Here is a 536,914-nt window from a genome sequence, read left to right as displayed (position 1 = left end):
GCCAGTGCAGCAAAACTCAGGATGATATACTGAATAGCTGATTTTACTAGAAACAAAACTGTCTTAATTTGCATTCCTTTGCTTTTGAATTTCATTCACAGGTTCTCTTACACTCATACAGAAGTACTGAGATGAATGTGTGCAAGTGGTGTTACTTGAGGTAACACCACAAACAGAACAGTGGGTGCTGAGTCCTCATCACATCTCTCAGCTCGTCACGAGTTGCTGGCCATGTGTTGCATTTTGCATACACCTTTCATACCCACCCTGAGGCTCTTGCTCCAGAGAGTGCCAGGGCTTCACCAAGCCTTGCCATGGCACAGATAGGACCCTGCAGCCAGCTCTAGGAACTGAGCAAACTAGAATATTTCAGTTGGAGGAGACCTACAACAACCATCTCATCCACCTGCCTGATCAGGGTTGACCAAAAGCTAAAGTTTGTTCTTAAGGCCATTGTCCCAGTGCCTCTTCAACACTGACAAGTTGGGACCATTGACTGCCTCTCAAGGAAGCCCATTCCAAAGGTTTGACCACTCTCTTCAAAAAGAAATGCTCCCTCATGTCCAGTCTGAACCTTCCCTGGAATGGCTTTGAACCATTTTCAGGAGTGCTGTTCCTGGATCCCAGCTCAGCACTTCACTCTCTATATCCCCTCCTCAGGAAGCTGCAGAGAACAACAGTATAATCCCTCAGCCTCCAAAGGAGACAAGACCAAAGCCCTTAACTGCTCCTCAAGGGCATGCCATCCAGCCCAACCAGCTTGGTTCCCCTCCTGTGGACTCATTCAAGGACCTTCACATTCTTTTTAAATTGTGGGCCCCAATTTATGGGATTGCATTTCCTTTCTATGGGGGGACAAAACAGGGATGCAGTTATTACAGCTATAGTAAATTGTTTCAGGATGTGCTATGCCAAGATTTATTTGCAGTGTGTGGCCCTTTGAAGGGGAGAGAAGATGGTCTTAAAATGTACTGGTTACCAACTTATTTCAAACGTAATTCAAAGCATAGGTTTCAGCTCATAAATCCTGTGTCATTCGCAATCCTGGCTGTTAAAGACTGGGAGAGCTCAAGAAAAAGAAATTTACCTCTATTGTGGTTTGACACTGGTTAAGACAACAGGCACCCATGAAAATCATAATGAAGGGCTCATAAACTAAGTATTGGAAGAAAACACTCTAAGGGCAAAACAGGCTCAAACTTAAAGGTATAAAGTAAATTTAATATTATTTAATATTAGAGGAGGATAATGAGGAGTAAAATAAGCCTTTCAGTTCATCACTTGAGATATTTCTACAGTTTGCTTAGGCAGAGGAGTCTTTTTCTTCTGCTATGCTGTGAGGTCTTTCCTGTGGGAGACAGGTCTCAGTGAATGTGGTTCAGTGTGTCTAATTTCACAAGTAGCAGTCCTGCCCAGCTTGCTATAACATGAGCCCCTCCCACAGGCAAAAGAGTCTTCCCAAAACAGCACGTCATGGGTCACTAGTCCATGGGATGTAGTCTTTTAAGGCTAGGCTTCTCTAGTTTGGAAGCATGGGCCGTTTCTCTTTGTTCAGGTCTCCCACTAGACCACAGCTGTTTTAGCATCCACCAGCTGCAGTGTGAGCACCTTTTCTCATGGGTTGTGAGTAGATCTCTTCATCCCCTGTTGACTTCATGCATTACAAGGGAGCAGTTTGTTTCACCACAGTTCTCACTACAGCTTGCAGAAAAATCTCGATTCCAACACTTGGAGCACTTCCTCCCCTTCTTTCTTTCCACTGACCTCGGTGCCATGATGCTGTCTTTTTCCACGTCTTCACTTCTTTCTCTTTCTCTGACTAGGAGGAAAAAACTGCTGCTCATAAGTACCACTGCCAACAAATCCCATGAATTCAAAGATTCCTGCAGGATCCCACAGTGCTGAGAAGCTGATCTCGTGTAGGTTCCACACTGGGGAATCACCCATCATGCTTCTGCTGCAGCCACGCGGCCCTGCTGCCATTGCTCAGGCAGTGGTGGCTGCCGCGGCGCTGCACCATTCAATGCCTCTCCTTGTGCAGGGCACCGGGAAGGGGAAGCTGCCACCACACCTGCCCTTCTGCCCGTGGCACAGCTGGCTGGGAGTGGCCAGGTGGGCTTGCTGCAGGCTGTGCCAAAATGATGGTGGCTGTGGTAGCTGTATGGCCATACCCAGTGCTGGGATCACCCCTGGCAACGGTGCCTTGCCACCCCTTGGAAAAAACTTCCCATGCATAATTTTGATTTCCTTCTCAAATATGTCACCACAGAGCATTACCAACCTCTCAAGTTGGGCCAGCAGCATGTCCATCTTCAGAGCCATCAGAGATTAGCTCTGTCAGACATGGTAAAGCTTCTGACAGCTTCTCAGAGAAGCTACTTATGTGGCCCTCCTCAAATACTAAAAACTAGGCTGTGCCAAATCAGCACAGTTTCTAGCCTCACAGTGCTGTTGGATGCCTGCTGATCTATCAGACCCATGTTTGGACATATGGAAGGATCTGTGTTGTGACCCTGAGCATGTGTCACAGCTAAATCCCAGCTGGCAACTAAATACCACACAGCTGCTCCTCACCCATCTCCATCCTGCCCCTGGTGGGAAGAATCAGAAAGAAAAGTTAAAGCTCATGGGCTGAGAGAAGAACAGTTTAACAATAAAAAACCCATAAAAGAACCCCACCAATAATAATAAACTTAATACTAATAATTGTTATGAAAAGGAGACAGGGATAAAAAGCAAGAGGAAAAAGTGCAGCCCAATACAGTTGCTCACCATCCACTGACCAATGCCCAGCCCATTCTTGAGCAGTAATCAGCCTATCCTGGGCAGCTCTCCCCTGTTTACTGTCCTAGGTTGACGTTATGGTGTTTGTATCCCCAGTCTGTGTTCTGTTTATGTTTGATATTCTGTTCTGTGCTTTCAGAACTGACTCTGAAAGTGAAGCTTTGTTTTGTCTTGTTAACAGCCGGCTCACCTCCCCCCATGGTCTGCTGTCTAGAAGAGGCTGGTGCTGCCTGGCTTTGCTTGCTTGATTTTTCTGGCTTTCTTTGCTTGCTTGCTCTTGCTCCTACTTCGCCTTTTGCCTTTGCTTTTGCTTGTTAGTTAGTTTAGCTAAGTAGTCCAATTCTTTCTGTTATGAACAAAACAGCCTGGCTGGGACACTTGGCTCGAACTAAGTACTGACATTGAAATGTTAATTACCTAATTGCTCCTGGGAGTCACCTACATCCCCACCCAAAATAGGACTGGGATGCAAAATAATCCAGTGGAATCATGAGAAGGGGTTTTGGGGATGAAAAACACCCCAAAATGAAAAAGAGGGGCACAGTGGAGGGGGCTGGATGGGTGTGCTGGTTGGGGAAAAGGGAACCCCATCCCTAGTCTGTGTTTGACCTGTCACCATATCCTGCAGAGGACCAGCCTGGACTGGGCTGTGGGAAGCAGGCACAAGGAAAACAGACACTCTTCCTGGTGTTACCAGGAGGGAAGGAGAGGGATAGCTGCTGCTGGACTTTGGCATCAGGCTCTGCACATCCCCCCACCCTTCGGCTACCAGTGTGCCAGGAGGAAAGGAGAGAGGACGGTCTGCTGGGACTTCAGATACAGACTGGACACCTCTTCACCTCCGGCTACCAGTGTGCCACGGAGACTCCAGGGACAGACTCTGCCGCCTTCTCACCCTTTGGCTTCCGGAAGAAGCTACAACACCCCCCCGCCGAGCTGACTTTTTAATAAAGAGCTGAACAACAATAAAGGCATAGACCCTGTTCATTTCAATTTGGGGGCTCATCCGGGATAGCCACACACGAAGAGGAACCCTGGACTGCTGAACAGCTCGACCACCGGCTTCGAGGGACCCTCGGGATTTGCTGGCTACTGGACCCTAGGATCAGCGTGAGACGAGCCACGCAGAGGAGCAACGCGGACGAGCCACGCAGAGGAGCAACGTGAAGGGACGACGGATTGGTGAGAAAAACTGGGAGACGAGTGAGTGAGTGAGTGAGTGAGTGAGTGAGTGAGTGAGTGAGCGAGTGAGACGGGGGCCAGCAGCTCGGACCCCCGAAGTGAGAGGGACCCGCTAGTACCGCGTTTCTGGACTCCTGCGAAGGGGCCGGCCGGGAATGGGGGGAAGTGAGTGGAATAGAGGAGTGACTGAGGTGTCTCCTTAGAGGTAAAGGCCCTCCTCTGGGCATGTGGAGATTCTATAGGGATAAAGTCCCTGGCAATCAGGGCGAGGGGGTTGTCCACAGCGGGGCAGGTAGGATGTCCCTGGCAAGTGGGGAAGGATGTCCTGGCAGACAGGGGGCATGTCCTGGCAGGCAGGAGGCATGTCCTGGGAAGAAGAGCGCTTGTCCTGGCAGGCAGGCAGAAGTCACATCTTTGCAGGCAGGGGTCGTGTCCTTGCAGTCAGGGGGCAGGTCCTGGCAGGCAAAAGGCATGTCCTGGCAGAAAGGGGCATGTCCTGGCAGATAGGGCATAGGTCCTGGAAAGAAGGGGGCATGTCCTGGCAGGCAGGGGGCATGACCTGGCAGGCAGGGGGCATGTCCTGGGAGAAAGAGCGCATGTCCTGGCAGGCAGGCAGGTCCTGGCAGGCAGGGGCATGTCCTGGCAGGCAGGGAGCAGGTCCTGGCAGGCCAGGTAGGTGTTATGGCAGGCAGGAGGGATGTCCTAGGAGGCAGAGTAAGCAAGCAAGTAAAGAGGCAAGTACAAAAGCAAGCAGGCTAAGCCTAGTAGGAGAGTCAGGTGAGGGGACTTGGCCGGAGTTCGAGCGTAAGGCTCGGCAGGACGTTCGACCTTACCTCGGCAGGGAGACCAAGCTTCCTAAGCCTAGTAAGGAGGTTGGGCAAAATGCCAAGTAAGAATTGGGGCGAAACCTCCCCAGGGTCCAAGCTTAGAAAGTCCATCAAGAAGTCCAAAAAGAACAGGAAAGCAGAAGACAATATATGTGAGTGTGATTAGTGGTTATCCTGAGCAATGGATAGAGACAAATGCCAAGAGTGGGAGGTTAGCTCGAAGAGATTAAATTCAGTCAAGAGATTTAAAATACTAAGTTGTGGGAAGGAGCCAAATGAACTATAGTTGCATATCTGTATATTCCATTTTAGAGGGGGGCACCATTTGAGGTATTTTTTTCTTTTCATTTTGAGGCCTGGAAATGGGAACAGGTTGTAGCAAAGGAGCAGATCCTTCAAAAGAGAAAGCAAAGAGAATTCTCCCTAACAGGCCATTAGGGCAATAGTTAGACCAAAGGGATTCTTGGGAGACCACAAAAGGTTTAGACAAGAGTACAGAAGTATGGCCAGAGTTAAAATTACAGGGAGAGTGGCCATGGTATGGAACCCAATATCAGTAGATGTATAATCAGCTAAACCAACACCTAGAAACCCTAAGAATATATTTAAGGAGGGAGGAAGAAAAGGCCAAAACCAAAGCCAGAATTATGGTTGCAGTTGCTCAAGAAAGTGTAAGAGTAGAGAAACCACCAGCACAGATGTCTAAGTCAAGCTGGAATAGATCAGGGCTATCAAAAGAGACCAACCAGCACCATCATATGAGACAAATAAGAACTTCAATGAGTTTAGGAAACCTGAAGCTTCACAAAGCAACGGGAGGTGCTATTACTGTAGTGGGATGTGTCTTATATTTCAGTTTGATAAAGCAATGCATAAGGAACAAGAAGTCTTAGAAAAGATTTCAAGGGGAGATGACTAGAGGTGTTAGGGGTTCTATAAGCAAAGAGATCCAATCAACCATCAAGAAGAGCCCTTGGTAAACCTTAAACTCCCCACTATAAAGATTCTGAGTTCTTAGTTAACATAGGGGCAGATAAATCCAGCACAAGTTACCAGTAATAGTCACCATTGGGAAGAAGGTCTGAGAGGTTTTAGAGGTGAAGGGAAGGCCATTTAAAGCATCTATAGCCAAAAATATAAAAATCAAGGAGAATTCTAGACAATTTTTGGCAGACTTTATCTACCTGCCAAATTTAAAAAGTAATCTCTTAAGAAGAGACTTGCAAGTCCAAAAAAGGGTAAGGATCATCCCACGAGATAAAAAGATAGGAGTTCAAGTTGTGAATTGACCTACTGGGGAATCCAAGGTTTGTACAACCACTTTTTATGGGAGAATTTATGTATTAGAGTGTATGACCTGGCAAAAGCAGTCACAAGAGGATGTGCAATTTGCCTGAAAAACTGACCAAAAGGTAATGAGAAAAACAGCACATGGGGGAGGAAAACTTGCTTTAAGACCTTTTCAGAACGTACAAGTAGATATCACTGAAATGCCCTCTGTGCAGAGGTACAAGCATTTACTGGTGATAATAGATCATCTCACTCACTGGGTGGAGGCTTTCTCAACCAAAAAGGAAACTACGCAAAAAGTTCCAAGAATAATCTTAGAAAATATCATACCTCGATACGGGCTAGTCAATAACATTAACTTAACTGAGGTCCACATTTTGTTGCTCAAACTTTGCATTATGTAACAAAAAGCCCTGGGGATAGGGTGGAGATTGCACACCCCATGGCATCCTCAGAGCTCGGGAAGGGTAGAAAGGATGAATAAAACTCTTAAAAATGTAATAACAAAATTAATTGAAGAGACAAAAATGAATTGGCTCAAGTGTTTACCTCTCGCTCTCTTGCGCATCAGAACAAGACCTCGGTCCAACATAGGGGTTTCTCCTTATGAAATGATGTTTGGACTCCCTTTTCTAATCACCCCTTTCAGTACTGCAGATTATTCAGAAGGGGAGGCAGCAACTCAAAAATATTTAAAAATCATAGGAAAATCCCTAGAAGGCCTCAGAAAGAAGGGGTATCTTCCCCAGACCTCCCCTCTGGATACCAATGCCCACAACATCAGTCCTAAAGATTAGGTGTTAATAAAATCCTGGAACACCACCACTCCACTAACCCCCTGTCTTGGTTAGACAAGACAGGAGTCTGTGAAAGAGGGCAAAGCCTCCTGTGCAATGGAGAACGGCAAACCCCCCTCCCTCTGAATTACGAGGATCTTTAAATTAAAGAGCTCTCAGGCAAAGATATGGGAGTGGGAGTAACAATTCTTTACTAGGAGAAAACTAGACAACAATTTAAAAAGGCAAATGCAATCGGTACAAACAAACCCAGTGAAAGAAAAAGTCTAGAACCTGAGGAATGCCAGTATCAGTTTTTCTGGGACAATTGCTTTCCCTTGCAATAGTTGATGAGTTGCAGCTGAAGTGGTGATCTTTAGAAGGGTATAATTTTCCTCTGAAGATCTGGTGGCAGTGGGGGCCGGTCTTCCTCTGCGCCGGGGTTGCCTCTGAGCTCCGCTGCCGTCGCCTCTGCGCGCCGGCTGCTTCGCTGCGAGTGCCGCCGAAGAGAGAGCGAGAGAGAGCTGCTTTTCTGGGAATCCCGCGAAAAGAGAGAGAGAGAGCTGCTTCTCTCGGAGTCCCGCGAAGAAGAGAGAGAGCTGCTTCCCCCCTCTGGGTGGGACCCCTCACGGTGTTACATTTTTTCAGTCTTTCATTGAATCAGTCAAAGGTGTATAAACAAACCATTGTCTCTGAGAGAGATAACAAAAACCTGTCCAACCGGTTTGCCTTCGACAGATGGCAAATGGAATACAAGCTTATCTTACAACCCAGGACATTATCCACCCCTTATTCTATTTCCATCTGCACACCATGAAATCTTACACCCAGTTCTCTCTTAAGACCAAGTTTCCCTGTGGTACACAGCGGGTCTCCCCATTTTCCTGCATTACCCACCAAGTGTAACCAGGTCCTTGAGCAAAGACAATCCCACGAATGGGTTGGTCTTTGCCTGAGGTGGGATTAATCCAAACAGTTTTCTCTAAAATACCTTTCATATGTACTACAGGGACCTTATCTCCATCTACTGCGTGTAAGGGTTCTGACTGAGCAGGGCCAGCTCGATTGACAGACCCCCGGGTGTTGACCATCCAGGTTGCTTTTGCCAGGTTAATTTCCCAGTTTCTAAATGTTCCCCCACCAAGTGCCTTCAGGGTAGTCTTAAGGAGTCCGTTGTACCGTTCAACTTTGCCGGCAGCTGGAGCATGATAGGGAATATGATATATCCATTCGATACCATGTTCTCTGGCCCAGGTGTTGATAAGGCTGTTCTTGAAATGGGTGCCGTTGTCAGACTCAATTCTCTCAGGGGTGCCGTGTCTCCACAGGACTTGTTTTTCCAAGCCTAAGATGGTGTTCCGGGCAGTGGCATGAGGTACAGGGAAAGTCTCCAGCCATCCAGTGGTGGCTTCCACCATGGTCAGCACGTAGCGCTTGCCTTGGCGTGTCTGGGGCAGTGTGATGTAGTCAATCTGCCAGGCCTCCCCATATTTGTACTTGGATCACCGCCCACCATACCATAGGGGCTTCACTCTCTTGGCCTGTTTGATGGCAGCACACGTCTCACAGTCATGGATAACCTGGGAAACACTGTCCATGGTTAGATCCACTCCTCGGTCTCGTGCCCACTTGTAGGTGGCATCTCTGCCCTGATGACCTGAGGCATCATGAGCCCATCGAGCCAGGAACAACTCCCCCTTATGGTGCCAATCTAAGTCTATCTTTGACACCTCTATTTTTGCTGCCTGATCTACCTGCTCGTTGTTCCGGTGCTCCTCATTAGCCCGACTTTTGGGGACATGGGCATCTACATGACGGACTTTCACCGTCAGCTTTTCCACCCGAGAGGCAATGTCTTTCCATATATCAGCAGCCCAGATTGGCTTTCCTCTACGTTGCCAGTTGGCCTTCCTCCACCTTCCCAGCCAGCCCCACAGAGCATTGGCTACTATCCATGAATCAGTATAAAGGTAGAGCTTTGGCCACTTCTGCCTTTCAGCAATGTCCAGAGCCAGCTGAATGGCCTTGAGTTCAGCGAGTTGGCTCGATCCACCTTCTCCTTCGGTAGCTTGTGCAACTTGGCGTGTGGGGCTCCATACGGCTGCTTTCCACTTCCGGTTCATCCCTACGATGCGACAGGAACCGTCAGTGAAAAGAGCGTAGCAGGTCTCTTCTGCTGGTAGTTGGTTGTATGGTGGAGCTTCTTCAGCCCTTGCCACTTGTACCTGCTCTTCATCATCAGTGAGACCAAAGTTTTCACCTTCTGGCCAGTTCGTAATTATCTCCAAAATCTCAGGGCGATTCAGGTTTCCAATACGGGCGCGTTGAGTGATGAGGGCAATCCATTTGCTCCATGTGGCGTCAGTGGCATGGTGGGTAGTAGGAACCTTTCCTTTAAACATCCACCCCAGCACCGGTAGTCGGGGTGCCAGGAGGAGTTGTGTTTCTGTGCCAATTACTTCCGAGGCGGCTTGAACTCCTTCAAAGGCAGCTAAGATTTCTTTCTCTGTGGGAGTGTAGTTGGCTTCAGACCCTCTGTAACTTCGGCTCCAGAATTCCAGTGGTCGGCCTCGAGTCTCCCCAGGCACTTTCTGCCAAAGGCTCCAAGACAACCCATGGTTCCCGGCTGCAGAGTAGAGCACATTCTTGACCTCTGGTCCCGTTCTGACTGGGCCAAGGGCTACAGCATGAGCGATCTCCTGCTTGATCTGGGTGAAGGCTTGTTGCTGCTCAGGGCCCCAGTGGAAATCATTCTTCTTTCGGGTAACCAGATAAAGAGGGCTCACAATCTGGCTATACTCAGGAATGTGCATTCTCCAGAAACCTATGGCACCCAGGAAAGCTTGTGTTTCCTTTTTGCTGGTTGGTGGGGACATAGCTGTGATCTTGTTGATGACCTCAGTGGGAATCTGGCGCCGTCCATCTTGCCATTTCACTCCCAGGAACTGGATCTCTCGGGCAGGTCCCTTGACTTTGCTCTTCTTGATGGCAAAGCCAGCTTCTAGTAGTATCTGGATGATCCTCTCACCTTTCTCAAACACTTCTGCCGCTGTGCTCCCCCACACAATGATGTCATCAATGTATTGCAGGTGTTCTGGAGCCTCACCCTTTTCTAGTGCAGCCTGGATCAGTCCATGGCAGATGGTGGGGCTGTGTTTCCACCCCTGGGGCAGTCGGTTCCAGGTGTACTGCACGCCCCTCCAGGTGAAAGCGAACTGAGGCTTGCATTCTGCTGCCAGAGGAATGGAGAAAAACGCATTAGCAATATCAATGGTGGCATACCACTTTGCTGCCTTGGACTCCAGCTCGTACTGGAGTTCCAGCATGTCCGGCACAGCAGCGCTCAGCGGTGGAGTCACTTCATTTAAGCCACGATAGTCCACAGTTAATCTCCATTCTTTGTCAGATTTGCGCACAGGCCAGATGGGGCTGTTGAAGGGTGAGTGGGTTTTGCTGACCACTCCTTGGCTCTCCAGCTCCCGAATCATTTTGTGGATGGGGATCACGGCATCTCGATCCGTCCGATACTGCCGGCGGTGCACTGTCGAGGTCGCAATTGGCACGCGTTGTTCTTCCACCCTTAGGAGTCCTACTGCAGAGGGGTTTTCTGACAGTCCAGGCAAGGTGTTCAATTGCTTAATGTCTTCTGCCTCTACAGTGGCTATTCCAAAAGCCCACCTGAGTCCCTTTGGGTCTTTGTAATAGCCGTTCCGGAGGAAGTCTATGCCTAGGATACACGGAGCATCTGGGCCAGTCACTATAGGGTGTTTCTTCCACTCCTTCCCAGTCAGGCTCACCTCAGCTTCCACCAGAGTCAATTGTTGTGATTCCCCTGTCACACCAGCAATGGAAACAGGCTCTGCCCCCACATGTCCCGATGGTATCAGAGTACACTGTGCACTAGTATCAACTAAAGCATCATATTTTTGTGGCTCTGATGTGCCAGGCCATCGGATCCACACTGTCCAGAAGATCCGGTTTTCCCGTGCCTCTCCCTGGCTAGAGACAGGGCCCCTCTAACACTGGTTATCATTCCTTCCCTGGGCATACATACTAGAGGTTCCTTCAAGGGGGTCTGACAGATCGTACCCATAAGCTTGGTCACGGGAGGTTGAGGCTACCTTCACTTTGGTGGAACTCCCCCGGTTAGAGTTTCCCTCCTTGAGTTGACGGACCCGTGCTGCCAGGACAGAAGTGGGTTTCCCATCCCACCTCCCCATGTCTTCCCCATGGTCACGCAGGAAGAACCACAGATTAGCCCTTGGGGTGTACCCTCTCTCTCTAGCTGGGGATTGTTGGGTGCTGATTCTGGGGCCTGTGACTCTCACGGGTGCTGTATTAACCTTCCTTATCTCCTCCCTCATCTCCTCTTTAAACTCCTTAATCACAGCTGAGATATGAGCCTGCATTGGGCCATTAATCATACTCTCATAATTCCTAAGTTTGTTGGCAACAGAACCTATTGTCTCCCGGTGGGTGTCAGCATTGATCGTTGCAATGAAGGTGGCGTATTGAGATGGCCCAAGATTTGCCAGACTCCACAGCATTTGTCCCGTACACCTGACCTTGTCAGGGTCATTATTGTGTCGTCCATCCCTCCCAAAGAGTACTTCCAATACTGCCACTTCCCTCAGCTGTTGGATCCCTTCCTCGAGGGTCTTCCAGCGCATTCTATGATGGTGCTCTTGCATTCTCTCTCTGTGGAGAAACCTCTCCCTGACACTCATTAAGAGCCGCTCCCAGAGAGAAAGGGACCCTGGTTCTCTTACAAAAACCTGATTTATACCTGAGTCCTGGGTCAAGGGTCCCAAGTTCCTTGCCTCACCACCGTCCAGCTGCACGCCTGTACCCATAAGATCCTAAACCCGGAGTAGCCAGGTAGCATAAGCCTCACGCCCTCGTCGCACAATGTCTTTATGCAGATTGCGAAGACTTTCGTACGTCAGGGACTCGGTGATGATAGCAATCTCTGGCTCCCCTGTGGGTTGTGAGGTTCCTCCATTCCTGTCCCTATCTGCAGGGTGCTCTGCTTTCACCTTAGACTTCCTTGTTTCTACCGGGGCCACTGCTGCTGACCGTGACTGCCCTTGTGGTTCAGCTGGAACCTGGACAGTTGTAACATTAGTGGGTTCCACAGCTGTACTATTAGACTGTCCCTCCTCAAGGCAAAGGGCCGGTTTCTCACCAGCTGGGGAAATGCACTCCTTCAGCATCTCTCGTATCTCCTTAACCAGAACCCTCACCCAATCTGGGCGGTTCATTTCTGAGGTGGGCTGTGGGGCAGGGTCAGGCTCTGGAGCAGCAGCATCTCGAGTCTGTGGTGTAGGTGTGAGGGTAGTTATCCAGGTTAATCTTCCCTTATCTCTGAATGCTAAATATAACAGGACTATCAGCAACACCACCCATTGTATGGTATCATTAGCACTTATAAAGGATCTTAACCCTTTGAGAACTGGTGGAGCAGACCCAAAAAGATGGTTAAAAGGTTGAGAGAAAGTTTGCCCAGGTGCTATTTCCTCGCAGTAGGTACCGTTATTAAAGTAACCCCAAAAACATATAGTTAACGTGTGATAGCTATGAATCCATGTACCTGCCTTCCAGAGGAAATTAAAGATCCATGAATTCCTCACCCAATTAACCCAGAAGCCAAACTTGATAACAGACACCGTAGCCTTAGTCATAGGACCCATTTTTAGATAAGGGTCTGCAAATGGGAAAAGTATAGCTACGATCACATGCCACCCAAACCAAGGTAAACTAGACCACATGGTGATGCTGAAGATGTTTTTACACACAACAAAACCAAATTATTTAAGAACTGTTAATCCTTTTTCCCTCTCAATGCCCTCGGGCCCCACGTTGGGCGCCAAATTCTGTCTTGGTTAGACAAGACAGGAGTCTGTGAAAGAGGGCAAAGCCTCCTGTGCAATGGAGAACGGCAAACCCCCCTCCCTCTGAATTACGAGGATCTTTAAATTAAAGAGCTCTCAGGCAAAGATATGGGAGTGGGAGTAACAATTCTTTACTAGGAGAAAACTAGACAACAATTTAAAAAGGCAAATGCAATCGGTACAAACAAACCCAGTGAAAGAAAAAGTCTAGAACCTGAGGAATGCCAGTATCAGTTTTTCTGGGACAATTGCTTTCCCTTGCAATAGTTGATGAGTTGCAGCTGAAGTGGTGATCTTTAGAAGGGTATAATTTTCCTCTGAAGATCTGGTGGCAGTGGGGGCCGGTCTTCCTCTGCGCCGGGGTTGCCTCTGAGCTCCGCTGCCGTCGCCTCTGCGCGCCGGCTGCTTCGCTGCGAGTGCCGCCGAAGAGAGAGCGAGAGAGAGCTGCTTTTCTGGGAATCCCGCGAAAAGAGAGAGAGAGAGCTGCTTCTCTCGGAGTCCCGCGAAGAAGAGAGAGAGCTGCTTCCCCCCTCTGGGTGGGACCCCTCACGGTGTTACATTTTTTCAGTCTTTCATTGAATCAGTCAAAGGTGTATAAACAAACCATTGTCTCTGAGAGAGATAACAAAAACCTGTCCAACCGGTTCGCCTTCGACAGATGGCAAATGGAATACAAGCTTATCTTACAACCCAGGACACCCCCAAATTCGAAGGACCTTTTCAGGTGTTACTCACCACACACACTGCAGTGTGAACCAAAGAAAAAGGCTGGATCCATATCCCCAGAGTAGAAGGACCAGTGCCACCCCCAGACGCCAGACCAGACCCAACAAGGTCACCCACCTCCTCTTGTGCATAGACAGTAATTAAGACTTAAAATTTACTTTAAAAAAGACTTGCTAGCTGATATACGGTAAGGTAGTAACCGCTTCTGAGTTAAGGTACCATGCTCAAAGTTTAAGTACTTTGTAACTATTTAATAAGAGTAAGTGTCCTTTAGAGGGTCACCCAACCCACCTCCTCTTGTGCATAGACAGTAATCAAAAAACCAAAATACTTAAAATTAGCTTTAAAGAAGGCTTGCTAGAAGCTGATGTACGGAATTAAGAGAATTACCCAAAGAAGCTAACCCTCAAAAGCCAGAGACTGTAAGTTGATGCGGGCTTAAGCCCGATCAAAGAAATAGAGGAGGAATTTGTTATGAACAAAACAGCCTGGCTGGGACACTTGGCTCGAACTAAGTACTGACATTGAAATGTTAATTACCTAATTGCTCCTGGGAATCACCTACATCCCCACCCAAAATAGGACTGGGATGCAAAATAATCCAGTGGAATCATGAGAAGGGGTTTTGGGGATGAAAAACACCCCAAAATGAAAAAGAGGGGCACAGTGGAGGGGGCTGGATGGGTGTGCTGGTTGGGGAAAAGGGAACCAGATCCCTGGTCTGTGTTTGACCTGTCACCATAACCTGCAGAGGACCAGACTGGACTGGGCTGTGGGAAGCAGGCACAAGGAAAACAGACACTCTTCCTGCTGTTACCAGGAGGGAAGGAGAGGGATAGCTGCTGCTGGATCTCCGTAACAGGCTCTGCACATCCCCCCACCCTTCGGCTACCAGTGTGCCAGGAGGAAAGGAGAGAGGACGGTCTGCTGGGACTTCAGATACAGACACCTCTTCACCTCCGGCTACCAGTGTGCCACGGAGACTCCAGGGACAGACTCTGCCGCCTTCTCACCCTTCAGCTGCCCGAAGAAGCTACAACACCCCCCTGCCGAGCTGACTTTTTAATAAAGAGCTGAACAACAATAAAGGCATAGACCCTGTTCATTTCACTTTCCCTGGACTGTTTCCTTTCCCTTTCCTGAATACCATTCAACCTGCTTCAGACTGGGACTGGGAAACACCAAGGAACACTGAGACCCTGCGCTCTGTGATCTGCAGCAGCCATCCCCAGTGCTGGAGAGCAATCCCCAGCACCCAGCGACCACTCCCAGGAGAGACTCTCTGGATTTGTTCATCTCTTCAGAGTGGTGAAAGAGTTTTGTTGTCATCTGTTGTTGTTCATTTTTTGGAGCTGGAAAGTGTTTTGTTTGTTAAATAAAAAGGTTCTTTTCCACTTCTCTCAGAGAAAATTCTTCCCAAACCAGGTTGGGAGAGAGGGGAGGGGAATGGCCATGGGGATTTTTTTTCTGGGGGCTACTTCCAGAGGTTTTCTCCCAAATTTGCCCTAAGCTAGGACATTTACACATTGGGATGTTCTGTGGTGTGGAATATCCCTCTGGACAGTTTGGGCCAGCTTTCCCAGCTGTGCTCCCCCTAGCTTCTTGTGCAGCTCCTCACTGGCAGAACAGGAGAGACTGAAAAGTCCTTGACTTGGGGTGAGCACAACTGAGAAACAACAAAATCAGTGTGTGGTCAATGTTATGGACAAATTCAATTGGGGAGGCCAATTATAGATAAATCAATTAACAAGAATTTATTAAGCAAGCGGTATTAAGCAAAAGAACAGCGCTGGGCAGCCGGGGAGTCTCCGCTCTACCATGGTGCGTCCTCCCCATTTGACCTTTTTGTTTTTATAGTCCTTTTTTTTCTTTCTTTTTTTTTTTCCCCCAGTTGATGTATTTTCTCTCAATGCACTCTGCGCCTGTGCTATTGGTTGCTAGGGGGTCTTTTTTTCTGCCCTTGGTGGTCATAGGGATGAAGACTCCTCATCTTCCTTGCAGATTGTCCTTGGCCGAAAAGTTAACTTGTATATAATTAGTTACACAGTCTTCTGTGCTAGTTGCATCTGCACAATTCTTAAGCAGGATACTTGCTGTTTTCCCCCCCTCCTTCTCCCACATCTTGAAATGTCATACTCAGTTCAAATTCTTATCTCCTTCAATGCTTGTTTTGATGAACAAAGACCTTTTTATTTATTACAATCAACATTATTCTCTTCATGAATCAAAAAACCACAACGATGTACCAGCCACTGGGAACAAAATTAACTCTGGGAGCCATTGTGCAGCTGGAAAACTGTAGCAGTGGGAAAAAAAGCGAGATGGACGCCCTTATGCATCCAAAGGAGATTGCTTTATTGTAGAAATCAGCCCCTTTTTACACCTTTAGTTTTAACCTGACATAACTGAAACCAACCAGATTTAACAGAATTTAACAGAAAGAAGGCACCCATTGGCTGGTTTAGCTGCCATGCTGCGGTCCACGTGTCCTACCATCCAATCAGCTTCCCGCTCATACTCTGTCATGCTTCCTCCAGCCAATCAGCTTCCCGCTCATGCCCTGTCCATATGTTCCTCCAGCCAATCAGCTTCCCGCTCATGCACTGTCCATATGTTCCTCCAGCCAATCAGCTTCCCGCTCATATGCTGTCATGCTTCCTCCAGCCAATCAGCTTCTCGCTCATGCGCTGTCCATATGTTCCTCCAGCCAATCAGCTTCCCGCTCATATGCTGTCATGCTTCCTCCAGCCAATCAGCTTCCCGCTCATGCCCTGTCCATATGTTCCTCCAGCCAATCAGCTTCTCGCTCATGCGCTGTCCATGTGTTCCTCCAGCCAATCAGCTTCCCGCTCATGCACTGTCCATGCTTCCTCCAGCCAATCAGCTTCCCGCTCATGCGCTGTCCATGTGTTCCTCCAGCCAATCCCAGCCTCACTGCAGCCGCCTCAGCCCTCAGCTGCTCCCTGCAGCGGTGCCTTTCCCGTGGGCCTGCTGTGAGCGCCGGCCTGAGCCGCTCCCGTGGTTACTGCCCCGTACCCCGCGGCACACAGCGACATCACCGCCCTCACCGACACCCGGCGGGATAACTCCGTGACTGGAGTGCTGCAGGGGGTGGCTGCAGATTCAGAAGGGACAGGCAAGGAAGTAACCAAGCTGGGGTAACCCTATGTGTGAATGCTTTGACTGGCTTGAGCTTAATGATGCCAATAATAAGGTTAAATGCATAGGTTTATGGTTAAGGATTGGGGGAGGAACACTGGCCATCACAGGCTGACCAACCAGGAAGAAGAGACAGACAATACATTCTATAAGCAGCTGGAAAAATCCCCACAATCACCGGTCCTTGTTCTTGTGTGGGACTTCAGTTTACCAGATGTCTGCTGGAGACACAACACAGTGGAGAGAAAACAAGTCTATGAGGTTCCTGGAGTGCATGGAAGAGAACTGCCTGCCACAGCTGGAAAGTGAGACAGCCAGGGAAGCTGCCCTGCTGGGCTGGTGGGGGATGTGACAGCTGGGGCCATCTGGACACAGCGATGATTAAGTGACAGAGTTTTTGATACTGGAGATATAAGGAAGGAGGACAGCAGAACTGCCACCCTGGACTTCTGCAGAGCAGACTTGGGTCTGTTTAGGAGACTGATTGAGAGTACCAGCCAGGTACAGGAGAGGAGGTCTTAGGGGACAAAGGACACCTGGCTGGTCCAAAGCTCCCCGGGTGTAGAGGGCATCTTTTGAATCTGCCCAATCACTCAATGCCCTTCTGGAATTCCAGGAGTGACAGACAGTGCTGGCAGGGGTCAGGGTGTGGAAAGGAGGAGTGATTGACACACCTGGGAGGGCACCTTCAGGGGAGAAACCAGGGTTCTGGCATAAACCATAAAATCACACCACAACATACGTGAATGGAAAGAACAAGATGCTTTCTGGGCAGGGGTACCAGAGAGCAAATTGTGTCAGTATTCAGGGAATCCATACACATACATGCTTGTGACTGTAGACTGTCATGTATGTACCTACAGTAGTGACCTCCTCTCTCTGCCAGTCCAGGACAAGGCACCAGGCAGAATTCCAGCAGCCAGGCAGATCTGTACTGTACTGAACTACAGCAGCACAGCAGGAGAGGTCCTGGGCTGGAGTGGCTGGAAGTTGTGGCTTGTCTTGACATCTGTCCACGCTCCAGGTCTCTGGGTTGCATGGGGGAAACTGAATCCTGCTTAACTCCCAGGGCTTCCAGCTGGAGATGACATGCTTGCACTGCTTCAGCTGAGTCCCTGCCCTGCACAAGATTCAGCCACCACATCCCTGTCATTGTCTGTGTGTCCTTCTTTTGTTATGGGTCGAGGATACCAGAGACCAGAGGGAAATATTTACACCTTTTGCAGACATCCATCTCTGGTAGGACAAACCTGCTTTCAGAATCAGTCTCTCCTCTCTTTAGATGATTGGTGATTATTTCAGTCAGTTAAAAGATGATTTATTGAGGGTGACTCTACTGCCTGTCAGGAGATGTCAGACCCGGAGCCCTGGGACATCGCCAGGGAGGCCAAAAGGGGTGAAGAATGTGGCATCTTGGGCTGGCAGGGTGTGAGTCTAGGTGTGTACCCAGGGGTGCCAAGGGCTGTCCTGAGCAGAGTCTGTGTGCCAGGGCAGAACCTCTGCTGTCTGCCAGGGTCAGCATTCAGCCAGGCCAGGGAGCTTCCCAGAGCGCTTTGGGGAGAAGCTGGGGGTGGGAGGAACCATGCTAGGAAGGACAGAATCCTGTTTCAGTTGAGAGGGTGCTATATGGGCCAGGGCAGTTCACAGCTCCCCATCATTCTCAGGACACTTCTGATGGCAGTTTAGAATAAGAATATCAAAGCAGGTGTTGAATGAAAGGGAAGGAGTCTGTGTGTTGTTTTTCTCTCCTCTTGGTTCCCTGAGTCAGCAGACTGCATTTTGGAGAAGGCACTGAGACCTCAACTCTCATTAAGACTTGGCTGCACGGCTCCTCAGGCCTGCACACACCTCTATTCCTTGGCAGTGTGCTGCTGCCAGGAGGTCTTTGCAGGGCAGTGCTGAGCACTCAGCAGGTGGGAAGGGGTCTGTGAACACTGACAGGAGGAGTCCTAGGAACCAGAAACAGCTCCTGGCAAAGACATCTCCAGGCAGCAGAGACATAGGCAGGGAAGGAGAGGAAAGTACCACCCAAAACGCCTTGGGAGAAGCAATTCAGGCTCTTCCCTGCCATCCCCTACAGTGCAGATGCCTTAGCCAGAGCAAGGTTACCTGACAGGAGAGATACCATGACCAGCCAGGGGGTATTCTCAGGGCGAGCCCCACATCCTACAGTAATTTTTCTTTGCCTAAAGAATTGAAAGGCATTGAGCACTGGCGCAGTGTAGCAGCGTGGGGTTTAGATAGTGGTTGCTGCTACCTATACCTATTCACCAATAAGGATCTCCTGTGGAAAAGCCACTTGGGTAAGCATTCAGGCAAAGCAGTCAAGTCCACACACACCACACTCACCACGGCCAGCTCAGTGAAGAGAGGCAGAAGGGCCTTTTGTATGGTCAGTTCCAGTGAGGCTTATTTGAGCAGGCCAAAGGGAAACCAGAGACAAAAGACAAGGCCATGTGCACTGCACAAGGTTTAAGTAGGGGAGGGTACAGGGGCAGTACCAAGGGCAGGGAAAATGGCATTGGCTTTCAGAGAAGATGGGGTTGGTCACCAGGGGTACCACAACCAAGCAGGAAACAGGGAAAGAAGAACCCAGGGGAGGCTGGGACATATGGGGGAAGGAACTGGGATGGGTCAGTGTTAAGCAAGAGTCTGTGAGGAAGTCCTTTCCATCTGCCCAGGTGGGTCAATTCTATGGTAAGTCTCTCCAAGGCAATGCTCTGGGGATTTCCCTGAGGGGGAAAGATTCAGAGGATTTCACAGCTGCAGGTTGCCCAGGGCAATGGCAAAGTCACCATCCCTGGAGGGATTTAAAAGATGTGTCGAAATGCCACTTGGGCATGTGGTTTAGTGGTGGTCTGGACAGTGTTGGGTTAACAGCAGGACTTTTGGCATTGGTACTTAAAGGTACTTCCTAATTTAAACAATTCTTTGCTTCTAAGCCCCTGGTCTGTTCTCCCACCCACCAAAGTCACTGTTGTTAAGGCTATTGGTACAAGGATGAGGTACCTCCTCAGCAGCCCAACCTCTGATGAGGAGATTCTCCCTTGTGCCCATATGTCTTCCCTGACCTGCATTCACTGGCAGGAGCATTGGGGTATTTATGTTTCCTTCTTTGTCACCATCTCATCTAGGGTCTCCTGGTGCTGCAAAAAGTGAGGCTTCAATGAGGTGAACCACCCTTCATAGAACCCAGAAGGTCCTTTGTAAGACTCCTTTCTCCAGGCTGAGGCCTTCAAGATTCCTCAGCTGCTTCTCATCAGACTTGTGCTCCAGACCCTTCCCCAGCTCTGGAATGCTCCAGCCTCTCAATGTTCTTCTTGTCATGAGGGGCCCAAAACTGACTCCAGGATTTGAAGTGAGGCCTTAGCAGTGCCCAGCACAGGGGGACAGTCACTGCCTGAGTCCTGCTGGCCATGATAACCAGTCCCTAAATGCTTACCCATAAAATGTTGCCTTGGTCTTAATCCATCCCCAGGCACAGCTTGATCCATTCTAGTTGCTCTCTCATGTAAAGAGCAGCTCCAGCCCTTCGCCTTGCTGACCCATCTTTCTTAGTGTGTAGCTGTCCACACCAGCATTGCAGTCATGCCAACTATCCCACCACATCTATTAATTGCAATGGGACAATGGCCCTGTCACCACACACAGCTCTCTAATCCTTCCCATTTTCCCCCATGCTGTATGCTTGGTCTACAGGCAGTTCAGATGTAATGGAGCAGGCAACCTTCCCAGGAGGGGTCCAAGATGATACACAACAGTCATACACACCCCTGAGGTGGTTGGTCTTCTGCACTCATCTTGGGAGGCCACAAAGAACATTTGCCACTGCTCTGGGGGTCCTAGCTTATTCCTTGAGTGATGGTCGAAGCGCCCCCAAGTCATTAGTTTAAAGCCCTGGCGTCCAAGGTGTCCAGCCTGCTGTCATGTTCCCTGGCCTCTTCTTGACATGTGGATCCCATCCTGCCCTAACAGGTTGTAGTCATTGAAGAACTTCCTGTTGTCATAAAAGTCAAACCCCCATGATAGCACCAGCCACAAAGCCAGAAATTTATTTGCATTATACATCTATTCCTGCCTATGCCCTTTCCTCTTATAGGTAAAATGAAGGAAAAGATTACTTGGGCACCAATATTTTTCACTTGGACCTCCAGGGCTTTGTAATCTTTCTTGATTTTGGCCAGGTTCTGGCTTGGGTGTAATTTGTGCCACATGGAAGAGCAGCAATGGAGAGCAGTCTGTGCTCTTGAGAGGTTGAAGCACCCTCTCAACAATATCTCAGACCTCAGCTGCCAGAAGGTAGGTTACCTCACATGGCTCTGTGCTGAAGGCCTCATGGTCCCCTTAACAGAGTCACCCACTGTGAGCACTCATCATTTCTTTTACAGTGTCCCCTCTGTGCTTCTAGTACAGTTTCTCCTTGCAGACCTTGCTCGTGGGTGTCTAGAGCTGCTAAAGTCCCACTTCTGGGTCTGGTGTGATGCTGGAGGGTGGAGACTGAAGCACAGCCCTACTTCTGTGGGTCAGCAGCTCTGAGGTGCCTCATTCTCAGTGCCTGCCAGAGGAACATCGTTCTGAAACCACCTGTCCACATCCATCTCAGCCCCTCTAATACTGCACAGCCTTTTAACTGTTTCCTGTTCCTGACATAACAGATCATCAAACCTGCACACACCTTATGAAGGTATTTACCTTTTCTCCAGGAGAAAGGCCTGGGCACTTGTTGCAACTCACCACCTGTACTGAAGTCTCCTTCCTTACCAGTTGTATCTGGGTGAAGCCTTCCCTTGGGAAGGTCCATGCCTGCTGGACACCAGTTGACTGGAGTATGTGATGTGAAATCATGTCTGAGAAAGAACACACTGCTGTCCTCCCTGTGCAGGGGGAACCTCCCCTACAGCAAAATAATCTGGAGTTACCCATCTCACAGTGTAGGGTATCGCCAGGTCACAGGGGAACTCATCCCCAGGGTTTGTGCTGCTGGCAGGTGTAGGCAGCCATAGACCTCTGTGATGTATGAAGGCGAGAGACACAAGCTAGGTGCAAGTGAATTTACTTCATTTGCAAAGCTCACCCATTTATATCCTTAGCCCAAAAGCTATTTTTAACTGCAAGCTTAAAACTAATCCCAGTTCCACAATAAATCTGTCCTCTTGACATTTTATATTATTCTTTCCAGAGTCGTGAGTCAGTAGAGCAGAAAAACAATTTTGTTTCAAATTTCTTCATGTTCTGGGTGAAGTGGTTCAGTGGTTTCTTGTTCATGGTGTAATTTGTTCAAACAGGATGTTGCTACCACTGTTCTTTCTGTAACCCTTTCCTTACCCCAATAGACCTGTCGTGCTGATGTGACTTCATTGGCTCCAGCAGGATGCAGTAAGCCATTTTCTCATAAGTGCCTGCAAATCCCACAGGCTTGAAAGGATCAGGAGACGTTGCTCAGAGACAATGATGCTGACACACATACAGACAAATGACACCAAAGTAATTTCATTGTGTACATTTAAAAAAATCCCTGTTCCTGGAACATCTTTTCAGTAGAAGTTGCATTCAACAGAACAAGGAGGAGAGTTGACAACATGAGTTGCAACTGGAGAAATTCTGACCAGAGAGAAAGGATTAGTTTAGACCTTTGAGAGAGATGCAGCATTGGACAGAGGTCCAGAGACATAACAAGATCTCTGTCCTCAGAAACCCGACACAACTCAGCTGAACAAGGTCCAAAGACACCAAAGACAGCCCTCAGGTAAACCCAGCTCTGAGCTGTGGTTTCTGCCACAGAAACCTCCACAGGTTCCTCCTAACCTCAATCCTTCTGTGAGTATGAACTACCAAGTTCTCCTAGAAAAGCCTCATCTCACTCTCTCCCATTTATCACAGTCATATTTTGAGAGGTCCCAGGACTCAGACAGAACCAAAAGTGGATTGTTTTTCTCTCAGACAATACCAGTGGAAATGTGAGGATGGAAGCACCCTCATCAACACTGAAAAATGCTACCCATCCCTCTTCATAATCCAGACAGATCCAGATCTGTTTGGGGGTACTGATTTCAGGAAGGAGAGTGCGATCAGGAGAGGTGAGAGCTAGGAAGTACCCTGCCAACAGCCTCACTGCCCATCTGCTTTTCTCTGGCTTAAATGCAATATCATCCTTCTTTTTGACATCTTCCGTAGAGACCCTCCATGGCCCATCCTCCTTTATCCATCACCTTGACCTCCCAATACTGTCTCACTGAAGGTGAAGCCATCAGAGCCTAGCACGCAGCAGCATGGGTTAAATCTCTCAGGGATGTCCTGTTGTGTCACCTCATTTCACACTTTTGCCATCATCAGACAGGACAAGGTCCCAGTGGGCTGTGTCTGGATCCAGAACCATGTTCACTGCAGATGAGGTGGAACCAACACATCAGGGCAGAGCTCACCTCAGGGGAGCTCTTGGCTGGGGCTGTCTAAGGAAGAAGCAGGGTGGGAGAGCTGGCAGACTGTGGCAGGGGAAGGTGCGCAAGTTCACAATGTCGGTGCAAGAAAAGGAAGCAGAGAGAGAAGAGGATTGTCAGCAAACCTTCAGGCTGAAGATCGTAGATATGTGAAATGTGAGGACACAGTTCACTGAGGACCAGGACTACCCAGGTTTGCCTGTATGAAACTGGGGCATGCACCAAATGAACAAGGAGTTTGCTGTTACGCTTCCTCTCCTTATGGGAGGGTTGACAGAACCACCCCAGGTCCCACCAGCAACACTGCAGTAGGGGAACAGCCAGGAAGGGAGAATAAAGCAGGGGAAATGATTCAGCACCCTGAAAGATCAAACTGTAATTACCTTCTTCTATAGGCACTGTGTATCTTCTCCGTGTTTAAAAACAAAACAAAACAAAACAAAACCACCCACAGCTGAGAGATAATCAAACACACTTGTACTGAATTAGCTCAGGGTAATGATATGCCAGTGTTGCTGCCCAACTTCTGAGTTGTTATCTCTGTCAAAATCATCCCACAGTGTGTTGCTTCAAAACTTCAGTGTGTGACTACGTGAAAGGGCTCCATCCATTTTCTACAAATACAACCGTGCTGCTGGTCCTGATTCAGATATAAGTTTATTGCCAGTTTGTACTTTGAAAACTGAAGGAATTTTCTTCTCAGCATAGAATAATTACAGGGAATAGCATAAAGCCACACAGAGACGAATGGAAAATAACTTTTCTGAAACAAGTACATCACTTCCTTACATTTTCTTCCTATTCCAAACCACAACAGTATCCAAACCATTTCCATCCCAAATGTCCCCCAGAAATAGAACCCATGAATGTTTCCATTTGAAGATTTCTCCAATTTCTAGAAAATTGAAAGTAAAACTTACCTATTTTTTTCTGATGCTTTCCCATGAAGAAAAAAAAGGAAATGCAAATAATTTAAAAAAAAATCCCTTCCAGCAAGCACTGATTAACCCCCAGCATGTTAGAATCATGCACATGGCAGAAGGTCTGCAGGGTCTGGATATGCCTCAAAGCATGTGCTGCTGCAGTGCATTTTGGTATATGCTTAGTCCAGTTCACCCTTGCATCTCTGCTCTGCTCTATTTCCAGCCCCATATCAATCATCCAGTGAAAAATAAGCTTTCCTGTGACACAAGGGAAAATAAAAAATACATTAAATATCTGCAGGTGCTAAAATGAGACATAAGGATTTCTTTCTCACACTAAACATGTAGGGACAGGATTTCACAGCAGGGGAGACTAAGGGCAAGGGTTAGTTTTCCCTTTTTCATTTAGTTCCAGTGTTTATTTCAGCCAGGTGTCTGTAGAAACTCTGCCACACTGAAGGCTGCTCCTTTTCCTCCCAACCTGCACTTCCCAGTGGAAGTGACTGATTTAGGAGCACATCTGCACGAACCCGATCAAAATCGCAGCTGTTTGCACGCCGAAATGGAAATAGGATGGAGCTGGCGTGTGCTGAGCAGCCGCTGGGCCGGCGCTCTGTGGACTCTGCTGAGCGCAGCTCCCCGGGCAGGGCGGCAGGGCGATGCCCTGGGCTCGGCTCACCTGGTACCGGTACTGAAGGGCTGACCCCTGCTCCCGTCCCACCTCTGCTGAGGATGATGCTGCTCTCCACTGCAGAGCCCCTTCTCATCCAGGGTAGTGTCTTCCCAGTGGGACGGGAGCTGCCACCCACAGAATCTTGCGACAGCACCGGGGACCGTGGGTACAGCTGGCTGAGCTGCAGGACACCCGGAACCCCCCAGCCTCGTGGCGCTCCAACGCGATGGACGGAGCAGAGCCACGGGCTGTGGGAACAGAGGAACGCCAGGTGAGCCTGCGGGGTGCTGGATATTGGAGGATGTGGTGGTTTGGCTGTTTCTCTTCCCGACAATGACAAACTTTGACACAGGCAAATCAAAGGGTTTTTTCAGACAAGTATCACCTGGAGTCAGGACATTTCTTGCAATCTCATTTGCATAACATAGAGATCTGCTCTGGAGGCCAGATGTGTGGCAAAATAATGCACAGGCCTGTATATTAAAACATAAATGCACAAACTACAACATTCTTCTTTTATTACCCAATGCCTATTTTTTTTCTTACACTTACTTATGTGAAGAAAACAATAGAAAGAACACTTCTGAAGGAGGAATCATATCTCCTTATGGCCACTTGGTGAGTAATTTCACCTCTCTGAGAAAATCTTGGTATTTTCAAACATGGGACTTAAGAAAACCCTACTTCCCAAGCAGCCATCTCAAACTGCTTCTGGGCAGGAGGACAGGGAAAAAATGCACTGGCTGCAAGCAAGTAAATTAGAGGTACCAGGGACATGAACTACAGACCTGTCACCTTGAACTCTACTGCAGCCTTCATGTAATCTAAGCCATGTTGAACAAAACAGGTGTAATCTCCCCAGTAGGAGAGTTGGACATGGAAAATTTTCAAGTGTGTGCTGCCCTGGGCAGTCCATCCTTCAGCAGCTCAGTGTGCCCTTAGTATTGAAGCATCTGCTCCCCATACTGGTCCTGTCTCCCCTTGTAGCGATACACAAAACCAGGTCACCTCCGTGTCCTGTGCATGCTGTTCTGGGGAGAAGCAGCTGGGCAGTATAATGTTCCTGCCCTTGGCCAGGTGATGGGGTTGGAGTGTCCCCTCATGTTGAGCAGAGCCTGGAGAAACACCTGGAGGAAGGAGAGAGAGCTGTGAGTTTGCCATGGCACCTGAGCTCAGGCACAGCAGGTGCTGCTCACCACTGTTTGTGTGCTGCTAGGCAAGGTGTTGGAGTCATTTTGTGATGGTACTTTATTCCCTAATCATCTGCTTTATGCCCAGAAATGTCTGTGGTATCTTTTAAATGAACCAGTGGGAAGGGCCAGAGCCTGGGAGCCGCAGGCATGGGCTCTGTTCAAGCTCTCTCTTTCTGGCATGGTCAGAAGCTACAGGAACTGTTGTTTCATTGCTTTTGCTGGATTAATTTTTGCCCATTTAGGCAAGAAGCTTCTGGGTGGGGTTTTTTGGTTTTGGTTTTGTTTTGGGGTTTGTTTGTTTTGTGTGTTTTTTTTTTTTCTTCCCCTGGCCTGGAGGCTTTTCACCAGAAAATCCTTTTGGAAGCTTTTTGTTTTTTTCTTTGGCCAGAGGAGCCTGCAGGCGCGGCCCTGGCCAGTCCAAACCCCAGAAAGACCAGCAAAAGAAGGGACAATAATGTCCACCAACTTCACCTGCTGTGAGGAGAAGACCCATGTCAGAAATCCAACAAGTTCCCAGGTTGCTTCACAAACTCTTTTCTCCCCCTTCCCAGAGAAAAATAAGAGCAACTGCTATCTTTACCTCTCAGCGAGGTGGGGATGGGGTGAAAGGTTCAATTTTCTTTCTTTTCCTGTGCTTTGTGGGTATTTGCTTTGTTAATAAACAGTTTTACATTTTTTTCATTTTCATCCCCTGATATCCATTTCTGTCATTGTCAGAAGAAAAAGGAGTTATTGAAGCCCTTTCCCTCTAGAGGACACACTCATTCCAGGGTGTTTCCTCCTGAAATTTGTCTCCAAAATTGAGATACTAGGTCATCATGCTGGCAGTGTCCCCATGCCAGGCACAAGAGGTACTGAGGGGAGCTGGGAGAGGGACCCTGCCCTGCAGCATGGGCTGGGGTCAGGCCACCACCCTTCCCTCTGCTCCCTTGTCCTGCGCTGCCAGAAGAGTTCTTCAAACCCCTGGTCCTCAAGGGCACAAGTGGTGCCCATGCAGCTCAGGGCAGGCAGAAAACAGGACAAGGAATGATGGAAGTGGCTGGAAGGTTTCTGGGAGATTGACTGGAGCAAGTGACAAGAGCCAGGGACCTCATTAAATCGGGGGAGCTGGCCGGACAGAATGCACAGCCAATCAATATGATTAATGCAACATTCTCCGTCTATTCGAGAGAAGATGGCAGTTTTTATACACTTCTACATAGTTTACAGGTTACAAAGGCCCTTTGATTGGCACACTAACATTGTTTACCTTTGCCTTAAGGTGGTCAGGCTTTTCACACTGCAGCTCTACTCTAATTCATGTTCGAATAGCTCATTACTTTCTAGTTACCATAACATAATTTCTAACTGCGCCACAACTGAATTCTCACTGCATCAAAGGCTTCGAGACCCCATCAGGGCCTAGTCTGAGTGGGTAGCTCAAGTCTCACTCCAGACATAAATCATGCTCTCTGTCACTCAGAAATTCTGTAACAAGTGACAACTTGGCTACAAATTAAATTCAAATATCCTTATCTCTTCTCATCCTTTACAAACATCTATTAAAAAAGTAGAAACATCTCAGGTACTCTCAGCATCTTTGAAAATTTAAAAGAAAAAGGCTCATAATAAACTGGCCACTCAGCTCACTGAGAAAGTGGTTCTGGTTGAAGGGAAACAAAAGCAAATTAACATTTTTGACAAGATCCCTTTTGAGTTAAGTGCTCTGCTGCATCCTTTGCCAGGGCTGCCTTGAAGAAGCTGCTTCAGGTCAGCAACATAAAAGAGCCCAGGCTAAATTTGTTGTTGATAGCTTTTTTCCTTTATTGATATGGTTTTCCCAAAGGTCCAACACAACCTGGACACTGTGCAATAAACGGGAACGTGCAGGAAACAGGAAAACCAGGGCAGCAAATTATAATCAATCCTTCAGCATCATCTAATTCTCACCCAGGTCCAGTGAGGTTGTACCAATGCCTGTGCTGCCATGGCCAGAGGGATGCACCAAGATCCAGAGGGCTGCTGGTGCTTCCAGAAGTGGAGAAGGTTTATGGAAAGCGCCTGACCCTGCTCTGAGCTTTACTGTTCACAGGGAGTTGCTGCACTGGCAGCCAGGAAGATACTCAGGCTGGAAGGGATGCCACAGAGATCAGCAGGATTCAGGGGATTCTTACCTAGTGCTGCTCATGAACTTGGAAAACCGTAAATGACAAAAGACAGCAGAAAGTAGAGGAGCTGGGAACAGAAGAACCACCTGGAGATGAGGAAGGAGAGGGAAAGGGCAAAAAGGAGGAAAACCAAGGGAAGACAAAAAAAAAAAACAAAGAAAGGCAAAATTCACTTCTAAAGGGATTCATTGCTGAATCCAGCTCCTTTTTGTAAAGCCTAGTGCAGAACCTCATATGCCAAAGGTTGAAATTGATTTTCCACCTTCAGCCTGACATTGGTTAGTGTTTTATACACAAAGTACCAGACTGGTATAAAAGGTTGTGGGGATTTCCCAGGGAAAAGCAAAAGACAGCCTGCTCTGCCTTTTTTGTTTCAGCATTAAGAGACAAACAGGTGCAGAATGAGAAGAAGAAGCCCTGACCAAACCAGATCTCATTCCATGCACCTCAAAGAGAGCAGGAAGTGGCCTTGGACCAGTGGAAGCAAAATACCCAAAACACAAATCCAAGGCCCAGCCAGGACAGGACCAGACCCTGCTCTGCTCTCCCACCCCCACTTTTTGCCCACTCACTTGGTTCCAGTTTGCTAACAAGAGGTAGAAACCATGGGCAGTTCTGGCAGATGCCAGAGGGCTCTTTCCATCCGCAGATTCTCCAAAAATGCCACATAGCTGGAGACCCTGAGCTCTCTCCTGCACTCTGAGCTGGAGGAGGAGATGCTCGCCCATCACTCAGCGCCTCGGAGAGGTCCCCTAGTCCCAGCTAAGTCTTTCTCTGCCTGAAAAGGAAACAAAAATGTCACCCTGACGCAGCTTGCTACCTGTTTTCTCCTGTGCTACTTCTGCTCCAATATAAAAGTTGCTGAGTAATTTGGAAGATTTTGCTAATGCTTTTGCTCTGGACATGCCCTTCTGGCAGCATGCACAGACACACTCCTGCTGCAGACACTCTCCAGGTCTGCATGTGACAGCCTCCTCCCACAGCACTGCCTGGACTGGCAGCAATTTGCAGATCCCTGGCATGAGCACAGAGGCAGTGGGAAGGAGGGAGGTGATGGAGCCAGGACTCACACCCAGAGGTAGTGCCAAGGTGGCAGCAAAGCCCAGCAGTAGCTTAAAAATTGCTTGAAAGCAATTCCCAGCTGAAAGGTGAGACCATCAAGGATGGTTCCTTTGGGGAAATTGGCTGCCCTGAGAGAGGCAAAGACAGTGCCCATGGAGCTCAGCCCACCTAGGTGCACCGTCCCAGCCCAGCCAAGCATGGGGCACGTGCTGGGGCAAAGGGTCCTGATGAGTGATCTGGCCAAAAGGGGTGACAAGGAAAAGAAAGAAGCAAAAATTAAATGGTATGGAGACGCAGACCTGGACAACTGTCCTGGTTGAAAGACAGGTGTCTGCCAGAGAAGATGAGAACCTCCCTTGGAATGGACAAATAATCATAACCTTGGAATCAAGGGGCTTTCAGGCAAAGAAATGGGGAAAGGAATAACAGTTCTTTACCAGCATATATATGTGTGTGTGTGTGTGTGTGTGTGTGTGTGTGTGTGTGTGTGTGTGTGTATGTGTGTGTAACAAGGCAAATAATTAATCATAACAGCAGCAACAACAAACAGAAGCGCAGAGCCGGCCCAGCCCCGGCCCGGAGCCCAGCCCCGGCCCGGAGCCCAGCCCCGGCCCGGAGCCCAGACCCGGCCCGGAGCCCAGCCCCGGCCCGGAGCCCAGCCCCGGCCCGGCCTCTCCCGGCCGCCCGCACTCTCCCCTTTGGCGCAGTTCCGGGCACAGCCGGCAGGGGCGCCGGTGGCTCCCGGCCGGGCCGGGCAGGTGCGATGATTCCCCCGCGGCTGCAGGGGGCGCTGTGGCGCGGGCTCAGCCGCCTCGCCCCACGGCAATGGCGGCGGGCTGGATGGCGCGAGTGGGCCGCAGCAGGAACCTCGAGCGGTGTCTGGAGCCGCAGGGACGAGCAGACTCCGGAGTAGCAAACAGAATGTAACAGGAACTCCGCAGCTGTAGCAGGAGCCGAGGGGTGTCCCGGCAGGCAGGGGCGCTGAGTTCCGGGGCAGTGAGAAGCCCGGAGCCGTGGCGGAGAAGCGGCGGGGCCGGGCGGTGGCCGCTCGGCTCCCGAACTCCGCTGGGAGGGGGAGGGGGCCTGGGGATCGCGGGGGTTCCCCTGAGGCACCCGAGTAGACGGAGAGGGTCCTTTCTGCTGAGGCAGGTGTCAGTAAGGTCCCAGAGACACGGCCGCTCTCACGAGCGGAGTTTCACTCACGGCAGGAGGAGGCGGATCCCGCACAGGTGCGAATTCTCCCCGCAGTGAGCGCAGCCCGTCTCCCCTCTGATGTCCAGAGCGAGAGAGAGCTGGAGCCCCTCCTGCCAGCCCAGGTCTGCCGGTATCTGCCCTTGCCAAGAGAATGCCCCTCAGCTGCCATAGTGCAGCCAGCTCCACTCCTCCCTTTTCTCCTTAGCTATATCTCGTTCTCTTAAGTGTCAGTCGCTATTGTCTCTTAGTAATAAATGAGAGAAAGTTCACTGAGAGAAAGAAACAAAAGGAAAAATCCTAACCCCCAACAACAACAAATGACAGCAAAGAAAGTGTAATAACCGAACCTCATAATTTAACGATGAAATCACAATTCCATGGGCATCACTCCAGGGAAATCCAGCCTGAACAGGTGTGCAAAGCTGGGGATCAAAGCTGCATGTCCCAGCATGTGCCAAAGGAAGGATGTGAGCACTAAAGCCATGTAGAAAGGATTTGGGGAGGACAAGGTGTCAGACATGCCAAAAGAGTGCAAAAGGAACTGGTCGTGGGTAAAGTGGAACCGGTCAGTGAGCTTGGCTAAGGCAGCCCAGCTCCAGGGAGGGGTTCAGGCAGGCAGAGGTTCACGCAGCTGTCTGCAAAGCCACCTGGCAGCAGCTGCCCTTGCATCCTGCTTTACTTGTGCTCAGCTGGTGCCTTCCAGAGTGATGTGACAAAGCAGAGTGGAATGCCTTGTGTTCCCTGTGACTGGGAATAAGGCCATCCTCCCTTGACACAGGAAGAGCTGCCTGAAGAAGAAAGAGGAGGGATGTGGAGCCCAGCACATGCTGTTCCCCATTTACCAGTTGTGGAATTGAGGTGGCACATGCTCTGCAAACATCTCCACCATGAACCTACACAGCAGTACAGAACTGGGCAAACAGCCAGGGCAGGAGCCAGACCCCCTTTTCCCAAAATGCAGCCTGGACACCCAGAGAATGGCCAGTGCTCTGCTGCTGGTGTCCCCAGGTGCCATCCCAAGGGGCTGGAGGTGTCTGTGGTGCCCAGGAAGGCTCTGGGCATCCTGCACAGGGAGATACAGACTCCTCCAGCACTCAGGGGCTCTTATCACCCACCTACAGCTGGGCTGAGGGAGGGGAGATGCAGCAGACCCTGTGATGTAAACAGCACTGGGCACTGCAGGAACAGGAGGAATTGCCAAATTCAAGTTTTAGATGAGGTCCCGCATGGGCTGGCAGCTTCAGGGCATGGGAGGTCATTGCCCAGAGGAGGAGAGGGGGAAGTTTGGTGGAGTGGTACCCAGACAGACTTCCAGGTCTGCTGTCCAGGCCATCCAACCCCTCTGGACTGTGCCCTGCTCACTCAAACAAGCTAGAAGTGCTGGGCAAGCTCATTCCAGCCATGAGCAGATGAGGGGATCATAGGAGTGGGAAGCAGACTAAAGACCTTCCAACCCATCTCAAACCTGCTTTCCTGGAGCCAGCCTGCTGGCTGTGCAGGTAAGTACTGGCTGTCTAAAAAGTGCTGAATGCTGTGACCTTTCCTTTACTCTTTCTCTGCATTATCATCTTCAGGCAGTCCTTGAGTCTTGTAATTCCCACTTTCAGCAGTGAATCTTGTATCCCTTCCTGTTGATATGCTGGCATCCAGGATGGAGACAGTAGAAAGTGAGACCCTGATTCATGAGGTGGCAGAGATGAGTGGAAGAGGTGAGTTTTCAGAGGGGAAGAGGAGGGGTAACTGTCCTCTATTGAGGAAAAAATGCATCCTGTTTCTGCTGTGGGACAGCTATTGAAGGTCAAAGCACTGGGGCTTGCCTCCAGACTAGGCTTTTCATGTGGTGGGACTTGGTGGCTGCAACACTCCCAGCTGAACTCTTGGTGCTCATCTGTAGACCCAGCTCCAGCACCAAAGGCTCCTGAACTGACATCCTTTGTCCCCTGCACTGCTTAGAGAAAGAGTTGTGAATTTGAGGCCATGGGTTATGGGTTGGGGTGACCTCTACTGTGGTTGGCCCTGGTTTGTGCCCTGACCTGCCTGTTCTCCTCTTGCAGCACCAGAGACACCCAGGCTCAGGTCCAGGCTCAGGTGCACTGCAGGTGTGCACCCACCCACTCAGGTGCCACCTCCTCCTCCAGGAAACTGAGGGCCCCTTGTCCAGGATGTGTGCAGGCCCCTGGGGTGGGGGCAGGGTTGGGGCAGCAGGGAGCCAGGGACAGTCCAGCTAGGGGGGGTTTCCCACTGCAGGGAAAAGGAATTCACCCTGTCCCTTCTCTTGCTGGGGTGGATGCAGCCCCAGGACTGCCTCTTCTGAGAAACTTTTCTTCCTCTGTCCCCAGCTGATGTGACTCTGGACCCAGACACCGCCAACCCCTTTCTCATTCTGGCCAGTGACCAGCGAGGGGTAGGACGCGGCGACGAGTGGACCTTGCTGCCCAACAACCCCGAGCGCTTTGACACGGAGCCGTGTGTGCTGGGCACCCAGGGCTTTGCTGAGGGGAGACACTGCTGGGAGGTGGAGGTGGCCAGGGCAGGAGACTGGTGGGCAGTGGGAGTGGCCCAGGAGTCTGTCAGGAGGAAGGGGGTCCTCAGTTTTACGCCCCAGGAAGGGATCTGGTCTGTGGGGCAGTGGTTTGGACAGTACCATGCTTTCAGTGATCCTGACTGGACCCCACTGCACCTTACCTGCCTCCCCAGGGCCATCCAAGTCTGCTTGGACTTTACAGACAAGCAGGTGACTTTTGCTGATGCTGAGAGTGAAGCCCCAATCTTTGCTTTCTGCCTGGCCTCGTGTGCTGGGGAGAGGCTGCGGCCATGGCTCTGGGTGGGGATGGACTCATGGCTCAAACTGTGCCCCTGACAGGGAGGGAACATGGGTGGGGCAGGGGAGAGACTGGAAAGATGAATGCCATCACCTTGGGTCTTGGTGCTAGGAACTGGGAGGGTCCTGCATCCTGCTGGCTTCTCCTCATGTGGATCCTCTGGCCACCAAGGGGAGGACTAGCAGGTCATGGAAGTAGAGGCCACAATAGACTCCTACATCCCCCCACCCCTCAGCTGGGACTGCAGGGACAACAGGGAGCACAGAGACTGGGTGCAGGGAGGAGCTTGGTGCCCGTGGTCCCATGGCAGGGACCATCACTGAGCCAGGGCACTGCAGAACTGCTCTGTATGGAAAATACATAGCCATGGAAAATATAGCAGGGTCCAGTTCCTCCAAGGGTGCTGGAGTAGTGCCTCTGGCTTTTTTCAAGTAAGTTAAAAAAACCCAAACACAGCTGGATACTCATGATAACACTTATCTTCCCCACACATCCAGAGACTGTCCTTGCTTGATGTGCACCAAGCACATTTCTTGCAGCAGAGCACTGGTATCAGTGCAAGGGCAGCAGTAGGGGCAGCCCAGGAAGGAAAGCACAATGCTGAGCTGTGTCTGAAATCCATAGGACAGGCAATTCCCACAGAATGTCCATTCTCTGACCTTGCCCCACCAAGGTCTCACCTCACAGGATCCTGCTAAATCCTGTCCTTAGGATAGAAGGTGGATGTAGGTGAAGGGGGACATTACCTGGGTCCACCCTAGATTTCATCTCCAAACACTTTTCTGGTTGGACCTTTAATGCCACCTCTGTTGTCATCGTTGTGGTGGTGTCTGGGCACAGGTAGCAGTATTGGTCTCCTGCTGTACTCCAGAAGCTGCAGAGCTGCAGCACTGGGTCAAGCCCAGTGGGTTTCATAGCACCAAGACTGGGGAAACTCAGAGATCTCTGCTCCCTGTGAGGCACTTCCTACTCTCCATGGGCAGTAGCCTCTGAGACTGTCCTGGTTTTGCTTGGGATAGAGTCAACTTTCTTCTCGGTGGCTGGCACAGTGCTGGGTTTGGGATGTAGGGTGAGAATAATATTGATAGCAACAACCAAATCATCAATCATGTGGTGTTTACCCTGCATTTTCAGTGTCTCATGCTCTGCCAGCAAGGAGCTGCACAAAAGTTGGGGAGGGAACACAGCCAGGACAGCTGACCTGAACTGACCAGAGGGATATTCCACACCATAAAACATCCTGCCCAGTGTGTAAACTGGGGGAACTGCTGGTGAGGGGCTGATGGCTTCTGGGAGGCAGGCTGGGCACAGATCAGTGGGTGCTGAGCACCTACACTGGGCATCACTTGTTCCACTTGAGGTTTATATTTTTTTTTCATTACAATTATCATTATTTAGTTTTACATATTACTTTATCTCAATTATTAAACTGCTTTTACCTCAAATCAAAAGGGTTTTTTCCCCCATCTCCCTTGGAGAGTGGTGTGTGACTGAGTGGCTATGTGGTGTTTAGTTGTCAGCTGGGGTTACACCATGACAGAGGTTCACAGCAGAAGGTTGATGTATGGAGATGGCAGATTGTTAGTTCTTGTTTTTAGTCCTTTGTCATGCAAAACACCCCAAAAGAGTGGTACTGTACATTTAAGGACACCTATCTTGATTCTTCTCAATCAGGAAGAAATTCCTTTCTGAAAGCCAGCTCCATCCCTCAGACTGGAGAACAGTTGGGTTTTTCAGCAGATTGGTGTCTGGGAATATCTTCACTGGAATTTTGTGGTTTGGAGGGAGTAAATATTCTGCTCTGTTTTCCTTTTTGATGTGCCCCCCAAAAATTAAATTTTAAAAAAATCAGCTGTCTGGGAGCTGAGTTTTGTAATTGCAGCATTTGTGTGAGAAATACACAATTTCATGTAAAATCACACCACAAAGACTCAGGGGAGCTTAAATTCAGCTCTCATGTGCTAGAGGTCTCGGCATGTCAGAGCCACAATGGGTAGGAAGGCTTAAGGAACACCGGGGTCCCTGAGCAAGGCTGGAGCCACATGGGCTCCGAGTGGTTCTGGGGAGACAACTGGGGCCAGGAGGTTTGTGCCACAGCCAGCGTGGGCACAGAGAGCACATCACAGCAGTGACCTGCTGCCTCCTTAACTCTGCCTGGACACGGAAGCCACAGGGCAACTCCCAGGCTCCCAAAGCCCTTGGTCCACAGCAGGATGTGATCAGACCCCTGGCACCCTCCTGCTGCCAGGAAAAAAGGCTGCAGCAGTGGACAGTGGAAACACCTCAACAAACATGCTCTTCTCTGCATTGGTCTGTCAGACATGCTCCAAACAAAGCCTGCCTGCATTTGGCGCATCAGCTGAGCAACTGTGGCTGAAGGTCCTTCCCATGAAACTGTTTCCTTTTTCCCAGTGAGCCCTTTGTCTGGGACTTCTGCTCCTTTTACATTGCTCCTGCTATTGCAGATGCCACTTTTCCTTCCCCCCACCCTGTCAGATTGTTGTGTGGCATCACATTAAAGGACTGGCTGAGTCAACCATGGCACTCTATTTTTTTAAACATTTTTTTATTTTAATATAAACAAGCCCAGAAAACCCTTGATTTGAGAGCTTGACCAGGAAACTCATTCAAGGTCTTGCCCAAGGCTAAAGCCTTGTCCAGGACCTCAGAAATGCATCCAACATTGGTGATGTAGTGCTTTGAGTGGCACTTTAAGCAGGCAGCTTCACAATTTCCAACCCCCTGCTGCAAGTGTGACGTGATCAGATTCGCAGCACAGGGGCCAAGGCTGCAGGGTCTCCTCACTGCCCCACAGAACAGGGAATGATGGCTGCTCGAGTCTCTGCCCTGAGGTTTCATGCCCTGCAGTCCCTGCCACAGGGCTGGCCCTGGATGCCTCTCAGAGCCAGCTGGTAGCAAGCACACAGAGCAAGGCTCCTGCCCTGCAGCCAGCAGGGCTGGACACTTGGGCACAGCTCAGACACAGCCTGGGCACAGCTCAGACACACACACAGCTCAGATACAGCCTGGGCACAGCACAAACACACACACAGCTCAGACACACACACAGCTCAGATACAGCCTGGGCACAGCACAAACACACACACAGCTCAGACACAGCCTGGGCACAGCTCAGACACAGCCTGGACACAGCTCGGACACAGCCTGGGCACAGCTCGGACACAGCCTGGGCACAGCTCAGACACACACACAGCTCAGACACAGCCCGGGCACAGCACAAACACACACACACAGTTCAGACACAGCCCGGGCACAGCTCAGACACAGCCCGGGCACAGCTCAGGGACAGCCCGGGCACAGCTCAGACACACACACAGCTCAGACACAGCCTGGGCACAGCACAAACACACACACAGCTCAGACACAGCCTGGGCACAGCTCAGACACAGCCTGGACACAGCACAAACACACACACACAGCTCAGACACAGCCTGGGCACAGCACAAACACACACACAGCTCAGACACAGCCTGGGCACAGCTCAGACACAGCCTGGACACAGCACAAACACACACACACAGCTCAGACACAGCCTGGGCACAGCACAAACACACACACAGCTCAGACACAGCCTGGGCACAGCTCAGACACAGCCTGGACACAGCACAAACACACACACACAGCTCAGACACAGCCCGGGCACAGCTCAGACACACACAGCTCAGACACACACACAGCTCAGACACAGCCTGGGCACAGCACAAACACACACACACAGCTCAGACACAGCCTGGGCACAGCTCAGACACACACACAGCTCAGACACAGCCCGGGCACAGCTCAGACACACACACAGCTCAGACACAGCTCTGAGTGGCTCGGACACACTCCAACACAGCTCTGACACATGGGGACACACCTCGGACACAGCTGGGCACAGCCCACCCTGCCCTCAGCAGGGCTCAGGCCACAGCGTGGGCTCGCAGAGGTGTCTGGTGTCCCCCCCAGCCCTGGAGCGAGGGGCTGGGCTGCGGGGCCGTGGGCAGGCTGGGTCAGGCAGCTCACAGGGCAGCACCAGGAGCCTCCGTGGAGCGGCATCACAGCAGCATCAGGGCTGCTCCATGCAGCCCCATACGCACCCCTGGCCCAGCCAGAGGCCAAAGGACTCTTGACTTGGCCCAGACATCATCACCTTGCTTGGTGCCCACGCTAGGCAGGCTTCTGTACACTGACAGAGAAACTGCCCAGAAATGAAAAAAGCCCTTGGTTTTGTCCAACTTTGAAACCTTCTACTGGGGTCCTGGGGGCAGGCCAGGGCAGCTGCTGCAGGCAGGGAGTACTGGGGTGCTCTCAGGGAGGCAGCCTGGGCTTTGCAGCCCTGGCCCCTCCAATAACAACACAACAGCCCAAAGTTTAACTCACTTTTATTTACATCATTGCACAGCCCGTTTCCCCAGAACGCATTGGAACGTGGTGGGTCAGACACCGATTGCCCACATCCAGGAGCTGAACATCTCTGGGAAGGAGGACAAGTCTCAAAGAGTCACTACTGGGTCTTGTGGGGGCACATGCAACAGCTCCAATTATTGGCAATGACAACAAAGCCAAGGATGCTGAGTGCAGCCACAGCCACACACAGACTGGGCCCCCAGTGCCCCAGCCAAGGGCTTCTGGCTTTCACAATTGCATATTTGGATTGACAGTGGGTTTCTTAACTGGAACACTGGCTTAATGAAGACCTTACCCTGGGGACATGCTATGGGAGACAGCATCCCTCATCACCTGCCAGAACTTGAAGCCTTGTGGGGCCAAGCTCCTGGGAGACAGCCAAGGCTGGGAAGGTTAAACTACCCCCTATTTTTCTTCACTGGTGATGTCCTGGTGACAAGGGGGTTGTTGGGAAGGGGATGAAGGAAGGGGCACCCAGGACAAGGCACAGAGCAGTGGAGCAGAGCCTGCTGCCATGGAAGGGGTGTGCAGGGCAGGGAGCGCCTGCATGGGAATGAGATGGGACTGGAGCAGGGACTGTGACTGGAGCTGAGCTGCAGCAGCCTCTCCACCAAGAGTACCAGAAACAGAGTAATCCCTGCATGAGTGCATGACTGGGAAAAGGGCAGACACCCACAGGTATGTGGAAGAAGGGAAGGGACAGTCAGGGGGCTGGCTGAGAGAGGGGAGCAGAGATGTGCAGCCTGGCTGTAGCAGAGGACATTGACCCCACAGTCACACCAACCCCTCACGCTTGGAAGAGAGACCAGTACAGAGCAGCCCTCAAGCCAGAGAGGCTGCTGCAAGATGTGTCGGGGCATCCCCAAGCTGCACCTGGGAGAGGGAACAGAGGAGAGCAGACACCAGGGTCAAGGGCTGGAGCAATCCTGTTGGGCAAGATGGCACACTGGTCCCTGCTGCTCACGCCACCAGCAACTTCCAGCTCAGGCTGAGGGAACACAAAAGGAAACACATCCTGTTTTGCATCTAGAGAGGAGGAGGAAGTGCATATGGTGCTTTGAATTCAGGAAATTACAGATCTCCATCTCACAGGGCATTGCGCTGACCCACTTGCTTTCAGCAAAGGGGCAGAGGGACATAGTGCATGACCACCACCACCCACTGCAAGGACACAGGTCCCTCAGAGCCTGCCTCTTGCCTGCTCTCTACCCTCGCCACCATGGAGCCAGAGCCCAGGCTCCAGCAAAGGAGCTGCACACACCTCTGGAGCACTTGGCAGGGCAGCATCACCACCAGCATCCTCACAGCCTGTGCCACTCGAGAGACTCAAGAAAGCTCAGCACCAGGCACTGTCTGGCAAGGTGAGAAGGGGCAGAAGCAAGGACCAAAGCCAAACCAGGAGGACTCTTGGCAGAGGGGGCACTCTGAGACAGAGGCCTTTGAGAGCTGCATGTGATGGAAACACAGGTGAAAGGAGGAGGAGAAGGAGGAACACCAGCCCCATAAGACAAGGGACCCAGAGCCTGTTCTCTGGGACCAGCAAACTGGGGGGGGTTTTACTAGAGGACACAACAGGCAGGCAGCGCTACCGGGGATGAACCCAATCCCAGCAGCTCCTTTGGAATGTGCAAATAAAGCGCAGAGACAGCCAAGAGCACCTGCGTCCTGCCAGCGCCGCAGGGCATGGCCTGTCCCCTAAGGTACGTGTGAAATTGATGCTACAGGAGGTCCAGCCTCAAGCTGGCAAAAGGACATCAGCAAACAGAGGCTCCAACTCCAACCTTCTGGGGTCAGGAAAGCTCCTTTCTCAATCTTTTCAAAGCAAAGGCAATGGTGGGTTTAGCTAGTACGGAGCCATCTCTTCCTACCCTCGGATCCTCCATCTACCTTTGCCAGACAGACCAAGGGCTGAGTGCATCTGAGTCCTGGGGATAAGCCAGGATCTCAAGGAAAGCATTTTGTGAGATCACGTCTGCACCGGAAAAGATTCTCTCATTCTGAAACTGATTTTGAAATTCTCAAAATTACAGTACTTTACAATACAAAATGTCTCCAGTATTACGACATTTTACTCCTTCTGGGATTATAATAATTATTAAAAACACTCAACCTTCTAGAAAGGACAGAACACCACAAAAGAGACGAAAGAGTAATGGGAAGGCTGCTGCAGTATATCAAAACCAATTTAGTGCAAAGGAGAAGGGGACTTTCAAGAATGGTTGATGAAAAGTGTTCCTCATATGCTCATTTGGAGAAAAGGCATTGATTTAACCTCGGAATGAGATCAGGTTGCCAGCTTCTATCCTGAAGCTTAGAACATCAACACAAAAGGATTGAAACACAATATGCATAGCCATTTAAAAATAATATTATATATAGATATATATAGAGAGAGAAAGAGGGAGATGTTTTCCATGTACGGTGTTTCGTTATAGGAAAGTGTCCCTGCAGACAGGCATGTTCTGCCATCAGGCTCTTCTGGGCCGTTTCACCCACAGATGTTGATTATGCGTCTCTTTGCCAAGATCTAAAGCACGTGCTGAGCGCAGAGTCCCTTTGGGTGGGATGATTGTTCTCCAGTGCCCCCACAGCTGCCACGGTCCCTGGGCCTGTGGGGACGCCCCACCCTTCCCCCTGGCCGGCCATGGGACGGCTCAGACTGTGGTCTCATCCGCGGCCTTCTTCATGAGCTTGGCGGAGAGGAGGGACTGGGGCACGGGGTGAGGGCTCCGCGAGGCTGGGAGCATCAGCCGCACTTTCTGGTTGGTCCTTCGCCACTCCGAGTACAGCTGGCAGTGGTAGCGGAATGAGACCTGGCGGGCGAGAACGCAGCACTGTCACCAAGCCCGCCCTCGCCCCGCAGCACACGCAGGGACAGCCCGATGCCCCTCTGCCCCTGGGCACCCCTTCTCCTGAGGCAAGGGACACAGCACTGACCCTGGTTTGGGGCACTCCTTGTCTCCAGACTGACAAGCAATCAATCCCCTCCTGGTGACACCAGGCTGAGTGGGGCACAGCCAAAGGGGCCTTCTGGGCATCACCAGCAAAGTGGGATGGAGTTTGCTCAGCTGGGTTTGGGTCCAGGCTGCTGAAATGTGGTGGGGATGAGCTGCAATTTTCCCCTTCATTCAGCCCCAGACTGCAGCCAGCACCTTCAGTAAGCAAAACAAGGTTCTGAACCCAACCAGCCTCCTCCCATCTCACAGATCCCAGGGGACCTTCATCCTGCACAAAAACCTTCCCTCCTTTGTCTGCACCAACAGGACAGCAGCTGGACTCATTTTTTCCTGACAACACCGTGGCCTGGGAAACTTGTCCGCCCGGAGAGAGGCAGGAAAGGATGCAAAGGCTGGAGGGACCCAGAGCAGCCCAGCAGAGGCAGGAGCTGGCCGTGCAGTTTCAGAGCAGCCCTGCGAGGGGAGCTTTGAGCTCAGCTCAAATACTGAATCCAGTCAGCCACTGACCTAAACCAGGCTTTCTTACAGGAAGCATCTAGCTGGCAACTAGGACGTACCAGGAAATGCATTTGGTACAGAAAATTCAGTAAAACTGTTACTTCTGGATGGGTCTGCAAGGCATCTTATGAGAAATGAAGCTGTGCCACTGTGGCACTGAGGTAATTGAGCTTACTGATCTCTGCACACCCCTCCTTCCTGTGGCAGAAAGACTGTGGCAATAAGACTGTTTGCTGACAAATTCATCTCCCGGTTTTCAGAGAATGGGGAGCTAATGGTGGGAACAAGGTGCTCCTGCCCCTTGTGAAGGAGCTGCAGCCTTGGCTACAGCCTCTCTCAACCCTCACACTGGTTACAGCCTTGAACCCGCTCCTACGTATTGACCCCTTGTACTGCACAGCCCAGGGTTGAAAGAACAGAACATGAATAAAGGTGCTTCACCTAATGTCCTCCTCTGCTCAAGGAAAATTGAAGCACAGTAGAATTAGAGCCATTTTAGTCAGGACTTGTTACTGCACAAACGTTTTTCCATTTCCTCCAGGTTTCCAGCTCCTCCCCACCAGTCCTGAGATAGAGAAGACAGAAGCACTTCCTCTTAAGGTTTCCAATTTTAGCTTGGCTTCCTATGGAAACAAGTTTCCTGCAGGAACATACAGCATGGAAACTTTCCTCCATGGCTCCCAAGCAAGGAGTACCTCCAGGCACTCCCACCCCTAGAGCAGGGGCTGCTGCAGCACCAGTTCATCCTGCCCTGCCTCCCAGGTCTGTGGGGGAAGAGTTGTAAGGAGTGTCCAGCCCCAGAGGAAGGGGTTACTCTGAGAAATTGAAACATGAGACAACAAGAAAATGGACTGAGGAATTTCTATTTCCCACAGGACTCCCAGCTTTTTGAGGTCCCACTGTTTCTCCTGCATTGAGTGCACTTCTTCCCTTCCCAAAATGATCCTTCCCTGCAAGCAGCTGGAAAAGGGCATTGACAGGTCATGAGCACACAAAGGGCTTTCTTGGAATAGGAGAGCCAAAATCAAGATCCAAACCCAGAAGTCACCCAGCAACACAAGACAAAATAAGTGAATGGGAAACAGAGGGAAGTCCCTGGCCAAGCAGCCCCTCGAGAAAGAGCGGCTCTGGGGTGGGGCCAGGCAGCCCCACTGAGACTCCACTTGTGCCACACTCAAACCTGCAGTCACTCACTCAGTCCTGCTCTTCTCAGCTCCCTGCAAAGATACAAGCTCCTTGCCCCCTAATTCAGCAGGTCCAGAAATGCCAAACGAGGCATGTGCAGGAAACTCTCTCCCAGGAGGGATCAATTCAACACCCAGACTGGCTCAAGTGGAGGTTCCCAGCAACCTCCAGTGCCCCCCATACAACAGTGGGCCAGGGCACGCTGGCTACCAAGCCTTGACTCGAGGCCGACCACACAACCCAGCATCAGAGAAGTCACAGGTTTCCCCAGGGCCAGAGAGTTCCTTCCACACTCCTTAAAAACACTGAGTAGGAGTTTGTTTAGCTGTGGCTAGAGACCTCCAAGGCCAGTCTGCACCCCAGCTGGGCACAGCCAGTCTGTGCTCAGCAGCAAAAGCACATGGTGGTAAATTATTTAGGTGTCAAATGTGTTCCGTATTTTACTTTTCCCCTGCACTGCCCAGGTACCAAGTTTGTGTTTCTTCTTGAACCACAGATGGGCCACTGCCTGACCCAGCCCCAAGCCCTTCCCACGCAGCCTCAGCCCCAGCCCCGTCCCAGCTCCACCACATTGTTGGGCTCTGACACTTGGGGAACACTGACAGTCTGGAAAGCAGATGACCAGGAGGTGATTTTCCATTCTCAGCAACAACTTTAGCAGCTTGCACATGAAGATAATTAAATGGACATTCAAGGGGAAGCGCCCAAGATGTTCTCACGTGGGGAGGCAGAAATAGCAGGTGGCACTGATGAGGTGTGAGGCAGTGCTCCCAGCTCCTGTTGGAGCAGGAGCAGGACCCTGGCAGCTGGCACTTACCAGTGTCCAGAGGACGTAGATGGTGAAAAGTGCTATAGTGAGGGCTATGAGTCCGATGGCCTCCAGCCGGCTGTTGAACTGCAAGTGGTCCTGGGCCCCGCGCAGACACAGCCAGCCCGAGATGGCCGCCAGCGGAGTGATGAACAGGAAACACACCATGTCACAGAACAGCGTCCTCTTCTCATTGCGGGGCCCAGGGTCCTTCAGCCACTGCGGGAAAGACGGAGAGGGGCATCAGCCTGTGCCAGCAGCGAGCACGGCGGCAGAGCTGGGAGCTCTCGCCTGCACTGTGCAGGCTGACTCACATCGACCTGCTCCTGCATGGAACCAGAGAGTGTCAAGTCTAGGTTTAAAACTAACAAGGGAAATGGAAGAAAGTTAATGAATGTGTACAGGGGAAGGCAGTCGTGAACACAGAAGCTCCTGGGCTCTCCTCTGGAGTAGTGAGGAGCAGGCACTGCAGGACATCACTTCAGTAAAGCCTGGCTTAATATGGATCTGACAGGTCTTGGACTAAATTTCAACAGACTCAGACCCAGGACTTTAACTGGTGAAGGGTCTGTGGGAAACAGGGGCACTGGGGTCAGCAGCAAGGCCAACCTATAAGAGAATCTGTCCCAGATCTAGCCCTCGGGTTCCTGTGGGAGAATCACAACATTTTAGAGTTTCACAGGCAGTCTATCTATGTTTCTTTCTTTTGGGAGTCCTGACTCGCTTCCAGTGTGGGTTCATTTTAGATACTTAACTTCAGGAAAAGCAATTGTTCTATTGTCCTAGGATTATGCTATTTTTAGTCTTTCCTTTCCTTTGCTAGAATAGCAAGAAGCTGTGGTTCCTACAGATACCAAGTTGTTACAGCACATCTTTTACTGGGATCTGTGTGTGCTGGCCTGTAGATTCTTCCTTCTCCTCAGAGATGACTGCCTCATTCACGATTTTTTAAATTTTATTTTTAAATAAAATTTGGAGACTATTATTGAAAAGGCACAGGCAGAACAGGGAAGAGACTATCAGGGTGTGGGCTGTCAGGCCAATCCTATATACAGTACCTGCTTTGGACCAGACAGCTTGGGAAGGGACTCATCTGAGAATTCCACACACAAAGCTCCTTTCCTACTCAGAAATCACCCTTTAAGGAGCAATACAGAAGTAGTGGTGACGGGTATGCAAGAAATTATGAGACCTCAGCAGAGGTAACCTGAGGACATGGCTGGCCAGGGGCATGCAGAGAGCACAGGCCCAGAGGGAAGCAAAGCATGGGTTGCAGAGGTGAGTGCAATTTTAACTGCAGCACAAATGTTCAGTGAGACAGAGCAAAAGAGCAAGAATGGAAGCACAGCAAACTTTTGTGGAAATGGGAAAGAGAAGGGGAAGCTGGCAAACCTGGGCACAGAATAGGGGGATAGCTGGGCTGGTTAGAGCCACAGGAACAGCAAGTTCTGCAGCACCTGGGATGGGACACTGAGCTAGCCATGAGCAGAGGAGAGGATGCTGCAGTGACAGGAATGAGCCTGGCCCAGAATTCCAGCTGAGAGGACTCATAATCATGGTATTTTAGGGATGTGACCTGAATCATCTGAACACTTCAGTGATTAAGAGCCAAGGAACATTCATTGATTCTAAAGCCATTTGGAGCACAACTTGATGGGCAAGCAGCCAAAAGAAAACTTCAAAGAATCACAGAATCACTAAGGCTGGAAAAGACTTCCAAGATCATCAAGTCCAACCATCAACCCAGAGCCACTTCCAAACCATATCCTCCAGTCATCCACATATTCTTTTAACACTTCAAGGGATGGTGGCTCCACCATTGTCCTGGCAGCCAGTTCCAATGCCTGGCAACCCTTTTCATGAAGAAATTTTCCCAATATCCAACCTAAATCTCTTCTGGCACATCTTGAGGCTGTCTACTCTCATCCTGTCCCTTCCTCCCTGGAAGCAGAGCTCAACACCCACATGACTGCATCTTCCTGTTATGGAGAGATAACAGAAGGTCTCCCCTGAGCTGTCTTTTCTCCAGGCTGAGCCCCCCCAGCTGCTCCTGGTGCTCCAGACCCTTCCCAAACTCTGTTGCCCTTCTCTGGACACACTCCAGTGCCTCAGTGTCTTTCCTGGACCATGTGGACACCCCAGGATTTGAGGTGGGCCCTCACCAGTGCCCAGCAAAGGAAGATGGTCACAGCCCTGGTCCTGCTGGCCACACTGGCTGGTACAGGCCAGGTGCCATCAGCCTTCTTGGCTATCTGGCTCACATTTAGCCACTGCTGACCAGCACCACCAGATCCTTATCCACTGGGCAGCTTTCAGAGCAGGCAGAACTGTCACTTGGAAAGGAGCTGGGAGAAGGGAGGCAGACCTGCAGGTCCCTCCTTGTACGGCTCTGCAGAGGAATCAGTGTGATGAGCTGCATGGGAACAATAAACACCACACATGCAGTCTGGGCAGTGCTGGGAGGAAGTGAGGGTGGACAGCAACTCACTGGCACAGGAAAGCTGCTCCCATACACAGTGCTCAAACCCAGCCTCATGCCAGGCTCTCCCCAGTCCAACCAGGACAGGGCTGCCTTGTGACACACTGCTCAGGTGAGAGCCAAATCACCTTGTCTGGACCAAGTTCCCTCTAGCAGCAAGCCCAGAGCACCCAGTTCTCCGCAACAGGACATGGTGGAGCACTTCTGACCCTTGTACAATAAGAAGCTCAGGCAAACAGGTATTTTACTGCATCTTAATTCTATTTATATTCCTTGTGACTTTTAAAACTCCTTCATCCTCCCCAAGATGGGAGACAAACATATAAAGGCAGGAAGCAAATTAATTTCATTTTGAAGTAATTGATTTACTTTACCAATATGTACTGACACAGTAACAAAATGGAAAACAGTAAGCCACTCTAAGGGTGCAGCTTTTTTGGCACACATTGGTGCATACAGGACTTTAAACAAACTTTGTGAACAATCCATAATGTGGTCAGGCAGATTAAACAATTTTTGTAGTAAAACGATCAAGTAAGCATGGGAAAGCAACAAAAGCACAACTTGGTCCTCTTCTAGCAGCTTCCACACTGCAATCATGTCTGAGACTTAGAGGCAAAGGTGGCTGCTTGCTGCCATTTGGGCTACGAGCTGAGTCCTAGATCCTACTTGAAACAACTTCTCTCTGCTTGTGGGACAGAATTCTGGGTACAACCAATTTCTTTGTCCCCCAGCATGATCCTGAGGCTTTTCCAGATACTGGGATCAGTAGGGTTGTGGAAGGGAGCTCATTTTTTAGGGCCACAGCTGGGCTGTGGGATGATGAGAAGCTGACCTTTGGGTGCTGCAGTGCCCACGAAGCTTAGGTGAGCCCAGGTGATGGGAGGCAGGGTGGGAGCAGGCAGTAAAAAGCACCAGGACATCATCAGCTCCTCTGGAAGCCAAGAGCAGAACTCAAAGCATATCAGAGCAGTCTCTCAGTGTGTCCATCCCAGCACCTGCTGGTTCATGTATCTCAAGGCTGAGCTGCATTCTGCCCCTTGGGACCAAGGGGAGTGGACAGAAGAGGGACTCTCCCAGCAGCACTCAGCACCTTGCAGTCTGTCTGGTGGCTTAAAAATGGGCGTTTTAAAAATGAGCTTTCATTGATTCTTACTGACTTCCCTCGTGTAGCTGAATGCCCCTGGCTGTTTCATTAACATATCCCATGCAGCACACCACTGGAGGGATCAGCACAAGCTCACACCTCTCCTTGCCTTGTGCCTGGACCCCTCACTCTGGTGGGCACGTGTCACCACCAGTGTGACCTGCCAGTCTCACCACCTGACCCTGCCAGAGTTCCCCATGTGCTTCACAGCTACAGCACGATGGCAAGCCACAGCACCACACAAGTATTTGGCTGCATTACAAAACATGCCACATGCTTTCTGCTCACCAGTTACCCTCCAGCTTCTCAGGTGCCTGCTGATTTACCTTCCACTGCTGGTGCTTGGCTATAAAAGCCAGAAAAAAAATCACATGAACTTGATCACAGCAGCACAATTAGCCCTGTCCCTGTACTGAGAAACATGTTGAATCAAAAAGTACAGCTTCAGATTCGGGGATCTCACATCCTTTCTCTGGGCCTGCACCAAAACCTTTCTGCAGGCCATCAAGCTCCATGAACAGCCCCAGCAGAATGGTCCTGTTCCTTCCCCAAGGTAGGAAGGGATGTTTTCTGACAGAGTACCCAGAATTCAGGAAACCAAGACCCAAAATGTCCCTAGTCCTGCAAGCAGAGCAGTTAAATGCTGGAGCACAAAGCTGCCCCTCCTCATCCTCCTTTCCCCAGCTACCTGCCAACAATGCTCCACAGACCAAGTCTCTCCTTGTACGGCATGAAAGCCTTCCCTACAACTCAGCTGCTGGGAAGCACAGGGCTCTGGGCTGACCCATGAGATTCAGGAGCACTAGAAATGGTGGACAGGAGAGGAAGAGACCCAAGCACTGCTGCAGGTCACTGGGACACTTTTCTCTAGAGCACGAGCTTCCATGGTTGGTGGCACCATGGCAAATGCCACACCACAACATGCACCAGTATGGAATCACAGCACTGCCAGCACCTGCACCTCAGAGAAAGCTCACTGGTCTTCTGGATCAGCACAGCACAGACAGGGCTGGACAAAGTGGTGAAGATGGACAGGTAAAAGGGAAGACTAGTGCTGGTGAGTATCAAGAGTGCAAGGGTATTTCCTGTTTTGGCCCCAGACAGGCCTTTGCTTTATGCAGAGCAGTGCCCAGGATTGCACAGAGAAGTGCCAAGAGGATCTCACGTTGGACCTGTGACCAGCATCTCCAGACAGCAAACTCAAGTAGAGAGAGAAAGGAAAAGATTGGAGGGGTGGAACTCAGCTGGAACCAAGAAGAAATTGTTTTTCCCCAGATCCAGGAGTGTAAAAGAGGAGTGCCTTGAGCAAGAAGAGAGGTGGGCTGGGGAAGGGTAGAGGAACACGGGTCGGACAACAGTGCCGTGAGTTCAGCAGAAGAGTTCGAGGAAAGCAAAGGGAAAAGTCTGTCTGCAAGGAAGATAAGACTGGAGGAAGGGTGGGGGAGAGCTTATATCACAGCTCAGCTCTCTGAACTGGAGCGGGGACAGCGAGTGCTGAGCCAGGCACTGCGGCCAGAGGCAAAACTTCTTTCCCTAATAACGTAAGCAGAAGTAACATCACAATTCCTGCCTGCCAACATCCCTTCTTCTGTTCCAGGGACATCTCTGCAGCACCTCCCACAGCCACAGAGGTGCAGGAGACTCAGGAGAGGAAGCAGAAGGACTGCACGTGGCAGACCCATGGGAGGTGTCCCCTACTCTAGCGTAACCAGCAGTCAAGCAACTCCTCAGAGAATTTCAAACACATTTTGTTGCGTGTGACATTGTGTTTGAAAACTGTACTTTCAAACGGCAAAAAAATAATCCACTGACCTACATGAAATACGCAGTTTAAGTGAACTAAAAATCTTAGCAGTCGTTGCAAAGTAATCATCTTTAATCAAAATTGCACCATAAACTCCAAGAAAAACAGCAGGAGCAAAAACTGTCAGGCTCCTGTATAGCACAGCACTCTTGGAAGGAGGAGCTGTTTTGAGGAGGCAAAGGAACACACCAGAATTACTAAAGCAGCCCATTTATAAATAAAGCTGTTAAAACACACATTGCTGGAAAACACCAGCTCTGAAGACATGGAAGCAGAATTTTCTTGGGACTCCCTGATGAGATTTGCTAGAAAGGACAGAAATAGGGAAACAAAAAGGGTAGCTGGACTGCTCCAACAGTGACTGGTTCACCAGAGCAATCTTTTTTGGAATTAGTGAGATGTCTTAAATAAGTTTTGCCTTGGCAAAGGAATTAAATGTTTGCAGAAGCATTATGATCAAGTCATGCAGTATATTTGTTAGCTTTCACCATGAGGGTATGTTGACTTTCAACTTCTCAGTAATTTTAGCAAAGCCAGAGTCTTTGCTAAAGGACATTCTCCACCAGCAGTTTGTGTCCACTCTCAGAGCACAGACTGAAACCTCCTGGCTCCTCTCCCTGGTATTTACATGATGTGTGAACAAAAACACACCCTTCCTGTGGAGTATGGAGTGATCTCTGCTGGGACTGAACAGCTGCTGCTCTGACACCTGCTTGACCTGCAAGCCCGGGACATTTCCTGAGAAACCTGGGCTGGCAGCGCAGACCTGACCTGATCCCTCCCCATGCCAGGACTGCAAACCAAAGCTGCTTTACAGCAGGGGCAGATGGCCCCGAAAAAGAAACTTTGGGATGCCGAAGTGGTGCTTCTCTTCAGCCCATTAAGAAACACTCAGAGGGGACAAAAAACTAACAATAGCTTGAAGCTTTAACACTTTACAAGCGGTTAATGAACTGAAGACAGAAATGAGAGAGGGCGGGTGCCACAGCAAAACACACAAAGCAAGGCTGCCATGGAAAGGAAATACTTTTGCTGGGAACCTGGGAAAGTAAAAATGGGCAGGAGTGGGCTCAGGTACACCAATACAGACCAACCCACACAGTCCCCCTGTGGGCAGTGGGCTGCAGCCAGGGAGAAGGCCAGGAGCTGTGCAGAAGGGCTTGTGGCTGTAGGAACACAGCCACACTGTCACCCTTGGGAATGCTTGCTGGAAATACACAGTGCATCATACAGTCCCAAATGCCTCCATCCACACAGCTCTGCCTGAAATCCCAAAGGACAAAGTATCTCCAGCGGGAAGACCACATTGTAAGAGAAAATAGGTTTGTGATGGATTTTGCCTCAGACCAAAGAGAAGAGTTTATGTGGAAGGGAGAACATTAGGGACAGAGGCAGGGGAGGCAATCTTTTGAGTCATACACAAGTTGCCTGGATCTCCTACGGCCAGGAAGAAGCAGGCTCCTCCAGACAAGTTGACACATCCTAACTTAGCCTTCTAAGGAGGCAGGAATTAAATGATCACAGGAGGTATTCCCTTCTCTCCCTACACTATATAGGACTTTAAAGAACAAGGTCTGGCTGAGGCACATTTAAGGCATGAAAGATCAGGACAAATAAACTCAATCCTGCCTAGAGAATTGTATGACCATCTGTGGCCTGGAAGAAAGAGCTGTCTAGGCTACAGCAATCCTTCAGGTCCAAAGGCCTGTGCTCCTCCTTCTACCATGCTCTGGAAGCAAAGGTACAGATATTCCCTGAGGAAGAATCCTGGGCAGTAACTGCGTATTTCTTGTGCATGATATTATTAGAACAAAGAGGAAAGTACTTCCTCCAGGAAAACTGTGTCTGCTGCAACTTATACTTCAAACACTTCATCTAAATACCAAATGATGAAATCTTCCAGGGAACATGCAAAGTATTTTGCCTTTTTTGACTATGCTAGCCACACTGGCTAGAGTGTCCTGGAGTCAGATCACTTTCCTGTAAACATATGGAGGTCCATTAAATAAACAATCATATAGGAAAACTATCCCTCTCTGAGGCTTGGCCATTTTGTTCTCTTCTGAGGACATGCTCCTCACTCAAGAACCTTGCTCCACAACTGTCTTGTGCTGGAGACCACTTCAGAGCTGAGCAGAAGTCCTTCTATCCTCTGACAGCACAGGCACCAGCATCCTGCACCTCTGGCTACAACTCTCCACCCAAGGCATCAGGTCAATTCTCCATCTCCACCTGCAGGTGTTCAAAACATGCCCCCACTCCACAGCCTGACAAGTTTCCAAAAGCTTTTTTTTTTTTTTTAAGCTTTCAACTAGCTTCTTAGTTAAAAAAAGCTCAACTAGGCTGAACTGCAGGAGGTATTTCCCCCACATCCATGGGCCAGCCTGTGGTTGCCAGAGCTTGCTCTGGGCTCGGATGAGTTCCCCACTCCAGGTTCAGAGATCAGGCACACTGGCAGTCAACACTGTAAGTGTTTTTACATCAACCAGACCGCAACATAAATCAATGGCTGCTTAAAGAAAACAAAAATATAATTCTATTAAGAAATTATCTTTAATCCATACTGGACAAAGTTGACAACTGTCCTCTGTAAAAGAGGCTGCAAAATTCAATTACTGTTTGTCAAGTGCTTGGATGTCACAGCAGTAAGTACCCCAGAGAGGCTTGTGAGAAAATTAATAGTTTGGTCTTGGTGAGCAGGGACACAGCAGGATTAACACAGCAGGATTAATACAGTTAGCTAGTGAGCATCTTTCATCCATGCATCCTTCTGGAAGACACAGCCTGTGACCATGAAGACCACACTGTAACACAGATAGACAAGAGGCCTGAAGTAAAAACTAAGGCAATTTTGGTCATGGTATTTCCTGACTTCTAAGAAATCAGGAAGTTTACACAAGAAGCATTTCAACTTGGCCATGTAGCTTCCCCCCAAAACACACCAAAATGTCTCCTGCAGCCCAAAATTAGCCTCAGACCCCCTCCTTCTGAAGGATCTCAAAACCACACAACAAAGCCAGTTCTTAATGAAGCTGATAGTCCCTTCCCAGAGATGAGCAATACTGACCCGTGACTGCTGCAGCCACTATGACCAGCTCTAAGTTTCCCCATGCTGGAAAGGCAGGACATGGCAGAACCAACAGCAAGAGCAGCTTTCTCTTCAGACGTGCAGCAGCAGCAGGTAGAATGTTACCAAATTCCCTTGTGGCCAGGTGACAGCAAAAGAGAGCTAGAATGCTTGGATAGCCTTTCACACATGGGACAGACCCTTCTGCCATGCAGCATGCTCCTGCATCATTCCTAGTCCTAGTCTCCAACCATTTATCCTCTGCTCTTAATTTCTATTTTGATTTCACATCTTTACTTGGTAAGCAGTGGATTTTTATCAGGGCTCCTCAACAGCACACTCACCACAAACATCACTTTCCCCAAAGTTTCAAAACACTCCCCACCCCTCCTCACAAACAACCAAGAGGCAGAGAACTTCCCAGATAAAGTGGCTGGGGGAACTGTGACATTTTTAAATGACTAAGCAGCCTCCTTCCCCAGCCCTCTTCTCAGAAACAGATGAACAGCTTGGAGATGACACTTCCCAAAAGTATTTGGTGAAGAGCTGCAGCCCGTTCTGGTATGGGGATGAGATTGCACTCACCCCTGCAGGCAGAGTATTAATGGAAAGCACCAGCCAGCTGGCCAAGGGGTTATCTGCTCCTTCCAAAGGGCTTGGCACTAAGGGCAGAGCCTCTGCTACCAGCGGAGCTTCCCAAAGTGGTCACTCCTGGTCAGTTGACCTCTAAGCCCCAGCAAACCCCATCAGATGAAGCACACTCACTGCCATTGCCTCTGCCCAGCAGACTGCAGTGGGCAGGAGCTCAGAGGGGCTGTAATAGCTCCCAGCGAAAATGAGAAACTGAACTCCAGGTCACTTTCCCCAGGCTCCAGGCAAGGATCAGAGGGTTCATAGCAGGGTGGAAGTAATGTAACAAAACCAGGTGTTCATTGCATCCAGGTGAGCCTCTAGCAGGAGCCCTCCAGCCATGGTGTGCCAAGGTCAGAGCACATGTGCTGATGAACTAACAGGGCTGTGCAGGGCCCCAGCACAGCACTCTGCTGGTAACCCACCCACCGAACTCCATCGCCTGGGGGCATGCTGTCAGCCCTGGAAGAGGGGCAAGAGCAGCCTGCTACCATGGCCTGTGTTAAATCAGGCTATATGCTGCTTTCCAAGCCAGGGAAAACCTTTCTGCCCCTGAGCTGCTGGCAAGGGAACTGCTCTGTTCCCAGGGGCTGTACCACGTTAGGCTCTGCTCTGCAGCAGGGATCACTCTCACCAGCTACCTGGTGACTTTTCATCAGGTGCTTACCAGCCTCCAGGCTCACAAGGCACTTTAGGCAAGCTGCTCCTCAGCAGACACAACAACAGAGTACATCATCCCCTTCATGGTGTTAACAGACAGTCCAAAAACACCAGAAGTAACAAATCACTGGAATCCCAAAGCCTTGCCAGCTGGCAGTAACGGCTCAAGAAGTCCATTCCTCTCTGAAAACAGTGGCAGTTCTCCTGTGTTTGAGTTCATTAAATGCTGCCCACCCATCACCTCTCAGCACTCACAGTTTGTTGATCACCATATCCTTATAGGCTCTAGTCCAGAGGGGCTTTTCACAAATTTCAACAGGAATTAAAATTGATTGTCCTGGAATGCTCATTCACCCACACTGAAGTACAGACAAGACTTTCCTGTTCCAGTCTCCCAGCAAGCTCCTCATGCCCGATAGAGGCACAGAATTGGTGTCACAGGAAAAACTCCTCCAATACACACTGGCCTTTGAGCTTTCATCTGAGTGTGCAGTTTTCCAAGCCTATGTTTGTTATGAGGAGACACAGCATTGTGAAAGATGGCTGAACGCACTCCCATGTGCTTGTTTCTGGCTGGGAATATTTACCAGCTCTTAAGCTAAAACATCTGAGACCTGCACTCACAACTTGGCCTGCATAAAGGGCTTAGTAAGATCACTGCCCCTGGGCTTGCCTGCACTGTGTTCTCAAAGCCAAGGTACAGCCCTTCCTAAATGTTTTAAAGCAGCGTTTTGCAACCTCTGAAACAACTGTTTGAGAGATACTGGCCAAAGCACAAACTTATATGTCTGAGCAGCTAGGAGAGAAGCAGTAAGACCCCAACAGCAGTAACCACTGAGGTAATGCTCATACAAATTACTGTGCTAGATACATGGTTTGGGTTAGCACTGTAGGCTAAAGCCTCCTGTCGGGGGCTGTCAAGTCCATGACAGTCAGTTGTAAGTTAAACAGTCATTAAAACTTAGTATCTACTTTGCAAACTGAAGCTTGACTGCTTCCCCAGTTGGTGGACTCTTTTCCACTCCAAGGTTCACCTAGGAGATGGGAGAAAGAGAAATAGAGCTGGGGACTCTGGAAAGGAAGAAGGGGCAGATATTGTTTCCAGAGGGAGGTGGGAAGAGAAAATAAGCAACCTCTGGAATCGATGGGAATGGAAACAGAAATGTGGAAAGCAACTTAAAATTCCAGTTATGACTCAGTTTTGATCTAACTAAGGGGGCAAGGGACACGAGAGAGTGGACAAGAGCAGTCACCACTACAAATCCAAAACAATTCTGCCTCCACACACACTCTGGTGGCAGGCAGCAACAAATCTCCAACAGCTGACAGGTAATAGGAGTCTGGTGCTAAGAATCAGCTCCCAGAGCTCCCACTGCTGATGACTGCAGGAACGTGGGACTCCCAAAATTGTTAAGTGCAAACGCCCAGCTGCAGAGTGATGTTTCTCTGCAGCTGCACAGCGTGTTGAAGGAACCGCCAAGCCAGCAGAGAACTCACTCAACTGCAGACATATTAAACCATCTTCTAAAACAAATCCTTAAGCCTTTTGTTATTGTACCTCACTGTTTACTTATTCCTCATTTGGGGATGTACACTTGAACCCTGAGGTCAGACAATGGCCTGGGCCACACTGCCTTTGTTCCCAAAACAAAAAAAAACCCAACCCACCAGCCAGAGCCCGTGTTGTATGTTCCAGTTCTGGGAGGCTGATGGACTGATCCCCTGTGGTCAACACAGAGAGGAACATAAGGACCAGCTGAACCCTGTCCTGTTTTCTCTTTCAACTGGGAGGAGCACAGAGCAGCAGGAAGGAGAAAGGCCTAAAGGAGCACACATCAATATTAGTCATGGGAAGACAGGTCTTTTACAAACAGTATCAGCACTCACCACATCTCACTTATCAGAACAGAACATGACAAGGAAGGCACATGCAAGAGAGCTGCACTAATCTAACACTGACATAATATTTAAAACCAGGAGCAAAAAAAAAAGAGAATTTATGAGAACTTCATATTTCAGTCAGTCATGTTGTGACACCAGCATTTTGATGCTCAGGCATTAAAGCCCAGCCAAAGCACAGTGCTTGCCACTGGCAGGTGGCACATGGGCAGGTCACAGGTAGGAGCTGCCCCAAACACCACTACTGTGTGTTCACAACTACATCACTTGGCCTGACAAGGGACTTGATCTCTCCAAACAGACTCTTTGTGAGTACAAAGGTACTGCAAGAAGGAGACACCAAGAACTACAAGAACAGTACGGCAATCAGTCATTTTCTCTCAAATTATATGGCAATAAAAATGCATCAAGAAGAAAATGGTACCTCTGTCAAGGGTCTTGGTCTTCTTTCTACAACGAATTCTGTGTGGCAGAGCTCACAGTAACTTGTGTTGGAGGAGGATAACCATTTTTCCAGGCAGCTCTTGTGCACGGTGCCCAGTGTTCCTGTGCAGTCACATGGGGAAAGCAGTCCCTCCCCATTTCCACCTTCATGACAGATTCGACAGATGGGACCATCACTAAAGAGGCAGAATGAGAGACAAACAGAATGAAATCAGAGTCAGAGCAGGCAGAACACTGCCACAGGGTCTGGTCCCACCAAGCCCCAGAAAGGCACATGAACAGCAGGCAGTGTGTGGCACAGCATGCCAGGAGCCTGCTGCAGCAAGAAACCAGTCTCAGGATACCATGGAGGTGCTCAGGACATTTTAGATAATTTAAAATCTGGAAGACCCATAACAACAAGAGAAGATGGCACATCAGCCTGGCCAGCTCAGCTGGCCCCAGAAGTGACTGCAGTGCATGTCCCATTGTCTTCAGCTCTACCCACAGTGGGCAGGGGCTGATACGAGATCCAACACCAAGCCTAAAGCACTCGTGCAAATCCACATGACCAAAGCAAAACCAAATGACCCACAGTAGTCACAGCATGCCCCAGACACTTGCCACTTCTCAAGAGGTTGGCAATCAGGTCACATTTACCAGATCACCTACCCACTTTCAGCCCAACTTGGTTTTGCAGCCTGGGCTGAGCAGGAGCTGCACAAGGAACAGCAATATCTTGAGACACAACTGAACTGACCCTGGAAGCTCACCTCCCCAAGAGTACAACATATTTCATAGCAAGCAGGCACCCAGAGCAAGGCCTCCAGCACACAAACCCTCTGCCCATCACTGCACAATAACTCCCCAGCATCCTGTGGGTACACCCTCCCCAGAGCAACAACTGCTCTGCAGTGTTCAGCACCTCGGTAGCTAAAGAAATGCTTTGGTGCTTCAGGAACAACACCTCCTTGGCCCCAAGTTCCAACTACAGAATCACACAGAACCCCACAGACCTCACAGAACCAGAGATATCTACCAAAGCAACTAACAAACATTTTCAGAGACACTTGCAACCTTCCCCGCAGGAGGCCTGAGCTGCCCATCACACTCAAACCACCCATCTGCTCCCAAGATATTCTTCACACCTTCAGCTGGCACCACTGACTGAACAACTAATGCTACACCTTTCACTAGACCAGTTGCTCCAAGTCTCAGCCAACCTGGCCTGGAGCACTTACAGAGATGGGGCATCCCAAGGCACACGTTTCTTAGCAGCCATATGTCAGCCCCTTGATCAGGATGTTTTGGGCTCCTTGGGAAGCCCCAGATGGCTCTAGACACCAAAGTTCGCTGTTTCCAGCAGTTCAGTTCATCTCTTCAGCATTCACCAATCACCGAGATCATTTAGGAACAAAATACTGGACAGCAGAGGCCCAGGGCAGGACTGCCTTCCCCAGACCACAGAAACCAGGCCCTCACTAGTATCTCATTTCACACCTTCCAAACAGGCATTTCTTTCACACAGTTTTCCTCTTACATCCCAAGCTGTCCAGATTTGGGGGTGCGAGAAAGGAAAAAGGTGAAAAAGGGAAATCTTTGTTTCAAAGACCCTACTGTAAGTCCGCTTGAAATCCAGTTGAGTGGTATCAGATATTACCTTTTTCTAGATACTGCTGACAGAACAAAAAAAGCCACACTGAGCCCATATCATAGTTCACACTCCACTGCTATACTGAATTCAAAAAACCCCACCTGACTGCAGAAGTCTGTGGGATTGCAACACAACCATCAAAGCAATCTTCAAAACCAGCAGGACCACCTCCATTAGTTTGCACAGAAAGCAAGAGTGAGGCATGGAAGCACAGTTCAAGGAAAAGGAGCACACTGGGGAAAAAGGTACAACAGGAGTCTGGGGATCAAAGATCCTGGAAACTACATCAGACAAGACTCTGAGCAGGCTTGCTCTAAAGGAAGCTGTGACAGATATCCTATGGAATTCCTTTCCAATTTGAATTATTTGACGATTGTGTAACATTTGTTGCCATAAAATGCTGTACCAGAACAGCCTGCACACAGAGCCCTAGTGACACAATCCCCTACAGCCTCCAGGGCTCTCATGCATGTGTCTTTTCCTAAGAAAAGCATCTGTAAGATATTTCACCCGTTCTCTTCCTCTTTGAGAACTTTCGTATTTCCAGAACATTACCATAACATTGGCTATCAACAAACAACCCAAAATGAAAAGATTTGCAGACAGTGTGTGAAAAGAATTCTTATCAGACTTCATTTTCCTTCCTTCCTTTCCCCTGACGGGTGGGGGCTCACTCACACTCCCACATAATACACACTCAGACAGTTTTCCAGCAAGCTGAAGACACCATAGCAGTAATTCAACTGAGTTGGATTCCAGTGCAGTCACGCTGCTCTTGGCTTTGCTGTGCTAAGTGCTGGGGACAAGGAAGACACTGAAACCCATCACCAAAAGAAACAAACTGGTGTCTGTGTAGAAACATAAGGAATCATTATGGGTTGACCCTAAACATTAAACCCTAAAAACATTAGGGTTTTTTATCCTGTTTCCAGGCAGTTTTCCCACACAATTATTACACCCTCACAAGTTCTAAAGGGTTAAACAACTTTTCACCTTGACCATCTACTGCCAGAGAACAAGCCCAGTTACTTTCACATTTTTACTGACCTGCTCCAGGTTTGCTGGATGCAGCAATTCTGTTTGCCTCTATCCTCATCCAGCTTCCCTGTATCCCTCCCCCGTGTCTGCAATCACTGCTTTCATATCACATAAATGTTTGACCAAACTCATTGAAACAAGTAACAGCTGTTCAGACAGATTTCTGAACACAAAATGTGACAGCTCTCAGTAGATGGACTGAACAATGCAGCCAAATGTCCTTTACTCTGGAAGCTGCCCAAAATAAATGAGAAGGAGTCACATCAGGAGTCTGAGCTAGTGAAGCTGCCACGTGTCCCCTCTAGCAATAGCTGGGTGCTGTAGCTGCTGCAACACAAACACCCTCCCCTCCCTGCGCCTGAAGAGCAACACCATGCCTCCATTCCATGGAGGTTCCTGGAACAAAGGCTGTGCTCCCTTCCAGCCCTTCAGCCATGAGCAGCACACTGCCCGGCCAGCACGGCCCCACTTCACCCCCGAGGCTCCCCGAGCGCGCCAGCCCCGGGCCAGCGGCGCAGGGCACCGGGCTCACGAGCAGTCAGGCTCGTGCCAGCGGCCCAGCAAACCCCTCCGCAAAACAGAGCTGCTGAGCCCCTGCAGCCGAGCTACCGAAGCAGGGCCAGAGCCCGGCTGCAGCTCCCTGCAGCAGCCTCACCTCTGGGCACCCAGCGCCTTGATGACGGTGGAGAGCAGCCGGCCGTCCTTGGCCGTCACCTGTGTGATGTACTGCGGGCGGCCCATGCCCGCCTCCTCCACCGACTTGGCGAGGGCAGCGCTTCCCGGGCAGTCGCAGAGGGAGCCGGGCAGGTGGCAGCAGTCGCCTGTGGTCATGGCAGCTCTGGGCCCCTCTGTCCCGGGCCCGACACCCGGGAGACCTGCAGGAACAGCACCACAGTCAGAACCAGAACCCTGCCATCCCCAGCCCCTCATGATCCTGCAGCCCCACTCGCGCTAGGAGCGCCCCAGGGCCCCAACACGCACACGTTTTGAGAGTCTTCTGTCCCCTTCAATAGGTTTTGTGAGGCTGCCTTACCATAAAACTAAGGCTCCAAGTGTTCTACTTACATAACTTACCATCAGAATTGCAAATCCGCCTTTCCCAGAGAGAATTCCTGGTAACCACCCTTTAACCTGATGAAGCCTTTCAAACTGAATGTGCTGATACAGAGATGGGGAAGGCAACCAGAATCCCCATGGACCTGTGCTGTTCTGGCTAGAGCCATCCTGAAAACTTATATTCATACTCTCCATAAATGCAGCAAAGTTTCACCTGAACAGGCCACCTAAACCAGTTTATGTGGCTGAATTCAGGAGGCCTTTCTCAGCTGCCCTCAGGAGCTTTCTGAGCACTTGAAAAGACTGTCCAAGCTGAAAAGGCTCTCCCATTCCATCATGATGTTCTTTCTCTTTATTTCATTAAAGAAATACACGTGCTCACATTTCTATATCCACTGGGGTACATCCCAACAGTCAATGTGTCAATATGAAAATCCCAAAAGCACCAAAAATCCTCCTTTCCTCCTTGGGAAAGGCAGCAGGCCAGCCTGACTCCTTTCCCTTTCAACTCTTCAAACCAATCATGACTTTTACAAGAGCCACTTTCAAATAGCAAAACACACCAGCACATTTTCAATAGTCACTCAGCAAAGAGAAGACAAGGAACAAACAGCAAATTCAAGAAATGGAGAGAAGATGCAGAGAAAAGCCCAACACAGCAAACCAGGAGCTGGCTCTGATGAGCCACGCATGGACAGGAGAACTCTCTGCCTTTGAGGTAAGGCAGCAGGTCACCCAAGCTGCCGAAAACAGCCGTGCTCCTCCCTGGCAGGGGGTATCTCATTCCCACAATCAGGTATGCTCTGCAGATTTAGAAAAATCCTGTTCTTGCCAATCGCCTTTAACCTGGTCCCCGAGAGGCAGCTGTGCAAAAATAAAGAGCTGAGGTTACAGTGAGTCACACTGAACACAATCCAACAACATTGTACTGCTGGTAAAACCAAAATCCCTGTGTCTGTAAACAGGACTGCCTTATGTAAGGCATGCACAGTAATCCCTGTGCGCCAGCACTGCTGGGATCAGAGCTGGAATGCTGCCTCATCCTGGTGGCTGGATTTCAAGATGAAATAAACCCATAAAAGAAGTTCAAATGAAAGCAATGAAATGAAAAAAGAGGGAGGAATAAAAGGAAATAAAGTAACTATAACCCCAAATAAGATCTATGAAAACAATTATGTTTTTTAAATTTTGGGGGAGTGGGGGGAATCTGCAATCTTTGCTCCCTGGAGGTAGGAGCAGGCAAATCCTCCATCCCATGCAAGGAAAGGTTTTTATCTGAGATCTCTGAGCACAACACGAGTAAAACATTCTCATGAAACTGCAGTCCTGTAAGGTTCAAGTAAGCCAAAATCTAACAAAAATAACTAAAGAAAATAAGGGCTTCTTCCTGGTTGGAGGCTTGGCCACAGTACAGAGGAAAAAAACCCTAAAGCCAGTACAAGAACATGATCCTTGAAGCCCTGAAAACACTGATTTGGGTAAGCAAAAATGCTTTCTTATGTCTTGGAAATTAAGCAACTCACACAACCAAGGGCTTCATCTGTCAGGACAGCTTCCTTCATGTACATGTGTTCAAGAGGGAGAGAGCCCTTCACTGGTGTCTCAGAACCAGATGCCAGCTTTGGTAGCATTCCTTCACTTTACAGAATAGTATCTAATTTCTAATAGAAGACTTTCTAATCTCTTTTTTAAAGCTGCTCTTGATAACTATCTGTAACCTTTCCTTCGCATCTGAGCAAGAATAAGCTTGAGCTTGTGGCCAGCTCAACCTTCTTCAAAATGAACGTGAATCTTTTCATCAACTTAAAAATTAACTTGATAGACTCAGCTTCTCTTGTCACCTGTGCAAAGAACACACAGAGTTAGAGCTACTTTTCTTATTTCCCCTCCTCAATAAAAAGGCTACAAATTCTGCAACTGCAAGGAGCAAAAAGTAAGATGATAAATGCTATTGGAATTACGTAAGTCAGCTGTTCCACAAGTTAAGGAGTTGTTTAAAATTAACAACCTCTTACTGAAACAAGCATGAGAAGATATATGCTTTTAGTAAAAAGGTCAGTTCCGCTTGTTTGGCCAAAATGTTGTTTATTTTAAAGTTCAGAGGAAAAAGTCCATTCTGCATACTGGAATAAAACTGCCCTCACTGACTCTCCTAGGAGTATTTATACTGAGGCTCCTTGTGCTCCACATCTGACAGACACAGGCAGTCCCATGGTGTTGCCCCAGGGCCCTGTTAAGGCTGGAAGGAAACGGCCACCCTGATATTCTTCAGGAAATGCACAGGTTTCTGTTACGAGTTATTTGGCGTTTCCTTGTCAGGGTCCAGCCCAGGGAGGAACATGAAGTCACTGCTTTAATATCTGACTCATGCCATTCAGCAAATACGAAAGAAAAGCAGCAAGACTTTCATGGTTAGTAAAGAAGTAACTGAAATCCAAAGACAACATCTGCAGTGCACTCGGGTCCAAGTTCCATAGCCAGTGGAATATGAACCATGGTGTGCAGGAGCATCATAACAATGATTTACAGCCAAGTCAGTCCCTTTCCTGATCCCTGAAGGATCAGCTCATCAACACACAGCCTTCTCTCACAACAGCTCATCCAACCCAAACCCAGTGTTCACAGAATCGTTCAGGTTGGAAACAGCCTTTGAAATCATCTAGTCCAACTGCTGCCCCAGCATTGCCAAGCCCACCCTGAACCCACGTCCCCAGGTGCCACAGTTTTTAAATCCCTGCAGGGATGGTGACTCCACCACCGACCTGGGCAGCCTGTGCCAGTGCCTGGCCACCCGTTCCATGAAGGAATTCTTTCAGCCTAAAGTTCCCCAGTACAATTTGAGGTTATTTCCTCTCTTCTTGTCACTCATTTCCTGGGAGAAGTGACTGACTCCCACCTGGCTGAACTCTCAGGGAGTTTTAGTGACCAAGAAGGTCCCCCCTGAACCTCCTTTTCTGAACAGCCAGCTCCCTCAGCCACTCATCATCAGATTTGTGCTCCAGCCCCTTTCCCAGCTCTGTTTACAGCAGAAACATCAAAATCCCAGGGTGAGAAACAAGACCCAAACAGCTGGTTTGAACCACGCACTGTTTTTTTTTTTTAAGCACCTGTGTTTTCTGAGCCCATTCCTTGGGGATACATTTCTTGTACACATTTAAAAAAAAAAGTCTCAAAGACACTAGGTTTATTATCAACATCCCCTCTGCTGCCATAGTTAGACATTAGCAAATAAATAGGAAGGTCCTTCTCAGCAACATTTTGCAGCCTCAGCTTCTGAGCAGATCCACAACATAAAGGGCTGAGTTGGTAGAAAATTACTCAAACTGAAAAACCCAAACCCTGTCTGTGGGAAGCTGTCTCAGAACAGCGAATTCTGTACTAGAATTCCAAAACTCAAACACGTGCAGCAAAATGACCCAGTTCCTTGATGAGCAGCTTGTGCTCTGTCACTGCTCCAAGGCAGAGACCAGGCTGCTGGTGTAGGATCCTGCTCCACGGCTTAAGTGAAACACTCTTCCAAGATACTCCCCCTTGTCAGTCCTCATGCACTGCAATGAGATATGTAATCCAGTTTTATCATCCAAAGGGCAGTGAGGTGGGCAAAACCTCCTCAAAAGACTGCAGAGATCAGGTTGGACCAGTGCTGTCCATGCAGGAGATGTGCCCAGCAGAAGTAAGCAGGAGTAAAGGAGCTAAAAGGTCCCCCAGCTCTGCTTTGAACTTTGAAGATGGACAAAACAGTTATTTCTCCCAGACAGAAAAACCACAGCATGCCAGATGAATTTCTGGATCAAAGCCACAAAGGGAAAAGCACAGTCAAGATGAGAACGACAAGAAAGGCTTCAGCCAAATGATGGCAGTAATGGAGACTGTCAGGTGCAGGTCGTGGCTCTGCCACACTGCTTGTGGCCTGTCCACTAATGAATATCCCAACCGGTCTAAAGCCTTGGAGCAAGCCTGTGGCTTTGATAGGATCCAGAGCAAACTGGAACCAGAACCAGCTCCACCTGCTTTGGCTGCAGTGCAGACACACCAGCTCCTGAGCAGACTGGCTTCCCTGAGACATCACCACCAAACAAAACCCAACATGTGAGGCTGCCAGCGGCTGGGTCTTTTCCTCTCACTGAGCAATCCACTTCCCTGATTACTGTAACCAAGACCTGGCCCCTCACCCATGGTATCACAGAGATAACCAAGCTGTGTAGACAACATAACCCACCCATCTGTACACAAGGACTTTTTTTATTTTTAGCAGGTAACCTATTCACTTTTGATGGCAAATCAGAGCTCTGATCCCTGCTCACATGAGCTGATGTTTAAGCCTGGGTGAAAAGCTTCCCAGCCTGCTTTCCAAAGCCCTTTTAGCCACTTGGGCACACAGACAGTGAGTTTTCTAATCATATGATCCTGCAAATGTCACCAGTGAACTGAAGGTTTTCAGTTGCTAAAGGACATTTCCTAACATCAATGCTTTTCTTTTTACCACTAAAACTGGATTTCCCAAATCCCAGGCCCTACAACCATCTTAACACCTCTCTCCATCTCGAGGGAGACCATACAAAGGTTTGCTTGCTGCACACATCTAAGCACCTGCTCTCAAACACCCCATCTCATACAGCTAATGCACATCTTCCCAAGGCCCAGGCTCAACCCCAGGCGTGCAGCACATCCTCCAGCACCAGCTCTGCCTACTGAGGCACCAGCCTCACCAGTGTAGCTGTAGCCTCTGCGCTGTGATAGTGGTGGAGTAGCCCCTTCTCTACATCTGGCCTCTACACCCTCACACCCAAGTGATCTCACACCTAAGACACTGCTGCCAGAGATACACACAGATGGGATGAATGGCCTGAAGTGCTCCCTGCTACTGTTAAAAGGTTGTATAAGTGGATTAATCTAAAGAAAAACAAAACAAACCAAACAAAAACAAACAAGCAACAACAAAATACCCCAAAAACCAACCAAAAAAACAAACCAACCCCCCCCCCCCTCCCCACCAAGAACCAGTCTCACACTGGGCTTTCTTATCAGTTTTGCTTGTTTAAACGTTCTTTCTGTGGAGGGTTGAAAACCACAATATTATTTTGTTCTTTATTAAAAATACACAATTTTATACATCAACTGTCTCCCCAAAGTTACCCTACAGGTCTGCTATGTAACACCTTAAAAGTACCCAAAAAGCCAGCTCAGGATCTGCCTCCAGCTGACCCATCAGCAACTCTTTCCAGCACTTAGGGCCTGGGAAGAAATCTCATTAGTCCTATGCTCAGAAGTCACCTGAAGACAGCAGCCCTAAAGTCAGAGTGCAAGGAGCCCTATCCAGTGAGAAAAGTGACACAGCATTTTATGGCATATCCCTCAACATTCAATAAAAGATCCGATGCCATGCAACAGATTCTAAAACATTTTAGAATTTAGTAAATAACACACAGGAAAGTATTTCACTCCCCAGGAGCATCTCTATTTCAGCCTGCCTGCAACATTTGGTTGGGCAGTTTCAACTAAAGGAGATGCTGTAAAAACTTCAGCCATAACTTGCTCTTCAGAGGATGCCAGTGGAGAAATGCTGTGAGTCAGAACCAGGGGACAGCCCTGACCCTGGGCTTAAAAAAAATCCCATAAAGCAAAGGAAAAAAATAAGCAAGGCACATCGTTCTGGCAGCTTGAGAACCTTCTGATAAAACTTCACACCACAAAACTCCTCCTACATCTTTAACAGCAAAAGCTTTGGGCTGACTCCAGAGGCTCACCTGCTTCATCCCTGGGGCAGAGTTTAAAACCAAATGCTCCCAGTTTAACCCTGTAACACTCAGGAGGAGGTCAGAAGCTTAGAGGACACAGCCTTTCTGGACTCCTGTGTTTGTCACATTTGTATGTGACCACTTGGCTGGGCTGCCTCACCATTATTCCAAACACACAGCTCAGCAGCAGTCAGTGATAACTCAAGGCTTTACTCACTGGCTGCTGCTGCTGGGGACAAACAATCAGAATTTCTCTATACCCAGAAACTATTTAGACATATTCTACAAGCTCTCTGAAGTCTTGATTATTTAGATTATGGTAAATGGGTTTGCAGAGACAGATGAAGAGACAATCTTCCATTTTTTCCAAGGAGACACATTGCCAGCATCTGAGTTCTGTTCCCCATTCGTAGCAAAATACTGCAGCAAGTCTTGGTGATCAATAATTGCTGTTTTCCAAAGGCAACTTCCACACACATCCCTCCTCTTCAAAACTTCAGTATATTGGATCAACATCTGCAGTAGTTTCATTTCATCTCCACGTCTTGAAGCAATGGAAAACTACTGGCTGGTGAAGATGAAGCTCCTGTGGGTCTTGGTGGGGCTCCCAGCAGGTGAGAACCCCAACTTTTAAACAAGGCCAAAGGCATGGGTCTCATGTGGACACAGCAGAACTGAGACACAGCTGAGCTCCCTGTATTTCAGGGTACCTGTCATATTGTTCACCTACTGTTTTTCAAACAAGTTTTCTTTATTGCCTAATAAAGTTACTCAACATTCAAGAAGAAGCAAAAGGTTCAAGCTTAGATGTTGAGAAAAAAAAAATCAGTATAAAAAGAAGAAGCCTAAAGGGTGATTTTTTTCTTACTGTGCTTGGGAATAATTAGGCTGTATGTTACAGCTGGAATGCCAAAATGAACAAAGTATCTCAGCTCTTTCGAGACTTGCTATCTGCCACAAGGCTGTATGAAAGGAAAGTTCACTGCACTTTAATTACCAACATCTGGAAAAACGAATTGCAACATTAGAAGAAAATTCTTTGCAGAGGGTGTCTCCAATCAAAATTCAGTCATTTTAATAACAAGTTTCATAAGCGAACAAGCAAAAATCAGCTGGGCCACGAGGAACACCTGTGACTCCTCTGTGGCTTCAAAAGACCTCAGCTTTTAAAGATGAACAGCAGCACAACTCACTACACAATGCAACTACAGAGTCTCTGCACCCACCTCCCTCTGAATTTTCACTCTTTCCAGGGAAAGAAAGATGCATTAGAAAGACTTGAAACTGAAAGTATGAACCAAGGTGGGAAAAAAAGTGTATTATCTTGCCTACAAACAATTCTTGCAGAGTGCTGTCCATCACTGGGGACAACAGCCAGCCCACCAGACACAAGCACAGCCATGCCCTACTGAAGGGACCACAGCTATGTGGCCTCTCACATCTCTCTGAATCCATGTGCTTTACAAAACACCAGCAGCAGACACTTCTGCTTCCCAGCTCTACTGCTTCAGTGAGCTCCTCTTTAAACAGAGGCAGCCTCTGCAGCAAGGTCAAAGCTCAAGTGCTCCCCAGTCCTGCACAGTCACTTGCCAGGCAGTTGCAGTTTGTTCAGAACAAAAGGATTTTCCAGCTGTGTGTAATGCCTCAGGAAACAGAATTTTAGTGTAGCAGGAACACATGCACCAGATCAAGACTGCAGCGCCCACACACCACAGAACTGGTCAGTCCCTCAAAGGACACAACTCAGGAGAATGCAACACGTTATCTCAGGATTAGGAAGCCCAGGTCAGAAAGAACTTGCATTCTCCCCAGTGTTTTCCTTCTTAGTTTATAAAGCACCATTTACACTGCTGTACAAATAACAACACTCTGCTTGGAGATGAACTGGAGCTAGAACAAACCACCATCAAAGCCCACAGCAGCCCTGCTTGCCCCAACTGCTCTGAGCAGCATGGCCAGTGGGCAACCACTGCACGAAACTCAGCAGCACACTTAACTCCCAGGAGACATTTGATCTGGAATTTTACTTCACTATTTGTATTTTTCAACCTAGGTGTATCACAAATCTCTTCAGAACATTCAGCTTTCAAAGAGCTTTCCAGCAAAGGCACCACCACAGACAGCCTGTGACTCACCACCTGCCCTGGAGAGCTCCAGAGCAGACACCAAGTGAGAGCATCCCCATGGTCAGCCAGAGAGGAGTCACTGAGCCCAGCCAACAGCACCAGTGCCTCCCTTCTGCCCACTCCTTACTGCTGCAGATTACCTCCTCAATCGAAACTTCTTAATTGGTATCTGTGCTGAAAAGCTCTCTCTGTTCAGTTTGCAATGTTTTGCTTAGGTTGCATTTCTAGTTCTTCTGGACACAGGCCTTGTCTGATTTGTCTGCAGGGAAGCACAAGAAAAGCTGGGAGGAAATAAATTGAAAACAGTTCAGAATTGAAGTTTACCCTTCCCCTCCCACCACTCTCAAACCTAACCCCAAAAAGCTTTCAGCTGAAACAGAACTAAAGCTCTCAAAGCTTCAAACAAAGAAATCCCTGTTCAAAACAGGACTACATGAGCTTGGTGCATTCTTCTTTTCACAGAAAAGTGCTTTAGAAGGTAAGTTTGATTTGTTTGTACTTTTATTTCCTGAGCCAGTGCTGCTCCCGGTCCCTTGTTTCCTCTTCTTAGGAACTGGAGGAGAATGTTTCCTTCAGCTTTGATCATTAATTTTGTGACAACTGATTAGAATTGCAACAGCAGTTACAGCACTTGAGGTTAACCACACACAATCATCCCAGGTTCTATCAGGAATTGAAAAGTTTAGTTAGAATTGCTACCTAAAATCTGGAATAAAACTTACAGATGCCTATTTATTTGAAATGGGGGAAAATGACAGATTCCAAACTGTAACACTTTGTTCTAGAGAGGCCTGGGACAGGAAAGGTATTTGCAAGGCAGATGGGTAGGAAGAGCTGCAGGTCAGTACAGCTCCTGCTGGGCTGCTCCCTTCACTGGAGGATGCACAGGGTTCAGTCCCTGCTTTCAGGATTTTGTCATTCTGCAATTTACCTTCAGCGCTTAGGGCTCTCACAGGCTGTAACTGCACAGCAGGAGAGGCACATTCCACCCCCAGGAAAGGTGCACAAGACCCTGAGACACTCAGTAATGACTGCCTTGCTTTCACCCAGCAAGATCAGCCACCAAAAGCTCTCCCAAACCAGCTGTAGTGGGGGACCCCCTCTCCCAGCTGAGCTGCATTGCTGCAGCAATGAGCTACAGCTGAGCTGGTCTACTTACAACAAAGATGGCACAAAGGTTCCAGGGAACAGCTGCTACAGTTGGAGCTGGAGAGAGAACAAGATCAGGACCGGAGAGGTGGGGATCCTGCTGTTTACGTGCATGACATGAACTGTGCTGATAAGCCATGAATTTGATAAGCCTCAGCAGAGATTAATGCGTCATTTTACCAGCCGAGAAAAGCGAACGTACACAGACTTCATGGAGACCCACTTGCCTGCCCTGCTTTGGTGCTGTGCTCATTTCCTTCAGGGCTTAGTTTACCTCATGGCTTGTGTGCCCAGGTGTCACTGAGACATGCCCAGAATGCTTCCAAGAGGACAAGAGTCAGTAACTGAGACATTCCTCTAAGAGCAGGCAGAAGCATAAACTAACCAGAGTAAATTAGACTAGGAGGGAGAAGAGACACACCAGCTCAAACTTCAGTCTGGAAGGGGAAAAAAAAAAATAGTTTGGAAAGAGAAACTCCAAATAGCCAAAGCTGAGTCAAAGTCAAGTAGAGAAAAAATAAACTCATCCCATAGTTTATAGTTCAGAATGCTGGATCCCTCCCTTCATTTTCTAAGAAAAGCTTCTGTGTTCTTAGTGTGAAAAACCAAAATATTTTAAACAATAGTGAAACAAGTCCCCAAATGTCCATTTTGTTTTATGTTTCTACCTGCAGAACTACTACAAAGTCCTATCCTTAGGATTTACAACAGTCCCTCAAACTCACGGAGTCCATACCGAGCCTCAGCTTGCCATGGATGCATTTTGACTTCATTATGGTCATGCTGTTTCAAGAAAACAGTGCTTACTTTTTCCCAGGGAAACATGGTGTGCTACATGTGCTTGATGCAGGCCAGCATCAATCACCTAGAAGAGGAAAGGCCCTCTCCCAGCATCCATGAAGGCAAGAACGCTGTTGGAAGCTGCTCACAGTCAGTACATTGTAGTTCTGCTCATCTGCATGGTCCCCTTGGCATCTAGCACAGTGTGACCTCACCCTGCAGCCTCTGTGCAATCCACAGCAAAAACGAGCAAACACATCCAAAACAAGGAACGTTAGTTCCAATGCCACTTTCTATTTTCGCTTAGGCAGTGGTGCTGATCAGCTAACCACAGACACTCAGCCCCAGCTATATAGCTGCTACAGTGTCCATGAACTACACAGTAGGCTCACACTTGGCTGCTCCCTGTGCCACCTGGTCTGCTCTTGGCAAAGTTTAGACTTCCCTACTGATGCAGGCTGCCTGCAACACTCTCCAGTGCGTGCTTGGGGGTAGTTAGACCTCCAGTCCTCAACCAGAATTATTAAATTCACTGTCACAGTGCATGTGACAAAGGGATTTTAGAGTCCCAGCTCCATTCCCTTTGAGCCTCTGTTTCTGATGGATGACACACCATCACAGCTTCAAACACACCTGAAAAACAAGGGCACTTCCAGCCTCCAAACACTCCCTGCATAATCCTTTGGAGATGCAGAAAAGTGTTCAAACATTTTAGCTTTGGAAAGCCAAGACTAACATGCAGCTGTTCAAAGGATTATACTGTGCATGTGTGAGTGGCAGCCAAGCAGGGTTTCATGTCCCCATGAGCAGGACCAGCCACAGCCAATACAGCTGGATGACCACAGTGACATCATGGGCATTCTCAACAAGAACCTGGAAAAAGGTCAAGACCTGAAGTGCTAGAAACTGCATCAGAAGGGAAAGGCACAGAGATAAATGCCTGTTGGAAGGAGAATCAATCTAGAGAATGAGAGTGCCAAGGAAAATGAAGGGCTGGTAACGGAGAGGGTTAAGAGAGGGACAGAAACAGTCTCATAGGGATGAGCAAATAAAGGGCACAGGGTGGGATGAGAATCACATCCCCACTGATAGATCTTCATCACACACATCATGGGAGAGACAGAACACTGAATACAAACAAGCAGGATAAAAAGCCAAAGCTGCTTTGGATAACACTGACACTTCCACCTCACCATCATCATCCCCAACATGCAACACCTCACTTGCCTGCCAGCAAAATTTGAACTCTGCACAGCTCCCTCCAAGACAACAACAGCCTAAATGCTCCTTGGTCCAGCAGCACCATGCAGTGCAGATGTATCACCCCACGCCTTGGTGGCACCATTTCTAAGGGCACTACATGCAAGCAACTGCACACTCCAGAAGCCTCCGAGGCCACTGCGCAGCATTTTGGTTTGTAATCTCAGTCCCCCCACCAGATCTAGAACATACAGCAGCAGCAAGTGTTTGAGACTGCAACAAAAACATCTCCCATGTCACAGTCACCTTCCTGTACATGAGCCACAGGCTTGTCCCTTGGATAAATCCCACAAACTAGCCTCTCACAGACAGTCGGCTCAAGAAACCTGAGTTTAAATGAGACAGAAAGTTAAGGACTGACAGTTTATGAAAAGTCCATCACAAACCCTATGCTTACACCACGGCAGAAAGCAGCTGCTGCTCCAGCACAGGACTGCAGCAACCTCTTCAGCTGTGCTGTGACACCGAGCTTATTCTCTTGGGAAATCTCTGCACACAAGGCAGAGCGCTCGGGAGGCAAAATAGGCACCAGAATGCTCCCAAACACGTGAAAAAACAGGTACGGGAGCCCAGTGGCGAAGGAAACTTTTCCTAATAACTGTTAGACGCAGGGAAGAAGAATCTAATGAACAAACACCGCTTCTCAAACCTCCGGCACTTCTGTCCCTGGTGATGTTTGTACGCGACAGGCCTGGCGCTCCCAGGGGTCAGTGCCTGCCCGGCCCGGCCCGGCCCACCCCAGCCCGGCCCGGCCCAGCCCAGCCCGGCCCGGCCCACCCCAGCCCGGCCGGGCCGCGGCTCGGGCGCAGGGGCCCCGCACAGCGAACACGGTGCAGTCCGTACCGGCGGCAGCGTCTCGCACGGGGCCCGTGCGGGCAGCGGGGCCGGCGGCAGCCGCTCCACGGGAGTGGCCCCGAGAGCTGCAGCGCGGCTCCGGCTTCCGAGCACGAGCGGCGCCGCACACCGGGGCCGCCAGGAGGACTGTCAGGGCTGCCGGGCGCGCCGGCCTCGGCCCGGCCTGGCCGGGACGCCCTCCCGCCGCCGCAGCCCCGCGCCGGAGCGCTGCCCGGGCCGGTGGGCGCGGGGCGGGGCCCGGCGGCCGCCCCGGTCCGGTACCTGCGCTCCGGCCCGCGGCCCCTCCGCGCGGCGCGCGCCGCCCCAGCGCCGGCTGCGGCGGCCGCCGGGCCCCGCCCCCAGCGCCCGCCCGCCAATCCCCGCCCGCACCGCGCTGACGCAGCTCCCGAGCGCCCAATGGGCTGCGGGTAACCCGCCAGCGTCGCAACGCGACCCCGCTGGCAACAGCCGGCGGCCAATAGCGGCCCTGCGGCCAAGCCCCGCCCCGTATCGGCCCCGCCCCGACGCTCGGGCCACGCCCCCAGGCCGGCCACGCCCCCAGCGCCGGGCGGGCTCGGCCCAGCGCCGGCCCAACAGCGGGACACGGGGATACCGGGACACGGGGATACGGGGATACCGGGACACGGGGATACCGGGACACCGGGACACGGGGATACGGGGATACCGGGACACGGGGATACCGGGACACCGGGATACCGGGACACGGGGATATCGGGACAGCGGGACACGGGGACACCGGGACACGGGGATACCGGGACACGGGGATACCGGGACACGGGGATATCGGGACAGCGGGACACGGGGATACCGGGACACCGGGACACGGGGATACGGGGATACCGGGACACGGGGACACGGGGATACCGGGACACCGGGACACCGGGACACGGGGATATCGGGACAGCGGGACACGGGGATACCGGGACACCGGGATACCGGGACACGGGGATACCGGGACACGGGGACACCGGGACACGGGGACACCGGGACAGCGGGACACGGGGACACCGGGACACGGGGATACCGGGGTACCGGGACACGGGGACACCGGGACACGGGGATACTGGGATACCGGGACACGGGGATACCGGGGTACCGGGACACGGGGATACCGGGACACCGGGACACGGGGATACCGGGACACGGGGATATCGGGACAGCGGGACACGGGGACACCGGGACACCGGGACACGGGGACACCGGGACACGGGGACACCGGGACACGGGGACACCGGGATACCGGGACACCGGGATACCCCCCGGCGCCGCACCCGGTGGCAGTGCAAAAGCCCCGGGCGCAGCGGGTGCCCTGTCCTGCTGCTCCCGGAGGCGCTGGCAGGGACACGCATCCCCGCCCCACCCCGTGCTCTGGCTCGGGAGCCCTCCCACCTTATTCTACAGTTGAGTCTGGAACAGAACCTTACACAGACGGTATGATTTGGCAATCTTTATATCCACAATACATCATAACCATGCACAAAAATAGAGTGATGGGTTATTTACAATTTGAATTGCACTTAACACAGGAACCAGGAATAAAAGTAAATTAAAGGAACCTCTCTTCTGGGTTGCATAAAGGCCCACTACTATTTATAGCCTACAAAGCCTGATAGTCAACACTACCATGCATTATCTGACCAGTGTAAAATAGGAAATGCTGTTACTTATTGAAACAGTGCAGCCCTGGAGATACTCATTGCATGGAAACATTCCATGAATCACCAACTAGATTTAAGAGTCTGCAAGTCAAGAGAATCTACCCTTCAGCCCCCACTTACTGTGCTTTACTTGAAGGCCAGTTAGTCTTAACCTCCAATTGTCTGATTTTCCATAGCCGAAATTCAGGCTCCTACCTTTAACACTATTCTAGTTTTTTATGGAGGAAAAAAATCTTCCCTAAGTGACCAAGCTGCTTCATTGGGATCTTCTTTTCTTCTACGGAGTCCAGAACTTCTAAGCGAGTTCTTCCTTCTGCTTGGAAGGGGAATGATCACCAAGCCTTGGTAAGACTCAACCAGAAACAGATCCCACTCCCACCTTCTGGAGCAGTACAGCATGCAGGGATCAAATATCAGGAGCTAAAATATCTCCTGTACAACTTTCCAACAGTTTTTGTTAAGTAACTGATTCAAATACAAGCTCAGCCCAAACCTTACCACGCCCAGCCAAAAGCTCTGTGTTCACACAAGAGGTCACCAGGGAGTCACAGAACAGCACCCAAATGGGGGCATCTCTGGCCCCACAGAGATGGCCTTCATAACACACAATGAAATATTTTTAACCAAGCAGTAAGCAGTAACCCATCAACTGGATTTTTACATTTATACAGATATGGAGCTTTAAAACTTTCCTAGGAACCAAAACTCCTTATTCTGTGCAGGCTTCAGTGAAAACCCCAGACTAACTCCCCTGCCTGTAAGCACTGACTCTTCAGGAAAAGAGACTGGACGGATCTGATCTGTCCAATAAATTTATTTTACCAATTCGCTGTTTGTGTGCTCAGGACCAAGTCACTTTTATGTATGCATTTTGGCCAACATCCTTCCCATCAGTAAGAGGAGAGGCAGCACAACAGACTCCTACCTAATTCTGCATTAAAGGAGCTGTTCAAGACATCAGCAGGAGGTTCTGATGGTTGCGTTACTGACACAGGTAACAGTAATCAGGGCTTTGTAGTGTTTTCAACAGTTAAAGGAAAGTCAGCCTCAACATCCAAGTAAAGCAAGCAAAGCACACATTTGTTCTTTCCACAGGCAGCTTTCCTGTTATCAGAAGTTTACAAAAGCCAAACTTAGCCCTCAAAACCCTTGGTGAAGATGGAAGAGAGCTGTAACCTTTTTTTTTTTTTTCTGACAGTAAAACTGAGAGACACACAGCCAGCAAAGCCATGGGATGAAGCAGTCAAGTTGAGGTTACATGCAGTCTGTAACTTCCACATCAGGAAAGCAGGCTTAAGGAGTCTGGGTTACTGGAGAGCTTTTCTGAATGTCAGACAGCTCTTCAGCATTTCCAGCTTCCTCAGGATTCCTCCAAGTCTTCCCCTAAGTAATTCCAGCACAGTAGTGGGTTGGGTTGTGGCTGCAGTTTCTAAGGAGTGCACAATGTTTCATCAGAACACCAGGAATCCCAGATCACAAGCCTTTTCCCCAGTCTGCATAGAGGAAGGTGGCCTAACCTGGCAGAACTGATCCACTGTCCTTTTTCTACTGTCACAAACAGCCCCGTGCTTAGTCTAGCACCTCAGACCCACAGAAGGGCTGTATCTTTGCCTGGAGAGCAGCACAGCAGCCTGGAAAAGAACCTTGTGTCATACTGAGGGACCACAGCAGATGAAAACCCCCACCCCGTTCCCAGTGCTCTCAGGAGCTACATGGGTGCGCATATGCACACACCAACTCCCCCTGCGTGCCCCAGCAAAGGGCAGGAGCCCTTCCCTGTCACACAACACTATAGAATGGTCCAAGGTCCACCAGTGCTGAGGGGCTTTGGACAATGCACTTGTTCAAGAGCTCTTCAATACCCATAAATTTAACTGCACTTAAGCCCTAGACACTGACCTCTCATTAGGACTCTGCAGCGAAGTTTCGAGCCTTCCACAAAGTCAAAGACTAAAGACAATCTTTGAAGAGACAAGCAAGTGACTAAACTGTTTCTTGGCTTCTTACACCAGGCCAGACTGATTCTAGAAACTTTGTGTTAAGAGCAGGACTTGCAGAGTAAGCATGTTAATACATCACCCTGAATTAATTAGTCTTAACAGGTACATGCTATCCAACTGATTTCTTTATATAATATTTGTTCAAAAATTAAGGAGCCCAGCTCCACTTGTGTCCACTTGTTTTCAAATGAAGCATTTTTAATACTTCAGAATTTTCCATTCTCTCATTGCCAGCTGTCTGAACACTGACTGCACATTATGTTCTGGTCTTGGACCACCAAAAAGGAAACATCCCAGTTCCTACCTTCTCTCAACAGAATGCTAGTGAAGCAAATACCAAGTGTTGAAAGTGTTTCCTGCAGTGGAACACCCTAAGGACAGAGCCCTGTGATGCCTACTGAGGGGTTCATAGCCTGATTCAATGGGATCAGGCTGCAAGCATGCACCCTTTCACCTTGAATGTAACCTCTAAACAAAGATGAAGAGTGAAAGTGCCAGGCACCACGCGCATCCTGCGCTGGGAGCTGGAGCCCTCTCAGCGCATACAGTACAAAATTAAAGGCATTGGTCTGAAAATCTTATAAAAGAAAAGCCATCAGAGTTAACTGCCCTTAATTTTATTACATAACCAGACAGAACAGTTGAGACTGGAATGTCAGACTTCCTCTTCAAGCACAATTCACAGTTTCATATTTGCTTTGTGTATCAGTGAAGAAAAATCAACTCACTAATATGCAGCTGGGATTCATCCAGTGAGGTACAGGCTCAGAATACAGAGCAAAAACTCACTGCAAATGGCTCCACAAGCCTTTGGAGAGCAGCAGATGGTCTCCAGCTCTTCCTTTAGATCATTTCACCCAGTATTTGCCATCTGAACATTCAGCAGATACCGGAGGGGATACAAGTATGCAAGAGCTAGTGAGTGATGAAAAGCCATCAGAGATTTGCACAAGCAAGCAAGAGACTGACTACACAAAGTTGTGGTAACATTCTTCCCATTCAGCACAACAAAGAATTAGAGTAGTTAGCCCTGCTGATGACAAATCTGTTACATCAGTGAAGTACAATCATTTAAGAATTACAGTCTGCAGTTCAGTAAAACAGTAAGAAGAAAACAACAGGTTAGTAGTTATTATGTGAAATCCTAATATTTTGCATTTTTAGTAGAGGTCAATAGTGAAATATCATGAAGAGAAAGTTCCAGATACTATGGATCTGCGGAAGTTTTACAAAATGTATAAAGTATTGTGTTTCTCTACAACAACCAAAACCCTTACAAGTGCAGGTATATATGTGACATGAAAATATTGCCTCACTCACTCAGACAGGGGCAGGAGAGATCTAGAGAAAAAGCAGCATGCAAAAAAAACCCCTTGAACTAGAGCAGATCCTGCTTTCAGACACTACCTACAGTACAAAAGAAGCCTACTTGTACAGGCTGCAAAAGGTTTCTGAAATCAATATGCTGGCACTTACTGTACAATAATGTGAATTGATTAACATAAGCCATGAATAAATATTATACCACTTCATAAAGCCTGCACAGGCATTCATGGTGGCAGAGAAAGCAATGCAGATATATTTCATTGTTCCCAAATAAAACAAGAATAGAGAAAGATTTCCCAAGCAGGAAACAGTAAACTACACAGCCAGACTAACTGTATTAGGGGTAATTACAGAATAAGTAATGTTATTTTCAACAACTTTCTTATGTGTGTGCAGCCACTAAAATCCTCACTGTGAAACTTCATCAGGACAGAAAACAGAGCATTTGGCAGGATAGCTAGTTTAATTTCTCCCCCATGTTTACAGAAACACAAGAAAAAGAGATATCTGACTATGGGAGGAAAAACCTTGTCACCTAAATATAGTTATTTCTTCAACTGGTAGAGTCAAGTCCCATTGTTCCCCTCCCAGAAAACAACAACAAAACCAAACTGAAAAAAAAACCTAGAAAACCAAAACAAGCCTATTTGTTAAGAGTGTTTCATGGGATAATATCCAGCAGCAGATGTTCCAACACAAACATGTCTATCAGATCAGTGACTACATTTCAAGCCCAGAAGTCACCACATGGAAGGGGTTTCAGAGGGAGGGGGATGTTAGCCCTACAATTAAAGCTCTACTATGAGAGGGGAGATTTGGGAATGGAATAAAGGAGGGAGGAGGGAGTCACTGAATCACGGGAGTTAGGAAGTGCACACAAGTTTCTAAATGAAGCACAGACAAAGTGAAGGGCACAAGAGTCATCTAGAGAAGGTCACAGGTTCTGACAGCACTGGAGTTTGTTGGATTTCTGTCCATCGGTGGTTGGCGGGACGCTGATATCAACGACGTTGTTGCCAGGAGACTCATCGTGCGCAGACCGGTCGGCGATTTGCTTCTGCGACACGATGCGGTAGATTTCTGCAAGGAGAGCACACGGTCAGAGCCCAGGGCCACGGCCTCCCACGGGCACGGGGCCAAGCAAACTGTCCAAGAACGTGCCAGAACCCAAGAAGGAGAAGATTTAATTACAGGGCTCTAAATGGGAATCTAGGCTAAACAGATGTGGCATGTAATATCTGGCTGGCATTCCAGTTCTGGAATGAATACACCAGCTCTGTCTGGAACAGTTATTAAGACAAGAGTCCTCACTGCCTTCCACAACAGCATTTCCTATCCTGTTCTTTTTCAATTACTCCATGAAAATGGGGATTATTAAAAGGGGTTTTTAATGGGAAAGGAGCAGGAATGGTCATTTCTAAAACACGGAATCATCGTCTTTGTGATTAAAAAGAGTGGCCAGCATACTCTAGTAGCACCAAGCACCAGGATGCCAGGAAACCTTCACAGCAGCAACAGGTTACATGATGCCTACCTCCAATCCCAGCAATCTGCTACCACCAAGTAACAGCAATGCTCCTCTCTGCAACACATCAGTTTTCCTAGCTATGACAGTAAAAGCTGCATGGGTCCATAAAGTGCCATGCTTCTCCAAATGAATTTATTTGACGCAAACTAACTTAATGCTTGAAAGCACACAGATCCACAAAGCTATAACTGGAGAGAGACTACCAAATTAAAAGCTTTCACAAACAAACTGTTTCAACTGCATACTTAGCAGAAGTCTTATAAGTGGAAAGGTTTTAAAGTTACTTATTTCACTGACTATAAGCCCTTGTTCCAACTTCCACCCATTGTGAAACAGGAAAAGGGCAAGTACTTCCCTGGAAGTCTGTGGTAAATATTACGATCACATTCATACAGCCACAACCCCAAAAGAGGAACACCCAAAGCCTTTAGTAAGGATTAAAAATCACAGAGGACTGTGTAGGGCTTGTTTATGGGGATTTTTTGTTAGGTTTTTTTGGTGGTTTTTTTCCTTTTTAAGAATCTGCACTTATTTATGTTGTTTAAAATGGAAACCTTTAACTCAAAGCCAATCTTGCTGCCACTTGCTACCTACAGATCTTTGCTGCAAGGGAGGAGGAAGGTTATTCAGAGGCTGTCACACCGTTTTCTTTCCTGCTCAGTACTGTATTTGAATTAGAGCTGTTCAGAGTGGTTGCCAAGCCCCCTTTTGACACCCTTTGCTTTGGGGCAGCAGCTCTTTGGGGTGTTTTGTGGGCTTTTTTTTCTTCCAGTTGTTAAGATTCCTCAAACACGTGGCCAGTAGGGAAGCCCCCGTCCTGCTGTTCCCACTCTCTTCCCTCCACCAAGTCCCTTGTGATGGGTCCCAACTCACTACTCTACACAGCACATTTTTCTCGGTTCCTTCTCATCTCTTAGAAAGATGATTCTCCCACAGGTGTAATCACTTTAGGAAAAGCCTTTTCAGGACTCCTCAGTCTTCTCATCCATGTGCTTATGCTACCTGACCAGACAATCTCAACACTTTTAGGAGCCCAGGGTGCTGTGAGAGAAAGGGGCTTGAGTTCAGTTTGCCTGGGCCTGACCTCAGCTTGAGTTGTTACAGCACTGTGGCTCTCCCAGAGTGGCCTCAGGCCAGCATTTCTAACCAGGGTCTGTCTCAGGACAACACTGCAAGGGAAGACAGGATGGATGGTGACCTACACTCAGAGCACTACAATAAAAAATACTGTCTCAAAGTGCCAGGGAAATTGCCTCAAATCCAGCCAAGTGTCTCAGATCAGCCACGAATCTGCTACACAGTGCGAGAGCGGCCCAGCTCCAGCTCTGGGCAGTCGGCTCTGCCTCACACTCCAGATACTACAGTAGTGGCTCTCTAGTAACACAGATCTGCTGGGCACCAAATACAACCCATTCCTCACCTGTCAGGCTTCTACCTAGAGAGATAGCTTCCTATCTGCCTCTTCTTGGACACCTTGGAGTCAGAATTGGGGTTGTTCAGTCTGGAGAAGAAAAGGCTCTGAGGAGGCTCTTAACACAGACTACCAACATCTACAGACTGCCAAGGGAGCTGGAGAGGGACTTTGGACAAGGGCCTGGAGGTACAGAACAAGTGGAAGGTTTTTCTACTGCCAGAGGAACAGGGTTAGATGGGATGGGATAGTGGGAAGAAATTCTTTGCTGTGAGGGTGGGGAGGCCCTGGCACAGGGTACCCAGAGTGGCTGTGGCTGCCCCTGGATTCCTGGAAGTGTCCAAGGCCAGGCTGGACAGGGCTTGGAGCAACCTTGGATAGTGGGAGGTGTCCCTGCCCACGGCTCACTGTCAACTTGATATCCATCAGAATCCCCAGGTCCTTTTCTGCAGAAGATGCTATTGGTGCAGGGCAGTCACCACCTTTGCTATCAGCTGAGAACAAGAGTTCAGTAGTCTGAAAAAGGTACCAGCCTGCTTTGGTGCAAGAGATGACACTGCAACATTTAACTTCCAGCATGGCAGAGGCTTCACTGCCAAGATTTTGCGCAGGCACAGAAGCACAGTTACTAATTCCTTTACAACAGTGCTATTGCAATAGCTTGAACTTATGGAACATCAGGAGATGGAGACCTCCAGGAGACAGAAACCCTCACCTGGGACAGAAAGGGATGTATGGGGTGGGAAGCAGAACACAAAGGTAAGATTAGAAAGCTTGCAAACTAACCATTGTTCCCAAAACTCATTCCTAAAACATTCCAGAAAACTCCAAAAGGTGCCCATGAAGAAGATCCACCACCTCAGCTGCTCCACTGAATCCATAACAAACCATACCTGTAAGGATGTTCTTGAAGGCTTCTTCTACATTTGTAGAGTCCAGAGCAGATGTTTCAATAAAAGATAAGTTATTTTTTTCTGTAATAAATAAGAAGTAGTTCAGTTAAAAAAATTAATAACACTTTATTTCATATTTACGTTGAGGTTTTTAACTTTTGTTTTAGGCCAAACCAGCCAGGGCACAGTAATATCTTTTTCTTTTCCTTGCTGCACAAGGAACACCTTGGCTCTGGAGTTCTGCAACATTTCCTTTGCCCAAAGTGCAAGAATATTTTCCTCACCGCAGCCCTTGCTCAGTCAAACACCACAAAATACCATTCTCTTCTGGCTACAGATCACACCCAGAGGTATCTTGAGCAAGAGCCCCAGCAAAAGCACATCAGCTGCTACAGAGACACAATTCTCCTCTGCAACCCCAAGAAGATCAACAGACCTATACTTTCCTAATCAGACCCCACTTTCAAGTAACAATGACCCCTGAAAAAGACAGTCTTTTTTTCTTCTTTCCTCTTACAATGCAGTTTTTAAATATTACTATTATTATTAAAAAAGAAAGTGATTAACACTCAAATATCATACCTAGAATGGTTCTGTATCACCTGCCCAGGAATAAGCAAATTTCAGTAATGGAGCTTAAACAGCAACAATTAGGCCACCACTAGCAATTTTTAAACAGACTTAGGAGGAAGTCCAGGGACAAAAAGGAAGAAGCTGAACGAAGTGACCAAAATAAGAGACTATCTGGGGCACCCACCAACTTGTTTTGCTTCTCTTAGATAAATGTCACTTCTCCTTAATCTGAAAATTTAAAGTGGCTTTATTACCCTCTGGGTACTTGCTTACCAGCAAACTTCAGAAAGTGTGTATAAGCAAGCCTTGGTAATATTTCTAGAGGTATTTTAGAAGTTGTACATTTACATTCCACCTCCAAGCTTGACAGCCACACAAAAGATAAATGTCTCCAGGTCTTTCAGAACAAAAGCATATCTGACCAGTGCTCTACCAGGTAAGGAAGTGAAAAGGAATGTAGTGGTAGCATCTTACATAACCCACTTGACTTCTCCTAACAAATGATAATTCTCAAGTCTGATGACCGCTACATTTAAGTGAGACTAGATGACACTACTACATGCATCAGTGCTCTAGAGCAGCAGCCACCCGATTAAAAGAAGGTTCAGCATTCATTTGTAGCTGTCCACATTGATATCTACACAGTAGAAGCAGGTCTCTAGGAAGGAAGGATGGACATTTTGTATTGCAATATTTTTTTATTTTTATTGTGATATTTTCTCTTCTAAATATTGCTTACTGTTTCTAGCCTTGTTAGAAGAAGCGTTTATTCTTCGGCTATCAGGCAGCTCAAGAACAGTGTTTCAAAAACATGTACCACCACTAGATATAAAAAACAACAGAAAACTGCAAACTAAAAATGGCAAAGAAAATTCTCCAAAAAAACCCAAACAATCCACACATGCTAGTTACTAAGTCAAGATATTTCAATATAAAAAAACCCTAAAACAACAAAACACCTTAAATGTCTTTTTTTAGGGCTCAAACTGAAACTTGAGGTGAGAGTTGAGCCAGTGTGATCACAGCAGGCACCATCCCCCAGCCCGGAGCCCCGGTCCAAACCTGCGAAGGCCCTGGCCTCGTCAGTGGGCACGGCGCGGAGGTGGCGCAGGTCGCTCTTGTTGCCCACCAGCATGATCACGATGTTGTTGTCAGCGTGGTCTCGCAGCTCCTTCAGCCAGCGCTCCACGTTCTCATAGGTGAGGTGTTTGGCAATGTCATAGACAAGCAGAGCCCCAACAGCACCACGGTAATATCTGAAACCATGAGGCACAGCCCTTCATCGAGAGCTCTGTCTCAGCCACACCAACAAACAGGCCATCTAGCGCTTCTTTAATGCTCTCCATTTGGAGAAAGTTGTGCTGATGCAGATACTGCTGTTGGAGTGGTTTTGAAGCCTAAAACCAAGTTCCAAATGCAGGGTTTTTTTCTAATAGCATTTCTAAGAAACTCCAGTGTGTGTAACAAAATGCTGGAGAGCCTCCAGAAACCAGGACTGAAAATGTCCTGTCTGCTCCAGCTGTGCATAGGAAAACTCATTGCAGAATCAGTACAGCTGGGAGGTTTTTGTGAAGTTACAACTTACCTTTCTACTAGGAAAATAGCCCTTAATAAAATGTCACTATTTGTTCCTGATCCTTCAACTATCTCCCGCCCCTCCTACAAATTAAAGAGGGGACTCTGGGCTATATTGTTACTGTCCACCAGGATAGTGGATATCCACAAGAACAGAGTTTGCCCCCTCAGTGCAGGTTTGGGCCCAGTTCAACACAAGCCAAGGGCTCAGCCCAGCACAAGCCACTCTGTATCAGCAATCCAGTAATATCCATATCTCTCTTCCACACAATCCTACCATTTCTCCTCAGTTCTGCCAGCACCTGTCTGACATGTTGTAGAACTGAGTCAGGGCACCAAGTCAGCAGAAAACATTCTCTTTTCCCTGATGTTTGGTGTTCTGCTGGCCGAGCAGGCTGAACTGGCTGAGTGATGTGTCAAGCAGCAGTTAGTGCCAAGCACAAAGGAGAGGCAGGATCACAGGACTGCAGCTGCACTAGCTCCCAGCAGCAAAACCTGTTGCTGTTGACCCAGACTAGACGAGCAGTTTTTACAGCAGCTTCTGCATCCCTTTCCCTATAGACTGCTGCCTTTGGGCTTCAGGGTCTCCTGGTTTTCTCCCATCCCCTTACCTTGAGTTTAATGGCTCAACCTGTGCATGACTCAGAAACATGTTTTTACCTTTATAAACTGATACACATCTGTAACATAACAAAAAATCAACTCACTGATCAAAAAATGCTCTGGAAAACCAGGCCTGACCAAAGGGTTTGCTCTTTATCCTCTGCAAGATACTTTTGCCAGCATAGAAACAGGTACACCTCAAGCCACTCTGTGGATTAACAAGGTGCCATAGGTGAAAAAGCTTCTCACCTCCAGGGATTATGCCTAATGCCTATGCCAGCACAATCATTGTTGCCTTCCTACTTCCAGCCTATTCAATGGCTGCACTCATTGACCTAATTTTCAGGGCTGTGACTAATTCAAAGTCATTGAGATTTCAAGGGACTTTGTGGCTGCAAGTTTTCCTAAAAATACCCTCAAATGTCAAGACTGAGGAGGCAACTGAGACCAGAAGCCATGGGTGTTACAGTAAGCCACCATACCTAGACCAAAACTTGATAGCAATAGTACCCAGCTTCCATCTGAAAAGATACTCACTCCACATAACAAACACAGCACATTCAGCACAGACAAAAACCAAATCCCAAAACTCAAACAGAATTTCCCACAGTTTTGATTTAAGCTGCCATTTGTTTCTATAACAGTAACATGAGAATCTAAAAAGTACTTCTATTATATTAATTCTAGGGAACACAAAAGAATTTGCTATCTTATAACTTGGATCCACACTGAAGTCTGTCACAATGACTTTATCATGTGTGCCAAGTATGTTTCACTTTCTACCCAAACATTTATCTGCAGCATCTCTGCTAGAATTCTGTTGAGCAAAGACAGAGTACTCACGCTGAGGTAATCGCACGGTATCGCTCCTGGCCTGCAGTATCCCAGATCTGGGCTTTTATCGTCTTCCCATCCACCTGTATGCTCCTGGTGGCAAATTCCACCCCAATGGTGCTCTTACTTTCCAGATTGAACTCATTGCGTGTGAAACGTGACAGAAGATTACTTTTCCCAACTCCAGAGTCTCCAATCAACACAACTGAAAGGAAAGACATTATTTTCACAATTAATTTCTCATACCAGCACTGACCCCAAGCTACAGTGCAGCCTGGTGAGCAGCATCCACCAGAAATGTACAGTCAGATAACACAGGAGAAACAACGTAAACAATACCACAGTCTTTACTACGCACAGCTTGCTTCTCCAACCCCAGAAGAGCCCCAAACTGTTTTGTGGTGAGTAGCTGCCCAGTCCTCAGAGGTGAAAATGAGAAATTGCTACAGCAACTGTTAAAGTCAAACAGTGCTTTGGAAGCCCCAGCCACTGCAGCAGGCAGAGGTAAGACATGCCCGTCACACACTCAACCTTTGGCACAGGAAGGCTACAACACACATTTTAAGAAACACTACAGCCAAGAACATGGCAACAGGCTACCTGTCTGCCCAACAAAAGCCTTTGTACAGGGTAAGTATACTCTATTTTTATTAAAAAAACCAAAAACTGGTAAGTAAACAATTATTTGCAGTCCCTGTTGAAATCATATAGGGTGTTTCATTTCAATAATTTAATTAATGAATATGTTCACTACAAAAGGGTGAAATCAGGAGACATTTGGTACTACAAAAAAAAGATACAAAGCAAAGCAGAACTTCATCCAGCAAAACAAGTTGTAGGAGACTGCATGAGAAGTAAGAGATGAGCTAGGAACCTCTGCCTCCACACATGGTGTTGCCATGATAACAGAAAAATGTAAGTGCAGAGAGCTCTTCAGCACACAAAGCCCAGCTTTCCTGAAAGGAATTGTGAAAACAAAGGTACATCTTGCAGCATTAGAGGTCCCCAGCATAGAGGTTCCCTCTACTTTTTGACTTGCAGAGGAGAGCAAGAAACAACTGAGAAAAACACAGTTGAAACAGCTGAGCCATGCTCTCTTCCTCTAGCAAACACTCTTATCACATACCCTTTGGAATTCAAGTGTCCTGGCTCAACCAAAAGGAAGAAAGGCAGCCAGCCTCTGTGAGCTTCTTTAACCTTGGGAATATTTCCTACTCCAGTTGTAAGTACAGATTTGCTGATCTTCCTCATTCATATGGTCTGCTCTTCCTACAGAAAAGCAGACATGGGCAAAAAACATTCCTGATCTCCTCCCAGCAACTACAGAAGAACCTTCTCATTGCACACTTCCAGAATGTGAGCTCACCAGTGTTTTCCTAGGGCCAAGGATCATACTTATCTTTTAGAGCTGCTACAGCTTTTCTCTGCTCAGGCCATTGTTTGAGGATGGAGCTCTGGCAGTGCCCTGCTCCAGCTCACTGCCACTCCACCCCTGGAGCACATTCCCAGGCTGCTGCTGGACCCTGGCTCTCTGCTGCAACAGCTCCCGAGCTGCACAGGGGCATTGTGCCGGAGAGCCCCTGTGCAGCTCCTGTGCCTGAGAGCACAGACAGACAATTGTGCTAGCACAGCTGAACAGGCAAAACACAACACAGGCAGGAATGGGCAGCCAGCACCACCACTACCCACCTGGGAGAACTTAAACCAGCTCCTCACAGTGCTCTGCCTTCCCTGGCAAACATCCTAAACAATTTTTTAGGGAATGAGAACAGATAGCAAAAAAAATATTTTATTACAAGTTCTAAATCTAGGATTTTGTCAGCTTTATTTTTCAGACAAACAGTTTTTCATCACTAATTCCATGGGACCTTCCAAGAACAGGCGGAGGTCACCCATCTTGCACAGGAATCTGCTGGCTGGAATAGGCTCTATCCTACAGCAATGCCCTGACCATACCAAAAGTAAGAATATCCACCACACAAGCTAGACCAGATTGGAAGACCTCTGAGGCTTCCACTGGTTTCCAAAGGAAGTTATCTTCCCATGATTTTGCGTCTGGAGAAAGCACAGCCTTTCCACGTTCTAGCCATCTCCCAGGCTCTGGCTCTCAGGTCATTAATTCCAACTCCATCTGTCACTGGAAGAAAATTCCAGGAGTCCTGCACTCCTTTGGCTGGTTATTCACAGGCTCCCTTCACCATGCTGCCCCACATTCCAGCAGAGCTTCTAGGAGAGCATTTTTCAGAAGTTAAAGGAAGGCAACCAGATCCCAATTCAATAAAGAGCATTCCTAGAGTTTCCATGTGCTTCTTATTAATACTCAATCTTGAGCACTAAAAGGGCATTTTCACTTTCAGGAGAAAGATGCCAAGACTGGGGGCCCCACATGCAGAGAGAAGCCACAAACTTATTTTCTACAGGAGCTGAGCAAGAAGAGACCTTCAACATCCTGGACTAAGTGATTAGATCTTGGGAAAGTTTCTAAATTTGGTAACAGGCCACCACAGAGTATTGCCTATTCAAATTCAGAAGTCATGACAGAGAAGGAAAAAAGTTCCAAATGACAGCTTAGGAATCTGAATACTCTCTAAACCCATCTCACCAGAACCGAGGAACTCGCTCTTGAAATGCCCCTAAGGGCCACACTGATGATGAAAAGATGCACTGGTTTGATCCTGGAAGTGACACAAGCCAGTAACCATAACCAGCACCAGCCACCTTCAGATGGCTCGAAGCACACAGACAAGCCTTGCATAGTGTCCTGTTTATATCCTGAATCCTGCTCCTTCAGCATTGTCTGATGTTTTCTCTCCTTCAGCACCCCCTGCCACTGTGTCGGTTATGTATCACCACCAAATTACCCACCCATCAACCCAGTCACCACCCTCACTCTGCTTCCTGTGTCTACAACATCCAGAAGTACAGCACAGGATTGTGCCACACAATCCCACCCCAAACATCTGCCCTGTATATTGAGATCCTTGCACAAAACAAGCTGAAGTCAGAATTAAAATTCCAGTGCCATACATCATTGGTAAGAAAGGGAAAATAAACAGATCAAGTTTAATGACAGAATTGTAAATACACTCATTTATTAATCTGGGAAAAAGAATATATACTTTTGAGTGATTAAGAAGATTAAGACTCCCTCTAGCAGAGACCATCTAACCAGAGTTTGTGATAAATATGAAGTACATAAGGTTGCCAGATATTGATGAATAATAGGATATGCATTTGTTTTTAGTAACCACAGCCTTAGTTATGTGGAAACTAATCAGAGCAGTCTAAATTCCCACAGAAGTAAAACAAAATTCTTTTTCCCTATGGCTGATTTTCCTTGCCCTTTCCATGAGCCAGCACACATTTGCACAAACGCAGATTTAATTTTTAAAATAAACACTGATAATAGCTAGTCTTCTCAAGAGCAAAATTATTGTGCAGATCACATTTAATAGGTACAAAGCTTCCAACATTTTTAACAGCTCTTCAAAGGTCACAAATTCAATTCCAAATCAATGCATCCAAAACACATCCTGAAAAGTCCCTGCTTTTTCACCATCCCTGCTACAAAACTAACTGGGAATAGAGGCCAGAACTGCTGGCTTCACTTGGGTCACATCGCTGAGCACAGCCACAAGCTCTTTGCAGCCTCACTAACCCACACAGCCCTGCACACACAAAGGCTGGCTCAGGCACTTTGGTAACAAGTAATATTTTGTTGTGATCAATAAAATAAGCAGTTCTGTTGGGATGCACACAGGAAAAAAAAGGGAAATTTGGAACAAAGATGCACTAAGTTCAGCAGAGCAAATCTGACTATAATCACTCACATTTCCAGAGCACTCCCAAACCTTAAGTTAGTCATTCCCTGCCACATACTGTCCTTTGGAAATAGGTCTTTGGAAATAGGTGGCAGGGGAAACAGTCAAGCGTTAAATTTAATAAAAATAAACCTTCCCAGACTAAGATCCTCTAACATCATTACTTCTACCTCTGACTAGTACACAGACTGACAGAACAGAGTTTAAAAGTCATCTATGTAGCTAAGAAGGGGCTAAACCACAAAGCAACCAAAGTCCTGGACATCATTACAGCAACTGTCCTTGATGTTTAATTCCACTATTGAAGGAGGCAAAAAGAAAAGGCAGGAGAGTTGGTCCCACAGCAGAGCCCTCATCACACTTGGTCCCATTTATATTATTTTTTGTCTAGTCCCAAAAAGCCTCAGAAGGAAAAGATAAATAATCAAACCTACAAAGAAATCCTTCTCTACTTTTTTTTTTTTTTTAAAGAAATCCACACAACGACCCCTCCCAAAAGATGCGCAGAAAAGGGCAATTCTCTCACCCACTTTTTACTAAGTGCTACAAAGTGTGAACCATCACAGTAAAGATCCTGACCAAATGATTTTAGGTTGAGTCTCATCCCAAATAATATTAAAAATGCATTTCAAAGCAAGTATTTTTAAAAGATGAATGCATTCTCCCTAGCTAACTGACTATTCAGAGGAAGAAAAAAATAAGTACAATTTTTAGGCTTTCAGATTCCTGGCTATTAAACCACCTGGGAAACAGACTTCAAAAGGAAACTACTTTAGACTCAGAGTGTTTAGTATATTTTCACATGCTGGTCATGTGCTTTACAGGCAGAGAAGAAATAAGGGCTTTGTTTCTCCATTATCTTCAAAATTCAACCCAATTCTGTAAAACAAATAAAGCAAATAAGCAAAAAAATCTATAAAGTATTTCCCACGGATGACTACCTGTTCTTTGGTCCACAAGTTCGGAATCACTGCTGCCCTTGTGAGTGTCCAGATACAAAGACATCGAATGCCTGGGAAATTGTCACAGCAGCAAGTGACCCCCAGAGCCCTCACAGACCATCAATGGCACCGTTAGCACTGCCCCTCCCAAGAGTGAACTCTTGGGATAAAAATCAGGTTTCAGCCACTCTACCAACAGTAGATCTGGTGCAAAACAGGCTGGGAAACCAAAAATGAAGGTGCTGCACCCACCTGCACTGCTCCTCGGGCCTCACAGGCAGAGCTGTGGGCTGCTCCGGGAAATCGGTCAGCTTGAGCCTCTGGCCAGGCGGGAGGCCGGCCTGGGGAAACATCCCACGGGACAGAAACCCCGAAGACATCCCGCGGGATGACATCCCCCGGCTCCCCCCGGAGCCAGCGCAAGAGGAGCAGCACCGAGCCCTCACAAGAGCCCCGGACACGCCACAGGAAAGGGCTGGGGCGGCGAGCACCCTCCAGCACAACCAGCTAACACCGCTGCGGTCCCAGGCTCCCAGTACCGGCGCTCAGGGGAGACCTGCGAAGGAGTCTCCATCGAAGCTTACGGGTTTGCAGCTCCGACTCGACACCGGGCGATCTCCGGACAACCAGCGGCACCGCCGGGCACAGCGCCGGCCGCTCCCCACCGCGGCGGCCCCCAGCTGCTGGCGCGCGGCCTACGCCGACCGGACCGGACCGGACCGGACCGGGGCGGGGCGGGGCGGGAAGGCCCTTGCGGCTCTCCCGGGGCTGCCCCGGCTCCAGACCAGGCCGGGGGCCCACAAGGCCGCGGCGGACGCCCTGGGCCCGCGCGGACCGCTGGTCCCGGCCGAGAGCGGCGCGGCGCGGCGGCCGCGGCCCTGCTGAGCACGTACCTTTGAACAGATAGTCGTACTCGTCGTCGCGGGTGCCCATGGCGATGGCGGCGCCGACCCTCTGCCTGCCCGGCACCGACCGCGGCCCAGCCGGGGAGGGGCGCTCCCGCACGGCCCAATCAGCGCCCGCTAGAGGCCGCAGGAGGCGGGCGGTGCACCAGAGCTACCGACAGCAGCCAATAAACGGCGGGAACTCCGCTGACTGTCGGGGAGCGCTGCCCAATCGAAGGGAGGCACCTGGGGGGGGCCGTGCTTGGGTGCCCGAGCTGGGACCCCGAGAGGCGGGGCGGGGCGGGGCGGGCGGGGCGGGGCGGGGCGGGCGGGGCGGGGCGGGCGGGGCGGGGCGGGGCGGGGCGGGGCGGGGTCAGGCCGGCGGGAGGGCCGGGGTTGGTGTTGAGGGCCGGGGTTACTGTGAGGGCCGGGGTTGGTGTGAGGGCCGGGGTTACTGTGAGGGCCGGGGTTGGTGTGAGGGCCGGGGTTACTGTGAGGGCCGGGGTTGGTGTTGAGGGCCGGGGTTGGCGTGAGGGCCGGGGTTAGTGTTGAGGGCCGGGGTTGGCGTGAGGGCCGGGGTTACTGTGAGGGCCGGGGTTAGTGTTGGGGGCCGGGGTTACTGTGAGGGCCGGGGTTACTGTGAGGGCCGGGGTTACTGTGAGGGCCGGGGTTGGCGTGAGGGCCGGGGTTGGCGTGAGGGCCGGAGTTACTGTGGGGGCCGGGGTTACTGTGGGGGCCGGGGTTAGTGTTGAGGGCCGGAGTTACTGTGGGGGCCGGGGTTACTGTGGGGGCCGGGGTTGGTGTTGAGGGCCGGGGTTGGTGTTGAGGGCCGGGGTTACTGTGAGGGCCGGGGTTAGTGTTGAGGGCCGGAGTTACTGTGGGGGCCGGGGTTACTGTGGGGGCCGGGGCGCGGCGGGACGCGGAGCTGGGGCAGTCTGTCCGGGGAGGAGTTATTACACCGGAGGGACGGTGGCCCTTGGGAGGATGGGGCTCTCCCGGTTGGAGCAGGATCGCTGGGAGAGAGGTTTCGCTCCTTTTGAGAGTGACCGCCGATCTCTGGGGCGTGATGTCAGCTCTGGGCGGGGGAGAGAACTGGCCCGGCCCGGCGGTCAGCGCAGCACCGGAGCCGGGGAACGCGGCGGGGGCCGCCTTCAGCAGCGCCCCAGGACAAGCGGCTGCCACCCGGAGCCCCCGCCCCAGCCCCCTTGCTTCCCCCTCGGGCTGCTCCCTGCTTCGCTCAGCGCTCTTGGCCCCACCTTCCTGATAAACACCAGCTGAAAAGGCTGTTCTGGCAAATACATGCCCTCACAGTGATGCAATTGCTCAAGAAAATAATTTCCTCCTTTTTTTCCTGGCACGGCTCTAGGCAGTTTCCTGAGCGGAGTGGTGACCAAAGCCAGAGGCTGCGGCCACTCGGGCAGTGACGGCGGGACACCCTTTGCCTCGGTTTTGTGGGACATCCTTCACCTTCCCGACGGCAGAGTTGCAGCAACTCCTCCTGGGAGCGCTGTCCAGGCTGCAGGACCAGCCTCACGGAGCCTCCCGGGAGCCCATGGGTGTCCCTGCTGCCCTGGTGGCCCCCTCCTCTTGACCCCGTACAACCTATGCACACTTGTGTCCCATTACTGGACTGACATCTTTTGTTGTTATTGGACAAACCCTGGCAGGGAAACTGGTGACTCCCTCTCTCTGTGATGTGCAAATAAGTGGCTCTGCTCATCACACATTTCTCTCCTGGGTTGTGCTCTTCACGATGGGTCTGCCCTACTTCCCTGGAGGAGTGTTTATCCAGCTAAAGGATTAGTGCATCTGCAGTATCACAGAGGGAGCAGCAACAAGACTGAGACATTGGTGAGGAAAAAGCTCTGGCTTTGGACTTATTTTCACTGGCCTTGGGATATGCTCAAAGTGGGAGCAATGTCAGGATAGGGACAGATTCAGGCTCTGTGGCACTGAGCTGCTCTCAGCCTCCCCCAGACATGTGAACACCTTGGACAGGTGGGACCATGGTATCCAAGGGGTCCCATTCCCAAAAAAATAAGTGCTAATGAATTAGTGGGGGCAGGCAAAGAGGCAGTATCCTCTGACAGCTTGGCTGGGTGACACCCAGGCTGTCAATGACCCAGGCTCTGAGAATGGGTGAGAACCAGCATGCTGCAAGCACACTGCAATCCCACTGCCAAGGTATCCAGGTATCCCTGTTGCTTATCAGATAATTGAAGCAGCAGGGAAGGAAAGCCAAAATTTCATAGAACCTGTGGTCTAGGAAAGACGCTGTCTAGAAATGGTTTGGGCCAGTTGTTCCTCTGTGACAGACAGCAATTGCTGAAGGAGTGGGGAGGGACTCTGACTTGGTGTTAGAAGAGGGGTGCTGTCTTGGGGCAGTGTAGGGTTAAGCATGAGCCGATAGTCCCCATGTTCTTCACATCCAGGAGTCCCCCCAGCTCGTGGTATGTTTTGCATTGGAGAATCAGTGTCATTTCACCGAAACCAGATGTGTGTCACTGATGGGGTAATACAATTGCAGAACCTTCCACATGTCCTCAAATTGAACACAGGCCATCAAGCTTCCTGAGGTCCCACCTGGGTCAGCAAACTGATAAGGAAACTCCCCTGTCAGACCATTCAGATCCTGCTCTGGGGGTCCCACTGGCACCCCAGACTGGCACTGCTGGGATCAAAGCCCCTTTGCAGCAGTGGCTCCAGTGACCCCACAGGTCCTGTGTGACTCCCCACACACCCCAGTCCCCCAGTCAGACCAGCTCCTCTCACCAGCTCAGCCCCAGGTTTCCCACAGCACAGTCCCTGACCCCAGTTCCTCTGTGGTGCAGTGACACAGAACAGCTCCAGCTGGTGCCCCTGGGGAGGGATCTCAGACAAAGCCCCTCTGGGCTGTGCCCATCCTGATGCTGATATTTAGCCTGGCTCCTATTCCTAGCTCCTGCAGAGCCCCAGGGTGACTGCCCACCCCTCATCTGGCTCCCTAGGGCCCCAAGCCCTTGGTCAGGCAAAGGATCAGTGCCAGGTCCCAGCCCCTTGCTGGGGACTGGCCATTCCCCCCACTCTGAGCACAACCTGCAGCTTGCTGCTGCTACCTGAGCTGGGCACTGGAGCATTCTACAACAGCCCTCCCTTTGTTTTAGTGGAGCACACCTGCTGGACCCTGAAAGGAAAAAGATTTTGAAAGGAAAAAAGATATTGAAAGGAAAGGAAAAAGATATTGAAAGGAAAAAGAAAAAAAACTTTCAAGACATTTGGGTACTGCCCTTATATACAATATTATTACAAGGAAAAAAACAACAGAATTAAGGCCAACAGGGTGAAGCACAGCATAGATTCCTGTGCATAAATACTTCACAAAATCACAAATTATTCTCAGAAGTCAGTTATTTATCAACCCATTGATAACAGAAATCATTAAGTTTGAAAAACACTTCTGAGACCACCAAGTCCAACCTATGATCGAGCACCACCAAATCCACTAGACCAGAGCACTGAGCGCCACATCCAGTCTTTTCTTAAACACCTTCAGGAACAGTGACTCCAACACCTCCCTGGACAGCCCATCTCAGTGTCTAATCACTTTTTCTGTGAAGAAATTCTTCCTAATGTGCAATGTATACTTCTCCTAGTGCAGCTTGCTCTTGTATCATAGCATGGGTCCCCACTGGGTAATAATTAGCATTGACTCCTGTCAAAATCCACTTGTGCGGGGTTGTCGTGATGGTTTGTTAACCAATCCCAAAAGTGCAAAAAGACAAACAGCAGTGGACTATCAGTTTAATCACAACAAATGCACCTTTATTTAGGTACCGACAGCAAATGCAATTGAGGGGACAGAAAAGAGAAATAAAGAATAGAGAGAAAAGAGGGGAAGGGGAATATAGCTATCACCACTGAGACGAGATCCTCAGTGGTCCAGCCATATAATTTTGCCATCATCCGTGGGGGTGCACTGAAGTCTTCCCAAAAAGTTACAGTTTATGTAGTCTTTAGCCAAAGTGAGTGGCAGCTGGCCAGAAAGTGGGCAAGATTGATGGGCCATTGTGAAGAGCCCGTTGGTCTGAGAAGCAGGTGCTGGCATGCAGGGACAAGCCACCGCTTGTCACAACCTGCTCAAATGCAGCGTTCTGTAGAAGCACAGTGAGCACACCTGCAAACAATCACTTGGCAAGTGTCCACATCCACCTCAGCAAGGCCAGAACTCCTGCCAGTGGTCTTCAGGTCCTTGTGATGGTTGTGAGGCACAAAAAAGGAAACTTTGGACCATCTCTCACAACTCCATGATTCCAGAAGGCTGATCAATCACTTTATTATACTATATTAGTATACTTATTATGAAACTCGCTGCCCTTACAGACAGTCCGATAAAGTTTGACCTACTTGGTCCTTGAAGTCCATCACTATTGGCCAATTAAGAAATCGCCCTTTGGTAAACAAGTCTCCATAACACATTCCACATGTTCACAACAGCAGGTGCAGCGAGTGACAATAAGAATTGTTTCTCATTCTTTTCTCTGATCTTCTCACAGCCTTCCCCAGGACAGTGCCTGGGAAAGTTATGCCTGCAGCTCCCTGTGGAGAGAGCTGCTGCCACACTCTTGTCCTCTTGCTGGCTGCCACGTAGAAAAGCCTAACCCACACCTGGATCCACCCTCTTGTCAGGAAGTTGTGAAGGCCAAGAAGGTCCCCTCTGAGCCTCCTTGTCTCCAGGCTGAGCCCACTCATCTCCCTCAGCTGCTCCTTATCAGACACCTGCTCCAGATCCTTCACCAGCTTCATTGCTCTTCTCTGGACTAATTCAGCACCAAAATGTCCTTCCTGAACTGAGTGGCCCAGAACTGCACACAGAACTCGAAGTGCTGCTTCCCTAGTGCTAAATTCAGCAGAACAATCACCTCCCTGGTCCTGCTGGCCACACCTTGGCTGTTGCAGGCTGTTGACCTTCTTGGCCTGAGCACTCCTGGCCTCATGTTCAGCCGCTGTTGACTGCTGCAGCACGCACCTTGCAGGGTGGCTGCGGCGGGGGCACGACTGTTCCCTGCGAGCTCTGCAATCCCAGTTATCAGCAGGGACAGACAGGGATGGCACCAGGCTTGGGGTGGGACAAGATGGATTTATTCCTGGGCCCCCAGACAAGACTGGGGCGGGGGTGAACAGAAGTATAAGGTGGGGCAAATACACAGTAACAAACGGGGTGTCAAGGGCAACAAAACAGACACAGAACTCTGGAGAGAGGGGTAGGGATAGGGAGGATTGACAACTTGCAGGGGAGGAGGTTAGGGAAGGGCTTGGGAAAATTGGCAACTGGGAAAGGGAGGGGATTAGGGAGGAGAACAGGGGGCAAACATGGATTCAAAGCAAAACACACCACAACATCTTCCCGTTTCTTTTTACAAAAGAGGAGAGTTCTGGGGTTCAAAACAAATTAATGAATCTATTATATAACATATCAAATACATAATCTATCATATAACAGATTTAAGTATATGACAAATTATTACAGCAACAGAAAACAATTCAAAAATTATCAGGAAAAAATGAACTACTCGTGACCATAACACATGGGGCAAGGATCTTCTTCACATAAGAAACTTAATATAAAATGTACAAAGTCATTATATACGGAATCAGGGTCTGGAGTAGGAATTGCAGCAGAATTATCTTGAAGTAAGACTTGGCTTGAAGCATGAATCACCAAGGAATCTGCAGGATCTGGCTTTCTGGGGTTTGAAAGTGATTTTGGAGGTCACTCCTCCTGTAGGATATGATCAGCAAATGGAGATGTAGTCTTGCTCATTTTATTTTATGTAACAGTGGGTATTAACTGGACAGAGTGACTCCTCTCTCTATAATATATAACTTAACAAGCAGATTATTTTATAGTATCAAGAATATAATAAACAATTTTTTAATCAAGAAATTTAGTTGAAAACATGGGAAGATGGTTAAACAAAAATCAACAAAGATCATGAAGTTTAAATAAGTTCTAAAGGTAAATTAATGAACTCATTTTCCAAAGTGTACTGTGAAAACTTTAAAATAATATGGACATTAAAAGGAACACTTAGTGGGGTATAATTAAGGGAATGGATGGGGAACTTGGGTAGTCACTCTTGAATAATTTTGGTTTTATATTCATTCAATTGTTTATTTTTATTTTTATTCAGATGATAGTTTTTTTGACTTTGGACAGTTTTTTCCTATGTGACCTTTTTACAGGTGAAACAAATTTTTGACTTTGATGGGCAAACACTTGCCTCATGTCTCTTTTTCCTATATTTAAAATATGTTTTAAATTGTTCTTTTTGGTTCATTTTTTCATTTATCTCAACTGTGGAAGCTTGTAGGTTAATGATCTGGAAGGGTTTCCGCAAAGGCTTCGAAGGGTCAAGGGCTCTGGGGAGATTCTTCCAAAAATTAATTGCTAGTTGAATTAGTAATTGATTCAGTTCATAAGAAGAAATCTGATTACTTTGGCGACTGCCACAAGTGTTATGGGCTATCGGTAAGGGGACGGACCTGGGCGCCGCCATCCTAGGGAGAGACAAAATGGAGGATTCCAGGTGTGGGTTTCAGCTCCACCTTCCTCCGAAGGAGGTCCCTCCATAAAAGAGGGTGATCTCCCAAGAAGGAGGGTCCCCTGGCGGGAGGCCCCATAGGCGATCCTCCCCACAGAGGAAGAGCCGCAATAAGGAATGGGGATGGTCCAACCCCACCTTCCAACAAAGGGCACTGGCCTCCGACACACAATTCGTGTAGGGGCCTCTGCGGAAGGGGTGGGGCTGGTGGAAACTTGGGGCTGGAGAAGAAGGGTCAAGGCAGGAAAGTGGGTTCCAAGCTGCGTGGCCAGCGTCACCTTGGAAAGGAGTGCCGGGTGCACTGCAGTTCCCTCGAGAGCTCTGAACAGTGTCTGGCGGGACGCTTGGGGTGCTGTGGCCAACACCATCCCCAAGGGAGGATAGGGTAGGGTTTTGGGAAGTCCGAGGGACAGAGGGTACAGGGAGCTTCACAGAAGCCACAGGGGAACTTACAGGGGAGGACCCTGACGCAGCTGGATTTCAACGAGGTGCATGGATGTCAGGGGCTTCTTGCATAACATTAGATTCTCCCCTACTCTTATAAATGTGCTGTCATTTGATGGAAAATTTCTGCCCTATTCTTGTATTTTGTACTCTCTCAACCCTAATGGGATACCCCAGCCTTGGGGGAGAGCCCAGCTTTGGGTAAGAGAGAGACTAGAAAAGCACCCTCCTGATAAGTGGAGGGTACCCTCAGGGGATGCCCCAACCTTTTGGGGAGGAGTGAGGATCCAAGGGAGTGACGGTGAAGATCCCCTCGGATCAGGAGGGTTCCCTGTGGTCTCTGCAAGTTTAGCCACCAGCTTGTGGAGACTAAACCCATTGTCCAGGAAAATGCCCTGCTTTGGCTCACTTACCCCCAGAGTGTGGGTGGAGGCATTTCTGGCCATTCGCCTTGGGGATCCAAGGGAGTGCCAGTGGTGATCCCCTCGGATCAGCTTCTTGTCAGGAGGCGCCGGCCCCGGAGTGGTTCTCCATAGCCGGTTCAGGAGCTGACTTCTGTGGTGGAATCACGATAAACTGGGGTCTTTATCTTCCTCAGCTGGTCACTTCCAGGGACCTGGGTGTTCCCCGTGCTTCCCGGTGCTTCGAGGCCCGGAGCCTTGGGCACAGCCACTGTCAGGCCCTGGTGCCCTGGTCCCAATGCAAAGCCCTGCCCTGCAGGGATCCTGATGTTACCTCGCCTCCTGTTCAGGGCCTTGCTCAGCCTAATGTGAGCCATTCAACAAGCCTCTCTCCTCCTCCTGGGATAAGTCCACCCCCTCAGGGCACCTGGTAGCCTGGGGTAGAGAGCACTGGCGAGGATGAGAGAGTCCTGGAGCCTCAAGTCTTCCGCTCGGCTCCTCTTGGAGTCCAAGGCAGAGCTCACTGATGTTCTTCGTCGTAGATGTTCTTTCCCCTTCTTCTCCTTCAGTGAGGCGGGTGCCCCCACAGATTGGCCCGTTTATTTTAAAAGACGAAGGAGGGAACCATCCTCTGCTCCCACCTGTAGCAGCACGCGCCATGCGGGGCGGCTGCGGCGGGGGCACGACTGTTCCCTGCGAGCTCTGCAATCCCAGCTATCAGCAGGGACAGACAGCAATGGCACGGGGCTTGGGGTGGGACAAGATGGATTTATTCCTGGGCCCCCAGACCGTGAGACCCCAAACACCAAGCTGGCGGGGGTGAACAGAAGTTTTATACAGTAATTTAGAAGGCACAGTCTAGGAAAGTGAACCAATGAGGATATGGTAAGGGAGGAGTATAAGGTGGAGCAAATAGCTCATGAGCCTATCAGGGAAAACAGGGCAGGGGAATAATACACAGTAACAAATGGGACCTCGAGGGCAACAAAACAGACACAGAACTCTGGAGAAAGGGCTAGGGATAGGGAGGATTGACAACTTGGAAGGGAGGAGGTTAAGGAAGGGCTTGGGAAAATTGGCAACTGGGAAAGGGAGGGGATTAGGGAGGAGAACAGGGGCAAACATGGATTCAAAGCAAAACACAACACAACACCCCTCCCTCCGAATTGTTATAAATTTGAAATTTAGGAGACTCTCAGATAAAGATATGGGAGCAGGAATAACATTTCGTTATCAGGGAAGAAAATAAAAATAAAATAATGCAGTAATACTAAACAACACTGACAGAGTCAGAATAAGACCTGACACCCTGTGGGTCAGGGTCTTGATAGCAGTCTAATTGAAATGGTGGCTCCAGTCCTCTTGGAGTGACAGATGTGGTTCTGTTGAAGCAGTGATCCTGTAGAAAGGTGTAGCTTTCCTCTGAAGATCCAGTGGTGGTGTAAATGGGCCTAGTGTTCCTCTGGGAATTCAGTAGAAAAGGCTGCTGGTCCTCTGGGAATCTAGTGGAAAAGGCTAACTGTGGTCTTCCAGATTTCTGATTATATCTAGTTTGCAATGCTTGGCTCCTCCCCCTGGGCAGAGCATCTCCCAATTGGGATGCTGTCATTTTTATCAGTCATGCAGTTACACTCAATAACCCATTAACAGCAGATGTCTCCCCAGAGGGAGGATGGGTTGTGGAAGAGATAAAAAAAACCTGCTCAATTAACAGAAGATAACTGCCCCATCAGATAGGAATAGAATATACGCACCATTTCCAACCCAAGAGAAACAGAAATAATATTAGTGTAAGAAGTTTTCCTGCTGCTTTGCACATACCACTAGTCCCAGCCACAGGTGATTCCCTCCCTTCATGATAGAACACAGCAGATCTTCAACAGTCCTCCTTATCCTCCTTATTTGAAGACTGAGGGAAGTCTTCAAATATTACTTGTATGTTTATGATCCTTTCACCTAATATAAATGTACATGGAGAAAAATGTGCTTTTATAAATCTTCTTTTAGAAATATACAAAAATACCAATGTTATAAGCAAGTGCATATCCACAGGGAATCTCATATACATACAAAAATAAAGTGGTGTGTGAGCTGACACACATCTGGAGAACATGTTCCATGGTATTTCCAGTTTGCACCCCAACAATCCATTCAAATAGTTACAACTAAATCTGAATTCACAAAAAATATAAGTTTTCCAGGAAAACTGACCCAAGCAGCACACATTTGGAAGCTGAGTTGCCTCTGGATGCAGATCTACCTGAATCTCCCTTTTTGAGGAGACTCCTGTGTGCACAGTGGCCCCGAGGGAGCAGCTCCCTCCGAGAATGTTTATACCCCAGAGACATGGCTCTCCTGGGAGCTGGAACAAAAGCTTTCCAGAAGCCCACATTTTTTTTTTTTAATCAAGTCTTAGATTAAAATGTCTCAAAGGATTCACCAAACCTAAATACCGTATAGGTACCCACTGTGTCTTTTAAAATGCTTCAAGCACTGTCCTTCAGTGTTTTTCCTCCGAGCCCAGCTCAGCCCGAGCCACCGAGCACCCTCAGTCCCCGCCGGGCAGAGCTGTCCCCCGGAGCCCGCTGCGCGCACCGCCGGCCCCGCCGCGCTGCGCGGATGCTCCGGGCTGCCCCGGGCACCGCTCCCGGCACAGCGGGCATTCTTCTGCGCTGTCTCGGCCAAGGCAGCTTCTTGTCCATGCTTCTTTCCTGCCTTTTCAAGCACTAAAAGGGACTCGAACCACCTTTTTACATGCTAAAAAGAATATACTTTACCGCCTTCTGTGTGCCTCCCGGGGGGCTCCAATCCCCGCCAGAGTGTCCCCAAATCTGAGCAAAATAATGCCCAACAGAGGGGCCCACGTCCACTCTTAGCATTTATATTGAATGTGCTCAGGGAATTTGAACAGCCACACTCAGGCTCCTCCCTGCTCCAAAGATGCAGGTGAACTCACCTGGTAGCAGCATTTGGGTGCTTGGAGAAGGAAGACTCCAAAGGTGGTGGCTTGTGAGTCCCACCTGGATCGACAAACTATTAAGGAAACTTTCCTTTCTGACCGGTCTAATGCCACTCTGGGCATCCCAGTGGCATTGCCCCAGACTTCCACTGTCAGGACCGAAGCCCCTTCACAGCAACAGCTCCAGTGACTCCAGAGGGTTCCCCTGGCCCGTGACTCTCCACACACCCCGAGCACACCCTGCAGCTCCCACTGCAGCTGCACACTGAGCCACCTGCACTGCCTGTGCTCCTCAACAGCCAGCGGGGGTCCTGCTAGCCCCAAATATTTTGTTAAACTCTTCTGGGGTCCACACTTTGAAGAGCTGTCATGTCTATGCCAATTGCTTCTTTTTCTAATGTGATAAAAATTTGCTCAAAATGGTCACCTGAGACACTGAAGCTCATCCTGAGAGCCTCAACCCTTGTAGTGTCCTAGAGACACAGCCACCTGTCTGGGATGCTTGAGCCAGGATTTCCCCTTCCCACCCTCTTAATGGAATCTGAACCCCTGGGATTTCGTGAGCACCCTCCAGGAGCCACCCCAGAACACTGCATGGGACATGTCTCTGGTAAAGGTGCAGGTGCAAAGTTCTGCCAGGCACGTCCACAGAAACTCAATTTGTGCTCAGTGCTGCTGAGCTCCAGCAGAAGAGCTGAAGCTTCTGGGAGAAATGGGAGACTCCTGGCAGCCTTGTGTCTGCCAGGCACCCCGAGGCACTGGGAGCCAGGGGATGACTTTGAAAGTGTGACCCTTGCTAGTGTTGGTGAGGCTGAGTGCTGGGCTGGGGGTGCCTGGAGACTGTTGGTGGGTGGGGAACTTTTCTCTTGCTTTCAGTTTGCTGTTCCTTGGCTGTGTTTCTGGTCTCAGTGGAGATTTGCTATTGTGATAAATGGATGTGATTTGTGCTGAGTAAGTTGTACTTATATCAATAATTTGTGAAAATAATTGGAAAAGTATATGTGATTAGTGTTACGAAGTAGATAGGTTTCTTCAAGAACACATGTGGAAAGCAGGATGTAGGAGTTGGATTTGGCCTTGGAAATGGAGGAAGTCAGGAAGTGACTCCCAAACCAAAATTGGCATCAATTGAATTTAAAAGACAACTCCCAGAACAGGATCAACCTTGAATATTAATAAAATTGGGACCATTCCAGATAGGGAACCTAAAATAATGGTCTTATCTATGAAATAATAAAGCTGAATTGGAAGAAAATGCATCAAGCTCAATCTGCATGTGCAACCTGCCAGGTCATTCAGAGGACAGCGAGGAAGACCTCTGGCCTTCCTCCAAGAAGACCCCTGAAGAGACCAGAAGACCCCAAAGCAACAATTGGAGCATGCATCATGCAGCAGAGTGACGTAGATTTCAAGAATCAAAAATGGGAGGAGATTTACCGGAACTATTGATGAATATGTATTAGCATACAGTAAAAGTTGTGTATGGATTCTTTTGCCCTTTGTATGGGTGGCAGGGTGGGGAGCCCTCCCTGTACCCCAATTGGTTTCACTTATGCTTTATCCAAACCATTGCTAAATTACTCTTTGTAACCATTTCATTATATTTGATTGTGTTATTATTATTTTATACCCCAGTTAAAATTGCTGTTAAATTTCAATCTTGTGATTTATGAAATTGGACATATGGGACCCCATTCAAAACACCAATTTTTGGTTTTTTTGTTTTATACCCCTGCTGTGGTGCTACACTGGTGATGGGGGGCTCAGGTGATGCCTCTGGCTTACTCACTCCAGCACCTTGGTGCCATAGATACAGGGGCTCAACCTGCCCATCCAAGCTGGTGCAGCTCTGTGTACACACAAACACCTTCAATTTTTGCCAAAGAACGATTTGGTTTCTACTGAAGAATGAAAAAGAGCTTGAGGCTCTGTTGTCATGTCTCTCAATGGCTGTTGTTACGGTTCAGAGGGAGCTCTGTGCAGCAGGCTGAGCCTATCCTCACTTTTTGGGGCCACAGACACTATTTTGAGATGTTGGTGCCTGATGCACAACTTCAGCTTGATCTAATGATGCTCTGCGAGAGTCCCAGGTCACTCTGCTCCTACTGATGGTTCCGAGCTCTGAGGGGCACGCCAGCTCCGTGCGAGCCACTGCAGCACAGCCCCAGCCTGCCCCACGGCGCTGCTGCCCCAAAACCCCACCCTGCCCAGACCCCGCAGCCTTTGGTCTTCCATCATCCCCACCTTCAGAAGCAGCTCTTAACCAGCCCTCGCTGGGGTTTTGCTGGGCGCTCTTGCAGGCCCAGGTGCCATCCCCTGCAGGAAGCACGGCCGGTTTTGGGAGCATTCCTGGAGGACGCCCGTGCTCCGGCAGCGCTGGAGGGAGCCCCGAGGCAGCCCCGAGCTGCTGCCACCAGCTGCAGCTGAAGTGCTTAGAAATGAAAAAGGTGAGGGATTTCAGATGAAAACAGCCCCAGAGCTTCTGCAGAGGGAGCTTGAACGGGCCCGAGGATGCCACGTGCTCCAGTGTGGCACCGAGGGCCCTGGGGCATCGGTGGCACTGATGCTGATGGACAGGCAAGACTGACACACACAGGAAAGCAAGCAGAAGTTGTGATCCCTAGGATAGGCAAGGTTTAGGGCATTTGGCATTTGTCAAACCCTGGATGGTGCCTGGTACTGGCTGGCATCATACACCAGGCACCTCCTGTAGATCAAATGCATCACAGGGGAGCAAACCCCAAGTCTGCAAAAAAACCCAAAACCTGGCATCGCAGAAGAGCTCATTCACTAGCTTCTATTTGATGCATAAATCCCACTTCAGTCGCATCACTTTAGCATCCAGACTAAAATATGCACTCCAGTATCTGTTGCTGCACTCAAGGATTAAGCAAATTTTGAATTAAGGAAAGAGAATATTAAAAATGCATTTCTGAGTGCAGGAGTGAGCACAGAGCTGCATATAATAGGTTGTTTGCACAGTTGTGCTTGGAGCTATCATTAACCCTGGAATTTCCCCCAGGGAAACAGGACAGATGTGGGAGCTGGGGCCAGATTTAGGTACATTAGGTATTTATAGAGCTGCCTGGGGGACTAGACCAGTCTCATCTCTTCTTCCTGCAACAAGCAGGTTTTCCTCTTCCTTCCTTGACCAGCCAGAGAAGCACCTATGATTTTTTCCAGCTCTAGTATATTGGAGCTGGAGAAAAAATACAGATGGGATTGGGAGCACTGCTGGAATTTACCCCCATCACCTTAAAGATCCCTACTCCATCCCCAGCTCATTTCATTCCTACATCTACAATCACCCCACAAAAGTTACAATAAATGCTTTTAAACATGACTGCACACATTTGTTATGAGCAGTTAAAAGGATGCTATTTAGTGGGCCTTGCCCTGATCAGCTGACTTTGTTGGGCCTGGATTACCCAGATTTTAGACTCTGCCCATTTTCAATGGGTTGGCACAGGCTTTTCCAGCCACCTCCAAGGAATATCCCCCCTTCATTCAAAGGTCTGCAATCAGGGAATTAGAAAACACAACACATCAGCACTTACAAAGTTGCTGTCCCACAGTCTAATTTCCAGGAAGAAAATAAATTTAGGAGCCCATAAACTTCAAGCAGATTAAAACCTGCTGCTGGGCCCTATAGCAGCAATTTATCTCAGAGGAGCTCCATAGGGCTACAGCAAGAAGGGAGCAGAGTGCTCAGGTCACAATTCCAACAAAGGAAATTTTCAAATGCAGAACCATCACAATGCTCCCAACACACCTGCCACGGATAAACCATCAGGAAAATAATCCAGGCAGGACACTTAAAGGCTTGTTTTTATTAAAAGACATCTTCAGAAAAGATATTTTAGTACAAAAAATGCTTAAAATACACAAACTACACTTGCTTTCCTTTCCAGCATCAACATTTATAAATTACACCACATTGTTATTAACATTACATTTAAATATGAAAACAAATTGAAACAGAATTCATCAATGAGTCCAACATCCTACAAACAACTATGTACAGTATTTAGCAGCTAGGAGCTCTAGCATAGTAGTCAATATGACTTCAATAGGGCAGGATGCTTGGGAAGCCCCAAGACTGCAGCTTGGCCTGTAAGTTTTCACGGCCTTGTTTTGGCCACCTCTCCCCAAACACCCACCCTAAAGGCAGAGGTGATGCCATACATCATGGTACACACCTGATGAAGTGTGGCTCTTGCAGAGAAACCCTGCTGTCCCCTGGCCTTGTAGTACTGGGACACACATGCAGGACAGGTCCAGTCACTCTGTGAAGCAGGAGGTGTCTGGTGGAAGAAGGCAGCCCCTACTTCTGGGGGGCTGACAGTGACAGCAAGGCTGGTCCCACCCAGGGACAGTAACTGCTCTGGATCTGTGCTGTCCCAGTGCTTGTCCTGCCCACCCCCAGCATCACTGGCATGCAGCAGGCAGAACTCCCCAGGACCTGGCCCCTCAGGCAACCAGCAGCAGGATCTCACCCAACAACCTTAGAGCTGGAAGCAGTTTTCCCTGCTCCCAGCAAATTCCAGCACAGCCAGAAATACAGGTCTTCAAAAGGAAGGCAAGTGAGCCTGAGGTCACCCTGAGCCTTCCCAGCAAGCCCTGTACCTCAGGGGGCAGGGGCTGCACAGATGGAGCTGCCTGAGGCTCACTGCCCCCAGCCCCACAGGAAGGAGGCTCCAGGGGCTCTCACAGGATGGTACCTGGGACATCATTTGGGAACAACAGTGAAAGACAGGACACAGCAAGACTCCATACCCAGTGCTGTGGTCCAGAGCAGTGAGACACTTCACATGCCCCACCTGCCCCAGGCCATCAACAGAGTACAGAAATGTTAAGACAGGACAGAAAGCACCAGACAGTTTGAACTGCCCACAGCAGCACATGGCAGGTGAGAAGACCGTTGTGCATGCTTTGGAGGTGGTTCTCCCTCCTGGGGCTCCTCTTCAGATTTGGGAGTTCCCATTCAGGGGTTTTGGCAACGTGGAGCTGTTTTACTTTTAGTGAGGAATAGTGTTGTGCCTCTAAAGGGCTTCTAACCAAGGAAGGGGAGGTTGATTTCTGTAAACACTGAGTGAGGGAGCTCAGGTCCATGCTCCATGGAGAAAGTCTCAAGTATGAACTTTAGGGCTCTGCTTCCAGTGCTGCAGGTTGGATTTTCATGATGGTTGACTTCAAGGGGTAGTACCTGCCCTTCCATGTCTTCCAGAAGATGCCCTGCTTGCGCTCGTGCCTCTGCCGGGGGATGGAGCGGAAGTACTTCCCATTGAGGTTGGCGTGGCCACAGGTGCTGAACCACCAACCACCTACAAGGGCAATGAAGGCACAATTTTAACTCATAGAAATTCCACCCAGAAAAACCTAGGTTCAATACAGCTGATGCCTCTATTTCCCCCACTTTCCCAGAGCTTCAGAACCTTACAAGACCACCTCATGTACAGCAAGGAGTTCCATGCACTGGGAAACCTTTCACAGATCAAACATGACTTCAGGCTGCATCTGCAAATCCAGGCTGCTGCTCCTTGTGTGAAAACCCCCCTCCAACCCTTCAGCAGCCAGGGCAAGGGAGGCTTCTGCTCTGCTTGAAAAGGTTCCAAAGCAAAGTGGCAGGCAGCAGAGCTGTTATGAGGACAGGTGCTTGGGCCAAGACCTGAATCATGAATCCTCCCTCCTCAGCTTCAGCTTCCCTCTTGGTTGCCTGCACAGTTCTTCCCAAAGAAGCAGCTGTCCCAGGGAAGTAGAGGACAAGACCAGCTCAACAGCAAAGGGGTCTAGTGCCACAGGGTCTGGGTCCCACTGGACCATCACCAGACTGAAAGGGCTGGAAACCTCGCGGGCTGAAAGGGAAGTGCACATACTGGGATGGAAGACCTCATACTGACCTGAGAGGTGTTTGGCACAGTTTGTGTCAGCTTTAAGGTCATGGTCACGATCCCGAGTGGAGAAGGGCAGCTGCCTGAATTCCCCAATGGCGTTTTCCAGCTCTCCAGACAGAGGCCCCAGCAGGTTGAGTGTGTAGGCTGTGCTCTCACCACCAAGACTGAAGACAAACTGAACCACCTGGGAATTCCCCTCCCAGTCTTCCAGCTCAACCAGGAGATTGTATTTTCCCTCTTGGACAAGGTGATGTATCTTCTCCAGGCCCAGCCAGAAGTCACCTGAAATAAGAATCATGACTTTGGCTGCAGGGACACAAACATGCCATGAAAAGCAGAGATGCATGCAAGCTCCAGAGACAAGCAGGGACAACCTAGGACACTGCAGCATTTGAACCACTGTGTGGCACCTGCTGGGCACATCAGGAAGATCTAGGACCCCTGCTCTGCAAGCAGTGTCCCACCCATCCCTTCAGCCCACATCTGTGCTCCAGCACAGAGAGCTCCAGAGGCCAGCAAGGGGAATAACTTTTGCTAAGCTTCTCTTATCACACAGTGAGAACATAGACACCATCATCCACCTACCACGAAGGTCTCCAAAGCCATTCTTGTAGGCATCCCACAGCTGGTCAAAGTCCACAGAGCCATCCATGCGCCTCTGGATCACTGTCCAGCCACCCTCTGTGGGAAGGGAAAACACAGTCCCTTGGGGTTATCATTTACCAGACCACCCTGCCAGATGCTGTGGGGCACTGCACGGCTTTACCTGCGGTCATGTCACAGTAGACTTTGAAGGGCTGAGATCCCATGGGCTGCACCTGGAAAATGCCGCTGCTTTGCTGCCCAGCCAGGAAGAGCTGGTGGCAACCCTCTGGGAGCTCTGCAGGGGAAGGAAACAGCAGCTGAGGAGATGGCCACAAGCCCCACGTCCTCAGCAGGCTGCTGCTACCACGGCCCCAGCACTGGCAGCCCTGGCACGAGCCCGCTCAGCTGCACACAGCAGTGGCTGCAGCTCTGGACACGTGCTGAGGACAACAGCCCCTGCCTCCAGCATCTTTAAACACTGTGACCCCACATCTTCCCTTTTATTCATACAGAGCTCATTGGGCTTTCATCCAAGGGAAAAGCCAGGCTTTGGGCCAGGCTGGAGTGAGCTCAGCTGGAGAGCAGGGCTCCCCATCAAGGAGGGACAGAGGAGGTCCCAGGTCCCTCTACACCTGCAGACAGGAGTGGCCCATTTGGGGTGGGGCAATGTCAGGGCCAAGCGTCCCCATCCCACACAAGGCTGAAGCAGCGTCAAGGGGCCTCAGAGGCAGAGAGAAAGACAAAGTCCTGACATCAGGAAGGTGGCTGAGCATCCAGCACATGACCTCTTTCTCCCAGCAGCTGTGGTGGTCCCTGCTGGGCAACCTGCCACCAACAGGCACAGCACCAGACCCTTTTTCCAAGATGCACTGACTGAGACAAGGAGTCAAGGAGTGGGGGGTGGACTCTGGGAGCCCCAGCTAATTGCAGGAGTGGATTGCCCAGGGTGAAGCCACACCCTGCTTCATCCCACTCCACCCCCAGGGATTCCCACTGCTCCTTCTGCCTCTGAGGGACTTTGCTCAGAGCTGCCAGCAAAACACCATTTCAACAGCTCTGATAAAAGTCCATCCAGGAACCACCACCCACAGCACTTGAGAGAGATGAAGCAGGGGGAACCTGTTACAACACTCGAGTCAAAAGGCCACAGGAGGATGTGCAGGGACTTCAGCTCCAGGGTGCTGCACAGTCAAGGGGCTCTTTGTTATCAGGGACAGGTGCCCCAGTCACCCCCAGACAAAGGGGCCCTGTTCTCCCCAGGCCAGGCGGATGGGTTGTAGCTTTGGCTACCCTGGCTCACAGCTGCTGCCAGCATGACCCTGAGACAACCTCAAGACAAGCCCTGGGCTGTGCTGGGGTGCTGGCCATGGGGGTCCCCTCACAGTAGTTGCCCCAGGGTCAGGGCTGACACCATGATTCAGAGCAGCAGCAAAGAGAAAAGCTTCCTCCAGCAGCCAGGGGCTTCCTGGGGGCAGACAGAGGGGGAAAAGAAGGTCCTCTGAGCTGCCAAGAATAAAATCAGCCCTTGCAGAACATCACCCTCTTCCACCCTCACTGAGTGCTGGGGAGTCTTGATGCTGCATTGGGGTGAAGAGCAGAGCCCCAGTTGGAGGAAAGGTCAGGGGGGTCCCAGGGGACAGAAATATGACATCTGCCATCACCTTTCACCCATTTCCAACATATTCCTCTCTTTACCTTCCCCTCCCCCTACAAAATTTCCCCTCCTCGGCAGGGGCAGCCCCTCTCCCACAGCCAGCACAGCTGGTGGTCACATTCCTCACACCCCCAGGGCAATTCCAGGGCAGGCTTGGTGCCACCATAGGACAAGCTGAGCCCCAGACCTACCCTGAAAGCCATGACAGAGGGATCGAGGGCATTGTGCATCAAGGATCAAATGCAGGGGCTGAGTGCATCCTGAATATCCCCACTTTCTGGGTAAATGCAGGCAGGGAAGCAAACCAGGCTCGGAGGAAGGATCGCTACAGCCAAGGCCCCTGCTCACATTGCCATGGCAGGGAGGTGCTGGGCTTGCCAAGCTCCTCACCTCCTCTCCAGCATCGGTGGGATGGTACCAGGCAGATGTTTAGTGGTCCCAGCATGCACAAGTCAACTCTATCCCTGTTTCTCATTTCTGGGCCCTGGCTGTACTTGGTCCCTGTTCCCCAGGTGCCACAGGGACTCTCCAGCAGCTGAAAATACGCAGCTGCTTGAACAGCCTCTGCTCAATCTTTTTGTTTGAGGAACATGCTTGTTAGTTCCAGTTCATGTTGCACATCCAAATGGCACCAGCAGAACAAGCCCTCCTGACTGCTCCTGTGTTTCCTTTTCCCTCCCCCTTTATTTAGCCAAGCAACACAACAAGGCTGTATCTGCCTTATTCACCCAACAGGATTTCCAGCCACGACACAGGGAAGGTCACTAACCTGGTATAAACACCCATCCTCAGGGATGGCAGGGCATGCCCAGAGCTGCCTGCATTGCCTCCCCCTCTCCCACCCCAACCCAGCCCCATTATTTTGGAGTCTCAGAGCCACAGGGAAAGCGTGAGCAGGGCTCTACCTTTCCCCTACTCGGCTGGCTGCCAGCAAGCACAGGCTCTGCCCAAAGACGTGATCCTCTTTCTGCAAGCTATTAAACCTCTCACTCTCCAGGCAGCTTTGAGCCTTCAACTTTCACATGCTTGGCCCCATGCCAGTCCTGCCCTGAAAAAACTTGTGTTCACTGGATGCAAATAAAAGGGTCTTTCTGCAAGGGCTGCTGCTGGAGCTCAGCGCCGCTCCCCAGGGCCGTGCTGGCACCAGGCTCTGCCTGACAATAGCCTGGGAGCTGCCGGCACAAGCCTCCCCAGCATTCCCCTGCTCCGAAAGCAGCCACAAGGCTCCCTGGGCAGAGGGCACAGGGCCAGCCTGCGTGCTTTAAGATTTGCCAGAGAACTCACTCGATAATGAAAGAAGCCAATTTGTTTTCTGTCAGTGATACCAACATCAGGGATTAGGCAAGAAAAGGGGAAGCTCACAGCTGGTGGGACAGAATTGGCATGTCCAGGGTCTTTCCATCAGGGACAGAGCAGCACTGGAAGGTCCTGAGCTGACACAGCATCTGTGGGGGCTGCAGCTCTTTTTGCCTTCCACTACCACAGACACTTCTGTAGTCAGCATCAGCCAGAACATCCTACATCTGCATCAGCAAGTAGCAAAGGTCCCAGCCCATCTCCAAGCATAACCCAAGGGCTATACTAGATAACCTCTAAAGGTCCCTTCCCACCCAAACTGTTCTATGACACACACTACTGCAGGCAAGTCACAAAGCAGAACTTGGAAAAAAACAGGAGAGGGAAGTTCTGAGAGAGTTTTCTGGCTCGTAAGTGCTGCTCTTAGTAAGGTTGACCCTGCACAGCCCCACTGAGCTGTGCCCCAGGAAGAGTTTGAAGCACCACGTTCCACCTCTCTTCTTGTCCCTGTGGACAAGCCCTTTTGTTCTGCCCACCCAGCTTTCAGACACACCAGTGACAGCCCCAGGCTCCACAGAAAAATTATCATGTGTTTTCCCATAACCATCCCTGCTAGGCCAGGCCCTGAGCAGGAATTCCTCATGCCTCCTCATCCTGCTGAAGATCCCTAGACAGCAGCACAGCAGAGACAGTACTATGATCTGGCTGACACAGCATGATGCTGGCTGCTCCTGGCCAGCAAACCCTGCAGGGACATCAGTTCAGTTCCTGTCTGGAGGGAGGCTGCAGGACATGGCACAGCTGGGGACACTCACTCTGCTGCCCTTTGCTCTGCAGGAGCCCCTCCAGTCCTGCTGCCAGGGGAGAGGATGCTCCAGGCAGAGCCAGGAGCTTGCAGATGGCAGCATCCACTTGCCTGCTGCAATGCACATTTCCCAGGGCTGTGAGCATCCACTTCAACTCAGCACCTTCAGCTAAGGACAGTGCATTTCACACACAAGATAAGCTCTGAATATGAGCCGAGGTAGAGAGATACACAAGACACAGCTCTGCTCTCAGGCCAGGGCTCCCTAACCCTACCCTCCTCCCACAGACAGCAAAGACACTTCACACCTGCCTGGTGAAGTGCGAGCAGGTGAACAAGAGTTAACTCAGAAGAGCTGAGACACCCTTCCCCCACGCCTGCCAGTCCTTTCTATAAAATACCTGTTCTCAGGCTCTGTCTACTCCCCACTGCATACCTAACAACAGGCAGCAAAAAGCCTCTTTAATCCTTAAATTCCTGCTGGACTGACACTGGCCCAGAAGGCAAGGATTCTGCCTGTGCTCCAGATCCCCTCACTCTGCCCATACTCCCAAGCTCCAGCTTTTCAAGCAAATCTCGCATCCTGACTCAAGGCAAATGAACATTTTGTTCCCAAAAGGTCGCAACTGCTACAGGTTTGCTCTGGCATGGACAAGCAGGGCAGCGGAAGCAGATACTCACTCTGAGTCTGTACGGGCTCCCCACTGCCATTCTGACTCTGGTTGGTGAGGTTGAGGCTCTTCTTCAGGTTTATCTTCCACTTTGGAGGCTGTGTTTTGTTGTGATGTAGGGGAATTAGTAGATTGACCTAAAAAAAAATGCACAAGTCAGAACGGTTTTATCTCCGCTTGTTTTCCACTCCATTACTCAGGGGAGCAGGTCAGCCACACACCAGCCACTCCCTGCGGCCAAAGCTGGGGCTGAACTTGCCTAGAAACCTCGAGGAACAGGAGATGCCCAGTCCTGGCAAAGCCAGGAACGATTGTGGTTTTTCACACCCATGCTAGCGAGTTTATTGTGCAGAGGAACGCAAAGGCAGAGCCCAGGGAGGCTGTTCCCACCCACCAGTTCCTCCTATTGCTCCATGCAAACTCTCTGGAAGCTTGCAGGTTGCTACCCTCACGTCCTGATGACACACTGCAGCATGGGGACCAGAGCTGTGGCTCCTTCGGCGCCCCCGAAGCCAGGGAGCACCAGCACGACCACCAGAGCAGGGACAGCAGGAGTGTCACGCCAGGGTATCCACAGTATGTAGGGCCAGGCTGGGGGCTGCAGCACAGGACAGGGGCTCACCTTGCTCTGCAGGCTTTTAATCTGCAGGTTCTGCTTGTCCAGCTTGTACTGCTGCTGCTTGATTTTCTGCAGAAGCTCCTCGATCCGCAGGTTCTGAGCATCCATCAGGGACTGCAGGGGAAGAGCCAGATGAGCTCCGGGGAGTTCTGGCTATGTAAGACTCCCGGGAGGGCGCTCCCGGTGCCCCCAGACCCCTCCGCTCTCCTGACGCCGATCCCTGCCAGCTGCTCCCGATGTCCCGGGGCAGTCGGGTCTTTCCCGCAGTCGTTCCCAGGGTCTGGGGTGTCCCCCCACCGCCGCTCCCCGCCTCGGTGCCAGCGGCAAGGGCCTGTCGGGTCCTCCCCATCCCGCTGCACCCCCTCGCTGCTGCGGCGGATGCCGGTGCCCGCCGCGCTCACCTGCAGCGCCCCCAGGTCCCGAGCGCTCTGGTTCCCGGCCGGCCGCGCCTGCAGCGCCACACGGACCCGGCCCTCCAGCCGCTCCAGCCGGCCCTGGATCGCGTCCTTGTCAGCCGCCACCTCCTCCAGCCGCTGCCGCAGCGCCTCGGAGAGGTTGAGCAGCTGCCGGCCGCGGCCCTCCAGCTCCCGCACGCTGCCCCGCAGCCGCTCGCCGCGCTCCTGCGCCTCCCGCGCCTGCCGCAGCAGCCGCCCCAGGGAGCTGTTGTGGGCGCTCAGCCGCCCGCCCAGCTCCCGCAGCTGGCCCTTGGTGCGCTCCACGTGCTCCTTCAGGCCGTGCCCCAGCTGCAGCAGCCCGTGGGCCAGCACGTTCACCTCGTCCCAGGAGGCGAACTGCAGCCGCCGCTCCCGCCCGGCCGCCGCCCGCCGCTCGGCGCCGGCTCCCGGTGCGGGCGCGGGGGCCGCGGCCAGCCCCGCCGCGCACAGCAGCAGCGCCGCGCCGCCGAGCCGCATCGCGCCGCTCCGCTGCCCGCGCCGCCGCCGCCCTGCTTTTATGGCCCCGCGGCGGGGAGGGCCCCGCACCGGCCCCTCCCCGCCCACCCGGCCCCGCCGCTTTGTTCGCCCTCTTCGTCGGCCGCGGCTCGGGCCCGTCTCCGCCGCCCGGCACCGTCCTGTCCGCCCCCCCGGGGCAGCTTTGGTCCCCGCCGCTGAGCCCTGCCTGCACCAGTACTCATCTCTGCCCCCATCCTTATCTCCGTCACCACTCCCATCTCTGTTCCCGTCCCCATTCCCCTCCTCATTCCATCCCCATTCCTGTCCCCATTCCCATCTGCTTTCCTATCCCTGGGGGTCCCCATCCCCGTTCCAGTCCCTACCCTATGCCTTTCCCCTTTCCTATCCCTGTTCCCATCTCCATCCCCATGCCCATATCCGTTCCCATCCCTGTCCCCGTGCCCATCCCTATCCCATCCCTGCTGACTGTCCTGCCCCTCATCCTGCACTGGGGACCCTGATCTGCACCAAACCATGATGCCTGGTCCCCCATTCCCGTGGATGCCGCCGTGTCGCCTTCCGAGGCCGGGAGGAGCCGGTGGCACAGAGTTCTGCTGGGGGGCCCTGGCCTGGCACAGGTGGGTGCTGCCAGCCCTGGGGAGGGGGCATACTTAGGGTCAGCTCTTCTGTACACCTGAGGGAAGCAGAATGTTCTCTCCTCTTAATGTTCCTGGTCTCCAAGAGCAACAAGGATGGATAGATCAATCTCTCACTACCCTCCCCCCACAGGTTTCAATCACCCCTCTGTGAAAAATGCGCATCTTATTTTGTCAATGTCTTGGACCCTGGTTTCTGGCTCTTCCTTCTTGTTCTGCCATTTTCTGCTGGCCTTCAGGGGTTTTCAGTTCTCTGTGTTTTGTCTCCATGAAGGAATTCGCACACCGCGATGGAGCTGCTGTTGGCTCTGCTCGGGTTGGAGCAGATGGAGCCCTTCTGCTCCCTCCCCACGGGGCGCTTCCTCCTGCTGCCCCAGCGCTCCATCCGGGCTCTGCACCGCGCAGCCTCGAGCAGGGAACTTCCTCCCACTCTGGAATTTGGAGCCAAATCTCTGCTTCCCACTGCTCCCGGGTCTGGCCGACATGAGCCCCCTGGGCCGGGGCTGCAGCCCCCTGGCTCCCGGGCCGAGCTCCTCAGCAGTTCTGCTCCATCCCACGCTGCTGCTCAGAGCCCTGCAGTTCAGGCATGGCCCCGGGAAAAGGCTTTTTTCATCTTGCCCGAAAATGTCTGGCAGGAGGATTTCTCTTTCCAGGAGTCCCCACGCATCTGCAAGTATTTCCCAGGCTGATGCTGTCCAAAGGGTGAGTGAGAGGCCTCAGAGAATGCACTCAGCTCAGGGTGGAGTTACAGAGGTTAAAGAGGAATTTCAGAAATTCCAGCAGGCACACACTCTGAGAGTCCCAAGCCCCCTCCACCAGCCACTGTTTTCACATTTATTTCATGGTCAGAAGGAATTTTTTAAGTGAGGAAAGAGGAAAAAAAAAACAGGTACAAAACATTGCAAGAGAAAAAGAAACAATAAAAATCTGAACTTCTTTTTCCAAATCTTCGTGCTTTGGGGCTGTCCCTCTGTGCTCTCCCTGGCACTGTTGCTAGAGAGGGGCTGGGGACACAGAGATGGTAGTGATGGGGAGGGGGTTCCATTGCCCCCCTCAACAGCCTTCTCTGCTGGGCTTGGGGTCCCTGCAAGGCTCTTTGGGGTGCCCCTGGCTGGCTGTACGCCCTTGCCCTCAGGTCATGGTCCCCCTGCCAAGGATAGATCTGCCACCATTCCACCACCCCCGAGTGCTGTAGGGGCTGCCAAAAATTCCCTGATAAAATCAGAAAAAATGAAAATTCTTCTTTTCAGCTTGTATTGCTGGTTTTTGGCATCCCAGGAGGGAGTGAGCTGGCAGGAGTCGTGCCCATGGAGCCCAGGGCTGGAGCACCTGGCATCCCAAGAGCCCTCTGGACTGGAAAACACCAACCCTTGAGTCACTGGGACAAACAGGGAAGCACAATTTCATGTGTTGGCTATTGCTGTTGGTTAATGACGTCAGGCAAAATGAATCCTGTGTGAGCTCTGCTCCCTCCCACCATTACCCAACAGTGGATCTTGTCCTGGGAAACCACGGGGTTACTCTGAGTGCTCAGCAGACATGTTACCACTGGTTCTTCTCTGCAGTGCCAGCAGAGAGGGAATGTGAGAAGCCAAGGCCTGTTGAGAAGCCACATGATTTATGTGTTTTCCTTTGGCTGTGTTTTCCTATCGGGGCTCTCAAATTTGCCCTGAGAAATACACATTTTTAAGGTACATAATGCAAAGCCCTCAGTGGCCATGAGCTGCCTCAGGCTAGGAATGACCACAGAGCCAGGTGCTCTCAAGTTTAAATGGAGCTTAAAATGTCGTGACCAGTATAGTGTGAGCTTCTGGGGCATTTCTCCATGCCTTGCTCTATCCTGTGTGGAAAAGGGCTATGGTCAAAATCTCTGTAGGGTCCCAACTGCCCAGCTTGGCTTGGGGCCAGGGATGGATTGAGGTTTGGTCTCAGGGGATGAAGGACTCTGCCCCTTGCGCAGGTCCTCAGGAGGGATCCTATGAGGACACTGCCCCAGCCCAGTGGCCTTGGGAGCCAGAGCAGCACAGGGACCAGCAGGGCACAGCAGTGGCTCTCAGGGCTCTCTCTGTGGGTGTCTGGGGTCAGCCCTTGGGCAGGGAACAGCAGACCCCGGAGGAAGTTATTTTCTGTAGAGGTTCACTCAGGAACCAAGGGATGCTCCAACCCCATCCTCCAATCTCTATTCTTATTCCTATCGCTATATCCATGCCTATCCCTTCTTCCATGCAGTCCCAGCAGCTCAGACACCCAGGAAAGGCAGTATCACCAGCACACTTCAAAAGTAGTTCCTTCAAACAGCCCCCACATGGTGGCACCCCCCCTCCCCATCCTCATCCCCATCCCCATTCCCTCCCGTGCACGTCAGGCTGTGAGTGGGTGGGTGTGGGGAGTGTCTTTGTTCCCTGCCTTTCTCCACAGTGCTCCTTCCCAGGCTGACCTGGCAGGTCACTGTGTGAAAGTTCAGCCCCATCTGAGCTTACACGAACTCCTGCAGCTGCTCAGGCCCAGAATCTCATCACCAGAAGGGATGACTGGATGATTTACAGGAAGGTTGCTCACAGTGTTGCTTTGTTGTTAGAAATTGCAAACGTAAGGGAGACTCCAGAGAGAGGGAATAGGATGTGTGAAATACATCATCACAGCTTCAAGGGTAAATTTAGCTTTTCCAGAGGAACATAATTCTGATTCAGCAGAGGACAGGAAATATCCAGCACAGATTCCCTACTGGCCCCACCCCGGGTGCAGCAGCACATCTCACCCAGACAGGCACTGGCAGCATTCCTGGGCAGAGGGGTTCCTCCATCTCCCTCAGTCTCTACTTACACCTGGTCCTGCAAGGATTCCTCCATTGCCACCCTGCTTGGGCACTGCAGCCAGGCAGCTTGCTAAACCCCCACCCCCGAGCTCTCCTACTCCCTCTCTTCCCAAGGAAGTTTGCTGATCAAACTTTGTCTCTCCCCATCTGGAGAAGGGCCACACGGCTCCTGTCACCTGCCCAGGCTGGTTGTACCCCAACCCTTGCTGTTCCGAGGGGACAGCAGGGTGGCACAGCCTGCCAGAGCATAGCCTCCTCTTTTCCCAGGGCTGGGAACACCCCCTCACCCTGTCAGAGGACACCCCAAATTTCTTGGCTGTTTCTTGGGCAGAGATTAATTTCCAAGCAGGGTCAGCCTGAAAGATGGAAAATTTGCCACAGCCACCCCACCACAGTGAGAAGCAGCTCCATAGGGAGCTCAGCCATGTCCTGGGCTCAGTCCCACCCTGTCTCCTCTGGCTTTCCCTGCCAGCACAGGGCAGCCCTGGGTAAACCACTGGCAGCCCAAGTGAGGCAAGATGTTGTTACCTGGGTTGCCGTATCTTCAGAGGTCTCCAGAGAATGGGTAAGGATTGCAGCCACCCTGGGGTCCCTCTCAGCTGGGGAAGGTCCTGGGGCTCGTTAGCCTGGAGCAGGGAGGCCCATTTTCACGTTTGAAAAGCTGACATAAAAGGCTAGCAATGCTCCCATTCCAAGCAGTCTCCTTATTTTCCTGGCGAGCCTGGATGAATATTATGCAAGTCTTCACTCCCCTTTATTCTTCCTGCCATCCCGGGCTCCGTGGGGAGCACTGGGGTTACTGTGCAGAAGGTCACACATGCCAGAAGGCAGGAGACCAGAGGGCTTGGGGTAACGTGGGAGGCTTTGCAGCCAGAGAAACCTGACTCTTCTTTTTTACAGTCATCTCTTGGTTTTACCAACATGCGTTTCACATTAGTGGCTCTGGCGGGCTGAGCTTGCAGCTGAGGGCTCGGGGAGCTCCAGGTTCCTGGGATGAGCCTGGCCCTTGGCATTCTCAGTCTGCTCATAGGCTCATGTGGGCAGGGCTGGACCACAGGGTCCAGGACTGGGCTCTGCTCTCCTTGTGAGACAGTGGCAGCTTCTACTTCATCAGCAGCCTTTGGCCAGTGACAGACAATGGATTGGGTAGAGCCATGTGGATGACAGGGGATTTCTCCAGCATTTTTTGAACATCCTTTCATTTCATTTGTAGTTTCTGAAAGGAGATGCCCAGAGCCACTGAAAGGAGAGAGCTGCTGTGGCAAGTACAAGCAAAACCCACAGAGTTTATCCATAGCCCTGTTGTCACTCCTGGCCACTCATCTCCTCCTCTGTGATGGGGACAGAGGCAGCCCTGGCAGTGCTTAGCATTTATCAGGCAGCATCTCATGGTGGCCATGACCCCTCTGTACTCTGGCACAGCCCCTCACAGGCTGCATCTCCTGACACAACACAAACGGCTTTTTTTGGCTGCGTTGTGTGAAAAGCCAGCAGGTCACTTCTGCTGCCCAGGAAAGGCTTTAGCTGTCCCAGGACATTCAGGATGGGTGTCCACAGGAAGCCCTGGGGATGTGCCTCCTGTCCAACACTGTGCTGGGATGGGTAAGAACTCTGCGGCCTCCTCACCTACAGCCAGCAGCAGCCACATCCACAAGAGCTCTGCTAGATCTCTGCTTGTCCCCATGAGGCCACAGCTGCTTTTTCTGCTGGGAAGAGACTTGCAGGAAAGTGCAGTAGAACTTTATACAGGAGAATGACAGGGGACACATTCCTCATGCAGTAGCAATGAGAGAAGCATGCAATTTTTGAGGCACCATCCTGAAAACCCCAGCTGGGGATCAAACCTCTTCTCACTCGTGTCCCTGCTTGGTTTGTGACTGTGACAAGGTGGTGCTCGGGTTCCTCGTCTGGCTGTGCTGGACAAAGCTCAGGGCGAGGCAGGGCTGTGCCTGCAGGGCAGCGGTGATGCCTCCCCACCCCCTCCAGCTGCATCCAGCTGCGTGCTCAGCTACCTAACAGCGAGTCCGGGAATGCCAGCCCCGGGCTGCGCCTGGGTATTTCCTGCTGTAAAAGTAAAGGGAAGGGTCTGCAGGTGGGGGCCAAAAAAAGTGATGAAAATGAGGCTTTGTCTGTTGAATGAATTTTCCAAACTGAAATATATCTTTATCTTTAGTCAAGATTTTCCTGCATCTTCATGCTCAGATTCTGGATTTTTCTAGATATTTACATCCCCCCCCCCCCCCCCCCAGCATATACAGTCACTAGGAGGGCAAAAAAAAAAAAACAAACCAAACCAAACCAAACCAGTGAAAACCTGAAAAGAAACAGATTAAAATGCCCCAAAGCATCAAGAACCCCAGCAGCCCCTTTCCCATCCCCCCTCACTGCTGAAACACCAACAGTGTCTGGGGATGCTCCAGTTCCCCAGCAGGGCTGGGAGAGAAGAGCTGGCCCCATTTCCAGCCGTGGCTCTTTACCTGCTCTGACAGGGACTGTGGCTGATTCTTGGTTCCCCAAACCGAGTATTTTGCTGCCCAAAGGATGGATCTGAGCTCCCCCCAGAGCAGCAGCAGTGTCCCCAAGTGGAACAGCACCAGGTACTCACAGGTACTTCCATGAGGCATCCCACACCCAGAATCCATCATCAGCACTGAGATACATCCCCTGGGGCATCCTACACCCAGGACCTACCACCCCAGCACGCAGCACCCACAGACACTTGCCTGGGGCATCCCACACTCAGGACCCAGCACTCACAAGCACCTCTGCAGGGGCATCCTGCCCCCAGCTTTCCTCATCCTCGGGTCAGAGAGGAGCAGTGGTTCTGCTGGGACAGCGCAGGGACAGGGCAGCATCTGTTCAGTTTGAGTTTCTTTCAAAAACAAAGGCTGTGTGGTTTCTACCTGGAAGACAGGTGTTTCCATTGGCAGGACTGCTTGGCACTGTAAGAAACCTGACAAAGGTCCAAGTCTGAGCTTCGAGCTTGGATGCTGCTGTTGAACCCCCTCGCTCAGCCAGAGCTGAGCACATGCTCTTGGGAGGTGCCCAGGTTTGATATCCTGTGATCCTCCACGCAAGGAAATTCAAATACCTTGAGAAAAATGTCCTGGTTGACAAGAATGCAGCTGCACACTCAGGGGGGCTGGAAATTGTTTCCCCATTGCAAAGTGCAGAGAAAAAGCAAATTCTGAGTCCAAGAAAACCCTCCCATCATAAAAAAGGAGTCCAAGATGGGGAGTTCCCTGTCACTAAGATTGGCCAAGGTTGCCATGATGATGAGCTGGCAGTGAGAGTATGGGCATCCTGGCTCCTCCATTCCAGCTGGAAAGTGGGATTTGCGTTGTGGATTGTCACTTTTAACGGTGGTTTTGTGGTTCCCTCTTGCTAAACATTTCCAAACCCGCTAGATCAGCGCCCTTGACTGGACAGAAACTCTCTAGGGAGAGAAAGGTCAGGCTGCAGAGGGCTGGTCCCAGCCTCCCCAGTGCCCTTGTCCATGAGGTGCAAGTGGCCCCAGGCAAGTCCCACTGGATGCCTTTCCATGCATTTCTGACTTTCATCAAAAGTCCCCCTGGACCAACCAGACAAAGCCCACCAGCAGTTTCTGGTACATGTTCCTTCTCCTGTGAGGCTACCCAGGAACATCCTGTCACCAGCCTCTCCCAGGACCCTGCAGAGAATGTGGATATCAACAGGAGTGTGCTATGGCAGCAGGGCTGGACCTTCCCGTGGCTCAGGGCTGCCTTCAGCACCATCGAGCTGGGGCGGTTTGTGGGTTGTGCCAGCAGCTGTGGCATCACCAGCAGCGGGCTCAGCCCTCACGGCTGCTCCCCCACCTCTGCTGGAGCTGGGCTGGAGGAGTCCCAGCCACAGCTGGGTGCAGATCCCAGGTTCTCCCAGCCTCTGGTGGCACATGGCAGCCTCTCAGGGCTGGGAGCCGCTGGCACTTGCTCCTCTCCATTCCTTGGGTCTCGCTGAGGTGCTGATGGCTTTCTGGGGAAGAGCCTCACCACAGCCTCAGGGCTTTGGTGAAACCCAGCTGTGCAGACAGTCCAGACCGTGCCTGTTTGCACAACCACATCTTGTAAAGGTTTGCAACCCCCACTCAGAGCTCCCTGGGATGATTCTGTGGGACTCAGCAGGACCAGGTAGGAGGGACACTGTCCTCCTGGCTTCTTCCCCAGGATGGTTTCCTCCTCTCTCCCAAACTTTTCTAACACCCTTAGGTGGTGTGAGGGATGGAGCTCTGCCTGGCTCTACATCTCCTTTATCCTTGGACTTCAGGACATTTAGCAAAAATAGCTGTCAGAAAGGGGAAAGTGACCTTTGCCATTTGCATAACTGTTTGTTGTGTCAGCACAGGCACAGAGTGTTTGGGGATTTTGTGCAAAGTTCCAGCAGGTCTGAGCCAGGGCCAGGAGATTTTTGCCTCTCTGTTTGGCAGCCGTGAATAACACCGGAACATGGCCTCCTAATCCCTGCTCAGGGAGACACCTGGGAGAGGAGGTGCCTTCCAGGGAATGTGTGTGCTGACCGTAGGATTCCCGGGGTGTCTCCATGCCAGAAATGCTCCCCTGACTTGTTGACCCATCATGGAATGGGAAGGGAGGGAAGGGAAAAGCTGCAGCAGTGGGATAGGATAGAATGGGATGGAAGGAATGGAAGGGGTATGCTTCAAGGATGGGATGGGGAAACAAAGGCTGCAGGCATGGAATGGGAAAGGCTGCAGGAATAGCAGGCTTAGGAATGCCCCAAAGTGTCTGGGACTTAGTACCAAATCCTCACCCCATGATAGTCTTCTGAACACACAAAGCCAAAAGCTGAAAACCTGTCCCACTGCCTTCTTGGTTCAGTCAAGGGGCTCAATCTCCTCTGCCATGAAGGCAACAAATAGGTCTCCTGGTGAGCTGAGAGCCTGTCTGGGGGCCCAGAGAGCTGGGGACAAGGCAGCTGGGCTGGATCCCCGGGCCTGGGGCCCTGGCTACCCTCCGAGTGCTGTGCCTGAGGGATCCAGAGCAGGGAGAGCCGAGGGCTGCCCGTGAGTGACCGGGCCCACACCTGCCCCTGTGGCCTTTCTGCCCGGCTTGGCAAACCTGGCCCAGGCAGTGAAATTAGAAGCAATTAAACATTAAGCTTGGCTCAGGCTCAAATCAAACTTTCTACCAATTTTAGATGCTTGTTGCTTTAGAGACAGCATGCACTGGAGTTCAGCTGGTGACGCAACGCAGAGGGGATTTCTGCTCGCGTGGGGCTCTGGGCCAGGAATAGACATGAGGGCTGCCAGTGGCTGGAGCAGAACAAGCTGAGGTTGGAACCAAAGTACAGAGAGGGCAGGACGTGCAGCACCTGATGTCTCATTTGAAAATTTGCATCTTTGTGCTTTTTGATTCATTCTTGCTCAATTAATTCTTATCCTTTTCCAGAGGTAAAAAGGAGCCTTAGAGCCAAGGAGAGAAACAAGACATTGATTACATCTTCCAGCAAAGACCCTCATGACCCTCCAGTGAAGGAGGAATGCCCAGGGTCCCCACAGAGCCTCTGATGCAGTGTGGGGGTGGGCTGGGGGCTGGTGTGGTGGGCTGGGTTTGATGGTCAGGGTGTCACCCTGACAATGGAGAGCTTCTACAGCCACCTTGGCCACCTCGAGCACTGACTGACGGGCAGCACAGCTTGGCCCAAAGCAAACAAGGCTGAGTTCAGGAGCAAGGACAGCGGATGGCAGCACTGCTGAGCGGTGGTACCACCCACCATCCGCCCCTGACAGGGTGATCCAGGGGCCACGGGCCCCCTGGCAGCACCAGGGGATGCCAGCTGGCAGCAGCCCTGCAGCAAACCCATCACCGCCTTTACCGTGTGTGGAAAAGAAGGAAACCACCCCTGTAAAGGCATTTCCCAGCTGTGGGGTGTAGGCAGGACGAGACCAAGTGATGTCACAGGGGCTCTCTCAACATCCTGAAAACTGTCCCCAACTGATCTCATTGTAACACAATCCTGGCAGCCTCAGAGAGACCTTGTCCCAGTGCTGTGCTGTGGCACTAAACCCTGCTGGGTGGACAGTAAATGACCAAGTGAGCCACCAGGCTATTTTTCACCTGAGGGATACCACAGCCAAAAATAAATTAAGGCCCCAGTTACCCACTACAGCAACACTTTAATGCAGAAAAGTGGGAGATTTCAGCTTCTGCAAAGCCCATGAACAGTGACACTGATTTCACTCTGATTTCACTTGGAAGGGACTTGGAGAAGCGAGATGCCATCATGATGGGCAGTTATCTAAGAGCCAGGGACAGCTGCTGGGCTTGGGGCAGATAGCTCAGCTGGGGCACAGCCACTCACCCCAAAGCACACCTTTGAGTGCCCATGTGGAGATGGACACCAGCAGCCACGGTGCCTTGGGCCAAATGTCTGTGTGGGACTGAGCCGTGTCCTTGCCCATGGCATCAACTGGGTCACCCTGATGTGCAGGGAGTGCCTCAGGTCTCAGACATGGCTCCAGCCCTTCAGACGGCTGCTGGAAAGGCAACTGCCAGCCCTCATTTATGTTACCCTGACAATATTCCCCATAACTGACTGAACAAATCATGCAGGGCTGTAAGAGCTCCCTAATTAACACAGCTATTATTAGCAATGTCAGGACAGGTTTGAAAAAGACAAGTTCAGAGTCCCTGTGCCTGACAGCAAATCCCACGTGACAGGGATGTCCTCTCTGTTACTTGGGAGTTCTGACTGAACCTGGGCTGTGGGAGCAAGGACACCCCTGGGTGCCCGATGGGTTGGATGGGCTACACAGGCACTGGGCCAGGCATGGGAGCTTTGCACAGGATGAGTGGGGTCATGCTGTTGCCAGTCTGTCCCCATGAGCCAAGAAATTGCTCTTGGCTCATACCCAGGCAAATCCCAAGGGAATCGGGACCTTCATTATTCAGGCCAAGACTCCTGGTGATGCCAACAGCTGGATGTGGAGGGGGAGCAAGGTGAGAGGGTTCTGCTGGATGCAGGGAAGTGTGCTGCCCATCCTGCAGTGCTGCCTCCTCCCCAGACCCAGACTGCCCTGGCTCCTGCCTGAGAGCTGGTGGCTCCGGGTGCTCTTTGCCATATGTAGGGCAGCCCCGGGGTGCCTGCAGCAGCTTGTTCACTGCCAGAGCTCCTGCCGCTCTTGCTCCCCATGGAGTGCTTGGAGAGGCGCCTAATTCATCCTTTCAGAGCAGAGATAAGATGGATTAAGGCCTGCTGAACGGTTGCCAAAAGAATTGCCATTAGGCCCTGGAGAGCTTAATCTCCACGAGACTAAAAGCAGACAGGCTGCACCCACAGCTAGTCCTGTCTGCCAGGGGATAAACACCCAGTGCAGGATTTCAGGGAAACCTTTGGAGGCTGTGAAACACAACCCAAAGGGTACTTGCTGTCCAGAGTGCTCAAGGCTGGGTCCTGGATCCCACACTTCCCCCAGCTCCCCGGGGAAGTCGCTGAGTGAAATGCACAGGACTGTGTTGGCCACTGGAGTCTTGGACACCTCTGTGCCTTGACTCTTCCTTTCCATTAGCTCATCCCCAAGGCTCCTCCATGCTGGCAGTGTTATCTCCTGCAGATTAGCTCCCCAAAGCTGTCCTTGCCCACGTACTCCTCAGCTGACTCACTTTTGTTGTTTCCTCTCCCTATCTCTGATTTCCTTTGCTGTCCTCACACTACCATTCCCCAAGGTCCAGCTCCTCTCCAGGTATCCCTGACCTCACTGCTGACACGTTTCCCAGCCTCCAGACTGATTTCAGGGTATAATAATGTCCCTTTCCATGGAGCCAGAGCATGGAGGGGACAGAGTTCCCTCTCTCCTCCCATGGTGACAGACAACCTGAATTTGCTCCCTCGCAGCCTGCCTGGGACACAACCACAGCTGTGTGTGCTCAGCATTGTGCCCAGCATGACCACCACAGCTTGGACAAGGCAGTTCCAGTCTGGTGTCTCATCCTTGCCTGGGAAGAAGTGGTGAGACTGGCCAGGGGTTTTGGACCTCTTTGAAAAGCCAGACCAATCAGGCCAGTGTTTGCATTTTAGTCAAATCTTGGTGGTAAGGACGTTGTGCCAGGTGCCAGCTACCACAAGGGATCTGACCCCACTGGCTTTACACCACAGCCAGCACCTCTCAGGGCTAGAGACAGGGAGAATGGGCCCCATCAGCCATGGGCGCCATCAACCCATCAACACCCTGCTCGAGATCTCTGGCTATCTGGCCATCCCACAAAGAGGGATCTTGAGTTCATTTTTCTGCCAGACCCTGGAAAGAGGCAAGGGACTGGCAGCATGCCAGGGTAGTGCTTGTGACAGCAGCTTTGGGGCTCATCGAACCTCTGCTCTGAAAAACGCTGACATCCCCAATGTCATTGTCTCGGGACTTTTGTTGACAGAAGAGATCTCACAGGCATCCCTCTCCCACCAGCATTGTGTGGGTAAGTCAGGCTGCATTAAAGCACAGCCCTAAAACCTCCAGCCCCAGCCTTGAGCCCTTCCCTCTTGTGCCTCTGGGCCCCCCTAACCCCCAGCTCCTTCCATACAGGTGAGAAACCCTCCAACTTCACTGCTGCCCTCCCACTGCCACCGCTCCCCTTCCTTGCCTGCCCCTCTCCTTGCAGTCCCCAGGATGGCACCTGCCTCCGCCCATGGAGCACTGGAGGCTGGGCACTGCTCTTCCCTGGGTCTGGTGCCAGCAGGGTCTCGGCCGCGTGTCACCGTGCCAGGGCTGGCAGGGGCAGCTCCTCTGCTGCAGACACCGTCCCTGCCCCCCTCGGGGATGCTTTTTGACTGGGCTGTGGCTGCCAAGACCAAGGAAGGACACAAGCGACCTTCATCCCGAGCTGTCTCCGTTCCTGAGGGTGGGATGAGCTCCGTTGGGCTCTGTGGTGTCCCTACATCCCTGCCTGTCTCTGCACCGGCTCTGCCCTGTCTCTCCTCTGCCCCCACGGCAGAGCAGAGCTGTTTGGGACATGAAGGGCGTCAGCTGGTCCCCCTGGGGCCTTTTGGTGCTGCCCCTAAACTCCCTGTGGGCACAGCAGGCACATGGGAAGGGCCTGAGGCCAATATGAAGCCATGGGATCCATGTGGCACCTGGCACTGGGACTCTCACAAGCCACGGGATGAGCCGAGGCACCAGCACGATTCAGAGCAGGAGCTGAGGGCTCAGCTGTCCCCAGAGGTGCTACAGGGACTGCACAGCTGGAGGCATCCTTGCAGCCCAGAGGGAGCAATGGCACAGCACGGGGAGCAGTGATGGGCAGATGTAGGTGAGGGTTGAGACATGCTGGGGACACTGAGCCTTCCCCACGCTCCCTTGATGTAATATTTGTGGGAGCAGTGTGTTCCAGCAGTGCCATAAACACAAAGCAATAAACTTGCCTTTATCTGCCTGTGGAGCCTTGGGACCATCTAAATTAGGAAACAAAGGAAGAAACAACAACTCCAACGGGCTTTTTGCTAGCTGAGCTGAAAATAGAGCAGAAGCCGGGAGGGGGAAGTTCAGCCCCAAACAGGGGCATGTGGGATCCAGGACAACTCAGCTGGCCCTGGTGCCACCCCACCCCTGGCCTGGAGCCAATCTCTGCCTGGGAACATTCACTCAGGCTGCTGTCCCGGGCACCGGGGGTGACAGCACCACTGGTCTTCCAAGAGTGGCAAAGGATGCTCAGCCAGGCTGCAGGGCTCTGGCATGGAAAGGGTGGTGCTGTCTGTATGACTGCCTGTACCTCTGCCCTGCCTTTTGGGCTGCCTGGAGCTGTATCTCCTCTCCTGGACCCCTCACAGCCCCTTCCTGTCCTGATCCTCCAGCAGACGAGTGCCACTGCTGCAGGAGCCACACTTGTGTTACAGTCCCATCTGTAAGTCCCTGACCTCACCCTAGCTTGGCTCAGTGTTTCTTCACAGGGGCAGAAGCTGATCCCCAATGCTCTGAACCTTGGCCCAGCACTTGGTATCTCCTGGGCATGGTCAGTGTCAGCTCATTCTGGGTCATCTTCCTCACAGAAAACAATGACATTGCACAAACTGAGGGTCTCACCCAGGGATGATTGTGAAGACAGGTTTGCACTCAGATTCACCCAGCCCTCCATCAGGCTATTACACATCTTCTCACCCCTATGGTCCCCAAACTGTAAAGTTTTATGATACTGTCACCAACCATCACCAGCCTGTTGTCATCCATGACCAACCCCTCACCGTCTGTTGCCACCCATCCCAAATCCATCCCCACCCACACCACCAACACATCACTACCCACCACTGACCCATTGCCACCCCTCACCAATGAGTCTCCACCTCTCACTAACCCATCACCAGCCAGCACCATCCAGCAAACCATCACTGGCCCATGGCCACCTATTCCAAATCAGTGCCACCCACCTCACTGGGCAGCAGACACAGCCCCTGTGGTGATGGCAAGGCGTGGCCTGACCCTGTGTGGCACTGCATGGGAGGCTGTGGGCACAGTGCCTGTCTCTGAAGGTGAAGCACTGGTATTAGTGAGCTGTGGGGTCAGCTCTGCCAGCCCCAGGGCTTTTGGGGCTCTCAGATCAGAGCTCATGTTATGAAAAGCATAAATTATTAATTGCAGCTAAGAAGAGGAAGGCTGTGAGCTGCTGCCTGCTCAGAGCTGCTGTTCATCTCTGGGCTCTGCCCGCTTAAAGCAGGTCTCACATTTATATTTCATGAGTGTGTCCCTCAGAAGCAGTTTTACAGTGAAATGAAGGAGCAATGCATGCTCTGCACAGAGCCCAGCAGCCTCCTCCACCCAGCCAGAGCCCCGTACTGCTGCACAGGAATACTCTCCCCAGGCACTGAATCCTGCTTTCTTATAAAAGTTAGGACAAACCATTAGGGCTTGTCCTGTGCTTTGGAGGCAGGCGTGCCCATAGGCTTGGTTGGCACAAGCCATCTCTGTTGAGGTGGGTGCTGAGTGCGCACAGAAAGCTCAGCTCCATGGAGGTTGTCTCAGCCTAGAAGGCTTGTCTGGTCCTGAGCCCAGCTGCTGGCCTGTCAGAACAAATTCACATCACAACCCATTAAAAATCTGGGGCTTAGTACAGGCACCCACCCCAGACATGCAGGAGAGGGGGGGTGAACCCACACAGCCCCAGCATTTGGGGGACATGCTGCAAAGACCTGGCCTGCCTGGCCTGGCTCAGTGTTTTGGGCACCTGCCAGGTCCTGGACTGACCTGGGACCTTTGTCTGCTTGCTGCCAGGTGGTCTGGGGTCTTGGGATGATGATGTGGGTACCTGCATTGGACGAGTTGGGTTTGTGCCACATCCAGCTTCAAGCAGGAATCTTCCCCCCTCAGCACCCCTGGACTGGCCATCTCCTGTGGGTGATTGTCAGCTCAGGTTCAGCTCTTACATCACCTGCTCTGAGGAGCCTGTCTGCTTGTTTGTTCTTGCCTGAACCCATTAATTAACCTGAATTAAAGCATCATTTGAGCTGACAGTGCTGGGCTTCCTTGCGGCAAGGATGTTCATTACAATTACCACCTGGGCAAGGAAATTACAGGAAAATTCCTGCACTGCCAAGGTCTGGGAATGATCCACCAGCAGGACCCACAAACCTGGGATAACAGCAAAGAGCCTATTCCCATGCAGCTTGCTGGAAACAGGAGCAGATGCAAAACCCCTTGAGCCTCTGGGAGCGAGGGGCTGTGCCAGGGGGATTTAACCCCCATCCAGCCTAGAGATGATGGGGAAAAACTTCTGTCTGTGATGCAGTAGCTGCTGCTCATGTGGTTTGGCTGGGACCCACCAAAAATCTCCTTCCCTGGAGGAGATACAGACCTCTGGGATGGGCTGCAGAGCCACAGGCTAGCTCCATCCCTGCCTGGGGTTTCCAAACCTGTTTGCACACTACCGTGGCCATCCTGACCTAGTGCTGGGGCTTGCCCTGTCTGACCAGCAGGGACATCCCATGGCCACTGGGCTCATGGGGCTGTGGTGGACCCTTCCCTCTCTCAGCACCCACTGTCTCCTGCCCAAGATGTGTTTTTTTCTTAAAGGTGAGTGGAAATATAGAGAAGTTCTTATGGTGGGAGAGGGGAGCATGGCCAGGTCAAGGAGCATTGCTTTGAGCCTTTTGCCTCTGTTAGTGACCAAATGGTGGAGGGTCCTGCATTATGCAGAGGTCCTGCAGCTCCATCCTCCTCCAAGCCAGAGTCCCTGAGGGCTCCCACACAGGAGCAGTGTGGGGGGTGCCAGTGGCAGTCCCTGTGCCCTGTGTCAGGGATTACCATTGGAGGTGGAAGGAGTGAAAGGCGAGGCATGAGCAGAATCCAGCCTGTGTGCCCCAGCACTCTGAGCCTGCAGTGGCTGCTCCTGTCCCCACAGCTGTGCAACACCTGCCTGTGGGCAGATGGAACACTGCTGCCAAAGGGCAGGAAATGCCAGGGAAAGGCCAGCTGAGAAAGATCTTAAAACTAAATTACACCTTGAATTTTTCAGCAGCTTAAGCACAAATGTGATCCCTGTCAGTGAGGCACAGCGGGTTAGGATATATTCATATTTGCACTTTTCCATGCCTCTCTGTAGCCCCTTTCCAATACTTTGTGTATCCAATGCAGTTTTGGTGCTGTATGTTCTCACTTGTCCAATGAATAATCAATTTAACTTCTGTATGCAGTGCTCATCGAGAAAGAAACTGCTTCTTGCTATAGGTGTGAAAGCAAGTTGTGTAAAATTAGCTTAGCCCTCAGATGGGAATTGACTTCAAAGCAATGGAACCTGCCCAAGCTTCCAGGAGCTGGACCATTTTCAAACCAGCTACTGTTTTGCAAAAGAGGGGAAATATTTTCCCAAAATATAGGAGGGAGGGTTGTGGGGACTCACTAATGGCTAGGTGTCAGAGGGAAGAGCAGTCAGCAGGATGAGCCCGAGCTGTGTTCCCATGCTCTGAAACAGCCAGGCAGGAAGAAAATGTCCCAACACCTGGAGGGAGCTGAGGGCAGCTGTGCCCAAACGGTGCCTGGCCAAGGGGGGCCTGGGGCTGTGGGTGACCCTGGCCAGCCCCGCTCCTGGGCTGCTGATCCTACGTACTACAGATGTGTTTCTTTTTGTTTTGAAGAAAAATGAATTTCTGGGGTGGGATTTGCCCCCACTCCAGGGATTTGGACATTAATTTGTAATGGGGATTAAGAGTTCAAATCCCTTAAGCGGCTTTTGCAGCCCCATCCCTCATTCTCCTCACTGCTGAGACCCCCGGCCAGCCCTGCTGGAGCATGGACAGTGTCTGTGAAACCCCCACGCCAGCAGGGCCCTGGGCACACTGGCACTGCCATCACATCATTAAGGACCCCCTTGCCCTGCAGGAGACAGGGACGTGGCCCTACCCAGCCCCTGGAGGGAAGGTCCCAGGCAGCCTGGCTGGAAGTTTCACTGCTGGCTCCATCCCACTCTGGGCTCAGAGTATCTGCTGGGGCTGTGGCAGGGCAGCATGAAGGGCTTTTACCACCCAAAACTGACACGAGTTTTGGTAAAGGCTCTGACATTCCCTTAAACATCTCAAGTTCAGTTCTGCCCCTGGAGTCTCTCTCCCTGAAACCACAGGGCTCAGCCTCTGCTCCAGTGTAGGAGGCCTGCTGGGAATTGGGGTTTAAGGCTAGTTCCCCCAGCATCAGACACTCCTCAGGGTTGAGGAGCAAGTGCAATGTTTCCACTTCAAGACTCTCCTATAAAGAGATTGACACCATTTCTCTGCTTAATTACCATGGACTTTAAGGCTATTTCCACTATATTTCAGTTTTGCATGTTGATTTCCTTATGACTCACCCCTGGAAATATCTGTCATGGTTTAAAGAGCAGAGCTTACTGGAAGGCAAGGGACAACTTCAAGAGCCAAACACACAGGGCAATAAACCCAAGGAGAAGGATTGTCCTCCTGGTTTCAATGGAGGGAAAGACTGAAGGAGTGCTGTTTCCAGCCAAAGACTGCTGGCAGTGCGGGGGATGCTAGGGCAGGTAGCAGAAACCTGCAGGAGGCAGCTGGCAGGGCTCCCTGTCTGGCAGGACACTCAGCCCCAGGGCTTGGCCTTGGCAGGGGGTTAAGGGAGAGCATGGCCCCAGTGTGGGGTGCTGGATCCCTGGGATCCTCACCCCTGCCTGGGAAAAGGGCTCCACACCTTAGATGTGTGTGGAGCCCTTCCTGGATTCCTCCACAAGGACCTGTCCCCAGCTGGGAGATCTGGGGGAGAAGACTGCAAATTTAGGGCTGTCCACATTGGCTGTGCCCAGTGATGTGGCAGTGCAAGGGTGCAATGCCCTCTGTCCCCTGGTGTGACACTCCTTGAGCCACTGGCACCACCCCCTCCCTTGCTGAGGGCACAGAGGCGAGGAGGATCCCAGTCTGCCTTCAGGGCACCCTTGGGCTCTGGGGACTCCTTCCACGGGCTTTGGGACATGGGGTGAGGCAGGGCAGCCCTGAGGCTGCTGCCAGGCACAGCATGGCCTCTCCACTGGCTCACAATGGGAGGAGGGTGCCCAGGTGCCTGGGAGCCCCATCAACACCTGAGCCCCATTAGTGCCCATCTCCACGGGGATGCTGCTCGGTCACGCCGTGGGCAGTCACAGGGGCTGGGGAAAGCCAGGGCTGTCCCCATGCCACATCCCTTCTCCTCTCTGGTATTACTAATCTCACTGCCCACTCCCAGGGTTGTGGTTGCTTTGCTGTCCCCTCCTCCTTCTTTTCACATTTCCAGTCACTCCCAGCGGGGATCTGCCTTTAGCCCAGAGTTTGCTGCTGGTCCCTGAAAAATACTGCAAGACCTTGGCAGCCTGGTGCTTCTCACATGCCCTTGTGTCATCCTGGGCCAGCAGCTCCCACTGCCCCAGCCTCTCCACCTCTCACAGCATTCCATCCCTCGCCGTGAGGGAGGTCACTGCTGCCCCGAGCCCCCCAAGAAGTAAAGCTTGCCTTGGGAAGGGAGAGGGGAGTGCTGACCCCACCCCATCGCCATTCCCACTGCCGAGTCCCTGCTGCACCAGCGCCCTGGGGCTCTGTGATGGCAGCAGCCACTGAATCACCTGTCAGGTCTTCCACCTGAACTGGGGTGGCCATGGCAGCAGGACGGCGTGGAGCAGAGCCTGCTGAGGGGGGGTGAATGTGCACCCACTGGGGAGATTTTCTGAGCCAGTGGCCACTATGAAATGTGCCAGACTTCACATTAACACAGTGATAGATGTCTGCAGGCACATCGAACCAACAAAAATTCTCCCTGGCCCACTGGGAAGCAAAGGTAGCAGCTGGTTTGGATTTCCTCTGAAATAACACAACTCCACACAAGGACACATTTACAAAACAAGCAGTTCCCAAGCAAAGGCTTTTATCAAAAAACCAAGGAATTATTAAGGTTGGAAAAGAACTCTAAGATCATTGAGTCCAACCATTAACCGAGGCCTGTGAGGTTCACCACTAAACCATGTCCCCAGATGCCACATTTGAGATTTAGGGCCAAAGATAAAGCAGTTAAAAGCATGCCCAGCCACCAGCCATCTGGAAAACAGCTCTCACTTTTGTCACACCCAGTGTGTGTCAATGCACTGTGAGGTGGGAACAGCTGTGATGCACTCCAATCTGACCCAGGGCCATGTGGAGGGGATGGTCAGCACAGAGAAAAGTAGCAACCCCAGCATCCATTTGGGTGCAGTATCCCATGGCAATGCTGGGAATGGAAATCTTTCAGGAACTAAGGCCTGGGCTCACCAGTGAGTTAGCAGCCAAACAAGCCAGGCACGTTAGGTTCTTCCATCTAAGAAATGTTCCAGATGTTCATATCTCTGCTTTGTGTTGTGCTCTGCCAAAACTCCCTGCCTGAGGAATGCACAGGGAGGAGAAATGCAGGGGAGAGCAGATCTTTGTGGCTTGCATAAGCTTCTACCCCTCTGTCTGGACAGGAAATCAGTGAATTTTGGGAGTTAGGTCAATGCTGCCCACAGAAATTCTGAGTTTGGTTTGGGGCAGTGAAAATCCGCAAAGCTGTCCTCAGCCGGGGTAGCAGCACTGGGCTGTGCTCCAGGAGCTTCCCACAACCTTCCAGGGAGCATCCCCAGCTCCTGCCCCAGCTCCCAGCAAAGAGTCAGCATCCTTCACCCTCCTTCCTTTTGCTGTTTGCTGATGAATGGCTCCAGGATCCTTAAGACACTTCCACGAGTCCCAGACTGAGGGCTGGAGTTTCTGCAGCACTTCCCCACAGCTGTATTTTGGGGCTGCACGGAGGAACAGTGCTCCCCACAGAGCGCAGGCAGGTCTGGCCAACAGGAGAGCAGGATGCTGCTGAGGGTTTTGAAAGCACAAGGCACCAGAGCAACCACCAACACCCAGGGCAAGCACCCCACAGGACCAATACCAAATGTCCACCCCTGGCACCAGGACTCAGGATTAATACCCAGTGCCACTCCCAGTGCCAGCCCTCAGTACAAGCCCCAGCACCCAATGCTGACTCCCAGCACAAAAGTGCTGATGTTCAGCACCATCCAGAGCACAAAGACCCAGCACCGCTGCATGAGGCACTGGTGTCCCAATTTTTGGTCCAATTAAAGCAGTTTAGGGTTTGACCCATTCATGCACAGACTCCCAGTTTCTCGTCCCTGGCCAAGGAGGAGGAATTCATTACATCCACAAGGAAGGGAAAGGGGCTGGGGGTGGACAGGAGTCCCGCAGTTGCCTGGGGCTGTGCAGGGCTGAGGCAGAGCTGCTCCCCCAGCAGAGCACATCCTCCCACCCGGCGCCGCTGCGCCCACGGCTCTCCAGAGGAGCCGAGCTCACGCTACAACCCCTCTTCCAGGCACTCGTCTGCTCCTTCAGAGCTTTATGAATATTGTAGCAAGGCTGTTCCTTTCATCTCTGCTTCTTTCCAGGGAGCCCCAAACCTTCTGCACATTCATTTCCACCTCACTATTCCTCTTAATTATTTAAACTCGCCTTCCCAAAAGTGGAGCCCTTCCATTATCACTCCTTCCTCTGAAGTGCATATGGAATTTGGGGACTTGCAAATCCACTCAACTTCTCCACATTGGTGCAGAGCAGAAGGTTTTCTCTGTCTCCCCTCCCTGCTCCCCTCCAGCCTGGCCCCAGGCCCATCCACAGAGGCCTCAGCCATGGAATCCTCAGAGCCAAGGCAGAGGATAGCAGCTTTTTACTGGGGTCCTGAACGCTGAGGATCTTCCCCACATGACTCTGATCATTTCCGTGGCTCTTCTTGGTGGTTCTGCCCCAGAGCTGCATGCAGGGCCAGATGTCCCTGCACTGCAGCTGTACTGACACAGCTCATGCTAGAAAAATCCCTTGTTGCTCCATGCCCAGCCTCAACAAAGCTGAAAGCACCTGCAAGACCTCCCTGCAGGGCAGATTCCCTCCCTGATGCTCTAATGAGATATACTCAATAAATTGCCTTTTAACATAGCACAAAGCCCAGCTCCCCAAATATCTAAAGTTAAAACCTAGTGGCTGAAATGCTGTTGGAGAAATGCAGTTTGCAATAAAATAGTTGCACATTAACACCTTCTCTGTCTATTTTTGAAAGGTGGCAGCTGCATTTGAGAACCATCAGGTGTCTCTTCCTGCTCCCCATGCTGCTGGGATCCAGCCACAGCTGAAGACGGAGGGTCTGGTGGAGCTTTGGGGGTGCTAGCATGACACAGGAGCCGGGGAAGGGGGTGACTCAGACAGCTTTGACACATCTTCATCTCCTGTCATGCCTGAACCTGCTGGGTGCCCAACAGCCAGGGCTTTGTGCCTGCAGCAGCCCTGCCCATGCTGGGCCATGCTTGGGTGGGAGCAGTGTGACCAGAACATTTGCTGGAGCAAGAGACCCCTGGGCACTGCTCTTTCTCCCCATCCTGCTATTGGTGTGCATTCTCTGGTTATCTCATACCCTAAGGCTCTCTTGGTTTGCCTCATCCTCCTTGAGGCCACTGTGGGAGGATTGGGGTTTTCTCACCCCACTGAAGGGGACAAGGGTGGTGAGGAGGTGCAGCAGGCCCTCATGGACACCTGGTCACCTCCACCAGCTGTGCACTGTTCCTGTCACTATTATTTGTGTACGCATTTATTGGTACCCAGCTGCAGACTGGAAATGGGGTGGGCTCCATGGGGACACTGTGTGAGGAGCTGCCGGAGCCCCGGCCTCCAGCAGCTCCAGCATCACCCGACCAGGGGCAGCCCGCTCTGAGCAGCTCCCAGCTTCACAACCCTCCAAAATACTCTAGCAGAGGTGCATGCAGCTCCTGCAGAGCTGTGTCAGTAATGTCCTGGGTGGACACTGTCGCTGCAGCATCGCTGACTGATGACCCTGTGGCACTGACCCTTAGGAGGCCCATCCCTTCCCGGCCCTGGCCTGGCTGGTGGCTGGTCCCCAGCAGTGGCACCCCCTGCCCGTTGTGGCCAGGCCAGCACTTGCCTCCATGCACCACTCCCTGAATTAATCATCAGCCTCACTCTGTGCTCAGCTCCTCACTTAAAGAGATTTTTACACATTAAAAATTCACAGCACTAAATGATTGATGGCTGAGGCCCCCTGCAGACCGAGGAAGAGCTCAGGCTGCTCCAGCTTCACTTCCCACCAGGACTCCAGCGTGTCCTTGTCCCCAGCCATCCCCAGTGCCACTCTGGGCATCATCTTGGGGGAAAAAACCAGCATGGCAGTGACCCCCCCGAAAAAGGCACCATTAGCTCTCTAGAGTTGCTGGTGATGTGCTGAAGGTGTTTGAGGTGCTGGAGCACCTCCAGGGCCCTGGGATGTGCCTGTTGTGGCCATCACCAGTGGGAACAAGATGCTCAGCTACTGTGTGGGGTCTTGAGAGGTTCTCTCAGGGAAGCTGTCTGCCAGCCTGAGCAGCACAGAGAAAGGCTACAGGCCTGAGTGAGAGCTGCCATGGAGGCCTTCTGTTCTCTCCTCCCATGACTCCATTTCTCATCCCAAGGTATGGCAGGTGTTTGGGAGCAGCCATTGAGGGCCTGCATAGGTTGGGAGGACGGGGGGAAGAAAAAACTTTTGTGCTCACCTGGGCCATGTGGGCTCTTGTCTGTCATGTCCCTGTCCCCAGCAGTAACAAGCTCTTGCCCCCACCTCCCCAGAGCCTTGCTGCTTCCTGCCCCCAGCTGATGCCCACACCTCAGGCACCTGCCCCTGACACCCTCCAGCACACACCCCCAGCACAGACCTCCTAAAGCCATCCCCTAAACGCATCTCCAGCACCCACCCCTTAAACCCATGTCCCAAACCCACCCCTAAACCCATCCCCAGCACCCTCCCCCTAGACAACATCCCATAAAGCCATCCCCTTAATCCATCTCCACAATTCATCCCCTAAACGCATTCCCTAAATTCACCTCCTAAATCCAGCCCCAGTACCCACCCCCTAAACTCAACCAATAAAACCACCCCATTTACCTATTTCCTAAACACATCCCCTAAACCCATTCCCTAAATTCATCCCCTAAACACATCCATAAAGCCATCCCAGAAACCCAGCCTGCAGACCCATCCCTGAACCCATAACCTAAACACATCCCTAAACCCATCCCTAAACCCATCCCTAAACCCATCCCTGAACCCATCCCTGAACCCATCCCTAAACCCATCCCTGAACCCATCCCTCAACCCATCCCTGAACCCATCCCTCAACCCATCCCTAAACCCATCCCTAAACCCATCCCTGAACCCATTCGTGAACCCATCCCTGAATCCATCCCTGAACCCATTCCTGAACCCATCCCTGAACCCATCTCTGAATCCATCCCCAAACCCATTCGTGAACCCATCCCTCAACCCATCCCTGAACCCATCCCTCAACCCATCCCTAAACCCATCCCTAAACCCATCCCTGAACCCATCCCTGAACCCATTCGTGAACCCATCCCTGAATCCATCCCTGAACCCATTCCTGAACCCATCCCTGAACCCATCCCCTAAACCCATCCCTGAACCCATCCCTGAACCCATCCCTGAACCCATCCCCTAAACCCATCCCTGAACCCATCCCTGAACCCATCCCTGAACCCATCCCTAAACCCATCCCTGAACCCATCCCTGAACCCATCCCTAAACCCATCCCCGAACCCATTCCCGAACCCATCCCTGAACCCATCCCCTAAACCCATCCCTGAACCCATCCCTGAACCCATCCCTAAACCCATCCCCGAACCCATTCGTGAACCCATCCCCAAACCCATTCGTGAACCCATCCCTGAACCCATCCCTGAACCCATCCCTGAGCCCATCCTGGGCCGTGTTCCCGGAGCTGCAGCGCCCCCTGCCGGTTACAGTAGGGAAGGCACGAGGGGACGCGGGGCTGGGTCGGGGCTGGGTCGGGGCTGGGACGGGGCTGGGTCGGGGCCGTGCCTGGATCTGGGCTGGGGCGGGGCTGGGAGGGGGCTTCGGGAGTGCAGCTTGGGCTCACGGCCATCCTGCCACCCCCTCATCCCATCACTCTGTCCCATCGCCCTGCCGGTACCTGACCTTGCCACCCCACCACGGCTGTTGTCAACCTGTCACCCCATCACGGCTGCTCCCAAAGTTCCCCTGGACCCAGCCCCAGAGGTTCATGCTGGGCAGGCCCTGACGTGCTGCCCACCTCACCAGCGAGCCCAGCACCTCTTCTGCTGTCCCCCAGCCCCAGTTCTGCTGTGGTGCTCTGCTCCCCACCCCAGCTACCACTGCCTCCACTCCCTTCTGCCTGGTGGGTCTTGGGGTCCTTTGGCCACCCTGTGGCATCATGCTCCTGTTCAGAGCTCAATGGGCTGCACCAGCCACCACCCAGGTGCTCGGCCAGGCTTTGGCTCAGCAGCTCCTGGAATCCTCATCTATCTGCAGGGACACTTCCTTTTGCACTCCCCCCTACACCCTGCTGGACCTCGACACCCAGGGCCTGTGTTGCACCCCTCAAACACACACTGAATTATAAACAATTATCCCTCATTTCAGGTGTCTGTCCTTCTCTCAGAGGAGACATGTCTGGAGCAGTGCTGGGGCAGCACTTCTGCCACCAGATGACTTGTGCCCCACATATCCCCAGGTGCCAGTAGTGCTGCAGGTGCTCCCTGCCACATGTCCACTGCCTGGGGGACCGAGTCACATTGTTCCTTCTTCAAATCACACTGTTCCTTTTTTTCTTCCTCAAGGAAGAAGGCACAGGTCTCACACACAGGGCTGCTGCCCATGAGGCTGTCCCTGTCCCTACAATGTAGGTGGGCTCAGACCAGCAAGTTCAGAGGTTCCACCTACACTGTGTAGCATCTGCAAGAAAAACTCCTGTAAATCAGACACTTTCCAGTTTCTCTCTGCTCACTGGCAAAGAAGGAACCAGCTGAAAGTTGGCACTGGGCCAGCCTGGACACGCTGGGGCTCCTGGACAGAGTCTGGGCAGGAGGGAGCTCCTGGAAGTGGTGGCGACGGATCTACACTGGGGGAGCGTGTTCCTGTCCTGCAGATGGAGCGGAAAGCTCCCAGCGGAGATCCGGGAGCAGAAAGCAACGGCAGAGGCGCTGCCCGGAGGAGGGTTCAGGCTCCGACCCGCCCCGGGGCGGGCAGCGGCAGCGCCGCTCCCTTGGCCCCGCTCCGCGGCTGCCAGCTCAAAGGGCCGATTGTCTGCCGGCGCCAGATGTGCTGCTCCGGGCGGCGGCACAGAGGGGCTTTTCTGCTCTTTTCAATGGCAGATCTGTGCCGTTCCCGTCGGGAAGGTCCCGCTGCGCCGTCTCGGCCCGTGCCAGATGCCGGGCAGCCGGGAGCCTGCGGGGCGCCGGCCCGAGAAGGGCGCTCGGTGTGCCGGACACGAGTGGCCTTCCCATCCGCTGGCAATGGCAAAAGGGAGCCGGACGCCGTCAGCCCGAGGGCTCTGCGGGGGCTGGGGCAGGGAGAGTGGAGACCTGAAAACAGCTGAAAATAACTCCCCAGGGAAAACCTGAGTCTGGCTGTGCAGGGCAGAGAGGCATCTGCTGGGTAGGAAATTCCCTCTTTGTCCTAAGGACTCAGCTGGCAACTGCTGGGTGCTAGGGGGCGGAGAGCACAGAAGGAGAAGGGATCTGGGGGCTAGTTTGTGCTCACGGTGTACAGCCAGCCCCATCCTGCTCTGCAGGGTGAAGGGTCGAGCTGGAAATCAGTGGGTGGAGCTGAGACTACATCACCCACCAGGTGATGGTGACATCCTTGTCCCCACGCAGGCCAGTGTCCCTGCCCATCACCAGGGGCTGGGGACGTCAGGGCTGCTGCCCCTGGGCATTTTCCACAGAGGACAGGGCTGCAGCTGGGACCCCACCCTCCTGTGGGTGAAGTCACAGGAATTCAAAGGGGCAGGTGTCCCCCTTTCTAGGAGTCACCCCTTTTGGGGACAATCAACTTGGGCACCAATATTCAAAACCCTTTTTACAGCCTCCTGGCTACAGGAACGACATGAGGGCCCAGAGCCCCTAAAGGAAAATGGCCATTTTGAAGGAGTGTAGTGTTTCAGCCAAGATTACAGTTCCTCAAGGCAACCCAGGCTGCAAATCCTCCATGCACAGCATGATTCCAGTACTGGAATGTCCCAGGCGCGGGTCTCACTGGCCGCTGGGGCGTGTTTAGGCCACACAAGAGCAGGACATGCCAGCCGCTGGGGCAGGTCCCCGGGCACTGCCGGCGGGGCTGGCCCGCGGCCAAAGCAAAGCCCAGCTGCGGAAAGCCCGCACGGCATTTCCCTCAGCACTGATAAGGCTGAGCTGCAATCACAGCCACAAAAAAGCTGTCCCGGCCTTCCCCGGGCTAGCCAAGTGCTGTGCCAAGCACATCAAGGATTGACGAGACAAAAGCCCACGCCTGCTGCGCTGCACGGGCACAGAAGTCACCTGCGGCCGGCGACAGCAGAGGGGACAGGAGACGAGGGCTCCGTGCACCTGGACTGGGGCTGGTCCTGCAGGGCCGTGCTGGGGACAAGAGGGTCACATACCTCAGTGGAAGGTAGCGGGAGGTGGCATGGAGCAGGAGGTCCCCAGGGAGAGGGTGTCACTGAGGGTGTCTGTGTTTGGTGCAGGTGTCTCAGGTTCAAGGGGGTCTCCAGGAGGTGACGGATGCTGGGAAATGGCAAGGCACGAGGCTTTAGGCAAGGAGTTTGTGTGGTGGTTGTCCTGCTGTCAGGCTTTGGCTTCCCCCAGTGGCTTCAGCCTTCACACAAGCCCTTTCCCTGCCAGCTCAGCTGGGTCTGAGCACCACATGTGCACCCACAGCTCCTCGGGGACCCTTCCCCAGATCCCACACTGCTGGGGAAGTGGCTCCAGCTCCACTCTTGTTTTGCTGCAGCATCTCAGGGAGGAAGGATCTGAGCAGAGAGGTGATGAGAGGAAATGAGCTTTCTGTTCAGTCCCAAACCTGCAGGCAGAAAACAAGGACATCCTGCTGGGGTGGCTGGGCAGGGACGCTGTGCCTGTGGGGAGGGCAGCATGCTGGGCTGGGATATTGCTGGCAATGACACCCTTTCCTACAGGGATTAGACCAGACAGAGCCTCACAGCTTTTGCCTCTGGTCCCATACCCTGCCCAGCCTGGCCAGCTTGTTCAGGGGGCCATGGAGGGGGTGGTGGAGCAAGGAGCCAAGCTTAGGCAGGCTTGGTGGAGCTGGAGCAAGCAGATGAACTCAGGCAGCCAGGAGATGGCTGGAATACATATGATCATCTGTTTCCCAGGTGCACCCTGAGCATGCACTGCTCCTCCCTTCTATGGGCCACCACTGGCCAGTCTGGACACCTAGGACTTCAGAGCCCACTGCCTCAGAAAGGACCAAGATGCTCCTGCTGCCCATGGGGGAGACCAGGGTGCCCAGGGGTCAGGATCCCAGTACCCAAGGAACAAACAGAGCTGCAGCGAGTGGAATGCCTCATGGTGCAGCACATGGGGCTGCAGACCTGTCCCACCAGCATCTACAGCAGCATTTCTCAGGGTCTCTCCATCCAGGAGCCATCTGAATGACACAGAAAGACAGCAAATGCCTGCTTGTAGCCTGCCAAAGCCTAGACAAGCTTTGTGTGTTTTTCCATGTGCCAACACCATGCAATGCCTGTGCTGTGTGCAGAGGGACAGAGATGCAACCTGTTCTGTCAGTTTGCAGTCACCTGCAGCTCCTGGGGCTCTGTTCCCAGCACACTGTGGAGAAGCACCCAGCTGTGCTGGTGTGAGTCACAACACATGCACACAGGCACACGCACATTTCCTACTGCTCTGATGGGAAAAGAGGCACAATCACATTCACAGTCCCAGCAGAGACTGACAGAGAGAAAAGGATTGGGATTCACAAGGAAAGTAACTTTTTGAGACCTTCTTCTGGACCAAAAAAAGCTTTTCAGTGTTACAGTGAGCTCATGGGCACTTCTATTTCCCCTTCCCCGGGACCCTGTGGCTCTGATCAGATAACCCTGGACCCCTCCTTCCTGCCCCAATGGGGTTGGGGGAGAGCCAGGGAAGCCCACCCTGTCCAAAGTCTGTATAGACCCCTGACATTTCCTGTTTGTTGTCTTTTGCCCCGCTCTCCCCTTGGACACCACAGAATAAAGAGAGCTGAACCAACATATCTGGGGTAAGAGCCTCTTTTGGAAATCTTTGCAATCTCCTGATATTCCTCCCCCCACAGCCTGCTTACCTCTGAGCTAGCCTAGGATATTTTGGGGGCTGTGCAAGGGGGTGGGAATGTCATTTCAGTAGATCTGATTCTATGAAAACTCATCCACTCCTGGAGCTTTTTGTTCAGATGGACACTTTTACAAGGGTCAGGGCAGATTTCAATGGTCATTGTAAAGAAACAGCTATGCCAGACCCAAAAATGATGCCATGAAAGTCAGCAGAGCCCCAGACAGCTGAATGACAGCACTCTACCACCAGGAAACGACCGAGGATTTTTTGGCAGAACTGCCCCTACAAGAGGAACAGAAGCCTGGCTAGCCCTCCCCACCCCTCCATGCAGGGTTATGGGAGAGATGCTGAATACAAGAGTTTAGTCCCATACTGTGGAAGCCCCTGGTCCTTACTTGTAGCCTTTCCCAGGCTGAGCATCTGTGCATCTTTCACCCACACAGGCACCAGTCCTAACACCCACAACCTCACAGCCACACTTTGGTTAACCCAGACCTTGGCACTGGTGTGGGTGCAGCTGCTGCTTTTTGCCTCCAAGCCTGGGCTCAGCTGCCCGTGCTGGGCCAGCAGGTGCCACAGCTCGGGCAGGTCCTGGCTCAGCGTCCCTGGTGTGGGGTGAAGACACCACCCTGGTGTCCAGCCAAGGCTGCAGAACCACTTTGTTCCATGTGATCTGCTCTTGGATGCAGATGGGATTTATACGGGGTGTGAACACCAACCAGCCCAGGTGAGTCCTCTGGCCATGGCCTCATATTTGAGTCCCACGTCGTTTCTGCAGAAAACAATGAATATTAGAAACAAGGGCTGTTCCTTTGGGTTTGATTCTTCTCAGTGACCAGAAGTCAAAGCCAGGGGAGTCTGATCCCTACAGGGAACAATGTCATCCCTCTTGTTCAAAGGCTGATGGTGGTGAATCTCAGCCTGGAAATATTTCTGAGCTGCCACAGATTTGTGATCTACCACCACATTCAGGGAGCCCCAGGGCTGTATTTCTTTGGTGGTGCTGGGTTGTTTTTAGTCTCCTCACTCTTCCCCAGCTCAGCCCCTGTGCTGGGGTGGCAGCAGTCATGTGGGGGTCTGGCACCCACAGAGCCACGGTGACATCACTTTCCCAAGCTCATGTTTCCTCAACTCCTCCTTTGTTGTTTTTTTTTCCCTTTGCAGGGAGGAAACTAGAATTGCTGCCTGGAGGTGGGTGACATTTTTGTCAGATGTCCAAGAGCAGAAGTGAGGGACCTGGATGTGAGCCCATCATGGAACTCTGAGCCAGGATGTGGGGCATGAGCATCACAGCCCAGCTGGGCACTGCTGGGACTTGGCTCATCGCCCCAGACTTCACCTTTCCTGACCTGGACAGAGAAGGTAAAGCCACACTGCAGGGGACCCGGCCATTTCTTCTCCAAGCACCCAGAGTATCGTCAAGTGCTATTCCAAACCTGCTTTGGAAACCGATTGAGGGCGTGAAATCACCAAGTTCATTACCACAGGATGCTGAGGAGGCCAAGTATGCAAATGAATTGGAGAGGGAAGAGGTCTGTCAGTGGAGGTAGATTCATTAGAGCTATTAAGGTACTTCCGTCCGGATGCAAACCCTTTCCCAGGAAGTCCCCAAACTGCCCGCCAGCAGCTGGGAGGGACGTCGGGAAGCACATCTTGTTTCTCCTGCTCTTCCCGTGAGTAGTGTTACAGAGAAGTGCCAGATATGGAAAAATACCCGTGAAGTTCGGAGGTGAAAAGGAAAGAAAAAGCAGCAAATTTTTTTGCTGAGGGTTTCAGCGCTGAAAAGGTCCCAGCAGTTAGTGAGGGCAAGCTGTAAGGGGGGGAATGGCCGGGGTCCTTACGGGGTGGGGGAGAGCCCAGAGCTCGCGGCTCAGCGAGCGGCACGGGAAGCAGGCGGGGAAGAAAGCTGGCAAGAAAAGGAGACAGACAGCCGCTGCTGGGACAGGGAGGGCTGCCAGGAACCCAGCGGGGCCAGGCCCGGGGAGCCCAGCCAGGCCCAGAGGCACACTGCTCCCGGCCGGGGGTGGGACGAGGGCGAGATGTGCGAGGGTGGCTGTGCTGGGGGAGCACGGCGGTGCAGCGAGCCGGACCCCAGCCACCCGCCGGGCCCCGGCCAGCAGCGGGGTTCAGCTCAGGGCAGAGGGTACCCCAGCGTCGGGGCGATGTGGGCAGGGGATCCCCCTTTCTGCAGGGTGACCGTCCCCGATGCGGACAGGTTAGCGAGAGCCCCGTCCCCAGGGTGACTGCAGTGGGCGCACCCCATCCCCGGGGTGGCCAGGACAGGGGACCGGGGGGTGACAAAGGGTAAGGGACCCCCTCCCCAGGTGGCAGAAACCGGGACAGCGATATCCCCTCCGCGGGCGGGGAGGAGCGGCGGGGATGCCGCGGGCGAGCGGCCGGGGGCGGTGCCCGTCCCGTCGGGCCCGGGCCGCTCCCGCCCGCCCCGCCCCGCCCCGGCCGCTCCCGCCCTCGGCCCGGGGCTGCGGCGGGCAGCGCTGCCCGGCGCCGCGGAGCGGCCCCGGAGTCCCGGCCCGGCCGTGCCCAGGCTGCAGCCCAGGAGCCCGGCGGCACGGTGAGGGACGGCGGGGGCCGAGCGGGACGGGCCGGGCCCGGCGGCGGCGGGGGGAGCTCGTCCCGGAGGCCGCCGCCGGCCGCGGCCCCGGGCGGGCCGCGCTGGAGCCCCGCGGCCGCGGCGGGATGGGGCGGCCCCGGCATGCGCCGCCCCGGGGGCGCCGCCCGAGCGGCCGGGAGCGGGAGGGGAGCGGGGCCGGGGCCGGGGCCGGGCCGGAGCTGGCGGCGGCGGGGCTCCCCGAGGTCCCGGGGCTGGGGACGGGCTGTCGCCTCGACGTGCGGCCGCCCGGAATGCGCCGCTGGCACCGCGGGGCGCTGGGCATCCCCCGAGGGTTGGGGGTGCTGATGGACTCCCAGGGAGCCGTGGAACCGCAGGGCTGGGGGTTCTGGCAACTCCCTGAGGTCCTGGGGACCGCTCCAGGCCGGGCGTGCTGTGGGTCCCCGGCTGCTGCAGCCCCTCTGCGGTGCTGAAGGGCACCGGAGCGCTGCGGGGCTCGGGCGCTCCGGCAGTGAGACCCCACCGTGGCGTTGTGCACAGTGCTCTGTGTGTACCCCAGCTGTACCTCGGCTCCCCGCTTATAAACTTAGTTTGATCTCCGAGCCCCTCCTCACAGCACGACAAGCCCAGGCCATCGCTATTGATGCGTGTGTTGTTAGCAGCCCCAAGGGAATCGGGAGGTGCTGGTGGAAGGTGCTGCTGGGCAGCTGTGGTGAGGGTGCGAGGAAAGGGTTTGATGTTCTCTAGTGAAGCTGTAGGGAGCCTATAGCGCTGTAGGTGTGACAGGGCTGGTAGAGCTGATCCCCGCGTGGGTAAGTCTGTGTGTGGACTCTACACCTGTAGTCTGTGAGCTCAGGGAGGTCCCTGAGGGGCTGGAGTGGCTGCAGAGCCTGGGCAGCCCCTTTGGCCTCCCAGCCAACCAGGCCATTGATGACGACAACTCCAGAAATAACAGTCCAACCCTGAAATTAGGCTGTTGAGATGATCAATTCCCTTTCCCTGGGTCAGCATTGTGTATCCACCCACCCAGATTCAGCTCCTGCAGGAGGAGTTCCAGCACAGACAGCATGGCCACGGTGGCCTCGGCAGATAGGCACAGGCCCTCCCATGCAGCCCCTGCAGCAGGGGACAGGGACAGGAGGGTGTCGTGAGCCCTGGATACAGAGCTGCACCCAGCCACAGTGCTGGCAGGTAACACTGCAGGTGACAAGCACAGCTGACTGCGAGGAGCCCGAATCCTGGCAGGCTGCTGGCAGTGGAGGAAGCTGTGTGCTTGCTCAGTGGTTTCCCTTTAACTTTGGAACAGCCTCAGTTCCAAGCTTCAGGGCTTATCGCCTGCTCAGCTACGAGGGAAGCATGCCTGGCTGAGATAAATCAAGTTGCACTGGCCAGGGCTGCTCTGGACTCTGTTCTTCTCACATTCCTCATGACCTCAGTATTTTGGCTCAGGAGGAGAGCCAGGGAGAACCCTGCCTGTGTCCAGCCCCGGCCCTGCTGGTGAAGCAGCTCGGGCTGCCCTGCAGCAGGTGGTTGAACTGGGCTGAGGGCTGCTACAGCTGTGGCCCCAGGGAGGAAAAGGGCCCAAAGGTCTCAAGCTTTAGGAGCAGCTCCCTCAGACCTCTCCTCTGCCAGTCCAGGAGCTTCGGAACCCCAAGGGGAAATCGCTCCATGAAGCCAGGGGTCACAAAGTGCTGCCTGCAGCTGGAGCTGGGGCATGAAGCCCGGGTGGTGCCTCGGCTGTGCCAAGGTGCCCAGCCTCCCTCATCCCTGACATGACTTCTGATTATAATCAAGCAGAGCAGCTTCAGTTTTGGCCCCAGGTTTCCCATGTTGGCATTGGTACAACAGCACGAGAGGAAAATACAGGTGTGAGCCCAGGGCAAAGCATAGCCCTGCCTCCACAGGGATGGTTGGGTGCCTGTGCATCCTCCTCCTCTCCTCCTCACTGCCAAGCCTCCCTACCAGTCCTTTGCTTGTACCATCCTACTTTTCTGTTGAAACACCAGTGCTAGAAACAACACTTTCATTGCTTCCAAAGAGAGTTGGGATCATGTAAGGGCTCCCCCCAGGGGTCCATGTGCCCAGATCCTTCAGCAATCTGCACCAGTGCCCAAGGGAGCAGCTGGAGCTGCTGAAAATCAGCCTTTGGCCCCAAAGTGGCTGGTATAATTGGCCCCAGAAAGACTTCAGCCCAGGGGGAGGGTGGCTGCCTGAGCAGTGCCATGGTTGTGGCAGCCAGTCCAGCTGGTGGTGACAGTGCCCGGGCCATGGGTGTGGGGATTCAACCTGCTGCACACTGGGACCACCTGCCCCCACTTGTCCAATCCAGCCCCACGCCTCTTCTCCAGTCCAGGGACAGTTTGCACAGCCCAAGGAGCCTGGGGGGGTGTTTGCACCTTGCAGGGGGGTTTGAACATCCTGGGGTCCCTGGGGCCACTTAGACATGGTTGGTAGCTGGCAGGTCCCATCACCATTTTTGGAGCTGGGTGAAGATAGAAACTCATGCCCTGGTCCAGCCCATCCCATCAGACCAAAAGAAATGGGGTCTGGAAGCAGTGGATGTCCCCCACAGTTGGGATGCAGATGCTGACATTGGCTGAAGGGGACATAGAGATGGCAGGAGAAAAGCAGCCTGTCCCCAGCTCAGTGCAGTGCTGGTGCAAAGGGCACCTCTGCTGCTGGAGTAGTGTGGGAGGTTTCCAGGCCTTGGCAGAGGAGGCTTTTCCTGTCCCCAGGCAGGACAATACCCAGGCTGGGCGGCGGAAGGGAGCTGCCGGCCACTTCCCCCAAGGAAACGCTCCCGCTGGCTCTGGCTCCTGTTGCTCTCTCTTCCTCTTTGATTTACAACGTGTGTGGAGCCCAGCGGGAAGTTTGTCCTGGCCCCAGCACTGTTTAATTACCTGCAGTAAGGGCCATGCAGAGGAGGAAGCCAAACTCTTCCCAGGGTGGGAGGGGTTAAAGGAGGTGGGGGATGTGTGGGACCCTCCTGGGCATGAGGCCAGCAGCTTGGAATGGTGGATGCCATCATGGAGCCGGGATGTTCCCAGGGAAGGTGGAATGGGTGCCTGCTCAAAGGTGGGATGATTCTGAGGGAGGTGGAATTCGGGATGTGCATCAGCTGTGGGTGGTTTGGCAGAGGAGTGGGAGAGCCCCAAAATCTCTCCTGGTGGCTAGTGTCGAGTGTCTTATCTCTGAGCAGTTGGACTTGGTGCCCAGCCCGAGCCTGGCCTGGCACTGCCTCAGCTGCTCTGCTGGCTCCACAGGGCCAGGAGGGCCAAGGGCTGGCAGCTGCGGCGCCAGGGCCGGGGAGTGGCTGCAGCATCGGCATGAGGGGCAGACGTGGGTGTTTCTGTGCAGCCAAGGCCAGATCCTGCACCGTTCCCTGGGCAGTTCTGAGCCTCAGCTTCCCTGAGGGCTGTGCCCAAGCCACCATTCCACCGTGGCATTCCTCCTCCCCTGCTTTCCTCTGAAAATAGCTCAGTGCCAAATGCTTTGCCCACCACCAGCTGCTCAGCCCCCTGGGCACAGTCATCAGAACTCTAGTGCCATGCACAGCAGTAATGGGTGCTCCCAAGGTGCTGTTGTCCCATCCTGCTCCTGCCAGGAGCACTTCACACCTGGGACCCACCATCCAGATGCTGCCAGATGTTGCAGAAGGTCCTAGCTCAGTGCTCACAGCTGGTCATACCCCCAGTCATGAGCTCACTTCTAGACCACAGCCATATCCTCTTGGCCCTCCTCCAGTGTGTCCATGCCTGGCTCCTGGGAAACCCAGGCTCCCATTTCATTCCCCTCTGCCTTATCTCACATTATGGACAGAGGAGAGCAGTCAGGTCCCTCCTGGGGGTCACTGGCCTCTCAGGACACCTCTGAGTTCTTGTGGGGCACCCCGGGTGGCAAGAATGGGCATCACACCCAGCACTGACAGGTGCTGGCAGCTCCCTGCTGTCACATGCCTTTGCCAAAGCATCATTTCCTTTTATCCCAAGCAAACTTCACACTGAGTATTGCATCTATACAGGTTTCAGCCTCCTTTTTTTCCTGGCCTGCTCCCACTGTATGGCCAAGCTCCAACTCGTGACCCTCGGAGCTGGCAGCACGGCCATCCCAGCTGAGCTGTGGGGCATTCCTTAAATGTACAAACAATCCTGGCCCCACAGACAGCACCGCACTCACCCAGCTCCAGTGTTAGCCCTGGGCTGGGGGAGGCCAGGGGACCTGGCAAATGGCAGGGGGCAACCAGAGGGCTCTCCCCAGGTGGAGGTCAGAGCTTTGTGGCTGCCTGGGGCTAACCAGCCCTGGCGTCACAGGGTTTAGCTGGATTGGTTTCGTTGCAGGTCGATGGTCTTCTGGTCAGCAGCATTCCTGGAAGAAGATGGCTCAGCCAGCACCCTTGAATCAGAACCTCCCAGGTAAAGAGAGCAGGGTTGTCACCAGGTAGTGACAGTGGAAGGGGTGCAAGGGGGGTGGCAGGGCTGAGCTGTCCTGTCCCATCCCAGTGGAGCTCGCTCCAGCACCAATCCTGACATGGACTGTGTGCCTTGTGCTATCCTATGGCACTGAGGGTACTGGAGACAGACACATCACACATCATGGAGGAGATGGCCCTGCAGGCTGTAAATTCCAGTATAACCCAGTAAGAAAAGCCAGCCTGTCTCCACTAACCGTCCCTTCTCTTGTAGATCTTGGGGGCCCATTCTTGTACCAGGACCAGGACGATGGAGAGAAGAGCTCATATTCTGTTCAAACCCCTTATGGCTTCCTGCTGGACCTTGATTTCCTGAAATATGTTGATGATATTGAAAGTGGCCAAACACTCAAGAAAGTGCCACTGCCTCGCAGGGTGAAAGGGTCCCGTCCAACGCCCAGCACGCTGCGCAGCCCCAGCAGCCACACCAGCGCCTGGACCTCCACCGAGTCCCTCACCTCCACGGCCAGCGAGGAGGGCAGGACTGCGCTGCTGCTGTCCCCGCACGGCCGAGCACCCCTGGAGCCTGTGAGCAAGCCAACCTCCCACCCCATCTCGCCGCCGCCAGTGCGGCTGCTCCCACCTCCCACCCGCAAGTGCCTCGTGTCAAACCCACGGGTGGAGAAGACCTTGCTGGAGACAAGCAGGAGGCTGGAGCAGGAGCAGGGCCGTTTGCAGGATGGTGGCGGTCCCTCCCACACGGGCTTCCCGGGTGCCCTGGGCCAGCCACCCCACTGGGTGCCAGTGGGTGCTGAGGGCCAGGCAGGCTGGGGCCGGGTGAGCCCTGGCAGCTCAGGGCGCAGCACTCCAGCTGCAGGGCTCAGCACAGCCCCGCTGCAGCACGTGCGGGAGCAGATGGCTGCAGCCCTGCGGCAGCTCCGAGACCTGGAGGAGCAGGTGAAAACCATCCCACTTCTGGAGATGCAGATCTGCGAGTTGAAGAGGGAGAAGGCCAAGTTGCTGGAGAAGCTATCGGCAGAGCCTGGCGAGGCATTGTGTCACCCCTCTGGCCCTGAGGCAGGGGCAGGGGGTGAGGAGGCACCCCGCACAGGGCCAGAGAGTGAAGCAGAGCCAGTGAAGGGGCGAACGAGCAAAATTGCAGAGCTGAGGAAGCTGACAGAGAAGCTGGCTGTGCCAGAGCGGAACATCAGGGCTTGGCCAGGCAAGAGCCCCAGGGTAGCTGACAGGCCGTGCCGCTCTGTGGCAGTGGGGGAGGATCGGGCCATGACAGATGCCGTCTTCTACTACCGGTCGCTGCAGGAGAGTGGGGACGCGCCAGACGGTGGCACACGGGGACGCAGGGATGTGGCTGTCTGGGTGATAGAGTCCTCGCTGGGGCTGGCCACTGAGGCAGAGCGGGAGCTGGAGCTGCTGCAGCAGACGGTGGGGCACCAGAAGGAGGTAATCACCCTGATGGAGGGGCACCTGCAGGAGGCCACGCGGGAGCTGGAGGAGCTGCGGCTGGAGGTGTGCGCCCGCCGGCCCCGCGGGCAGGTGGACAAGGAGGTGATGGCCATGCCGCAGGTGGCTGAGGCACTGGTGGAGGCTGTGGTAGCGACACAGAGCCGGGCAGCTGGCGACTCCCCAAAGACGGCGGAGGCAGGTGTGGAGTGCTGCCCCCCAACCTCCTGTGTCGCCGTGGACTGCCGCCCTGACGGGCGGGACGTGGCGGTCGGACCCGATTCAGCTGCCAGCTGCGATGACAAGGGCAGCCAGACAGATGTGGGCAGCGTTGTCCTGGCAGGAGAGGAGAAGGAGCCTGGTGTGGGTGAGGTGATGGAGCCTGGCCTGGTTGATGGCCTGAGCAGCCCCTCAGTGCTGGGTGCAGGAACAACAGGGGTGATGTCCCCCGTCAGCCAAGGCCCTGGGCTGGCTGCGCTGGAGATGACACACGGCAACTGGGACCCAGCCCCAGCACAGGACACTGGAGCTGCCCCAAGCCCTGCAACCGGTGAGTGTCACCAGGCATGATGCCAGGTTCTGGGTTGAAATGTTCTCCAGGAACGGAGGGGATGGCCTTGTTGGGGACAATGCCCGCAGGGCCAATGCTGCCCAGTGCTTCAGCAGTTGCCCATGTCCCTTCCCTGCCTGCCCGCAGGTCTAGTGGGTTTGGGGTACTTGGCTAGCTCCAGGAGAGTGTTTACAAGAGCATGTAGTGGCAAGACGAGGGGGAGTGGTTTCAAAACGTAGCTTTAGATTAGATATTAGGAAAAATTACTTACTATGAAGTGGTTATGCCCTGGCACAGGTTACCTAGAGAAGTTGTGGATGTCACATCCCTAGAAGTGTTTAAGATCAGGTTGGATGGAACTCTGAGCAACCTGATCTAGTGAAAGGTGTCCCTGATCATGGCAGTGGAGTTGAAGTGAGATGATCTTTAAGGTCTCCTCTAACTCAGACCATTCCATGATTCTAAAATTCTATGATTTTTGCTCACTGGCCCTTGATACTCATCTCTTTCCCTGCAGGAGCCCTGAAGTCCATTATGAAGAAGCGAGATGGTCCTCCCCGGAGCGAGGCAGAGGGCAGCAAGAAGAGCCTGCAGTTTGTGGGCGTGCTGAACGGGGAGTACGTGCTCAGGGGCTCCTGCCACCACCATGAGCCAATCTTGGTCCCCTGCATCTCTGTCCTGGGCTAGGACCAGTGGCAGGGCCTGAAGGGGGCCAGACTGGTACTGTGTTTTCACTGAGCATCCTCCCTCTGTGCAGGTATGAGAGCACATCCAGTGAGGAGGAAGAAGAAGCAAACAGCTCCTCTGAGAAGGCTTCCACTGACAGCTCCAACAGTTCAGAGCAGGGAGACACCGAAACCTCAGAGGAGGAGGCCGAGGAAGGCACGTGTGAGCCCAGACTGGAGTACAAGGGGACTGATGTGAGCCTGCTGGAGCCCCCCGAGGTGAAGGAAAAGTAAGTACCAGTGGAGAAGGCTCCCTGCTCCCTGGCCCTGCTCAGCTGGGAGCCATGGCACTGGCCCTGCCAGCTTGGGGCATCAGTCCCAGTTTCAGTGCTGCCAGTGGGAAAAACCCATTCAGCTGCAGAGACTATTCATCAGGAAACAATCCTTCCAGTTTCTTGGGTCTGCTAAGGAAAGGATGAGAGGCTTCAGATGCTTCTTTGCTGCAGAAGATAGTTTAGAGGGGAACAAAAAAACCAACAGCTTTCCATAGCATTTTTCAACAAAAGGAAAAAATGTGGCCTAAGAATGGGCGACTCGTGCCTGAGCACATCCATATAAGGCTCCGTTCTATGGCAGTTTGCAGAGGCAGAAGCACCCAGGGTGCAGCCATCGGATCGGGCTGGAGGTTGCACTCTGGGAACCTTGCAGAGAGTTACAGACACTGGGGACCTCACAGGTTTGATGGGGTGATGTGGCCCCACAGCACGGACATCCTCATGCTCTCAACAGGTTCGAGCTGAGCCCCAGGATGAGGGAGGCCTGCCTTATTGTCAAGACCCACCTGGGCCACCCAGGTGCTGCCAAGAGCAAAGAGGTGGTGAGTGGAGTGCTGGGGTGGGATGGATTGCTCAGCCCCTGCCAACATCCCCAGAGCTGGCCCTACTCAGAGAGGGGCCAGCAAAGCCTGGCTCAGCACCTTCCCCCAAAATACAACCCTTTGCTGCAAGTTTTGTCCAGAAACCCCAAAACACACGTGGACTCAGCTTAGGCCATGCCCAGCATGTGTTTGGGAATTCAGGGTCCTGCCTTCACCCACCCCCTCTGGAGCAGGGATTCTGCTCCCTGCCACCTGGGCTGGCAGCAGGGGGGGTGCCAGGGTGCGAGGGCATACAAAAGCTTCGGGGGAGCTCAGCCCCTCTCTGCCCACAGCTCGCCAGCAGCAGCCTGGTCCTTCAGGAGTGGTTCCGTCTGTCCAGTCAGAAGTCGTCCATCCCTGACACAGTTGCCAACCATCTCCTGGCCTTTGCTGAGGTCTCACCGGCTCTCCTGGCCCACGTGGTGAACCTGGCAGACGGGAATGGCAACACAGCTCTGCACTACAGTGTCTCCCACTCCAACTTCCACATCGTGTGGCTGCTGCTGGATACGGGTCAGTGCCTCCCAGCCCCAGAAACATCTCCTGGCCACCATCCTGCTGTACCTCAGTCATGTCCTGGCCCTGACAGCACAGATGAAAGGCACTGGCAGCAGAGGGGCAAGGAGAGCTGCCCTGGGCTGTGTCTGTTCATAGGTGTGGGGGTCAGTAGTCACCCCAGCCCATTTGGGAGCCCAGATTTCATGGGGGAGACCCATCAGCAGTTCTGTGCCTGTGGGAAGGTTCACAGCACCCTGGGCAAGACTGGGAGAGGGAGCCAGGCACATGGCTTGGTCCAGGTCTCCCGCCAGCCCTGCAGCATTCTGAGCCCCCTCTGCTGACTCCCACAGGGATCTGTAACGTGGACCACCAGAACAAAGCTGGGTACACTGCCCTGATGCTGGCAGCACTGGCAGCCGTTGAGCAGGAGGAGGACATGAATGTGGTCAGGAGACTTTTCAGCATGGGCAACGTCAATGCCAAAGCCAGCCAGGTTGGTATGGTGTGAGGGCCACCACATCTTGACCCTCCACACCCCCAGGCAGATGGCAGAGCCACGCTCCGCTCTTCCAAGGGCAGGACAATGGCTCCAAAACCTGGAGGTGTCAGTGCATGGGGAGGGCATCACCTTAGGAGCTCCTCCTGCCTGGCAGCAGGGCTGCCACAGCAGTGGTCCGGTGGTGTGGGGACAAGTAGGTAGCACAGCGGGGGCGGCCTGGCAGTGTCCCTTCCTTGCAGGCTGGCCAGACGGCGCTGATGCTGGCTGTCAGCCACGGCCGGCAGGAGATGGTGGAAGCCCTGCTCGCCTGCGGGGCCGACGTGAACCTGCAGGACGAGGAGGGCTCGACCGCGCTGATGTGCGCCTGTGAGCACGGCCGCCTGGAGACCGTGAAGCTGCTGCTGGCTCAGCCCGCCTGCGACGTCTCCATCGTGGACAGTGTAAGGTTCTGCCACTGGGCCTAGGCAGCCCACGCTATGTCCCGTCCCCAAACTCCTTTCTGCATGCTCTCCCTTACTTTCTAGGATGGTAACAATGCTGTTGCCATTGCGCTGGAGGCTGGTCACAGTGACATCGCTGCGCTCCTCTCCGAACATCTCAACAGCACGAAGGTGCAGGTACCCGTGAGTACCACATCACTCCCCAGCGGAGGGGAGAGGGCTGAGAGACAGACGAGTGTCTCCAGGAAGAGGCAGCAGGAGCAAGAGTAGAGCAGTACAGGTGCCACGTGCTCAGAACAGCCCTGCAGGCCCTGACCAGGAGTCACTGGAGTGGTCTCAGGCCACTGCACTCTGCAGCAGGGGACTTCACCAACAGCCACAAAGCCCTGGGAGTCCAAAGAAACCAAGTTAGAGTGACCGTGGGATGCAGCCAGGGGCCACCATCAGCACTGGGCTGTGATTCACATCCCCTCACTTGCCACCTCTCTGTGCCAAACCGCTCTCTGCAGCTTTAGTCCTGTCACAAGTACATCCCTGGGCCTCCCTCGCCTGTCTCCTCCACTGGATGTAGCTCACACGTGGCCACCTCACCACCAAGTGACCTCAGAGTGGGATATGCAGTGAGCAGAAGCCACCCCATCCCCTTTGCTCCCTGCCATGACCACCAGAGCTGTGCCACCTCTGAGCCCTCAGTAAGGAGGAACAGCAGAGAACCAACCCAGCAGAAACAGCACCTGGTTTGTGCTCTCTGGAAGCCGAGAAGGCAGCAGTACCAGTGACATGGAGCCAGGAGGGCAAGTGAGGGGTCCTGGCCCCAGCAGGGACACTGTGCTCTGCAGGCACATCCTGTACAGCAATGGGAGAGGGAATTCTGCGCTGGACAGGGGCTGGGAGTGTTTCCAGACTCAAATATTTGCCCTTCTTTTCTAGCATTTCCTTTCCTGGCTGAAATCTGATTTTTTTTTTTTTTCCTCTCTTCAAGCACACGCATACAAAGCAAAAATAATATATTGCTTGGCCAAGGGATGAAGTTCAACATGAAATTGCTTGAGATTTGATTTGCTCAATGGGAGCAAAACCTCTGAGTAGTTGGGGTTGTAGCCAAGTGACAAAAGGGGCTGAGGATGCATTTGGGGACTGAATCTGCCTATCTTACAACCCCCAGGCGGAGCAGGTCATTCTCCCAAGGAAGAGAGACCAATTACCTCCTGAACATTTCCCCAATTAGCCAGTCCCACAGACTCTGCAGACGGCTAGAGCCTACAGGCAAGTCCCTCTCTGCCCACTTTCCATCACAAAGGGGAGGAGAGCTGCTGAAGACAGCACCAGGAAAAACACATGGGCCAGGAGCGTTCAGAGCACACACGTGGAAGCTGCAAAGGGGAACATGTATGTCAGAGAATGTCTGTGCAAGTGTGTGAGCACCATGTGGGGGTGGGAAGAGGGTAAGGACAAGGACCAGGAAGAAGAAGGGTTTAGCATGGGAATGCAGCTCTGCTCTGAGCCCTTGACAAAGGTAGTATTATGCCCCCCATCCCTGTACCTTGGCCCAGCCTCCCCGTTTCTGACCCTGCCTGACCTGCTCTGAGCCAGGGAGCCCCACAACCCTCCCCAGAAACCTGCTCTCAGCTTTGCACTGGAGTTAATATACAGCGCTCGCTGCCACTGCTTAATACAGTACTCTGTTTACTGGTATTTTAATACTGATGTTTATTTTTAAGATATAAATAAAATTTAAAGTTATTTTGAATATTACAGTGACATTGCATCTCTTGCCTTCTTGTCTGGCTCACAACAAACTCTGGAGAGCTGCGGCAGAGGCACAGCCCCCAACCTGAGCAGGTGACCCCACATTCCAAGTCATTCACTGCAATTCTATGCACTTGCCACATCCCTCAGTCTGGTCTTCTTCCTGCTCAAGTGGCCCCAGGCAGTGTCCTTGCCCACTTCTTTCTGCAGCCCTGCAGTACCCCTGGTTATTTGTGGTGCTGATATTACACTGCATCCTTAAAGAGCAATCACCAGACCAAGAGTGAGGATGCAAAATGCCTCCCTCCTCAGGTGGCCAGGGACGAGGCTGACCCCACAGGGATTCTCCAGAAGCTCTCCAAGCCACTCTGTCCAAGTCACCCAGCACTGAGGGTGGGCAGGGGCCAGAGCAAACACTCCTGGGTCACTGATGAAACTGTGGGAAAATGAACAACAGCCACAGAACTGAACTCTGAGAGGATTTTTGGCTGCATCACACGAGTCAGGAAGCACAGCCTTGTGCTAATTCTGTGAAACTGAAACCCAAAGAATCACAAACTACATCAAGCAACAGCACAAACACAAGGGCTTTCTCCATGGCACAAACTCCACCTCATGTTGCCCATGAACTGCCCAGGGCACAACTAAAACTAGCAGAAAGGACAAATCCCACAAACACTCTATCAGCCCTACAACAATCCTCAGTGCCTGCTCCAGTTCAACAAAATGCACAGTTGTCCCAGCAGTGCTCTTCTCAGCTTCAGGACACCCAACTCCTCAGTCACACCTACCACTAAATTGCCTCAGTCAAGCTCAGGATACTGTAGACAAAAATCACTCCCATCAGAGACCATACACGAGAGGCTGCAGATCTGACTGCACAAACATACCACAAACCTGGACCACTCTACAAGCAGGTAAAAAACGCCAATCCTCAAAAACCTGCCCTTGAACCAGCAGAGTTTTAAGGCTCATTCTAACTTTTCAGCCCTACTTTTGATTTATGTAATATTCTAAAAAAACACATCTTGCTGAGTTTGTGGTGGAAAGGAAAGCCAAAGAAAGAGACAGAGGAGTCAGCAGGAGTGACAAGCACTTGCTCTCTGTGGATGACTGCCAGGAATGACAGCAAGTAGGCGTATTTATGGCACAATTCACTGAGCAGTTCACTGACAAGAGACAGCTAGAAGCAGCAGGCTGTTGCTTTGAAAGCTGGTACCAAGCTTGACTTTTAACTTGTGATTTAATTACACCGAGGTCCAGTAAGTTTCCAGTGCCACTTCACCATCATATACAGAAAACTGGAAGGTCAGGATTAAGGCTACTGTAATCAAAACAATTCTCTTTGTTGTGACAGGTCAACAAAGATGCAATAACAGTGATAGTACAATGAAGACACTATGTGTAACCCCAGTAACAAGCAGGGGCATATGTTGCTGCTGAACCCGAGGAAAGCGGCAGGTGCTCAGGTGTGAGAGAAAACAGCGGTGTCGAGTGGCGCTCGGTGAGTGAAACCCGGGCAAGGGGCTACTGAAAAAACCCTTTATTGCAGTGACCCGGCCGGCACGCTCCTCCCCACCGGCGCCCCACGGCCGAACGAGCTGCGCCAGGCTCCATCCCCCGACGGACGATCCGGCAGCGGGGCCCGGGCCCAGCTCAGCGCAGCCGCCGGGCCTCGCGCTCCGACTCCAGCAGGGTGAGAACGTCGCCCTCGCGCACCGGGCCCTTCACGTTGCGGATGATGGAGCGGCTGGTGTCGTCCATGAACTCCACACGCACCTGCGGGGCGGGCCCGCGTCAGCCTGGCCGGGCCCGGCCTGAGGCACCCGCCCGGCCCCGCCCCGCCTGCTCACCTGAGTGCACTGCCCCTGAGAGCCGGTCCGGCCCAACACCTTGGTGACCTGTGGGGACACAGTGGAGGGTCAGCGCGGTGTCGCGGCGCGGTGTCGCGGTACCCCCGGCCCCCGTACCAACCCTGGCCAGCTTGATGGGCTGCACGCGGCTCGTGTCCATGGCGGCTCCGGGGCGCGGAAAGGGGCGGTGAAACCCCGCGGCGCCTTATATAGCCCCAAGTCTCGCGAGACCCAGCGTTCCGCCCGCGCGCTCCCGGCGCCCCTCGCGCCCTGCCCTTCACCGCGGCCAAGATGGCGACGGCGACTCGTCTGATCCAGCGGCTCCGCAACTTCCTGGCGGGGGTAAGAACAGCCCCGCGCCCGCGGCTCCTCTGCCCCGCGGGACGCCGCGCTGCGCCCCCGGCTCCCTGGAGCCTCCGGCGCACGGCGACAGCTCCGCCTGAGCTGCTCTGGCCTTGCCTTGCAGCGGGATCTCCAGGCGAAGCTGCAGCTCCGCTACGAAGAGATTGCCAAGAGGTGCCGGGGCCGGGCCGGGCCGGGCGGCGGGCGGGGCGCTGAGCCGCCCCAGCCCCGGCCCCGCCGCTGACACTCGGCTCGTTCTCTGCCTAGGACCCAGCCGCCGCCGCGGCTCCCGGTGGGCCCCAGCCACAAGCTAGCCGATAACTATTACTGCAGCCGGGACGGGCGCCGGGAGTCGCTGCCGCCCGTGGTGGTGGCGGCGGCGCAGAGAACCCTGCCCGCGGGGGCGCAGGCCGGCAGGTGGGTGTGACGCGGGCGGAGCCGCGCCGCTGCCGCCGTGGAGCGGGGTCAGCCTTGTTCCTGATTTGTACCAGGAGCACAGAACGCGCTCAGCAGCAGCGGGAAGTTACCCAGATTATTTGGGTCTATATTTCCTTGCAAATAAGTGAGGCGGGAGGAAGTTCACTCACTGTGCTTTGGCGGTACCCCACCTGGAATATCTGTGGCTAGCAGTGGGGCCTCCAAGAAGGGACCTGTGGCAACGAGTCCAAAGGAAGCCACAGAGATCCTCCGAGGGCTGGGGCCCCTCTGCTCTGGAGTCAGGCTGAGAGAGCTGGAGAGGGACTGGGGACAAGGCCTGGAGGGACAGGACCCAGGGAACGGCTCCCACTGCCAGAGGGCAGGGCTGGATGGGATACTGGGAGGAAGTTCATGGCTGTGAGGATGGTGAGGCCCTAGCACAGGGTGCTGAGAGCAGCTGTGGCTGCCCCTGGATCCCTGGAGGTGTTCAAGGCTGGACGGAGCTTGGAGCCACTTGCAGTGGTGGAAGGTGTCCCTGCACAGCTTGGACTTCTGATGAAATTCAAGTGTCATTTCCAGAGTGTTGCTAAAGCCTCTTCCTTCTCTTCCTTTCTCTACCCCAGTTCAGGTGCTGCACTGACAGCAACAGGCAAGAAACCAGTGACACCAGGACCACCACCTAGGAAGTGGGAAATTTCCAGGGACGAGCCATACTTGTGAGCAGGGAGCAAGCTGAGGCTGTATGATAGGCGCAGGTGGTTCCAGAGCAGGTCTGATGGGGAGGCTGTGCTGCATGTGGCTCCAAGCTGCTGGAGGGAGGTTGTGTCTGATTAATAAATGTATATAATAAAGCTGTGATTACTACCCCCCCATTTTGTGTATTTTATTTGATTTATTTAAGTTATTGCTGTTTAATACCAGGGTATTTGATTGTTTGGACTAGTGACACAGGATGGGCACATCTGTAAGCTGTTGTCAGTCAATGAAGAACAGAGCTGAGTAAAGCACAGCCTCGCTCACAGGGCTCCCCCCGGGCCCAGGTTTGCGAGAAAAGTTCAGCAGCCGCCCCCCACCGCCAGTGCCGCTGTCCTGCCGTGACCGCACCCTGCTCGCTGCGGCAGAGCGCCGTGCCGCCCTCCGCGGGGACAGCAGGTCACTGCCGACCGCGGTGCTGAGGGGTTCCCCGGAGCCGCGGGCGGGCCCGGCGCTCGGGGCGGCGCTGGCAGCGCCGTGCCTGGCAGCGCCGTGCCTGGCAGCGCCGTGCCTGGCAGCGCCGTGCGCGGGCTCCGCCGCGGGCCGGTCCGGCGCGGGCCCGGCGCTCGGAGCGGCGCTGGCAGCGCCGTGCCTGGCAGCGCCGTGCGCGGGCTCCGCCGCGGGCCGGTCCCGCCGCTCGCCATGGGCGGGCCTCCCCGTCACGTGGCCCGGCCCCGCCCCCAGGGCACGGGTGGCGGGCGGGGCTTCCCCAAGGGCGCGCGCCGCGCCCGCCCTCGCGAGCACCCCATTGGTGGAAGTCGGGGCTGAGCGCACGCGCCTTTCCTGCACGCGCTGCGTTTGTGGCGGCGCGGCGACCCCCGCCAGTCCCTCCGGTGCGGGCCCGCGGCATGGCCGGGCCGCGACTGCTGCCGCCGGGGCTCCCGCTGCTGCTGCTGCTGCTGGCGCTGCCGCTCTCTGCAGGCGACGGTGAGCTGGGGGAGCGGCCGGGCGGGCGGTGCCCATTGGCTCTCCGCGCACGCCCTCCGCTCCCATTGGCTGGAGCCCCGCGCCCCGCTGGCGGGTGCCCGGTTGCGGGGCGCGGGGCTCTCCCCGCTGGGCCCCCGCTCCCCTCACGCTCCCGCTGCCCGCAGCCGCCCCGTCCCGCTGCCGCCCGGACCAGTTCCAGTGCGCGCCCGACGCGCTCTGCTTCCCCCAGGACTGGCGCTGCGACGGCCACCCCGACTGTGAGGACGGCGAGGACGAGCGGGGCTGCGGGACCGCGGCCGAGCCGAGCGCCGGCGGTCCCGCGGTGACCCCGCCGAGCAGCTCGGCGGTGCCGCCCACCGGCAGCGCAGGTACGGGGCCCCGGGGTGCGGCGGGGGCGGCAGGCTGGACCGAAGCCCTTGTGTCCCGCCGTCTCTGTCCGATCCGGGCAGCTGCGGTCACCGCGGGTCGCTGTGAGTGGAGGAAGCGCTGTGAGGGACCCGCACCTTCAGCTTCCTCTGCTGGGAGCGACAGTGACGCCCGTCAGGGCGCCCTCGGGAAGGGCCTTTGAAGTACATCCTTCCTTCTTCCAGAACATGCAATTCCCAGCAGCTGCTTTGAGAATCTCTCCAACTGCAGAGCTCCTCTGAACTCTGGGGAATGGGCAGGCTGAAGGGAAGAGGATGAGGAGGAAGTCTGGGCCACCAGGGCTGGCCAGGAGCTGCATCACAGTGTCTGGGCTTGTGTCTGGCTGTGTCTGCACCCCAGTACTGTCAGTACCAGAGCCCTGCAGCATCCTTTGTCAGACCTTTGGCTGTCTGGGGTGCTTGGGAAGGTGCTTCTGGCTTCCCTCACCTGCCAGTTTCCAAGGGTTTGTAGAGGAGCGGGATTACTGAAGATGTGAGCAACTGGGTTTGAGTTTGATGCCTGCACCTGTTCAATTGGTAGGCGAGGTGAAGAGCTACATTTTGGTTGTGCCTGTGGCTTCTCAGTGCCACGAGGACAGGCTGGGATGCTGCAGTTCCAGCTCCAGCTGGAACTTTCCCACCTTTCCCTATTTTGCATTTCCAATAGAACTTTTTTCCTCCAGTAGCAGCAGATAAGGTTTTGCTTAAATTGAAAAAGGCCTTTTGGTGCTCTTGAGGTGAGCTGGGAATTCAGCCAGGTGTAGATTGAAGACTGCTTTGAGTGCTGACCATAACGTGAGTTGGAAGTCTCATTAATTTGTTTCTCTTTTTTCACAGAGCCTTCAGCTATGCCTGAGGTCTCTGTGCCATCGAGCAGTCAAGATTACACATGGATCTTGATTGTTGCAGGTATGTGAGACTCAGGAGCACTGCATGTGGTCTTGGACCTACCTACCTTGGGCTATAAGTTGAGTATCCTGAGGGGATCAATTCCAGACCTCTATCAGGAGCTGCTTTTGCTGCGCTGGAAGGACTAAGGGAGGCCTGGCACCACAGCTTAATTATTTCTCTGCTTTGGATGTGTTGTGTCTTTGGAAAGGTCATTACATGCAATCTGCCACGAGCTTACCTCCTCTCCGTCTGTCCCTTGCCCTCGAGGGACACTGCTCATCTTTGCTTGCTGGTTCATGGTGTTGAGCAGCAGTGCCCTGTCCCAAGACCAGGGCAGTGAGTGGGTTTCTGCTTGTGCACTCTCCTCTCTAGGGCTCTTGGTCATCCTGGTAGCAGCAAGTTCTGTTGCTGTGTGGGGTCTGTCCAAAACAAAACCCAGATCTGACACCTTCGGTCTTGAAAAAGCATCCAGGGAACAGCTGATGGCTGGCAAGTGCCAGAAAGGCTCCTTGCCCTGAAGGGTAAGTGTTTTTGCATCCCATGTGCTCCATGTGCCTGAGGGAGAAATTCATTCTTGCCTTGTGTTTCTGGCTTCTAGAGCTTTCCCCTTTGGGGGTAGGTTTTCCCAGCTTCCCTAATGCCTGCCAACCAGGTGCATGGGGTTTCAGTCTGTCCTGCAGCAGCAGAACTCTCCCATTTCCTTCCCTCTGCCAAGGACATGGAGCAGTCCTGCTGAGATACTGATCTTCTGGTGTGGGACTTTTTCCTCTGCTTTGCACAAATTGAAGTCAAACTAGGTTTCTTCCCAAAGGACTATCAATAACCAGGTGTTTTTCTGGCTTTGTAACAGGGATCCTTATCCCAAGGTGATAAGGTGAGACTAGCCTGGTCTGTCTCCTGCTCACCACAGAGTCTGACTGAATTGGACATCAGCTCTCAAATCTAGATTGTTACACTGGAATACCAAGAGGACGCTCCCTTTGTAAATGTAAATGTCTTAGATTGTAGGACTACCTTGGCTCCAGAAATAGCACAGGACCTTCCCTGGCACTGTGACGTCAGCCCTCCCAAAGGTGGTAGAAATGTCTTCATTGTTCTGCATGACAGTCGTTACTGCTAATGCCCACCACTGTGGCCTTGGACTCAAAGATGTTTTTCTCCTTGAAATGCCAGGTGCTGTTCAACTGTCTCCTTCCACTTCCAGCCAAGAACCTTTTTTCATCTGTCCCATTCTTCCCCCTGGAGTTTGTCAGGGAACAGGAGCTTTCTCACCTATTTCCAAAGGCACTCACTGGCTGCACAGGTCAGACAAATACTCCATGTTTGCACTACTGTTTGATGCTGCCCAGTCCCATGCACAGGAGGCTTTTACTGACAGTGCCTCCATGGGGGTGACAGTTGCTCTGGCTTTGCTGTGCTGTTACCTGAGCCTGCATGGAGCAAGGAGCTCCTCAGCCCTGGGCCAGCAGCTCCTTTCACACTCCCTTCCACAACATCTCCGTGCTTGGCAGACCTGCTCTGCCTACCCCAATGCTGACTGCTGCATGGGGCTCCTCCTAACACTCTTAATGGTGTCTTCCTTAAAACTGTTCTGAGTGCTGTCCCTTGAGGGGCCAGTGCTATTCCATGTTTTCTTCAGTGTGTACAGTGAGATCAGGTGGACCCTCAGCCAGTCTGAGGATGAGACCAGGCTGAGGAGAGCAGCTGGGGAGGGGGATGTCATCCAGAAGGACCTTCAGGCCCACAGGAACCTCATGAATTTTGATAATGCCCTGCACTTTTGTTAGGGCAAACCCTGGAGAAGAGATGGCTCTGGGGAGCCTTGTTGTGTCTTGTCTATGTCTAAAGGGGGATTGTAAGAAAAATGGAGAGGGGCTTTTCACCAAGGCCTGTAAGGACAAGGGACAACAGGTATAAATTGACAGAGGGTGGGCTTAGTAGGACACGAAGGAGGGTTTTATGGTGAGGCCCTGGCTCAGGCTGCCCAGAGCAGATGCCTCATCCCTGGGACCAAGCTGGACAGGGCTCTGAGCATCTTGGTCTAGTGGAGGTGTCCCTGGAAATAAGTCATGTCTTTGGCCAGGGCTCCATGTGCCACACAGATAGTGTCTGACCCAAGCACTGAGTGCTGTGTACCTCTCAGAACTGACTGTGCAGGGGCAGATCAGTGCCCAGTGCCTCTGGTTCAGCGTTGGCCACATGCATCTTGCACAAGTGATCACTAAGTGCACCAAGCTGCTGCCTTGGCTGCTGACCTCTGTGCCTTGAAGGTGGGAACTTGACTTGCCAAGCAGACACCAGTCATCAGCCTTGGAGTAGCAGTCTTCTGCTCTTGGATAGCATGTGAGTGCTGCCATACCCCACAGGAGAAACTTCTATATGTGGTATGGAGTCCTGGGTTATTCCAGGGCTGCTATTTTTAGTACCAAGGAGTCATTTGCAAGGGCACACACAACCTTCTGTTTCCATAGGGACAGACAGAGATGGCTGTGATGACTGACACAGGAGAATAAAGGATGTGACATTAACAAGTTCTGGAGTTTTTATTTTTCCTGGATACGTGCATTTGCATGGATTCTGTATTTGGGAGGCTGGGGGCTGCATGACCTTTGGATTGTCACGTCCTGGGAAAGAGGACTTGGGATGGGTGGGCTGGCATGGGGTGCTGCTGCGCCTGCCTGGGACAGATGAGACTCCAGCACACACCAGCTGTAGCAGAGAAAATGAAATACAGGAGCATATCAAACAGAGAGGGTGGGGACAGGAGGAACATATATCACAGTAGCGCCTCTGGTGCTGCTGCTGAACTGTGGACAAGTGGGAGCTCAGCCAAAAGCAAGGTGAAAAAAATGCCTGAACTTGTCCCTTCTTTGCCAGAGTAGAGCGTGAAGTGGGGAGCACTGTGGGGCAGGAAGGGCTCCAGGAGTCCTGGCAGGACAGGGCTGAGCTGGGGCCAGTTGAAGCGCTGGTGCTGGCAGGGCCATGTGGCCGAGGTCAGCTGTCACCAGCTGGTCCCAGATCAGAGTCTGAGCTGCAGCTGCCAGGCCAAGCCCGGCTGTTCTGTGGTACAAGGCAGAGTGCTTTCTCTTGTGATGATGAGTGAGGCCCTGGGGCAAAATCACAAGACATTGCAGGTTTTGCTTTCTGGTCCCTGAGCTGAGTGCTACAGAGTTGAAAGAAACACATTTTTATGGATCTTCTGCCAAAACTTTGGGCTGTGTGTTTCTGACAGCAATTTCCCTTCCCCTGTACAGTGCTGGAATTGTTTTTGTTGTTCTAATCCCCAGGCTCAGAGACTTCAATTGTAGTGGAGCCTGAGCTGCTTTTCAGGCCAGGAGTATCTTTGTGCTCCACGTCTGTATTTAATTAGACCAGTTCATGGAGATCAATGTGATGTTTTACATGTTGAAGTAGGATCGTATTCCAAGATAAGACCTCAAAGATCAACCTGTTTCATTTTGGTTCCCCTTTAACTTGCAAATTCAAAAGATTATTTCCTACTTTTTCAGTTCCAATACTTCAGAGGAACTTTTACTGCCTACTTACATTTCCAGTGTCCTGTTCCCTGTTCCTCCCCTGCCTGGGTGAGTTGGGCTGAAGGCTAATGTGATGGCACACAGCAGGGGCACGGCGGCAGCCTGTCCCTCAGGGGATCTTCTCGGACACTGTGGAGGTGGAGGTGGTTCCTCCACCTCATCTCCTCTAAATCTGCACTGTGGAACTTGAGGGATGAGCTGAGAGGTCATGACCATCTCCCTTCCCTGGCTGTGACAGCTGACAGCCGGGGCAGCTACATTAGCCTTTAACAAAGGGCTGGTGCCAAGAGCAGCATCTGGTGTGGGGATACAAAGCCAGTACAAATCCTGCATCTCTGCACCTTCCTGTCTCATCAACAGAGGGTAGATGGAGGCAAGTTTGTGCTGTTTCCAAGTTTGCTGTCATGGATGTCCTTCCAGGAAACAGCATCCAGCAAATGCAAACAGCTAATTAGAACAGAATAAGGGAAAAGAGAAGTGCAGAGCTAGAAATAGTTCCTTACATAAAGGACTAGTGCCTCAATCTCATTAGTGTCTTAAGGAGCGGGCTCTTGGCCGCCTCCGACTGCTGCGATGCAAACCCCAATCTGATCAGCAATCGGCTTTGGGGCCCGGCAGGTGCCGCGTGGCACCGGGACACAGCCGTGCCCTGTGGGCAGCCACTCCGCTGCCCCAGGCTTGCAGCACTCGTCCCAGTCAGCGTGTGGCCAGTGGGAGTGTTCCCATGAAGCCAGAGCTGCTGTCCTGCGGCCTGTGACAGGAGCCACCGCTCCGGAAGGCTGGGCACCATGAGGCGACAGTGGAGCAGGCGCGCGAGTCTCTCGGCCAGCCTGAAGATAGGGGATCACCGGGGCCACTGCCGGACCCCAGAGGAAGAGGAATCCTACATCCCATTTGCACAGGACAGCCTGGTAAGGCAATGGAACTCCATGCAGAACGTGGCAGATGGTAAGCAGGAGAAGAGCCAGACTCCCATCCAAAGGAACAAGTACCTTCTCAACATTAATGTGGGTGGCAAATTGTTCCAGATAGCTTATAAGGTACTGGCCCGGTATCCCGTCACCCGGCTTGGGAAGCTGGCGCTCTATACAGACCCCGTGAAGAAGCTGCAGCTCTGTGATGACTACTTGGTGCAGAAGAATGAGTACTTCTTTGATAGAGATCCCTCAATTTTCCACTACATCTTCCACTTCTACCGCAGTGGGGTCCTGTGGGTGATGGATGAGATGTGCCCCAGTAATTTCGTGGAGGAAATCGAGTACTGGGGAATCCATTTGAAATACTCCCAGCGCTGCTGCCGGATCCTGTTAGAGGAAAAGCGAGATGAACTCAGTGAGTACCTGAAAATAGAGAAGCAGCTGGAGGCAGAACTGGAGCCCCTGGAGTCAGGGACACAGTTTGATGGCAAATTTTTGGGTCCGTTTCGGAAAATGGTCTGGAACCTCATTGAGAACCCGTACTCTTCTGTCCCAGCCAAGATCATTGCTGTTATGTCGAGCTTCTTTGTGCTTATCTCCATTGTGGGCATGACACTGAGCACAGTGGAGGAGATGAAAAACAAGACAGGGAAAATGTGGATGGAGCAGATGGAGATGATCTGTGCCATCTTCTTCACCTCCGAATACCTCATGCGGCTCATATCCTCCTCCAGCTTCAAGAACTTTCTGCGGGCAGCGTTTAATGCTATAGACCTGGTGGCCATCCTGCCCTTCTACATCCAGATCCTCTTTGAAAATCTGGATGATGGAGACATGCAATACCACGAGGAGCTGCACAAGGTGGAGAATGTGAGCAAACTGGGCAAAGTCCTCAAGCTCATCAAGCTCATGAGGATCTTCCGCATCCTCAAGCTGGCACGTCACTCCACTGGCCTCCGGGCCTTCAGCTTCACCATGCGCCAGTGCTACCAGCAGGTTTGCTGCCTCCTCCTCTTCATTGCCATGGGGGTCTTCACCTTCTCTGCTCTCATACACTCGGTGGAACATGATGTCCCTGGCACTGACTTCACCAGTATCCCCTGCGCATGGTGGTGGGCAGCGGTAAGGTGTGAGCAGCTTCTTCCAGAGGGGGGTGGGGGAGGTTCCGTGGGTAGGGGCTACCCCAGTGCTCAGGGGATTCACCACTGCTGCTGGGCAGGAGGCAAAAAGTGCCCAGTCTTCTCACCAGCTCAGTAATGGTGGGAAACCAGAGCCCTGCATGCTCTGAAAAAAGTCAGAGGTTCAGATTAGCTCAGAAGCTCAAAAGCTGGTGCTGGAGTGGGATGGTGGGACAGAGGTTGTGGCTTGGGAATCTCCAGGCCTGAGTTGAACAAGGGAGATGTGACTCAGCTTTATCTGTCATGGGACCCAAGTGTTGAGTGGATGTAGCCTGTGGGTATGGGGACAGCTACCCTGGACAGCCTAAGGCCTGGGCAGCATTGCAGCCCTGCTGAGCTTGAGAAGCACAAGAGCTCGTGGGTCTGAGATGGGGAACCCAGGGCTGCGTTGGCACCCATAGTCACCCTGTGCCTCAGCCCATGTCATGAGAGTGGACATGGACTGTGGTATGCTGCCCCTTCACTGCCCTGCTTGTGCCAGGAGCCAGCAGCTCTGCAGAGCTAGGCACTATAATAAACCTGGCATTACCTCTGAGATGGGGAGCAGCTAAAGCACTCAAGAGCCACAGGTTATGAGGGCATTTTGATTTACAGATTAAATGATCCCACAAATCACTTCTGCTCTTATAATCCCCTTTGGCCACCAAAGCCTATCAGCTTCAAATTCATCCCTCCTTGAGGAAGGGCAAAATCACTCTGCAACATCACCAGGTTCAAGCATTTCAACATCCCAGGCTGAGCCTTTCCCTGGGAGCACAGCTCCCTGCCAAGCCCAAACCTCTCTGGTCTCGAATCTCACCATAGCCCTGCTCCCCATTTACTAAACATAGTTCATTCCCAGGCAATGACTCTGTTTCCCCTGGAGGGAGGCTCCGGGAAGCTTTGTTTATCTGGGGCCAGGCAGCTCACAGCCAGGAAGCTCTGGAGCCACAGCTCTGACGGGGAAGGAAGCTCCAGCAGACACTGGCTGCTGGGGAAGGCGCAGCTCAGGGGTGTCCAGCTGCCTTTGAAGAGACACACCCAAAAGCAGTGAGGGAGCAGGGTCAGGCCTCTGATCTGTGTTTCTGGGGCTCAGCCAGGCCTTTCCTTTGCCTCTCCAGGCCTGCCAGGCACAGCCTGGACAGTGGCACCCTGGCCATGCAGGTTCTGGAGAGGGGACAGCTCGGCTGGCTGCCGTCAGGTCAGGGTCTAGCACTGGTCACAGGGGACAGGTGGCTCCACAGAGGGGTGGGAGGGAGTGAATTCCAGCACCAGACAGTGGGGTCTGTTGGGCTTGTTCCCATGGGATTTTATCCTTTTCTGTCCCTGCACAGGTCAGCCTCTCCACTGTGGGCTATGGAGACACTGTGCCTGACACAATACTCGGCAGGATGGTGGCATTTGTCTGCATCTCCTTCGGCATCATCCTCAATGGAATGCCCATCTCCATCCTCTACAACAAATTTTCTGACTACTATGCCAAGCTGAAGGCCCATGAGATGAGCCAGTCACTTCAGCTTTCCAGGAGGATCCGCTTGAAAGAGCGAGTCCTGCGGAAGTTCTCAGAGTGCTGGGGAGCTGACCCCCGCTATTACCGCTGACCCCAGGCTCCACACCCCCAGACATCCCCTGTCCTGGCCATCCTCCCAGTAGGTCTTGTCCCCCAGGGACGCTCCAAGCTGCGGGTAGAGGCTCTGCTGTTGCACAGGGGCTGCTCCCAGCTGGGACCTCCCTCACTGCTGCATGCTGGGCAATGCTGTCTGCAGAATGGTCAGTCAGGGAGCAGTATGGCCAGGGCAGGATGTTTGTCTGCCATGGGCTGAGGCCAGGGGCACCCAGAATCACAGGGAGTGAGGGATGGGACTGAACTGTCCCCTGTGTGAGGCAGGTAGCCCAGTGTGACTCATGTGCAGGTGCTGCTCTGATTCCCACTGAGTGGGACACACACAGGCTCCCCCTGCCCCCGTGACTCCTTCCCAGCCAAGCAGCCCAGGCCTAGTCTAGTGTGGGGATTTGGGTGAAGCCCAGAGGAAAGGCTTACAGCCATGCATTCTTCCAGCCAAATCTGCTCTTCTTCCCACTGCCCTGCAGTTTGGGGCACAGTCCTGACTTGGGGTGCTGCTGTGATAGGACCCACCTGTACTATAGGCAATACAGAGCTTGTAGCCAGAGCACCCCCAGGAACAGGATTTAATAAAGCAGGCCCAAACCTCCATTGTCATGGATTCTTGTCCAGCTATTGTGTGTGGTTCAGTAAACTGCTCATCATTTTGGGGGGAGGAGGGGATATCCCCCCCAGAGCTCACAAGTCCATCGGTCTTCTCAGGGATGCAGATGAGCCTGTCCCTGCATTAGTTTTGGAATGAGGTGCCTGGGTGCATTGGAACTGGAGCTGGCACGTGCATATGATCAGGACACACCAGTTGGCTCTGCCCTGTATTCACATCATGGGAGGCAGTGGGGAGCATGTCTGGGGGGCACAGGGGAAGGATTTGCCTTCTGGTGTGGGACCATGTCCAGTGAAACAGCCTCCTGAAGGAAGGAGAGAGGAGAGAGGAGAGAGGAGAGAGGAGAGAGGAGAGAGGAGAGAGGAGAGAGGAGAGAGGAGAGAGGAGAGAGGAGAGAGGAGAGAGGAGAGAGGAGAGAGGAGAGAGGAGAGAGGAGAGAGGAGAGAGGAGAGAGGAGAGAGGAACCTCAGGCTGCAGGGAGGGTTGGCATGGGGAAAGGCCAACAGCTGCTGTTGCTGCTTCCAGGTGAACAGGTGGAAGAAACAGATGCCAGCCAGGCCAAGGTGCAATTCACTCACTTGTGAGCTGGGCTTGGAGATGCAGAGGTACCAGGGGTCTCCTGGTATCAGCCTGGGACTGTGGCTAAGCTGCTGATTTTGGAAACTTGGAAAGAGACTTGGAGGAGCTGAGTGCTCTGGCAGGGACAGCCACACCCCCACTGAGAGCTGGACTGCAGGGGACAAGGAGGCTGTGCCACCAGGTGTGAGGGGACCCCTGCCCTGACCACCAACACCTATACCCATTCCCTGGTAACCCACGTTGACACCTACCCTCTGTACACCTCCCCAGCACTGACCTTACCCCACAGCATTGGACAGCTCTGGTTTCCACCCTATTTCTCTTCCGTGAGGAACGTTCTCTCTGGGTACAGCAGTTTCCTCTGACCATCTTCCCCCAGAGCTCTCCCACCTCACTGTCCTGGTTTCAGCTGCAATACAGTTCATTTTCTTCCCAGTGGCTGGTACAGGGCTGTATTTTAGATTCAGGGTGAGAATAATCTTGATCACACACTGATCTCTCAGCAGCCAATTGCTGCTAGGAGACAGGCTGGGCACAGATCAGTAGGTGCTGAGCAACTGGGTATTGGGCACCACTTGTCTGTCTTGGGGTTTATGATTCCCTCCTTTTGGTGTCTCCCTTTTCATTACAAATATTATTAAATATTACCGTATTTTATTTTATTTCTATTATTGGACTTTCCGTATCTCAACCTACATATTTTACCTTTTCTTCTGATTTTCCTCCCCATCCCACCAGGGTGGAGGGGGAGGGCAGTGGCTGCATGGTGTTTAGTTGCCATCTGGGGTTATAAACCACGACAGCCACCACCACCCACCCACCCCAGCATTATAATTTCCTGGCACCTCTATAGACACCCTCATCCCACCCCAGACCCTGTCACCACATTGCTCCAAGCACCCCCATCACCTGCTCATTTCCCTGCACCCCCAGTTGCAGACTGATGTGTCCTGAGATCATTCAGCTTTCAAGGAATGGGGCACATCAACCTCATCCCCTTGCCCCTGGAGACTGTGCTGCAGCTGAATCTTCATCCCTCCATGTGCATCCCCTTCCCTGCTTGCCCTGTTCCTGGAAGCAGTTCAGAGTCCACAGGCAGCCTTTGGAGAACGGCACTTTTAAATAGTTGTTCTGAATAATTTTACAAGTCACAGCAATGCAGGAATGTACAGACATTTACAGGACATTGTACAGGCAGCTTCTGTCATATATTAGTGCTCTTCTATATACATATAGTACAGCCTGCAGGAGCCTCTGCATGGGCAGAGACACCCATGACCCCACACAGGGCACCCCAAAATGGAGCTGCTGCCCTGGGGCTGCTGGTTTACACGGGCTCATTCAGGTTGGTTTAATCAGAGCTTGGCCCTGAGCCTTCCTTGGCTGGCCCTGTCAGGGGGTGACACCATCCTGGGCAGACCCAGAACCCCCTTGCTTTGCTCGTCCCGGTCTCTTTTAGAGGGTTTGTGGGACAGAGACCCCACTGATGCTCTGCAGGGAGCGGGTGCAGCCCCCACTGCAGTGGTGTTTCCAGCCCCTGCTCCTCCTGCCTCAGTGGCAGCCGCAGCTCCCGGCCACCATGTCATCGTACTGCTTGAGGACCACATTCTCGTCATCATCGAAGTAGAGGAGGTTGATGGAATAGAGCTTGTCGGGCACGCAGCAGGGGCTGCTGACGCCCTCGCTCAGCTTCAGGGCGTTGATGATGGACTGCACTGTGGCGTGGTTTGTCGGCCGCATGTTCTCGCCCAGAGGGAAGGGGCAGGAGCCTTTGCAGTGGAAGGCGTTGTACCCCCGTGGTGAGATGATCCAGCCAGACCAGCCAATCTCCTCAAAGTCCACAGACAAGGGATGTCTCTGGCAGGGCTGGAGCCGGTCCAGCGAGCGTGTGCTGCGTGTCCTGCCCAGCTTGGGCACCAGCATCTTGGCAGGGAGATCGGGAGCCTGAGGCTTTAAATCTGTCAGAAAGAAGCATCTGATGTCAGTCAGAGGTCACTGTGTGAGCCTGGGCAGAGGGAGAAGATGCTGCAGCCCCCTCAGCCACCTCTCCCCACAGGTTTTGTCTGCAACTCTCTGCTCACAGCCTGTCACCAGCCCAGACAAAGCCACCAGGAGGTGACAGCCTCGGTCTCACGGCCGAACTCAAATCCAGCTTCACATCTGCAAGCAGGCAACAGCCCTGAGCAGGCTGGACCAGAAAGGAGAGAGCCTGTCCCACCAGCCAGGGAAGGAGATTTGGATTTGCGGAGCCCACATGTGGGGAGCACCTCCTGAGAAAGAGATGTTGGCACCGAGGGAGTTGTGCCAGGCGTGGGACCCACCTGGGAAGCCGGCTGTGGGCAGCGACGCTCCGCGGCGCCCATCGTCTGTGAAAAGGACCAACATGGGCTTCTTGCTCTCATGGTGACTCCGACCAGATGCAAACTGCAGTGGTGGGGGATCAAGTGGGCTCCCCCCCAGGCCCTGGACTGTCACCAACAAACCCTGGTTGCTGCTTTCATCTTCGGTCCAGTCACGAACCTGGGGAACCAAACCACTGTCAGCATGGACCAGGACAGGCATCAGTGTCCCCACAGGCAGGTCCCAGGCCAGCAGCAGGACATCGTGAACCAGGACCCCTTTGATGACACTCTGTGTGCCATGGGAAGGGATTGCTCTGGGGCTGCAGCACAGAGGGCACTGTGGCAGGAGCCAGCACCAGCACTTCCTGCAGAGCAGTGAGACAAGTTTGGGGAGAGATGAAATGGCCCCGGGGCTCTTGGCAGGACCTTTTTCCTCCCCCTCCCAGAGGATGTATCCCCCATGTCACTGCAGAGACTGCAGACAGGAAACTACACTCGGAGCCTGAAAGGTGAAAACAGAGGAAAAGTGACTCACAGCTGGCGTGATGGCAAAGACCTCCCAGCCCGAGGTTTGCAGTGAGACAAGCCGTGCTGCCAGCAGCTTCTTCCCTCCAGGGGTGTCTGGCTTGTCTTTCTCCAGCACCTGGTACACACTGACCTGGGGAAGGCAAAAGGTGGTCACCCCAGCATATTCTCCCTGAGGGGTTGACCCTGGACAAAGGTGTGGGGGTAGATGGGGAGTTGTCAGCATGGATCTGCAGCAACCTTGGTGTGCCTTTGCTGATGTTTGCACAAGCCAGAAGGATATTTAAGAACGTGCTACAGTTAAATCATCATGATTCTCTGTGAAATATTTGTTCATATTTGTCCTAGAGCCAGGCTGTGTTCCCACTGCAGGCAAATGACCACAGTGTGCCAGTGGCAGCCCTGGGCACAGGCCAGGGGACATCCCTGTCCCCATCCCGATTCCCATCCCTCTCCTCACCTGGCAGAAGTGGTGCCTTTTGGGCCCATCTGTGACCCTCGGCCAGAGGCGGAAGAGGTGCAGCTCTGCCGTCAGGATCTTCTCGTTCTTGGCCACGCTGGAGAGGACGAACAGGAACCGCATCTCCTCGCTGTGAGCTGGAGAGAAGCAAGTGCTGAGGAGAGCAAAACCAGGGGCGGCACGGTTCAGCCCCTCCCCACAGCCGCATCCCAGCACCACGGCCCCCCCCCGCCCTTACTTTTATCCAGGAAACTGCGGACGGTGTTGCCCTCCAGGATGTCAGGGTTCTTGGTGACACCATCCGCATTGGCGACAGTGTTGAATAGATCCACCATGTACTGGGGTGGCTGCTTGAAGTGAGTTGGGGGGGCCGGCGGGTCTTCCATGCCGAAGACTTCCAGGAGTTTCTTCAGCGCCTCAGCCCGCCGGCTCGCCACGCTGGCTGGGCTCGGGCACGCCGTCCTGGCCAGGGCCAGCAGCAGCAGGACAGTCCCCAGCATGGCTCTGCGCTCGCTGTCCCTGCACAGCTCCGCCGGCCGCCCTGCTGCTGCATTTATAACTCACTGGAAAGGTGGACTGGAGCGAAATATGCACAGGAGCAATCAGGAGGGTAAAGAGAGTTAATTGCCGTGCTAACAAGGTGAGAAGCCCGGCTCCCGGGCCCCCCGCATCAATTAGCCGCAGTACACAAGCGGGAGGCAGGACGGCTCACCAGGCGCTCCTAGGGCTGGCAGGGAAACGGGGCTCTGGGGCCAGCAGCCCCTTGCCAGGCTCTTGCCTGGGCTGCATTTGCTCTCCGTAGGAGACTAACTGGATTTTAATGATGGCACTAATGGGACAAATCGGAGGACCTTTGTGTGGAGGAATGCAGCCCATCAAGATGAGCATCCCGCAGTCGCTGCTGAGGATCGTGGCGGGGGCTCAGTGTCGCACTGGTGTCCCCATCCTTGTCCCTGTGCAGGGTGGGGTGCCCGGGTCCCCTCTCTCGGGGGGCAGCCCAGGCTGTGCGTCCCAGGGAGCCGAGGCCACGGGGCAGAGCAGGTTCCAGCAGAGGAGCCGGCGGTGCTGCAGCCCCGGGCTGCGGGAGCCAATGCTTTTTTTTTTTTTTTTTTTTTTTTTTTTTTTTTTTAAGGCTATTGGCTTCCTGGGAATTAAAAGGTATTTACTGCTAATTCCTGAATGCTTGAATTTAATAAAATATCCGAGTAGTGAGAAAAAAGCCAATTCTTTAGGCCTTATTTCCCAATCCCAGAGAAACCAAGCTGGTCCAGGTGGGCAGGTCACACTGTACAGCTGCCATGGGAATGAACGGGAAAAAATTAGCATTAATTAAGTAATTCATCTACCGGCTGAAGCTCTGCTAGGACCACCTGATGGGAGACAAGGTGAAGGCTAATGTCTAGCGGTGCCCACAGTTTATTCCAACCCAAAGGGCTGTTAATTATGCAGAACAGGCACGGCGGCACCGACTGGCTGGAGTTAAGGGAGAGGGGAAACTATCTGTATTCCCGGGATGGTTTCCCTCCTCTTCCCAGCTCACCAGCAGCATGTCCCACAGGATATCTGGGGGTGCCTGCAGAGGAGACAGCTCTGCCCTGACATGCTCAGCTCGCGGTTCTCTCTCCTGTCTCCGGCTCCATAGTTTGCAACCGGGAGCAGCCAATTCGTGCACCCCCAGCCTGTGCCAGACGGCTGCATCCTCCTGGGATGCTGGATGCGGAGGGGCCGTGGAGCTGCACAGCGGAGCCCCAAGGACCTGCAAATTGCCCACGATGTTTATTTTACAAGCTGCAAAACATTTTGTAGAGGGCTCACTTTTACCTCCTGGTTAAGGAAGCTTTTATTAAAAAAAAAAAAAAAAAAAAAAATAGCCTTCTCTCATTTACATATCCTACAGACAGTCTGGCGGGGTCTCCAGGAGCCCCACCGCAGGTCCCAGCCCCGCTGTCCCCGGCACTCCTGGATGGCAGCGACGGTGCGATCGATCCCGGCGGCTCTGGAACCGGTGCATGTCAGAGCCGCGAGGGGCACAGCGTCTCAGGGCACCTTCTGCCCAAACCAGGCATTCCTCTCTGTCTTCTAACTCCTGCAGTTAGAGAAAAACCAGTACAGCCCCAGTACACCACCGGCCCCCCACATCCTGGACCTTCTGCTCACGCTCAGGAAAAGGGTACAAGCCCTGGAGTAGGATGGGGGAGAAGGGAAGCAGCTTTTCCTACAGCATCTATTCCTTACTCCTGGAGTAACTCGTGAGCTGTAACCTCCCCCTGGATAAGCAGAACAGCTCTTTCTTCCTGCATGGTTTGATTTGCTTCCTTTTGCATGCAAAGAATCCCAGAATGGTTTAGGTTGGAAAGGACCTTAAAGCCCTTAAAGCCCATCTCATCTCCTGCCATGGACAGAGACACCTTCCACCATCCCAGGCTGCTCCAAGCCCTGCACAACCTGGCCTTAGGCCTGCCACGGATCCAGGGGCAGCCCCAGCTGCTCTGGGCACCCTGTGCCAGGGCCTGCCCACCCTCACAGGGAACAATTCCTGCCCAATCTCCCATCCAGCCCTGCCCTCTGGCACTGGGAGCCATTCCCTGTGTCCTGTCCCTCCAGGCCTTGTCCCCAGTCCCTCTCCAGCTCTCCTGGAGCCTCTTCAGGCCCTGCCAGGGGCTCTGAGCTCTCCCTGGAGCTTCTCCTCTCCAGGGGAGCACCCCCAGCTCTCCCAGCCTGGCTCCATGGCAGAGGGGCTCCAGCCCTGGCAGCATCTCCGTGGCTCCTCTGGCTCCAGCTTGTCCATGTCCTTCCTGTGCTGGGGACTCATATTTTTATGTCTACAATCAACACATAGTCCTGCCCCTTCAGCCTGAAAACACTGCCTGGACTCACCCTGCCCCAGCAACTCCCTGCTCTTCCTGCCCCAGAGCTTTGCCAGCAGGTGAGGGACACGAGTGGCACATTCCAGGCTGCAATAGCCACTGTCAGGATCCGTGTCTGCTGTCCCGGGACACCACAGGCTCTGTAACCAGCCCAATGCAGCCCTGTCAGCTCCAGCTCTCCCCCAGGCACAGCACAGCCAGGAGGGTGAGCGGGGGGCGCTCCCCAAGCCCGGCTCCGTGTCCCCGCAGGCGGGAGCCGCGGATGCGCTGGGGAGAGGAGCGGGGGCGGCTCCCACAGGGGTGCGGATGTGCGGGAGGAGGGCGGACGGAGCCCGGCAGCTGTGCTTACCTAAGCAAGCAGGGATCCCCCGAGGAGCAGCTGCCCAAGCACCTTCCACATCGATTTCCTGCAAAGATTTGCAAAACAAAGGCACAAAAATCCCCTGCAGCACCTCAGCAGGGACACCCCAGGACCCTCCACCCTCCCTCCAGCTTCAGGCTCAGCATCCATCCCCAAAGAAGGGCAGCAGCAAGGCACAGCTGGCAAGAAGTATTTTGGAGGCATAGCAGTGGGTTTTGAGTCAGAGACCCCTGTGCACAAAAGTGTACTCAACTACACAGTAGGGTCTCTGTTAAACTGAAGACATACCTAACAACTAAATATTTTTAAAATAAATATCCTTGTTCCTTAATTACTTTTTAAAATAAATCCTCACTCCAAAGAAAAAGCCATTTATTCCTTTATGGCCCTGATACATACACAAATTAGTGGCAGCAAAATTCATTTTATAGCACAAGAGAATAGAAATGTGAGGTTTTTACCACTCTAGTTTGATGCTACTGTGAAGCTGCCAATGTTAGAGCGTCCACCCAGCAGCTCAAACCCTGCATGAGGGCTCAGCTGAGCCCATCAGAGAGGAGCCAAACCCCTGGAAATCCATCTTGACCTGTTTCTCCCTGTGCCCTGCAGATTTCCAGACAACTTCATAGTATTCCACCTGGGAGACACAATAGTATTTTTCCTTCATAACACAGAACTCCAGTGTCTGAACCACCTCCCCCCAATGTGAATTTTTGACCAGAGCAGTGCTGAACTTTGTGGGCACACAGAAAAGTCCATCTGCAAGGAAACAAGATGGAAAATGAACCTGGAGCTGCACCTGAGTTTCCTGCTGCAGCAGCACAGACCATCCAGCTGTAGGCACCCAGCACCCACTGGAAAAGTCTGTGCTTGTGTCAGAGTCCCAGTTGGGAGTTTGGGGCTCATTCCTTCACCAGCTCAGGGCTGTAGTGGTAGGTTTTATTCCTCCATGCCAGTTTCAGACCATGAGGAAAGGGTGCAAGTGGTGACTGCTGTCCCTGACACTGTGAAAGCCCCAGTTTGGGGGAGCAAGCACAAACCACTCCACGTTATTGCTGAGAAAAACTCTATTTGAACACAAACTATTGATGGCAGCACTTCTCCCAGAGGCACACTCTCACACCAGGGATGGGGGAATGTGGTTTAGCATTAACTCCTTCAGCATTTCCCTCTGGATTTGCCAGGGATTGTGCCCTGAATGGGCTTCTCAGATGCTGGAGCCAGTGTTATGGGCTCTCCTGGAGAGACATTCCCCAGGCACCTCCATAGGTCTGCCCCAAATGGGTCCCCACAGGAGCACCGGTATGGCAGCTGCACTGTGGGGTGGGGAAGGGGAGGAGAGGGGAGGGAAGGGAAGGGAAGGGAAGGGAAGGGAAGGGAAGGGAAGGGAAGGGAAGGGAAGGGAAGGGAAGGGAAGGGAAGGGAAGGGAAGGGCCTAGTTCTGGGGTGTGGGATGAAGGAAGGCTGGTACTAGAGGGTTGGAAGGGGGAGGTGGACAATGACCCCAGGTCTGAGGGTGGAGAATAAAATCCTGCTTTGCCTTTTCTTTCCCTATTCCAGCTTTAACTCAATGGAAAATTCCCAGGACACAAAGAAGTTCTGTCTGGATTTGACATTCCTTGTTTGGTTATAGAGAGCTGGGGGAGGACGGGGGGGAGGGGCTCTGGGTGGGCACATCAACAGCCACATCCCTGCTGCTGTGTCACCACCACATCAGGACATGCCACTGTGGCAGGTCCTGATGGCCCAGGTAGGGGCTTGGAAACTGGAGAGAAAGGACAAGGGTCCTCCAGCTGGAACCACATCTCCTTGGAAGGGCAGAGGCACAGACTGTCCTACGTGGCTCAGCCTGAGCTGATGTTCTGTGCAGAAAGAAACCACATTGTTTCTGTGCTAAATCTCCTGGCTTTTTGCCCCTCACCAAGTAAATTACACTTAAAAATCTGCATTGCATGAGCTAGAGGAGGGGGAGAAGGATGATTGAGCTGATGGCCAAGTATGTTTGGACTCTATCTAGGACCCAGTCCTGTCCTGCCCCAGCCCTTGGGTGTACATCCTTCGGGGTTTGTTTGGCTCCTGGCTTTGAACAGGTTTGGAGAGTTTCCTTCCCCCTCCCAACTACTTCAGCAGCTGCTGGAGAAGATTTCTTTGTTCCAGGATAGAGCTGTTTCCAGGGGAAGGAAAAGTGATTTCTGAAAGCAAATATCTCTGGGATGCCTTAAGAGTGGGACACAAAATGAGAACGGATTTCTAAACGTCAGTGATTCTGGGTGAGATTTTAACATCCTCCTCCAGCCCTGTCCCCATCTCCCCTCGCCCCGTTCCTCTGATGATTCCAAAGTTTTACTATGACACTGAAAGTATCAGCCCGACTTTATGCGGCAAGCTGCAGAAGGCAAGTGCAGAGACTTGCCCTAGGGCAGAGGCAAAGCTGGCGGCGAGTCCACATTTGCCAGCCCTGGGCTATCACGGTGACTGAGATTCTCCCTCCCCACTCCATGAATTCCCCTGCCCGGGGCAACAGAATCGTCCAGCGCCTTCCACTAACACGTCTGGGAAGTAAATGCTGATTCTCCCAGCTCTGGAAGAAAGCACTTCACGCTGCCTAATTGCCTTTTCCACCTGCAGCGGGATAACCAGCTGCTGCTGCAGCTGCGCGGCCCTCCCGGCGCTGCCCAGGAGGGGACCCGGCCTCGGGCAGAGCCCTCGGGGCTCCGCCGCCCACCCGCGGCCCCTCACGGGACAGTGGGAGGAATTCCGCGGCTCCTGCGCTGCGCTGGGCTCGTTCAGCGCTCCCGTGGGCTCTGTCCCTCTCTAGCGGCGGTGCCACAGCCCTGCCACAGCAGCTGCCGGGAGGTTTGTGCGGATTGGCTTTTAGAAATGCCAAAAAAGTTACATCAGCAAATTCCAGGACCATGGAATTTGTCAAACAGTTGTGGTAAATCATTTCAACACCACTTTCAATTTTGATAAAATCAGTTCATCTCCACTGATGGGTCTTGGGTTATTTGATGAGTGAACTCATGAGACAGCTCGCCAATTCACAATGAATGAGTTCAGCTTTGTCCCAGTGGGAGGTCTTGACCCATCTGGAATGATTTCGTTTGGAGTTTCCATTTCCAAGTGATTTTTGAACCAGCAGTGTAGCTCACTGGTACTAAAAGGGCATTTTAGACTGTCAGTAAGGAAATTGAATTTTCCAGTGCTCTGTTTCCAGCAGAGCTTTTATCATCAGGTTGGTTTCCTTGCTTTGATTGGGAGAGTTGGAGCAGAGACTCCCGAGGTCCCTCCCAGCCTGGGTTACTCTGATTCCGTGCTCTCTGGCTAGAGGACATCTCCCGGTACATGAGGTGGCTGTATCCCCATCCTCACCCATGCACACGGCACAGAATTATCACTGTGCTTGCAGACCTGTGTGGTAAAGGCCCAGCAACAGGAAACTCAATCCCAAAACATAATCTCAATACTCCCAAAGGCAGAGGCTCTGCTCAGCAGACTGGGTGCCCTTGAGCTTGGACATTGGTGCTGGTCACACAAAAGGGCTTGTTCCCATCTTCCCAGAGGGAGGGAGGGAGCAAGGGAGGAAGAGAAGCTCTCCCTGCACTGTAGGTTGGGTCAGAGCATGATTGTGACCTCCCATGCACATCTGGAAAGGTTTTCAGAGCCAGGAGCCAAAGCCATTCCTCAGGGCAGGTGCTGCAGTGGCAGCCCTCTACCACCTCTGTTGCAGAATTTCTGAGAGACAGAGAGCATGATTTATGTCTGGAGTGAGAATTGAGCTACCCCTCAGACTAGGCCCCTGATAAGCGGCCTTGGTGGGGCCTAGGAGCCTTTGACGCAGTAAGAATTTAGTTGTGGCACAATTTGAAATTGTGTCAAGGTAACTACAAAGTAATGAGCTATCTGAGTGTGAATTAGGGTAGAGCTGCAGTGTGAAAAGCCTGACCACCACAAGGCAAAGGTAAACAATGTTAGCGTGCCAATGAAAGTGCTTTTGTAAACTGTAAACTGTATGGAAGTGTATATAAACTGCCATCTCACTAATAAAGGGAAAACATTTGATTAACCATGTTAGTTCGACCTATGTTTGTCCTGTCCAGCACCCCCTCATATTATAAGTCCCTGCTTTTCACCTCCACCTCCCTCAGGCCTCCGAGGAGCAGGAGCCACTCCAGGCACAGCTCCAGGAGCAGCTCCAGGAGCAGCTCCAGGCACAGCTCCAGGAGCCACTCCAGGCACAGCTCCAGGCGCAGCTCCAGGCACAGCTCCAGGAGCAGCTCCAGGTGCAGCTCCAGGTGCAGCTCCAGGAGCAGCTCCAGGTGCAGCTCCAGATGCAGCTCCAGGTGCAGCTCCAGGTGCAGCTCTAGATGCAGCTCCAGGCGCAGCTCCAGGCGCAGCTCCAGATGCAGCTCCAGGCACAGCTGGGCCGGCTCAAAGCAGGACCCCTGGGGTTCTCACCTGCAGTGGTACAAGACAGGGAATGGGGACACACTCTTGTAAAAACACTGCTTGCATACCTTTTGTGACATGACCCACCTGGTTGACTCCAGAAAGCCAGTTGATGTAATCTTTTTGAATTTCAGTACAGGTTTTGATACTGTCTCTTCCAGGATCCTTCTGAACAAACTGTCCATCCCAGAGTTGGATAAACACATCATGGGATGGGTGAGCAACTGGCTCATGGGTCAGGCACGAAGTGTGACACTGGCTGCGGTGACATCAGGCTGGAACTAGTCACCAGTGAGGTTCTGCAGGGTCCATCCTCAGCACTGTGCTCTTCAACAGCTTCATAAATGCCTTGGACACAGGACTGGAATGGACACTGAGCATGTTCACAGACAATACAAAACTGGGAAGAGCTGCTGACTCCCTCAAAGGCAGGGAGACACTGCAGAGAGACCTCAGATCAGAGGGCTACATCATCACCAACCACATGAAGCTCAACAGGGGAAACGGCTGGACCCTGTACCAGGGAGAGAGCAGCCCGGGATGCAGGGACAGGCTGGGAATGAGAGGCTGGAGAGCAGCACCGTGGGAAGGGACCTGGGGGTCCTGGTCAGCGGCAAGTTGGATCTGAGGCACCGCTGAGTCCTGGCAGCCCAAAGGGCCGCCCTGTCCTGGGGGCAGCAGGCCAGGGAGGGATTGTCCCACTCTGCTCTGCCCTGGGGCAGCCTCAGCTCCAGTGCTGGGGGCACTTTGGGCACCACAAGGTCAGAAGGAGCCAAAGCTGTTGGAGAGTGTCCCAAGGAGGGACACGGAGCTGGGAAAGGTCTGAGGAGCAGCTGAGGGCACTTGGTCTGCTCAGCCTGCAGAAGACTGAAGAGAGACCTCACACCTTCCTTGAAAGGGGAAGAGGAAGGGTAGACACTGATGTCTCCTCTGTGGTGACAGTGACAGGACCCAAGGGGATGGGCTGAAGTCATGTTGGGGAGGTTGAAGCTGGGTATTAGAAAAAGGTTCTTCCCCCAGACAGTGGTCAGGCACTGCAACAGGAAATGGTCACAGCACCAAACCTGACATGAGCTCCAGGAGCATTTGGACAATGCTCTGGGGCGCATGATGTGACTCTTGGGGATGGCTCTGTGCAGGGCAGGGAGTTGGACTTGATGATCTTTGCAGGTCCCTTCCAACTCAGCATATTCTGTGATTCTGTGATTATACTTTCATCATTATTTACTCTTCTAAAGTTGGTGTTTCTGGTGGAGCTAACAAGCTGTCACTGCTTGTAATTTGGATATAATTTTATCATTCCTACTGTACAAAAGAAGCTGGTATTTGGCAAGCACTAAAGATTAAATTTGTACAAGTGCTGCTCTCATGCAAAAATCCTAAGAAACTTCAGAGAGTGAAACTGTTGTGTCTTTATAGCCACCGCAAAAGGGAATTGGGCCTGCAGATGGCTCCTGAAGGCCACAGACTTTTTTGATTAACAAATGGAACTACTTTCTACTTCATCTGCTTTCTCTACTTTTACAGGGCAGCTTCTTGTCCTACTGATAGCATTTACAACATCAGTCCTGGGAAGCAAAAGTCTGCAGTTGCCCTGAACTTAAACAGCAGTAAACAAGGAATTCAAACACAGGATCAAACCTGGTGCAGCTCAGGTCCAGGGAACTGAGCTCCTTTGTGCAAAGGAACAGACCCAGGGGTCAGGCTACTCATCAATTCCTGTTGTGGTGTGTTTTGCTTTGAATCCATGTTTGCCCCCTGTTCTCCTTCCTAATCCCCTCCCTTTCCCAGTTGCCAATTTTCCCAAGCCCTTCCCTAACCTCCTCCTTTGCAAGTTGTCAATCCTCCCTATCCCTAGCCCTTTCTCCAGATTTATGTGTCTGTCTCGTTGCCCTCAGCACCCCGTTTGTTACTGTGTATTTGCCCCACCTTATACTTCTGTTCACCCCCCCAAGTCTTGTCTGGGGGCCCAGGAATAAATCCATCTTGTCCCACCCCAAGCCTGGTGCCATCCCTGTCTGTCCCAGCCGATAACTGGGATTGCAGAGCTCGCAGGGAACAGTCATGCCCCCACCCCAGCCGCCCCGCATGGCGTGCGCTGCAACAAATTCCTGTGCTGAAAAAGGTGTTTAAGTGTTGGATTATCTGGGCAACAGTTGCTCAACACATTTCTGTCCTTAATCCTCCAAGGGAAAAGTCACTTGGAAAACTTCAACATAAAAAAAACAGTTAAGGGATGGGCAGGATGTGAGTGTGGAAGCATCAGGAATCTTGGTTTCTGGAGGGTGAAGGGGAACTCGGAGGAGCTGTGGCTGTCCCATGCCTGGCAGTGTTCAAGGCCAGGCTGGACAGGGCTTAGAGCAACCTGGGATAGTGGAAGGTATCCCTGCCTGTGACAGGGGTGGAACAAAATGAGCTTTAAGGTCCTTTCCAATCCAAACAACTCCATGATTCTGTGAACCCACTGTGCTCAACATGGTTGAGCTCTGCTTCCTGCAGCAGCCCCTCTCTGCAAAGAGATTTCCACGCTCCTCCACTCTGCTGACAGCTCCTGCACCTGCAGTCACAAACCACCAAGCCCAGCATTACCCCAGTTACAATTGTCCACCTTTTCTGCCTGAGCTGGGATGAGGCACTGAGTGCCCAGCACAGCTCCAGCTGCTCCTTATCCTGAACTAAATGGCTCCAGCACAGAGATTTTGTTAGATGGACATGACACATCTGACCCTGCCTGAGCACCCTGTTTAATTACTCCAGGAAAACACTGGCACTGTTTCTCTCACTGCTTATCTGCTCTCTTCTACCTTACTGCAGACCTTGGCAAAACGAGTCCCCTCCCACACAAAGGACCTCAAGGGCACTAAACCTTCCCCGATTCCTGCACAGCAGCTTCTTTTGACACAAACCCCACACTGCCTGCCAAGTGCAAGTGGAGCTCTCTGTGCTGTTCACTGTGGAAAGCACACTCCAACCACAGCCCCTCACCACACCCCCTGCTCTCCCACGCTAGAGGCCACAGCAGTGCCAAGGACAAGAAGGGAAAAGGAGCTTACTGGCAAAGATGGGAGCCTGCAAGAGCCCTGTGAGGAAGACCACAGCTCCTGCATGGGTCCTGCATGCTGTACCCTGGGAAGCACAGGAAAGTGTCACCTCTGACACTTATACCTGCCCTCCCTGTCAAGTGAGAAGGTGAACAGGTCTGAGTCAAATGGGCTCACATATCCTGGCAAATGTCCCCTGACTGTGATCTGAACAAACATCTCGGCAGCCTGGAAAATGAGCATCTCTCCCACATGATCAGGCTTGTATCAGGCTCTTAGCAAACTTCTAAGTGTTTCTTGAGAGCCACTGGATTTGCTGACAGCCTGGGGAAGTTCCCTTGGAGGTCTTTGTTCTTACCACAACTTCCAAACTAGTTTAAGTTTGTGGTGACTGGGAGCCACTCTCAAATACCCACATTTGAAGAACATGCATCCTTCATCCTCCTTCATCCCATTCAGTGGTTTTATCTGGAGACAACCCTGTTCCATCCCTCTCCACACCAAATGGAGTCGGAACTGGTACTGGGACACAGCAGGACATGTCACAACAGTGATGGCAGCATGTCCTCCACAGCCACACAGTTCTGCTGTTAACTCCAGGTAGGAAAGCACTAGTTAGAGTGGAAAAGCTCCAGTCACCAGAGTCCTGGCAGCAGCAGAGGCAGCACTGGTGCCTGTGTGCTGCCAGGGGCTCTCAGACACGGCTGGTGGCAGCAGCATTCCTGAACACAGGATGGACTCAGCTCCTCACCAAGAACTCAGGGTCTCTGCACCTACTCTTCTGGGGCACAGGGCAGGGAACAGATCCAGGCCCCAGGGAAAATGTTTTGCCAGATTCAGGAATGACCACACAAGAGAACAGTGATGGCAGCATGGACACTCCTCTGGCATTCAAAATGAGGTTTGGGGGGTTAGGTTTGGGTTTTTTCCCTACAATTACTTACAAGTGCAACTGTCACAGACAGAGAAGCTGCACAGCCCTCAGAACAAGCAGAGCTGCCCTGGAGTACATCCCCAGTTCCAGGAGGACAGCTGAGTTTCTCTGGAATGGATGCCTTGAGAAAACAATTAGCAAAACCAAAATGCTAGAGAAGGCATCCTATCAAAACCACACCATTTCCCACCAGGCTACAGGAACCCCAGCCCAGACAGAAATCAGCACAGCTGCTCAGCAACAACAACAACAATAACAATTTAATTGTGTTAAGAGACAAACATATTAACAAAATCCATATTTCCATTAAAAAAAATCCTTCTGCCTGGGCACCTGAGCCAAGTCATTCTCTGTTCACAGCTCCATGGTGCTGCAGAGTATCCAGAGAGGCTGGGACTGCTACTGGGAGTAACTGCTGTGTAACCTGGCCAGAGCAGAGAGCTGCACTGCAGCCACATGGGAAGGGACATACAAAACAGTTATGAAAAAATATGCATTTTAAATAAAGAACTTACAACAACTTCAACTTTATACAAACTATCATGGTTGCCATGTCTCGATTTCAGTGTCTCAATTCTAGGAATTATCTTTGAGCTCTCAGCATCCTGTTTTCCATCTCACACCACCTCTGTAGTCTCTTTCTCCAGAGAGCTCTGTCTCTGTCCAACTCAGTCCAGAGCACCTGAAAATGAAAAAAACACATTAAGAATGTCTCAAGAATCAGAAGTGCAGTTCTGTGAAGAAATAAATCTTGTTAACAAGTTGGTAAAAGAAAGTGCAGTAACTTTAAAGTTTAAGCAAATCACACACAAGTACAACGAAATCTAGCAAAAAGAAACAAACAAACAAACCCACTGCACATGCCTCTGGGTCCAGCTGAGCCATTCCAGTGCACAGAAGGGCACTCCAAGCCACACTAGGAATTACTGAGGATGTGGAAGCAGAGAGTTTTGCAAATGACTCAGTCCTTTCTCTCCTAAGTAGGTTATTACACTAAATACTGAAATTAAGTAGAAACTCACCTTCCAAAAAAGCAAATTCATCAATAGCTTCAATGGCATTATCTGAAAAGGAAATTGAGAACAATTAAAATAAATAAGCCAACTCCATATTCGCATCTATTTCAAACTGCAGCATTTGAAATTACATCACAGCACAGTGACCAATTTAAAAGATTTACTTGTTTTGGAGATAGTGTGTGAAATTATTAGTGAAGTAGTAGGCAGAAATTTTTCTCTCCCAACTTCAGAGAAAGAAAGAATAAATTCCTATTTACGTCAGCACCTCCAGACAGGTGGAAAAATTCCCCATCAAAGCAACCCTTTGCTAAGGCCAGCACAGAACACGCTCCCATACCAAGGTCTTTTCTTTGCAGTGTTTTCCTTTTTCCTTGCTGGGCATACACGTAAGCATCTTTGGCTATGGTTTCAACAAACAGCTCCTGCAAAGCAAAACAGGGCAGGTTCACAGAGCAGATGAGAGACAGAATATTCCTGAGGAAAAAGAAAGGTCCTACGAGGCTTCAGGATTCGATCAGAACCTTCATCCCAATATTACCCCTTCCCAGCAAACAGGTCTGAAAATACCCAAGGAAGTGGCAGGACAGTGATGCAGTGAAGCAGTGAGGGAGCAAAGCGGAGCTGCAGCCCTTCCCCAGCCCCGGCAGCCGAACCGCCCCGCGGGTCCGCGGCGGCGGCCGCCCGGGAGGGAAGCACAAAGCTCTCGGGCAGGCCCGAGCAGCGTCCCCGCAGCGTTCCGGGCGCAGGAGCCCCGGGCCGCCCTCACCGTGGCCCGCGCCAGCACGAACACGGCCTCCTGGCTGGCCAGGGTGACGTCCGGGTCCGCCTTCACCAGCGCCTTCACCCGCGCCAGCGGCAGCCGGGCCAGGCGGGCCGGCCCCGGGCCCTGCGGCCCCGCTCCCGCCGCCTCCTCCCCGGGCGCCGCCGCCTCGGCGGGCCCCGGCCCCGGCCCCGGCCCCGGCCCCGGCCCCGGCCCCGGCACGGCCGCCGCCGCTGCCATCGCGCCCGAGCGCTGCGCCTGCGCGGGGCCGGGCCGGGCCCGCCGCGCGGACAGCCCCGGGCGCGGCCGCTGCTCCTCCCCTCGGGCAGCGCCGGGCTCCGCGGCTCCGGCCCGGCCGCTGCTCCTCCCCTCAGGCAGCGCCGGGCTCCGCGGCTCCGGCCCGGCCCCTCATCCTCCCCTCGGGCAGCGCCGGGCTCCGCGGCTCCGGCCCGGCCCCTCATCCTCCCCTCAGACAGCGCCGGGCTCCGCGGCTCCGGCCCGGCCGCTGCTCCTCCCCTCGGGCAGCGCCGGGCTCCGCGGCTCCGGCCCGGCCCCTCATCCTCCCCTCGGGCAGCGCCGGGCTCCGCGGCTCCGGCCCGGCCGCTGCTCCTCCCCTCGGGCAGCGCCGGGCACCGCGGCTCCGGCCCGGCCGCTGCTCCTCCCCTCGGGCAGCGCCGGGCTCCGCGGCTCCGGCGCGGCCCCTCATCCTCCCCTCAGGCAGCGCCGGGCACCGCGGCTCCGGCCCGGCCCCGGGCGCGGCCCCTCATCCTGCCCTCGCCGCGTCCCGGACTCAGCCCCACGGCCCCGTCCCTTCCTCCCCACAGACGGCCCTCGGTGCCTCCCTGCCAGCCCCGTGCCCAGCACGGCTCTCTCCTCTCCCCACAGACAGGGACGTGCCCTGCAGCGGCGGGGGCAGCGGGGCAGGCGGGAGGCGGCTGTCGCTGCTGTCCGCCCGTCCTGTGCCCAGCCAGCTCCCCGTGGGTCCAGAGTGGGACCTCCCAGCAGCCCCTCTCCATCCCATCTCAGGCTGGTGGGATCAGGCCCTCCAATGCCCCCAGGGCACCCACCACCCTCCAGAGAACCCCCAGGGCCACCTCCCTTGGCCTGCCTGCCTGCCCCAGCCTTCCCCATGTCCTCAAACTCTGTCTTATCCTTAAACCATCAGCAGGCAGGAGCACCCGGGCTCTGCTGGTGGGACACTGTCCCAAAGGGCTGTAGGGATGCGCCAGTCCTGGAGCCGGGACACCAGGACCAGCTGCAGGCCAGAGCACCCTGCCAGGGTATCAGACCATTCCTGCCTCAGAGGCAGTGAACAGTGACAGCAGGACAGCTAGGCACTGTGATGGCTCGGCACAGCACCCTGCCGTGAAAAGCTTCCCCTTGCTTCCCAGAGGAAATAGGCTCTTCAGCAGAGCTCATGTCCTCCATGAAGAGCCTAATTCCAGGAAGCCATAAGCCCTCACCCAGCTTTTCTGTGCTCCCACAGAGCTCAGCTGTGTACCCCCTGCACCTCCCCTCTCTGCAAGTCCTATGCAGCTTTTAGACCTGACCTGCAGAGGAATCTTGGGCCACCACTGGATAGACATTGCCCACCCTCCTGCTCCCATCCCCTTGCATCCCGCAGTCAGTTCCCAAATCTGGGGCTCTCCTTTATGGCCAGCAGGACTTGGTGGGCTGCAAGTGTCAAACAGCAGCAGAGCCAAACTAGTAGTGTACCAAGAGCTGCTCCTCCTCTTCTTTCTCCTCCTCCTTGTGCGGTCTCACCAGGTCTCATCAAGCAGAAGCAACTTCCTGGTGTTGCACACAGCTCCTCACCAGCTGTCAGGAAAGAGCTTCTGGTTTCAAGGGAGGAGGCCTCAGAGAGGCTTGTCCAGAATGCTTCAGGTGGTCTTCAGCAAGGAGGTGAGCACACAGGAAAGCATCTACTGATGGAAGATGGTGAGTAAGGACCAGACCTGGGCTTTAGTGGACAATGGAATGGGACATTGGGAGCCATACATCCTGGTTGGAAGGGTTTGGGGGATGTCCTTGTGAGGGGCTGAATCTGGCTAACATCCTCACTCCTTCTGAAAGGCAGTCCTCCTGTACATCTGAGCTGGATGGAGCTTCAAAGGTCTCTGACTGGTTTCTGGGCTCAGAGGAAGGTTTGCTGGGTGAACTTAGGCTGAATATAAACATATGTGAAAGGAGGAGGCCACACTCCCACCGAGTCCAGGAGAGCCCCCACCAATACAAAATGGATTGGAAAAGCTGGAACTGATCATAGTGATGGCAGTGCTGTACATCCAAGGGCTCTGAGCAAGTCCCAGCTCATGGAACAGGCCCCAAACTGATCATTACAAACCACCAAGTCATTCACGTGTCAAAAATTCCAATGGCATGTTTAGGAATCTGGAAAACATTACCTTTTTCACTAATTTGAGTGAAAGCCCCAGTGATGGTATACAGGAAATGGCACATTCATGCTTCTTCAGCACTGCTATACCAAGTGTGCATTTGAGGGTTTACCAGGAAAACTGGGGTGTTTGCCTGGGGAACTTGCACTTCTGTCAGTCTCTATATATGCATTTGATCAGTTATGTCTAAAAATATTGCATCAGCTTCTCTCCATAGCAGCCTTTCCTTTGTGAAAATAAAAATTATGCAATCATAAACCCAAACTGAAATCCCAGAAGGATTAAAACTCTAAAATCAAAGTGTACAGCTCCAGTGAAGCAGCCAGCTCCAGTGCAAAAGGACACTGTGGTCTGGGGACAGGGGCGTGGGAGAAAGATGGGGAGAGTAAGGTGTTCCCTCCCCTCTCACAAGGTCCATCTGAGAAGAATTAAGAAAAAATGTAGCCCCCTCTCATAGCTTTGTGCCATACCTCCAACCTGGCAGTCTTCTTCCAAGAGCAGTTCACAGCCTCCTCCTGGCAGTGTTTCTCTGGAGGCTCTAGAGAAAGGTGAATTTTGGTCACTGAGGAAGCTAAAGGCAGCTCTGTGCTGGAGCAGATGTGTCCTGGTTTGTGTGTGCACAGTGTGAACCACACAGGAAAGACACATGTCAGAGAAGTAGGGCAGTCTGCTGCCTCTTGGCCTTGTTTTTTCTGCACACAGGCTTTGGTGGGATGAGTCTCAGCAGTGCCATCCCAGCTTTTCCTCCAGGGAGGGATCCAATTGCCCTGTGTGGTCTCCCCCACCAACTCATCATAGAAAACAGGACCAGTGCAAGGCAGGTTGCTCCCATCTGAGCTCTGGGAAATCTCTGGATCTCAGATTCTGCCCTCCAGAGCTTTGCTACTACCACCCAGTTCCTCTGATTTGATGGCCCTTGGTAGTGGACAGAGGGTGGATCAGACCAAAAGACACCATGAAAGGTCTCCTGGGTGCCCTCATGGTGGAGTAACCTGGTCCCAGTTTGGCGCAGCCGCATGTTGTTTTTTCAGATATATTCAGGACCTTTTTGAGCAAAGACCTTGTTTTGTGGAGAAGACTTGGTGTGAGACCATGTTGAAGGAATACCACATTTCCCAGGGGGAATTCTGACTTATTTTCCTCCATGGTGTTTTAACTGTAACTGTTTTTCTTAATGGTTGCAGATGCATCTGGAGGGGAGAGACGCTGTGGTGAGGCACCTTCGGGCAAAGTTCCAACAGAACAGGAAAGAACCTCCCAACGTGTGTGGCTGGCCAGAGAGTCACCCTGCAGCCTCTCATGGACCAGAGCCAGGACAGACTGTCAGTGCCTCCAAGGGTGATCCTCTTCAGGAGGCTCCCTGGAGCAGGAGGGACTGCACCAGGCCTTCTCCACCTCACAGTACAGGTCAGAGCATGGGACAGCATCCACCTCATTCTGCCTGTGAGACCCCAGCACGAATGGTGTGTCGGAAGAAGGAGACGGCTCCAGGTGCCAACTTCCACCCAGTGCCTGCAAAACCAGGAGATGTGTTGAACAAGAAGGTGGAAGCCAGCTCTGATCCTCCCCACAGGAAGCCAGCCCACCAGACATGGCCACCTGCCAAAGACAAAGGGGCTCCAGTGGTTCTTGCCAAAGGTGCAGCTGCTGCAGCCCCCCTGCTTGCTGTGGGAAGCCCCCAAAGGACAGAGCACCCAGCTCTGCCCCGGAGGAAGCCTTTGCCACCCGTCAGGGCACTGGGAGTGAAGCCAGGCAAGCCCCGGCGCCCTCCTGATGTGGATTTGGCAAAGTTCAGAGCAGCTGCACATCCTGGGAAATCCATCTGTCCTGCTACAGAACCACCACGGAGTGCTCAGCTGGGTATGGCCTTCCCTCAGGGAAGGGAGCTGCTCATTTAGGAAGGAAAATCTCCGCAGTTAGAGCCTGAGCTCCTGGGAGATGGAAATATCAGGAGGGTTTATGGAGAGGTGGGGGCTTGTATTACCAGAGGGGCTTTTATAGGCAACAGCATGAGGATGAGAATGAGAGAGGAGGGCAGGGAAAGAAATAAAGTGCCCTGTCCCTGGCTGGGCACAAGTTTCCATCTCTGGAGTGTTTGTAGGAAGTAAGATTGGAGTAAGTAACATGAGAGACATTGCCAAACTGGAGTGAGCCCAAGATGGCTGGGAACTGGAGCACACGGAGAAGGAAGGGCTGAGACCCTGGCTTGTTCAGCTGGGAGGAGAGGGAAGAAGGGGAGATCTCACTGCCCACAGCTACCTAAAGGGGAGAAAATGGGGCCAGACTCTTCCCAGAGGTGCCCAGGGGGTGATGGGCATGACCAGCAGGGGAGGTGCCAGTCAGACACTGCCCCACCACGCTCCACAGTGGCCTTCCAGAGCTAGGCCACTGTGGTGGTTTCTCACAGTTGCTGTTCTGCTAATCCACACTGCAGGTGATGAAAGCTGTTTCAAATAACATTTCTTGCTCAGTTTCTCTAACCATAAGAGTAAACTTCCTTTCCTTAAGAGAACCGAAAAATCAAGCTGATCTATGTTATAATTAAAAGGTGTTACCAGGACTGGCCATGCTGTTGTGCTGGGAGATTCTCTCACATGACTAGCTACAAGTATTTATTTGTCTCATGGGTCCTGAGGCAAGCTGCAACATCTAGAATCATGCCTTGCCTTGATTTGATAATTTTTATTAATTTTTAGGGCAATCTTATTATTTTTAGGACCAAGTATCTGATTGTGTATTATTTGGTACCATAAAACAGCAGAGATTTGATTTTGTACTCAGGTCTTTGTGCCCATTCTTGGTTGGTCTGGTTGACCAGGCTGGAGACAAGGCTTGTGATACAAATAAGGGCATGTTAGCAGGGGTGTGGTCATGCTGGCAATTCTAAAAGGGGCATCAGTATGTTCTGGTTATGATGCTCCTGAGCCATGGACTTGCCCTGACTCTGGTACATATCTGAAATTTAGGGATTTTCCACATTCGTGATACCCGTTTTGGCTTCTTCCCCTCTCCTTCCATCATTTGTGCAAGAAGAAAGTAACATTAGAAATATGCAAATGGAAAAATATGTATTCAAGGCCCTCAGTGAGGAATCTGATGAGCTGTGCACCAGTGTGCTGGAAAAAATCCCTAGATCGGCTATGGAGTAAAAAACTCCTTGCTCTATCAAGATGTGTAGTCAGTTTTTTATCTCCCCACCTTCCCCTGCACTAAGTCCAGCCCGGAATGGCTCTGCCCTCAGGGTGGCTAATAGAGCTGAAGAGAAAATACGAAATAATTCTTCCCTGCTCCCTCCTGTTATGTTGTTTGTCACAGGTCACCCGCAACCAGGCTGTGCTGCATCAGTACCTGCATGGTTCCCTCTGCAGGATGCTCCGAGTGGCACAGGGTAAGGACTGAGGCAGCACTGCTATTCTAGGCTGTGCCAAGCCACTGGGAAGGGCATGAGGTGTGACAGCAAGAGGATGTTTGGGTTTTCCTGCCTGCTGCTGGAGCCCAGGGTGTGGAAGCAGGTCCCACAGAGTGAAGCGTGACCATCCCTTGGGGCTGTGTTACCTCACTGTGGCCATTGCACCCTGCTGTCCATCCACATCCAGCTGTGTGAGGAGCTGCTGGCACAGGGCACGGAGCTACTGTCCAGCTCTGGCCCAGAGCCAGGGCCAGTGCATGGCCAGCCCACCCTCCTCCTGGCAGCCCTGATTCTGCCCCCAGCCCCCAGCGCCATCACTGCAGCAGCACTTGCTAACAGTGCTCTGCCTCGTTGCAGGGATGAAGATGAGCTATACGATGATGTTGAGCCTGTTGAGCTGGCCAGGAGATGCCCAGGCCTTCTGCTTCCTTCTGTGTCCCAGCTGGCAGTGTATCCCTGCCCCAGAGGGGGTGAGTGCAGGAGGGGCTTGGGTGCTGTTTGGGGTGAGACCTGCAGCTCTGAGAGCTGCGAGGCCCCAGTGAGCCATGGGCAGCCGCAGGGCCTGTGCTAAGCCTGCTGCTCTCCCACACAGGAGGGCAGCGGGTTCCTCTTGTGAATGGGCACAGGAAACCCTGATCCCCCCACACCTGGGGGCAAACTCAGGATTTGGTCCCAGGAGAAGAGAGCTCTTGCTGCTCTTTGTATCCTGTTTTGGCAAGTATTTACACCTCACAGCAGTCTCATGGCAGCACCTCTCCCGGGTTTTGGTTTTACAGGTGGAAATGCAGGCCAAGCCTCTAACAGGGTTACCTTGCTGGCAACTACACTGAGGTAATGGGGAGTTTTTACTCTTTCTAAGGGTCTCAAAATGGCCAGGGCTCCTTGCTGCTCTGACAAAGTTGCTGCTTTAATGGTCTCTGCTGGACTTGCAATAGGAAGGTCTTTCATGAAGAGCACAAGCTGCAGGCTGTACACCTTGCCCCGAGAGCCTCCACTGCCCCGGGGCTGGCACAGGGAAATGCAATGGGGAGCAGCTGGCAGGGAGAAGGGGGTGGATGGGAGGGAGAGAGCATGGGGTCATCTGAACCTTCCCATGGCTTTCAATGGCTGCAGAGAATCCCAGATCTCCCAGAAGATGAAGAACATGACACTCAAGGCATGCAAGAAGGAAGAGAAAATGGACAGGGAGTTTCAGAAGAAATTCAAGGTGAGCTGCAGTGGGTGATCACTTTTCCCTCTGAGCTTCTTCTCCCCTTCTGAGAAGGGTGCAGTGCAATGGCAGAAAGGAGCTGTGCTCCACAGGCATCAGTGATACCCAGATCACACCCTGCCTTGTTCCCCCAGGTCACACCTGCCCCATTCCCCCAGATCAGACCAGTCCCACAGACTATTTGGCCAGAGAGGAATCTGTTTTTTTTTTCAAGGAGGGAGAGCGGTCAGACATGCCTGACTCAACTCCCATGGGCACTGCTGTTTGTGTTTCAGTTCGAAGGCAGCATCAATGTCCTGACTCAGATGATGGTTGACCCTGCAGCGACAGAGAAGAGGGGCGGAGCGAAGAACCTGCCACTGAGACGGGGAGAAATCCTTGATGTCATTCAGTTTACAAATCAGGAGCAAATCCTCTGCCGGAACAGCCAGAGGAGGTGTAAGTCTAGAGGGTGATGGGGCTCACCCACAGCAGGGAGCACAGCACAGTTTTGGGAAGAAGCTTCTTCGTGCAAACGCCCCCTGGCAGACCTCCTGACAGATCTCCTCTACCTGTTGGACAGATCTGACAGGTACCCTGTTACCCTGAGAAGGCTCCCACTTCTCTCTGCACAAATGTCCTGCTCTTCCTTCCACTCAGCAGCAGCATTTCTGCTGTGAGCTGGGCTTGTCCTTTCACTCTGCTAAAAGCTTTTGCCGTCCTCAAAACCTCCAGGTGCAATGGGCTGCAGATCCCCCAGGGAGAGGGGAAGGGATCAGGCTCTTCCCTGCCAGCTGCCATTAGGCCTGGCAGGGTCCTTCCTGACACTGCCCAGAGCAGGTTCCTCCTAAGGTCCAGCTCAGCTGCCCAGAGTTGGGTTGCTCCTTGTCCCAACTTTTTCTAGGAACATGAGGTGTTGCTAAACCCTGGGCAGGGACAGGTGCTGGGGTGATTCCTGCTCATGCCCTGGTTCCCAGCACAACCTAACATGTTTTTCTTCACTCTGTTGCAGATGGCTACGTGCCCCGGGCCGTGATGCTGCCTCTGTGAGTACCCTTTCCCAGCCCCTTATCTCCACTCCATGAGCTGCAACAACTGCTCCATGAGTGGCCAGTACCAAACTAGTCCTGGCTGACAACTCAAAACTACCCAGCTCAGGCTGTGACCATAAGCCTAACACCAGCAGATTCTCCTGAGCTGGAATCTGCCATTTCTGGTGTCAGGAGAGATTCTGTCACTGGGGCACTGGAAGCACTCCCCAGGCTGTGGTTCCTCGTGTGAGACCTGCCCAGACACTGCTCAGAGGCTGCTGCTGGGACAGGATGAGGGTGCAGCCCCTCTGAAGGGGCAGATCTGCAGCTCCTGGCAGCTCAGGATGGGGCCACCATCCTGAGAGGGGCCAAAGTCATCCTAACCTCACTCCAGATGGTCCCAGCCATGCAGGGAGAGCACAGCACTGGGAGGGGGAAACAGGGCTGCAGGTGGAACACCAGAGACCACAGATAGGTCAGGAGGAGGTGAGACAGACACGGCAGCAGGAGCTGGCCTTTCAGGGTTGGGAGGTGGTGGAATGTGGGACACCACACTACCCACAGCACCCCATCTTTGTCCTTGCAGGGACACTGACATCTATGATGACGTTGAGATTTATGGTAGGTGCACAGAACTGCTGCCATACCCCTTCACTGACCACAGTGACCACCACACCAAGCACCAGGATTCCTCTCCTCCTGACCCTTTGCTGTTTTGCTGCCTTCCCTCTCTCTCTTCCCTCTGTGTAATTCCTCTTCATCTCCCTGAGGTTTCCTTTACTTACTCACAGTTCCCTAAAAGTCTTCATGTTCCTCTGTTCCCAGTTATTTGGACTTCTGTGCACCCTGTTCTCAGCTTGCTCCCTCTACTCGCTGCCAGCCCCAGAGCCCCTTCAATGTCCTTTGAGGTGTCCCTGATCCACCAGACAACTCAGACTTCCCTTTCCCAAGCAGATGTTCTGTCCTGACATGCAAACTCCATCCCTGGCTGGCAGTTGGCTCTGAAGATGGAGCTGAATAGAGACAACTGTATTTCATCTCTGCTCACAAGCACACACTTTATCTAATTCTGGCAGGCTGAGCTAACCACGCTGAGGCCAAAGGCACAAGACAGCACCACAGAGACCTCCCCAAGGGCTGAAACATGAACAGCGCCAGACACCAGGCTCCTTTTGTGAAGGAGCTCTGCTTCCTCTGCGACAGACTTCAAAACCACCTTTTTCTGTTCCTGCCAGAGCAGAACAGTAGCATGGCTGCTCAGCACCTGGGGCTGCACAGATCCTGTCCCAGATCCTCGAGTCACACCATCACCATAGCTCTGCTTTGTCTTTGTAAAATACAGCAATGGTTCAAGAGGGTTTTATGGCCCTTTTTTTCTTCTGGGGACTAGGGAGAGAGAGGGGTGAAATCAGGCCCATAAAGATTTTAATATTTTCCCATTCCCAGAGCATCTTGAGCCTGGGAGCTACCTGCCCTTTCTGCACCACACTCTGGCCCTGGTGGCACTCCTGGCCTGAACCAGAGGCAAACTGGACAGAGAAATACTCTAATATATCACGAATTATGGAACCAGCAGCATCTCATGGCCTTGGGGCAGATTCCCTGGGGAGCTGGCAGGAGGTTGGATCTGTTGGGGCAGATATTTGTGTGGGAACATTCAGCATCACCTGTTGGTGCCTTGGGCTGTGTCTGCAGGTGCCACGGGAAGTTCTCTCATTCACTGAGAAAGTTTCCCTTTGCAGACCCTGCCCATGAAGGTCTCACAGACAGGGGCAGGATCGGGGTGCACTCACAGCCAGTGGGTAGCACAAATCTGGTGGCAGGATCCACCTTTTGGTGGATCCTTTTGGATCAGGAACAGTGAGGAGTCCTGGGGCTGAGCCCCTGCTCTCAGTCTGCACACTGGTCCCCATCCCAGGGGCTGGAGGGTTAAACTGGGAGGGTTCAGCACCTCACGGCGGGATGCCAAGCCCAGATTAACCAGTTGAAGACGTCACTTTCCATTATGGGAAAGGCTCCCAAATATCCCTGAAGCTTTTGGTTCTGGGGATTAACCACCAGCACACTCAGCTCCTGGCACAGAGCAGGGGTCCACTGGTGCCGCGGGGCCCGTGGCCATGAGTGGGGCTGGGAGCTGCTCCCAGGGACATAATCTGGGTGGCTGAGGACGACCATGTGGGAGTGGGTCAGAAGAGCTGTGCTGCCCTCGCTGTCCACGGCCCTCCTGCGCCTCTGGAAGTGGGTACGAGCTTTTTGGTTCAAAAATGGCCTCTTGACTCTCTCGATGCTGTCAGTTGTCACTGGATGCCTCCTGGGGTTCCTGCTGCGGGCGCTGGAGCTGACAGACCTGGTAAGCCTGGCTGGGATAGTGATGGGAGTGAGGGGCATGGAGTGGGGCAGGGGGCAAGCCCTGGTGCCCAAGTAAGGGTTCCAGATGGGCACAGCCCCAAAAGCAGAGACCTGCCCAAGAAAACCACCCCAAGGCACATTTCTGCCCGTGGCTTTTTTCTGTTTTCTCTTTTTTTTTTTTTTCAAGAAAGTGCTAACAAATGCCCAAGCTATAGGACAAATCTTACCTCCCTCCAATGAGAGTGGGGAGCTCTGAGTTGGGCTCCATGGGGCAGCAGGAGCTCAAGTTGGGATGAGGATGGGAAAGGGGGGAATGTTTACTTAGGGGCTCTATGCTCAGTAAATGGGGTCCCCCAACACCACCAAGCAGCACTGGGATCTGAGGGAGGGGGTCCAGGGGATGGGGTTAGAGGGATGGGGCCCAAGGGATGGGGTCTGCCCAGCTGTGTGCAATCAAAGCACATTTCCATGCTCTGGAGAGGACTCAGCAAATAAATAGAGGACTGGTGAGGAGCCTGGAGCGCTTTGAGGAGTCACCTTCCTTTGAGGAGCCTTGGAGACAAATGGATTGGAGAACACACACGAGAAAGGCACAGTTGGCTCAGCCCTTTCCAGAAGCATCGTGCTGCGAAACGGGGCCGAGCTGAGATCTCTGACTTGGGGCAGCTGGGTCAGGCTCAGCCCTGATTCTCAGCCAGTCTGCTGGGGGGGAATGCTGCTCCGGGAGAGCTCGGCTGATGCTGGAACATCCCTGTGTTGCCCACTAGGATTTAGCAAAGTCTTGTCATTTCAATTAGGCCCTTCAGCATCAGCACGGCAGGGATGATCTCGTTACTTAATTGAAGCTGGGTGTAATCTCCCTGCTTCCCAGTGCATACACCCGTGAGAGCCCAGCAGCCACCCATGGTGGGCATGACGCTGGCAGAGTCTTGGGGCTCCAGCCCCTCGTCCTGCCATGCATCAAGTTTATCCATCCTCTGCTCCAGCCCATCCTGCCCTGTTGCCACAGCTCTGCTGTGGGCCTGGCAGCCACTAGAGACTGTCCCCACTAGAGACTTTTGTCACAAAATGTGGAGGAGAGCTGGAGAGGTGGCCAGTCCCTGCTTTCCTCCTTGCAATGAGAAAGTGTCACAAAGCTCAGAGACCCCCTGGCAAAGAGATGCTGTTCAGATCTGGCATTACCCCTTGCACCCTGCTGGGCCCATCACAGCTCTGCTCCCTGGGGACATCAGCCATGTCCAGGTCACACACTGGGACAGTGCAGGGGCAGCACAGGGGAGTAATTGAACAGCTGCCTTGGCAATGCTCAAAGCCCCAGCATGAGGTGGTGGCTTCTTGTCTTGGAGACAGCTCAGATCCCTCCCTGACACCTCTACAGTGGCACAGTGAAATGGGGGGATCAGGGATGGAGGGAGAGAAGATGGATGGATGGATGGATGGATGGATGGATGGATGGATGGATGGATGGATGGATAGATGGATGGTGGGTACAGCTAAGATAGAAGGAAGGAGGGATGCTGACCAGGTCGCTGGTCCCACAGACCCCTCACTCTCCCCTTAGTCATGGCTGTGGGATCCAGACTTTGGGGGATGTCTCTGCAGCCCTTACCCCATGTCCACATGAGGGTTGTAGCGGGTGGAGAGGTGCCATGGCACCAAAGTTGTCCCATGGATGGGTCAGACACCTGGGCTCTCCCTGAGCTCATCTTTTCCACCTGCAGCCATGAGATAATTCCCACCTTTTGTTGCTGCCCGCAGCTTTGGGGCACTCTGCTGCCTGATAACAAGTGCAATGACTTTTGGGAGGAGCCAGTGGTGGGGCCATGTGAACCATTCCCTAGAAGGCTACAGAACCAAGAATGTTTCTGGGAGGGGACCAACCCCACATGCTCCTCCCTTGCTTACAGCCAGGTTTGCCATGTGGCCAGGATTCCCCATCCCTGAGCCAACTCCCAGTAAGGGACAGTAGAGAAATGGCATCATGGAGTGCCTCAAGGAGTGGCTGCCAGTTCAGAACCAAGCTCAGAGCTGGGTCTGCTTGGGAAAAAGGCAGATTGATCAAGTTTGGGCCCTTAGCCCATAATCATTTGCCTGACACTTGCTCTGCTCTATGTGCAGGAGAAGCAGTATTTTTCCTTTCCTGGAGAGCTCCTCATGAGGATGCTGAAGATGCTGATCCTGCCCTTGATCACCTCCAGGTAAGACATCACCTTCTGCTCTAAAGGACCATCTTTCCATCACATTGAAAAGATCACCCTGCGACCCCACCCATTGAGGAGATAACCCCAAAACTGCATGGGATGAGAATACTCCTGGCTCCAAGCAGCTGGCAGTCAAGCAGATGGCTTGGTGTCCATCAAACCCCATGATTTCCCAGCAACAGTCTAGGACAAATCCTCACCTGGAGGCAGGCACTTGCCCCCATCTCAGATACCTGCACTGGCTGGGGTATTTCCCTTCTTTTGGGCAGCTGGTGATGCCAGGACCATCTGTGGGCAGTTGTGATGCGCTGTTTAACCTCAAAGCAGATTCTCTTAGAGGGATTTGAGAAAGTTCAGGTAAAAAATCATAAGCATTCCCCAGTGCTGTGTCTTGTGTTTGCAATCCTCATTTTATTGGCCCATACAGACCTAGAAATAAGGAACAGAGCCAGCACTCCTACTGGGGTCTAAGAAAGTTCTTGAAAACCTTGTATGGATTAACGTATTGCAAACAATATGTTGGCATGTGCTCATCAGACACACACAAATGATCAAGTCCATGTTCCCTCGAGGTGTCTTTTCTCTATTGTTTGTCAGAGTTTGCTTGTTGTCCCATTTGCCTCTGGTTCATTTCTGAGAACAGAGTGGTCTCTATCCTGGCCACTCTTGACCTGTTGAGGACCAGCCCTTGTACAGAGGTCTGTACCTCACATCCCTCCCTGAGGTGCCTGAGGGTTTCCCTTTGCTTTCAGCCCTCCCTGCAGCTCAGTTGCTGAGTGGTCTCCTCTGATCACTCTGCTGTCTGTGGGTGTGGGGTCTGCAGAGCCTCCTGGGAGTTTTCTTTCATGTTGGATTGAACCAGGTGTGAATGATGGTGAAGTGGTGTCTTCCCTCTATGCACCATCCCAGAGGGGACTTGGTGTGCTCTGGGATGGAGCTCTGGAGATCTCCAAGCCCCAAGCTGGAAAGCACCACCTATGCCAATGTTGCTTTTCTGGACTCTCTTGAGTTTCCAAGGCCCTTCACCTCCTGGATGTGTGGCTGCTGAATGGCATCCATGGGCTGACCACCACCTCAGCCACCCTGTGTGTCCCCAAGGCTGGCACTGACCCTTGCAGCCTTCAGTTGTGTCCTGTCTCAGGGTCAGGGCTTGGCTGGGTCCTGCAGAGGCTCAGTGTGGGTCTGTATGCATGGGGGGTACACTGGAGCTCCCAAACACTCACATTTCATAGAATCTTGGAATACCCTGAGCTGGAAGGGACCCCCAGGGATCATCAGCCCAGCCCTGTCCCTGCCCAGACCCCCCAACAGCCCCACCCTGCCCAGCCCTGAGAGCGCTGTCCAAACGCTCCTGCAGCTCTGGCAGCCTCGGGGCCGGGACCATTCCCTGGGGAGCCTGGGCAGTGCCAGCACCCTCGGGGGGAAGAACCTTTCCCTGAGCTCCATGCCAAGGCCTGGCACAGCTCCAGCCCTCGCTGGGCTCCAGGAGCTGTCCCAGAGCAGAGCTCAGCCCCTGCCCCTCTGCCTCTCCTCGGGAGGAGCTGCAGCCCCGAGGAGCCTCCCCTCATCTCCTGTGCTCCAGCTGAACGAGCCAAGTGCCCTCAGCCGCTCCTCAGACCTTCCCCAGCTCCGTGTCCCTCCTTGGGACACTCTCCAACAGCTTTGGCTCCTTCTGACCTTGTGGTGCCCAAAGTGCCCCCAGCACTGGAGCTGAGGCTGCCCCAGGGCAGAGCAGAGTGGGACAATCCCTCCCTGGCCTGCTGCCCCCAGGACAGGGCGGCCCTTTGGGCTGCCAGGACTCAGCGGTGCCTCAGATCCAACTTGCCACTGACCAGGACCCCCAGGTCCCTTCCCACGGTGCTGCTCTCCAGCCTCTCATTCCCAGCCTGTCCCTGCATCCCGGGCTGCCCCATCCCAGGGCAGGATCCGACACTTGCCCTTGTTAAACATCACATGGCTGGGGATTTCCCAATCCTCACACTTGTCAGGGTCTCCCTGTGGGGCCTCTCTGTCCTTGAGAATGTCAGCAGTTCCTCCCAAGTGAGTGGCCTCAGCAAACCCAGCCCTGTACCCAACTTGTCCCCACCACCAGCACTGCTCTCCCTGCTGGGGCAGCCTGTAATGCCCTCTCTATTTTTAGCCCAGTTTTGCTGGGAAGTAGCTTATGGGTTACTTCTTAGGAAAGCTTACATGTGCATGAAATCTGAACCTGCAGGCCTCTCCTGGGGGCATGGAGTCCATCTCCACCAGGATTTTATGAACCTTGCTGGTACCTTCCATTGCTCCTCACAATGACACATAGCAGTGGCACGAGGTGATGGAGATATAACAGGATCTCATGAAAAAGGGCAGCATCAGTTATTCAACGTAAAATTACAGTAAAAATAGAAACTTCCTAACCCTCACAGAAAACAGAAAACACAGCCAGACCTTGAGAAGGGGCTTGGAGGTGTCTCCTGCCCTTCACAGCTCAGCTTGGGTTGTCACAAGCTCATCCTGGGTGTGAGATCCTGTGGGCGCTGGCAGAGGAACGTGCAAGAGCTCAGTGATGCCCTTAGACTTTGGTTTAAAAAACCTGTGGAAACCCCTGCCACCCTGGAGATTTTGCCCATCAGGTGCATCTTGTGCAGTCTGGGGAGCAGTCAGTGACCACTCTGTTCTGTGCTGCAGCCTCATGTCTGGGCTGGCCACCATGGACTCCAAGGCCTGCGGGAAGATGGGGGTGATCACCATCACCTACTACCTTTGGACAACCTTCATGGCAGTGACTGTGGGGATCATCCTCGTGGTCAGCATCCATCCTGGTGCAGCTGCCCAGAAGGACAACTACTCTGTGCGGAAAGTGGTGCTCAGCTCTGCTGATGCATTACTGGATTTAATCAGGTGTGTCACAGGAATTCAGCAGAGCCAAGGCTGTGATAACAAAATCTTCCCAGAAGGTTTTGAGGTCCCAGAAGACCCTGAGATCTCAAGGGGAACAGGAGAACTGCTGGCCAGGTGCTGGCACCTCCAAGCCCAGCAACACGGGGTTCATTTCTCCCCACCCATGCCCCTCTGGCCACACTGCCACTGCTCTCCCAAAGCCATCAGCAAAGAATTGCATTGCAGCAGAGATCAGAGTCGTGTTCCCTGCAAGGTTTGGATTTCCTCTGCAGCACCAATTGGGCCATGCCAAGCCCAGAGCTGGCCCAAGCTGGGTTAAGGCAGTGGATGAGGTTACTTGGGGACGGGTTGCAGCAAATACCCAGGGGCTGGGGGAGAAGCTCCATTTTTGGGGCTACTGGACCAGGCTCTGAGCAGGGGGTTGCAGATGGCAGATGTCTATCTGAAGCTCAGGCTTTCCACCAAACCCATTTACACATGGTCCTCAGTCCTGCTTTGCCTTCGCCTTCAGCCTTTCTGTGCTCTCAGCTTGCACAGCTGTCATAAGCCGTTTGTCTGCAAGAGGCTTTCATGTCCTCTTGCAGACATTGTGCCCACCAGAAATGCTTCCCAGGATGCTTCCTATGCTCTCATAACTCACTTTAACCCTGTGTCATTGGTCTCTTACAGAAACATGTTTCCTTCTAACCTCGTTGAAGCTTCATTCCAGCAGGTGAGCTCCCCTGACCCCTCTGTGTGCAGCCAGGATGGTGCTCAGCTCCTCAGGGGCTGCATCTTTGCCCACCCACAGCCTGGACAGAGCCCCTTCCCTTCCTGAACTTCCCCTTCCCTTCCTCTGCATCCCCCCACACTCACCCAGGCAGGCATCTGAAGGTAGGAGGGTGCTGGGGTGGGCACAAGCTCACAGGGACCCCCATGAGGAGCTCTCTGCCTGCGAGGCTCTGAGGAAGCAGCACACATCCCTCAGATCCCACTCCTCTGCAGCAGCTCTTGAATCCTTGGGGAGTGGCAGCCATGGGGGGAGGTAGCAGCAGGCAGGGAAAGGGACACAAGGAAGGGACACGAAGAAGGAACACAAAGAAGGGACGCCTGAGAGAAGGCACAGTGGTCAAAGGGAACAGATGGAGTGGCCAGGTAGGCTGGAAGGACAGGGGAAAGAAGCAAACTCCTGGCATTGGGAAAGCATCAGTAAAGCTCCCAGGAGCAGTGATGGAGGGACAGAGGGGCCCCAGTGCTGTGCTGGCATCCCCCAGGGACCCGGGTCACTGACACCACGAGTCTGCTCTGCAGCCTTGCAGCAAACAGCCACAGCTCCTCTTGCCTGACTCTCACTCCTTGTTCCCACCAGCCTTTTACTGCCTGAAAACCAAACCTTTGACCTCCAGGAGCACCCAGCCTAGGGCTGGCTTGGCCTCCGTGTTGAGAGCAGCATGGAGCTCATGCCAGCAGCACACTAACCTCCGTCCTCTGCTTCTGTTCCAGTACCGAACTATTCTTGTCCCAGTGGTGAAGTCTCCTGATTTTCCAAAGATCCCAGGAAAACCTGTCAATTTTATTTACTTTGCACCTGATGACAAAAACCCTGAAATCCATCGGCCTGTGTTCCTTGAGCTGACACCATCACCCGAGATGACCTACAGGACCCTGGCTGGGACCAGCAATGAGATGAATGTCCTGGGCATTGTCATCTTCTCAGCAACCATAGGTACCTGCTCCTCCACGGGCCGGGGCAGCCACTGCTGCCATCACCAGGCTTTACAGAGAGAAAGATGTGGGACAAGGTTCTTTTAGCTTCAGTTGTCCCTGGGAACTGGGCCCAGCACAGAGCTCATGCCAAGGCCCCTGTCAGCACCACCTGTGGTGGAGCTCACTAAAGCTGTAGGCATGGGGAAGGCTGTTTTTGTTACCTTCACACATACAGCTGTACTTCCTTCACAGCCCCTGTGCGGGTCCTGAGGGGTTTCAAACCATTACATAAACTGGGGATTCCTTTTAATGTAGTCTGAAGCGAGGTAATTTTGCAGAGGCTGCCTGGGACACAGCTCACCACAAAGCCCCAAACCCTTCATGCTGAGTGTTTAGCCCCCTGAGCAGGCAGGATGTCACAGCAGGGTCAGATTTGGTGCTATTACAAATATATGAGGGTTCCCAACAGGACTTTCTGAAGGAGGGAGGGCAGCATCCTGCATTGAACAGCTTGCTGTCCTGTGTGGAAAAGGTGCTAGGCAGCAATTTTGGGAAGGAAGGAGCAGAGGTTGTGGAGAGACACGTGCAAGAGAGGAGGTTTAAAGGGGAGAAAGTCATTGAAAGGAGGAACCTGAAGCTGCCTCAAAGCATAAGAGGACACAGGTGCATGGCTGAGGGAGAAAGGGAGGGAGGAGGGATCAGGAAGGAAAGAGTAGGAGGCACTGAGATGAGCATGGTGGCAGGATTATGAGTAGATTAAGAGGTGAGGGCAAGGAGCTTGAACTTTGTGTATAAGGAACCAAAAAGCCAATTAGAAGATTCGAGGTGTGGAGGCAGCGCAGCCAGCACAGCACAGGAGTGCGCTGGACTGCAGTCAGAGCCACGAGCAGCAGCCAGTTCCAAATGTGAGACCTCAGAGGAGGTGGCCACAGGGAGACTGGGCAGAGCCAGAGCCACTGACAGATCCCTACAGCCAGAGAAATGTCTCTGGCAATCTCCTGTCCCAGCAACCAACAGCCTCTGCACCTTGGACACCCAGGAAAGCTGCTGAGCTCCTGCCCACAGGACACGTGCCCCCTCCAGCCCTGACAAACCTGCAAGGAGAAGCTGCTTTTCTCTTCTAAGATGACACTCCACAACCTCTCCAGCGTGGGAGTGGGATCAGCCAGAGTCAGGAGGCAGCGGGAGATCAGCTGAGCCAGCCCCAGCCACCACCTGCACTTCCCATGTTTGCCCAGGATTAAGCTGCACAGACTGGCTCAGCATCACCTGCACCAGGCACAGGCAGCTTGGTACAGGGCATTCATACACCCACAGGGGCTTTATGAGGAGAGGCTGAACTGAGTTTGCCTGGCAGAAAACAGGAGGGGGACAAGCAGGGCACCACAGCCCCATGCCTTGGGAAATAGGGATCACCTCCTCCGTGCAGCGAGGCGGGGCAGGTGGGAGCTGGTCGAGTATTTGTGTCCAGCACCAAACTAGGCAGCTCGTGGGGCTGGGACCAAGGCATCCGTGCAGCAGCCACTAGGTACCCAGGGTGACTTTGCTATGAGGGGTGACCCCACACAGCTGCCCCAGCTCCGACAGTTCTTCACTGTCACTGAGGACCCCTCTGTTGCTTTTGAAACCCATGAGAGGGCAGAGCTTTCAAGATCCTTGCAGGAATCTGTGTACTTGGGCCATGTCTCCCAAATCAGTTCTGTAGGACTTGAAGAGAAATTACTTTCTTCCAAAGTAGCTGTTGTGGCTACCAAATACTGGATGAATGTCCACAGAGCTGAGATTTAAACATGCCAAGCCTTGTCTCATTTCTGGCAAATGTGACCCTACCTCATGTCTCTTTTGAGCAAGGCAAGAGATCCAACCACCAACCAAGGGCCTCTTGGAGTCCTCAGCCCTGAAGATTGAAGAGGGATAAGCAGGACAAGATCCTGTTTATATTCTTCTTTTCCAAGATAAAACAGACAAACACCTGCATAGTGCTTCAAAATTAATTTTAGCCAACACAGGAAGACTTGCACTGGAAACAAGATGGGCAAATGCTCAGAGGTTCCTTTCCCCTTTGCTTGCTCCTGGAAAGCCTCCCAGCCAGTGAAAGCAATGGGGTTTAGCACTGGCAGACAGGACAGCACCATAACCCTTCTAATCATTCAAACCATAGACTGTATTTCTGCTCTGGTATTCCTTCAACAGAAAATTTAGGCTGGATTGGGTTAATGCAACAACATCAAAGTTAAAAAACAGGAGAGAAGCTTAATGCCTGTATCTAAGCAACTCACTCAGATCCTTCCTGACATCACACTGTACAGCCACATGTGTTGTCACCACCGTGGCACAGCCTGTGAGCCACCAACACTGAACAGCCTGGCCCATGAGGGTACCGGGCGTGGGAGCTGAGCACTGCTGTCCTGTGGCAGCCAAGGCCCCTTTCACTGCACAGCAGGGCAGGGATGCAGCACAGCATCACATCCTCAGCTACAGAGAGCCCTACCTCACCTTACCCTTAAAGGAATTCCATTTTTATTTCTAGAGTTCATTATTCTTGTGTTATCAAATAGTAATCCAGATATCCACCCAATCCAGCTAATCCACAGTTTATCCACCCCAGGAAATTACTCTTCCAGCACTGAGCAGCAGTGAAGTTTATCTGTTTTCTGTGCAAGGAAGAGTCCAAATCCTGGATTTGAGTCTGGTGGGGCTTTGTGAGCAAAGGCCAGATGCTCGTGTTTGCTTGGAACAGAGAATGGCTCTGACTCGCAAGAGCACATGGCAACCAGAACTAAATCAGGTTTTTCCTGGTGACCCCCATTCTGTGGCCACCAGACCCTCAAGACACTTGGCGTGTCAGGTGCTGCTCCCGTGGTGCTCCCAAGTAAAGTAACCTGCTGTGCTTGCTTGCAGGACTTCTCCTGGGGAAAATGGGCGAGCGAGGAGCCCCGCTGGTTAACGTGTGCCAGTGTCTGAACGAAGCAGTTATGAAAATTGTCTCGATGGCCGTTTGGTAAAACTGGTTTTGATTGATTGATTGATTTTCTTTCCTTCTATCTAATGGCAATGCTGGTTACACATCTGCAAGTGTCTGCTGTGAGCACTGAATTTGTTTTTGTACAACTGTACTGCACAGTACCAAACACTGCCATTTCTAACCTGCAGTGCTATAGTGATTGCTGCACCCTCATATTTTTTTTTATGCTTATTTTTTGCAGGTACTTCCCCTTTGGCATTGTATTTCTCATAGCTGGAAAGATCTTGGAGATGGAAGATCCGTCGGTTATTGGACAGAAGCTGGGACTGTATGTCATTACAGTAGTGTCAGGGCTTGCCCTCCATGGAATCATCCTCCTACCTCTGCTTTTTGTGCTCATCACCAAGAAAAACCCCTTTGCTTTTATTCAGGGGATACTGCAAGCCTTGCTGATCGCCTTAGCTACATCCTCCAGGTAGGAAAACATGGCTGGAACCTGCGGATACTGCAGAGCAGGGATCTGGTTTAGCAAGGGAGACATGGCAGTGTCTGGCCAGCTGAGCTCGGGGGGGACAGGTAACTTGAAAGAAAACTGCTGCAGCAGTTTGAAATGGGAATGCTCCCAGTTTTAGGAGGAAGCAGATGCTTGGTCCTGCCCTAGTTGGCCGACCTGGGCAGCTTGTGGTGCTCTTCCAGTCACCCTCTCCCAGGGTTTTCCCAGAGCAAACCAGCAATGTTTTTGTGTGTGTGTGTGCACACTTCATTTGATTGCTGCAGTTTTCTTTCCATTAATTCAAACTAGGACTGTTGTAGGTGCTTTATAAACTGCATGGGGTTATGATCCTGAAGTTTAATTGAAAACACCAGAAGTTCTTTGGAACACTTTACTGACAGTCTAAAATCAACTATAGCGTATCCCAAGTTCTTCCACAGAAAAATCTTGCCTACTTTGAAAAGATTTTAATAATTTTATATTTATCTATTCTATTTTCATTGAAATACATTCCTTATAACAATGAAAAAGACTTCACACTATAAACTACTATCCTTTCCAGAAGACACACAAATTCAAACATTTTCCTGGAGCGCATTTGACCAGGGAAAGGGTTTTTCTGGCCTCTCTGTTGCTTCTTCACATAATCCCAAAAATACCACCTGGACTCTGCCTCCCTTCCCCAATGTCCACCGCTGCAACGGTTGCTTCTGGAACTCTTAATAACCTGGTCTCCTCCTGAACCTGGATCTCCATCTCTGTCGCCACCAGGCTTCTCCTGCAGGCAGCTGAGGGAGAATTGTCACAGAGAGAACACCCTGCTCCCTTGTCCCAGCCCCATGGTCTGAGGGCTGGGGCCATCACTCTGCATCCAGAGCCCTTCCCAAATGCACTCTCCACTTCTCAGAGTCTGTTGCAATCCCATGGACTTCTTTTCTGTGGTTTCCTTTCTTCAACCTGTTCTTCTTCCTCCATTCCTCATCCCAGTTCCTGTGGGACAGTTGTCATCTTCATGCTAGACAGAAACAAGAGAGGTCAGGGTTGCAGAAGCTGAGGCAGGCATCCCCCATGGAGGAGACAGGGGAGGACGGGGGTCTGGCTGGACCCCAGCGCAGCCAGTGCTGGCACACACAGTCTCATGCCCCAGGAGGTGCTGCAGGATTAACGTGGGCACCAGGGATGGGCAAGAGAGCTGCAGCCATGGCACACAGATGGTTAAAGTGGTGCCTTCAGCCACTGAAATGACATTCTGACATTTCCTCTCTCAGCCTGAGGCTCACTTGGGTGATAATGTCTATTCCCTGGTGGTGAAAACTGAAGACTCTCATTGCTACAGCAATTTGTGCAACATGGCATCCACCCCAGGAGGGCTGGTATTTCTGTCCCATCACACTGACTCCAGCTTATAAAGCTCAACACAAACAGCAATTACTGCTCGTTTCTTGTCCTGCAGCTCAGCCACCCTGCCCATCACCCTCAAGTGTCTCCTGGAGAACAACGGCATTGACAGGCGCGTGGCGCGCTTCGTGCTCCCCGTCGGGGCCACCATCAACATGGACGGCACCGCGCTCTACGAGGCCGTTGCTGCCATCTTCATCGCCCAGGTCAATGAGTATGAACTGGACTTGGGACAAATTATAACTATAAGGTAACGGTTTCTCTGCAGCAGCCAGATTATTTCTCTCTATTCCTATTTATGGACATTAGGACAACCTCTTGCATTTTTCCTGTTTGCAGAGATCTTGTTAATACACAGAGTGAGTGACCTTCTCTGGGAAGGTGAGGAGCAGGGGAGGAGCAGCATGTCCCAGTCCCTATGCTGTGTGCCAGGGAAAGCTGGGCTGGCTCTGCAGCCCTGAATCTGCTGCAAGTCAAGGACTTTGTCTGTAGGGAAAAGCCTAGCTGCACAGACATGTGGCTGGAGCAGGTCAGCACTGCAGGGCTGAGCACAGAAGGATTTGTGCAGCAAATTCCTTTCAGGAGCGAGATACTCTCCTTTTATAAGCAGGGAAATAAAGCATGTAACTAAATAATAAGTACATTTGCGAATGTTTAGTAATTTTAATGAGGAAGTCCCTACCCTGAAGGCAGGGGGGAGCACAGAGCACCCGCTGCCAGCCCCTGCTCTGTGCAGGAGAATTTGTGATAGCACCTGGGAGCAGGAAGGTGGAGGATGTCGGATCCAATCCACTCCTTCCACACAGCAATAACTTACTTTGCCATGCAAACACGCTGGTTTGGATTGCACAGCCGCCTTCTCTCTGCAGCATCACGGCCTCGGCAGCCAGCATCGGGGCCGCTGGGATCCCGCAGTCCGGGCTCGTCACCATGGTCATCGTGCTCACCTCCGTGGGGCTGCCCACCGAGGACATCACCCTCATCATCGCCGTCGACTGGGCTCTGTAAGTGCTCTCCAGGCCACTGCTGTGGGCAGTGCCCCGTGTCAATTCATGGTGATGTATCTTCATCTTGATGGATGAAACCAGACTGCTCTCAAGACAGGAACTGATGCTGGAATACACTTGTCACAAATAAACTCACATCTTGTGAAATGTGCCATTCTAAAGTACTAAGATACGAACAAAGTGAGTCATTAGGTGAGAAACCACAGAGCAGATGCTGAGTTAGGGAAGTGACATGTGGGTGGCTGGTTTGTACTTTCCAGCCCCAGGGAAAAAGAAGGAACAGTGCCAAATATCAAGGCTGCTTTTCTCTTTCCCTCCCCTTTTTTTCTTTCCCCCAACCAAAGAAGGTTAACACACCACCACTTCAACCTTTCAGTATCACAGGGTATCCAGCACTGCTGGCACCTTCTACTAGTGTGAGAGGTGCCTGGGTAGACAAGAGAGCACCGGTGGCTGGATCTACAGAATTTCTCCTCTAGAGGCATCTCAAGGAGTTCTATGACTCACTGAGGCAGCTCTCCCTGCACTTAGCACAACAGTGCCTGTCCCAGTTTGGGAGGAGGCACTGGCAGCTGCCTGCACTGCTCACACAGGTAGGGAGACAGATGCTGCCCAGCACGGGGCTCACATAGGGACCTCTCTGCATCTCCAAAACCAACACAGCACTGGGCAACACCAGCGGGAGGGACATTCAGGATGGGGGCGGACGTGTTGCAAAGCCATCAACACCCCGGGCACACTGGCTGTGGCAGCCCCCTGCATGCTGGCACTGTCTCCCGGCAGGGACCGACTGCGAACCATGACCAACGTGCTCGGTGACGCGCTGGCTGCGGGCATCATAGCGCACGTCTGCGAGAAGGACTTTGCCCCAAAGCCCCCCCGGGTACGTGCAGCACGGAGGGCAGGCGGTCGTGGGACGTGGCAGGACAGGCACAAGGCACCTGCTCTCTCCAGAAATTAAAACTCTGCTCTTTGCTTTTTGCAGCAAAACCCAGTGAGCAATACAGACAAGTTTCCTTCTGCAGAGACCTCACACCTGCATCCCAAAGACAATGGAATTGAAATTACTCAAGAAACCCTGCTGGATCAGACGGGAGTTCACTACAACATCTGCCAGGTGTAGATAACAGCAAGATAACAGCATTCCTGCTCCCAGAAATGGCATCTTGGTGCTAAACACTGACAATCTGAGTGTCACATATGGATGCTCTGCAAGATAAAGGCCTTACTTGGCACAAAAAGTGGGAAAATTCTCTCTTACCCTTTGAAGACTGTGGGATTCCCAGCATGGCTCTGCCACTGGGGGAGGGAGCCAGCTCCTCCCTGTGCCTGAGGACACAGCCGGGAGCTCGCTGCCCTGTCTTAAATGGCTGGGTTTGAAGGTTTTATAGCTCCCATTTTTCCAAGCTCACATACTTTTGAAAGCTAGGGAGGTGAGCAGGTGTTAGCAGACTGGATTTGGTGGGAATGCAGTAGGAATGGGACATAACACTAAACCCTCTGGCCAGCAGCTCTTCTCTGGAGGCCAGGCTGTGCTCCAGCAGCTTTTGTTTTCCTTATTATAGAGATTATTTTTTTAATCAATGCTTTTTATTTTGCCACTGCATTTTCATCTAAAAGCCAAGATCAAGTGAATTTTTGTCTAGAGCTCAAAATCCAAGTTAGACATAACTGGATTTCCCAGCTGTCAGGTTACAGACAGGACGGCTGAGCTGTTGCACTCTCTCAGGGACAGTGGGATCCACAGAAAGGGAAAGGAAGGAAAGGAAGGGAGGGAGGGAGGGAGGGAGGGAGGGAGGAAGGAAGGAAGGAAGGAAGGAAGGAAGGAAGGAAGGAAGGAAGGAAGGAAGGAAGGAAGGAAGGAAGGAAGGAAGGAAGGAAGGAAGGAAGGAAGGAAGGAAGGAAGGAAGGAAGGAAGGAAGGAAGGAAGGAAGGAAGGCCCAGCTGTACACCTGTTTCTACAGCTGTTTTATTAATTAGATAACTAATTAACTAGGCCCAATTACAACTGCGTTGATTTTCCCAGCTAAGGATGTGTCCCCAAGCTCAAATTCCAATTACAGCCTTAAAATCCAGGCTTCCCAGAGCAGCCTTCTACACAAAAGCCTTTTATACCAACCATTCGTGTCAGTGAATTAATTAGTCTCTCAAAATGCCAGCTCATCCCTTTTCTCCTTCTTGATCTTTCCTGACATAGAACTGGGAATCATAACACAGCTCAGACCCCCACTCATCACTGAACTGTTCTCCAGCTGTACATAAAGAAAACATTTTCTGTGCAGAATTCTTTCCAGCTGAAGTCAGACCTCGTAAAAATTTTTCTAATTTAGAAGAAATATTCATTCCAGTTTTGCCAAATGAAAAGCAGAAACTATTAAATATTATAAACCAGCTTTTGCACAAAAATTGTCTTCTTTTAACTTATGAAATGCTTCACATAATTAGAATCCTGGGCAACATAAGCTTGAGACACTGCTGCTAACTTTGGCCTTTTTCACCCTTTCTCCTTGGTGAGGTTAATCAATACCTTCTTAAACATTACAGCCCAACTGCTCTTCAAGAAGCAGTCAAATAATTTGCAAACCCAAAATAATCACATTTCAAATCAATCTCTGCAGCATCCCCAGACATCCCTCCCTCCTTCCCATATCATTTATGATCACGTTGATACATCACACGCTGGTTCAGCATCACTGGCTCTGAAGGGCTTTGTGGTTGTTCCTCTATAGCAGGAGTGAGCTCACCCACATCCCACAGACACAGCTGGACAGACACCTCCAGTGCACCTGCTCCAACACAGGAATTTAAACAGGCAAGATTTATGAGACCTGTCTGGTCAGTCACTGGTGCATGGGAGTGCCCGCATCCCTCACTGCATGAGCCCAGGCCAACCAGCACAGACATCAGCACAGGCAGCAGAGACAAGTCTTTTCACATCCACGCTCTTCTCATTAATGAACTCTGGATATTCCAGCACACAATTAACCCTACAACAAAAGGCAGGATGCAGCATCCACAGCACATGTCCTTGAGTGAGTGCTGGGGCTGCAGGATGAGCCTCTGGGCAGTCACTCCCCATCACTGGGCTCAGGCTGCTGCAGACCAGACCACTTTATCCCCTGGCCCAGAAACCACAAGTCATACTAAAACAACTTAAACAGCATATCCTCGAGCTCACTGCAACAAAGAAAAAAATTACTACTGAAAAAACTGAGTATTCTATCTCAGTAAGAAATTTAGAGCTGGTGAAGCCAATCCCACCCTGTACAACTCGCCCCAGGAGCTGCAAGTCCTGTGTTTTATCAATCTCGGAATGATTGGATTGGAAAGGAGCTCAAAGCTCATCTCCCATGGGCAGGGACAGCTTCCACGAGACCAGGCTGTCCAAGCCCTGTTCAACCTGTTGGTAACATCTCTTACTATCTGGAATGTGAGATTCACATTAGCAGAGATGTTTTGATTTTGGAAATCAGCAGGAAGTATTTTGGTGCAAATAAGGTTAAGTGTCATGCTGGAGTCCACGTAGCCTTGTGCTTGTGACAAATACAGCAAGGGAGACCTTTGAGTCTAGCAGCCTCAAAACTGGACTGTCATCACTGTGCCCCTCTAACAGAATAAAACAAGGGGCAAAAATAATTCAGGTGCTTCTGAAAATCTCTTTGTGGTCTGGTATAAAGGGAAGGCATCATTATTGATGGGGAAAACCGAAAAGCAGCAAGGACAATCCATCTTCAGCACTGCACACAGGCACAGGAGAGGCACCTAAACACCCTTAACAGGGTGGAAATTGCAGAAAAGTAAACAAAGCAGATTTATGGGATGGCCCAGCTGGTGAGGGGCCCACTGCCCTGGACTATGGCTTTGTGATGGCACCATCCCAACCCCACCCATGTTTTCAATAATCTGCTGCTGGGGAAACACTGACACGAGTAATTATGTGCTGCTCAGGGAGGAACAGCAGCCTCCCTGTGCCAGCCCTGAGAGCTGGTGGCACCCATGGAACCCCAGAATGCTAGCAGGGCTTTTGTAGAAAGCAACACAAACTCATTGGGGGCGAGGAACAAGAGACTTCTGGAAGACGAGAAAGTAACAGAGTCTGGACAAAGTCACTGGGCACCACCTGGAGGAGTTTTATTCTCTACCAACTGCATCCAGGAGACCAGGATAGGAGGGAGGTGAAGTTCCACGTGTCCCACATCAGGAAACCTGAGATGCCTTGCTTGGCAAACTGAAACCTGTTTATATAGCCTCAAAAAAGGTAAAAACAAGGGAGGTGGGGAGCTGCCCAGGCTGCCCAGGGAATGGTCCTGGCCCCGAGGCTGCCAGAGCTGCAGGAGCGTTTGGACAGCGCTCTCAGGGCTGGGCAGGGTGGGGTGTTGGGGGGTCTGGGCAGGGACTGATGATCCCCGAGGGTCTCTTCCAGCTCAGGACATTCTGTGGTTCCATAATTAAATTCTACTGACTGACTGACACACTGCACCTTCAAAGTATTATAAACTATTTTCCCAGGCACCTGTAAGAAGAAAAGGAGCCTCTCTCTGAAAATCTGTGATTTCCAAGCAATTGGAGAAGTGCAGGCAGTGCAAGGCAGGCACCCTACAGCACGGAAATCTGGTGTACAGGAAGCACACAAGCTCAAACCTGTATTTCTTCCTTGGAAATCCTTGTTTTCCTTACAAACAAAAATCTCAGCTGCTATGGTAATATAAATGATCCCTGAGTTATGGTTGCTGTGTGTAATATAATAAAGTTGGAGAGCACCTGGGTGAAGGAATTTGGATGTTATACAAGTGTTATTTTACTGAAAAAAAATTTGAAGGAAAAAAAATTGAAGGAAGGCTACTTTGGTGAACTAAAATTCATGTGGAAGATATTTATGGGGTCTGTGGTTATTAAGCAAAAGGAAAAGTTGAAGCAGTCCTTGGCTCTGGGACACCTTCTAGACATGGACAGAAAATCCACCTGTTGGCCACATGAGCCTTGACTGGGGAATGACATTTCTGCAATGGTATTTGGGAATTTGAGGATGTGACTGGCCATAAACATTAAGCTTAAGTGAATTTTCATCGAACAGAATTACTTGAGTGTATACTTTATTCAAAAGACATTGCCTTGTTCCTACAAGCCGTTGCTTTGATCCTACAGATTGGTTCTTTTCTGTGCATCAGCTGTCTTCCACAGAAGAAATTATTTTTACATATCTGAATTTATAAAATTACGAGTTTTTACCAAAGACTTTTGCTTTTATATTATTTTCACACCTTTTTAGGATGTATAAATGGAGTTGGAAGGGCACTGTCAGCAGAGCACTGCTGCCATCTTTCCTTTGGATGACAATGCACCTCGGTTTGTGTTTTACTAAAACTGAAAATAATAACAAAATAACTCAATACTGTAGCATGTGGCGAAATACAATCCAAAAAACAGATGTGAAAACCAGCCCAGAGCTCTCTTTTAATTTAAAATACTACCCACTTCAAAATTAGTCTGCAAGTTTTCTAGAATAATTTTGAAAAGTGTCTTCCACAAAATTTTTGAATGCAATTATTTAAATCTATTAAAACCCCAGGTTTCTCAGTAAAACCAGATTTCCAAAGTAGCTCTGAACAACAGATATGGCTCAAGTAAGTTTTTTTATGAGAACCACAGCATATAACCTCCACTAAATGCTCCTCTAAGGAGTGAGTGCCTCCCTGGGGATGTGTTTTCTGCTTCTCCTTTTCCAATTCACTGTATTCATTTCCTTGAGAACTCTTAATTTTGTCTGACGTGATAATAAAACATTCTAGAAGATCTGAATGAATTATTTCAGTCCCTCCTGCAGGCAGGTGCAGCTTAGTCCATCACCCAGGGCTCCACACGCCACAGCCCAGGTCAGGGCAGAACACACAGCAAGGCACTGTGTGCCTGTGCTCGTCGCACCATTTGCAAACTGTACAAGAGTTAACAGTTCAGATCTAGCTCAGAAATTGCCATTCAGTGTTCACATCCAGAGAATCTCATCCCACCCCCTGCCATGGCAGGGACACCTCCCACTGTCCCAGGCTGCTCCCAGCCCTGTCCAGCCTGCCAGGGATCCAGGGGCAGCCACAGCTGCTCTGGGCACCCTGTGCCAGGGCCTGCCCATCTCACAGCCAAGAATTTCTTCCTAATCATCCCACCTAACCCTGCCCTCTGGCAATGGGAAGCTGTTCTCCCTTGTCCGGGCACTCCAGGCCTTGTCTCAAGTCCCTCTCTGAGTCTCTTGCAGGTTCCCTATAAGCTGCATCTGCACCTTGGCTGGGCCCTCAGAGCTGGTGCTCAGACCCCCCTCAGTGACCCCAGACCCCATGAGCCCCAGCCATGCACGGTACAGGGTGCAGAGATGCCCCATGGACTCTTTGCCTTGGGCTTCCACCAGCCTTGGCAATTCTGCAGCGTGTTCCACCTCACCGTGCTGGACATCCTCCAGATGCAAACTTGCCAGGCTTCAGTGTGGGGAGGAAACTGTAACATCCCTCTGTAAGAAGCTCCAAAATCCATGGCAGCAGTAGCCAGACTTTTGCAGGTGCAGAGGACCTGGCACTCAGGTGTGCAATGTGCACTTACCTTTGTTTTCTGGAAGCTTCGTGTCTCGTTTAAACTACACAGATGAAGTGCCCTGTAGCCAACACTGAGAGCCAGGCACCTTTCTGAGGAGTACATCTCAGGCTTTAGGAGTAGATGTCTTCAGAAGGCTCTAACTGATGGGTTTGGACTGGGTGCTAAGACTTTATTAGTTTGAGTCAGTAGGTGAATCCCACACTAAATTACATGTCTGAGCAAGAGACCTATTTTTAGAATCCTGAGCCTTCAAACTCTAAAAGGCCATATTTTAGTTTTCACTCTGAGCTATGGACTTAGACAGGAAAGAACAGTAAGGCTGAAACATTACACCCAACCCAAAACTTGCTGCTCCACTTACCTGGCCATTTCACCAGAGATCTTCTACGCACTGTTCTTCCTTGAAACACAACAAAATGGGTATTTGGCCATTCTCCTTCTTTCCCTTTCAATATTCCTGGAGTCTTCAACCATCTGTAAAGCAGGATTTTAAACGAGATTCTGGTGCTAAAACACTGAGAAGAGCAGCATCATGACCCCAACTTCAGAACACTGTGTTGTCTCTAGACATCTCATTCCATTTCTCTGTCTTGCTTTCTCTACCCCAAGCAGTTACTTACTTTGACAGGCTGCAATCACTATAGACAGACAAAGCACATGTTCTTTGCACTTACAGCCTGGCAGACATCTGCTGGTGGTGTCATAGCTCAAGCCAGGCTAACTTCCACACAATTCTCTTCGTAATGCCAACAAAATGTAAATCCTGACCTTTCACTGTAGGTTTTTACTGCTCATGTATCAAGTGATTCTTCCCCACAGGATGCAGCATCCACCCAGTTGCTATTCAGAGGTTATGAGCTGCTCTTCCATGCTTCCCTCTAACCTGAGCACCAATCTGCATTTCCTAGACATGAAGCCTTAAGTAGGAAATAAAACATTCATACGTATGCTCCCAATTACCCACTTGCTCACAATGAGTTACCAAAGCAGAACTCTGTTCTAATTCACCCTCTCACTTTCCAACCACGTGCAAACCAAACCCACAGAGAAGTGCTCAGGCTCTGGGTTCACCTATGGACCTGAATTATTTCACCTTTTGAACTCACAGCCACAAAACCTGCCTTTCCCCTCATGATCCAGCAAAGGCAGGACCCAAGGTAAATCTCAGCATGACACAGCCAAGCAGCAGAGAACAGAAACAACCTGGTGAGTCCCACTGCTCAGGGTGAACACCACGCGTCCCCCAGCAGCTCTACTGGGGCAACAAACTCCCCAAAATTGGCAGATAAAGAACAACCAGAGACACAAGAACCCTGCAAATGGGTAGATACAAACAATCAGGACTCCTCTTCTGTTGTCCATTGCACCCTCAATCACTCAAACACAACTGAAAAGAAAATGCACCCACCAGGAACATCCATTGCTGCCAGCGCAAACAGCCACGATTCCACCTAGTCCGAGTCAGGCTGGGGACAAGGACCACCACATCCTGGTGCCCAAAGCAGATGGCCTCGTAGCAACGCCATGTTTTGTAAGGAAGAACCCAGGGCTGGGTGCCTGTACCAACAGAGCTGTGGCAGTGAGCCCAGGGCAGACAATTCCCTCCTGTGTGCACACCTCGTGGGGCCGCCCCAGCTGTACAGCCCTGATGCTCCAGCAGCCACACACAGCAGGGAAGCTCTGCCCTCCCCACCAAACCACCCGTCAGCTGGATTTCACCTGCAACCATCAGGAACACACTGCTTTAACCTGGGATTGTAAAGATTGCTCTGAGGAGGACTTGACTCAGTGACAAGCCCCACGAGTCCGTGGCTGGCTCTGGACAGCAAACAGCCACGTCCATCATCACCGCCGAGCCGGCACTCTGGCTCATGCTGAGAAACATGTTGAGCTGGTCAAAGTTGTCAACAGCAGGTTTCTGGTGTGCACAATTCATTCTCATCACTGCATCATTACCCTACACAACACACTCACTTCCCTCATCTCCCACCCCCCTGAGGAAAACCACCAAATTGATCAGCTGGTTCCCCATCAGAATAAGCAAGACAGGATGGCTCACTTCAGCACAAACATACATCACAAGGTTTGGGCCTCTCCATCTATTTCCTCATAAGCAAAAAGAGCTCAACAGCAGTGCCAGATACTGCACCTGGGAATGGGACATGCAAAAAGCTTCTCTACTCCAGCTTCTCTGGGAGAAAGAATTCACTCTCTGCCCATTCTGAGCCTCCTATGTCACCTGTGTGACCAGCCCCTGAATAACAGATGCATTGAGATTTTGAACTTCTCATCAACAGCCTTCCACTGCATTTTCATAAACAAACAAGTGACAATATTGCCAGTAAACTGCCAAATCCTGTCTTGGAAGGATTTCCCCACTCCCAGCATTGTGCATCTCCCAGCCAAAGGATACAGACTGGTAGCACACACAGATGTAAATGGACTACCCAGCAAGAAGCTCTTTTGGAGAGCTTCAGTCCTGCATCACAAGTTGCTACAAAGCACATGACTGAGCCTACAGGACTCACGTGGACTCTCCTACTCCCACAGGCCCTGAACAATTTGCACCCAAAGCTCCCTCTCACAGCTGTGTCCCACATCCCTGTTACCCCTGCCGCAGATCCTGGCTCCTGAACCAGTCTGTGCACTCCTCTGCATCATACCCAACCCACACTCCAGGCCAGAGCATTTACACTGCTTCTGCCTCTCCAAAACCTCTCCTCATACAGGAGAGTGTGAATGGGGAAGTCAGGGAAGAGCTACAGCATCTCTCCACAATTTCCAGCAGAGGATGCCATAGCACATACATGATACTTAAACTTAAGTAAATGCTGAAAATGCATCCCAAAGATCTGAGAAATTAGTAATATCCCACCAGCTGAAAACCTCCTGCTAACCCTTCCATACTGCCTTCCTTCTTCAAAGCAACTCCCACCCTAAATTTCCCGTGTTTGTAACTACCAAAGTTTATTTAGTAGTATCCAACACCATCTCAAATGCTTTATAAAAGTCCATGTAAATGGGAGTTACTGAATTTTAAGAATCTATTTACTTACTATTCTCAAAGTAACTTACCAAATTAATTCTTCTGTGACAAAATGTATTTGAACACTTTCATTTAGCTCTGTATCTTTAAATTCTGTTATTCAGAATTTGAAGCATATGGCTTTAGAGTAGTTTTTTCACCATGCCTTGGTGGGATGGAGCCTCCTCAGTTCAGAGCCCCTTGGAAGAAGCTGCTACAGCCTTCATTCCCTGCTTCAGCACTTTGTAGGGCTAAGTGTCCTGTCTATGGAAACACATGGTGCAGCACAGGGATCAGTTTAAAAGGGCTGTACCAGCCCATGCCATACACCCCTAACACACACTTGTCTGTGATGTGCAATTTTCCACACAAGACACTGCTAGGAGGGACAAGTTAATGTACTTCCTACCAGAGCTCTTCTGTTCAAGATTTCTCTCCTGGTTTTAGCATGGCCATTACCTTGCAGGTCCTTGCACCTCCATTGCCCAACCTTCTGTAACTAACACGCTACATTCTCCCTTCGGCTGAACATGGAGCTGCTTCCTTCCCCATTTCACAGCTTACAAACAGCTCATTTCCTTCCTGACCTTCGAAAAGTACCTTTGGTTTCTCACCAGTCATCCACTACTCCATTTACTGTGATTTTAAAACTTTGGGTTGGATTTTTACCCGTGCAGGTTTTTTGGCTTTGCCAGGTACATGGACTGATGATCGTACCAGAAGTTTTGACTAAGAAATTACTCCAAGGACTGTCCTCCACATCCATAGTCCACACTCTAATCTAGCTGGCTTTTCAGAATAATTAATTCCTACTGTTTTCTTGAGCCCCCCCAGCTGACCTCAAGTATCATCCAGTGCACTTTTTGATAAAAGTACCATATTACCCAGCCTGATCCCAACCCTTTAACTGTCCCTTTAGCATGAGAGGGAACTACAGGGGAACCAGATCCAAGAACTGATCAGGTTTAAAGGAACCACTCGAAAGACTTATCTTTCTTTTAATTAAAGAAATGCCTACTAATAGTTTTATCAACACAAGTAAGGTGATGGTGGAGGGTTTGTGTAAGATGCTGGACACCAGCACCTAAAATATATCCAGAGCTCACCTTTGAAGCCTTATTTACATCTTCAAACACATTTGATTATGATGATTATGATTATGAGGTTTTTTAATCTTTTAATACAAAAACATGTATGAAGCTGTACCATGTAACATTATTTTAATAACCTATTAAGCTTTCACACAGGATGAAAATGCACTCATTGCAAGAATTCCTCCTCCATCTCCAATAAGGAACAGCAGATTGACAGTGCCCAGCTGACGTCTCAGTCAGCAGCACTGCCCCACAGCACTGTGCCTCCCAGCTGTAGCACATGAACTACAAAATGCCAAAGTATTTCTGAGCACAATCACTTCATCCTTGTCCACGTTAGGGCATCACGCCTCCTTCCCTCCTTTTGTTTGTGCAGCAAATGAAGCAAACCTTCTGTTAGGACTAGATGCTGTTCACCATTCTCACTGAGCAAAGGGCTGACACAGTTCCTATCAATCAATTCCCTACCCTGCACTGACCCCAATACCCCCAACATGGATCCTTCCTGTCACATTTCACAAATTCCAGCAGGCTGCCTTAATCTCACCAATTCAGCAAGTCTGTCCTTTTCTTCTTTTATTCCTTCTTGGATACAACCAGCTCTCATTATTCCCTCACCCAAACCCAGAATGGATAAGGACAAAGAAGCTGGACATCCAATTCCACAGAGTGGACATTAGAGACGTTCTTCTGTAATATCAAGATTTGTCATATGAATGTGGAAAGACCAAAATCAGGGCAAATATTCCATTGCAAACATTCATTCTTCAAGGTCCCCGGCAGTCCAACAGAATGTGCCCAGCTGAGCAAAGAGCACCAAGACTGGAACAGAAGCACAAAGCTTCTCAACCAGTTTCCATCTGACAGCTCTTGTTTTGCCTTTGAGCATCACTGTGTGTAAGTAACATAAGATGCAAATCAGGGCAGCCAGAATGCTTCCAGAAACTATTACAGTGTTGGAGGCACCACTGCCCTGGAATAAAACACCTGGTGCAAGTCTTTATGAGCTACCTGAGTGACTGAACAAGGCACAGACATCACAGTGAGTCAAACCTGAACTTTGTGCTGCTCAGAAAAGCAGCTCTGAACACGCTGGAACAAAGCTTTGGTATGTTTTATCTAAAAAAGCCTGAGCAGCCCTGATGTCCCTCCGGGAATCCAGTGATGGGGCAGGGGGGCCTGGCCATGCAGCCCAGGCTGTCATGCTGTGTGCCGTGGCATGTGCAGTTCAGCCACTGCCATCCCTCTAGAACCACAGTCCTTCTTGCAGCTGAACTGTCTTCCTTCCTCCATTCCTGCAGTAAGAAAAGATTAAAACATTAAGACCCATGGAATATAGTAAAAACAGAAAGGGGGAAAATACAGAATAAAGGTGGCTTAAAACAAAATCAGTGACCTCTGAAGTCACTGACTCACTGGAGTGACAGCACTGTATCTCACAGGGAAAAGGGAATGGCAGGTACTCCATGAGCAGCAGTGATATGGTACAGTACAGGACCACTGCTGAAAAACATTGAGACACAATATATAGATATGACAGTTTTCCAGAGTTAAAAAAATGTGGATGTTAAGTTCTTTCTAAGATGGGCATTAATTTTCTTAAACTTTCACAGCTCGCTTCTCACATCACTGTAGATTTGTGACCAATGCCTTAGAAAGCTTCACATAATCTTGTTTTTTTAAGGACATACATCTCTGCACTGTGCAGGATATGGGACAGTGCAGATGTGCCATTTCACATGTGCTATATATAGCACCTATACAGCAGAGAAAGTAACACGCAACTGAAAAGTATGTGTACTTACTCTAAATGTATAAATACAGCCTACATGTTTTATTACACACAGGTATTACATGTGTGTGTACACACACATACAAACGCATGTGCTCTCTGTGTCTCTTGAAAGATGAAAAGCAGAAGGAACAAGCTCAGACAGAAAGGTAAAGCAGGATACATGGTCACAAAAGTGTTTAATCACAAATTCTGCAAGTCTGGTTAAACCAAGACCAAACCCCTCTGTGTCAGGACTGAGAAGCAAAAGCTACTTACCACAGCTGTTCATGGGCTGCAAGCCAGCCCTGGGGTCCTGCCAGTGCCTCCTCCTCCCATGACAGCAGAGCTGGAGCCCATGGCAGGAAGCAGCTCAGCACTGCTTACACTGCCCCAACTCTGCTCCCAAGCCAAACCACTCCTGCTCTGCTCTCCTCTATGAGCCTTCTCTTGGGGCAGAATCTGTTCCAACACATTCAAACAGTAGGTTTGACAGGTTTGTTAAAGTAGATTAAACAGCTCCTCCGACCCCTACTCTGAGAACACAGGAAGTCACAGACTTATTTTTATTAAACTCAGTTCTTTCTAAGCTCTGGTTTGAGGACATGCTCCTTTGTAAGCATGGAGCTCTGGCCCTGCAGGGAGAAGTCAATTAATTCTGGAAAGGTCAACCTTCAGAACGTTATAAACCACACTTAAAATTCAAATAAAGAAAATCTGTATTTTAACTGTGCCAAATTTGATTTAAATTAATTTTGATGCAATGAAACATTATTTGTTAATGAGATGTTAGTACAAGTTATGTTCTGACAAACTAGATTCAGAGTCTCATTTTGCTCTTCAGTTTCTATACATAAACATAAAAAAAAAAGACAAAAAAGAAAGTGTGTCACAGTGCAAAGAGCAAAGCATTGTGATTTATTCACCTTCCTTCAGCTGCACAGATAACACATATGTGTAAAACCACTCCCAAATGTTCCACTTCCTCTTCCTGCTGTCAGTAGAGGATGAAGCAGAGGAGAGTTTAGGGAAAAGAAAGGCAGTTTCAAAAATCAGGATTCTAAAGAAGAGGAGGTATTTAGGGCCCCTCTGACATGGAGCTGGGGAAGCACAAGGGGAATGAAGGGAGGGGGGGACGGCAGCCAGGCTTTCCTTAAATAGCTGTTCACTGCCACTGCTGGGACAGAATCCAGAGCAAGTCAGCACGACCCAGGACACTTCTTACAGTCATATTCTTCCAGAATTTTTTAAAGATAGGAAATATGGAGAAAAGGGTTCAGACATCTTTCTCTGACATATCAGTTTAACACCTTTTTTCTCCCCCCCTCCCTCTTTCATTGTTCTGGAAATGAGGGGGGTGAAATTTGGAAGCAGAATATCACAAGAGCAGAGCAAGGAGGGGAAATAGTCAAAAGCCAGGGAGTCTATCAGGAATTCTGCAAAAACCAGAATCCCTGTCTGGGTGTTAAAGGGTCTACACAATTTTTTTTTTTGTTTGCTTTTAGAAAAAGAGTAATTTCTAAGGAGCTAGAACTTCACATGGCTATGTCTGTGATTACGCTTTTTGGAATTTAATATATTTTTCCCTCACAATTTTTCATAGAAGAAAAACATGGAAAATACCATAGTGGTAAAAATGAACATGAGCAAAGTGAACCACATGGGATGAACTCTGGTGGGAGCAAAAATGGAGAAGGGTTCCAGCTCCATGCAGAGGAAAACCCAGGAAAGGTCTAAATCGCAATGAAGCATTCCTGAATACACCAGATGCTGCACATTCAACAATCCACTGATATAATGGTAGGAACAGAAATTCTCACTTCTGCTCTTTACCAATTTAGCTCAACAAATAATTCCATATGGCGAACAGTGCTGAACTGAGAAATTCTCATCACAGAAAAAATAACTGCAAATCTAAAAACTCCTGAGTTGGAAGAGATCCTGAGCTGAGGCAGCATTGCTACATGTTCCGTGATATCATACATAAAATACTATCTAAATCTCTTACTTTACATCACTTTTCTCAGTAAGTCTTTAAGAGAAAAATCAGAGGCAATGTCTCAAAGGTACAACAATTAGCTCAGCTCTCAGAGAGATCATTTTTGTGACTAAAGGACAGGAGGCACCTGCTGAAACACAGCAGGACAGATTTCAGCTTATCAAAACTGAAAGTTTGTTTTGGTGAAGAAAGGACTAAGACTGGAACACAGTCTGTGCAGAGCTAGCAGGGTTATATGTGTTCCTTCAACCAAAAAGATGTGGTCTCAGAAGCATTTCTGGAAAACACTTTTTACAGAACCTCCTCCAGGGTTTTACCTGGGGTGTCTGTCCTTGTCTTAGACTGCAAGGCAAGATGTGCTCAGTTGCCATCTGAGGTGTGGCAGTTGTCTTCTCCTAAGTGGGCACTTTCCTTCATCTCTTCCCCAAACCAATCCTCTGTTCATGGGCTATTGAATGTCACTGTGTGACTGATAAAAGCTGCAGCATCCCACTGGGAGATGCTCTGCCCAGAGGGAGGAGCCAAGCGTTCCTACCTGGATGTAATCTGGAGTTTCTGGAGCACCAGCCCGGCTTTTCCTGCCCTGGATTTCCCAGAGGAACAGCTGCCTCTTCCACTGCAAGGAGACCACCCCCTTTTCTACAGGATCACTGCTCCAACAGAGCCACACCTGACACTCCCGGGACTGCAGCCACAATTCCCAACTGGACTGCAGCCAACACCCTGTCCAACAGGGTGCCAGGTTGTACCCTGACTCTGTCAGTGTTGTTTGGGTTCACTGCGTTGTTTATTTTATCTTTTTATTTTCTTCCCTAATAAAGAACTGTTATTCCTGCTCCTACATTTGTGCCTGAGAGCCCCCCTTAATTTCAAATTTATTTGGAGGAACGGGGTCTACACTTTTTTATTCCGTTTCAGGGGAGGCTCCTGCCTTCCTTAAGCAGACACCTGTCTTTCCAAACCAAGACAGTCCTGCCCCAGCCTCACCCAAGGAACCAGGGAGCCTGACCTACACTGATGGTCCCTTCTCATGGAATCAGTTGTTAGGTTGGAAAACCCTCTAAGGCAATCAAACCCAACCATCAAGCTGGCAGCACCACCATGTTCACCACCAGCCCAGGACCCCCCATGCCACAGCCACATGTTTTTGGAACACTTCCAGGGATGGTGATTCTCCACTTCCCTGGGCAGCCTGTGCCAGGGCTTGACAACCCTGGCACAATCTGCAGAAAATCTTCATCCAATCTAAAGCTCCAATGGGCCAACTTGAGGTGTTTCCCCAGGAGCTCCCTGAAGAAGTTTCGCTGTATACTTCTGAGTAACTGGGCTTTGGTTTAATCAGGAAGAAAAATGTAAGATAAAGACAACAATTTTTTTCCTGAAAAATAAAAAGGAAACTAAGCCCCTTCTTTTAATTCCATCTTTCTAACATGGCCACAAGTTACAAAATCTTTAGTGGAGGAACCTTGATTGGCCTATTCCTGAACACAGTTCAGATTCTTCTGAAAACATGTCAAATTCCAAACTGCACAATAATAATCCAATTCCTGCAGGGAAAAAAAGACAAAATATGAACAATTTAGTAAAAGCCTATTTCTATTTTGAAGTACATCACCCTTCAACAGGGCTCAAGTAAAAGCATCCCAAGTATGTTCCAAACAAGTGCTCAACAAAACCAGCCATGAACATGTGGCAAAAGTACAAAAACTCCTTTGCACTATTAACATAGATAACGATATTTAAATCTTAACACCAGTGAAAAATATCTATGAGTTGTTTCATTCAATTTTGAAAATCCATATAGAAAACAATATTCATAACTCCATCCACAGGATTCTACAAAACTGCTGCTTCATCAACAAATCTTTGAACTGTTTCAATATGAAAACTCCATTTTTTCAAACTGCTCAAAAATCATTGCAGAGAATTTCCAAGCACTTGAATTGAAGCACAACCAAAGTATGAACTTGGTACATTTTTGCAGTTACTTCTAAAATAAGTTGATTTACATAAATCATCTCAAAATAACACAATGGGATTCAACTTCATTTTAGACATTTGGAAAGCAGTGTCATACTTTATTTAAAGTAAACCCATGTAAAAACAAAGTTTAAATGAAAATGGTACCTGAAAAATAAATTATTTGATATAAAACAAATCAATAACTTAAAAACACGCTAAATATACAAAATGTGTAACCATATACTGTACAGTATGGAAAGCAATTGATAAAACCTTCTGTCCCACAAACAGATTAATTTATAAACAAAAGATTACATAAGTTAAAGGAAAGGAAATCAATAAAAAGACTAGAAGTACAGTATTATTCAAATTACTCATCAAATAAAGGTTTCTCTCAACTTATGTTTCAAATGTCTCAAGCCATTTTCTTCTCAATGACCAAGTGAAAAAGTTCAGCCATACCACTAAAACCTTACTCAAAAATGTTTAGAAATAAGGAACAGTAGGAGAATATTGAGAGTCTAAAATGTGAACACAGAGCAATTTTCCAAGGTTTCAGGTGGCAGTTCTACCATTACTGTTTTTCCATCATTAGCAACAAAAGAGAATTTCAGTGCTGAAAATTCCACTCAACAGAAAAATATTTCTAAACCTTTGTTGCTGTTTGATCGAGTGTGATCTAGAAGGAATCTCCAGAGATGAATGTCAAAGCCACCCATGGGGTGGTGAGTTATGCTTTCGAGATCATAAAGATTTGGACTGGCTTTAAATCATGCAGGATGAGAAAGCAACTCTTTGAGTTTGGTTTTGTTTGACTACATGAGACTACTACAAACAGCAACCACTGAAATGATGCCGTACCTGATCAACCTACGAGCGGATGCTCAGAAATTACCGGTGATTTTCGATCCACTGGTTGTCATGGAGGCACCGCCTCTTCCAAGCGAGAGGGAGGGAATTGAGACCCTTTTCATGAACTCCACATTTTTCATTTTTTATATTAGTAAGGAGAAGCCCAGTAATAATAAATATAATAATCAGAGAAAATAACCACTGGCCTCTTGAGCTCTGGATTTATCCATTCTACTGCGCTGAGCAGCCAACCTTCAGAAGTGCAGAGCTACATCAGAGGAACTTGCCAAAGGCACAGAAAGACTCTCCTGCTTCCACATAGAGATTAAAGTACCTCAGGTGAAAAATTCAGCTCTTGGAAAATAAAAACAAAGTGAAAAAAGGACTAAAGCTCCACTCAGGGAGCTGAAGGTGTTGGTGTTTCCTTATGCTAAAGGTGTATTTGGTCCCTTCTCTCTAAAGCTATTTGTAGATGCCTAAATGTAGATATGTAACAATAAGGTGCTTCATCGACAGTTATAAAGGACACATTTTTTCATTATGGAAATAAAAAATACGGTGACCTTCTGACAGAGCCCCCAGTCAAACTTATGCTTATGTGATTCAACCAGGCTACCAGTAGCTCACAAGAGCTGTGTGTTAAAAACCTCCCACAAACGCCAACCATCTGCAGGCAGAGCTATCAGAGGAGCTACTTTGAATAAACCATTTATCATATGACCTGTGTATTGTGTTAAGATTCATAAACATGGGAATATTCTCCAAGTCTGTTTTTTTTAAAAGTACATATGTAATGATAAACTATCCAAAAAGGACCTTGAGTTTTTGCCATTTAAAATGCACTGAAAAAAATGTTTCCTGAAATATTTTAAGAATTTCTACTTTATTAACCTTACCCAGAACATTAAAGCAACATAGAATTGTAACAGTTGTTGAAGGACCTTAAGGACTATTCACTTTCCAAACTCAGTCTTAAAATAATGGATCACCTTTGCAGTTAGTTCACCATTTTGGTTTTGACTGCTGGATATCCTTTTATAAATGATACCAAGTTTCTTTTTTTTAACTTTTTAAAAACTTAAAAAGATATTTAACTGCTTTGTATAAATAAAAGTACCGCAACATTTAATCCCCCTATAAAAATAGGTGTCCTTTCCATGCAAACACCCTTTGGTCATCTGGACAAGAGCAAGTGACCACACACTGACCAACCAATGTTCACTGTGGTGACAATTTATCCTGCTCCAGTGACTTGTCTCTGCGTTTTCCATGGTTTTCATACTCACATGATACAGATGTACAAAAAACATATCCAAGCAAATGGAAGGAAAAGCTATGCGGCCACACACACCACTGTGGTGATGTGACTTCTCCCCTCAGCCTGGGAGCTGGATCCTCAAGCCTTTCCCAGTCCCAGAGCAGTAACAGATGCAGGGACTGCAGAGGAAGGCTCAGGAGGCAACAGTAATTGCGCTGGCCAGTCTCTGACAGGAGAGTGGAGCAGCTCAAGTCAATCAAATTTTACGATAATGCAGCTTGAAGAATAAAATAAAACAAATCCAACACTTCACTGCACAGACACCATCTAACAGGGAACCACTGAGAACTGAACACACTGAGCTGCTCTGATTCTGCTCATGTCTGGATTTCTGGTGTTGCCATCCCCTCACCTGAAGGATCTGCATGTCCCTCTGCCAGCTCACACCAAGCACATACAGAGATTCCTCTTCCATATTTATGTGGTATTTGCCTATGTGCTAATGATTAACAGGAGGTTTCTAGGTGATGAGGCTCATGGCCAGCGTTCTGCATGGGGTAAATTCCATTCATGTGGACATCTGGGAAGCAAATGCAGTAACTCCCCTCAGCATCTATGCATGAGACCCTGCGACAGCAGCATGAACCTGTGTTTTCAGCAGGAATTACACCTGGTCCTTCAGAAGCTACACCAGGGGCTGTCCCAAGAGACTCAACCTATTCTAAAGGACCTTAAAACACTCTAATCTCAGCTGTTCCTGTAGCACATCTCAGTACAGACCAAAAGATTCAGGTCTCCAAAATCTGATTATCACATCCTAGTCCTGCAATGAAGACTTTCCAGAACTCTCTACCTCAATGAGACCACTGCATCTCATGTGCAATGTGAGACCTCTGCTTTGAGACAGCCTTTGGTTCCACAAAGATCCATTTACTGGATCATTTACTGGCAGAAGACTCACCTGACAGAAACACCTGGCTTCCATCAAATGGATGGATGAAAAAGCAGAAGACTGTTTGAGAATAAAGAGGCCAAAACCTCTCTTGAAACAGTCTGTTCAAGTGAGAGCTTCAAAGCAGTGTGAGAAGAAAACCAGCTGCTCCTACCTTTTGGGCAGAAAAACTCCTGGCAGATGTCTTGTTAGAATTTAGTTTCCACCCCTAGAAGCTTCCTTTTAGTCTTTACTAGTAGAATGCACAAGCCTTTTGCTTTAGGACCAAAAGAATCAAGAATACATACACAATTTTTTCTGGACTTCAGGTATTTTTGCCAAGATTTTTTTGACTGTTAGAATAGCAATGATCACACACTACTTCTGGTATCAGCTCTGGACATTAGCAGGAGTTTTTCCTCTTTTCCTGACTCGAGCAGCAGTACTTTGCTCATAACAATTGCCTGAAAATTATTATCAGAGCAACTAGCAAAGAAAGCTGGAATCAGACCTTTCCTAAAAGAGATTGTTGCAGTAGTGGTACAAAACCATATCCTGCATTTCCTTCTTACTTAACAAAGAACGAGAGATGGGAAAAGAGGGAAGAATTGGAAAAAGAAAGGAACAGTGATGCCAGAAAGCATCCAAGAAAAGGAGGTTTTTCCAGAAGTGGCAGCACAGCAATGTGCTGCTGCCATGGCCAGTGTGCTTGGAACCAGTACTGATACAGAGTCATGTTTAGGGGTCACTCGCTACAAGTCTGAACCCCTGTTAAGTATTGTGATAAACAGCAACTCCCATTTTAGTTTAGCAGCAAATTTACCTTAAATGGAATAAAGCAAGAGAGAATGACAGGAACTGAATGACTACAGCCCACTCCTGTGGAAGTGGAACAGGACAGTGCAGGGTTCAACAATGATGGGACACATAAGAGAACTTCTCTGTACTACACAGCTTTAACTTGGGAAGACCCCCCAGAAGGCTTCCCAAGCTCTCCTTGTACGCAGAAAGGAAATAATAATTGATGTGATAAATGGATGGTGATGAACTGGTGGAAGGAAACCTCTGACAGCCAAGAGCAGCTTTGAGGGGTGGAAGTGGGCTGGCTGCTGTGTCACTGTTCCACTGAGCATCTCAAGAGATGGGGAGGGAACAGACTGGCAGGAGAGGCAAGGCTGGATGTTTTAACAGGAAAAATCCCCCTGCATTCACTGCACACAAGCTCAAATGGAGCAGGAGGCTCTTGCTGGGCCAATGCCTGTCTGTAGGGTTTACATATGTCCTGGGCAGGTCCAGGAACATCAGCAACTCCCACAGGTCCTCCCTGGAGCTGGGCACCAGCTCAGCCACATGTGGAGGCTGAGGGAGCCCTCAGGCTGTGCAGAGCCCGTGGCAAGGAGAGGACAAGGAGAGGACAAACGGCGGCAAGCACAAGGCAAGGTCAGCTGGGGATGGAGTGAGACGAGCAGGCAGCATGGACTGGCCTCTCGAGTTTGGAAATGAACTCTGGGGCTGGTAGAGATTCAGGCAAAACAAGGAGACACTGCATTCAACTGTCACAGACCTCATTTCCACACCTGCTCTACCTACATAAACACCAGAGCCAAGGCTCTAGTTGTGCACAGCAGCTCACACACCTGTACAGGAAGCATCAGCCTTCCCAGTTGCCTACGGAAGCACACCTGAGGGTTACATCAGTCTGTGACACTCATTTCTACGTGAGACATTTATTGTGGTGCTTGTTTCAAAATTCTTTTTCTTCTACTCATCTGTCAAAGCAGTAAATTAAAATTCTCTTAAAGCGTAGCTACAGTTCCTTAAACAGCACTCTGAAAGCTGGACACTTTGTGCAATACTTAGCAAAAAAAAGAACAGAAAATAAAAAACAAAACAAAATTTGAGCAAAACAAAATCAAATTTAATGTTCTTAAATGCAAAAGTAAAAACAAACAAAAAACACAAAAAAGCAAAAGAAAATTAACAGAAACAGAACAACTCAAAGTTTCAAGGCAGTCTGCAGAAAACCTGGGGGATTAATCTTTAAATCTACAAATCAAAGGGTTTTTTTTGGTTAATATCTAACTTGCAAGTTGTAAGTACTTTTCTGCTGAGTGTTCAGTAAGTAAAGCTAGTTGTCAAAACAAAATCCTATTAAAATAGAAAAACTAGCACTCATTAGAAGGGATGCGAGAAATACAATGCTCAAATGTTTATAACTGGTTTTTCTTTACAAAATAGAACTGCCAAAGGAATTCCAACTACAATGATCTTGGAAGATGAGTGAGTATCTTGCTGTATTATAATGTAAGTAGTGCACCATGCATTAAATATTTGGACAGAAGAGATTCAGTCTGATAAAGTAGCAACATATATTCACACTTGCTTTTTTTGAGTTTCATTTTGACTCTGAAATCTTCCTGGAGTTTCTTTGAAACTCTTTGGTCCATTCCTCTCAAAGTGGGCTTTAAAAGTCACGTTTCTAAAACCTGTGAACTGGACAGCTTGGCCACTGCTCAGTGTGCAACTTACCTCCTCAATGGTGTTAAAGTTAGGCTGGCATGCTACTACTTACAAGACCTTGACTTTTAAAAGCTGATCCTCAACTAGACACAGAGTAATGAATATTAATTTATCAAACAATTTACTGTCAACTAAAACATTAGTATTTCTCAACTTTTCTTCCATACTACTGAAACTGAGGGGGAACAAAAGGAGAGAGGGATGGGTAGGAAGAACAACATAAAACCAAAGAAAATCAATTAATTCAGCCTGATATTTTTCAGAAAATTCCAGTTTTTGCAGACAACATTCAATGAAACAAATGTTAGTCTCATAAGTGAAAGCATGCTTCAATTTTACCACCATCCAGAGGGTCTAGTTAATGCAATCTACTTAAGATTTCAGGGGATTTTTAACATGTTTTAAATGAAATAACTTAAAGGAACTTAAAATTGGTCTAACATTGTGGGATTTCAAACATTTGAACATGTCAGTTGCATCCCAGAATATAAAACCTTTTCACTTCTCATTTAGACTAAGACAAACACTTGTGAAAATTGGCGCAAAATGAGTTTTACACTAACAAAAATGTTTCAACTTCTGTCACTCCATTATCTATTCCATACAAAAAGCACGAGCAAGTTATTTGTGGGACTTGTTGGTTTTGAAGGAAACCTGTAAGATTTTGTCCCCCAGGCGGTAGCCATTAAGACTTGCTATGGCCATTGCAGCTTCTTCATAGTTTGTCATGGTCACAAAACCAAAACCTTTGCACTTGTTGGTGTTGAAATCTCGAATAACTTTCACATTGGTAACCGCACCAAAGGGGCCAAACATCTGCCAGAGGATTCCCTCATCAGCATCTTGACCAAGGTTGTAGATGAAGATACACCAGCCAGAAGATGCGTTTCCTGGAACATTTACACCAGAAAGCCCACTCATGTGATCTACACCCATAGGAGAGAACCTAGCAAATAAAAAGCACAATATTTCATGTTCAATTAAGCAAATTAACTTGAATGGGAAGCAACTGAGAATGAATATTTTATACATGGCACATCAAAACCGCCACATAAATGTTTCCCCATTCAAACTGACAATCAAATTGACAGCTGCCAGAAAAAAAAAAGTTAAGTATTCCAACTGATTTATCAACAGGGAACTATCCTTAGAAATAGGCAAGGAACAGGCAAGGCAAGATTACATGATCACTTTCCCAGGGGACCTGGATGGATGTCTGAACTCAGCCAGGCTGCTCAGTGTCCAGGGCATTGCTGCAGAACTATTTGAGTTCAGGGGCTCGGGCAGCACCTCCCCAGAGGCCCCAGACACCCCCAGGCATCTCCCACTTATTTCACAGAAGATTTTTTTTTTTCCACCCATGCTCCTTTTCTTGCCTCTAAAAGAACATGTTGGGAAACTCTTAAGTCAAAGAGTTTATTTGGGGCAGGAGGTAAGTGTTCTGGGTTCTCAGGAGTAGAGATTGTATTAATTTCTTCTTTTGTGAAACAGAACAAAACCTACTCCCTTTTCACCCAAAGGCAGCAGGTGCAGGCAAACACTCCCAACATGAGCAGGCTCAGTGCAGTTTTATTATTCCAGTGTGTATGGATGGTTTTATTATTTTTTCCAGGAAAACTCAGATCAGACTTTACTGAACTGGATTTTTAAAATCACCTACCCACTCTTCCTGAATCCTGCCTCCTTCACAATACCTCAGCAGGATTCATGCATAACAAAAAGCAAAAATCTTCTCCTTTTTATGTCTTGTTTTGTATTAATTTCTTTTCCCTATGACCCACATTTCTAATTCCCCTTTATTCTATTTCTGGCCTACACTCCAGAAAATCAAAGCTTCTGAATATTTTAGTGCAATATTAGCGTTGCACAGTTAAGCATTCAAAGACCAGGAAATGTGGAAGTTAAGGTCAAAAACTCACTTTGAACCCTTGTGCTAACTTATTATTTAAAAATATGAGGTCATGTGATCATAGAAATATAATGATACTATACCAGGGGTTCCCAAATTGAGGTGTACCACTGGTGATTTGCAAACCCCTTAAAAGCGGTACACGAGCTGCTCTCTGCCAAGAGCAGGGCGGTGGCAGATCCTGATTCTCTGCTGACCTGGAGGAAACAGGGAAGGGATGTCTGGGCAGTGAATGCTGCAGTAAGTGCCAAATGCTTCCCCTCTGACTCTTTCTTGCCCTGCACCAAGGAGCTGCTGCTGCCTTTCTCGAGGAGGGAGGGCTCGAGGAGTATGGGGAGGGAGGGGAGCAGAGGGGTGGCAGTGCACACTCACACACACACACACACACAGAGTGCACTCACACACAAGAACCACTCAGTGCTCATCTCCCCCAGGCCCTCTGGTGCTCAGAGCTCACTGCCTTGGACACCTGAGCTCCTGGACTGTCCTGTCCCCAGAGTAAGTGCCACTCCATCCCTCCCTCACTGCTGCTCCGCAGGCCAGGGGCTCCCGGAGCACAGTGGGACACTCCTGAGCTGCAGCAACTCACTGACAGCCAGCCCCATGAAAAAACAAGTTTGGGAAGCCTTGTACTACAGCCAAACTGAAAAAGCAGTTAGAAGTACCACAAGGTGAATGAGACATACCAACCCATGTGATCTGATGAAGAGGTGACACATCTGGTATTTCTTTTGGCTTTGTATAAAAACGCTCCTGTGCTTGCATGCTTGATACACTTACTTGTTCTGACAGACACCTTCAGTTCTGTAGCTTCTTTCCAAGTGAGTAATAATCTGGTAGGATGAATTTATCTTAATATCTGTCAAGTTTCCATCTCAACAGATCACCAGTCCTGAATCCCTTCTCAAACCACTGAGCTCAGAATTGCCTGATGTTGGTTCCAGCAGTCAGTATAGCTCTGTCCCTGCCTGCTCCAAAGGCTCAGGTGCTGCCCAGGAGCCCAGGTAACACCATATCAAGTGCTGCAATCAGTTGTAGAAGAGCAACTGGTGTTAAATGCAAGAAAACAACAAACCTAATAGCTTGTTACAGACAAAATAATTTAAATAGCAAGTACCTCTGCTCTTTGGATACACTTATCTTCAAACAGATTGTCCTCTCTTCCTGCTTTGACACACAAAAATGTTAAAGGTTTATTAAAATACCCAAACCAAACAAAACATGGTAAAACCAAAAAAGTGCCCTAAACTATTAGAAAAGTAATTTCAAAAGAAACCTGTAGGAGATGATTATTCAGCCAATCTGATCAATCTCTGTTCTCACTCTGCACAAGAGGGACCCCAGATCTCTCACTCAGCTCAGGGTAACAGCCTGCATGAGCAGGGCCAGAGCAGCTGACACACAGCTCTCTGTCCTACCAGGACAAATTTTTGTGACCACACCAATTTCAGATGACCTTTAGGAAGTTATACTTATTAAGGATGTTTAAAAGAATGTCCTACTGTGACAAACACAAAGGTTAACAGAGATCCAGGATGTTTCAGAGAAAGTGGTTTTAAAATTCCTTTAATATTGTAACTTGAACTATCTCACTTACAGCTGGCGTCCTCATTTCTGTTGAAATTATTTTTATACTGTCTCCTCCACATTGCTTTTTCAACCCTCCCAAAGAGTCTGTAGCCAGTGTTATTCAAAGATGGTTCTTTCAAGCCATGCTAACCTAATATGCCAACATCTTGGGGCATTAGGTATCAACAACAGTGTATTTTCCATCATAACTTTTTTTTACTTTATAAATTTAATGTTTCTGTTAATGACCTTTTGCTCCCTCCATTTAACAGATCCTGAGATTAGTATAACTCACTGGAGGATGTAATCTCAGAAATGACACTCCTAAATGAAAGCAGTTTCTTTTTATGTCTACACAATCCTATACATTCTTTTCATACAACCACAGAAACTCCTGAGCTGGAAGGGACCACAAGGATGGAGTCCAGCCCCTGTCCCTGCCCAGACCCCCCAACAGCCCCACCCTGCCCAGCCCTGAGAGCGCTGTCCAAACGCTCCTGCAGCTCTGGCAGCCTCGGGGCCGGGACCATTCCCTGGGGAGCCTGGGCAGTGCCAGCACCCTCGGGGGGAAGAACCTTTCCCTAATAACAAACTTAAACCTCCCTTAACACAGCTTTTTGCTGGTTTTGCTGAACTTTTTTCCCTGCACTCTGAGGACGTTTCCATACAGCAGCACCACAGGTGGGATGCCAATAAGCAGGAACATTAGTTTTAATACCAGCTTGTGTTGCCACTGCACTTGAGCTTGGCAGCTTTTTATTTTTGAGTAGTTCCATGAAGAGCAGGAGCTCAGCTACACTGACAATGTCCTTCTGACAAGCAACTTTTTCTGCTGTCTTTGTTAAAGACAGAAGAGATCTGCTGTGGCCAATACAAGTCTTGTTGAGAACTCAGTGACACAAGCTCTAAGCCTGAAAAAAGTCATGGTGTTGGGTCAAACAACCACGTAAGGAAGAACAGAAGCAACTGGGGTTTCACTCCCATATTCTTCCAGAACTCTGATGAAATACTACTCTGAATGAAATAGTTTTTACTCAATACACACAGCTTGCATCCAAATTACAAATTGGTATAAAACCTGAAAATTGAAACAATTTCACTGGTGTGAAACCAAGCGGTGTACAGGAGCTGTCTGAGCAACCGTATCACTGACAGTGTTAAGACTTACTGCATTTCCCCTTGCACCAAAGAACTATCAGAAATGGCTCCCTTCAGGCATTCAGGGCAGAACTCACAGGCTGATACTGGTAGTAATGCCCATTAAAGGAACTGGGAACTGGCTCCAACCCTGAGCAAGTCTGAAAGCAATATCAGCTAAACTGGCAATAGCTGAGGTTTGAAAGAATATTGCTCTACTATAAAGCTCTGGAGAGCTGCAAAAGCACAGGACTTCCAGAGGCTCTGAGCAGTGTCCTCATGCTTCAGGAGCTAAACCCCTCCATTTCATCACAGTTCAGCACCTGGAGATCTGCTATTTTCTTTAAGTAAACAAATCTTACACTCTAAAGAAACCCCTGCCCCAGATGTTTTATCTGTCCTCCAGACACAACCCCATGCTGTGGCATCATTCCCTCTGGATGGAAGCAGAGAGCCTGGGTCTTTGAATTAGCCCAGGAATCCAGTGGGACACAGCACTAAGACCAGCTCCTGATGTGAGCCACAAGCACCACAGGAACTCAAAAGGATTAAGAGAACATTAAACAAAGGGTTGGGGAAATATCTGTAGGAAATTAATAATTACAAATTAGATACTAAAGGCTTAATCCTGGATTTACAGGGATTATGATGAAATTAAATGAAATGTAATCAAAATATCAGGTTACATATTCAACCTCTGTGGAGCAGAAATCACAACTTTAATTTATACAGACTGCAGGCTCTGTGGAAGCTGCTTATCCATTCATCATGCCTGGTTCACTACCAAAACAAACAAGACTCAGCCCAAACTCAGGTTCCTGATCTTAACCACAGCATGAGTAATCACAACTGCTTCAGTTCAGCATCCTTCAAGGATGATAGACTCACTAGAAGGGACTTGCAGCTAACACTAAAGGTGGGAAGAAAAACACAAAGGGTTGTGGGACAGACTTGATGATATTAGATGTCTTTTCCAACTTAATAATTCCATGACTCCATGGTGTAAGCACTGTGCGTATGTGTACAGACATGCCTGCATGAGTGATGGACGGAAGGAAGCTATGAATTAAGTGTTGGAGCTCTCACAAGTCTGTGACAAGGCAGAGATTAAGAGCTTGTGTCTGCAAGTCAGCTGGGGGCTCTTGTGTCCAAAGCATCCTCCTGAAAGCACAGCCTTACCTCAACTGCTCTACTCTGACCTCTGCCAGGCTGTGGAACCCCAAGATCTTTAGTCTTTCCCCACCAGCAGGTCTGCCACTAGGAGCAGCAGCCGGCCAACGCGTGCTGACAAACAAGCACTGGGCACAGACACCCAGCAGGACACAGCTCCTAGGGCAGCAGGGATTGAACAGAGACATGGAACTGAACATTTTCTTCCTCTTAACCCCCACTATGACATCCCAAGCCTACAAAACACTGGGTGTGTCTGCCCCATCCCTGAACGTGTTCCAGGCCAGGCTGCACAGGGCTTGGAGAACCCTGGGACAGTGGAAGGTGTCCCTGCCCAAGGCAGGGGTGGGACAAGATGAGCTTTAAGGTCCCTTCCAACACAGACTAGCCTGTGATTCTATGAAATGCACACAATTGACATTAATGCTGTTCTAAATGGTACATTAAGAGAATAATGAACTGGTTATAAAAATTTAGTTTCACCAGCAACTCTTAATATAAATACATTAATCGTTTTTATTGCTCCTGAGCGATCATTACAGGATTGAATTAAAAGTATTTGGTCTCTTAATTATGGATGTGAATATTATTTGCACTCCTTATTCTGATACATTTTGATCCTGGCATAAATTTTAGGGGGAAGAACAATGATGAAAATGTCCATGTAAATTAAGAACGTTAAGAATGAAAAATATTTTACTAGGATCCGAACACACACTGAAGCCCTGGCTGAGATAAAAGGCAGATGTGTTGATTTTTTAATAATTTACCTAAATGCAAACAATGCAGAATTTCATTCCTCAGCATGGTTCAGGAGGTTTGGTGTGAAGATCTGGGTGACTGCTTCAGGGAAACAAGGAGCTGCCTGAGCTGACTTCCCTGGGCTACAGCTGAAGAGAGCTGGAGAACAACTGATGCTGGCAGGAACCTCTGGAAATCCTCTGCCCGAAGCAGGGCACCTGGAGCAGGTTCCTCAGGTTCATCCTGTCACCGAAACTCACCAAAAACTGGTCAAATAAAAGTCCTTAACACCAGTGTAGCATTCAGAAGGGCATTCATTATTCATTACATGCCTGGTTGCACAGGGGATAACTCCACCTTGTGTACATGTGATCTTCTACAGGCCTGTTGCTTATATAGTCACCACGTGCATAATTTGCTCATTACCATAAAGGTCTCCCTAATTTCCCAGGTTCAGTCCTTGTTTTGGCTGTGGTTGCATTCCTAAGCCAGATGTCTTCTCCTTAACTTCCAACCATCCTTGCTGAGAAAGCAGATCCTGCACACCCTGTTTCATGCTAAAACTACGCAGGCAAAGCAGAAATTAGATTAATCCTTTTGGTATCAATTTCAGCCAGGTTTCAGCATCTCCAAGGACAGAAACTTCACTGTCTCCTTGGGCAAACTGTTCGACCACTCCCAGTATAAAACCACAACTGACTACAAAGTATGAATTTTCTCTGGAGACTCATTACACAGAGCTGTGCTCAAAATGCTGAGCTACAGTACTGTGGGCAAGAGACAGCAACACTGGAAGAGCAGCACAGCTAAAAGGTGGCTGAGATTTTAGTCCAATTTTACTGAGCTTATTGGATCCCTCACAGGAGAAAAAAAATAAAAAAAAAACCAAACAAAAAAACCCCAGAGTAAATTCTCAACAGGGAGCCATTGCTCTCAGAAATATGTACAATCTCAAAGCCTATTGCTTCTCTGCAAGACAGCCAATATATTGCATTTTCCAGAGCACCCTCCAACCATCAGTTTCCTCCATGAACACCCAAGGCACTTCCAATTCAAGCAATTCAAATTCAAAGCAACCAAAGCAATTTTCTATGGCAAAGCACAGTGTCTTCCATAGCCCTGGAAGCAGACAGGAAGCTGCAACTGCTCAATATTCTCATCAGTAAACTCATGAGGCCTCGAGGGAAGGCAGAATCCTGCACAGGTTGCAATTCAGGCAGGAATCCCACAGAACCTCCTTGTCAGAAATAATGTTTTCCTCTCTTATTGTAACATCTCCCTGCTGGAACCAACCATTCAGAGCTTTAATTAAGTTGTCAAATTCTATCTGTGTTCAGATATATAGACCACAGAATGGGGATCTGTTGAGACAGGCACCTACCAACACGCACCTGGAACCTGCTGTTGCTGTCCCCTCACTGTAACCCAGTAGTGGAAACAGACACCAAGAGTGCAGGTACCTTTACATACTAACTTCAATATAAATTTTACAAGTAAGATTTTTCTTTATATCATATTTTAATGCAACAGTTTCTTTACATAACACTGAGGACACATAGTGCACTATGTATTCATTCACGCACGCTGCAATGAAGGATCACTGCCCAGCTGCGGGGGCACAGCTCCCCACACAACCATGGGAACAGGAGCACAGCCTTAAATGCATTTATTCTTCCTAACCTACCTGAATCTCTGTGCCTGGTGATGCACTGGCCCTCCAAACCGTCTAGCTGGTGAATGACACAGCTGCGACAACAGTGCCACATTTTTGTTCTGGTTAGGGTTGGCTGCAAACTTCACTGTAATGGGCTCGGATGAACCTGGGGGTTTGTGACCATTGAAATTTGTAATTGCCTCTTCTGCTTCTGACCTTTTGTCAAACCGGATAAATGCGACCCCTCTGGACAAACCTTGTAACCAAACCAATAAACAAACAAACAAACAAAAAAAAAAAAAATTGAAGTTCAGGGTAAACTCAAAATAACTTTGAAAACAAAATCCAAAAAAGTTCAGTATTTCTATGGTCACAGCTTTCAAGTTCTCTACATTTATATTTCTTCAGCAGCTGGAGGACAAAATACAAAATTAAGAAACCAAAGACAAATTAGCATACTCATTTCAGCTATAACAACCACAGTGACTAAATACTTAAAAAAATATATGGTAGTATTCTATGATATTCATCACTAACTGACATTTCCATTCACAAAAAACTCAACATTTTAAATTAAGTAAAAAAAAAAACCAAAATTAACTCCAGATGGTTAAAAACAAACCCAAACCTCTTAGTTTCAATTACTTCATCACTAAAGAGCATCTGCAATCACAGAATTTTTGCAAATGTTTTAATTTTTCCATACCTGGAACACACTCAGGTTCAGAGATGAGGGAACAAATATCTGACTATAATAAAGGACTTCCACCTTTTTTAAAGGAGATCAGAATTTCAGCTGCACCACATACACTATTTCCAGCTGACACATAGATTATTTTTAGTCATTAAAATCAATTAAGAATTACCTCTTGGTAGCTGTACTGAACCAATATCACAGCTGTTAAAAATTTGTGTACTTTTTTTCCTAGTCCCATCCCTTGGATGCTGTTTCCTTCTGACTGAGGTACAAGTGATGCCTTGTGAGCTCTCCTCCCCTTGCTTCTCATCTGTGATTTGACCATAGGCTGAAAACACAGTTTATCACAGTGAAGCTAAAAGGGCACATTTAGTTTAAATGTCATTCCAAAGGAGGTATTGTGGTCAGACTAAATATAGGACTTTGTCAGCTGTTTCAGAAAGGGACATATCAGATACTTTGTTTTCTTCAGATCCAACCAGGACCATCTTCAAAGCCAGATACAGAAGCTAAGCTTATCATAAACCACAAGGCTGTTGGTAACAGTTGAGAATCATTTTCTCCGTTTCACAGAAGGAAATGCAATATGTGAAGGCCTGGGCCTGAAGCAAACAAGGTGTGCTTGCATTTTGATAAATAACAACACATGGGCTCAGCAGAGCTGAGAGCACTGTATGCTCGGTACCACTGAGATCAGCCTCCGTGCCAGGGGGAAGGGTATGGCCCACCCTGGGAAGGCCCAGGGTAGCAGCATCATTCAGAACTCAGCAAGGCCTATCCTAGAGCTCAGCTTACTGTGACTCCTCCACTTTCATGCTGCTCATCCTAGTGTTTCTCAAAGCATTCATTTAAAACGCAAATATTTTAGAAAGTGTATTTTTAAACAGAATAATTTTCAAAAGTTGGAGTACCACCTCTGTGAGAAGGTACAGCTAAGTACAAATTAAAAAGTGCCTTAAGTGGGATCAGATCAAGATACGGAATGCAGTCTTAAAGCCAAGGCATAGCTACATTCTGGTGGGATGGCAAGCCCAGGCTCTACAAGCATTAACTATGAGATACAATAGAACCCACTCTTCAATCAATGCATTATTAAGGCTATGGGAAAGCAGGTGGTGTGTTCTGAGCTGAATTACACAGCACCTCAGCACACACATGAAAACCGTATTATTCTTGGGGAGTTTTTATTTGTATGACTTCTGTCATCTCATTTTACAGCTCTGTAAAATACAGATGCTCTCCAGACCCCATGGACTGCCAGAGACGGATGACTAGTTTTGAAACTTGCATTACTAAGTTTGCTGTGCTCCACAAGTCTTTTTCTTGCCTCTCATTACAGCTGCATCCTAGATAACCAGCTCTAGGGACAGGACCATGCAGGTATCAGAATTGGGCAAAACAAACCATTTTCTCCAGGCAGGATGGGATTTTCCTCACTCAACCATGGAGTGTCTGCCATGTCAGTCCCCAGATCTCACCAAGTCACCTCAGGTTTCTCTGATGCACAGTCACATTTGCAGTACCATCTGACCAAACACCTGCCAGTGGTGCCTGGACCAGGAGCTGGCTCTGATGGGGACACAGCCCTGCTGACCTCAGCCTGCACTCAGACTGAGCCCACCAGGAGCTGCTGGTGACCCACTCCTAACTACAGCAGATTCTTCACAGAGCAGAAAAGCTGCTTCTGAAGTGATGTGTACATCCCAGTTATAAATGTTAAATGTGGAGCTGCTAGAATTAGATTGTCTTCTATTCCAATACACCAGATGCATAATCAATGAAAAAGTGTATTTGTAAAAGCACTCTCCAGATTAATACATGACATATGGGCTACCAGTAAAACCACAGAACAGCTGGGTAACAGGATAAGCAAGACAGTTATACTGTCTGAAATAATGGGGTAAGAACTTAAAAACTCTGAAAACACACTGTAACAGAGTCAGAATTGCCATCACAAAAAAACCCTTAACTTTGGTCTCCCCTGAGCCAAGTAACTTCTCTTTTTTTCTTATTTTTTTTTCTTTTTTTTTTCTTTTTTTCCTTTTTTTAATACACAAAATACATTCAGAACTTTCAGGGCAGTACTAAGTGTATGAAATTAATTCCTTTGCTCAGCAGTAACCACAGAGGTCTGTAAGACATCTCACATGGTTTAAAATATGGGAAAATTAAGTGAGCGAGTTCCAGACTGGCAAAAAAGACAAAACATATTTTTGTTCTGCTTTAAATCTGTAACTACGGCCTGGAATTGACCAGTGGTTAAGAGCTGCATGTGTGAAAAGTCAAGGTAAGGCCAGCACTCCAGGTGACACACATGGTCCAGAAACAGTGCATTGCAGTGCCAGCAAGTGTCAGAGCAAGAAAGTAGATTTGGCAAATCAGTAGCTGATAAAAATGACAATAATCCTATTTTAATATGAGGTTTGTGCTGTAAACTGGCAAAAAGGCAGTGTGTCATTCTGTGTTTAAAAAATATAATTGAACATGAATATCCTGTTAAAATTCTATCACTGGTTGACAGCAGGTGTCATGGTTAGCTTGTGGAAGTCTAATTTACAGAAGTTTAGGTACTGCCAGTCTCAGAAAATACCAAACACGTGCTGTACACTCCAGCTTTCCACAGCCAAGGTCCCAGAACTCACCTGTGGTTTGATCCACAAGGACACGTGAGTTGATGATGCGCCCAAAACGGGAAAACATATCTTCTACATCCTTCTGTGTCATTGACCGGGGCAAGCCACTGATATATAAATTAGCATCCTTGATAACTTCAGAACTTGGGCGGGCATAGGAAACCTTTAAAACAAATAAAAATACGTGTTTAGGGGATTAACAGGGAAGATCAATTTATCGTCATGAGCCAATTTAATTAACCCCCCCATTACCAACACATGCATTTTTACTGGAGTTCAAAAAATGGAACCAGGAGAGAGTAGGGAAAAATAAACCAAACAACAGGAGAAAGGGCATGTCCCTACATAATGCCAGTCATTTTGGGCTTACCCAAGAGATAACTATATTAACACTGCTGTAAGGAGACAGCAACAGACCAACACCAATGCTCCCAGCAAACACTTCTGCCACGAAAACAACCCCGAGTTCTGACTCAGCCACTGGACCTGCCATAGCTCACATCAGGAACTTGTCCTGCCAGTATATTTTCTAAATCTTCATAAAAAATGGCATGAGTAGAGTGCAGTTTTCTGTCCTAATTTCTGCTACTGGAGAAAGCTGCATAGATCACCCAAGCAGGAGTGAAGCCTACACACAGAGCACGGGCTGTTGTTTTGTATAAGGAAAGGAGTGTATACTAACAATATTTACAATAAATATTATGAAACATCCAAGATGTGCATGAGTTAAAAAGCCTGGCAACCATCTATAATGGTCTCTCTACTGCTGCAAAAATGGTGGGAATATAAAGAAAGGGAACCTTCAAATACTGAGCTGTTCCAAAACACTTCACTATCTATTCACAATTCACAGATTTATGCATGCTGGAGGTGGGAGCACACCAACTTTACCATCAGAATACAGTTTATTACAATGCTGTTTTCACAGACGACTGAAGAGCTCCTACCTTGATGGTTTTGGACTGAAGTCTGAGACCATTAAGTGTGTTTATTGCTCTTTCAGCATCTTTTGCAGTTACATAGTTCACGAAGCCGTAGCCTAAGCTGTGTCCTAAAGGGAAGAACGTTTTTTAAAATTAATCCTAAAAAAATAATCGAAAGGAATTGCAAACAAGAAGTGAACTTAACATACACAATCCACACAGCAAATATTTCAGTAAGCCAAGGAGATTTCCCAAGGCTGGCACACATCATCAGTAACTCAGAGGTCTCATTTCTACTCTGGACATCCCTCTGCCTTCACAGACAGCAGGCATTGGACAGAACCCCCTTTAACAGCAAGAAATGTAGGGCTGAAACACCAGCTCTGACCAGTCTTGCAAACTTCATGGCTGTGGAACAAAGGCAATGACTTAACCAAGTTCATCAGTACAAAGTCTTGTGGATTGAGAGCAGAAAGTGAGAAAATGTCAATGGATGAACTGGCAGGTATGAAATGAAGACCCTTGTGATTTCTTTGGCTATCCCAAACTCCACCCCTGGGGACAAGAAGGAAAAAGACGTTTCCAATTCTTCATTAATACAGCTAACAAGCAGCTGTAACACAAACACAGCATCAAAGTGAAGAGTGAAAATTTCTCTTTAAGGCAGACAATTATTGTACTGTCACTTTATTCAAGTTTACTCCTAACTCTTAAAGGAAGAATTTGATATTAATAATAAAAATCCCTAAAGTATTTATTGAAAAGTATATTTATTTGGATACTTACGTGTTCTTCTATCTCCAATCTCCACTATTACTACTATCAATTATATCATACATACTAAGATAATTTTGGGTTGCAATTTTCCAACAATTACAGGTTATTATCAGTATAGGCCTAAAAATAACTAAGATATTTCAAGGCTGTCTCAGAGTAGTAAAAAAGCTGCAATTCAACCCAAGACACACTTCTTTCAGCCAGCTTCTCCTTGTCTCTGTCAGATCTGAGGGATTTTCTAAAGAAAATTGTAAGCATGCATAGGAAAATGTGCTATTTTCCTCTAACAATACACTACTTTTAAGTTATTAAGTTATATTGTTAGGCTTAAGAACACTAGAAGACAAAGCTAATTGTTATGGTAAAGGATTCCATGGTGAAATAGCTCTTTTTAATCATACTGCTTGGCTCTGCAATGGTCTTAGCTGACAAGGAAGTTTCCTTATGCTTTTCTGACTTTTCAGAACACCAAATACAGACACAGGCGTCCAATGATGGTATCATGGCAGGAATGTCAAAGGAAATGAAGAAAGGGGCTGCAAGAGAACCGTAGATTAACTTCAGATACAGAAAAAAAGATGCCCAGTCTGCTGAGACATCAAGATTGCAAGTGTAAAATCCACAAGGGAATAGAAGGAAGCCCCAGATAACCCCCAGTGTTTTCATGCCAACAGACTGACTGCAGAGCTGCATCAGCTCCTGGCACAGCCTCTGCCTTTGGCTGCTTCCTTGTGAAACCTAATCCAGCAGTAACTCAGCTGAACCCAGACTTTGTCAGAGCCTGCTGTCTAATATACCCTTTGTATAAACACTCACAGGTAATTTCTGCCGTCTGCTAAAACTCTTAGAGAAGCCAGATTCCCTGTGTTCAAGCCTTGAACAGAAACAACATCCTGTTCCCTTAGCGACCTGGTACTAAACCAGCTCCAAATCAGCCTCTCGTGACACCAGACACAGAACACAACTAAGGCACACTGCTCTGTGACAGCCAAGGAGGATTGAACTCCATCCTCTGGAGACCTACAGACAGCATCCACAAAATTCTGATCAATGTTTCCAACATGTACCCACAGCAGGGTTTTTGTGATTCCTCTATAACATTCATTTTGTTAGTCAGAGACTAATAAAACTGAGATCGAATATGGTTGATTCCCACCACTTGCCTTCTGAAATTATTTACCTCTGATTAAGAAAATGAGTAATTGAACATTTAAAAAAATGTTGAGCATCTGGAGCCTACCTTATTTCTCAAGACTAAGAAAACAAAAGTAAGCTTAAAAGGGAAAAAATACCAGGTGGACAGCTGGCAATGACTTTTGCAAGGATGGGAAGGATCCAACATCCCTCACAGGTCCAGCCCTGCTCTGAAGCTCAACAGCTGCTTTATAGATATTTTCAGTCTGTCCCAAAAGTCACATCAACATGAATACTCCAGAAAACTACTGAACACAACCAGGTCATAATAAAAACTATGGAAATGGGGCCTTAAAGACCAGAGAAACATACCCCAAACAAGACTGATCCCTCCAAGTGTAACCCACAGTGAGCCCTGGCAGTCAGCACTCTCGCTTCCTGGATGGATGCTGCACTGGGGAGGACTGAGGGACTATGCTCCTGACAGGTGAAGAGCAGGATGCCACTCATAAATTTATTATGCTGTCTTCAGTACACTGAGTATCCTTCCCTTGCAACAAGTTCCCAGAGAACACAGCAGGCATGGAATTCTACATCATGGCATGGTCTGGATTTGAACAGACCTTAGAGACAGTTTTATTCCACTCCCTGACACAGGCAAGGACATTTTCCACTATCCCAGGCTGCTCCAAGCCACATTCAGCCTGGCTGGGACACTTCCAGGGATCCAGGGGCAGCCACAGCTGCTCTGGGCACCCTGTGCCAGGGCCTGCCCACCCTGCCAGGGAACAATTCCTGCCCAATCTCCCATCCAGCCCTGCCCTCTGGCACTGGGAGCCATTCCCTGTGTCCTGTCCCTCCATCCTTGTCCCCAGTCCCTCTCCAGCTCTCCTGGAGCCCCTTCAGGCCCTGCCAGGGGCTCTGAGCTCTCCCTGGAGCTTCTCCTCTCCAGGGGAGCACCCCCAGCTCTCCCAGCCTGGCTTCAGAGCAGGGAGACTCCAGCCCTCAGAACATCTCCATGGTCTCCTCTGGCCTCACTCACATAGGTCCATGTCTATCTTGTGTTGGGGTCTCCAGGGCTGGAGACAGCTCTGCAGATGGGGTCTCACCAGAGTGGAGTAGAGGGACAGAAATCCCCCTCTCCCCTGCTGCCCAAACTCCTTTCTTTCCAAAGCATTACAATATGTGTTAATGCACCATTTGAGATCCATGACAAGGAATTTTGATCCTTATACATAGATAAAACCAGACTTAACTTGCAGCACCCATGGACAGCCAGGAGTAAAAGGGTAAAAAGTGACCTGGGCCCAGTCACTGGACTCAGAAACCGTGCCCTAACACACACACCAGCCCACATTAAAAGCAGTCTGCCAGGCACCCTGAAAGCACATTCTACAGCCTCCACCTTTTAGAAACTGAGGTGTACATATTCTGTGTCCACTTGTTCCTGTACAAGTCCTATCCTACACCTTACACATGTTTCTCCCTCCAAGTGTCTGTCCTGACAGTACCATCACACAGTGACTGTATCATCTTTTACTGTTTTTGACTGGCCTTCTTTACTGTTTCTGTCAGAGCAAAATTCTGCATCTTTTTCAGTTCCAGTTTTATACAGATTCCTCAATGACTACTCCTTATCCAATGGTTTGAATGTCCTGGGAAGTGAGGGGGCAGGGATGTAATGGGGTTTACCCAAACAAACACTGACTAGAAAAGGAAGGCTCTGAGAGTGGCAGGATCATAAAGGTTCATTCTCATATTCCTTCTAGGCATTTGACAGTAAGTTTGTACTGAATCCCAATATTACAGTCCTATTAGCTTTTACCTGACAATAGGTAAGAAACTATCAATTACCTGTATTTCTCTACAATAACTAGAATGCAGACTATCCCTTTTAGTCTGTACTTACCACCTTAAAACTACAGTAGTAGAACATGACCTTATAGTCCTTAAGTGCTCACAAAACCCAACCCATGCAAAACTGGCAGCATATGTTAACTTATCTTGCTCTAAAATACCCAATAGCATCAGCCTCAGCCATCTCCTCACACTCAATGCCCGGTGTTCATCTCTGCACAGGCTGGGCCAACACACAACAGTCCTGTCACTGCAGGAGACATTTCCACTGCATGGATGCCTGTACAGGAATGGTCTTTGCTTCATCATTTTACTCCAAAACAGTACAATCTACATATATGCTAGGGATGACAGGAAATATATAAGGAATTAGCATTTACACAATATTATGACTGCTGTCAAATGTTACCCCAGGCAAGGAGAGAAGTTTTTTTGCTTTCTCCTGATGTTCCAGCCTGCTGTAAAAACTGGTGCTGTAACAGTTTTCAAAATATTTTAGTGGATAGGAATTAAAAAATATTTTTAAAAGTTCGCATATACATAAATATAAATTTACTCAAGAGACAAAGCTAAAAAAGAGCAACAAGTAGGTCTTTATCTGCACAAATAATTAATGATGTAACTACAAAACCTAGTTTTAAGTGAAATACCAGACTCCTTCAGCAGAAAGAATCAAGTTTTGTTTCCATGATAAAAGGTCTTTTCAGGAGAGAGAGCACAGCTTTTCTTTCCAGGCATCACTTGGGTTTCTGTCCATGTCCCTGCTTCCTTTCCCAGCTCCTGAGACACACAGCTTCAGTTACCAGCTTCTTCCTTATTCCCAGACCAGTGCTGATAATTCCAGCTTCACTGAGGAGTCTGATACACACCAGAGCACTTCTCTGAGAGCAGCTGACTCAGATCCTCCCCATCCTGTCCTCCACAAGAAACCTCAAACTCAGACCTGGTTCCTGTTATGTCAGTGCACCTCAGCATGATGGCAACTTAGTTTAGAACTTGTTTGCTGAACTGGGAATCATATTTGGAGGATGTACACTGCTGTACAACCAGGGGTCCACAATCACATCAGTTCACAACCATCCTGCACCAAACTTCCCAAAAAGTGCTATGACAATGGAGAAGTGCAGCAAGGTAGGACTGGCAGAGCAGGTGATCAAGAGGCTGCATCCTGTGTGCCGAGTGAGTCACAGCACACACACAGCATCCTCTGTTTCCTAACAGCCAGGAAAACACGCAGATGTGTGAGCAGAGCAGCCCGGCTGAGCAGGCAGCCATGGCAGAGCTCCAAGGGAAACAGAGCACAGGAGATAGAAGTAGTAACAGCTACAAAAGTAGGAATTTGGAAACATGTCCACTGTATCTGAGGAATGGCAGAGCTCAAATGCAGTTTAGACTTTAAAATAATGGAAAGAAACAAAAGAACAATATCATGGGTAAACAGAAAATATTCTATTGCTGTCCCAGCAGCACAAGGCTGGAAGTATGGCAGCAGATTTAATATGTGATCTGAGCAGAGAGGCACAGGATGCTTTCTGTGCCTCACTTCACGAGCAGAGTACCAGGCCTCTGCACCTTGGAAAGAGCTCCCAGAGAAAGGCCAGTGGATGAACACTGAGCCAGGGACTGATTGTTTGAGTGAACTTGTCCCAGGCAAACCCATGGTGGGGTGAAATGGGCTCCATATAAGGGTGATGAGGAACCAGGCTCATGTCCCTGCCAAAACTGTTCCATCTTTGAATTATCAGGAAATTGGAAGAAGGAAGGTAAACACAACATTCATGTTCAAAAGGAGACAAAAACACCCCCCCACACACACTCCAGCTGTATGCATGGAACTAGTGGAGTTTGCAGGGTCTCTACTGGGACCTGCAGTTTACCTTGTGCTCCACGCTGTGGAGGAGGTGATGGGAACGTGCTCTCACCAAGACCAGAGATCTCACCAGGTTGGGAGGAACATGTCCTACACTGAAGGGTCACAGAGGACAGGCCAACAGTGCTTCAGGGAATGCAGCAAGGACAGATGCAGAGCCCTGATCATGGGGAGAAAGACACCCTGGCAACAACAGACCAGACACTTACTGGCTGGAGACTGTTCTACAGAAAACGAGCTGGGGAACAGGGTGCCCCAAGGGAGGGGTAACAGCATCCTGTACAGCCACAAGACAGAACACTTGACTCTGGAGACAAGGACCAGCTATTTGTTACATCCTCAGCAGATTTTGTTTTCATACTGTAAGGTGTCCTTACATCAAAAAGAAAGCAGCTTCATGAAGGATTTCTGTCAAAACATATTTCTGTGTTTGTACACAAGCATCTGAAGTATTTAACAACCAACTTTAAAAATTAACAATTAATGGCATGATTTTCCATTCCATGTCTATGTTGATCAAATTCCATCATCACAACATAGACAGTAATAAATAGAATAACTTCTAGCATATAATTCATAGTATGCTTTTTAAAATACAGGAAATTATGGAATTATGGAATGGTTTGGGTTGGGAGGGACCTTAGAGAATTTTATTCCGCTCCCTGACACAGGCAAGGACATTTTCCACTATCCCAATGTACTCCAAGCCACATTCAGCCTGGCCTTGGGCACTGCCAGGGATCCCTCCAGCAGTGGGAGCCATTCCCTGTGTCCTGTCCCTCCATCCCTTGTCCCCAGTCCCTCTCCAGCTCTCCTGGAGCTCCTTCAGGCCCTGCCAGGGGCTCTGAGCTCTCCCTGGAGCTTCTCCTCTCCAGGGGAGCACCCCCAGCTCTCCCAGCCTGCCTCCAGAGCAGAGGGGATCCAGCCTTGCACTCAGTCCTTCATTAATGGTATAGATGATGCATCTCAGCTACTCTGGAAACACATGAAGCTGTAGCTAATCCCCATAGTTTGAACCAAAAATTTTCTCTTATCCTGTCCCCTAGCCCACAGTCCAGGGACGTCCTCTTATCTGCCCCACCAGTGATACTGAGCAGCTGCTGTATCTCTGACACAACCATTTGTGCTTTGGTGACCACAGTGAGTTCCAGGAAACAAGCTACTTGAGACAGAATTGAGTACAGGAGTTTCAGTGCAGGTACTGAAGCAGTTAAAAGTAAATTTCACTTTTATTTTGCCTACCAAAAATATTCTGCCAAATGGAAGTAAGTATTTTTTTGTTCACCCAAAGAATTTGTTGAAGCAACTATTAATCATTCTGAAACACTTTCATCTGCCTCATCTCCAGTTAAGTGATAAATGCTGCCCAAAACTATCATTTAGTATCATTTTTGCTGCTTTGTCCCTGAAGGGACAGTACCATCGTCAGGCTAAGAACAATTTATTTGCAGATGAACATCAGTCTCTGAGGCAGTGAGATTTTGGAGGAGCAGGCAGTTGGCCGTAGCACAAAGCAGTCACAAATTCTTTGTTACATGACGATACATAACTTTCTAAACCAACAGACAGTTGCCACAGGGTTTATTTTGCTTTTCTAACCTATCACCTTTGCTTACTTCTGCTGTACTGTGGATACCTTTGTCCAATGGGCTTCTAACTCACATGCTTCTAACTTCTAAACTCTCAGCTAACAACTATACCCCTACATAATAAACCCTTCACTATCTCACCCAATACAGTTTCTCATTTACTTAAGGCATATACTTACAACTACAGAAACATAAGTTTATGATTGTTCTCCTTAATGTGTGTGTATTGTATTTTTACATCAACCCCAGTTTCTTCCAAGGCTGCAGATCAAATCCTTCAGTGACTGTGGAAGTTTCTGTTTTTCTAATTCCCACAATTTAGTCCCCGAAACACCAAGACAGCACCAGAAACACCCCACACAGTCCTGTCTGTGTCAGGCTGGGGGCAAAGCTTGGCCCAGGCAAATAGCCCAGGGCTGTGCCTGGCCTAGAGAGCCCTGGGGAGCACTGTGCTCCTGTAGGGCTGGGGTCAGTCACACCAACACCTCATGGGCAATTACTGCACCTGCTCCACCTACACAGAGTACAGAGCTGAAAGTTTAGGTTTATAACTCAGCATTTTCACGATGTTTCACCCTTTTCTGTTAGTCCATGCAGCAGCTCAGGATATTCCTTCTATAGGACCTGGACCCAGCTTAGTGGCAGTTCCTGTGACTAAGACCCAAACTGCTCACTAAGCCAATTCCCACATCTGCTCCAGACTTCAAACCAGCACATCTTACTGAACAGACACTTGATGGCAACAGAAAGAAACTAGCAAGGAAACAAAGAAAATATCTAGTTATATTGATAATGACTTTACAATCCAGAATGTGCTTCCTCTGCTTCCCCTGGCTTTAGGACACAACCCTTTCTGTTTACAGCTACACAATGAAGAGTCTAATTTAAGGGCAAAAGCACATTTAGCTGGCTTGGAAAGCCTGACCTTCAAACAATTCAGAAAAACATTACAAATAAAGCTGCCTCTCCTTCTTATGTAAAATCAGTGATATTTGCCTTGAAACAAAGATGAATACAAACAACTCAAACAGGCACCTCTTTGGGAAAAAGTCAAAAGCTACAAAGCTTTACAAGTCTGTTGTCAACCCCAGTTCAGAGAGTTCACAGGGATCTCACCATCTCCACGATATTGCAAAAATTCAACTGGAAGAGTAATAGTTTTAAATCCTGAAAACAGAAGGGTGGAGTTTTTTTAGTAATTTATTTCACAAAGCATAATTATCATTTCTATACGTTCATTTTTTTTTCCTTTCTCTCAGTTCCAGAACAATTCTGTGTTGAGATTTTAGTTGCTCCATGGCTCCTTTTTCAGATGAACTGCCAGGATCTAAGATTCTGTGAAGTGAAAAGGATTTGTAAAATGAACACAGAAAACACCAGGCTCAAAACTGTGCAGAAACACCACGGGCTGTTTTTTTTTTTTGGAGGGAATCTGGGAGGAAAATGCCTGACCACTTACTGGAAGATCTCATTTCTTTAAACAGGACCCAACTTATTCACCTGTTGTTGGAACAAAAATCTGACTGTTCAAGATACTGAGGGCTCAAAAATTCATTTCTTCCTTCTCTTGAGGAAGAAACTTCTACTTTCAAAAAACAGCATGCTTCTTTAGCTGCAAACATTACAGTACAAAAACCTCAGCAAGTGCTCAGTCACCCCAATCACAGGCTGAACTGAACCCAACTCTTACACTGCAGAAACGGAGCTGCCCCACTGGAAGAGAGTGAAAGTATTATAAGATGTATAAAAATACTCCCACTAAAAGCATGCTGAAAAACATTAGAACACAAACAAAGATGTTGCTGTATGGCTCATTTGTATGGCTTGATGAGGGGAAAACAAAAGCAAAGGATGCAGAGCCATGGAATGGTCTGTACAGTTCTCTTGGCCTTCTTGACTTGTACCATAAGGAGGGTTATATTTAACACTCTCAGTGTATCCAGACAGAGTGGAAGGACACCCACAACCCCAAAACAGCAGGGAGTCACTGCCTGTTGTGCCAGCCCTGCCTCAAAGCTTTTGGAGAACACTCTCAGGGTCCCTCTGAGTGGCAGCACCACCACCTGGTGACCAGCCACTGTTCCCAGTCTGGCATCACTGTGCACACACCAAGAGTGCAATCAGAACCATCAGCCAGCTCAGTGACCAACATTTCTAACAGATTTGGCCCTGATGTCAAACCTTTGGGTACTTCACTAGAGGCTCCACCTTGTGCTGATGAACCCCAAACTCAAGGACTGGTTGTCAACATACTCACAGGCCCTTCACCTGGTGACGCAGGTCCTCCTCACTTGCAGCACTAAGAACACATCTGCCCAGAGTGAGAGGCCCCAGGCACTCCCTGCAGAGCTCCACCATCCTTTTCAGTAAAGACAGCTTTTCTTTTGCCAAGGCCTCTGCTATTCCAGGAATTGGTGCTGCTAAAACTGCTGGAGACCACAGCACCAACTCTGAGTGCACTGGCTAAACACAGCAGAGTGCCCACTCCCTGCCCTACTCTGCCTGCTCACAGTGCTCTGGAAGCTCTGCTCTAGGCCACATTGGTACATAGGCCTGGCCTCAGCAACAGCTAAACAAGGGCTTGACTGTCCCCAGTGAGGAGTCAACCAGAACAAAAACTTCAACCTCCTTTTGGTCAAGTACACCGGACAAAGCTCTGAGCAACCTGCTCCAAATCCAGGAGTCCTGCAGCTATCCCATCCTGACAGCAGCCAGGACTCTGGGTCATAAGAGGGGTACCAGAAATCCACTGAAAACACAAAATATGCCCTGAATATTGAGAAGCAGAACCCAAGAACTGCTGTTAGAGCGGTTGCTTCTACTGGCTGTGCTCTGATCCCTCTGAAAGAACCCAGGCAACCTTTAGGGCTGGAAAGATGGGGAAGGGTCTGAGGGCACTTGGCTCATTCAGCTGGAGCACAGGAGATGAGGGGAGGCTCCTCGGGGCTGCAGCTCCTCCCGAGGGGAGGCAGAGGGGCCGGGGCTGAGCTCTGCTCTGGGACAGCTCCTGGAGCCCAGCGAGGGCTGGAGCTGTGCCAGGCCTTGGCATGGAGCTCAGGGAAAGGTTCTTCCCCCCGAGGGTGCTGGCACTGCCCAGGCTCCCCAGGGAATGGTCCCGGCCCCGAGGCTGCCAGAGCTGCAGGAGCGTTTGGACAGCGCTCTCAGGGCTGCTCAGGGTGGGTTGTTGGGGTGGCTGGGCAGGGACAGGGATTGGAAAGGCCCCACAAGGACCATCAATCCAACTGAGAATATTCTGGGGTTCTATTCTAGGATTCTATGAACCTTTTTCCTCATGTGTTTATGGTCTCAGACTTATATAGGGTCTATTTATTGCTTCTGACACCTTATCCCTGCTTTGAGTCCCTTGTGACAGGTTGCTGTGCACAGCTCATTCTGTGAGGGTTCCTTCTGACAGTGATTGATTGTGGAAAGGAGGCATCCAGCTTCCTCAGGGTGCCTGTTCCTTCCCTCACACCTCTGTACTGCCTGAGCCAGAGTGTTTTCCCTCTGGTGCTCATGACTCTCTGCTCTAGGAAGTGGAACTCTAGGATATGATCCTTCACACTGTTCCAAAGGCTCTGTCTGTGCCTGTCAGCTCCCCAGACATGGCCCCCTCTGTGCAGAGGCTGCGAGGGAGGCGTGGGCTTCCTCTGCACTCTCTGCATTTGCTTGTGTCAGTGTGAGTTCTGATATATCAGAAAGGTGATCAGCAGCTGTTGGGGCATAGGGATCTCTCTCCACTACTACTGGCAAGTGTAGAGTGGAAGGGACATTTTGGGGTGACTTGTTAAGGTTTTATGCGGGAACTTGGGGTCCATCTCAAACATTGCTGTCGTGATGGCTCGCTCTCTGCAGGTGTGCCTGGGACATGTTGCATACAGGACCAAAACAAGTCACATTCAGATAGTTGCAGTTCCTCAGGAGTGGACATAAAGCTTTACCCTTTCTCTGCCTTTTTCTTTTCATGTCTTCTCTGGAAGACTCATTCTCAGAAATTATGCAGCCAAAAAAGAAATGAGTGTCCTTGTCCATGTGAGCTTTTCAAGCAGAAAGGGGAGGAGGATTTTACTGCTCAGCTGTCAGGTGCTGCAGACTGGTGAGTGGCTCAAGTTTATGTGACAGGGCAACTACTCATTTCACCAGTGCAGTGAACTCAGTCTAGGAATGGAATTCTGAAGTGTTCTTGTTTGTCAAAAATACTTAAGTATTATCTTTGGCTGAAATAGTTTCCTTTTGCATGCAAAACACCCATGAAATTGTTTATGCAGTTTTGCTGTTAAGTGTGGAATTGGAGTGCATCATTACCTCTGGATTTCTTTTTTCTAGCTCTTTATTCACATTTGGTGGTAAGTGATTTTTTTAAATGTGCATTCAAGAATGCCTTGTGGCAATGGTTAACTTAATGAGAAAATGTAAATGGTTTGCAGACAAATTGCCCAAATACTGAAAATGTGAACACCAGCTTTGCCAGCTCCACTTAATTCCCTTTGTCATAAAGGTGGCCACATAAACTGCCTTGAGGTAGTAACTTCATTCTCTCAAGGCTATAGGAATACAGTTAACCTAAATCAGAGAATCCTGGAGTATCCTGAGCTGGAAGGGACCCCCAGGGATCATCAGCCCAGCCCTGTCCCTGCCCAGACCCCCCAACAGCCCCACCCTGCCCAGCCCTGAGAGCGCTGTCCAAACGCTCCTGCAGCTCTGGCAGCCTCGGGGCCAGGACCATTCCCTGGGGAGCCTGGGCAGTGCCAGCACCCTCGGGGGGAATAAAACTCTTCCTAATATCCAGTTTAAACTCCTCCAACATAGCTTTGTGGTAGTTTTGATGAATTCTTTTCCCTTGCACTCTGAGGACAGCTATATACAGTATCACAGGTGGGAGCACCTCACAGCTCACAGAATTATTCCAATAAGGGATATTATTTTTAATATTTCCATGTGCTACCATAGCACATGAGTTTGGCAGCTTTTTGTTTTTAGTAATTCCACAAAAAAAGCAGTTTAACTCTACCTTTTCAGAACTTTAGACAGTCAGGTTTGAAAGTACCAATACTTCCGCAAAGTAAGGGGAAGACAGAAACTAAAACACACATGACCAACCAACTTTCAGCTTCAGCATTTGGTCCAGAAGGACTAACAGCCTCTGTACAGCTGTATGGACAGCAAGGTGAAGATGACCAGGCTCTGCTGGAAAATGCACAGCACAGATGCTTTTGCTCTAAAGTCAGACATCCCGACACAACAAGCCATCAACATCTGTGCTGCAAGAAACTGAGCAACCCCAGAGAGGCACAGACGCCTGCATTCCTGCATTAACAGGTACTGAAGGAGAAATGTTTTTAAAAAACTCACCTGTTAGCGCAGTCCAGAACCCAGACTCCAGAACCTGACCATGCAAAATACAGCATGAGACAGATTTCTTCTGTTGGATCTTCTCTAGCACAAGGCAGCCGCTCCAAGGAAGTGGACATTTAATATCATACACATCCCTGGAGAGGGAATCAGCGCAGAGCAGAGGTCTGGCCCTGCTGTCTGGGTCTGCAGTCAATGCTGCAGGCTACTGGACCAACCCCAGACTTCTTGCTCTCAGCCTCATGAGTCAGAGCCCCAGGAAGAGAGGATTTAATTGATGGAATCAGGTCAAGGGCTACTCACAGACCTCAGCAATCATTGTGACAGGCCAGGAGATGCACCAGTGAAAAGTTACACTGCAGGCTGGACACTGTGCCATACTATATTGGGAAGTGGGAATCAGCCTTCTAACATTTCCCTAGGGTTCAAAGCCCCAAGGCATGGCTGGTGCTCAATTAAGATCTGAGAGAAAGAACAGTGTCCAATGAATTCTGTAATTTTCTTATGAAAATCCTGGATGTCCAAGACATACTTGCCGCAAACACAAGTACAGTGAGCCGCACAGCAACAATTCAGAATTTGCCTGCTGACCCACAGTACTGTTTCACTCATCACAAGTCAAGCAAAGCCATGTCTGGAAGTGCTGAGGAACGCATTACACCAACTGGAGAATGCAAAGCCCAGCACTCTATTCCTCCAGTATGATGAAGAGGAACCCTGCATCCTTCTAATGCTCATCTATTGTGCAGGAATTTCTCTGCACAGGTACTGAAAAAAAAAATAACCAGAAAAAGAAGCTGTCACATCTCTAACAACAAACCAGACACACAGTCACACCCTTATCAATGGCTATAACCTATGTGTACACAAACCCAAAAGCTCCTGGTAAGGAATGTGAACTGACACTATGGTTTGCTGCTACTTTCACCTTCTTGTAATGCTCATCAGTAGTGAGATAAAGGCTAAGCAGTCTGGAGTCTTCAAGGAGCTTCTCTACATTTTATAACCACAACCTAACACATGGAACACAGATTGTTCAATACTCTGCTGCATTTGAAGCAAAATGCACCAACATATGTAATGATCATAATAAAATATTTTGTTCAAACAAACCCAAACTTGGCTTTCAAATCAGTTCTTGAATCCCAGTAATCAGTCTCCAAACAGTTTATGCCAGTTCAATAAGTCATGAAAAATTGCATTCCAAGCAGAAGTATTTTTTGTACCATTATTTCATTAACAGACAATAAATTGAGAAGAAATGTATGTATCATTCAACATTTTTCAAAAAGCAAACATTATCAATGAAACGTTAATTTTAACTCTGCAAACACAAACAATAAAGGGAACTTCAAAGACAAAATTCTCTGATTATTATAACTTTATGGGGACACCAAAAGCTATGACTTCATTGAAAAGAACTAAACTGATCCAAAAAGTCTAATTCCAATAAAAGCAAAAGGTTCCCTCCCTCCTGCTCAGGGCACTCAACCCGCTCTATCTCACATGCCAATATTATGACTTATCTGACCAGAAACCAAGGTCAGGGAGCTGAACAGGTTTTTCTGCAGCTCCAGTTTCCTGCCGTCTGCCACAGGGTCAGAGAAATGCAAGTGGAGGCACAAGAAAAGCAGAACCGTGCCACAGGATTTTTCTGTTCAGGGACTGCTGCACATGCATGTGTTCAGCAGACAGTTTGAGAATAAAGAATATAATGTGAACATTATAGGGGCAGAAACATTCTGAAGGGGCAGAAACAAAAGCAAGAGGAAGAAAAAATGCTCAGAAGGAGCCAGTTCTTTGGCATTGATATTCCAGTACTGTCAGTACTGGACTTGACTGGGTAACTGCTCCTAACAGTGTTGCAAGCAAGTGAAAAGTTAGGTAGCAACAAAATCCAGTGGCATGACCACAGCAGCCACACAGAATCCAGCACTTGCAACCACTTTAGAGAAAAGCCAGTGTTCTGTCCACAGGCACTCAAGGGCTCTCTGAAACAATAACAACAATTTTATTTTTCATTCTTGAAGTTAAGAACAACCTTGAGAACACAAGTGTGTTTTGGACTTAAACTACCCAGCACTGTCAAGCGCCAAGTTAAAGTTAAGCAGACTTTACCAGAGTGTTTGATGCTACAGGTACCTGTGAAGCAGGGTCTCCACTTCAGAGACTGAATAAATCTCTTGCTCCCCACTGAAAATATCCTTCCCACACAGGTAATTCTGTGCTTATTTTACAGTCTAAGGTGTGGGTCAGCTACAACCTGCTATGATAAAGCAAGGGGTCTTATTCCTTACAAAACCAGCTTTCAGAGTAAGCCTCAACTTCTGAGGCAAAGCACATGACAACAACTGGGACCAACACTCACCTAACAAAACATTCAAAGAAATCAGTATTTATGTAACTATTTTACCATGACTGAACATATACATCCTTTAAGTAGAGATACAGACAGACAGACATTACAAGATACTTCATCTGTAAGATATCAGGAAAGTCAGAGACATGGATATCAGAGAGGCTATTATTCAGAAGTGAAATTCTGAAGTTTTTAATTATTCAGTTCTCGTGGGTATTCTCAAGCAAATAAAGCACTAAAGATGACGCACAGAGAGCTCTCATGCATTCCTCAGCTCCCATGCAGCTTCTACAGACTAGAGAGCAGTCTCAGGCCGGCTCCCTTATGGGTTAGATAACGATCAGTATCGCTGGATTCTGAAATACAACACTGAGCATGTGCAGCACAGAATTCCACAAGCAGTGAGCTGCAGGCTGAGAACAAACACCAGGGCACAGCTAGTTAACAGCACTTTTTTTTTCCCCTCCAGAAACAACCAAGCGCTCTCACTGAATCCAAGATTCTGCAAATACTGAACAAGAATAATCAAAACTTGTAAATGAAGTATTTTAACAGTGCAAGGACTAAAACCACTCCAGAGAGCAGCTAAAACCTCCTGCAACTAAACAGATATGGAAGCAGCTGCTCTGTCAGCATTTGTTTTGCTTCAAGGAAACATTAAATTTCACAAGTCAGAACAATTCATTCCTCTCATATTTTAAAGCTACTACTAATAATCCTATTTAAGGGACTTACAAGTTAAATTTCACAACAGTGATAAGACCTACAGTCACTTCAGAACTCCAGCACACCTTTCTTTTACTGATCAAAATCAGAACAAAAGGTTTGTATATTCAGAGCTCGGGTGGAGTCAAAAACACTCAGACTGTAGGAAGAATAAATCAGTCAGGGACTAAATCTAAACCAGTCTTAGACCTGTCTATTAATGTTCAAATTTGGGAACTGTACTTCTTAGAATTCCTAGCCATACACACAATAGTCATTAACTTAGCCTTGAACATTCCATCCTCCCAATATCCAATCCTGGCGTTACTGGAGCTCCAGGCAAACTTGGCAATAGTTTGATTACACACACAAACACTTAGTATTTCTAGATTAAGTTGAATTCAATCAAGTATCTGCTCACACAGTCTAGCACAAGGTGACAATTTCTGAAATACCAAATCATACCTGCAACTTTATCCCGAATAAGTTTTGCAGATTCCACTTCACCAATGCTGCTGAACAGACTCCGTAATTCATCCTGCGTCATGTTCTGAGGAAGGTAGTTCACAATTAAATTTGTCCTACCAATATCATCCCTGCAATCTTCAGCCATGTGATCTTCATAACCATTGGACATTTTACAATATATCTGCAAAATGAAAAAATTCTCAGTGAGGTTTAGATCTTCACATTTCCACAATCCAAACTTCCTCCACCTGAAATAAGTTTGAATGTTTATTTTAAAAACTAAGAACAAGCCACTGCTTCAACAACGCTTTTTTTCAACTCAGAAAACAAAACACCATTTGTTGAAAATTCCAGAACAATAATTCTTTCAAAAGCACAAACATGACATTTTACAAAACTATGTACCATTAAAGAGCTCTTCAGGATTTCTAATTTTTTACATTAATAAAAAGCATCAAGATAGATTTTGAAGACATTCCTGTAACACCAAAGTGTTCCCAACAGCCAAGGTAAAAAATCAGGTTCCCTCATGTCCAGATACTTGACCAGCCACAACCACACTGCCACCTCAACCTGAATCCCAACCTTATGCCCAGAACTTTTACCAACAGGAAGACAAGAAGCAGCAAGATCTAACCCAGCAGTTCAGTGTTTCAACTGGAGACTATTAATTTTCTAATGTTTTCCCTTGTAAATGTTCTCCATCCAGCATCTCAAGGCCTGTTACAGCTTAATGCTGCCTTTGGTGCTGCTTTACTGTGTGTATGAAACTGCTGAGTCTGTGCTGCACACTGACTTGGGGGCATATTGAGTATTTGACAATTTCTATTTTTGGCAGCTTTTTAAAGAAAGCCCTGAGAAAACACACAGAATTCCTATAACAGGAAGATACTCTCTGCCTCAATCCATCATCAGGGACTGAATCCTGAAGTTTTAGTTGACCTGCAACTAAAACTCACATGAGACTCAAGCTGCTCATGGCTTGCCAGAATCATAGTTTTTAAAGTCCTTCAACTACTTTGTCAAAATAGTCAAAATCAGGATATCTAAATCCTGTTTCTGCAACAGAATCTACAGATCTGGATCTGCTAAAGGATTAGCCTTTCCATGGACTGCACCATGACTGACAGCCAGAAGTTGAATAATGGAAGAAGTCAGAAACAACCAGAAATCCTCAGTCTAGAAAGGGAATGCTCTCTGCATGAAGGGACTTCCAGGCTCCTCACCAGCAGCTGCTGTTAATTCATGTCTGAAAGTGAAGGTCAAATTTTTAAACAAATACCTGAGCATGTGATTATAGAATAAACCATGAGAAGACTTATGCTAATTTAAGATTTAACACAGTATGGATTTGAACTGAATCTTTATCTTTTCAGTATGTGTTGGAGCATTAAGAGTTGGCAGCTCTTGCTCCCCTTCACCCACAGATCAGGTTCTACTCCCATTTTTGTGTTTCAAGTGTCAACATGAGCCCATTCCAGCACCTTCTGCCCATGGGATAACCAATCTGTACTATGAAAGCAATGGAAAACCACACAGGAGGGAAGCCCTTCTTGTTGTGTCAGCAGTTTTAATCTGCTCTCCTTGCAGCAAGATAAGCACCAGTTAATGCCACAGGATAGGAAAGCAGGTGGAGACACTGCAAAGCTGGAAGCAGGGGAAGCGCAGGCAATTTTTAAGCTCCCAGGTCATCTCTATTGTACTGCAAATTTTGTCATTAAATACACATTCCATCCTGGCTCTGTCACAACTTGCTGAGCACAATCTCAGAGAAGTTTCTTGTTCTGGTAAACAATGCTCAAACAGCTGAACTGTCTATAGTCACCATGTCTAAGTTATAAAATAATGCAACACACATTTTCAGAATTATTTTAATAGAAGGCAACTTTGCTTGCCTTCATGCTCCATAAAACTCAAGCCCTACAAGCAGAACACACCAATATGTTGACGAGTACAAGTTGTATGGCACAACTAGAATATTCAGTAAGCAAAGGAAGAAACGTCGAGATTTTTCCACCTGTAAGAGGAAAAAGTTAAAATTTCCTTCATTTTAATGAACTTTGCCCTTTATTACCATTTATTTATGCTATAAATCCTTCATGCTGCTGAGATTAAGAAATTGCTATAAATTCTAATGATTTCAAGAACAGACACTTAAAAGATTGGGGTTTTGTTTTTTTGTTTTATTTTCCATGGTGTATCTGCTGCCTGAAAAGGAGGCAACACAGTCAGATACCAAGCAGAGAAACCTGCCCAGCATACCATGATGGCAAGTTACCACACTTATATCTGGCATAAAGCAGAACTGACAAGAGTTTGCAAAGTGGCTACTGACTTTCCATCATTGTCCCACATCCTCTAAGTCTGCAATACTCACAGTCTACACCCTCCCAGGACACTTAAGCAGTGCCTGGGGCAGGGCTGATTCACAACCATTACAAGGTGGGAAGGAAGTTGCTTTTCTTCAGGCATTTAGAAAGCAAACAGAGGAAGCCCTTGCATACAGGCCTGGCAAAGGTTTCCATGGGATACCAGGAACCAAGCATGCAGGAGCAGTGAAGGCACAGTGAAGGGCTAGAGGAGCAGAGCACTGAGAGAGAAGATGCTTCTTTCTTTCTAATCTCTTGCTGAGCGCTTACACAATCTACTGCAGGACTAACACTGTCCAGCCAGCCTGGAAGTTAGTGGGCACCACTTCCTCTGTTGGTGAGGTGTTAAGGACACTCCTCCACTCCACCAGTCTGATGTCACTCTGGGGGTCCCACTGGCACTGCTGGGATCAAAGCCCCTTTGCAGCAGTGGCTCCAGTGACCCCACAGGTCCTGTGTGACTCCCCACACACCCCAGTCCCCCAGTCAGACCAGCTCCTCTCACCAGCTCAGCCCCAGGTTTCCCACAGCACAGTCCCTGACCCCAGTTCCTCTGTGGTGCAGTGACACAGAACAGCTCCAGCTGGTGCCCCTGGGGAGGGATCTCAGACAAAGCCCCTCTGGGCTGTGCCCATCCTGATACTGATGTTTAGTCCAAGGTCATCTCAATGTGTCAGGGGAGGTTTAGATTGGATATTAGGAAAAGGTTCTGGAAGAGGCTCCCCAGGGAAATGGTCATGGCCCCAAGTCTGTCAGAGTTGAAGAATCCCCTCCCAGAACAACCTGCAGCTGCTGACCTGAACCAGGTGTATTTCTCAACAGGTCAACAGTTCTCATGCCAGCGAAGTTTAAAAAAGCCCCCAAAGAATTGTTACCTCTGCATACTGAAAAGATTTCCAAAACGAAAAGAAGATGTAAGGCAGGACAGATGAAACAAACAATGCTACACTGGAAAACAAGGTTTTATTCAGCTCTCATTGAAATATACTGAGGGAACGTCCTGATCTTTCTTTACCAAAGATACAACAATCCATTTATATCAGTAAATGTTCTCGATTTGAGAACCAGGCCTATACAATAATTTGCAAGTTAGAACTTTGTTAACCGATGCTTGCCATCTACAACATAAATCACAAGACTGAATGCATTTATATTCCCAGCGGACAGGCCAATGATAGCAAGAAGGCCCAACGGCTCCATTTGGGAAGGCTGACTGAAAAGAGACTGGTAATTTGCAACCTTTCCAAAACAGGCCTTCATTTTTATGTCCCAAAAAACTAAAACTTTAAGACTAGGTTCCACTGCACTGCACTTCCTGAAATGACAAATTCTAAAACAATAATCAAATGCTGCAGAAGCTTATTTGAAAAGGCAGCAGCAACCTTCGTCCTAGGGTAAGGTGCCCCAACATTTAAAATGCCAAGGGTGCACAGAGCAATAAAGGAAACCATATGTGCCGTGTCCGAATCTTCCACTAATTCTGGAGGTGCTCAAATCCACACAGCAGAACACTTCACCACCTGTGCCAATGACTGCTTAGGCACCCTCAGCCAGGCCAGCATTCCCAGGACTGGATTGAAAAGCTCTCATGGGTAATTTTTGCAGAAATGTTGCACTGACCATGACAATCAACTTCTCACAAAAGTGCACCAGATTCCACAGGTTTAATTGTTTTGGCAACAGACCAATAAGTTTTTTCCCAATGACACTCTGTATCTCCGTCCAGAATTCTAGGAATCACTGCTATTAATTATTTCACCGCAAGATGTTTCCTAAGAAGGAAGACCTGTATGGATCTGTGGAGATCACATGAAACAAGAACACTGGCAAGAACTGTCCATCTTCAACATCAGGCAAGAGGCTTTGTCTACCTACACCTTGCTCACAGAACTAAAAAGGCACCAGACCACTACTGAGGTCACAAATTCATATACAGACACCTAAACAGATGCTCACAGAATGCCAGGATAGTTGGGTTGGAAGGGACCTTACAGACAATTTAATTCCATCCCCTACCCCAGGCAGGAACACCTTCCACCATCCCGGGGTGCTCCAAGCCCCATCCAGCTTGGCCTGGAACACTCCCAGGGATCCAGGGGCAGCCACAGCTGCTCTGGGCACCCTGTGCCAGGGCCTGCCCACCCTGCCAGGAACAATTCCTGCCCAATCTCCCATCCAGCCCTGCCCTCTGGCAGCGAAGCCATTCCCTGTGTCCTGTCCCTCCAGGCCTTGTCCCCAGTCCCTCTCCAGCTCTCCTGGAGCCCCTTCAGGCCCTGCCAGGGGCTTGGAGCTCTCCCTGGAGCCTTGTCCAGGGCTCAGCTCTCTTGCCCCAGCTCTCCCAGCCTGGCTCCAGCCCTCAGAGCATCTCTATGACCTCAATCACCTGTTGGGCTCACTCCAACACATCTATGTCTTCCTTGTGCTAGAGTTCCCAGAGATGGAGGCAGCTGCTCAGGTGGGACAGGTGATGGATCAGCTAGTGTAAAACTTAAGATGGGAAATTCTTCCTGGATCAATGAGCTTTGTGACACAGAGCTCATGGCACCTTGACTGGAGCACTGGGAATGGGCCACAGTGAGCACAGCATGGTCCTTAAATCACAGCAGACCTGAGGCTGCTGACCCAGCTACTCACTCAAAACCTCCATCTTTCTTTGCAATGAAGTGCAAGTCAACATCATCCAGGACATTCTACACAGGAAGGGCTCCAGTGGACAGGGCCTGACACAGTCCCTGAACTGGTGAAACCTCCTTATTGATGTTAGTGGTAAATGAACAGGAGCCCTGAAACCAGTGATGCTGCAGAGTTCTGCCCATGAGCTGTTTCATCAACTCGCACTTCAGTCTCATCAGCCCATTCCTGAGCTCTGCCTGTGGGCTTAGGAATCTAAGTGGGGTCATCAAGTAGAACCTCAAGGCTACTAGAGCCCTTCTGTTTCTCCAGCACACGAACATCTGTTGACATGCCTCCCACCAAGAATCATGGCTGACTACAATACAACAATCTTGTCTTAAGCTGCTGAGCTATTTCTTGGAGACCACACCTGAAACAGAACAAAAAGAACACGACTACGTTCATGCAAGTGCCAAACCAATCCAGAAGGCAGATGCAGAGGTGCTGAGATGTCCAGGCTGGAATACATGTCAAAACCAATGCCACACATTTAGAAGGGCCTGAAGAGCCTCCATGAATTTAAACTGCTTCAGGAAAACAGTTTTCAAGAACTATCCAACACAGTATTGTCATGCAAAAACTTGCTTTGCAGGCAGCTGTCATACCAGGATTGAGAAGCAAGAACTTAATCACAACAGAGTAGGACAGACACTGGGGAAGAAAAAGCATCATACTGTCTTCTCTGAAATCACTGTAAGGAACAGAATACATTTCACCTGAATAGCCAAGCCAGCAGAAAACCCTCCCCCTAGGCTTACATGCCTCTAACAAAAAAAAAAGTTTCCCAGCACTCCACGGTCAGAACACATCTCTCTCCGTTACTTAATCCAAACCTCTCTACATAACAGAGCCTTCCCCTATAATCTACAAGAAAACACATTTTATTCTTTATACAAACTTTTTTCATGACCCCAACAGGTCTGCCTATTGCATCCCACAAGCACAGACCTCTCCATGAACACACAGACATACCCCAGGAAAAGAACAGTGCAGTGCAAGCCCTGTTGGTATTTGATTCACTGCACATTCATGTACTATTCCTTCAAATTCCTCTCAAATCTTGACCAAACATCAAAAGCCATTTGAGGGGAGGAAGAAATCACAAAATCTACATTGTCTCTTAAATTCAAGAACAGCATTTATCCAGTGTATGAGGGGAAAAAAGCAAACCCTTTCTACTTGCCTACCCTTTGTGTTTTCCAGAGGTAACAGATCTCATCTCTGATTCTTCTCCCCTTTGCACACCTGAAAGGAGGACACTGCCCTTGTTCTCCTCAGCTTGACTGCACCTAAGATTCCAACACTTTTGCCAGTAAAAATAGCTCAGTACTAGAAGCAGCCATTACTAAAATCTGCTGCTGCATTTCCACAAATTCTATTTCCGTATGCTGAATCACTCATTTTAGTACAACATATTTTAAGCTTTTTTTTTAATGTTAGTTTAAAAACACTGGGCATAAACTTAGTTTTGAGTACATTTTTGGTCTAACAAATCTCAACTGTCACAATTTTAATACTTCAACAAAGCAGTTTTAGATGTTCCTTAGCAATCAGATTTGTCTGGAAGGGTTTTAAATGCCTCTTCTCGTTGTTTCTATTCATGTTCATATAATAATATCATCAAGGTGTTTTTGTCAATGCTTATATTGCCATCCAGAGACAAAAGCATTTGAGGCCAAAAATATTCTCTGCATTCTTCAGAATTACTCTGCATTCTTCAGAGCAATGACCTTACTTCAGCAGTCTGATGAACTACATTCAATTCCTAGGAATAAAATTAATCATCATTGGAATGCTGTCAGAAATCAGATACAGGCTGGCCATAATTACCATCCGCTGATGGTCCAACACCCAGCAGGGACTGGGGCCCCTCTCAGCTTGAGCTGTAGGAATAAGGGCAATCAGAAGCCTGTGACTGAAACACTGAACATCTACTGCCAGATCTATATTTCCCCATCTTCCCAGGTTAACAGCCAGCCCTGACAGATAGAGGATACCAGGCTGTGCTCAGAGTTTCACATCACAATACACTTCTCAGCGCAGGAAGAACATGGAGCTGCTGGAGCCAGTTCTGAGGCCATGGAAATGCTCCCGGGTCTGGAGCCCCTCTGCTCTGGAGCCAGGCTGGGAGAGCTGGGGGGGCTCCCCTGGAGAGGAGAAGCTCCAGGGAGAGCTCAGAGCCCCTGCAGGGCCTGAAGGGGCTCCAGGAGAGCTGGAGAGGGACTGGGGACAAGGATGGAGGGACAGGACACAGGGAATGGCTCCCAGTGCCAGAGGGCAGGGCTGGATGGGAAATTGGGCAGGAATTGTTCCCTGGCAGGGTGGGCAGGCCCTGGCACAGGGTGCCCAGAGCAGCTGTGGCTGCTCCATCCCTGGAAGTGTTCCAGGCCAGGTTGTGCAGGGCTTGGAGCACCCTGGGATGGTGGAAGGTGTCCCTGCCTGGGGTAGGGGATGGAATTACATGGTCTCTAAGGTCCCTTCCAACTCCAGCCCTTCTGGCATTCTGTGATTCCACAGATGTTTGCCCTGGGTCAAAGATGCTGCCAGTTAACACCACCAAGTTCCTACACAGGGAAGAGACAGTGAAAAACTTTGTGCAGCCTGGACTATCTCACGTTCTGCACCTGTATTTAAAAAAAAACAGATTTATGATAAACAGATCTTTAAAAACAGGAAATAATTTATTATCTTCCTTTTTCTAGACAGTGTCGGATTGTCCATAAACTGCCTTTGGCAATTTTTTCACCTACACAAAAGACATCTGGAGACAACTGTGAGGGAATGATTGCTTTTGAAAGGGAGAGGGCAGGAGATGAGAAGAAGTGAACATAAGAGCTGAAGATTCCAGACACTATCTGGCAACAGCTGCTCCACACATTGATCCAACCTTGGATAACACTGACCCATCTTCAGATACTTTCACCTTGATGGGGCAGGAAGGCAAGGAGAGAAACACAGCATCCAACTTGTTCACCAGCACAACAGAACTAGCTGGAAATCCATCTCTGAGGGCCTGGTAGAAATTGTGGTTGCTGCTGTGTTCCTACATGGAGGCTATGGAAGCAGTAGGAGATAGGAAAATTATACCTTTGTAGTACTATACCACTGCTACTAATTTTAAAAACAAACAAAACAACCCCCAAAGGCAGCAGGCCCACACACATGAAAAACATCTCTGCCTTCTCAGTAGAGCTGATTTCCACCCTATCTCATCAGGAAAAAAAAAAAAAAAACAAACTAGAATCTATTTTTGTATACATCACCTACATATAACGAGGTTGTATACTCAAATGGATCATTTAGGCCAGCAGTTTGAAGCTTGCAGGTGCCTGAACACAAATCTGCACATCAGACAGAAGTGCTCTGATAATTTTCAGCACAGGTCAAAATTTATCACCTCTCCTTTGCTAACTCTGTCATTCTCCCTAAATACCTTCCAGGCTGCAACTAAAGTACCTGGAAGTGCAGAAAGAACAGCTTCTGAACAACTTCTTGAAGTCTAAAAACATAGAAAGTTCAAGCTTTCTAAACTTGGTGACTAAAAGTCTACCAACTTCACAGGCAGCTTATCCACATATGGTCAGAGTGACAGCCAGTAACTTTGGGAATCAATTCAGAGAGCTCACAACAAATAAACAAGAAACAAGACAGAGACCAAAGCTTCAAGAGAGAACGCAAGCTGGTACAACTGAAAGAGATGGATTCTGAATGTAAAATGGCATGTCTCAGGTCAAGACAAGGAGGAATTTTCCCAGAAAAAAAAAGTGACAGAACATGCAAGAAACAGAAAGAAAATAGTGTTTGAATTCAGAGCATAAAGCACATTTCACATTAAGTTAATGTCAGCACCAAACACTGTTCAACAAACACTGATAAGTAAGCTGCTACACACAACATTCACATTTCCATTCACTGTGCTTACTGCTGCTGCTGTTTTCACAAACTTGGTACTGCACAACACAGCTCCCTAGGGAGTTCATCTGGTCCTGCAGAACCACCCACAGCAGGGCTATAAACTCACTGTACAACACATTTAATAATCACAGCAGCTTAAGATGTTCCTGTTCATATTCCAGTCAGGCCTGGCAAGAGCCTACTGCAACCACAGCTGTAACTCCAGACCACTAAACACCTTGAATCATGGAAACCACAGGAGCACTGGGATCATTATATACAGTTACTCTGCTTCAGAACAAAACAGGGGACAGACAATCACAGTTAACAGCTCACGCAGCACAGACTTACAGGCTCGGGACTCTTGGTTTTATTAGTCAGCATGCACATAGACATAACCTAGGACTCAACAGGAATCCTAGAAATCCCATCAACTCTAAAGGTTTGATAAAGACTATGGAACATGTGCATCGTCCTAGTTGTAATGTAACAAGTCAGAGAAGTGTTCGCACGCTCCACAAAAAAAAGTGGTTAAAACATGACTACAGGAACAACAACTCGTAGAGAGGTGAGAGCCGAGGAACATGAGCAGTCAACAAACACCATCAGGGAGTAAAATGAAGAAAAATATAAAGACCTCAAAAAGTGATCAAATTTAACAACAGGCGTTAACAAAAGGAATTAATCCCTGCCCTTCCCAACTCTTTCCCCTTTTGTTTTCCACAGATGCCTAATTAAGTGATCACAGGATCCCAGTGCAAATCCTCACGAAACAAACCGTGCCTCCTTTCCCAGTAAGTCTCGGATACAACTCTGTGCCCAACAAACGCTCCCGCATTCCCAGCAGCGCAGAACCTGGCAGGAGCACTCGCCTCCCCACGGCTGTCCTACGCCAGCCCTCACGCTACTGCCGTGAAAGAGCCCCCCGGACAGTCCTGCCTCTTCCAACCGCTAAAACGAGCAAACGCTCTGCACTGAATTGCTCCCACGAGCACAAACAGCGGCGGTGCTGCTTTAGCCACGATTCCCGCGGCCCGGGCAATCGCCACACCAGCACCGGACCCGCTGCCAGCACTGATGCCAACCGGCACTGACCGCGCTGGCATGGACCCTCGGGCACCGCCAGTCAACGAGGACGTGCCAGCCACAGCCAACGTGGGAGATTTAAAAGCCCGCGGCCGCGCAGACACGGAAAAAATAAACATGAAATATGAGGCCATTACCCGGACGCAGAAAGGCCCTGAGACGCGGCGCGGACCCGCCGCGCATCGCGGCTCCGCGACCCGCGGCCTTCCCGCCGCGAACGCGGCGGCCTCGGGAGCCGCTCCCCGCCCGTGCCCCATCCGGCCCCCGCGGGCCCCGCGGGCCGCGACCCCGCCGCCCGCCCGCCGCCCCGGGCCCGCGCTGCCCTGCGGCCCCTCCCCCCACAGGCCGGGCTACCCCGCCAGGCCCAGGCCTCGGCCCGGCCGCCCGGTCCCCGCCGCCCGCTCCGTCCCGCGCCGGCCCCGCGGGTGCCGCCGGCGCCGTTCGGGCGCGGCTCCGCGGCCCCGCGCGCGGCCTCACCTGCGGCGGCGGCGGCCGGGCCCGGGCAGCGGGAGGCGATCGGTCCGCAGCGCACAACGAGCCGCTCCAGCGCCACGGCCCCGCCCCCGCGCCGCCCGCCGACACCCATTGGCTGCCGCGCGCACGTGCCCCGCGCGCCATTGGCTTCTCCTCCCGTCCGTCAAGCGCCCGCCGGGGGCGGAGCGCGCCGCGCGCCGGGGGGAGGGGGCCGCGGCCGGGGTGGAGGGCCCGGCCGCGGGGAGAGCGATCCCGGCGGCCCGGGCTGGGTGAGGGTCCGGCTGCGCTTCTGGAGCGGCGCCCGCAGGAGAACGTGCGCCCTGTGCCGGCCGGGCTCGTCCAGCAGGAGAAACGCGAGTCTGCCCTGTGCCAGCGAGCCAGGCTCGCGTGAAGATGGAGCACGGCAGCCCTGGGCCCGGCGGCTGCGGGCAGCGCTCCCGGCAGCCGAGCCTCTCCTCGGCTGAGGGCCAGTGTCAGCCGGAGCCCGCGACAGGGAATCTCCCCAGGCACAGCCCACGGGAATGCTGGTGACTGGGTAGGAGATTAAGTGCTTTTTGTGTAAATGAGATGCAAATGATCTCTCAGAGAAACTGGTGGCCAGCACTTCGCTGTGCTGAGAAATTCTGCAGCGCCCTGAAGGGACCAGCTGCCCAAGAGTTTTCCCTCTTCCGTTTTCACTTTTCGTAGCCAAGGGCATCCCTTTCTATCTGCACCTATTTCCACTGCACAGGAGACATCTGTGAGAGTAAAATTCCACTATTCTGAAGAAAGAGAAGTCTTTTTGTCATTGCCAACAGTACTCTGCAATAATACCCTGGTACAAAGCAGCGTGTTAGTGTGTGACATATAAGCTTCAGGTCTGGAAATCCTGCGTTAAGGTGCTCAACTTCGGGGAAGAAAAATCAGAATACTTCTGCATTACAATACATTATTTCCTTTTCATTCACAGACAACTCATAATTTGAGTCTTTTTTAGTTGAGTGGCATACCTGAAAATCAAATTTCTGCTTCTCTAGCTCCTTTCTCAAGTCTAGAAGAGTGAGATCTCGCCTGAAGGATGGGAATTGCAGCCAGACAGGAGTTTGTGTTCTTTGGTATTTCCATGCACACATGTGGAAATACTCTGTCTACTGGAATATGTGGCACATTACTCAATGAAAATACAAATATCTATCTCTGCCTATCCTGATGTGGCTTCTAGCAAGAGCTTATCTGGTAAATTCCCAACATGGTTGCACTGATGTTTTCTGGTTAAACTGCCCAGAAACCCTTTCAAGTGGCCTATTACATTGGGCCATGTGCTCATCTTCCACATGTGACAGCCAGGGACAGCCCAGCCTCTGCCATATGCAATGGGCACAGCGTGACAGAGATCCTAATGTTCAGCTCCATGAAGAGACTGCTGAGGATGTTGGATTAAGAGCAATGTTAAAAGCATTGCCATTTTCCTTTCATCTCTACAATAGTTCTCCCTGCCAGATGGGGAATCCTCACATGAAAATTCCAAGCCTGACAGGTTTGGAAATATCCTTTAAGGCCTCATAAAACATTAAAGACGTTTATGCATCTGTTATTTGCTCATCCTGCCAGCCCCAAAATCACAATATTGTCATTCACATCAGTGGCAGTTTTCTTTTACTGTAAATTTGATGTTTTCCTTGTATCATCCAGGTTTTAAATAACGATCCCATTCTTGGACATGAGGTGGGTTTCAAATCTTCAAAAACTGAGGCCATGAGCACAACACTGCACAGAGCGTTGATGGGCCTTAATATTTTGACAGCATATTTGCAATCTCAAAATTTCATCTATTACCATAAACACTTATTTAAGATGTCAATGAAAAGCTGTCCTTTGAAGCTGTGTGTCAATTCTTAAAGGAATTATCTCTTTTTGATATTATGGATCTTGCTATATATTAATGGTCTGTTACAGTGTTTCAGTTCAATGTGAAAACATCAGCTTATGGTAATGTGGAACTTTAGCAATGTAAAACCAAGTGTCATATTTGAAATTATCTCAAGATAATGCAACATGAATGCTACAGGTATTTTTGGTCATACCATTTCTGGGATATCCTCAAACATGAAAAAAGCTCAGTGAAAACAGGGTGACCCAGGAAGCCCTTGATGAACGTGATTTTGACTCAAGAGGAAAATGTGCAGTGGGAATTGATGGATGGAAGCAGCAGCTAAGGACAAATGGTTCTACTTGGCTTTGAATAAACAGAATCATAAAATCACAATGTCCTGGATTGGAAGGGACCCCCAGGGATCATCAGCCCAGCCCTGTCCCTGCCCAGACCCCCCAACAGCCCCACCCTGAGCAGCCCTGAGAGCGCTGTCCAAACGCTCCTGCAGCTCTGGCAGCCTCGGGGCCGGGACCATTCCCTGGGGAGCCTGGGCAGTGCCAGCACCCTCGGGGGGAAGAACCTTTCCCTGAGCTCCATGCCAAGGCCTGGCACAGCTCCAGCCCTCGCTGGGCTCCAGGAGCTGTCCCAGAGCAGAGCTCAGCCCCGGCCCCTCTGCCTCCCCTCGGGAGGAGCTGCAGCCCCGAGGAGCCTCCCCTCATCTCCTGTGCTCCAGCTGAACGAGCCAAGCGCCCTCAGCTGGGCACTCCGGGTCACACAAGGCAAGATGGAGGGATGGAGTGATGGATGGATGATGGATGATGGATGGATACAGAGCTTCCTAACGGCGCAGATGCCACGCAGAGAAGGGCAGAGAAGGTCCGAATCCGCCCCACCTCGGGTGCACTCTCCTGGTTACAGCCGTGAGCGGCAGCCCCAGGCACGCTCGCAGTGAGCAGTGCCGGCTCCATAGCCGCGGGGCCTCACGTTGGGGCGGCTGTGAACCGCGAGGCCCCGGGCAGCAGAGCCGCTCGCCCGGCGGGGCCGCTCCGCCCCGGCGCGGCTCTGAAATGGCGGCCGGCGGAGGGGGCGGGGTCGGCATGGCCCGCCCGCGCCCCGCCCCCTCCCCGAGCCCACAGGGGTGAAATGGCGGCCCCGGCTGGCGCGGCCCTGGAATGTTTCGGGCGCTCTTTGTCTGGCCCCTCACAGGCTGCTCAGCCCGGGGCACAGGGGTGTAGCGGGTGCTGGAGCGTCCTGGGCAGCTGCCACTGCCCTGACCTCCCCGCTTTATTCAGTGTGAGACCGCTGGGGGTGTTCAGCCTGGAGAAGAGAAGGGGAGAGACCTCAGAGTCCCTTCCAATGCCTAAGGGGGCTCCAAGAGAGCTGGAGAAGGATTCTGGACAAGGGCTTGGCGTGCCAGGACAAGAAGAAATGGCTTCCCACTACCAGAGGGCAGGGCTGGGTGGGAGATTGGGCAGGAATTGTTCCCTGGCAGGGTGGGCAGGCCCTGGCACAGGGTACCCAGAGCAGCTGTGGCTGCCCCTGGATCCCTGGCAGTGCCCAAGGCCAGGCTGGACAGGGCTGGGAGCAGCCTGGGACAGTGGAAGTTGTCCCTGCCTGTAGCAGGGAGTGCAATGGGATGGACTCTAAGGTCCCTTGCAGCCCAAACCATTCCCTGATTCTATGATTCCCCTGGTGTCTTCCAGCCATCCCTCCTTGGCTCCTCTGTGCCTGGATTTCTTTCCCTTCTTCAGGGAATGAAGAAGGCATGTTTTCTGATTTCTCACCTCTCTGAGATCACCTTCAATCTCCTGTGTCTTCCTCTCCACAGGCTTTCAGCCCCCGTTCTCCATTATTCTCTGGTTCATCCTACCTCTCTCAACGCATGTCCCAGCTCTGTTGCAAGGCTTTGCTTATCAACCCTTTCTGATCTCTCATCTTTGGGTTTGTGGCTCCATCACCCAGACTTAAGGGCTCATGTATTGCTCCACTGACAGCATCCTTCTAGGTAACTCTTTTCTTTCCTTGGTGTTCCCTTGTGCTCTCCTCAGTCTTCCTGTTCCTTTGTGCTTTTGTCTTTGTTCCAAGTGTCATTTCTTCCCCTGAGGAGGAATAATATCGACTGTCTGGAGCAGTTTGCCCTCTTTGGAATTTCCTTCTGGCCATTTGCAGAAGGATGGACTCGCCCTTGCCACTTCACTCCCATGGGAGTCACCTTCCCTGAGGTAGCTGCTTTTCTTGTTCTGCCTTTGCTGTTGTTTCACTTGTGAGGTGAATTATGTCACCTGGAGCATGTTTGTCTCTAGTTGTGCTGCAGAAAGATCACCCCCATTTACATTCCCAGTGACTCATAGGAGAACTTTTTCTGGATTTCCCAAGGTTGATGAAGAAAAAGCCAGGCATGGCTGTGTGAGCCCTGAAGCAGCATTGCTGCCAGCAGCACATTGGTTGAGGAATGTGTTGGTTTAGGTTTCTCTGCACTGAGCTGCTCTAATTAAACCAGCCACACTTAATTATTTGCAGATAGATGTGGAAAAGCTTTAATTCCATTTAAATGTGCACTTATTATAAGCTGTTATTGAAGCTGATTTTTTCCTCACTCTTTCCTTGGTTTCTCTTTTCCTTTATGTATTAATGACCTCTCTATATGTTCCCCCCTTGATGTTTGTTGTGCAGCAACCACTATCTATTAGCTTAGATTCAGAAATAATCTCCTTTAAAATTTATCAGTAGGTAAAAGATTTAACAGAAAAACAACAAAATGTAAGGAAGCAAGCCAGTAGCTTTCCTGGTTGCCAGGAGTCATCTTTATTCCAAGCTCATAATTTATGAAGCTTGTGGTTGCGTGTGGTTTTATTCTGGCTGTGAATGAATTTGTAGCGTAGTTGTATGTGTCCAGTGAGCTGTTGGTGTGAAAAACACTTTGTCAGATTGTCAGTTAGACAATATTAATTACATTTATCATAGTTTTCCAAGAAGATATTAAGAAGTAGTAAAATGCACAGTAAACACACTGATTAATTTACTTTTTTTGTTTCCCCAACAGCTTAGGGAAAGCACCTGTTCTTTTGGTACTTTTGAATGTTTGACAAAACCTACCACTCACTCTGGCACTATGTGTGGTAATATGAACTAGTAGTAGGGAGTTTTGAAGAGCTGGATATGTGCTTTAATAATGTTATTGGAGAATGGTTTATTAGTCTTGAGATCAAGCATTCCAAGCACAAAACAGGAAAATGGATGAGGAGCAGCCCTGGGGAGGGTTGGGGTGCTGGTGGGTGAGAGGCTCAGCCTGCCCCGGCCATGGGCACTGACCCCAGAGCCCCCCTGGGCTGGGCTGAGCCCAGCGTAGGCAGCAGGGGAGGGGGGATTCTGCCCCTCTGCCCCCCTCAGGTGAGACCTCACCTGCAGAGCTGCGCCAGCCTGGGGAACAGCAGCAGGAGGACGTGGAGCTCATCAGTGTGTGGCTGTCCCAGGCGGTGCATGGCTGTGCTGGCTGCTGTGTCACATGTGTGTGGCTGTCCAAGGGTTGGGATATTGTGCTCCTGTTTCCAACAATATGCTTTGTGTTTACATGCTGAACACTCTTCTGAATAGCTGGGGTGTCTTAACGATGTCTGCTCACATGACCCACATTAGTTGTGCCCCTCAAAGGGGTTAACTTCAGAAATTCCAGTCATCCAGTCAAGAGCTTGCTAGGTGTTAGAGCAGTCGGGAGATGCATGTCCTCAGCACCTGTGCAGGTACTCCCCCAGCAGGGACCTGTATTGGCCTGAGCTGTGGCATGGCTTCAGAGATGAATCACTGACCTCTGTGTGCAGGCTGGACCCTACTACATTTCAGAGTGGCTGTGGTGGGCAGCAGGTCAGAGCCCCCCAGGGAGGGTGATTATAACCATACCTGACCATCAGTCGGATCTCACTTGGCTATGGTGGAGCCCTGCCAGGGCTGTCAGTGGAGCCAGCCCTCCTTGGAGCTGTAGGTCTGTAGTCAAGGACTCTTCCTTGGGTTGGGTTGCTCGAGGGAACTCCTGGAGGCTGAGAGCCCTTGCCTCAGTGTGTGAGGGATCCCCTATCTGGACTAAGTGTCCTAAAATCTTCGGAGTTCTCAAGTCAGTTGGGCAGAACCAGCTCTCTCTGACATAATGAAATTGTATTCAAAGGCTGGCTAAGCCTTAATTGATTTATCTCCTTTGAATGGCTTACAAAATAAATATCACTTGAATATATTATTTCATAGCATCGTAGATTCATAGAATCTTCTGAGTAGGAAGGGAGCAAATAGGTCATTAAGTCCAACTCCTGGCCCTGCACAGGACACCTCAACAATCTCCCCCTGGGGATTGTTGTCCAAATACTCCTGGAGCTTTGGCAGCCTAGGGCCTGTTACCATTCCCTGGGGAGCTTGTTCAGTGCCTGACTACCTGCTGGGGGAAGAACCTTTCCCTAATATCCAGTCTAAACCTCCTCTGGCAAAATGTTATAAGATTCCATGACAGATGCCAAGCACAATCTCTCAAAAATCCCTCAGAAGGACAGCTTGGAGGTGCTGCAGAGCACTGGAGCTCCTGGGGAAAATTCATCCCCAGTTGAAGCTGAAGCATATCAGCCACCATGGTCATGTGTGAGCACTCAGCTGTGGCCCAGACTGATTCCAAATGGCCCCAGGCTCCTCCAGCATGGCCTTCAGATGGTATCACATCCCAGTGGTGATGCTGACAGGCCCTTCCTGTCCTTCCTCTGCAGCTTGTTGAGCTGGCTGTGATGTGGGTAACTGTAACCTGTCTTATATGACAATTTAATAATAATTAATTTTCCTGTACTGTTGGTCTGCTGTGTCCCAACATGACCTCTCATGTTTCAGTTAGCATTCAGCAGTGGATGTGTGTGTTGCTGCAACTGCCTGGAGGATTGGTGTGGGAAAAGGTGCAATGGAGTGAACCAGGTGAGCACTGGGCTGCTAAAGAAAGTCAGATCCTCTCCTGTGACATCACAATGTCTCTGGATCTGCCTGAGAGCAATAAAGAATAATTTTCCCCTACTTTATAGGTTAAGATCATGCATTTGATGTTGGTATCTTTGCTACTTACCTAGCTATTAGATAAAGCTCTAAAACAGCTTTTAATAACAGTGCTGTGTAAAAAGGGGGGAGGGGGGGAAGCCAATGTAACTAAATAATTTTTCTTTATAAATGTAACAAGATCCTTACCTCTGCATTGCTTTATTTTTTTAAGGTGTTATCCTGCTAATTAGAGGTTACCTGCACTTCAAGGTTTGGTTTATTTGAAGAGCTAAATTTGATAATACACTGAAGCCAAGGCCACTATGTAGACCCAGATTTCTTTTCAAATGACAGAATCCTGTATCTGGGGAGGATGGAAAGCTATCAGGGTTTAAAGACTTACAGCACAGTGCTTTCTGAGTTTATGGGGCTTTGGGTGTACAAATTCTTCTGTACCTTTTGAAGTCTCTTTACAAGGCATCACGATTCTTGTTTTTGTCTTCAAGGCTCTTCTCATTAATGGAAACTAATGCTTGCAATTATTACAGTAATACTAGTATCAAATTTTAAAATGTTTTGTTTTAAATGTAACTTTTTGCTAGTGGCCCAGTTTCAATGATTTCTGAACCTGGAAGAAGTAACTTTTGCCGTAACTTCATCTTTGCAGCTAATGGCACTACAAAATATTTGTAAAATCTTTGCAAATGTTGACTTTTTAAGACATAAAAGCTCTATTATTTGAATGTTGATCTGAACCATGGCCTCAGAATAGAATATGCACAAGAGATGGAGGTACAGCAAAAGGAATGCTCTGATAGTTTTCTGTCTTCCTCAGTAAGGAGAGAACATATTATGCGATAAAGGCTTTTAGAGTAGGTTCTTAAATCAGTTTTCCTCATGCAATTAAACAGCATCGTTTTAGGGACCTTGTTCTATTACAACTAATGGACCTTAATGCTTTTCCTTCCTTCAGTTTTGGGTTTCTACATGAGCTTTCCCACTGCCACGACCTGGCTGATCTGCATGGTATGGCTTTAATTTAAATCTAACAGCAAACTAGAGCTGCTGAATGCAGAAGTAGGGTTCTAAGTTAATGACTTAGGGACACATGAAAAGCAGCTCTGCCATAAAATGTCCAAGGTAGCAACTGCAGGGTTATATATTCTTTCAGGAATGCTCAGCAGAGCTGTGGTAACTCCTGAGGTCTGAGCTGCTGCCGGTTTGCTCACATAGACAAAGGAGCAGCTTTTTTTTTTTTTTTTTTTTTTTTTTTTTTTTTTTTTTGCAATTGTCGTGGGGTGATTTTATGATGAAACTTTAATCCCTAATGGTCTGCTTTATGCCCCAAAACGGCCGCTGTAGCTCCGAGAAGGACCCGGGGAGGGGCGGGGAGCTGCGCGGTCGATTCAAACCCCCTCTCTCCGGGTGCGTGGCTGCGGCGGGGACCGGGACACTACATTGTTCCTTTTGATGGATTAATTTGCCAGCTTGAAACAAGAAGGTTTTAAAGGTTTTATTCCCCTTCTCCTAGCCTGGAGGCTGTCCTGGGAATCCTCTGGGCATCTTTTGTTTGTTTGGTTGGTTGGTTTTTGGTGGGTTTTTTTTTGGGTTTTTTTTTTTTGTTTGTTTGGTTTTTTTTGTTGGTTTTTTTTTTTGTGTGTGTGTGTTTTTGTTTTGTGGGTGTTTTTGGTTTTTGTTTTTGGTTTTTTTGATTGGTTGGGTTTTTTTTTTTTCCCCTGAACTGTTTCGATTTTGGGGTTTTTATCGGCGCCAAACCGATCTCGGAGAAGCTGAACCAACACAAGAGAGAACCCTAAAAACCACCAGTTGTTCTTGCTGTGAGGAAGAGTCCGGTGCCAGAAAGTTTCCCATCTGTAAGCTCCTGTTCCTCCCATTCCCTGAGGCAAAGGGGGGCAGCCGCCACCGCTGCCTCCCAGGCAGCGCTCTGCTGGGGGATGGGGGTTAAGAATTTGAAACTTCCATATCTAGCATTTATACAATCCTTTTCTGTGCCTTGCGGGCACCCTCTTGGTTTTTTTTTTCGTTAATAAACTGTTAGGGTTTTTTCAATTTCACCCGCTGGCATTCATTTCTCATTAGCAAAAAGGATTACTGGAGCGCCTCTCTTTTAGAGGAAACACCAATTTCAGAGCGTTTTCTCCTCAATTTATTTCCAAACAGAGACAGTAACTGAAACAATACCTACAAAAATTCAGCATTTGTTATTTTGTAGCATACTAAGATTACAGAGTTGGGCTGGTCATGCTGGGCAAGAAGTATTTTTGCAATTTAAAATCCATAATTGCTAGGAATTTGAGAGCTATTTGTTTATTTGCTTGGAATTATCTGTCTGATTTGTGTGACTTTATCTCAGTTCCATGTCTAATCAGTTGTGTCCTCAGTGTTGTATCATGCATTAGTCAGTCTGTCTTCACAAATTGCCTGGCTGCAGGGTGATGCTAAACTGCTATATCACTACATTCTCTCATTCTCTGCCTGGAAGATGGGTTTGTTAGATACAACTTTTTTTTTTACTTGTTGGCTTTTTGTTGTTTTATGGGGTTTTTTTGTGGTTTGTTTGTTTGTTTGGGTTTTTGTTTTTGTGGTTGTTTTGGTTTTGTTTTTGTTTCTGTTTTTTTAAGCACTCAGGCATGTACAGTTTAAGTCTAATTCATCTGTGGAGGGAGCTCTACCAGAAAGCAAACTCCCATGTAAGCATCTGTGGCTGCTGGCCCAGGTGAGCTATCCCTTATGGCCCTGTCCAGTCCAGGTCACTGGGCCAGGCTGTGGTCCTGCCTGGCAGCAGAGGAACTTATTCCCCAGCCTGTCCTAACAGCAAACATTCAGGAAGGGAACATGGATTAAAACCCAGGGCAGCTCTAGATGGCAACCAGTATTGATGGTATTTGCTTATCACAGAATCGTTAGCTTTGTGGAATACCTTCAGAACCATCAAGTCTAACCTTTAAGCTAATCCTCCCATTCCCACTAAACCATATCCCCAAGGGCTATGTTAACTCCTTTGTTGAGTGCTTCCAGGGTTGGTGTCTCCACCACTGCCCTGGGCAGCCTATTCTAACCCTTCTCCACTCTTCCAGGGAAGAAATTATTCCTGATGTCCAGCCTAAACCTTCTCTGGCACAGCTTCAGGCTGTTTGCTCTTGTCCTATCATTTGTCCCTAGGAGCAGATCCTGACCCCCCTCCAGCTGTCCCCTCCTGTCAGGCCACAAGGTCCCCCCTGAGCCTCCTTCTCTCCAGGCTGAGCATCCCCGGCTCCCTCAGCTGCTCCTGGTGCTCCTGACCCTTCCTCAGTTCCATTCTCATGTCTGGACATGCTCCAGCCCCTCAGTGTTTCTTGTATGCCAATTACACAGTCAAGGCAGTAGAGATCAAGATCTTCTATGATTTGTGTGGCAAATGTTTAATTGAAAAGACTCAGGTGTCACTAACTTCAGTGTTCTCCATGCCTTTACAGTTCATCCTGGCATTCCAATGTGGATTTTGGATGATGGGATGGTAAAAATAAAACACCATTTTGGAACCTCTTTGCTACACCACAATTCTATGCAGTTTGAATTTTACTGCTGCATATTTTTCCTTGTGTAACTCTGGAAGTAACAGGGAATCAGAATTAATAAATCTCAGCTTTTGGTCTAGGTTATTCCAAGTATTTCTCTGGTACTCCTGACAGGAATGCCTCACCAGCAGCACTGCATACTTGGGCAGGGGCTTTGTGGCCCTGCCCACAGACATCATGGTTGTGTTTCTAAGCTTTCATCAACTACATTTATTTCCTAGATTAGAGTCAGGATTTTTTATCCTTTTAGGAGAAATTGGTTCCTGTCACCTGTGGCTGCCTGATAGAGCAGATAAAATAGACCTGTCCAATATAAATACTTCAGGCAGCTTCAAGAAGGAAGGGATGTGGTTTGTGGGCAGTAAGGGCTCTGAGTGAATTAAATTAGAAATTTCCTAGTATGGCACAATGTCAAGTTACGAAGATTTTTCAGGGCTTTATTGTTTGTAGTAAAGGTGTCAATTTTGGAATGTATTGAACTAACTCTTGAGATTATCCACAGAAATGACTGCCATGTCCCACAGGTTTCCTTCCTTCTGGCCACCAGAACTTTTACTGCTGGCATGTTTGCTCCTCATCTCTGCACATATTTAGTTTTGAGATGTTAGGTTTAATTTGCAGGCCTATTCCTCAAAGGGGGCCTTTTTGGAGCTGTAAGATGAGCGTGTATAACCCACAAATCCAGACTGAAATCCTGTAATCTCTGCAGTTCTGTTTTTGTGGAGGTTTCTTGGAATTGTTTTATTGTTCCTTGCTGCCACCAGAGAGCAAAGTGCAGTGGGTATCAGCATTTCTGAGAGACTTTCGTCTCAGCAGAATATTTTGTTCTCATACTTTGAAGATAATGAAGTGAGTCATTGTCTTTACATCTCATGTGATTTATTACAGACATACATTGCTAATGCTTTCCAAGGAAAAAAACAGACCTTTTGTTCAGACTTGTGGCTTTGAACTAGTGGGCTGATTTGGAGTTTGCTTAACTAGGGAGTTGCTTTGATTTGCTCTTTTAATCTATGTACTGAGAGCACTTCAGCAGACAATGGAGCTCATAGAATGTTTTTGATCAGTTTCATAAGAATACCTCTGCTTTAGCATCAAGGATGAATAAATTCATCAGCAGCTTTTTGTCTATCAGGATACATCAATGTTTTGTTCTCTTTCTGATAGCATGAGGCTTATCTGCACTGGGTTCAGGTCAGGAGCTCTGATAAAGGAGTCAATATTTTCTTCAAGATCTGACATCTTGAAGAAAAAGTTGTCAGTTTGTGAAGCTTTGGGAGAGTAGAATACTGCCTAGGCTGATCATCAGTACACATGGTGCTGTAATATCTCCAACCCACTCTGTCATTAGCATTTCCTAGAATCACAGAATTGTTTAGGTTGAAAAAAGACTTTTAAGATCATCAAGTCTGTGTCCCTAAGTACCACATTTACGTATTTTTCAGACATTTCCAGGGACAGTAACTCCACCAACGCATTGGGCAGCTTGTGTCAGAGCTTAGCAACCCTCTCCAGGCAGAATTTCCCCCTAATACCCAACATGAACCTCCCCTGGAACAAGTTGAAGCTGTTTATCTCCTCCTGTCCCTTGTTCCCTGGGAGCACAGCCTGACCTCTACCTGGCTGTACCCTGCTGGAGAGCCACAAGGTCCTCCCTGAGCCTCCTTTTCCCCAGGCTAATTTCTCCAGGCTAATTTGATGTATCTACTAATGACCTACTTACTCTTTTGCCATGAAGATCACAAAGTGGAGTTATAACAAGAAATAAAATAAAAGGAACATATGCATTAGGTATTTGTCTTAAAGCAGAGGATTTACTTCTCAGGGCAGGTACCAAATTACTGCCAAGTGTAGGATGGGATGTTTGGAGGAGGAAGCGGTCCTGTAAGTTGTCAAGGAGCTCCAGTCAAAGGCAGAGATACTTGTGCTGCAACAGAAAATGCTCATAACCTTTGTTGGATGCTCCATGGTCACAGGAGTCATTCTGCAGAGGACAGGGGAGGAATGGGATCATTATCCAGCTCCCATAATAAACACTTCCCAATGATAAGCCCTCCTTGCCCACTGCGGCAATTCTTTACCTGGTCCATGTTTAATGTCACTGATAGCAAGTCTGTAGACCTGATGTGCCACTTTTTGTTATTCTTGCTCCAAATCGAGATTGTCAGTAAGGGTTTTAAGGTAGGAAATGTTGTTTGAAATGCTGTCTGTGCCTAGTGTAGTGTAGAGAAGGGTGAGAACCATGGGGCCACCAGATTACCTCGTAGAACGAACTGTGTGGTTGATACAGGGAGAAATCCCTTCTAGGACTGAAGACTTGAATTCCCATAGGTTTCATGGACCACTAGGAAAACAGAATTGTACATATTTTGTTCTTGGAATACATGCATCACTTACAGCTCTGTAATAGTATGATATAAATTGAATCCTAATTTCTTCTTGGCTGTAAGAGGTGCTGGGATCCAACACGCAATTGCCTCTATGCATTAATGTCTGTTAGAACCACAGTGAAATTTGGAATGAATTGGTTGGAGATTTAAGATCTTTGGGTTGATTCTGGTGAGTTTTATGTTGAATTCTCCCTCTTGTGTGAGGAGTTATTTCAGCTGGATTATAAGAAGTGATGTTGGTGACATGGTGTGGTATGAGTCACACAGTGTGTTTTAAGCTTCACAGTGAGGTTTAGGTCAGTATATTCATTATCTGAAAAACAGATGAGCAGGGAGGTGACATAATCCATGGCTCTGTAGGGCAGATGTGAGGACTTACAGGAAGCCATCATGTGTGACTGAATAGTTAACATACAGAAGTAAAGCCTGGGGGAAACTGTCCTGGCTTTTCCACAAGATACGAAACTATGCTGGCTATCACCACTCAGGAGCAAAATATTGGAGTTCATGATGTTGCAGAGCATTAGCTTAGAAAATGTCAGACATTAAGAACAAAAATAGAGGACAGAGAACATTATGCTACTATTTTGTATAATTATAGTGATTCACCTGCGCTCAGGATACAGATGGCATGCAGTTCTGTTCCTCTTGTCTTCAAGACATTGCTTCACAGAAGGGGTTGTCAGGCCCTGGCACAGGCTGTCCAGGGCAGAGGTGGAGACTCCATCCCTGGAGGTGGTCAAAAACCTTTTGGATGTGGCACCTGAGGACATGTGTTAGTGGTGAGCATGGTGGTGGTGCTGGGTAGATGGTTGGACTTAATGGTCTTAGATGTCTTTTCCAGCCTTAACATTTCTGTGATTCTTGGAGAAGGTATGTAGGAAGTGGGGATGGCCTGTGACAATAACAAAAAACATTTTTGATAATCAAAAACAGAGCAGAGCTGCCATTGCAAGAATGGCTGAGCAGGCTGGAACTCTTCAACCTGGAGAGACAATTTAAACCAAATACTGGATCTTAAGTGGCACAAAGCCACTGAATAGGAACTGATTGTTTGCTGGCTTTTGCTGTACTGCACGAGCTTGGGTTGCCAGTGAGGCTGTGAGGAAATGGCTTCCACACAGATGGAGGGGGCGAGGATCCTGGGAATAGGCACTGAATCTGTGGGATGCTCGAGGATGTTGCGCCTACAGAAAGTTAAACGGGAATAAAAAGCAGGCTGAGCAAGAGCTCAGAGATGTTCTGAGCTCTATCAAAGGACAAAGTATGACAGGCTTGGGTTATTCTGGGGGCTGACAGTTGAAGCAGAGGGAGAGTTCTGTGCTGCCTCTTTCCTCAGCATTTGCTTGTAGCACCATTGGAGACAGGATATCCCGTTGGACAGACCTGAATGTGTCTTGGTTCGAAAGCCGGGTGTCTGTCACGGACGCACACGAGCAGCTGCCGCAAGCAGCCAGAGACGCTCCCTCCCGAGGGGGAGGGGGTCGGGGTCCCCTTCCCAGTGAGGTCGGGTGTTGGAAAGGTCCCAGTTCAACAGCTGCTCTTGAGAGCAGCAGCTCACCCCCGGTAAGAGAAAACCGTGCAGGACAGAACTCCGCGCTGGCAGCGAATTCTCCCACAGCCACGGGCTGACCGGCTCAGCCGCGGTCCGGGAGCGAGCGAGGAGCCCAGCCCCTCAACCCCGGCCGAAATGTCGCAGTGTCTCTGCGCTTCCAAGAGAAAGCCCTCCAGCTAAGGGATGGGAGCAAACTGCACCCTTCCTCCTCCTCCTCCTCCCAGCACATCTTTTATCTCTAAAGTATCGCCAATAACCATCAGAAAACAAATGGGAGAAAATTCCCTGACAGAAAGAAAAATAAAAGGAAAAATCCTAACCTCCAGCAATGTGCTTATTGCCAGGCAGTACCTCTGTGACAGACTTCACACAGTTGCTTTATCACCAGTGCATGATTTCTGCTCCGCGTGGGCGTTGCTGCGGTGCCCCGGCTCCTGCGCCAGCCAGCCTTGACTCCCTCTGTGGGCAGCGGAACGCAGCGGCCCCGGCGAGAGTCTGTGGCTCCCGGACCTGCGCCGGCACTCTGGTGCCATTGGCGACTCTGATGTCTTCAGGCTGGCGGCCAACAGACAACCAAGGTGCCAGGGCTTTGCTTTGCCTCGGCACTGCAGCCTGTGTGAAGCTCTGGCTCCATGACAGCGCTCAGGGTACCTGAACCATAGAACCACAGATCTCCTGAGCTGGAAGGGACCCTCAGGGATCATCAGCCCAGCCCTGTCCCTGCCCAGACCCCCCAACAGCCCCACCCTGCCCAGCCCTGAGAGCGCTGTCCAAACGCTCCTGCAGCTCTGGCAGCCTCGGGGCCGGGACCATTCCCTGGGGAGCCTGGGCAGTGCCAGCACCCTCGGGGGGAAGAACCTTTCCCTGAGCTCCATGCCAAGGCCTGGCACAGCTCCAGCCCTCGCTGGGCTCCAGGAGCTGTCCCAGAGCAGAGCTCAGCCCCTGCCCCTCTGCCTCCCCTCGGGAGGAGCTGCAGCCCCGAGGAGCCTCCCCTCATCTCCTGTGCTCCAGCTGAACGAGCCAAGCGCCCTCAGCCGCTCCTCAGACCTTCCCCAGCTCCGTGTCCCTCCTTGGGACACTCTCCAACAGCTTTGGCTCCTTCTGACCTTGTGGTGCCCAAAGTGCCCCCAGCACTGGAGCTGAGGCTGCCCCAGGGCAGAGCAGAGTGGGACAATCCCCATCCTTGACTGAAGTGACTAAAGGAGTTGCTGTGTGTGGGATTGACCTCAGACCTGCATTTTTCAGGTATGAGCTTTTTTTGGTAATACAATGGGTTTCAGTCAATCTTTAGGCTTTGCTAGAGTCAATGAGTGACAATGAGTTAATGAATCAGCTTTGACTCTCTAGTAAATGTCAGAAGTTCTAGACTTCAGCACCTCACCTGCTTCCTTTGAATGCTGAGATGATGTTTCTTTTTTATCAGTGTTCCGGACCTCGTTATTTCTAGAGCGTCAAAATTAACAAATCTTACTTCCATACACCCCCCCACCCAATTGCAAATTACCTTTTAAATTGGTACCTGTCATGCTGGCAAGAACATTGGATTGTGTAAGTTTTAATGAGGTGCTGTATCTGCTTCTAAAGTTTGCAACAAAGTCTAATTTTGGGTTGACTCAAGCTGGAAACCATTTGGAAATAGAATGGACCTCTTGTAAGAATGACTTAAAACTACCTTCCTGCTCAGAGTTGTTGTTAGTAATCCTTCCTTTTTTCCTGCTCCCCTGGAGTAAGCACAATTATCCTGTTCCTGCTCTTGACCCATTCCCTTCCAACACCACAAAGATGTCCTTAGGTATTTTTTAGAAATAACTATGCTCTGTTTGAGGCAGAATAAGAAATAAAATCTATGAATTATCTGATCTCTGTCATAGCAATCAAATAAAACCAACTATTTTTTACTACAGTTTTCTTAATTCCTATTTTTCCTGTTTTTTCTGTTGGAATTCTATATACAGGATAATTAGTTATGAGCAACAAACATCTGTGAGCAACAGTGAAGAGCAAGCAGGACCACTGCTGCTGGAATCCAGCATCCATGGCTTCTGTATGTCTGTGTTTTATCTAAAAGTTCTTGCAGTACAGGTAGTTGGTTCTCAATTTAGACACTTCAAACAACTTCATTCAGTCGTGGAAGGGAATGAGGTTCCTGACCAGAAGCTCTTTCTGGAGAAGTCTCTCTCTATGTAAAGAGGAAAATAATTTTTTTCAGTGTGAAATTACAACCTTCTTGCTGAAATGTCTCTTTCTTGTCAGAAAATCAGTTCTCATTAGTAAGTTGTGTTTAATGCATGTTCCGCAGTAAATCTACTGGATGGATTTGGAACCATCTGGTCTAGTGGAAGGTCACCCTACCCATGGGGAACAGGATGGGCTTTAAGGTCCCTTCCAACCCAAACCACCCCATGATTCTATGATTCTGTGATAGTCACGTCTCCAAGCAGGATTTGAAGTACCTTGAGTGCATAAGCAGTATCTTTCCATTTCTATTTATTGAGAGAATATGATGAGATGAACTGTGAACTGTAAGTATTCTTCCTTAATTTCTTGAAATTATGCTAGAACAGGTGATATTCCTGTAGCACTGAATTTGAGAAATGAAACTGTTACAGAATTAGCATTTCTCCTTTTTAAGGTGTGATATATTTTATCTGACTCCATCACTGATTTTTCTTTTTTTTTTTTTTTTATGTGGGGTGAGAAGGGAGAAGAAGGTTTCAACAGGTACAATCTTTGAGGGACTCTAAAAATACCTTCCTCAACGTGTATATATTGAAAAAACAGAGGACAGTAAGCAGTATGTTTTAACTAAAATTGCTGTATTTGTCCTGTTGAGAAAGCAAGAAGTGCTAAAAACTGGCTCGATATTTCTCTTTTCCTCTGAGATTTATTTTTAGTAATGAGAAAAACTTCCCTCTCCAGGTAAAATGCAAATATTTCTATGATAAGTGTAGTTTTGTGGAATAATTATGTGCTGTTTTAGAACTTAAAATTAGATGGTTTTTCTTTTTTCACCTGAATTCTTCTGATTTTTCTTAAATAATCTCCTTTTGCTTTAAGACGCAATGTATATTGATGTGCTAAACATCTCTTTGCTAACTTAATTTGTCTGAAAGCATGGGAATGCATCTTTTGGGATGCCTTCAGTCTGGCAGCTGGTTATTGATGTGTCCATGGATGCCTGGAACCAGGGTCAGCCTCTCCCTTGGAAGGGCGTGTGGAGCACAGGCAGCTGAGAGACACAAACCTCGAGGGGGCATTCCTCCCTGAGCTGTGTGGCTGTCCCCGTTTGCCACCTCGGTGACAGCTGGTGTAGTGGTGGGACAAAAGGGCAGTTTGCAAAGAGCTGCAGCATCTCACAAGTGTTTAACCCAGGAGTTACCACATCTAAAACTGCACATTTTTCAGAGCAAGTGCATGATGTACCAGTAACTGCCTGGCCTCTTCGAACTTTGCTCTAACCTGTTGTAGCGCTCAGTCTGTCCCTTACTGAAAACTTAAATGACAAACAGGTTGGGGCAGAAGGGTTTTTAGGTCTTCTTGCTTGGTAAGGTCAGTGCATCCAACCAAGAACATGCAGCAGCAGTGTTGTCACCTGGATCTAAACCAGCTACCCCAGGTGTGCTCTGCAGGGCAGCTGATGACACTGGTGGCTTTCCATATGGGGAATCACAGATTGCTGGGATATCCTGAGTGGGAAAGGACCCACTCGGTCCATGCCACATGCAAGTCTTGCAGCCAAGACTGGGCTGGTTGTATAAAATTAATGGGTTCTGTGTGGATTCTTGCAGTAGTGATGTCAGAGGAAGTTTACACAATTCACAGCAAGTTCACAGCAACTTGACACCGTGAGAACAGGGTGCAGAGTAATGGAGTCCCTAGGAGCAGAACACCAGAAATACCTATTTTGTTGACAATTGTTCAAACAGATTCATGCAGAAATTGTTATCAAGTGTAAGGTTAAATATTAACTTGGTGATAGGATAAAAATACAGCCTAAAGTTATCTTAGATTGTTATAATGCTAAAAAAAACAGCCCCTCAGGGAAATTTCTCTGTGTGAATGAGGGTGTAATGAGCTGGATGCACAATAAGAATTACAAGTTGGAAGTGTGAGTGAACAATCACCCATTTCTGTGTCATTTTTCTGTGTTACCTTTTTGTATACAGGCCTGTGCTTGTTTCCCAGGTGTGCCAGCATTGTGAGGGGCCTGGCACCCTGTTCTGCAGGCTGGTGATAAAACCCAGTATCCTGACTGGGTGTGTGGGTTAGCTCCTGCACACGTGGTGACAGAACCCAGCTTCAGGTACACCAAGAGTGTGAGGCAGTGAAGGAGAAACTCATCAAACTGCCAGTGCTTGTGAGCTTTTTATACATTGCAGGTTTTTATGTGACTCCAAAGGGTGGATTTTTTTGTTTTTAATCTGAATGTTTAAGAAATTTTTCCATTTATAGTCAGAAGACACAATGTTTAATAGAAAAACAGTACTTTCATTGAAAGGGAAATGAATCTGTTGCCCTGTCATAGCAGGGACACTTAGAATGACAAAAGTGCAACAAGAAAGGCGTTGTTCAGCAGGCAGGAAGCCGAGGAAACATGAGCCCTGCAGGATGCAAGGCACGTCAATGTGGGCTCTGTGGTATCTGCTGGTGGCTCGCAGGAGCAGGTGCGAGCGTATCCGGAGCCTCGGGAGGTGGGACACGTTTGTGGGGCTATGAGCACCACAGAGCCTGTTCATGTTTTAGAAGGGTGTACATCAAGGATAAGCTCTTTCAGAAATATTTCTGAAATAAAAACCATGATAGAAGTATATGCTTTGAGTCAATTCACAGCAGTAAATGAGCTCTTGGGACAACCTAGTGTGATCTGTCTTGTTTAGCTTTGCCAAAAGTTCTTATCTTAAACGTGCCATCTAATGCTATGAAACCAAACCATTTCCCAAAGGCTTTCTATCACATTTTTCTCAAAAGTTAGACTTATGTTACAGTTAACAGGGAAATAAAGTTAACACTTCAGAAAAACCCAGTAACTTAAGTAGAGCACAATCAAACCTCAAATGTCATTTCTTAAAATATTCTTCAAAATTATTTTGCAATTAGTTTTGACTGATCAAGTTGATGTCTCTAAAAACCTTTTGCTCCAAGTGTTCATTTGTCTTTCGACATTGTACCTCATGTCTTCTCTGAGTTATGGCTTTGAAAATGTCTGAGCACAAGAATTGTCAGATTTTTCATATGGCACTGGAAGAAGATCATGCACATGATCACAATGTGGTCATTCAGAGTTGTCTTTACTGGAGTTTTTCCCAATGTCTACTTCTGTCCCAGAGTACTTACAGCAGGGTGCCAGTACTTACTCCTCACTCTTAGAGAGGCTGTGACAGGTCTGTTTGTCTGTGGGACCAGCTGAGCATCTGAAGTTACTCAGCAGTAACTGTTCTTTGCTGAGGCTGCTAATGTGGCATGAACAGAAGTTTAGGAGCAGCTGATCCAGAGAACTGCACAGAGGAAGGGATGCTAAGAGTGGAAAAAGTGGTGTGAGCCATAACCTATTCAGAAATATTCTGCAACATTGAAAGCATCTGATGTATAGCATCATGGAGACATTCATGTCCACTAGCGATAAAAAGCTTAAAATCTGTCAGGCCTAACTACACTTTGTAGTTAATAAAACCATAATCAAAGAAAAAATTACAATTAAATTTGTATTTGCAATGCACGAAGATTCTAAGAGAGTCTTGAATTGCCTTTTATTTTGAAAGATTTCTTACCATTGGAAAAATTTGGAATCATGGAAATGCTTTAGGTTGGAAAGGATTCCACACCCCTGGGCAGGAACAACTTTCACTGTCCCAGGCTGCTCCAAGCCCTGTCCAGCCTGGCCTTGGGCACTGCCAGGGATCCAGGGTGGGCACCCTGTGCCAGGGCCTGCCCACCCTGCCAGGAACAATTCCTACCCAATCTCCCATCCAGCCCTGCCCTCTGGCACTGGGAGCCATTCCCTGTGTCCTGTCCCTCCATCCTTGTCCCCAGTCCCTCTCCAGCTCTCCTGGAGCCCCTTCAGGCCCTGCCAGGGGCTCTGAGCTCTCCCTGGAGCTTCTCCTCTCCAGGGGAGCACCCCCAGCTCTCCCAGCCTGGCTCTATGGCAGAGGGGCTCCAGCCCTGGCAGCATCTCCGTGGCTCCTCTGGCCTGGCTCCAGCAGCTCCACGTCCTCCTGCTGCTGTTCCCCAGGCTGGGGCAGCTCTGCAGGTGGGGTCTCACCTGAGCGGGGCAGAGGGGCAGAATCCCCCCTCCCCTGCTGCCCACGCTGGGCTCAGCCCAGCCCAGGGGGGCTCTGGGGTCAGTGCCCATGGCCGGGGCAGGCTGAGCCTCTCACCCACCAGCACCCCAACCCTCCCCAGGGCTGCTCCTCATCCATTCTCTGGGTTTGTGCCTGGGGTTGCCCTGACCCTGGTGCAGGAGTTGTGCTTGGCCTTGGGTGAACTTTGTGAGATGGGTTCCAACCCACCTCTCCAGCCCATCTGTGCCAGGTGTGCCTTTTGAGCATCACCTGCTGCACACTGGGGAGGCTGAGTGCCAGCCAGGTGTGCTCAAGCAGAAGCTTTTACTTAACAAAGCAAAGCTTTTAGCAAAGGCATTGCTTCAATGTTGGGTTACAGGTGTAAATGTAATAAATTTAATCCACCACAGCCAGCTGCTCTAATAATAGCTCTAATGAGAAGGAATAGAAAAAATTGGGGAAGATTTCATAGAAACAAACAGCTGTCAATAGTATGAAGGATTTTTAACTTAAATGCTATTAGGGATGTCTTCCTAAACAGCTAAGAATTGAATTACTAAGTCAGTTTTCTTCATTCACAAACTACTAAAAATAGAGAAAAGAAGCAGCAAACTTGTGAAAAGAAGGTGACAAAACTGAAGCAGACTACAACTGTCTTTGAAAGTGTACCTTGAGGTCTGCTGAGTGTACGCCCTGTTTGACATGACTGAGTAGGAGAGGTTGACACTTTCCTTGTGGGACAAATTGCTGTGTGAGGCTTTTGATTTCAGATATATTCATCACGATTTGTAACTTTTTTACAACATTATTTTTCAACAATGCTTGATCAAGCTGTTGAATTTATGCCATGCTGGTTTATTTTGTGCATAATCGCCTTACTCAGATTTTTCAAATACACATTTATGGGCTTTCATGTAGGGTTTTGTATTAGTCAGGCTTTTTTTTTGTTTGTTTTTCTGTGTGCCAATACTGTTTTCAATGCTGGGACAGATGATGACACATTTAGATTATTTGCATTTTGTGAATTCCTGAAAATGTTACTTATGAAATCATACATTAAGATTCAAAATCTAAATTAAATCTTCATTTCCAGTGAGATCAGGTTTTGTTCTTCCCATTCTTAGTATAAGCAGGGCCAGATAAAAAAAAAAAAAAAAAATATAAGTATTATTTATGCATGGAAAATGCCCATGATAACACAGGCAGTGATTGATTAGCACCAGGAAAGGGAGATATTTTTCAAGAGAGCATACCTGAGTGTACAACGGACTCAAAAAAATCTGCTATAAGAAATGCTTTGTTAAATGACTGCTACTTCCCATAACCTTTAAAATTAAGACATTTCCATCGTGTTGACAAACCCTGTCAATGTATGTGAATGAATTGTGGTCTGGTTCAATTTCTCTGTGGGGTTTTCAGCTGGCTCTTTCTAGAGCCCTTTGCAGATTCAATGGATGTTGCATTTCCTTCCTGTCTTGAATTGCAGTGTAAGGTGGCTGGGAGCTTTTAAAGTCACTGTTACTCAATAGGGTGGCAACATTATATTAAGGAATAAGTATGTATACCTTGAGAAAATACATCCTGGTGAGAAATTCCTGCTGTCACTGTCATGGTTAGTTATCCTGAAGGATGTGCTTTGTGTCTCAGATTTGAAATGGTGAAAGTTAAAATATCCAACTTCCTTGTAAGTTCTGAGTCCAGCTGCAATGGGTTTGTGTTTAGTATTCAGACAGTAGTGCCAGAATCCTACACTCAGATAAAAGATGTGACAGGAGGTGGGGAAAAAACTTCTCCTCTTGCACTTGGCCATCAAACTGCAGCAGGTGAATGATTGGAAAATGCCAGGAAAGAACAGAAATATCCATGGAGACCCCAAAGACTCCATCTCAGTGACAGAAGTGATATATTCAGCTCTGGGTGTGCATTTGAGGTAGAATTCTTGTATGATTACTGCAGTTAAGAAGATTACCAGGCAGCTGTAAAATCCTGCATGCACTCAGTTGTCTGAGAACATTAACATTTTTAGAAAAGAGCTCTGAAATCAGCTCTTCATTCTCCTGACATTCATCCCAAGGAAGTTCTGCCACCAAGGTCAAGTCCAAGAGTTGATTTGTTGGGGGTGTGTGCATTTTAGTGATAAAAGAGAAAATAAAATTTCTTACTTGGCTATTTGTGTAATTTCCCACAAAGATGGATACATCCCTGTAGTTTGATGACCTGTGACAAAGCAGTCTAGTAATTAATTTGAAAATGCTGCAAACCCCAAGGCAGAGTCCCAAGAATGGAAAAATGTCCAGAGAAGTAGCAAGGTTTCGTTAAAGGGAAAGCATGTTTGTCTGCTTTTTAACTTCTAACGTGTCACTTTAATCCTCTCCAGAGACAATGGGACTTTTTGTAAACAAGGGTTTAAAAGAAGGATTCAGGGAGACCTCAGAGCCCCTTCCAGTGCCTAAAGGGGCTCCAGGAGAGCTGGAGAGGAAGCTTAGGCAAGGGCATGGAGGGACAGGACACAGGGAATGGCTCCCAGTGCCAGAGGGCAGGGCTGGATGGGAGATTGGGCAGGAATTGTTCCCTGGCAGGGTGGGCAGGCCCTGGCACAGGGTGCCCAGAGCAGCTGTGGCTGCCCCTGGATCCCTGGCAGTGCCCAAGGCCAGGCTGGACAGGGCTGGGAGCAGCCTGGGACAGTGGGAGGTGTCCCTGCCCATGGGTGTGGAATAAGATGAGGTTTAAGATCCCTTCCAACCCAAACCTTTCTGGGATTCTGTGGTTCTGTGGATTTTTCAGAACTGTATTTCCAGCCCCAGGCACTCCCACTTGACTTCTACAACGCTCATGTTGCTTTTCGGAACACTCAGAGTTGTTATTTATAGAAAAGCTTTTAAGGGAAGTCTCAGATGCTGTAACTGTGGGCTCATTCCAGAGAATCTAAAGCTCAGTTGATCAGCTTCTCACATTTCCTTACTTCAGGTAAAGCAAGATTTCAGAATTATTTAAATAGTTTTTAAGCATGTTTTTAATTCTTTGCCTGCTGATGTTTGCTGTTAAAAACCTGACTGCAATATATTCATTTTTGTGATAGGTTTCCTTTCTCATCTCTAGCATTGACAGATGAACCTGGACTGCAAGATCCCTGTTAGGAAGGTAAGTTGGATGCTTTAGAGACTGTAAGGTGCCAGGAAGTTTTCTTTACTGTAGAAGAAGAAATTCTTCTCTGTGAGGGTGGGCAGGCCCTGGCATAGGCTGCCCAGAGCAGCTGTGGTTGCCTCTGGATCCCTGGCAGTGTCCAAAGCCAGGCTGGACAGGGCTTGGAGACAGTGGAAGGTGTCCCTGGCATGGCAGGGGTGAAATGGGACGGGTTTTAAGGTCCTTCCCAACCCAAACTGTTCTGGGATTCAGTGACTCTGTAATGAGATGATGCATTTCATTGATGCAGGTAGAGAAGTGCAGTTAATACCAGTTTGCTGAATGTCCCTGACAGTGGGATACTATGGATTCTCACTGCAACTGAGAGATGTGGACTACATTTAATTTATTCTTATTCTTCTATCATTAGTAACACTAGAAATTGTGTTGCTCAGATTTAAGTGAAGGGATTCATCAAAGTGAGAGGAGCATAGAACCACAGAAAATCCAGAGCTGGAAGGGACCCACAGGTCCATCCATGCAGCCCCTGTCCCTGCCCAGACCCCCCAACACCCCACCCTGAGCAGCCCTGAGAGCGCTGTCCAAACGCTCCTGCAGCTCTGGCAGCCTCGGGGCCGGGACCATTCCCTGGGGAGCCTGGGCAGTGCCAGCACCCTCGGGGGGAAGAACCTTTCCCTGAGCTCCATGCCAAGCCCTGACAGGAGGGTCCTGGTTAATTTGGCTCTCCACACTGACAGTGAGAGGTTGGGCTGTCCCACCAAAGGAGAGTGCTCCTGTCTATAAATGAAATGCTACACGTGCTCAGTGTTTCTATGTGCCACTGACTCCTCTGTCCCATTTTTTATTGCCTATGCGAAAAACCACAGAATTTATTGCAGCACATAAAATTGTACAGTGCATGACTCAAGCCCTCTCCCATCCTGTTTGCTCAGTTCTTCTTGGTTTGATATGCACTAGGAAAGGTCATTTAAATGTAATTACTTTTTTTCATAAACAGTTGCAATTCTCTTGACTGTGCAATGAGAGCATTGGCTTTCTTGATCAATATCAAATAAGCAAATATTAAAAATTGCTCATGTTAAATATGATGAAAGGGAATCTAGTTTGAGATTAAATTAAAATTGCAGTAGCCGGTCTTGCCTGAAACCTCTGTGACTCAGGGCAGAAATTTGATGAAGAAGGCTTCAGCTTGGACACCAGATTCATGGTTTCGTATTTTCAAAGGCACTGGCTACTGTAGCTTTAGGTGAGGTTTTGCAATATAAGCTTAATTTCTGTGTATGGTGTAGTGGTGGTGATGAACTTCTAAATAACTTAAAATTCCATCTTCCATAGTGTGTGGGAAGAACTGCAGATTTCTCTGTATTTCCTCCATATAGTGGCCTTCATTTCAGTTGGGTTGTTACCATTTTATCTCCTTTTTCCCCTGGCAAAAAAATGATGACTTTGAGGGAAAAAAAACCCATAATCATAGCACTTGAAATCCTGAAAGAATACATTTGATGCACACAGTGAAAAGAGAGACAGGTAAAAAAGCAGAGGGTGAAGGAGGTGGAAAAAATTACAAAAAAGAAATGCTGCATAGTAATCATATTGCATGTATGAAATAATGCTCATATTATTGCAATTTTTGCCTGTAATAAGTCCTGGGTTCGTCTGATAGCTTGTGTTTTAAATAGACAATTGCAGGTAGTTTTGTTGCACTATAATTCTCCAAAATTGTGTAATCCCTGATGGGACAGTGGAGCCAGGTGGGGTCAGTCTCTTTGCCAGGTAACAAATGACAGAACAAGAGGAAACAGCCTCAAATTGCAGCAGGAGAGGTCTGGGTTGGATATAGAGGAAAACTTCATGGAAATGGTGGTCAGGCACTGGCACAGGTGCCCAAGGCAGTGATGGAGTCATCATGCCTGAAGTGTTGAAATGTGTGGCTGTGGCACTTGGGGACATGGTTTAGTGGTGAACATGGAGGTGGTGCTGGGCTGACAGTTGGACTTGATGATCCTGGAGGTCTTTTCCCACCTTAATGATTCTGTGATTCCATAACCATTACAGAAATTGCACCGTTGTGTAAGAGTTGAGTTGCCTGTAGCAACAGTTCCTTTCCTTCTGTTATGTTTCCTTCCTCCCACTCCTTGCTCTAGAAGAAACTCTTCCCACAGTAAAACATGTAGAACGATATAATAAAGAGAAATAAATCCCACACACACTCTGGTATCATGTGTATCCTTTAAACATTTTGTCACTTTAGATTTCTGGCCTCTGGCCTGAGGTGCCTGAAGCTGCCAGGTTTTGTTGTATGGGTTTGGGGTTATCCCCCACCCTTTGGAGCAGGGATCCTGGGGGCTGTTTGTACAGCGAGGTGCAGACATGGAGACACTTCCTTCTCAGTGGTTTGGAACAAAGCTGACTGAGCTGTAACACAGCTTTGGTGCTGTCACAGTGGTACCTGGAAAAAGAGTGCAATGCAGAGAACCAGATCTGGGCACTTGGGTTGTTGGACATGACACCAGCAGACAGCAAGAGAATTGCCACAGGCTTCAGCTTCATGTATTTGTTGAAGGCTGGGAGAGCTGGGGGTGCTCCCCTGGAGAGGAGAAGCTCCAGGGAGAGCTCAGAGCCCCTGGCAGGGCCTGAAGGGGCTCCAGGAGAGCTGGAGAGGGACTGGGGACAAGGCCTGGAGGGACAGGACCCAGGGAATGGCTCCCAGTGCCAGAGGGCAGGGCTGGATGGGAAGGAGTTCTTGGCTCCCAGGCTGCCGAGAGTAGCTGTGGCTGTCCTATCCCTGGAAGTGCCCAAGGAAGGCCAGGCTGGAGGGGGCTTGGAGCAACGTGGTCTAGTGGAAGGTGTCCCTAACCATGGCAGGGGGTGAGACTGGGTCATTTTTAAGGGTCTCTCCCAGCCGAAACCATTGTGGAATACTGTGATTCTTTGTTTAAAGTTCAGTTTCAAATCACTCTTCACATTCCTTCAGGCTTTTTGGAGTATTTTGAATTGCATTTTAGAACATACTGGAAAACATTGTTTCTACATTGTTTATTGTGAAATGAGGCTGTTTTTTCTTTAAGTACATTTCTGGGAGGTTCTGCTTAGATATTCTGGTCATAGGCCATACAAAAATGTATTGGAGAGGGATGTATTTCAAAGCTTCCATATATGTTTACATAGATGCATTGTTTTGTAGAATCAGAATCCCAGAATGGCTGGGCTGGAAGAGACCTTAAAGCCCATCCTGTTCCACCCCCTGGACAAGGACACCTTCCACTGTCCCAGGCTGCTCCCTGCCCTGTCCAGCCTGGCCTTGGGCACTGCCAGGGATCCAGGGGCAGCCACAGCTGCTCTGGGCACCCTGTGCCAGGGCCTCAGCACCCTCATAACCAGAAATATTTCCTCCTAATATCCCATCAAAACCCACCCTCATTCAGTTTAAAGCCTTTCCCCTTTGTCCCATCACTACATGACCATTGTATGAACTAACCCAGTGTCCTGAACTCTGCTAGAGCTGGTGCTGTCCCCCTGTACACTCAGTGCTGCCATAATCTTTGTTTTGACGTCCAGTTATCATCCTCTGATTCTGGTAAAGGAGAAAGATTGGGAAATCTTAAAATATCCTGAGCACTTTCTATCCTGACCTTAGTCAGATCAAAAGAGGATGAAAAGGTTAATCTGCTGCAAAAATATTTCCTCATTAGAAATTAGGAAGTAAAGCCATTGGATACTGTCACAAGTGCTGCTAGTAATGGGAGTCAAGTTATGATACCAGATACTAATGATTTTGACTGATGGAGCAGTCCCTGTTCAGGGCAAGTGACACAGATGGCTGAAAAAACCAAGAGCCAGATGTGGGACAAGCCTCTGTGTGCTGCACACAACACACCAGCATGGACACTGCAGCCAAGGCCTGGTGTGTCCCCATAAAACAGCTGCCCTGACATGGGGGCTGGGTGTTGCCAACTCAGCTGGGTGTTCAGCTGCTGCAAATCTTCCACTTGTCCCTTGACCATGCCCAGTCTCTGCTTTCTTGCTGGGGCAGAGATTCAGGCATTGTTATTTGCTCTGCACAGGTCTAGGGAAAATATTCTGTCAGCACTGTTGCCTGGGGCTGCTGGGGACAGGGGGGAACCGCTCCTGGAGGCAGCGGCCTGGCTCCTGGTGATGCAGGGAGGGGTGCAGGTGTCCCAGGGTGCCTGAACCAGTGCTGGACACAGCCACTCGCACAAGGGTGAGCTTAAGGCAACAACTAAATCTTATTCAGGGTGAAAAAGCTTTTCAAATGATCCTCTCTGCAAATGAACCAACAATTACCTGCAGAGCTGCCTCCAACTCTGTGCCCCCAATACCAGGAGGACATGGAGCTGCTGGAGCCAGGCCAGAGGAGCCACGGAGATGCTGCAAGGGCTGGAGCCCCTCTGCCATGGAGCCAGGCTGGGAGAGCTGGGGGTGCTCCCCTGGAGAGGAGAAGCTCCAGGGAGAGCTCAGAGCCCCTGGCAGGGCCTGAAGGGGCTCCAGGAGAGCTGGAGAGGGACTGGGGACAAGGCCTGGAGGGACAGGACACAGGGAATGGCTCCCACTGCCAGAGGGATTCAATGGGATACTGGGCAGGAATTGTTCCCTGGCAGGGTGGGCAGGCCCTGGCACAGGGTGCCCAGAGCAGCTGTGGCTGCTCCATCCCTGGAAGTGTTCCAGGCCAGGTTGTGCAGGGCTGGGAGCAGCCTGGGACGGTGGAAGGTGTCCCTGCCCTTGGCAGGGGTTTAGAAAGGGATGTTAGTCAAGGTCACTTCCAACACCAATCATTCTGGAATTCTGTGAGTCTATATTTCTGTGTGGAAATATAAATCTTTGATGTGATAAAGCATGTTTTAACTCAGTGACATTCCCTTTAAATGCTGGAGATTGGATGTCAAAGACATGTCTGCTTTTATGATTTATTGCCATTTTCTGGTTCCCTTTTTGAAGGTGTGCAATGCAGGGCAGACTACTCAGGCTAGAAGGTACATATCTGGGGAATCCAATGGTATTCTCCAAGAGGACTGAAAGGGGTTGGGTTGGCAAAAGAGAGCCTGTGGGTTTGGGATTGCTAATACCCAGATCCTGCTGAGATGACTGGAGATGTTTTTTTTGTACAAAATGTGTGCTGCTCCTGATAAATATTGTTGCCCATCTCTCCACCTCCAAACTCTGCTCCTTTGGATAACTTGGATTTTGTCAGGAATGGCACTGCTCAGTAATTTGCTCTGTAGAATGTTGAGCCTCACTCTCCCTGGCCCAAATGCAGAATGCCAGGAGGAAGACTGGTGAGTAGGCAAAGCCTCAGCCTAGAATGTGAGACAAATGTTCCCAAACTATTCCCATTTACTCGGTGACTTGGGAAGGGCTGTGCAGTCCCCATGTTTTGGCTGTGTAGCTTTGGGAGGCGCCTGGCAGGCGGTGGTTCAGCTGTACCCACCGAGCCGGGCATCGCCTTTGCTGCGCCAGAGAAGGGAGAAGGCAGTGCTGCAGTTTGTGTGTTAAAGGCTCAGGCTCTGGCTGGGTGGCATGCCCAGGATGGAAAGGGGACACCAGCTCAGGCAGAAGCACGTAGGAATCTCTGCTAGCTGTGCAGCAGGACAGGGAAAGCCCATTTATTGCATCTGAGGGAGTGCTCCCTGTGTGCGACACCGAGTTCTTCGGCCCGTGGTCGTGTCTGTAACAACGGCCAGATGTGGCAAAACCCAAAAAGCACAGAACATTTCTGTTTGTCACAGGGAGCCTTGTGCAGATCCTGGGAGTGCAGCGCAGAGCTGTAAGGATGAACTCACGTGTTTATTCTCCAGCCAAAACAGACCAAGTTTCTAAGGATCCAGCCCGACAAATACAAGGAATAATGCAAGGAGTGCTCCTGGGGAAACCTGCCCCAAGAATCCTACAAACAATCTGGCTTGAATGGCTTGGGGAAGTTGTTTGTGTAGGGAAAAATATAACCAGGACCTGAAAGTACCTGCTAGTTTGGATGAGTTTTCTTTTACACTGCCTTTGCCCTTGAATTGCCAATGTTTTCTGAAGGCTTAAAACACCATTTTATTAATTTTTTTAAAGTACACCCAGAAAGGTCCCAAGACCCCTGAATGAAATCTGGTGTTTGCCTACAATGGCATTTTCCTCTTTTTCACCATTTTGCTCAGAATATTGAAAATGCAGAACTTTAGTGCAGAACTGGTGTCTGGTTTTGTGGCTGGGATTATGAGCTGCAGAGGTGGTTATTCCCTCCCCACTTGTGTGGATGCTGCAGGATACAGATAAGCTGCTTCTCTTTGACAGCAGTACTCATTTAAAGCTTTCTGTGCCATTGCCTGTCCCAACCCATGGTGCCTCTGGATTGTCAACCCCAGAGGAACAGCGAAGAGTGGCCTGGATCAACCTGCTCTGAGGCTCACAGAGTCGATGCTGGGACAAGATTACACCTGGGATCCCTGGTCCCAGCTGTTCCTCTCCTAGGACCCAGTCCCCCTGCAGAGCTGCTGGCAGCAGAGGCACCCACTCCGCTGTCACTGCTCTGGCCAGCCAGCAGTGGTGACAGCAGCTGTCCCTGCGTGCAGGGGGTGCCGCCACAGAGCCACAGGGAACAGGATCTGGTGAGTTCCAGTTCCCTTCCAGCGAGGGTGTGTAACTGGGCCCTCAAAGGGCAGAAGTTGCCCTGAGTGTTGTCAAATAATGACTCATTTCTGACGGAGGTTTGAGGGCGCAGGCGGCGCCAGCGCAGGGACCGCCCGGGCGCTGCATCACAGCCTCAGCAGCAGAGAATCAGGAAACTGGGCCCCGGCTCTGCCTGGGAGCTACTCTTGGACGTAGCTCGGCTCTGTGCAGGACAGAGTCCCCAGGGGTTCAGAATCCAAGTCCAGGCCCAGCTGTGAGCTTCGCTGACATCGCTGCCCCCGGCCGCACATGGGCACGGCTGAGAGGTAAGAGCCAGGCCCGAGGGCGCTGAGGGTCCTGGCCATGGTCCATTGCCATGGCTGAGGCAAGACCTGCTCCCGCTCCGGCAGCAGGAGGGACGGGCACGGTGCTGCATGGCGGGCAGGGGAGTGCCCCGTTTCCAGCCGAGGAGCCGCAGCTGCCCTCTGCCCGAGTGCCACCCGGGGCAGCCGGCAGCGTGCTCTGGAGGGGAGGGCACCGCGCGGCCCCATCGCAGCGGGCGGCGTCCCCTCTGTCACAGGGCCCGGGTCGGGCACCGCCTGGCCGGGTAACTGCGCTGGGAATAAGCTTCAGCTCTGCAGTCAGGGTTGGGACAGCTCTACCACCCCCCACTATGTTTCTGTGCTTCTCAACCTTATTGCAATTACTCAGGTTTACCAATTCATAAAAGTACAGAACAGCCCCAGAACAAAGAAGGAGGCAAATATCTCCTCTCAGGCTTTCTGCCTGCACACTCTGTTTGTGGGAACATGGGAATCTCCTGGATCAAGCACCTCCAGGAGCAAAGAGCTGCTTTAGGACAAGGCATGTGAGTGTCCCCAGGAGGGAGGTGATTCACTGCTGTCCCTGCTGGTGCCTGGGTGAGGCACTGGCTGCTGTCCAGGCTCTGCTGGCAGCAGGTGTCCATGTGGGGCTGTGTGTCCATCACTCTGGCCCAAGTTGAGCTGGGCAGAGGAGAAGCTCTTCCCTTTGGTGCTCGAGTGGGGGATCTGTCCCTTCCCAGCACCAAGAGCTGTTTGCACACAAGGGCAGGACTGACCAAACAGTTGCTGCTTTTCACCTGAAAGTTCTGTCCTAGAGCAGCAGAAAATGCAGGACAGTTGTCAGAGCTGCCATCAGTCCTCCTGGCTCAGCCAGCACATCCCTCCTTGGACAGAATGTACCTCGGCAGGGGTATGGAGCACACCCTGTTCTGAAGCTCTGTGTTCATGAGGTTGTCACCATCCTGGAGGTGATCTGAGCTGCACCTGGGGAGCAGGCACACAGTGGCTGCCTGTGCAGCCCCAACTTCACCACCACAACATGTGTGCCATGGATGGGCTGCAAGGCAAGGGGATGGCAGTGCTGGCTAACGGTGGCTTCTGGCAGAGACAAACTGCTGCCTTCCAAAACTAACCTTGTAGCAGCTGCAATCGTCCCTGTTTTGCCGTTATGGATATGGGCTGGCAGAATCAGACAGTCCTTAGATCTGCACTGCCACAGAGAGGAGTTACCAGCAGTGATGCAGAGCAGTGATTGTGACTCACCTTCCAAAGGAGCAAAGTCATCTCTGCTCCAAGGAGCTCATCCAAAGTGTGAGCAGTGGGGGAGGGGGGGGATTCTGCACCTCTGCTCTGCTCTGATTAGACCCCAGCTGCAGAGCTGCCTCCAGCTCTCAGAACCCCAGCATCAGGAGGACGTGGAGCTGCTGGAGCCAGGCCAGAGGACACCACAAATGTGCTCTGAGAGCTGGAGCCCCTCTGCTCTGGAGGCAGGCTGGGAGAGCTGGGGGTGCTCCCCTGGAGAGGAGAAGCTCCAGGAGAGCTCAGAGCCCCTGGCAGGGCCTGAAGGGGCTCCAGGAGAGCTGGAGAGGGACTGGGGACAAGGCCTGGAGGGACAGGACACAGGGAATGGCTCCCACTGCCAGAGGGCAGTGGGATTCAATGGGATATTGGGCAGGAATTGTTCCCTGGCAGGGTGGGCAGGCCCTGGCACAGGGTGCCCAGAGCAGCTGTGGCTGCCCCTGGATCCCTGGCAGTGCCCAAGGCCAGGCTGAACATGGCTTGGAGCACATTGAGATAGTGGAAATTGTCTCTGTCCATGTCAAGGAGTTAAATTAGATGGGGCTTAAGGTCCCTTCCAAACCATACCATTCCCTGATTCTGTGATCCTCCCAAGGAGGCGACAGTGGGTATGAAGGAGGAAAAGACACACAATTTTAAATTGCAAAGCTGTCATATGTATACCAGCATGACTAGCTGGTGTCAGGGGCAGCACAGGGACATTGTGCAATCATCCCACAGCCAGTGCATGTGACAGTCCCACCTCAGCCCAGCCTCCCCCGTGTCCCCAGTGCCAGGCAGCCCCCACACCAGCCTTGCTTCATTCCACGTCAGCGGGGCCATGGCTGGTGCCTCTCGGGACCCTGGTGACTCTGAGCTCCTGAAAGAGGAGGTGAAAAAGCAAGTTCCTGATAAAACCACATTACTCCCACACAGCTGTGGTGTTGGGCTCCTGCTGTGCCACAGGACTGGTGAGAGCTGGGGCCCCTCCTGGGTGGCAGAGAGCAGAGTGCTGATCCTGCTGCCAGCCGTGTGTGGGACAGGAGTGTCCCCGGGACACAGCTGGCACAGGCAGAGTTTGCAGCCTTTTCCTCCATCCCATGGTGCGAGGCTGTGTGAGGGACAGGAGCTGCACTGGCCAGGGGAGTCTGTGGGACAGCAGCCGTAACCTGGGACAAGCCAGCTCAGCTCTGTCCCTCCACAGCCCCTTTGGTTTCTTCTGCAGGTGGCAGCAGGAGAGGACAGGGAGCCCCTGATGCGCTGACGGTTGGCCATGTCTGGGGTGAGCGGGGCTGCACAGGGACACCGACAATCCAGCGGACACCGGGGGACCCCGGAGTGCCCCCAGGACCGAAGTGGGGTGGAGGAGGGCTCATGCCCAGTACCCCTGGTCCCCAGCCAGGGTTTCAGATGGTCCTTGGGGCTGGCCCTGGTGCCTGGGGAAGCAGAGGGGTCCTGCTCTCGCTGTCCCTACTGACTGCTTCTCCTTGCAGAAGCACTGGCCCCCTGGGACGCAGTGTGTCGCCAAGCATGACCACACCAAGCCCAAGCCCCGGGAGCTGGCCTTCCGCAAGGGGGACATGGTCACCATCATCGAGGCCGTGGAGGTGAGACCCGTGGGTGCTCAGGGACACGCTGCGCTGAGCGGGCATGGCCTGAGCGAGGCTCCAGCGCCATCAGCTCAGCTGTCACAGCCGGTCCCTCCCTTCCCAGAGGCATCCGCCCTTCCTTCCGTCGCTCTGAGACCCTCTCCTCCCCAGGGCAAAGGCTGGTACCGTGCCAGGCACAACGAGACGGGGCAGGAGGGGCTGCTGGCAGCCAGCGTGCTGCGGGAGCGCGGGGCCATCCGCGCCGACCCCAAACTCAGCCTGATGCCGTGAGTACAGCTGGGGTGACTGGGGGGCCCGGGGGACCCAGCCGAGCCCCTGCGAGCTGCAGCAGCACATGGGTCCAGCATGTTCCTCCATCAACGTTCTGGGGGCGCAGCAGGGGACAGAGCATCCTGTAGCCGTGCCCTGGGGATGGAGGGATCTGCTGGGGCCAGTACCTGGCTTTAAGGACCTCTAGTTGTGCCAGCCCAGCGGGGCTGCACCCCATGGAGAGACCTTTCATGCAGTAGGGTCTCTGTAGCTTCGGCACGGGCTCTGCTTTCCCCATCTCGCTGCTGTCCCTGGCTCAGCCCCCTCTGCGGTGCCTCTGTCCTCAGCTGGTTCCATGGGAAGATCTCGGGGACGGAGGCGGTGCAGGAGCTGCAGCCCCCCGAGGACGGGCTGTTCCTGGTGCGGGAGTCTGTCCGGCACCCTGGGGACTACGTGCTGTGCGTGAGCTTCGGCAGGGAGGTGATCCACTACCGCGTGGTGCACGAGGAGAACACGCTCAGCATCGACAGCCAGCAGTACTTCTCCAACCTCATTGACATGATTGAGGTGAGACCTCCCGGGCAGAGGGTCCCACCAGTGCCAGAGAAGGGCAAGGACCTCAAAGGCTCACACAGAGGCAGGTCCTTGTCCTGTTCTATGTGGTTTTCACTGGTGTTTTACCTGGTGTAATTCTCTGCCCCTTTCAAATGCTCATGGTTCTCACCCGGTTTGAGTGCAATAGGCAGATCTGGGATATCCCAAGGATGCCTCTGCAAACCAGCTGTGCCAGCTGCAGTCACAGTCCACAGCCAAGGGCTACATTTTACCCCTATCCCTGCTTATTCAATGCTTCAGAAAGCAGGAAGACCCTGGTGGCCTCTACCTCCCCTGGACTTCAGGGCATTTTGCTGTGTCTCCTTCCACTCAAAGCCCCCTCTCACCTGCTGACCCCACAGGGCTCCCAGGCTGTTGTGTGAGCTCTTGCCCTTCCAGTGAGTTTTTCCTGGTGGTCCTTCCCTCACCCTGTCTCCTCTCCAGGGAGTTGTACCCTTAAGTTTTCCTTATAGACACAACTTTTGGGTGGCTCCTTTCCCTTCTCAGCTGCCCTGGCCCCACTTTAAAAGTCTGAAGGTTGTCTTGTCCCATCCCATCCTGTCCCATCCTGTCTGGCTGCTTCCTCCCCCATTGCCTCTGCAAACTGCCCTCAGCTGCTGCAGCACCTGCCAGGAGTTCAAACCACACCAGTAGCACCCCAAACACCTGTGGTCCATCATGGTGTTCCTCTGGCTGTGCCCAGAGGGGAGCAAGGCTGAGACATGGGCTGTCCTCAAGGGTGGTGATGGTGCGGTCTTGTGGAGCATCCCAAAGCTGTTCCCTGGACCCCTTGACCCTGAGGATAAGAGCTGGCATCACCTCCATCTGTTCATCCCTTGGCAGCATTACATGAAGGAGCAGGGAGCCATCTGCACCAAGCTGGTGAAGCCAAAACCAAAATCTGGGATGAAGTCAGCTGAGGAGGAGTTGGCCAAAGGTAGGGGATGGTGGGACGGGGCTGTGGTCTGCATTTTAGGGACAAGGCCCCACTGGTGGCCCCTGCTAACCTGCCCTTGTGCCCATGCCCAGCTGGCTGGTTGCTGAACCTGAAGCACCTCACACTGGGGGACCGCATTGGGCAAGGCGAGTTCGGAGGTAGGTGAGAGGATGGGGCTGGAGGTTCCCAGGTGCAGCTTCCCCAGAGAGCACTGCCTGATCCCCCTCCCCATCTCATGGCACGGGGAGCTCAGCCTGGAGAGCAGGAGGCTGGGTGTGGGGCTCAGCCTGACTCGCCCATGCTCTCCCAGATGTCCTACAGGGCGAGTACCTGGGGCAGAGGGTGGCTGTGAAGAACATCAAGTGCGATGTGACTGCCCAGGCCTTCCTCGCTGAAACAGCTGCCATGACGTGAGTGCTCCGTGGAGGTGTGGCCCGACCCTGCCTGTGGCCCAGGATGACCAGGCACCTCCTTGACTCAGATCCCTTCCATTCCAGGAAGGTCCGGCACAAAAACCTGGTGTGTTTGCTGGGAGTGATCCTGCACAATGGCCTCTACATTGTCATGGAGTTCATGAGCAAGGTGAGAGCACCTGGCTGCTCCTCAGCCAGTGGGACCCATCACCACTTAGATTTGGGAACAATATCTGCATCTAGAGGCTGAGTCATCACACATGCCAGACACTGCAGCACCTGCAGAAGGCAAAGTCTTCTGGCAGCCCCATCCTGTTGGTCCTGACGCATTTTATCCTCCTCTGTCAGGGCAACCTGGTGAACTTCCTGCGCACGCGGGGCCGGGCACTCGTCCCGACCCAGCAGCTCCTCCTGTTTGCTCTGTAAGTTCCCCCCTCTCCTCTGGGCTGGGATCCAGGGCCCTGCATCGCCCTGTGCAGCCCCAGGGAGCATGGGTGACACGGCTCTGTCTCACTCGGTTGTGGCAGGGATGTGGCTCAAGGCATGGACTACCTTGAATCCAAGAAGTTGGTGCACCGGGACCTGGCTGCCCGCAACATCCTCATCTCTGAGGAGAACGTGGCCAAAGTGAGCGACTTCGGCTTGGCCCGGGTCAACCCCAAGGGTGCAGATGCCACGTTGCTCCCTGTGAAGTGGACGGCACCAGAGGCCCTGAAACACAATGTGAGGGACAGTGAGAGGGGCTGGGCTGGCCAGGGGGTCCTTCCAAAGTATCTCACACCCTTGGGTTGTCCCTGCTTGTTCCCATTCCCACTGACCCATCCCTGTCCCACGCTGGCCTCTGGCACTGTCAGCCCTGCATCTCCCAAAATTCTGTCTCTGTCCTGAGCAGGCGTATGGGACTTGGGGAATTGGGAATTGGGGCAGGATGATGGGACTGGGGGGGTGTTCACACCCTGGGGAGCTGAGGGGGGGCAGGGGGCAGTCACTGTCCTGTGTCTCACCCTTGGGAAGCAATGGGGACCCAGCACAGCCCTCAGCCTCCCCCTCTCCTGCCGCCACAGAAATTCTCCTCCAAGTCAGACGTGTGGAGCTACGGGATCCTCCTGTGGGAAACCTTTTCCTTTGGACGGGCACCCTACCCTAAGCTGGTGAGCACTGTGCCAGGGAGCACCACAGGTTACACCCCAGTGGCACTGACGGGACAGGGGCATCCCGTTGCTCCCTGGGCAGAGCAGGGAAGGGGGTTGCCAGCTGGCTTCTCCATCCTGGCAGGCCCTGAAGGAGGTGACAGAGCTGCTGGAGCAGGGGTACCGCATGGACGCCCCCGAGGGCTGCCCACCCACCATCTATGCCCTGATGAAGAGCTGCTGGGAGCTGGAGCCAGGCAAGCGCCCGTCTTTCAAGAAACTCACAGAGAAGCTACAGAAGGAGCTGAAGCACCTGAGGGACATTTAACCCCATCCTGCTACCAGGACACAGGACCTGAAGCCCCTAGATCCTCCAGGGCTGGCTGTGGCAGAGCAAGAGGGGCCAGGAACAGGAAGGTCCATGGTGCTGCTCTCTCCCTGTGGAGATGGGGCAGCAGCCCCCCTCCATCTCAGCACGGTCCTTCTACCCGCCACACAGCCCAGAGAAGGTTGCCATGGGATTGATCTCCCCTGGCCCACCACAGTGGGGAGCACAGGGCCCAAGGGAGCCATGCCCACACCCCTTGTGCTCAGCCCCAGGAGCAGATGCTGCCTGTGGGGTCCCTTCAAGCTGAGACTCCCAGTGATGGGAAACAGGACTGGAATGTCCACTCACTGGATAATGAGATCCCACCCTGATTCAGCTCTGCCCCAGCACCCAGCCCCACACAGGGATGCTGGCACAGCCAGCTAAACCACATGGATTTGGGCTTTTTGATTAAACCAAAGAAATTAGTTCAACAGCATCTTTAAGCCTCTGGGGTGAAATTAGGTCTATCTCTCACTTGGAGCCTGACAAAGGCCAGTGAAAGGCTTTGGGGGGGCCAGGAGCTCTGGCCCTTGGAACCCCGGATGCCATCCAGCCCCTCTCCCACCGGAGCTCTGTGCAGCAGGGGATTATGCTTTAATCAGAGGCTGTATGGGAATTGCTTTCATATAGATTATGGGCACGGGGCACATCCCCAGCCGTGGGGAGCCCCCGGCCCCGCAGGCTGCCGAGCAATCTCGAGTCTCGGTGGAGCAGGGATTAGCGGGGGCACGGGGCTGCCGCGGGCGGGTGTGCACCGCCACCGCCTCATCTGCTGCCAGTCCCCTGACCCTCGACTGGGTTTTTTTGGCTAATCCTCTTGTGTCTCCTCTGTGCTGACTTCCTGCACCCCCAATCCCCCCGTGTGCATGGTTCTGGGTGCCCATGGCATGGGGCTCTCCCCAGGGCTTGCCCCAGCCCCATTGGGTGCTGATCCAAATTTGGACCCATGGTCAGCCTGACCCAGCGTGTGCTGCAGGTCGATGACTCCTTCCACCTCCCCATCACTGTGATGTGGCAGCACCTGCTGTCCCCCTGCACTGCCACTGTCCCCTGCAAGCACCCTTGGGTGCAGCAAAGGGAAGGTCCTTGCACCCTGGCTGTGCCTTCCCCTCCTAATGCCTTAATCCGCCCCTGATCCGCGGTGCCCCTGGGGCTGGTCCCACTGACCTTGCAGGCACTGGGACCCGCTGGGCACCTTGGGGCAAGAGCTACCACCACCACCCACCATGGCCTCCTTCTTCACGGCTGCCCTGAAGAGCTTCCAGGGGGGCAAGGACGAGTCCCCCAAGGGGACCCCCAAGGATGACAAGGCAGCTGCACCGCCCAGCAGCATGGCCCGGGAGGAGTTTGAGGAGTACCAGCGGCAGCTGCTGGAGGAGAAGTAAGGCTTTGCCGCGGCTGAGAGGGTCTCTAGGGTCCCCCAACACTCCAGAATCAGGATCTCACCTGCTGTGGGCCTTGCCCAAGGTGGCACAGGACAGGGACAGGGAGGCAGCTGGGGAAGGAGACAGTGCAGAGCAGGTGCCCTTCAGTGTATCTCCCCCACAGCATGGGAGGTCCATGGAGGGGCTGGCACAGGGCTGTGACAGCACCTTCGTGCACCACAGGTGACAAGGGGAACCCCCAGGTGTCAGAGCCACAGGATGGTTTCACCCAGCACCCTTGGAGCCAAGGGTGGGCAATGGGGGTCAGCAGGGGATTGGATTCAGGTCGCACCTCCCTGGGACCAGGTGCTGTGGGAACCCAGCAGCTCAGCACCAGGGGGATGAGAGGCTGCAGAAGGAGCGAGTTCCTGCAATGGGTGCCTTCATCAACCACCTCTGAATCTGGGTGCTGGGCTGGGTGGACAGCATGTGGCTCCTGCTGCCAGACCCCCACTTGAACCCTCTTGTGGGTCTCAGACCTTCTCCCTCGTGCCCTAGACCTGCTCTGTAGGAGGACCAGGGTGATCGGGGTCGGGGTGGTCCTGGGTGCTCGGGGAGGGGGGGTGATGGTGTGGCACCTGCTGCAGGATCGAGCGGGACAAGGCGTTTGCACAGAGGAAGGCAGAACGGGCCACGGTGCGGATGCACCTGCGAGACAAGTACCACCTGGCCCAGGTAAGAACCAGCCTGTCTGCGGACCCGGGGGCTTCCCCTTGACCCTGCATCGCCCGGAACAGCCCCAGGCCCCGGCTGCCGTACTCCCCTGGGCTGGAGGGATTCCTGAAGAGGGCAGCAGACGGCCACTGTCTCCGTCTATCTGCCGCCCACTGTCCACCCAGCGTCCGAGTCTGGCACTGGGCAGTCCTGGAATCCCACCGTGTCCCCAGCACCTGGAATCCCACCGTGTCCCCAGCACCACTGGCTGCTCGCTGTCCCCCGTCCCCGCTCCACCGTGGCAGGCACCGCGTCTGTCCCCACCCGACGCCCTCTCCCACCGCTTTAGGACGAGCGGGACGACGCCCAGGTGCACGTGGCTGGAGGGGCGGTGGAGCTGCCGCCGGACCTGGCAGCCATGGTGCGCGGCGAGGAGGAGGAGGAGGAGGACGGCAGCGCCGGGGCCTTCGCCCTCCTGGCGAAGCTGCGGCAGGTGGAGCTGCCGGCGCTGCGGGGCCGCGCTCTGGGCGGCGTGGATCAGGTCAGGGACAAGTGCGCCCTGATGTAGCAGCGCTGCCCGCCCCGCCGCGGGTGACAGCGGCAGCCCCGCTCCCCGGGAGCCCCGGCATGCGGAGGCTCTGGCTGTTCCCAGTGCCCTGACTGGGGCTGCGGGTCCCAATACACGTTAGGCGCGGGTTTTCTCCCCCAAAACCATTCCCTCTTGCTTTCCCAGGCTGTGCAGGGGTGCAGAATGCCTGGGTCTCTTCCGGCCGGTATGGTCAGGTCCCTCTCGTGGTGCTCTTGGTGTGAGCCCCCATACGGGGAGGTCCCTGACACTGTTACCCCCGTCACCAGCCCTGGCACCGTGCACCATTTGGCTCAATAAATACAGCATTTGCCAGCACCATTCTGGTCGTCCTGCCACATCCCGCACCCACACAGGCCCTGTCCTGGTTGGTGAGGGGATATGATGACAGCGCTGGAGCCGGGCTGCCCCGTGTCCCCTGAGCCACCAACCAGCCCGGGACGCTTGGCCACGGGGTCCGTCCCTGCTTCTGCAGCAGCCCCCACCGGGAGCCAGTGATCATCCCGGCTACCCCTTGGGGACGGCACCGGCAGCGGTGTGGAGCATTTACTCCCGTGCTCGAGCAGTGCGGGCGGGCAGCAGGGGCATCCCCTTGGCTGGGCCAGGGTGCCCGGCTGCCTCTTGCCCCGCCGGGGACTCTGTCCTGGGCGCTCGGCAGCAGCGCTGGCTTAAATGCTGCCGCGCCGGAAGGCCGGGGGCTGCTGAGATCACTAATACCTGCCTATTTTAGCGAGGTCTAATCTTCCTGAGTCGCCTGTCCCCGAGGACTAAGCTCGCTGAACCCGTGTAAAATGTACGGCCAGCGCTGGCCCCAGCGGCGCCTCCCGCCGGAGCCGGAGCCGGAGCCGCCGGGAATCACGCTGCGTGTGCATGAAAGGAAGGACGCGCTGAGCTGCCTCCATCCTGCCCACGCCGCTGCCATCTGCTCCGGAAAGGCTGCGGGGCCGGCCCTGCCCGGGCTGCCCACGGCCGCGGGTGGGCTGGGAGCTGTGTCACAGGGCTCAGCCGCCGCTGGGGAGCTGAGCACACGGAGCAGGGAGGTCCCTGGATGCACGAGGTGCCCAGTTCCCCCTGGAACCCCTCCGGGTACCAGGCCGGAGGCTGCTGGCTGCCGGAGCATCCCAGGGAGCGTGAGACACGCAGGGCCCGACACCGGGGAGCCTCGGGATGTTTGGTGGCCCCACTGTCCCTGCTGACTTCATCATCCCTGCTGTCTCTGCCATCACCCTCATCCCCGTTCACCAGCTTTTCTTCAGAATTTAGGAAATGTCTCTTGAGGCGCAATCCCCACCTGTGGGATGGGACCGCCTGCGCCACGCCAGTCCCTCTCCAGGATGCTGACAGGGTGTCAGCAGCTGTGGCACCCAGCACAACGCCGATCGCACCGCACGTCGCCACCAAGTGCCAGCTGCTGGGATGGTGGCACTGAGGTCCCCAACGAGCTCTGCCACCGCCACCTCAGTCCTCCATCCCCGCTCCACATCAGGGTCCCATCCTGCTCCGATGGGCAGCCCTCCCCCAGTGCTCCCAGTGGGGCTGCATGGGGACTCCCAGCGCCAGCTGGGATTCGGGTCAGGACCCTCCGCCAGGTCTCCTTGGCTAATCGTCCTGCCCCCCCGCCCTCCCCGTGCTGCCACCTGCCTCCCGCTCAGCACCCTTTTGGGTCACCCCTGCTGCCTCCCCGCCTGCCAAAGGCCTCTTAATGAACTAAAAAAGTGATAAATCCCGGCCGAGCTGGTCACGTGAGGCCGGTGGCCCCCGGCCGCCCCCCGGCCGCCCCCGGCCCCACCGCCCCGGTAAGCTGACGCAGCGTCTCTAAGCGTTAGCAGCTTTGCGCGCTAATAGGATTAGGGAGGTTTAAAACTGTCATTTGAGTGAACTAAACCCCCTGATACTCTGCATTGCACCTTCTTAACCAATTTGCCTTCAATTAGGGTAATTGGGAAACTAGCAAAGAAGTATAGCATTAATATTTTAAAGTGATGAAGCGATTATGGGCCTTGGACGAGGAAGCAAATCAATTTGCTATCTGCTCCTAAAAGGCAATTATAATCATTTGGCAAATCGGCCTGCTGCCTCCCCCCGGGCGAGGCAACACCTTGTGGCAGCCGCGGGGCCGGCACACAGCGCCGGGGCCGGGCAGCTGGGCAGCCCCCGCCCCCAAACCCGGCACCCTGGGGACCTCCCTGCACCCCCGGGCCAGTGGGGCACCCCGGGGACACCTGCCGAGGGCCAACAGTGCGGGGCACACGGCTCCCGCGCTCGTCAAGTGGCCAGCATGGGCATCCGGGCGAGTGGGGTCCAGTTTGTCCCCCTGCCCCACACATGGGACCTGCCCCACACATGGCCCCTGCCCGGGGATGTCCCCAGCCCCTCCGCAGGCAGCAGCTCCCTGCTCTCCCCTGCACTCTTGCAGCGCTGCATGGCACGGGGCTGTCACCCCTCCCCAGGGGCTGCCTGTGCAGCTCATGCCATCCCTGGGGCGTGGACTTTCTGTCCCCAGGGCAGTGAGCACGGCACCCCAGCCTGTCCCCTGGGGTGGTGGCACACTGTCCCCAGGGTAGTGGCATGCCCTCCCCAAGACAACATCACACAGTCCCCAAAGAAGTGTGAGACAGGGCAGGTGAAGCATCACCAGTAGGGGACAACGGGATGGCCTCGGGGCCCACACCAGGACACAGAGCGGGCTGCGGGGTCTCGCCACCAGCAGCTCTGGTGGGGAGGGCACAGACCCGCTCAGGGGCCAGCAGCCACCTGGCACAGGGTGCTGGGATCCAAAACCCCCGCAGTGACATTTGCCATCTGAAAGGGGAAGCGTGGTAAGGAGGGGAAGGGAGTGGGAGGAAGCCTAGACAGGCCCGGGGGTGGCAGCGGTTGCAGGTGGCAGGAAGATGGTTTTGGGAGAAAGTAAAAGTGAGCAAAGAAAGAAAAGGGCAAAATCCACCCCACATGATGGGGGCTGTAGGCAGCACCAAGCACATCCCCCAGCACAGCCCAGGAGCTCCACCATGATGTTTCCATCATTCTTTGGGGCCCAGGAGCAGCAGTGGGAGTGGGGAGAAGAATGGTAGACCTGCCCCTCAGCCTGGCTGCCTTTGTCCCACGCCCCCTTAGGCCAGGACCCATGGGCACCCCCAGGGATTGTCCCCACAGCTGGATCCCACAGCTGGTCCCCACAGGGTGTTCCCATGCCTGGCCCTAGTGCTCAGTCCATGACTCTTCCCCATGCCTGGTCTCCATGGTCACTGCCCCATGGCGGCTCCCCCCACTTGGCCCTCCTGCCTGGTCCCCTGCTCTGGTCCCCGTGAGTGTTCCCTGCCTGGTCTTCATACCAGGTTCCCAAGGCTGTTCAGGGGGGCTGGTCTCTATGGCTGGTCCCTACACCTGGGCCCACAGCCAGACCCCAGAGCAGGTCCCCAGACCGTGTCCTCACCCTGGGTCCTCACAGCTGGACGCCATGCCTGGTCCCCATCCCTGTCCCCACACCTGTCCCATCTCTGCTCCCCGCATGGGCAGGGCTCTGCAGGCAGCATCACTGGGAGCCATCAGGCCACCCACACTGTCACAGGGCCACCCCCAGGCTCGCCATCCCTGTCCAGGGGGGACAACACCCATCACTGCAGCATCCCCATCCCACCGAGGTTGGGGCATCTGCCCCGGACCCCATCCCTGGGGCAGAGGCTCCGCAGCCCAAGGAAATCCTGCCCCCTCCCCCCCTCCCCCTCCATCCTTTCTTCTCCGCTCCCCCTGTTTCTAATTCTTTCTCCTCGCCCGTAATGAGGGGATTACACGGCAAACTCCAGCAGGACGCCTTTGTGGGGAGACAATCCGAGTGGGGAAGGCAGTTCGGGGCTTTGTCCGCCGCTGCCCCCCCGGACCCGTGCTGGGGGGACATTTAGAGCAATTACTTGTCCAGAAAGTAACTGTCAATCATTCTTAAAGGGGAAGGCCTCCAATTAATAACCTCGTCTTAATCCTTTGGACTCATTTCCAATCTGCGGTGCCTTGGTGACATCTGCAACACTAAATAAAGATTCTCCCGAGCCTTAGCACGGCGGTTCTGTGACAAATAAGAAGACTAGAGGCAACTTTGGCTGCCAAAGCTGCGAGATTGGTGAGGTTGAGCCGCTTGTTTGGTTCCCGGGAGGGACCAGCAAAGTTAAATACTCCTGGAAAAGCCGAGTTGGGCCCAGCAGGTAACGCCGTTTTTTTCCAATTCGGGACAAAGCGCCGAGGGAAGATACTGAGACGGGGAGTGGGTGTCCCCAGGGTGTGCCCGGGGCTGGTGTTGGGGACGGGGCTGGCGCCATTCCCTGGGGACTCAGGAGCGGCTGTGGGTGCCCGCCAGTGTCACTCGCCCTGAATCACACAGAGCCAGGGGCAGGAGCCACCCATGCTCCAAGCACCCATCCCAGGCGGCTTGAGCCCAGGGAGCCAAATTATGGTGCCCAGATGGGCTTCCAAAGGCAAAGAATGGGGTCCCAGTGGAAGGTGGGGCTGTCCCTGGACTGTCTCTTCCACATCCCCTGCTGACGGGGCAGGCCACCTGTCCTCACTGATGTTCTGCTGCTTTGCAGGGCTCAGGAAGTGAGGGGTTTTTACCCACTTTGACCAGGGCTCAATGTCATTTCTGTTGCTTTTTTGGGTGTCTTTACCAGCAGCTGTTCCCTCCCCCCGAGCTACCATCCCCTGCGGGAAAACCATGGGCTGGAGCATCGAGGAGAGGGAGGGAAGAACTCTCTTGAGGTGTTGGGTGCTTATGGTTCCCAGCACAGTTTTGCCGTTTAAGGGCTTAAACCTGAAAATTGCTGCTAGCATGACAGTGGCTGCAGGCAGATGTCCTTCAGGAGCTGGAGTTCAGCCGTGTCCCCATCCCCAGTCAGCATGGCCTGTTTCCAATCAGGATTCCCAAAACACTGGTGGCAAAAGCTTGGGAGTCCTGAGGCCAGTCCCTGGAGGATGGGGAAAACGGGGTGGTTGGTTGGTGCTGATGTCCCCCCAGCCTGATCTGTAATGCCCCTGTTCCCCACTCAGGGACATTCTGTGCCCCAGCCAGGCCGAGGCAGGCTGGGGTGGGGTCCGGGGTGCTGCCCTGCTGCTGGGTCGCTGCTGCTCCGGGGTTCTGCTGTTCTTGGCTCATCTGTGCTCCCAGGTCGGGGTTGGCTGCTCCCTGAGAAGTTTTTGCCTCCTTTGCTTTCTGGTGGTGTCAGGGGGTGAACCATGGGGCTCCGTCTCTGCACCTTAGCCTTGCTCCCCCACCATTGCCCCTCTTCTTCCCCAGCTTGCCCCGTCTTATCCCCAGCCCCCCCCGCCTCTCTCGCTCATTCCTCCAGTGCCCATCTCACCCATTCCCATGGCTCCAGCTCCTTCCAGCTCCCCCCCAGCTCTGGCTCCCCGCCACCGCTCCATGGGACCGTGGGACATGGCTGGGCAGGGAGATGGAGATCCTGATGGGGTGCTGGGTCCCTTCGGGGGGTCGTGCCCCAGGAGGATGCTCTAGGTGCTCAGCCCCCCTCTCTCCTCTCCTTGCAGGTGTGGAGCTGCGCAAATGAGAAGCAGGTAAGTGAGAGGAGGATGGCAGTGGGGGACCCCATGGCCTCCCTGTGTCCCCAACCCCAGAACATGCTGTGATGCTCACACAGTGACCACAGGGCCCCTGCTGCCCACAGCCCACCTGCCACTGCTGCCTTGGGCACCCCAGGGTGCAGCACCCAAGACCTCTGCCCTGACCTGTGGCTCCCCTGAGGCACCCTGAGACTGCTGGGCTGGACCCAGAGCCCTTGGGGCTACAGACACCCCGCAAGGGCTGTGGGCATCGGGGGGCATGCAGCTCCCAAAGGCACACACCCCATGCTGCACTCGCTGCACACACAGCACCACGTGTGCACAGCCCCTCTGGGAGTACAGCACCCACTGGGTGTGCAACACACCCTGCACACTCTGCAGGCACTGCAGACACTGCACACGCTGCACACACAGCCCTTGGCATGCACTGATTGCGCTGGACACACTGCCCACAGCGCATGCTTGGAGCACACCACAGCAGCACCAGGCACACGCTGCTCGTGTTGGCTGCACTGCACAGACACAGCACACGCCAGGCAGGCCCTGCACATTGTCACACACGTGCACACGCTGCATGTGCTGCACTGCACATTGTCACACACGTGCACACGCTGCATGTGCTGCACTGCATGGTGTGTGCCACAGGCTCTGCACGAGCCTTTGCTGCCTGGGCCATGTGCACTGCACACGCTGCACACACTGCTCACACTGCTCACACTGCACACACTGCACACACTGCTCACACTGCACACACTGCACACACCACTCACACTGTACACACTGCTCACACTGCACACCCTGCACACGCTGCACACACTGCTCACACTGCTCACACTGCACACCCTGCACACACCACTCACACTATACACACTATACACACTGCACACACCTGCACACCCTGCACACACTGCTCACACTGCTCACACTGCTCACCCTGCACACCCTGCACACCCTGCACACACTGCTCACCCTGCACACCCTGCACACCCTGCACACCCTGCACACACTGCACACAATGGGTGCCCACAGCTCCTGTGCCCACAGGCTGTGCATGTCCCCCACACACTGTGCTCCCTGCACACCCACGGCACCATGCACGCCCTGCACGAGCGCTGTGCACACACATTGTGCCCTGCATGCAGCAGTGCAGACACTGCACAGTGAGCCCTGTGTGCATGGTGCTCAGGCACTGCTCCCGTGTGGCACAAACCACCCCGCACACCCCATCCCCGCACACCCCATCCCTGCACACCCCCATCCCTGCACACCCCATCCCCGCACACCCCATCCCCGCACACCCCATCCCTGCACACCCCATCCCCACACACCCCCATCCCTGCACACCCCATCCCCGCACACCCCATCCCCGCACACCCCATCCCCGCACACCCCATCCCTGCACACCCCATCCCCACACACCCCCATCCCTGCACACCCCCATCCCTGCACACCCCATCCCTGATCCCTGCACACCCCATCCCTGCACACCCCATCCCCACACACCCCCATCCCTGCACACCCCATCCCTGCACACCCCATCCCTGCACACCCCATCCCCACACACCCCCATCCCCACACACCCCCATCCCTGCACATGCACATGCTCTGCACCTTCTGCCGCATGCCCAGCCCACCACACGTTCCCCCCACACTCCTGTGCCTCACTGGGAGCCCCCCTGAGCCCCCCTGAGCCCCTGCCCGGGTACGGGCACGGCCGCCCCAGGCACACAGCACCCCCACACAGACACCCCTGTGTGTGCAGCCTGGGCAACCCCCAACACCCAGCCCCTGCTCGCTGCCCTCTAGGACCCCCATTCACCCTCCCCCAGCATGAGCCCACTCTCCTCTTCCCTCCCCACTCCCACTGAGGCATTAGGTGAGTCTTTGCTGGCGGGTCTGGGCAATGCAGTGCTTTCCCCTTGCCCCAGGATAACATTTTTCTGCCCCATTTCCATGTCTGCTGACATCCTCCTGGTGGAAAGAGACCCTTAATCCCCTGCAAATACTGCAGGAAGATTTCAGATGCCGGATAAAAAGCTTAAAGATGAAACGTTGTGAGGGTTGAAAATGCTTATAAGCATCACCAAAACAGTTATTAGCTGGGGGACAGTGCCGGGTCACTCCTGCCCAGCCTGGGGACTGACACTGGGTCCTCCAGGGTTCCAGGCCAGCCTTCACCACAGAAGAGGCTGGGCAAGAGGAGCTGGGGAGGAAGGAGGGAATTAACCCAGCTGTCCCCTCCAGGCCAGGGCAGAGAGAGATCAGATTGGCTCTCTGTGATGGCACTTTCATAAAATCCTCCATTTTAGAGGAACTCTGACTTTTAGCACCTGTGGGTTCATTGGCCCGGTGGCATCTGACAGCAGAGCCAAGTGTGAGGAATCCCTTGGATTCTGGGTCAGTCCCCAGGACCCGGGTCAGTCTGCGGGACTGTGGATCAGCCCCAGGACACCACAGCCCCGGGATCCTCTGCTGTGGCAGAGAGGATTATGCCTTTGCATAACCTGGTCCTAGGGCCACGCTACCTTCCCATCCCTCCTTTTACCTGTGCATCCATCCCTGGGCTGGGGACACGTGTGGTGCCCAAAGCCCCCGTGCCCCTGTAACTCTGCAGTGCCCAAATCCCCTGTGCCCCTCTAACTCTGGGGGGCCCAAAGCCCCTGTGCCCCTCTAACTCTGCGGGGCCCAAAGCCCCTGTGCCCCTCTAACTCTGCAGGGCCCAAAGCTCCTGTGCCACTCTAACTCTGCAGTGCCCAAATCCCCTGTGCCCCTCTAACTCTGCAGCGCCCAAATCCCCTGTGCCACTCTAACTCTGCGGGGCCCAAAGCCCCTGTGCCCCTCTAACTCTGCGGGGCCCAAATCCCCTGTGCCCCTCTAACTCTGCAGTGCCCAAAGCCCCCGTGCCCCTCTAACTCTGCGGTGCCCCTTCAGGTGCCACCATGTTCCTGAATAAGTGCGAGGGGGACCTGGGTGAGCTGCGGAAGCCGGGGGACGGCGAGAGCACCCCGCCGGCCGCCGCCGAGGAGGAGCAGCCCAAGAAGAAGCACCGGCGGAACCGCACCACCTTCACCACGTACCAGCTGCACGAGCTGGAGCGCGCCTTCGAGAAGTCCCACTACCCCGACGTGTACAGCCGCGAGGAGCTGGCCATGAAGGTCAACCTGCCAGAGGTCCGCGTGCAGGTAGGGAGGGCAACGCCTCGGCCCCTGGATCCGTCCCTGAGCGGCGGCAGAGGGACCCCAAGGTGCCGGAGAGCTCTGCTCAGCTCTGAGCTCTAGTGCCAATGCCTCCCTCTGTGCCTCAGTTTCCCCACAGCTTCTGATGGGAGCGGCATCTCTGCAGAGCCAGCTGCTCCCAGCAAAGCCAGGGAAAGGGTTTAATGGCTGAGCCTTGCTCCTCCACGGGGCCCCAGTTTGATGTACAAGGTCTCAGTTGGGCCCATGGGCCAGAGGCTCCGTTAGGGCACAGAGATGGTTTTCAGAAATTTTCCCCCCTTCTGGTGGTGGCTGCTCCCATCCCTCCTGCTGCTCGCGTGGGAAAGTGTGCACAAAGCCTACCTTGGCTGACTGTAGCTCCTTCCAGGATTTTGGGAAAGCACAAGATCCTCTTGGATTTGAGGGTTTTAAGCCTGTTGGAGCAGGGCAGATTGGCAAGGCAGTGGGGCTGGGGAGGCTCATGCAGGGACAGCAGAGCCAGGGAAGAGCCTGGGGTCCCACAAGTCTTCTTCTCACCATGCCTGGACTGATGGGGGGAGATGCAGGAGGCAGAAAGGGTCAGGGAGCTGAAGTAACAAACCCACTGTGAATGAAAGCAGTAACCCCCAAACAAATGCACTGAATTCTCCAGGCCTCAGCCCCAGTGCAGCTTTTTTTGTGGGGGTCCAAACCATAAAAATACCTCTGCTGAGCTCTCTGAGCAACAACCAGTTTCATAGAATCACAGAATCATTCAGGCTGGAAAAGTGCTCTGAGTCCATAGAGTCCAACAGCTCCCACAGCACTGCCAAGGCCACCACCAATCCATGTCCCCAAGTGCAGTGCACATCTACATGTCTTAGAAGTCCCTCCAGGAATGAGGACTCCACCACTGCCCTAGGGAAGAAGTTTCCACTAATCTCCAACCTAACCCTCCCCTGGCACAGCTTGATGCTGTTTCCTCCTCTGCTCTCCCTTCCTCCCTGGGAGCAGAGCATGACCCACCCTGAGGCTGTCCCCTCCTGTCAGGGAGTTGTGCAGAGCCAGAAGGTCCCCCCTGAGTCTCCTCTTCTCCAGGCTGAGCTCTGCAGCTCAGTGTCCACCAACAGCTGTGAGCAGCCCGTGGAACCCTCCCCTTTCCCACCCAGCCATTCATCTTTCTTCCCCTTTGCCTCCTGCAGCAGACCCCCGTGCCCTGTGCTGCTCTGGGAACATGGGGACCAGCACTTTAATGAGCAGTTCCCACAGGGCCAGACGTCCCTGCCGGATCTGGGTCGCCGGTCCCTGTTGTTCCTGCTGGTTTTGGCACAACTGTGGCTGTTTAACTTATAAAAGCTGTGACCAAGGGGCTGGGAAGGTCAGATAACATTGTCCCATGGGCTGCTGGGAGTCTGCAGCGCTGGGGTGCAGCTTCCCATGGAGCAAAAGGGGCTGTGTGCTTAGACCTCTCACTTCCACACCTTGGAGATGTCCCTGGTCTCTGGGGCTTGTAAAGAGGTCTGGCAGAGGTGCTGGGGTTGCAGGAACCCTGTAGGACAGCCCTGGTGGGATGGGGTACCTCATATGGGACACCCCCACCTCGAGTGCTCCCTGTGGGGTGCCCCACATGGGACACTGCAGAATGGGGCACCCTGCATGGGGGCAGAGACATGGGGCACCCTGCATGGGACCCAGCACGTGGGGCACACTGCAGGGGTCCAACTGGGCACAATGAGCTCACCTTGGCTCTCACCTCGCAGGTCTGGTTCCAGAACCGACGAGCCAAGTGGAGGAGGCAGGAGAAGATGGAGGCCAGTTCCATGAAGCTCCACGACACCCCTGTGCTGTCCTTCAACCGGCCCCCCATGACCCCCAACGTGGGGCCCATGAGCAACTCCCTCCCGCTCGACCCATGGCTGACATCCCCCATCTCCAGTGCCACCACGGTCCACAGCATCCCTGGCTTCATGGGAGCCCCCCAGGCCCTGCAGCCCCCCTATGCTGGGCACTCCTTCCTCAACACGCCCCCGCCGATGGCGCAGGGCATGCAGCCCATGGCCCCCGCGCCCTACCAGTGCAGCACCCCCTTTGTGGACAAGTACCCGCTGGAGGAGGTGGACCAGAGGAGCTCCAGCATCGCCTCGCTCCGCATGAAAGCCAAGGAGCACATTCAGACCATTGACAAGACCTGGCAGCCCATTTGATGAACGCTCCCCTCCGAGCTCCCCAGCCGCCGTCCTGGCTCGGCCCCGCGGCGGGCGAGGGGGGACAGCGGGTGCTCAGCAGGACCGAGGCTGGCACCGGGCAGGGATGCTGGGCTGCCTCTTCCCCACACTGACCCAGCACCCGTGGGGTCAGGGGAGCCACTCGCTGTGCTGGCAGGACCCCACGGCTGGGGGAAGCACTCCAGGAGAGCTCCTTTGCCTCTCTGAGGCACCAAGATCAGCTGAGGACCTGGCTGAGACTCAGGCATTCCACTGTGCCACCTGGCTACCCACCACACCCCAGCTGGACACCTCCTTTCTCCACACCCCCTCCCCTTTCCATTATTATTAATTTTTTTTTAATGCTGCAGATTTAAACAAAACTGAACAGAAAGCTCTAGTTTTGTAGGGAGTACTTGGGGGGATGTTTTAGCTGCGTTGGGGCACGCTGCTGTCGTGCCAGGAGATGCGCCGAGAGCACGGGTGTATTGTGAGTAAAGAGATAAGCTGGACGGCTGCTGCATGCTGGAGTCGGGCGCTGCGGGGCCTCGGTCGTGCAGGGTGGCTGCCAAGCCTCTGCCAGAAAGGAGCTTTCCATGGGGGCACAGGAGCACCATCCCTGCCACCCTCCTGCCCTGCTCCCTCGGGATGCTGCGTGCAGGGCTGGGCCAGGTCCAGGCACAGGTGATCTGGGACTGGCTTGTGCTGCTCCGTGGCCTCAACAGCTTGTCACAGGTCCCTTGGGGGCTGTGCCCACTGCCCCCCGCCTTACCACCCCCAGAGGCACCAGTGGCAGAGGGCTGCTGGAATTGTGCTGATGGGAGGATGGGTAGCAGTGGGACCCCCGAGGGCCCATGGTGAGAGGAGGCAGCCAGTTGTGAGCCCTGGGGTCACCACAACAGGGTTCTTGGAGCACACCACACCTGGCTTACCCCTTGCCAGTGTTCCTTGCTGGGTGGGAGCTGGGGTGGTGTCAAGGTGCCATGTCCTCAAGGTGTCTTTGCAGCTCTGTCCCATCTGCCCACCCGCTGGAGCTCAGGGCACAGCCAGGGGCACCAGCACCCTCACCATGGCAAAGGCCAGCAGAGCCCCAGCACACAGCTGAGTCCGCAGTGGATTTAAGGGGCTTAAACACAGCTGGGACGACAAGACAGGGGGGCTTATCCCTGGGTGAGTGGGTGCCCCGGGTCCCTGGGATGCCCTGAAATGTCCTAGGTTCCTGGGGAGCCCCAGTCCCTGGAGGAGCCAGACGAGGGACAACCCGCCCCCCACCAAAACTTTTCAAGGTTTTCCCCAGAAAATCTTCCCACTCCGGACCTGACAAGAGCCGCCAGCCGGGGCTGTGCTGGGGCAGCCCCATCCCCACCGCGTCCCCCGGCCCAGACCCTGCTCAGTGCCAGCGCCGCCGCCTGCAGCCCCCCCAGCCGGGGTCTGACCCGCTCCAAACCCCCCGGGCCGGACTTTGACGTCTCCAGAGCCGCGGGGTCGGGCGGGTCTGGCCGGGATGCCAGGGGGCCAGGCGAGGCACTGACCCCGGCGAGACCCTTCTCCTTGTGCCCCGTCCCCCGGCTGCTGCTGCTCCTCCGTTTCGTTAGCGACAATTAAACCTCTAACAAGCCATTAAACGCATAATCGATGCTCCCCGGCTCCCCGGCCCGCCTAATGGGGTGAAGCGCCCCGGCCGAGGCGCGCTCCGGCCGGCAGATAATGAAGGCAGGGCTGCGGAAGTAATGGGGTTTGATCCGGGGGACGGGACGCGCTCAATGGGGCTGCGCTTTTCACATGACATAATTGCCGAGGCTGGCGCCAGCCCGGGCGCCCCTCGCCTCCCGAGCGCCGACAAAGCGCGGCCGGCGCGGGAGCGGCCGCGCCCGGCCCGTTTGATCCCGGACTAATTGGGGCGCGGGTGCTCCCGGGCCGCGCCGAGGGGCCCCGCGGGGAGGATGCGCCGCCCCGGCCCCTTGGCGCTGGGGCTTGTGTCAATTATGGAATTGAGCTGTTTTCCTTGGGGTGGCACGGGGAATGTCGGGGTACCCGCGCTGGGTACCCCTCTTCCCTCCCGTGGGTGCGCCCGGTTCAGTGCCGCACCTCCTGCAGGGGCGGGCAAGATTTCTGGCCCCGAAAATGTCATGTAAACGCAGGGAGGGCACAGAAGCGCCGATCTGCCTGGCCGGACCACTTTATTGGTGCTTTCCTCGGTGGATACCCACTGGAGCCTGCCCCAGCATGTGGGAGTTTGTGTGGGAAAAATTCAAGCAAAAAGGCAATTTTTCCCCGCTTAGATCCCAATCCTGTCCTGAAATCGCTCACTGCCCAGCTGGGGCTGGTTGCTGGGGCTGTACTGTGAGCAGTGGGTGCTGCTGGGAGCGCTGGGGGTACCAGGGGATGCTCCCACCCCCTCGTGGCCGAGCAGGAGCCCTCCCGCTCCCACCCCCTGTAATCTCCTCCCGCAGGATTTGCCCCCTAAGCTGCTTATTTCTCTCTGTTTCTCCCAGGCCTGAACGAACCTAGCCCTGCCCAGGCACGACGCCTCGAGCCTGCTGAGCCGTGGTCTCCGGGCACTCTGCCCCTGGCACTGCCTGGTGGTGGCCTGGCATGTGGGGCTGGCACTGCCCAGGGACATGAGGGTGGCACTGCCATGCCAGGGATGTGGGACTGGCACTGCTCAGGGATGTGGGGGTGGCACTGCCATGCCCAGGGATGTGGGACTGGCCCTGCTCAGGGATGTGGGGGTGGCACTGCCATGCCAGGGATGTGGGACTGGCCCTGCTCAGGGATGTGGGGGTGGCACTGCCATGCCCAGGGACGTGTGGCTGGGGCCCACAATCCCAGTCATGCTGTGCTGTGAGACCTGCACCCCTTGGCACAAGCCAGGACGAAGGCCAGCCTCTGTGCATGTCACCTGCACCCCCTCCATCCCCTGGCCTCCCAGCAGGACAGGCGTGGCACCAGGGGACTGCGGTGATGGGGATGGGATCTCCCTGTCCTCTATGGGGTGTGGGAGCTGGGGCCCTCGGGGCTCAGGTTCTCCTCAGGGGTGTTGACCCATGAGCTCTCCCCTACCCCCCAGCTCCCGGGGGCAGAGGGGCAGAGGGGGCTGTGGGCTGGTGACGGGGGGGCTGCCCACTGCAGGTTGAGCTTGGCGATGAGCGGCCGCCCCACGTTCACCCGCTGCCGCTCCTCCACAAAGTCATCCATGCCCTGGTAGCGGTACTGCAGGCACACGGTGAAGGCCAGCTCCTGCTGCAGGAACAGCAGCACCGTGGGCTCCTGTCCTGGCACGGCTGTCACAGCGTGCCCCTGACACCAGCCCCGCTCGCCATGGCTCTTACCCGCAGCTTCTGCAAGCCACAGATCCGGCTGTAGAGGCAGCAGGAGGGGCAGCCGAGGCTCCAGACGGGCGCCAGCGGGCTGCCCAGCTCCTCTGGGCTCTCCTTGTTGGCGCACTTGAGGTCCACATCCAGCTCCTGCCATGACGGCATCCACGTGAAGAGCAGCACGGTTCCCCCCCGTTCCCCAGCGCTGCCCTGGTGGGGGCTTCGGCAGCTGCTCCCACCTCGGGAATATCAGTGAGCCGGGCCTCACACTGGGCGATGTCCTTGGGGGCAGCCACCACACGCGTGTAGATGATCATAATGTTGGAGAACTCGGCAGCGAAGCCCAGCTGGACGGTGACACCGCAGTCAAAGCGGAGGTGCCGGCTCTCCGGCAGGACTGGGGAGGGGACACGGAGCACAGGGCTGGGACCTGCAGGGCCTCAGGGCCAGAGCTGTGCCCACAGGTGGGGTGGCCGCTGGGTCACCCCAGAGCAGGGCTGCCAACTCATTGTTCCTGTCTCCAGGCTGGTGGCTCTGTGCTGGCAGTTTCTCCTCCAGGTGGGAGGAACCCAGCGGATGTTCACAGCCTCTTTCTGCTCCTGGGACTGTCCCCCCCTCTCGATGCCAGCTTGGGACAGGGTGGCCGTGACTCACCATGAGCCTTGGCCCACTGCAGGTTCCTGGCAGAGGACTCATCCTGGCCCGGGGGGCAGATGGGGTCTGTCAGAGCCCGTCTCTCTGAGAGGTTGCTGCGAAGCTCCAGTGCCTGTCGGCCCCGTGTGATCTCCAGAGTGCCCATGTCTGCAGGGGCACAGGGGTTGGCAGGGGCCACCAGGGGGGTCATTGTTCCCCACTGCCCCTCACTCACCCTCAGCCACCTTGTCCAGCAGCACCGTGATCTTCTCATCCTCCAGCAGCCAGCGCTTGAGGAAGGTGACGAAGATGCCGTTGGAGAGCTCACCCTGGCTCAGCTCATAGGCTTCGGCATCCGCACACCTGCGGGGACAGGGCAGTGGTTGGATCTGTCATGGGGTCTGGCACTCCCTGGGAACTGGCCCTCAACAGGGTGACAGCTCTAAGGAAGCCAGAGCTGGGTGCCCAGCACTCTTCCTGTTCTTATCACACCATCTGGCCACTGTGCTGGGCACAGGCGAGAGCATGGCCAGATCCTGAATGCTTAAAGCATCACCAGCCCAATCCCCTGTGCTCTGGAGGAGTCTTGGAGCTTCATGCAGGTGCTTCACAAAGCCAAGCAGTGCCATTGGCACCTCCCTACCCGGTGAGGGACTGCCCAACTTGCCCAACTTGCCCAGCCCCTCCAGCATCAAGGGTGAGGGATGCAGCCGTGGGGGTCTGAGCCCCTGAGCTAGGCAGGGAGACTCAGTCCCACTGCCTGTGCCAGGGGATGGTGGGAGGGGACCCACGTGGCATAGCCAAAGACGATGTTGGCCGTGACCTCCAGCACCCCAACCTGCGGGATGATGTCATCATTGAGGTTCCTGCAAGAGAAGAGAAGCTGGACAGAGTGAGAACCTGTCCCCCCACCAAAACCCACCCCAAAGCACACCAAACCTTGAGGGCTGCTCTGTGCCCCTCTGCCCCCCCATTACAGCATGTGCTAGCTCACAGGGGCAGTGAAGTCTTGGGGCATTTAGACAAAGACAGTGGGTTTAGATGGGACCCTGGGGGTGCCCTGCTACCCGCCCCCAGGAGCCACCACCAACAGCCCCTGTCCTGGCTCTCCCCGAGTGGCAGCTTGTCCCAGGCGGGTGGCAGGGCTGGGTCACCTCTTGCGGCACATGTCAAGCAGGAAGATGTTGAGGCCGGTGCGGCGCTGCTGCATCTCCTGCAGCACCCGCTGCACGCACAGGCAGTGCTCTGACGTGTAGGCGCTGGGCGCATCGATGGGCACCATGAAGCTGTTGCCAAAATTCTCATAGCCGTGGCCAGCATAGTAGAGCAAACCTGCTGGGGGAACGGAGGGCAGGTGAAATGGTGACACCCCCCGACCTGCCAGCACCTGCTTCTTGCCTGGCTGCACCCCAAGACTCCACCAGCATTAGACCACCCAGCTCCCCCCGGGCTGGAGCCACCCTGGCGGGTGCTGTCGCACCATAGACGCCCTTGTCAAGGAGCAGGAGGAACTCATCGACGGCCATCTGCATCTCAGCCTTGCACAGGTCCAGCAGTGACACCACCTTGAAGTTGAGCTGGCAGAGGAGGGCTCCGAGGGCGTGAACATCCATGATGGGCGCCTGCAGCTGCTTGTGGTGCAGGTAGTGCATGTTGCCGATCAGCAGCGCCACTTTGTCCGTGGCTGCAGGGACAGGAGAGGGAGGTGCTGTTACAGAGTGGGACACACCTGCGCTCCATGCTGCCCCCAGCACACAGAGGTCACACCCAGCTCTGGCCAGCATCACGGTCCCTGGGTACCAACATGCCCTATGGCATCCCTGCCTTGCTGATCCCTGAACCCTCAGGTTATGGGTAAGGGTTAGGGTTGGGGATTTGGGTTGAGGGTTAAGCTGCTGATCTGCTCTCCTAATTCGGGTTGGGGCTGGGTCGCTGTTTCACTCTTCCAGTATGCTGCACCCAAAGCATTCCCGGCCAGGTAAAGCCTTATGGGGTGACAATGGTGACACTGGCAACAGACAGAACCCCCCCGGGCCACCAGCCCCTCCTGGGCAGGCTCTTACCATACAGCTGTCCAGGGCTGCCATGCTCTAGGGAGCCTGGGAAGAGAGAAATGCTGCGCCATGGTCCTCCAATGCCAGGGGAGCAGGGCAGGCAGAGCAGCACAGATCTGTCCACTTTGCCCCCACCTACCTCCATCCCCCTCCTGCCAGGAGCCTCCAGAGGTGAAGAGCCGTGGACCTGTGGCAGAGGGGACATCAGGAACCCTATGTTTGGCATCACCTCCCAGCATGGGAGCATGCACAGCTCCCAGCATGCACAAAACTGCACAGCCATGAGGGCTTTATTGGGAACAGAGCAGGTGGGGAGTCACAGAGGTCTGCCAGGGGCCCTCACCAATCTCCACGTCCACCTCCTGGCTCCACACCTCGTGGAAGAGGTTGAACACGTGGCAGGAGTAGCTGCCCCGCTCAGCTGTTGTCACCAGCTTCACCTGCCAGCAGGACAGAGCAGGAGGCTGGGGCAGTGTGCCAGACCACACTGCACTGGGGCACACTGTGCCATGCTATACCATGTTGTGCCATGCCAGAGGTCCCTCCATACCTGAAACTGGGGTGCCTGTGCCCCTTCCACGGGGCGCCGGTTCCTGAACCACTGGTACTGGGGTGGGGGGTTGCCAATGGCTCTGCACTCCAGCGCCAGCGTGTCCCCCTCAGACAGGCGGCACGGCCGCGGCTGCCGCAGGATCTGCAGCCCTGCCATGCTCGGGCAGTAGCCACTGGCTGGGGAAGGGACGGGGTGGCAAATTAGGTACCCAGCCATGGCAGCACTCTGCAGTGCTGCTCCAGGCCCAGGTTCTGCACCCACAGGCCGTGGCACCCATGGATGGCATGAGGCAGCAGGCACGAGAAGGACATAGGACATGTGGCTCCTCTGTGGGCACCATCACCCCAGCAAGCCCAGAGACCTTCACAGTTGAGCCAGGGCCTTACATGGCAAATGATACCACTCAGGACCCATCCCTGTCCTGATGGGGCGAGAGGTGTCCTGCAGGAGATGTCCCAATTAGGTAAGTGGTGCCCAAAGCTGCCAGCCCAGGGACAGAGATCTCAAGACCCACCTGAGCTGGGGCTGCTGCTCTTCTCCACCTGCACCTGAGCCCACCTGGAGAAAGTGAAGGTGGCCCCACAGTTCACCCGGCAGATGTACCACTCAGGCTGGCCCGCAGGAGTGGCTGTGTCGATCACCAGCTCTGGGGATGTGGCTCCAGGCAACTACAAGACAGGAGGAGGCCAAGGAGTAATGTGCTCCCTCTTACCCATGTGGGTCCCTCACCATGGGCAGGGTGTGGGGACCCTGCTCAGCGTGGCACAGCGGGACCTCACCTCCTGCCTCCCACAGAACCACTGGTACGCGAGGCCTGGTGGGCCAGTCGCACAGCAGGTCAGGGACACCTGTGTCCCCTCCACCACCACCTGCGACTCTGGCTGCACCGTGATGCGAATCACATCCTGGACTGTGGGAGAGGAGAAACCAGCCTGGGTTGGCTGAGCTCCCTGTCCTGCACCACCCCATACCATCTAGTCCCATCTATCCTGCCCCACCCTCACCCACCACAGATTTTCCTCTCCCAGCCCAGCCCATCCTATCACATCCCACACCTCTGTCCTATCCCAACCATCTCATCCTACCTTGTCCCATTGGCACATTCAGTGCTATCCCATCTATGCATCTCATCTTGTTTCAGCCTATCCCATCCCACTCTGCTCTGCCCTATCCTATGTTGTCCAAATCTGTCCTGTCCCGTCCACTGAGACCACATCCCACCCTATCTCATCCTCTTGCATACATCCCGCTCCACCCTGCCTGCCCAGCACCTCACTACTAGAGCAAGACCCCAACAGGAATTGCTGATCTTCACCCCCATGCCCATTTCCTCTTGCTGAGCCCCTGCCCGGTGCTCCCCTCCAGCCCCCGGCTCCGCCGCCCGTCCGTACCGGCGGCGCTGAGGACGCGGCAGGCCTGGTGGTGCCCCATGCGCTCCAGGCAGCCCAGCAGGTAGCGCAGGCTGCAGTCGCGCTCGGCCAGGAGCTGCAGCAGGCACTGCGTGGGGCTGCCACGGGGCTCCAGCACCTTCAGCGAGCACATCTCCAGCTCCTCCGCGCTGCAAGCGTCCGCAGCCGTCACAGACACAGCCACGGCCATGGGCACAGCCACAGCACAGCCACAGCCACAGCCACAGCCATGGCCACGGCCACAGCCACAGCCACAGCCACAGCACAGCCACAGCCACGGCCACGGCCACGGCCACGGCCAAAGCCACGGCCACAGCCACAGCCACAGCCAAAGCCACGGCCACGGCCACAGCCACAGCCACAGCACAGCCACAGCCACGGCCACAGCCACGGCCAAAGCCATGGCTACAGCCACAGCCACGGCCACGGCCACAGCCACAGCACAGCCACAGCCACGGCCATGACCATGGCCACAGCCATAGCCACAGCACAACCACAGCCACGGCCACAGCCACAGCACAACCACAGCCACGGCCACAGCCACAGCCACGGCTACAGCCCCTTCTCTCGGGGAGCACGGGAGCCCAGCCTGGGGGAATTGACCCGTCCTCGCTCAGCCCCCGGCAGAGCTGTGCCCGTGGTAACCCGGTCGGGGACAGCCCCCGGCAGGGCTCCGCCAGCCCTACCTGCACCTGAAGCGTTTCTCGGCCCCGGCCAGCTCGGCCAGCTTGCGCCAGCCCCGGCTGGCGTTGTCCAGCAGCTCACACAGCCGGGCCACCACGTCCTCGCCCAGCGAGCCGATGGGCATGCTCCAGTCCCCCATCGCTCCTGGGGACGCCGAGGGGACGGGCTGTCAGTGGGTGGCGGGGTGACAGGCCCCCGTGCCCCACCGGACCCTCTGGCACAGGGTGATTCAGAGGGCAGAACAATGCGATCCCGGTGTCAGGAGCCTGAGGAGGTGCTGGGACCTGGCTGGGCAGCGCTGCTGGATCTGCCCACCGGCAGGAATGACACGCATTGCCATCCTGCGAGCTGGGTGGCACAGGGGACCCCGCTCACCCCCCGCCTTGGACGAGGAGCCAGGGTACTTTAGCCTGGCCCCAGGAAAGGGACCTTCATGGATTGGGGTACACAGAACTAGAAGGAGGGGATAGCCCCCATCACCTTCCCTGTCCTTTCAGGTGACACAGAGAAGGTGGCCTCAGTACCCCTCTCCTTCTGGCAGAGGCCCCAGTGGGGCAGCAGCAGCCCCCTTGCTGTTACCAGGCCTCTGCATGGTGGCTCTGGAGCCACCATGAGGGGCCTACAGGGGGGTCAGCATAAGGTCCATGGGGGTCCTGGGACTGGGACCCAGGTCAGCTTGCCCTGAGTCCTGGGAAAGGTTTGTGTGATACCAACCACCTGGACATGGACAGCTCCCTCCTCCTCTCAGGTGCCTTCCCAACAACCCACCCCAGAAGGGCCCTTGTCTCCAGGACTGAGCTGCCCTGAGCAGCTGGGTGACACTCACCCAAGCAGGGTGCTCCAGGACAGAGGACAGGGACCCAGGTGCTCCGTCTGCTCACCTGCTGCTGGATTCGGGATCTGGACACACTGGGGGTGATGAGGGGAGGGTGAGCTGCAGGCTGGGCAGGGATGGGCACTCACCACAGAGTATGGCCAAGCCCCACCAGCTCTGAAGCTGTGCACTGAGCCCCACACAGAGAAAATGAGGGTTCAGCCCAAAATCTCCCCAAAAATCGCCCCCGCGCAGCAGCACAGCACTTCTGCTTCCCTCCCTCTTCCTTCCTGTTGTGCAGCACGTGGGCGTAGAGCTGTCACAGGGCACGCGGCCCCGGCGTGCCCAGCCAGGCAGAGGCGGCACTGTCCCTTCCTCCCTGCAGGAACCCACAGGCACCTCTTTTCCCCAGAGCCCAACTTGAGCCCAGAAGGAGCTGCAGGGCAGTGAGTCCAAGGTGGAGGTGAGTTGAGGTGACAGAGGCACCTCTCAGCCAGGTGTGCCTAACACAGGCCGAACTGGGGCCAGGGGAGGCTGCTGGGCTTTGCCAGGCTGAAGCTGCCCAAGGAGAAGCAGAGATAAGGCAGTGAGGCCCCATTGCCAAGCCCTGGCATCCCAGCACCACTGCTCCTGCTGCTGGAGGAGCAAAGGAGCGCATGGTGTTGGGGTGGCACTGCAGCAGGCCACCATGTTTCTCCCTCACCTTGCCTGCTGTCCCAACCGCACTGCCAAAGCCTGGCCCCTGTCCTTCCAGCCCCAGGCACAGGCTGCTCAGGCCCCGAGATCCACTGGCCAGGGACGCAGTGACACGGGTGGGTCATTCCCCACCCCACAGCCCCACGGAGCCCTCACCCCAGCTGCCATGGTACAGCTGGTGATGAAGCAGCACCCATGGGCAGTGTGGGCTCTCTCTGTTACCAAAAACCTGAGACTGTGTGGCCTGTGTTGCCTCAGCCCTTGGCATGGAGGGGACCTGCACCGAGCTTGCCAAGGGTCTGTCACAGACTTTATTACAGAAATCAGCCTCACCAGAGATTTATTTCTTATTTACAGCAAAGAGAAGAGACCAAAAGCCAGGGCAGGTTCCAGTGCCACTTGAGCTGGCACACTGGGAAGCCCCAAGCTCAGCAGCACCTACATCTTCTTGCCCTTCTTCAGCTTGTTGCGCTGCCATGTGTTGTACTTCCGCAGGCGCCTCCAGTACTCAAGTGAGTTGGGGTCCAGCTCCTCCAGCTTCTTGGGGGGCCCGAGGTGGATCTTAAAGAGCCTGGGGGTGAATGCAGAGGATGTGAGGCCGCAGGAAGGACAAAGAAACAAGCACGGGATGGAGCAAAGGACATGAGTGACCAGGATGTGCAGATCCCTCACCCCACAGTCCTGACCCTGGGGAAGGTGTCTGCGTTGCAGAGGGGCAGTCTGCCTCCTCGCAGAACACCTCCCTGTCCCTCTTACACAGCTCTGAGCCCCTGGGATGGCACCTCTGGGACAGAGGGGAGCAGGGCAGCACGCACCAGTCGGGGTACTCGGACTCGGGCTTCAGGGCCACCTCCGGACCCTCCTTGAAGTAGTTGACCCCCATGGCGTGGGTGGCGAGCATGGTGGGGTCGGTGCACACCTCCGGCCCCTTCAACACCTCCTTTGGCACACCCTTGCCTTTGGACTTGGCAGCTGTGGGGAGAAGGGCAGGGTGAGGGCAGGGCGAGGGCAGGGTGAGGGACGCAGGCAGGGGAAGGGATGGGGACTCGAGGGCAAGGGCATCGCGGGGCGCTAACAGGGCCGGGCCGGGTGAAAGTGGGGGGCACGAGGAATGGAGCTGGGGCGGCGGCACCACCGGGGAGGGCCCTGGGACCGGGACACGGGCCCGGAGCGTGGGCAGGGCAGGGCCGGTACCAGGGGCGAGAAGCGCAGGACCGGGGCAAGCAGGGACGGAGAGACGGATGGGGGGACGGACGGGGGACACAGGGGCACACACGGGGAACACACGGGGACACACGGGGGACACACGGGGACACACGGGGGGACACACGGGGACACACGGGGGGACACACGGGGGGACACACGGGGGGGACACACGGGGACACACGGGGGGACACACGGGGGGGACACGGGGGACACACGGGGAACACACGGGGACACACGGGGACACACGGGCACACACGGGGAACACACGGGGACACTCGGGGGGACACACGGGGGACACACGGGGACACGGGGGACACTCGGGGACACACGGGGAACACACGGGGACACACGGGGAACACACGGGGACACACGGGGACACTCGGGGACACACGGGGAACACACGGGGGGACACGGGGACACTCGGGGACACACGGGGCCGGGCCGAGCAGCGCGGGCCGGGCCGGTGCCCGTGCGGGCCTCACCGGGTTTCTTGGCGTAGCCGCGGGCCGGGGCGCGCAGCGCGGCCGCCGCCGCCCGCAGCAGCCCCCGGGCGGCCATGGGAGCGGGGCACGGCGGGGCCGGGCGGGGCCGGGCCGCGCCTGCGCGGGGCGAGCGGAAACGGCGGCGGGGCCGGCCCGTCCCGGCCGGAGGTGCCGGTAGTGAGCGAGCCCGCCCGGCCCGGGCCCCTGCCGGGCCGCCGGCCCCATGGACGCCGGCATCACCATGGACTTCCAGGCCGCGCTCCCTGCCGCCGGCTGCGGCAGCGATGAGAGCGCGGAGCCGCGGGCCATGGACACGGAGGAGGGACCGGCCGGCCCTGGGCGCCGTGGGGATGGCGGGCGGCCGGAGGAGCTCTCCCGTACCGGCCCGCAGCCCGGCAGCGGCTCCGGGCCGGAGGGGCCGGGGCCCGGCGCTGCCCCGGCGCTCGCGGGAGGCGCGGGCGGCCGGACCGAGCCGTGCCGGGGCTCGGGAAGGGCGATGGGAGCGGAGGCGCTGCCCGAGGCGCCGCAGGGCTCTGCCCGCTGGGAGCCCGGCGCCGGGAGCGCCCCTCGGACGCCCAGCAGCGCCGAGCCCGCGGGCATGGAGCTGGACGAGACCCCCGAGCCCCGCGCCGCGCCCAGCGCCGAGTGGACCGAGGATGTGGAGGACGAGCCCTCGGAGATCCAAGGGCTGCTGGCTCAGCTTGAGACCCTCGACCCCAAGCTCCGCGACTGCCCGTCCGCCCCCGAGCAGGGCTCGCCGTCCCCCTCGGGCGCTGGTGGCCGGCGGGGCCGCGGGCAGTGCCCGGGCCGGTGCCGGCCGTGCCCGCTGCACGTGGCCACGGGCCGGGGCCTGGCCACGCGTCCCTGCTGCCCGCGGCACTCCGCCTGCGACCGGCCCTGCCACGGGCTGCTCTTCGCCGAGGCTGACCGGGAGGACTTGCTGAACCTCCTGTGCTATGAGGGGGGGCTGCCTGAGGCTGCTGCCGAGACCCCCCTGGCTCACTCCGATGTCCTGGCTGGGACCAACCTGGAGATAATGCAGGCTCGGGAGGAACCGGCTACTGTGGAGAAGCCTGAAGGGCTGGGGAGGCCAGAGAGCTCAGAGGAAGAACCTTCTGGCAGCTGGTGTTACGAAGAAGGGCTTTGCGAGGACAATTCTGCCTGCGAGGGTGCTCGGGAAGGTTCGCCAGAGCCGGCATGGGCAGCCCTGCCTTCTGCTCTGGTCCCCGGCACAGAGCAGCCTCCTCAGGGCGCTGTGACTGTGAGTGCACTGTGCTGTGGTGGGGCAGCAGGAGCCAGGACTTGCCCCTTGGCTCTGATTCCTCCTGGGGTCTGGGATGGGGGCAAAGGAGAGCCAGGAATGACTTTCCTCGGGTCTTGCAGGGCCTTGCGCTGCAAGATTGCCTAGACAAGACCCTCAGTACCAGCTTTGGCCCTGAATGCATACTTGCGTGCCTGGCTGATTCATGTGTATCCTGGGGCAGAGGCTGGTGGGTCTGAGCAGCTCCTCTGGTCCTGGGATCCTGGACCATCCTCCCCTCCTGCCCCAGGACCCTGCTCCTCCCTGTCCAACCCTGGAGCCCTATGCCATTTCCCCCATACCCAGGGATGCTCTGCCCTTGCTCCAGGGCCCACTGTCCCACTGCTCCAGGGTCAGGCAGAATTCCTGAGGTCCCAGCCACAGCCTCACTTGCTCTCATTGCTTTGCAGAACAGGGAATCCGCATCATCCTGTCCAGCCTTCAAAGAGGGTGAGTTGCTTCTGTGCTTGAGCAGCAAGAGCATCCAGGAGTCCTGCCCCACCTGCTCTGACCCTGAATGGGCATGATCTGGGGTCCTGGCTGGGGAGGGAACAGCCAGCTCTGCACCCATCCAGAGTGGGTGTACCAGGCTCTACGTGGCTTGTTTGAGCCTTTGCTGAGGAAATGGAGGTGTGTCAGGGATCAGGGAGGGGTTATCCTTGGGGGAAAAGGGGCACCATGTATTCCCAAGGGAAGAGGGAAACAGCCCTGGTCCCCCGGTGATGCCATGTGCCCATGTACCAAGCACTGAGCTGCTTCATTGTGTGTAGGAACACAGCTAACAAGGCAGCAGGAGTTGGTACCCCCCAGTTTCAGAGGTGGGGGAGCAGCCTCTGCTCAGTCCCTCCCAACGCCTCAGTTCCAGGCCCTTGTGACCCAGAGGACTTGCTGGATGGTGTGATTTTTGGGGCCAAGTACCTGGGCTCCACACAACTGGCCTCGGAGAGGAACCCCCCAACCAGCGTCCGCATGGCGCAGGCCCAGGAGGCGGTGGACAGGATCAAGGTGCAGGGGGGATGGGGGACACGGCTGCCTTGCCCCCTGTGGGTGCGGGGTAGCACTCAGGATATACCTGAGGGCACCTGGCTGTGGGGCTGGGTCCCAGCAGGGTCCTGTGACCTCTCCATCGCTCTGCAGGCACCCGAGGGAGAGTCCCAGCCCATGACGGAGGTGGATCTGTTTGTCTCCACACAGAGGATCAAGGTGCTCACTGCTGACACTCAGGTGAGCAGGAACAGCAGTAACCACATGGCTCCATGGCTGCTTCAATATTTCTGTTTGGTCTCAGGATCTCAGCTTTGCTCCCACACCAGCAGGTGCCCAGTGATAGCCTATGGATGAGAACACATGTTTGGGGGGGGCATGTCACTTCATAGCCATCCTTGTAATGTCCTTGCCTCTCTGGCTGCATAAGGCTTCCCATGCAGCCTGCACCCTGTGGAGCTGCTGGGATCCCAGGCTTGAAATCTGGAGAACTCTTTGCCTCAGGATGAGTTTCTGAATTATAGCAAGAGGGAAGAGCTGTCCTGTCCCCTGGCAATACCCAGGGACACAATTGAGTCCTCGATGAAGGATCTGTTTGTACCTTTTGGCACAGACATGGTTTCTGGCCAGTGTGTACTGGGCAGCTGTACCACATCCCAGCACCGCAGCCAAACCCTTCCTGCTCACAGTGCCAGCAGGCTTGGGGTGTGCACATGGTCTGACAGCCCCAAGGGGGCTGAACTCTGCCTGTTCCCCTTGCCAGGAGGCCATGATGGACCACTCCCTCCAGACCATCTCCTACATTGCCGACATTGGCTCCCTGGTGGTGCTCATGGCGCGCCGGAAGCTGCCGCGGCGCTCGGAGGTGGCAGAGGAGAAGCGGCTCTACAAGATGATCTGCCACGTCTTCCACTCGCCTGATGTGAGGCAGCACATGGGTCTCTGTTGTGGGCGGGTGGCCCTGGGGACCTGAGTCCCATCCCACTGTAATAACTGGATGTTCTTGGCTGGGGCTGCAGCAAAGACGCCCTTCCTTCTCATCAGGGAGAGGGCAGAAGCCCAGCCTGAGCATCTCTGTCACACGCAGAGCCCCAGCGAGCAAAGTGGAGGGGAGGGTTGGCTCCACACAGGGGCCCATTCCGGCAGGGAAGGAGCCAGGACACCCTGGAGCTCCCAAGGATGGTTCCTGTGCTGGGCACTGCAGGGCACTGTGAGCTGTTGGCTCCAGCCCTGAGCTGTAGGCAGGAACAGCCCCTGTGGTTCTCCAGGCCCAGGTGATCGCCCAGGCCATCGGGCAGGCGTTCGGCGTGGCCTACCAGCGCTTCCTGGAGGCCAACAGCATCGACCCCCACGAGCTGAGCCCGCGCCAGTACAGCCGTGCCCTGGAGGACCAGGAGCAGTACAACACAGAGCTGACCCACTTCTCCCGGCAGGAGAACTGCAAGGACGTAAGACCTGCTCCGAGGGGTGGGGACAATGTGGGGAAGCCACTCCATGGCTCCCTGTTCAGCTGAGGTGCTCCCTACAAAACCAGACCCATCCCAGCCAGCTGCGAGTGCAGCTGTGGGCTGGGACACGTGCTCCACAGCTCTGGAGGTTATGACTGTAACCCACCTTTCTCCCCCCAGGTGTGCATCCGGAAGCAGAAGGGGGAGATCTTGGGCATCGCCATTGTGGAGTCGGGCTGGGGCTCCATCCTGCCCACCGTGGTCATCGCCAACCTGATGCACGGGGGCCCCGCAGAGCGGTCGGGCGAGCTGAGCATCGGGGACCGTCTCATGTCGGTCAACGGGACCAGCCTGGTGGGGCTGCCCCTGGGCACCTGCCAGAGCATCATCCGGGTGAGCCAGGCCACGGTGACCTCCTGCCTCACCCCAAGAGGGAGGTGGGGACTGGTGTGAGTGATCTGGGAGTGTGTGTGACACCAGGAGTCCCTTGGGGCTCCCAGCTTTGGAGGCAGGTGTGCAGAGGTCATACCTGTCCTGCAAGCTGTGGCAGTTCCTGCTTGGAGTGCTTGGAGGAAGGCAGGGACAAAGCTGGGGAGTGTACATGCTGTGGCCCTGTCTGAAAAGGAGGGTGGAGGAGGAGGCAGGCACCTGTCCTGAAGGGAACCTGTTGCATCATCTACCTCTCAGTAGGATGGGAAGGAGCTGAAAGCAAGGACAACATAGCCTCAGGGTCAGGGATGTCTTGGGCTGGGTTTGTAAATTCTTGTCCCTGGATTTGTATTTGCAGTCTCCCTTTGTGTGCCTCAGTTTCCCCATTGCATACAAGTCGCTAATCCTCAGCCCTCCCATGAACAACATGGCTGCATCGCCCCTCATCCAGTCTGAATAGCTCTCCAAAATCTGACCAAGCCCCATCCCACCTTCCAGGACCTGAAGCACCAGACCGAGGTGACACTGAACATTGTGCGCTGTCCCCCTGTCACCACGGCTATCATCCGCCGTCCTGACTCCAAGTACCAGCTGGGCTTCTGTGTTGAGAATGGTGTGGTGAGTGCCCGTGGGATGGGAGCTGGGCCAGGGCCTACTGAGGGGCAGCAGAGCTGGTTGTGTCCAGGGACCGGTGCTCAGCTCCCACACTGCATGTGCCTGCCCAGGCCAAGGGGTCACAGAGCTCTGCTGTGCACAGCAAAAAGCTCCTCACAGCCTTTCTGCAGCACTGGTAGTTGTATCCCTCTCCCTGGTGCTCTGTAGCTGTTTGCTTTCAGGGTGGTGGCTTCTTCCTGGCTTTCTGGGCATGATCTCAGTGACAGCTGTTGCTGTCCCCTGTGCCTGAGCTACTCCCTGCCATGGGCTCTCCTGTGGCTTTGTTGGGAAGGCAGAGAGGGGCATTCCTGGGCTCAGTGGGAGCTGGGTGGGTGGATGGCACAGCCACTTTGCACACCACCTGGTACTCCCCCTAGGAGTTGTAGGTCTCTCCCGTTGCCCCAGGGAGCAGCTCAGTCTTTGCAGCCCCAGCCTGAGGGGAGCAGGAGGGTTCAGTGACTCAGCTGGGGGACAAAATCCTGGGGGCTGCACTGGCCCCAGCTCAGCACCTCACTCTGGTGGCAGCAGTGCACAGGAACATCCCTGCCTGCCTGTGTGCCCAGGGGCTGGAGCAGGTGTGCACCCCAGGCAGAGCTCCGGCCGGAGCCTCCGGGGCTGTGAGGGTTTGGAGCAGCGGTGACAGGGCTGGGCTGTGGGCACAGCCCTGCTCTCACAGCGCTCCCCGCTCCCAGATCTGCAGCCTGATGCGCGGGGGCATCGCGGAGCGGGGTGGCATCCGCGTGGGGCACCGCATCATCGAGATCAACGGGCAGAGCGTGGTGGCCACGCCACATGAGAAAATCATCCAGATCCTCAGCGAGGCGGTCAGCGAGGTGAGCCGGGCCCCCACGGAGCCGCTGGGCTCAGAGCTGTGCACCAGCACCTTCCAGCCCGGGCTGGGGTCTAATCTGTGCCTCTCTGCCTAGGTGCACATCAAGACCATGCCAGCCTCCACGTACCGTCTGCTGACGGGGCAGGAGCAGCCCCTCTTCCTCTGAGCCACCATGCCTGGGGCAGGCAGGAGCGAGCCTGGGGCTGCAGGGGCAGGACTGGCTCTGCCTTCTGCCCCAGCCCTGCATCAGAGCCCTCAGCAGGGCCTAAGTCTGCACCTCTTTTGTTTTACACAGGACACAGTGGGACACTGGGGACTGATACCCAGTCTGAGCAGCATCAAGGCCTGAGGCGCCATGCTTTGGGTACCTCTTGCCCTCCAATTACCTCTTCTCACCTCACAGTGCCTGCATAGTGGCTGTCCTGCTGCTGCACAGGGTCCCTCACCTTGGCCTTGTGCTGGTGGGAGGAGAGGGGGCCCTATGTGAAAGTTCCACCATCCAGTCACTCACTATTGTACTTTGACACTCACCAATGGTGCCTTTCCCAAGCTGGGGATGGTGCTGGAAGCACATCTCAACTCCAGAGCTCAGCCAGCACAGCCCCAGAGTAGCACTGATCCTGCACAGCCTTGTGTGGGTGCACACTGGCATCCCTGAGTGATACCCAGCAACTCCCAGACTTGGCCTTAAGGGCAGAAGCACTCTTGGCACCTCCTCTGCTCCTGTGGCTTGGCCAGAGGCCTGTTGGTGTGCAAACTCTCCGTTAGACACATTGCACCAAGCTGGGAACCTGCTTCAGCTTTTCCCTGGTGCTGCCTTGAATCACTCTGCATGCACAGCCCGGCCCGGAGCCACAGCCCTTGGAGCAGCAAAAGGGAACATGGCATTGCCCAGCCCCTGGGGCTGTGAGCCTTTTGTGAACAGCTCTCTGGGCCCCCAGGGCTGCAGCAGTGCTGACCTGGCTGTGCCTGTGTGCTTGGTTGCCCTAAAAATAAAAATTTTGGGAAATATGGGAGGCTGCATTTGAGGAGCTGCAGAGGGACTGCAGCAGAGGAGGCTCAGCTCTGGGGAGCACATCCCTGGCCTGCAGTGGTTCCAGGCCCCAGTTCCCCCTGTGATGCCTCATTGTACACAGGGCCACTGGCCAGGAGGTGCCTGGGTCCCAGCAGGACCACCCTGCTGCACAGTATCCCCTGTATGCTGCCGCCCAGCACCCGCAGAAACAGCCCATCCAGATCCAAATACCCCTTTTATTCCAGTAGCAGTGGCTGTGGCCAAAAGGGAGGGAGGCACGCGGTAGTGCAGGCACTTGGTGATGCAGGGTAAAGCAGGATTGGGCCCAGCCCAGCCTGGCCACAGGGTCACCACCTGAGCTGTCACCTGCACCCAGTTGTGCCCGGCTGTGGGAGGGCTGGTCTGGAGGGACAGGCCAGCAGTGCCACTAAACATCTGTGGCTGGGCCCCACTCATAGCCTTCATCCTGGTCCGAGTCATCCCTGGCCCGTGTGAACCTCCTCCTCACCGCCTCGTGCTCGTATTCCCTGGGGGACAGAAGGGTGGTGATGGCTCTGTGTGGCAGGGACAGTGCCCTTCTGGGACTGTCCCCAGCCCTGGGCAGCTGCCATCCCCACCCCGGGGCACAGGGTACCTGATGCTGTCATGGTGCCTGCTCTGCCGTGGCCGTTCGGGCACCTGGGGAAGAAGAGGTGGGAGGGGTCAGGAGCAGGGCAGGGGCTGTGCCCCAGCCTGGGGCGTTTGCTCCTGGACACCCATAGCTGGGCATAGACACACAGCTGGACCCTGCAGCAGCCAAAGGCACACCCTGCGCCGTGAAGAACGGCAAATACGCTCCAGAGCCAGGCGCTGTGCCGCACTGTTCTGCCCCACCCGGCTCTTGTACCAGTCTGGGACAACCCACCTGTTGACTCTGGCTGTGGCTTGGGGCCGGCTGTGTTGGCTCAGGGGAGTCCAGGCCCTGGCTTGGGGCCAGCTGTGCTGGCTCAGAGGAACGGGCCAGCCCAGGCTGGTCATAGGCATCCTCCGCCTCGCCGTCGGTGTAGGCGCCCGCCTCCCCGTCCGTGTCGTCGTAGTCACTGTTGGCGTGGCTGTCACACGTCAGGTAGCCTGAGGCCACTGTGTTCGGTGGGTTCAGCAGGTCCAGGCTGTCCTCGGCTGCTATATCTGCCTGAGGGGTGGGGATGATGGAGACCTCAGCCGTGGGGGTCCATGTTCAGCCCAGTCACCTGCCTGGCTGCAGCCCCAGGAGGCCAAGCCCGTGCCCTGTACCTGCTCTGCTGTTGTCCAGACTGGCTGGCTTTGCTGAGTCCTTACGATGTCCTGGATCTGCTCGTACCATGCATTGCCGCTGCCACTGAGGCTGATGGTGGCCGTGAAGAGGTGGCTGCAATACTTCTTCATCTTGTTGGCCTGGGCATAGAGGCGCCGGGAGCTCTTCCTGGAGTCGGGTGCCAGCCACTGTCGCATGGCCTTGATGCCCTGGCGGCTCTCGGGCTCACAGAACACCACCACGGGGTAGTACTGCATGTAATTGAGGCGCTCTACAGCTGAGGGCGTGATGTCCAGCAAGGCGTGTTTGTTCTGGGGCAGGGCACAGCCATCAGCCCTGCTGGGAGCAGGGATGAGGGCCGTGGGCTTTCCACAGGCCCCAGCTGGCTCCAAGGACATGGGAAAGGTCTCACCTTTTCTGCAATCTGCCGCACCGAGTCCAGCTTGATGACCTTGGACGATGCCCCATCTCGGGGCACGCTCGCTGCAGGACACAGAGATGGGGCATGAGAGGGGCTGCACCTCCGACAGCCCCGGGGCTGTGTCCCTCAGGGAGAGGAGGGGAAAGGGTGAATGAGCCTAGGAAGGTTGGGTTGTCACAGGGAGGGAGCCAAAGGTAAAGAACTCTCACAAGGTCTGGCTGCTGGATATCATTTTCTCCCCAGTGTGGGGGCACTTACGTGCAATTTCGAACAGCTCGGGCAGCTCCCTGCTCAGTTTCTGCACAGCGATGTCTGCGATGGGGCCCAGGATCACCACTGGCCGCTTGAAGCTGGCTGTGGGAGGACAGAGGTGCTCAGGGTGGCTGGGGGCAAGGGCAGAGCTCCCAGCACCCAAACACCCAGCCCTGCTCCCCATGGTGCCCACAGGCCTGCAATGCGCCCTTGCTCCTCTCAGGAGAGGAGGGCCCATCAGCAGGGCAGCCCCAGGAGCAATGTTCCCAAGGTAGGTCAGGCTGTCCTGGTGCCCACCTTCCTTCAGGACCACCTTTTCATAGGGTGGGTAGTGCCCCTGCTTTGTGAGGGCAGACAGGTCCTCCCGGCTCTTCCGCAGCATCTTCTTGGCTCCCCGCAAGCCCCGCAGCTTCCAAAACTCAGCCCTTGCCCCGGAGGGGTTGGCACCAGACGTGGCTTTCAGCACCGACTCCAGGCTGGCAATCTGCTCGGCCCTGGGAGAGGAGAGGGTTCAGGACCTGCAGCCTCTGGGTTTAAGGAGTAGGTCAGGAGAAGCTGGTACCCCTGCTCGGTGGCACAACCAGGTGAGGCTGTGCTAGACTTCTCTCTCTGGGACTTTGGACAACCTGATCGTCAGCTGCCTCACCACCCTGAGAAGGGATTTTACCAGCTCACGCTTCCCACCACTGTCCCACCAGCCCTGGCCCTGCCTCTCACTGAGCCCACCATCCATGGCCTCAGCTCACTTAGGAGCCTTCTCTGGCTCTGCTTGTCTAGGGGCTGTTCCTGGCTCCATCCCTACCTGCTCCGGTTGGGGATGATGCCCTTTTCCTGCTCCTGCAGGTCCCTGCCCATGCGCACGGCCAGCCAGCTCCCCAGCCTGCCCCGGTACATGGTGTCCAGCACGTGGAACACGTCCCCACGGACAAAGCTGAGCCCTGATGGCGTGTCCTTCTCAAAGTCAAAGTGTGTCCGGATGTAGAACGAGTCACCCACGTTGGACGAGACCATCTTCCTGTAAACTGAAGCACAAGGGCAAGAGGGACCATCAGGGGAGGAGATGGTTGAGGAAGAAGATGCTGGAAAGATTTGGGAGGGCACTAGGCTGGCTGGGAGGCTCTACAGTAGCCCTTGCTGCTAAGGAGGGTATTAGGAACACCTTTTCCTCCCATGGCACTCTCAGGCATGCTGGGGACAGTAGGATCTGACTTGCCAGCATATACTGGCCTCTCCAGGCTGAGCCATAGTCCCAGAAAGCCCTTGTGCTCCAGGAAGCCAAGGCACAAACAGGGCTGGGATGGTCTGGCCCCCTCCCATCAGCACACTGGAGGAGGAGGAGGAGGGGAAGGACCCTGCAGGGACAGGAAGGGCCATGGCAAGTCCAGCAGGTCTGATGCTTGCCCAAAAGAGACAGAGGATGGAGAAGCACAAGCCCAGGATGAGCCTGGTCACCACTCACTGTCCTGCTTGCTCTGGATGAGCAGTGTGACCTCCTCGCCTGGCGGCAGGGCCATGAGATATTCCACAGCCTCCTCACGGGTCAGGTTCTGGAAACTGGTGTCATTCACCTGCCACAGAAAAGCACTTGGACATGGTCCTGCCAGCAGGACAGAGGGCATGGGCACCAGCAGGGGACCAGGGACAGCAGTTCCCAGGGCAGAGTGGGAGAGGGAAGTGGTCTCTGTCACCCTGGAGATGATACCCTGGGGAGATAATGGACCCAAAAGAGCTGGGGCCACTGCAGGTGCAGCAGCATATGGAGCATTTTCAGCCTCAGGTACCTGCAGGATCTGGTCACCTTCCCGAACACCCTGGCTGTCAGCTAGGCTCCCCTCCTGCACGCTTGACACGAAGATGCCCACATCGTTCCCACCCGTCAGCCGCAGCCCCACACTCTTGGCCTTCACAAACTGCACAACCCTGGAGCTGGTGCTGTACCTGCCACAGGGAAGTACAGTCAGCCCAGTGGTGACATGCAAAGACAGGACAGGGAGGCGCTGACCCTGTCACCCCAACCCTGTGACACAGCAGCTCCTCATGTCCCCCAGCCATTCCTCCCTGCCTCTTGCAGACATACCCATCCTTGTGGGCAGCTCGGGCAGTGAGGCTGGTGTGGGGGCTGTGCCCATCCCGCTCCACGGCTTCCAGAAGGTCTGCAGGAAGGAGAGGTGGTCTAGGAGAAGCAGTGGCTGTGCCAAGGCACAGGGAGCCCTGGCAAGGCTCTACCAGGGCTTTGGGCAGTGGAGATGCACAGGAGCCTGGAGCCCCCTCAGTGCCCAGTCTACTCACCTGGACCCTGAGCATCAGCTACAGTTACCTTGGCCACAGGCTCCCTGTTTGATCGTCTCCTCTCCCTGGAACAAAGTCAAGCAGGATTTAGGCATGTGGGCAGTGGAGACAGCAGAGCAAACTGGGTATGGCAGTACCACCTCCAGAGATATTGGCTTAGGAACAGAGAACCAGCATCCCCAGACAGGTGGAGAACACAGAAGGATCTGCCAGGGGACAGAGGGGCTCATGGGGACAGTGTGGGCCTTACCGTGATTTTGTCCTGGCAGCAGCTGGAGGTCGTGGGGAGGCCTCTGGAGATGGTGGATTGGACAGCTCCGAGTTGATGTCTGAGATATCTGCAGCCACAGGAAGGGAGAGGCAGCAGTGGCTATGTAGCCCCTGTGCTGTGTGTATCTGACCCTGGCCCTGTCACCGTGTCCCCTCACCGTCCATCTGGGAGCTGTCGCTCTGGCTGTCAATGTCAGGGATGTTGACCAGGAACTGCCGGTGGTCACGGAGGATGAGCAGGGTCAGGATCCCCTCTGTCTGCTCAATGAGCTGTTGGGTTTCAGCCAAGGACATGTCCTGGCTGGCTACCCCATTGACCTGGAGGGGCAGAGTAGGAGGTCTTGGGGCACCTGCTCCTAGGAAAGCCACCCTCAGGAACACCCCATAGGGATGAGATACTCTGACTGCCATCTTCCTGGTCCCTTCCCAGCTCCTCCAGCCCAGCCCCAGCTCCTGCAGCTTCACCTATTCTGTGTCCTTGTTCCTGGCTGCTTCCCAGCGTGATCACATTTTGTACAGAGGAAGCATTAGCATAGTTTGTTAACACACACTGCGGGCAGAGCCCCAGGCAGGATTGCACAGACCCCTCAGATACCTGAAGCTCAGTTTTCCTTTGCCCTGGGCCCAGCACTATCCTTCCATGCCCTAGCCTAGTGCAGGGAGTCAGGCCCCAGGGCTGAGATTTTCCTGAGTGGTAGCTGCTTTTCCCAACAGACTGTGGGATGTAATCCCTCCTGTTTACCCTATAGTCACTTTGGCACCAGTTCCTAGCAGCCACGTGTGCAAACAAAGGGTCTCCCTCCCTTCTATTTCCCCAAACACTTTAAGCATTGTTTTATCTGACAAACACCTATGACTGTCATCCAGTGGAGACACAGACACACAGTGGGGGACCACACACCGTGGGGACAGTGGGATGGACACAACTCCACTGTGCCAGCAGGACATGCCACCAGCCCTGGCAGCAGGGAGCTGGGCTCTGAGAGCCCCTGCAGGGTCCCTGGGACAGCCGGGGGGGCTGGGCAGGGAGCAGGCACAGGCAGAACCAGCTCCAGCACGGCCATGGCTGGACCCTGGCAGTGAGTGACACCAGCCAGGGACGAGCCTTCCAAAGAGGGGCAGATGAGACTCCCAGCGAGTACCCTGCACCCCAGGGTGCATACCTTCAGGATGAGGTCTCCCTCCTGCAAGGAGTTTCCCTTGGCCGCCAGCCCGCTCTCCACTATGTGCTTGATGAAAAGCTGACTGCCCAGCTTCAGGCCATACTCTGCACCAGAGAGAGCCGTGATGGTAGCAGTGCCAGGCAGATGCAAGACCCCCTCCAGGTCCCCAGTCAGCACCATCCCAGCCAGCCCCAGCTCCCCTTGGGGTACTGGCAAGCCACAAAGCTGAGCTCTGTAGCCCCCAGCTGAGGGCAGGAGGTGGTTTAGTGCACCCAGCATGGCATGCACTGTCCCCTTGCTGGCACCCACCCAACTATCATCTCCTCCCTGGGAAAAGGCATGGCCAGAAATCAGGCAACAAGACCCAGGGACAGCAGGAACAGGGGGGCCTCACCCTCATTCTGCTTCTGCTTCACCAGGACCGATGTGATGGGCTTCATGGGCACATCCTGGTACGGCAGCCGCTTGAAGCCTGACACCAGGGTCAGCCCGTTGGTGTCCCCATCCTGACCAAAGGAGCAATGTCGGCCCTGGCCTCTCCGATCTGAGTTACTCTGCATCCGGTGGCTGCTGTCCTGGCTTCGCCTCCGGCTCCGTGACACCAGCTTGTGGTGGCGATGGTCATCGTGCTGGTGACCAGAGCTCCTCTCGCTGGATGAGTCCCCATCGTAGCCCTGGCTGTGAGCCAGGTCATCCCGGGAGCAGTGCAGCCTGTACTCCTCATCTGAGTCCAAGTGCCGGGGCACAGCAGGGGACCCAGGGCTGCTCTTGCTCACAGGGAGGTGAATCTTCTTTGGTCTTTTCAGTGTCTGCAGGTGCAAAGCAAGCAGAAGAGGATGGTGGGTGCCAGGAGGTGTCTCTGCACCAATTGCCAAGCCTCAAACCCTGGGCATGTGTGAACAGGGGATCTGGGATGGAGACAGGCACAGCGTGAGCATGACACCAGCCCCCATCCCAGCACAGAGCACACTCACAATGTTGACGATCTTGCCACAGGTTTTAAGTGCCTGGATGGCAACAGAGGATGGGACGTTTTCCATGGAAAGGCCATTCACCATCACTATGTGATCCTTCTTCCTGGGAGGGAAAATGCAGCTCAGACTCTGTCCCATGCACAGCTCCCAGCCCAGGGAGCTGGTGGGGTGGTGAGTGTACCCCAAGGGATCCCATTCCAGCCAGGCAGGGCAACAGTGGTGCTGGCTCTGTCCCAGCAGGAGTGATTCTCCATCCTTCCCACCCTTGCTGGCAGCAAGCACCCCCTCTGGCCCCATGTCCCCGTGCACTCACTGGAGCTGACCCATTGCTGGTCCCCCAGACACCACATCTGAAACAAACACTGCTGTGTCCCCCGTTGTCCTGTTGGGACGGTCACGGCCTCCAGAGACAGCAAATCCAAAGCCCCGGTGAGGGTCCTGGTGGGCATGGGCAGAAGGGGGATCAGGCAGAGTTGACCCCACAGACCCCATCCCCTCCCGTGGTGGGGCCACCCCAGGAGACACTCACCTTGCTCAGTGTCACCGTGTGCTGCTCCCAGATCACCATCTCCTCCATGGTGGGCTCCCACCAGCACAAGCTGGGAAGAGTGATGGTGGCAGCCGGATGGCTGGGGGGCTCTGACTGGCTCCGGCTCCTCTTCACAGCTGCTGGCCCCTTCCTCAATCCAACATCAGGCTGCAACAAAGAGCAGCAGCAAACCTGAGCCATAAGCACCAGGGACTGTGAGGCTGCAGGGGACAGAGCCCCATGGTGCCAGGACACTGGGACTGGCAGCTATGTCACACCCCAGCTAACCCTGCATGGCTCCAAACCCAGAGCTGCCTCTGTGCACCATGAAATCACCCCCTGGGGATCCATCTCCATCCCCTCAAACATGGGTCCATGGAAGAGGGGGTTTTACACAAGGCAAGGACAGGACTCATCTCCATGTCTGGGACCCGCTGTCCATGCCATCCCCATGGTCTGACTCCCCTCTGTCCTCCTGGAGCTGGCAGGCCTTGGGGTACTGCTCTGGATGGTGTTTCAGTGCCTGTCCACCCACTCCAGGCTTCAGCAGTTCTGCCAGCTGGTTTGGTAGCACCACTGCCCCAGTTTCACCATTGGTTTCTCTGGGTTTTCCCCAGATTCAATGTTTTCCACCTAAGGCAGACAAGCCTGACTGACAGAATAACGTCCCTTTGAGTCTGAAACTTCTGGGGTGGGCCAAGGGATCTCCACCAGCTCCTGGTTCCCTGTAGGTAAAGTCAGCATGAACCCAGAGAGACATGGGTTCCCAAGATGGTGGGAGACAGCAGGACCAGAGCCTCCCACCAGTTCCCACGGGGTGGGACAGGGACAGGCCACTTTGATCAGGGCCAGAATGATAAAATCATCAAGGCAGAGAGAGGCCTTCAAGATCATCAAATCCAACTGTCACTCCAATACCACCATAATCACCCCTAAACCATGTCCCCAAGTGCCACATCCAGATGCCTCTTGAATGCTTTCAGGGATGATGTCTCCAGCACCTCTCTGGACAATTTATTCCATTGCCTGACCACTCTTTCAGTGAAAAAAAAAAAATCTACTATCTAATCTGAACCTCCGTTGGTGCAGTTTGAGGCCATTTCCTCTGGTCCTGACACTTGGCAGAAGAGGCTGATCCCCACCTCACTACAATCTCCTTTTGGGAGAGCAATGAGGTCCCCTGAGCACCCTTCTCCAAACTGCACACCCTCTGTTCCCATGGCACCTCACAGCCGTGGTGTCTGAGGGCTCTGGAGTGGCTGTGCCAGGGCTGTGCTCAGTCCTAACAGCCCCCAGCACAACTCAGCCACCCTCAGCCCTGCCAGGGATGCCCACATTGGTGCCACAGGGAGCTCAAAACCTCCACAAGCCCTTTGGGAATTGGCCACAGGGCAACTTTGGTGGGACAGAGACACCTCGTGGGCAATGCCTGGGTGATGCCACAGCAGGGATCTGGCAGTGGGCAGCCAGCCCTGGGCAAGTGAGGCAGCACAGCCCTGGCACAAGGACATCCTTGGGCAGCCCCAGCTGGAGCGGTGCTGAGGCAGCCGGGGCTGCACCCAAAATGAGGCCAGCCTGACCCCTGAAAGGAGACCCAGCTCACTGCAGCCCTGGGGAGGGCTGGGGGTGGCCTGGGGTAATCATTCACCCGACAGGCAGGCTGCAGCCACGGGTGTGGAGGGCAGAGTCCCCTCTGCGTCAGCAGCTGCTGAAACCAGCCTGAGTGCCTCCCTGCCACCCAGGGACACATGGGACCAGGAGGCAGCTGGGGCTGGGCAGGACTCCAGTGTGGCAGCACCCACTGTCCTGGCACTGGGAAAGCTGATAAGGAACAGGAACTCCCAGAGTAGCATTGGGGTGTTTTCAGCTGTGTCACCAGTGTTGTGCTCCCTGGACACCTACAGGTGACACGGTGTGAGCTATAAGTCCAAGAGACACCAAACTGGAGCAGCCAGATCATCCCCCTCCCTAGGGTGGTGACAGCTGCTGTGCCAGAGCCACCCCGATGCCACCCAAAACAGCGCCTCACTGTCCCCAGCTGGCTCCCACTATTGTCCCACCACTCTGGTGCCACAAACTGGCCGCAAACTTGCGTGCCATTGCTCTCCCCAGGCACTGGCTGCAGCAGAATGGGGATGGCAGCAGCTCCAGTGGCCCAGGCAGTGTGCCTACGGTGCCACCAAGCCCTGTCCCTGTCCCCAGTCTCCCCCCAAGACCTGGCGCAGGGCCCGCACCAGCCAAAGGCCGAGGCTGGCAGCAGGAGGAGCCGGCTGAGCCGGTTTCCGACAGAAACCAGCCCGCACCTGGAATGGCCCCGCAGGGAGAGGCAGTATCTGGGCAGAGCTGACCATGGCCCAGCGCGACACACCCAGCACCGGACACCGGCAGCACTGGCAGCCCCACACCGCCCCACACATGTACCGAAGCAGCACTTCCCAGGGGTTCTGAAGCCAAACAAAGCCAAGCTGTGCTGGGGCAGCTCATCCCACAGCCAGGTCCCCAGTTCAGGGCTGTTCCTGGCCCCGGGTGATGCCACCAACAATGCCCACCATGGGGACACAACGGGTCGGGGGATCCCCTCCCCTGATAGGGCTCCTCATCCTGAGAACCTCAAAGCCTTCCTGGGATCAGTGAGGTACCTGCCCTCAGCCAGTGCTGCAAAATCACCCGTCCCTTGTCTGGTTCTGGCCATGCAGCACTGAGGTCCCAGATCCCTCCAGAGGCTGCTCTATCCCAACCCCACCCAAAGAGTGATGGGCTGATCGCGACCCTCCGCTCTGGGGAAAGGTCTCTGGAAGGGCTGCCCCGGACCGAGCGTAAACCAGCAGCAGAGACGCACGTCCTCCAGCCCTGGGGCGTGGAGCTCCGATCCTCCGGGCTATCCCCCTGCCGTGGGGCAGAGCTCCAGGAGGGTCACTACGTCCTGGAGCCAGCCAGAGACGGACAAAGCATGGCCAGTTCCCCAGGTGTAAGCACAGCTGAAAGCCAGAAAGCAGGGCTGACAGATCCCGGGGGACAGAATTAGGCACTCACCGAGCCTGGGATCCGACCAGGAAGGAGCTGAGCTCCCGGGCTGGTGGCAGTGGTGTCACTCCAGGGTGCCTTGCGTAACCCTTTGTGGCCCAGACTCTGCCTGCAGTGGGGAAGGAGCAGGAAGGGGGTTCCGGGGGCAGCTTCCCGGGCACAGCAGGTCTCCCGGAGGGCTGTCCCCGGTGTTCTCCACCGTGATGTTGGCTCAGCCACCTGCACTGATCGCCCTCCCAGTGCTGCACCGGGACAGGCTCACAGGATGCCGGTGGCGTTGGTGCCTGCAGATAGGGGTTCCTCCGCCCCAATCCTTGTCCTGTCCAGAGAAGCGGTGGGACTCTGCCCCAGACTCCCAAAGCCTCCCATTGTTACCCATTGTCCCCAGAGGGGACAGACACGGGGACCAGCCTTGGGATCCCTGTCCTGGGAGGTGCGGGAGAAGCTGGTGATGGCTGCTGCCCCCTTTCCTCCCCTTCCCTTGCCCCTGTCCGCACCTGAGGACCAGGTCCCCGTCATCCCTCGTCCTGTGGGGCCGCTTTCCGGCGGTGACAGCGACCAGGTCCACGCCGCGCTTCTCCGCCTCCCGCCGGGGCCGGTACCGCTCCCAGCCCAGCGCCGAGGCGGCGTGGGGGCACCAGTTTCTGCGGAAGCCCCCGGCTCGCAGCCGCCAGCCCGGAGCCGGAGCCATGCCGCCGCCGGCCCCTCCGCTCGCTCCTCGGCACCGGCTGCTCCCGGCCGAGCCCCGCGGGGAGCCCGGAGCGGCTCCCGCCGCTCCCCGGGACCAGCCGCAGTCGGGAGCCCCTCTGGCGGAGGCCGGCGCCGCCGAGCAGTCTCATCAGTGCCGGTGGCCCCAGCGTTGCCTCCCAGCAGCGGTACCTATCCGGGACACGCGTGGCCCCGGGGCTCCGAGAACCGGCGGGGCCGGCCCGGGCTGACCCGAGCCCCGGGGCTGACCCGGGCCCGGCGCCGCCACTAGATGGTGCCGCGGGGCCGGGAGGAGCCGGGCCCCGGCTTGGGCTGGGAGCCGGCGGCGCTGAACGGGGCCGGGGCCGCGAAGCGGGGGAGGGAGCGCGTCCAGGTCCCGGTGCACGGCTGGCTGGTCCAGCCCGGCGTGTTGTGCGGCTACCGGGAGCTCTCGAAGAAGACTGGGGGGGTAGGGGGGAGGCGCGGGGCGGGTAGGCAGCGCCTGGCACCGGGATGGCTCCTGGGGGGCCCCGGTCCGGCGGGGGCAGCGCTGTGGGAACCGAGCCGCGACAGGGAAAGGGGGCGCGGGCTCGGCCGTGCGGACCGGCCGGAGCCCCGCCCCGCCGGAGCCCCGCCCCGCCGGAGCCCCGCCCCGCCGGAGCCCCGCCCCGCCGGAGCCCCGCCCCGCCGGAGCCCCGCCCCGCCGGAGCCCCGCCCCGCCGCCAGCGGCACCCACAGGCCACGCCCCCGCTGCCATGGCGACCGGCAGCCTCCCCGCCCCGGGAGCCCCGCCCCCGTTGCCATAGCAACTGGCCGGCCGGCCCCGCCCCCCGCGGAGCCCCGCCCCGCTGCCATGGTGACCGCAGGCCCCGCCCCCCGACCCTGTGGTGTTTCCCCCTCAGCCGGAGGTGTCGCGGCCGCCGCACCGTGAGGGATCGGCGGGACTGGCTGCGGCCTCCCTTGTCCCTCCCCGCTCCCGTCGAATCCCACAGCCCGCCGGTTATCGCGACAGCCCTCCGCCGCATCGCAATTAACTCCGGCGGAAAAGCCCCGCTGTGCTTCCGGCGCTGTTCGGGGCGTGTCTGGCCGCGGCGCCACCCGCGTTCTATGGTCCGCGGCGTTCCCAGGGTCCCCCGCGCCGCGGCCGGTACCCGGGAGAAGCGCGGCGGCGGGCGCCGGCCTGTCCGGGGCCTGTCTTGCCCCGGGGCTGCGCCTGCCCGCGGCCGCCATGGAGCTGGAGGTGCCTGAGGAGGCGGAGGGCTCGGCCGCGGCGGGTGCCGGTGCCATCACTCCGGAGGCCGGCGTAGGGGGACCGGACGCGTCAGGAGGTAACGCGCCGCGAGCACCGGAGGCCGTCCCTGGCTGTCCCCACCCGGGCGGGCCCCGGCGTGTCCCGTGTCCCGCCGGCTCGCAGTGGTTCAGCCCCGCCGGGCCCCCCCGCGGGGCGCTCGGAGTGGTTCGGTCCAGCCCCCCCCCACCCCCCCCAGACACCGCGTGGTCCCGTCCAGCTGCTGCTTCCCTCCCCCCTTCCCCCCGGAGCCGGGGTGGTTCTGCCCCGGGGGGAGACGGGGGAACACCGGGGGCACCGGGGGAACACCGGGGACACCCCGGGGGGACACCGGGGGCACCGGGATGGGGCTGCCCCGCCGCTGTCCTCGGGAGGCTCGGAGCTGCGAGGGGTAAAGGCGACGCCTTCCCCCCGGAGCCGGGGTGGTTCTGCCCCGGGGGGAGACGGGGGAACACCGGGGACACCGGGGGGACACCGGGGGCACCGGGATGGGGCTGCCCCGCCGCTGTCCTCGGGAGGCTCGGAGCTGCGAGGGGTAAAGGCGACGCCTTCCCCCCGGAGCCGGGGTGGTTCTGCCCCGGGGGGAGACGGGGGAACACCGGGGACACCGGGGACACCCCGGGGGGACACCGGGGGCACCGGGATGGGGCTGCCCCGCCGCTGTCCTTGGGAGGCTCGGAGCTGCGAGGGGTAAAGGCGACGCCCGGACCACGGTGCGAGGCACAGGCCGCCCACCGTCCAGCACTACTCGCAGCCCCGCAACCGGCCCCCGCTGGGCCTGGGAGGCCGTGGCGGGGCCGTCCTGGCCTGTCCCTTCTCGGGGGTGGCTCCCCGGAGAACACAGGGTCGGGGTGGAGGGGTTGTCGGGAGGTCAGGCAGACCCTGTCAGCGGGGCCCGGGGGCTTTGTCGCCGGCCGGGGTCCCTCCCGCCGGAGAGGGCCCAGAGCGAAGCGAGCCCGGCAGCGGCATTACTAGAAGGTTTGGGGTTCCTAAGTGGCAGGATGGATCCATGGGGTTGTGCCTGTGCACCTGCCTCCGTCTCCACCGCTGCCTAATTATTTCTAGTTCATTAACAGCCTCAGGATTGCTGGCTGAGCCGTGCTCGTGATGTTCAGCCCTGCAGCTCCTGCGCAGGCCCGACACGAGCTTCGGACACCTGCCGGAGTCCGAGGTGCTCAGAGCGTTTGGCTGTGTGATGACAGCGATCTCCGTGTCGTCAGGCCTTTCAATGAGCATCATTAGATCTTCTTAGAACCAGCTAATTACGGTGGAAGTGGTGCTTGTTTTGCAGATGTTATCTGCTGGGTCTGTGGGTGTAGCGTGTAGCTTTGGGTAAGGTGCTGAGGTTTGGGCTGAGGGAAGCTGTCCCCAGCCATCCTGCTGCGGTTCCTCGGTGCTGCAGAGAAATGCAGGGGCTGGCAGCCTGCAGCCTGCCTTCCCAAGGCTGCTTGCTCTGCTCCCACACACCCTTGGACCTCTTTTTGGGAGTGTTCTCCCAGTGCAGGCAGGGCTGGCAGTTGATGCCAAAGGAGTTAGAGAGAACTTGCTGATCAGAGTCACAGAACACTTTGGTCTGGAAGGGACCTTAAAGCCCATCTTGTTCCACCCTTCTGCCATGGGGAGGGACACCAATGAACAATTAAAATATCATTTGTCCTGATTTCTCTGTCACATACCTGGTTTTTGGGGAGGATAGAAGGTTCTTGCTCAGGACTAGGCAAAGTGTTCATGGAGACTGTTGCTCAGAAAGGGTTTAAGCAGGGAGCATGTATTTTTCTTCTTCCATGAGCAAGTAAATCTGAATTTTTTAACCTGTAGGCTGTCTTACCTTATGCTGATAGTAAAAAAGATGAAACTGAGCCAATAATCTCACCAATGCTTTGATTTCTCAAGTCAAGTTGCTTACTCCTCACTTGGGTAGTGTCCAAATTGTGTCACTTGGCCTCAGCTGCTCTTGCAGCTGGAGCTCCTGGGGGCTGGAGACAATGTGCGCAACAGCAAATGAGTTTTTGCTGGAGAAGAGCAAACCCGGGGAGATGGAGGTGGCCTTTGGTGGGCTGTGGGAGGACAGGGCTGCACCCGCACAGGGTAGGCTGTGCTGTGGGTCTGGGCTTGGCTTGTCACTGTGCTCCATGTCTGGACTGGGTGACAGATCCCCGTAACGCTGGTGCCTTTGCTGCTGTGTGGAGGTGTTGAAGTGCCCATGATCTACTTACATGGGTGCTTTGCACTGCTCCCCTTGTGCTCGCTGTTCTGCATGTGCTGTTGATGAAGGGTCACCAGCATGGCTGAAACCTGCTGCCTGGTTCCTGGCTGGAGAGGAGGCACCTGGGTGCTGTGCTCTGCCTGAACAACATGGCAGGGTTAATCCAGGCTGTGGGTCAGGCCAGAAAAGACCTTCCCCAAGCCCTCAGTAATTTTTGAAAAATTGCCAGTTAGTCTGGTACAGGAGTAAAACTGCCTGGAGAAGGGCTGGAAGCTGGGGAGGTCTTGGCAGTAGGGTGTCTTAAGGTACAGAGTGTTCTGAAGGGAATTTTTGGTAATCTCATGCTTTGAGGGAGAAAACCTCACTGCCAGCAGCAGGGCTCATTCATGAACACACAGGCCCAATTCGTTCATTCCTGACACCTTGGCTTTGAAGTTTTTAAACGTTTCTGACCAGCTAGTTGAAAGGGAGTTTCAAAATCTAATGGGTGCAGATGCTTGCTGTGCCTTCTCTCTGAATCTGTACCCTCATGCCCTGGGGAGGGACTCCAGGGAGTGTAAGGGGCTGCTCCAGGGTTCTGGTGAGCTGTAGGCAAGAGCAGAGGTGGTGTGGGGAGGTACGGAGCTGTGGGGTGACAGGTGAGTACTGGACTTGTTTAGGCTGGGGTGCCCCGATCCCAGGGATGGTGGGGCAAGCAAAGGGTGCATCACTGTTCCTCTAGCCAGGTGCAGTCTGGAGACACAGGGTCTGGAAAACTTTTATTCAAGGGTGGTTGAATTATGGGAGAGCTGTTGTTACAAAAACCTGGCACTGTCCAAGTATTGGACAGCAGAATTGTCCTTTCTACTGTCCACCATCTCCTTCTAAAGTGGAAATTCTCTGTCTAATGGGGAAGTAGAGTTGACTTTGGATTTATTTCCACTGGTCAGGTCTTCTCTTACACACATTTCAGTCTGCCCATCACTTATAGTCCAGAGCTGCAGCAGAAGCCTCCAATGTGTTCTTCAAGGTTGGATTCTAATGCTTTAGGGAACTGAAATGATTTAATGAGGTTTAATGTTGGATGAGTGTCTTGCTGTACCTCTGGCTGAAGGAGCACGATGAAGATCCTGGCCCCAGCCAGGGCAGAGCTAGGTGTGCTGCGTGCTGGTGGCACCTGTGTGGCTGTCTCCAAAAATCACTGGAGAGCATTGATTGCGACAGCCCAGGAACAGTATTGCAGCTCTTCCCTCTTAGCAGTGATAACTTTGAAGTGACTTTTGAAGGGTTGCTGGAAGCAATTTTTTCAGTAAGCAGATTAGAGATAAGAGAAGAATTCCACCCTGTGGGGCATAAGCAGTTCAATTCATACCAACTCGATGGAGAGGGGAAATTGAAGAGAGCTTATCAGCTTGAGGAAAAATCAAATGTAAACATCATCTCCAGCATGATTATGGTTCACAGCTTAGTTGGATGTCACATGCCTCTGTGGCGTGAAATGGTGCTGGCGAGGATGATTACAGAGGGAGTCAGCCAGGCAGGAACAGGCAGAAAAACACCCTGTGCCTTGAACTCTTAAAGACCCTGCAGTCACTTCACAGTCAATAAGTCACAGCTCAGCTGCAGGGAAGGAGGAAGGCAATGAAAATAGAATTCAGGCAGCTCTGGCAAATTAATTGTTCTTTAAGATATGAATGTGCTGGAAGCACGAAGGGAAGCTGGGATGATGGAGCCTGGGAGCTGGGAAGGGCAGTGTGCACAGCAGGCAGATGTGGGCACTGCCCCGAGGATGCTGAGCCTGCCTGTATTGGTGTCAGGGTAGGCTGGAACGAGTTTCCGAGAACACGCAGGACAGGGAATGATTAGTCTCATTTTTATTAACCAGCACTTGGCATTGACCTGTATATAACAGCCCGTTCCACCACGGCTGGGGCTGGCAGAGCTGCCACTGCCGCATCCCACTTGGGAGGCACATGAGCCTCCCTGGAAGAGCTCCTCGGGGAATGACCTCAGTGGATTCAGTATGAACAGTGTATAATTTGGGAACTATTATTGAAGTGATTCACTGACATGACCATTATGGGCTCTTGCCAGATGCACAGTCTTAAGAAATATGGCCTTCCCATATAAGGCGGTTATAGCCTGAAAAGCAGCAGCAGGAATTCCAGCATTCTCTTCCTTCATGGACACATCTTTCAGTTAGCACCAGTTGACTCCAGAAATAGTTCTGCCATGGCTGTGTGATACCCTGATAAAGACTTGAGAGCTCTTCTCATCACTTGCTGTTCAGCTTTGTCAGTGTTTGGTTATTCCCATCCATGCTTTTGGGCTGCCAAGCTTATTCCCACGTACCATAATTAATCTCTAGAAGCCTGGCAGGTTCCTCACTCCCGACATGGATGCGGTACCATGTGCTTGCTGGGACCTACTGATACGAGATCTGTTCATCTCTGTATGTGGGAGCTGCAGGTGTTATGTGGGACTCATTAACTTGTGACTCAAAAAGCAGAAATCGCTGCACCTTTTGCACTGCATTGGGGAATGTCAGAGGCAGAGTGGGAGGGGGAAATATTTACTAACCCCAGTGCAAGGAGGGTTGGCTTTGTTTAGGTGGAATTGAATGCTCAGTGCTCCCATCCTCAGCATGGGGAGGGAGCTGCTGACCATGTCGCTAGCAGGAGATGCTCCCTCTGGCATCTTGGCTGCAGGAAAGTGGGAGCCAAAGCAGACCTCCCAAGATGGTCTGATCCCATGGATGCAGTCTCACAGATCTCCTCTGGATCCCAGGAAAGACAATGGGAGCAGCAGGTGTTGGAGTAGGCTGCCAGTTTTGGGACACACTCTCTGGTTTAACACAGAGGCCTTGGCACCTCCTTTTCTCCAAGATGCTTATGATGAGAGAGAAGTGACTCAGAATGTTTGAATCATAGAATGAAAGAATAGCTTGGGTGGGAAGGGACTATCTCATTCCAACCCCCTACTATAGGCAGGAACACCTTCCAGTACACCAGGGTGCTCCAAGCCCAGTCCAGATTGGCCTTGAATCATAAATAGCAGCAGAACAGCAGGTGGCAAGGTGGGGTATTTCCTTTCCCATTAAGTCTTTCCAAGTCTCTAAGATCTCTGATGGTCTCCTTTGATTTGTTTAATAACCAGTGACAGTGTTGCTGTCCTTCACCCATCTCCCAGGCCTATAAGCTGGATCACCTCATGAATGTGCCCAACAACATAATTTTTTAGTCACATCAAACTGATTGTCTGATTATTTGTGTGGGACCAGGCAGAAGCATTGTGCAGATGCAAAGCCCTAGTTGCTTGGTGTGGATTCCCTGTAAATACTTACTGTAAGATAGATAGACACACCTCTGTGGTATTTCACCATTTCTAAATCCATGGTGAGTGCAGGAACTCAAAGGAGAGAAGTACTTTCATGTTCTGTAAGTCTTTGGCAAAGCAGAATTCCTGGCCAAGCATGGTCTGGTTGTTTACTGCTGGCTGAGGGTGCCTGTGCAGCCACTTGTGTTTTCCTCGAATGCTGGGATGAGGACACACGCCATGCTGAGCCCCTGCTGCCAGCTGTTCTGCCATGGGAATACACTCACCAACAGGAAAAGACATGAGCACAGCAGAGGAAAATCAAGGCACTGTGAAGGCCTGGGAGCCAAAGACTGTTCAATGCTTAAATGAAACAAAATCACAAGAAGAAAGAAGGCCACGTAAAAAACCAAACTTGTGGCGTGTGTGAAGTTGATTTGGTCTTGATTCCCCATCAGCACAAACCTCAGCAGAGCCCAGTGTTGCTCACCTGCCTGCCTGGGGAGCATGTGCCAAGTGGAAAGCAGCTGCTGGCTCTGCCAGGCTCTCCACCTCCTCTGGGCAGAACTGGCAGACTTAGTCTGTGGACAGGATCCTGGCTTCTCCAAGAGCCTGCACAAGCCAGTGATCGTACAGTGCTGTTGAGGCTTTTCCTTCTTAGGTAGGTCTTAGAAATACTCACTTCCTAAGCAGCCTGGCACTTGTTTGTTTGACCTTTTCAGTGATGCCAACAGCTGGGTTAACCTCCAGACTTTCTGGAAAGCATTTTTTATAATTAAAAAGCTTAAAGTGATTAGAGCAGCTTTTCTATTACTTCGTCTTCTCACCCACATGTTTAGCAGAAAATGCTGTCAACCCCTAATTAAGTGTCATCGTCTTCCATGGTGTGTTCTTGTGGCTTCCCCAGCTTACATGTGGGTTTTGGCACTGGCTTGTGGTGAATTACCAGGCTGAGTCAGGGGACATGCTGTGGTGGGGAGGAAATCTGAAGCTGACAATGTGCTGGGTTGCCTCAGCCCTGCCCATGCCGCTGGTCACCAGTTACCCTGACACGTTTTTATCTCATAGCTCTGGGGAGAGGCTGCGAGTCCCTTTGCTTCTCTTCCAGCTTTCTTTGAAAACTGCAAGCTTTCAGCTGTAGCAAGCCTATTGCTCTTTTCCATTCTATTGAAAAAAACACAAATGTCAGTGTGTGATGTGAAGGTTTCTCTTCAATATTTATTGTAACACAGAAGCAGGCTGGAATAATCCACATGTGTAGAAGAGCTGTGTTCTTTTATAGAGTGGAGCTGGCATGTTCTTTACAGTTGCACTTCTGGCAGAGGCCTATGGGAAGTCTTGTCCCTCTGGATAACTGCTTGACTTTGGATCTGGAGTTGCAGGAAACAAAGTTTGCTGTGTCCAGCCACTGCCTGTGCAGTTTGCATTCAGTGTGAGGAGTGTAAATGCTTTGCAGACTCATCAAGGCGGCCCAGTCCTCATCCCCTTTGTAATCAGCAGACCCTGCATGTTCTCTTTGCAGAAATTGCTACTGGAGAGGGTGGGGAAGACTTCCTGGGAGAAAAGAGAAGTTGTAAACTAGCTGTTTGCCTTCATCGTTGAAGACTTGCCTGTTGCATGAAGAGTGTTTGAAAGGCAAGGCTCACATTCCAGGAGCACAACTGTAGCTGCTCCTGCTGCCCAAGGCACTCCTTGATCCAGGAGAGGGAACGAGGTCATGGCCAGGGTTTGTCACAAGACCAGCCCGGGCAGATCCATGTCCGTGACTGAAAGGGCCTGGAGATTAGCTGAGCATGGGAACAGCACAGGCAGCAGCTCCTGTCTTTGTTCTGAGTGAAACAGCTCAGTCTCCTGAACTGGGAGGAATTAATGGATTATAAGACAAGGGCAGCTTTGCCTTGTTTGTGGTCATTAAAACGCAGCAGCGCTGCTGGGACGGTGCCACTGGTGGCATGGCTGGTGGAGGGCTCGGTCAGACTGGTCAGGCTCCACTGAGCTCAAACGCTGCTTTTCCCTTCACTGCATAATGTTCACCTCTCCAGCCACACCAGGGAACGAGGCTTGATTCAGCTTCTGCTGTGTGCTCCGGCTGCTGCTGTTGAAGCTTTCCTGCTTCTGCTCTCCTGTGGGAGCTCTTGCATGGGTCTTGGTGGCTCCTGCAAAATGAGTTTTCATGCTCTGAGGGCCTGTTCAGGCACAGCAGCTGTTAACTCTTCAGTTAAACTCAGTAATGCTTTTTCGGCCAAAGCTCTGTCAAACTGCTGACTCTTCACATTCAAGTTGTCTGTGTTCCTGTATTGTGGCAGACACCTCCTAATTTCTTTTCCAGAAGATCTGGTAGCACTTTGACCTCAGCCATCTCCTGAAGAAAATGCAGCTCATCAGAGGAAGGGAGTGCTGGGCTGGGAGCCAGTCGGGTCTCTACTCCTTCACTGAATTTAGTAAATCAGAGTAATTCCCCAGCTGTTTCATGTTTTTTGCCATAGGAGAAGTGTTCTGCTGCTTTTGGGGCCAGGGACCTGAGTTCACAGTCATTTAGCAGGGCTGGTGTTAGAAGCATGTCCTTAGTGTGACCCAAACTTTGGGCACATCAGGATGCTGCCCTTCAAAATGTGTGTCTTGGATGTGTCAGACTGTACTGATGACCATGTTGTGCTTCTGCAACAGTAGAATTAGTCAAGACTGTTTTGCCTGCTCATTTACTGCCTGACAAGATGTTGTTTAAATTGCTTGTTAGACTTTTCTTTCCCTTGGCATTTGCTGTTCTCAGTTGCAGCTTTATATTCTGTCACCCCAAGTAAGTGAAGGTCCAGATTTCCAGTGCCTGAGACAACCATTGGGACCAGTGAAGTGCAACCAGATGGAGTTGAGGACTAACACAGAAACGTGTCATCTCCATTGAAAGAGTGTTGTTTGCAAAGTCAGTCTCGTGGGAATTCAAGCTTGATACCCGAACTTGCTCTCTGCCTCCCTGCTTTATCCCACCTGGGCAGAGGGCTCTTGCCAACCTTATGTGGGACAGAAAGGCCAGGGAGGAATGATGGAGGTAGAATAAAAGCAATTCTCCTGTGTATTTAAAGCAGGAGTAATGTAGGTCACCTTAATCTGCTCTCCCTCCTCCCTTTCCTGTGGGATGGGAGAGTATCCCAGCCATGTGTGCTGCAGGGTGATGATGAGGGGAGACCACTTTTGTCTTGCTGCTGTTGACCTGTGGAGCATCCTGTGGCCTTGAGAGGCTTCTCTGCCTGTTTATTACCTACCAAAAAGTCAAATATAGCTCTCCAACAGTACAGCAAAAGTGTTGTTTCTGTGAATGAGATTAATGACTTCAAGGTGATTTAATTCAATTATTTCAATTATTTTTGGGGTCGAATTTGTGATTTGTAGATGGAGATGTGATTCTGTTTTAAGGGCAAGTTAACAGCATCCTCCTGAAATCTAGGAATTTACCTGATTTTTCACCAGTTATAGTTGGGCAGCAGTACATTCACAGCATTGCTCCAGGTGCTGTTCAGTGCTGGTCCTGTCAGCCCTCCAGTGATGGAGTTGGCTCAGAATGGCTGCATATGGATTTTTATCTAATTCAAGGCTGTCTGAGCTCAGGTGATTCAGGCCACTTGGCACCAATTTGAGTAACTTGAGTGGGAGCAATTTGGGTTGGTGCATTGATACAGCTCACAAAGGGTTCAGAGCATTTGAGTACTTTTATGTAACTGGCAAGTTTTGAGACGTTTCATGAAGTCCTTTCAAAGCTCAAGACTCATCTCCTAAGTCCTGTGAGGCTCCCAGCTGACTACAGTGCCAGAAACCATAGAGTCATAGAGTCTCCTGAGTTGGAAAGGACCCACGAGGATCATTGGGTCCAGCTCATGGCCCTGAACAGGAGAACCCCAAGAATCCCACCAAGTGCCTGAAAGCATTGCCCAAACGCTTGGGAACTCTGGCACCAGAGTTCAGGCTCAGCCACCAGCAGTGGTGCATCCTGCTTTGTCCAACATGGTTGATAAAATTTTGGGAGTCACAACAGCTGAGATGGGACATGGCTGGTTTTTGCCCTTGGAGCCTGCTTGGTTTTGTTACCACTTTGTCCACAGTGGATCCCACAGAGGCGACAGCCCAGCTTAAGTCAGTTGTTACCTCTGGTGCCCATTGATTTTACTTGAGGTCTTGAAAAACTGGGAGATTTAAGAAAAATCTTCAGGCTTTGCATAAGGCCTAGAAGCACACGTGTGCATTGTACAAAGTAAAGGGAAGGTGATGAGCTGGAGCATGCCGTGGCCACTGGTTTGGTCTTTAGAATGTGCAGCTCTCTTCCCAGTGTAGGGCTGTGAACTGGAGCTCACCCTTGCTTTGTGACACTGATGGCATTTGCCACGTGGATTAATGGGGGGAGAGGGAAGAGTCCTCTCCCAGGCAAAAGTGATGGACTTTGTTAAATGCTCTAAAATACCAGGGAAGATCTGCCTGTCTTTGTGCTGCCTTGTCATGTTTGGCACATTCTGTGACCTGGGCCAAGACACAAGGAATTACTGCCAAAGCCTCTGTTTTGAGCAGGATGCAGCAGCTGAGGACAAAGATGCTGCAGTAGTTTTTCTTTCTGTAGTTTCTCTGCACATCTGATGGACCAGATTTTGTGGATTTTTCAGTATAAAATTGTCTATTACTGCATTTTTCAAAGGGAGGGAGTTGGCTAAAAACCTCCTCTGGCTGAGTGCTCCCCCCTTGAATGTGCTGATGGCACTTCAGCAGTCACAGTCCCTCCACTTGGATGCTGATGTGGAACTTGGTTGTCTCTCTGTGTTCTTGATTCCACAGTTTCTGTCAGCGTAGCTGGTTCTGCATCCTTGTGCCAGGATGAAGGGGTGGTGTGCTCAGTCCCACATGCAGCTGAGAGGGCAGATGTGATACCTGAAACCATTTGTCTTCTCTTTAAATGTCACTTTTAACTGGGTGTTGTCTGCAAAGTGACAGTTTTCCTCCTCTCTGTACGTGTTGGGTGCTGCTCTCTCCATCTGGCTGGCTGTGTGTTGACGGGGGCAGTGTACAAAACGCAGAGCATTTGCTGGCAGAAATGCAAACTGTAGAGATGTGAAATACTCCCTGACTTCAAAGCTGGAATAGAGCAGAAAATGAAGTCTCAAAGCTGTGCTTGTCACTGTTAATGACATGCTCAGTTACAGACACTTGCTGAGGTGGAATTCAGAAATAAGGCCTTGGGTTTCACTCTTGCCTGACAGGTGGGGATTATTTGGGGGTTTAAATAACACATGTTATGGGGTGGTTTTTGTGGTTGGTGAGGACTGTTTGTTCAGTGATTAGAGCTGAAATCCGGAAGGTTAACGATTGCCTTTGCTTAATGGAATGGTTTTTTCCCCTGTAATTCTGACTGACATTACAAGACAATGAAGTTTTCCAGGAGGTGGATAGTGTGTTGCATTTTGTAGCTTTTCATAGAATCCTGGAATATCCTGAGCTGGAAGGGACCCTCAGGGATCATCAGCCCAGCCCCTGTCCCTGCCCAGACCCCCCAACAGCCCCACCCTGCCCAGCCCTGAGAGCGCTGTCCAAACGCTCCTGCAGCTCTGGCAGCCTCGGGGCCGGGACCATTCCCTGGGGAGCCTGGGCAGTGCCAGCACCCTCGGGGGGAAGAACCTTTCCCTGAGCTCCATGCCAAGGCCTGGCACAGCTCCAGCCCTCGCTGGGCTCCAGGAGCTGTCCCAGAGCAGAGCTCAGCCCCTGCCCCTCTGCCTCCCCTCGGGAGGAGCTGCAGCCCCCAGGAGCCTCCCCTCATCTCCTGTGCTCCAGCTGAACGAGCCAAGTGCCCTCAGCCGCTCCTCAGACCTTCCCCAGCTCCGTGTCTCTCCTTGGGACACTCCAACAGCTTTAGATCCTTCTGACTGTGTAGTACCTAAACTGCCTTCAGAATTCAAGGTGAGGCTGCAGCCTCATACTGATTGATATGCATATGGATTTTTTAAATTCCAAGATACTTCTTCTCAACCCAGCATCTCTTCAGGCTTGAATTAATTTTGATGGTAGAGAACTGCTGACAGTCTTTCTCCTCTGTAGTCTCAGAGGGTTGGATGTTTGTTTTCATTTCAGTTTTGGGCAGGAGTCACTGGTGGATTAACTATCTGGGACACTTTTTTAAGCAAGTGGCTTCTGGACTGATAATTCCAGAAAATGCTTATTAAAGAAAATGAGAAACGTGGCAATTTGGGAGGAACTTGGTTTAATATGTGCAGGCTCTGTTTTTGCATGGATGGGATGGCAATGAGCTTCCACAGGGGATGAGATTTAAGGTTTTTAACAATCTCGGAGACATGAATTCTCAGGTTTTAAAACTCAAAGATTAGATTTATTTTTAATCTTTTCTAAACTGAAAACTGGGAGTGAAAGGAGGCTGGAAGTGCCCAGCATTAGGAACAAACTGAGACCCAGAGAAACAAGGTGGGTTTTTTACAGCAGCTGAAGAAATTAAATTTAAATGCTGAGTTTTGCTGTGAAGTGGGTTAAAAACTTAATCTGTAAGGGTGAGGTGGTTTGATAAATGACTTAATTCAAGGCCTGTGGGAGGGAGGGATAAGATGTGTCTGAATGGCAGCTGCTCATCTAAAGGAGAAAGGAGTGTGTTGCAGGCAGAAGTAGCAAGTGCTGCCTAGTACTTAATGTTTTCTATTAGAGCTCCTGCTTTTGACTTGACAAGAAAACAGTCCCCAAACATCCTTTGCCCCATGACTCACCTTTAAGTGCAGGCAAAACCAATGCTCCCATTTTGGTGGAAAGAGGAATGAAGAGGAAGCCAAGAAGCTGCTGTAGTTTGGTCAGTCTTGGGTCATCCTTAAAAGGGGCTGTGATACCTGCAGGATGGTTCTGTTTCATCACAGCTGCCTTCTCTTCCCAGAGACAGCCTTCCTTCAGAGCAGCCTCCCTGCTGCTCTGAGCCTCAGCTGCCCCTCTGCTGTGCTTTGTGCAAGGAGCTCAACCTGCTTGGCTTCCTCAGTGCAGCTGGGGAGCTCCACTGCTTGGTGGGACAGAGCTCTGGAGGCTGAAGCCATCTGGTTTGGAAGGAGACTACTGGATTGGGATTAGGAGCCAGGAAATGTAGACCTTAAGCCATGAGACTGCCCATGTCAGCCTGCAGAATCTTTTATTCCACACTGAAAACTGCTCTGTGTGTGTTGGCCAGTGTCACTACACACCTCTGTCTCTTCCTGCATCCCCACAACCACCACCATAAACCAGAGAGCTGGTGGCTGGGAGGAGAAGCCTGAGCAGACAGCTAGGTTGTCCTCCTGGAGATGCTTTTCGGAGGGAATATTTGATGTCAGTGTGCCTGGAGGAGCAGATTGTGCTGTTCCCCCTCTCTTTTGCAGGTGAGTGGTAGTGTGTGTTTGGCTGATCCAAACTTGTAGTGTTCTAGTTCAAGGGAATGAATTTATTTGTTGTTTTATTCAAGTTTTATCAAACAGTGTTAAAGAACTCATGAAATTCTACTGTGTAGTTCAGAAATGCTAAGCTGAAGTTCACTCCATGCTGCTGGATTGAGTTGTGTGGCCAGCAGGACCAGGGCAGTGACTGCTTCACTGCCCTGCAGTGCTGGGCACTGCTGAGGCCCCACCTCAAATCCAGGGGTCAGTTTTGGGCCCCTCATGACAAGAGAGACATTGAGAGGCTGGATTGTGTCCAGAGAAGGGAACAGAGCTGGGGAAGGGGCTGGAGGACCAGGAGCAACTGGAGGAGCTGGAGGGGCTCAGCCTGGAGAAAAGGAGGCTCAGGGGGCTTGTGGCTCTGCAGAACTCCTGACAGGAGGGGACAGCTGGGGGAGGGGGGGAGTCAGGCTCTGTTCAAGGGAACAGGGACAGGAGGAGAGGAAATAGCCTCAAGGTGACCTAGGGGAAGTTCAGGTTGGACAGTGGAAAAATTTCCTCACTGAAAGAGCGGTCAGGCCTTGACAAGCTACCCAGGACAGTGGTGGTAATGATATCCCTGAAAGTGTTCAGAAAACAGGTAGAAATGGCACTTGGCTGATGGTTTAGTGGGCATGATGAGTTTCAGTCAGAGGTTGGGCTTGATGACCTTGGGGGTCTTTTCCAACCTTTATGATTCTATGATTCATATGGCATCCCAAGTTTTTCCTTGTGTTGGGCAGATGCTGAGTAGAGCCCTGAGAAGGGTAGAAGTTGTTCAGGGCTTTGTTTGAGAACCTGAGAGACCAGAAGTTATTCCCAGTTGCATCTGGAGTTTACAAAGTGATTTCAGTGCACATTTATCAGTTGTGTAGGCAGCCAGCCTGAGCTGTTCCTTAGGTGATCACTTGTGTTTTTGCAAAGTCAGTCTCTTGGGAATTCAAGCCTGATGCCCAAACTTGCTTTCTGCCTCCCTGGTTAAGGTTGGTTTCACCCCACCTGCACATCCCACCTGGGCAGAGTGGTCTTACCAACCCTATGTGGGACAGGAATATTCTTAGTTGTAGTCAGTCAATATTCTTTAGTTGTAGTTCTCTCTGTTTAAGGCATTCCTTTCCTCCTCCTCCTCCTCACTGAAGAAGAGCTGCCCTGAAACCCACAGCACAAGATCTGGAGGCTCTGGAAAGCTGGGAAGAGAGCTGACCCAGCTGGCTGGGGTTCAACTCCAAGGTAACTTGTTGTCTTTCACCTGTTAAGGGTTGTCTATCAGACACATCCTAGAAACCACAACATCACTTCAGAGAGACCTTGTTTCCTCCTCTGTCCTGTGCAATTGCAGGAATACCAAGGGTGAGGCACATCTCATGGCCTGTGCAAACTCAGCCCAAACTGGTGCTGCTCCCAGAGGTGTTTGTGGCCATGCAGGGTACAAGTGTGTGCTCAGCCTCGGGGAAAACAGTGCCAGAAAGCTGCAGGGTTCCCAGCACCTGCAGGAGTTTAGGAGAACAAGCTCAGCAACAGCCTCAGTTCTGCCTGAGCAGCATCTTGGGAGCCTGAGTGCTGTTTTGGATTTTGCTTTTTCTTCTTTTGAATCTTTGTTCGGGCACATACCTGTGCAGAGTCTGGAGATCTGGTTCCCAAATGAATAAATAAATGGGCATTGCTGCACTTGGTTAAATAGAAGTAATAAATTCCTGGCTCAGCCTCTTTAAGTGCAAGTCCTCCAGGCCAGGCTGGAGAAGCTGCTTTTCTGCCCCAGCTTTGATCAGGCTGCAGGTCTGTGCCAGAGCCAGCCTGTCCTTCAGCTCGTGGCTGCCTGCACTGTAGGAGGTTGTCCCTGATGGTTGGTGTAACACAACTGAGACATCCCTATAGCCCAGCATGGGCAGCAGGCTATCTCTTTATGCCCTCTTTGTGTGTTTCACCTGTTTGAATTTCCTAGTAAGAGCTCTAGAAGTATTTTTTGAAACATCATTATTTTTTAGGTGTCTTCTTTTCAGCTCCTGGCTGAGTCACTGGCTACCGTGCTACAGCCAGGATCCCAGGGAGAGGAGAGACTTGCTGAAACTTTGAGTTACGATTTTTGGCAGCACACTCCATCTTTGGAGCTTATTCTGCAGTGGCTTGTTTTCTTCCATCTGTTCAGGTGCCTTTGTGAGAGCAGAGCAGGAGCACCTGACCAAAACACTTGAGTCACAGAGAGCAGAAGGCCTTAGTAGGCCAGTGGGAAAAGAAGATGGTAATGACCAATAACATAAATTTATTCTTAACCTCCAACTCCCCACACCTTGTGTCAGTAGCTTTTGCCCTGGAGATGATTCCTGAGTCTCACAGCACAGTGATCTGTCTGTCCAGAGCTGCTGTGGCTCTGGGGGATGTTTGCTCACAGAGCCCCAGCTGGGGCAAAGACTGGAGGCTCAGGACCCCTCCTGGCTACCAGCTCCCTCAGTCTGGGGAAGGGAGAAGCTGTTGGCATGTCCAGGGAGGGGAGGGATCATGGAATCACAGAACAGTTTGGGTTGGAAGGGACCTTAATGCTCATCTTGTTCCACCACCTGCCATTGGCAGGGACGCCTTCCGCTAGATCAAAGTTGCTCCAAGCCCCTTCCAACCTGAGCTTGAACATTGCCAGGGCTGGGATAGCCACAGTTCCTGAGGACATCCTGTGCCAGGGTCTCATCACCCTCATAGCCAAGAATTTCTTCCCAGTAACCCATCTAACCCTGTGCTCTGGCAGTGGGAAGCCATTCCCCCTTGTCCTGACCCTCTAAACCCTTGTCCAAAGCTCCTCTCTGGCTCTCTTGGAGCACCTTTAGGCCCTGCAAGGGGCTCTGAGGTCTCCCTGGAGCCTTGTCCAGGTGAACACCCTCAGCTACAGAGCAGAGGGCCTCCTAGCCTTGCTGCAGAGGTCCTCTGGACTTGCTCCAGTAGCTCCATATCTTGTTGATGTTGGACCCCAGACCTGGAGGTAGCTCTGCAGGTGGAATCTCACCCAAGTGGTGTGGAGGGGCAGAATCCCCTTCCTCAACCTGCTAGTCACAATTCTTTCAATGCAACCCAGGATCCATCTGAATCTACCTGGAGGAAAGTATTTGCAGTAGCTGGGATGGATTAAGCAGAATTTGCTGCTAAAGAGCCAGCCCTTGCTTTGTTGTGCTGTGGGATCTGGATGGGTGGTGCAGGAGAGGCACAGGCAGGTGGTGAGGTGCTGCCAGGCAGGCATGCTGATGGGAAGCAGTAGAGTTAGAAGAGTGAGTTTTGAATGAGGCCAAGAAACCAGCTCAGATGAGCTGTATCTGCAGCCTGGAGAGCTTGGGTTTCTCCTTTTTTGCATCAGCAAAAACTCAGGTTTATTTAGAAATAGGTCATGGACTCATGGAACTGTTATAGTTGGAAAAGACCTGCAAGATTATCAAGTCAAACCTTGACTGGATGTGTCACTGCTCTGCTTTTTTAAGCATGTTTTCTTAACTGTGTGTTTTCATTGGTACCTGGTCAACTTGAAAACCATGTCTGAGTTGTGCAGAAGATGTGCCCTTTGAGGGCTGTATCACAAATTCACACTCTAAAAACTGGAAATGCAACCTAATGCTGTTTCTGAGACAGGTAGAAGGTAGAGATGTCCCTGCCTCCTTTCCCACTCAGGCCTTGTCCTCAGCGTTGGGATGCAGAGCTCCACACTGCAGTGTTGTCAGCAGCACCTGCAGCAACCTAGAAGTGTTTGGTGAAGGAGTTTGTTGGCTGCTCCCATCAGGCTGGGTACAAGGACTTTTATCTCCAGTGACGCATGTTGTACGTAACCTTGCTCTGAAATCCCCTTTCAAGTCTCCAGTGCTTGAGCACCCTCAGAAAATCTCTGTCAGGTGATGTTAGCCAGAGTGGAATTAAATCTTACAGGATTTAGCCAAGCAGCTTTGGCTACAGAGTAAATCAGGAAATGCCCCACTAGGTAAAAATCCAGGTGCATCTTTGGGATGTCTTGTGAAGGGTGGCCTGCAGTCAGAACAGCTGCTTTCCCTTTGGAGACTGCTGTTGGTTGGGATGCTGGGATCCCACGGGTTTAAAGCTGTGGTGACATCTCTGTATCCTGGTGTCGTGGTAGGTGATTATTGGGAAACTTCAAATAGATTTCCTTGCCTTCTTTGACTGTAGTAACTGGACTTCAACACGTTTTTTAAGAATGTCAGAAAATGGTAGGTATCTTTTGTGGATTGCATTCCTGTATTCTCAGGCTAAATTAGATTAGAATAATTCCTGTTGGTGAGTGAGTAAGGGGGCCAGACTTGTTTGAGGAAGACACTTTTAAGTAGTGGAAGTTACAAATTATCTGACCAGTCCCTCCTGGAGGGAGACAGGGCTGCGAGATAAAGTCGGGGTAGTTTGTCACTGTCTCATGCAGCCTGCTATCCAGCTCTCCTAGTGTCTGCTGTGCTGCTGCTCCTGCAGGCTGCTGGAATAATTCCTTTGCATTGCCACTGCTCCCCCCAGACAGACTGAGATCCTTTGCAGGATACCCAGAGAAGGAATATTGGAAAGGGAGCCAAGCTGATGTGCAAAGGCATCCCCCTGCTCTAGGTGAAGGGGGTTTGTCCTCTCAATAACAGTATCCTGTGCTATTTATTAGCATAAGAAATTTTGGTATTGACCACAGTGAATATATTTTTTTCCAGCTAGCAGTTCCCTGTCCTTTGCCTGGCACCTGCCTTGAAGTATCCTCACAGAGCCAATGAGTTCCAAAAGGAACTGGTGAAGAGGCTCCAGTAACACTAATCCCTACCTGGCTGGGAGGTGCTATGAGCTGACACTAAGCCCCAAGCAGCCAAAGCCCTGAGCTGTGCCACGATGGAAACCCTGGGTATTTGGGACAGAGCAACTGTTTCTGGCTGTGGCAGGCAGAGTGTAACCTCAGATTAGTCAGCTCAAGCTTCTCCCTCTTTATTAGTGGCACTGGGAGAGCAGCATATTGGAGGATGGAGGTGAGCCTCCTTCCCTGCACTTAGGTAGGACACGTTAAAGGTCCTGGATCGTGCTTCTCAGCAGGAGTCTGCGGGCAGGGGGATGAGGATGCTTGGAAAATGAAGGAGGGAAGTGTATTCCTTCAGTGCCTTGTGCTTCTCTGACCTTGGTTAGAGAAATGACTCTTGGGGACCTTGTGGCAGCTGGAAACTCCATCTGAACACACAGAATATGGTCCCAGTGCTGCCTGGGGTCATGTGCTACATTCAGGTCCCCGGTTGCGACACAGCTAGAAAGGCAGCAGGAGGTTCTGTGTCCTCTTCTTGCCAAACCACAGTTCTGGGCAGGCAGGAGATGCTGGAGTGAGCAGAGTCAGTGGGTTGTAACCTACTAGTAGGGGATTTGAAGCTTATCCTACCCTTGAAAAAAGGTAAGGGCAACTGAATGTTGCTCTGGCTCTTCTGGATGATTGTGAGGAATGTGGCTTCAAAGTCCTTCAGCCTTTTATGGCCCAGCTCTAAATTGGCGTCGTGGTTTTAGTGCAGCACCTCTGTGCCTGGGTGTCATCACAGGCACAGAACTGGCTCATTCCTGCAGAGGTGACACTTCCTGCTCCATGTTTGCTGTCTCTAATCCTGATCAAGCTTTTTTGTGAGTGCCGGTAGGCAGATCGGGCTTGCAGGTTGTAATAAACAGAGGAGCCAGAAGGTGGGAAGAGGCCGGCGTTCCCAGCGCCGCTGCTGGGTGTCTGACCTTGGGAGCCTCTCGCCTTCCTGCCCCCGCTGCCCGCGGGGGACGTGCTGGGGAGCATGTGTTCTTCCACTCACAATCCTCCTGTGGCCGGCGTGTGGAAGGGAGCAGGAACACGGTGTTCAGATAAGGCTGCACCTTTCCCATGGAGCAGATGTTTGCCCGAACATCCCACTGGATTGCATAATTACTGAGCCGAGCGGCTGCAGCCTGTTCCGCTGCTGGGTGGCAGCTATTGTCTGCTGTTTTTGATGAGATTTTTGTTTTGCTTTTTGTCACTGTGTCACACGCTTTGGGCTCAGCACTCCAAATTTGTCCTTTTTCTACATGCAGCTGATCCAAAACAAGAAAACAAATCAGTTCTTTTTGAATTTCATTTCCCTGGTCTTGTCCTGCTCGTTCCTCACTGTAATTGGGCTTTGGTGCTGTCAGTGCTTTTCCGGGGGGTTGTTAAGGAAACGTTCCAGCGTGGTGATGTCCTGGCTCAGCTCCCTGAGGAGGGCTGCACCCGGGATGCTGCACCCCGGATGTGGTGGCACCTGCAGCTGACGATGAGTGGACACGAGGAAGGGACGTGTTAACTCCCTGCAGCTTCTGCCCTGCCTCTTGAGCTGGGATAAATGGATTTATTTTTGAGGCAGAAAGAGTTTCTGCATAAACCCAAAAATAAACCAGGCTGGTAGATGCCTTTACTGCAGAACATCCTTTTGTGGCAGTCCCTGGCAGTGCTGATGCTCCATAAGCTGGAAGTTTGCTTTGATCAGCTGAGCTGGGCTGTAAAATACAGGTTCAGTGCTGATCCCTAAGAGTTAGCAGGGGAGCAGCTTCTGGAGTCTGGGGGTCAAAAACCTGAGGGGGTGGCTGGGACAGGACTGGGGCTCCCTGTGCCTGTCTGTCTCCACTTAATGGAAGAGCATGTCCATGCCCGGGGTGGAAAGGAGGGGTCAGCCATGTCACTGCTCTCAGCAGGTAGCACAGCAGTGCCCCGAGGCCCAGCCTGCACATTAAGCTCTTTCCCGTCATTTGTACAAGCCATTTATTTGTACAAGCCTTGCTGTTCCTATCCCCAGCGTTTCTGCTGAGAAAAACAAGACAAAGGCCATGGGAAGCGTGCAGCACACGGAGCTGGGGCAGCAGATCATGGTGTGTATAAAATGTCATTTTATGTGAAGGTGGCTCCTGTGTGCTTCAAACAAGGCACAGAGCCCACATGGGTGACAAGAAGGAGCAGAGGACGGGGAGGAGGTCAAGGTGACTAGGGTGAGATTAAACAGGATTATTTATCTCTGGCTACCCTTGATAGCTTAGTTTGGATACTGCCTGGTGCTGCCATCATTTCTGCTGCAAATAGCTGCTGGACTTTGATGCTGGCTAAAATGTCCTGAGGAATGTTGAGCTACCTGTGCTGCAGGTACATCAGAGCCAGGTCTCTCCTCCCTGTATACACTTGCCCATAGGGATGGAACCAGCCTTGCCCGAACACTGGGATGAATAATGGGGTGAACCAGGCAGTAGAGAGGGTTGGCTGGGTTTGACCAGCACCAGTTTTGTGTGGATGATCCCAAAAATCAGTCAGTCTGGCAGTGCTGCAGGGAAAGATAGATACATTTAGATGATAAACTTTATGTAGGTTCTACATAACAAGCAGAATTTCTCTCAGGTTGCTTTATTTCTGTGTTATTTCTCCAAGCTCTCAGATGGCAGGAGCATTGATCCATGCCCAGGGTGCTGAGCAGCTACAGCCCTTTCTGCCGAGAGATGGCACATATAAGGGGAAAAAAAAATCCCAAAATTTTAGTTTAATTTTGTGCCTTACTTGATTCTCATCTGAATCAAATTGTGTTGAATTATGGGAAGAAAATACGTTTAATGATCAGAAGTAGGTGCTTGGGAAGGGCAGGTTGTTCTCAGCTGCCTTCTCTGGGGGGTGGCTCAGCCAGCTCCTGCTCCCTGTGGTGTCTCCTCGCTCCCAGGACTGCCCTGGGCTGCTGCTCCATGTGCTGGGAGCTGGAGCCACACGTGTGACATGTGAGAAGAAATTCAGGGATTGCCTTTGCCTGTGCCTTGAGACACAGCCTGATGGTTCTGCTGGCTACTTGGTAAGCCCAGCTGGCTGCTGCTCTGGCTCAGGGGCTGCTTCCCAGCTCAGGAATGTTTTCTGCCTTACAAGAGAGCTGGAGAGGGACTCTGGACAAGGGCCTGAAGGGACAGAACAAGGGGGTATGCCCTGTCAGAGGACAGGGTTAGATGGGATATTGAAAATAAATTCTTCCCTGTGAGGTGCTGAGGCCCTGGCACAGGGTGCCCCGAGCAGCTGTGGCTCCCTGGAAGTGTCCAAGGGAGGTGTGTCCCTTGAGTGTCCCTGGGAGTGTCCAAGGAGGGGGCTCAGAGCACCCTGGTCTTAGTGGAAAGTGTCCTTACCCATGGCAAGGAGTGGAATGAGATGAACTTTAAGGTCTCTTCCAACACACACCATTCCATTATTTGCTGAATCACCTTCCCCCACTCTCCCTTAATTTTAATTTGTTTTTACAAGCAATCTCTTACAGGTAGTAACAGCCATCTCTTTTGATGTCTGTGTTTAATTTCCATCCTTTCTGCCTCTATTTCGATAGAAATACTCGTGTAGGGACTTTAACTTCCACAGCTCCTGTCTTGGCATTCTTGTTTTTGACTTTGCCTGTAAGGCATTGACTGAGCAAGTCTATATTGGGGTCTGATGCAGCAGGGAATCATGTCCTGGTTACAGACTCCACATCCCCTTGTTGTCCAAATGGGCTGCTCATGTATGTCACATTGTCTTTTCTCAATGGAGAAAGTGAAAAAGAAGATAGGCATGCTCCTTTGTGACACCTTCCACCAGACCAGGCTGGGTGCAAATGGCAAACTGAAGGTCTCTGGTGTGCTGGATTTCTGGGAGAGTCATGCTGTTGCAGCCTCCAGCCAAGGAGCTTATGTAGCATTTATATTTTCATGTATTTTTAGTTCCAGTCACTTTGTATGTCCTTATAAACCCTTAAATAAAGTGAAGATTTTAGTAAAGATGCAGCAGCAGTTCTGATCAGAGAAAGGAAGTCCACTGGTTATTCAGATTTGTTTTGACTTCTCTAGGACAATCATAAAGCATCAAATACTTACAATTTATAAATATATGCCTGTGTGTATTGACCTGTCTTATAAAGAAAACTTGTTATTAGATCATGTGGTCACTGCCCAGGCTCCCCAGGGAATGGTCCCGGCCCCGAGGCTGCCAGAGCTGCAGGAGCGTTTGGACAGCGCTCTCAGGGCTGCTCAGGGTGGGGTGTTGGGGTGGCTGGGCAGGGACAGGGGCTGGACTCAGTGGTCCTTGTGGGTGCCTTCCTACTCAGGATATTCTAGGATTCTGTGATCTTAAATCAGACTTCTGCTGGATTTTTGTAAACCTTTTAAGAAATTCCTTTCCGGTGGACAGAACCCTCTAATGCCTGTTGTGATGATGAAGGGTTTTGGCAAATCAGCCTACCTCAGCTGGTTTGGGGGGAGTGGAGGGGACACCTTCCAATATCCCAGGTTGCTCTGAGCCTCATCCAACCTGGCCTGGAATACTTCCAGGGAATCAGGGGCAGCCACAGCTTCTCTGAGCAACCTGTGCCAGGCCCTTCCCACCCTTACCTTGTGGAGGTTTTGCTCCTCTGGCTGATAGAGCTGAAACTTGAGCCCTTTTCTGTGCAGAGGCTTTCCAGGAGGACATCCCTACCTGTCCTGCAGGTTGTCAGCTTAGTGGTGGCGATGTCCAGTGTGACTGTGAATATGGAAAAAACACAAGTCTGAGATGGAAATTGCTGAATGCCACAACTGAAGTGTTTATTTCAGAAGCTCCATGGAAGCTCAAGCACTGGGACAGGGTCCCTCAAAGACCTGAACAGATGGGAACAGAACTGAAGGCAGCAGTTCAAGCATGCATGAAGTGCCTGGCAGAGCCCAGGCACAGACTGGAGGCAGGGCAGAAAGTTGGGGTTTCATCTCAGGGTTTCCCCTTCAAGAGCCTCTCATCACATTTCTGAGCATGGCCTGGTAAGCCACACCAAATCGGATAAGAATCATTTCAATTAGCTTGTTAAGTGTTGGAACTTCCCACAGCAGTGCTCCTGCAAACCCCAGCGCTGCCTCGTGGCTCAATAACCCCTGGAGCTGGAGTTAAATCAGATTTTGCCAGACCATCTGTCAGCTTGTTTGAGCCGAGCACAGCCATGTGACATGCACAGAGGAGTCAGTGGAAGATTTCTATATTTTCTGACTAGACAAGTTGATTTTATAAAGCCTTTTATTAGTGGTGGGGTCAGAGGGAAGTTTTGCTGGGGCTGCTCTCGCCACATCAGGCATCATTTCTCCCAGAGATCTGTGCTTTCTTGCCTCTAATACCTTTCCTTTGTGTGGACGGTTGGTGTTGATTCCACATTTGGTACGTGTACAGCAGCAGACACTTAAAAGCTGGGAATGAAAGTGACTTGTAATTATCACAAAATTAAAGATAATCCCCTGCTCTGGAATTGTGACAAAGTGCAGAAATGAGATTAGTGCAGCAGGAGACCAGTGGCAGCCGTGCAGGGACAGCACATTCCCCTGGCCCAGGGCTCTCAGCTGTGCTGCATTCCCAGCGATTTCCAGTGCTCAAGCTGGAGCAGCATTTGCTCCTTTGGATTCCCCCGTGGTCTGGAAGTGCTGCTTCAGCTTGTGCCCTGCAAGTTCGTTAGCCAAATGCTCACTCAGAGCCATATTTCCTGCTCTCTGGGCCATTGCAGGGTGTTTTATTCAATGATCACAAAATTGTGTTGGCTTAGGCTAAAGAATGATTTTTCAGCACAGTTTGAGCTCACAGTGGTCCTGAGCCATGTGGTGCTTCAGTCCAAGAGCTGGAGGAGTGACATGTTCATGTCACTCGTGGTGTGTGTCACCTGCCTGTCAGTGACACCCCCTCACCTGAGGGCCTGAGTGCGTGACAGAGGGGAGCTGCTCTGCACCCTTCAGGGTGCCACTCTGCTCACCTCTCTCTGCCTCTTTGCAATGGCATTGTGTGGCACAGGGAGTGGCATTTCAGTGGCTGTTCCTGAGGCAGGAGTTGGGCACTGTTTAAAAGAGAATAACAAGAAGTGACTCTGCCCATGCTGCCCTGGCTCTGCCCTGCAGGCTGGGCTGCAGCCCAGGGGTGCTCTGCAGACTGCTCCAAATGCCATGGGACAAGACCTGTTTCACATGAGGAGCTGCCCAGTTTGTGGAGATCAGGGTGGTGAGACACCTGCAGCACTTCTGAGTCAGAGCAGCTTCATCTCCCCTATGATCACCAAGGGTTTTTTGCTGGGTTTGTTTTTTATTTGCTTTCCAGAATCTGAAATATTTTCCAAAATGTTACTGAGTCACACACTTCCCTAGTGTTGTCATCCCATTATGGAATCTTGGAATGTTTTGAGTTGGAAGGGACCTTACAGCTCATCTTGTTCTACCCCCTGCCATGGGCAGAGACACCTTCCACTGTCCCAGGTTGCTCCAAGCCCCATCCAACCTGGCCTTGGGCACTGCCAGGGATCCAGGGACAGCCACAGCTGCTCTGGGCACCCTGTGCCAGGGCCTCACCATCCTCACGGGGGAGAATTTCTTTTCAATATCCCATCCAACCCTGCCCTCTGGCAGTGGGAGCCATTTCCTCTTGTTCTGTTCTTCCAAGCCCTTGTCCAAAGTCCCTTTCCAGCTCTCTTGGGGGTGCTTCAGGTACTGATGCCCAGATTCTTGCTCAGGCCCCTTCTGAAGCAAGCAGCATCACTGCTTCTCTTTGAGGGAGTTGAGCAGGTACCATGGGTAAACCATGAAGTTCTTCCTTCACCAATGGGGGGAGATGCTGCAGCAGCAGGAGTTGGGTTGGGTGCTCTTGGGCTTTTCCTGCTCTCCAGCCAGGAGACAGAGGACAGAGGACATCCACTCTCTCCCAGAGATGATCACCCCCTAATTTGAGTGTAGATGAACTCAAAACTGCACTCAATGGTCTTTTGCATAATTAAGCCCTTTCTGAAGGATTATGGATTGATAAGGATCTGTGCCTGTAGGAGCACTGTAGGACAGGAGCAGGGAAACTCATACATGGAAGTAAGGCCTTAAAGCTGTCCCTTGAGTTGGGGTTCTGTGCAGGAGACTCCCCAGTGAGAACTGGTCTGTGCACACAGAGGTGCTGGGGGCTGCTGGAATGGTGTGAGGAGCTCCTCTCCAGCAGCTCTTGATCCTTCCTGGTCACTCTCAGGAGCCAGCTGGGCTGGATCTCACAGTCCCACGTTCCACGCAGGAGCCTGTGCTCCCCACTGTCTGAAATTAAGGAGTTTCTTGCAAACTTGGGCTCGGAAAAACTCAGAAAAACAAATTCCGGCTAGGAACTGGGAGATGGCCTCATGCCAGAAAGTCTGGGGCCTGTGTTTCCAGCTCTGATTATATACCTGAAAGCTTGAGACAAAACCCTGATTTCTACTGTTGGCTGTTAGGAGCAGCAGTGGCTTCTCCTGAGACAGCAATAAAGATAAATGATGCGTTCATTTGTGTGATATATTTGGACATAGGATTCTATAAATATATTCAATTATCAATATAGTTTGTCAAGTGCCTTCTGAGTGGCTAGAAAACAGCTTCAGGGGTGTCTCTCTGGGTTTCTGTGTGGATCCAGCTCTTCAGTATAGTGTGGACCCATTGCTTAATGGGGCAGAAGAGACTCCCAAGACCTCTCTGCTGAAGCCTCTAGGAAATAGTATGGCTGGGAAAAAATGTACACTTTTGTGCTTCTGAATATGAAATTGTTCAGGTGACTCCTGTATCATCAGATTCCTGCACTAGTGAAGCTGGACACCAAGTAAAACCAGCTGGTCTAAAGGCTGTCTGCTGTACTTGAAAAGACAAACATTGAGCTGTTTTCTGAGAGTTTTGGTGGTTGGGTTGGGGGTTTTTACTGGATAACCCTACTTTTCCTGATGCTCTTCTCTTTTGTCTGCAGGTCTGGGCCCAAAGAAAACAGCCATCACTGAGGTGAGATGTGTAAAGCTGGGTTGGACAATCCTGTGCTGAGAAATGAGAACACAGAGCTCTATGCAACTCTTCTGCCTGCCTTTTTTGAGCAAAACTGCATTTCAAAATACTGACAAGATTACTATTAAAATCTGTATCTGTTATTTGGGAGAAATAAAATTAGTGGTAGGTCTCTGGGGTCCCTTCATTGGCACTTCTGCAGCCACAGGAGTGATGTGGAGGGATTGTGCCCATCATGTGGCTGGTTTTGGCTATGTGATCCATGGCTCCTCCACATTGGTGACTGAGGTCACTTCTTCCACACCAGGACCCGGAGGTGGCAACTGGAGAGTGCATGTATTGGGCATCCCCAGGCCTCTGTGGTGGGTCTTACCTATCATTGTCACTGCTTTTAATGAAGGGATGGGACTACTTTCAGGCTAAGAATGATTTATTGCTCAGATAAACATCAATTTCAGAGGCCATCAGATTTAGAGGAGCAGGCAGTCAGCCGTAGCACAAAGCAGTCACAAGTTCTTTGTTACATAACAATACATAACTTCCTAACCAACAGACAGTTGCCACAAGGTTTATTTTGCTTTTCTAACCTATCATCTTTGCTTCTGCTGCACTAGCCAATGGATTATTATCGTATGTATACACATATGCTTCTATTATAACTTCTAAACTCTTAGCTTATTCTATACAACCACAGCCCTACATTATAAACCCTTCATCATCTTATTAATACAGTTTCTCACTTACTTAAGGTATATTCTTACTTACAATTATAGAAACATAAGTTTATGATTTTTCTGCTTAATGTCTGTGTACTGTATTTTTGCATCAGTCCAAGCTTCTCCCAAGGCTGCAAATCAAACCCTTCCGTGTCTGTGGAAGTTTCTGTTTTTCTGATTACTACACGTAGTGAGTGAGTTAGGGAGGCTGTGATTTGTGAAGCCCTAAAACAGGGGAACATCTCCAGGGACTCATCTTCTCTTGTAGATATTCCAGGTCACAGGTTCTGAGTCACTGTTACCTTCTGGAGCAAAATTTCACAGTTGGCAGCAGGGAATCTAGTGGGAGGCTCTGTGCCTGAAAGCTGTTCCCTGAAACCCACACCCATGGTTTAGGGCATCATGTTCAAATTTGTTTGATCAAATTTTCTTACATTCCTCCTCCCATTCTTCACCTGGGATGATAAGCACTTGTGTCCATGAACAGCAAAATCTTCCCATAAAATTGCATGGAATGCAACACTTGATTCTTTTGTACCTGCACAGCAATATGCATAGTAGGAAGCTCAGCTTCTGTGGCTGCATCATTCAGTACACAAATAGGGCCACTTTTTCTTGCCCTGGAAACAGCCACAGGCAGAGCAGGAGACTGGAAGAGCCTTGTGTCACTGCAGTTCCTAGGATGGCAGTCCCTTCCCCTGCCTGTGTCTGCTCATCGCACTGGGAGGATGATGGTGAGCCATTGGCAAGGCAGGTCAGCACAGCTTGGGCTTGTGTGGAGTGAGATCCAACAGGCTGGTAGAAAGAGAGGCTGAGTTGAGCTGCTGCTCACAGCTGCTGGGAGAGGAGTGCTGAGAAGCGAGGCTGGCCCTGCTAAGAAAATAGGGTAGGAAATAGGATTTTTGAAGGAGAGCTCTGGCTGCCCCTTAGTATGAGAAGTACGAGTAGATTGACCAGAAATAACTGCAAGCTCTTGATCAAAAGCTAAAGTACAAAGAGCTTCTTCGTCTGGGCAAAATTATCTATTGTCTGCTGGAGCTATTGGTTCGGAGCTGGGTCTGTGCAGCACTCAAGAGGGACAGGGATAGAACAGTGTCACTTGGGAAGTGACCTTGAGTCTCTCTGCATGTTGTTCAGAGGAACATCCAAAGCTGTTCTGCAATGTAGCAAACCCCAAAATGGTGCTGGTTTCTCATCAACATTTCTAACTGTCTGGTGGGCTCCAGGATCCATGGAGAGAACTTGGGTGTGGGTGCAGTGTTAACTGGTGGTGGAATAGAGTCCCTAGGGCTGCAAAAGGAGCTGCAGGGAACTTCCCAACACCTGGTTACACTGGGCTGTTAAAGGAGCAGCCACAACCTGCTACCTTCTGGGTTGGCAAAGAAGGGCCGAGGCAGACTCAGAGGTAGGAGAGGAGAAGGGGACAGGAGCAGGTTTGTCACCCTGAAGTGCTGGCAGTCTATAGCATTTCTGTAAGCTCCAAAACCTGTGGGAGAGACATTCCTGTGGCTCAGCCCTGGAATTGTAAACAGATGAGATCTTGCTTAAATGGATTATCTCAGTGTGAGTGGGGCTGGGCTGTCCCTGATCTCTCCAGCAAAACCCAAGGTGTCAGTGTGACACCTGAGGGCGTGGGATTTTAAGAATAAGTCTCTGGCTGTTTGATTTAATACATCAGTGTTTAAAATCAATGGGATTTTAAATCAATGGGAAACTGCACTCAAGCACCAGGGGAATCTTGGCAGCCGGATCTTTTCCGAGCTTGGCATCTTTGCTGAGGGCTCTGCAGCAAGCAGTGGGGGTGTCAGGTGGAGCGTTGCTATTCTAATCTTCATCTTCAGGGGTGGAAGTATAATTCAAAGAGCTTCAGTTTCACCTATTGGCACTCTGCAGGGTATTCTCCAGCAGTACCATGATCTCTGTGTGCACTACAGTGTGGGAATGTGGCCGTGCTGCTCAGTATGTGCTTGGTGGCAGCTCAGCCTGTGCCCTGACTGTCCCTGTGCTCTCCTTGCAGGGCCCCTCACTGCCAGGACAGCCGGGCCAGGGAAGGAAGATTGGCCATCGAAGCGTGGATGCTTCTGGGGAAACCACCTATAAAAAGGTTTGGGTCTGGGGAGTGGGGGAAGGCACCCAAGTATGGGTGAGACTGAGAGAAGTTATGACCCAGTAGTTATTAATCTGGTTGAGATTTTATGCAGCACTCTTGGACAGCACAATCCTGTAAATAGCAAATCTGAAGCCCTAATTCATCTCTTCAGCAGCTGGGTAAACTTGATTAGCAGCATGTGGTGCCTGAGATGACCCCACAGAAACACAGACATGACTGTGTTGTAATGCAAGGGATGTTATTGTGATTATCTGCTGTGAAATGCTCACCAACTGCTCTTTTCCTTTTGCCAGACCACCTCATCCACTCTGAAGGGGGCCATCCAGCTGGGGATTGGATACACTGTGGGAAATCTGAGCTCCAAGCCAGAGAGAGATGTCCTGATGCAGGACTTCTACGTGGTGGAGAGCATTTTTTTCCCAAGGTAAAGGAGAAGGGGAAAAAATGAATGCACAAATTACTTCTTTTCTTGTCCTCTCACTGATTTTCCAAGAGAGCTTCCATCTGTCTTTAGATCAGAGTTGCATGTTCTGAATGCTTTAAATCTGCTCCATGATATACAAACAGAACAGTGGGAAGTGTTGGAATCTGCAGTGCACTGGCTTGCAGGGGAGCACAGTGAAAGATGCAGTACTGTGTACTCCAGTTTGTTACCCTTCCTATGTGTTTGTCTTTCTAGCTGTCCATCTAGAGTTTCTTCCACAAAATCATACCATGTTTTGGAAGCAACTCCTTCTGGGAGCTCTCTAACTGTGAATAAACAAAGCTCATAAAAGTTATGTTCTCTGTGTAAATATATTATGCTTGGCAAGTTCCTTTAATCTCTGGAAATAGATTTTGGCAGATAGTTTGAAACCTGTTTTCCTGTTTTCCTACCACAGAAGAAAGGTGGTGGTGATTGTTCCAAAGATGTCTTTTTAGCAAGGCTCAGTGCATGTGAAACACACAGTAGCTTTGGTGTGACTGCCCATGCCTGGTGAGTGGTAACAGGCCGTGCCCATGTGTGTGTTCTGTGCAGTGAAGGCAGTAACCTCACCCCGGCTCACCACTACGCCGACTTCAGGTTCAAGACCTATGCCCCAGTGGCGTTCCGGTACTTCCGAGAACTCTTCGGCATTCGTCCAGATGATTATTTGGTATGGATATATTTTTAGATTTTTCTGTCGTGTCCTCCTTTATTTACCTTTACCATGAGGGTGGGCAGGCCCTGGCACAGGTTGCCCAGAGCAGCTGTGGCTGCTCCATCCCTGGGAGTGTTCCAGGCCGGGTTGGATGGGGCTTGGAGCTCCCTGTTGTAGTGGAAGGTGCACATGCCCATGGTAGGGGGTGGAATGAGATGGGCTTCAAGATCACTTCCATCCCAAAACATGCCATGATTCCAAGTCTGAGTTTGCTGAATGGCAGCTGCCAGCCTGTACTGGAGGGAGGCCACAACCTGCACATAGTGTGAGCTGTGTAAGCCCTGCAATGGGCTTGCCTCACTGGTCCTTCTGGTAACAATAACTTACTGTGTTTACAAGCCAAAGGAGTTGTGTTCTGCTGGGTGCGACCCTGTAATGTCCCCTGCAGCTCTAAGGACAAAGATGGGAATTTTTTCTTGTGTACTCAGTGGAGAGCTATGTGAGTGTGTAGTTATGTTAATCATCTTAAAAAGACAGAATAAACCACAGCTTGTTCTTGTGCTTCAAAAGCTCTTCAGAGCTGGAAAGGCTGGTTTTCAAATACCTTGGAGAACAAGCTGTTGGAGCTTTGAGTGCACTGTGGTTGAATTTGGGCCCTTGCTTTTATGTGATATCCTGTTCTGTGTGAACTGGGGAAGGAAACACATCCATGAGTGCACATCCTCCCCTTTTGGAACAGCCCTTTTTGTGTGCCTTCACCTGTAGATCGGGGTGGTCACAGCTGAACACCTGCCAGTGAAACAAACCTGTGCCAGTGCCTGGTAGGAGGGTAACAGTGATCTCCTCCTGTGCCAGGCAAGGAGTTTGCCTCAGTTGCAAAGGTCATGGCTCTGATTTGTTGTTTCTGCGTCTCCTGACTGTCTCTTGCCTGCCACAGCAGCAAATGCTTTTAATTATGCATGAGATGATTAGCTTGATCAAGTCTGGGATTGTTAATCTGTGCAGAGCTGAAAGCCATTTTCATTACATAATGATGAGCATTTAATTTCTTGTTCTGATCACCTCCCTCTCTCCATCTCACCTCTCACTGGGCAGTTCTGTGATCCTGCCCTGAACCCACCTGACCCCTGCACTATCTGAGTGGGCACTGAGCTAAAAAGTGCATCTGCCTGCTTTGCTTTCTCCTTTTTTTCCTCTGCTCCTGGGCAAGTCCTTATTTGAGGACCTGCTGTTTGTGTCCTGATGACCAGATGTGCTCTCCCAGTTCAGGTCCCAGTGCAGAACTCTTTGCTGTGTTTGAGGAGGGCTCATCTCTTTTGATTGCACACCTGGGATAAGATTTGTCATGTGTTTTTAGCAGGACTGATGGAGCAAGGTGTAGCTGTAAAAATAGAGCCAGGTTGGATGGAGCTTGGAGCAACCTAGTCTAGTGGAAGGTGTCCCTGCCCAAGTATGAAATGAGATGAGTTTAAGGTCATTTCCAGCCCAAACCATTCTGGGATTCTGTGAATCAGGCACTGATTTTTGCAGGGAAGAAGGAGCACAAGACCAGGGGAGGCTGCTGAGAACAGGCTGTGTGTTGTGTTCCCTCCAGCACAGTGATATGTGGTTCCCTGAGCAGGCTGTGGTGTCTCCTGGAATCTCTGTGCTCGTCAGCATGTGCTGGGCTCTGCTCAAAGAGCCTGAATGTGATACGTGCGTGCAGGCACAATGGGAACAGATAAGATGTCATTATAAAGGCTGGATGTTCCTGAAAGCAGATGATTAGTTGGATACTGAGCAATTGGGATGCTCTGAACTGTAATCTTAGTCTCTAATTATAAATTGTCCATCAGTTTGGTTGCTCAGACCAAACCTATAATGAAAATAGTTCTCACTTGAGCTTTGCTACCCCTTAATCTCCCAGGGAGACGACATAATAGGGAAAGCCCTTGAGGGCATAGAACTCAAATCTGCAATAACTGGGGGATAGAATGTCACCTTCTTTTCTTTTTCTTGCCAGTATTCGTTATGTAACGAGCCTCTGATCGAACTGTCCAACCCTGGGGCCAGCGGCTCCCTCTTCTATGTCACCAGCGACGATGAATTCATCATCAAAACTGTGATGCACAAGGAAGCTGAATTCCTGCAGAAGCTCCTTCCTGGATACTACATGGTGTGTATCACCCAGGACCTCGGACCCAGCTCAGCTTTGTCATGGCAGCTTTTCTGTCATGGCAGGGCATGTCCTCCACCTGGGTGTCTTGTGGCCTGCCTCCCACACCAGGAACAGTGTTAACAGCATGTCATTAAGCCAGTCCCAGAAGCACAAATCCTACTGATTATTTGCAAACTGTGGGTAAACATGAGGCAGATAATTGTGCTGTAGTTTGGAGGCATTTATGGCCTCAGAATGGCTTCCCAGATGCGTGCTTCTGAGTGTCCTTTTCCCAGAACTAGTTCATTCCTCTTCACTTGGCAGTGTGCATCTGCCACAGCCTGCATTTGAGGATGGTTGCTAATTGCAGTCATAGAATAGGAAAACTCTTAAGATTGGAAAAGACCACCAAGATCATCAGGTACAGCCTTCAACTCAGCACCATGATGGTCACCACTAAACATTGTCCTCAAATACCACACCCACACATTATTTGAATGCTTCCAGGAATGGCAACTCCATCACTGCCCTGGACAGCCTGTTCTAATCCTTTACAACCCTTTCCATGAAGAAATTTCCCCTAATATCCAACCCAAACCTCCCCTGGCACAACTTGAGGTTATTTCCTCTCATCCTATCCCTTATTCCTTGAGAGCAGAGCCTGACCCCCACCTGGCTGCATCTTCCTGTCAGGGACTTGTGGAGAGCAAAAGGTCCCCCCCTGAGCCTCCTTTTCTCCAGGCAATAATGCAACCACCCTGGTTTTGTGGGGAAAGCACTGCTGTCCCTGAATCTCTCCCATTCCTGCTGTTTGACCATTACTTTGAGGATTGTCCTGACTCCCACTGGCAGCAATTCCAAGCTGCAGGCCCCCAAGGTACCAGCCAGCTTTGCGTATCAGTCTGGCAAGGCAGGATATTGAGACCTAGAGACTTGCATTGGGTCAAGTAAATTGGACCCAAACTTGCTGTTTTGGTGTAAAAACCAGGAGCTGGTCTCCCTGCACAACCATGCTGGAGGCTCCAGATTTATGGATGAGGACTCTTGACATTCAGTTACAATGACCAGGGATTTGTTTGTTGTGAAGATGCCAGGGAGAAGGTGATGTGAAGCAATGCTGCTGTCCCATCTGTGTGCCTGGTGCATTGGGGTTATGTGATCCTACACTGGTTCTGTGAAAATCCTTTCTTTGCTCAATACTTACTGGGGAAAATTTACCAAGAGAGGCAGGTTATGGGATGTTTGTGTGTTAGTGACAGCCAGGCCAGGAAGAAATTCTTCCCTGTGAAGATGGGGGCACAGGTTGCTCAGAGCAGCTGTGGTTGCTTCATCCCTGGGAGTGTTCCAGGCCAGTTTGGACTGGGGTTTGGAGTGCCCTGGGATAGTGGAAGGTGTTCCCTGCCCATGGCACAGGTGAAACCAAATGGTCTTTACAGTCCCTTCCAACCCAGACCATCCTGAGATTGTGTAAATCACTTGCTTTTGCAAATGACACTCACATTCCTGGACAGGATGAGTTTTCTTGGAAAGCACTGCCTGTTGCCTAATGTGTGTAGTAAATCAGGTGTGGACTTTTGAGTGGGAATGGAGTTGCGCTGTTAATCCTGCCATCATCAGTCAGTGAATTAAACAGAACTTACCTGTGTGATGCAGAGTTCTGAGTGACCTGTTTCAGCTTTCCACTGTCTTTGGGTTCTTTGGTGATATCCCTGATCACCCTGCTGCTCCTGGGAAACCACTCATAACAAAGGAGTCAGGGAAAGGAAGCAGGGTGGACTCATCCTGAGTTACTTCAAAGCTGTTTCCATATACCTGCCTCTATTACTTTTGGCACTCTCCAAGAGGGCTCACTGCTGTGCCCAGGTGAGCTGAGGGGATGAAATTTTAATACAGTCACGTTTCTGCTGTCTGTCAGAACCTGTCAGGTCTGTCTTTCCTGCCACAGCAAGCAGATAAGTTCTCTTTCCTTCCCAAATGTGCCCAAAGCTGAACAAGCAAATCCTGCCTGTCATGTCATTCCTAATTATTCTGCAGGCTAAAAAAAGGAGATGACAGCAGAACAGGATATCCGTGCTTTCTGGTTGACTGCTTTATAAAGCGACTCTGCAACAGGAGGAAAACATTTATGTTGTTTTGTTTAAAAAATAACCCTGTCCATGTTTTATTCTGGGCTGGAGAACGGCTCTTGATTCTGACATGGTGGAGAGATAAAGAGAGCTGTTATTTTTAAGCTTGAAGTTCCCACTTACTGTGTTTATTTCTCTCTCAGTTTGGTTTCCTTTTTTTAGCTGCTGTACTTGGGGAAAGCAGGGGATTTCTGGACTTGGTTATTTGCCCAGAGAGTGCTGAACATCTCAATCCCTATATTTTCAGGTCCTAAAGCCACTGAAATGCAGGACTTTGTCAAATGCATACACTGAGCTCCTGTTAAGTTTCTAGTCCCACTGTTGACATGTTTTATGGTGAACACAGCAGGAATATTCTGCTCAAATGACCCTTCTCCATGCTTCTTTCCACCCTTGCTACAGAATCTGAACCAGAACCCCCGGACACTGCTGCCCAAGTTTTATGGACTGTACTGTGTGCAGTCCGGGGGCAAAAACATCCGCGTGGTCGTGATGAACAACATCCTGCCTCGAGTGGTGAAAATGCACCTGAAATTCGACCTCAAAGGTTCAACCTACAAACGCCGGGCATCCAAGAAGGAAAAAGAAAAGTCCAGCCCTACATACAAGGATCTGGACTTCATCCAAGATATGCCTGAGGGCCTGATGTTGGATGCAGACACCTTCAGTGCTTTGGTGAAGACGTTGCAGCGAGACTGTCTGGTAAGGAGGGGGCAGCTCAGGGACAGGGTAAGGAACTCCCGGGCATGAGGAAGAGCAATTCCCAATTGAGAACCTTGCTAATCTGCTGACCCCAGAGTAGGATCAATCCTTTCCCCTGCCCTTTTCCCTGGAAGCCAAGCAGTAGAGTTGGATCTCATGGCAGCCTCTGAGGACTGAGGCTGTGCTCCTTTGCCTGGTGCATCACACTTCAGCAGGCTGCTCCCCTTGTAGCTGCTTTGCTGGAGCATTTTCCCAATCACTGTGCAGCAGATACAGTGGTGTTGTTTGCAAGCCGTCGGGCCTTTGCTGTGACTGTGGGATGGCCAAACTCTGTGCAGTCAAGCCCAGAGATGACTGTTGGTTTAGAAACTTTCAGGCTCTGTAAAACGAGTTAGTGGGGATGTGGATGGGCTGCTTTGCTTTGATTTCATGCTTTGGGGACTGTACTTCTGCTGCTGGCTTGATATTTTGTCTTTGTTCTTGAACTCAATATTAACCTGTAGGTATTGGAAAGCTTTAAAATCATGGACTACAGCCTCCTGCTTGGGGTTCATAACATAGACCAGCACGAGCGGGAGCAGCTGTCGGAGGGAGCGCACAGCACGTCGGATGAGAAGCGCCCTGTGGGCCAGAAAGCCCTGTACTCCACAGCCATGGAGTCCATCCAGGGAGGGGCTGCCCGGGGGGAGGCCATAGACACGGATGACACGTAGGTGAAACCTGGGCTCACTCGTGCTGCTGGGAGGGGCACAGGTGGAGGCTGCAGTGGGAAATCCCTCATGAGGCCAACAGAACTGTTCAAGGGAGCAGCTCTCCTGGGGTTTTGGTTGTGCTGCCATTGTGGTGGGAAAGGGGGAAGCTAGGGTGGAAAATAGTTCTGTAAGGCTCTGGCCTCACAGCACTTGCATGTCTTAGGCCAGGCTGTAAACTGTCAGCTTGTGTAACAGCCTCTAAACATCCACCCATTCCCTGGGGAGGAGACACTAGCTCAGTTCTAGCTCAGCACCCAAACACTGGAGCAGAAGTAGGGATCAGCCTGTCCCTAGGAGCTTGGAGTTCTCCATCACTCCTGCCTCTGGAATCCCTGGCAGTTCCCTGAGGCCATCCCAGTGGGGTTAGCAGACAGCAGTGTAGCCAAGTGCTGGAGTCACTGCTGGAGCTGGAGGCTGGGGGTTGCCCCAAGCCTGTGCTGTGCTTGACCTGGGATGCTGCCTGGCTCCCTGGCTCTTGGGCTAAGGAATGGTGGGGTTTGCTGCTTGCTGCTGTCTGAAACCAGCTGCTGTGGGTTTGATGGAGGGTCACTCCTGAGAACTGAGATAATACTGTGGTGTTTCCAGTCCTTCAGGCATCAATAATTGCAGCAGCAGCCTGAAGGAGTGTCTGGCACTCCTGTGCTTTGGTTGTGTGCTGGTGCCAATGCTGCACTTCGGCAGAATGGCATTAGTATGGATGGGACTGGGAATACCTCTGTCCTTAAGGATTTACTGCCCTAATGGCAGACAGCTCTCGCTGACCCAATAAATAACCTGATCCCCAGAGCTTGGGTGTTACTGAGCTGAGGCTGCACTTGCTGAAGTTCTGCTTTACCTGCAGGATGGGAGGGATCCCAGCAGTGAATGGCAAAGGAGAGCGTCTCCTGCTGCACGTAGGAATCATTGATATCCTGCAGTCATACAGGTAGGTAACCTGGCAGTGTGTGTTGGTTTTGTATTTAATTGATATTTGGTGAGGAGAAAAACCTCTAGCTGATAACATCTCTTTTAGTACCAAGTGAAAGCAGGGGGCATGTTCTCTCCTGGAGACTGTGAGGATGAGTAGATATGGCTGCCCCAAGCTGGCTGTTGGTTTCCATCATGTCCTTAGAACAGCTGGGGATACACAGACCTTTGTCCAGGATGATGAGCTGCTCATAAAGAAGTAGTTTCCCACTTCAGTGTGGGAAGCAAATCTCTAGGAGTGGAAGGGTCACCTCTTCCATCCCAGCTCCTCCTTTCCTGTGGTGTTCCCAGGCAGTCCTGACCTCCTGAGGGAGATGCTGGAGAAAGCTCAGTCCTGGTGACATTGGCAGCTCAGGGATCTCACCTATAGGGTATGAAAGGGGGTTGGTACAGAGTGCATGCCTGAATCCGTATCTTTATTTCTCTCTCCACTTCTTGGAATTAGGTTCATCAAGAAGTTAGAACACACCTGGAAGGCCCTTGTCCATGATGGGGTGAGTGCCTGTGCAGAGGCAGGAGTCGTCCAAGCCTTGCAGGATTACTTGGTGGCTATTTCTGGAGCCTGACCTGGCACAGCTGCAGCTGATGCAAGGAGCAGTATTTGCTCCCCATTCCTGCTCAGCAGGGTGGTGCCATTTATTCCCAGCCAGGTTTTCTTGCTCAGTCCAGCTCCTCACATGTTGAGCTGTTGTGCTCACAGCTTTCCTCCCTTGCTCCTGTCTCCCATGACACCAGGATTCCTGGGCTGTCAGGAGCCCTGTGCTGTTCTCTCTGGTGACTGGCTGTTTCTACCTCAGCAAGCTCTCTGCCAGCAAATCCCTTTCCATGTTTCCATGCTGGCTTCATTCCTGCAGCAGCCAGGTGTGTGTTTCTGAAAGAACAACCTTGGATGTGGGAACCATTTTTCAGCCTTGCATTTTGTGGCTTCCCTTAAAGTGGCAAAGAAAATGTGGAGATGCCAAGTCATGGAAGCACAGTCAAACATCAGAAGCAGAAAGAGCTTCAGTTTTACTATGTTAAACAAGAACATTTGAAATGTTTGGAGACCCTTGGCTGAATTTGGGTATCTGTGTGACATGCAAAGGTATCCAGGTTTGATTGGAATGGCAGCCAGCAAAGCCAGAAGAAATTTCATGTATGCAATCAGGCCAGCGTTTAAAAAAAATCCAGGAAGTCTACAAAGGACTAAAATCACCAAAATCCATTATAAAATCACAGCAAGAATATAATCAAATGCAATCAGAGGCAATGCTTCAGGGTTATTTATAGCATTAATTAGAGTGTTTCAGTTAAGCCTTTCCATTTTAAGGCTCTGTCAGTGCTAAATGTTGGAATAAAAAAGACTGTGTTGGTTCTTAAAGAAATTCTGCCTTGAGGGATCATTTTAAAATTAAACAATTGCTTCTTGCTGTTGTAGGACACGGTGTCAGTACACAGACCCAGCTTTTATGCAGAGAGATTCTTCAAATTCATGACCAACACGGTGTTTCGCAAGAATTCCTGTAAGTACCAAGTTCAGGGATTGCTGTGCTCTGAGGTTTTACCTTGGTCTTGCTGTTGCAGGCTTCACAAGGAGTCTGGGGTGAAGCCTGAGCAGGATTTTGCAGTGGTACAGTTGTGAAAGCTGGGGGTGTACAGCCTGGAGAAGGCTCTTAGGAGACTTTGGAGCCCCTTCCAGTGCTTAAAGGGGGCTTAGAAAAAGGAGAGGGAAGGATATTTTATACAGGCAGATAGTGACAGGCAAGGGGCAATTGTTTTGAGCAGTCAGGGTTAGATTAGAAGATAGGAGATCTGAGGGTGGGGAGGCCCTGGTACAGGTTGCCCAGAGCAGCTGTGGCTGCCCCATGCCTGGAAGTGTCCAAGGCCAGGTTGGGCAGGGCTTGCAGCAACCTGTCTAGTTGCTGGGCTCTGTCTCATTGCATGGGCTCTAGTGCCTATGTCCCTGCCCATAGAGGGGGTGGAATGAGATGGGTTTTTAAGGTCCCTTCCAACCCAAAACATTCCATGATACGGAGCAAAGCTGAGAACTGCAGAGCCCTCAGATTGTCACAGCTTGCCTTGGTTTGCTCAGGCTCTCACCCAATCCATGCAGCCAACCTGGGTTCAGTCCAGAAGGGATGTGTGAGGGCAGAGCCTCTCCTTGTGAAGGGAGAAATGCCTTCAGTGTGCCAGTAGCTGGTGGTGGTACTTTGACCTTCTCTGCCCGGCTCCCTCTGCCAGCCCTGAAGTCGTCCCCCTCGAAGAAAGGGCGCAGTGCCTTGCTGGCCGTGAAGACGGCGGGTCCCACGGCGGCGTTCTCGGCCAGCCAGCTGGCCTCCGACAAGGACGACACCCAGTACGACCTGCGGGCGGCCAGGAGCTACCCCACGCTCGATGATGAAGGTGACAGCCACCCTCAGGGTATTGCCTCTGTGGTTACCCTCTCTTTCCTAGCAGTTCTTTAGGATCCTCCCTTGTTCTCATCAAGTTCCCCACTGTGCACCAACTGCAGATCTTTCCTCATGGATAGCTCTTCATTGCATGTCTTGCTGTGCTTTGCAGGTGCTAAACCTAACCAGGACAGGGAAGAAGGTAAGAGTGCATTGTTTTGTCGCAGCACCAGCAGGTACTTGATGCAACAGCTCTGCATCAAAGGAGACCAACCTTGTGGGGTTCTGCAGTAAAAATGGTTGCCTGCATCACTGCTGCAAGACATTACTGGTGCCAAGGAGCACCATAAGCCATATCCCAAAGCCAACAGAAAGTTGCATTTTCTACCCTTTTAAAAAACGATTTTACAGGGTGTGACTGGGAACTGCAGCACTCCAATGACAGTGTTTGGGCAGTTATAACAGGCAGGATCTTGCCACTGGAAAACAGAGGAATGGCCTGGTTCTGTGCTGCCTTTCCTTCACTTCCGTCTGGCTGCATTTACAGCTCTTCCAGTGCATGGGTGTTGGATTGCTCCCTGTGCAAAGCACTGAACACTCAGTTCATCTCTTAATTCACTTGGATATTTATCCCTGATGATCCAAGCCTTTAATCCAGCTTTGGTCACCAGTGAGAAATCTTCACTGGCATTCTGTTCCCTGCCTGTTGTGCTGGAAGTGGTGCTGACTGGCTCTCTCCAGAGGATGCCTTGGGAGAGGCAGTCATGACCCAGCTAAACTTCTGCCTGTCTGTGGTTTGAGTGCCCAGTCCCAGTGTGGGTGTGCAGGTTCATGGTGGAACAGCCTCACATGAGGCTGGTGTAGGTGAAGTGTTGCTGTTTGACTTAATCATCTCTTCTTCCTGCCTCTCCCCTGCCCTGCTGTGGGCCAGCAGGCAGGCCAGACCTGCTCCCTTGCACTCCTCCTTCCTTTGAAGAAGCTACCACAGCCTCCATAGCCACAACACTATCGTCAACATCTCTCTCTGTTCCCGAGCGATCCCCCTCGGAGACCTCTGAGCAGCCCAGGTACAGGTGAGGAGACTTTCCTGCTCCCACTGCTGTCGAGTGGCTGCTGTTGCTCTCCGTGCTGCAGATCCGCACTCTAGAATGCTAATGACCGATTTTAATTAAATCTCTCATGGGAGCAAGCAGACACAGCTTTGATGGGATTAATTATTGCTGGAAGAAGTGTCAGCTGTTAAGTAGAACATCTCCCTCATGGGATGTGGAGGTATAGGGACAATGCAGGATTTCTGGCTTAAATTTCTCCTCCAAACTCTTCTGTTTTTTTTTCCACAGGAGGCGTACACACTCCTCAGGGCAGGATGGCAGGTGAGAAATGTGTCTCCTGTCTTCTTGTCTTGTATTCTCTCTGCTGCACAGAGACCTCATGTTTATCCCTGTGCAAAGGTCGCTTAGAAGGCTGAGTGGGAATTTCAGCAGCTCCAGGATTTTGGCATGGATGCTGAGCTGTTTCTCCAATCAGATGATCCCCACTTCTTACAGAATTTTCCTTGTAAAGCATATTTCTTAGTGCTTTGAAAATACCAATTATTTGATAGGAAATGGTCCAACAGTGTTGTCCAAATTTACCCACTCACCTAGCACTAGAGTCAAGGAAGGTCATTTAAGTTCCTTTAAGCAAGAAAGTGAGCCCTGACAGCAGGAACATTCCTCCTCTGAGCATCTGCTTGTGGCTTGGGCAAAGGGAAAGGGCTTTGACTTTGTGAGGCACTGAGCACCTTCAGTCCCCTCAGAAGTAGCTTCCAGTGTTTTCAGAAATCTGTGAGGCTTTTCCCCTCCTGTGGTGTTTCAGAGCCAAGGGCAAAGTAGGACAGAAATGCTGTGCTGCAGAGAGGTGTCTGATTTTAGAGGCTCTTACCATTAAATTATTGTGCATTATTGTGGAATTATTTTGCATCGGTAAAAATTACCCCAGGATCTGCACGAGGAGCCAGTGGATGCTGCTGGCTCTGCCCTCGCTTTCCAGGACATTGTGTAGGTGTGATAGGCTTTGAAATGACATCAGAGACTCAATCCTAGGATGTGCCATAGCCAGAGGAGCCTGACAGCCTGATGTCCTCTCTCCCTGCAATGTTTGGTGCTTGGAAGGAAAGGCCTTTGGAAGATGAGGGTTTGCCCCATGTTACAGGCATCTGCTGTTGTTCTGAACTTTGAGTGATTTGCTGAGTTCAGTTGACAAGCACTGTGAAAAAATCCCTTTCTATGGTATTTCCTAATGAAAATACCTCTGGATGCTGCATGTTGCTGAATCTTGGTAAATTCCTATCCCTGGAAGACAGGGACCTGCTCACTGTGAGAAGTGTCAGGGACTTAAGAAGCACCTCATATCCTGCAGAATCCAGTGTTAAAAATTGCTGAAAATTGGAGACTTGCACCCAGGCCTCAGTGGTGGGGCCCATGAGCCAAATGCAGTGACTTCATCCAAAAGAGTTCAGGCTCAGTGGTACCTCCTGGAGGGAGGGAGCTGCTGTAGTGTGTGACTGCTCATCCAGAAATAGGTCAGGTGAATCAGAGTGACCTGGGAGAGTTCAGGGAGCTCAGTGGCTTGGTCAGAGTAGATCTGTCTGTCACAGATTTGCCAGAGCTACACTGATTGTCTGCAGGTGTGGCCACCTTTGCTGTTTTTTGCCTTATTGGTCCCTTTCTAATGCCAGTGCCTCCATGTGCCCTTCCTGGGAGAGTAGGGACCTGTGCACTTGTGGAACTCTCTGGGATCCCCTGGTAAAAACCAGACAGACACAAATTTATTAAAGGAAGAATTTACATTCCCGTACTGAGCTGGTAAAAACCTTACCCAATTTGCTCAAGAATGTGTCACGCCTCTGGTTATTCTGGTCTGCTGGGGAATTCAGTCCAGGTTTGAAGTCCAGCCCTGTGAGGAAGAGTGTAGCAAATTCCATGCATGGAGCTGGACAGAAGTGTTGCCCACTGGCCCCAGCTCTGGTCAGAGCCAGCCTGGAGCAGGGCAATGCTGTCAGTGAACCCAGAGCTCAGCCCTTCTCTGACAGCTGCCCCTCAGCTGGGCAGACTCCTGCTTCTCTTTCCCATGTGGACAGTGCAGCCAGCCTGCTAGCACAAGTAATTACTTTAATAGCATGAGGTATTAAAGTGAAGATTGTCAGAAACAGTTCCAGAGTGTGCAGATAAATCTGATCTCAACCCTGGAGCAGCTTTGGTGTGCTGAGTCTTTGAAGAGGTCAGAAGCTCTGGCCTGGTGCCAGGCTAACTCTGGAAAGAGGTTTTCCCTTGAGGCCAGTTCTTTGCTCCCATTCTCCATCTGACACTGCCCATCTTTCCTGCTGCACTGGCTGTTTAACTCCTTTTCTCTTGTCCTCTTTTCCCACCTTTTCCCACCTCTTTATTCCTGAATGCTGCAATCTTCCAGAACTGACTCTTTTTCCTGGGAGTTTTGGTTATCCAAATCCTCAGTCCTGGGAGGTGTGAGTGCTCCCTCTGAGCTGAGATCAGCCACTGAGTCTGTTCTGGTAGCCCAGTGCCATGATAGCAGCAGCAGCTGTGTGCTGGGGCAGAGCTGCACAAGAGGCTTGGCTGGCTCTGGACTGATTCAGGCCAATCTGAAATTGAGGGCTATGTGTAATTCGTGTCCAGCTGAGTCTTTGGACCTGTCTCCCCTTTGGTTTCCAGGTCACACGAGGAGGTGCGAGTCCAGGAGGAGGTTCAGCAAATCAGTGTCGAGCTGGAGCCCAAGTGTGACGTTGAGATTGTAGCTCCTGAAGAAGAAGTCAAAGAGTGAGTGTTTTGAGTGTTGAGCAGAGCCCATACAGTGGGTTTTGAGCTATGGCTGCTTCTGCTGGAGGCTTTGCTGGAGCTATGGGTTTTCAGTGGCGCTGAGCACAGTACTGACCTGCCCTGCCCTGACGTGACCCTTCAGGATGTGATAGCACAGCATCTTCAGAAGCTCCTCTAACAAACCCATTTTGCTTGCTCCTGTCCTGACTGCAGTGACTAGACTGTCATTTCTTTCCCTTCTGCAGAGAGGCAGCTTCTTCAGCCTGTGCCATTGTCACATCCACAGCCACCGTAGAGGTGGAGACAGCCAGCCAGGCCTCGGAGCCAGCCAGCCAGGCCTCGGATGAAGACGATGTGCCAGTCACAGACATATACTTTGTAAGAGACCTTCTCCACCTGACCCTTGGGGGGTGATGGGAAGGGTTGGACACGGCTGTCAGTATCCATTCCACGCAGTCGGGTGGGCAGTGGCTGCCTTGCACCACCTTGGTGTGGAGCACCTTGAGACCACGGTGCTGGGTGAGTTTTTGAATGCAGGGAACTGGATTAAACTTGGAGAACTCAGAACAGCATCTAGTGGGGCTCACACAGGTGGCACTCCTGCTGTGGATGTAGCTGTAGCTGTGCGGCTCTACTTCCAAATACAAGTGTTTATCTGGGCCAGCACATTTGCTCCTGGGACAAGCCAAGGTGATGTGGGTGCAACAGAGAGGTTCATCCTTCCTCAGCCAGAGATTTTGGCTGCTTTCCTGACACAAACATGGCCTAGACCCAGAGGGAGGTGGTTGCAGAGGGTGACCCTGGGCTCTGGTGAACTCCGGCTTTTCCTTTCCCTGCAGGCTGCATTAGGTGATGCAGTGGGAGTCTAGTGCTGAGCCAGGGAGTAAGTTGGTGGTTGGCAGCAGAGTGCCGTGAAGCCTGGCGCTGGTCCTCACTCAGCTCCCACAATGGCTGAGCAACTTCTGCAGACCAGAGAAGAAGTTTTTTAGCAACGTGTACCTGTCCCATGGATTCCCAGAGCACAGCTGAGTGCCTGTCCTGTGAGAGCTGAGCTCTCTCTCATGCCTGGGCACTGGAATCCTCATTAAAAGAGGTGCCTGGCTCCTCTCTGCTCTGACTTGTTGTTGTTGGTTCTGTGGTGCTGGACACGACCTGAACCCGTGCAATGGGCTCCTTTCTAAACTAAAATGCAGCATTGGCCTTTCGCTGGGCTCTTGTGACCCTGCTGCAGAGCTGCTCACTCATTGCCAAGTCACTCTGAGGCTTGTGGGAGCTGTGGAAAGAATCAGCCCTGTTTTACAGCTTGTTTGGGGTTGGATGCATGCTGTTCAAAATGCAAATGGCTCCTCTAACACTGCCCCCTCCTTGCCTGTGGATGGCAGCTCTGTGCAGGCAGATCCTGCCTGCTCCCCTGGCAAGTGTCTTCTAGTGAGGGTCAGCTGCTCTTCCTCCCTGTCCCTGGGCATATGAACTGCCCACAGCTTGAGGGACACCTCTATCCAAGAGAAAATTCTGCAGAGTGTGTTCACAGTGTGACTGACTGCTCATCAGCATTTCATACTTCATCTGAGTCTGAGTTTTGCATTAAATGTGTGTCGTGTGCTGTGGAGTGTTTATTACTGCTGGGATGAAGGGAAAAGCTGATCTGAGTTCCCATGGGTGCACTCCTTGGAAAACCACTTGAGCTGGAGCTCAGGTGAGGCTGCACACGTGCACTCAAGTAGCACCACAGCTGCTCCTGCAGGAGTGCTCAAGGGCAGTGGTGGGTAAAGGGATGGTGTGTGTGCAGAGGAGGATTTGGCCAGTCCCAGGAGACTGTGATCTGATGACTGGAAGTCTGCTCCTGGAGAGCACTTCATTCTCCTGTTTATCCCCAGGGAATTAAAGTGCAGAGTTGTGGCAGGGCATGGGCGCCGCTCTTCCCTGCACGGCTTTCCCACCTGCTCACTGTTCAGGCCTGGAGTTGCCCAACCCCTTGTTTTTTGCTTTCTCTTTCATCCTCTCTTTCACATCACCCTTTTTCTCCTCTGTTTCCTTTCTCACCTCACTTGTCCTGGGGCCACTCAGTTCACAGATGGGAGGTACTGGATTTATTCTCCCCGCCAGCGCAGACTCCGAACTACCTCGCATTCCTCTGGGATTGTAAGTGACCACGCCAGCACAACACGTAGGGGAGCAGAGCTGCAGCTTTGAAACACTGGAGCCAGCATCCCATTTCTCTCAACAGCTGGGGCTCTGGATTGAGTGGGAATTAGGAACCAGCCCAGCAGAAATTGAAATTACACCAGTGGATCTCCTTGTAGAATCTAAGAGAATAATGAGTTCTGTCCCTTTTCTGCAGGGATGGGCTGTAGTGTCACCCTGCCCTTGTGAAAACTGAGAGCAGTGAGGCCCAGGTTACCCAGAAAACCTGTGGTTGTCCTCTCTCCGGAAATGTCCAAGGTCAGATTGGATGGGCTTGAAGCAGCCTGGGATAGTGGAAGATGTCCCTGCCTGTGGCAAGGGGGGATATTAGGTGATCTTCCAACCCAAACTGTTCTGTGATTCTTAGTACCAGATCTGGCCAGAGAGGCAATGGGGCCTCTATAGGTGATGCAAGCTCAGCTCCCTCAGCCCAGGAAGAGGGTTTTAAAGGCACTATTAAGATGTTTTGAAGGTCCTAAAACTCCAATAGCACACAGAACTGTTTTGGCTTGTGGGGAGCAGCTCATAAACTAAATGAGGCAGGAGCTGGTGCTGGGTTAGGGCTAGTTTCAGCTCTCCAGCCCTTCTCAGCATCACCAGTGTGCTCCCTCCTCACTGACTATGTTCTATGAGCAGGGAGGATTTTCCTTTCCAAAAGATGCAGGGAGGCATTTGAGCATTTAGGGGCTGAATCTAGAGCTGAGATTGTTCTGGAGTTTAGCATTTACCTTCTTGTGCTTTGGGAGAGCTGCTGTCCCCAGGGTGTGGTGGCAGTGCTGCCAGAGCCTCGGTGGTGCAGCCTGGTGCTCCCATTTAGGTTACAGGCAGGGTGCATGGGGAAGCAGGGGCAGGAATGTGCCTCTGGCTGTTGCTGATTGGCATGAGGAAGGTGCTGCTGGGCAAACAGGCAACACCTCCTGCAGCCCCTCCTGCCCCAGCTGGGTTTGGCTGCTCTGGCACCGGGAGCGATAATGCCAAGCAATGGGTGCTCCTTTATCTCCCGCAGCTCCCCGCATGCATCAAAGCTCCTAAAAGGCTCTCAAAGAGACTGGCTGGAGCATGTGATTCAGTCAGGATGGATGAACCTTCATGAATGAAAAAGGATGTGGGACAAGTTTGATGTGGTGGGAAGGTTTCCTGTACCTCTGACAGAGCCCTGTGAGAAGCTCCAGACAGGGGCTTCTCAGCCTTCCTCCCAGCAGTCTCTGCTAATGGAGCTGCAGTTACTGGGGGCTTCAGCATGTGGAGCCCAGTGCTTCAAAGCTTCTCTGGCTTCTTGTAGTTCCTTGTACATTGTAGACTGTCACGCTCAGTTCCTGGGCTGGGAACACTGCAGGCTTCTTCCAAACACCCAGTTCTGCTTCTCTTCCTTTGCAGTGCCAGGCTGGGTCAAAGGGGGCAGTTTCTTATCTGTGGGAGCTCCTCTGGAGACAAAAGAGCCTATTTGCAGTGTAAATGGGGCCCCACTAGGAACAATGGAAGCAGAGACCAGCCCTTGAATCTGTGCTTTGTAGGCAGCAGTGTGTCTTGTCACAGCAAAGCCCAGTGCTATGATAACTGTCCCTCAAGGCACACCTCCTTCCTCTCATTCTTTCCAGGGTCCAGTTGTGTTTTGCCTTCTGTGTTGTACTTGTTCCCATCACTCCACTGTCCCCAAGATCTCAGCAATAATTGTTTCCTTTCTGTGGCCACCATGCTCCATGGTTTCACCCCAGCTCTGCTGCCTTCTGCAGAGAAGGAGGAACTCATAACAAACAAATCCAGTTTCCCTGTAAAAGACCTCCTGGACATCGGTTTGTAGCTTGCACAGGGCTCTGGAAATGGAAGGGTGAGAGCTGGTAGCAGGTAGCAGAAAAACAGAGCTGTCACTACTCTTAGGTAAGTCACTTCCCAAATCTCTCCGTTTCTATGGAGCCAGGATGATGCCATGGCCAGGAGCTGAGGTTTCCCTGACATCTCAAAAGCTCTAAAACTCTGTCCCTACAAGAGGAGAAGGTGTGCCACCCCCACTGCAGCTGGCACAGGTCCCGTGTCCCAGTTGGCAGGGAGCCAGTACGTGCTGAGGATGAGGAGGGCTCCTCTGCTGAGAGCTGGCTCTGGGCTCAGTGCTCTCCCTCCACGTGGACAGCTGTTCTTACTGTATTGTTTCCTGCTCTTTTTATTTTCTCCTTTTATTTTTTCCTCTTCTCTCCTTTGCTCCCTGCTCTGCTGCTGCTCTCCCTGCATTCTCCCTGCCGTCTCTGGCCACTCTGGCAGCCGACAGACGAGAGGAGTTGGGTTTACTCCCCGCTCCACTATAGCACTCAGCTCCACTCTGTCTCCGATGAGGAGAGCGATACAGTAAGTGTCCAACAGCCGTGTGCCGGGTGCCCGCTGGGTCGAGGTCGGAGTTTATGCTCCTTCTGCAAGGTCAGCTTGGCCTCTGGCAGCGTGGGGCTCGTGCATGGCTGCAGCAGAGTCCAGCTGCCTCTCAGGTCAGCTCTGTGCTGGCAGAGCCCTGGCCTGCTCAGCAAGGGCTGTGGCTTATTCCAGTTGTTTGGTGCAGGAAAAACTTCGGGGAGTTCAGGTTTCCCGGACATGTTGCCGTTTCTGGAGGATGTAGAACATCCTCTGATTGTGCTGGGCAGCTGGCAGGACACAGACCTGACAGATGTGGTCAACGGTGCTCAGGGGTTTATCCTCTTTCCTCTCATGACCAGAAAGACATTGAGGGGCTGAGGCATGTCCTGAGAAGTGAGTGGATATGGGGAAGGGCTGTAACACAAGTGAGATGAGGAGGGTCTCAGCCTGGAGAAAAGGAAGCTCAGGGGAGACCTCACTCTCCACAACTCCCTGACAGGAAGGTGCAGCCAGGTGGGGGTCAGATTCTGCTCCCAGGGAACAAGGGACAGAATAGGAGGAAACAGCCTCAAGCTGTGCTAGGGGAGGTTTAGGTTGGATATTTGGTAAAATCTTGAGTGAAAGGGAATTGTCAGGTATTGGAACAGGCTGCCTAGGCATCACTGTCCCTGGAAGTGTTCAAATGATGTGTGGTTGTGGCACTTGGGGACACGGGTTGGTGGTGGTGCTGGGCTGATGGCTGAATTTGGTATTCTTGGAGGTCTTTTCCCACCTTAACAATTCCATGATTCTGTGACTCTGTTCTCTCTGCCTCTTGCAGTAATCTCTATGCAGACACAGAAGTCCCAGAGAGCAGCGATTCCCTCTGCAGGTCGATGTGTTCCCTTTTCGTTGATGCAGCCATTCCAGTGGGAAGGGGAAGAGCTTGCTGACACCAGTATTGCTGCACTGCAGGATCCCAGGCACTGCGTTTCAGAATGGAGCAAAACTATAACCATGTATTTCTACTTACCCCAGACGTGGGCAGCAAAGAAACCACCCGCTCACCCGCAGCTCCCAGCAGAGAATTCTAGCTGGGTGTAGAGAATCCTGGGTAGTAACACAGTGTTTTCCAGATGTGCACTACCATAGCTACCTATCCATGTGTGATACTGTGAACCTTTTTAATTTTTTAATCATGTATTTATTTCTTTTATCTTTGCACAGAGACAGCACAAATGTGCTTTTTTAAACATTTAGTTTACTGCACTTTTTTTTTTTCCTTTTTCTTTTTTTTTTTTTTTCTTTGTCATATATTTGTGCATCAAAAAGGAGCATGAGACTTCACCGAAGAATGGGTAGGAGCACGTTGCTGGGGAGGGCAGGGAGCGGAGTGGCTTCATGTGAGGCAGCAGTGTGGTCTCACCAACTGAGGGAGTCAGGAGGTTTAAGGCTGTCCAGACACTGCCACAGTTTTTCCAAGTGGCCCAAGGCGAATCACTAAACCACTCTGTGCCTCGGTTTCCCCCGTGCTAATGGGTGCACAGTACCTGCTTCCGTTATAGCACTTAAACCCTGGGATGAAAGGTGCTATGAAAATGAAATGTATTAAAGGCCATGGAATAGAATTGCTCCCATGTTACCATAGTCCAAAGTAGCCATGCCAATTCACTTGGATCCAAACTCTCTAGTGACTTCTCCTGTCTGTGACACTGTGCGGGACAGCACACAGTGCACACAGCTCCTGGTGCCAGCGACGTGGACTCCTCAGCTCTCCTCGAAGTCGTGATGGGTTCCACCTTCACCCTGTGCTGTACTGCTGCGCCTCCCTTCCCTCTGTGCTTGGAGTCACACCTCATCCAACTGGCCACCGCCTGCTCCAGCCCCGCAGGCACGGACAGAAGGGAACTGGGCACCTGCCAAGCCTGGCCACATTGGAGGGCAAGTTCCCCACTCTGCCCAGCCCACGTGGGGCTTGTCCAGACCCTGCATCCTCGTGGAGCCACTCAGCCCCTCACGTGCTCCTGGGTGTACCCTGGGGTCACGGACACTGGGTTCACACGTCCCCTGCGCCCCTCAGGGCAGGCAGGGACACGAGGGCACGTCCACTCACTGGAGGCAGGAATGGGAGCCTGGCTCTGCCATGGAATTGTGCCAGCACTGCTGTGCTCACGGACTCTTGGACAGAAAGCTGGGTGACTGGTTGTTGCCTGGGGTCTGCTGGTGGAAATCCCTGCTGCCGGTGTCTGAGAGGGTTTGTTTTGCAAGGGCTGTGGGCTATAGGTGAGAGAATTTGATGTCACGGGGTGGTGTTCAGGCTCATCCATCAGCAGCACACATATCATAGCATAGTCTGGAATCCAGCAATCCTGTCTCCATCTCCCAGAGAGAACACAGGAAATCCTTTAGACCAGAGGGAGACAGGTCTTGTTCGTTTGCTTTATGAACCTTGCTTGAGAAAGAGTCTCTTTATTCCCTTTACAATCTTCACTGTCCTTGGGATTCCAGGTAGAAGGGTGGGGAAGCGGGACCCTGCTCTCAGGCCTCAGTCCCCAGTCCCCACAATCTCTTCACAGCAGCACTCAGGAGCAGTTAATGTTGGGTCCCAGAAGGTAGCTGGGCTGATGGGAAGCTCTTGATTTTGTACTGTACTGAAGTTAGAATCTTCAGGAATTGATGTTTTTTTCTTGCCCAGAATACAGGACCTGGACTTCCCTTCCCTGCCTGTAGATGAAAAAGGCTGTGAGTTGTGCTTCTTGGGAGCACAGTCTGGGGATTGTGCAAGTTGCTGCTGTTCATGTATCCATGTATTTACCAAATAGTCTATCAAAAGTCTCTCCAGAAACTCTCCCCTTTCTGTTGCTGCTTGGCAGCTCATTCTCCCAGCTGCAGCTCCTGTCCCATCCCACCTTCCTGTACCACCCGGGGGGCTCTGCAGGCTGGGGGGGCTCAGGGGTTGGTGGAGGGGAATGGGAGCCATGCAATGCCTACAGCCTCACCTGCCTTTGGGCTCAAGGCAAGGAGCGTCAAAAAGCTGAAATTCAACCGCTTTTTCCTCTAGCAATGTGTGTAGAATGGCCAGAGGAAGGCACATGCCTGCTGCTGCAGCTGCTGCTGTTGGGTGCTGTGCTGGTTGAGGGGGCTCTGGGGGGAACCAGGGTGGGCTGGAGCTGTTCTGACCCAGGCCCCTGCTCTGGGACCACATCAGTCAGGGGTTAGAGGGTTTGGCCTCATCAGGACTTTCCAGCCACCTGAAATCAAACATCTTTTTTGAGGTGGTTCAGGCATCATTGATGGAGATTTTATTCCTTCCCCTCATTTCTAGGGAGTCTCTAAAGCTGCTTGGTGTGTGTGTGCTGGGAGTGTCCCAGAGAAAGCTTTGTGAGCTGGAGCTGTGCTTGGGTCCCGAGAGAGGGGTTGAACCCAGAGCTCCTGCAGCATGTTCATTCAATTCAAAGAATTGTCTTCCCTTTTTGATATGATCCTTGTGCAGTTCTGAAATGCTTGACCCTTTGGAGGAGGTCTGGATGGGCTGGGGTGGTCCTGTAAGAGCAGAGGCAAACAGCTTTGTCAAGGGGACAAGGAGTTCCTGTAAGGTAGATGTTGATCTAAAGGAAACTGCCCCTGTTCAGGCTGGCACAATCCCTGCCGTGTCACCTCCTGTCCCAGCAATTCCAGTGCTGGGGAAACTGCTTCCCACAGAGGCTGAAAGGCCCTTGGATTTTAGAGCTCATTCTTGGCCCCCTCTGCATGGCCAAGGGAGCAGCAGAAGCTCTGGAGCATATCACAGGCACAGCCAGTGCTGCCTGGGCAGGAACAGCACTTGCCCATGGCAAAGAGCATCCTTGTTCGCAATGTTCCTCCATCTGCACTTCAGCTCATGCTGGACTTGCGGTGTTGTTCTCTGCCAGGCTCCCTTTAGTGACCCAGCAGGTGCTGTCCATGCTCTCCACCATTAAAGGAGGCACCAGGAGTCTTGTATGCTGAGCTTTGACCCCGCAGGACAGCCCCTTCCCACACAGGTCTGTGCCAGCGCTGTCCTTCATCCCCAAGGTCCCAGCTGGGATCTCAGACTCTGTGACCATTGCCTGGTGCTGGGGCTGCAGGTGAGCTCTCCCTGACAGGTATGAGGCTGGCAGGAGAAAATGGGATCTCTGTCCTTGAGTTTGCAGTCAGGCTCCTGTAAAGGCTCTGGGGCAAACCCAGGAGCCCGTAGAGACCCTCAACACACGCAGAGAGGATGCAGCTTTGGGTTGCCGCTGCCTCTCCAGCCACGTGTCCTGGAATTGCACGTTGGGGAGTTTTTCAGTGAAGGCAGAGCACTCACAGGCCTTGGTCCAAGGCAGGCAGAGGCGTTTGCAGGGCTCCATCGCCCCTGCATTCCCCTTCTCGTTCCCAGCCACTGCTCCAGAGCCTCCCGAATGGACAAGGAGAAAGCCAGGGCTGAGGCGGCGTCTTGGGTCATGCCTGAGGGGTTTTCTGGCCATGCCAACCCGCGCCAAGTCTGTCCTGGTGGCTGTCGCTGTTCCCACCCCAGTCTGTCCTGGTGGCTGTCCCCGCGGATGTCGCTGTTCCCACGCGTGTCCGTGTGCCGAAAGGCGGGGACGCCGATGTTGGGGTGTGACCCCATCTGTGCTCCGGGGGCTCGAGGCCTGGGCGCCGTTTTTCTTTCCTCGGTGGTTTTGAGGGTTTTTCCCCTCCTCCTCCGGGGAGCCCCTTTGCCAGAGCTCTGTACCCGCTCCGGTGCAGCGTTCCCAGCGCTGCTCTGTGCCGAGCACACAGCTCCGTGCCGCTCCGGTGCAGCGTTCCCGGCACACGGCACACAGCTCCGTGCCGCTCCGGTGCAGCGTTCCCGGCACACGGCACACAGCTCCGTGCCGCTCCGGTGCAGCGTTCCCAGCACACAGCTCTGCGCCGCTCCGGTGCAGCGTTCCCGGCACACGGCACACAGCTCCGTGCCGCTCCGGTGCAGCGTTCCCGGCACACGGCACACAGCTCCGTGCCGCTCCGGTGCAGCGTTCCCGGCACACGGCACACAGCTCCGTGCCGCTCCGGTGCAGCGTTCCCGGCACACGGCACACAGCTCCGTGCCGCTCCGTCCCGGTCTCTCCGCCGCGGGCGCGCCCGGCCCGGGCAGGGAGGGGATCGGGACAGGCCCCGCCCCCGGCGCGGGGCTGCCCGCCGCCCGCCTGTGTGCGCCGGGGCCGCTGCCGGGGCGGGGCGGGCGCAGGCGGGCGGCGGGGCAGCCCGGTGAGCTGAGGCCCCGCGAGGCCCCGCGAGGCCCCGGGGCGGGGCCGCCGCTGCCGATGGGCTCCGGGCCGCGCAGCCCGGGCCGGGGCGGCCGCTCCGAGCGGGACCGGGAGCGGGAAAGGGACCGGGAAAAGGAGCGGGACCGGGAAAGGGAAAAGGAACGGGACCGGGAGCGGGATCGCGGGCGCTCGCGCTCTGGGAGCCACGGGCGGCGACACCACAGCCGGAGCCGGGGCCGACGCCGGGAGCCGAGCTCGGGGTGAGTGCGCGCCTGGCCCCGAGCGGCTGTGGGGAGGGAGCGGGCCGGGGCAGCGGGGCCCCTCCCGGCCCCGCCCGCACCGCCGGGCCCGGTGGGGCCGCGAGGGGCGGCTCGGGCCCGCCGGTCGCGGGGAGGGACCCGGGGCGGGCAGGGCCGGGCCGCGGGTGCCGCTCGCTGTCCCGGCGCTGCCGGTGGCGCCGGTGCCGGGCCGGCCTCGCCTGCGGCGGGAGACGCTCCGTGCCCTCCTCCCGCTGAAGGCCGGCTGTGCCCCCCCAGCTCGGACTCCGGCGATGAGAGACAGAAATGGAAAAAGAAGAAAAGAAGCCGCAGCCGGGACCGGCACCGTAAGGACCGGAGGAAACAGCGCTCCCGGTCCCGGGGCCGCTCCTCCGGCTCCAGCCCGGAGCGCGGGCGGGACAGGGCAGCGCGGAGCCGGGAGCGGCGCCGCAGGAGAGATGGATCCAAGTCCTCCGTGTCCTCCGTCAGCTCCCCCTCCCCGCCGCGGCCCCGGGAGGAGCCGGGGCAGCAGCTGAGCCTGCAGGAGCGGCTGAGGCTGAGGGAGGAGAAGAAGAAACAGGCGGCTCTGATGAAGGCCCTGGAAACGCCCGAGGAGAAGCGGGCACGGAGGCTGGCCAAAAAGGAAGCCAAGGAGAGAAAGAAGCGGGAGAAGATGGGCTGGGGTGAGGAGTACATGGGCTACACCAACACGGACAATCCCTTCGGGGACAACAACCTGCTGGGCACCTTCATCTGGAGCAAGGTGAGCTCTGCCCTGGCCCTGCAGCCAAATGGAACAGGCAGGGGGAGGCAGGGGGATCTGTGCCTCAGGTGGGGTCTGTATCCAGGGCGGTGAGATAAGATGGGTCAAGGGCAGGAGAGGGTCTGGGAGCTGCAGGCTGAGTGCTGGGTGACATTTATTGAGTCAGGGACATGACAATGGTCACGGGAATGCTGCACTTCTGCTGTAGGAATGGCAGAGAGCTGGGGGTGTTCAGGGTTAAGGAGAAGAGAAGGCTCTGGGAAGACCTTAGAGCTCCTTCCAGTGGCTACAGAGGCCCCAGGAGAGCAGGAGAAGAACTTGACAAGGACCTGGAGGGACAGGACACAGCGAATGGCTCCCAGTGCCAGAGGGCAGGGCTGGATGGGAGATTGGGCAGGAATTGTTCCCTGGCAGGGTGGGCAGGCCCTGGCACAGGGTGCCCAGAGCAGCTGTGGCTGCCCCTGGATCCCTGGCAGTGCCCAAGGCCAGGCTGGATGGGTTTTGGAGCAGCCTGGGACAGTGGGAGGTGTCCCTGCCATGGCAGGAGGTAGAACAAGATGACCTTTAAGGTACCTTCCCTCATGACACCGTGATGCTGTTGTGCTGGCACTCACCTCACCAAGCCAGGTGGGCTATATGGGCTGAGCCTGGGTTTGCTGAGGGGCTTCAGGAGCAGCATTTGAGTGATTTAGAGACTTTCAACAGGATCAGACCTCACTCGAGCAGCAGAAATGGGTGAAGGGAGTAGCAGTTGCTGGCCAGTGAGGGGCTGTGTTGGTCCTTGGGTCCTTTCACAGCTTCCCTCGGTTATTCTGTTTAAGGCACTGGAAAAGAAAGGCATCAGCCATCTGGATGAGAAGGACCTGAAGGAGAGGAACAAGCGAATCCAGGAGGACAATCGTCTGGAGCTGCAGAAGGTGGGATAAGATGTTCTTTTCCATGTCACTGAGAACCCTGTTTACAGCCTGGTTTGAGGAAAATGCCACGCTCCGGCATGGTGTGGGTGAAAGGAGGCAGAGATCTCTGAAGTTTGCTCTTGGGGAAAGAGGTTTATTGGGGGTGCAGGAGGGTCCTGCCTCGTGCTCCCAGACACAGCACGTGGCTGGGCCTGAGAGGGTGGGGGAGGAGAGAGACAAAAGGAGGGTTTGGGAGAGGGGAAGCTCCAAGGGAGGGAAGGAGGTTCCAGGAGGGGAGGAAGTTCCAAGATGGGGGAAGAGGTTCCAAGAGGGCGCGTGGCCCCTCAGAGACCCCTTATCAGGAGAGCTTTGAGGTGGGTTGGGATGAGGCATATCCAATGGGGTTACAGACACTGATGTTTTAGGGGAGGGTACAGAGGTGTGGGATGAGCCATACATCTTTTGGGGGTGGGATGGAACAGTCCGTTTCACCCCAGGACTCATCTAAAGGCAGGGCTGTCATCCAGCTAGCTGGGAGAACTGTTCTCATCCTAGATGTATTATTTATGAACAATTATATTTATCTATCATCTGCAACACTAGCTCTCACTGGGAAGTCCCCATTTTCTTCTCCTGTGTGTGTCTAGTCTGTAGGATTGTGGGAGTCATAGAACCCTGGCTCCTGCTGTTCCAGGATGAGAAACTTCTTGCCTTAGGTTTGAGCCCAGGAGCTCAGGAGGTGCTGAGGAAGACAGTGCCAGGTCATGACACTGAGGCACTCAGCTGTGCCTGTGTCCCCTGTCTCCCACAGGGCTGGCAGGAGCCAAGGCAACTCAGGGATGGCTCATGGTATGGCTGTGTCCTGGAGCAGGTGCCGGTGGTGCCTGCACAGGCGCCCACCCGCAGTGGCCTCACAGCTCTGTCACCCTGGGCAGGTGAAGCAGCTGCGCCTGGAGCGGGAGCGGGAAAAAGCCATGCGGGAGCAGGAGCTGGAGATGCTGCAGCGGGAGAAGGAGGCTGAGCACTTCAAAACCTGGGAAGAGCAGGAGGACAACTTCCACTTGCAGCAGGCCAAGCTGCGGTAGGTGTGCACCTGCTCAGAGCCAGGCCTGGCAGGGAGCAGAGGATGGCACTGCTCAGTGTCCCCCATGTCCCTCTGTTCCTGCGCCTTCGCCAGGTCCAAGATCCGGATTCGGGATGGGAGGGCAAAACCCATTGATCTTCTGGCCAAGTACATCAGCGCAGAGGACGATGACCTGGCGGTGGAGATGCACGAACCCTACACCTTCCTCAACGGCTTGACCGTGTCCGACATGGAGGACCTGGTGGAGGACATCCAGGTGCCTGCTCTGCTGCCCTTCTGCCTGGGCTCAGAGCTTCTCTACTAGCTCTGCTCTCCTGTCCCTGGTGTGGAGCAGGTGCCTGATGTGTCTTCTGCCTGCAGGTGTACATGGAGCTGGAGCAAGGAAAGAACGTGGACTTCTGGAGGGACATGACCATCATCACGGAGGATGAGATCGCCAAGCTCCGCAAGCTGGAGGCCTCCGGGAAAGGAGGACCAGGTGAGCAGGAGAGCAGAGCCTGGTGTGGGTGTCGGGGTGAGGGGTGGGTCATGCAGGGCACTGTGTGTGCTCAGGCTCAGAGGGGCTCTCTTGGACCTGCTGGATGGAGGCTGTGGAGCTGTCCCTGGCCAGGGTGCGCTGGCTGCTGTCAGAGAACCGGGGTGAGCGCAGCTGAGAGCCCCGAGCCCGACCGGCTGCCCTCACCTGTCCAGGGGAGCGTCGGGATGGCGTCAATGCCTCGGTCAGCTCAGACGTGCAGTCCGTGTTCAAGGGGAAGACGTACAACCAGCTGCAAGCCCTGTACCAGGGCATTGAGAGCAAGATCCGGGCAGGAGGGCCCAACCTGGACATCGGGTACTGGGAGAGCCTCCTGCAGCAGCTGAAGGCTTACATGGCTCGGGCCAGGTGAGAGCAGAGAGTGGGGGCAGTGCAGACACTGCCGTGGGCAGAGCTGGGGAGGCATAAACCCAGTTGGAGGGGGGAATGGGGGAGGGTGTTCTGCCTTCTCTGAGATGGCTGATTTCCAAGAGGGGAGCAGGGTGGGACACCCAGTCCGTTATGCAGCGGTGATGTTTAGTGAGGTCTCCAAGAGAACTGAACTGGGGCTTTTTCAGCCCAAAGCCATCCAAGCCCAGCAGGTTTCTGCCCATGGAGGTGGGTGTCAAAGCTTTTGGCAGTGGGAGTGAGGTGGTTCTGCTGGCTGGGACCCGACAGCTCCTCTCCTCCTCAGGCTGCGGGAGCGGCACCAGGACGTGCTGCGTCAGAAGTTGTACAAGCTGAAGCAGGAGCAGGGTGTGGAGAGCGAACCGCTCTTCCCCATCATCAAGCGGGAGCCAGCTTCCCCCAGTGACAGGTGAGCAAACTCCTGGGCCTGTCCCTGGGCACAAAGGCAGTCCTGTGCCCTCGCCCTTCCCCAGGCAGAGCTCAGGTGAGCAGCCAACGAGGGTACCATCCCCGTCCCAGTCCTCTCTTCTCCCTTCCATGCAGGCTGGATCCCGAGGAGAGCCTTGAGGCACAGCCAGGGCCATCCTCAGAGCCAGAGGCAGAGCAGGACACAGAGGCCAAAGGAGAGGCAGAGGGGGAGGCTGTGCTGATGGAGGAGGATCTGATCCAGCAGAGCCTGGATGACTACGACGCGGGCAAGTACAGCCCCCGGCTGCTGGGCCCCAGCGAGCTGCCCTTCGATGCCCACGTGCTGGAGGCCGAGGAGGACACGCACCGGCTGCTGCTCCTGCGCCAGCAGCTCCAGGTGACAGGTGAGCCCCAGGGCAGGCCCTGCACCCGCCACCTTTGCAGCCTGCCCAGCATGGGGGACATGCAGAGATTCGGGGTGCAGGACTGGAGGGGACACTGCCCTCAGGAAAGGGCAAGAACTTCATCTGGGTCAGGCACCCAGAGCTGACCTGGCAGAGGGGTGCTGGAGCAAAGGGCACTGTGGCCTGGGCAGGAGCCCGGAGATGGTGTTCAGGCTGCTGGTGCTCCCTGGGGGACCTGCCTCACTACCGCCAAGGTGTTTGGGTGCAGACAGGCAGGAGGGGTGTTTTGGTTGAGTTTTCCAGCACAATTCTGCTCAGAGCCTGCAGGGCAGCCCGTGCATTCCTGTATCCAGTTCTGCATCCTCTGCACAGCATCTCCTTCTCTACATGCCTTGGAGCAGTGTCTCACAGCCCAGGCCTGGCTGGCACTGCAGAACCTGATGTCACCTCTCCTCCCCTATAGGTGACGCTTCCGAGAGCACCGACGACATCTTCTTCCGCAAGGCCAAGGAGGGCATGGGCGCGGACGAGGCGCAGTTCAGCGTGGAGATGCCGCTCACGGGCAAGGCCTATCTGTGGGCTGACAAGTACCGGCCCCGCAAGCCCCGCTTCTTCAACCGTGTGCACACAGGCTTCGAGTGGAACAAGTACAACCAGACCCACTACGACTTCGACAACCCTCCCCCCAAGATCGTGCAGGGCTATAAGTTCAACATCTTCTACCCCGACCTCATTGACAAGCGCTCGACGCCCGAGTACTTCCTGGAGGCCTGCCAGGACAACAAGGACTTCGCCATCCTGCGCTTCCATGCCGGGCCACCCTATGAGGACATCGCCTTCAAGATTGTCAACAGGGAGTGGGAGTACTCCCACCGCCACGGCTTCCGCTGCCAGTTTGCCAATGGCATCTTCCAGCTCTGGTTCCACTTCAAGCGTTACCGGTACCGCCGGTGAGGCCTCGGCGCCCTCAGACTCCTGGCAGGGACGGGCAGGAGCTCTCGTCCCACGGCACATACACTGTTCTATGCATGGCCCCAAGGCCTGGCCCAGCACTGGCCATGTTCCTGAGGCTTTTCTCTGTCTTTGCATTTATCATGAAGGACCGTGAGTCTTTGGTGTAAATAAAATAAGGGTTGTTTTAGCCATGAGATCCTGGGCATGGGCATCCCCATTGCTCCTGCCTGACATCACCAGCCAGTACTATACCGGGCCAGCATGGGGAGCTCCCCTGGGTAGTGCTTGGGCTGGGTGTCCTCACCCCTGTGTCTCTGGGGCTGTTACCCCATCCCCACATGTGCTCCTTGCCCTTCTCCAGCCTCCTCCCACTCCCAACACTTTCCCCTTTTCAGTGCCAGACCAGTCCAGCTGCTGCTCCCCAGCTGGAGTCACAGGGCCCTTGACTGCACCAGCTCAGCACTGCCCTGTGTCCTGCTTCATAGAGGGCCCCCTCACCCTCCCCCAGGCCCCATTCCTGGCACGTCGTCCCCTGGGATCTGCCTTCCCCAGCCTGGGAGCAGTGCCACATCTCTCAGTCCTGGCTGGGGCATGGGAGCCTTTAGTGCTGCTCTGGTGGAGCAGAGAGAGGGATGCTGCTTGGGATATTTCCTTACAGGGGAAAATCCGGATTCCAGAGCCTGCAGTCCCTCCCACACGATGCCTGTGAGGCTCTCCCTGCCCTGGACAAGAAGCAGTTGCACTCTCCAGTATCCTGTTGATGAAGTAGGGGTTCCCAAGGGCCTCTATTGATGTTGAGACAGGTTTTGTCACCTTAGGGACACTTCAGCATTGAGGTGGGACTGGCTGGTGTTGGTCCCACCAGATGATGACCATGGGCACAGCTACATTCCTCTGGGATCACCCCACATGGCTCCATTCCCCACAAGCCTCCTAAGCCCAGGGTATGCCCATTCAGGCAGGCAGGATGAGGTGCTGGTGAGTAGTGCCTGGGGGTGCAGGAAGGCTCTGCCCTGGCTTCACCAAGAGGCCATTTCCTACCTGCATCCAGCCCCTCCCAGTACAGGCCCATGGTGCAGGGACTTAGGGGGCTGTCCTGGTTCCCCAGCACTAGGGCAGAGCCAAGCCTGCTGTGCAGGGCTCTCCAAGCCCTTGGGGGCTGCCCCATGGCTCAGGGGTGTTGCCTTGTCCTGGCTCTGCGGGCGGGATCCAGCTGCAGAGCCACCGTGGGAGCTGGTGCTCAGGAGGCTTCCATTCCTGCCCTGGTCACCCACACTTGTGGGGCTTGGCCTGCCTGCAGATGGGGGTGGGGGACCCCAACTGCCTTGGTCCTGCACATGGGTACCCCCTCCCATCCTGCCAGACATCCCCAGGGCCAGCAGCTGCGCCGGACACGTTCCCTGGCCTCTCCTTCCTGGCAGTTATTTCCAGCTGCTGCCTGTGCAGGGGGGTTTCAGGGCTCAGCACAGGAAGTGAGTGAAGGCCTGGCCAGGGAGGAGGAAACGGGGAAAAAAACCCAAACCCCAAAGCTGGTGATTGGTGCCCTCCCTGTTCAGCTGCCAGGCAAAGCCTCCCTTCCCATAGCCCTTCTCTTTCCCTCCTGGGCACACGCAGAGGTGGGAGAACTCTCCCAACAACGTCCCACTGTATCTCCAGCCAGAACAGGGTCCATATTATCCTCTTCAAGGCACGGCGTTTCCCTGCATGTCTGACTGCATGGGGGTCACTGAGCAGGCACAGGAACCTGAGCCCCGAGAGCTGCTGCAGCCCCTGGGCATGTGCCAGGGCCAGATCAGCGTCTGTGTTCGGCTGAAGCCCCTGACGGCTTTTCCCTGACCTGGCTGCTCTCAGTGCTCCTCCTAGTCCACATCTCCCTGAGCTGTGCCGAGGACACAGCGGCTCGGCCGGGCCACGCCCGGGCGGGGCGGGCGGTGGAGCTGCCCCGTGTCCCATCATCCGTGATGGGCTCAGCTGCTCCCGGGCACACCCCGGCCCCAGCTGGGACAGCAGCGGCGCCCGAGCCTGCGGGCTGGCCCTGCCTTCCACCGGGGCTTTCGCCGCGACAGTCTTTGCTCCAAACCTGGCGGGATGCTGCGCTCTGCATCCTCAGTGCCGAGCCGGTGCTGGGGAAACCTGCCTGGGCACCCACCTGAGCGCCGAGCCGCTGTGCCCCTTGCTCGCCTTGACGGGATGTCCCGCGGACTCCGGCGCTCCAGCGCCGAGGCCAGAGCCGAGCTGTGCCCTCCTCGGCGGAGCACGAGGAGCAGTCCCCGAGGCTATCGTGTCCTGAGACCGGGGGAGGGAACGCTGCCTGGGGACGTGCCACCGCTGCTGGTCTCGGGTTTGGACAGCGCAGCGACATCCCGAGCTCGGAGCTGCCGGGCTGGGAAAACCCCCGGGAGGCGAATCCCCCCAGGGCAGGGACGGCCGGGGCTGCGGGAGCACCCTGGGACCTCCCCCCAGCGCCGGAGCCGCAGCTGCCTCTCCCCTCTCGGGTCCCGGGGTCGCTGCGGGGCTCGGCGGGGACGCCGCCTCTGTGGGACCCCACCGCGGTGCGGGTCCCGCTGGGGGAGCGGCACGGCCGGAGCGCCCGCCTCAAGCCCGCCCGGGCAGGGACTGGCTCGGGTAAACAAGTGAGTAACGGAGCGGGAGCGCAGCCCCGAACGGACCCAGCCGCGGCTGCCTCCGCCAGGGGGGCTCTGGGCACCGGCCCCGCGGGGGCTGCACCGGAGGGACGCTGCCGGGTCCCCGGGGCGCTGCCCGGACCGGGGGCGATGGGGCCGGGGGGCCACCCCCGCCTGAAGGCCCGACCCGAGCAGGGAGGGAGCGGAGAGGGACGGGGCCGGTTCCGGGGGGCGCGGCGAGCCCGGCCTTCCCCCGCCCCGCGGCGGAGCCGAGCCCAGCCGGGCTGAGCCGAGCCGGGCTGAGCCGAGCCGGGCTGAGCCGAGCCGAGACGGGCTGAGCCGAGCCCAGCCGGGCTGAGCCGAGCCGGGCTGAGCCGAGCCGGGCTGAGCCGAGCCCAGCCGGGCTGAGCCGAGCCGGGCTGAGCCGAGCCCAGCCGAGCCGGGTGGGTCCCGCCGGCAGCGAGGTAGGGCTCGGGTCTGTGCGGGGAGGGAGGCGTTGGAGGGGAGCGAGAGATGCGGGGCCAAGGGACAAAGAGGCCGGAAGGCTGGGATGGACGGACAGAGACGGGGACGGGCGGACAGACCGCCGGGCTGGGACGGGCGGAGAGGCTGTGCGGGGCTCGTGGGGCTGTGTAGGACGGTCGGGTCCCCAGCGGCTCCCAAGGCTCCCGGGGCTCCGCCGCCGGCTTCGCGCACAGCCCCGAGGATCGGGGGCGTTTCGAGGGAGGGGAAGCGGAGACCCCATAGAGGGGGACGGAGACATGGTGTCCCCGCTCCCCCCGCTGTCTGTCTGTCCCCGGGACCGAGGGTCCGTGACAGGCATATCTTGAGCGTCCCGTCGGAACCAGGATTTGCTGTCGGGGCTCTCCCGCCGGGACGGGCTCGGGTCCCCCCCCGCCCCCATGTGCCGCTGGCTCCTCTGGGAAGAGCCGGAGAAGGAGGAGGAAAGGCTCAGGAAAGGGTCGGGAAAGGAAGGGTCTATTTCGGGCTGTCGGGGCGGGCGGCCCAGCAGCCTTGAAGCTCTCGAGATGCCGCGACGCTGCGGGCGGAGGCAGCCGCGGGACGGGGGGGCTCTGGTCCCCAGGGCTGCCGAGCCCCAGCTTCTGCACTCCAGGGCACTCGGGTTGATCCTCCCGCCTGCCCGGCTCCGGGGCCCCGGAGATTGTAATGGGGACGGTGCCAGTGGTTTCTCAGTCAGACGAGAGGCTGGAGACCTCTGCCCTGGGCCACAGCAGGGACAGGGAAAACCCCGGCGAGGACAGTTATCATGCCTGAAATGTCCTCTGGCCTGGGTGTTCTAGGGATCTCCCTGGCAGAGACGAGGCCAACTTCTTCAGGAGCAGATCCTAGTGATGGTTGTGGGTCCAGGAAGGAACACTCAGCCCTGCCTCATCTCCATGGCCTTTCCTGTCCTAGCTGATGAACTCGACCTGATTTGATCCCCCAGAGCCCCAGGCTGGAGGGAGGTGGCAGTGGGACCACACCCATCCCTGACAGGTGACACAGTGTCCCATGGGACCACCTGCACTAGGGGCTTCAGGCTGTGGAGACAGAAGAGATCGTGAAGGAAGGTCATTGTCCTGGAGAGCTCCAGCAAGCAGAGTGGCCACACAAGGGATAAATGCAAACACCCTGCAGCATCGCTGCACCGCTGCCCTGTGGCTAAGCACCAGGGGCAGACCCCGGGTCGAGGGTAGCATGGGGTGTGGGGGAGTCACTGCTGTCTGCTTTGGGGGTCCCTTTGCAGGTGTGTGGTGCCTCTCCCAGCCCCCACCCCAGCGTGATGTTGCAAGCCTTCTCCAGACCCCATGCCCAGTCCTGCCTGGGGAAGCCTGGGGAAGCAGTGGGCTGGGGCAGGAGCTGATAAGGAGCAGCTTCCCACACTCCCCATCTGCCTTTCCCTCACTCCCCTCGGATGTGGCCAGGGCAGGAAGCAGTGCCCAGCAGAGGCAGGGCAGCCTTGGTGCATCTGCAGCAGGACCCAAACCTGCAGTGCTGCCAGGAGCCCCCCCCACCCCACTGCCAGTGCCTCACAGCCTCCAATAGAACATTTCAGAGCTAGCTCCTTTCCTCTGGAATTTTACCCCAGCACCCCTTGCCAAACCCTTGCTCCCATGGCATGTCCATTTTGATGGGTCCAGAACCCCATACCCGAGCACAGGGGGTCAGTGGGGGCAGTCCCTGGACTCTGCTGTCCCCACGTGTCCATCCTCCTGCATCCCCCTGTGATGGGGGGAATGGCAGGGGGCGACCCCCCACCCCCACACGAGCCCCTTCCTGGAGGCAGCACTGGTGTGTCCTGGCACAGCAGAGCTTCCCTCGCTCCCAGCCCTGCAGCTGCTGAGTGGCCCTTTGTAAATATTAGATTTTCTCTAAATGTGGTGCCCAGCTGAGGCAGCTCTGCACAGGGGTCCCAGCTGCTCAGCCCCTGGGCCCAGCTCAGAGTCCTCTGAGCCCCGGGGTCCCTGTCCAGGCTGCAGTGGGGTCCAGGCTGTGCTCGTGTCAGGAGGTGAAGGGAGGACAGGGAGGGGATGTAGGTAATGGCGGGATTTGGAGCTTCTGGGGCTGCTGCCTCCTTGCCTGGCCACGGTACCTCTGCAAGGAGACCCCCCCCACCACTGGACACGGTAGGGAGGGGTCATACCCTGCCACAGTGAGCCAGGGACAGCCAGGAGCAGCCTGTGGCTGTGAGCACCCAGCTGACAGGGACAGCAGGGCAGCGTCGCCCCAGGGACTCTTGAAGCCCAGTGAGCAGAGGGAGCCCCCTGGGACACGGGGCACATGTCTGGGGACAGCCCCTGAACAGTGTGGGCAGGTACATGGCAAGGGACAACTGGAGTGGGACTGGCACACCAGGCACTCGCGTGGCATCGCTGTGGGGCAGGGGTGACTTTGTCACCTCTCAGAGGACATGGGAAAGGCTGGTGGCTCCTTAGGGTCTTAGAATGTCACGCTGAGGCCTCAGCACGTGTCTGCAGGGCCGACGCCTCTGGGGCTGACGCGGTCCCTCGGGGACCAGTGAGAACAAACAGCAGCGAGTTTTCGCTCTTGGCTCATGGAAAAAGCCGGGCCCACCCTCACGGTGATTCACCACCAAGCGCCGCCAGCCCCCCACGCAGGACAGGAGAGGGACGGGGCCGAGCCGCCGCCACCGTGCCGGGCCCTTTCCCCGCTGCCTGGGCTGCCGGTCCGGGGCACGGCCGGTCCGGGGCACGGCCGGCGCCCCCGTCCCCCGTGTCACCGGGATGAGGCCCAGGGGGTGTTGCAATGCCTGGCCCCATCCCAGCCCACCCGGGCTGTGGGATCGGCGCGTGCCTCGGGTGCGTGCCGGGGCTCCCAACCCTGCGGCCACCCTCGCACCAGGGGCCGGAGCGGGGCTGGCAGTGAGGGGTGTCTGGGTGGGGCACAGGGCGTGGGGACCCAGAGCCGGGCCAGTGATGGACAAAGAGCCACGATCAGAGCTGGGGTGAGGTTTAACTTCAATGAGGGACAGAGGACAGGTGGCAGTGCCACCCTGCACGAGAGAGGAGCACTGCATGGGGGCTTTGCAGGGGTGACGTGCTGGGGTAGGGCATCTCACTGGGCGTTCTACTGGGGCCACTGGGCTGAGGACCGTGTCAGCCAGGAGGGTGGGCTGGGGGAAGTGGGGTGGTAAGAGCATCCACAGCCTGGAGAACTGGCTCCCAGGAGAAGAGGGGGGGTGTGGTCCCTGTGGGAGTCTGTGCCCCAGAGTATCCAGTCCCCACCATTGCCAGATCTCTGTCCTGTCCCACATCATCCCATTTGCAACTGGACTAATTTGCAATGAAGGGCCACGTAGGACCCAGAGTTGGACTTGATGAACCTTGGGGTCCCTTCCAGCGCAGGATATTCCACGAGTCTATGATTTCCAGATGATTCCCAGCCCAAGTGAGGCAGAGTGATGCTGACTGGGCTGTCCATCACCATGGCCATCCCTGTCACAGCCACTGTCCTGGTGACAAACCCACAGCTCCCAATCTGAGGGGTGCCAGGAAAGCAGAGCAGGTCTGTCACCCTCATTGGCTATGGTTTGGATATGGTGCCAGGGTTGCAGCACAGGTTTGAAGCTGTACCTCAGGTTTCCCCAGCACACTGGAGGAATGGGACATCTTCACAATGAGCCAGGGGTTTACACACAGGGACAGGCAGAGTGTCAGGATCGTGCCATGGTGCAGCTACTCTGCACCTTCAGACTGTGTCCCCCACCATGGATGGAGGGTGATGGCCCAGGGATCTCTGGCTATGTCCCCCTGGGGCAGGAGGGAGCCAGGCTGTCAAAGCTGAGTTTCCCCCAGCACCCGCTGTGGGGACTCAGCCTCATGGCTGCAGCCCCACGTGGCTTCTGGCCCAGGACAGTTAATCCCAGCAGCTGTGGGGCTGCAGCCCTTGGCACCCTCTGCAGCTGTGCCTGGGGACAGCACGAGCCAGGTCCCACCCTGGTGTCCCTCTCCATGGGCTGTGATCCCACCCTGGTGTCCCTCTCCATGGGCTGTGGTCCCACCCTGGTGTCCCTCTCCGCAGACCCTGGAGGACCCCGTATGTGCAGGCTCAGGATGGATGATGGGTGGGCTTGGCCATAGGGAGCAGCCCTAAATTCCCTCTGTTCCCCCCACAGGGCGAGGTGGGATTGGTGCTGGCAGCAGCGGGGGGCTCCTGCCATGGAGCAGAGCCAGGTGGGTGCCTGAGGCTGCTGGAAGGAGCAGGAGGGGGTGTGAGACATGGAGCCCCCCAACAGCAGCACGGCCGGGCAGGCAGACTCGTGCTTCGGGGTGTTCAATGCCAGCGATGGCCGTGCCAGCACACAGAACAGCATCACTTCACCCTGGTTCTCCACAACCTTCGGCCTCATCGGCCTCTGTTCCAACCTCTTTGCCCTCTGTGTCCTGGTCAGCTCCTCCCGCAAGCTCTCCAGCCAGGCCCGCTCCTCCTTCCTCATCTTCCTCTGTGGGCTGGTGGTCACAGACTTCATGGGGCTGCTGGTGACAGCCTCGGTCATCATCCCCTACCACTTCACCAAGTTCTCCTGGGCCAAGGTCGACCCTGGCTGCCACCTCTGCAACTTCCTTGGCTTCTCCATGGTCTTCTTCGGGCAGTGCCCGCTGCTGCTGGGAGCCACCATGGCCGGGGAGCGCTTCTTGGGCATCAACCGCCCCTTCTCCCGCTCCACCAGCCTCTCCAAGCGCCGCGCCTGGGCCATCGTGGGGCTGGTGTGGGGCTTCTCCTGCTTGCTGGGACTGCTGCCGGTGTTCGGCCTGGGGCGCTACACGCTGCAGTTCCCGGGCTCCTGGTGCTTCCTCACCCTCCTGCCCGACACTGGCAACGTCATCTTCTGCCTGCTCTTCGCACTGCTGGGCATCCTCTCCGTGCTGCTCTCCTTCGTCCTCAACACCGTCAGCGTGGTCACGCTCTGCCGCGTCTACCACGACCGCGAGTCGGTGCAGCGGCGCCGTGACAGTGAGGTGGAGATGATGGTGCAGCTCGTGGGCATCATGATCATCGCCACCATCTGCTGGATGCCCCTTCTGGTGAGGCCTCTGTCCTGGCGTGCCCCATCACCACCCCTCCGTGTCCCTCCTGGGTCTTTATGTTCTTTATGTCCCCCGTTCCTCCTTGTGAGGGTCTTTGTGTCACCTGTTCCACCTTGTTTGGTCTCAGTCTTGGTGTGTTCCCCCTACCTCCCTCCAATGTCCCTCCTGGGCCTTGGTGTCCCCCACCCTTCACAGTGAGGTGCCAGCTTTCATTGTGTCCCCTCCATGTCCCTGCTAGGGAGGTCCCAGGTCTGGGGGTGTCCCCTTGGTAAGACCTCCCCTGCCAGTGTCCCCCTGCCACCTCTCTACACCCTGAGTTGGCCCCTGGTGACAGGCAGAGCAGTGCCCCAGACTGGGGCAGACTCCTCCAAGGGACTCTGTGCCTCGACCTTCATCACTTCCCCATCCTGGAGCAGCTCATGGATCCTCCACTGTCATTTTTGTCCCCTTCTCCCTCCAGATCTTCATTGTCCAGACGGTCCTACAGCACTTGCCTGGCCAGGCGCAGGTGCTGCCCACGGACACGCAGGAGATGCTGCTGATCTACATCCGCATGGTCACCTGGAACCAGATCCTGGACCCCTGGGTGTACATCCTGTTCCGCCGGGCCGTGCTGCAGCGTGTGTACCCCCGGCTGCCCCCCCGGCCCTCCATCGTCTCCCTCAGCCCCTCCCTGCCCCGCAAGCTCACCGCTGGCTCTGTCCTGCAGTAGCACCCTGGGGACGGGCGCTGAGCAGGGGGACATGGCCATGCCCCATCCCACACCCACAGGGGATCCTCATTACCCGCACCCAGGGGCTTCCCTCCTCACAAGCCCGACAGCCAAGGGGCTGTCAGGGGGCACAGGGCTGCATCCCCCTCCCTCTCCCAAATAAAGCACAGCTCGTGCAGCTCTTGGTGCCCGCTGGGGGTGACCATCGGGGGCCCCAGGGAGGGTACCTGGGAGGAACCCACCCTGCTGACAATCAGAGCAACAGCCCTTCTCCTCCAGTCTCTCCTTTAATAAGCCACAGCCGCTGCCCACCACACTGGGTGATGTGCAAGGAGGATCCTCAGGAAGGTGGGTGGGTTGGGTGCCTTCTGCCCCCCAAGCCAAGGGGACAGATCTAGGTGCTGATCAGGAGGGTGTGGGGGACAGGATGGGGACCCCCATCAGCACCTCAGTCCCAGATGGGGTGGGGAAGAGGTGGGGGCATGAGGAGAGGACAAAAGTGACCCAGCTACTTCTTATCCCCCTTGGGGTGGCAGACGGCTGCCCACACCTCAGCCACGAACTCCGGGGGGAAGGCGAACTCGCCCAGCACCGAGTCTAGCCCCTGGGCAAGCTGGGCCACGCTGGGGCTGCCCTTGGCAGCCTCCACCATCGTCGAGGCTGTTGGGGAGAAGAGGGAGGTCAGGGCCAGTGGGAGGGGCTGGGACAGGAGCAGGGGCTGAGTCAGGGTCTGGGGGCAGGAGCTGGGTCAGCGCAGGGGCTGGGGCAGGGTTGGGGTGAGGGTCAGGACAGGGGCAGGTCAGTGGTAGGGGTAGGGGCAGGGTCAGTTACAGGTGAGGGTCTGGGCCCCCTCCTCACCCAGCTCACTGTCTCGGATGCCCATGTAACTCTCCAGCAGATCATCCACCCGCCGGGCATCCTCTTCCTCGGAGGGGCTGGGCTGGGGGCGAGGCACCCGGGGGTGAGTGCCGGGCAGCGCATGGAGCACCCAGGGGCAGGGGGATGCTTATCTCCACCCTGGCACAGGGTGAGCCGCCACAGGCTCGGGATGGGGGACTCGGGTGGGCCTTACCCCCTCCTCCAGCACGGCCGGACCCTGTGTCCGCAGCCGCAGCGTTTCCTTCCCGCTGGCCACTCTGCCTTCGCCTGGGGATTTGCCTGTCCGTGTCCGCTGCCCAATCATGTCTGTGCCCCGGGGCGGGGGGTGAGGCACAGGCAGGACTGGGCACCCCCTGCCCCTCGCTGCTCACTGCCCGGCCATCCCCCTGCTGCCCAGGGGCACTGCAGAGTGAGCCGTGTGTGGGACAGGGTGGGGTGTCAGGGGCACCCAGGGGTGCAGGGCGGGGGATGCTCGTGGTTATGGGGTGCTCATGGATGCTCTGGGCAATGCTCACAGAGCAAGGGGGTGCCCAAGGGGTGGGCAGGTGTGGGGGTCCCCATGTGGGTGCCCCAGGGCAGTGGTGTACACACACATAGTGGGGGTCCAGAGGGGTACACAGAGGGGGCAGTAAACCCTGGGAGGCACTCAGTCACTGGGGAGGGGCTGCAGGGCCTGGGGGACAATCCCAGGGTCCCCAGGGCAAGAGCAGGGAGACCTTCCCAACTCACCAAAGGCCTTTTTCGGCTGGACCAGGCGGAGGGTGAAGGGCTGAGCCCGCGGCAGCTCCCGCAGCATCCGGGCCACCTCGTAGTGCCGGCAGCCCACAATGGTGTGGTCGTTGATGGCCTCGATGCTGTCCCCCACACACACTGTCTGCAGCCGGTTGATGATGCTCCCCTCCTTGATCCTCTGGGGACCACGGTGGGACAGGGACACAGCGACCACGCAGCACAAGGGGACAGTCAGACACAGCCCCCATCCCAACCCACACACAACCACCTCAGTGGTCCCACGCCCTTCGGTAGCCAGGTCAGGCAGCGAAGCCCTTCCAAACATCCCCATGGCAGGGAAGATCCCCAGGACCAGGGTGGACCCAGGGAAGGACTGATGTGGGGAGTCAGGGAGGAGCCTGGTGCCAGGAAAGAGATGCACAGGAGATGTCACCTGCAGGGCCACAGTGCCCAGGGCTGCCCCAGCCACGGGTTGCTCCCTGGGGGTTCACCTTGATGAAGGCGTAGCCAGCACCGTTGTCTGTGATGGTGAGGCCAAGAGCGTCCTCTGTCTTGGTCACCTCCACCTCCTTGGTCTCACCCCGGACGTGGGCAAAGATGAAATCCTCCAGGCCAATCTGTCCCCCCAGCAGCTTCTGCATGTCCACTTTGTGCGTGTTGAGCGTGCAGAAGAGGATCTGCCCCGGGGAACCCCATCAGCAGGGACTGGGGATGCCCCAGTAGGGCAAGAGGTGTCAGGGGAGCCACAGCCAGTTCAGGGGGATTCAGTCAGATCTGGGCACTGCTAGAATAGAGGGGCCCAGCGACCCCCAGCCTGTGGGGACCCTGCACTGCCTCATCCCTGTGCACCTTCCCCCAGCTCCGGGCAGCTGGAATCAGACAGGGACTGGCAGCCACAGCTCCCTGCCCACATGCTGGGGGGAAAGTGAAGCACAGAGCCCCCAAGCCCTCCCCAGAAGAGCCAATACAACCCTGAGGCCATAACACTTCCAGAAAATTTTGGCGGCTACATTTGCAAGCATCTGGGGACTCGGGGGAGCACAGGCCACAGACAGTGCCTCAGGGTGGGTGTCCCTGCCTGGGGCATGAAGACCCCGCCCCAGGCCACAGCCCCTCACCTCGGTAGGCGAGATATTGAAGACCTCGGCGATTTTGGCGTAGAGCTCCTTGACGTTGGTGAAGCCCTCGATGCGCCCCGTGGGGCTGCCGTGGGCCAGCTGCGTGTGGAACACCAGCCTGGGCCGGGCACGGGAAGCCCGGGGGGCTGCGGGGCCGGGCGGCTCGGGGGTCCCCGGCTCCTGCCCCACGCCGTTCTCCATGGGGCCGCCCTCGGGGGGCTGCCGGCCGTGCCTGCCCGCCCGCTGCATCCCTGCGGCGCTGCTGAATTATGGATGGGGCTGGCTCCCCGCCGGCCGTAAGGTGATCCCCGCAGCCGGGAACCTGAGCCGGTGGCGCAGGTCACCCGAGGGGATCGGGTGAGCTCTGCCACGTAGGAAGAGCCCAGGCGCCGAGCCAGCACCATCACCTCCTCCCCAGCTGGAGCTGGGGGCTGCAGTGACGGGCTCAGGGCTGTCACCCACAGAACCACCCCAACAATCAAGCCCAGGATCAGCTCCAGAGCTCCCACTGAGCACAAACACAAAGGGACCAGGGCGGTTTTCTCCCACATTTATTTGCTCCCACCTCCATCCCCAGCCCAGCGGCAGCAGGAGATGGCAAATGGCAGATGCACAGCGCAGGCCCGGCAAGCGAGGGAGGGGTGGGAACACCCCAGTCCCTGTCAGACCCAGGGCCAGGGCCAGGCCCATGTAGTGCTAAGTAAGAAAATAAGACACTCTCTAATTACAGTCTGAGATTAATGACAGGCAGTCCCGGGGACACAAAGCCTGACCCCGGTTGCCAGCACAGTGGTCCCACAAGAGCAGGGGGGCTCAGGCAAAAGGGGCAGGAGGCAAAAGCCAGTGCAGCACACCCAGGGTCCATACAAGCAGGAAAGGGTGGGTCACAACTCCCCTGCTACAGGAGTCCCCACCCTAGGACAAGGTGGGTCCCAGCTCCCCTCTTCCAGGGGTCCCCACTATGGGAGGGGGGTCAGTCCCAGCTCTCCTCTGCTCCCTTCCCCAGGAGGGGGCCACCGTTCCAGCTCCCCTCTGGCCTAAAGAGTTTTATTGCTTTCAGAAGCTCACTGCCTGGTCCCAGATATGGAAGAGAAGAAGGGTGACAGGGGCAGGGACTGAAGGCACCCATCAAATAAAAGCTGAGGCAGGTGGTGGAAAGGAGCTGCCCTCATGCCCTTGCTGGGATGGGACCAAGGGGCTCCCAAGCTGGCCAGGGGACAGGAGGCAGCACCAGCACCAAAGGGGTCTCGGTCACCCACAATTCCCCACAGCCCCAGTTCACCCTAAAGGGGTGTGTTCACTCCAGGCCAAAACCCACCAAAGCCTCCCTGCCTCAGTCAGGCTTCAGGGAGCCCCTGGCTGGCAAGGCAGGGCTGGGGGACCCGGGGGAAAACCAGGAGTGCTCACACCAATGCTGACCCTCTCTCAGCACTGCCCCAGCTGGGCTCTCAGCCCTGTCACCACTTGTCCCCTGAAGCTCAAGGTCCCTGGAGTTTGTGCAGCCGTGGCTCAGGCGGTCAGGGCTGGGGGTCCTGGCTGCAGGAAGGTGCAAGGGGCAGGGGGAGCAGCCAGAGCCCCTGCAGAGACTGTCCCTTGAGTGAGCTCCAAGGGACAGGCCCAGGGCCCAGCCAGGTCCGGGGTCTGGAAGGACTGGTCCTCTCACAAGTGTTCACTGAGAAGGGAGAAAAGCACAGCTGAGTCACAGCATCCTACAATGGTTTGGATTGGAAGGAGTCCTAAAGCTCATCCAGCTCCTCCCTCTGCCATGGCAAGGACACCTTCCACTGTCCCAGGCTGCTCCAAGTCCTGCCCAACCTGGCCTTGGGCACTGCCAGGGATCCAGGGGCAGCCACAGCTGCTCTGGGCACCCTGTGCCAGGGCCTGCCCACCCTGCCAGGGAACAATTCCTGACCAATCTCCCATCCAGCCCTGCCCCCTGGCAGTGGGAACCATTCCCCGTGTCCTGTCCCTCCAGGCCTTGTCCCCAGTTCCTCTCCAGCTCTCCTGGAGCCCCTTCAGGCCCTGCCAGGGGCTCTGAGCTCTCCCTGGAGCTTCTCCTCTCCAGGGGAGCACCCCCAGCTCTCCCAGCCTGGCTCCAGAGCAGAGGGGATCCAGCCCCTTCGTGGAGCATCTCTGTGGGCTTCCCTGGGCTTGCTACAACAGATCAGCACCTTTGGACACGGAGACACCTCCTGAATTCAGGGACTTGGGCTTCCCTCTCCCACAGCTCCCTGAAGCAGCTGCACCATCTCTGCCCATCTCTGTCCACACCTCTCCTGCTCAGCTCCCATCACCACCAGCTGGAGCTCAGCCCTGCAGTGCCCTGGCAACACCTGTGCCACGGCCCCAGCCCTGCACTCACCTGGCAATCCGGGACAGGATCTCCTTGACACGCAGCACCAGCGGCTCATGCTGCAGCGGGTTGCTCTCAATGGCACTGTGCAGTTTGGCCATGTAGAAGTCCAGGGTGCTCAGCGTGGGGGTCTCCCCAGTGCCTGTGAGGTGACAGCCCAGTGAGCAGGGCCAGCAGGGCCCCAGCCCAACCTGCTCATGCGCTGGGGACTGCAGAAGGGATCCCAGCACCAGATGCCATCTCCTGCAGTGGCACAAGCCCAGGAACACAAGGATTTGGGCCAATGTGGGGTGCAGCTGTGTGTGGCTCCAGAGAAGGAAGAATCCCAGCCTGCCCTATCCCAGGACAGGAAAGCCAGCTGGCTGTCACATCCCTGGGCTTCTCGGACAGCTTCCCAAGTGCTGCAGGATCCCACCACAGCAGCAGATGGGCACTTATCACCACCCCACTGCTCCACAGTGCTGCCCTGCATGGGATGGGGGACCCCTCAGTGCCCCTCTGCCCAGGCAGGGGTCCCAGCAGCTGGGGGGCTCCACAGTTGCCCCCAACTCACCGGGAATGGGGAGGGAGGCGAAGCTGGCAGTGAGGGCCTGCCGCACGGACTGGAGCTGCTGCTGCAGGGCCAGGGTCTGCCGCTCCTCCTGCACCAGCTCCTGCTCCAGCTTCTCCTTGGCGCAGTTCATGCTCTCCGTGTGCTTCTGCAGGATGGCATTCTGCTCCTCGAACTCCGTGTTCATCTTGCGCAGGCGCCGCAGCTCGGCCTCCTGGGCTGCAGGACAGCACCGTGTCCGTGGGGACAGACCCTGGACAACCCCCTCATCCCAAACCCAAAGCCAGGCCCACACACAGCTCTTCCAAGCAGCTCTGTGTCACCAACGCCCAGGCTCCAGCCAGGACCTTGTCCCTCCACAGAGGCTTCCCAAGGACCCTCCACAGCCCCTACCCTTGTTTTGGTCCAAGAACTCCTCGGTGAAGATGGGCACATCGAAGGTGGAGAAGGTGTCGCTGCACTCACCAGCCTGAGACAAGAGGGAGGGGTTGGGCAGGGCTGAGCCCACCAGAGAGGACCCCAACACCTTGGGGTCGGGCTGATGAGGGCATTGGGACAGGGTGAGGCCTGGCCCTGTCTGGCAAGTGAGGACGGAGGACAGCTGTGCTGTGCCTCCCACCCCTCCAGGAACCAGGGACTCGCAGACTTAGAACTCCCTCTGCCCACCCACAACTGCAGCCAGCCCAGCAGTGCGAGTGCCTCAGTTTCCCCACACACAGGTAGACCAGACAGTGCCTTACCTTGTGTGGGTGCCCGTTGAGTAGGGTGTTCACGGCCACCGCACCATCCTCTGCAGGGGAGGAAGGAGGTCACCCCAGGGCCCAGCCTCGCGTCCCCAAAAGGTTCTGGCAGCACCTGGCTGGATTCTGAAGCCATTGCTCCCACAACCCACCTTTTTTGATCTTTTTCTCCTGGATCTTCTCCGTGCACATTTTGTAGGCCTCTGACTGCTGGTATTCCCGCAGCTCCTTCATGTACTGCTGCTTCTCTCGCTCTGCCTCGTCCAGGTACCGCTGTGGTGGGTCACAGAGGGGCCTCAGCCTGACCCAACCCAGCCTGCCGGGAGCTGCTGACCTCTCCCTGCCCAGCTCCCACTCCCCAGTACTGGGCCCAGCACCTTTCTTCAAGCAAGCCCAGGGGTTTGGGGGAGCAGGCTCTGGAGCTGCCCAGCCCTGGGGGTCTCCACTGGGGGCCAGTACCTGCTTCTCTGAGAGCTGCAGTTTGCTCCACTCTGCTCCCAGCATCTTTGTGATCTCTGGGAAGGGCAGGTCGGGATGCTGCGTGCGAATCTGCTCACGCCGCTCATTCAGGAAGCGCACGTAGCCTGTCACGGGGGCTTTGGGGCCATTGGGAAGGATCTTCTTCCTCTTCTTGCCCTTGGGCCAGCCCCTCTTCTTCACCGGCTGGCACCCATGGGGAAGGGACAGCCCATCAGGGATCAGAGCCATTGCATCGGTGGGACACAGGAGCAGCCCCTAGGCCCACCTGGGCCACACAGCCCTCAAGGCAAAGTCTGAGCCCCTCCCTGGCCCATGGCAACAGCCACTGACTCATTGGGCTGCTGCAGGGCTGGTGGAGGGGCAGGGGCAGCCCCAGGCCAGGCACCTTGGGCCCCACTCCCAGGGATGGTGTGAGATGGGACACGGGCTCTGGGACTCACCTCCTCCTCCGGCTTCTCGCCGCCCACCCGTGCTGACTCTCCCTTCTCCTGTTTGATGGCCACCAGGAAGTTCCCATGCTGAGCCTTGCCCGTGGCATGTCTGCAACCAGAGCACTGTCAGAGAGGGCTGGGACACCACGGGGACCAACAACGACATGTGCCCCAGCAGCATGACCTCGCAAAACCCTGCACTGGCCATGGAGCCCTTCTTCCCATGAGGGGAGCACTGTGAGCAGGGCAGCCCTGCACACTAAAGCTGCCCTGAAGTCTGGTGACAGCCCTGGGACTCGTCAGGGACATTTGGATGGGGGTTGGCTCTTGGGGTCAGGGAACATTGACAATCACATCCCTGCCTGTCACCTGGGCTTGGGACACACCTTGGTGAGGTGTGCCAGCAGACTCCACAAGGGAGCAGGAGCCACAGGGGTTTGGATCGTGGTGCCAGGGGCACCACCTGGAAGCATCATCCACATCCCAGGAACCCTGGAGGCAGAGGGTGAGGGCAAGGCACTGGCTTGAGCTGCTCTGGCCACAAGTACCCCAGCAGGTTTGTGTTGTCTGTGACACCTCCCTGACACCTTGAGCAGCAGCACTGCAGGGCCCAGCCCCTCTCCCCAGGTCACTGCCATGGCTTCATGGATCAGCTGCTGCTTTGGGGAGAGCCTCCCTGCCCCACTGAGCACCCTGGGTGGGTAGAGCCTCTGTGTCCCACCACAGCATCACCCTGGGGCACGCTAACCCCCGGGCACCTCCTCCAGCTGGCTCCATCCCCCAGCCCTGTCCCATTCACACCCCAGGGTCCTCAAGGCAGCTCCTGCTCTGCTGGAAATGTTTCACCACATCAGAGGAGCCACAAAGGGCTCCTAAGTATAACCAAATGATGCTTGCTTGGGTTCCAACCACGTCTCCAGACTTGGGAACCAGCCCAGGGCCAAACACAAGCCCTGGCACAGACATGTGCCAAAAGTCACAGTGATCCCAGCCTGCTCAGGATGTACCTTGGAATTTCCCCTGTGTCTGCCATATCATCTACCTGGAGCAAACCCCAATCCCTGCAGAGACCCCAAGCTATTGCTCTCCATTTATCGTCCAGACAAGCCATCCTTGCAGTTAACTTAGGGGGCACCTTCTGTAAGCCCCCAGCACAGAGCCTGACACTGCAGTGGCCCTTGTAGAAAAAGTGGGACAAGTCCTTCCACCAGGATCAGAGGCCAACCAGTGCCCTGAATGTGGGCCAACACCCCCACATTCACAAAAAACCTTACAGAAAGGTGTGAGACCATCTCTTCTCCCAGCTCCTGGGGAAAAAGAACTCTCTGAGGTTGTGTAGGGTCATGGCCAGCCTTTGCCTTTATCAGCTCCAAGAGCAATGTTCCCAGTGATGTCCACAGCATCACTGTGTTTGCCAGGAACACACTGATACCCTCCAGCACCAAAAGGATCACCCTCCCGCCTCGTGATACAGATTCCTCTAATGCCTAAGGATGCTTTGAAAAGCAGTCTCAGACAAGATTCCTCTTTAGCCAGTTCATTCTGGCATCCACATCCCTCCACCTCTGAGGCGCTTCCCCATCTGCCAGTCAGGAAGGCCAAGGACAACTCAGGACAGCACAAATCTCAGAGGAATTCAGCCCTTGCTGGTTTTGATCTCCCAATATGCTTAGAATCACAGAATCCTGGAATATCCTGAGCTGGAAGGGACCCCCAGGGATCATCAGCCCAGCCCTGTCCCTGCCCAGACCCCCCAACAGCCCCACCCTGAGCAGCCCTGAGAGCGCTGTCCAAACGCTCCTGCAGCTCTGGCAGCCTCGGGGCCGGGACCATTCCCTGGGGAGCCTGGGCAGTGCCAGCACCCTCGGGGGGAAGAACCTTTCCCTGAGCTCCATGCCAAGGCCTGGCACAGCTCCAGCCCTCGCTGGGCTCCAGGAGCTGTCCCAGAGCAGAGCTCAGCCCCTGCCCCTCTGCCTCCCCTCGGGAGGAGCTGCAGCCCCCAGGAGCCTCCCCTCATCTCCTGTGCTCCAGCTGAACGAGCCAAGTGCCCTCAGCTGCTCCTCAGACCTTCCCCAGCTCCGTGTCCCTCCTTGGGACACTCTCCAACAGCTTTGGATCCTTCTGACCTTGTGGTGCCCAAAGTGCCCCCAGCACTGGAGCTGAGGCTGCCCCAGTGCAGAGCAGAGTGGGACAATCCTTCCTCAGCACACAGACCACCCCCAAGGCTTGGAAGGGGGTGAGTTTCTGCTGCTCTTTCACCAAGGGCGCTGATGCACAGCAGGGTGGCCAGAGGAGATTGTGGCAGGTGGTGGCACTTACAGCAGGGCGGCAGGCGGCTGCTTGGTGCTGTGGGCCATGGGCAGAAGTCTCAGTCAGCACCCTGGGGACAGAGCACAGTTGGCACTGTCATCAAGTTATGGTGCCCACCGGGGTCGCCCTGCTGAAACCCCCCTCGGAGGTGTCTCCCTCGTGGGGAAATCACAGGACCCCTCCCCAAATGGCATTTCCTCCCCAGCCAGCTCCTTATGGGCATCCCCACCCACCCTAGCCCCCAGGATCCTGGCACAAGCTCCAGCCCGCTCCCACTGACCCAACCCTTCCTGGGGGTGCCATTGCAGCTCCCACTGGCTCATTCCCCTGGTCCCCTTCTCAGCATGATCCCCAGTGACCCCTGAGCTCTCCCCCGCAGAACTCCCCTTTCCGAGACCCATCGCAGTCCAACAGCTTCATTCTCAAAACACTCTGCGCCCCTCACCCCCCCTGGCACCCCTCACTGGCCCTCCCCTTCCTGCCCTCCCTCTTGGAGTCCCACCACAGCGCCCCAGTGGGCTCGCCCTCATAACCCACCCTGATAACCCGCCCTCACAACCCGCGACTCGCCGAGCCCCTCAGGAGTCCCGACAGGGGCGCCCCCCCAGAGGATGCCCCACAGGATTCCCCCGCAGGAGCCCCCCCAGGAACACCCTTCCCACAGGAGCCTCCCCAGGATCTCCCCTCAGGAGCGCCCCTCCCAGAGGATTCCTCACAGGATCCCCCCAGAGGATCCTCCCACAGGAGCCCCCCCAGGAATGCCCCTCCCAGAGGATTCCCCACACGCTCTCCCCCCAAGATACCCCCCCAGGATCCCCCCACACAGGATCCCACCCCAGGATTCCCCCACACGCTCCCACCCCAGGATCCCCTCACACGCTCCCCCCAGGATTCCCCACCCCAGGATCCCCTCACACGCTCTCCCCAGGATCCCCCCACACGCTCCCCACCCCAGGATCCCCCCACACGCTCCCCCCCACGATCCCCACACACAGGATCCCCCCCCACACGCTCCCCACCCCAGGATCCCACCCCAGGATCCCCCCACACGCTCCCACCCCAGGATCCCCTCACACGCTCCCCCCAGGATTCCCCACACACAGGATCCCACCCCAGGATCCCCCCACACGCTCCCCACCCCAGGATTCCCCACACACAGGATCCCACCCCAGGATCCCCCCACTCGCTCCCCCCTCACAGGTCCCCCCGTCCGGACCCGCCGCCGCCGCCGCTCACCTGACCACGCCCCTCTATTATTATGCAAACGAGGCTCCCGCCGCAGCGCCGCCGATTGGCCGCTCGGCGCCGACTCGCCGAGCGGAGCCAGACGCGGGTTGGCTGGATGAGATTACGTCAGAGGGAAGCGGCGGAAGAGGGATCGGGGCTGGCGGGCGCGGCGCGCGCGCGCTGCTGGCGGCCCGACCAATCAGCAGCCAGCGTGGGGACGAGGAAGTGTTGTGGACGGGGCAGCGCCTTAAAGGGGCAACGACAAACAGGTGGGGACGCAGCTCCTATGGCCCTCTGTGGGCAGCGCTTTAAAGGGGCAACGCCACGGCGGCGTCCCAGCGCGCCGCCCCATTCCGGTGACTCCAGTGTCTTCCCACCGCTCCCAGTAACCTCGGTACCCACCGCGGGGCTGGGCCACTGGTTCAGCTACCCTGCTCCACTGCTCCCTCAATCTCAGTACCCACCCAGCGGGGGGTACCCATGACACCAGTACTTATCCTAGAGTCCCAGTGATCCCAGTACACCCCCAACACTGCTTCCTGTCACCCCAGTACAGCCCATACTAGTTCCAGTGACCCCATTAAATACACAAGGGGAGGTCCCCCACGACCTCCAGTCTGCTCCCAGTGTCTCCAGTATTCACACAGCTGGGGATCCCTACGATGTCGGTAGTCACCACAGAGTCCCAGTGGCCCTAATACTCTTGTCTAGAGGGTCTCAGTGCCTCCAGTACTGTTCATACTGGTCCCAGTGACAACAGTAGCTACTCAACAGGAGCTCCCAGCTGCCCAAGTAAGCCCACGCTACTCTCAGTCACACCAGTATTCACCCTACAGGGGTGTCCCACGACTCCAGTAACCACCCCAGAGTCCCAGCGACCCCACACTGTCCCCAGCAACCCCAGTGGGGACCATAATGGCCCCAGGCACATCATTACCCAGAAGGTCCCAGTCACCCCAGTACCCCCACTGACTCCTACTAACCCCAGTGCCCATCCAAGCAGAGGGTCCCTATGACATCTGTAGTCATCCCAGCGTCCCAGTGACTCCCAGCTGACTGGTTCCAGTGCCCACAATCCTTGTACCCTCACTCCTGTAGTCTGACACTCCCCACGAGGTGCATACTGGAGTATTGGGGTGACTGGGAGCAGTGTGATGGTGGACTGGGATCCCTGGAACTCCGGCAACTGCAGGCATCATGGGGATCCCTCACTTGGATAACCAGGGTTGCTGGAGCAGTGAGGATGTACTGGTGTCACTGGAATTCTGGGGTGCCTAATGGCAGCACAGGGACCATCCCCTTGCTAAGGTGGGCATTGAGGTCACTGGGAGCAGTGTGGATGTACTGGAGTAACTGGGACATTCCCTCGTGGGTAATGGGACTGTTACAGGCAGCACTGGTGTGACTGGGAGCTGTGTGAGGGTTCTGGGCTCTGCGGGACTGCTGTGGGCAGGGCAGGAGTGACTGGGAGTGTGGGAGAAATGCTGGGAACAGCACTGGTGTGACTGGGAGCAGTACAGGGCCAGTACTGGTGTGACTGGGAGCACTGTGGGGACAGCGCTGATGTGACTGGGAGCAGTGTGAGAGTAACATTGCTGCAACTGGGAGTAGCATGGGGACATTACTGGTTTGACTGGGAGCACTAAGGGGACAGCATTGATGTCACTGGAGCAGTGCAGGGGTGATACTGGTGTGACTGGGAGCAGTATGGGGGCAACAATGGTGTGACTGGGAGCAGTGCCATGGTACTGGTGTGACTGGGAGCAATACAGGGCCTCTACTGGTGTGACTGGGAATGGCGTGGAGTAGCTATGATGTGTCTGGGAACAGTGTGGGAACAGCAGTGGAGTGCCATGGGATTGGAGCGGGGATGGTACTGGTGTAACTGGGCACTCACCCACTGTGCGGGCATCCCTGGTGTAACTGGTGTAACTGGGCACTCACCCACTGTGCGGGCATCCCTGGTGTAACTGGTGTAACTGGGCACTCACCGGCTGTGCGGGCATCCCTGGTGTAACTGGTGTAACTGGGCACTCACCCACTGTGCGGGCATCCCTGGTGTAACTGGGCACTCACCCACTGTGCGGGCATCCCTGGTGTAACTGGTGTAACTGGGCACTCACCCGCTGTGCGGGCATCCCTGGTGTAACTGGTGTAACTGGGCACTCACCCACTGTGCGGGCATCCCTGGTGTAACTGGTGTAACTGGGCACTCCCCGGCCGTGCGGACATCCCCGGTGGAGCCGGGCGCTCCCCGGTGGGCGGACATCCCCGGTGGAGCCGGGGATCCCGTCCCGCCTCCCGCTGCCCGGGCCGCCCCGCCCAGCACGGATCTCCGGGGGATGCGGGGGATCAGCGGAGCCGGCCGGTCCCTCCCTGTCCCTGCCATCTCCTCCCTCCGCGTCCCTCCCCGTTCCCTCCCATTCCCGGCGGTCCCTCCCGCCGGGCCCGTGCCGCCGCCGTCCCCGCGGGCTCAGGCCGGGCCATGGCGGAGCCGCCGCGGTCGCCGCCGTCCCCGGGCCCGGCGCTGCCGCTGCGGGCGCGGCTCAGCTTCGCGTGCGGCCACTTCCTGAACGACGCGTGCTCGGCGCTGTGGTTCACCTACCTGCTGCCCTTCCTGCACGCCGTGCTCGGCTACGGGCACGGCGCGGCCGGCGGGCTGCTCCTGGCCGGGCAGGCGGCCGACGGGCTCTGCACGCCCCTGCTCGGCTTCGAGGCCGACCGCGCCCACGGCTGCGGCCGCTGCGGGCGCAGGAAGGGCTGGCACCTGGCCGGTGGGTGCGGGGACCGGAGGGACCGGAGACACCTGGGCGGAGGGCGCGGGGAGCGGGAGCTCTGATGGGGGGAGCCGGGTGGAGAGAGCTGACCCCGGGAGAGCCTTTCTAGGGTGTCTTGAGTGGGCGACATCCGAGGGGGGAACTTTACTGCGGTGCTGTAAGTAGAGCGGGATGACGCCGGGGGAGCTTTCCGTGTGTCGGTGTTGCGGAACAACCGGCAGAGCCTTTCTGGGATGCTCTAAGGGAAGAGGGATGGCCTCGGGGGAGACTTGCTGGGGTGTCTGTGTTGGGGGACATCCAGAGCCCTTCTAGGGTGCTCTAAGTGGAGAGGGGTGGCCCCGAGGGACCCTACTTTGTTGCTGTGTGTTGAAGGACACACGAGGGAACCTTAGGGTGGCCCAAGGGTACCTATCCAAGGTATCTCGGGTGAAAATGGGTGGCCCCAGGGTGGCCTTTCTGCGCTGGCCCAGATGGAAATGAATGGCCATAGGGAGCCTTTCTGGGGTGCCTTCGGTGGGACACACTGCTGGGGTGCCAAAGATAAGAGATGGGTAACCCTGAGGGGCTTTGGTTGCGGGAGGGGAGGAGTATGGCTGTGAGGGAGACCTTCTGGGGTGCTCTGGGTTGGGGGCACCTGGGGGAGCCTTTTTGGGACGCTCTAAGTGGAGAGGATGGCTCTGGGGGTGCCTTTCTAGGGTGTTCTGAGGATGTGACCGAGGGTGCCTATCTAAGGTGACGTGAAAATGGGTGACCCTGGGGGATATTTTCGGGGATGCCGGGGGTGGGAGACACCCTCCTGGGGTGCCCAGAAGGGAGAAGTTTGGCCACAGGCAGCATTTCTGAGTTTCCCTGAGTTGGGGCTACCCAGGGGAACCTTTCTGGGATGCCCTAAGAAGGGATGACCATGGAGAAACCTTTTTAGGATGCCCAGGGTGGGGGACAGTGGGAGATGCTGGGTGGAGGGGTTGGCCCCAAGCAGCTCTGCTGGGGGGACATGGGGGTGGACACTCTGCTGGGGGACCCTGTGGGGACATGGAGGAGCCCCTCTGGGATACAGGATCAGCCGCAGGGTACCTTTCTGGGGTGCCCTGGAAGAGGGGGAGCAAGTCCAAGGGTGCCTTGGGGGATCAGCCTTGGGAGTTCCCTGGAGCAGGGAGGAACCAGGGTGCCTTGTGGCATGGAGGTCTCCCTGAAGATGTGGGAGCCTTTCCGGGGAGGGGGACCATCATGTGGCAGTGAGGTGGGGACAGGGTCTCCCCAGCCGGAGAGGGGCAGCCCCAGGGGTGAGCAGAAGGGAGGCCTTGAGTGGAAGGGAGCAGCTCTTCCATGGAAGGGAGAGCTGCCCTGGGGGCTCTTGGGGCTCTGCCCCTGTGGAAGGTGAAGGGGCTCTGGTGTGTGCCCTGGGTGACAGGATATGGGTCTGGGGTGCCTTGTGAGGAGGGGATAGCCTGGGGAGGTGCCTTTCTGGGATCCCCAGCAGCAGCGAGGTGGGGACAGAGTTGCTCCATGTCTAGGGGACAGTGGGATGCTGAGCCTGGATGGGGAAGGTGCACCATGGTATCCCTGTCCTGTCTGGGACCATCCCACCCCAGCGGGCTCGCCACTGTCCCTCAGGTTTTGTGCGTGTGGGTGGCAGTGAGCTGAGGCAAGAGCCATGTGCTCAGACCTTGGAGATACAGCAAAACCAAGTAAAAACCATCAGTAAAATCTGGGCTTTCCCAAAAGCCCAGGTGCTTCCTGAGCAGCTCTCAGTGTCCCCGGGGCGGGGGACCCTATGGTGCGGGGCCTTTGGCTGTGCTGGGGCTGTGCACCCCGGGGGCCAGCAGTGGGGTACAGCTATGGGATGCACAGGAGGCTCTGGCTCACAGGAATTATTGACAGGTTTGTCTTGCATTCTGCCCTAGGTCAAAAAATGCAATGGAGTGCAGGGGCTGGTGGGGACCCATCTGTTGAGGTCCCTCTCTGAGGGGACAGTGTGGTGTAGAGAGAGGTCCTCGGTTCCTCTCTGAGGGGACAGCATGGCCTGAAGAGGGGTCCTTGGTGCCGTGACTAGTGCAGGAGCCTGCACATCCTGCTTAGCTGGTATTGGGGACGGGGCAGTTGATGGAAAAAACGGCCATTGATAACAACCCTCGGTAACATCGGGCACTGCCTCGCCCAGAGCACACCCGTGGGGAGGGAGGACGGTTGCAGTGTGGCTCCTCTTATCTTGATCCCAAATTTATCTCGACCAATGCTTTGTGCAACTCAACGGCAGCCTGATAAGGCGTCTGACCCCGCCGGAGCTTGGCTTGGTGAGTCAGGGAGAGTGCTGGCGGGGCAGCTTCACCCCTGCCCCAGCCCCAGCCGCATCGGCAGCCTGGATTTAGGGAAGTGGCCGGAGCTGTTTCCTCCCCCTGCTCCAGCCGGCTGCTGCCCAGCGAGCAGAGGAGAAATGCTAACTCAGGCTGTGCAGGGAGCAGAGCACAGCCCGGGGCAGGCTGCAGCAGGCACCAGGCTGTTTTCCAGACCTGTTTTCCTTCTTCCCAAGGCGGGGGGATTCCCCGGCGCCCACCTTGGCTGACCACAGAGTGACAGCGGTGGTGGCAAACCCACCGGATCCGGCTGCGCCGGGGCCACCGGGCTCCCTCGATCACGCTGCAGCGAGGGCTGTTGTGTCTCGTCCGGTGGCAAACCCGTGCTCAGATCAGAGGAAACGTTGTGTAACCGCAGCCTCGGGGCGGGGGAGACACCACGAGTTGCTATCGTGGCATCTTCCCACCGCCCCGGGGGTTCCCACAGGCGCTCCCGGCTGTCCCTGCCTGCTCGCCGGCTCTTTCATGGGGTCCGGCCTCCTGAAGCAGGGGGAGGAAGGGTGAGCGGCTCTTTGCTGCCTGTCTCAGCCTGTCTGGCAGTGCTGTTCCAAAATACCTGCCCCGGGCGCCTGTGCTGAGCAGCTGGTGTTCTCATGACCTGCCCCGCAGGGCCAGAGATGAGAAGCTGGGCCTTTGCTGCCATGGGGTGCTGCAGGCAGGGCAGAATGGTCTCGGCTGCGCTCCCTTGGCCCTGCATGGGAGAGCAGGGGGTCCCCAGGACCCCCCTGACCCAGTGCAGACACTCCTGGGCACTTGGGGTACATGGCTATTGGGGTGCAGCCCTGTGCCAGACGGGCACAGCTCCTTGGGGTGGCCAGTGGGGTGACCCTGGTGTTGGACACTGCCTGTCCCAAGGGGCCACGAGGAGGAGGTGACACTCCTGTGGTTGTGTAGGTGGCGATGGCTCAAGGGTGGGCACAGGAGCAGCCCTGGAGGCTGCAGCAGCCGGGTCCCACAGCTCCTGCCCCAGTGCTCCCCTGAGAGCCCTCACAGCCCAACAGCATTGCAGAGCCTGACCCTGTGGGGCCCTGGCACCCTCACCCCGCATCTGGGCCCAGCTAAAACCCAGGGAACAGAGAGGATCTGGGCTGGTTTGAGCCCTCATGGACCTTTCCATGCCTGTGGTTTGGGGCACAGGCACCACATGTGCCTGAGTCCCCTGTCCTCCAGAGGTCCTGGAGCACCAAAGCTGAGCACTGTGAGCCAGTGTGGGGACCCAGCACCCTTGGTGGGATGGATGGGGCTGGGCGGGATTGTCACTGCTACCCTTGGCTTTGCCCTGGCCTGCATGGCTGTGCTGTGTAGGAGCGAGGAGGAGGAGGAGGAGGAGGAGGAGGAGGAGGAATTCCCCTTCATGGGTGGGAGGAAGAGGAATCACTCATGAGGAAGAGAGGTTCTTGCAAAGTGGAGAGGATACCCTGGGGGCCTGGCAAAGCAGGTTCCCCTCAGCTGTAGGCATGGCTCTTCATCAGCACACAGTGAAGCTGAGGATATGTAGGACAGTACAGGGGGACGTGGGACAGGATACCAGGCTCTGCATTGGGGCCTGGGGGTCTGTGGAGCCGCTTGGCAGATAGATTCTGTAACTCTGGGAAAGGGGAGGGTGAGGCCAAGCTGGCCTGTGTGCCCCACACAGGGCCCCGATGTGCTGCGTCCCTGTGGCTGTCCCGCCACAGCAGAGGGAGGAGCCTGGCTCTGATGTCCCTGACTCAGTGGGCCCTTCCTGGAGCCCCCGTGGCTCTGTGTCACCCTGTCATGCTGCGGGTGATGTCTGTAAGTGAGGTGGAAGCACAGCTCTCTCTGCCAGCCCCACTCTGCCAGCCCCATGGGAGAGGGGACATGGAGACAGGCGGGGTGCCAGTGCTCGTGGGACAGCCAGAGCCCTCCCAGTCTAGGGGTGCCTTATCATCATGGGCAGGCAGCAGGGAGGGGTTATCTGACTGGATATCTGCACTGGGGACAGCCAGAACCTCCTGGTGTCTGTGGGTGTGACACTGAGGGTCTGTCGTGGGGTGTCTTGAGGAGACAGAGCAGTGCTAGTGCTGTGCTGGGGAAGGACCTTGATTAGGGGGTGTCTGTCTGGGCTGGGTGCCACATTTCCTGTGCAGGATGGGCTGAGGGGGTGTCTGGAGCTCCACGTGTCTCATCTGTCTGGGGAAGAAGCTTACCTCTCTCCCCAGCTCTGGGGTAGAACCTGTCCTAGAGAGGGCTGTGTGTGTCACATTGGAGTCTCAGCCAGGTGTGCAGCCTCTCACTGCTCCACTCTCTCCCCAGGCACCACCTGTGTCCTCGTGTCCTTTCCCTTTGTCTTCAGCCCCTGCCTGGCCTGCAGAGACAGCACTCCACAATGGGCAGCCTTCATCTACTACCTCCCCTTCATCATCATCTTTCAGTTTGGGTGGGCAGCCACACAGGTGTCCCACCTGGCCCTCATCCCTGAGCTGGTGAGCAGTGACCATGGGAAGGTGGAGCTCACGGCTTTCAGGTGAGCACAGCCACACCTGGAGGTCACCTGAGCGTGGGGGAGCTGCCCTGGGTCCCATCACTGTGTGACAGGAGGACTCTGGGTGCTGTGACACACCAGACACTCTTGGCCTGGCAGGACAAGGACTTGGCCATGTGGGTGTCCTGTGGGATTTGCCAAAGGACTCTGGTCCTGGATTGGTGACCCAAAGCCTTTGGTGGCAGGAGGGAATGTCTTGATGGCAGGGATGTCAATGACACATCCCGTGGGACACTTCCCTGAGCTGGGGACACTTCTCCTTTGGGAATGGACGGTGGCATTTAGGGTGGCATCTGGGAGGGACTGTCCCTCCCAGATGCCCTCAAGGAGAGTTGGACACAGCTCTGGATACTGTTCTGGAGGTGAGATGTCTCCAGGGCCAGGTGGGCAGTGCACTTGGCTCATCTCTGTCAGGACTGGGATATGGGATGGGATGTTTATTCCTTGGAGCAGGGTGAGCAGGGAGGATGTGGGGTAACTGTGGGTCCAAGTGGTCCCATTCTGGGGTACTGGGTCAGGCAGCTCCTGGCACTCTTGAAGCAGAGGTGAGCTGTGCCTGGGGGGGGAACAGACTGACCTGTAGGGATCTTGGTTTCCTCCCAGTCGTGCCCCGAGGCTTGGACTGGGCACACTGGGAATTGCAGCATTAAGGCTGAGGCCTGGCCAGGTGCCATGTCACCTCAGCCATGACACTGGGGTGCAGAGGCTGTAGCACGTCTGGCTCGGAGGGCAGCTGTGGGCAGTGGTGTCCTGCTGTGCTGTCCCCATGCTTATCCCTCTGCATCACCCCAAGGTTTCCTTCTGCTCAGGTATGCCTTCACTGTCATGGCCAACATCACTGTGTACGGCCTGACCTGGCTCCTGCTGAACTTCCAGACCGACCAGCCCGACCACATGGAGCACCTGGGCCCACAGGACATCCCTGTGTTTCGGGTGAGTGGCAAGGCATAGTCCCTGGGCTTCCCTCTTCCCATGGCTCAGCTGGGGAGGTACTGGAGGGAGTCAGGGGGCAGTGCCATAAAACCTCACCAACTGGGCCAGAGCCACACTGAGCCCTCCGTGGGGTTTGGACATGCCTCCTTACCCTCCAGACTGCTGGGGGGCTGATGGTGGGCTGCTCCCACTGCTGTGCTCACCCCCACTACCTCACCAGAACTTGGCCCTCATTGTGGTGGGGCTGGGGGCCGTGTTCTCCCTCATCTTCCACCTGGGCACCAAGGAGAAGCCGTACCCACCAGGGGTGCTACCCGAGTCAGAGGAGAGCACCCCACTGCTGCACAAGGAGCCCTCGGGCCCCCCACGCCCACTGCTGCTCTGGAAGGACTGGCTGCTGGAGCCCTCCTTCTACCAGGTATGGCCTGGGCTGCTGCCACGGGGCTTGCCTAGGAATGGGTGGGGATGGAGAGAGGAGCTGTTCTGGGCACCCATCCACCCCCTCAGAGGGGCCATCCTCTTGCTGCTGGGCACCTGTGCCATGACAGCTGGGCAGGGCAGGTCCTTCCCACAGGCTGAGCCCTGGCCCTGTCCCCTCCCAGGTCGCGGTGCTCTACATGGCCACCCGCCTCATCGTCAACCTGTCCCAGACCTACATCGCCATGTATCTGACCAACTCGCTGCTGCTCTCCAAGGTGGGCCAGGGCAGGTCCAGGGGTGCGTGAGAAGGTGTCCCGGTGTGGCCTGGGGCTCATCTCCCTGTCCTTGTCCCTTGCAGAAGTACATTGCCACCATTCCCCTAGTGATGTACGTCAGTGGGTTCCTCTCCTCATTCCTCATGAAACCTGTGAACAAATGGATTGGTCGGAATGTGAGTCCAGGGTGCTGGAGAGGTTGGAGTTTGACCCCAGGAGAGCACCAGGGGCCAAATCCTGGCTGTGAGCAAAGCTCCTGGCACACCTGAGCTGGAGAGCAGAGACTCCTCATGGACCCTCTGTCAGCAACCACCTACTGCAGCATAAATCCTGGGACTGGGTGTGGTGGGCAGGGATGGGATCTGGGTCCTGCTGGGACTGGGGGTAGTGGGCAGGGATGGTGGCAGGGGCCTGTCTTGTACATCTCTCAGGCTGGGGAAAGCAATGCTGGCCCAGAGTTACCATGTCCATGCAGGCCTGACTGGGCTGCAGAGCCCTGTGGTGCCCATCAGGGACAGAGCGGGGGTCTGGTTACACTGGCCAGGGTGGGCACACAGTCTGCAATGCCAGCAGGAGGGACCTGCTTCCCTAGTGTGTCCCCTCTGTGCTGTTGGGTGCCAGTGGAGTGTCCCCTGCCCTCACAAACACACTTCCACAACTTTGCCTGGGCTTAACCCTTGGGCTGCAGAACAGCCTGGAGCACAGCAAGGACCTGCTTTTGGGGTCTCCTTGTTTAAATACAGCTGGGACAGAGCCAGGGCTATCCCTCATGGGTCCTGGGCAATCTGGCCTCATGCCCTCCCTGCTTGCTCCTCCCTCACCAAGTGCCAGCTGATGTTTGAACTTCCTCTTCTCCCTCTGCCCGTCCCCATCACAGCTGACTTACTTTGTGGGCATCCTGGTGGTCCTGGCCTTTGCCTCCTGGGTGGCCCTGGCCAGGCCAATAGGAGATGAGATCTACGGGCTGGCGGTGCTGCTCGGGGCCGGCTCAGCCACCATCCTGGTCACGTCCCTGTCTATGACTGCAGATCTCATCGGCACCAACACGGTACGGCCACTGCTCCTGCTGGGATGGAGTGGGGGTCATGGCAGGCACAGCACCCACGGTCTGGAGTGGGCAGTGCTCAGGGTTAGGGGATGGAGACGCGGGGAGGGGGCTCTGCTGGGCCCTGTGTGCTGTGCCCGTGTGCTGTGCCCATGCTCTGCTGCTGTGCTGCAGTGAGGGCTCTGCCCATGAGAGGGCACACGGCGCGGCTCAGCGCGGCACAGCGCGGCACAGAGCGGCTCAGCGCGGCTCAGCGCGGCTCAGCGCGGCACAGCGCGGCTCAGTGCGGCTCAGCGCGCTTCCCTCTCCTCCCGCAGCACAGCAGCGCGTTTGTCTACGGTGCCATGAGCTTCACGGACAAGATGGCCAATGGCCTGGCTGTGATGTTGATCCAGAACCTGCACCCCTGCCCGTAAGTGTCTCTGCAGAGCTGGGACCCCCATCGCTTGGGGGCCATGAGGAAATATTCCAGGGTTGGAGCAAGAGACATGGGAGGGAACCAGCTTGGATTTGTAGACTCCCACAATGGTTTGGATTGGAAGGGACCTTAAAGTTCATCTCCTTCCACCTCCTGCCATGGGCAGGGACACTTTCCACTACATCTGGTTGCTCCAAGCTCTGTCCAGCCTGGACTAGAAGACTTCCAGGGATGGGGCAGCCACAGCTGCTCTGGGCAACCTGTGCCAGGGCTTTCTCACCCTCAAAGGGAAGAATTCTTTCCCAATATCCCATCTAACCCTGCCCTGTGGTAGAAAGCAGCCATTCCTCCATGTCCTGCCCCCCCATCTCTTGTCCCAAGTCCCTCTCCAGCTCTCATGGAGCCCCTTTAGGCACTGGAAGGGTCTCTGAGGTCTCCCTGGAGGCTTCTTTTGTCCAGCTCTAATTTGCCTTAAACCCTTCTTCACCTTCTCTCCCGGCCGTGGATGAGGGCTGAAGCCATACCCTGAGGATATCCTTGCCCTGGGCCTTCCCCTCACATCCCAGTGGAAACCAGTCCTGAGTCTGACTGAGGACGTGGGACCATTGCCCATAGCCTGGGACCCCAGTCCTGGCCTCCAACCACATTCCTGCCTGTCCTCGCAGGACTGAGCTGTGCTGCCCTGCCTGTGTCGAGTTCTACCGCTGGGTGATGGTGCTGGTCACTGGTGGCATTGCTGTCACCGCTGTCACCACACTGTGCTCCATCATCGTGTGGCCCATCCGGATCCGCTGCCGTGAGTGGGGCTGAGGGCTTGGGGGCAGCCCAAGGTGTGTGGGGCTGGGGGCACTGGGAACCCTGTGGTCAGTGCTAGCCTGGACTAACGCCACAGTGTCTTTGCAGATGGCCCCAGTGGGGCAGCGGTGGGAGCACTGTTGTTACTGGGCTGGCTTGTGGCCATGCTTGCAGGGGAACCCTCACAGTAGGACACAGGGCAGGGTCACCGTCTCAGTTCCCTGCTGCCTATAGAGAGGGGCTGTGTTTGCTTGCTGTGCCCTTCTGGAGGGCAGCACCCCCCTGGCCTGGTTATGGCCATGCTGGCCCTGGGGCTCCAAGGGGTGGCAGCAAATGTGGGGGACTACGGGCTGACCCTTGACAGGCTGAGTAGCCAGCAGTCCTGCTCAGTGCCTGCTCTGCCCCTCGGGGTGCCAGTGCCTTGCTGTGGTTGGGGGAACAGGACAGACCCCTCATGCTGCTTGGGGCCATGTTGGGTCATGCCCTTGGTGCTAGCAGAAGAGTCCAGGAGGACCAGGCCAGCACGTGAGGGTCACCCCACACTGCCATCTCTCCTGACCTGTCCCTTCCTCCTCTTCCTCCAGGTGCTGTCAGCCTGCAGGGGCTGAGCAGCGCAATGACCCCTGAAAGCGGCAGCACTGAGGGAGAGAGCCAGAGCGGCACCGTCAACGTCAACTGAACGGGGCTGTGTCCTCAGGGCTGTGTCCTCGGCCACCGTGTCCTCAGGGCTGTGTCCTCAGGGCTGTATTCTCGGCCACCATGCCCTGGGCCACCGCGGCGCCACACTCCGAGCCTGGAGGGTGCCCTGCACTGGGGGCACCGGACTCTGGGGAGGGGGTGACCCCCGTCTCCTCGCACTGGACTCACATTCCCACCCTGACCCCCTGTCCCCGCCCTGGGCTCTGGTGTCCCGACCCCGCCGGGCCGATGAAGGCTGTCCCAGGTGCGGTGTCACCGGTGCAGGGTCACCTGTCACCTCTCTCCTGCACAATGAACACTAGAAGGGCCTAGGCCAGGCCGGGGCAGCCTCACAAGAGGGCGGCGCTGGGCCCGAGGTTTTAACCTGCTTTTGTAAGGTCAATACGTACAAACGGCACTTTATAAAGAAGAAGGAGAGAAAAAGCCAAGCGCAGCTGACGGCCCCGGACGGGGGGCGGGCTCCGCTGCGGGGTGCGGAGGGCACGGCTGGGCTGGGAGCAGGGTTGGGGCGCCCGGGCCGGGGGGCGCCCCGGGGGCCGGGGGGCGGCACCGCCCCCAGCGGCCATGGCGGGCAGCGCTGCGGAACGCGATTGGTCCGTGCGCGGTACCGCCCCCCGCCGGACAGCCAATGGGAGCGGCCCGCGCGCGGCGGGGGCGGGGACTGCGAGGGAGGGAGAGAGTGAGAGTGTGAGTGAGAGTGTGAGTGTGAGAGTGTGACAGTGAATGTGTGAGAGTGAGAGTGTGTGAGTGTGTGTGTGAATGTGAGAGTGTGTGACAGTGAATGTGTGAGAGTGACTGAGAGTGTGAGTGTGTGTGAATGTGAGTGTGACAGTGAATGTGTGAGAGTGAGTGAGAGTGTGAGTGTGTGTGTGAATGTGAGAGTGTGACAGTGAATGTGTGAGAGTGAGTGAGAGTGTGAGTGTGTGTGTGAATGTGAGCGTGTGACAGTGAATGTGTGTGAGTGTGAGTGTGAGTGAATGAGAGAGTGTGTGACAGAGAATGTGTGAGAGTGAGTGAGAGTGTGAGTGTGTGTGTGAATGTGAGCGTGTGACAGTGAATGTGTGTGAGTGTGAGTGTGAGTGAATGTGAGAGTGTGTGACAGAGAATGTGTGAGAGTGAGTGAGAGTGTGAGTGTGTGTGTGAATGTGAGAGTGTGACAGTGAATGTGTGTGAGTGTGAGTGTGTGTGAATGTGAGAGTGTGTGACAGAGAATGTGTGAGAGTGAGTGAGAGTGTGAGTGTGTGTGTGAATGTGAGTGAGTGTGTGACAGTGAATGTGTGAGAGTGAGTGTGAGTGTGTGTGAATGTGAGAGTGTGTGACAGTGAATGTGTGAGTGTGAGTGTGTGTGAATGTGAGTGTGACAGTGAATGTGTGAGAGTGTGAGTGACTGTGTGAGTGTGTGTGAGAGTGTGAGTGTGTGACAGTGAATGTGTGAGTGTGAGTGTGTGTGTGAGTGAGAGTATGACAGTGAATGTGTGAGTGTGAGAGTGTGAGTGACAGTGAATGTGTGAGAGTGAGTGTGTGTGAGAGTGTGTGTGAGAGTGAATGTGTGAGTGTGTGTGAGAGTGGCAGTGAATGTGTGAGAGTGTGAGAGTGACAGTGACAGTGAATGTGTGAGAGCAAGAATGAGAGTGTGAGTGACAGTGAATGTGTGAGAGTGACAGTGAATGTGTGAGTGTGTGTGAGTGAGTGACAGTGAATGTGTGAGAGTGAGTGAGAGTGAATGTGTGAGAATGAGTGTGTGAGTGTGTGTGTGTGACTGTGTGTGTGTGAGTGACAGTGAATGTGTGTGTGAGAGCGAGTGTGTGTGTGTGACTGTGTGATTGTGTGTGAGTGACAATGACAGTGAATGTGTGTGTGTGAGAGTGTGTGACTGAGTGTGTGTGTGAGAGTGAGTGTGAGAGTGACAGTGAATGTGTGAGAGTGAGTGTGTGTGTGAGTGTGTGTGACTGTGATTGTGTTTGTGAGTGACAGTGACAGTGAATGTGTGAGTGCGTGTGTATGTGTGAGTGAGTGTGAGAGTGACAGTGAATGTGTGAGTGTGAGTGAGTGTGTGTGAGAGTGAGAGAATGTGTGAGTGCATGTGTGTGTGTGAGAGTGAGCGTGTGTGAGTGAATGTGTGAGTGTGTGTGAGTGCGTGTCAGTGTGTGAGTGTGAGTGAGCATGTGTGTGTGACAGTGAGTTGAGTGTGAGAGTGACATTGAATGTGTGAGAGTGTCAGTGTGAGTGTGAGAGTGTGTGTGAGAGTGTGTGGGAGTGTGAGAGTGAGCGTGTGTGACTGATTGTGTGACAGTGAGAGTGTGTGTCTGTGTGTGCCTGAGTGTGTGATTGTGTGTGACAGAGTGTGTGTGACAGTGTATGTGTGTGAGTGTGAAAGAGTGAGTGTGTGTGAGTGTGTCTGAGTGTGTGTGCCTGAGTGTGATTGTGTATGAGTGTGTGTGTCAGTGTGTGAGAGTGAATGTGGCAGTGATAGTGTGTGTGTGACAGTGACAGTGTGTGTGTCTGTGAGTGTGAGAGTGTGTGTGAATGAGTGTGTGAGAGTGAGTGCGAGTGTGTGTGACTCCGTGTGTGTGTGTGTGTGTGTGTGTGTGTGTGTGTGTGTGTGTGTGTGAACAGTGTGTGTCCATAGCTGACACGTATGTGATCCTGTGTTTGTGTCCGTGCTGCGTGTGCCCCGCGTGTGTGCAGGGATGTGCTGGGTGCACGCGGGCTGTGAGCGGGAGGGTGCCAGGGGTTATCCCATATCCCGTGGGATGCTTTGGGCTGGGAGGGACCTCAAAGGGACCCAGTGCCACCCTGCCATGGCAGGGACACCTCCACTGTCCCAGGCTGCTCCCAGCCCTGTCCAGCCTGGCCTTGGGCACTGCCAGGGATCCAGGGTGGGCACCCTGTGCCAGGGCCTGCCCACCCTGCCAGGAACAATTCCTGCCCAATCTCCCATCCAGCCCTGCCCTCTGGCACTGGGAGCCATTCCCTGGGTCCTGTCCCTCCATCCTTGTCCCCAGTCCCTCTCCAGCTCTCCTGGAGCCCCTTCAGGCCCTGCCAGGGGCTCTGAGCTCTCCCTGGAGCTTCTCCTCTCCAGGGGAGCACCCCCAGCTCTCCTAGCCTGGCTCCATGGCAGGGGCTCTCCATGGTCCGTGCCCTGTTCCTGCACACTCAGCTCCGTGTGTGCCCTCTGGGTGGGCTGGCACGGAGCCTCTGTGGGGCTCCCATGGGGGCTGTGGGGTCGTGCGTGCACAGAGGACACGAGTGTGCGCTGAGGGGGGTGCAGGGGCTGGGGTGTGACAGGGTGTGGCCAAGGGCAGGGAGGGACACGCGCGTGTGGCCGGGAATGGAACGGGATCCGGCGGATGGAGCGGCAGCCCGGGGTGCGGGGCGCAGCCCCCGGGCCGCGCCGTGTCCCTCCGGGGGCCGGCCCGGCTCTCTGGCGTGTCCCGCAGCGGGAAGGGCGTTTCCAGCCCCGGTGCAGAGAGCAGGGGCCGAGCCGGGCTGGCTCCGCGGCTTTCGCACCTGCCCAGGCCCGCGGCGGGAGCGCTGCCCCGGCTCTGCCGGCGCCCCCGGCCCGGCCGTGCCCGCTCCCCGCCTGCCCCTGGGGGTCCCACGGCAGCGACCCCCGGGGCGAGGGGCGGGCGGGCCCCCAGCACTGCCCGGCCTTGGGGGCCGGGGCAGGAGGGAGGGGAGCGAGCACCGGGCGGAGTCCCGGCACCGCGGGACGTCCCGGGATTGCGGGGTGCCCACGGATTGCGGGGTGCCCACTGTGGAACGCCGCAGGACTGCCGAGTGCCGCGGGTCTGGGGCTGTGCCGCGCTGGCTCTCAGCACTGCTGAGACTGGAGTGCGGTTGCAGCTGGTCTGGGGGGCAGCTGGCCGGTCCCGCATTCCCCGGGGCCGGGCTGGGGCTCACCCCGCGCAGCCCCGGGGTGTTTCGGGCTGGGGCTGCCCCGGCCGCTCCCTACGAACCTGCCGCGGCCGCCCGGCCCCGCCCGCTGCCCTTCCTCGGGAGAAGGAGGAGGAAGAGGAGGAGGAGGTGGCAGCGGAGCAGGAACGGCGCTGGAAGCAGCGGGAGCGGGACAGCTCCGACGGGACGGGGGACCCCGCTGTGCCCCCAGCAGGTACCGCGCGGGGCCTGCCCGGGACGGGGTTGTGGGGCCGCGCGTGGGTCTGGGGCCGCGGCCGCCTTCCCGTCCGCTCCGGAGCCAGACCGGCTACGCGGTGCCAGCACCGGCCGTGACCCGCGCCGGCACCCCCAGTCCGGGGAGCGCTTTCCCCGTCACCCGCCGGGACAGGGGTCACCCCTTCCCCGGCACCCCAGCCCCTGCTGCCCACGCGGGTCGCAGCCAGGACAAACCATGGGACGGGAAAAGGGGTCATGAAAGCAGGTGAGCTCTGCTGTCCCGGTCCCGGCGTGGCCTGAGCCCCGGCCCCGTGTCCTCCCTGGGGTGGGTGGGTCACTCACCACCACCTGTGGGTGACACAGTGGGTCAGGTCCTGCCCATGTCCCTGTGGAGGGACAGGTTGGTGACACTGGGATCTGCTGTGCTGCAGGAATAGACCGTTCCCACAACCTGCCCCCTCTCTCCCAGCTCTCGGACTCATCCCTCATGCCGGGGAAGCTGAGGCGCAGCAGGCGGGAGGTGCTGGGGGAGAAGCAGTGGCGGAGCCTGGAGGAGAGGGGAAGTGCCCAGCTGGAGCAGCCCAAGCTCACCAGGTGGGTGCTGCCCCTCATGGGGGCGCATCCCAGCCCCACATCACACCTGTGCCCCTCCAGTCACCCCCTCCGATGCCTCCTTCCAGATCCAGAACCTATGAGTCCTCCTGCAAAGAGACAGAGCAGGCGGCCATGGGCAGGCAGGGACCTCCATCCCCCTCGGTGAGTCTTGGGGTACCAGAGCTGAGGAGCAGGACCCCAGCCCCGACCTCATGGGCTCGGCTGGACGCTCTTTTGGGGAACCGAGGCTCGTCCCGGTTCTGATGCAGACGTGGTGATGGAGCAAGGGGCTGCAGGGTGCCCGCAGTGCCAGGGCCAGCCCCAAGCACCAACCCCCCGACCTCCCGCAGCTGAGCAAGCAGGACAGCAGCTACCGCCGGGCCTTCGGGGAGCTCGCCGAGCAGGACGCGCTGCTGGGCTGCTTCTCGTGCGCCTGGCAGAGAGAAATGCCCTACCACGGCCGCCTCTACGTGTCCTCCCGCCACATCTGCTTCCACTCCAACCTCCTGCTCAAGGACATCAAGGTGGGGCTGGAGCGGCCGTGGGGCCGGCGGGGCGGGCAGGGGCGCAGGTGGCAGCCGGGAACACGGTGACACAGCCTGTCCCCCCTCCCCCGGCACAGGCCGTGGTCCCTGTCGCCTCCATCTCAGCCCTCAAGAAGACCAACACGGCTCTGCTGGTGCCCAACGCAATCAGCATCCGCACGGCCAAGGGGGAAAAGGTGAGCGTGGGGACAGCGCTGGGGCAGCCTCACCTGGGGCTATCTGGAGTGTCTCGGTCCCCGTGGGCTCTGGGCCGTGACCGAGGGGGCAGCTCTGGCACAAATCCCTTTCTCGCTCCCCGGCAGTTCCTCTTTGTGTCGCTGCGCCAGAGAGAGGCCACGTACCAGCTCCTGAGGTCAGTGTGCAAACACCTGCAGGTACGTGGGGACTGGATGGGCAGGGGGGCTCCATCCATCCATTGCAGGACACCTCCCTTCCTCTCTCCTTGTCCAGGACAGCGGCCAGAGCCCTCGAGACTCAGTGAGCTGTGAGGAAACGCTTGAGAAGTCTCAGGTAAGGCCAGGGAATGGAGGGCAGGAGGGTACAATGGGAGTGGTCCTAGCCCCCTGGATGGGGTGGGCTGGGTGCAGTGGCCCCTGGGAAGACGTGGGGGGGAACATGAAAAGCCCCAGCCCGAGGCAATACAGACCCCAGGACCCTCCCTGGGGTGGGTGGGTCACTCACCACCACCTGTGGGTGACACAGTGGGTCAGGTCCTGCCCATGTCCCCATGGCAGTGGGGCAGGTGCCTTGAGGGCACACATCATGCCTGGGGCTTGTCCTCTTCCAGATGTCGAGCCAGTCAGCCCTGGAGCAGAGCACCCCGGAGCCCAACAGCCTCCAGGAAGCCCTGGGTGAGCGGCTACCCCGGTGCTCTCCTCGCCTGCTCACGGCCCTGCCCGTGTCCCCGCCCGCATCTGTGCCCCACTGGCAGCTCTGGGCTCCACTCCTTCCCCACAGACACGCGTGGTCTGGGACCGCGTGGCCCTCGTCCCCCCATCCAGCATCCCCAGAGCTCCAGGGACTGCAGGATCGACACTTTGTGACCCCGTGTGCCCGCAGGACACCTAGACCCCTCCCTGGGGCATTCATCGAGCGTCTCCCGGTCACCTGCAGATGAGCCAAACCTGAGATCAAGGCAAGCGGAGGATGAGGATGGCGAGGTGGCCCTGCTGGTTCCCCGCAGCAGTGAATGGGTGCCCTCAGCAGAGACACGTGGCCTCTGGGGTGGGTAAGGGGGTTCGGGATGGAGGAGAATGATCCTGGGGGTTTACACCCTGGCAGAGCTGAGCATGGACTCTCAGTGCCACTAGCACTGCTTTGTCCTGACAGGGGGCCCCCACGCCGTGCTCTGTGCCTGGGCCACCGCACTTTGGTCCCGGATAAACCCCCAGCTGAGCTCTCTCAACATCATCATCATCATCTACCTGCTGCTGTGAGTCCCCAGGACCTGCTCACAGCCCCAGGCCCCATCCCTACTGACACAGCTGCTCTAGGGTGGCACGGGCAGGCTGGGGTCCCCTCAGACCCCATCCCCAGGGCGAGCACACAGGGGCCTGCCCATGGCACTGCTCCTTGCCCCATGTGGCCACCCTGTGCCTCCTGGCTGACGCTGGCCTGTCCCCAGCATGGTGGCCTTGCTGCTGTCCTCGGGGTACATCGGCCTGCGCATCGCAGAGCTGGAGCAGCAGTTGTCCTTCGCAGGGGCCGGGCCAGACCTCAACCTGTCACAGCAGTGAGTGGGGGGCATGGGGGGGTCTCTGTCCCCAGCAGAGACTCCTCCTCACCCTGCCTCCCCCCAGGTACAAGACAACGTGAGGCCACTGAGGACGATGACCAGAGCTCCAGCCAGGGCTCAGGGGCTGCTCTGAGCCCTTCCTTGGCCTCTCGGGGGGGCTGTCACCAAGTGCCTTCCAGCTCCCCACGATGCCTGGGAAACCCACAGGCTGAGGCTCCATCTCTCCCTGTCTGCCCATCCTGAGCAGCAGCAGAAGAGACCCAGGGAGCTCCCGATGGGGCAGAGAGCAGGGAAGTCAGCTGGAGTCAGCACCAACCCCCAACCAGCCCTCCCTTGCCAAGAGGGAGCAAGCAGAGAGAGGGGGCCAAGCCCCAGGCAAGGCAGGGGCATAGAGAATAATCTATTAATAAAGATTAATAAAAATCACTATTATATTAATACTTATTATTTGCTGGGCCAGATGCCATAGGATGAGCATGAACCAGCCCCCCATGCATCCCCTGCTTCCCAGAACAGACCAGGACACAGCAGGACCAGGGGCTTTGACTCTGACTGGTGTGGGGAGGCAGCTCCAGGTGCTGATGTCCCAGGGGTCCGGAGAGCAGCAGAAGACCCCGAGCAGCCCCCGGGGGCACTGGCTGCTGGTGACAGTGGGAGACAGAGGGGAAGGGAGTCGTGGGCAGCACCAGGGAGCCCCAGGGCCCTGCAGCTGGCCAGGCCCTGGCTCTTACCCTGCTCCTTCCCTAGCACGGGGCTCACCTGCCGGGTTCCAGCAGGTGTAGAGTCACAGGTACACAGTGGGGACAATGGTTCCCACAGGTTCTGAGCATAAGCTGGGGGTAAAAGCAGAGCTGGGGGCACAGCAGAACCTGCACCCCAAAGGATTTACCTAGCACAAAGCCCTGGAGCTTAACCCCATTCTAGGCCAGTTAAGTGGCCCTGGGGCTTCCCTCAAGCACCAAGATGGGGAAACTGAGGCACTGACAACTCTTCTCTGTGCCATTTCCTGAGCCATCCCTTCCTCAGACCCACAGCTCAGCTCGATGCCTGGGGCAGCAGCAGTGGGTGATGCCAAGGTCAGGACTCCTCCCTCTCCTCACCCTGTTGCTCAGCCCCATGGAGCAGCTCTGCCCCACACCACCCAGCCCAGGGGGGTCTTCCAGCAGCAGGACTGGTCCTCACAGCATCACTCACCAGTCACTGGGGGAGGGAGCTGCAGGGTTCCATGTCCCTCCTGAGGACTGGAACATGGCACAGGGCTGTGGGCACAGGGCTGTACCCCACTGGAGAGGTGCCCCCCCTGTGAGGGTCCCACCTGCATGGAGACAGCAGGACCGAGGGGCTCTGCACCCCCAGCCTGCTGCAGCTATACCCTGGCAACTGCCCCACACCAAAGAGGGGCTGTGCCAGGCCAGGGAAAGAGGCTGTGCCCTTTCCCAGCAGCAGGAAAGCAAACAAGAGTGGGAAGCTGGGAGCAATAAACCGCAGGTGAGATCTGTGCCAAAAAAGCTGGTACTTGCAGAGGTGGGGTGGGGACCTGCTGCACCCTTTGCTGTGGAGAAGCAAAGTGGAGCCATGGAGACCAAACCCAGTCAATTCACAACCCATTTAATGCCAGTTCAATTGCTTTACATGAAAAAGTTACAGCGTGCCCCATGTTTGTTTTCCATCACATGACACCTGGGATACGATGCCACAGACTTTGTCACCCAGCTCTGGGAGGACCCTGTGCCCGAGCCAGTGCCCAGAGGTCACACACACTGACACATCACCTCAGTTCTGCCCTTTTCTCTCTTCAGCAGCCGGTGACAGTGACAGTAACACCCTGAGACACTTGCACACACTCACCTCTATATAGATACAACTGGGAGCCCCTGCCTGGCAGCTGGCAGCAGGGCAGAGAAGGTGGCAGTACTGGGCTGACAGCAAGGTCAGGGTGAGCAGCCTGATCCTCCCCTGCTCTGTCACCAATGTGCGTGGCCACACAACAGTCTGGCGTGGCAATCACTAATCCCAGCCTGGCAATCACTAACCCTGGCCTGGCAATCACCAGCCTCCCTGCCAAGTGCAGTAGGAGAAGCCACCACGAGCTGATCTTCTCCCAAGGCAGACAGAAAAGTGAGATGTAGACACAAGATGTAGTTTAGGAAAGTCCTTGGCAAGAGGGGACAATGGTGGGAGACAAAGCAATGAGGAGCTATCCCTGCTCTGCAGCTGGGAGCACTGGGCAGTGGCTGCAGTGCCCACCCCACAGCACTGCCACTCCCCCCACCATCTTCAGGGACTCTTTGAGGAAGTTCCCCCATCACAGGTTGAGAGGCAATTCTACTCCTGTGGATCCCCAGGGCACTGTGGAGCCCAAACATCACCACACATTCCAGCCAGGTGTCCTGCTCCAGAATGGGCTGACACCTCCTGTGTGCCTCCAGCCCAAGCACCTACACCCTCCCAGAGGAGAAAGCGGTGTGTCCTGGGGGTCTGCACAATGCTATTTAGCAGGAGGCAACCCTCAACAGGAAAATCCACAGCACAGCCACCAACCTCCCTGAATGGCCCTTTCCTCAGATGATGACACCCACAACAGACCACCTCTTCCTACAGGTGACCCTTTACTTCAAACTCATTCCCCAGCTGAATGATCCAACTCAATTTAACACCTCCTGGGTGCTTTAGGATGCTCCCAACCCACAGTGATATGGAACAGTGCCAACAAGTGGAACAAAAAACACAAGACAGGCTTGGGGATGACTTCAAACCATGCCACACATCCCACAGCTAGAGCTACACTAAAGCAGTTGCACTCAGTGTTTCAAAAACTCCATGGCAATTCCATTTTGGTGGCAAGTGAGACTGTGAGATGACAAAGTGGCCTGTGGGCCTGGGAGACTCAGAGCTGCCAGGGGGCTCCCAGCACCAGCTTCTCACCAGTGACTCCCAGTATGTGTGATGCAGGTGCACCACCATCAGCCTGATCCAGGCACTGGGGTGATGGCACATGTGGTCAAGGCTGTATTGGCCTTCTCACACCTTGGCTCACCCTAAGGATACTGGTGGTACCGAGGACAGGCAATCATATTCCTACCACCTGGTTTTAGGGGAAGAAGGGAGAAGAGACAAAACAACAAAGAAAAAAAAGAAAGGAAAAGCATTACCTATGCAATCTACAGAGAGAAGACAAGTCTATATACACAGCCAGGGAATTCCACATGGGAACAGGAAGCAACACTGGGAGAGGGCAGGAGGCAGGCAGGGACTGGGCAGGCACAGGCACAGGTCAGATGAACAGGCTGTGCAGCCTCACAGCTTCTCTTAAATTAAAAGCACCACACACACACAGAGCATTTGTGTTACACCCCATGGGCTCCAATACCAACCAGAGCTGTGTGTCCCACACAACCTAAAAACCCCAAACCACACACCAAAACTCAACAGCATGGCCCTGTGTGGGACTGGAGATAACGAAAAAGCAATGCTGCAGCCCTACTTCAGAACCCCTCTTCCAGCCAGAAGAGGCCCTGCTCACCCCAAAAATCAAATCTTTAGGATTTTTTTTTCCTCAAACACATCCCAACTGCTTTTGGACTCAGGGAGACTCCAGAACAAGGCGCCCACACAGTGGCACTGAAGGAAGCTCCACATGCACAGGTGGTTGGGTGGGTTTCTTTATCTTCTGCTCTCTGGTAACTCCCAGGATCAGCCCAGAACATGAAACAGCAACTGCAGAACTTCCCATATCTGCTCCCTTTGAGGTGAAGCTTTTTCAAGTCTCCTCCAAAGTCCAGAGCCCCAAAGCGTATTTGTTCAGAGGCAGCTGTCAAGCATGCCTAAAAAAATCAAGCTGTCTTATGGAATGATCATGTCAAGTACTACAGTACCTGTCTGAGGGGAAAAATAAAGAAAAAAAAAGGAAAATAGGCAGTTCTCCAGTTTCTTCCTGGAATGGGGATGCCAGGCTATGAACAAAGCCCTTAGATGCTCAGCCTGGAGCTGTGCCCCTCGCAGCAGCTGTACCGGACCAGTCTGGCTGGCTCCTGTCTCCAGAGATGTCACTCTAGGACACAGAGCAGCATGTCAAACCCCTTCCCACAGCAGCAAGGATATGCTCCTCTCTTGCAGGAGGCACACCATGGCAGTGGGGATGGCCTCGGCCCAGTCTCAATGGTCCATGTCACTCGAGTCCTCCCCAGTACCATCCTGACAGCCGGAGGATGCTGGGTTAACGCTTCTCTTGTACCCGTTTCCCTTTATGAAGGATGAATCCAATAACCTTTGGCAGTTCCCTCCCCTTCCCACCCCATCCCAAATACTGCCCAGCCCTGTGGGTCACAAGCACATGTTTAATGAGCTGGGTCCTCCTGCAGTCCCACAGCTCTCCCTCCCTTTGGCTGGGCTCCGGAGGTCCATGCACGCCGAGGGAGTGGTCTGATCCTGGAATGTCAGGCTGTAGGTTCCCGGGGCACAGGGAGGGGGTTTATCGTATCCTGGTGAAGAGGTTGAGCACAGATACAGACTCCTGACAAGGGAAGACAAAGCAGGGGGTAAACAGCTGTTACTCCACGTGCTTCTGGGTTGGTTTGTTTTTAATCTGGTATCTCTAGCTCAGGGCATGATCCCAGCTCACAAATCAAAGTCCAACACCATAAATATTCCCATGGGTTTCTTCCAAATGGTAACAAGTGCAAAGCTGGCCAGAGTGACATCTGCACAGCTCTGCAGGCAGCTGCACCCCAGAGACAGCAGGAACTGGGGGACTCCCAGGAGCAATGCCAGCTCACCCCAGTCTCCTCCTCCAAATCCCTCTGCTAGGCACCCAAGAAAGCTCTGAGAGCATCAGACACAATCTGTTTTTGGTGATGCCAAGTTGTCACTATCAGAATCCATGATCCCATCTTCATCCAAACCCCCATTTTAAGCAGTTTTGTAAAGAGGTAGAGGATAATCATGGAATCACAGAATGGTTTGGGCTTCAAGGGACTTTAAAGTTCATCTCCTTTAAGCCCCTGCCATGGGTTGCTCCAAGCCCTATCCAATCAGGCCTTGGACATTTCCAGGGATCCAGGGGCAGCCACAGCTACTCTGGGAAATCCATTCCAGCCCTTTCCCACCCTCACAGGGAACAATTCCTTCCCAATATCCCATCTAACCCTACCCCCTGGCAGCGGGAAGCCATTCCCTCCTGTTCTGTCCCTCCAGGCCTTTGTCCCAAGTCCCTCTCCAGCTCTACTGAAGCCCCTTTAGTCACTAGAAGGGGCTGTGAGTTCTCCCTGGAGCCTTCTCTTCTTCAGCTGGACACCCCCAGCTCTCCCAGCCTGCTGTCACCTGAGGGCTCAGCTGCTCTGCTCAGTAGCCCTGGATCAGCCTGGAGAGGGATGTTGTGCCACACCTGCCTTGTGCACACAGGGTGACCTTTTACTTAAATCTCAGCAAAGCTGAATCCTTCACTGCCCCAGCCCTTGATCTGCAGGAGGGGATCACAGAGGAGGCAGCAGAGCAGAGCCAACTTGGCCTGAGTTGCCCCAGGCAGCTGCCCTCATGCCTGTCCTTACCTTTGTCGAGCGAGTTTTACTGAAGACGTTCCAGAAGCGTAAGGTTTCGTCTCCAGCTCCTGTGACAATGGCCTCCCCATCAGGGGACATTGCCTAAGGACAAGACAACAACCTTTAGCACCTGTCACATTTTTGAGGCTGAAAACAAGATTCTGTTGGAATGCAGGAGATATTTAACTGTCCTTCCTACTCATGGTGAGAAGCCAGCTACTTCTGCCTCCAGGTGCCTCATGAAGCCTCAGGGGCAATCTGGGCATGAGCACCTTATGGTGCAGCTACGGATCACATGTGGGGAGTGTTGTGGAAAGAATACTTGTGTTAAGAAATCCAAGCCATGTGTAACTGAGGTTGTTCCTCCCAGGATTATCAACATGCCTGAAGGCAAGAAGATGATATGACTGGATTTTCTGGCTGAATTGGTTGCTTACATTGGGATCTACCTCCCAAAAGATTATCAGTATTTGTCAGCTCTGTTGTGAACTGCTGACACCCCCATGTAACAGTAACAGCAGATATGAGATGAATCAGGATTACCCGCAACAAATGTTTAATTCACTGGGCAGCAGTCATCAGTGAAGAGTTGTGTCTTCTGGGAGCAAGGAGAGAACCTTGTGTTTCATAAAATCCCAGAATCCCAGAATGCTTTGGCTTGGAAGGGACCTTAAAGCTCAGCTCATTCCACTCCCTTCCACTACCCCAGGTTGCTCCAAGCCCTGTCCAGCCTGGCCTTGGACACTTCCAGGGATCCAGGGACAGCCACAGCTGCTCTGGGCACCCTGTGCCAGGGCCTCACCACCCTCACAGGAAGTATTTCTTCCCAATATTCCATCTAACTCTCCCCTGTGGGAGTCTAAAACTATTTCCCCTTGTCCTGTTATTCCAGATCCTTTTCCAAAGTCTACAGCTCTCTTGGAGTCTAATAGGCACTGGTAGGTCTCCCTGGAGCCTTCTCTTTTCCAGGCTCAGAAGAATTTTCTTAGAAGAAAACTCTGATGTTTCCTCAGCAGTTTGGCAGGCTTTGCTATCATTAACAAAGCCTCACATTCCCATAGCAGCGAATCCAAGCATCCCCTGCAAGCACAGAAATTCGATGGAGTTTTCCACTGCTCATGGGCAGCGCTCACACTCTCGCCCAGGCAGCTTACGGTGCCGCTGGCACTGCTGCTTTGGGTGCCATCTGAGCACCCCTACAGCCAGGTGAGCAGCCAGAGCCACAGCCATCACTCACCAGATACAGGACTCGGTAGGAGTGCCCCGTGAGCTTCGCTACTTGAGTTAGCGAGGGATATTTCCAGACGAGGATCTGGTTCTGGGAGTATCCGTGGGTGCTCACCTGAAAGGGGAGAGGGAACATGCATCACAGAATCATGCAATTGTTAAGGCTGTAAAAGATCTCCAAGATCATCAAGTCCAACAACCTACAGACTACACCACTGCCCTGGGCAGTCCATTCCAGTGCCTGATCACCATGAAGAAATTTTCCCAACATCCAATCTAAACCTCCCCTGGTACAACTTGAGGCCATTTCTTCTTGTGCTGTTGTTTGTCACCTGAAAGAAGAGCCTGGCTCCACCCTCCTGTCAGAGGGAGAGAAGGTCCCCCCTGAGCCTCTTTCTTTCCAGGCTGGAGTCCCTCAGCTGCTCCTCAACAGACTTGTGCTCCAGCTCCTTCCCCAGCTTTGTTCCCTTCTCCAGACATGCTCCAGCCCCTCACTGTCTTCCTTGTTGTGAGGGGCCCAAAACGGACCCCAGCACTTGAGGTGCCTCAGCAGGGAACAGTCACTGCCCTGGTCCTGCTGGCAACACCCTTGTTGGTACAAGCCAGGATGCCCTTGGCCTCCTTGCCCACTGGGTACACCTGGCTCATGCTCAGCCACGCTTCCCACCACAGGGCAGGACTCACCAGCTCGTTGGCGTGTTTGGACCAGGCCAGGTTGCACACCTGGGAGCCGGTGTCGATGCACTGCAGGGGCTGCCCCGTGAGCGTGTTCCAGAAGCGGATGCAGCGGTCGGCTGTGCCCCCACCCGAGGCCAGCAGCCCGTGCTGGTGCGGGGACCAGGCGATGGCTTTGACTGCTGCCAGGTGCTCTGTGTATTGCTGGACAGGACTCAGGCTGGAGTGATTCCAGACAAGGAGCTGGCAGAGAGAGGAGACATGATCAAACTTGTGCCTCAGTCCTGTGTCCACTACACCCACAAGGCACAATGGGACTGATGAGGGCCACTGGGAAATAAGGTGATTTCCCACAGCTCTGCTCAAACATCCACAGCTCCACTCTGCACTTCACAGAATCATGGAACGGTTTGGGTTGGTTAAAGCTCATTCAGTTCAAATCCCTGCCACGGGCAGACACCTTTTAGTAGACCAGGTTGCTCTTAGCCCCATCTGACCTGGCTTTGAATACTTCCAATGATGGAGCAGTCACAACCACCCTGGCTCCACACTCAGCAGAGGAGCTGTCCCACCCCCAGGCCACATGGCAGGAACAGGCCCTAAGATAAAGGAAAAAATCTAAAGAAACAGCATCACTGAAGGGGGCCTCAGACCCTGCAGCTGCCTTTCTGGCTGTGTCATTCCAGAATACATCCAGAAATCTGCTCAGTTCATTAGGAGTTATTCTGAGCAGGAGAAACTCAGTCCAACCATGCTGTTACACAGGCACTGGGCAGATTCCCTACCTAGCAACCCTCTCCAAAGTGCTTGGAACACCACTTTTTTGTGACAGATGCTTCTCCCATATGGTGCACAGTGAGCTGCGAGCCTGTGCTACAGGTATGAGAACTCACAGAGCTCTACCTTAGCTTCCTGCTGCATACAAACATTACTGCAACAAACGTGACCATACACTACCCAAACAAAGCCAGGAAGGGCAGCTTTGCAGTGGCTTTGTTGAACTCAACGCCCTGAACCAAGCTAGAGATTTAATTAGCCAAATACAGAAGCAAAATTAAATTTACCTTTTTCATTTTATTAGGAAGAGAAGACTGAGTGGAAGCTTAGCATGATTTATGTTTGGTCATAGTCCAACAACCAAAACAAAAGTCCTTTTCAGAGAGGCCAAACATCCTTAAAGAATCACTGAACCATTAAGGTTGGAAAAGACCTTTAAGATCAAGTCCAACCTTTGACCTAATCCTCTCATGCCCAGTAAACAATACTGCAAAGTGCCCTATCCACTTGTTTTTTGAACACTTCCAGGAATGGCAACTCCCCCACTGCCCTGGGCAGCCTGTTCCAATGCTTAACCACTCTTTCAGCAAATAAATTTTTCCCTAATCACAGAATCATACAATGGTTTGGGTTGGAGGGGACCTCAAAGCCTATCTAGTTTCATCCCCTGCAATGGGCAAGAACACCATCCACTAGACCAGGCTGCTGCACATCCTGTCCAGCCTGACCTTGAACGCCTCCAGCAATATAACAACATCGAACCTGAATCACCCCTGGTGCAACCCGGTAACATTTCCCCTCGCCCTAGAAAGAAAGGGGGTCTGACAGTTCCTGTGAGCCCTGGAAGGAATGTACCTTATTATCGTTCCCTCCAGAGGCCAGGAGCTGGTGGTCCGTGGACCACTTGAGCCCACAGACCTCCTGCCTGTGTCCCTGGAGCCGCCGCTCGGACTGCAGGGGTGGGGTGCGGATGTCCCGCTGCAGGATCATCCTGTCCCGGCTCCCGGACGACAGCTGGTCCGCGTTCCACGCCAAGGCACCTGCAACGGGGCACAGCCTCAGAGCCTGCCTGAGCAGTCACTGAGGCTGCAAAAGGCCTCCAAAGTCACCAAGTCCAACCCTCAACTCAGCACCACCTCCACGTTCACCACCAAACCATGTCCTCAGGTGCCACATCCATGTGTCTTTTAAACACTTTTCAGGCATGGTGACTCCACCACTGCCCTAGGCAGTCAGTTCCAATGATTTACAATCCCTTCTGTGAAGAAATTTTCCCAATATCCAATCTAAACCTCCTTTAGCACAGCTTGAGGCATGTCCTCTCATCCTGTGCCTTGCTCCTTGCTCACAGCCCGACCCCCACCTGGTTCCATCCTCTTGTCAGAGTTGTGCAGAGCCACAAGGTCCCCCCTGAGCCTCCTTTTCTCCAGGTTGAGCCCCCCCCCCAGCTCCTTCAGCTGCTTATGGTGCTTCAGTTCCATCCCCAGCTGTTCCCGTCTATGGACACACTCCATCCCTCTCCTCAATGTCTTCCTTGCTGAGGGAGATCTAAAACTGACTCCAGGATTTGAGGTGGGACCTCAGCAGTGCTCAGCACAGAGGGATGGTCACTGCCCTGCTCCTGCTGGCCACATTATCAAATCCAACCCTTCCAGTCCTGCAGCAGTTGCTAAGCAAAATGCAGCCATCAGAGCTGTCAGGGTTCAAAAAAAAAAAAAAACAAAACCAAACAAAACAAAACAAAAACAAAAAAAAACCCCAAAACCCTAACAAACCTCAAACCACTCCTTACAGAACTCTCTTACATTCACTCTCCTAGATTAGTGGCACAAATAGAGGTTCCACTGAACAGGTGACTGCAGGTATTACCAACTTCACTTCACAGTGCAATAAAGCACAGGAAGAGATCTTGGGAGGTGCATGGATTTCCCAAATCTCACCCCAGAGTTTAGATTCACAACATCTCTGAGCAGAAAAAAACAGCCCTCCAAAAAAGGGAAGTTGAAATCTCAGTGTAAAGCTGCCAGCAGGGCTGAAACTGGAAGCCAGCAGCAGTGAAGAGATGTTGCAACCAAAGCCAAAAAGCCTCAAGCAAGGAGGAAACACCTGCTGCAACACCCAACCACCACCACACTCAGATCAGAACACCAGAGTTACGAGATTATAATATTTTGAACCTGCTCAAGACAGGGATAAATATCAATCCTGGACAGCAGGGGATAAATATAAATCCTGGTGCTCTGAGTTCTCTATTTCCAGCAGATCACTGACTAACAAAGTTCCATCAGGAAGAAGAGACTCCTTAGAGCCCTCTGCTTCCCCACTGCTTACCGACTCTGGCTGTGTGTCCCTCCAGCATGGAGAGCTTCTTTCCTGCAGCTGCATCCCAGATCTGTACAAAGCCCTTGTGAGTGCCAACAGCCACCAAGTTTCCCTGGACAAACAGAGAGCCAGGATCAGTACAGCCAGGAAGTACAGTCAGAAAACTGAAAGTGGAGAAGACTTGACATAAATCCCACGAGATGGAAAGCATCCAGAGCTCTTCCACCTGACATGTTTTTCCATACTGAGAGGCCCAAGCAGCCTGTCTGCAATATATTTATTGTAACATTTTATTGTCAAGAGCTGAAGAAGCAAACTGGCTTCTTCTCCTCCCGTTCCTCTTAGCAACACCTCGAGAACCTCAAGATGCAAGAGGCTGCTCTCTATCCCCTCTCTTTTAGCAGAGAAAAACCAGCTCAGGGAGTTAATTACAGCTACGATGACAATGACTAAGAGACCCATGTCTCAGCTGTCCTTGCCAACAGTGTCATACTGACCCGCTCTGACCAGCCCACGGATGTCACGGAATCACCTTCCACAGAGAGGTCACAGAGCCGCGTTACCTTCAGAGAGAAGAACGGGGTAAGAAATGTGGTTTTGTCACACCGGCTGTCTCACAAACCAGTGCTGTGTTTGGGGTAATGTGACAAGTGTTGAAGCCCTCACATAGCACATTCCATAGCCCTGGAAAGTTAGAAAAACCCTACATCAATGGGCAATTCAATCTTCAGACACTCGTGACTATTTACCTGACTCGTACAAGCACTCCACAGGTAAACACAAGTCCCAAGGCCAACACTGAGGACGTTAAGAGAGGACCAGTCCACCAGGTTCAGGTAGAAGTCGTCCTGCAGCTCTGGGGCATCCAGCACTTTGAAAGGAATCTTGGAGATTTTTCGAGTTGGTTTTCGAGGTGATCTTAGCAGCTTCTGACTGTTTACAAAAACAGATAAAAAAACAACTACAGGAATCTGCACATCATAGCAGATGAAAGGCACAGGTGTAGCTACTCTTTATAGAGCACTCTGAAGATTCTATATAAATGCAGAGACAAAAAGGCTGCACAACCCTTTTTCAGCAGCAAGACTGGAAGGAATTAGGCTCTGCTTCTACAAAGGAGCTGTGAAGCAGAAAGTAAACTGATTACTGAGAGCTGATCAAGCCATGTCAAACACATAGACAGGCTGGGCACCTGACAAAATTCTTGGAACTTGACTGTTTTATTTACTATCTCTCCAGATTTCCAAACCAAATTCACATTTATTTTAGAGTTTTAGAAAGAAGTCCTAGAGAACCTCATTGACACCTCTGTCCCCTCTGTCCCAGCCCTTCCCTTCTTTTAGTTTGCAGAGGATCAGTGTTACCTTTTGTTGCTGACAGGAGACAGGGAATAGGGTGAGACTTCATTGCCATCATCTGGGCTGGAGCGTTTTGTGCTGAGTGAATACTGCATAAAGAAAAACCTTGTGAGGACCCTGGTATGCCCGAGGCCTGGAGCATCACTCCCAGCATGCACTGGTGTAAAGCTAATTTCAACACCCAGTTTTTCCTTTCCCAGGTGCTCTAAAACCATACAAAACCCTTCAGCAACACTCAGGTTCCCTTTGCAGGCCACCACATTTGTTCTCAACAGCTTATCTCAGCCAAGCCCCAACACCGACTCACTGCAGTGGCAGCCTGGCAGAGCCCTGCCAGACAGAACCTCCACTGGTCTAATACAAGTAACCAACTTACAGTGAAGAGAGATTTCTTCTCTGGGGTGGATGGCTGCAGCCTCCTGTCTTCTGTCTGGGGGTCCTGCACCTTCTCGATCCCTGCTCCCAAGAGTTCATTCTTCAGCAAGGCAGAGTAGGCAAGGCCATCTGTAAAGCCAAACAGGCACTCAGCAGAGAGCTCAGAGCAGGAACAGCAGGGAGAATCAGGACCATGTGTGCCTGACCTGGAGAAGGGAGGGCTCCAGGGAGACCTCAGAGCCTCTTCCAGTGCCTAAAGGGGCTCCAGGAGAGCTGGAGAGAGACTTGGGACAAGAGCCTGGAGGGACAGGACAAGGGGAAATGGTTTCCCACTGCCACAGGGCAGGGTTAGACGGGCTAATAGGAGGGAATTGTTCTCTGTGAGAGTGAGTGGGCCCTGGTACAGGGTGCCCAGAGCAGCCTGGATCCCTGGAAGTGTCCAAGGCCAGGCATGACAGGGCTTGTAGGGAGTGTCCCTGCCCATGGCAGGGGTGGAAGGAGATGGACTTTAAGGTCCCTTCCAGCACAAACCAGTCTGGGATTCTACAACTTGTACTCTCACAAAGTCTCTTAATAAGCCTGGAGCCCCATTTAGAATCAAGATTAGTAGTAAGTTTCCCCTCCTTCCACTCCGTCAGGAAAGTGCTTTCATGACACAATAAACCAAGGCATAGAGACAGCCTCTTGCATCTAGACACCCACCAAATACCCACATCATGACCTGGTACTCACTCATTATGTCGGCATTTCCCAAAACACCAGCATGAGTTTTGGCATAAGTATGAAAGTACCAGCATGGCCCTAACTTCCCCAGCAGTTTGCAATAAGAGCTCTGGGCACTGCCAAACAGTAGAAGAGTGGTCTCACCTTTGCCAGTGTCTGATGTAGCATCCTTTGCTTTTCTGTTTTGGCTTGGTGATTTTTCATTTTCCTGAAGTGGAGAAACACGCCATGACCATATAGAAACCTCAGGGTATATGGTGAAATAGCAAATGCAGAGAGCATAGGGTTTGAGGACACACACTCAGTGGAACTCTTCTGGGGCAGCAGAAGAGCATGGTGAAGAAGGTAAGCAGAGCAATCATGCCAGCCAAAACAAAAGGTACCACTTCCTCAGTTCCAAGGCTGAGCTGCAGGAGAAAACTTACATTTATTCTGTGGAAGTTGATGCTCCAGTTGGCCCCAGCTCTCGAGGGAATGAATCTGTCACCATGCTTACTAGGAGAAGACATTGGAGAATTGGAAGGTGTCAAGGTTCTTCTCATCTCTGCTACCTGAATTAAAGAAAAAAAGACACAGAACTTACTCTTGTCAAGCCTTACAGCTGGTTAGTTTGTTAGCCCTCAATTTTTTATGTTACATGAGTAGTTGCTGAGATTAGGTATTAAAAAGGTATTACTGAACTCCACAAAATTATCTTCACCCCTTTTTGCAACCTGAACTGAGGTTATATATTCAAAAGCTCTCTTAAAGTCAAGCTATTTGGGTATTCATAGAACAGCTGAGGAGTTCACACCTGCTCACAACCCAACAAGACTGTGGTTTGCTTTGAGGAGGTCCCAGGTCTTTCAAAAGCTCAAGGAAAACAGTCACAAGTGAGACAGACAACATAACAGAGCCTGAGCCCATGTGTACTCACACAAGGCATTGTGTTCTCATTCTGTATGTTGATTTGGCGTAGGAGACGTCTCTCATAGTCCTGATCCATGGTGGGAAGCCGGCTGCAGAGATCAGCCAGCTCAGGAATTTATGTTTGCAACGTCCAAGCAGTAACTAGTGTGCTGCAACAGACAGAGGAAGAACAACAAAATGTTACCCTTCTCCATGCTGAAACAGCCTCTTCAAAGTCTCCTAAACCTGTGTTTGAACTTGAGACCACTTTCCCTATCCAGAGCATTGGTACCAAACTTGTGTGACACTGAAGAATGCAGGCAGCTTTTTGTAGGTATTTTCTGTCTACCAGGACCTCAGCCAGTCCCCACCCCACCTGGAGCAGGGACTGCCCATGGCCCTGCAGCCTGTCATGTCCAGGCACTGGCACCAGTTGCACTGAGAGGTGTGTCTGCCCTATTCATAAAAGTGTTCAAGGCCAGGTTGGACTGGGCTTGGAGCAACCTGGTGTACTGAAGGTGTCCCTGCCCATAGCAGGGGGTGGAATGAGATGGGTTTTAAGGTCATTTCCAACCCAAAACACTGAGGGATTCTGTGATCCCACTACAGCGTGTCCCACTGCTCAGGTCAGCAGCACAGGAACAGTGCTGAAGGTCGGATGCTTCTAGCCATGTCAGAAATACTGCAGACTTTTAACACCACCCACTGGAGGAACACACCAGGGATCTAGTAGTCCCAGTGAACATTCCACGTCTGATGCCTGCACTATCCCAAATACTCCTCCTGGCTGGCACAAAGCTTGCTCACTCATATAGCTATACAGTCTATCAGCAACGTTAACATCATTTAAGCATATGTTTTAAGCATATATTTTAGGACAGGGCTGCTTCATAGCTGAGATTTGCCTGGTAAATTAACATGTGCATCAATAAAAAAGAAATGAGCTGACACTTTTGTGAGAATACAGTCACAGCCCTTGCCAAGCCCCAAGGGCAGACAGCAGCACCCCCAGGGTCCAGCCTCACCCATTACACACTCGTGTGCCTTGTCTGCAGCTGATGTGGGCACAAAAACACCAGAGGAGACATCAAGTTGGTCTTTCAACCCAAGATAAACATGACCAAAGGCAAAGGTACAACTAACACATAAGCAAATCCCCGTAACACACAGGCATCTCGAGGCTGTGCAGAACATAAAGGGATTTTCATTCCTGTTATTGCATAAACATTTATGGCACCTGGCCAGAGTCCCAGCTGCACAAATGGAGTCGCCTCAAGACACAAACTTGCGGTAAAATCCTGGAGGCAACTGCACACAAAGGCTGTGCTGGGAGGAGACTGCCCAGGGAGCAGCTGCACAGTGCCCCACTCAGGGACAGCTCTGCACTGCCTCCCACTCCCCCCTGAGAAGAGGCTGCCTCCAGGAACCACAGACCTGCCCAGGGCTTTACAGTTAAAAACTGGAGCAAGTTACCAAGCTATAAGGGGTTCAGCAATACACGCTGCAATTCAGTAAGATGTGATGAAATTTTGCAATACTCTGAAAAATAAGCTTGAAAACAAGGCAAAGCACAGAGACTCTGCACTGCAGAGCTGATGGCCTTGCACCTCAGAAAGTTACAGAAAATGGGGTGACATCAAGGTGGTGACCACTGGGGTTGCACAGAGCTCCATCTTAGGGACAGTTCTCTCAAATGTCTTCATAAGAGACCTGGGGGCTGGACGGTCCTGAGTGGGTCTCGTGAGGCCACTCGGGAGGAACTGATGACATTCTCAAGGACAGAGAGGCCCCACAGGGAGACCCTGACAAGTGTGAGGATTGGGAAATCCCCAGCCATGTGATGTTTAACAAGGGCAAGTGTCGGATCCTGCTCTGGGATGGGGCAGCCCGGGATGCAGGGACAGACTGGGAATGAGAGGCTGGAGAGCAGCACCGTGGGAAGGGACCTGGGGGTCCTGGTCAGCGGCAAGTTGGATCTGAGGCACCGCTGAGTCCTGGCAGCCCAAAGGGCCGCCCTGTCCTGGGGGCAGCAGGCCAGGGAGGGATTGTCCCACTCTGCTCTGCCCTGGGGCAGCCTCAGCTCCAGTGCTGGGGGCACTTTGGGCACCACAAGGTCAGAAGGAGCCAAAGCTGTTGGAAAGTGTCCCAAGGAGGGACACGGAGCTGGGGAAGGTCTGAGGAGCGGCTGAGGGCGCTTGGCTCGTTCAGCGGGAGCACAGGAGATGAGGGGAGGCTCCTGGGGGCTGCAGCTCCTCCCGAGGGGAGGCAGAGGGGCAGGGGCTGAGCTCTGCTCTGGGACAGCTCCTGGAGCCCAGCGAGGGCTGGAGCTGTGCCAGGCCTTGGCATGGAGCTCAGGGAAAGGTTCTTCCCCCCGAGGGTGCTGGCACTGCCCAGGCTCCCCAGGGAATGGTCCCGGCCCCGAGGCTGCCAGAGCTGCAGGAGCGTTTGGACAGCGCTCTCAGGGCTGCTCAGGGTGGGGCTGTTGGGGGGTCTGGGCAGGGACAGGGGCTGGGCTGATGATCCCTGGGGGTCCCTTCCAGCTCAGGAGATCCGTAGTTCTTTGAGCTTCGCCATTTTTCAGTACCAAAACTTGGACTTCTTACAAATGCTGAAATGCTCTTCTTCCTTAACATTAAGCATGCCAACACTTTTACAGAAGCATCCCTGAAATAGACAGTGCCAAGCTGGTTCTGATCACACCTGCTTACCTCTACCACCTCCTCCCCAAGCTTTTCTCTTTTTTAATTTAACACATTACTCCCATATGTTCTTTCAGTGTCAAAACTGAAGAAAGCTCCCAAATTTAACAGAGATCAGCTTCTACCAAATGAAGCAGAGTCAGAGACTACATAATTGCAGTGAAAAGTTAGAAAAGTCTGTGATGCTATTAATAAAGCAGATTTAGAAAATAAAAATTAGTGCATGCCATATCAAACACTCTCCCTTGCTTTGAAGTTTACTTACCACCGCCCTTACCGACCCACAAGCTACCAAATGTGTGTATCAAATGAAACAGTTCAAAAAAATGCCCCCTCCCCCCTTTTTCTTTTTTCGGGGTGTTGTTGTTTTAACACCATGAGTAAGAGAGCTCAGCCTGCAGAACCCACACGAGGAGCGTGATGAGCCAGGGAACACCACACATTTTAAGTGTCCTCCCAAAATGGCTCAGCACAGTATTCGTGAGATCCAGATCCAGTTACACAGCAGAGACATTTTAAATTCTGCATCTGAAACACATTTGACTGTCGAGCTTTTCAGTTCCCATCTGCCCAAATTTCACCTACAACTTTCACTCAGAAACACAGCACAGATTGTTCAACAGAACAGTTGAGAGACCGCAGAGGCAGAACACAGCAGTGAATGTTCAGCACCTGAATAGTGACATGTTTTTACCCTAAAACCTGTGCCACTAACAAGCCCAGGCAGCAAGCAGCACCTCTGGTTTGTGGTATGCTCTTGCTGTCTCTAAATTTGTCTGTGGAAGTGAGTCCATTTCCCGCAAAGTAAGTGAAATAAAAATGGCTTTGCCAGAAGGATCTGGGGGTGCTGGTGACTGCGCTGAACATGAAGTGGTGTGCGCCCAGGTGGACAAGGCAGCCAATGGTACATGGCTTGTATCAGCCACAGGGTAGCCAGCAGGACCAGGGCAGTGACCATTCCCATGTGCTGGCACTGATGAGCCCCCACCTCGAATCCCAGTGACAGTTCTGAGCTTCTCATGAGAGGGTGGGAACATGTCTGGAGAAGAATGGAGGTGGGGAAGGGGCTGGAGCACCAGGAGCAGCTGAGGGGAAGCTCAGCCTGAAGAAAAAAGAGGTTCAGGGAAGACATTCTTGCTCTCCACAACTCCCTGACAGGAGAGTGCAGCCGGGTGGGGGTCAGGCTCTGTTCCCAGGGAACAAGGGACAGAACAGGAGAAATAGGCTCGAGCTGTGCTAGGGGAGGTTTAGGTGGGACATAGGAGGAATTTCTTCATGGAGAGCATAAGCCAACACTGGCATAGGCTGCCCAGGGCAGTGGTGGAATCCCCATGCCTGCAGGGATTTAACAGCTGTGTGGATGTGGCATTTGGGGACATGGCTTAGGGGTGGCCTTGGCATGCTGGGGGAATGGTTTGAGTTGATGTTAGAGGGCTTTTCCAGGCTGAATGATTCTATGATTCTACAGTATGTGGGATTCAAGTCCCCTTTTAAGTTGAAGAAATAAAAGATTTTGAGGAGCTACATGTGCTACATATTCTTCAGGCACTATTTTGTCACTAATTATGCAGTCCACGCTTGGAGAAGAAAGGTGGGATTTGGTGGAAGGGTTTGGATTCCGTAAGAAGAGTTTGTATTCTGACTTTATGTTTTTCATGCACCTTCTGTCCTGTCTCTGGATTGTCTGGATTCTCTCACAGCTCATTACCTTCAGAACAATACTTACAGGCAGAGCTATGGTGCTGAACAAGTGCCTTTTGTTCTTGTTATTGACCCAACCTTCGTGTATTCAAACACAAAAGTGTTTTTTCTTGGAATGGACATGTTTTTAATAAGCCAGCATGCAGAACACCAGGCCTGGCAGGGAAACAAGGGCAGTAACTTTGCAAAATTATTTCTGTGGTTTGAGGCAGGCCGTACCTGTTTGGATTTCCCAGCACACACTGAAGGCGGTATAAGAGATGCAGGTTGGTTCTGTCAATTCAGACACGTTCTGCTCAAGCAGTTCAAGAGCTGGATGATTCCTGACCCTTTTTTATTACAGAAATTGTTTGTCTTTTCTGGAAGGTATTTGGGTGGGTAAGCATTTAACACAAAGAGGTTCTTACAAAAGTGAGAGACTCGGAATACCAAAGACAGGATGTAAATGCAAATGTAAATCTGAATATATTTCCTATTTTACACAGTGCCAAAGGGGGTAAAGGATGTCTTGGTAACTTAAATACCACCGATGTTATGCTGATGCTTTATTTTGAAGCATATCAAATCTGAAAAAGGTTGTCTGGAGCTCTTCTTACTACTAAGTCCTAAACAGACCCCAAATTTGTAGTCAGCAAGTGCCTACCCACACCCAGAGATGCCATGTGCTCTCCAGGCCTGTATTAAATGGCACAGGCTTTAAGGTAAAAACATGTCACTACTCAGGTGTTGAATGTTTCCAAGCTCTCTCGAATAGCCCAATCATTTGCTAAGAGGAAAAGTACACAAGTACTTAGTCCTTCAAGTCATGACCAGTAGGGTTTGAAATCAAACCTAAATGTCCTGCTTCCCCAAATCCAAAGTTTTCATCTTCTATTGATTTGACTAAACCAAATCACAGCACTTGCAAATCAACAAAGCAAAGCCCTCAGCTGGCAGCAGAAGTGGCAGTTCCTCTATCCCTGGCAGCTGCAGTGTCCTGCCCCTCCTCATGCCAGCTCCAGGTACTGACCACATCACATAAAAAAACTAACTCAGCCCCAAAGAGCTGATGTTTTTGGCTGGTTTAGTAAGCATCTCCTCCTCCTCAGCCTGGAGTACTGCAGAGTATTACCAGTTAGAGATTCCTTTACAGGCTCTTGAACAAGCTGTAAGAGAAAAGAGGAAACAAATGCTAAGCCATAGGTTTTAGCTATGTATTAGTCAAGACTATTAGGAATGCATTCAGAATGCCAAGGCTTCACAGGGTAGCCATTAGGAACGAGTAAGATACTCTGTGCTTGGCCGAGCTCAAGCAGAACTTGTCCACATTTAACCCACAGGAACACTACACCAACCAAGCAAACCTTTTCAGGAACTGGCCTCCTTTCAAACCAGCAATAGCACAAAAAGTTAAAGTTGTGTGTTTTACCAATATTCACCTTTTTAAAGTTACAAGGATATAATCTGTTACTCAGCAATTTAATAGGGCATAGTGTGAGAAGCATTTATAAAATCAGCCATTTACCCCTATGCAATGGGAGCAGATAAAGCTTTATTTGAAAACAAACTACAACCTTTACTGCCTTGCCCTCATCCGAGAAGCATGTTCACAGCATTGTATGACAGAGATCACACTAATGACAAGTAAAAAATTACTCCAGTGCTATGATGTCAGGTGGGATCTTCACCATTAGTCCTCACACTCCTGAAGATTTGATACTCCACCAAAATCCAAGATGCCGGACTATGGCAAGAGCCATCACACCACAGCATTGTATTTCAGAGCATAAGAGGTAGATGACTGCTGCTCACTGAAGGTCCTACAAAATTCCATGTTTTTCTGCTTTTCCAAAGTATCTTGCTAAGCACCTCCTGCCCTGGGCACTCAGAAACACCTTGATGTGCTCACTGCCACCAGCCTTACAACGCCCCTGTTCCAAAAGTGCCAACTTCTAGTGACCAGCAATACTCACAAACTGAACTCTAGTTTCATTTGAAGGCAGAGTGGTTCAAGGGCAGAGTCAGAACAGTCTCCAGTGACTGCATCTCCTGCCTGCACTCAGCCACCCAGTCTGGAACAGGAGCCTAGAAGCTGGAGATGTAAGTGAAATGCACAGTGATCTGTGCCTCCCTTCACTTCCCATAGCAGAAAACATTTCTCCTTCCTCTCTCCTTTCCTCACAGGCACAGGCCCAACCTGCAATCCAGATCAGAGGTGACAAACACTTGACCTTCTGTATCTCCACCTGCACTCACAGACAAGCCTCAAGACTTCCCACAGTCCTCCATAACACCTTCAGAAACTCAGGTAAAGCTTCATGTACACCATCCCAAAGTGATGCACAATCCCACCACAATGACAGAGAAACTCTGACTAGCAAACCACAAAAATTTAGGGCACTCTGATGACCAAGGCTGCAGGAAGCCTGCAGAAGCCAAGGATGTAAAGCTCATGACACAGAGCCTGGACTGTCACGAGCCAGAAGAAACTCAGGGTTGTAAGACCTTCAGGACACAGCAAAATCTCTGTCTTTGGAAGGGTCTTTACCAAAGATAAACACTGTCAGCACTAATCACAGAATCCCAGAATGGTTTGGGCTTGAAGGCACCTTAAACCTCATCTTGTTTGCCATGGGCAGAGACACCTTCCACTACCCCTCCTGTTGCTCCAAGCCCTGTCCAGCCTGGCCTTGGGCACTGCCAGGGATCCAGGGGCAGCCACAGCTGCTCTGGGCACCCTGTGCCAGGGCCTGCCCACCCTGCCAGGGAACAATTTGTTCCTCATGTCTAATAAATCTTCTCAGTACACCATTACAAGCCCCAAAGATTTTTACCAGGATTTTTATATATACAACAGTTGCTCTTAAATGCAAGTGCTCCTCGAAGAGGACACTCCAGAAAGCCCACCAGGAACATCACTCTTGCTGCCTCTCACACAGATGATGCTCAGGTACCACCACTGCTTTCAGCATAGATGCTTTTCCTAAATCCCGTTTTTTATCCACAACTAAAGGAAAAAAGGGAAGATGACAGTCAAGCCTGTACTCCAAAAACCAGGCTATTTTCAACCATTCAGCTGAAACTCAAATACTGGGCAACCACAGTGATCAGAACCAGCAGCCACCCCACTGATGCAGCCACACAGCAGCCAGGCCCCTTGCTGAGGGGTTCCAAATTTGCCTCAGCCTGTTTTTAATAAGTCAGGAGAATTGTAGGGTTGTTATTTTACCTTTGTAGATGACGTTTTCATTCAATACACACCCCACTGCAGTGTACCATTGTCTCTTGGCAGTGCAGAGCTTATCCAAGCAGACGTGACAACCACGCATTCAGCAGGGGATTTCTCAGAAAATCACCACTATTAAGCCCCTTCTTTATTGCTTGCAGGTGATGATAATTTCACCTTTTCACCACGATGCTCCATAAATAAGAGGGACACACTTGTTCCCAAGGAATACAAAATACAGCATGAAGCCCTCAGCAGTGCAGGAAGCCTTGCACTGGGAAACAAAGCACAACACACGGGGTCACTTTGATGGTACCCCTTGCCCATGGGCCAAAAGGCCCTCATTAACAGGAAGTCTCCTTAAAGAGCTTTATCTGCTACAACAGCAAAGCAAACAAGAGGCAGCAGCAGGAACACTCCAGTTGCAGAGATGCAGTAATTGGCCGAGGCACCTGGTGAAGCAGCCCCTGCACCCTGGGCTGTGCTGGCTGTCACCTGGCTCAGGGATGCTCCAAGGGCTCAGTGAAGAGCAGGTTCAGTCCCAACACGTCTTGCCTGAGAAACACCAAGTGCTGAGCAAGTTCTGCTGCTCCCATTTGCTAATGGAAGAGGCTCCCACTGATTCCCACTGGTTCCCCTGTGCTCAGGCAGCACAGCACAGAACCCCATCCCTTCTGCAGGTAGATGCTGGAGGCTAATTCCTGCACTGAGGAAGGGGCTGGGTATGATTCCCCCAAGGTACCTCTTGGCAAGGAGAGGACATGCACTAGCCTTCCAATGTTCTGCTTTGAGATTTTATCTCAGTCCAGGACATAACCAGTGCCAAACATGAGCCTCTCACAAGGCAGGGCCCAATCAAACCCCACAGTTCTCTCCACACTGCCTGGCCCCCAGAACTCCCCTTGGATACAGGAGCTGAGCTCTGGGTAGTCACTGGCCTCCACAGAGGGCCAGTTACAGCCACAGCACTTCAGTTTCCACTCTCACTTGGTGGCAGTTTTCCACACACAAATATGTTTTGTACAAGTCACTGAACAGACAGAAGAAACAAAGGTTCTGCTTTCAACCAGCATATAATGGCACCAATTTTGGTAATCACCTAGAATACACTGAGTTGTTTAATTATTCTGTGTAAAATCAAAGACTCATTTAGGTTGGAAAAGCCCTCTAAGATCAGAGTCCAACTGTTCCCCCAGCATTGTCAAGGCCACCACTAATCATGTCCCAGGTGCCAGATCCACATCTGTTAAATCCCTGCAGGGATGGGAACTCCACCACTGCCCTGCATATCCCAGTGTTACAGGGAATCACAGGGTGGGGCAGGTTGGAAGGAACACAGAGATCATCTGGTGCCACCTCCCTGCTTAAGCAGGGTCATCCCTGAACACATGGCACAGGATTGTGTCCAGACACTTCTGGAATATCTCCAGTGAGGGAGACTGCACACCTTCCCTGGGCAGCCTGTTCCACTGCTCAGTCACTGCACAGGGAAGTTCTTCCTCATGTTCAGGTGGAACTTCCTGGTTATCAGTTCCTGCCCCTTCCTCTTGTCCCATTGCTGGGCCCCATGGAGCAGAGCCTGGTCTCTACTCTGAGCCCTCCCTACAGACACCAAGAGAGAGGATGAGGGCTGAACAGTTGTGTCTCCTCTCAAGGCTGAACAGACACAGCTCACTGAGCCTTTCCTGATGAGAGAGATGTTCCAGTCCCTTCAGCATCTCCACAGCATCCACTGGACCCACTTCAGGAGCTCCATGTCCCTCCTGTCCAGAACTGGACACAGCACTCCAGATTTGCTTCACCAGGGCCAAGCAGAGGAGCAGGACCACATCCCTCAACCTGCTGGCAATGCTCTTCCCACTGCACACCAGGATCTCACTGGCCCCTTGGCCCTGGGACACACGGCTGCTCAGAACAGTCTCCTGTTCACCAGGACACCCAGGGCTCCCTGCAGCTGCTCCCCAGCAGGCCAGCCCCCAGCCTGGACCGGGGTTACTCCTCCTCAGGTGGAGGATCCTGCACTTGCCCTTGTTGAAGTTCTGACGACAGTTCCTTCCTGCCCACCCCTCCAGCCTGCCCAGGCCCTTCTGCAGGGCTGCAGAGCTCTGGGAGGGATTGGCCACTGCTCTCACTCTGTGTCAGAGCTGAGGAGGCATCAACCCTTCATCCAACCACTGATGGATGAGTTAAACAACACTGAACACAGGATTGAATCTGGGGGCCTAAAAGTGGGGTAGAAAGAGTGGAGTACTTGGCTCTTAGGGACACAGGTCCTTAGAAGATTTTTTGAAAGTTTTTACATGTTGCTCATTCCAAACTCAGAGGATTGACTTACAAGCAGAAAAGAAGGACAAGAAAAGGCTACAGAGTCTACATTTTACAACAGCTTACAGAACCTTCAGGGCTTTTTGTTTGCTTCTGTTTAGTAGTTTCTATTGTCTGTCTAAGCACGTTTTTCATACGGGTACTGACTTTAATAACATTCAATTTCCCTTCAAAAAATCCACAGAAGATAGTTGTCCAATTATCTTGTACTTCCAAGTGGGTAAAGACAGCTAAAAGCAGCAGCTTTATAGATACATGCTCAGTAAAGGAGAAGTCAGTACACTAAAAGCAAAGATTAAAAATTCACCAGCAGCCTGTCCTTGAGCTTTACTGAAAGGTCAAGCATCCTAAACTCTGCTTCACCATAACACCTAAGGTACTGAAGATGCAATGGTGCCCCTGGACAAACTATGAAAAGAAACCACACAATTTACAAAACATGACAGCCTCAGTCAACAGCCCGAGAAAACTCTGTTTCTGTATTAATTATAATAATAATAAAAAAACAAATTCAGACTAATACAAGATCATAGAATCCCATAATGGGATTTGGACTGAAGGTACTTTAAAGCTCATCTCATTCCACCCCTGCCATGGCAGGGACACCTTCCACTGTCCCAGGGTGCTCCCAGCCCTGTCCAGCCTGGCCTTGGGCACTGCCAGGGATCCAGGGGCAGCCACAGCTGCTCTGGGCACCTGTGCCAGGGCCTGCCCACCCTGCCAGGGAACAATTCCTGCCCAGTATCCCATCCATCCCTGCCCTCTGACAGTGGGAAGCCATTCCCTCTTCTCCTGTCCTTCCAAGGTCTTGTACATAGTCTGTCCATCTTTTTTGTTGGCTCCTTCAGGTTCTAGAAGTCTGCAATGAGGATTTGTTGCTCTCTGAAGAACCCTCAGCACCAAATACTGGGGTGTTATCATTACATACATGCAGGAAGAATCAGGACCTCAAAATAAAATGAACACAAAGCCTTCAAGAGAGCTACAAATCAAGAGGAAACAATCCTGCATGGCATGAATCCAACAATATTTTCCCGAGGTGATGCCAGTGTGACCTGACAAACCTCCCTGCCCCAGCAGAACCTGGAGGACCTTCGGCTCAGGCTGATCCTGCACACAAATCCCAGGTGCGAAACGTCAACAACAGGTTACAAACACCCTGATGAAACACACAGCGATAGCGAGCTCCCTCAGACCCCAGAGCCATCGGGTGGCCAGGGCCACATCCACTCGTGCTGTACATAAACAGACTGCTAGGCAAAGTGTCTGCTGCCGCTTGGCAGATCCACACCACTGAAATCTCTGTTACCGTCTGTGTTATCAACTTGATCAAGAACTCAGAGTTAATCCAGGCTCCGTTTTTTTGCGTCTTTCCCCAGCGGGCGAGGGCACACGAACCGAGCGACGGGGTCACACCGCGATCTTCCAGCTGCTCTGCACTGCCCCGGCCCCGGGGGCAGGTGCGAGGTGCCCGTTACCAAACACCCCGGAGCGTTGGGGCTCACCGGCCCCGTCGTGACGGGGCACAGCCCGCCTGGGCCCGCAGGAACCGGCACGACTGGGCCCATCCCCGGCCGCAACGGGCGGGCAGGGACAAGCGGGGCTGCTCGGTGCCCGGGTGCCGAGGGAGAGAGGAAGGAAGAAAGGGGCCAAAAGAGGCAAGGCACCACCAGCCCAGCCCGGCCCAGCCCACAGGCCCGTGCCCCCAGGGGAAAGCGCGGCGCCCAAGCCTGCCGCAGCCGCCTCGCCTCGCCACGCCGTGCGGCGCCATGCCGTGCTGCGGCGCCATGCCGTGCTGCGCTGCCCGGCCGTACCTGCTCCGGTGCCGGTGCCCGCGGCCGGCCCGGCCCGGCCCCGCTCCGCCTCCTCTGTCAGCGCCCGCCGGCCCCGCCGCGCCACAACATGGCGGCCGCCCCCGCCCCCGCGCGCGGCACCACGGGAGCGCGCCCCGCCCGCCGCCTCCAGCACGCGCAGGAAGCGGCGGCGCGCGGCGCCATGGCAACGCGCCCGTGACGTCACCGCCGGGGCGTGACGTCACGGCCGGGCTCCGGTGCCTGTGTCCCTCCCGAGGGCACCGGGCCGCGACCTGCTGCGTCTGTGAGGGACCCTTTGAGCCCTTAAAAGGCCCCGGGGGGCAGTTCCGGGGTCCTTAAGGGAATTGTCTGGGCCTTGGCGGGTTCTTAGGAGGGCGTCTTGATCCCGGGAGGGGACTCCTCATGTCCCTGAGGGGCTCCCTGAGTCCTTCAGGGGGTGCTTGGGTCTTTGGGGGGCTCCTTAGCAGGAGGTTCTTGGTCCCTGAAGGGGTTCTTGGGTCCTTAAGGGGGCTCCTCAGGTCCTTGGAGGGCCTCTCGGGCTCTGGGGGTTGTTCCTGGCCCCTCCAGAGGGTGTGGGGTTCCTGCGGCCCCCCCCAGAGTTTGCTGTGACTCAGTGTAGGACCCGCCCGGACCCCACAGAGTGTCTGTGTCTCCCCCATTCCTGGGCTCTGACTCCCATTGCTCCTCCCAGTGAGTTGTGGGGTGGGTGGGGGAAGCCAGCTGTGTGTGGCCACCCCCTCTTGGGAGGGCACTGGGGCGGGGGCTGCTGCTCCCCCAGAGCTCAGCCCCACATGGCCTGGGAGGAGCCGGGGCAGGGGCTGCCGGAGGACTCACAGCCCCGTGCCCTGCAGCGCTGGTGTGTGCTGCAACCCCCCAGTTCCTGCCCGTGCCCACAGAGGGGCTGCTGCCGGGGCCCGGGGTGCCTGTTGGCAGCAGCCTCTCCCCAGGCTGTCCATCTGCCATGCTCTGGTGACCCCAGTGACCACCTCACTGTTACCCTGCCCAGCACAGCCACCCATTCTGGCCCTACTGCAGCCATGCAGCGAGCTGCATGCAAGCCCTGATATTAATCTTGGACTGCTGGGTTATCGGTCCTGCAGCTCAGCATCCCATAATAATCAAGTCTCTCTTTAAGGCTCCCTTGTATATTATTTTCAACAAGAAACAGCTGATAACTTCAGTCCTGAGAAGGAACAGATTCATTAATGAACTCCTGGAATACCCTGAGCTGGAAGGGACCCCCAGGGATCATCAGCCCAGCCCCTGTCCCTGCCCAGACCCCCCAGCAGCCCCACCCTGAGCAGCCCTGAGAGCGCTGTCCAAACGCTCCTGCAGCTCTGGCAGCCTCGGGGCCGGGACCATTCCCTGGGGAGCCTGGGCAGTGCCAGCACCCTCGGGGGGAAGAACCTTTCCCTGAGCTCCATGCCAAGGCCTGGCACAGCTCCAGCCCTCGCTGGGCTCCAGGAGCTGTCCCAGAGCAGAGCTCAGCCCCTGCCCCTCTGCCTCCCCTCGGGAGGAGCTGCAGCCCCGAGGAGCCTCCCCTCATCTCCTGTGCTCCAGCTGAACGAGCCAAGTGCCCTCAGCCGCTCCTCAGACCTTCCCCAGCTCCGTGTCCCTCCTTGGGACACTCTCCAACTCCCTTATGGGTGATGGATCCTTTGGATCCTTTTGATCTTATGGTGCCCAAATTGCCTCCAGAACTCAAGCTGATTCCCTCTAATAGATCCCGGGCTCGAGGAACCCACCAATTTCCCTGCAGGCATCCCCATGTTCTCCATTGTCTCAGGAGATCTATGGGATCTGCTCTGCCATGGCACGTCCAAAAACCAAACAGACTTTGGGAGAGTAGGCACCACTTTTGGGGTACCATCCATGCCCTGGCATTACTCCCGGCCATACAGAAAAATTCAAGATACCACAGGTTTATGTCCAAAAAGGAGACAGAGGAGTCCTGTAACTTTATTCATGAACAAAGGGAGAGGCCGTGGGGCATTTCCCATGGGGCCTCTCAAATTGTTGGGGGATTCAGCCTCCTTTTTATCCTAATTTTCATGGCCCCATCACCCTCTCCATTTCTCCACTGGCTGACGTGTAGAACCTTCTAACTTCCTGTATTGCCTACTGTATGTCCCCCTCTAATATGCATCCCTCTTTTGTTTAACATATAACATTCATAGTTCTATTGTCTTTGTTCTTCTCCAAGTTCAGGAATTTAGCATGACCTTGGCTGAGCAGCAGTCCTTGTGAATTAGTAACACTTTCTGAAACTGATGATTTCTCCAGTTACTTCCTTATCTACAAATCCATGGCCCTCTCTACAAAGAGATTCACACAGTCTCTTTGTAAAGACACATTCATCTTATTCCTTTCACCAGGCACTGTCAGGGCACTGGCACTGCCTGTCTGTGGTTGGTCCTTTAGTCACTCTGCTGCCAGTCCTTGCCCATGCTGAACCCCGTGAGCTTTGTCCAGTCTTTTCCAGACTTTTTCACCTTCCTGCAAATCCAAGGCAGATTTAGGATTTTGTTGTTGCGGTTTTCCTTGTTTCTGTAGTGCCAGTCCTTGCTGCAGCTGAACCCAGTGACCAGCCCAGCCCAGCCTGGAGGCAGGAGGGGAAGGGTTGGGATGGGGATGGTGGTGACTGGGCATGGGGATGATGGTGCCATGGGGATGAGGATGGTGGTGCTGTGGGGATGGGGATGATGGTGCTGTGGGGATGATGGTGCTATGGGGATGGTGGTGCTGTGGGGATAGGGGTGCTGTGGGGATGGGTATGGTGGTGCTGTGGGCATGGGGACGATGGTGCTGTGGGGATGGTGGTGCTGTGGGGATGGGGATGATGGTGCTGTGGGCATGGTGGTGCAGTGGGGATGGGGATGGTGGTGCTGTGGGGATGGTGGTGCTATGGGGATGATGGTGTTGTGGGGATGGTGGTATTGTGGGGATGATGGTGCTGTGGGGATGGGGATGGTGGTACTGTGAGGATGGGGATGATGGTGCCGTGAGGATGGGGATGGTGGTGCTGTGGGGATGGTGGTGCCGTGGGGATGGGGATGGTGGTGCTGTGGGGATGGTGGTGCCGTGGGGATGGGGATGGTGGTGCTGTGGGGATGGTGGTGCTGTGGGCATAGTGGTGCTGTGGGGATGGGGATGGTGGTGCTGTGGGGATGGTGGTGCCGTGGGGATGGGGATGGTGGTGCTGTGGGGATGGTGGTGCCGTGGGGATGGGGATGGTGGTGCTGTGGGGATGGGGATGGTGGTGCTGTGGGCATAGGGATGGTGGTGCCGTGGGGATGGGGATGGTGGTGCCGTGGGGATGGGGATGATGGTGCTGTGGGGATGGTGGTGTTGTGGGGATGGGCATGGTGGTGCCGTGGGGATGGGGATGGTGGTGCTGTGGGGATGGTGGAGCTGTGGGGATGGTGGTGCTGTGGGGATGGGGATGGGCAGGACGGTGCGGTGAGGTGTGGATGGAGATGTCTGTACGGTGAGATGCAGGCAGCAATGGGGATATCCGTACGCCACCGTGCAGAGCCGTGCCGCGAGGAGCGGAGCGGCGCCACCCCGTCCCGCCCCCGGTGCCGCCGTGACCCCGCCGCCGATCACTTCCAGGGCGGCCCCGGCTCCCGATTTGAAAATGCGGGAGCGGCTGCTGGTGCTCCTGTGCGCGCTGGCGCGGCGGCGGCGGCGGCGGCGCGCCGGGGCCATGGCCGGGAACGGCACCGGGAACGGGAGCGGCGGCGGCGGCAGGAGCGGCGGCGGCGGCTGGGACGGGCCGCAGCGGCGCGCCTGGCTCCGGCACTACTACAGCCAGCGGCAGAAGCGGCTCATGACGGTGACCGGGCGGGGCCGCCGGCGGGACTGGACGGGACGTGGGGACAGCCGCACACGGGGACGGGGGCACGGGGGACGGAGGGTGCGGGGATGCAGGGGATACGTGGGGATGGCGGGGACACAAAGGATGGGGGGGTCGCGGGGGATGCGCTGGAGTAACGGGGACACAGGGGGTGGGGGATACGGGAGACGAGCGGAGGTCACGGCGACACGGAGGATGGGGGATGCGGCACCGATCACGGGGACACAGGACGGGGGACGTAAGACACGGAACACATGGGCATGGGGGATTTGGGGCGCGGGGCACACAGGTCACAGGAACACAAAAAAATTGTCGGGGGGGCGGGGCAGGATATAAAGGATAGCGGTGGGAAGGATGGGGAGCACCGGGAAGTCACAAGAGGGACATAAAGGGTGGGGGACATGTCCCAAAACACGGGATGTGGGACTGGAAGGACACATGAACACAGAGATCACAAAGGATGGGGAATGTGGGGTTTCTGTGGGACACAAAGACAGGGACACAAAGGACAGGACTTGATGGACACGGGATATGATCCTGGACACAAAAGATGGTGGATGCAGCAGACATGGGAATGCGAAGGAGGGGGTGACTTCAAAGGTGGGGAATGCAATGGGGGATACAAAGGATCCCTGGCTGCAAGGACAAGCCGGGGGGGAACACGAGGAAAGGGAACACGAGGAACCTGCTGGCCTGGGCAGTGGCTGAAGAAGGTGACTAAAGCCTCTTTAGTTTAAAGTTGCATTGTGGAATTTAATCATAGAAAAACAATTCCTGTGGAGAGGCCAGAAGCTTCCCCTTCCAAATCATGATTCCCACCTTTGAGGAATGCTCTCTCCCCCTTCCAAATCAGGACTTGGCCCACTGTTCTCTCAGCAGCTGGAAATCCAGTAATGCTCACTAAAATACAAACCCCCAGAGGGAATGGCCACCCCAAACAAGGGCTTTTCCAGAAAACTCTGTCTGCAACAACTGAGCATCTTGTCTAGAGTCACATCTACTGACTGATGGGTTTGCAGTGAGCTTTCCCAGGAACAGGAAGATTTGATTGGTGTTAGACCAGTCAGGACCACTGGCCACCCAGGGCTGGCCATCCTCCTACCTTGAGCAAGTCTCTTGAGCTGGGTGGTCTTCAGCAGGGGGTCCCAGTGAAGTGCAGGGAAGCGTTGTCTCACATTGCTGTTGTCTCTCCCCTGCACTGCAGCTCCTCATTGCTCACCGGAGGAGAACCAGCTGCTGCTTCTACCCCCGTGCCTGGCCCAGCCTCAGGAGTACGGACTGGTGGGAGCAGGTGGTCCTGAAGGAGTTTGGGCCCCAGGACTGGCTGGAGAAGTTTCGTATGTCCAAGGAGACTTTCTTCTATATCTGCAACCAGCTGCGGCCTGGGCTGGCTCCGCACAGCGCCCACTTCCACCCCACCCTGCCACTGGAGAAGAGGGTGGCTGTGGCCCTGTGGCACTTGGCCACCAACGTGGAGTACCAGACTCTGAGTCCTCTCTTTGGCGTGGGGCCCTCCACAGTGCAGAGCTGTGTCCGGGAGGTGAGCTATGCGGTCGTCTTGCTGTTGAAGCCGCTTTACCTCCGGCTGCCTGACGAGAAGGAGCTGGAGAACATGGTGCGCATCTTCTGCACGCGCTGGGGCTTCCCGCACTGCATCGGGGCGCTGGACAGCCTGCACATCCCCATCCACCCGCCCCTGCGCCTCACCGCCGACTACTGCAACGGCCAGGGCTGGCACTCCATCCTCACACAGGCCACCGTGGATGGGCTGGGGCAGTTCTGGGACGTCTCCACTGCCTTTCCAGGCAGCATGGAGAACAGCGCTGTCCTGGAGAGCTCCAGCCTGTGGGTGCTGGCCAAGGAGGGCCGGCTGTGCCCCAACCCTCCCAAGCATTTCATGGGGAAGGCGCAGAAGTACGTGCTGCTGGGCGATGCCACGTACCCCCTGCAAGACTGGATCCTCAAGCCCTACCAGGAGGACGAGAACCTCACCCAGCGTCAGCTGCAGTTCAACTACCGCCTGAAGCGGGCCCACAGCGTGATCGAGAACGCCTTCCTGCGCCTCAAGGCGCGCTGGCAGATCCTCCTCAAGTGTGACGATTGCAGCCTGGAGCTGCTGCCCACCCTCGTCCTTGCCTGCTGCATCCTGCACAACGTCTGCGAGGCCCATGACAACCCCTTCAACGAGGAGTGGCTGGAGGGCACCGAGCCCACTGAGCTGCCCAAGCCCTGCCAGCCCGCGCCGGCCGCCATGGAGGACGACCGGGCTGAGCAAGTGCGGGAGCTCATGTGCCAGTACTTCGAGAGCTGCGGGGAGGGCTGATGGCCCGGGAGCAGCTGCCCTGCACATCTCTGCTTGCACACTCACCGTGGACTCTGGCAGACTGGCCCAGTGCTACCAGCTGTACCAGGCGGGCCCAGGGCGGGGAGGGGTGGCCGTGTCACGCTCGTGTTGGGTATGCTGTGCAGGTTTCAGGCAGTGGAATGTATTTTGTGCCCATTCTCTCCCCCAGGATCTAAACTGTTTGGTGTGTGTTGTGTGCTGCAGGAGTACAGTGGGGATTAGGGCTGGGAGGGGGCAGCTGCTGGGATCTCTCCTCTGTCTCAAGGCCTCTCCATTAGACCAAAATCAGCAAGAGCCTTGAAATAAGGCAAAACTCCTTTGGCAGTTTGAAACTTGCTGTGTAAACACACATGGAAAGAAGAGGGAAGGAAGAGGCAGAGCAGTGACTTGCAAATGCACACCAGCCTGGAATGAAACTGCATCCACAAACTCAGGGATATGCTGCCCTGAGGGTTTGTCCAGTCTAGCACTGCCCAGCCCCTCTCCAGAGAGGTTTACCCAGCCTGGAACACCCTGAGCCCCTCTCGGGAGATGTTTGCCCAGCCTGGCACTCCTGGTTCTTCTGCAGTTTGATTTTGCCCAACCTGGCACCCCTGATCCATTTCCTGATGGATTTTGTCCAGTCTCTCACCCCGGGTCCCTCTCAGGGTTGGGTTTGCCTAGCCTGGCACTGCCCAAAATCTCTCCAGTGGGATTTCTCCCAGCCTGGAACATTCCCAGGTTCCTCTCAGGGTGGGCCTTGCCCAGCCTTGCACCCTCTCCAGAGAAATGTTGCCCTCCTTGGAGCACCCCAGCCCCTCTCAGGGTGGGTTTGCCCAGCCTGGCAGCCCCAACGCCTCTCCAGAGGGTCTGTGACAAATTCTTGAGTCCCTATGGCCCATTCCTGAGTCCCTGTGTTCATTCCCAAGCCCCTGTGGTCCATTCCCGGTCCATGTGGTCATTCCCAGTCCCTGTGGCCCATTCCCGATCCCTCTGGCCCATTCCCAGTCCCTGTGTTCATTCCCAGTCCCTGTGGCCCATTCCCGGTCCCCGTGTTCATTCCCGGTCCCTGTGGCCCATTCCCGGTCCCTGTGGCCCATTCCTGGTCCCCGTGTTCATTCCCGGTCCCCGTGTTCATTCCCTGTTCATTCCCGGTCCCCGTGTTTATTCCCGGTCTCTGTGTTCATTCCCGGTCCCCGTGTTCATTCCCGGTCCCCGTGTTCAGTCCCCGTGTTCATTCCCAGTCCCCGTGTTTATTCCCGGTTCCCGTGTTCATTCCCGGTCCTGTGTCCATTCCCGGTCCCGGTGTTCATTCCCGGTCCCCGTGTTCATTCCCTGTTCATTCCCGGTCCCGGTGTTCATTCCCGGTCCCTTGGCCCATTCCCGGTCCCCGTGTTCATTCCCGGTCCCCGTGTTCATTCCCGGTCCCTTGGCCCATTCCCGGTCCCCGTGTTCATTCCCGGTCCCGGTGTTCATTCCCGGTCCCCGTGTTCATTCCCGGTCCCCGTGTTCATTCCCGGTCCCGGTGTTCATTCCCGGTCCCCGTGTTCATTCCCTTTTCATTCCCGGTCCCGGTGTTCATTCCCGGTCCCCGTGTTCATTCCCGGCTCTGCGGTCCCTGATGGCCCGGCCGCGCTCGCAGCGCCCCCTGGCGGCCGCAGCGCCTCAGGCGCAGGGCGGCAGCGCCCCCTCGTGGCTGGCCCCGCCCGTGCGAATTGCGCAGGCGCGGTCGCCGCGCGGTCACGTGGCGGAGCAGCAAGATGGCGGCGCGCGGTGAGTGCGGAACCGGCGGCGCCGGGCGCTCCCCGAGCCCTCGGGACTCCCCGGGACCCCCGAGCCCCCCAGGGTGCCCCAGGACCTCCCGATCCCCCAGCGTCCACCGGCCCTCCCCAATCCCCCCGGGGTGCCCCGGCGCTTCCCGATCCCCCAGGATCCCCCGGCCCTCCCCGAGTCCCCCGGGATGCCCCGGCCCGGCGGCTCCTCTCGGGCCCCGCTGCCGCCGGCCCGGCGGCTCCGTCCGGCGCGGTCGCGGCGGGCGGTCTGTGTCCGCCTCGGGTATCCGGTGAAACCGAGCGTGCGAGGACGCGCGCTGTGGGGTCAGCCCCGGCCCCGGGGTCCGGTTCTTTGGCACAAGCCGGGCCGCGGCCCTTCCCGCCCGCCCTGCCCCCGGCCACGGGACCCGCTGGCGGCTGAGGCCGCGCCTTGACTGCCTTTCCCGGACGCAGGAGTGTGACCGAGGAGCCCCCGGGCCCGCCCGCGCCATGGTGACGGAGCAGGAGGTGGAGGCCATCGGCCGCACGCTGCTGGATGCGGCGCAGCCCCTGCCCGCCCGGTTCCGGGCCCTCTTCACCCTGCGCAACCTGGGCGGCCGCGCGGCCGTGGAGTGGATCAGCCGCGCCTTTGGGGACGGCTCGGCGCTGCTGAAGCACGAGCTGGCCTTCTGCCTGGGCCAGATGCAGGACGAGGCGGCCATCCCGGTGCTCATCCGCGTGCTGGAGGACACGGCCCAGGAGCCCATGGTCAGGCACGAGGCAGGTACGGCAGCAGCTCCTGCGGCTCTGGGGGCAGGGCAGGGGCTGGCTGGCAAGTGGGGCTTGAGGTGCTCACCCCACTGTACAGAGCAGCTCGTGGGGGCCTGATCCGGCTTGGATGTCAAACCCTGAGTCACCTAACATCTCACCACCTTCCCTGGCCACACCTGACAGGACAGGTTGGCCAGGCTCCGCTGATCCTGCTGGTCAGGCTTCTCCCATCATGTTTGTCCTGTTTGGAATTGGTCAGTCTGGCCTGTGCTCGCATTTGCCCCATTTGGGATGGGTCAGTTGAACTTGTGCTTTAGAGCAGGGCAAGGCATTGCCAGAGGACACAGCAGGGTTCTTCTCACACAGCCACCTTCATTACATCCTGGTACATCCTTCAGGTGAAGCCCTGGGTGCTATTGGGAACCCTGACGTGCTGGATATCCTGAAACGCTATTCCCAGGATCCTGTGGTCGAGGTGAGGTTCCTGAGGGGTCATTTCCTCTGGGATGCAGCTCTGCTGGCCTCGGAGGCAGGTCCCATGCTGGCCAGGTGGGTGGGGACATCCCAGTGCCATCCTGCTGCCACTGGGCTTCTCCTGGCGCTGTCCAGTGCTGTCCTGCAGCCCGGGCTGTGTCCCTGTCCCCACAGGTGGCAGAGACGTGTCAGCTGGCCGTGAGGAGGCTGGAGTGGCTGCAGAACAACAAGGAGAAGCCAGGCAGCAGCCTGTACCTCTCTGTAGATCCTGCTCCCCCCGCTGAGGAGACGGATGTTGCCAAGCTCCGGGAGATCCTCCTGGATGAGTCCCAGGAACTGTTTGAGCGCTACCGGGCCATGTTTGCTCTACGGAATGTGGGGGGCCAGGCTGCAGTGCTGGCACTGGCAGAAGGTGAGGGCCTTTCCTTGCTGCGGGTCTATCCAGGCTAATCTGGGACAAGCCCTTCCCAAATCCAGGACTGCCAGAGCTGCTCTCCAATGTTTGTATCTAGGGCTGCTGTTCCCTGCTACATTACAGAGTGCTGGGTGGTCTCTGGTGTTCCAGAGTCCCCTTGCCACCCTCCAGACCCCCTTCCCTGAGGGAGGGAGGGCACTGGCTGTGATGGTGGTCTAGGACCAGCTGGTCTGACCCATTGTCAGACCTGGCCTGGGGTTTTTGGGGTCATGCTCTCCTGGCCTGGAAGGTCAGGGGCTGCTGGTGTTTGGGAATAGTTCTGGAGAGGGGAATGTCCCTGATTGGGAAAGGGGCAGATCACAGCCCAGGAACTGTTTGGACCATCCCCAGCGTGAAGGAAATGGGTCAAGCTCTCCAGCCATCTGGGACTGTTGAGGTCCATAAGATGGGATCTGTCAGCTCCTGCTCCAGCTGCTTGATCTCAGAGGGCTGGAGTCCCTGACCATGGAGTCCCTGCCATCCCCTGGAACATTATTTGGTGGGGCAGAACCGGGGCGGCGGGGGGCAGCAGCTCTGCTGGGGGGTGGGCACTGGGACGTGGCTGCGATCAGAGATTGGGTGGGATTGGGGAGCAGGGTGGGACGCCCCTTCCTGCACGTGGGGCTGGGGCGGTGACCCTTGGCATCGCCAGCTTTCAGACGGGGGCTCCATCCAGGCGTCCCGGTGTGTTTTGGGGCATCCTGGTGAATTTTGGGGCATCCCAGCTCGCTGTCCCACCCCCGCAGGGCTGCGCTGCGGCAGCGCGCTGTTCCGCCACGAGATTGGCTACGTGCTGGGGCAGCTGCAGGACGAGGCGAGCGTGCCGCAGCTGACGGCGGCGCTGCGCAGCCGCGCCGAGAGCCCCATGGTGCGGCACGAGTGCGCCGAGGCGCTGGGCGCCATCGCCCGGCCCTCCTGCCTGCGGGCCCTGCGCGCCTTCGCCGGCGACGAGGAGCGCGTGGTGCGCGAGAGCTGCCAGGTGGCCCTGGACATGTACGACTACGAGAACGGCGCCCAGTTCCAGTACGCTGACGGGCTCTGCAAGCTGCACGCCTCCTCCTGAGCTGCACTGGGGGCACTCAGGTGGGTGTGCTGCCTCCCAGCCCCTCCGCTGCCAAAGGCGGATCTGTGCCTTGCCACGCAGAGCTGGAGGAGGGACTGGGTTTGCTCTCTGGCACAATTACAACCACCTTTTCCCTCCAAATCCGGGCTGAGCTGCTACTTGCCTCCCCACTCCTCCTCGCCAGCCACTGTTTCCTGGATCTGCTGCTTTTCTCTGCCAGGATCAGCGCTGCCTGCCCGCAGCATGGCTTGGGGCTTGGACCAGGTGGGCTCTGCTTGGCACGTCAGAGCCTGCTGAGGCTCTGCAGGGCTTGGGCCTGCCCTGGGTTGGTGCTGCGGTGTTGGCAGCTCAATTCTCCCCAGCTGAGCTTTGCTGGGGGCTAGGATGGGCTTTGGGCACCCGCTCTTGTGGGCTGTGGTGTTAGGATGCTTCGAAATTGCTCTCAGTGATGTTGCTGAGCCGGGGCCCTCCTCGCCCGCGCAGTGGGTTTGGCTTCTCCTGTTGGGACAAGCTGGAGCTGAGCCTGTGGCAGCCTCTGCCCCAGCATGGCAAAGTTGGGAAGATACGGCTGGGTTTTTTTCTGCAGGGAAGGGCGCTGCCATTAGGGTGGACAGGGTGAGGCAGAGCCTGCCTGGGCTTTCCCCCGTGTTTAACCAGGGCCAGGAGGGCTGAGGCTGCTGCTGGCACCCAAATACCTCAGTCAGCCCAGCCTGGGCGCTGGGGTTTGGGGTTTGGCATGGAATAAAGCATTGGCCCAGGAAGCTGGAGTGAGTCGAGCTGTGATTTACCTGTGCCCAGGTGTGGAGTGCACCCAGTGTCATGGGGTCAAGCAATGGGCAGGAGCCTCGGAGCTGCCAAAATTAAGTTATAGAACCATTGAGATTGGAAAGGACCTTTAAAATCGATCAGCTACATTGGGGAGGAGCAGGGAGGGGGGTCTCTGATGGCATGAGGTGAAACCCCAGGCCTGGGGAGGAGGATGATCTGTCTGAGGTGCCCTGGTAGGTCCCACTGCCCTGCAGGGCCTGGCATCCTGCTGGGAATACCTTTTCCCTTTGTCCAAGGGCTCCCTGTGAGTCACTCCCGGGCTCAATCCTCTTAGTCCCTGAAGCCAGGTCAGCATCCCTAGGCTCTGGTGCTCAGGGCCACAGCCAAGGGGCAGCAGTGGCTATGGCCCAGTCCTACCCATTTCAGAACCCCATGAAAAGGGCTCTTAGTGAAGATGTGACCAGTTTTGGTCACCTGTACACACTAGGAGTCAGTGACAAGTACCTGAGTGCTGTGGGGGGTAGGGCCACCTGTATGTGATGGGGAGGGTGAGGGGCTCCAGACTGCACTTCCCCAGCACTGGGGACAAACATCTGATGCTTTCACACTGTTTGGAGCCAGCAGCTGTTATGGATTGCTTGTCCTCTTTCCCTCACTCTCCATAGCCCCTGGATGATGGGCAGGACCCAGCTGGAACTTTGGGCTCTGGGCTGTCCCTGTGTCATATCAATCCCCAGCACAGTGAGATGGGTGACTTCCCCCAGGCCACGTTATCATTTCCACTGTTCCCTTCTTGGCACTGGGCTCCAGCACCCTGGAGTTTGCCAGGCTGTTTGTCCCCACTTATCACCAGGCTGGATCCCTGTGCCCCCACCTTTGCTCTCCAGCTTTTCCACAGGTGACTCACTCAGACCTTGCAGGATTGTTTCCCAATTGTTCTGTGCCAACATTTGTCTCTGCTCCCCTAACACCTTTTAAGACAAAATTGGAACAAAAAGCATTTCTGAGGCTGGGGTCTGGGCAGGGGTGACCTGGTGCAGCAGAGCTGGGAGGTGCTGGACTGGAGCAGGGCTCAGCCTTGAGCCTTGACTTGGCACTGAATTCCACCAGCATCTTCAGGGTGTGTTGGGAAGTGTTTGGGATTTCTTCAAAGCTGCTGCTGGTCTGGGCTAAAACCTCCACCCTCTTGGTGTGGGGGGGAATTGCTTTTGGGGGAAGTGTGGACTCAGCACCCCTCTGCAGGCTGCTGTGCCCTGGGGAGGTGATACTGGGTGCTGGGGTGACACGTGGCAGCCTCTTGCCATGGGCTGCTCCCCTGTACAGCAGAGGGGGCCCCGTGGGAGCCCCGTGGCTGAGGCTGCATCCCCCTCCCCTCTGCCCATCGCCTCCGGCTCCAAGGGTGCTGTGTCCTCTGGGATCTCAGCCATCTGCTCCAGGGATCCGGGGCCTGCTGAGGGATTTAACCCAGCCCAGGGGAGGGAGGAAAGACCTCGGGCATCCCTCCCCATTCCTGTCTTTGGGAGTACTCCAGCTGCAGGTGACTCCCCACTCCCAGGGGACAGGGGTACCAGTGGTGCTCCCAGAAGGGCAGGATTTGGGGACCGTGACCCACATTGGAGCCCACTGGTCACCTCCCATGCTGAGGCAGCCAGGCTGTGCCTGGATTAGCAGGTGCTAAGCTCCTTCTCAGCAACACAGCTCTGTCGGCGGGTGAGTGGCACTGCCACCGGCCATGGGGACACCACTGTCCCTGTGAGCTGCCAGCACCGAGGAGCCTTGATGCCACATTCCCTCCTGCAGTCTCCTGCAGGAAAAGGCTTCAGTGGCTTGAGGTGGGGTGCAGGGATAGCTGGCCATGGCCCTGGCGGGGGGTTTTCCCCTCCCTGGCACCGAGGGGGCACGGGGGCCACGGCACTTGCTGCAGTCCCCCCCTGAGGAGGACGGGGTGCTGTACGTGGATTACAAACCCCCTGCCCTGGACAGCATCCACTTGCCCCGCCACGTCCTGTACCTGACGATGGCAGCAACGCTGGTGCTGGTGGTGGCATATGCCATCGTGGGGCACCTCATCAAGGACCTGGTGCACGACTTCGCCGGTGAGTGCTACCCCCAGCGGGGTCGGGCTTTGGGGTGGGGCCAGGGGCGTCCCCCCGCCTGAGACTGTGCTGTGGCAGGGCTGGTGCTGCTGACAGCTCCATCTCTGCCCCTGCAGACTGGGCCTTTGGGCCCAAGCCGGAGGAGAAGGCAGGGACGGCCGAAGGCCCCGTGCCAGAGGCAGAGTGGCTGGAGAAGGACGAGGTGCTGGTGGAGCAGAAGGTGGAGGATGAAGGCAGCAGCATCCTGCCCGGCATGGACATCCCGCTGCAGCTGCTCGCTCCACGCAGCTCCGTCTCCTTTGCTGACTCCCCCAAGAAGAAGAGGTTCTTCTAGGGTCAGGGCACACCCCTGCCACCAGCTGGACCCTGCAGCCCTGCCTGACCGTTGGGTCACGGCATGGCCCTGGCCATGGGCACTGCCGAGCGCTGGCACACAGCCTCCCCCTCCCTGCCCAGCCCTAGCGCTGCTCTCGGGGCTCCTCTTGGGCTGTCACGCCAATAAAGCCACTTGCCCCAGCCCTGCTCGCCCCTTGGCCCAGCACAGTGCGGGGGTGGCAGGGCTGGGGCATCCCAACTTTGCCTGGGGTAAGAGCATCCCTTGGCGCAGCCATGCCGCCCCTGGGCATGGGTGTATAAAGGGGGGTGCTTGGGGTGCAAAGCCATGGTGTGGGGACACAGCCCGCGGTGGCAGGGGGCACGGACACAGGTGCACGCGTGCACATGGGAAAATGGATCCCCCTCTGGACGGGCCGAGTCAGCGTGGGCACATGGCCAGGGACTGACGGATGGACAGCTGGATGCTGAGGCTGGCGGTGCCCCCACCACCAGCAGTGCCTTGGCACTGCCAGACCATGCTCAGTGGCACCCAGAGATGGCCCCAAACCAGTCTGGGGGGGACAAAGCACCCTGAAGCCTCATTTGAGTTCTGAGTGAGGGCACTGGGCATGGGGGCTTTTTATGGACCTGCAGCCCCTGTCTTTAACCCAGGCTGAGGCTGGATCCCTGTGCCCCCAGTCTCCTTCTTCACCCCTTGAAGAATTGCCACAGGCAGGGTGGCCCTGCCAAAGTCCACTGTACCTCCCTGGGGTGCTGGTGGCCACCCTCTGCCTCAGTTTTCCTTGTGCCCTGGTGGGTGGTCACCCTGCCATGGTCTCCCTGAGCTAATCCTGTGAGTATTTCACTCTTGACAGTATGTAGGCACACACTCCCTGAGGACGTGAGGGGTCCCACCTGGGATTGTCTGGGGGCAGCTGGCTCGTGCCCAGGGGAGGGCTGGGGGTGGCCTGGCATTGCTCACCCCTCTGTGCCACCCCATCCCCATGGGATCTGCCCCTGCCCTGCCAGCAGGGAACAGGGGGAACCAGGCAGGGTGGGTACTTCTCCAGCCATCTGTTCTTCACCTGTGCACCCACCCACCCACTGCCCACCTGTCTGTTTGTCTCTGCCTCCATCCACCTGCCTGCCCTGGGGGTTGTCCCCAGTCCTGGGCACAGGGACATGCCTGTCCTTTGCCGCTGTGCTCCTGGAAGTGGTGGCCACTGGGTGCGGTGGGGTGTGGGTGCCTGAGCCAGGGGAGTGGTACCACGTGCCGGGGTGACGGGAGTCACGTTGCCATGGTGCTTGGTGCCACTTTGTCCTCTTGGGGCCAATAAAGGCGCCTGTTGCCTTGGGTGCAGAGTGCAGGCACCATAGCAGCAGGTGGCAGAAGCTCACCTCCGGGAGCAGGATCCAGACGTGCCCAAGCCCTCCGCCCAAAAATGCCAAAGCTCTTGCAGCCCCTCTCGCTCCTGGTCCTGCTCGTCCTCGCTTCCACCGCCCAGGGACAGGCTGGTAGGTGCCCCTGTGATCCTCTGTGCCCTGGGGTGCTTGGGGAGGTGGCCAGGCCCCCTCCCCCAGGCATCAGATCAACTCCTGGGAGACCTTTCTAGTGGGACCAGACTGTCCCAGTGCTCCGACAGTAACTTTTAAGGGCAGAGCAGAAAGATCTGGAGACAGCCACCTGCTGTCCCAGTGCTCCCCACTGCACTGGGGACAGGTGAGCTGTGTCGGGAGTGGTTTCCTTGGTACCCAAGGGACACTGGGAAGAGGGAACAGTGAGTGCCAATGTCCCATCCCATGGGGGGGGTCCCATCTCCTGGAGGACGGAGCTCCCCTGAAGCTGTCTCCATCCCTGTCTTTTCCTTTGCCTGTTCCCCGGCCATGCAGGCACGGGCCCCAAGGTGCTGCAGCCGTGGCTCATTGGCCTCACGACCGTCGTTGTCTTCCTCTTCGTGGTTTTCGTGGTGCTGCTCATTAACCGGCTCTGGAGCCTCAGGAAGAAGAGGTTGGATTGGTGTGGGGGGCGGGGGGTGCTGGCCAGGGGAGAACTGCGTGGAAGATTGCCATGGGCTGGGGCAGGGTTGTCCCCGGGCACCGTTCAGCCTCTCTCCCCTCGCAGGAAGGAGAACGACCACGCGGAGGCCCTGGGGACTGACAGGTACCACAGCCCGGCTGCCGCGAGGATCGGATTCCCTGGAGGGGGCCACGTTCCGCCTGTGCTATCAGCACGGCTGGAGGCGGCCGTGCCGCGGTGCCCTGCACGGGGCACGGCCGCGGTGCCGGTGCAGTGCCCGGTGCAGTGCTCGGTGCAGTGCTCGGTGCATTGCCCGGTGCAGTGCCCGGTGCAGTGCCCGGTGCAGTGCCCGGTGCAGTGCCCGGCTGACCGACGTTCCCTTCCTCCCGCAGGCTGGGGCACTCCGGCCACGTCAGCCGGGCGGCTGAGGACTGGGAGGAGCTGAGCTGCGACAGGCAGCAGAGCAAGGCCACGTCCTTCTGAGCCCCCCGCACCCCTCACCCGCTCCGGAGCGCCTCTGACGGGCACCGCACCCTCATCCCGTCCGCGGGACGGAGATCCGCGCCGGGTTTCGGCGACAGCCGCGGCCACAGCGCCATCTCCCGCCCGCGGCCGGCCCGGCTGGGACCAAGACCCGGCGCGGATCAGCCGCTCGCCGGAGCTGAGCGGGGAGGGCGGCGGCAGCGGCGCCTCCCCTGCCCCCCAGCCCCGGGCCGGCGGGGGTCCCGGCCCGGGGGGACAAGGACAGTCCCCTCCCCAGACGTGCCCACTAAAGGTTTCCCCAGCCTACCCCGGCTCGAGCGTGTCGTGTCACCGTGCGGGGGAGGGGCTGTCCGGCGCCCCTGGGCGCCACTCGGGCAGGGGACGAGGCAAGTTCCGAGCTGCCAGACCCCAGCGAGCTCGGCAGGGCGAGAGGCAGTGTCCAGCCCGGACCGAGGGGGCACTGAGGGGACACGGGGGGGGACCTCGTCCTGAGCAGTTCTTGGGGACAGGGACCGTGGGCACCGCGGGGGTGAAGCGCAGCTTCGGCCAACGCTCTCCACCGGGTGACGACAGTGACGTCACACCGCCAGACGGTGACGTCAGGCGCATGAGGTGGTGACGTCCCGTGGCCAAGGCCTGAAGCAGAGGAAGTGGCAGCAGCTCTGAACTCCCCGTGAACAGCGGCTGCCGCCACCCACGTCCTGCCCCTCATGTCCATTCCCTGTCCCAATGTCCATTCCCTGTCCCAATGTCCATTCCCTGTCCCAATGTCCATTCCCTGTCCCCTCATGTCCATTCCCTGCCCCAATGTCCATTCCCTGCCCCAATGTCCATTCCCTGTCCCCTCATGTCCATTCCCTGTCCCAATGTTCATTCCTTGTCCCACATGTCCATTCCCTGTCCCAATGTCCATTCCCTGTCCCAATGTTCATTCCCTGTCCCAATGTCCATTCCCTGTCCCACATGTCCATTCCTTGTCCCACATGTCCATTCCCTGTCCCAATGTCCATTCCCTGCCCCAATGTCCATTCCCTGTCCCCTCATGTCCATTCCTTGTCCCAATGTTCATTCCCTGTCCCATTGTCCATTCCCTGTCCCAATGTCCATTCCCTGTCCCAATGTCCATTCCCTGTCCCAATGTCCATTCCCTGTCCCCTCATGTCCATTCCCTGCCCCAATGTCCATTCCCTGCCCCAATGTCCATTCCCTGTCCCCTCATGTCCATTCCCTGTCCCAATGTTCATTCCCTGTCCCAATGTCCATTCCCTGTCCCACATGTCCATTCCTTGTCCCACATGTCCATTCCCTGTCCCATTGTCCATTCCCTGTCCCAATGTTCATTCCCTGTCCCAATGTCCATTCCCTGTCCCACATGTCCATTCCTTGTCCCACATGTCCATTCCCTGTCCCAATGTCCATTCCCTGCCCCAATGTCCATTCCCTGTCCCCTCATGTCCATTCCCTGTCCCCTCATGTCCATTCCTTGTCCCACATGTCCATTCCCTGTCCCAATGTTCATTCCCTGTCCCAATGTCCATTCCCTGCCCCAATGTCCATTCCCTGTCCCAATGTCCATTCCCTGCCCCAATGTCCATTCCCTGTCCCCTCATGTCCATTCCTTGTCCCAATGTTCATTCCCTGTCCCATTGTCCTCTCCCTGCCACCTGCGGCTGGGGCTGTGCCCTGTGGGCTCCCAGCTCTGTCACCCTCCTCTCCAGGCCAAGGGCACCCATGGGTGGGGTCCCTCCTCTGGGCGCTGGGTGCCCGCTGTGGGGACTGCACGTGCCCTCCTCCTCCGCTGGGACACCCGCGTTCTCCCCGCTTGGGCACCGTGCCTCAGTTCCCCCGGGGCAGCGAAGGAAGGGCGGAGGCGAGCTGGAGTTGAAGCATAGCTTGTTTAATTTTTATACATTTTTTTTTTGGTCTTTTTTTTTGTTTGTTTTTATTTTTAATCTTTTTTTGTGTGTCAGTTTTTTCTTTTTTGTTTTTTTCTTCTTTTTTGTCTCTTTTTTCTCTTTTTTGCATAGGGGAGGGGGGGGAAACAACAACAACAACAACAAAAAAAAAAAAAAAAAAAAAACGGGAAAAAAAAACAAAACAAAAGAAACAAAACGAAAAAGAAAACCAAAAAAAAACCCCCAAAATCCGTATCAGGGTCAGTAAGTGTATGTAGGCAGGAGCGGCGCTATCGGTAATGGCTGCGTACAATGGTATAATCAAATATCGTGAAGCACCAGGGAGGCGAGCGGGGGCTCGGGGGGTCATGCGGGGCCGGGGGGCGCGGGGGGCCCGGCCCCGGCCCGCGGCCCTGGTGCGCTCGCGGTGTGTATCGGCTGCGGCGAAGCGAAAGCGAGAATCCGGCGAACGAGTAAAATATAACTGCGGGGAGGGGGCGCCCCCGGCCCGGGGGAGCGGGACCCCCGAAAAGGCGGGCGGGCAGCCGGCGGCGCGGAGGCACTGCGGCGGGATTTTTGGTTTGGGTTAGAGGCGCGGTCCGGCCGGCTGCCGCCTCGGCGCCTTTTTGGGGCGGTTTCTCTCCTTTTGCCGCTCTTGGCCCAGGGGTGGGATTTCCCCTAAGCCCGGCTCCACCTCCCGCCGGCCCCGGGGCATCGCACGGGGCGCCCAGCGGGGCACGCGGGTGCCCAGAGCGGCACCCGTGGCCCGGGACACCCGTGGGCATCGCCTGGGGCACCCGGAGGGGCATCGGTGCGGATTGCTCGGGGCACCCTGCGGGCACCGTGAGCACCACTCGGGGCACCCAGAGAGGCCCCCGTGGGCATCACCTGGAGCATCCAGAGGGGCACCCATGGGCATCATCTGGCGCGCCCAGGGGACACCCAGAGGAGCACCCATGGGCGCCCAGTGGGGCACCCGCGGGTATCACCTGGAGCACCCACAGTGATACCCACGGGCACGGCACAGGGGACCCAGAGGGTCACCCATGGGCCTCTCCCGGGGCACCCATCACCGGGGGCACCCATCCCAGCCAGTGGCGGGATACCCGGGGGGGGCAGAAAGCAGCAAATTCCAAACTCCGAGTACAAAAAAAAAAACCCAAAAAAAAACCCCCAAAAAACCAAAACAAACAAAAAAAACCAAACAACAAAAAAACCCCAACAATAACAACAACAACAAAAAAAAAACCCAACCAAAATAAAACAAAACCAGAACCAAACAAAAACAAAATAAAAAAATGAAAAAGACCAAACCCACCAAACAAGACATACATATATATATATATATATATATATATGTATGTATGTATGAGATTATATATATATATATATATATATATATATTCCTTTGTGATTTAAAGTACCTTAACTGTGTGGGGGCCCGCGCCCCCCCCCCCCGGCCCTGCAGCCCCATATATATATATGTGGAGATATATATATATATATATATATATATATATATATGTACAGGTTATTTGTTTTATTTATAGGTCACAAGGACTATTTTTAATTAAATTTTTTAAGCCGACGAGCCCGACTAAAAACCCTCTAGGAGAGACTGTAGTGCATGAAACCCCCGCGGTGATTGTCGAGCGGAGCCCCCTCGTATCCCCATCCTGCGGGGGACTCCCCCCAGAGCTTCCCCAGGGATGGGGTGGTCTCCACCCCGCCTTTGCGCTCACCCCGACCGTGGCCATCGAGGCCGCCAGAAGATAAAAAAAAAAAGAAGGGGAATGATTAAAAAAATAGAAATAATAAAAATGAGTGGTGCCCCCTTCCCCCGCGGAGGGAGCGGGGGTGTTGCATATTCCCTTTGGGCAGAGGCGGGGCGCGGCCCCGGGGGTGTCGGGGGAGCAGTGCAAAGACCCCGGGGGCACGGGGGGCTCCCGGCCCCGCAAGGGGAAGCCCCCGGCGCGCCCCCCCCAGTGCCGCCCTACGTGCTGGGGGGCGTCGAGTCGATTCTTTTTTGCCTTTTTAAATTTGGTTTAAGGTGCTTTTCTTGCCGAGGGCGGGTTTTGGGGGGCTGCGGCCGCAGCCCGGCCGGACTTGCAGCCGGCCCGGGGGTGGGAGGCAGCAAAGAGGGGGCAGGGAACGGCCCCGGCGGGGTCCCCGCGGGGACAGGGGGCTCCGGGGCTTCCTCGGGGCGGCGGACCCAGGCCCGAGGGGCGCCAGCGCCCCTCGCCTCCCCGGGGCTGGCCGAAGGGGCTGCCCGGTGCCCCCGCTCCCTCCCTCCGCTGTCACTGTCACCGTTTAGAAATGCTTTTTTTTTTTTTTTTTTATATTTTTTGCTTTGAGCTGAGCCTTTTCCAGCCTTAACGCCCCTTCTTTTTTTTTTTTTTTTTTGTTTTTCTACTTAAAAAAAGTCTCCCCCTTTTTTAAAAGTTTTGTGTTTTTTCCCCCTTTTTTTTTTAATTCTATTTTTCATTCCTGCCCCCCACTCCCCGCCCTCCCCAGCTGGACGCCGCCCCCACTCCCTCCTTGCATTGTCCTTGCAGAAATCAATACTGCACCTTGCATAAAGAAGCGTCTCCCAAGGCTCCCCCCAGGGGTCTGGGACCCTCAAGCCAGCCTCAACTGTGGGCGAAACCCGGCGGGACGCGACCACCCCGTCATCCCCCATTAATACTTTTGGACACCAAAAAAACAAAGAAAATAAAAATAATTAAAAAAAAAAGAACAAAACCAAACCAAACAAACAAAAATTAAAAACTGTTGACGACGACGTTTCTTCATGCCCGAGCAGCAGCGATGCCAGTGCCACCCGCCCACCGGTGTCACAACCCGCGTCAGTTCTCAGCCTCAGCGAGCTCGGGGGGTCTCTCCAGCCGGCAGAACGCGGGGGTTTTAAGGCAAATTCAGGGTTTTTAGGGGGTGTCGGGCCCCTGCTTGGCAGCGGGCACAGCAGGGAAAGGCGGCAAGAAGGCACCTCCTGCCGCTCCCTGCCGCGCCAGCCGGACCCCGGGGATGAAGCCGATGGGGTGGAGGTGGGGGGGAGGCTGTGACCCCCCGACACCAGCCCGGGGGGCACAGCTACATTCACACGGTTCCATTCCTGTCACGAGAGCAGCCGGGCTCAGCCCTCCTGGCCCTGCGCTCCGTTAAACACCAATTAAAAAGCGGGAGTGCCCAAAGTGGGAGCCTGCAGCCCGCCCGAGGGATCAGCCCCGCGGGTCTCCATCCCGGGACTCTCCAACCCGGGGTGTCCATCCCGGGGGTCTCCATCCCCGCGGGTCTCCATCCCGGGGTCTCCACCCCGCGGGTCTCCATCCCGGGGTCTCCATCCCCGCGGGTCTCCATCCCGGGGGTCTCCATCCCGGGGTCTCCACCCCGCGGTCTCCATCCCGGGGTCTCCATCCCGGGGGTCTCCACCCCGCGGTCTCCATCCCGGGGGTCTCCACCCCGCGGTCTCCATCCCGGGTCTCCATCCCTGCTCCTCCCGCACGGAGCCCAGCTCTCCCCGCTCAGCCCCGCCGCCCCCGGCCGCTGCGTCCCCCCGAGCTCTGGGGCTCTCTGGCCCGGGGGTTCCTGCCGCCTCCCGCCTCGTTGCCTTTGGTTGCTGGAAGCAGAAAAAACAAATCAAAACCCCCCAAAAGGGAAGGAAAACAAAACCAAGAGAGGCAAAGCAAAGGGGTGGCCGCCCCCCCGGCCGGCCCCCCCAACAGCTATTGCATATTCCGGTGTGTTGGCGCAGAGGATGCATCGGTATTACCAACTGGAAGACGTTTCTGAGGGGGAAAATCGGCTAAAAAAGAAGAAGAATAGAGAGAAAAAGGGACTTTTCCGGCCGAGAAGAAGCCATGCAGGAGGCGGGGGGGGGCAGCGGCCCCCGGCCCCCCCGGCCCCCCGGGAGCCCCGGGCATGCAGCGACTCCCTCGCACTGATATCGGGTCCAGTAATACTTAGGCTTCGAAGGCAAGGCACATCATGTGGTATAAAATTTCGTGCAAATTAGGAAAACATGGATTTTTTTTTTTCTTGTGTAGTTTTTTTACGGCTTTTTTTTCTTTTATACAGATTTTTTTTTTGTTTTTTTTCCTCTTTTTTTTTTCTCTTTTGCTGAAGGGGAAGGTAGAGCCGGTTAATAAGAGTCTGCCATGCACAGCATCAGCCAGCCGCGGCTGGGTTGAGCCAGGTCACCAGATCCTGTTAAAGCACCATGCAGTTTATTTGTCTTTTTTTTTTTTTTTTTTTTTTGTCTTTTTGTCATTTTTTATGTGTTTCTTTTCTCAGATCTTTTTTAAAAAAACAGGTTTCCCTCTCCGCCAAGCGCTTTTTTATTGTTGTTTTTCCTTTTCTTTTTTCTTTTTTTTTTTTTTTTTTGGGTGGGTTTTCTCCTTTTCTTGTCCTTTTTTATTATTTTTCTGTCTCCCGGGATTTCCTGCGTCAGCCCTTTCCCCGGTGTCTCGTTGTGCCGTCCCGGGGGGATGGGAAGCGGGGGGGCAGCGGGAGCCACTGGGATGCGGGATGCGATGCCGGCGGTCCTCGGGGCGGCTCTGGGTGCCGGGGGACGGGGCCAGGCGGGTGGCGACGGTGGCCTCGGTGACATTCCCAGCTCCTGGACATCCCACGGCGGCTTCTCTCCATCACCACCCATCGGGTGCTCCCGGGCCGGAGATCCTTTGGGTACCAGACTCCTCCTCTCGCTGGGGACTACGGGCACCTTCATCCTCTTCCTCCTCCTCGCCTCGGCCGTCGCGGGGGTCCCTCTGCTCTAAGGCACTGCCACGTCCCCGCGTCCCCTTCCCGGCCACGCTGTCACGCACGGGACGGGGCCGAGCGCTTCCTGCCGCGCTGCCCCGGCCGGGGGCTCCTCCGGGGAGGCCGGGACCCCTCCCCGCCGCAGTTCAGGCACTTGACGCGGGGCCGGGGGCTCCGGGGGGCTCCGGGGGGCTCCGGGGGACTCCAGGGGACTTCGAGGGGCTCCGGGGGGCTGGCTTTGCCCTCACCATCGCTCGGGCTTCTTTGCTCCATCCTTTTGTATCCAAAAAAAAAAAAAAAAAAAAAAAACCAAAACCAAAACCAAAAAACCAAACCCAAAAAAAACAAAACCACCAAACCCAAAAACCCCAAACTAGCCATCCCGGCAAGCCGGTGCTGGGGACTCCACCTCCTCGTCCTCCTCTTCCTCTTCTTCCTTTTTTTGTGATTTTGTTTTCTTTTCTTTTCTCTTCTTCTTTTTCTTTTCTTTCTTTTTTTTTTTTTTTTTCTTTTGATGATTCCCTCTTAAAAGTGCATTTCCTACAAAATGTGCAACACGAGCGCACCCTGCCTCCCACCTGGTACCTGTCCACAGGAATGCATAGCTCAAACACACGGACGCACGCCCCCCACTCCCCCGAGCCCCGCGAACCCCCCGGACGCGGGGACACGCGGGGGACACAGGGACACGGGTGGGGACACACGGGGCCCGGCCCAGCGCAGGCTGGGGGAGAAAGGCAACCAGAGAGATGGTGACCAGTGGCCGCCGGGCTGCGACAGTCCCCGTGCCGCGTCCCCGATGGAATCGGGGTGCCACCGCCGCTGTGACATTTGGAGCCGTGGTGGGAGAGTCCCGACACCGTGTCCGTGCGGGAACCTAGGTGCCACCGCCGCCGCGACCACCTCTGGCCGTGCCCACGCACCCCCTGCGGTCACAAACCCCCTCCTCCTGTGCCACCCGCTCGGTCCGCTGTGCCACCGCGGGACCGTCACCGTGTCCCCGCAGCACGACGCCCCCGTCCCCGGGGCGCTCGCACAGCGCGGGGCGTCACCCGCCGCGGCCGCCAGCGCGCCCGGGCCGCGGAGCCGCGGCAGCCGAGCGGCTCCCACCCCGCCCCGCCGCGCCCCACCCCGGCCCCGGGCCCCCACAGTCCGGGGCCGGGGGGGTCGGCGGGGGAGGTTTGATCTTTTTTACTCACATAGAGGCAAGAACGAGAGAGTCAAAGCCGTTTGCATATTCTGCGAGCGGCGCTGCGGCCGCTCCGGGAGGCATTGCTGGCACCGCTTGTGTCAGGTCTCAGCGCGGCGCCGGCCGACGGGGTAAATAATAGTGTTTTTTTCTTTCTTTTCTCTTTTTTTTCCTGTTTCTTTGTTTTCTGGCGCATCGCCGGGGTGGGGGGGAAAGGTCCTCCTTGGATGGGTTGTTGGTTTGTTTGTTTTTTGTTTGTGGGTTTGTTTTTTTTTTGTTGTTTTTTTTTTTTTTTCCATTTTAAAACAGTTTGACCCTTTTCCTTCTTCCTTTCCCTTGCTCTTTCCTTCGGATGTGGGTTTTGCTTGTCGTCGTCGTCGTTGTCGTCGTCGTCGTCGTCGTGAGGCCGCGCTCTCCGTCGTCACCGCAAGGCTGGGCCTGGTGCTCGGGGACGGGGATGTTCCTCTGGGGGTGCCTAAAGCAGAGGAGAAGGGAGGCGAAGGGGCGGCACGGCGGCGGTTATCCCAGGTACCAGGACTGCCGGGAGAGAGGAGAGAGGCGGCGTTAGTGCTCTGCCCCCGAGCTGCCCCGTCCTCCCGCCGGTCCCCAGAGCCCGAGACAGCTGTCCCCGCGCTGTCCCCGCGCTGTCCCCGCGCTGTCCCCTGCTCGGCGCACGGGGCTGGCATCCCCACTCCTGCACTGAGTTTGTCCGTCCTCCGCCACCCGCGTTCCCCTGGGGCCGGTGGCTCTGCACCTTCACGGCAAAGGGAGACCCTCCCCAAGGAATGGTGCCGCCTGGGGACAGGTAGGGGGGTGCACGGCTGGGGACCCCGCGAGGTGGCCCCCTGCCACCCTCCCATTGTTTCCCCCCCAGCCCCAAGTTCAAGTTCATTCCCGATTACCTCATGTCTGGTTTCCGTTGGAAACGAGACAGCTCGGGGCCGCTGCTTCCCTTAACCCTTCCAGGCCCCGCCACACATGACCAGAGCGTGGCAGGTCTCAGCTGGCCCTTCTGGGACACCACCTCCTTCCCCCGTGCCTCAGTTTTCCCAGGCAGAGCATCCTCGAACGTCCCCACGCATGACTAGGAACACCCATTCACAGGGACCTTGGGGGTCCTGGGACTGCAAGTGGCTTTGACCCCTATCTCTGAACAGGGACTCTGGCCCCCTGCTCCTCCAAGGTTCTCCTGGTGCTGCCCCAGGTCTCCTCTTTAGGGACCCAAGGCTCTTGGGGTGCTGCCCACCCCATGTGCAGAAATGGGGAAACTGAAGCAGAGTGGGGGGTGTGATCAGAGCCGGGTCCCCCGTGTTTTTCTTCTGGAACGGCACAGCACCCTCAGGTATCCCAGCTCGTGATTCCCAAATCTCACAGCCTGGCACAGCACAGCACCCCCAGGTACCCTGTGTCACTGCTCACAGCCCCAAGTGCCCACACACGGGCACAGCACAGCACCCTGAGTACTCCCCCCAGCCAGGGCAGCACCCCAGGGTGTCCCAACATGGCACCGTCCACACCCCATCCCTCTGTCCTGTCACCCATGTCACCTGCCAGGCAAGGCTGCAGCTGCCCCTGCAGGGAATGCTGAGGCCAGAGCACTCATGTCACAAGTGAGGCCAGAAGCTGCCACTCCTGTCTTGGCACTGTGGCACTGCCTGCAGCATCAGTGCCAGTTCAAGGATCCAGGACTAATGGAAAGCCCCTGGAAGGGCACACACAACCTCCCACTGCAGCTGGAGTGGCCACGGGCACAGCCAAGCGAGAGCAGAGCCCGTGGTCACACACAGAGGGACCCGTGGCCCCGGTGCTGCTCCTTTGGTGATGTTCTGAGCACCTAGGCAGGGTGGTGCCAGGTGGTGCCAGGCAGGACGCAGCCAGAGCAGGGCAGTGATCTCCCTCTATGATGGAGGACTCGTGATGGCCCTGAGCCACCAGCAGTGCCTAAAGGCCTGGCACTGGGTGCCCATAGTGAGGATGCCACAGCAGCAATGCCCATGGGCCGCAGCAGTGATGCCAAGGCAGTGATGCTCACAGCAGCAAAGCTGGCAGTGGCAGTGCCAGAGCTGCAATGCCATGGTGGTGATGCCATGGATTGCACATGGAACTAACCCCACAGTGGTGACGTACACAGCAGTGGTGCCCAAAGTGGCATTGCCCACAGCAGCAACACCCATGGCAGTAGTGCCATGGCGCGGATGTCCACAACATCTGCAGTGGCCAGGCCAGTGGTGGCAATGCCCACAGTGGTGATGCCACTGCTGTGGTGATACTCCTCATGGGCTCAGACATGGTGGCAAGGCCACAGCACCAATGGCCACAGAGGTTACATCCACAGCAGCAATGTCCCACGGCAGCGATGCCACAGTGGCGATACCCATGATAGTGCCCACAGCAGCAATGCCCAGAGGAGCAATAAACATGGCAGCAATGTCATGGCGGTGATGCCATGGTGGCAATACCCACGGCAGTGATGCCATGGTGGCAATGCCCTCAGCAGTGATGCCATGGCAGTGATGCCACAGCAGCGATGCCACAGCAGTGGCACCATGGCGGGGAGCCCACACCAGCAATGTCATGTCAGTGACAGCCACAATGGCAATGCCAGCACATGCCCACGGCAATGCCCACGGTGATGCCATGGCGAGGGTGCCCGGGGCAAGGGCAGGAGGGTCCCCCCAGCAGCATCCCCGCTCTCACCTGTGCCTGATAGATACTCCCAGGATCCCTTGGTCCTAATCCCACGAAGGAACGGTTCGCAGGGGGCGTGCCTGGTGCAGAGTAGGCTGGGGAACAAATGAGAGCTCATTAACGGGGCTGTGGGTGGCACTGCCATTGTCCCCCCAGGGGCCAGGCCCGGCCCTCTCCCTGGCACTGCTGGGATGGAGCTCCCTGGCACCCGGTGCTGGCGACCAGGCGACGTCCCTGGCTGTGACCTGCTGGCAGGCGAATGGAGCCCAGGGGTGCTGCAGCCAGGGCTGCTGTGCTCGGACGGTACCACCCGTGCTCTCGGGGCGATCACTGACACTGGAGGGGCGAGGTGCCCCGGGGTGCAGGCGCAGATGGTGCCCCTGGCTGTGCCCGCGCTGTGGCTTCTGGAGCTGAGCTGCCACGGGGAGAACAATGGCAGCCACCACATCCACTTGGCCACGTCTCCCTGCTGCCACCTCCATCCCTCAGCTGGGGATCCAGCAGTGGGACCTTCAGTCCTGCTGAGCTTCTGGGTTCAGCCCTGGGTTCAGCTGGAAGCAGAGTGCTGCCAAGGGGAATGGGGGTTTGAAGCCAGCTGCACCCCTTGGGGACAGCCTGTGTCCTCCTTCCCTGAGCCTGCAGGAACTTGCACTCCTCTGTCCCTCCCTAAGGCTGTGACCCCATTATCAGCCAGGCCATCCCATGCTGTCCCCTCCAGATTGTCCAGGCTTTGGCTTCTCCATGCCATGGGATCTCCACACCTGCTGACCAGCTGCTAGCAATCAGCCATGGCCCATTATCCAGGGACAATGGCTCAATCAGGCAGGGTTTGACTGTGTGGGGACACAGCAGACACTTGGGGTACCATGTCCCATGGGTACAGCAGGAGGGGAACAGGAACAAGCCCCTCGCAGAGTGTGGCGACGGCACAGTGTCCCACCACTGCAGCACACACCCCCGTGCCAGTCTGGGGTGACACCAGCTCCCCTCTGGCTGTTGGGCCCAGCACCCAAAACCCTCCTGGCCAAGGCACTTATGGCCCCTGAGGTGGAGGGGACGGCAAAGAACTTGTCAGCCACCGTGGTAACGAACTCCCAGGTGCCACCTGCCAAGGGCTCTGGGGGACCCACGCACCGTCCCTGCTCTGGTGTCACCTCACACCCCCAACAAGAGCAGAATCCCCGGCGCCAAGGACCCAGGACCCCCATGGCAACAAGAGCACGACAGCCCACACAACACACCAGGCACACTGTCCCTAATCCCAGTGCCACCCGCGTGCCAGCTGCTCCCCGTTCCTGGCAGCACAGCCATGCTGGGATAAACGGAGGTGGAGAGGCCATGGCCTCCCCCACGGCACTGCCCACACCGAGGGTCTGGGCAGGACACTGGTTTGGAGAGCCCTGCCACGGCTCCGCTCATGCTCAGAGGGACAAGGGGCTCGAGCTGGTCCCCAGGACCAGCACACAACCCCTTGGCTCAGTGGCCACAGCAGCCACTTGCCCAAACCCTGTCCGCTCCGACCTGCCTGAGACCCAGCAAACTCATGGCGTGCCAGCTGCCGCCCTCTCCCCGGCTGCGGGGAGGCCACCTCCGCCAACATCCCCCCAGCCCCGGGACAGGGGGACACCCTGGGGGGCTGCGAGAGGAGGGGGCCAGCCGGGCCGGGGAGCAGGGTGGGCGCCGCGGGTGCTTACTGGGTGATGTCGGCGAGGTCGTCCCTCCCTCGGAAGTTGTCGTGGTGGATTTGGTGTCAGGAGAGACGGCCAAGCGGGGCATGCCGGGGGGAGGTGGCGGCGCCAGCATCTGCGTGGGCAGGTAGTGGCTGGGCACTTTCACTTGACCACTTCCATTTAACTGGGGACAACACAGACAAAAAACAAACAGCACAAGCCATTAGGATGCACGCGCACACCAGCACGGCCGGGGAGCCCCGGGGACACCCCTGACACAGGCACGGGGTGTCCCTCACTGCAGACATGAGTTTGGTAGGTCTCAGAGCAGCCCTGAACGGTCGGCGGTGGCAGCAGGCAGGAAATGACGGCGGGACAGGAGGGATTTGGGGGACTGTGGAGGCCATGCTCCATGGGGGACATTACCCACAGCGGCGCACGCTGGAGCTGGGACCCCTCTCTACAATGACAGGGGGGTCTCTGAAGCACTCCCTGGAGGGGTAGGGGCACCCAGAGCCTCCAAAGGCTCCTGCACCAGTGCTCCATGCCCGTGGGCTGTTCCTGTTCTGGTGTCCATTGGGCCAGCACTGAGCCACTGCACAGGGAACAGTGGCCATGCCCTTCACCCTGGCATCAGCCCCTGCTGGTGAGGGGAAACAGGAAAGTGGTGGGCAGAGGTCAGAGGGGCTCCCCAAGAGCTCTGCAACTGGGAGGACAGAGAGGGGCACAGGACAGTATGCGAGCAGGAACACACCCAGGCTCTGGCTTTGGGTATGAAGGGTGCCCTTCATGGGGTGTGTGAGGTGCTGGTGGTGTGGGGTGTGTTGTGTGTTGGGGGCTCTGAGTGTTTGAGGTGATGGTTTGGATGCGCTCTGGGTGTATGAGGTGATGGTTTGGGTGCTGCACACACTGGGTGCTGTGTGTGCATGGTGCTGGTGACAGAGGTTGGTTGGTGATGGAAGCATGGGGCGTGGGGTGATGGGTGTGTGGGGGGTGTGGGGTACCATGTCTGTGGGGTGCACTGGGTGCGTGGGGGTGCAGGGCACTGTGGCAGGGGAAGGCCCACAGCAGCACAGTGTGGCTCTGCCACCTCTGTGGAGACACTGGGGACACGGGTACAGTTCCAGAGGAGCTGACGGGTCACCCGTGGACTCTGTAGGTGGATGGGGCACATCAAGCCCATCACTCTCCCAGACACACTGGTGGGTGGTGACTCCAGGAGATAGTCACACACCCCTGGCAGACACCTTGCTCTCCCCCAATGCCCTGACACCGGCTGACGGCTCATCCCCAGCACCCCAACACCCGCAGTGCCTCATGCTGGGCCGGGGCACAGCACCTCCATCACTGCAGACACGAGGTGCCAACGCCAGCAGGCACAGCAGCGCTCCCGAACCGACGCACGGCACGGCTGGAGCTCAGCCCCAGAGAACATCGGTGCCCCCAGAAAACCCCGACCCCCGTGCGGCGGCAGAGGTGACAGCGACGGCGCCGGTCCACGGGACTCTCCTCGGGCAGCCCGGCTGGCAGCAGCCCCCGGTGCCCACAGACAAGGCTGCGTCCTTACCGGTCCGGGCTGCTGGTTGGACGGGTCGCAGGCCAGCGAGACGAGATCTTTGAGCGGGTCCTGCGGGTTGAGATGAGGCGGGTACCGGATGGCCGTGTGCGGGAAGTAGGTGGAGGCCGTCTGGGGAAGGATGGAGGTGGTGGGGAAATGCAGCGCAGACGATGGGTGCGGGCTTCGGGCGATACCTGTGGGTGGCAGCAAAAGGGGACATGCACCTGTGTCACTAGCTAGTGGCTGCCCCAGCCTCCCGACCGCGCAGGGCTCACTCTGTGCCTCAGTTTCCGTGGCAGGACACTCACCACTGTGCACAGCGATGACGGGACGGTGGTGCTGCGTGAAGCTGCTCAGGCGGGGTGAGGAGTCCTGGGGTGATGGGCTGTTGAAGGGGGACTTGTCCATCTCTGTCTTCTTCACAGTGGGGGAGATGCCTGGGGAAAGCAGGGTCCAATGTCAGGACCTGCCGTGGGACCCCACATCCCATGGCTGCTGCCGTCTCAGTGCAGTGTTGGGGGAGCTCATTCTGGGGGCAAGGGGCACCCCGAGGTCAGGGTGGGTAAGGGGAGTGTGGTGCTGTGAGCATGTGTCTTTGTGCCGGCAGGAGGGTGGGCACCTGTGTGGGCACCTCTAGGGGCACACCTGTGTGCATGTGTGTAAGTGTTGCACCAGCACAGCTCTGTAGCTGTGTGTGTACACACACAGCCGTGCACACATGTGTGCTCCTGCAGGTGTGTGCACGTGAGTGCACGCAGCTCTGTGCGTGTGTGTCCCACCCTGGTGGCAGATGTGGGGGCCCTCATGGATGCCCTGTGACCCTGCAGCCTCCACACGGCACCCACCTCCCCTGGCACATGGGGCTGGGGGCTACAGGAGCTCCTAGGGAGGCAGAGAGGTGCCAGCATGGGGGTGACCACCCCAGAGACCCCTGGCAGCAGTGGCTGCCCAGGTTCCCGAGGCCACCCCAGGGCATGGGGCTGAGCTGAGGGCTGGCAGGCACGTTAATCCCCTGCCGCCGTGGCTTTAGCTCTGGCCATTTGGCCTGGGCCTGGTAATGGGTTTAGTCCTTTCTCAGTCAGGCGTTAGGAGGATTTCCCAGAACATCCTGTACAGGATTGCCAAGCCCCCCTTCCCCGCCACCAAGCCTGAGCCCCCTCACCAACCACCCTCATCCCTGCCCGCGTCAGGCCACTGGCAGGGCACAGATGCCCTGGCACAGCTTCCTCCTTGCCTCCATGCACCATTCTGGGGAGGGGGCTGCACCTTCCCCAGGACCTCCCCTGCACCAGCCCCATGGGGCAGGATGGGGTACAGTCACTGGACCTGCATCCCTCAAACCCCCTTCCAACAGGATTGGTGCTTCCAGCCCTCCAGCCGGGCACCCCCAGGCTCTGGCAGGGCTAGGGGGCTGGTGTGGAGCCCACCCCACTGCTGCAGGAGGCAGGAGAAGAGCCAAGGGAGGAGGAAGAGAAGCAGCTTCTTTGCTTGCACCTCAGGGTGTGGGAGCTGCTGTGCCAGCCCTGCAGCATCGCTTTAATTAGCCCAGCCCCCCCTTTCTTAATGAACAGCTAATTGGGGCTTGTCTAGACAGGAAGGGGAAAAAAACCACCAAGCCAGAAAGCTGTCCACAGTGATGTGGGGCTGGGGGAGCCAACCTGGGGCTCGGAGAGGTTGGTGTGGGGCTGCTAGACCAGGCATGGGGCTGGAGACTCGGCTGGCCCTACAGAGAGAGCCTGTGTTGAAATGGGGGTCCCTGTAGCACCACCACAGCCCCCACAGAGTCCTGCCCAAAGTGGGGGGTACAGAAACACCTATGGAAAGCCTGTGCCTAAATCAGGGGGGTTTGACAGCAACCCCACAGACTCCATGGAAAAGCAACAGGGACGTTCTGCAGGACTTGGGGGTGGCACCGCAGCCCCCATGGCCTGTGTGTCCTGTGACCTTAAGGCCCGTATGGACACTGGGGCATGGGCAGTGCCCAGATGGTCACAGGGGGTTCTGGCAGTGCTTTGCAGAATGCTGGGAGGAGGATGGGGGCCCCAGGGCACTGGAGGGGCACTGGAAAGGAGGTGGCACCTACCCCCTTCCATGTCTTCTGTCCAGTTGCGGCTGCTGCTGGTGGGGGAGTTGGAGGAGGTGTAGTACTCGCCCCCAGGGCTGGTGTCAATGTCGTCCTCCATGGACCCTGACTTGTGCCGTTTGCTCCTGGGGACAAAGAAGGGTCACAGGATCACGGAATGGTTTGGGTTGGAAAGGACCTTAAAGTTCAGCCAGTCCCACCCCTGCCATGGGCAGGGACATCTTCCACTATCCCAGGTCACTCCGAGCCCCATCCAACCTGGCCTTGGACACTGCCAGGGATCTAGGGGCAGCTGCAGCTGCTCTGGGCACCCTGTGCCAGGGCCTGCCCACCCTCACAGGAAAGTGAATGCATCTAGCCCTGCCCTTTGGCAGCAGGAAGCTATTCCCCCTTGTCCTGGCACTCCATCCCTTGTCTAAGCTTCCTCTCCAGATCTCTTGGAGCCCCTTTAAGCACTGGAAGGGACTCTGAGGTCTCCCTGGAGTTTTCTTTTCTCCAGGCTAAACAGCCCCAGCTCTCCCAGCTTGTCATGGGTCAGTGCCAGCCCATGGCAGGACCTGGCTGCCCCTTGCCTTCCCCACGGCCGTGCTCGGGCTGGCCCCGGCACCACCCTGGCACAGCCCCAGTGGCACCTACCCGCTGGAGGAGGTGCTGGGCAGTGTCCTCCTCATGCCGGTGCTGGAGGGGTTCAGGTCATAGGCCAGGTGGCCCTGCAGCTCTCCCAGGGAGAAGTTAGGCCCTGTGCCTGTCACCACCGGTGCTGCAGGGAGAGAGAGGGGGGTCACTGGGGCTCGGTGGGGAGGGGAGCCCCAGCCCACTGTGGGGTGGGGGAGCTGTTGGGACGCTGCTGTGCCCAGGCAGCCGAGAGTTGGGCTGTGGCATCACAGTCACACTCACTTCGGGACACCTGGATGAGCTCGGTGACACTGAACACCCCGGAGGTGACGAAGCTTTCCTGGAAGTCTGTCGAATCTGTGTGGGAGAAAGGAGGGCGTGCTGAGGGGGCAACAGGACCACCCCTCCCATCCTGCACTGCCTTGTGGCAATGCTTGAGGGCACCCCAAATCCCATCTGTCCCCCTCCTTAGCCTCCACTCTGCTCCCTGCTCCAGCAAGAGACCACCGCAATTGGTTCCCTCTGCTGAAGATGCCCTGGACCTGCTCAGTGCCTCAGTTTCTCTGTGGCTGAGAGTACTGTCAGGGCTTGGGGCTGCACCCCCACCGTGGGACCTCCATGGCAGCTGCTGTCCCCAAGGGCTGTGGCCTCTGTGGGACTCTTCTGGCTGTAGGTCAAGGCTAAGGCCATGCCCAGCTCATTGCAGGGGCCAGGCAGTGGCTGGCAGTGGCTGGCAGCTTGACTGTATGTCATAGGCCCCCCTCCCCCGCTATGGCAGGGACCCTGGGGACAGGCTGGGGTGTCCCTTGTCCTTTGCCCAAGCCCTGCCCGCTGCACTCACCCAGCGTGATGGGTTTGCTGTCTTCCTGGTCTGAGCCAATGCCTGTCCGGGGGCTGCTGCTCTGCTCTGCATCTGCAAGAGGCAAAGCCCCAGGGTGAGCCCCCCGTGCCAGTGGCAGCCTCCGTGCCAGTGTGAGCCAGGGTTGCCACCAGCTGACTGCCCCCCCATTGCCCCACTGGGGGAAACTGAGGCGTAGGCTGCCCAGCAGCTTTCGCCACACAGCAGGGCCACCACCAAGCTGGCATGTCCCCAGCCACAGAGGAACAGTCACCAACCAGCCGCCCCTGCCCTCCCTGCTAGCAAGAGGAGCCCCACACGCAGGACCTGGGCAGTGCTCCTGGCAGGAGAAGCCCCGTGCTGGGCTGGGTGATGGTCACCTGGCCCTGCTCCAGCCTCCTGCCTCCTCTCCTCTCTCCAGCCACAGCTGTGACCCAGTGCTGCCCCACCAGGCAGTGTCACCACAGTATGGCACAACCTGTGGCACCTTGTCCTGCCTCTGCCCAGCTCCTGCAGGGCAGCAGGGCTTGGGACAGCACCTGTTCTGACCCCTGGAGCCCTGTCCAGCCTTGCTCCCCCTTGGCTAAAAATATCCCGGCTCAGACACTGAGTTCAGTGGCCCTGGCACAGCCCAGACACGGCACTCAGGAGCATCCTTCCTCACCTGGCTGCTCCCAAAGCCCTGCCATAACTTTTGCCATTTATTTCTCCCCCATAGTCCTTCTTCTCCCTGCTTCTCCATCCTCCTCCTTCTCCTCCCACCCCTTGGCCTCCAGCATTTCTCTCTGGCAGCCTTGGCAGACATCAGGAAAGGGCTGAGACAATCCAAAAACACCAACAAAACCACACAGCTGCAACTGCCAGCCCATGTGCCCGCCTTGGGATTTTTCCCTTTCTCCCTGTTTTTCTCCTTTTTCTCCCCTCAAGTCCCTCGCACTCACATGTGGCTCCCAGACTGGTTGTCCTTGGCTGGGCAAGTTATACATGTGGGCCCCATGCCACCTCCCACCCCGACACCCCTGTGTGCTGCCCACCAGACAGGTTATCCATGGGGCAGTGGGACTGTGCCACCTCCCAGCCTGACACCCCCAAGTGCCCCAGCCCCCTGGGACTGCTCAAGGCCGATGCCAAATCAGCCATTTTGTCTCCCTGCCCAGCTGCCGTGATCCCCTCCACCCATCCCGTGCCAGCCTGGCACCACGCTGGCAGCGCCATGGCATCCTGCCCTGATGCTGCTCACCACCACCGTGCCCGCACCCCTGCCTCCCTCCAGGCAGCCATTTTAGGGAGCAGAAACTCCCCCTGGAGACGGGCGCAGGGTTTTTTTTTTCCTTTCTCTTCTCTCCATTTCTCTTTTTCTAACCCTATTCCCCCATTTTGAAGTGGCTGTGTGCCCAAGTACTGGGTGTGGGTGGTGGGAGTGAGTGGGGCATAAACCAGCTGGGATGGGGGAGTGGCTGGGGACCCCCCCGCTCAGCCATGGGCACCGCGTGGCCGGACACAGCCCCTCCTCGCCTCTAAAAACAACAAATCTGGCTGTGGCTCTGGAAGTGGTTAGCGTGGAGCCCAGCCAAGGTGCGGGATGGAGGCTGGCGGTCACAGCCTGAGGCCGGCCTGCCTCCCCACAGCCCCCCAGGTCTCAGGGCTCCCTGGGACCCCAATTGCCTTCCATAGGGCCCCGCTTGCCCAGTCCTGGGGTGCTCGGCCTCTGGATAGCTCCCCAGGCCATGCCCCAGCCTGGTGCCTCTGCAGTGCCCACGCAGCCTTTGGCTCAGCCCAGGGACCCCCACCACTCATCCTGAGGTGCCCCACATGGACCTTTGAGTGCACAAAACCACTGCAGCCTGGTCCCTGTTCACCCAGGGCACCCGGGGGCCATCACTAGCCCTGGGTGCCGCAGGTGGACCCCACATCCCTGTACCCCACACCTGTACCCCCACACTGTCCCACGGCACCACCCTGACCCAGCGCCGCCAGTGCCACCCCACCGGCCCCGCTGAGGGACCCCACCGGCCCCGCTGCTGAGGGACCCCACCAGCCCTGCTCTGAGGGACCCCACCGGCCCTGCTCTGAGGGACCCCACCAGCCCTGCTCTGAGGGACCCCACCGGCCCCGCTCTGAGGGACCCCACCGGCCCTGCTCTGAGGGACCCCACCGGCCCCGCTCTGAGGGACCCCACTGCCAGCCCTGCTCTGAGGGACCCCACCGGCCCTGCTCTGAGGGACCCCACTAACCCCGCTCTGAGGGACCCCACCAGCCCTGCTCTGAGGGACCCCACCAGCCCTGCTCTGAGGGACCCCACTAACCCCGCTCTGAAGGACCCCACCGGCCCTGCTCTGAGGGACCCCACTAACCCTGCTCTGAGGGACCCCACCGGCCCCGCTCTGAGGGACCCTACTAAACCCGCTCTGAGGGACCCCACCGGCCCTGCTCTGAGGGACCCTACTAAACCCGCTCTGAGGGACCCCACCAGCACCACTGCTGAGGGACCCCACCGGCCCCACTGCTGAGGGACCCCACCGGCCCCGCTCTGAGGGACCCCACTAACCCCGCTCTGAGGGACCCCACCGGCCCCACTACTGAGGGACCCCACCGGCCCCGCTCTGAGGGACCCCACTGCCAGCCCCGCTCTGAGGGACCCCACCGGCCCCGCTCTGAGGGACCCCACCGGCCCCACTACTGAGGGACCCCACCGGCCCCGCTCTGAGGGACCCCACTAACCCCGCTCTGAGGGACCCCACCGGCCCCACTACTGAGGGACCCCACCGGCCCTGCTCTGAGGGACCCCACCGGCCCTGCTCTGAGGGACCCCACCGGCCCCGCTCTGAGGGACCCTGGGGATGTGCCCGAACCAAGCGCTGCGCTCCCCCCGCCGCAGCCCAGCCCGGCCGGGACTTTCCCGAGCTCGCAGGGCTGGCAGCAGGGCCGGCGCCTCCCCGGCCCCTCGTGCCGGGCCGATGGAGGCGCTGGGTGCGAGGCCGGGCCGGGCTCGGCACCCCCGGCGCTCCCGAGGCTGGGCGGGCGAGCTCGCCAGCAGATTTCTGGCTGCCTGCTCGGCGCGGGCGGCCGGGCCAAGCGCTGCTCTCACCGCCATGTGACGGCCGCCTGCGCCGGCTGGCGCTAAAATGGCGAAGGGAGCCCCGGGCTCACGGGCCGCGCTCCCCACAGGGGCTGTTTTGGGGACACTCCAAATCCAGGACCCAACAAGTGGCTCGACTGCACTAGAACGAAGCCTGTAAAGCTCCCCCATGCCCCCGCTGCTTCACTGATCCTGTGCCTTTTACTCCCCGGGAGGCCGGGATGGGGGATGGAGGTGGGATGGGGGTGGTCCTGCTGCCAAATTGTGGGGAGCTCAGGGGGGAGGGGGTTCAGTGCCGGGGTCGTCTGCGGCGAGGCACAGGAGAGTGCTCAGTGCCCAAACAGGTCGATCCGATCTCTTTTAAAAATAGCCAAGTGTGCGTCCGGGGGGGCGCGGGCTGCCCGGGCTCCGGGCCGCGCTGGCAGCCTGGCGCCGTGCCACCCATTGAATTACGGATCCCGCACCCCGGCCCCGCTGGCTGGCACGGTGCCCCCGGGCCCCGAGCGACACCCGCCCGCGGTCTCAGCGCGTGGGAACGACCCCCGGGCAGCAGGGCGGGCCCCGGGGGGTGTCCCTGCAGGCCGGGTGCCCCCCGGGGCTGGCGCAGCTGCGGGAGAGCCCTGGCTCGGTGCCCGAGCGCTGACGGTAACAGGGCACGGTGTTACCGGCAGCGGCGCGGGCGCAGGCGCAGACGCTGGAGGATGCCGGGGGCTGGGGGAGCTGCTGGCGCCGGTGTGGGCAGTCCCAGCCCCACATCGAGGGCAGCAGCCTTCCCCCTTTTCCCAGCCGAGGACAGGGGATGGGAGAGGGTTCAGCAGGTTTCTGCCCCGTGCCTCAGTTTCCCTTGGGGCTGGCTGGGGTGGCGGAGGGAACTGCCCTCCTGCCTCATGTTCCGTGGCCACACAGCCCTAGCGCGTCTTCAGGTGTCACTGCACTCCTCCGGCTGGCCATGGCGACAGCGTGGACCAGTAGGACCCGGAGTGAACAGCCTGGTCAGGATGGAAGACCCCTGGAGACCAGAGGGAGCCAATGTGCCGTGGGGCAGATCCCACTGCAAGGGCTGGGGCGAGCGAGGCTGCGGGAGGGTGTGATCTGGGGGTCCTGACCTGTCAGACCCCCAGAACTCCTCATCCCAGTCTCACAGTGACCCCCAGGTCCGAGCGCCACCGCACGTCCCGCTGCCCGTCCCACTGTCCATCCCTCTGCCGCCGGGCTGGGGTGGCCCTTACATAAACCCGGAACAGTCCTGCTTGTGTAACCTCCTTTATATAATACCCTGAACCGCCGCGTGTGCCGGGTAAATCCTGGCTGAGCCGGGCCGGCCGGGGCGCGGGACCCCCCTCCCCGCTCCTCCCAACGCCCCGCCGTGCCCGGAGCGCTGCGGGGCCGCGGGGCGAGGCGGCTCCGCTGGGCCTGGGCCACCAGCGCTGCGGGGGCGGCAGCTTCTCCTCCCCCTGCCGAGCGGAGCCCCGGGGAGGTCCTGGCCGGAGGCATCCCCCGAGGCGGCGGGGCGGTGGCGGGGGGACGGACGCGCCCCGCTGCCACGTACGCCGGCCGCGGCCAGCTGGCCCGGGCGGGAGCCGGGGAGGCGCGAGCGCCTTGGCCGGCGGCTGCGAGCGAGCGGCGCTGGGAGCGAGCGGGTTTGTCCTCGGCCGACCCCGGCCGGCACGGGGAGATGGCAGCGGCCGGGGGGAACCCCCCAGGAGGGCGGCGCGGCCGCCCCCTCGCTCAGCCCTGCCAGGCCTGGGCTCCATCCAGGGCTGCCGGCGTCCGCGGAGGCGAGCGGGGACAGATGGCAGCAGGGAAAGGGATGGGGAGAGCGGGACAGACAAAGGGAAGGCTGAGCCCACCCTTCCCCGGGACTTTCCCCTGCGGGGTGCTGGCATCCAGCTCCTGCGCCCTGGGCTGGGGGTACCTGGGCTAGGAGCACAGCTGCAGGGAGGGGGTGGGAGAGTGGAGAGACGGATGGGAGAGGGAAAGGACAGAAAGGAAGGGAGGGAGGGAGAAAGGAAGGAAGAAATTAAGGTGGAGAGAAAGGGAAAGGAAAAGGGACAGGGACAGGGAAAGGGACATATACTGCTACTATCTTGCTGCCCCACCAATTCCAGCCCCGTGGCAGACAGAGCTTCACAGCACAGCCAGCCTCCCCGCCCCGAAGTCTGATGGTCCCCCAAAACCAGCCCCTGCGCCACCACCACCACGCAGGGCTGAGGCAGCAGTTTTCGAGCCCTTCCCCAGGACTGGCCAAGACCCCCGTGTAGGAGCCAGTGTGACAGGGAACCATCCCCATGCCCCAGCTGGCAGTGCCAACCCTAATCGGGGGTGTAGGGGCACACCGGGGGCTTGCCGGCGTCTGTTCTCTCCCTCCCGCGGCCACGGGCGGGAGGGAGCACCGTGGGCATCTGCCGCCCCAGCTGTCCCTTGCCAGCGCAGCACGAAGCCGGGCACCCGGCCAGGATGGCAACTGCGGCCCCGGGGAGGCCACGGCGCTTGCCAGCGCGGGGGGACGGCGGGTGGCGAGGGCGGGGGACAGCAGGTGCTCGTGAGAGGAGCTCGCTCATCTTTTATTCATCGGGTGCCTAACGGTGCGCGGAACCGCTCTGGCCCCTTGTCCCCTCCGGCGGCACAGGACGTGGCACCCCGTGCCAGGTCCCCGGCAGGCACCGCTGACGCTGCCGCCGGGCTGAGCACGGCGCAGCTCGCTTCAGCGGTGACGCGAGGCCGGGGCTGGCAGCGGGCACTGCGGGGAAGCCGTCCGGCTCCGGCACGCCGCCGGCTCGGCGCACTGCGGGAGAGCCGGGGAAGCCCTGACCTCCCCAAGGTCGCCGGCACATCGATCCGGAGAGCTCGAGCACATGGAAACCGCTCCGGCCGTGCCAGCGCCAGGCTCGCAGCGGGGCCGGGCCCAGGAGCGGCGGCACCCCGGGCAGTGACGCTGCAGAAGACGGGGGTGGCGGGGGGGTGGCACCCTGGGGAGCCCCCTCCCATCCCACTTCTGCAGCACGAAGCCCTGGGGCTCGGAGCCCAGTCCCTACGGATTCTCTCATACCCATGTGCCCTTTTCCGGGGGGGTCTCCTGGACTTGCTGGGCTCTGCCTACCTCGTTCCCCTCAATTCCGGCCTCCCTGGCTGTTTGGCTGGGAGTAGAGACACCAGGAACAGGGGGAGGATTTGCTCGTGTTCAGCTGTGTGCTGGGGGGCTCTCCAGCCTGCCTGCCTGCCGGTGCCCAGCTCTGCAAATGACAGATCCCAAATATTGTGAACCCCATCAATCTTCTCATGACCCTGGCGATAAATATTTGCGCGGGGGCTGGTAGAGCGGCAGTGCCCGGGGAAACGCCTGCCCCTCCATCTGGAGGGGCTGAGCAGACGCTTGGCACGGACGGCCTGGCACGGCCGCAGCGCGCCTGGGACGAGAGCCCTGGCACGGGCTCCCCGGCAGATTGGTGCCATCTGCCTCGCGCCGCACCCAGCGGTGAGGCTGGTGAGGGGAGATAAGGGGCTGCCAGGTGGTGGGAGACGCAGATGCTGGCACAGCGCGGGGGTCCCTGACTCCCCCCAGGTCCTGTCCACTGGCAGCGGCATGGCTGGGGCCAGGAGCTCGATGCCACCCTGGGGCCCACTGCCTGCTTGCCCTGGGCACCCATCTGCTCCCACCCCGCTTGGCCTGGGGGCTCAGCCAAGGGGCACTGCCAGGAAAAGCTCACTGCAGGACAGAGCCTGGACCCCCTGCCCTGCTGAGCATGACGGCTGGGGAGGGGGCTGCAGAGAACCTCAGAGAGTGTGAGAGGCCAGCACTGCCCCTGTTCTGCCTCTCCCGGCTCTGGAAGCCTGGCTGGGAGTAGGGTGGGGTCCAAGGATGGTGTCTACCAGCATGGGGATACAAGGATGCATAGATGGGGCTGCAGGGATGGAGCCACCATGGCGAGAGCGCAGGAAGGGAGCCCATGGAGGTGGGGAGCACTAGTGCGAGGGTGCCGGGAGGGGGGCACTGTTCCACCCTCCCACCCCAGACTGGCTGCTGCCGACAGGAGCTGCTAGGAGGAATCTCTCCGTAATGCTCCGAAGGTCCTGGCACCATCGGCTGGGGAGATTGATTACCATTTTACTGCAATGCTTTTGACTTTCACCAGCGACCTCCGAGCTCCCCCCAGCCCCCCCGCCCCCCCCCCCCCCCCCCCGCCGCACACCCAGCTCTGGGCTGCAGCGCCGTCCCCTCCCCCACTGCGGTGTGCACAGCCCAGCCCTCACCCAGCCCCGCACTCATCCCGCACCCATCCTGCATCCAGCCCTGCTTGCATCCTGCATCCAGCCCTGCTTCCATCCTGCATCCAGCCCTGCTCCTGTCCTGTATCCATCCTGCATCCAGCCCTGCTCACATCCAGCAGTCATCCTTCAGCAAACCCTGCTCCAATCCCGCACCCATCCTGCTCCTATCCTGCCCAAAAGGTACCGGGGGTGGCGGTCGCAGGGCTAGGTGCAGGATGGGAGCAGGGCCGGTGCTGCTCTGGGGAGAACCCAGGCGCAGGGCACTCCTTGCACCCCACGGCCACCCCCGGGGCCAGCAGGGCTGGGACGGCACCTCCCCACAGCCTGGCACAAGTCCTGCCTCAGTTTGCCCAGCCGGGGGCACGGAAAGCCGAGGACAGGGGGAATAGTCGAGGGGCAGAGCTCGCCTTTGACATGGGCCCGGAGGGGTCCGTCCGGGCGCTCAGCCCCTGCCAAGGCTGCCCCAGACCGCGGGAGGAGAGCGCAGGGCCGGGGGCTCCTCCATCCCCCCTCCCCGGCGTTGCCAGAGCAGCGGCTGGGAAATTGTGCTGACACCGGCAAAACCGGGCGGCGGGGGCGGGGGAGCGCGGGCGCACGTGCTCGGGCTGATAACGGGGCTGCGGGGGCTGCGGGGAGCCCGGGCCGCCCGGCCGGGGGGGCCCTGCGCGGTCAGACCCCCGGCCCCCTGCCCTTGGGGCTGGGATGGAGCGGGCGGGTGAGGGGAGGCCGAGCGGGCAGGAGCGGGCAGGCGGGAGGGAGCAGGAAGGAGGGAGGAGGCGGAATCCGGCAGGAGGGGGCAGGTAAGAACGGGCAGTGTGCCGGGCAGGAGCAGGTAGGAGGGGGCGGGAGGGCAGCATGTCGGGCGGGGAGAAGCTCCCTGAGCCCGCAAAGGCTGTGGTACAGTGATCCCCTAGCACCCCTCGAGTGCTGTCAGCAGCCCGGCGACGCTATGCAGGGTCCCATCGATGCGGTGGCTTCTTCCCTGCCTCAGTTTCTCCACCAAGGTGAGAGGCTGGAGACCCCTCCCATCAGCCACAGCCTGATCATGCCCACCTTGGGCTGGGACCAGGCCATGCCGAGCACCCAGCACACTGCAGCACCCCAGGGGTCCCACGCTATTGCTCCTGGCCCATGCTGGTCCCCCTTAACCAGGGCCAGAGCGACCTTAACAGTGAAAGTGAGAGGCTGCCAGGCCTTATCAGAGAGTATTTACAGCCGCTGTGTTCCCAATTAGACAGTCAGGTGACTGCGGCTGCTGGGGACCCAGACACTGGGGTCAAGGTCGCCGGTGGAGGGGCGGGGGGTGGGAGAGGGGCAGCCACCTCCTGGGGACAGCAGCTGGACACAGCATGGCCAGGGAGGCTGCCAGCACGGCACCCCAGTGAGGCACACCAGGGCAATGGGGACCCCGTTGCAGAGGCTGTGGGGGTTCTGGTTCCTGCCTTCAGCTTGGCCACTGTAGGGCTCCCAGTCCAGCATCAGGGTGCTCCCAGTTCAGCCCAGTCCAGGGTATACTCCAGCCCAGTGTGGCACTACACCTCCAGTTGAGCCAGCACAAGACAAGGTGCCCCCAGTCCAGCCCAGTATGCAGCAACCCCATCCCAGTCAGTACAGGGTGCCCCCATTCCAGCATGCAGCACCCCAGGTCAGCCCGGCACGGCAACGTCTCAGCCTGGTACATGCCACCCCATTCCCTGCCCAGGTGCACAGACACCCACACCCCCAGCCTGTGCCCTGGGCCCCCATTCCCAGCAGAGCACCCCCCTTTCCCAGTGCCCCGCTGGGTCCCTTGGTGCCACGGAGCGGGCGAGTCACGTGCGTGGGCACAGGTGCTGGCAGCACACGTGCTCACACACAGGGACACGGCTGGGCAGGCAGGTCCTGGCTGCACACGTGTGTGCAACCACGGATGTGCCCCACGCCAGCCCAGGGTCCCACCTGGGCCCTGGGTAGGGTCTGGCCCTGGCTACTCCCTGCTCGAGGCTGTACCCCATTTTCCCCAAAGCCACGAGGGCCTAGTAGTCCTGCCAAACCCCTTCCCTGGGTAGTGGGGGAGGTCACATGCCCGCTCTGCCTCAGTTTCCCCAGTGACACCCAGCATAGCCCACAAATGGCTGGGCAGAGTGTGTGCCCACCATGATTCACAACACTGGCACCTGATTTGCTGGCACTGCTGGCACCACAGTGGCCTCTGTGGTATCACTGTCTGTCCCTGGGCTCTGGCCAGTACCACACAAAGAGCCACAGCCCACGGTCCCCCTGCCATGGTGCTGATGAAGGTGGGCTCAGGGGGCCAGGGGACATCAGCTCGTGCTGTGGGCATGGGCAGGAGGTGCTGCCAGAAGGGGCCCAATGTCCTGCTACCCCCACACACCTGGGTAGCCTGGCCTGGCCAGAGGTGGCCGAGACCCTTGATCGCCCCTAGGGCTGCAAGTCACAGATCCTGCTGTCTGTGAACCCACCTGTGCAGCAGCCCGGCCCTCAGCTGGGCTCACACAGCATCTCCCCTGGCTCCTCACACACCTGGGGGTGCTGGCAGAGGGCAGGGTCTGCGGGGGACCCCAAGCTGCTGGCAGCATGTCTGTGCCAGCATGTCACCAGCCAGGGACAACAAACCTGCCCAGGTAAAATCCCTACATATGAGCTTCCCCTTCCCAGCATGCGGGGCGGTGACATGAGGTGGTGGTGAGGACAATGGCTCAGGGACACAAACTGCGGCCTGCTGCCTGCGCTGCATGCCGTGACTCAGTTTCCCCCTTTTGACTGATGGCTTTTAGAGGAGATTTGACCATCCTTGCTGCAATGAAAGCAGCCAGTTCTCCCTGCAAGTCCTTGGCACGCCCAGGCAGGTGAAGGGCCAGGACCAGCATCCCCTCAGGGCACAGCAGGAGCTGCCCCCACCAATGTTTTTGCTGTGCCCTGCCCAGCCAGCCTCGCTGCCCCGTCCCTGCTCTGGTATCGAGGGGTTGGCACCATAGTCCATGGCAAATGGGCACTGCTGGACCTCTTCCAGCTCCAGCCCTTGGGGATGCACCAGGAACAGGCTGCCCCTTCCCTGCCCGGGCTGCCCAGCCACTCCTCTCAGCTAGGCACAGGATGTGCGGTTAGCTCTGGGTTTAACCCCCAAAACTCCATGCTGGGAATGCTCAGAGACAGGAGCATCCTCAGGGACCTTTGTGTGCTCCTGCTCCTGGGCAGCTGGGATCAGTCCTGGCTGGGGGAGAGGGGCCAGGGTGGGGGGCACCCACCCAAGAAGCAGTTTGGGGAGGGAAGCACTGCAAGGTCTGCAATGGGAAAGGTGTTGGGGAGCAGTGTCCCCAGCTGGAGATGGGCGTGGGACAGATGGGGAGGGAAAGCTAAAACAAACCCCCCAGAGCTGGCTGTGGCAGGGCACAGCCAGGTTCTGCTCTGCAGGCAGACGAGCACCCACCTCTCTCACGGACGAAGTAGGCCAGGTAGAGGTCGAGCTCCTTGACAGAGACGCTGATGTGGTGGGGCTGGACGCAGAGGATGGGGTTGGTGCACTGGCCCGACTTGACCAGGCGCTCGCCGTCGGTGCTCTCCAGCGGGATCCCTTTGAAGAGGATGACCATGACCAGGTCCAGCCGCCACACCTTGTCCGCCTGCCGCAGGCAGTCGATGCGGCGCATCTTGCCTTTCTGGTCGGGGTTGGAGAGGACGCAGCACGAGGGCTTCTTGCCCGTGATGGAGAGCACGAAGTCCTCGCGGCACTCGGGCCGGATGTCCTTGCGCAGCTTGGCCAGGAGGCGCGAGGCCCATTTCTGTTTCACCTCCGGCTTCTCGCTCAGCAGCTCGTCCTTCACCGCCCTCTCCTCATCCTTCGTCATCCTCTTCTCATGCTTCTTGAAATACTTGCGCTTGCGGGCCTGCAGGTTGAACCAGGTGTAGGCAAAGGCCCTGACGTGGGGGAGCAGCGCCTCGATGAAGGGGTGGAACTCATCCTGTGGGAGCAGAGGAACAGGGGGTCACTCCTGGCCGAGTCCCTCCAAGCTCCCTCCCGAGGTGGCTGTGGAGCCCTGGGGACCTGCCAGGCTCATTCCCACTGGGCTGCATTCCAGTGCAACCAGAAAAAAAGCTGTGGCAGAGGCACAGGCCTACCAGGGCTGGGGGTCCTCTCACCACAGAGCGAGGTTATTCCCATTCCAGCAGACCTCCATAAATCCCACCCGCTGCAGTTTTCCCAGGCCAACAACCTGCAGGGAGTGGCTGGGCAATACTGGAACCAGTGCCGTAAAGGCACAGGCCTGTACAAGGCTGGCCACCTCAGCAGAACCTGGACCCTCTCCCCTTGGCAGGATCTGCTACCTCCAGGTGCGGAAATCCCACCTGAAATCCCAGCTGACACTGTGCCCACCACTGTGCTGGCGTCAGGCGCTGCCAGACCACAACACCCCAGTGTCGGGTCCCCCATGCCTGCAGCATGCTGGGTGCTCTCTCTCAAGCTGTGGGTGCCTTGGACCTCTCCACTCCCTCTGGACCAGTGAGAAACTCCCCCAGTTTGCCCCAGTTGCAGCTAGCCCGGCAGCTGGCGCCTGGCCCGGCACACAAGACGTGCTCTGACTGCCTTTTTCCATTTGGTGAGCGCTGCTGGATGAGTCCAGCCCCAAAAAGAAAACAAGGAAAATGCATCCCCATCCCTGGCCCCTCCTTCCCGCATCCCATTTTTTTTTCCAATTTGGAAAATCACTGCTTCCTGGCTGGGGGCCCACAACCCCACCATGGGATGGAAAGGTGTTGAGAGCCTTCCTGGTGAGGAGCAGCACAGCTTGGAAAGCAGCAGGCAGAGGGTTGAACATCCCTGTGTCTAGCCAGGGCAGCACCAAGCTGGTCCCCAAGGACAGGATTTGGCCCTTGGGGTCCCTCATGACTGTGGGGAGGAGAAGGAGGAGGATGAAGGAGTCCAGCTGGATTCCTGCTGCAGGGTGTCAGGGCTGAGAGGGGTTGGCTGGTGACAACTGACACCGCCATGCCACAGGGTCATGCCTGGGGAGGGTGCCAAGGGCAAGTGCTGCTCTGAGGTGAGGAGGTGGCCACGGGCAGGAGCTGGGAAAGGACAGAGCTGTGGCTGGGGGATGGGGTGAGCGCTCCAGATCCGGCCCCACTCGTCGCGGAGCAGCGATGCCATTCCCTGGCAAAGCAGCTGTGTCCCAGAGTAACCCTGCCTGGAGGGAACAATGTCCCCTGAAACAGTTTCCCAGCAAGGATCAGCCCCATACAGACCCTGCTAACTCCCACTTGTTCCCAAGATCAGCACAGATCCCATTAACCCTAAATCTACTCCCTCAGCACAAACCCTGACAACAGCAAGTGTGAGTCCCTGGGTGTCCCCTGAACCAGTGACCCCTACACGGACCCTGCTGTGACCTGGCACAGACATCCCAGTGCAGACCCCACTGTCCCTGAACCCAGCACAGACACCAGGAACTGCCAGCCCCAACCCCTGGCACAGCCCCACTAACCCCCCAAAAGTCCCTGAACACACAGATCCTTCCTCATGGGACAGACCCTGCCACCTCTGGGGGCCACCAGCCCCTCTCTGGACAAAAAGCTGTGGCCCCACAGGTGTCCCTCCCATGCCCAACAAGGGACAGGGGACTGTGCCCTCACTGTCCCCATTGTACCTATAGGGACCCAAATCTGCAGGCAAACCCATCCCAACCCTGGGGAGCCGTCCCTGCCCAGGGGGCTCATCCTGCCAGAGGAATCGCTCTTTGCGTGGAGGACCCGATTCTGCCTGGGGAACCTGTCCCCACCGGCTGCTCCCGGGACCGCCACAGGGTCTGGTTCCCTCTTCCCTCCCCAGCAGCAGCCGCTAATTCAGTGCAGCTGGGCAAGGGCTGGGCATGTGTCTTAAATCAGGGAAGAAGGTCAAAGAAAAGTAAGACAGGAGCCGAAAAAAGCAGCAGTGAGTTCCAAAAACAATACTTGGCCGGGGCGGTGGGCGGCTGATCTTCCTTGGTGGCCGGTTATTCAGACGAGCCCGACAAATTGCTGCCATCCCCTGGCCCCGCCACCCTCCGCAGGCAGCCGGCGGCAGGGCTGGCCGCAGGGCCGGGGGGACACCGCGCATTGTCCCCATCCCCGCTCTCCCGCCTGGGGACTGCCACCCCAGGCACCACTGCAGGGAAGCGTGGCAGGAACCAGGTTATCCGGGTTGGGTTGGGTGAGGCAGCACCCTCGGGTGCTGCTCGGCGCTCTCCTCGGCACGGCAGCAGCAAACCCCAGGCTCTGCCCTCCGCCGCCACGGTGCCGAGAATTCGCAGTTCTCACTTGGACCCACAACCGAGCCCCTCCAGAAACGCGCTGCGTGCAGAAGCCCCTGCAGCCCTCGGTGACCCCGAAGCCATCGCAGCCCCCACGAGCTGCCGGGGATTAGGGCAGGCCGGGAGCTGCGCCCGAAGCCGATGAGCCGCTCGCCAACTTTCCCTCCCGCCCGGCTTAACCCGCGCCGCGATGCCGCGGTTAAGCCGCTTTAGCGGGGCAGGCGAGGGCGGCTGGGGGGCACCAGGACAAGCACACGGCAAGGGCTGTGGGCGGCTGAGGGGACACGCTAAAGGACGCGGGGACCGTCCCCTGCCGCGCAGGCACTGAGCCCCGCGGCCAGGCACGCCGTCCCGGCGGGCACCGGCCGGCTTCGCACCGGATCCATTCGGGAGGGCAGAGGCAGGGATGTGTCTGTCTGTCCGTCCCCGTCCCACGTTCCCAGCCCAGCAGCCCGAGTGCCGGCAAAAGACTGGTTAAGTGTTTCTCCTGCTGTTTTTCCTTTGCGGGGCTGGGAAGCAGAGACGTGCTGCAATACCCCAGACGAGGCTGCTCCCGGGGCATTTCCGGATGGGAATCTGGCAGCAGAGCTTGCGCTTGGGCCTCATCCAACCCAGGCTTGTAAAGCCCTGCAACCCAGGCAGGAGCACGCCTGTGCCTGGTGCTGCCGGCCCCACTCCGGGCCCCCCTGCACCCCCTTTCCAGGGGCTGCTGCTGGAGCGCTGGTTTTCCATGCCATGTGCTGTGATGGGAAACTGAGGCACGGGTCAAGTCTGGCTCTGTCTAGCGACGGAGTGGGAAGAGGAAGGAAGGACACTCTGTGTGGAGCTGGGCATGCATGGAGGATTAACTCCTGTGCAGCTCAGAGTTTGGCAGTGCCGGGGATTGGGAAGGGGCACAGCTGAGGCGCTGCCTCTTCTGGGGCTCTGCACTCCGGGGACAGAGGGATGCTCCGTGCCACGCAGGGACACAGCACCTGGCACGGGCACCGCGGCATGGGCTGGCCACCCTCCGAGCATCCTCTGCTCCAGCGCCTTGTCCAAACAGGTCGCACTCAGCGAAACAGCCTGAATTTTCCTATGAAAAAAAACCCGTTTCCTCAGGAAATTCCCGAGCAGTTTTCACGGGGGAGGCGCTGGGGTGAGGGGCGGAGGAGGAGGAGGAGCGGGACGGGAGGGGTCAGACACCTCGGCAGTCGGTTTTGCTCCCCAGCAGCACGGCCTCGGCTGCGGGGAGGAGCGGGATGCCATCCCCACCGCGGGCAGGGCGCGATGCGGGACAGCCTCGCTGCGTGGCAGCCCTGCAGGGACCACACAGGGTTTACTCCTTGACAGGATGCTCAGCCGCCCCTCCAGCAGCCGCACACCTCCGAAGCGCTGCCGGCTCGCACAGCCGCCGCTCCTGCCAGGTCCCGCTCCCCGCGGCCCTGCGAGCCCGGGCAGGGGCTGGCAAGTCGGGCACCGGGCTCCGTGCCCCCATGAGAAGCCTTGGCATGGTGGCAGGGGGGGATGCGACTACAGAGGTTCCAATAACCCTGAAAATCCCAGTACCTTAAAAGGGCACAGCGGGAACTTGCTTTCTCCTCATCAGAGCCCGCAGATGCCCTTAGCACGGACCGGAGCCTCCGGTAGCCGCTTATAACTGTTCGCCGAAGCGGCTCTGGGTAATGAGTTAACCTGGTAATGAGACCTGTTGCCGAGACAGATGCAAATGATTGGGAAGTGCTCATTAGAGGGGATGGAAGGAGGCACTTAGGCCCTGAAAGGCACCCAGCCCTTCCCGGGGCCGCCCTGCACCCTATTAGAGCCCATTTTGCAATAATTGCTCCAGAGGAGGAAATCTATTTGGATTCATCATAAAGTATTTATTAACAAGAGCTTATTCATAATTTTTGCTGCTCGCCGGTGTGGCGCGGCCGGGCGTCCCAGCCTGCTCTGCATCGGAACGCGTTTCCCCGGCCCGGAAAAGAGAGCGGCAGCGCTGCGCTGGGGCGGGGCAGCGAGGGGGCACGGGGGCAGCTGAGGCTCCCGGGGCAGGTACGAGCTGTGCAGGCCCTGCTGTGCACACAGCTGCCCGTGGGGCAGAACACTCTGTTACAGCCGTGTTCCCCCCTAGCTCCTGGCTGACCCAGCCCCTCACTTGCAAAACCCCTCCTGCAGCCCACACTGGGGCACGGAGCCTGGGTGCCCAGGGCACCTGGCTGGCAACACTGGCACAGGTGGAGGTGCAGCCTCCTCACAGTTTCTCTCTCCAGATCCTGCCATTCTTTTCCCCCCAGAGCCAAGAGCATCCCCCAGCCAGCACCCACACGTGGCCGGGGACTGTGGGTGGGCTGGGGTGTTCCCATTTTGGGTTCTGGTGGAAGGGTCAGCACATATGGGGCAGAGAGGGGCTCCCCCCCTCATTTGCTGCCGTGATGCTCAGCCCCGCTCAGGATCAGCCCCGGAGGGGATGGGTGGGCTCGTACAGCCCCCGGTGCTCACCACGCACCCGGGACCACGGTGACCGTGCACCCCTCGCTGAGCCGCCCTGGGGTCCCCACACCTGCCCAAAACTGCCCCGCCTGGTCCTCTGAGCCCCCCCGGAGCAGGCAGGTGCCCGCCGCCCCCGGGGCCGGGCCGGTGCCCACCTGCCCGTGCTACGTGCCGGGGCGGGAGCGGTGCCGGCGCTCGCCCTCGCAGGTGCTGCGGCTGCGAGCGGGGGCGCGGGGAGCGCGCCGAGGCCGCGGGTCACAGGAGGCCGCGGCGGCAGGGAACCTGCCAGTTGCTTTGGAAAACATCAGGAAGAAAAGCAGCTCTCTTGGCAGCCCCGGGCTCCGGTGCCAGCGCTGCCTGGGCCCCCGCCAGCCAGCGCAGCCCGCCCCGCAGACGGCAGCTGGGGGTGGCCCAGGTGGGATGGAGCCGGAGGGGGCTCTCCGGCAGCAGGGTACGTGCCCCGACACCGTGCCCAGCACCGCCTCTGGTCTGCCTGAGTGCACCCCCAGCCCAGCAACAACTGGCACTACCGGTCCCCGGGTTTCCTAAATGCACCCCAAACGGGGGAGCAGCGTGCCCAGCATGCAGGGAGGGGTACGGATGCCCCAGGGATGTACATGGTAGCAACACGGCTAGCACTGGGTGGTGGAGGAGCCAGGAGGTTCTGCTGAGGGAGACTGGATTGTGTGAGAGCCCAAAGCCACTCACTGCCTTCCTGGAGACTCACTTTGACTTTCCAGGTGCCTCAGTTTCCTCAGGGGCCGTCTCTGTGCGTCCCCTTTGGGGTTTGGGAGCCGACGGCGCAGCCACTTTCCCAGGGTGACCCCAGCTGCCCCCAGGGTGAGGCGCTGCCTTTCCAAAAATACGGAAACTGAGGCATGTCACCTGCCAGGCCAGCCCACAGGAGAGGCAGGATGCGATGGTGACTGCTGAGACCTGGAGAGGTCTGGAAGCAGCACTAGGGGACCCAGCCCATGGCCAAGGAGATGCCACCTCGTCCTGGGAAGCATCGCGTGGCCAGCAGCACCAGAGCCACGTGGCTTCCCAGCCAAACCCCCCCCTGGGCTCCAAGGAAGGGAAATGTTTTATGGAACTGGAAAAAAAAAAGGCTTTGCCAGTGGGTCCTGGCGTTGCTGGTTCCTCCGCCCTGCCCTGCGTCAGCGCAGGGCCCTGGGGTGGCCTGTCCCCACCATCCCTGCTCCTGGCACACGCAGGAGCTGCAGTGCCCGAGACCCAGCGCTTTGCCCATCCCAGATCCCAGGGTCTTAGCCTGGGAGCTGCCAGGATGTGACCTGGGGATAGAATTTGGTCCCAGGAGCACAGAGGGCAACTGAGGCAGGAGATGTGTTGGGGCTGGCAGCACCCTGTTTGCTCTGGGGAGGGGGCACCTCCAGAAAGGGTCCCTCCAGCCCCCCGCAGCGGGCCCAGGGCCCTGAGCCTGGCTTTAGCCCCTGACGCAGGAGGTTTTAGTTCCCTCCCAACGTATTTTTAGCCCTGCCTGCTTTGTCCTGGCCTTCCCGAGGGGGATTAATCGCGCACCACTAAAGGTGTGGGGGTGCAGAGAGGTGTCCCCAGCTCCCTCCTGGGGGTGCCTGTGGGGGGGATTGGCACAGGGGGCATCTCTGCACCCCATGATGGGCAGCGCTGTGATGGGTTTCCGGGGCTCACTCCGCTGCAAATCCAGCCCTTGGAGCAGGTCAGTGGTTAAAAATAGCCCCGGCCTTTTGCTGCGGAATCGGCGACCTCGCAGGAGGATCAGCCACCCCGGGGCCCAGGAGGTGAAGAGTTCATGGCCTCCTCACAGCCCCAGTGCCATGGATGTGCCAAAGGCTCAGCCCCTCCTCCAGCACCTCATCGGCTCCCTGGGTGCTCGGGACAGCCTGCCAGGACCCTCCACAGAGAGACGGAGAAACTGAGGCACGGGTGGCGCCTGGAGATCAAAGGGGCTGGGCGTGTCCCCAGAGGGTCAGCTCTGATCCTGGCCAGACCCTGCAAGCCGAGCGCTGAAGGATGGGACTAGTTTAACGGGGTGGAAGGGGAACGTTCATCCGCTTTCGGCAGCTCAGCAGAGCCTTCCTGGGCAAATTCAAAGGCTGAGCCCGGCTGGGTCCTATTTCGGGAGGGTTTTGGACGCCTCCCAAGCGACAGAAGTGGGTGGGGGCTGACCTGCACAAAGGCACTCTGTTCGGGCCCCGGGCTCGGCGCTGCCGGCGCGGAGGCCGGTGGCTGTGGCCGGTCCCCTCGTGTCCCACGAGATGGGTCAGCAGCCCGGCCTGGGCAGGGGCCGAGTGCCCTCCTCCCGTGCCGGGCACTGCTCCCCACCTGGATGTAAACTGAGGCCCGGGGCGGGACTGCCCTTGCCTCCCGGTGCTGCTGTAACCGCTAAGTGACACTGCCATACCGCGGAGACGGCCGTGCCAACCTGCCTCGTGACGTGGGCTCCAACAGCCACCCGCCCTGGGCTACTTGCCCAGGCTGGCCCCGAGCCACCCTCTAGGGGAGTCCAAGGTCCCGCCGTGGGGTCGGCGCTTTGAGAGCCAATACCCCTGTCACAACTCCACGACAGAACAGGAAAAAACCCTCAACAGGCCGGATCCCACCAGCTCGATGCCACCACGGGGCACACTGGGGTACCAGCACCACTGGCCCTGGGACTGGGAGCCCTCCTGCATCACCTCACCGCCCCCCCGCTGGCCACCTCAGGGCCTGGGGTGCTCCAGAGAGCTCACGGGGCCGCGGTGCCACGAGCAACCCAAGCTCATCTGCACGCTGCCAGCACAGCTGTGAGCACCCATGGGCACGGGCAACAGAGACCCGGGATGGGGTCTGGGGTCCTCACCAAGGTCATGCTGGGCAAGCTCCTGTCCCTGTCCCCACGTGGGACACAGCAGTCACGGCTCGGCCCCGGCTGCTGCTGGTGACTCCTCTCTCCAACCAATTCCCCACCGCAAGGCGAGGAAGCTGGTGAGCGCGGCCCGGTTCCCTCCGGCGGTACCTCAGGATGCGATGCAGTCATCGTTAATGCATCTGGACTCATTTATGGGGATGAGAAAATGTTTCCAGGTTTCCCACAAAGTCCCATTAAGATCCCAGTCCCACTCTATTTTTAGTGCCCTCATCAACAACGCCTTTCCCAGCCACCCCGGCGCTCCAGAGCCCCATGGGGCTGGCGGGGGCACCCTGGGCACACACCTGCCTGGCTCTGTGGGGAGCTGAGCTGCACCCAGACTGGGCAGCTGGAGGGGGCAAACCCTATCCCTGCACCCCTGACCCAGCAGCTTTGCACCCAGGGGTGTACCCTGGGGGTGGGGGTGCCCCAGCCTGGCATTTGCTTGGGAGCAGAGAAAAAAAGAAACACGGTGGGAAGCAACAGAAAAAGCCACCCCAGGTCACTGCATCAGCGGAGGCTGCAGGACCGCACTCACCACGGAGGATGGAGAGTGGCTGGGTCTGAGCATCGCTGCAGGTGTAGGGTCACACCCTGCAGCACCAGATTGTCACCTGGCGACGGCCACTGGCTGTCCCAGCCAACCGCTCATCTGCAACCCCCAGCGCCCTGGCACGTCTCCTCCCGGGTGCCCACAGGGCTCTCGGTGCAGCTGGCAAGGGCGCGAGGATCCTGCCCTCGGCGCTGCGCCCTCCCGGCCTATCTATAGCCATGACCTCAGCGAGAACCAGGGCAGGACCCGGCCGCGCATCGTCCCTTCTTGGCAGGGCCACCGCCTCAGCCCCCACCCGGCACAGAACTGCCGCCAAGCCGAGGCTTTTATCCCGTACGTTCGCTAATCCGGCGGGATTCGATGTCAGGGGCTGCCCACGGGAGGCTCACAAAGGCCGTTTCCAGGGGTGCTCAGCCAAGCGATGGAGAACGCCAGCCGGGAAGGGCAGGCGGCGGTGCTGGGTGTCACCGCGTTAGGTGACAGGCTCTGACCCCGGGGCCTGGACGGGAGGGAATGTGCGTAACCCGGCTGCGAAGAGGTCGAGCAGGGGACGTCCTTGCGTAGGCAGGGGTGACATGAGGACATCCCGCAGCTGCGCCCCGCAGGCGTCGGGGTCACAGCCTCCCGCAGAGCCGGGGGTCGCGGGGAGGACCTGCTCCCTCTGCGCCGGCTGCCCCGGGGGAAGCGGGAAAGGGGTGGCCCAGAGGAGGGGAATTTCCCCAGCTTTTTTTCTCCAACAAACTCCTTGGCTTGTGCAATTAGAGAAATTTGTTTAACAAACTCCCGGGGGAGCGGAGCGGGAAGGTGGGGTGGCGCACGGCCAGGGCGCTGCTCACACAGGCCCGCTCCCTCCCCGCCTGCGCCTTTGATCAGCAGCGCGCTGCGCAGGGGACGGGAGCCGCTCCCTGCGGCCGGGGCCACGATGTGCCACGGAAGTGCCCCGGACCCTGCGGACACCCTGCCCGTGGCAACCCTTTGCCACGTGTCCCCGCAGCTGCTGCTCCGCAGCCCCCTCCGCTCGTCACCCCCATTCCCATCTCCCTCGTGCTCGCCAGGGTGGCACGACCCTGGCACCCTGCCGCGCTCAGCCTCCAGCCCCGCGGCCGCAGGTGCGCACACGTGCGTGCCCCGCCGTGCCCGCGCCCCGCGCAGGCTCCGGGCGCGCTCCCGCCCGCTCGCTCCCGCTCTCTTTCTCATGCGATGCCATTTCCATCAAAAACTCTTTACTCGGCACTTTTCCCCTCATTGGTATTCACGCCGCGCGCTCGCTGTCCTGGCGCACAGGTTACTAAAGGAGATTTTGCGGCGCAGCGTGGCGGGGGTCACATTTCAGCCTGCGCCGTCTCGCTTTCCCAAATCGCTGGGCAGCAGCCAGGGACGGCGGGAGGGGGTGCAGGATTCGGCACATCGCAGCTCCGCCAGGCAACCGTGGGACCGAGAGGCCTCGTCGGCTGTGGCAGCGGGGCGAGGCGGGCTGGCGGCGGCGGCTCTGCAGCACACGGTGATGGGTGGCTCCCTGGGGACAGCCGGCAGGTCACCGGCGCTCGCCGTCCTCCCGGCAGCCCCACATGCCTGTGGGAGCTGCGGGAGCACCTGGAAAAGGGGGTCTGAGCAGAGAGAGAGGCACACACTTGGCGTTGCCCCCACCCACCAGCACCCAGATGAGCCCTGAGTGACACCCACTGTGGGACTGTACCCCCAGAATGATATGCTGGGGTGTGGAGGGGGCAGTGGTGCCTCTCTTTTTCAGGGCTGGTTTGGGGAAAGGGGAAATGTCTGTGTGGAAAATCAACATTTCTCTCTCATGGGCTTTTTTTTTTTTTCCTTTGAAAGCAAAAAATATTTCTTGGTTTTTCATGATCAGAAACATGTTGGGGGTTTTTTTGGACAACAGCCGGTCAAATACCATTTTCCCGTGAAGGGAATGCAGGGGCCCTTTGCAAGGAGAGCGAAAGCCTTCTTAAAAACAAAATAAAACCCCAGTTTAAAAAAAAAATCCACCCGGCTATGGACTTGAATAAGCTCCCAGGGAAGAGGGGTCAGCAGGAGGGCTGGATCCCGGTGTTCCCGTGCCAGGCAGTGCTGCTGGAGTGGTGCTGGTGGTGGGAAAGGCAACGTCCACGGCCGGCAGCCCAAAGCCCAGACCTGGGGATTTCACCCAAAACGCTGCCCAGCCCTGGCTGCTGGCCGGGGAAGGAGGATTAATGCGCTTTCAGAGCAGTGGTGAGTTAACTGAGAAATCAATCCTTGGCAGTGGCTGGCCCCAGGTCCCCCAGCGCGTGAGCGCTGCCGCACCTGAGCCACGGGATCCTTTCCCAGCTCCTCTCCAGGACTTGGGAAGCTCCGGGTCTTGGCGGCGGGCGCAGGGCGTTGGGTCCCGGCCAAGCTGGCACAGAGCGCCCGGCCGCGGGGGATGCCTGCCCAGGGCCGACGTGACGGATGGCGAGCTCAGCCGCCCGCCCGGGCGCGAGCCAGGCCCCGGGATGCCCGGGGGTACCCTGTGCATCCCCTCCCTGCAGCTGGCACGTCTCAGGGGTCTGCACACCCCGCCTCGAGGGTGAGAGCTCAGGGTGTCTGGCTGCCAGGGCAGGGGGGGAGGCTGAGCTCAGGCTTTTGCCTGCACCAATTTGTTGCATCCAATAGTATCTTGGTACCAAAAATACATGAGGATTTGGCACTGGGCACTGCTGGCCCACCATTAAGCTTTGCCCCACTCAGACTCAGCCCTACCAGCAGCCCTCAGCTGTGTGGACGTCACCAGTGATGCCACATGATTCTGGCAGGGCTTGGCACCCACTGATGCCCCGGCTGCTCCCGTCACCTTCGCCACCCTGCCTCGACCTGCCCGGCACACCCCAAGGTGCTGTGGGAGAAATTCTCTCCCCATGGGTCCCTAAGGAGCCATCCCAGGGCCCTGCCTGCGCTTCCCAGCTTGGGTGCAAGGACTGATGGGGACAGCAGCCCCCCCAGCCCCCTCCCATGGGCAGCCAGGCCCCTCGGAGGTGCTCTGTGCTGGCAGCACCATCCCTGCGCTGAGGAGCCACAAGCACGGCCGGGGGTGGCAGGCAGTGTGCCAGCTTCACAGGGAGGGACTGTACCTCCCCGACAACTCTCCTTCTTCCCCTCCAGTCAGGGACTCTGGGGATGCTCCCCACCGTCACCATCCCCAGCCTGCCATCAAGGGCTTGGCTTGTGGCGGGAGCAGGTGCAGGCACAACGGCAGTGATGAGGGGAAAACAGGCACCCCTTGGGCTGCAGGGATGTGTCCAGGGGCCAGGCTCAGGGATGGCTGGCACAGGCACCATCGGGCAAGGAAGGTGGGTGAGCAGACAGGGCAAGCTGTCCCTGTCTCTGGGGCCATTCCCAGAGAGCTCTGCCTGGCTGGGACCTGCCTGCACCACCTCCAAAGGTGGGACCCTCCCTTTCCCTGTGAGTACCAAGCCCCTATTCAGGCCCTCCTTGCCTTTCTCAGCCGGGGTTGGGACGGATGCCTCGGGGCCACTGTGGCAGTTCTCCCCCAGGCCCTTGAGCTCCCCATTCCAGGGCTGCCCAGAGCTCCTCAGGGAGCCGCCTTCCTCGCTCTTTGCTGTGCCCTGATAAGGTCTGCCTGGGCCAGCCCTTGCCATGGTTCCTCTGCCCGGCGAGCCTTGCCACGCCAGCACTGCCTTGGCCACACCGTCCATGACACAGCTCCCCCTGCAAGGGATCAGAACAGGATCAGGCTCCAGCTCCTAACATCCATCCCCAGCCCTGCCAGGCTCAGGGGAATAGAAAAGGGAGCTAATCCCAATTGCTCCAAGAGCTCCGGGCAGGGCTCTGGGCTCTGGCAGCTGGGCTTTGTTCAGCAGTCTGCAAAGGCGTGCGCACACCCGCGGCGCTGGGCACACGGGGGGATCACTCCCTGCCCCGCTACGAGAGAGCCGTGGGCATGACGGGCCTGAACCATGGTCAGGGAGGGAACCGTGGGCAGAGCGAAGCTGCCCAGGGAAGGGAGAAATCGGCAGGTACCTGGAAAAAGGGCAGCTGATTTACTGCACCAGGCCCCAGACAAGTTCAAGGTGATGAGGGGGAGAGCGGCACAGCATGAGCGCCGGCCAGCAGCCCCTCATGCAGCTGGCTTTACCCCGTCCCTCCCTGCACGCCCGTTCCAGCCCTCCGATCCAGCATCAGAAACCTCCCTGAAAACAGGATCTGTTTTTCCCGGGCGAGGATTTAAGATGGGATCAAGCAGGAGCAGCGGGGCAGGGCTCGCCAGGGCAGGCGGGCACGGCGGACGCCGCGGGGAAAGCGAGGATCTCCTGAAGGTTGCGTTTAAAGAACAGCCTCATTGTTTTTCCCAAACAATACTCAGCAGATGGGAGAATTGAAAGTGTGTTGCAACCTTCCCTCTCTTCCCCCGCCATGCCCGGCTTGCTGCTCCCATCCTTTGGCAGCCGATCTGAGCTCCCGGCTGGAAACCAGTTCTCCGGAGCTACTGGTGGAGGAGGCGAGCACCGGTGCTGAAAAGAAGCTTTTGGGAAGGGGGCTTGCCAAAGGATGCCCCATGGGATGTGCCCAGCAGGCAGCTCCCCGCTCCAGCCACATGCCTGCAGCAGTGGTGGCAGCCCAGTGATGTGTGGAGCCCGGCCGGGGAGAGGTGGGATCCCCTCGGATGCCTGGAGATGTGGCTGTGACCGTGCCACGTGGCTGCAATGCTTCTGGCAGCCCAGCTCCACCCCCCAGGCCCCGAGTTGTGCCCGTTTGCTGGCACCAAGGTTTGTGCCAGGCCAGCTTAGCCAGGTGCTCCCCGACGCCCCTCGGATCCCGAGCCGCTGACTGCGGCACACACGGGGGTCCGTGCCTGGCCACTGGCTCTTTGTCGGGCAGTGTGGGTGCATCGCCTTTGCCACCCAAAATCAGCTCTGCACCCCTGGGCATGGAGCCTGGCAGAGGGAAGAGGGTCTCTGACCAGCCCCTGGTGGGATGCCCAGTTTCCAACATTGCAGTGGCCTTGGAGGATGGCGCCAATCTCACTTCATTCCCATCCTGCAGGAACCAGGGTGGGGGGCTGGGCTGTGTTGGGGGCACTGCCAGGTACCAGGCGTGAGCCAGAGGTGTAGGAGCATCACCAGTCATAAAATTTACAATATTCCCCCACAAGAAGTATCCCAAATATCCCCCCACTGTGGATCCAGGAGCCAAGGATAACTGTTACCCTTTGGAAATCCCTTTGGCTTCTGGGCAGCAGCTCCCAGGGGACACACGTGCAGGTCCCTGGCAGGTGCTCAGCTCCAGGGTTATTTTGGAGCCTGGGCAGCCGGACACCCCCGGGCCCCCGCCCCGCTTCCCCGTGGGCAGGGTGAGGCCTCGTGCGTGGCGGCGGTTCCGGCGCTGCTTCCCTGCTAATCTCGGCAGCTCCCTCTTGACTTCCCGGCCTGGCCCCGAGGGGGAACAGAGGTGAGCTGCGGAAGCGGGAGGAAGTCCCCAAGCAGGGACACAGAGCCGGGCAGGGCACAGAGCCACCCTCCAGCCTGGCGGGACACACGGCCAGGAGCGTGTCCCGGGCCATTAGCCCTGTGCCAGGGCTGTTTCGGTGCCGCCGGGCTCTCCAGCTCGGGCCCGCTCCGGCTGGGGAGGGCGGCCGCCCGCCTGCGGGGTGCCGCGGGGCCGCGCCGGCTCCGGGGGCTGCTGGCGGGGCGATGCGCAAAGGCCAAGGCAGGGCGGCTCCCGCGCACGTTCCAATGTATCCACATCACCATCCGCAGCTCCCGAGCCCGGGCGAGCCTGCCCGCCGCGCGGGTGCGATGGGAACGGCAGCGGCAACGGGAGCGGCTGGGCCGGAGCTGGGGACCATGGCTGCTCCCATCCGAGCCGGGCTGGGCCGGAGCTGAGCCCGTGTCGGGGTGACGGGGAGGACACCGGAGCCTTCCCGTGCCTGGGCAGCGGCGCAGAGGATCCGCGGAGGAAAAGCCAGCTCCCTTCTGTCGGCCAGGAGGAGTGCAGGGAACAGCCCGGGTCTGTGAGGAGAAGGGCTCCTGGCAGCCCCGACCCCGCCAGCGACCGCACGGCTTCCCACATCACACCAGCGCTGTGAGCTGGCAACAACAGGCGCTGCCAACCCAGCACCAGCTGGAGATTGGGAGGGTTGGGACGTGGTGGGACCCCTGAGAGAGATGAAGTCAGGGTGGGAAAGGCCGGATGGCAAGGAAAGGGAAAAACAGAAAGAAAAAAAGGGAGGGAAAAATGGAGAAAAAAGCAAGCAAGAAAGCGAGCAATAAAGAAACAGAGCAAGGAAAAAATTAAAAAGAAAAATTAGAAGGGGAAAAAAAAGTACAAATAAAAAAAAACAGAAAGAGAAAAAGAAAGAAAAAGAGTTAAAAAAAAAAAAAAGAAAAAGGAAGAAAGAGAAGTAAATAAGCCAGATTGAGGTGTGACCCTTGCCAAGTCAACCACACAACAGGGAGCACCACCTCAGGGTCATCTGAGCAGCCCTGGCGCTGCCCACCCTGCCCGTGTCCCCAGCAGCCTCACGCTGCGGCCGGGGGGAGCCGGGGCCGGCCCCGCGGACCCCGCGGCCCCGGGGCAGAGCCGGCCCCGGCCCGCAGCTCCGTGCCCGGGGGGGGCTGGCAGGGCGGGGGTCCTGCAGCAGCCCCCCGCCCCGAGCAGAGCCCGTGGGGCAGCACGAGGCCGGGCCCGGAGCGGGCAGCGCCTGCCAGCAGGGAGCAGGTTCCGAGGCAGAGAAAGCTGCCTGCTCAATAATTAAATAAATATCAGCGATCGATAAGCACAATGCACAGGCAGAGCCGCAGTGGTCGTGCTGCGGGCAGGGGGGGTCCCGAATCTCCCCTGCGGCCGTCCCGGCTCTGGGGGGGCTTGCAGGGCCGCCCCGCTCGCCGCCGCCCTGCCGCGTGCCACCGGCCCACGGCGGCGTGGCCTGCGGTGACACCAGTGTCCCCAGCACGGCGTGGGGCTGTCCCTCGACACCCTGGCGGGGGCTGGCATCGCCCCTCGCCCGGCGCGCTGAGGGGGTGCCCCCACATCCTGCCGCGCACGGCCCCCCTGCCCGCCAGCGCGGCGTGGCACGGCGGGGAGCGCATTGTCCCGAGGCTGGGGGGCTCTGAGCAAAGTGCCCGTGCCCCCCAACCCCTTGCACCCCACCGTGTGCAGCCCGGCTGGGGGGAGGGAAGGAAAAAGTTTCACGCTACGCAAGAGCAGCACGGCCGAGCCCGAGCCTGCAGCGCCGACCCCCCCCAGGCTCCCCGAGCCCCCCGAGGACCCCCCGCGCCCCACGGTGTCCCCCTCACCCCCAGAGCCGGCGGCTTCCCCGCACCACCCACCTCTGCACGCAGCGAACAAAAAATAAAACCCAAACCACAACGCAATCTTCCAACCCCCCCACGCCCCAAGTGAAAGTGAAGGCTGAAAAAACCCAAAAAGCACCAGAAACACCATAAAAAAACCCTGCAAAAGGCGAGGGAGGGGGACAGGAGGGGAACGCGGCTCCTCTGAGCAGCCCTGCACGGCCCCAACCCGCCTTTATCTGTTACGATTATTTTTAGGGAGGGAGGTGTTGCATTTTCTTGGGTTTTCTTTTTTTTTTTTTCTTTTTTTTTTTCTTTTTTTTTTTTTTTTTTGGAATTGCAACTGCTGAAGTCTGTTGCGGCGAAAGGAGCAAAATGAGGGGAGGGGGACGCGGGGGGGTCCCGGTTACCTGGGTCAGGCAGAGAGGAGACGAATACATCCCGAGCCGTGCTGGGAAAGTGCCTAATTGCAGGGCTGAGACTCGAGGCGTAAAAGTTACTGAGTCATTTCGGAGGCTGGAGCAGTCCGGGCGTTTTTTCTCTCTCTCTCCTCCGGAGCGGCTCTGCGGGGCCCGGGGGGGGGCAGCCGGGCACGGGGGGGCGGCCCCGCGGGAGGGGGGGCCGAGGAGGAAATAAAAAGATTCCAACTTCCACCCCACCGCCAAAAAGACTAAAAAAAAAAAAAAAAAAAAAAAAAGAAACCAAACCAAAACAGACCAACCCTTAAAAAAATTAAAAATAAAAAGCAAAATTTCCCCCCCCCGCTTGGAAAATAAAGCGCTTTTTTGTTGTTGTTGTTTGTTTGGGGCTTTGGGGGGGGCGGTTTAAAGAGGCAGAAGGGTCATCCTCGCCCCGGGGGGGGTCGGGGGTCCGCACCCAGCCTGCAGGCACGGGTGGCGGGGAAGTTAGAAGGGAAGCGGCTCCATCCGAGACCCAGGCAGCGGAGAGAGAGAGGAAAGAAAGAATGAGAAAATGAAAAAAAAAAAAAAAAAGACAAAAAAAAAAAAAAAAAAAAGCGAGGAATGAAGTGACGTTATGAAAAAAGCCCATCCCAAAATATTACATCCCATTTAAAGATGTAGGAACCCCCTTTGGCTCGCAGGGCCGAGGCGCTGCGGGGCAGGGGGGGCGGGGGAGGGACGGGGCCCCCGCGGACGGCGAATCCCCCCTCGGCCCGGCGCGGCCAGCGCGGAGCGCCCGGCTTTGCTTCTTTTGGGGGCTTTATTTTTTATTTTTTTCTTTTCTTTTTTTTTTTAACTAAACGGAGCCAATCCGGCGATGGGAGAGAAAAAAACCCTGCAGATTCATGTGCAACTTCTGAGCAGCGGCCCCGGCGCGGGGGGGTGGTGGTGTCGTTACTGCCCGCACCCAGCCCCGGTGCGGGGGGGCCGCCCCGCCGGCCCCGCGCTGCCCCCGCCGCATCCCGCTCATCCCGCGGAGACGCTGATCCCCCCCCCCGCGTTATTTAACCACCGGCAGCATCACGGTGCCACGGGGGAAGAAAGCGCCACTGGCAGCCCCGCGCTCCCCCCGCGCCCCGGGGAGCCCCGCAACCCCCCCGCACAAAGAGCGGGAGGTGGAAAAAGCGGAGCCCGCACCCGGCAAACTCCAAACCGCAAGTTCTCGCTCCGCAAGCCCCCGGCCCCGGCCGATCGCGGCCGCTAATGACGCTAATTAGAGAGCGCGCGGGGAGCGCCACGGGCGCAACACAAAGGGGATCCCCGGGCACCTCCCGGCCGGGGGGGCCGCGCCCCGCGCCCCTCCCGCACCGGGGGTCGCCGGTCCCTTCAGAGACCTGACCCGCGGCGCGGCCGCTCCCGGCGCGGGGCCGCGGCTTCAGCGCTGCTTCTTTCCCCCACAAAAATAAGAAAACCGCTTTTTTTGGCCTTTTTTTTTTTTTTTTTTCTTCCCTCTGCGGGGACGAGCCCCCGCATTGCCTCTTCCCGCACAACTAATTTCCACTCTTAACTTCTGCCGACCCCCGCGGCCGATCCCCGCCCGCGGTTGGGGTTCACCCCGCACACTCCCCGCAGGGACATCCCCGTCCCCGCGGGATGCGGCGGCTCCGCGCAAACTTGGCCAGGCGGGCCCGGTCCCCGCATCCTCCCGGGGCGGCTCGGGCCGCGCCGCCGCGCTGCCCCCGTGGCCTGGCAGGAGGAGAAAGCGGCCGAAACCCCGCACAGCGGGGCCGGGGGCAATGTTTTTATCCCCACATCGAGCACGGTGATTCCCTTCTCCCACCCCAGCACGGGCAGGGCGGCCCCGCGCAGCGCGGACTTGAGCGCGACCCTCCCGGGCGTCACTTCCAAGTTCAAGTCGGTGCGGCTGGCGGCCTCTCCGCCCCTTTTTTAGCGGCCATTTTCAGCTCCATCCAGTCCTCCGCTGGCTGCGGAGGCTCCCCCCGCGCCGCGCCGCGACCTCCCCGCCGGGCGGCTCCCGCCGCCGCCTCCGCCCCCCGGTATCGCGGGGCGGGTGGGCAGGGGAGGAGAGACGGCGGCAGCTCCCCCCGCCCGCCCCCGCCGCCCCGCTCCCCCCCGCCCCGACACCGTATTAAACTCGGCCCGCCGCCCCCTCCCCGGCAGCAACTTTTGCTCGTGGGGGCACCCGCAAACACACGCACACGGGGGGGTGAAGGGGAGAGGGGGGAAGTAGAAGAGAAAACGAAAGTGTCATGGGACCTACCATCGCCAAGTGCAATTAACGGGCTCCAAGTTGCTGCGAAGCGCAAAGCAAAGAGGATGGATGGGCTGGTTTGGGATTTTGGTCTAAAACGTGTGTTTTCCACCGCGCCGAAGGAGGAGGAAAAAACCGCTGCCCCGCGAAAGAATTAAAAAAATTAAAACCCCAATAATAATAATAATAATAACAATGATGGTAATTGTAGCAAAAGTCCTCCGAGGCCAGCGGCACAGCCCAGTGTCCCCCGCGGGCGGTCACCCTCGCTCCGGCTCCGTCGCGCTGCCGGGGGCCATGCTCCGGGCGGGGGGCCGGGCTGCGGGCGGGGGGCGCGGGGCGGCGGTGACGGGAGCGCGGAGCCCGCGCCCGGCCGGCCTTGTGCGCTGCGGGGGTGGCGGGGCTGGGGGGTGGCGGGGGGTTGCGATGGGTATTTTTGGGAGGTAAGCAAAAAGAAAAATATTTTTTTCTAAAAATTAAAAAAAAAAAAAATTAAAAAAAAAATTAAAAATAAATCCCGGGAGCGGGGCGGGCGGGCGGCGCCTACGGCAGAGCAAGGCGGGCATCCCCCCCGCGCCCCCCCGGCGCAGCCCCACTCCGGCCGGGCACGGCTCCTCCTCGCAGCCCGCAGCGCCCCGGCCCCATCGCCGCCGCCCCCGCCTCCTCCTCCTCCTCTGCCTCCTCCCCTCGCCCGGGGCACCGGCGGCGTTGCGGCGGGGACGCTCCCGGTGCGGGGGCGGGGAGGGAGGAGGAGGGAGAGAAGGAGGAGGAGGAGGAGGAGGAGGAGGAAGGCTCCGGCCCCGCTCGGCCGGCAGCGCGACGGCGGCCCCCGGATGGTGCGGGTAGGTGGCGGGGGCTGCGGCGCGGCCCCCCCGGGGCCGGTGGCTGCGGGGCCGCCCCTCCGGCCCTGCCCGGCGCGGGGGAGGCGGGGGGCGCGGCCCCGGTGCGGAGCTACCGCAGCGCGGGGAGGAGCCGCGGGCAGCGCCGGGCCCACCGCCCGCCCCCGCCCCGGGCATCCCCCGGGCACCCCCGAACCCGCTCGGCCCAGCTCCCGGCCCGGGCATCCCCCGGGCACCCCCGAACCCGCTCGGCCCAGCTCCCGGCCCGGGCATCCCCCGGGCACGGCCGCGGGGCTCTCCCTCGCCCTCACCCCACCCCGCACACGGACACCCCCCGTCCCACGGATCCCCGCCACCCCGCCCCGGGTGCAGACACCTGCCCTGGCCGCCCTGCCGGCCACCCCCCTGTCCCCGGCGGCACACAGCCCCTGGCAGTGTCCTCCAGCCCCTCGAGCATCCTCCGTCCCCCAGGGCTCCCCACCCATCCTGTCCCCCCGCGCTCCCGCGTTGCTCCCTCGCCCCTTCCCCAGGAGCAGCCCCGCTTTCCCCGGCTCGAAGCCCCGGGCTGCGCTGCCCCCTCCCCAGTCCCACTCAAAGTTGGCAGCGACCCGGGCGCTGGGTTTGGTGCCGCTGTGGGGAAGGGCTTGTGGGGGGGAGAGCGATTCCCTCCTTTCTATCG

General features: G+C 54.1%; 34 protein-coding genes, 3 long non-coding RNA genes and 1 pseudogene across 98 annotated transcripts; 21 read left to right on the top strand and 17 right to left on the bottom strand.

Moving 5' to 3' along the window:
- Window positions 1-22,492: 22,492 nt before the first annotated feature.
- LOC110469490 (butyrophilin subfamily 1 member A1-like) lies at window positions 22,493-28,736 on the bottom strand (annotated as a pseudogene).
- Window positions 28,737-29,864: 1,128 nt separating this feature from the next.
- Window positions 29,865-63,776, top strand: LOC110469505 (E3 ubiquitin-protein ligase TRIM7). 3 transcript variants are annotated; one of them, XM_021528283.4, is made up of 3 exons: window positions 29,865-31,763; window positions 31,872-31,973; window positions 32,604-63,776. In XM_021528283.4, the coding sequence occupies exons 2-3, from the start codon at window positions 31,901-31,903 to the stop codon at window positions 33,122-33,124; spliced, it is 594 nt and encodes a 197-aa protein (XP_021383958.3). In that variant the 5' UTR covers window positions 29,865-31,763; window positions 31,872-31,900; the 3' UTR covers window positions 33,125-63,776. The 3 variants fall into 3 exon arrangements, with proteins under 3 accessions (XP_021383958.3, XP_085418829.1, XP_085418828.1); XM_085562703.1 differs by having other exon boundaries at window positions 31,839-31,973; XM_085562702.1 differs by having other exon boundaries at window positions 29,868-31,763; window positions 31,875-31,973.
- MARCHF2 (membrane associated ring-CH-type finger 2) lies at window positions 37,454-72,072 on the bottom strand. 7 transcript variants are annotated; one of them, XM_085562699.1, is made up of 6 exons: window positions 67,825-70,612; window positions 66,806-66,924; window positions 58,401-58,620; window positions 55,055-55,250; window positions 42,954-43,163; window positions 37,454-40,309 (listed from the first exon to the last, which is right to left on the bottom strand). In XM_085562699.1, the coding sequence occupies exons 3-6, from the start codon at window positions 58,574-58,576 to the stop codon at window positions 40,151-40,153; spliced, it is 741 nt and encodes a 246-aa protein (XP_085418825.1). In that variant the 5' UTR covers window positions 58,577-58,620; window positions 66,806-66,924; window positions 67,825-70,612; the 3' UTR covers window positions 37,454-40,150. The 7 variants fall into 7 exon arrangements, with proteins under 7 accessions (XP_085418825.1, XP_085418822.1, XP_021383869.1 ...); XM_085562696.1 differs by lacking the exons at window positions 66,806-66,924; window positions 67,825-70,612 and adding an exon at window positions 70,971-71,028; XM_021528194.4 differs by lacking the exons at window positions 66,806-66,924; window positions 67,825-70,612 and adding an exon at window positions 70,698-70,850.
- A 2,890-nt stretch (window positions 72,073-74,962) lies between these two features.
- On the bottom strand, window positions 74,963-88,853 carry RAB11B (RAB11B, member RAS oncogene family). Its single transcript, XM_021528195.3, has 5 exons — window positions 88,766-88,853; window positions 83,120-83,315; window positions 81,161-81,354; window positions 79,526-79,606; window positions 74,963-76,773 (listed from the first exon to the last, which is right to left on the bottom strand). The coding sequence occupies exons 1-5, from the start codon at window positions 88,803-88,805 to the stop codon at window positions 76,628-76,630; spliced, it is 657 nt and encodes a 218-aa protein (XP_021383870.1). The 5' UTR covers window positions 88,806-88,853; the 3' UTR covers window positions 74,963-76,627.
- Window positions 88,854-102,950: 14,097 nt separating this feature from the next.
- ANGPTL4 (angiopoietin like 4) lies at window positions 102,951-111,583 on the bottom strand. Its single transcript, XM_021528285.3, has 7 exons — window positions 111,067-111,583; window positions 110,669-110,779; window positions 110,057-110,183; window positions 105,802-105,915; window positions 105,621-105,716; window positions 105,042-105,317; window positions 102,951-104,465 (listed from the first exon to the last, which is right to left on the bottom strand). Exons 1-7 carry the CDS (start codon window positions 111,574-111,576, stop codon window positions 104,284-104,286), a joined length of 1,416 nt encoding a protein of 471 aa, XP_021383960.2. The 5' UTR covers window positions 111,577-111,583; the 3' UTR covers window positions 102,951-104,283.
- Window positions 111,584-141,196: 29,613 nt separating this feature from the next.
- On the top strand, window positions 141,197-153,398 carry KANK3 (KN motif and ankyrin repeat domains 3). 2 transcript variants are annotated; one of them, XM_021528197.3, is made up of 10 exons: window positions 141,197-141,308; window positions 146,542-146,616; window positions 146,887-148,623; window positions 149,141-149,240; window positions 149,381-149,578; window positions 150,078-150,165; window positions 150,498-150,717; window positions 151,053-151,195; window positions 151,441-151,641; window positions 151,726-153,398. In XM_021528197.3, exons 2-10 carry the CDS (start codon window positions 146,580-146,582, stop codon window positions 151,909-151,911), a joined length of 2,910 nt encoding a protein of 969 aa, XP_021383872.3. In that variant the 5' UTR covers window positions 141,197-141,308; window positions 146,542-146,579; the 3' UTR covers window positions 151,912-153,398. The 2 variants fall into 2 exon arrangements, with proteins under 2 accessions (XP_021383872.3, XP_021383871.3); XM_021528196.3 differs by lacking the exon at window positions 141,197-141,308 and adding an exon at window positions 142,086-142,207.
- A 1,520-nt stretch (window positions 153,399-154,918) lies between these two features.
- Window positions 154,919-155,427, bottom strand: RPS28 (ribosomal protein S28). Its single transcript, XM_021528204.4, has 3 exons — window positions 155,365-155,427; window positions 155,244-155,291; window positions 154,919-155,169 (listed from the first exon to the last, which is right to left on the bottom strand). Exons 1-3 carry the CDS (start codon window positions 155,401-155,403, stop codon window positions 155,047-155,049), a joined length of 210 nt encoding a protein of 69 aa, XP_021383879.1. The 5' UTR covers window positions 155,404-155,427; the 3' UTR covers window positions 154,919-155,046.
- Window positions 155,428-155,515: 88 nt separating this feature from the next.
- NDUFA7 (NADH:ubiquinone oxidoreductase subunit A7) lies at window positions 155,516-156,874 on the top strand. 2 transcript variants are annotated; one of them, XM_021528203.3, is made up of 4 exons: window positions 155,516-155,585; window positions 155,710-155,759; window positions 155,853-156,002; window positions 156,631-156,874. In XM_021528203.3, exons 1-4 carry the CDS (start codon window positions 155,535-155,537, stop codon window positions 156,683-156,685), a joined length of 306 nt encoding a protein of 101 aa, XP_021383878.1. In that variant the 5' UTR covers window positions 155,516-155,534; the 3' UTR covers window positions 156,686-156,874. The 2 variants fall into 2 exon arrangements, with proteins under 2 accessions (XP_021383878.1, XP_021383877.1); XM_021528202.3 differs by having other exon boundaries at window positions 156,626-156,874.
- Window positions 156,875-157,549: 675 nt separating this feature from the next.
- Window positions 157,550-161,508, top strand: CD320 (CD320 molecule). Of its 2 annotated transcripts, XR_014950303.1 has the most exons (6): window positions 157,550-157,682; window positions 157,847-158,050; window positions 158,924-158,995; window positions 159,350-159,498; window positions 159,828-160,050; window positions 160,151-161,508. XR_014950303.1 is itself a non-coding variant. In XM_021528286.4 (5 exons), the coding sequence occupies exons 1-4, from the start codon at window positions 157,604-157,606 to the stop codon at window positions 159,493-159,495; spliced, it is 501 nt and encodes a 166-aa protein (XP_021383961.3). In that variant the 5' UTR covers window positions 157,550-157,603; the 3' UTR covers window positions 159,496-159,498; window positions 159,828-161,508. The 2 variants fall into 2 exon arrangements, 1 of the variants encoding a protein (XP_021383961.3); XM_021528286.4 differs by having other exon boundaries at window positions 159,828-161,508.
- A 150-nt stretch (window positions 161,509-161,658) lies between these two features.
- On the top strand, window positions 161,659-172,589 carry LOC110469491 (potassium voltage-gated channel subfamily V member 2). Its single transcript, XM_021528268.3, has 2 exons — window positions 161,659-164,552; window positions 165,922-172,589. Exons 1-2 carry the CDS (start codon window positions 163,302-163,304, stop codon window positions 166,186-166,188), a joined length of 1,518 nt encoding a protein of 505 aa, XP_021383943.1. The 5' UTR covers window positions 161,659-163,301; the 3' UTR covers window positions 166,189-172,589.
- Window positions 168,946-171,221, bottom strand: LOC110469508 (bone morphogenetic protein 2). The gene is made up of 5 exons (XM_021528287.4): window positions 170,960-171,221; window positions 170,722-170,858; window positions 170,272-170,394; window positions 169,716-169,914; window positions 168,946-169,352 (listed from the first exon to the last, which is right to left on the bottom strand). The coding sequence occupies exons 1-5, from the start codon at window positions 171,219-171,221 to the stop codon at window positions 168,946-168,948; spliced, it is 1,128 nt and encodes a 375-aa protein (XP_021383962.1).
- A 10,018-nt stretch (window positions 172,590-182,607) lies between the features above and the next one.
- POLE4 (DNA polymerase epsilon 4, accessory subunit) lies at window positions 182,608-184,407 on the bottom strand. 3 transcript variants are annotated; one of them, XM_077788721.2, is made up of 5 exons: window positions 184,159-184,407; window positions 183,730-183,814; window positions 183,396-183,437; window positions 183,238-183,299; window positions 182,608-183,055 (listed from the first exon to the last, which is right to left on the bottom strand). In XM_077788721.2, exons 1-5 carry the CDS (start codon window positions 184,390-184,392, stop codon window positions 182,957-182,959), a joined length of 522 nt encoding a protein of 173 aa, XP_077644847.2. In that variant the 5' UTR covers window positions 184,393-184,407; the 3' UTR covers window positions 182,608-182,956. The 3 variants fall into 3 exon arrangements, with proteins under 3 accessions (XP_077644847.2, XP_085418817.1, XP_085418819.1); XM_085562691.1 differs by lacking the exon at window positions 183,238-183,299; XM_085562693.1 differs by lacking the exons at window positions 183,238-183,299; window positions 183,730-183,814.
- Window positions 184,408-184,891: 484 nt separating this feature from the next.
- Window positions 184,892-193,535, top strand: PRAM1 (PML-RARA regulated adaptor molecule 1). Of its 3 annotated transcripts, none has more exons than XM_085562685.1 (10): window positions 184,892-186,090; window positions 187,733-188,408; window positions 189,864-189,936; window positions 190,315-190,427; window positions 190,734-190,788; window positions 191,071-191,164; window positions 191,443-191,605; window positions 192,159-192,192; window positions 192,764-192,798; window positions 193,003-193,247. In XM_085562685.1, the coding sequence occupies exons 1-10, from the start codon at window positions 186,088-186,090 to the stop codon at window positions 193,143-193,145; spliced, it is 1,389 nt and encodes a 462-aa protein (XP_085418811.1). In that variant the 5' UTR covers window positions 184,892-186,087; the 3' UTR covers window positions 193,146-193,247. The 3 variants fall into 3 exon arrangements, with proteins under 3 accessions (XP_085418811.1, XP_021383966.3, XP_021383965.3); XM_021528290.4 differs by lacking the exon at window positions 193,003-193,247 and adding an exon at window positions 193,254-193,535 and having other exon boundaries at window positions 184,920-186,090; XM_021528291.4 differs by lacking the exons at window positions 192,764-192,798; window positions 193,003-193,247 and adding an exon at window positions 193,254-193,535 and having other exon boundaries at window positions 184,908-186,090.
- Window positions 193,536-193,683: 148 nt separating this feature from the next.
- On the top strand, window positions 193,684-209,550 carry LOC110469456 (excitatory amino acid transporter 5). Its single transcript, XM_021528205.4, has 11 exons — window positions 193,684-194,527; window positions 196,645-196,724; window positions 199,398-199,610; window positions 200,280-200,322; window positions 201,093-201,315; window positions 204,198-204,297; window positions 204,503-204,736; window positions 206,208-206,402; window positions 207,022-207,156; window positions 207,943-208,042; window positions 208,145-209,550. The coding sequence occupies exons 1-11, from the start codon at window positions 194,351-194,353 to the stop codon at window positions 208,280-208,282; spliced, it is 1,638 nt and encodes a 545-aa protein (XP_021383880.1). The 5' UTR covers window positions 193,684-194,350; the 3' UTR covers window positions 208,283-209,550.
- On the bottom strand, window positions 205,202-288,498 carry LOC146765073 (uncharacterized). Its single transcript, XR_014950304.1, has 2 exons — window positions 288,442-288,498; window positions 205,202-213,225 (listed from the first exon to the last, which is right to left on the bottom strand). It is a non-coding gene; the product is annotated as an uncharacterized LOC146765073 (long non-coding RNA).
- On the bottom strand, window positions 228,530-268,278 carry ELAVL1 (ELAV like RNA binding protein 1). Of its 2 annotated transcripts, XM_021528207.3 has the most exons (7): window positions 268,197-268,278; window positions 257,695-257,878; window positions 241,611-241,714; window positions 240,673-240,826; window positions 237,364-237,589; window positions 231,146-231,259; window positions 228,530-230,099 (listed from the first exon to the last, which is right to left on the bottom strand). In XM_021528207.3, the coding sequence occupies exons 2-7, from the start codon at window positions 257,864-257,866 to the stop codon at window positions 229,775-229,777; spliced, it is 1,095 nt and encodes a 364-aa protein (XP_021383882.1). In that variant the 5' UTR covers window positions 257,867-257,878; window positions 268,197-268,278; the 3' UTR covers window positions 228,530-229,774. The 2 variants fall into 2 exon arrangements, with proteins under 2 accessions (XP_021383882.1, XP_021383883.1); XM_021528208.3 differs by lacking the exon at window positions 231,146-231,259.
- LOC116184528 (uncharacterized) lies at window positions 271,167-278,604 on the top strand. Its single transcript, XR_014950305.1, has 2 exons — window positions 271,167-272,267; window positions 272,349-278,604. It is a non-coding gene; the product is annotated as an uncharacterized LOC116184528 (long non-coding RNA).
- Window positions 288,499-291,554: 3,056 nt separating the features above from the next.
- MATK (megakaryocyte-associated tyrosine kinase) lies at window positions 291,555-305,940 on the top strand. Of its 5 annotated transcripts, none has more exons than XM_085562689.1 (14): window positions 291,559-291,811; window positions 291,944-291,985; window positions 301,427-301,483; window positions 301,695-301,808; window positions 301,962-302,077; window positions 302,408-302,627; window positions 303,498-303,591; window positions 303,684-303,749; window positions 303,902-304,001; window positions 304,089-304,173; window positions 304,353-304,426; window positions 304,532-304,727; window positions 305,069-305,155; window positions 305,280-305,940. In XM_085562689.1, exons 3-14 carry the CDS (start codon window positions 301,475-301,477, stop codon window positions 305,460-305,462), a joined length of 1,344 nt encoding a protein of 447 aa, XP_085418815.1. In that variant the 5' UTR covers window positions 291,559-291,811; window positions 291,944-291,985; window positions 301,427-301,474; the 3' UTR covers window positions 305,463-305,940. The 5 variants fall into 5 exon arrangements, with proteins under 5 accessions (XP_085418812.1, XP_021383884.2, XP_085418815.1 ...); XM_021528210.3 differs by having other exon boundaries at window positions 291,560-291,811; window positions 291,924-291,985; XM_085562687.1 differs by lacking the exon at window positions 291,559-291,811 and adding an exon at window positions 297,733-298,926 and having other exon boundaries at window positions 291,924-291,985.
- A 139-nt stretch (window positions 305,941-306,079) lies between these two features.
- LOC110469492 (complexin-3-like) lies at window positions 306,080-308,486 on the top strand. The gene is made up of 3 exons (XM_021528269.4): window positions 306,080-306,885; window positions 307,516-307,603; window positions 307,932-308,486. Exons 1-3 carry the CDS (start codon window positions 306,731-306,733, stop codon window positions 308,148-308,150), a joined length of 462 nt encoding a protein of 153 aa, XP_021383944.3. The 5' UTR covers window positions 306,080-306,730; the 3' UTR covers window positions 308,151-308,486.
- A 624-nt stretch (window positions 308,487-309,110) lies between these two features.
- RAX2 (retina and anterior neural fold homeobox 2) lies at window positions 309,111-320,161 on the top strand. Of its 2 annotated transcripts, XM_085562690.1 has the most exons (4): window positions 309,111-312,364; window positions 313,701-313,727; window positions 316,665-316,915; window positions 318,667-320,161. In XM_085562690.1, exons 3-4 carry the CDS (start codon window positions 316,673-316,675, stop codon window positions 319,108-319,110), a joined length of 687 nt encoding a protein of 228 aa, XP_085418816.1. In that variant the 5' UTR covers window positions 309,111-312,364; window positions 313,701-313,727; window positions 316,665-316,672; the 3' UTR covers window positions 319,111-320,161. The 2 variants fall into 2 exon arrangements, with proteins under 2 accessions (XP_085418816.1, XP_021383968.3); XM_021528293.3 differs by lacking the exons at window positions 309,111-312,364; window positions 313,701-313,727 and having other exon boundaries at window positions 315,223-316,915.
- Window positions 320,162-321,273: 1,112 nt separating this feature from the next.
- LOC110469493 (mucosa-associated lymphoid tissue lymphoma translocation protein 1) lies at window positions 321,274-328,872 on the bottom strand. 4 transcript variants are annotated; one of them, XM_021528270.4, is made up of 17 exons: window positions 328,587-328,872; window positions 327,763-327,904; window positions 327,059-327,225; window positions 326,447-326,577; window positions 326,182-326,335; window positions 325,665-325,843; window positions 325,458-325,554; window positions 325,254-325,301; window positions 325,124-325,159; window positions 324,541-324,744; window positions 324,215-324,392; window positions 323,852-323,926; window positions 323,296-323,423; window positions 323,082-323,228; window positions 322,667-322,824; window positions 322,443-322,577; window positions 321,274-322,353 (listed from the first exon to the last, which is right to left on the bottom strand). In XM_021528270.4, the coding sequence occupies exons 2-17, from the start codon at window positions 327,897-327,899 to the stop codon at window positions 322,099-322,101; spliced, it is 2,229 nt and encodes a 742-aa protein (XP_021383945.2). In that variant the 5' UTR covers window positions 327,900-327,904; window positions 328,587-328,872; the 3' UTR covers window positions 321,274-322,098. The 4 variants fall into 4 exon arrangements, with proteins under 4 accessions (XP_021383945.2, XP_085418798.1, XP_085418796.1 ...); XM_085562672.1 differs by having other exon boundaries at window positions 321,952-322,353; window positions 324,215-324,395; window positions 328,587-328,728; XM_085562670.1 differs by lacking the exons at window positions 327,763-327,904; window positions 328,587-328,872 and having other exon boundaries at window positions 321,952-322,353; window positions 324,215-324,395; window positions 327,059-327,584.
- A 721-nt stretch (window positions 328,873-329,593) lies between these two features.
- MRPL54 (mitochondrial ribosomal protein L54) lies at window positions 329,594-331,050 on the bottom strand. Its single transcript, XM_021528294.3, has 3 exons — window positions 330,959-331,050; window positions 330,086-330,242; window positions 329,594-329,841 (listed from the first exon to the last, which is right to left on the bottom strand). Exons 1-3 carry the CDS (start codon window positions 331,032-331,034, stop codon window positions 329,709-329,711), a joined length of 366 nt encoding a protein of 121 aa, XP_021383969.1. The 5' UTR covers window positions 331,035-331,050; the 3' UTR covers window positions 329,594-329,708.
- A 68-nt stretch (window positions 331,051-331,118) lies between these two features.
- APBA3 (amyloid beta precursor protein binding family A member 3) lies at window positions 331,119-337,616 on the top strand. Its single transcript, XM_021528271.4, has 10 exons — window positions 331,119-332,219; window positions 332,669-332,708; window positions 333,118-333,263; window positions 333,396-333,482; window positions 334,006-334,164; window positions 334,511-334,690; window positions 334,871-335,083; window positions 335,618-335,737; window positions 336,466-336,606; window positions 336,700-337,616. The coding sequence occupies exons 1-10, from the start codon at window positions 331,182-331,184 to the stop codon at window positions 336,769-336,771; spliced, it is 2,196 nt and encodes a 731-aa protein (XP_021383946.4). The 5' UTR covers window positions 331,119-331,181; the 3' UTR covers window positions 336,772-337,616.
- A 220-nt stretch (window positions 337,617-337,836) lies between these two features.
- On the bottom strand, window positions 337,837-348,528 carry TJP3 (tight junction protein 3). Its single transcript, XM_031507149.3, has 21 exons — window positions 348,313-348,528; window positions 347,825-347,924; window positions 344,792-344,959; window positions 344,576-344,700; window positions 344,263-344,365; window positions 343,683-344,097; window positions 343,289-343,392; window positions 342,284-342,443; window positions 342,106-342,193; window positions 341,856-341,920; window positions 341,644-341,719; window positions 341,348-341,504; window positions 341,026-341,134; window positions 340,369-340,588; window positions 339,864-340,060; window positions 339,573-339,668; window positions 339,306-339,376; window positions 338,893-339,204; window positions 338,525-338,791; window positions 338,255-338,298; window positions 337,837-338,147 (listed from the first exon to the last, which is right to left on the bottom strand). Exons 1-21 carry the CDS (start codon window positions 348,504-348,506, stop codon window positions 338,048-338,050), a joined length of 3,171 nt encoding a protein of 1,056 aa, XP_031363009.3. The 5' UTR covers window positions 348,507-348,528; the 3' UTR covers window positions 337,837-338,047.
- Window positions 348,529-349,637: 1,109 nt separating this feature from the next.
- Window positions 349,638-399,605, top strand: PIP5K1C (phosphatidylinositol-4-phosphate 5-kinase type 1 gamma). Of its 16 annotated transcripts, none has more exons than XM_021528215.4 (19): window positions 349,638-349,830; window positions 375,412-375,443; window positions 378,177-378,263; window positions 378,563-378,693; window positions 379,288-379,405; window positions 381,393-381,545; window positions 384,056-384,355; window positions 384,859-385,064; window positions 385,949-386,032; window positions 386,519-386,567; window positions 387,491-387,575; window positions 388,294-388,455; window positions 388,615-388,644; window positions 389,377-389,515; window positions 389,783-389,815; window positions 392,153-392,257; window positions 392,503-392,635; window positions 396,698-396,781; window positions 397,602-398,397. In XM_021528215.4, the coding sequence occupies exons 1-19, from the start codon at window positions 349,731-349,733 to the stop codon at window positions 397,602-397,604; spliced, it is 2,034 nt and encodes a 677-aa protein (XP_021383890.1). In that variant the 5' UTR covers window positions 349,638-349,730; the 3' UTR covers window positions 397,605-398,397. The 16 variants fall into 16 exon arrangements, with proteins under 16 accessions (XP_021383890.1, XP_021383889.1, XP_085418800.1 ...); XM_021528214.4 differs by having other exon boundaries at window positions 389,374-389,515; XM_085562674.1 differs by having other exon boundaries at window positions 388,294-388,473.
- A 2,454-nt stretch (window positions 399,606-402,059) lies between these two features.
- CACTIN (cactin, spliceosome C complex subunit) lies at window positions 402,060-407,891 on the top strand. Of its 2 annotated transcripts, none has more exons than XM_021528296.3 (10): window positions 402,060-402,269; window positions 402,546-403,029; window positions 403,851-403,946; window positions 404,861-405,006; window positions 405,103-405,265; window positions 405,370-405,487; window positions 405,700-405,892; window positions 406,218-406,340; window positions 406,475-406,743; window positions 407,207-407,891. In XM_021528296.3, the coding sequence occupies exons 1-10, from the start codon at window positions 402,067-402,069 to the stop codon at window positions 407,695-407,697; spliced, it is 2,286 nt and encodes a 761-aa protein (XP_021383971.2). In that variant the 5' UTR covers window positions 402,060-402,066; the 3' UTR covers window positions 407,698-407,891. The 2 variants fall into 2 exon arrangements, with proteins under 2 accessions (XP_021383971.2, XP_021383970.2); XM_021528295.3 differs by having other exon boundaries at window positions 406,451-406,743.
- A 2,270-nt stretch (window positions 407,892-410,161) lies between these two features.
- On the top strand, window positions 410,162-416,760 carry TBXA2R (thromboxane A2 receptor). 6 transcript variants are annotated; one of them, XM_085562657.1, is made up of 4 exons: window positions 410,577-410,664; window positions 410,721-410,785; window positions 414,958-415,867; window positions 416,331-416,760. In XM_085562657.1, the coding sequence occupies exons 3-4, from the start codon at window positions 415,061-415,063 to the stop codon at window positions 416,580-416,582; spliced, it is 1,059 nt and encodes a 352-aa protein (XP_085418783.1). In that variant the 5' UTR covers window positions 410,577-410,664; window positions 410,721-410,785; window positions 414,958-415,060; the 3' UTR covers window positions 416,583-416,760. The 6 variants fall into 6 exon arrangements, with proteins under 6 accessions (XP_085418785.1, XP_085418782.1, XP_085418783.1 ...); XM_085562658.1 differs by having other exon boundaries at window positions 410,584-410,614; XM_085562659.1 differs by lacking the exons at window positions 410,577-410,664; window positions 410,721-410,785 and adding an exon at window positions 410,162-410,330.
- A 177-nt stretch (window positions 416,761-416,937) lies between these two features.
- GIPC3 (GIPC PDZ domain containing family member 3) lies at window positions 416,938-419,702 on the bottom strand. Its single transcript, XM_021528275.4, has 6 exons — window positions 419,312-419,702; window positions 418,685-418,870; window positions 418,191-418,371; window positions 417,655-417,767; window positions 417,441-417,522; window positions 416,938-417,242 (listed from the first exon to the last, which is right to left on the bottom strand). The coding sequence occupies exons 1-6, from the start codon at window positions 419,558-419,560 to the stop codon at window positions 417,091-417,093; spliced, it is 963 nt and encodes a 320-aa protein (XP_021383950.1). The 5' UTR covers window positions 419,561-419,702; the 3' UTR covers window positions 416,938-417,090.
- Window positions 419,703-419,845: 143 nt separating this feature from the next.
- HMG20B (high mobility group 20B) lies at window positions 419,846-430,154 on the bottom strand. Of its 6 annotated transcripts, none has more exons than XM_085562665.1 (11): window positions 430,008-430,154; window positions 427,412-427,648; window positions 426,185-426,245; window positions 423,875-423,974; window positions 423,414-423,617; window positions 423,107-423,227; window positions 422,955-423,004; window positions 422,608-422,683; window positions 422,218-422,433; window positions 421,674-421,806; window positions 419,846-420,983 (listed from the first exon to the last, which is right to left on the bottom strand). In XM_085562665.1, the coding sequence occupies exons 3-11, from the start codon at window positions 426,220-426,222 to the stop codon at window positions 420,971-420,973; spliced, it is 951 nt and encodes a 316-aa protein (XP_085418791.1). In that variant the 5' UTR covers window positions 426,223-426,245; window positions 427,412-427,648; window positions 430,008-430,154; the 3' UTR covers window positions 419,846-420,970. The 6 variants fall into 6 exon arrangements, with proteins under 6 accessions (XP_085418791.1, XP_085418792.1, XP_021383972.2 ...); XM_085562666.1 differs by having other exon boundaries at window positions 427,412-427,513; window positions 430,008-430,121; XM_021528297.3 differs by lacking the exon at window positions 430,008-430,154 and having other exon boundaries at window positions 427,374-427,417.
- MFSD12 (major facilitator superfamily domain containing 12) lies at window positions 429,755-440,049 on the top strand. Of its 2 annotated transcripts, none has more exons than XM_021528276.3 (10): window positions 429,755-430,176; window positions 434,808-435,018; window positions 435,846-435,969; window positions 436,190-436,387; window positions 436,572-436,664; window positions 436,748-436,840; window positions 437,542-437,712; window positions 438,027-438,121; window positions 438,793-438,923; window positions 439,507-440,049. In XM_021528276.3, the coding sequence occupies exons 1-10, from the start codon at window positions 429,888-429,890 to the stop codon at window positions 439,599-439,601; spliced, it is 1,500 nt and encodes a 499-aa protein (XP_021383951.2). In that variant the 5' UTR covers window positions 429,755-429,887; the 3' UTR covers window positions 439,602-440,049. The 2 variants fall into 2 exon arrangements, with proteins under 2 accessions (XP_021383951.2, XP_085418777.1); XM_085562651.1 differs by lacking the exon at window positions 429,755-430,176 and adding an exon at window positions 432,266-432,473.
- A 3,263-nt stretch (window positions 440,050-443,312) lies between these two features.
- On the top strand, window positions 443,313-447,034 carry LOC110469499 (GRAM domain-containing protein 2B). Of its 3 annotated transcripts, none has more exons than XM_085562662.1 (12): window positions 443,313-443,732; window positions 444,204-444,328; window positions 444,415-444,490; window positions 444,679-444,852; window positions 444,951-445,049; window positions 445,176-445,247; window positions 445,324-445,383; window positions 445,661-445,724; window positions 445,987-446,097; window positions 446,203-446,305; window positions 446,498-446,605; window positions 446,673-447,034. In XM_085562662.1, exons 2-12 carry the CDS (start codon window positions 444,222-444,224, stop codon window positions 446,686-446,688), a joined length of 990 nt encoding a protein of 329 aa, XP_085418788.1. In that variant the 5' UTR covers window positions 443,313-443,732; window positions 444,204-444,221; the 3' UTR covers window positions 446,689-447,034. The 3 variants fall into 3 exon arrangements, with proteins under 3 accessions (XP_085418788.1, XP_085418786.1, XP_085418789.1); XM_085562660.1 differs by having other exon boundaries at window positions 443,324-443,732; window positions 445,933-446,097; XM_085562663.1 differs by lacking the exons at window positions 443,313-443,732; window positions 444,204-444,328 and having other exon boundaries at window positions 444,488-444,852; window positions 445,176-445,225; window positions 445,933-446,097.
- Window positions 447,035-448,195: 1,161 nt separating this feature from the next.
- On the bottom strand, window positions 448,196-472,376 carry FZR1 (fizzy and cell division cycle 20 related 1). Of its 3 annotated transcripts, XM_085562653.1 has the most exons (15): window positions 472,235-472,319; window positions 466,002-466,035; window positions 460,519-460,660; window positions 460,028-460,153; window positions 459,747-459,810; window positions 458,881-459,008; window positions 458,511-458,593; window positions 457,896-458,079; window positions 457,644-457,709; window positions 457,156-457,258; window positions 455,680-455,864; window positions 454,057-454,290; window positions 453,383-453,487; window positions 452,155-452,247; window positions 448,196-451,121 (listed from the first exon to the last, which is right to left on the bottom strand). In XM_085562653.1, the coding sequence occupies exons 3-15, from the start codon at window positions 460,585-460,587 to the stop codon at window positions 451,080-451,082; spliced, it is 1,482 nt and encodes a 493-aa protein (XP_085418779.1). In that variant the 5' UTR covers window positions 460,588-460,660; window positions 466,002-466,035; window positions 472,235-472,319; the 3' UTR covers window positions 448,196-451,079. The 3 variants fall into 3 exon arrangements, with proteins under 3 accessions (XP_085418779.1, XP_021383897.1, XP_085418780.1); XM_021528222.3 differs by lacking the exon at window positions 466,002-466,035 and having other exon boundaries at window positions 472,235-472,376; XM_085562654.1 differs by lacking the exons at window positions 466,002-466,035; window positions 472,235-472,319 and adding an exon at window positions 471,730-471,844.
- Window positions 472,377-475,834: 3,458 nt separating this feature from the next.
- Window positions 475,835-478,605, top strand: LOC110469500 (uncharacterized). The gene is made up of 2 exons (XM_021528278.3): window positions 475,835-476,069; window positions 477,295-478,605. The coding sequence occupies exons 1-2, from the start codon at window positions 475,872-475,874 to the stop codon at window positions 478,411-478,413; spliced, it is 1,317 nt and encodes a 438-aa protein (XP_021383953.1). The 5' UTR covers window positions 475,835-475,871; the 3' UTR covers window positions 478,414-478,605.
- Window positions 478,606-480,147: 1,542 nt separating this feature from the next.
- Window positions 480,148-483,687, top strand: DOHH (deoxyhypusine hydroxylase). Its single transcript, XM_021528234.3, has 5 exons — window positions 480,148-480,186; window positions 480,639-480,948; window positions 481,334-481,410; window positions 481,584-481,821; window positions 482,610-483,687. The coding sequence occupies exons 2-5, from the start codon at window positions 480,675-480,677 to the stop codon at window positions 482,924-482,926; spliced, it is 906 nt and encodes a 301-aa protein (XP_021383909.2). The 5' UTR covers window positions 480,148-480,186; window positions 480,639-480,674; the 3' UTR covers window positions 482,927-483,687.
- A 137-nt stretch (window positions 483,688-483,824) lies between these two features.
- On the top strand, window positions 483,825-486,244 carry SMIM44 (small integral membrane protein 44). The gene is made up of 2 exons (XM_077788723.2): window positions 483,825-485,790; window positions 485,907-486,244. Exons 1-2 carry the CDS (start codon window positions 485,550-485,552, stop codon window positions 486,122-486,124), a joined length of 459 nt encoding a protein of 152 aa, XP_077644849.2. The 5' UTR covers window positions 483,825-485,549; the 3' UTR covers window positions 486,125-486,244.
- Window positions 486,245-487,396: 1,152 nt separating this feature from the next.
- On the top strand, window positions 487,397-491,672 carry SMIM24 (small integral membrane protein 24). Its single transcript, XM_085562650.1, has 4 exons — window positions 487,397-487,620; window positions 487,996-488,113; window positions 488,228-488,266; window positions 488,515-491,672. Exons 1-4 carry the CDS (start codon window positions 487,548-487,550, stop codon window positions 488,603-488,605), a joined length of 321 nt encoding a protein of 106 aa, XP_085418776.1. The 5' UTR covers window positions 487,397-487,547; the 3' UTR covers window positions 488,606-491,672.
- NFIC (nuclear factor I C) lies at window positions 490,482-535,912 on the bottom strand. Of its 7 annotated transcripts, XM_031507092.3 has the most exons (12): window positions 535,406-535,912; window positions 533,134-533,393; window positions 516,678-517,209; window positions 505,903-505,974; window positions 505,344-505,418; window positions 505,083-505,206; window positions 504,447-504,571; window positions 502,672-502,800; window positions 502,373-502,557; window positions 500,830-500,989; window positions 499,145-499,230; window positions 490,482-496,984 (listed from the first exon to the last, which is right to left on the bottom strand). In XM_031507092.3, the coding sequence occupies exons 2-12, from the start codon at window positions 533,161-533,163 to the stop codon at window positions 496,967-496,969; spliced, it is 1,536 nt and encodes a 511-aa protein (XP_031362952.1). In that variant the 5' UTR covers window positions 533,164-533,393; window positions 535,406-535,912; the 3' UTR covers window positions 490,482-496,966. The 7 variants fall into 7 exon arrangements, with proteins under 7 accessions (XP_031362952.1, XP_085418772.1, XP_021383905.1 ...); XM_085562646.1 differs by lacking the exon at window positions 499,145-499,230; XM_021528230.4 differs by lacking the exon at window positions 500,830-500,989.
- LOC146765071 (uncharacterized) lies at window positions 521,373-533,127 on the bottom strand. Its single transcript, XR_014950302.1, has 2 exons — window positions 532,760-533,127; window positions 521,373-527,036 (listed from the first exon to the last, which is right to left on the bottom strand). It is a non-coding gene; the product is annotated as an uncharacterized LOC146765071 (long non-coding RNA).
- Window positions 535,913-536,914: the final 1,002 nt, after the last annotated feature.

The sequence above is a fragment of the Lonchura striata genome, chromosome 28 (assembly GCF_050655825.1).
Source record: "Lonchura striata isolate lonStrDom1 chromosome 28, ASM5065582v1, whole genome shotgun sequence".
Taxonomy (NCBI): domain Eukaryota; kingdom Metazoa; phylum Chordata; class Aves; order Passeriformes; family Estrildidae; genus Lonchura; species Lonchura striata.
The sequence above is the reverse complement of the archived record's forward strand: the minus strand, read 5'-3'. Positions and strand labels throughout refer to the sequence as shown.

What these genes read in the sequence shown, in the direction of transcription:
- TBXA2R (XM_085562659.1), top strand. Translation starts at nt 415,061, where the DNA reads ATGGAGCCCCCCAACAGCAGCACGGCCGGGCAGGCAGACTCGTGCTTC. An exon ending in TCTGCTGGATGCCCCTTCTG is followed by an intron (nt 415,868 to 416,330) that starts GTGAGGCCTCTG and finishes TTCTCCCTCCAG; the next exon opens with ATCTTCATTGTCCAGACGGT.
- LOC110469492 (XM_021528269.4), top strand. Translation starts at nt 306,731, where the DNA reads ATGGCCTCCTTCTTCACGGCTGCCCTGAAGAGCTTCCAGGGGGGCAAG. An exon ending in CGGCAGCTGCTGGAGGAGAA is followed by an intron (nt 306,886 to 307,515) that starts GTAAGGCTTTGC and finishes CACCTGCTGCAG; the next exon opens with GATCGAGCGGGACAAGGCGT. An exon ending in ACAAGTACCACCTGGCCCAG is followed by an intron (nt 307,604 to 307,931) that starts GTAAGAACCAGC and finishes CCACCGCTTTAG; the next exon opens with GACGAGCGGGACGACGCCCA.
- POLE4 (XM_077788721.2), bottom strand. Translation starts at nt 184,392, where the DNA reads ATGGCAGCGGCGGCGGCCGTGCCGGGGCCGGGGCCGGGGCCGGGGCCG. An exon ending in TCGTGCTGGCGCGGGCCACG is followed by an intron (nt 183,815 to 184,158) that starts GTGAGGGCGGCC and finishes TTTGCTTTGCAG; the next exon opens with GAGCTGTTTGTTGAAACCAT. An exon ending in TGGCTCAGCTGGACCCAGAG is followed by an intron (nt 183,056 to 183,237) that starts GCATGTGCAGTG and finishes TTTCATTTTCAG; the next exon opens with GTGCTCTGGACTGAGTTGGA.
- FZR1 (XM_021528222.3), bottom strand. Translation starts at nt 460,587, where the DNA reads ATGGATCAGGACTATGAGAGACGTCTCCTACGCCAAATCAACATACAG. An exon ending in ATGAGAACACAATGCCTTGT is followed by an intron (nt 460,154 to 460,518) that starts GTGAGTACACAT and finishes TCTTTAATTCAG; the next exon opens with GTAGCAGAGATGAGAAGAAC. An exon ending in GTAAAACTCGCTCGACAAAG is followed by an intron (nt 451,122 to 452,154) that starts GTAAGGACAGGC and finishes TTCCCTTGTCAG; the next exon opens with GAGTCTGTATCTGTGCTCAA.
- SMIM24 (XM_085562650.1), top strand. Translation starts at nt 487,548, where the DNA reads ATGCCAAAGCTCTTGCAGCCCCTCTCGCTCCTGGTCCTGCTCGTCCTC. An exon ending in CACCGCCCAGGGACAGGCTG is followed by an intron (nt 487,621 to 487,995) that starts GTAGGTGCCCCT and finishes CCGGCCATGCAG; the next exon opens with GCACGGGCCCCAAGGTGCTG. An exon ending in GAGGCCCTGGGGACTGACAG is followed by an intron (nt 488,267 to 488,514) that starts GTACCACAGCCC and finishes TTCCTCCCGCAG; the next exon opens with GCTGGGGCACTCCGGCCACG.
- LOC110469499 (XM_085562660.1), top strand. Translation starts at nt 444,222, where the DNA reads ATGCCGGGGAAGCTGAGGCGCAGCAGGCGGGAGGTGCTGGGGGAGAAG. An exon ending in GCACGGCCAAGGGGGAAAAG is followed by an intron (nt 445,050 to 445,175) that starts GTGAGCGTGGGG and finishes GCTCCCCGGCAG; the next exon opens with TTCCTCTTTGTGTCGCTGCG. An exon ending in AGAGACACGTGGCCTCTGGG is followed by an intron (nt 446,098 to 446,202) that starts GTGGGTAAGGGG and finishes TTGTCCTGACAG; the next exon opens with GGGGCCCCCACGCCGTGCTC.
- DOHH (XM_021528234.3), top strand. Translation starts at nt 480,675, where the DNA reads ATGGTGACGGAGCAGGAGGTGGAGGCCATCGGCCGCACGCTGCTGGAT. An exon ending in CCCAGGATCCTGTGGTCGAG is followed by an intron (nt 481,411 to 481,583) that starts GTGAGGTTCCTG and finishes CTGTCCCCACAG; the next exon opens with GTGGCAGAGACGTGTCAGCT. An exon ending in AGTGCTGGCACTGGCAGAAG is followed by an intron (nt 481,822 to 482,609) that starts GTGAGGGCCTTT and finishes CCACCCCCGCAG; the next exon opens with GGCTGCGCTGCGGCAGCGCG.
- TJP3 (XM_031507149.3), bottom strand. Translation starts at nt 348,506, where the DNA reads ATGGCTCCGGCTCCGGGCTGGCGGCTGCGAGCCGGGGGCTTCCGCAGA. An exon ending in ATCATCCCCAACCGGAGCAG is followed by an intron (nt 340,061 to 340,368) that starts GTAGGGATGGAG and finishes CTCCTCTCCCAG; the next exon opens with GGCCGAGCAGATTGCCAGCC. An exon ending in GCCACAGCCAGAGTCAACAG is followed by an intron (nt 338,299 to 338,524) that starts GTGGGTTGTCCC and finishes CTTCTTCCCCAG; the next exon opens with GTGCCCGAACGGCCACGGCA.
- ELAVL1 (XM_021528207.3), bottom strand. Translation starts at nt 257,866, where the DNA reads ATGTCCAATGGTTATGAAGATCACATGGCTGAAGATTGCAGGGATGAT. An exon ending in TTCAGTCCAAAACCATCAAG is followed by an intron (nt 240,827 to 241,610) that starts GTAGGAGCTCTT and finishes TTTGTTTTAAAG; the next exon opens with GTTTCCTATGCCCGCCCAAG. An exon ending in CCTTGTGGATCAAACCACAG is followed by an intron (nt 237,590 to 240,672) that starts GTGAGTTCTGGG and finishes TTTGGTTACAAG; the next exon opens with GTTTGTCCAGAGGGGTCGCA.
- NFIC (XM_031507092.3), bottom strand. Translation starts at nt 533,163, where the DNA reads ATGTATTCGTCTCCTCTCTGCCTGACCCAG. An exon ending in CAGCAAACCCATCACGCTGG is followed by an intron (nt 505,419 to 505,902) that starts GTGAGTGCAGCG and finishes TCTCCCACACAG; the next exon opens with ATTCGACAGACTTCCAGGAA. An exon ending in CCCAGCACCTCCTCCAGCGG is followed by an intron (nt 504,572 to 505,082) that starts GTAGGTGCCACT and finishes CTTTGTCCCCAG; the next exon opens with GAGCAAACGGCACAAGTCAG.
- ANGPTL4 (XM_021528285.3), bottom strand. Translation starts at nt 111,576, where the DNA reads ATGCGGCTCGGCGGCGCGGCGCTGCTGCTGTGCGCGGCGGGGCTGGCC. An exon ending in TTAAAAGCCTGCAGAGCAAG is followed by an intron (nt 110,184 to 110,668) that starts GTGAGCCCCTGT and finishes ATTTTTTTTTAG; the next exon opens with GTCAATCTACTAATTCCCCT. An exon ending in GGAGCCCGTACAGACTCAGA is followed by an intron (nt 105,916 to 110,056) that starts GTGAGTATCTGC and finishes CTTCCCCTGCAG; the next exon opens with AGCTCCCAGAGGGTTGCCAC.
- KANK3 (XM_021528197.3), top strand. Translation starts at nt 146,580, where the DNA reads ATGGCTCAGCCAGCACCCTTGAATCAGAACCTCCCAG. An exon ending in CTTGAATCAGAACCTCCCAG is followed by an intron (nt 146,617 to 146,886) that starts GTAAAGAGAGCA and finishes CTTCTCTTGTAG; the next exon opens with ATCTTGGGGGCCCATTCTTG. An exon ending in CCCCCCGAGGTGAAGGAAAA is followed by an intron (nt 149,579 to 150,077) that starts GTAAGTACCAGT and finishes TGCTCTCAACAG; the next exon opens with GTTCGAGCTGAGCCCCAGGA.
- LOC110469491 (XM_021528268.3), top strand. Translation starts at nt 163,302, where the DNA reads ATGAGGCGACAGTGGAGCAGGCGCGCGAGTCTCTCGGCCAGCCTGAAG. An exon ending in GCGCATGGTGGTGGGCAGCG is followed by an intron (nt 164,553 to 165,921) that starts GTAAGGTGTGAG and finishes GTCCCTGCACAG; the next exon opens with GTCAGCCTCTCCACTGTGGG.
- PIP5K1C (XM_085562673.1), top strand. Translation starts at nt 349,731, where the DNA reads ATGGAGCTGGAGGTGCCTGAGGAGGCGGAGGGCTCGGCCGCGGCGGGT. An exon ending in GAGAGCATTTTTTTCCCAAG is followed by an intron (nt 378,694 to 379,287) that starts GTAAAGGAGAAG and finishes TGTTCTGTGCAG; the next exon opens with TGAAGGCAGTAACCTCACCC. An exon ending in CAGTCACAGACATATACTTT is followed by an intron (nt 392,636 to 396,697) that starts GTAAGAGACCTT and finishes CCACTCTGGCAG; the next exon opens with CCGACAGACGAGAGGAGTTG.
- RPS28 (XM_021528204.4), bottom strand. Translation starts at nt 155,403, where the DNA reads ATGGACACGAGCCGCGTGCAGCCCATCAAGCTGGCCAGG. An exon ending in AGCCCATCAAGCTGGCCAGG is followed by an intron (nt 155,292 to 155,364) that starts GTTGGTACGGGG and finishes GTGTCCCCACAG; the next exon opens with GTCACCAAGGTGTTGGGCCG. An exon ending in CTCAGGGGCAGTGCACTCAG is followed by an intron (nt 155,170 to 155,243) that starts GTGAGCAGGCGG and finishes CCCGCCCCGCAG; the next exon opens with GTGCGTGTGGAGTTCATGGA.
- MRPL54 (XM_021528294.3), bottom strand. Translation starts at nt 331,034, where the DNA reads ATGGCCGCCCGGGGGCTGCTGCGGGCGGCGGCGGCCGCGCTGCGCGCC. An exon ending in CGGCTACGCCAAGAAACCCG is followed by an intron (nt 330,243 to 330,958) that starts GTGAGGCCCGCA and finishes TTCTCCCCACAG; the next exon opens with CTGCCAAGTCCAAAGGCAAG. An exon ending in GAGTCCGAGTACCCCGACTG is followed by an intron (nt 329,842 to 330,085) that starts GTGCGTGCTGCC and finishes ATTCACCCCCAG; the next exon opens with GCTCTTTAAGATCCACCTCG.
- CACTIN (XM_021528295.3), top strand. Translation starts at nt 402,067, where the DNA reads ATGGGCTCCGGGCCGCGCAGCCCGGGCCGGGGCGGCCGCTCCGAGCGG. An exon ending in ACCTGGTGGAGGACATCCAG is followed by an intron (nt 405,266 to 405,369) that starts GTGCCTGCTCTG and finishes TTCTGCCTGCAG; the next exon opens with GTGTACATGGAGCTGGAGCA. An exon ending in CCAGCAGCTCCAGGTGACAG is followed by an intron (nt 406,744 to 407,206) that starts GTGAGCCCCAGG and finishes CCTCCCCTATAG; the next exon opens with GTGACGCTTCCGAGAGCACC.
- GIPC3 (XM_021528275.4), bottom strand. Translation starts at nt 419,560, where the DNA reads ATGCAGCGGGCGGGCAGGCACGGCCGGCAGCCCCCCGAGGGCGGCCCC. An exon ending in CTGGCTACGCCTTCATCAAG is followed by an intron (nt 418,372 to 418,684) that starts GTGAACCCCCAG and finishes CGTGGTCCCCAG; the next exon opens with AGGATCAAGGAGGGGAGCAT. An exon ending in CATCCGAGACAGTGAGCTGG is followed by an intron (nt 417,243 to 417,440) that starts GTGAGGAGGGGG and finishes TCTCCCCAACAG; the next exon opens with CCTCGACGATGGTGGAGGCT.
- LOC110469456 (XM_021528205.4), top strand. Translation starts at nt 194,351, where the DNA reads ATGTGGGAGTGGGTCAGAAGAGCTGTGCTGCCCTCGCTGTCCACGGCC. An exon ending in CATCTTCTCAGCAACCATAG is followed by an intron (nt 201,316 to 204,197) that starts GTACCTGCTCCT and finishes GCTTGCTTGCAG; the next exon opens with GACTTCTCCTGGGGAAAATG. An exon ending in GGACAAATTATAACTATAAG is followed by an intron (nt 206,403 to 207,021) that starts GTAACGGTTTCT and finishes TTCTCTCTGCAG; the next exon opens with CATCACGGCCTCGGCAGCCA.
- LOC110469493 (XM_085562670.1), bottom strand. Translation starts at nt 327,479, where the DNA reads ATGGCTTTGGCCGTGGCTGTGGCCGTGGCTGTGGCTGTGCTGTGGCTG. An exon ending in GGAGGTGGACGTGGAGATTG is followed by an intron (nt 325,302 to 325,457) that starts GTGAGGGCCCCT and finishes CCTCTGCCACAG; the next exon opens with GTCCACGGCTCTTCACCTCT. An exon ending in GTGGCTTGCAGAAGCTGCGG is followed by an intron (nt 322,354 to 322,442) that starts GTAAGAGCCATG and finishes CTGTTCCTGCAG; the next exon opens with CAGGAGCTGGCCTTCACCGT.
- NDUFA7 (XM_021528202.3), top strand. Translation starts at nt 155,535, where the DNA reads ATGGCGACGGCGACTCGTCTGATCCAGCGGCTCCGCAACTTCCTGGCG. An exon ending in TACGAAGAGATTGCCAAGAG is followed by an intron (nt 155,760 to 155,852) that starts GTGCCGGGGCCG and finishes TTCTCTGCCTAG; the next exon opens with GACCCAGCCGCCGCCGCGGC. An exon ending in GCGGGGGCGCAGGCCGGCAG is followed by an intron (nt 156,003 to 156,625) that starts GTGGGTGTGACG and finishes TCTCTACCCCAG; the next exon opens with TTCAGGTGCTGCACTGACAG.
- SMIM44 (XM_077788723.2), top strand. Translation starts at nt 485,550, where the DNA reads ATGGCCCTGGCGGGGGGTTTTCCCCTCCCTGGCACCGAGGGGGCACGG. An exon ending in CCTGGTGCACGACTTCGCCG is followed by an intron (nt 485,791 to 485,906) that starts GTGAGTGCTACC and finishes CTGCCCCTGCAG; the next exon opens with ACTGGGCCTTTGGGCCCAAG.
- LOC110469505 (XM_021528283.4), top strand. Translation starts at nt 31,901, where the DNA reads ATGCTGGCATCCAGGATGGAGACAGTAGAAAGTGAGACCCTGATTCAT. An exon ending in GGCAGAGATGAGTGGAAGAG is followed by an intron (nt 31,974 to 32,603) that starts GTGAGTTTTCAG and finishes CTCTGTCCCCAG; the next exon opens with CTGATGTGACTCTGGACCCA.
- RAX2 (XM_085562690.1), top strand. Translation starts at nt 316,673, where the DNA reads ATGTTCCTGAATAAGTGCGAGGGGGACCTGGGTGAGCTGCGGAAGCCG. An exon ending in TGCCAGAGGTCCGCGTGCAG is followed by an intron (nt 316,916 to 318,666) that starts GTAGGGAGGGCA and finishes CTCACCTCGCAG; the next exon opens with GTCTGGTTCCAGAACCGACG.
- MATK (XM_085562686.1), top strand. Translation starts at nt 291,953, where the DNA reads ATGAACCTGGACTGCAAGATCCCTGTTAGGAAG. An exon ending in TGGGCAAGGCGAGTTCGGAG is followed by an intron (nt 303,750 to 303,901) that starts GTAGGTGAGAGG and finishes ATGCTCTCCCAG; the next exon opens with ATGTCCTACAGGGCGAGTAC. An exon ending in GCTGAAACAGCTGCCATGAC is followed by an intron (nt 304,002 to 304,088) that starts GTGAGTGCTCCG and finishes CTTCCATTCCAG; the next exon opens with GAAGGTCCGGCACAAAAACC.
- LOC110469500 (XM_021528278.3), top strand. Translation starts at nt 475,872, where the DNA reads ATGCGGGAGCGGCTGCTGGTGCTCCTGTGCGCGCTGGCGCGGCGGCGG. An exon ending in GGCAGAAGCGGCTCATGACG is followed by an intron (nt 476,070 to 477,294) that starts GTGACCGGGCGG and finishes CCTGCACTGCAG; the next exon opens with CTCCTCATTGCTCACCGGAG.
- APBA3 (XM_021528271.4), top strand. Translation starts at nt 331,182, where the DNA reads ATGGACGCCGGCATCACCATGGACTTCCAGGCCGCGCTCCCTGCCGCC. An exon ending in CTCCTCAGGGCGCTGTGACT is followed by an intron (nt 332,220 to 332,668) that starts GTGAGTGCACTG and finishes ATTGCTTTGCAG; the next exon opens with AACAGGGAATCCGCATCATC. An exon ending in ACGTCTTCCACTCGCCTGAT is followed by an intron (nt 334,165 to 334,510) that starts GTGAGGCAGCAC and finishes GTGGTTCTCCAG; the next exon opens with GCCCAGGTGATCGCCCAGGC.
- HMG20B (XM_085562665.1), bottom strand. Translation starts at nt 426,222, where the DNA reads ATGGCCCACAGCACCAAGCAGCCGCCTGCCGCCCTGCT. An exon ending in TCAACGGGCACCCACACAAG is followed by an intron (nt 422,684 to 422,954) that starts GTAAGGCACTGT and finishes CTCTTGTCTCAG; the next exon opens with GCTGGTGAGTGCAGCGACAC. An exon ending in GTTCTTGGACCAAAACAAGG is followed by an intron (nt 422,434 to 422,607) that starts GTAGGGGCTGTG and finishes GCTGTCCTGCAG; the next exon opens with CCCAGGAGGCCGAGCTGCGG.
- CD320 (XM_021528286.4), top strand. Translation starts at nt 157,604, where the DNA reads ATGGCCGGGCCGCGACTGCTGCCGCCGGGGCTCCCGCTGCTGCTGCTG. An exon ending in GCCGCCCACCGGCAGCGCAG is followed by an intron (nt 158,051 to 158,923) that starts GTACGGGGCCCC and finishes CTTTTTTCACAG; the next exon opens with AGCCTTCAGCTATGCCTGAG. An exon ending in ATGGATCTTGATTGTTGCAG is followed by an intron (nt 158,996 to 159,349) that starts GTATGTGAGACT and finishes TCTCCTCTCTAG; the next exon opens with GGCTCTTGGTCATCCTGGTA.
- MFSD12 (XM_021528276.3), top strand. Translation starts at nt 429,888, where the DNA reads ATGGCGGAGCCGCCGCGGTCGCCGCCGTCCCCGGGCCCGGCGCTGCCG. An exon ending in GTGGAGCTCACGGCTTTCAG is followed by an intron (nt 435,019 to 435,845) that starts GTGAGCACAGCC and finishes CCTTCTGCTCAG; the next exon opens with GTATGCCTTCACTGTCATGG. An exon ending in ACAAATGGATTGGTCGGAAT is followed by an intron (nt 436,841 to 437,541) that starts GTGAGTCCAGGG and finishes TCCCCATCACAG; the next exon opens with CTGACTTACTTTGTGGGCAT.
- LOC110469508 (XM_021528287.4), bottom strand. Translation starts at nt 171,221, where the DNA reads ATGCTGGGGACTGTCCTGCTGCTGCTGGCCCTGGCCAGGACGGCGTGC. An exon ending in TCTTTGCCATCACGCCAGCT is followed by an intron (nt 169,915 to 170,271) that starts GTGAGTCACTTT and finishes TTGGTTCCCCAG; the next exon opens with GTTCGTGACTGGACCGAAGA. An exon ending in GCCCACAGCCGGCTTCCCAG is followed by an intron (nt 169,353 to 169,715) that starts GTGGGTCCCACG and finishes TCTTTCTGACAG; the next exon opens with ATTTAAAGCCTCAGGCTCCC.
- PRAM1 (XM_085562685.1), top strand. An exon ending in TTGCTGGCAACTACACTGAG is followed by an intron (nt 190,789 to 191,070) that starts GTAATGGGGAGT and finishes CAATGGCTGCAG; the next exon opens with AGAATCCCAGATCTCCCAGA. An exon ending in CGGGCCGTGATGCTGCCTCT is followed by an intron (nt 192,193 to 192,763) that starts GTGAGTACCCTT and finishes TTGTCCTTGCAG; the next exon opens with GGACACTGACATCTATGATG.
- RAB11B (XM_021528195.3), bottom strand. Translation starts at nt 88,805, where the DNA reads ATGGGCACCCGCGACGACGAGTACGACTATCTGTTCAAAG. An exon ending in CGAGGCCAGGGCCTTCGCAG is followed by an intron (nt 79,607 to 81,160) that starts GTTTGGACCGGG and finishes TATTTATTACAG; the next exon opens with AAAAAAATAACTTATCTTTT. An exon ending in CTTCAAGAACATCCTTACAG is followed by an intron (nt 76,774 to 79,525) that starts GTATGGTTTGTT and finishes CTCTCCTTGCAG; the next exon opens with AAATCTACCGCATCGTGTCG.
- MARCHF2 (XM_085562695.1), bottom strand. Translation starts at nt 72,058, where the DNA reads ATGCGTGTCCCTGCCAGCGCCTCCGGGAGCAGCAGGACAGGGCACCCG. An exon ending in GGCCGCGGGCCGGAGCGCAG is followed by an intron (nt 58,621 to 70,970) that starts GTACCGGACCGG and finishes CTGTTCCTGCAG; the next exon opens with GTCTCCCGGGTGTCGGGCCC. An exon ending in TCTACGTCCTCTGGACACTG is followed by an intron (nt 40,310 to 42,953) that starts GTAAGTGCCAGC and finishes CTCGCCCGCCAG; the next exon opens with GTCTCATTCCGCTACCACTG.